Raw genomic sequence first — 576,716 nt, forward strand, 5'->3', positions numbered from 1 at the left:
GAGGAAGTGGCTATTGGGTCAGGTAAGTGAGCTGATGGGATTGACAAACTCCTTCTGGTTGGAACGAAGTTTCGGCTTTGATAACATGTGTAACACATTTACTCATCCACAACTTGGTGTTGGCACAGTAACAACGTGACTTCTCACCTGCACAGGGAACTCCACCGACTTCCACGGCACTACATACACGAGCTGCTGACGATTTCACCAACTGAGCACAAGCAGATGGTGACGGTGATGGATGAAGACAGGTTTATTGCTGGTTAAATGGGATGTTAATTCCCATTTGAAGAGTGTACAGTATCTCCAATTAGACCCAAGACCCCCCGGACCCAATTTGTATTAAAATGTCTGGTAACAATATCAATTATTTAAGGAATACCAAGCAAAAATTTTATATTAAGTTACTTCATCATGCTGGAATTTCTCAATGCCTGTTTTGCTCATTCTGATAGATTTCTAGAGTCACAGCTCATGGTGAACTGCATTCATGAAAGAATGCAATACAAACAATTATATTTCTCATAATGCACCGACTGAGGATAGGCCCAATTTAGAATTTAGCTGTCAATGGGGAAATCAGCCTTTACAAACCTCAGGCTCACTTGGATTCTCAGGACTATCTGGCAATAAATAAGTTGCATTTGATTTGGACTGGCACACGGCTATTAGATATTTCTGCTCCAGAGAGTGCAACACAAGGTTTTGAAGGTGTAGGACTGAAGTTGGAAGCTGCAATTTATGAGACAAGTGCTGGATACATAAATTCAGTACATTGATTTAGAACTATCCGTGCCTCAGTCTTGATTGAGATGATTAGTACTGTTTTCAATCAGAACTTAGATCTAATATTAGTCACCCGAAGTTACATCTCCAGAAGGAGCAAGGCTTACAAAGCCAAAAGGTTCTGAATAGTTAATCTCACCACCAACTCCCAAAGTTTCTAAAAGTTGCAGCAATGTGCATGTTAGAAGCAGCCATCATAAGCTCGAGTGTCAGCCGTTAACACACGGATTCAAGAACAAACATAATTTAAGAATGCACTTTAAGTCCATTGCACAGAATTTGCACACAGATGTTTGCAGCCATTCCTCAATTTACAAAAGGGAAAATATTATAAGTAGCATTTTGTAAATTGTGAAGGCTGGGCAAAATGCACTCCAGGTATAGTACATTTCCATGCATGCAATGATGTGCTTTGTTATGGCAAAAAATAAATAAGTGAATGACATGAAGCCCCAAAAGGTTAATAGCATGATAGTAAATGCAAATTAAGGAATCGCTTTAAGAGCAGAACCATGATGGGAGATTTGATACCAGTGTATTGATGCAATATTTGTAACTACAATGAGAACCCTGAAATTCCATTAACAATACAATGAAGGATGTGCAGTTTAGTAAGCATGATAGAAACTGTGGGAGTGTAGGAGATGCACAAAATAAAAGTGAGAAAGCACAACTGTCCTGAGTTTGATTGGGTCTTTAGAGGCAGTCCAGGTCAATTAACATCAAAATCAGATTATCACCTGACTGAACTACAGAAAATTTCAAGGAAATTTACCAAATGGGACAAAGAATGAGGGTCTTTGGTTACATGGAGGTTGGAGAAGTTGGTGTTTGAGCAGGGAAAGATGGTTCAAAAGAAAGCTTTCATAAGAGTAAACAAGGGACTGTTTCCACTGGAGTATCAATAACTGTAGGACACAAATACAAGGTAATTGGCAAAAAAAGAGATAAGGGGAAAATATTTTTCATGAGTTATGATCTACAATATACTCCCCCAAAAGCCTGGTGGTACCAAGTCCAATAATTTTTTTTTAATATACAAGGGGAAGATTGCAGGGCTGTGAAGAAAGTGTAGAAGTGTAAGAATGGCACTAATTTCCAACAGCAGTGTGGACGCAGTTGAGTAATTGGTTTTCACAGAACGATGCACATTCAGAAAGTAATAATTCAGTATAGCTGCCACATCAATGAGATGCATTGCAAGACATGTCTGGGTTGCCAATTGTTTTTTTTAAAAAAATATATGCAATGAAGAGGTGATGAATGTTCTTAAGGAGTCATTTTGATACAGGGTACTATGTGTTTAGTACTGTAGTGTTCCATTACATTCATCATACCGTGTCAGATCCAGGTCTGCATCCCAAGAGTGGTCTGACTGTACATTCCCGATGGTTTTTTTAAAAAAATTCCTTCAAATGTCCTGTATCTTCATGGGATACTGCTGGTTTTCAAACAGTAGCAAATCCAAACCCATCACTGAGGTGGTGACAGCTCAGCAATCAGCAGAGAGATAAATAAATCGATTACTTGCTTTAGTAATATTGGATAGAGGGTACATTTTTGTCAAGATTCCTGGACAATTCCTCTATTACTCTTTGAATAGTTCCATGAAATATTTTTCCTCTAACCGAGTGCACACTAAAATTGGTTCTTGTGTCATTTGATAAGGTACTACTGGAGCACCAGTGTACACAATGTGCCTAGTCTCTACAACCAAACTTGAACACCCAACTATGACACAAGACTGCAGGATTCAGAGCAACATAGGTAGGAGGGAACATGGCCAACAATATCATCTGAAGGTCTTCGGATTGGTTACAAATACACATTCTTCTTCATTTCCACCACCTGTAATTTCCCACTAGATAATGGGGAAGAAATTTGAACAGAATGCATCATACCCAAACATTTTCCTTTAAAATGCCACGGCAATTTGAGAGGCTGGACCATTTCTTTGGACCATTTCTTGACCTCCCAAGGTACAGGAATGGGCAAAGAACACAAGAATTTTCATTTGTGATGTAAATGAAGTAATAAATTAAAAGACTAATTTTAGCCATCAGATGATGAGATGTGACAATTGGGTAACTCCAATCACTTCATCATAAGCCAACACTGGATACTTGAAATGCTCAGATAAACTGGCATCCATTATTGCAATGTTTGTATTGGCTGGTTATAAAACAGCTTCCTAGATATGCAAATTTGTTTTTCCAAATCTGCTGACCAAGAAATACCACATATTCACATGTAACATACAATTTTCCTTCAACAAACCTCATGCATATAATGCGTAATGTTTGGTGGTGTTTTTTATTTTTAAAAATCACAGTGGGTCCACATGTACAATGAACTAGATTAAATTATAACCAAACAGTAAAATCTGCAACCTCATGCATTTACACATTTTGTTTTTAAAAAGAAAAAAACATTAAAGCTTGATCTACATGTCCAAAGATAGGGCAGATTTCCGACTGATAACTTAAAAATAAACTTGAAACTAATCATGATACTCCTTCAAACCCTAGGGTACAACCATGCCATAATTATGCAAAGAGGTGACACCAAGAACAGGTTTGTGAAATAACTAGATATTTCAGCATTAACTTCTACCAGATCAGTGGAATGGGATATATTTTTTCCATAAATGTGTTTCAATTTAGCCAGCACTAAAATCTGCAATATATACAAATTCAAAACAAACACTATTTGAGTGACATTAATTTATCAGCTGTTCAAGGAAAGAATGAAAGTGACTGTGATGAGGAGTGCTGCTTAAATAACAATGTACAAATGAGCATATCAGGAATAATAAACACTGCATGCATGATTTGTCCATAGGAAGAGAATCACAGGGCAAGTTAAGGGTGGGTTAGGGATGGGAAAATCAAGCATAAATAGCACATTAAGCACCCAAAGTACACCCTATCAATTAAACTTGCAAAGCAATCTTCTTAATACTTCATTCTTTAGGAGAAATTGAATAAGGCAAAACATGCTTCACACAGTCATCTTATTCCTGCTTAGACAAACAAGTTAAAACCTGCCCCATTCGGACAACACAACTTGAGTGTTCTTGGCTGAAACCCACTATCTGATAATGACATTCTTCTGAAATCCTGTCGAGATTCAAAAAGAATCAATTAGTATTTTGAATGTGTAACAAATTGAATTTCAGTACAAAGTAGCTTTCAAGAATGGCCAAGATTGATCTTACAACAAAATATTCAGTGGGATATTACAAGCATATATATTTAGCAATCATGGGGAAACATGCCATGACTGGACCTTAGATTTGGGTGAATGGTGCATTCTGGACAAGTAATGACTGGGAATTTGCTGTAATAGAGATGTTGAAGACAAAGTCAAAACTTAGCAACTTGGTTGGAGTGGCAGACTTGGTTTAATTTCCAGAAACGTAGTTAGAATATGCCATCACTAATGAGTGATCAGAACTGGCGTGGCAAAGGCCAGCATTAACTGTTCAGTTCTATAGAACTTTCTAACCATTTTATATCAGCATCGAATTAGCTAAAGACGTAAATGGATAAATATTTAATAAATGTTGCTACATATCTCAATGGCCCCAGATTTGTGGATTTTACAAGTGTTATATTTATCCAAGTTAAAATTTGGAAATAATTTCTGCAGCAATATAGAAGAGTTATCCTAACAGGTACTTCCATGCTTCTGGGATTGCCCTATTCTTATCAACCGTAGTATTTAGCAATGCAAGAAGTATTTGCACCACACTAAACCAAAAATAAATGGAGATGCTATGAGCATCCCTGACAAGAACATTTGGAAAATATACCATCCGAATAATGCTGTTCATCCATGATGTTATGTCCTTCAAATCGGATTCCCTTGGATTCCTGAAGGCTCATCTCATCCTTGGTATTCTGTATCATTCTATTTGGATCCCTGATGCCTTTACTTCATCAAGCACTACCTCTCAAGAGTATTTATGATCTTATTAATAGAATACTGCAATTCAAGCAGCTCATTTTCAAAAGCTAAATTGATGACTTGGATTGGGAATAAGGATGGACGCAAAGCAAGGTTCAGAGTTGACAAACCTAATTGTTACTGGAGAAAATATAACCAGAGTTATGACCTAACTCAAATACTGAGAGGCACAGATAATGAAGATGGTGAAAGATTATTGGAAGTGGGATTCCAGAGCTGAAGAACAGTTTTCTGCGAGCAAGTTTCAAGTCGCGAGAGATTAGGTAGCAGTTCTCAAGGTCTGATAGGTAGATGAAACAGCCACTTACCAAAACAGCCTAATGTTAATTCATTTTATCTAATCAATCCTGTTCAATAACTATTTAAAATAACAACTAATTGCATTGCAAATATCTCACTACCCATGAGGAAAATGGTTTGGTTAAAATAGTGAGACATGCATTGTTGAAATTAGTATTCAAGTTTCACTTCTCAACAAGGTCAAGACAATTTAAAGGCTTAAAATTACTCTGCAGTACCTGCACTTAGTGCTCTGCTACCCACTAGGTCTGTACTTAGCTGGGTTTTCTGGTGACAACTTCTTTTACAATGCTTCAATGTAATTAACAAGGCATGAGGAAATTTCACTCAAATGCCTTGACTGCTGAACTTAACCAGTTGTCAAAGTTGCTGAATATTTTGAATGTCACAATTAAAAAAATCTATGAAAACATTAATTTTAAAAAGATAGAGCACTTAAAATTAAACAAATACATTTGTATTTCAAATTAATTCAAAAAAATTACCTGAAACTTATCTTCTCCCTCAGACATTTCTCTCTATTGAAATGAATAGAGTTGCTGAACCTGTGTAGGTCTAACTAGGCCCAGTTTTCCAAGGGTATCACGAAGTTACTGCTCTGTAGCTGAATTCCATGACAAGTCCAACTTTGGAGGACAGTCAGGACAATGGCTGGGAGTGTCACACAGGAATTTGCAGAATTCTGCAGTTGCGCACACTTGTATGCAAGTCGAGCTGACTGACAATTCTGAAGGGAGTTGCAAGCATTTCTCAAGAAAACCCAGCCATAGTTTTTAAAGTGTTACTTGGGATATTCCACATGATACAACTAAAATAGTTGAAGTCCAGATAAAAAGGATTCTTTCTTGGTTCTTGCCAATAATAAACCACAATTGATAACAGAATGCCAAATCCTCATCCGTGGAAAAGCTAACGTACACATTTTGACACATTAGACCCAAATATACAATTAAGCTATATAAAATCAAAAAAGAAACATACAGCAAACTACTTACTTGATGATCAAGGTTTAGTTGGTGTTCCTCTGGCGCAAGTTCTTATCCTTATGATTATTTGTGGAATTAGTTTTCCTGTTTTAAATTGTAACAAAGAAATCCAGCAAGTCAATAGCCACTTATGGTATTTATATACACATGCAACAATGGTCTGACACTGTGGAATGAAAACAAACTTAAATCTTGAAACAGATTAGACTGAATAATTAACACACTATCTTGACTTTTTTCAGTGAGCTTCCACAACGAGATGCAAGCAACCCGCAATTGGGCCTCTGTTGCAAGTTCAACCCTTCCTTAGGATGCCAAAATTATGTCAAAATAAAGGTCCGTTTTCTTAACATCCTACCTCACCTCTCTATTCCTCTCAACGTTGCTGTTTCATGCAGATCCAGTGAGATCATTGAAAGCTATACCTGATGTTTCTGGGGAAATTAACCAATATTATTAGCATAGTGTTGACTTATTTTGCTTTGCTATTATTTCTGCTGCCTTAGATTCTTCTGGGCCACAAGCCTCTCTTATACACTTCATATTGTCAGCCAAAGAAAAGCAAACAGTGCTTCTTGCAGGGAAAATAATCTACAGGTATCTGTTAGAGATATAGAATGGTCTTTTAACAAACATAATTTTGTTGCTGGATGCCCAGTACAAGGAGCAAAAAGACTGATTTCTTTCTTCAATTTTAGCAATGAGCTCAGCTTGGTCCACAAGAAAGATCCCTACATTTTGCTGGTAAATGGAGAGGAGAGTCTAGGATCTAAGGGCACAGCCTCAGAATAAAGGGAGATCCGTTTAGAACTGAGATGAGGAGGAATTTCTTCAGCCAGACAGTGGCAACAAATTCCACAGATTTACCAGAGGGCTGTGGAAGCCAAGTCATTGGGTGTATTTAAGGCAGAAATTGATAGGCTCTTGGTTGGTAAGGGAGTTAAGGAGAATGGGGTTTAAAAAAAAATTCAGCCATGATTGAATGGCAGAGCAGACTCGAAGGGCCGAATGGCCTAGTTCTGCTCCTGTATATGGTCTATAAATGGATTAAATGGAAGTATGGTACTGCCGCACACATCATCTCAAACAGCAAAGTCATGCACTATATGAACAAGTCTGTCACAGAGACTCACAGCAGTGCTCAAATCTCGCTAAGAAGTTATTTGCATTTTTAGCTCATTTTTTAAAAATCTTTATTTCTTTTAAATGCTTACTTCATTTTTAGATGTTTCCACGTTCAATCCTTTCCTAGGATTGCCAAACAATGCCAAAGACACCCTAATCCCACCTCTCCTCTCAATGTTGCTATTGGATGTAGTATCAGTGAGAACATTGAAAGCCATAATGTTGTTTCTGGGGAATCAGAAAGACTGTTGCCCAGCTTTATATCTGTTAAAGCCTTTAGAGCAGAGCTTCTTCATTGTATAATTACAGCACTGCTAGGCCGTGGTTCTGGTGTGCAGAAAGCTTCAGGTCAATAACACAGGCCCTCTGTATCTGGAAACAGGTGAACAGAGATGTGGAGTGGGCACAGGGGGCAATAGTAACAGCTTTCCATTACAGCAAAATCTGGCTTGTTGGAAGATTTGCCTATATCCACTGAAATACTCTTACAAGTATATGCACAGAGATAGATATGCGTAGATTATGAAGCAGAATAAACACAATAGTGTTATCCAGAATTATTGAGGACTGCACTACAGTACTATAGGGAAGCTGGTTAAAAACAGAAAGACATGTAGAAAAGGTAAGAAGTGGTTATGCTACCGAATGAAGTAAAAGTGTCATGATAATATCCTATAGTAGCCTCATACAAGGCCAATACCCTTTATAAACCAACAGAAAGAACAAGCGATAGAATTTCAGAAGGCTTTTGATTGGAGGAGGATAAATCAGGTTGAAAGTGAAGTCAAACAACTGTAGTGAAAGCAGAAAATGTTGGAAGCACTCAGCATGTCATTCAATACCTATGGAGTGGGAAACTGAACTGTTCAGCTCTGTAAATGTTTAATCTGGACTTCCACCAGGAACAGGAACAACCCATTTTCAATTACTGGGGGGTGTAACATAATCAATAACCAGGATTTAAGGGTTTAAGATAATGATAGAAGGGAGTTGATTCATCGAGAGGGCGCAGAAAAGATTCACAAGGATGTCACCAGGATTGGAGGGTTTGAGTTATAAGGAGACTGGATTGGCTGGGACTGTTTTCCCTGGCGTGTAGGATGCTGACATTTGTAAAATCATGAGGGGGATAGATGAGATGGACTGTCAGATTTTTTCCACAGGATAGGGGAGTCAAAAACTAGAAGGCATAGGTTTGTGAGAGGGGAAAGGTTTTAAGCAGACCTGAGGGGCAATTCCTCCCCCCCACCCCCCTCCCCCCGCGCGCGCACGCACACACACACACAGAGGGCGGTGCATATACGGAACAAGCTGCCAGAGGAAGTGGTAGAGGTGGGTATGATTATAATGTTTTAAAGATATTTGGACAGGTTCACGGAGAGGGAAGGTTTAGAGGGATATGGGCCAAATGCAGGCAGACGAGACTAGCTCAGGAAAGTCCAGTGGTCAGCATGGACAAGTTGGGCCAAAGGACCTGTTTCCATGCTGTATAACTATGACTAATTATCATTTGTGGAAATAAAGTTGGGGAATCTTAATAGCACTAAGTGATCATGTGACTCCCAAATTGGCACTGAATTGACAACTCGCTCAGATTGGAAGTTGGGATAGGATGGAGAAAGGTTTTACTAAATATGTCACTCACCTGAAACTCGAGCTGAGAGTACTCTGAGCAGTCTGCACTTTAAACTAGCATCTTTACTATTGTACTAAATTTTAACTATATGTATTCATGGTATACTTACATTGGTCCAGAAACTGGCTCATCATCTGCAGCAGTTGAATAGTCAGTTCACAAAGGGAAATGGGAGGAAAAGAGGATAAACGAAAAGAAATATTAGACATTTGAACAAAAAAAGTTAGCGTTAGCACCAACTGCCTTTCACAGTTCAACTTCAACGATACAATTGCTCATGGAGTTAGTCTCTAAATCATTACATTCAAATGGCAAAAAAATGTTATTACATGGTCAGTTAACACCTTTTAAGCTCGTCATGAAATACTGCAACTATATGGACAGATCGCGTAAGTTTAATGTTCATCTTGTCCCCAAGTTCCAGTCGTTCACTGTTTTAGACCAATGAGAAGACGTAACCCAACATCTGATTGTGGAATCCTGCTCAATGTAACTAGTTTATAAGTTTTGTTTAAGTTGGCAAATGGAATTTGCGGGGCTGTGGGGGGGGGGGGGGGGCAGGCAGCAGCGGCACAGGGCGGAAGTGGGAGAAACGGGGCATTAGGGAGTGTTGTGAAAGGTGAAGGGGCAAGAGCAGGATGAGAAGGGAGAAAGGAAATGGGCAGGAGTGGGGGAGGCAGCACAGTCACAAAGAGTGTGGATAGAGAGCACAATGGGGTCAAGATAGCAAGATGGAGGAGAGAAGCAGACAAAAGTGTTGCAATGATATCAAGTCAAGGCTTCAGGAGCTACTTGACATACTGCTGAATGTAATTTTTTTAAAAATCATACATGGTTATATGAATATTCATATGTATTTTTCACAAAAGTGACTGTGATGCAAGTACGAAGGTAGCAATTAATGTTTTCTGACAATAATTCTAGTACATTGGCCTGAGATTTATTTCAGTAGGGCAGCAATGTACAACTAACAAAACTAAATGAATCTAATCTTCATGAGTCATTTATATTTTTTGAAATTATACCACTAGTGTCAAGAACATTACCCTTGCAGGGTTATGAATTATTCTGCAAACATTTTTTTAAATGAATAGTAGCATAGTTTTATGGCCTTTGTAAGGAAAATACAAAATTTTATCTCTGTTCATGATAAAATGATTTGAAACCCCTTAGTTTCCATTTTTGCAATCTGCAGAGAATATCTAATGTTCTTAAATTAATCATTCTTATTTATTCATACTGAAGTGAATACTAATTCATTTTTCACAGTGAAGAAAAAGAATCTGCTATTGTTTTATGCATGTGACTATAAAAGCAACGTATTTAACTTAAAATGTTTAAGAGTTTGTATTGAAATGAAAGATCAAATATTTGAAAGAATCATTTCTAAAGGGCTGACCGAATTTCTCTTAATCTAAGAAACAATGTGCCATTGAATGGTTGGGAACAAAGGTAATAGATGAATGTTCTTTGGACAAGTCCTGAATTGTGCCCACCGGATTAAGCAGGATTCCACAAGGTGTCTGGTGTACATGAAGCAAGTATGGAGATTTATCGCAACGCAGCCACCTGATAGCACGCACCAGGAGTAATGGCAACGTTTCCTGGGCTGTGAAAGTGCCATTACTCCATCTGTACCTTGAGGCACGGAGAGAAAGCCACCGCCAGCACACACAAGTGTCTGGGAAGACCAAAAAAAAGAATCAAACCACAAACCAACAGCTCACAGCCGAGAAACACCAGCAACACACCAGTGGCCACAGGTCTCAGTCACTGGCAAGGACGCATTTGTTAACAGTGTACAAAGAAAACTAGACCAGTTAGACAACCAGACGTCAGAGTGTCGCAAAAATAGTGAAGGTATATACACAATTTATGCATATCAAGAGACGCATCAGGAATTGAGATAAGTACACCAGAGTATATAGGCTGGATTTTCTCCCCTCTACCACCTGTTCTTTATCCCCAGGGTTTGCTTAAGTAGATTCTAAATTATCAATGAACTATATGACTCTTGATAGGACGTAGAGACCAAGCAATTTTTTGCATCAGAGGACTTGCATGGCAGATTAAAAAGCACCTTGTATCATCCGTGAAAACTGAATTATTTATTTCCAATGATTCTTGGTTGTTTCAATGGAACTTAAGGTCACTTAATTCCAGCCCAGGGGTTTTGGTGATTGTGGGGACTGTACAGTACACTCCTTTTAAACTCAGGAGCCAAGCAAATTTCACAAATTAAAAGGCCTCAGGGAGCAAAAGAACGTGCTTATTTTGTTTATTCCTATTCCAGGCTTAAGACTCACATAAAAACTGCAACCAACCTAAACTCCTAAGAATGCAGAGATGCGGGTTGGATCTTAAAAGGAGCGTATTCTACTTAAGGAATATTCTTCAAGTACAAGTGCACCCAGCTCTCAAAATTATTGTGGGGAATCACCTTTATTTCCAGTTGAGATGTTCAGGCTGAGCTGTAACAGAAGCTCATTTACATGGAGCTTCTAATAAAGCAAATTTTGTATGAACACTTTTCAGATACAGTAATTAAGTTCCATCCAAATTAAACTATGGCATTGCTCCCGTATCAGTGAAATGCAACTGTACTTGAATGGGGAGTACAAAAGAGATTGTGAACACAATTGAAAATATTTGAACATTGTACATCTGCCAAATCCCAATTTGCATTTCTTACAGAATAAAGATTGCTTTTTTGACTCACAAATATACAACTTCAAGATATTTCGAACACTTCATTTCTATAGTGGATACAACAGACGAAAAAAAAGCTTGGCCTTGCATCGTAATTATTTCATTCAAAAGGGTATTCATTCAACCTTTTCTATTTTAAGCAATGGGCAAGATTGACATGCATAAAGCCTTGAACAAAAGAGTCTTACCATATTTGTTCAAAACCAGCAGACCTAATTATTCAAACACAATTTTGCCACAGATATATGGTTTCATTCTTGTTCCCTATATCTAAAATATATGTGCACACATGCACAAATCATCTTCTATACAGACATAATTGCATTAGGCAATGACGATTTAGAATGGTAGCCAATTCTTCAAATCAGGGTCAATGATCTGATAAGAAATGCAAGCTGTGGGAAGGTCAAGTACAAAAAAGAAAAACCCAGGAGAATTTTTAGTTCAACACTACACTGGCTAGAATGATTCCTGATTTCTGTGTCTTCACCATATCACCCCTGTGGTATTTACACCGAAAACAATTCAGCTTTTACGCTAGCCATCTGCCATGGCACATGCAGTTGCAGTAATATCCCTGATACAGACCATGGCGTGGTTGGAGTCCTCATCATAAGCCATATAGCTCCAGATGACAGCTAGTTCAGACCTAAGAGGAATCTAAGTTTGCAGGCCATTAGTTCTGGCCAACTCCTGTAACATCCCCAGTACAGAAACAGAGCAGACTAAACCCAAAAAACTCAAACGCAGATTAAAAGAAAAGAAAACAGAACTACAAATCCAGAAATGGGCAGCAGAAAAACTGAATGGAAGATATGAAAAAAAGTTGCGAACGTGGATGAGGACTTGGAAAAAAGTTTTAACATCATGAACTGATGCACTTCAGACTTGAAGCTGAGGAGAAACAAACTCGAGCATGCAATTCTCTCACTTACCACCAGTTTTAGGGTATGATGCAATTGAGAGGGAAAGAAAAGAAGTCACAATAACCGACAAATATCAATACAAACCATAGTTCTAATCTAGAACGGTAGTTTGAAGGTCTCTTTTTGGTCATCTGACCTCATAGGAAATAGACACTGGGAAAATGGCCTGTACTTCTGGAAGAGGGAACTGCATGATCTGGAGCATTTAGAAAATTGGGGTAGCTTGTATTTTTCAAGGAGCTGTTCTTTTAAAAAAAAAGATGGGTATTGCTTTATTTTTTGCCTTACTTTTGATGATGTGGGCGCACATTTCAAGAAGCTTTACCTGTTCATTTTGGCAATCTTTTAGTGTGGTCCAGATTACACTGAGTACTAATTGAGCATTTAGAAGTAAAAATCAGTCCAAAAATAAATTTAATTACCAAGTCTAACATATGAAGTGCAAATTCTCCAATGAACTTCCATCACATACATCTCTAAATTCTTATGTACTTGATGTAACCAGGATTTGAAGTACTTTTCCCTCATCTCCCAAAAACCCATGAACATTGAAAGCAAAGACTGTTTTCACATAGGCTTAAACAAAAGTCTTTGTTTATATGTCCAGGTTTACAAAAATGTTCTATGCTCCTAATGCACATCAAATTAATTGAGAAATAAATGTTATTCTAATAGAGAACCTCTACCATTGTCACTCCTGCCTTAGAGAAGGATGGGTAATTCAATTGCATTGGTAAATCAAATGTCCTATTATCCTGTGAGGCTTCACCAAGTAAGAGGATCCTATTCTATCTCAATCAAATATACAAGATTCTGAGAGGGCTTTATAATATAGATAATTAACTCCTTCCTCTGGTTAGATAATTTAATGTGGGAGCACTGCAAGGACAAAGGCAAGGTCAAGCCATTTATGACAGAGATAAAGTAAAATTTCTTCACACAGGTGATCATAAATCTTTGGAATTTTGAACTTTTGAAGCTGTGAATGCTCAGTCATTACATAAATTTATATAAACTGATGTTTTTTTTAAATTAAGGGACAACAGAATACAGAATTAAACAGACTGGTCAGGAAGTAGGATTACTGAATGATCTAGCAAGCTCCAGGGAACTGTCTGGCCTATTCCTCCTCCTATTTGTTATAATAGCAATTCTGTAACAAACTAGAGCCACAAACAAAAATTTACTGAGAATAATGCAAGTCAGAGATTTGCTAACACTAACAATCTGCAAACAATCTTTGACAAACTTTAAAAAGATAATTAGATATATTTTTTAATCTGACCGTTGAAACAGATTAAATGCTCAGATTGCAATGCCACACTTCACATGGAATGGTCCAATATCTCAGATAAATCAAGTGGGCAGCATCTCTGAATGCAGCAAAACCAGCTAATTGTTTTTGAATTCAGTTAAACTTGAGGTTTTAAGTATGATCCAAAACAATGCTTTAAGCTGTGTCTAATGCACACTGAAAATAATTAATGCTGATACTGAGACAATATTGACCACCAGTTGTTCTAGAAACGACCGATCTAATATTGTAGTGGCATTTGTGAGCAGGCTGATAGGATTCAAAAATCAAATATAAGTGCGTCACTTTCTCTTTCTGGGCTCAATAAACAAAAATGCTCATTCTAACTTCTAACGAGATGCTTCATCAGTCCAATACAGTAAAAGCTTGGTTATTTGTCATTTTACAATCTAACAGCTCTGGTAACTGGCATTTCAGGAACCTTTCAACACAGTTCACCATTCTCCAGTGACCGGTTTCCATATCAGAGTTATCCTCCATATGACAGGAGCTCCCAATAGCAAGTTTACCAAATGTAGTTTTGAATGCTGCTATTACATTCTCATTGTGGGTCTCCCAATAATATTCTACTGTTCTTATTTTTCCCCCAACAACATTATACGTTTATTGAGTAATATAGCTCTCAATTAACCAGCACCTATCAATCCTAGCATATGCTAGTTAAGAGAGCCCTTGGGTAATCCTCTCAGTTACTTTATGGAATACAAGTCAAATGCATTGTTCAATGAGGGTTTCGAAACATCAACTGAAAAATATTCCTCCGAAACAAATTATTTGCAAAAAGGCCATCATAAAAAATTATACAAAACAACATTTTCATTTTCCCCCCTCCACCCCACCCCCCCGAACTTAACCAGATGTATTGTCACTTGATTCAATAATTTTGAGCAGGTTGTTCATTTTGCCTGCTTTACTGAGGGGTATAGTTTCTCAAGCACTTAGTGCAAAAATCTCCATTTACTCCATTTTAAAATTTTAAAATCTCCATTTTAAAGAGTCATCTGGAGTCAGAAGTGGACCTAGTTTTCTCCCACCAATTTTTTTCCCCTGTATTGTTTTATCATTTAAATATTCTGAATAACCCTGTTAGTTTTTCCATTCAATCCAAAACTACTAGGAAACATGACATTTCCTTTCCTTTAAAAACACTTCCACTACAACCAAATAACCAAGTTACAGGCAACGAAAATTCTGGTGAGGAAAGAAATATAGTTTTTGAAATAACCTGGTCTAGATTTACTGTATGAAACAGCAGAAAAACTTGAATGACATTCTTGCCAAAAATGAAATAAGCAAACTTCAGAAGAAAATGGAAACCATATTTTGATTGCTATCAATTACAATTATTCTAACTAGATATACAACCAAAAAAGTTAAATGATCAATTACCAGCAAAAATTCTAAAAAAGAATGCAACTATAATGTTCAATTGAACCCATCAATTATGCTTTTCACAAGATATAAATATTGCTTTTCTATACTGGTTTTCTTGCAGTGATCTAAAATGTACCAAATCTGCCCAAAACCATTAACCTTTGATTTCATTCCAAAGCAAAGGAAAACAATTTGCAGCCACATTAACTACATCTGCGCTAAACTACCCAGCCCTGTTAGGTAAAAATCACATTATGAGAATGGCTCCATGTCCTTTTAAAAAAAACAAACTCATTTTCCAAAGAGATGTTTATAGACCTTTAACTTCAAGCTTTATGAACACAGGAACTCATGTAGACCATTCAACCCTCTAAGCCTGTTCTATGACTCAATTAGATCATGGTTGTACTTTAAATGACCAATCTGCCTTAGTTAGCCATCATTTAATAACCTTCTCTCATAAAAATACTAATGTTAATTTTGAGCCTCAAGAATTTCCTGGTGGAATTCCACATTAATATTGCCTTTTGTCTGAATGAATGTTATCAATTCTGAAATTGCCTCCAACTTTATTATAATCTCCTGTTCAGGTCATACAACCAGAGAAACAAATGCAGAATTGATACAGCACATTTTCTTCAGTTTTTATAGCTCTTCTATGCACTTGTTGACAACTAACTGCATGAAAATATTTAGATAACATTTTCAATTGAATGACCCATTTGTATTCAGGAACAGTGACCAATTTATGTCAAAGGCCTTTGATGACTTCAGCAAGCACTCCTTCACTGATTTACATTCAAACAGCATACATATATGGGTTGACCAAAACAACTGCATGTGACTCACTTCTCTGACACAATTAGAATGAAGATATACTTTATTTGATCTAATCTGACCTATCAGATTTGGATGTAGTGTTTTTAAAATCCTATGCAGTTTAATCCATTCCTTTCATTAATCCATGATCAATGGAACTAAGTGAGTCTTACTTAAATAAACCAACCATCCTATTTTACAAGTCAATTTAGAAAGTTAAAAGCTAATTGCATCTCAATTATGAGAGCTAGTTTTTTTAATCATGAAAAAAACCCTCAATTATTAAATACTGTTTCAAAAAGTCAAATGAATACCTGTTTAAAATGCCTAAATTCTAGGTATACTATGCAAGGCTGCTCATTTAAATGGGACACCTGAAATAGATAAAATGATTAATATGAAAACTCCTTTATTGGGTCTGCTCGTTAACCTAACCATTACAAAACTTGAACAATCTTGATAAAAACACCACAATAATTGCAGCAAAAAAAAATGATACCAAGCTATTGCTTATTTCTAACATCTTGTAATTGAATGTCCCATTTGTATTAAGGAAAAAAGTGACCAATTCATGTCAAAGACCTTTGATGACTTTATCAATCACTTCATCAACCTGAAACGTTGACTCCATTTCTCCCTTCACAGATGATGCCAACCTGAATATTTCCTGCATTTTCTGTTATATCAGATTTACAGCATCTGCAGCATTTTGCTTTATATTAAGACTGATTAAATTTCTGAGACAAGTTCGCAATCCAACAATTACTCCCCTCAGAGCCCTCTGTAGCTGGGAGGTGTAAGACAGAAAAATAAAAGAAATGAGGTTTAAGTTTTGAAAATAATTTAGCAAACAAGACAGAAACCCTTTTGCTGACTGCAAATTTATTTAACCTCTACAGCCATTGTACAAAGGATAGCAAAGCAAGAGTACACACTTAGTAAATTCAGCATACCTGAACAATACTGCATACATACTAAAATGAAGTCTAGAATCATCAAAAAAGGCATTAAATCTATATGCATACTTTTGCCTCTGGTACATTTATCTTAAGACTAAGCATGCAAAATATCCACTTGATATTTTGTTAAAAGAAGTTGAATTTTTGCATCTTTGCTAATACTGTCAGAGTAGAGGAGTTTCACAGTCATTCAACTAGCTCACAGTTGGGTTCAGTGAACTATCTAATTAGATGCAAAGGATTACTACAACAGTAATATGAAAAGTGGTCTGGACAATGTTTTTTTTAAAATGTCCAAGGATTCAAAGCTTATTTGTCAGGCATCATCTTAAAATGAGACCATGTACAATTCAATATCATTTTTCTTTATGCTTTTCCAGTACCTTAATTGCTCTATCGTCCATTTTACTGCTTCTTTCTCCCAAACACTGGTCTTTTTCTTCATTTAACCAATATTACTTTAGTTCCCCAATATTACTTCTCATAATTTGGCAAGATGTCTTACCTCAGTATTACAAAATGACAAACTTTTAAAAATAAGGTTGCACACAAATTGCACCGCCTTGATTCAAATACACCCAGTGCCAAACTCACCCCACTAATAGCAAATATGTATACTGCAAATTTCCACTGAAAAATTGAGGTTTTCCTAAGTTGCATTACTATATAAGATCCTGCCAAAATTCAAGACTTTGTAGTATAACCAATATTAAAGAGAGAAAAACAGGACTGAGCAATTTTATACAAACATATAAAACCACAGAATCTAGAATGATTAAAATCAGTCTAGAATGCCTTGAAATACTTTGTTAGTTTGGGCATCTTTTAAATGAATAAATTATCTATACAAACATGATTCAAATTCTACTGCGCAATATATGCTTCAGCTGAACTACTCAATGGATCAATGCTCGATTCTAACTGCTTTTAAAAAAAAAGCAGGAAAAGACAGCAAACACACAAAACACATTAAGAAATAGTGAATAAAGGACCCCTTCCATCAGCTTCATTTCAGTCCCACTGGTAACCATCTTCAAAGCCTTTCCTTTGATTCTTTATCCTACATTTTTATTACTTCATTTATTTCCTCTTTTTGTTTCTGATCTGTCCTTTTGCAGCTGATTTCTTCAACCCTTTTAGTTTATACTTAGCCTTTCTTTGGAGAATGTGCCTCCACAAAGAAACATCCAAAATGATGTACAAGGTTCACATGCTATGCCGACAAGACCCAAACAACTATCTGAAGTGATGACACTTGCTTAAAATGACATATTTCATGCTATCCACACACCAGAACAAAGGGTTGGGCAATTAAGCACTACATGATATTAAAATGTAATGCTGTCTACCATCCTTTATGCATTTTATATTAAACACATGCAAATAATTATCATACAGTACAATAATCCTCGAGTTCAATGGTGAAATACTAAAGGATACAACTCGAATTAACTGGATTTATAATACTAATGACCGGATAATCACAAATGTAATCATTCCATGAAATGTAACAAAATTTTTTGCTTCAAAAACTTTAATACTTGCTTTCTTTGTTTAATTACAATTTGCAGTAACAGTCACAGACGTGCATTTACACATGGAGGGGGTGTGAATTATGGGAGGGTGCAGGTGAGTTAGACACAGAGGAAAGGCATGAGCAGCACGGGAGAAAACAGATCTCAAATAAACCCTAAAAAAAATAAAAATAGCACTTTGTGATTATATTCTCAAAATATTCTTATACTTCCCTTGTGAAACACTTGGATTATTTATACTGAATTAGCGAAGATCAATACTGTAGTGATTAATTTGCTTAATTTCCAATTCCAGTACCGTTTGCAGTTGTTTGCAATGGAAACTGACAACTCAATCATTTAAACAAAGGAAATATGCAAGAAGTTTGTCAGAAAACAATTATCTCACTCTTTTACCATCAGGATTCTTTTTTTAAAATAATTGAGCAAAAACTGCTGAACTCCAAAAAGTCTGGAATTGGTAGTCATTTGTTTGAAAGTCTAAATTATTAGCAAGTGGCCCAAATTCAAACTAATGAAAAATTTCCATGTTCAAAAGGGAAAATCATTACCTGCAGCACAAATAAATGATTTAAAAACAATTAGATATCAAAAGGGTCCATTAAAATTGTAAATAAGATATGAATGTTTCAGTGTCTTTTCAAGTAACCCATTTAATTCTATAGACTGATAATAGAGTATTTAGAGTCCATGTAAACAAGCTAATATCAAATGGGTTAAGTCGATAGTAACAGGCTGAAAGGTTATATGAAAGAAAGAAACTTACCGTCAGGGACTTCATCCGGTCTCTTTCGCTTCTCATACACAACAATGATGACGACCAAAATGATGATTTCTGCCACAACTCCTAAAAAGGGCCAGAGAGGTGCTAGGTGGCTGCGGACACGCAGGATAGTGTTGGCATAGCTGTGCCCATAGTAATTTGTGGCATTACACAGGTATTCGCCTGGGTCAATCTCAATATGCAGAGTCTTAATAATCAGTTCTGTGTAATTGTCTTTATTATTGATGAAGTAACGTCCAGTATCGTTATTCAGATCCTATCAGAGGAACAGAGGAAATGATTGAGATTAATAGAAATTTACCATTACTCTTCAGTTGAAGGATATTTTTCCCACGTAAACAAAAGGCATTCCCTCTTGTACATAATTTACAAAGTATAACAGAGGGACAAAGACAAGTCTATGTGCTTAGGATACAAGCAGAAGACTACCCTACCTCTAGACACCAGGTTCTGTCGAGTGTAGCTCTGCAGCAGGGAGCCTGTGCCTGAATCTGAAAACTTAAGCTCACACCAGGGTGAATACACCTCTGATGCAGTGCACCCGAGTGCGGGTAGGAAAATCTCTTTTGTCCTTGCTGTTGTCCAGTTTGGGTGAGTTTATGTAAATAGCCAACTGGATTTACTCAAACTATGTACATCTGATCAATACCTGCTGCATGATTTGTCACTCTATTCTGGAGCTCAGAATTTAAAAAATTATGCAATGGTATATTCATGCTCATTCAGGCCTATGGAATGAATGAACATGTATGTACCATTGCACAATATTTTCTACATCTATCTGAAGCAACAATGATTGCAGCTTTCCCTTGTGAAGCCAGATGCAGACTTCAACCTCACCAGCATACCACCAATCCATTTATTTTTATACCTACATTTTCCTCTTCTCCATTATTTGCTCCAATGCATGATAATGCCAGAAATTGAAACTTTTTCATGATTTATTTTTAATAAATACTATTCAAGTCACATTATTATAGGTGAAGAACTTGAATTCAAGTTGGAAGAAAATGGTAAGCATTCCATTATGTCATAAGCTTCAGCAAAGCAAACTCACCACATATTCATCTTTCACCTTCTTATGCCAAGTCCAAACCGGGTGGGGATATCCTACAGATTTGCAGTACAAAAGAGCATCCTGTCCCTCATTCCTATTCTCGCTCTTCTTATGACCGATGATTTCCGGAGGTGCTAGGACAAAACATAATAAAGATGAAATACTTGGAGTGGCACTGAAACAAGAATACGAAGATCAAAGGTACAGAACGAAGCAGCTCAAAAGTCACTTATTAATTCTGAAGTACCAACTGATTGATTGCAGAAATTCCTAGCCCACATTTTCTCCTCCAATCTGAAAATGTGAGAAAAATCAGTTTCTCACCACATTGTTGATCAAACATCCATTTCAGCTGTTCTGAAAACTGAAAAGAGCAGCTTGCCAGTTTAACACCACCAAATCTCCACCTTCGATATGTTGTACTTTCACAGCTTATCTGGGTGCTCAACTCAAGTCTGATCCAATCTTCCCTTTTACGCAGCTGTGTACTGCATTTTTCTTTGAAAGGACATATTCTAATCATTAAATGACCATCTTCCCTTTCCTGCATAAATCTGTATAGCTGTTGATCCAAAACCACTTATTTCATATTATGCTAATTCAAAGTTTTCTAAGGATGGTTTAGAATTAAATTGCTTAATTCAAACTACTGGCTAATTTAATCCCTCTCTCTACAAAGCAAAAGATGAATTAACAGACACAATTTTAATACCAATGATTTATCATGGTTTGACTTTCTTCCAACACAAATTGAATGTTATGTTCAGAAACCTCACTGTCCTGATTGCCAGCTTGAGTATTTGTTTCCTCATTGCAGGTTTTCTCCTATAACCAAACCAATTTGAGATTTCTGTCCACATCATTTGTGATTTTCTACCCTGTATCAACAGATTAGAAACGTCTAAACATGGCTTGCTCATCATATTCTCCTGCCTGCTGAAAAGAAAATCAACAGACCACGTGTGCTAAACTAGTCATTATACACAGCAATACACTGGACATGTAATATTTATCAGCTCTGCCAACTGTTCCCGTCAGCCTGTGCTCACCTGTTACTGAGGCAGAGGACAGACCTCACTGATTCTCTGTACCTGGGAGTCAGATGGCGAGGTCAGGACAGCAGCCAGGCCTCAGGCAGTCCAGTTGTGAGGCTCTGCCCCCAAACACCCATGACAGGCTTTGAGGAAGGGCCAAGCTATAGCAGGTTTTTGGCTTTTGTCAAAGTTGTGAAGCAGTCTTAATGGATTTTAAATGTCCCCAACATTCAGAGACATTTAAGAACAATTAATTTTGATCAAATAATTTTTAAAAAATTAAACACATTAAAAACTTGCATTCATATATAAAACACAGAAATTATGGACATAAAACTGAAGAAAGATACCTTACCTCCCTATTTCCCCAGAAATCAGTTAATGCACTAAACAGCATGGCTAGATCAAATCTTTCAAAGGTTTCATATGGACAATACAAACCTCAATAGTAGGCATACCATATATGATACGGTGTCAGAGAATTCGTCGGAGATTATTCTGAATAACCGAAGGCACAGAATTGCTCAGAGCAAGTATTTACTCTCAACCTGACTTCAAAGGATTAATCACCACAATTTTATCATTTAATTAAATGGACAAAAACAGCCACATCATATCTGTCAAGTTCAATCAATTCACCTTAACTCAACTTTGTCATTAAGGTGGGGAGATACACAAATGACTAGGTCCCTCTTTCTCCGTAGTCCATGTTTTTATTCTCCCTCAGGGATTGGTTTCTGTCTCTTTAACAGTGGCACAGTCCAAATCTTTCTCTGCATAAACATTAGATTTACAGCAAAGCAGCAGGTCATTGTGGTCCATGTCAGTAATGCACAATCCTTTTTTTATCATCACATAGCACTTACCAGAATCTCATATTTAAAATGAATAACGATCTTGTATTTACAATCTTTTCTTTAATGCATCAATGCTGTTCAACTTCTTTGGCAAATTAATTTCTCCAGAGTTCCTTAAGGATTTATTCGTGACCATGTACTCTTGCTCCCTAATTTAGCATTCTACAACAAGTAAAAATATCCTGTACCATCTAACCATTCATTACTACAAAGGTGCAACAACCCAATTCCACCACTTTTAGAGATTTTACTTCTCTCGCTAGTCCATTTTTCAACCTATTATTCCCTATGGTTGTCCTCATGGTCACCAGACTCTTCCACTGACACAAAATGGAGAAAGTTATGGGTCACTCCTGAACTCCTCCTTATTGACAAACCCACAAAGTGTTTACCCAGCTTTGTCAGGCCGCGAGTGGGTGCTCTCAAATAGTTTATGCACAGTCATAGCCAAAGTGCAGTTGACCAGTTCAGATGGGCACACCATGATAGTCCCGTGTGCAGATGTGGATCACTGACATGATACTTTATATTGACATCTGTTCACTGTTCAAGTTTGAAGGGAGGCTGATGGAACAAACATTCTGCTTTCTGCCACTCCGGCACAGTTTAGCAGAATCCACTACAACACTTATAAAATTAGGTCATCACCCACACAGCTGTCACATAATCCTTCCAAGCATCACGCTGCAGCATATCCATTTCAAAATCCTTCAACTTGATTTGAACCTCTGCAATGCTCACATTATGCTAATGACATTCCCCCAGATCTGTAGCCTCGTGGATAACCTCCATTTCTCCAGCTGATTTCTCATCACTCGTGCTTCAGCAACGGTAGCTGCTTACTCAGCTACGATATATTCAAAGCTGACCCAAATGAGATCACATCTTTTAACAAAACCAAGTTCTGAAGAGTAAGTGGTTCTGAAGAGTTCAGTGTACCAGGACACCCAATGCTTCCAATTTCCCTAAACTTTAGAATTCCCCACTTAAATCCCTCTCTCCCCTCCTTTAAAATCTACCTTCTTAGCCAAGATTTCTGTGTTTTCTATCCATAAAATTATTGACCTCCACATTATGTTTTACAATGCTAAATGAAGTCATTGGTGATGCTGATAATGGAAATACTGATACATGGTGGAGATTATACTAACATATAATCCCTGACAACTGAAGGCCATTTAAATTGCAGGTCAACTGCCACACATAGGCCAACCCAAGTAATATGAGATTACTGAGTCAGAGGTATTTTACAACAACCCAGAAAGACGCCTCATGCCTTAGTTGATCCTACCCTTTCATTTCTAATGAAATCTTATGCACTTCTGAACAGCATATAGTATTCTATTGATTTATATAATCATGTATATATTTTTTTTTGTTTCTGCTGTACTATTTAATTATTTCAACTAATCTATACAAACGTTTTCCTGAAGAATCTTCTGTGAAGTTAAATTAAATGAACTGGCTATTGTTTACATAGATTTCTTCACTGCTAGATGCAAATGTCGCTCAGAAGTCTTAAAGTATCTATTTTGTTCCTTTTGGCAGTATCCATACTTGGGATTTTTATTCTACAGCAGCTGGGAAAAATACAGCAGTATTTCAGGAAAAAATGCAGCACAAAAAGACAGTTGGCCGTTTTGATGCAACACTAATCCCATTCTCTTTCTAAGGGTATCTAGGGATGTAGAGATCCAAGGATAGTGCAGGAAAATGGAACTGAAATGAAAATCAGTGATGACATTGATGAATGGCGGAGCAATCTCGAAGGGCCAGATGACCGAATCCTGCTCCAACTTCTTGTTTTAAAGCCATCATTATGAAATGGGAGTAGATATATCAATTTACTCAAAGAGCAAAATTCTCCAGCTCAAATCACATTTCAACAAACTTAAGAAATTTTCAGTGACAATTTAAAATTATTAATCTTGTCATCTATACCAACATTTAAATAGCGCAGGTAAACAATGCCAGGTTAGAATGCAAAAACATTGTGAATGGGATGTGGTCAAAACTAACAAGGTTGAAGTTTATTGTCCATTCACAGGAATTAACCCTATAGTTTGGAATCAGACTCCTTTGTATGTCAGTTTCTGTATTCTGAAGGGCTTCAATGACACAATTGATTTTTAAATGAGGGCAGTTTTTGTTATGGATCTGACTCACATTCACTGAATTTTATTTTAAAAACAGTTGTGACAGGATTTAAATGCATGATCGCTGGACTGCTTGTACCCAAAACATCCTACTGCAGCACTATTCAAGTATCCAACTTGCTTACACAGACGTCACCAAGACTTAAAACATTAAAAGATGTAATTTTTGGGAAAAATTGTCTACTCAATACCCAAGTATAAATGGCAAAATTAAACCATAAGTGAGCTAAGAGAGAAGTGATATATGGCGATTAATGCACCATTATCCCTCAGTGTCAATTTGATCTGTCACCACATTAAAAACAAAATGAGATTGCTACACACGATATTTAAAAAAAAATAAATTGTGAGCCGGTTCTGTTCACATAAAAGTACATTGAGTGTTTCCTGCTCATGTATGCATTCAGACCACCATAAATTGCATCAGTACCAATCACGATTTTCATACACAAAAAGCAAAATACTACAGATGCTGTAAATCCGAAATAAAAAGACAATGCTGGTAATACCCAATTGCTGTAAACTCTCATCTCGTTTCTTTTTTTAAAAAATTTTTCCGCCCAAAAGGGATAACTTCACATCTTCCTACATTATGCTTCATTTTGGTCTTTGCCCAATCAATTTGTCTACACCCTCTTCATAACTTGCTTTCCTATCTTTGTGTCATCAGCAAATTTACCAACAATGCCTTCAGTGCTTTCCTCCATTTATATAAAAGTAAAAAGTGGAGGCCCCAGTACCGATCCCTGTAGCACACTGCTTATATTTTAGCAATAGACCCATTTATGTCTACTTTTTTCTAGTTGGGCACAGGAGATGTCACTTAACTAGTAAACATGCTGAGCAAGTACAGGGGCAGATGGGAGCGCAACGAGTAACCATTTTGTGTGTCCGCAAGAAGAAGACAGAGCCTACCTTTGACATCAATAGTGGCATTCACTGGAGGGGAATTTTCAAATGTAAAGATGCATTGATATTCTCCAGAATTACCTGTTCTCGGTTTAAGAATCCTGGATTGTAAAGGAGATAGAAAAATAATAAATGAGTAAAACAAGATTAGATAAATTCTTTAATTATGCTAAATGAAATTACAAATCACCTTTTCAAATATACATGTCTGGCAGCGGGAGTACATGTAAAACCAGTATTGCGTGTTTTTTTTTAGAAAACGGAATCACAGATGATTTTGAAAAGCTTCAAGCCACATCAGAATGTCAGATCACATTTAAGACAGAGATATATAGTAGGTTCTATTGCTATGCTTAATCAAACGTGACCAACCTCTTCCAGAACCCTCAATGTTCTATCAATGTGTACACAACCTATGCATTATCTGCTATAAACTAGCTTCAGGTTAACCCGTGAATCTTTAAAAGGAATTTTATGTTGAACTCAATATTTTTTTGGTTAAAAAAGTTCCCCTTTGACTTGGGAGGGTGTAATATTTAGCCTGAAGCCATCTAGATTAGGAAAATCCCACATTACCACTCTTCCTACTGTCAAAATGAATACCACCTAGCGAACACAATTTACTTGACATCCCCATTCAGGGAGGCAAAAAGACAAGTGATTTTTAACTCTTCATGACTATTCATTAACTACAATGGTTCCAGATGCCTAGTTGCATAAAAGAGAAAGTGTTTGACAAATTTATTACACCTCATTGAAGGTGTAACCAGAGTCGATAAGCAAGAACCAATTGATGGTCCATTTCGATCTCCGAAAGTCTCAGTGGAAGGTTACACAAGGTTGAGGATAATGATGACAGAAAACAAAGTAGGAAAAAATATATTTTTAGATTGGGCAAGTCTAACTAATGCTGGGGCTTCAATTATAGTTTATTTTAATGACTTAGATCAAGGGACCAAGTGTACTACATCCAGGTTTGCTAATAATACAAAGATAAAAAAGCAAGTTATGAAGAGAACAATATACAAAAAGTTAAGGGAGTGGGCAAAAATAGGGCAAGCAGAATAAGATGTGCAAGGTTATTCACTTTGAAGGGATTAGAGAAAATAGAACATTTTTAAAATGGAATTAAATTGAATGCTGATGTTCAGAAGGCCTGGATGCCATTAAGTACAAGCATTAAGGTACAGCAACTTACTAGGAAGGCAAATGAATGTTGGTGTTTATTGTATGGGGGAAAGAATACTCAAGTGGTTGCCTTGAATACCAGAGAGAGGAGAAACACTTTTACAAATTTGGTGTCTCTATTTAAGGAAGGATATATTTGCTTTTGAAATTCTATATGATTTTAAAAAGCAGTTTGTTTGACTGGCCCCCAAATATGCAATCCAATCTCCTTTCTATTTATATCACTCTGGGAATGGAAAATTGCCCCTACTGACTTTATAAGAACTAATATCTAAAAACCTGCAGGAGATGCTAGTGCTAGATAGAATCGCTAAAATAAACAACTGAGTATTTGGACATAATCCAGATGGTATGCTGGTACATACATTTGTTCTTAATAATTTTTCTGGAGGAGGAGGAGGTATTTATGGGAAATGAGAGATTCTTTAAGAGACCAAATAGATTTAAATTTTCAAAAGGGATAACTTAACCACATTAGTAATAGTATCTGTTAAAGCTTTCAATATAAAAATGGTTATTAATAGAATAATTTCTCATTAAGTTCAGTTTCCCTCTTCCCTCTGTTTGGAAAAGCTTCCCTCTGTCAATGACATTTATGAAAAACTGACAAATAAGTCACACAAAAAGGTATTAACACAGATGGCTTCCCAGTTTCTACAACTTTCTGTTGCTGGAAATAAAACAGACCCATGACACTGAATGCACTTATTGCATTACAAACAAGGGCTGCGGGAGCTCACCAAGGCTATCCACAACCATCTTCTCAAAAATATTGAATGATGATTAATAAATGCTGGCCTTGTTTATGACACAGATCCCAAGAACAAATGGATGGAGGGAATGAAGGGAGAGAGAAAGCCCCATCTGATCATTAGCAACAATGCTTTGGAAAAGGCAGTAACTTGGATTAAAGCACCATTTGTCATTGTGTTACAGCAAATGCCTGACTGCACCTCAGATCACCCAATGGCATTATTTGCCTTGCAAAATAGAAAGTAGGTGAATTATATTTGAAACAGGTAGAGGACAGATTTGATATACTAGCTTCTCTGTCCTACAATTGTGTGCCCATTTCAAGGCCATTCTAACTACTGAACGCTCCTTACAGATGATATAATGCATCCAATCGTAGAATTTACTCCAATGGACTTAATTCACAAGGGGTGGTTTTCCATAAATTTCCTGACATCAAGGCAAGCTTTTTTTAAAAACTTATTCACACTCTCATTTCAAAATATTTATATATGGTTGCATAAGCCTAAAGACATAGTTCTCACTTGTATTCTGTGCTGTTTGTACCAAAATTCCTGGTCCCAGAAATCTCTTCTCCATCTTTCATCCAGTAACTGCCGTTGCAGGGAGCTGATGCCAAAGTCAGGTTACAATATAGGATGATATCTGGGCTTGCAGACTTTATAATAACTTCTTCAGACGAATGTATCTTTGGCTCTGAAATGTACAGAGCAAATCAGAAGTTGTTAGTGAATGCAATGTCGGTGCGCAGTGGAAAACAAATGCAGCCAACTCTCAGTCACCAACCACTCGGAAATACAACTCTTTCGAAAAACTGCTGTACTTATTCACCTAGCGCTGCTATTAACTCAAAAACTGTACCCACAGCTGAATAAAAACAAAGTAGTAAACACTTTTCTACAAAAAACCCTTTGCTACAAAAACCCAATTGCTACACAAATCCACTGTATATGGCTGAGAATTCAAATAACTGAGTTTGGAAAAGGCTTAGATAACTGACAAATTTGCTGCTGCCAGTTTAGGTGAATATTTAGGAACTGACGTTTCAAGGTTATTTGCTGTTCATCTATCTGGCTACAAATCTAGAGAGAAAATTGTTTTGTGAAAATGCTGACGCAAATGGCATGCATGGTGAACACCAACATCATCACAACATGACATGCCATGCTGGCTCAGCTGCTAGCCAAATTTCCATTTACCACAGCTGAAATGTGATTATAAAGATAATATCCAGACGGAGTAGGCAATTCTATGAATTTTGAATTTACTGTCGACTTAACAGCTAACAATTTAACCCCGTATGAGCAGAAATTGTCTTTTTCATGCATAAAATTTGTAGTTTCTTTCTATGGGTTATATAAAGAAGAAACATATTCATTACTGATGGCTTAAATCACTCATCTGCATGTGTTTATAAATCCAGTCTCAAAAGTTAAGTGATACATTAATAGGATCTGTCCAGTAGTGGTTAGAGTCTCAGGTAGGTTTAAATCAAGTGACAATAAGAACTGATTTAGAAAAAAATTGACAGCACCAATTAAGTATAACCAAACTGAAATTGGAAAATTAAATGATAAAATTCAATTAACAATCAAACATCAGGAGCAACAGAAATATGGTATGGGCAGAATACTTACATGACTAATGCCTCATCGGCAACCTACACTCATCAAATATTGGCAACAGAAACACAAATTTCCTGACATCAATCTAAAAGAACTTTAGTTCAAATAGCTACAATAAGGGATTTTTTTTAAATAGAACCACATATTTAAATAAAAAGACTTGCCAACAATTTTGGGATGGTTTTTCCTCAGATGTAGTCTGCACTCTACATCATGGATTGGTTACTAATCTGACGTTGAACCCAATTAACCAACCCGAGTCCAAAGGCTATGTGCTGGGTTTGGGCCAGGTTTATGCTCAGATAAAACACTGGGGTCTGGGTTGGGCCATGCCAGTCTAAATTAGTACTTTTATTCGGGATGAAATGCTCAGTATTACCACATATGCCCTCTGTTCTTGACCAATATTTGACGTTCATCTTCAAACAGGTCAATATCATGTCTCAAAAAAAAACAAGCTGAAGGAACTCAGCATATCAGGCAGCATGTTTGGAGGCAGAGGGATGGTCGATGTTTCAGAGCAAGTCCCTGTATCAGTCCTGATGCAGGGCATTCACCCGAAATGTCAACCATTCCTCTGCCTCTACAAATGCTACAGAACACACCGAGTTCCTTCAGCAGTTTGTTTTTTTTTTCCTCCAAATTATAGCATCTGCAGTCTCTTGTGTCTCCAATAGCATGTTTCAGATTATTACAATAGTATTCCTCAACTTGTGGAAGGATTGCTTTCACAGAAAACTTTAAATTGAAAAGGCTGGGCAAAATATATTATGAGAATTTTGGCATTGTATATTCCTTTGGGTAGAGAGCAGTACGTTATTCATGATAACAAAAAATAGATTTGGAAATTGAGGGACCCTAAAGAATTAATGTTAAAGAGGAAAATTCTCACACAGAATATCCAATCAAGGAATACCTGCACTCACAATGATAACTGGGTCAGGTTATGAGAAAAATTACAAGTACTGAGGTCTGGTTTTACTTCCCAAGCAAATCTTTAATGACCTACCACTACATGTTTAGCTGAAAAAGCCATGGCTGTGATATGAATCCAACTAAACTAATGTAAATTTCTCAGGTACAGTAGAGGTTAGTCAACTATTTGCTAGATTTGAGGGTGTCAGTAACTGGTTTGCTTCCTCCATGATCAATTTCCATCCATACAAAATGTGACAAGCATGAGGTGTGTGTGTGTGTGTGTGTGTGTGTGTGTGTGTGTGTGTGTGTGTGTGTGTGTGTATACATATATCTATACATCTATACATAGTGAATCTTCCTTGGTGTTGATCACGCTGATTCAAATGTTTAATTGCATTACTGGTATACTATTTAATGCACAGTGTATTATTATTTTAAACTGCAGATATGTCCCTTTAATGTCACTAAAGTCGTTAATAGCATGTTATTGAAAACTCAGCTTTGGATCAAATGAAGGACACTCAAGGAGCTTCTGACCTTCAATCCCTTCCTTGAGAAAGACAACCTACTTTACCTACAGAACCTCAACATGTGGGCTGATCCAGCTTTTAAACTTCCACTATACACCTCCAGGCTGAACCATACCAATGCATTAGTGATCGACTTTCCACTTTCTGCATTAACTTTGCCTCTGCTACTGCCTTAATTCAGCTATGGGTACCTTTTCCAAATGTCATAACTACAATTCTGCTGATCCACATCAGTTCCCCCTCTCTCAAAAGCACATTTAAAATGTTTAAACCAGATCTCAAAATAACTTTGTCGTCACCTTTTGCAGCACCAGAAATGCATTTACAACATCAATTCTTTCCTCTCCCCATATCTCCTTCAACTCTGTCCATATTAACGTTACATTCTTCTTTCACCTTGCTGCTAGAGATGAATCTTAGCGAAGCTCCATGCTAAAATTCCCTTCCTAAATATCTCAACCCACTCCACAGCAATCTTCTGCCACCCTCCCCCACCTAATTCAGTGCTTTTGCCTAATACTAACTTTTGTCTGCTCAGACCTCAATTTATATCTAGAACAGGCTCAATGTAAAATACTTCATGAATACCTATAGTTGAACAGTGAATGAGTTGTTATTCAATTTATTGAACTGATGGATTCTCCCTACAAATTTTCAATAACCTGAACTACAAAGACAAACATGGGTGAACTTGTATTTTAATATCTCAGAGAATAGTCTGATGCTCAATAAAATTGAATTGCTAGCATTAATATAGGCTACATGTTCAGCTTTTAATCAACTCTCACCATTATTTCCAAGAAAAACATTTGGTGTAAAAAGGTCGTGAGTCAGAACATGCATGTTCTTGATCACTCTCTCCAACAGCACCAAATCACCATCTCAAAGCTGTACTTTCCTTTCATCCTTTGCTGCAACCAGTGCTTCAATAAAATAATTTATTCCTTCCTTTCAGGCATCAAAGATCAAACTTCAACAGTAGTCAAATTTTATTACTCCTCTGGATGTTTCTCCCCCTCCCCTGACTCCATTTCTCTCCCCCAAGTCTTTCCCTCTGCCATGTTTTCATCACACCATCTTCCACATTCAACAGATCAGCCTTTAATTTCCTCCACCTTTAATCTGATACTATCAAACATTTTTTTCTCTCAGCGTTCCAAACGACTCAATGACTCCCTAAGCTCACTCTTCCAGTGCCACTAAAACCCATTCTCCTTCGAATGGCATCCATCCATGCGGCTGGAGGAGATACAATAACTTTTACCTTCTCACTATCCAGACACTCCATACAGGTGAAGCAGCAATTCACTTAGACTTCTTCCAATTTAGTGCACTGCATTCAGGGCTCACAATGTGGTCTCCTTTACTTTGGAAAAACCAAACACAGGTTGGCCCCTACCTAGTCTGCAACAGCGGTTTGGAGCTTCCAGCTGCCTGTCACTTAAATTTTCTATTCTACTTTGATCTCAGTCTTTGGTCTCTTGTACTGTACCAACAAAGTAAACTGGAGGAATAGCATCTGATCTCCCACTCCCACCCCCACCCCTGGCACATAATAATCCTCAGGACTCAATGAATTTAACATCTTCAGATAATTAACTTTTCCCAGTCTGTATTAAAACTGGCCACTTCCACTGAAAGGACATCAAGCTATAATGTTACCTGTTTTCTTCTCTCCACGTATGCTATTTCCAGCATTTCCACTTTTATTTTAGATTTTCAGCATTTGACTTTTTTGCTTTTCATAACCTAAGTATATTTTATTGATGTGTTCATGTGAATAGCCATTACAAGTACTTAAAATTATGATCATTGAATTATCTAATACACTTGATCTTAAACTTAGCCAAATTTATTCTTGCTTTACCTTCCCAATCATCTTTACCTCTAGCATCAAACAGAGCTAATTGGTCATCGATAATGCTTGAGGGGCACAAATGAACTTTCAATTACAGTAGAGAAAGCCTTTCAGTATATTATACCTACTTCAGCACTTCACTGAATCTAACCAGATCTCCTCCTCCTCTTCTTTTACTATACCTTTCAATATATTAGGTCTTCATACAAATTCTTGAAAGTTACTTTTTGCAGTTATGCATTTTATACTCTAATCTCCCTTTCCCCGAAAAATATTGGAGTAACTTTACCATTTATTCTGCATAACGTTTATGCGACTTTGTTCTGACACCTCCATTCAATTTTCAATAAGAAAACAGATGGCACATGCAGATTAAATATTGAACGTTCTGCACCCATGGGCGACAAGAGTGGAAAAGATTGCCAGGGTCAGTCAGCAAAGTAGTAGTAACTCTAAACTGTACCAAAATCACCCTTCACTTCAGTTATTTTCTTCCTGTAAGCACAAGCAAGTCAAAATTTAACTTACAAATAATGCTTGAAAAATAATTTTAAATATAATTATTTTATCATCATTTTGTTTTAAATCAGGGCAATACCCCGAGTCCCTTAATAATCTCATTTCAGATTTTGCTGGACTGTCTGCCTGGCATAACGGACTGCAAGGACAGAAAACTACACATCCTGACTTGACCATTTCAACATTCTATCAACTGGTATTGCTTTTATGAAATGGAAGTTAAACTTCCTAAATGTTTCCTTTGACCTACACAGTGCCTTTGAAAAAAATTCAATTATTACAATGTTGAAAGTATTTCACTTTCATCTCTTCAATGCAATTAAGAGAAAAATGGGAAAAACAGGGTCAGATTCCCATCCAGCTCATTTCAGGAGCAGTTTGCATTTACTTTTCTTGGTATCAATTTACTTATAAAACAATTTTTGTTGCTGCATGTTAATCAGTTTTTTCTGAATTAAAAAGTCCAAAAGCTACACATCACTTAACATCCCATTGAGCATCTTATATTTGAAAATAACAACACTGGAAACTCAGTACAAGATTTCTGAACTTGGGTTTCAATTGGTCAAAGGAATATTGCATTTGTCTCATGATCTACTTGAAACAAAAAAACATGAAAATCACATTTCAGACATGATCCCATTGAAATTAAGCAAACTACCTTAGGAAAAGGGAGACTAATGCAGAGCTGATATGATTTTTGAAGCATAAGTGAATATGGAAAGCAGAGCATAGTTGCTGTGTTCTCTAATCTGTGTGTTGGGAAAAATAAGACAGTGGGCTATAGATGCAGGAGGATTAAGAAAGGATCACAGCAGCAGGATCACTGTCTTCAAAGTGTACTTACCATCCTGAGAGTGTTCTTGCTATTTTGATATTAAGTAACTTACCAATAGTACTGAAAAATAAAAGGTGAAAGGACTACCCTCAAATGAACAATAATGCAACAATTAACTTGTAATAGTTCAAACCATCCAATAAATACAGCCAAAGGCTACAAATGACTGGCATTAATCAACAATTATTGTAATTGATCTCTGTGACAATTTTAACCACTATTTAAATGAAGGCACTAACTACATGACTACAATTCTGAAAAATACAATATCTTACCACGCAGCAACTTTTGCTGAAAGATTATATTTCTGCTGCATTTTCAAACACAGATGAAACCTCTTCATGAGGATAAAGAATGTCGAGTTCTCAGAGGTGAAAAGGGTTTCAAGAATCTAGCATATGTTAATACTTATGCAGTCATTCTTTCTATGTACAACCAGGTAGTTTCTGAACCCTTAGCTGAATGTAGCATTTAAGTTGTTAAAATGATCAGATTTCTTAAGGAAGCATGATTAATGCTATCTTTATGTTGGTCATAGTTGGTCATTTTCTATGCTGTATTTCTGCAGGATGATTAATGATGATTTATTGTGGATACAAGCTCGAAAGAGTTATTAGTAGAGCTAGTAAGACCATGCAACATTAGACTCAAAACACCTTCCATTTCATATTCCTAATGAATTAACCTACAACATAAAGTTTATGTTTGTGGCTCTAAAGAGAAACTTTGTAAAAGAGAGATACATGTCCATCAGCAAGCTGCATTTAGAATTCCTGGAATTCTATTCGAATTGAAAGCACTGCTACATTTATTATACGGACTTCTTAAAAAAAAATGTGCAAGATACTTCTTGCTAATAAAATGCCCTGCAAAATATTTAATATTCTATTTTTTGAATTATGAGCATACTAGATCTATCTAGTACCAGTATTAAAAATATTTATCAAACTATTGTCCTGCACCATTTTTATGCCCTGCAGTTGCAGAAGGCAATTAGCATGCGGAGCATCTCTCTTTGCAGTTCGCTATGCCATCTGTCTCGTATCCAGCAAACAGTACGTAAAAATAAAACTTCACATGCACACCCACGCAGACATTCATCAGCACTCTAGCGGCTGCCCATGACTGCTTCAAAAGAAAACGGATCTGGTTAGCTTCGTGTCTCAGACACTAAAAGGTTCAATACAATGATCGATAAAAACACAACTGCTCAGGCTACAGGGCTCACAATGTTTATGGGGAAAGTAAGGGAGAGGAGTGGGGTTTGCTTAGATGGCAAGGGATTTATGGGTCACACACATTACAATACATACTACACGATTAATACTGAACTCTGCATTGCAGTATGGTTTCAATACTGCATTTTTTCTAATGGAAGTTGTTCACAAACTAGAGGCATCATGAGGATAAGCAAGACAAGGTACAATAATCCAGGCATTTCTGGACTATTAAATGGGAGTGCAGGTCTACAACATTGTAAATGAGAAGGGTGGTGGGGAAGAATTAAGTAGAGACAACAGGAAAGGAGCAAGGTCTCAATGACCAGCAGGAACTACTGATGGTACTACTATATGCAGTACTCACTTGGTAGGATGACAACAGTGGCCTGGGCTCGTATCCAGGTAATGGCTGGATTTTGTCGGAGGTCGTTCCGCCTGGGGTCGTTGCTGGCCCTGCACTCATAAGTCCCCGTATCTTCCAGAACCAACCTAGTGACACGCAGCACACTCACTCCATTGCTGCCGTAAGCCGTGTTTATTGAAACCCGTCGCTTCCGTGCACCATTCCATAGCTGTATGAACGAGTCGCCCCTGTTGACCTCAGCGTACCACCACTGGATCTCGGGTGTGGGGTTCCCTACCACATCACAGTACAGCTCAAAGGTATCTCCTGTTAGCTTAGTTTCTGACAAGGGTGACTTGACAAACCCAGCTGGAGGGAGGGTAGTAGAAATGTAGTGATAGAGCAATCAAAGAAGCCCTAAACTCTGAGAATATTCTTAACTGTAGAAAGGTTATAAACAGAAATTGTTCATTTCTATATTAACTTAGAAAACAATACTAGAAAAGAACAGTGTATATAATTCAAAGAAAATCACAATGTTAGGTACAGACATGGAAAAAGGGTACATACAAAGAGTGGAGTATGGAATTTTAATTAGTTGTATGGTCAAACTGTCCTTAAAGAATTTGTTAGGAATCATTAAGAAGGGGACAGGCTATCCAAAGAATTGCACAGGACAGAAAATTATGTAGGAATGGCCAGGATTCGTTTAGCATTTTTAGAAATTTGTGATATGTGCGAAAATTAAAATATAAAGAATATGGCAAAGGGCTTGTTGCACTCTACGTAACTGGCCAATGGAGATATTTTGGAATTTTAATCACTTGGCAACTATCAACTGACATGGATCCTTACTGATCAATACACAAAGCTTTTTGGACTGCTGAAGCTACTTTACCTGGCTGGAAATACATCCAGAGCAGAAAATTTCACCAACTTTCTCAATAAGCTTAAACTCCACATTATATACCCAACTCCATTATACCTCAACATCACAGAACAGTCATAAATAAGCCACTTGATTCATTTTATTGCACGGGGAAATCTATTTGGAAGCACCCATATTTTAACTGATAATCAACAAACTGAAAAGAGATGTTCCAAATCTCAAGGAACAATTCCGTTTTCCCTGCTATAAGTTGGTTTGAACAAGTTCCTACATACTGTAGCGCTTGCAAAATTCACTACACTGGAATATGCAAAGTGCAACCACAACTGTGTACACAAATAAAATAAGAGTTTTAATCAAAATCAAAATGACAAGTATCAAAGGTTTCTGATCCCCACATATATTTCTTTTTTACAGTTGTTGCACAATCTCAATTCTTAAAGTCAATCTTCTATACAAACGGTATACCTTAAAACTCCCTTGGATAAATAAGAAGTGCAGCCAATATTGCACTGTGGACCAGCAGGGATACATTGGAGTGCATTTCTGAACATTGAATTCTACCATCAATTAGTAGATTAAAAAACCTGACATTCAGTAATTGACATGAGAAATATCACTGGCACATATTCAACAGCCTTATGTCAGTCATATTGAAAACAAAAGACTGGAACTAATTAGGTTTAAGTTTCTCATTCTCAAATCCTTTTATAAGCTCCCCACTTCCAACCATCCAAAATCCTCAGACTTCTGCAAACCTAATTCTGGACTCTTACACTTCCGGTTTTTAAATTATGCCACCACATTGGCATACTCACTGTTGTTTAGGCCCAAAGTTTTGGAGGTTCCCTCTGTAAATGTCTTTGCCATTCCATCTTTCTCCTCATTTCAGACACTACTTAAAGCAGCAAACATTTGGTCATCTGTCCTAATATCTCTTTATTTGGCTCAATGTTAAATTTTGTTTTAATGAGCATGAGCAAATTTACTGAGCCAAATGTTTGATACAAATGCATGATCTTGTTACGAATAGTAATATTCATGCCACAGAAATACTGGCCAGTGTATTGAATCAGTTCACCATGTGTTGGTACTGTTTGCAAACAAAGAAATGAACCATACTGGTGCAGAATGACAATTTTTAACCATGGTACATCTGGCCTAGGAGAAATAGCACAGATGTAAACAAGATTTTTAGCAATCCCAATGACGAAACATCACTTAGGGACTGACTGCTCTATTTGAACGTATTAGCATATGAGTAATATAGGAAAAGGAGACAACACTAGCCACTCAGATCACAGCTGATCAGTGACCTAATTCCATACACCAGCTTTGCAGCATCTCTCGTACCTTGAATCGATAAAATTTGTCAAGATTTAAAATTAACAACTGGATTAGCGTAATTTAAAAAGCAAAAATGTTCCAGATTATCATCACTCTTTGCATGTAGAAATGCCTTCAAATATTACCCACAAAAGAACTGAATCTTTTTTTATGTCCACAGGTCCTAGTGTTGTATTTTTTCTTAAGTACCTCCAGCTTCAATTAAATCTGCCCTAGAAGATAAGCTACAAACATTTCTGGTTCAGAGACAAAGATCCTGAATCGAAAGAAAATTACTTTGAAATATCTACCTCGACATCCAATGCAACAAAGAGAAGAATTTTTAAATAATTAATTAGAAAGCCGGATCAGTCTGCAAAGAGAATGGCCTACTTTATCCGCATTTTTTGGTTGTTGTTTACTAAAAGGAAAATACTGATCTTTCTACTGCTTCAAGAGTACAACCTGCCAGTCACATCACACTGCAGCAACTAATAAGCACAGTGAGCTTCTGTAAACTTGCAAGATTAGTGCAAAGTCAAGATGTTCTGCAATTGCTTAATGTGCATTACTCAGCTTGATGACCTCACAGCTGCTCGAAATCCATCTGAACTAACATCCGACAGCAACTGATGTGGGAAAAGGAGAAGTCTGATGCCAGAGATCACCAGATCTTGGAGCACAAATCTGAGGTCAACAGAGAATGCAGATGTTTGCTAAGCAAAATCCAGCCCATTGCGCCTAAGCAAAAACCACACACACTTCCTATTAACAACATGGAAACATTGATGGTGTGATATGGAATATTAAAAAGTGCTAGAACCCCTTAGTAGGTCAAGTAGGATCTGTACAGAGAAAGAGATGTTTCATGTCCATGGTCTTTCATTAAAACAGCATTTTGCATATTATAATGCAATAGGCTTGAGGCACTATTAAACCAACCCAAGCAGGGTAGGGCAAAAGTAGGCCATGTGGTTTGAAAAGATGTGCAAGAGATTATATCAATGATTTGGATGAAGGGGCCAAGTGTAAATTATCCATGTTTGCTGATGATACAAAGCTGGATAGCAATGTAGGTTGTCAGGCAGATACAGAGGCTTCAAGGGCACATAGAGAGTCTAAGTGAATGGGCAAGGTCATAGCAAATAGAACATGTGGAAAATATGTGAGGTCATCCACTGCTGGGTAAATAAATTAGAAATGCAGAGCACTTTCTAAAATGGTGAGAGATTTAAAGATGTAGCTGTTGAAAAGAACCTGTGTTTCCTTGCAAAGGCATCACTGTTAATATGCAGGTACAGGAAGCAAATAAGTAGGTAAGCAGTCCATTTTTTGCTGCAAGAGTATTTGAATACAAGTAAAGATGTTGTACTCCAATTGTACGAGGCCCTGGTATTTGTGCACACAGCTTGGTCTCCCTACATAAAGAAAGATGAATGTGTGATAAAGGGGATGTAACAAAGGTTCACCAGATTGATTCTTGGGATGGGAGGCTTCTGTCTATACTTTGTGCTTAAAGAGTGAGAGATGATCTCAATGAAATGGGATTTGACAGGGCAGATTCAGAATTGATGCTTCCCCTGGCTAGAGTGTCTAGCCTCAAAATAAATCAGCTTTAGATCCCTTATTTGGGTATTGAATTATTGGAAATTTTACTCGAGGACTCTGGAAGCTCAGAGCAGAGGAGGAGATAGATTTTTAGATATTAAAGGAATTAAGGGATCATGATTAGTGCAGGCAAGAGGCACTGAGATAAGACATGAGCCATGACCATATTGAATAACCAAGCAGTTACAAGGCACTGAATGGCTCACTCAGATTCCTATTCCATGTTATAGTCTTATCTGGCTTCACATCAAGCTCAAGATTCAAAAATATCCTAACCAAAAACTACAATAGGCTCAGATGAATCTGATCTGTCAAATTCAGTTCCTGATTCATTCCAGTTAACTGCAGTTTCTGCAGTAACTAGTGCCAGATTAAAAATATGACCTCATTTCATAGAGAAAGTGAGCAATGATGAAAAGAAGAAAAAAAGACCAGCCAAATTACTTGACCTGATTGGAGCTCAAGCACACTTGCAGAGATTCAATTGTCTGTCATTTATTTTGCTTATAACCCTAATTACATAGGTAGCAAGAAAAACTAGATATTCAGAAGACGAGGTGTAACAAGAACCTTCATAACCTCTCAGGAGGAAAAAAAGGGATGGGGGAGGGAAGCAAGAGTAGGCTATAAGGGCAGTTTGTCCAGAGGACAATTCATGACTGCTTCTCAAAATTGAAGCAGATTTCTGGAGCAGTGTCAAAGATTATCCTGCGCCAAACCTGACTTGACAACACACAAAGCTAACACTGGCTGCAGGGTTTGCAGCACAATGAAACCTTCAACTGCTCACTTCAATGAAATTAATGAGAACTAGCAGTAAATCCAGGAATATAATGCAGCAAATTACATACCTACAAACTGCTTTAGTAAGGATTCTGCAATAATTCAGGCAAAAATAACATCCAATCTGATAAAGTCAAACCAAACAAAAGCACTACTTAATTAGTGATGGTCTGATTTTCCAATATGTAAGCAGATTTATTTTCTGTTAAGGCTTTAAGGAAGTGAGAATGAGAAAGATAAATATTTTGAATATATCTAACACAACACCACCCAATAAGGCAAGTTCTATTTAAAATCGCACCAATTGTTGGTGAATCTACATTACCACTGTGCCAGTTTTGTCCTAAACTCTTTGCGCGATGTTTTAACAATCTGACATAACAAGACAAAAAAAAAATTAACCTCGAAAGCACAAAGATCTATGCAACTGTTCTCCTGGCGAGTACTGAACAGTTTCTTAGTCTGCCCATGCAGACGTGACTAAATCAGGCTTCCAATGAACTCAACTGAAAGCTACCTGCAACCATGGTACAATAGGAATTGAAGATTCCACAAACTCCATTTTCTTCAAACTTCTCCCATCTTTCAGGAGGACATTTTTCCAAATTTTCTCCCAAAAAGCAGTGTTCATAGGCAAGGCTCAAGCGCAAGTGTTTGAAGGACAATTTTGTCAATGAAGTACTTTTAAACTGCAGTCATTTAATACATAAATTATGGCAGCCAACTTTGCCCCAGTAAGCTGTCACAGACAGCAACATTGTGACCAAATCTTATTTTTGATAGTTTTATTTAAAGAGTAAAGATTGGCCTAGTTTTTCCACACAAAGCTAACAGTGTAGCACTAAACTTCAGATAGATTTGAATGCCTCAAGTGAGATTCGAGTTTGCAACAATAAGGCAAGTACTGTCCACTAAGCTATTGTTGAGAATTGTCATTTTCTGAAGAATGTGTCAAACTCTCTGAATGTGAAACACTAATAAATATATCCTCTGATTGCTATAAATTAATTTAGCTTTGGGTAGAGCTACACCAAGCAAGAATGCCACTTTTGTCCAAAGCACTAAGATTTTGGATCTACTAGTTCCACGTAACATTGGTTTTGTGCTTGCAAACACTGCAAGGCTTCTCGGAGAGCTACAAGTTATCTCCGGTCGTTAATAAACCCTTTCACATGTGCAAACCCTCTAACAGTAGTTCTCATGAGAAGCATACACATCATTGCCCTTTTAAGGTAACTGTAAGCACTAGAAGTACACTTCTAATAATGACTTGTACACAGCGCCAGAGACAAATGCCTGAAACATGAGATAGATCTAAAGTGACAAACACCAGGTTTGATATACTAAAATTAGATAATGTGGAATTCAACCAAGCTGCACAATTAGTTCCAAGAACCTGTCTTGTGTCCAAGTAAATTGCCAGTAAAGCTAAAAAAAGAGTATACCCATTTTGCTCAAAATATGGATCCAAATTAGTAAACCCCACATTAACAAACTAAGCTCATGAATATTCAGATTTCCTCCAACACCCACATCAATGCAAAACCAATGTGAGTTGTTAATTTTTCTGGTGTTCCATAAGCAAAACACTAAAGATTCTGGAAGCCTTGTATGTAATGGAAGAGCTGGAAATACTCAGTAGTTCAAGCAGCATATGAGATAGAAATGGAATGAAGATTTGAAGTCAATGATATTTCATCAGAACCATGAAAGATTGGAGAAAACAGAGGGAGACAGAAAAGACAGGCTGAGAAAACAGAAATACAAGTGTGAGAGCAGGAGGTGAGTAGGAAAGGTTAAGTGACAAATGGGTTGAAAATAAAAGGAGAAGCACACAACAGCTAGTAGAGCTGTTGCCTTGCAACTCCATCCAATCTGGGTTAAATCTTGACCTCCAATGCTGTATGTGTGGAGTATGCATGTTCTTCCAGTGACCATGTGGGCTTCCTCCAGATGCTCTGGCTTCCTCTCACTCCCCCAAAAAAAGCACAGGGTGCTAATTACCCACTATAAATTGCCCTTAGTGTATAGGTGAGTGGTAGTACCTTGGGAGAGTTGATGAGAATGTGGAGAGAATAAAATGGGTTAGGGTAGGAACGTGGGAAAAATAAAATGGGTAAATAACGGGTGCTTGATGGTCAGCATGGACTGAATCAAATGGCCTGTTTCCATGCTATATCTCTGACTCTATAGTGAGGTGAAAGTGAGGTGTAGAGATATTAGTGAACAAAAAGTAAGTCTGGAGGAAGTGCAAAGAGAAGACTAACAACTACTTGAAAACAGGAGAGAAGTACAAATGCTGGAAATGTGAGATACCTAAGCCTTCAAAATAGGTGCACTGTAATCTCCAGCTTCCCATGACATCCCAATACAAGGTCTATGCACTCTATGCAAAAGATGCATTTCACTGTGTGTTTCAATGTACATGTGACTAATAAAGATATCTTATCTCAAGGAGCAAAACCCCATTTCCAAGGAATGTACATTAGAGCCTTCGAGACTCAACAGTTACAGATAATCCACATTTCTGGCATTCACAGAAGGTTTTTCCTCTTTTGATATTACCTTGCACCATCTGGCTACACACCTCCTCCTGACTTACCTTTTGTCATTCACTAAATGCCCTTATTACTCTTTCATCCAATTCCATAATTTTTTTTATCTAATCTTTCCTTTGACCCCCATTGCTATCACATCTGTATACGTTTTATCTTCCCTTTTCCCCCTTACTCTGCATCATAGAATTTGTTTTACATCTTCCTTTTCCTAGCTGTGATGAAAGATCATTAATCTGATTATACTACTTCTTTCTCTATAGATACTGCCTGACCCATGTTTTCCCCCATCATTTCCTTTGATAAAATTATCTCGCGGGAACTCTCCAAGCCAGATTATTTTTCCATCCCAAAGTCTTAAAGTCACTGAACTAACTAAAACATCATATACACTAGACTTTGAGAACAAATTTTGTGGAGAAGGTCAAAAATGAATGGCTAATTTTTTCAGAAATTATGAAAATGCAGACTGTTAGTTGAAAGTAATTTTATACAACAATTATAAGACAAATGTTACCACAGTGTATATTTAATAAATCTAAACACAAACAAATACATAATTTTCAGCAATATGATCCAAGGGGTCTATGCTATCTCAGGTATTTGTAAAGAAAATGTCATCTACGTTTTCAAACAGGCATTTGCAACTTTCACAAAGAACAGAATGCAACTTATAAGTCTCCCTATTTCCCCTCAGCTAACTTTTCCAAATATAGTTTTACAGAACACTATATTTGAGGACGTTGTTGTCACAATAATCAACGTATAGCCCAGACACAATTTACTTTTGAGCCATTTCAATTATACGTGCTCAATTTTGACTTTTTGTACATGGCATCTATGCACTATTACATGGAGCAGCTCCATTGCCAAGGTGGGTGAATGCATCTAGAATCAGCTGGTCAGTTTTCACTGCTCAGCAACAACGTTGGTCTGATAACATTCTTAGATGCTGACTCATCTGCTTGCCTTTATGTACTGTCTATGGCCTTCAATCAGTGAGCTCAAAAGAGCAACTGAGTGTACATTGACTAGAACAGAAAGTGGAAATGTTGGATATGCTCAGTAACAGCGAAGGTTCATCACCCACAGCTGGGTCTCACAGCCTGAATGAGTTGACCATGTGTATGAGACAAAAATTAGAAGTGATACTGCATGTGCACCGAGAGATGGTGAAGCACTGTTCTGTACTCATAACACTTTTGTCTAAATAAATGATGGAGAAATCCCAGAAGAGGTGGATTGAGGAACAAACGCAAAAAGGAGTTCCCTTCAATAAGCCAGTGATTTGAGAAAATGCTAAGTGATTGTATGATCGCTTAAGACAGGAAGCTGCGACATATTCAGTGGAAGGTCGTGCAGCCAAGAAAATGTTTGCAGCCAACAAGAGTTGTTGTGAGATATTCAAGAGGAGACTTGGGCTACATAATGTTAAACAGGTTGGTGAAGCTGCTTCTTCAGACCACGATACAATAGCAACTTTTTCACCTGAGCCAGCCAACGTCAATTAGAAGGAAGATTAGAGACCAAAGTAGGTTTTAATGTAGATGAAACTGGCTTATTTTGGAAACTGTTCAAATTAAACCTCTCTTTATAAAAATGAGAAATCTGTTCCATGTTTCATGGCTGTAAAAGACTGAATGACCCTTCTCAACTGTGGTAATGCAACAGGGCATTTTATAGTAATGCCAATAATCCATTACTGAACCCAGAACTCCTGTGTGCTCAAGGGCAAAATATCAGACACCAGTGTTATGGAGCTCTAATCAATGTGCATGGGTCACTTCAGTGTTTTTTTTTGAGGATTGGCTTACAATTGTTTTTTTGCACAGTGGAATGTTGGCTAGCATCAAGGAACCCAACTCACGATGCCCAAGTCATCCCCAATAATGGTCTGGGCTACCTGAAATTCTTCAGGCTTCATTCCCCACTGTGGAGGTGTTTTATTCCCCCCACTCTGCCTCCAAACACCATGTCACACCTCCAGCTCCTTGACCAAGGTGTCAGATTAACTTCATTATACTCAGGACACTTTTTCCCCCATTCTAGATGTTATGACCCAGTGCTAGAAGAATTATATCATTGGATAGTGTATTAAAAATATAGAAGTCTTGTGATGAAATAAACACTTCACCATCAACACACATTGGAAAAATTTGTGATAAAAGGCAGTAAATGACTTTTGTGCCCTCCTGGAAGAGACCGCAGAGCTGGGTCATTGTCCAGACAAAGGAGATACTCCAGTGTCACGCCACTAAGTTCAATGAAGAGAAGGAACTGATGAAGACAGTGAGGAGGCGGTGACACCAAGGTAAACGGTGAGCACACTTGAGGGTGTGCTGGCTCCTGACAGAGAAGTTTACAAATTCATGAAAAATCATCCAAACAACTGACCATCACATTGTCTTTGCAGTTTCACCAGCACCAGTTCCTTTCCACACTCCCTAGATGAACCTATGGAGTTTTGATTTTATCAATATCAGCAGTATCATATCTTCGTCATCAACATCAGTAAAGGTTCATAGCAAGTTCAAATGTCATTTATTTTTTAATAACAGCTAGATGTACTGCATGAATCAGGGAGGTCGCCGAGTAAGCCTAGAAGCTAAATGCACTTTAGCCATGGATACTTGGAACCTTTTAACATAATTTCTAATAGCACGGGAGTTTTCAACAACTTAAGCATCACATAAATGATGCTCTATCTGCAGATGTTCAAAATCAACTATATTGCAATTGTGATATTCACATCAAAATAGATTACAGGGAAATAAATGGGGATTGAAAGCTGGCATATGGGAAGAATGGCCTTCTTCCATGTCATATGGAAACATAGGGAAAAATTAATTTTGAGCCACAGATTATTCCTTTCCCAAAACAATATCTCTGCAATAATTATAAAGATATCTATAAAAACAAAACTACCCTGAAGAGAAATCTAGTTAAGTAGGTTGAGTTAATAGGGTTGGTTGAAGAGTGTGCAGAAAATGTGCGACAAATATTAGCACTGACTACTTTGAATAAACTCTTTTGGTGCATACATTTTGTATAGCTTGTTTGCTTTAACAACACAAATTTGGTATGGAAAAGACCATTTAGGTCCCCATCTCCAACCTCCTCCCAATTTGGGCCCAAATACTTATTCAATCCTTGCCACGGATTCAAATGGTCTCTTATCAAAGTCGTTAATAATATTCTATATCAATATAACAAAGGTATTTTATTTCTTCTTAACCTATTTGTGTTTTGACATGGTTGACACCATCCACCAACAGTTCATCACAATCTCACTGAATGGGACCATATTCAACTGGAATCGAATGCTAAATGTTAATACCAAGACATTTAGAAAACCATGACACAATCAAGCAGAATTAACAATGTTTTCTGGAAGGAAAATTGTATTTGCTAAATTAAAATCCTGCTGTAGTATTAGCAAAGGAAGTTGTAATTGAGATTCTAGATGGGCTAAAACCTGATAAATAGTAGGCAGCAGAAAGGCCATCTGCGTTTAAGATGGCTAAATCACCTGGTCCAGTTGGGATATAACTTAAGTAGCTGAAGGAAGAATGGGAGGAAATCGCAGATGCCCTGGCAATAAACTTCAGAATATCTGCAGAATTAGAAATAGTGCCCGAGGACTAGTTTGACCTTAGTGGTGAGGAAAGTTCGAGAAAAAGGAGATAGAATTTACATCAAAAAGCAAAAAAAAATACGAGAAGTGCTGGATAAAAGGAGAAGGAAAATGTTGGAAATACTTAACAGATCATATAGCATCTGTGGAAAGAGAAACAGAACCTTTCATAGCTCTGATAAAAGATCATTTAAAACTTTAACTTTGTTTCCCTCCATAGATGTTGTCTGACTCCGAGTGTCTTCAGCATTTTATGATTTTATTTTAGCATCCACTTGGAGAAGTGGGAATCGAATAAAGAATTTGTTAAAAGCAAATCATGTTCAACTTGATAGTTTTCTGATGAACAGAGAAAGTCAATGAGAAAAATGTGATTGACGGTGTATATGGACTTACAAAAACAAAGATGTGACATAAAAGTCTTGTCAATAAGATTAAAGACAGTGGAATAAAAGTGGCAATAGCAGCATGGACAGAAAATTGACTAAATAACAGAAAGCGGACAGTGGTTCTGAAAGATTGTTTTTCATACTGGAGCTAAGTAAACTGTGGAGTTCCCCTGGTTGGTATATTAACGATCTGGACTTGGGTTTACGGGGCACAAGCTCAAGATTTGCAGACAAAACTTAGAGGTACAGAGATCTGTCGGGAAGGTAGTAAAAGACATGAAGGAGAAATGGACAGTAGAATGGGCCAAAGGTGAAATTTAAGGCTAAGAAATATAAAGTTGTATTTGCTAATCCTAAAAGGAGTACAAGAGGAGAGAAACCTGGGGGATTGTATGCAATGTTCATGAAAAGTGGCAAGGTAAAATTAGAAAGTAGTTATAAAAATATACAGAAACATGAGCTTTCTAAATAATAGAACATTACAGCACAGTACAGGCCCTTCGGCCCACAATGTTGTGCCGACATTTTATCCTGCTCTGATATCTATCTAACCCTTCCCTCCTACATAGCCCCCCCATTTCTCTATCACTCATGTGTCTAATAGAACATTACAGCACAGAGACACATAATACGTGTGCAAGGAAGTTGTAATGAACCTTTACAAAATACTGGTTCAGCCACAACCAGAGTACTGTGTTCAGATCTGGGCACCACCCTTACTTATTCTGGTAGTAGAAACACAAAAACTGATTGAGATCTCATTCGCATCTCAGGGGCAGTCCTTAGCTATTAACTGGGTTGTTAAATAGTGCGGAGCTATTCTGATACACTCTCATTTAAGACCAGAGAAAGAACAAAAAAGGTTGTAATGCTACAATGGGTGAAACTTTTTCTGATCTGTACTTGCAATTACTGAAAACTGCCACTGAGACACTGCATGGAAACTGTATTTTAAAGTAGACTTGGAAGCAACAGTGCTAATACTTGGTTATCCATCTCTTGCTTGGTAACAACTTGGCAGTTTCACATTTCCAAATGACACACACTGATCAACCAGTAATTGCTTTGTTAGCACAGACAGGAAATGGAGAAACTGAGTAAATATTTCATAGGACACTGGAGCTCACAGAATAGTCCTTCACATTTCCTTCTTCTTATTCATTTAATGATTATGGCACAATACTGCCTGGAGAATTCAATTTGTTAAAATTATTTTTCACACAGCCTTCAGGGCATTTACAGGGAGTTTTGTAGCCAAATTTCAGGACAACCTCTTTTTGTAACACATTAACAAAATTATTTTAATCACTTGGAGTTAAATCGTTTTTTGTGTATTAATTCTATTTTTAGAATTTTGCTCAAGCTGTTGCAGCAGATGCTAGGATCCAATCTCTAAAATAACACAGAAACCTCACGTCATATTCAAGCAGGAGCCTATCCAGATTTCACATTTTAAATCTAAAAGGAGTGCAGGAAATTTGATAAAGGTCAAATTATCCAATAATTAAATATTTAAAGCACTGTATTTGTATGCCTGCAAAGCCACCTGTTTCCAGCCTGCTCTGTACTGCTGCTATGTAGGCCCTGGTTACTTAAGTGCTCAACTGGATCACAGCTACACAGAGCAGTTGGAAAAGCTAAAAATACACTAAACATCAGGATTCATTAATAATGGTTCATGAAAGTACAAGAGACTCAGATCCAGTCAGAATTATAAATCACAAAAATTGCACATTAAATATTGATATAACATTTAATAGAAAGGATGCAAGCTCACAAACTCCTTTTGGTTGAAGCAAAATCATATATTACAGCATTTGAATTCATTTCAATGCTTAGCTGTTGAAATCCTGCATAAAAGTCAAACAGTTCTACGCTTTGTTAAAGCATAATAATTCCATTTCCTTTTTAAGATTATATTTTTAATCACACTGTCGTGGAGGAAACATCCCTCCATTTCCAGGAAGCACTGCATAAAACCCATGAAGTTAACAATGAATGACAGAAGCTGACTAAACCAGCAACTGATGAATGATTCTGCAGACAAGGCCTGGAGCACAATTTTGGCCATTTACAATGCTGAATGGGAAATGCAGATTAAATGCAATCAATTAAAAACTTAAACGATTGCTCAATATAAATACAAAATAAATCCCGAAAATTTCAGATGTTATGCTTACAAGCAAAGCAAGGGCTTGCTTCAGTAATCACGTATGCATGACATATTTAATCTCTAAGCACTTGAAAACAGGAATCAAGAGGCCAAATAAAGCATCTTAAAGCAAACTGGAAATGCATTTTACTTATACCTTAACCCAGCTTTCAGGATTTGTTTGTTATGACAGAGTAATATTCTAGAATTGGCTTCTTTAGCAATGCAACATGGGATTTCCATCTCTCTCATGCTGCACGTCAGGGAATCATTATTAATTTGCAATTTAAGTGTGCATTACTACCCTACCAATATCTCGTGCAACCTGTTTTCAAATTTGCACACCAAAATTCAGAAGCTATCATTCAATAAATCTTGCATTCTATGCTTCAAAACAATTATAATTCTGTAACACCTATTTAAAGAATCTCTTCAAGACTAATAAACTCAAATGGAGCACCCGCACAACAAATACTGATATTAATAGGCAAATCGGGAAAATAGAGAGGCAGAGATGCCCTGTGAATTGGCACAAGTTGCCAAGTCTTCAGTCTGTCACACAAAAATATCTCATGCTTGACCTCTTCAGGATTTTGCTCATTCATGGATTTGTACCTTAATTGCCCATTAAACGCAGAGCAAAGTCATTTTCCATAATTTAGAGCATACCTATAATAAATACTAATAACTGAATCAACATCGCTTGTGAGAAGCCATTGCGTGGTCTCATCCTTCCAGAATATGAATAGAAATAATTAAAATGGGTCACTGTTTTCTCAAATTTGTAGTTTTACAACTTTTCTGTCTCCTTCAATTTAATCCTTTCCTTCACTTTTCTATTTTTGCACCTGGTTTGACATTGATTCCAACTACTCTCTCTTGCCCTCAGTTGTTCCTCTATATATCTCAGACCTTGAACATTCCCTCGTGAGATATGCTTTGCCCATCATTGATCTGGATCCCAGATGGTCTGCTGCCCTCACTTTGTGGGGAACTTGCCATTTTAAATCTAACAGACCAGGCCATGAGATAATCCAGAGAAAATACAGTTCAAAATCTACACTATACATTGTAATACTCAGTATTTATATTGTATTTAAGGGGACATACAGATAAAAGCATGAATATTTAAGTCTGCACCCATTACTGATAGCAATACAGAATATATAGTAACAGGAAGCCAAAATAGTAAAACCACTAATCTATCACTTCTACGCTGGAATATATTCAACTTACACAGTCTACATTTGATAGAACAAAATCCATCACCTTTTTCAAATACATTAAACTGGAGCTTAACGCATTTCAAATAGGATTGGCACAAAAAAGACAGGCGCACGGCAGAAATTCTAATAATGGCAATGTACGTTGCTGTAAATTGCACAATTATTCTGCCGTGGCTGCTATACAAGTTGGTTTCAGGGAAATCCTATTCCTGGATAATATTGCAAAATGCAAGAAGTTCTAAATGAAACAACAGTGCTATAGTACCTAAAAAGTTAATGCTGTACAAAACCTTCAGTACTTTAGCATCTCAATGGAGAACCCACACATACAAATATACCCAAGAACATTCACATGTGTATACACATGAATAGAAACCTTAATATTTGGTTAGTTAATTTCACTATCTGGACACAAAATGATGAATGATGTTATATTCAAGTGCAGAAGGACACTTGAACACACTATCAACTTAAGGCACATTACTCTGCTCTCCTACTTATAAAAAAAAAGCAGCATTTTGCAAAAGTAAGGAAAACACAGACATTTATTAAAGGCAACTATAAACAAAAAGAAAAATAATTGAACACAATTACAGTATGTGGATGCCAGTTATTAGGGAGTAGATTGAAATACTGCAATAATTTTAAAATGAATCAAGTTTAACACCGTCAATACTGTACCTGGCTGATAATTCTCAAAGAATATTTACCACAAAATAGCAACTTACATTGGTCTTAGTGAAATATGAACAGTTAAAACAAAAACTTAAAGGCTAACACATTAATTTTGAAAAACAACATCCTTAATTGATTCATTCTATAATAATCAAGAACTACTGAAAATTCCAGCAATATACATAGATGAATATAAATTTATTGCACATATGTAAACATTTCTCCTTGATTCTTCTCAGAATATCCAGTAAATCACTTACTGTGTTCACATGGTACTCAAATTTTCCCAGTTTGTAGCATTTCAAATTTAATTTGAACACTGAAAACCTAGTGTTCAATATCAGATGATAAACATAAATATAATTCCAATACATTGCAATAAAGATAGATTCAAACCTTTTCTCACTGCATAACAGCTCCCATATTGCACTATCGTTTGTACATACATGTAAACACACGCATGCACATTTAATTTTGTTGCTTTGCCACCAGCAGAAAACATTTCTGGCTCTCATCACCAAGACTAAATGGGTTGTGATCAAAACAACAAAAAAAAAGCAGCTCTCAAAGACATTGAGACAAAGACATTTTTCTACATCAGAGGCAGGGCTGTTAGTTGTGAAGCAAGTCTGCACTCCCAACAGCATAGGCAGCAATTATAATTAATCATCGGTTGCTGTTAAATTAGAGGGTCCCTTTCTGAAAAATTTGGTTGCTAAAATGCACCATAATTTAGACAGCACAAATAGTGTTTTAAACCAGCAGCAATTTTAGCTTGATGGAAGAGAAGGAGAAAGATCAACACAAAAATGGACTAGTTATAGAAAACACAACTTTCAAATACAGAAAATTCAGGAAACACTTATCAGGTCAAGCAGCTTCTCTAGGAGAAACGGTTAACGTTTCAGGTTAAAAGTTCTTTAATCTGGACTGTACAAAAATTCATTTTCTCCAACTATTGAGAACATTGGCTTTGACTAGCACATCGTTAGCTTAGTTACATGCCAGCTAACATTTAAAAATCTAAGTGACCATCTTCCATACTCCCAGTAGCCACCAAACTAGGTTTCAAAAGACATCTTGTAACTAATAATGGGAAATGGAAAGCAGAAAATAATTGAAGAATTTCTCCTGTTTCACCAGATGAAATCTATCATTTTTAGTTCAAACTATCTGGAATATTCAACAGGCGTTTCTTCCCCTGACCCCTCTTCCAATCCACAAGCAATTGCTATAGCTTTCCTGTAGCCTTTCCAATGTAGATGTGAGAGAAATGTAAACTACCCTGACACACAGACCACTTGCAGCTTCTGCACCAATTATGCCAACTCCACGCAGGCAAAATTTGAAGAGCAACTGGAGTTCAGTGAAAGTACCATGTAAACAGAGTAAAGGCTCTCAGCACGCAAACAGGGTTCAAGAATGCAAACTTCAAGCAGCAGTTGCAATTGATTATGATGAGAATCTCAGCAAATTTTCTTCAGCAGGTCTGTCTCCTTTTGTGTGTGGCCTACACTATACAAACAGAGGAGTGATCAAGGATTTCCTTTCCCTCCAATGTGCTTCACTGAGTTAATAAGTCTCAGCAAACTGAGTGCTACACCCTCTTCTACTCTAGTTCAGGGAAGCAGCAGATGTCAGGGTCCAGATTCTGAACACTTACCTGTGAACATCAGGTAAGATCAGACTTGGCTTGGCTACAAAGTCACTCAACTACCATGCAACCATTAACCTGGCAACTTATGGAGAAAAGCTCTAACACAAGTCACTACCTCAGGAAGGAAAATGTAAAAGATAATTATGATTAAAGGATTAAACAATCCCTCATTATAGCTTGAAGTAATCGTGAATGGCTGCAAATGCATTTGTTCTCATTTTTTTAAAAATAGACAGTAAAAAAAAATCCAAAAACACCTTATAAAGAAATAAATGCAATAACACTGTGTTCACAAATTTGGATGAAAGGTGAATACCAGTTTGTCCCAAATCGTTGGGTGGATTGTAGGCTTTTAGGATACAATCATTTCACAGAAATATATACTTGTGGCACAGCACCTTGGAGGACATGTTCAGCATCACAACACAGGGAACAAAGATTCAATACCAAAGACTTGTTACAGAAGGAAAACATCACTAGGGTGATGCTGTGCCTCTCACTATATACCTGTGCAGGTAAAGTGGGGAGAATTGAAAGCAATAACATGTCAACTGCAACCTGAGTAGTACTTTCTGTGCTGTAAAAAATAGTTTCAAATTCCCTTTTATTTAATTCAAGCCTCGTATCCCAGCCTGATCTTTAAATGTGGAATCATTCTTCATTTTCATATATTTCTTTCCCTTTATAAAGCTGTTCAGGGGCATGAGATTCCCTAGGAGCCTTGTAAACAGAAATAAACCACATCCTATAATTCCTTATTCCAAACGAGAACAAGGCACAAACAGTGCAATTATAATAAGCAGACAATCTGACTGTCAACATTAAGAGAGCATAATGACAGGACTTCAGCATGCAAACAACTCAAATAGCTCAAAGTAGCATGTTAAAAAAACCTAGTTCACATCCAAAGAAACTGAACCACTTTAAAAAAAATACATGTAACTTAAAAATAAAGCATAAAGTTGATCCTAAATAAAAAAAACTGCTGGAAAAACGCAGATCAGGCAGCATCTATGGACAGAGAATCAGGGATTAACATTTCAGGTCAATGACCTTTCATCAGGTATACTCAGAAAACAAATATGCTTTAAGATGCAGCGAAGGGGTATGGATGGAGAGAAGAAAGACAATATCTGCAATAAACCAGCTGAGTATCTCCAGCAGTTTCTGTTTTTATTTCAGATTTCCAGCATCTGCAGTTTTTGCTTTTTAGCCATACTTAGTCAAAATAAAAACCACAAAACCAGTTTGAAATTTTGCTTTCATACTTGTCTCACCAAATTTTCAAAATAACGCTGGTATCACAATTCAGATAAGATTTCTTAAAATTGTAATAAATTCTGAAAATTTCAGTTTTATTTTGTTAAGGATTGATTCAGAAATTAAGGTGCATGACATTTTTTGGGTCAACTTCATTTTTTAAAATTCTGACACTTTTGCAATTAGACAATTTACAAGATTAATTCTCAGTCCTTCACCAAAACAGTTTGAGCAGGAATTAATTTTGCAATACTTCCAAAATGTTGCCTTTCAAATAAAATGATTTGCTGCCTCTTTGTTGCCGAGTTTGACTCCTTCAATGTTAGTCGCTGTAAGGTTTCCATGAAACATTTTCAGAGAGCAGGGATACTTTGTATTTTATTTAATATAGTGAATGAAGTGGATTAAGTTATCAAATAACTGGCATCCTACCACATATAAATTAAATTGCTTGCAAAGCTGATGCCTATTTAACATGGCAGTGGGAAAATCTTAAGGACTGCAGTCATTCAAGATTGAAAGCTTACCAACACCACCTCAACCAGATGAGCAATATCTCTAGTGTTGTCAAAAATGAGCATACCCCAAGAATAGAGGAAAAAACAATTTATATTACAACTTAATGGTATAATGTGTAAAAAGTCTCAGAATACAGAATACTACTCCATTCACAATTAGGCCTGCTTTTTAAGCACTGATTCGACCCAATTCAGATTTCAATGACATAGCATTATGTGGATTTCCAACAGTATTTGTGGGTTGTGTTTCTGGATCACACTGACATTGTAATGCTTCCATTATTTTCCCACAATAATTGCTGAAATGCATTGTTTAACTTCTCTGAAGCAACACTTGGAGACAACAATTCTAACAGGACAAGAAAATAATGCATACTTAGAACAAGGGCACTTCTTCAGGGTCAAACTATATAACGTCATCAATTTCAAACACCTTTTGACAGAACAAAACTCTTATTCTGCCACTGATAATTAACGAATAAGGAACAAAACATGAATATGAAACAAAATACAAATACTCTGCAGCCAGTTTATTACAGTTCTATACAATGATTTCAAATGCATTTGCTACAGCCTTAAACTATACCAAAGCATCCTGCCGATAACCTGGAAATGTTTAACTTCCAGCACTAGCCTTGGTATTTTAATATTTTATTTTCCCTGCATTTTGTGGCCTAAATTGCAAAGGGGAATGTCAAAAGTAAATCATTAACATCATTGCGCAGCAGTACGATTCACCATTTGCAGAGTACCCTGCAGAACAGCTCTCAATCCAAATGTACTGCAATATCAAAATTAATGCAGTTAAAACTGCTATTTCATTTTGACCCTTCACAAGCACTTGGCCCATATATAATCAAATAGCGAGAAAACAACTGAAACATCAAAAGGAAGGTTGCGGAATAAGGGGAGAGGGGGAATTTCAGTGCACCGAGTTTGCATTTGTTTGCGTTGACAATTACAAACACACGAAATTACATGCAGAAGGTGATGTACCAGAGCTGGTCAAAAATAAAGCATCCCAATATAAAGACTTAACTGCAACCTTGGGTATTTGAACTTAACCACCAGGTTATCACTCACTAGGACGAGGGCAATCTATCATTCCCAGATCCTGACACCAAACAGCCCATCATTCACTGTCACACTGCAAGCCCCAAGTTCTCGCTCTTTCACCAAACATGAACCCCCGGGTTCTTGGCACTGCCCCAACACACCCAACCCCACCGGTCCCCCAGGTCACTTTCCCCATCCCATTCATGAATCTGATCACTGGGTGCCCCAGTCTTCTAAACCCTCTCCTTACCTGTCACCACATATGCCCACCCCCAGGGACACCCCAGTCCTCTCCCCAATATCCACAGGCTTCCCAGTCATCTAACCTAAGAATATGATTGCCCCCACCCTTAAGCTCCTGCAGTTCTCTTCTGACAACCTTGTATTACCCCAGTAGTCTTCTTCCCTAACCGGTGGCAGCCCACCATCCCTTCCCCCCTCTACCCCATACATCCCTCACGGGGCGTCCAACTCCCCTCAGGTTATGTGGCACCCTCCCTCTACCACAGGTCCTCCAGCAACCCCGTCCCCCACAGGTCCTCCAGCAACCCCCACCCCCAACGGGTCCTCCAGGCACCCCCCCTCCTCCCCACGGGTCCTACAGGTACCCCCACCATGGGTCCTACAGGCACCCCCCTCCCCCCACGGGTCCTCCAGCCCCCCTCCTCCCCACGGGTCCTCCAGCCCCCCTCCTCCCCACGGGTCCAGTGACCCCCTCGGTCTTCCCGCCCCCACCGATCCACCACCCCACCCGCAGGGTCCCGCAGCCCGTTGCCGCCACCCCGGGGCCCGGGGCCAGGCCGCGGCACTCACCGCTCTGCCCGCGGGCCGGCTGCAGCCTGAGTGAGAGCGAGAGCAGCGCGCAGACGGCGGCGCCGAGCCGAGCGGGGCCGCCAGCCGTTGCCATGGTGCCGCAGGATCCGCCGGAGCCGACCTTGACGCCGCCGCTTGCCGGGCTCGGTCCGAGCGACTGCGGCACCGGCGGGCCAGTCTCGCGAGAGGCAGCGGCCCGCCGCGAGATCTGACGCTGGCGTGAGGGGGGGGGGGAGGGTGGGGGTTGGAGAGGAGACCCACCCCACGTGGGGAGGGGAAGAGCGCAGGCGGAGTGGGCGACGGTGCCCGGGGTGACGTCAAGTTCCTCGCCCCACCGCAGGTGGCGCTGCCGGGCTGGCACTGCCACACACTGCCAGAGGGGGAGCTGTGATGCGATTTCCCACCCTGCCACAGGGGGCGCTTTGGTGCCCACCAGTCCAGATGGGGGGGTCAATTGGTCAAATTGGCAAATTGGTTTATTATTGTCACTTGTACAGAGGCACAGTGAATAACTGGTCTTGCATACCGTCTATACGGACCATTTCATTAAAACAGTGCATTGACAAGATAAGACACGATATCTTTCGTCGTCGTCGTGGCTATCCCTCGAGGTCGAGGGTGCTGGTCTTCGTTCCGTTGATCAGAAGTATCCCACCGAGCGAAGACGCCTGTGCGTGGATTCGTTTAACGTGTACTTGATGTTGCACTGCAAAAAGCGCACGATACTTCACAAATCAACCAACTGATTCCAATGGCATGGAAACCATGACGATTGGAGCTGATGGATTTGTTGCAGCCTTCATCCGCCTTCATAGCCGTTGAGTCTGAAATAACTTCATCCACCTGTTCCACCATTGAGGTCTTTGTTGGATTGTTCTTTGTCAGGGACCTCACCATCGACCTTACCGCCATGGGTGACCCTACCAGGAGCATAGCTCCAGACGGCATCGCTCTGGGGATCTCAGGACCACACAAGCTTCTCCACCACGACAAGGTGACAATCCACAGAGAAGATATCTTTATTACTCACATGTACATGGAAACACACAGTGAAATGCATCTTTTGCATAGAGTGTTCTGGGGGGCAGCCCGCAAGTGTCGCCACGTTTCCGGCGCCAACATAGCATGCCCAAAACTTCCTAACCCGTACGTCTTTGGAATGTGGGAGGAAACCGGAGCACCCGGAGGAAACCCACACAGACAGGGGAAGAACGAACAAACTCCATACAGACAGCAGCCGGAATCGAAGCCGGGTCGCTGGCACTGTAATAGCGTTATGCTAACCGCTACACTACCGTACTGGTATTGGTTTATTATTGTCACTTGTACCGAGGTACAGTGAAAAACTTGTCTTGCATACCAATCGTACAGGTCAATTCATTACACAGTGCAGTTACATTGAGATAGTACAGAGTGCATTGAGGTAATACAGGTAAAAACAATAACAGTACAGAGTAAAGTGTCACAACTGCAGAGAGAGTGCAGTGCAATAAGGCGCAAGGTCACAACATGGTAGATCGTGAGGTCAGAGTCCATCTCATTGCATAAGGGAACTGTTCAATAGTCTTATCACAGTGGGGTAGAAGCTGTCCTTAAGTACGGGCCCTCAGGCTCCTCTATCTTCTACCCAATGGAAGAGGAGAGAAGAGAGAATGACCCGAGTGGGGGGGGTGTCTTTGATTATTCTGGCTGCTTCACCAAGACAGCAAGAGGTAAAGACAGAGTTCAAGAAGGAGAGGCTGGTGTCCATGATGCGCTGGGCTGTGTCCACAACTCTCTGCAGTTTCTTGTGGTCCTGGGCAGAGCAGTTGCCATACCAAGCCGTGATACATCCAGATAGGATGCTTTCTATGGTGCATCAGTAAAAGTTGGTGAGAATCAAAGGGGACAAACTGAATTTCTTTAGCTTCCTGAGGAAGTAGAGGCGCTGGCGAGCTTTCTTGGCCGTGGCATCTACGTGATTTGACCAGGACAGGACAAGGGAAAACAATAACTGAATGCAGAATAAATTGTCACAGCTACAGAGGAAGTGCAGTGCAGGCAGACAATAAGGTGTAAGGTCATTACAAGGTAGATTGTGAGGTCAGGAATCCATTATATCATACTAGGGGACTGTTCACTAGTCTTATAATGGTGACATAGAAGCTGTCCTTGAGCCTGGTGGTACCTGCTCTCAGGCTTTTGTACCTTCTACCCGGTTGGAGGGGGGAAAAGAGAGAATGTGCGGGGTGGGTGGGGTCTTTGATTATGCTGGCTAATCTACTGAGGCAGCGAGGTGTAGACAGAGTCGATGGAGGGGAGGCTGGATTCCGTGATGTGCTGGGCTGTGTCCACAATTGTCTGTAGTTTCTTGCAGTCACAGGCGGAGCAGTTGTCATACCAAGCTGTCTCAAGGGTCTCGATCCAAAATGGTGACTGTCCATTTCCCACCGTAGATGCTGCCTGACCCACTGAGTTCCTCCAGCACTTTTTGTGTTGCACCAGGTTCCAGCATCTGCAGTCTCTTGTGTCTCCTGATACTTACCAACACCTTTTTATTATTCATTCAGGGGATGTGGGCTCTGCAGGCTGAGCCAGCATTTAATTGCCTATCCCTAATGGTCCTTGAGAAGGTGGTAGGGAACTGCCTTCTTGAACCACTACATTCCTTGAGATGCAGGTATGCCCTCAATGCTGTGAGGGAGAGAGCTCCAGGATTTTGACCCAGTGACGGTGTAGGAGGAATTTTTGTGTTTAACCTGCACCCTGAATCTGGCTTTCCCGTGAGGCCCAGTCGTCGTCCTACTTACGGCTCAGATCAGAACAGCACACAAAGAAAATCTCTTGTACAGCAGTGGTGAGTTTCTCAAACAAGTCGGTTTATTCAGGCCTGTTACAGTGTACAGTGGGGAGCACTTTGAGTGAGAACTCAGGGATACTCCACTGATCCAAAAGACTTCCAGCAATTTATAGTATTCACTTTACAATAGTTACATGCAGATTTCACAATTTCATCAATAACCCACTTCTCTTTGTAGTGTTTGATCTTTGTTTTATTGCTGCAAGGGTTGCCTCTAACTGTCTGACAAATGGGACTTTATTTCCCTTGCCAGACAGCAGTTTCCCCTGTTCTCCCTGCTCTGGTTTATGGTCTTGTCCTTCTGGCAGTGACTCAGCTTATCTCATGATCAGTTGTCTTGCACTTAAGCTGTATTCTAACCTCCATTTGTTTATCTCTGTGCCATCCAGCTATGTCCTGTAATCTTAGCACTTACCTGTTCTTAGTAGTAGCCTCTTTCTTCTAAATGACCTTTAAGCCATCTCCACTATTGGCCCATTTTCCCATCATCCCTTTCTAATTCACTAAAGTTGATCATATTACAAACTTTCCCAAATAATTCCTAAGACTCCTTCTTCATCCATTCTAAATCAGGATGGTGTGTGGTTTGGAGGGCAACTTCGGGTGGTGGTGGTTCCTATGCTTTTGTAGCCCGCATCCTTCCCTTGTAGAGGTCATGGGTTTTGAAGGTGTTGTCCAAGGTGTCTTGGTGAGTCACTGCAGTGCATCCTGTAGACAGTACAAGCTGCTGATATTTTGTGTTGGCGGTGGAGTGATTGAATGGTTGTGGATGGGGTCCCTATCAAACGGGCTGCTATGTCATGTGTGGTGTTGAGCTCCATGAGTGTTGTTGAAGCTGCACTCATCCAGGCAAGTAGAGTCTTCCTGACTTGAGCCTTGTAGATGGTGGATGGGCTTTGGGGAGTTAGGAGGTATTGGTATTGGTATTGGTTTATTATTGTCATTTGTACCGAGGTACAGTGAAAAACTTGTCTTGCATATCGATCGTACAGGTCAATTCATTACATAGTGCAGTAACATTGAGTTAGTACAGAGTGCATTGAGGTAGTACAGGTAAAAACAATAACAGTTCCGAGTAAAGTGTCACAGCGACAGAGAAAGTGCACTGCAGGTGAGGTACTCACCACAGGATTCCTAACCTCTGTGTATCTGGCTATTCTAGTTTTCAGTTTCTGGTCCATGGTAACCCTCTGACTATTGATGGTCGGGGAGTCAGTGATGGTCACACCCTTGAATGTCAGGGGAGTGACAGCTAGATTTCCTCTGCGACACGAGACACTCTGACGCTCATCGACACCCTGCCACAGTTATGACAAATGGCCTTCAACCTGAAATGTCAACTCTGTACCACAGACGCTGCTTGACCTACCGAGTGTTTCTAGCATTTTCTGTAGTTATCCCTGCCACAGGAAGTGTTGTGGTTCTCTTCCATGCTCTCTTCTGGCACAGGAGGCATTGTGTTGTCCCATCCTGTCATAAGTGGTACCTATTTTCTTTTAAAAGAACTATTATTTACAATATTCACAAAGTTTTTAGATTAAAATGTAATCCTCACTGTCCAGCATACACTCCAGCCCCTGCAGTGCACACCAGTTCTAGAAGACTTACAGCAAGCCAGCAGACACCGCGTACTCTCTCTGCAGCCACACCCATGCATGGATGTATCCTCAGGGTAGGCAGAGAGCTCAAATGAACCCCTCAGCTACTTGCTGCTTGGACCTGTGAATGGACCAACGAGGCTGACTGACCAACTGGTGCTTTTCCGTGGTCTACACTTCCACAGGAGGGGCTGTGGGGCAGTTCCATGCCCACCACGTGTAGCTGTGGGGCAGTTCCATGCCCCCACAGGAGGCACTGTGGAGCAGTTCCATGCCCCCACAGGAGATGCTGTGGGGCAGTTCCATGCCCACCATGTGTAGCTGTGGGGCAGCTCCATGCCCCCACAGGAGGGGCTGTGGGGCAGTATCCATGCCCAACACAAGTGTCGCTGTGGGGCAGTTCCATGCCCCCACAGGAGGGGCTGTGGGGCAGTTCCATGCCCCCACAGGAGGGGCTGTGGGGCAGTTCCATGCCCCCACAGGAGGTGCTGTGGGGCAGTTCCATGCCCACCACGTGTAGCTGTGGAGCAATTCCATGCCCCCACAGGAGGGGCTGTGGGGCAGTATCCATGCCCAACACAAGTGTCGCTGTGGGGCAGTTCCATGCCCCCACAGGAGGCGCTGTTGGGCAGTTCCATGCCCCCACAGGAGGGGCTGTGGGGCAGTTCCATGCCCCCACAAGAGGTGCTGTGGGGCAGTTCCATGCCCACAGGAGGCGCTGTTGGGCAGTTCCATGCCCACCATGTGTAGCTGTGAGGCAGCTCCATGCCCCCACAGGAGGCACTGTTGGGCAGTTCCATGCCCCCACAGGAGGGGCTGTGGGGCAGTATCCATGCCCAACACAAGTGTCGCTGTGGGGCAGTTCCATGCCCCCACAGGAGGGGCTGTGGGGCAGTATCCATGCCCAACACAAGTGTCGCTGTGGGGCAGTTCCATGCCCCCACAGGAGGGCCTGTGGGGCAGTTCCATGCCCACCACAAGAGATGCTGTGGGGCAGTTTCATGCCCCCCACAGGAGGCGCTGTGGGACAGTTCCCCCACAGGAGGCGCTGTGGGACAGTTCCCCCACAGGAGGACCTGTGATGTCCGTTCTCTTGCCTCATGCTCACTTCCATGTCAAACTTCAGCCCAGCTGTGCTCCACTGGATTCTTGCCATTGTGTTGGGGGTTGTTCTGGCAATACAACAGCAGGAGGTGACTCCCACTGATGGAAGAGGAAGCATTAGTAATTAAATGTTTCATACATCTTACTATATTTAAAACCATTTCCTTGAATACACCTCCCATAAAAATCCCACCTTATTAATATATGTATGCTTGTTATTGCTGTAAACACACGTTCTTCACTCCCACCAGAGGATTATAAAGCACTACCTTCTCACTATCTGCAAGAGCAAGTAATTACATGTTTAAGTTGACCATTTCCATTAAAAATGTAGGGATAATATTTATATAAGAATGTTCTGAATATATGACCAACATGTACACAGCACAAAATACTCTCATCTGGTTAGGTTAATGGATAAGAGCTATTCCAATGGTTTTTAACTGTCCTTCCCCTGAAGTCTACACATATTGTCAAAAATCTGGGCTATAGCAGAATAATGGCACATTACTGGTTCACCCAGTAGCTGTGAGTTCAAGACTCACCAAAGTAACTTGTGAGCCTGTATATGATTAAGAAAAGCAATTAAGAGCTGGTATCAATTCTGAAGTATTAATCCAGAACTACTGCGATATTCCAGGTGCATCTTAATCAGGGCGTAATTATATAACATGCAATAAATAATCTGCTGGAGGAACTCAGCAGGCCGAGTAACATCTGTGGAGGGAAAGGAATTGTCAACATTTCGTGTTGAAACCCTTCGTCAGGACATCTGAAACATCGACAATTCTTTTCCCCCCGCAGATACTGCTCGACCCACTGGGTTCCTCCACATTGTGTGTTGCTCCAGATTCCAGCGTCTGCAGTCTCTTGTGTCTCCATTATATAACTCCTGTTCTGTAATGACTTGTTTAGTCTACCCTGCACTTAATCCTCATTATGGCTGACTCTATTTGCCAATCCATGTACTTGTGAGATGGGCGATGTATGACTGGGAATATCGATAAACATGCTGCATTCCTCCAGAGTGCTCAGCCATGGTGTCTGGTGAATCCTGTTTGCCATGAGATGGATTACATTTGATGTCTTGTGTAAACAAGTAGTGAAACGTCAATAACCAGTGTGCAGACAGAACTGGGATTGGGCTCAGAGTCTGGATTTGGATTGGGAGCATGGGAGATTGGGAATGTGGCTAGTTCTGTGGGCAGGGTTGGGCATGTGGTCAGTCGTGCTGACAACTCTGGTGTTGCTGCTCCTGTGGTAGCCACTCTCTATCAGCTACAGTGGTCGCTAAGAAAATGCTGAAGCTATTAGACCTCCTTGGTGCAGTAAATCCAATGTGTTTGTCTCAACAAGCTGAAACTTACAAGCTGAAATTTACAAGCTGAAAATGACAAGCTGAAACTTACAAGCTGAAACTTAGATAGAAGCTTCTATATCCATGAAGCAGTTTACTATTGTATGTTATTGCAGCCTTAGTATCACTGCCAGCATCCCAACGAAGGATGACAGACCTGAAACATTGACTGCTTCTCTTTCCACGGATGCTGCCTGGCCTGCTGAGTTTTTCCAATCTGTCTCCAACCTGACGGCGTGAACGTCAAGCTTCGGGTAACCGCTCCCCTCTGTCCCTTTTCTCCCCTTTTCCTTTCTGCTCTCCTTCTGATCCACTGGCCCCCGTCACCCTATCTCTTTCTCCTCCCCCACCCTCCCCATCTGCCCATCAGTCACACACACCTCCCACTGGTTCCCCTCCCCAAATTCCTCCCTTTATTCCACGTTCCACTGTCCTCTCCTATTAGATTCCATCTTCTTCAGCCCTTTGTCACTTCCACCTATCACCTCCCAGCTTCTGACATCATCCCCACTCTCTTCCCTCCCTCATCTGCCTGTCACTCCTCCTCACCTACATCCACCTATTACCTGCCTACTTGCTCCGCCTCTTCCCTCTGTCTTTTTACACTAGATATCTCCCCTCTATTTTTCCAGTCCAGATGAAGGGTCTCGGCCCGAAACGTCGACTGTTTATTTCCCTCCATGGATGCTGCCTGACCTGCTGAGTTCCTCCAGCACTTTTTGTGTATTTTTCCAGCATTTTCTGTTGTTATTCTTGAAGGATATCAGTCCATTGGAAGTCCGTGTCCGTATCCCTCATGAACGGCAAAGGTCTGGTGTAAAACAAATATTCCGAAACATGGTAGGTATTCTGTGATGTGATGTTCATTCAGTATTGTGCTTTGTTCTGAAGAAAGAGTTAGCAGTCAGCATAACTTTAAAAATTAGGTTATAAACTCCAGACAAATGACTAGTGGGTTATGGATAATAATAACCCCTGAGTTTAGTTCTTGTGTCATGCTTTTGGGTCAACATCCTGTCTTTCAGCAAGAGGGCAACATCGAAGAACCCCACCGTCCAGGCCATGCCAGCTTCTCACAGCGACCATCAGGCAGGAGGTACAGAAGCCTGAAGTCCCGCACCACCAGGTTCAAGAACAGCTACTTCCCTTCAACCATTTGCTTCTTGAACCAACCTGCACAACCATAATCACTACCTCAGTATAGCAACACTATGACTACTTTCATCACTTTGCACTAAAATGGACTTTGTTTTTTTTCCTAATTGTGTTCTTTTTTGTAAAAATTGGGTATAATTTATGTTTAATTTATGTGAATGTTGTGTAGCTGATGCTATGTGCCTGTGATGCTGCTGCAAGTAAATCTTTCGTTGCACCTGTGCACACATGTACTTGTGCATGTGACAATAAACTCAACTTTGACTTTAACTTTGACTTTGAGGGTGCCTTTTATCCACTGAGTATCTAGAATGTATAAGAAAATAACTGATTTTGCAGAAAATGTGTAAATAAAAAGGGGTTTCTGAACTTTGGTAGCTAGCAACCTATTTTCTTCAGCTTGATATTACAAGAGCTGTCAAAAGATTGATGTCAATAGAAAGTTCTGCGCTGAGAGTTCTGATCACAAATATCCGACCCCACCCATATTCTATTCCTCTTGTCTATTGTTGAATGACACCTGTTGAACTGAATAAAAACATTTGATTGCAACTAAGTGGGATTATTATTTTGTACAAACCTGTCTCTACCACTTGAGTTCTGCGGAAGCATTAGTTTTCAAACTTCAGGCTTCCTACAGCTGCTCCATTGCCAATGACACACAGAGACCATGGTGGTGTGATCGTAAAGCAATAAGCTGCAGATGCTATAAATCTGGAATAAAAATAGGAAGTGCTCAGCAGGTCAGTTAGCATCTGTGGACAGACAGAGAGAAAAAGTAATGTTTCAGTTCAATTGCCCTGTATCAACCATCATGTAATGCTGCGCTGAGCTGTCACTAATGACGGGCAAGATCTTTGACTATGGACAATCTCCATGATCTGAAAATTATTTAATAATTGTTTGCATTTGTAAAGAAGTGGAGGATATGGCATCCTGACAGTTACCAGGGTGTCATGAGTTCAAATCTTACCAGACTAATTGAATACAACTATAGGGAAAAACTTTGATCTTAGTTTTCAATGCCAATTACATTCAAGGGTATCATCTCAACACATTGCACTCAGCTCTGCCTGCTTAGTTTTCTATTGAAATCAATGAAGTTGAACATGTGGAGGTTGCATATAACTGATGCATTGGACACTGAAGACAAATTTCTTTCCAAATAACCAGCAATTCACTAGTTGGATAGTTGTGTCCACGAGTATCCTACAGTGAAGGGAACTGAGTTTCCTCATCTAGCACAGCCTTCACCAGATTCCTGTCCTACAAAAACTGGGGGAATCATAATACCGCCGTAGAAAGTCACTCAGTTGGAAAAGAAGGACATTACCACACACTCTCACCACAAGGACAGCAGAGACTGAACAAGACTACTGTCACCTTCTCGGTGATTCTTATACTGACAATGCCAAGCATTTCCTGGCAATAACTTGCAAAATTATGAATAGAGAACATATAACTTTGAATATTTCCCATGGTTCTTATGATTTAAAAGGGGGGCTTTCAGCCATCCAGTTTATTAGAATCAGGTATATTATCACTGACATATGTCGTGAAATGTGTTGTTTTGCAGCAGCAGTACAGTGCAAAGACATAAAATCACTATAAACTACAAAAATAGATAAATAGTGCAAAAGAGGTATAATGAGGTAGTGTTCATGAGCTCATAGACCATTCAGAAATCTGATGGCGGAGGGGAAGAAGCTGTTCCTGAATCACTGAGTGTGGGTCTTCAGGCTCCTGTACCTCCTCCTCAATGGTAGTAACATGAAGAGGGCATGTCCAAAATGCTCTCCAAGCATTTCCATCTGTCCAATTTACCCGGCTTACTTCCCTGTAATCCATTCTCTCTCAGGTGCTCATTGACTTCCGATTATCCGACCATCCACCAACACTTAGGGGCCAATTTTACAGGGGTCAATTAACCTACCAGCGATATAGCAGTAAACCAGAGCACCTGGAGGAAACCCACATGATCACAGGAGGAGGAGCAAGCTGTACACAGACAGCACACAGGGTCAGGATTGAACCCATGGCTTGTGCTATGAGGTTGCAGAAATAACTGCTGCATCACTGTGCCTCCTGGCACCTCCACAACTTGCCTCATTCAATCCCTATAAACAAATAATCATACTTGAGATAAACCAAAACTTATTTAAACCCTATTTCTCTGTGTCATTATATGGCATCTTTTGTAAGTATTAGATGCCCCAAAACACCTTGCAGCTAAGTTTGCATCTTTAAAGGGTAATCACTGTGTAACGTTAGATACACAGCCGCCACTTTTTGTCTTGCAAGTGTCTGCAGACTCTCACAAACAGCAGAGGATCTTGTCCAGGGACTAAGGAACCACCACCATCGCCCTCCCTCCCACCACCCATTTCCTTCTGCCATATCCCTGATGAGATCCCTTTAAATCCATCTGAAAACTTAGTGTCTCATCTAACAGATGTCACATTCGTCAGTGCAGCACGGTCTCAGTTATGCTGGGATTAGCTTGGATTTTGTCCTGAAATCTTTGGTGTGGGACATTGACCTCTGCATTCATCTCCACACCCTCTCAGCAAATCCACAGTCTGCAAAGAGGTGGGTGACCGCCTCTTCTCCACTGCAGCCATCCATATATGAAGCCCGTAAATGAACCCCCTTTATATAAGGACTTCTAAGTTTTGTTCTTCATCCCTTAGTCCCTCTGCAATGAGACAGTCATGTTGTTACATGCACTTACATATTATTGAGAGGCTCTTGTTTCTGCAGGCTTTAACTACATCCATGATGCTATCTTTTTCTTCTGTTAATGCTTTATTGCAAGTGGCTCTATGGTGTGATGCGGCAGCATTGTTTGATGTGTTTCCGTGAGAGACAATAATGTGATCCTTTATGATAATATGCTTCCTTCACCATCAGTTCTCAGGTCTGTAATCTGTGCCATCTAGAGGAACAATACAGCCGCTGGATAAGAACATTACCACCCCTCTCAGTCACATGCACTATCTTCACTCAAAAGTATATTAATATCCCTTCTGCAGTTCCTACGTATCAATGAAGGAGTTCTACAACTAACAGATCATCGAAGGTCCCTGCCATCGGCAGGCACGGTAGTGTAGCAGTTAACGTGATGCTATTATAGTGCCAGCAACCCAGGTTCAATTCCGGCCGCTGTCTGTAAGGAGTTTGTACGTTCTCCCCGTGCCTGTGTGGGTTTCCTCCGGGTGCTCCGGTTTCCTCCCACATTCCAAAGACGTTCGGGTTAGGAAGTTGTGGGCATGCTATGTAGGCGCCAGAAGAGTGGCAATGCTTGTGGGCTGCCCCCAGAACACTCTACGCAAAGGTGCATTTCATTGTGTGTTTTGATCTACATGTGACTAATAAAGAAATCTTTCTCATCCGGGCCATGCCATCTTCTCGCAGCTACCATCAGGCAGGAGGTACAGAAGCCTGAAGTCTCACAAGAGCAGGTTCAAGAACAGCTACTTCCCTTCAACCATTAAGTTCTTGAACCAACCAGCACAACCCTAATCACTACCTCAGTGTAGCAACACTGTGACCACTTTGCACTACAATGGATTTTGTTTTTTTTTGTTCTGATTGTGTTCTTTCTAATATAATTTTGTGTAATTTATGCTTAACATGTTTTTCTTGTGAATGTTGTGTATCTGATGCTGTGTGCCTGTGATGCTGCTGCAAGTAAACTTTTCATTGCACCTGTGCACACATGCACTTGTGCATATGACAGTAAACTCGACTTTGACTTTGTTTGGGACCACAGCAGTAAGACAATCTCTCTCAAGTGCAATAAAAACCCTTGCTGCTCATTGTCCAAAAGATGAATAATTGAAGAAAATGCAAGAAGTTCCTTGAATTTTTCCCTATTTATGTTATCTGGTGGAAAACAGAGGAAGCATTTCACACATTGGGTGAGCTTCTCTATAAATCATCAATTTGAAATCAGTACTTTGGTCCATGATGATGTGCAGAACACCGCATTTACAACACAATTATGTTTGAAATGGACAGTAGCAAGTGTTTGCACTTGCTGCTTGCCCAAGAGGCAAGAAACGAAACCACCTCGTGATGTGCTGCTTTCGGCCTCTGGAGGCGCGTAAGCTGTTTTATTTTTATTCTAGTGCCACCTCCGTAGAGACCACAGTCAAATGAAGGATACAATTGATATGCATAAAAATATTTCCTGAACCAGAATCCTGGCTCAGAATTTTTTTTTCCCTTTTTCAACTTACCTTATTTCCGCTGCAGCCTGGCTCTCAAGTTATGCAGGTAGAAGAGAGACAAGGAGAAAAGCAGAGAGAGAGCGAGAGAGAGAGAGAGATAGAGAGCATTTGAGAAAGAGAGATTGAGAAATTAAAGAGACAGAGGTGGGGACTGAGGGTGACAGAGAGAAAGAGATGGACAGAACAGCAGAGACCAGGCAAAGAGAGAGAAAGGTGTGTGAGAGAGATTAACATAAAAGAGAAAAAGTGGTAAAGGGAGTGAGTGAGAGGAAAGGGAAGGAAAGAATGAGGCAAAGAGAGGAGCTGGGAGTGATTCTGAAAGACAGGAAGATTGAGAAAGGTTGGGGTGTGTGGGAGAAGAGCAAGAGAAGAGGGGCCCAGGGTGGGGTAGAAAGAAACAACTGGACATAGAAATGGAAAGAGGGAGGTGGAGATGGATAGACAGAAAGGCAGCGATGGATCGAGAGGGTGAGAAAGATTACATGATGTACACCAACAGATGGAGCCATTTCTCTAAAAGAAATTGCAGGTTACGTCAATTTTCAAGAGGGAACATATTTGCCACGCAGGCATTTGGTCTCCAATGTGTCCTTAAAAGAGACACGTCCGAGGAGAGAAAGATAAAGCACTAAATTGGCTCCGAAAACTTGGCATGTCATAAGGTCACAAAATGCGCAATGGAATTGGATGTTCTCCTCTTTGTGAAATGTTATAGTCATCAACTTACCTTCACAGCAGGAAAATCTGTCATCCTTTCCCAGTCTAGTCTATACTTAACTCCACACCCTTCAATGTGATTGATTCTAACTGCCCTCAGAACTAACGCAACAAGCCATTAATTTCAGGGGGTAATTGGGATGGACAATAAAGTCAGTTGATGCCAGTGACATCAACTTCTTGTGAATCAATAAATTAAAAAAAATGAGGATGCTTAAAAAGAATCACTTTATTCTGGATGGTGAGAGGTGAGGCTTTTTGCCTATTGCCCCACTATAAGCTTCAGGAAATATTGAAGGGAGATGGTAAGGGTGTGGATTTCGGAAGCATGTAAACCAAAACATGCCTCTCTTAGTCTTAAAATAGCTGATGATCTACTGACGGTGGGATGATTCACACATTTCTTTAGCTGGGGTTGTGATTGTTCATCTGAAGTTTTTGTTTTGCTCTGTTCAGCCAAAGCTTTTTAGCAGGAGTGTACCCAGCTTGACTCATCCATCACGAGACAGGCATAGTCGGTGAATCAGTGAGATCAGGGGCCATTCTCAACTTCCAAATCACACAAGAAAGTACAAGCAGGAATAGGCCACCAGGCCCCTCAAGCCTGCCCCACCACTCAATATGATCATGGCTGATCTACCCCAGGCCTCATCTCCTCTACTGTACCTGTTCCCCATTGCCCTTATTTCACTAATTTTTCAAAAATTTATCCACTCTTCCCAGTTCTGATGATAAGATAAGATATCTTCATTAGTCACATGTACATCGAAACACACAGTGAAATGCATCTTTTGCGTCGTGTTCTGGGGGCAGCCTGCAAGTGTCGCCACGCTTCTGGCACCAACATAGCACGTGCAACCTGTACGTCTTTGGAATGTGGGAGGAAACCGGAGCACCCGGAGGAAACCCACAAAGACACGGGGAGAACATACAAACTCCTTACAGACAGTGGCTGGAATTGAACCCAGGTCGCTGGCGCTGTAAAGCGTTACGCTAACCGCTACACTACCGTGGCTGCTCTTCGACCTGAAGCGTTAACTCTGTTTGCCTTCTCATGGATAAGGCCCGACCTGCAAAGTACTTCCAACAATTTCTGTATATATTTTAGATTTTTAACACCTGCAGATTTTTTTTTCAATTTTCATATCCAAAGTCTTATTTTGACCTGGTTCATGACACCCCAGCCAGGGGAAACATTGACTTTGCATCCACCCTATCAAACCCTGCAAGGACTTTGGATGTTAAGATTGACTTAAAACTGTAGAATGTCATGAAATTTTGCTGGCACCCATCTTGACTGCATCTGTAAATTATGTCAGCTTGAATGGGTGCGAAATTTAAACTGTCCAGGTGTTTCCACAGGCATATGCTAATTGCCACTGTTTTCAATTTATGAGGTTAGTCATCCTGTATATGTTTGAAAGAGTCTTTGAGGAGGCAGGGATAATTATCAGCAAGCTGTAAGAATTACTTTTGACATGGTCTCACATTTTAATTTAACTCTTAGTGCACCTCATACTTCTCCAGATGAAGCCCTGATCAATAAGCTCAATACTCCAACATTTAAGCTTTTGACTAACCCCATTGCTATATTGCTAACATTAACTTCCCTGTCAGAACCGAAGAGTTGAAAACCTACAAAGTGGCCAAGTCCCGGGGGATAATCAGTTCCTTGGAGAGCTAGTGGGATAGTGGCTGGGATGGATTAAATGGCCTTAGCCATGGTTGGAAAGACACTTGTATTTACAAAGCACCTTTCATGATCTCAACTGGTTCCGTAAGATATAGGAGCAGAATTAGGCCATTTGGTCCATCAAAATTTCTCCACCATTCAATCATGGCTGATTTTTTTTCAGCCCCATTTTCCCGCCTTCTCCCCGTAACCCTTAAAAACTCATTTTGATCAATGCTTTACAGCCAATAAAGTGCCTTAAAAAATAATCATGAGTGTAGTACAGGAAAGGCAGTGGACACTTCAGCTGTCTTCCATCTTTCCTACTTCAGTTATGCTATCCACAGTCGCCATACACTTTGGTATTGCTGATAGTTGTTGCTGATGCCATCTCCAAAGTGAAATGATCAGAGAGTACTGCCGAGAATGAAAGTCAAGGCTGGTTGCTGCTGGCCAGAACAACATAGGGTAGCTGAGCTCAAGCCAGCAAACTGGATGCACCATTAAACAGCTTGTGTAAACCTTGCTCAGTATTTGGGTCATTACTTTTGATGTTTGACTTTGCACAGGAGTTACCAGCATTATGTCAGAGTGACATAAAGAGCACGAGGATCAAATTGAAAGTCTTGTTAACCATTCCTGCCTTTCAGTTCTGTTCCTCTACCTCAGACCTTTGAATGGCCTGATCCCTCAGAACATGGGAATTAGGAAGGAGGTAGAGTGCACCTACCTACTGGGCCTTTTCCTAATTTTCATTTGTTAGAAGAGACTTAAGCAACTCCTGCCATAACTAAGCGTTGGCCCAAAACATTTTGTTGACATGTGACAAATGTTGACATGTGATCATTGCGTTGTAATGCTGGCAATGTAATGAGTGATTAGTCAGTGACACAAACACTGATGTAATAACCACCAGGTAAAATGTATTGGGGATGTTGATTCGATGCATGATTATGCATTGGCCAGGATGCTGGGGAAAGGTGCCCTGCTCTTCTTTGAAACTGATCCATCAATGACCATCTTTGAGGGTTGACACAGGCCTCAGGTTAACTGTCTACAACCCAATGGTATGAACATTGAATTTTCCAATCTCAGGTGACCATCACCTGTAGCCTCTTGCCGCCGCCTCCCCCGCCACACTGTCTCTACTACCAATCCCCTACAGTCCCCCTATTTTTGTCCACTTTCCCCCTTCCCCTCCGGGCCCCATAACCTATTTCTGTCTCCCTCATGCTCCCGGTTCCATCCATCTACTGCCCACAGATTCCCCCCACTGGTTCTCCCTCTCTCCTCCATTTGGTTCTGGCTCCTTCTGTGATACACCTCTCCTGTAATGGTTCCCATTATCACCTCTTATGATAGTCCAGCACTGCTGTTCACTGTCCAGCAGCTCCACCTTCAGGCTCCCCTCTCCCCTCCTGGCTTCACCTGCCTCTTTCTTTTTCTGCCTCCCCATCTATCATATCTCCCAACTCCTCCCCTCCCCCTCTCCCACCTGGCTCGATCTGCCCGTCATACTTCACCACCCTCCCCTCTCCCCCTTTTGCCCCCATCTCACCACTCCCCCTCTTCTCTCCATACCTGCCATCTCCCCTCTCCACTCTCAGTCCCAATGCAGGGTTTCAGCCCAAAATGTAGACAATTCCTTTCCCCCCACAGATGCTGCTCGACCCGCCGAGTCCCTCCAGCAGGTCGTCTGTTGCCTCAGTTTAACACCTTATTTAACAGCAGCACCTCTGACGGTATGTAGTTATAAGGCTGATTTCCAGGTCATGAACATTGCCCTATGAGGAGCAACTCAGGGAGCTTGGCTGATGCTCAGTGGAATATAAGAGGCTGAAATACGATCTTATCGACTCTGAGAGGGATTGATGTTTGAGCAGATGCCGGGAGAATGATTCTTCTGGCAGAAAGTATAGAAATGTGGTTCAAAGCAGATGGCTCAAGGGTACACATCAGGCCTGTGGGATGGTTTCACCTGGGTTTCCCACATTCTCCACACTTGCTCCTCCTCTACATTGGCCTCCTCTGCATCGTTGAGACCAAACGCAGACTAGGTGACCATTTTGCAGAAGACCTGCGCTCCGTCCGTAACCGCGATCTGCATCTCCCCGTTGCCAGTCACTTCAGCTCCCCCTCCCACACTGTCACTGATTGGTCAGTCCTCGGCCTCGTCCACTGCCAGGAGAATCCCAATGGCAAACTCATTTTCCGACTTGGAACCTTGCAGCCTAACGGCATGAACATTGAATTCTCCCACTTTAAATAATCACCACACCCCTTCCCCACACCACCCCCCTCCCCACCATGCTTCTTCTCTTCTTCCCTTTCCTAGCCTCTTTTTTTTTCTCTCCTTCCCTTTGACCCGTCCCCCGGTGGATCTGCTCTCCCCACTTCCCCCACACCTGCCTATCACTATTCCTTACCTGCATCTATCTATCACCACCCTGTGCCCACCCCACCTCCCCTCTTTTGTCCACCTATCACTGCTCTGCTTTTCCCTCCTATATATTGGGCTTCCCCTTTTCCTATCTTCAGTCTTGAAGAAGGGCCCTGACCCGAAACGTTGACCGCCTGCTTTTTTCTACGGATGCTGCTTGGCCTGCTGAGTTCCTCCAGCGTCATCGTGTTTTTCATCTAGATTCCAGCATCTGCAGTCCTTTGTTTCTCCACACCTGCTGCCCTGCAAGGTTTGTTTCCATCTGACCTGCTGAATACTCTGCAAGGTCCTGATACATATGAAGTTGGAGCTGGAGTAGATCATTTGTTGCTTGGGCCTGTCATTCATCAAAATCATCTGATTTTCTACCTCAGATGAGTAGGTATAAAATCAAGGTTTAGGATCAACCATGAGGTCATGATGTTAAGTCCTGATCCTAATACTTACATTGCTATGGAAGTGCAGCAGTCTATCAGTACTGCGATGCTGTGCCAGCCGAGATGATCGTGCTGAAGTCCCTGGAGTGTGGCTTCATCCCACAACCTGATAACTCAACAGTGAAGGTGCTGTTCTGTCAGCTGTTACTTGACGAGACTTCAGAATCAGATTTATTACCACTGACTCAGATGAAGTAAAGTTTGTCGTTTTGCGGCAGCAGTACAGTGCAAAGGCATAAAATTTTTATAAGCTACAAAAATAAATAAATAGTGCCAAATGAGAAAGGAATAACGAGGTTCATGGACCATTCAGAAATCTGATGGCGGAGGGGAAGAAGCTGTCTCTGAATCGTTGAGTGCGGGTCTTCAGGCTCCTGTACCTCCTCCCCGATGATAGTAACGAGAAGAGGGCATGTCCCGGATGGTGAGGGTCCTTAATGTTGGATTCATTATGGGAATACACTCATCATTCCAACCTTCACTGGTCCGAAGCCCCATTAAGCATTCATTCCGTCCAAGGGAGGCACACAGTGGCTGCAGTGTGTGCCATCTACAAAATTAAGTTACTCACCCAGGCCATCCTGAGCGCACATCCTAAACCTCCATAACCTCTACCACCAAGAAGTCCAAGGGCAGCAGACCCATGTGAATCAAGTCACACACCATCATGACATATTAATACATATTTGGTCTTTCATTGTCACTGGGTCTAAAACTTGGAACTCCCACCCCAAAAGCTCTGCAGGAGCACCTTCACCAGAAGGACTGCAGCACCAAGAAGGTGACTCACCACTGAGGGAATTTAACCAAAGGAGAGTGTGGAATGATTGGCCTAGGACCACTTCAATGGAAGAAGGTTTGAATGTTGAGTGCATTCCCATTAAGAAGTCCAGTTAAGGGTCTGACTCCCAGGACAGCGCTCTCCCCTTTGAGCGAAAAGTTGTAGGATTAAGCCATCTTCAAGTTTATTGTTATCACAGGCATACATACACAAGGAATAAGTTCCATAAAAAATAGCATTTTTTGCAGCTGCAACACAGTACAAGATGAGGACAAACATAAGTTAACATAAATTTAAATTAACATAAATTATACACAAGTTACACCAGTGCAAAATAAACATTAAAATAAACAATGATGACAACACTAGCGCGAGATTGAGAGAGAAAAAGGAAATATATAGTCTGAGGTAGTGTTAAGGCTTTTCAGGTGGGTTCAAGAACCTGATGGCGGTGGGGAAGAAGCTGTTGTTGAACCTTGAGGTGTGGGTCTTCAGGCTCCTGTACCTCCTGCCTGATGGCAGCATCGAGAAGAGGGCATGGCCCGGATGGTGGGGGGTCCCTGATGATGGATGTCGCTTTCCTGAGACATCATCTCTTGTAGATGTCCACAATGGCGTGGAGAGCTGTACCCGTGATGGAACTGGCTGAGTCCACTGCTCTCCATAACCTTTCGAATGGGCAAAAGATGGTGCCTCTGCCAGCAACACCCACATCTCACACAATGGAGTTGTAAAAAAGACTTACCCAAAAAGAACCTGCGTCCCCTTGAAGGCAGGTTCACTCATTTCCATGTTACTTACTGAGTTTCCTGAAAATGGGACCAGTAACATCAAATGGACTAGAAGGTATGTGGAAAATGAGGAGAAATATTTGGTCTCCAAATCAGGCCATGTTGAAACAGGCTGGAATAGTCTACCCAAAAACACAGGTCTTTGCCAAATATTACTTCAGGGATTGCCCAACATCAGAGTCAGCTTAACACAGGGTTCTGCTTGACCTTGTGTAACAACAAGAAGAGCTTGAATTTATATTGCATTTAGAACTTCTTACAGCCATATCCTTGTAATTCAAGAATGCAACCCCAGCTGTGCTCATTTTATTTCATTTTTGCTGTCTGAGTTGTGTGGGCTTGAAGGTTTGCAAAGAACCATTCTCAGTCCTGCCATCTGATTGGTGAGCAAATCCCAAAACAATTTGTGGCGATCAGAAAATTGAACTGTGTCCAAAATAAAGGAGACCTGGATTGGAATTTTACAATTGATCTTTGAGACTTTCCAGCAGAACGCTGAACAGCCAATGAAGAGAGAAACAAGTAGGCCTCACACCTTCGTTTCCTGGCAACATCATTCAACTACTCCTCTAAGCCAAGGTCATGGTTGACTAATCAACGCTGCTTCTTAAAATAAACATTTTTACAGTGGTGAAGATTATTTAAACATAATTCAGTTTAGTTCTAACCAGAATTCAGTTTAGTTCTAACCACTTCCATTGGAAGAAAGGTCCCAAGGATGTCAGGAAACTCAACAAGTTGTAAGTCATCAGACCCACAGTGGGATTTAGTCTTATTTTATAGGATGCGGATATCACATTTATTAGCCGTCTCTATGATGGGTAATAAATGTGATACCGGCATCCTATAAAATAAGTGTAATGAGCTGCCTCTTAAACCACTGCTGAAGTTACTACTGTAGTTAGGTAAGGGATTTGGAGTCAGCAACGATTAAGGAATACCAATGTATCTCCAAGACTAGATAGTGTATGCCACAGAGGGAATGCTGTGAGTCATGGAATTTTCACACACCCACTGCCATGCCCTTCAAGGTGATAAAGGTTGCAGACTGGAAAAGTCCAAAATCTTAAGACTACCTCTGGTTTTAAGGAATACTGCAGAATATCTATCATCAATTACTGTTGATGATAATATCAGAGAATGAATTGGGGGGGGGATCTATTTAACATTCTGTACTGATTATAAAATAATTGCGACCTTACGTGAACTGGAAAGGTATTCTTCATGTTGTAGACACAAGACTGCAGATGCTGGATTCTAGAGCAACACACATTCTGCTGGAGGAAATCAGTTGGTCAAAAAGCTTCTGTTGGGGAGGGGTGTGGGGGGTGGGGGTGGGAAGGAATTAAGTCCTGATGCAGGATGTTGACCTGAAACGCTGACAATTCCTTTCCTCCCACAGAAGCCTCTCAACCCGCTGAGTTCCTCCAGCAGATTGCTTGTTGCTCTATTCTTCATGTTGGAGCTTGCTTTTCCTTACAATTACTTTCAGACCTGTGTGGTTGGTGAACAAACTTATCCTGATGCTTACTTTCAAGTGGTTTTCACCCATCAGCATGGAAAATTTATATTTTGTTTTAACAAAGGAGCTCTGTAAAACGGTGAAAATATTCAAGAGTCAGTTACCTCTCCAAAATATTCAGAAAATCTAGTTTGATGTAAAGATAAAGAATTCTGTCTGAGTTTAATTCAACAGCAAATCTGCTTGCATATTTAGTTTGGCTCTGTTGGTACATCTCTCGTCCATAATAATAAAATCTAGACTGATGTAAAAGATACATTGACACCAGGCAGTTGCTTGTGTTCGGGCCAACATTCCTCTCCCAAGCAAAACCAACAAGGTCAGATTAACTATTATGCACTAATTGGATTTTACTTACGTAACTTTGGTAATTACACTTCAAAATTATTAATTGCCTAAAGTGAGTATAGAGTCAGAGTGAACATAGACCGACCAAGTTTGCGTTGACCATCAGTCACCCACTTACATTGATCCTGCATCAATCCCATTTTATTCTCCCTACTTTCCCATCAACTCCCCCCAGATTCTAGCACTTGCCTTTACACAAGGGGCAATTTCCGGCAGCCAATTAACCTACCAACCTGCATGTTTTTGGGACAGGGGAGGAAGCTGGAGCACCTGGATGAAGCCCACCTGGTCACAGGGAGAACGTGCAAACTCCACATAGACGGCGCCGGAGATCAGGATTGAACCCCAGTTGCTGGAGCTGTGAGGCAGCAGTTTTGCAAGGTGCAACACTGTGCCACAACAATAGGCGAAAGACATTGTATAAATGCACATCATCTCTTCAATTTATGAAATGAAGTCAAACTAATTTAAATTATCAACATATGAATAGATTACACCAATGGACAAAATGGAGGCAAATGTGAAATCAACGATTTTGTATGAAAAAAAGAACAGAGTGTTTCCTGAATGGTGGAACGTCCAAAGAAACTCGGAGATCTCTGCATATAAGTTATTAAAATATTGTGGTTAGGGTGCAGGCAATAATCATGAAGACTAATGGAAACCTGGCCTAGATCTAAACCTGATCTAGAGGACTGTGATATAAAGGGTAGAAGTTATGTCACAGGTGTACAAAGCCTTACAATTACAAATGCAAATCTTTAAATTCCTGAGCGTTAACATATCCAATGTTAATCTGTCCTGGCACCAGCACGTCGTTGCAATCATAAAAAAGTGCGCCAGTGTCTTTACTTTCTTCGAAGGTTAAGGAGGTTCAGCATGTCACTGAACATTCAAACAAACTTCTGCAGGTGTACTGATGAAAGTAACCTGACTTGTTACATGATGTTTTGGTAAGGCAATTCAAATGCTCAGGAACGTAAGAAGCTACAGAGAGTAGTGGATTCAACCCAATACTTCACAGGCACATCCCTCCCCACCATTGGTAGGGGAGGAAACATCTGTCATGAAAGATCGCCATCATCTGGGCCATGCCATATTCTAGCAGCTTATATCGGGCAGGAGCCTGAACTCCTTCACTATCAGGTTCAAGAACAGCTATGTCCTTTCAACCAGGTTCAATTCCGGCCACTGTCTATAAGGAGTTTGTACGTTCTCCCCGTGTCTGCATGGATTTCCTCCGGGTGCTCTGGTTTCCTCCCACATTCCAAAGACGTACAGGTTAGGAAGTTGTGGGCATGCTATATTGGCGTTGGAAGTATGGTGACACTTGCGGGCTGCCCCCAGAACACTCTACGCAAAAGATTCATTTCACTGTGTGTTTCGATGTACGTGACTAATGAAGATATCTTATCTTATCTTATCTTCTTGAACCAACCTGCACAACCCTAATCACTACCTCATTATAGCAACATATAGACCACTTTGCACTACAATGGATTTTGTTTTTTTTTGCTGTTTTAATCGCATTCTTACTTGCAAAAATTGTGTACAATTTATGTTTAATTTATGTTTTTTTCTTGTGAATGCTGCTTATCTGATGCAATGTTCCTGTGATGCTGCTGCAAGTAAGTTTTTCATTGCACCTGTGCACACATGTACTTGTGCAGATGACAATAAACACAACTTTGACCTAACTTAATCACTTTGAGTACTGTCAGCTGGTCTGAGTAAAGACAGATTAGTTTTGCAGGGATTGCACTGTGGATTTACCAGAATGATACAGGTGCTGAAATCTAGATTGCACAGTGCTGTTCTTTCCTTCAGCCCAAAATTGATGTAACCTCAAGTAAATTGGTTCAGCGAACATTCCTGTGTGAAGTCGTGTCAATCGTAAAATTGGTTTGTGCCCTTTTGGATGGGATCCATGCTACTATGTGCAACATGTCCCAGACACACACCTTCTGACATCAGTCCTTGTACGATACTAGCCTTTCCAATGTAAACTAGTGCTCTCAGGGAAAGAAAACAACTAATGAGCTTAATCAGTTTGGCCCAACACCTTGGGCCGAAGGGCCTTTCCTGTGCTGTACTGTCCAGAATTCAGAATCAGAATCAGGTTTATTATCACTGACATTTGTCGTGAAATTTGGTGTTTTGTGGCAACAGTACAGTGCAAGACATAAAGACATAAAAATTACAATAAATTACAAAAACAACTAAATAGTGCAAAAGAGGAATAATGAGGTTCTATGTTCATTTGGCAGTCACAAATAAACAAGGGGCACAGCCCGTTGAGTTCTACAACCACTCAACTCACAATGGGACCCTCCCCAAGGCAGCTCCAAGGCTCGCTGTGGCCACAGCGTCAGTTGGGACTACAATGGAATTGACAAGCAGGAGCATTATAAATTGGAGGCTTTCCCACAGGAAACAATACAGGACAGAGGGTAGGTGAGGTTTAGTGCAGGTTATGATAAGGGCAGCAGATTTATCGGCAGGGGGGGAATGTTTATGAAAGTGGAGGATTGGATACTGGCTTGGAAGGTATCGGCATGCCTGTGTCAACAGACAAAGATAGCCTTTGTGTTGAAGCAGGGGTGACGATGGGTGATAGCACGGAGGTGGAAGCAGGCTCTCTCTATGATGGAGGGTACGTGGTGTCAGAGGCTCCACCTGGGGTTGTATCAGATGCCAAGGGTGCGAAGAGTTTACATCAGCCTGAGACAATATTCATCCACACGATTATTCCTTCATCCCATCCACAGCGCGATATAAACCACATGAACACCTCCGCAAAGTGCTGCAGATAGGTTAGCACCCACAAGATATACATAACCTAAAATCTTTTTATTAAAATATTCATATGCATAATATACAGGGCTACAGGAAAAGGGCAGGACAATGGGAGTGAATTGACTGTGTCTTCCTTTTGCATTAATATCTTGTTTTTGCACAATCTTTTTTTCTCTCTCTTCAATATCTTGTTTAATTTATGTAGTAGAACATGGAACAGTACAGCACAGTACAGGCCCTTTGGCCCACGACGTTGTGTTGACCCATATAAACCTTATCTACAATCAATCCAACCTTTCCCTCCTACACAGCCCATAATAAGACTATGCTTCTCCAAATGCTCGTAAATCCTGTCTCTAAGTATCCTCCCCAATAGTTTGCCTACCACTGATGTAAGACTCGCTGGTCTATAATTCCCAGGATTATCCCTATTACCACTCCTGTTGGCAGGGAGGACGTAAAGACCATCATCAACACCCCAGCAATCTCTTCCCTCACTTCCCGTAGTAACCTGGGGTATATCCCATCCAGCCTCAGGGAGTTATCTATCCTAATGTTTTTTAGAAGCCCCAACGCTACCTCTTTCTCAACCTCGACATGCTCCAGCACATTAGCCTGTTCTACGCTGACCTCATGTTTGCCAAAGTCCTTCTCCCTGGTGAACACTGAAGCAAAGTATTCATAAAGGACCTCCCCTATCTCCTCCGCCTCCAGGCACATGTTTCTCCCTTTATCCCTGAGCAAAGTTTACCCTTACCCAAGTCATCCTCCTGTTCTTCACATACGTGTAGAACACCTGAGGGTTTTCCTTAATCCTATTCGCCAAGGCCTTCTCATGTCCCCTGTTAGTTCTCCTAAATTCCTTCTTAAGCTCCTTCCTGGCTACCCTCTAACTCTCAAGAGCCCCATCTGATTTTTGCTTCCTCAACCTTAAGTAGGCTTCCTTCTTCCTCTTGACTAAACGTTCCACCCCTCTTGTCAACCATGTTTCCTTCACCCTACCATCCTTTCCCTGTCTCAGTGGGACAAACCTATCCAGAACCCCATCGTAATCAGTTCTCCTCCAATTAAAAACTTTCACATATTGTCTGCTCCTATCTAGTCCATGGCTATGCTGAAGGTCAGGGAGTTGTGGTTACTATCTCTGAAATGCTCGCCCACCAAGAGGTCTGTCACCTGACCAGGTTCAAAGCCTAGTACTAGATCCAGTATGGCCTCTCCTCTAGTTGACTTGTCTACATACTGTGTCAGGAATCCTTCCTGGACACACCTAACAAATTCTGCCCCATCCAAACCTTTTGCACTAAGGAGGTGCCAATCAATATTAGGGAATTGAAGTCACCCCTGACAACAACCCTGTTATTTTTTCACCTTTCCAAATTCTGCCTCCTGATCTGCTCCTCAATGTCCCGATGGCTACTGGGAAGCCTGTAGAATACTCCCAATAGAGTGGTCGCTCCCTTCCTGTTTCTGACTTCCACCCACACTGACTCAGTAGATGATCCCTTCACGACGTCCTCCCTTTCTACAGGTGTGATACTATCCCTGATTCGCAATGCCACTCCCCTCCCCCCCTCCTTTTAACTCCCTCGCTATCCCTTTTGAAACATCTAAACCCCGGAACATCAAGCAGCCAATCCTGCCCTTGCGACAGCCAAGTCTCTGCAATGGCCACAACGTTGCAATTCCACATACTGATCCGTGCTCTGAGTTCATCACCCTTATTCTTAATACTTCTCACGTTAAACACATTTCAACCCATCCAGCTGACTGCAATTTATGCCCTATCCGCTGCCTATCCTTCCTCACGGTCTCTCTGCACATTGCATTTACCTTTACATCAACTGCTCCATTATCTGACTGAGTGCTCTGTTTCCCATCCCTCTGCTGACCTAGTTTAAACCCTCCCCAACAGCTCTAGCAAACCTGCCCACAAGGACATTGGTCCCTCTTGAGTTCAGGTGCAACCCGTCCCTTTTGTACAGGTCATAACTTCCCTAGAAGAGATGCCGATGATCCACAAATATGAAACCCTGCCCCCTGCACCACCTCTTCAGCCACACATTCGTCTGCCATATCTTCCTATTCTTTTCCTCATTGGCACGTGGCACAGGCAGCAATCCAGAGGTTACTACCCTTTGAGGTCCTGCTTCATAGCTTCCTTCCTAACTCCCTATATTCCCTCTTCAGGACCTCATCCCTTTTCCTATCTCTGTCATTGGTACCAATGTGTACCACAACTTCTGGCTGCTTACCCTCCCCCTTAAGAATGTTGCAGACTTGATCCAAGATGTCTCTGACCCTGGTACCTGGGAGGCAACGTGCCATCTGGGAGTCTTGTTCTCATCCATAGAATCTCCTGCCTGTCCCCGAACCAATGAATCCCCTATCACTATTGCTGCCCTCTACTCCCCACTTCCCTTCTGAGCCACAGAGGCAGATTCAGTGCCAGAGACCTGAATGCTGTGGCTTTCCTCTCGTAGGCTGTATCCCCCAACAGTATCCAAAGCGCTATGCTTGCTATTGAGGGGAACGGCCTCAGGGATACCCTGTACTGACTGCCTAATCCCTTTCCCTCTCCTGACAGTCACCCAGCTACCTGTGTTCTGCAACCTAGGTGTGACTTCCTCCCTGCAAGTCCTGTCTATCAACCCCTCAGCCTCCCAAATGATCCGGAGTTCATCCAGCTCCAGCTCGTTCCCTAATGCGGTCTGTAAGGAGCTGCATCCGGATGCACTTCTCACAGGTGTAGTCATCAGGGACACTGGAGGTCTCCCTGACTTCCCACATCCTGCAAGAGGAGTACACCAGTGCCCTGACTGCCATTCCCAGTGCTCTAACTGTGCAATAAGAATGAGAGAGACTTTACTAAACCTCACCTTAGCCTCTGCTCACTGAAGCCTCCTGAACCAAAGCCGAATCAATGATAACAAAATAAAACAAAACCTTACCTGATCTTACCTATGCCTTCTCACTGAAGCCTTTTTCCCTGAAGATCTGCTCTTACTCTTTACACTTGGGCCACTTTCTCCACCTCTTCACGTTGAATTATTATGTATCATTATTATGTATGATTTATATTCTGTGTGCCTGTGATATGCCTGTGCCTGTGATGCTGCTGCAAGCAAGTTTTGCATTGTAGCTGTACCTCACCGTACTCATGTACATGACAATAAACTCGACGACTTGACTTGATCGACAGAGAGCCAGCAGTGACTGAATGGGCTGAAGGGCCTTCTCTTGCATCAAAGCAATTGCACAATTCTATGATCTGTGGAACATAACCTACAAATTGGGACTCTCTGCGCTGCTGAAAGGCCTTTTGACTATCACAAAGTTGGGATTACCTCACCAGACCTGCTCTGACTATGGCTTAAATCGACAGGTTTTCAAACTGGGCTCTGTGCTAACCCAGCATCAGCGAGCTGGTATTGGTATTGGTTTATTATTGTCACTTCTACTGCGGTACAGTGAAAAACTTGTCTTGCATACCGATCGAGCAGGTCATTTCGTTACACAGTGCAGTTACATTGAGTTAGTACAGAGTGCATCGAGGTAGTGCAGGTAAAAACAATAGCAGTACAGAGTAAAGTGTCACAGCTACAGAGAAAGTGCAGTGCAATAAGGTGCAAGGTCACAACAAGGTAGATCGTGAGGTCAGAGCCCATCTCATTGTATAAGGGAACCGTTCAATAGTCTTATCACAGTGGGGTAGAAGCTGTCCTAAAGCCTGGTGGTACGTGCCCTCAGGCTCCTGTATCTTCTACCTGATGGAAGAGGAGAGAAGAGAGAATGACCCGAGTGGGTGGGGTCTTTGATGATGCCGGCTGCTTCACCAAGGCAGCGAGAGGTGAAGGCAGAGTCCATGGAGGGGAGGCTTGGGATTCAGTGCCCAGAGCGTATCTTCCCAAGATTTCCCCTCCATCCCCTTGGAATTTGTTGCTTTTCTCATCCATCTCTTCTGATGATCTACAGAGCTAGGAGTATTTTGTGTAATAATGTCACAGTGGATAAGTTTGCTGCCTTTCATGAGCTGGTCCGTGAGGCAGTGGAAGTACTTACAGGTGGTTCCCTGAAGTGTGAGCATTTGTACAGAGGGTTCCTGTGAATGGGTCAGCATCTTCAGGGTAGCTTCAGGAGGCTACCAGTATTTGCAGAATATCTGTGACTGGGTTGGTAATACAGGTCCTCCCCAGGTTACCGCAGGGTTCTGTTCCTCAGAACTGCCCGTAACCCAAACAGTTCACAAGTCAGAAATGCAGCTGCCCGGCAATATATTTAAATAAAAACACAGATTCACGTTCACCGGGTACATTCAATGGATTGTAGCGACTCACCGGCTGAGCAAGTGAAACGGCTCGGCGGTCGGGTCGCGCGTCGTCGGAGCTGTGAGGCCCAAGATGGCGCTGGGCCTTCGTCTTCCCCGAGCCACGGGGAGAACCCGCGCGCGGGAAAAGTTTGATGATGTAGCGCATACGTCATTTCCATTTTCGGTGGGTGGAGACCGTTCCTCTTAAAAGGCCCATGTAAGGCGGGAAAATAAATCAGTTTTGTTCTGCAACTCATCGACTAGTGTCTTACTTTCGCATCGAGGTAGCAGCCACTACAGGATGATCAAAGTGATCCCCTGCCCCTTCTCATTTCATAGTCACACTTCCAGGGATACCCAGCATTAATTCATGCTTCCAGAGACCTTTTGCAAATAGTGACATGCTCCCACTAACTTTCTGCACTATGATCACTGATCCAATCGCAGATATTCTGCAAGTACTGGTAGGCTCCTGAAAATGCTGATTTGGTAACAAATAACTGCATCGATTACAGGTTTAATGGTAATTTTTCTAAAGTGAACTGGATAAATATTTGAAGGGAACATTTTGCAGACCGTGACTAATTGGATGGATCTACTGAAGAGTAGGTAAGGCCATGATGGGCTGAATGGACTCTGGGTTGTGTTTTTAAATGCAGCATATCCCACATTCTGAGCACTCTCTGAGCAAAGAAGTTTCTTCTGAAATTCTGATTGGAATTATTAATAATAGTCTGAATCTCAAAGCAAAATACTGTGGATGTTGGAAGTCTTTTATGCTGGCTATCTTGCCTCTCCACTCTCGTCTTGCTACAGGGTTTCGACCCGAAACGTCGACTATTTCTTTCCTCCCACAGATGCTGCTCGACCCGCTGAGCTGCTCCAGCACATTGTTTTTTGCTCCAAATTCAGGAAATACTCACAGCAGTTTAGGAAACATGAAGGGTCTCGACCCGAAACGTCGACTGTCCATTTCCCCTCATAGATGCTGCCTGACCCGTTGAGTTCCTCCAGCATTTTGTGTGTTGTTCCAGATTTCCAGCATCTGCGGTCTCTTGTGTCTTCATGAAACAGCTGTGAAGGGAGTAGCAGAGTTAAATTTCCTGGTATATCTCAAACATGATTTGACACAGTGTGCATGAAATAGGGATATGTTCTACCTGCTTGAGCCGAATCAACTCTCATCTTAATGTGAATGACAATGATTAACAAAAAGTGACAGGGATTTGATGGCTGGTTAATGAAAAGGAGTTGAACCAAGACATAATGTGCCATTTCAATAACAGGAACATTTTATGCAGGGTGATCCATGCTACCTTATAAGAACATAAGAATTAGATGAATTGGAATTGGTATTGGTTTATTATTGTCACTTGTACCAAGGTACAGTGAAAAATTTGTCTTGCATACCGTTCGTACAGATCAATTCATTTCACAGTGCATTGAGGTAGTACAGGGTAAAACAATACAGAATACAGAATAAAATGTCACAGCTACAGAGAAAGCGCAGTGCAGGCAGACAGTAATGTGCAAGGTCATAACGAGGTAGATTGTGAGGTCAAGAGTCCATCTTATCGTACTAGGGAACCGTTCAATAGTCTTATAACAGCAGGGTAGAAGCTGTCCTTGAGCCTGACAGTACATGCTTTCAGACTCCTGCATCTTCTGTCTGATGGGAGAGGGGAGAAGAGAGAACATTCCGGGGGGGTGGGGTCTTTGATTATGTTGGCTGCTTTACCGAGGCAACAAGAAGTATAGACAGAGTCCATGCAGGAGAGGCTGGTTTCCGTGAGGTGCTGAGCTTTGTCCACAACTCTCACAGACACAAGAGATTCTGCAGATGCTGGAATCTGGAGCAACATATACAAACTGCTGGAGGAACTCAGGACTGATGAAGGGTCTTGACCTGAAATATTGACTGTTTATTTCCCTCCATAGATGCTGCCTGACCTGCTGAGTTGTGGACAGTTGTAGACTGCAGTCCACAACTGTCTGCAGTTTCTTGCAGTCCTGGGCAGAGCAGTTGCCATACTAAGCCATGATGCATCCAGATAGGATGCTTTCTAAGGTGCATTGATAAAAATTAGTGAGTGCCAAAGAGGACATGCTAAATTTCTTTAGCCTCCTGAGGAAGTAGAGGCGCTTTCTTGGCCATGGCATCTACGTTGTTGGACGAGGACAGGCTATTGGTGATGTTCAGTCCTAGAAACGTGAAGCTCTGAACCCTCTCAGCCTCAGCACCGTTGATGTAGACAGAACATGTGCACTGCCCCCCTTCCTGAAGTCAATGACCAGCTCTTTTGTTTATGCTAACATTGAGGGAAAGGTTGTTGTCATGGCACCATGTCATCAAGCTCTCTATCTCCTTCCTGTACTCCGATTCATCATTATTTGAGATTGGCCCACTATGGTGTTATCATCTGCAAACATGTAGATGGAGTTAGAGCAGAATCTGGCCATGCAGTCATGAGTATATAGGGAGTAGAGTAGGGGGCTGAGGACATAGACTTGTTGGGCATCAGTGTTGAGAATAATCGTGGTGGAGGTGTTGCTGTCTATCCTCACTGACTGAGGCCTGTTGGTCAGGAAGTCAAAGATCCAGTTGCAGAGGGAGGTGTTGAGTCCTAGGTCTCCTAGTCCTAGTTTGGTGATGAGTTTGCTTGGAATTATAGTTTGAAGGTGGAGCTGTAGTCAATAAACAATAGTCTAAGGTCAGTGTCTTTACTGTCCAGATGCTCCAGAGATAAGTGTAGGGCCAGGGAGATGGCATCCGCTGTAGACCTATTTCGTCAACGTGCAAATTGCAGTGGGTCGAGGTTGTCTGGGAGGCTGGAGTTAATGTGTGCCATGACCAGCCTCTCGAAGCATTTTATAATGGTGGATGTCAGAGCCACAGGGCGGTAGTCATTTAGGCACGTTACCTTGTTTTTCTTAGGCACCAGGATGATAGTGGTCTTCTTAAAGAAGGTGGGAACCTCAGATTGAAGCAGGGAGGTGTTAAAAATGCCTGCAAATACCCCCGCCAGCTGATCTGCACAGGATCTGAGCACACGGCCAGGGACACCATCTGGGCCAAATGCTTTCTGCGAGTTCGCTCTCCGGAAGACTGATCTTACATCCTTAACAGTGACCACGGGTTCAAGTGCATTGGAGGCTATTGGGTTGGGTGCTGACATACCAATCCCCTTCTGTTCAAAACATACATAGAAAGTGTTTAGCTCATCGGGAAGGGATGCACTGTCGTCGGCGATGCAGCCTGACTTCAAATATGTCAACTGGCCCTTTGAGTCGATCAAGATCAGAACTCCTCCATCCCAATGCCATTTCCCTGCCTTTTCCCAATAATTTTTTATCCTCTTAATATCCAGGTTTATTTGTCTCTGTTTTGAATGAATTCAAAGAACTAGGCCCCCACAACCCTCTGGGGTTGAGAATTCCAAAGATTCAATGCCCTCTAGATGAAGAAATTTATCCTCATTTCGGTCATAGAGTGACACAGCACGAAAACAGGCCCTTCTGCCCAACTCAACCATGCTGACCTCGGTGCCCATCTAAGCTAGTCCCACTTGCCTGCATTCGGCCCATATCCCACTAAACCTTTCCTATCCATGTAGTTATCCAAATGCTCTTCAGATATTGTTGTACCTGCCTCAACCACTTCCTCTGGCAGCTCGTTCCAGATACGCACCACCCTCTTTGTGAAGAATTTGCCCCTCAGGTCCCTTTTAAATCTTTCCCCTTTCACCTTAAACCTGTGCCATCTAGTTTTTAATTCCCTTTCCCTGAGAAAAAGGCTGTATACATTCACCCTATCTATGCCCCTCACGATTTTATACACCTCCATAAAGTCACCCCTCAGTCTCCTACGTTCCAAGGAATAAAGTCCTAGCCTGCTCAACCTCTCCCTATAACTCAGGCCCTCGAGTTCTTTATAGCCTATGCCTTATTCTAAGACTGGCACCCCTGGTTCTAGACTCCTCAGTCAGGAGAAGCATCCTCTCTGCATCCACCCTGCCTGAGTCCTCTTTTTGTAAATGTGTGGAAATATTTGTCAAAACCTTTTTCCCCTGGAAATGCAAATCCAGGGAGGGATTAATGAGAATTAAAAACGTCAAGCCACAGCAGGTATTGATTACTATCTATCATGAAAGTGGAAAATGCCAGAAACATTCAACAGGTCAGGCAGCAGCTGTGGAAAGAGAAATATGAGTCAATGTTTCGTGTCAAAGATCCTACATTGGAACTGGGAAGAGAGAAAATGGCGAAGGGTCTTTGAGCCAAAACGTTGAGTCTGTTCTCTTTCAGCAGGTGTTACCTGACCGTCTGAGTATTTCTAGTATTTTCTGTTTCATTTCAGATTTCCAGCACCTGCAGTGTTTTAGTTTTCAAGGGACAAAACAAAATAGTCAAGTTGCAGAGGGAGTGGGGGAGGGACAGATGGGATAAAGGGAGTATCTCTGACAGGGTGAGGCCAAGAGTTTCATCAAGTCAAGTCAAGTCGAGTTTACTGTCATGTGCGCAAGCACGGTGAGGTACAGGTACAATGAAAAACTTGCTTACAGCAGCATCACAGGCAGGTTGGTTCAAACAACAGGCAGAACATAAATTATACAAGACAGTGAAGAAAAAGACCGTGCAAAGCAAGATGTTGGTGCAAAAAAATCTCAATCAAAGACAAGTCCATGTTAGTGTAAGAAGTGGTCCGTAGTGTCCCTTTGCTGAGGTAGGGTTAGGGTTGTGCAGGTTGTTTCAAGAACCTGATGGTTGTAGGAAAGTAGCTGTCCCTGAACCCAGTGGTGTGGGACTTCAGGCTTCTGTACCTCCTGCGTGATGGTAAAATGAGAAGAGGGCATGATCTGGATAGTGGGGATCCTTGATAATAGATGCTGCCTTCTTGAGGCAGTGCCTCCTGTAGATGCTTTCATGGAGAGTTTTATGGACATGTACCAGCACATCTCATTGTTAAGCTGATTAATGTCCCCTTAAATACACCATCAATAAGTAATCATTCTAAAAAAAATTTAATAAGAATGAAAATTTGTTTTTCACAAGTCCACAGTTCTAGGGTAATCAGGCATTGGAAGCTGAACTATTTGTAGGAATGCTAGGCTTCTTTAAAATTACTTGGGGGCAGTTCTAACAAGTTGGAGGAAAGCAGTGATTGGTGAAATCTTGGGGTCCTGCCGGGGAAGAGCAAATGCATTCGAAGACAGAATCTGGGCTCTGTCAGAACCGGTGCCGGAGCCCTAGCTCAAACAATCCGCCAGACAACTAAAGGGTTGTTCCTGTGCCTGTTTATACCCACAGACTGAAAGGACCAGAGCTGATAGAACGTTACAACTTTTTTAAAAAACTTTTTTTTAAAAAAAGCATAGTTACTAAAAACTCTCTCAAACTACCAGGATACAAGCGACCCCTATGTAGTAAGGTGTTTGATTCTGCAAGTTGTAGGTGGGATTCTGGTAGAGGTGGAGTTAGCCTCCACGCTGGAAGTGTAGGCAGGATAGAGGGAGCGTGATCCCCTTCAAGGAACTCCCTCAAACTGTTACCGCTGTAACCAATGAAGTGGCTGAGAGTAATTCGTCCAGTGTGGTGACATCACCAGCACGAAAGGAGATCTCAGAGGTTGCTCAACGATCCACGTTGTTTGCACCAAGTTTTAATCCCTGCTTTTTGCATGTTCCTTGCTAATTCACGGTGGCCGGTCCCTCTGAGTGTATCAAGCTGCGAGTACTTGCAGCTAGAAGACTTTTGGCAAGACTGCGATCAGATTCGTCTTTGACCCGGCGGTGACTGACCGGGTGAGTAAGATCTGCTCTTTGTCTCAATGAAAAAGAGACTGAAGTGCTGAAGAAAAGTGCTGAAAAGGTTGAGAGGGCGGAAGCGGCTGGACACAAAGGGAAGGTCCAGCTGATACCAGAGGAAATTCAGCAGTTGGGCTTAAAAAAATGTCTTCATATGATGATATATATACAGTTACTTCTTAAAAGAATATCAGCTCTGAATGAGTGAGTGCCACCAGACATGGTAACACCCGTGCTTTATTAACTGCCTTTTTTGCTGCAGGCAGGAATTATTTCTGGAACTGCTGAAAAGGCATCTTGTTTGCCACTAACTCAAGTTACCCCAGAATGTAGGAGGACAGGCAAGTGATTTGGCCTAACGCTCAGCTTCAAGCACTTGCACTGTGCAGCCAGGGGGATTGCAATGATGTCTCATGCCTACCCTGTCACTTTGACCTCTTGTACGCTAAAAACTGGAGCTCTTGATCTCTCAGTCTACCTCGATATGGTCCTTGCTCCTGGCTTGTCTACCTGCACTGCACTTACTCTGTAACTATATTCTGCATTCTGTTATTGCTTTTCCCTTTGCACTACCTTGGAATGATCTGTCTGATGGCATGCAGAAGTTTTTCAATGTATCTTGGTGCATGTGACAATAACAAACCAGTTATCTTAGGGACATGACTCAGCCATTTGGTACCTCAAGCCTGTTCTGCATTCATTGAAATTATTGGCAGATCTGCAACCTTATCCCGTATGCCTGCATTCTCTCTGTAATACCTTTTTGGTTATCAAAATCTCTTCCAACTAAAATGACCAGTTATTGAGGCATAGAAATATACATGACATAAACAGGCCCTTTGGCCCACTGAGTTCACACTGACCGTCAACCATCTTGTGATGCTGCAAGTAAGTTTCTCATTGCACCTGTGCATACATGTACTTGTGTATATGACAATAAACTCAACTTTGACCCATTCACACTAATCGTACATTAATCCCAGTTTTTTTATTCTTCCCACATTCTCATAAACTCTCCCCAGATTTTCCCACTGTCCTACACACCAGGGACAATTTACAGTGGCCAATTAATCTACCCACCAGTATCAATTGCCATTTGCAGAAAAGGACTCTAAATTTTTTGTGTATTGCTGTTTCCCATCCTCACTCTTGAAAGACTTGGCTCTAATGTTTAGACCCTTTCCTCGAGCTGAGACTTCTCAACAAACTTTTTATGTGTTTTTTTTTCTCTATTCTTTTGATTCCTCTTAATGACCTTTAAAAGCTTCTTATTGAGGTTAGCTGTACATAATTAAGCCTGTGTGGTTCACAATGTTTTTGGAGGGTATTTCAGTCAATGCAACCTTCCCTTACTGAGCTTTATAACATTCTGGCCAATATTTATCCTTTGACCAACATCACTAAAACAGAATATTTACCTATCACTTTTGTGCTGTTTTTTTGGGAGCTTAGTGCATGTAGCTTGGCTGCCATCTTTCCTGCATTACAACAGTGACTGCACTTGAAAACTAATGAATTGGTTGTGTTGTCTTGTAGGATGTCTTGAAGTTGTGAAATGATACAGGAGAAAGTAGAGGCAGGGATAATGGAAAAGTGGATCAGGCTTGGCAGCTGAATGTCCCTCCCTATGTTAGAAATGCATGCTATTTCTTTATATTGCTGACCAACTGCTATTGTACAGAACCTTTGTTTTTATTGTACAAGCACAATTGGCAACGTTGTGAGTTCGGCTCTAGTTCTTCTTTCAGTGAGGGAGCTAAGTTCACACAGGACTACGACCATAAGACTATTCAGGGATGCCACAGAGTTGCAGACGCAGTCTGTGGCTGACCAAAGTGTGGTTAGTGTAACGCTATTACAGCGCCAGCAACCGGGGTTCAATTCCAGCAGCTATCTGTGAGGAGTTTGTACGTTCTCCCTGTGTCTGCGTGGGTTTCCTCCGGGTGCTCCGATTTCCTCCCACATTCCAAAGATGTATGGGTTAGGAAGTTGTGGGCATGCTATGTTGGCGCTGGAAGTGTGGCGACACTTGCGGGCTGCCCCCAGAACACTGCGCAAAAAGGTGCATTTCACTGTGTGTTTTGATGTACATGTGACTAATAAAGATATCTGATCTGATCTGTCTGCGTTTATCACTGTGGACAGTTTGGGCATTAAATGAAAGTCCTATTCCAAGGACTCATTGCTTCATCCAATGGTGAAGGCATGTAGATTTCACCTCTATGTTCAAAGCCATCTTTCATGGTATTGCTGTTCTAGATAATACTGTGAAACGTCACACAGTAATTGTCTGAAATTGACATACTTTCTGTTTCATTTGAGTACTCTGAGGTGTATTATAAAGCTGTATAATGTTTGGCATGGAACTGTATGGCATCTGGTCTGCAAGGTGTATTAAGGGCAAGGAGTGCAATTAAAGTAATTAAATTGCCTTAATATCCAACAAGGCGAGTGTACAATGCTCGTATGGCAAGAGCTGGAAAGACCAGGGAAGGTTTAATTATTTTCCCGTGCTAAGTCTGTCAATCGGACCTATGATGAGGTCATAACGTGGCTTCGGTATCTGCTGGGATTGCAGAAGGAAATGAAAAATTTGCCAGAATATTTTTCTCTCTCTATCGTCATCCCCAAAGTGCAGAGTGCATGTGTGTGAATACCAATATCCTTGCGCAATGCTGTGTCTCCACCCATCAGCCCTCTGCCAGTTGACCTACATTAGATTCTGGCTAAGCAGAGCAGTTTTAAAATTCGCATTCTGGTTTCAAATCCCTCTGAAATTTCTCCTCCCTCTTATAATTCTTCATTTTCACATATCAATCAGACATGGTAAGGACAACAGGTTCTCTTCCCTGAAGGGTATTGGTGAACCAGGTGGCTTTTTTACAACAATCTGGTTTTTTTTTTGGTCATTACCAGTGACTAGACTTTTTAAAAATTCCAAATTAATTAGCCCTCCATATCTGATTTCCTTCACACCACCATTTGCGGTTGTGCCCTTGATTACTGAAAATCCAAGCTCTGCCGATCCCACACCAAACCTCTCAGCAATTTAAGGGGCTCCTTAAAGCTCATTTATCCTTGCCATTTGTAGGCATTGATACTAATATCTATATGGCTCGGTGTAAAGTTTTCTTTGATTAAGCATTGTAAAGTGTCTTGAGTTTGTTACATCAAAGTTGCTATATAAATGTAGTTTTTATTTGTTGTTAGGTATACGTGCAGGAGGGCCTGGTTGTGTTAAGATTAATAATGAAGAGTTCTGCTCACTTTCATTATCTGCAGGTCCTCCCCAGGTCATGGCAGGGTTCCATTCCTGTGAGCTGTTTGTGCCGCGGACAGTTCGCGAATCGGACATGCGGTCGCGAACAGAGTTCCCCCACGGCAGAAGATGCCTGCAGCCCTGCAGAAGCCGGCAAATCCATCCTGCTGGCTCCCCCTGCCCAAACACTCCCTATAATGTACAGGCTGTACATAAGTGGGGCATTCATAACCTGGGAAGGACCTCAACATTCCTACCAGAAGGTAGCAGGCACCAATGGGATTGTATAGTACCAAGTAAGAGTTCCTTTCTGAGAGTAGGGGAAGGAATTTTGAGGAAAATAAGGACAGAAAATACTAGGGTTACTCAACAGATCTGGCCACATCTGTGGACAGAGAAATGGAATTAATATTTCAGGTCAATGAGAACTGATGCAGTCATTGACCTGAAATGTTAACTCTGTTTCCCAATCCACAGATGCTGCCTGACCTGCTGACTATTTCCACATTTTCTGTTCGAATTTCCAATATTTGCTTTTCAATTTGAGGACAAGATGCTTTGAATTCAGAAATGTTTGAATAAACTCAATTGAATTCAAATGAGGATCTGGGGTAGTTTAAGCTTTAACCTTGAACAGGGTATATCCTCCCACTTTGTTTCAATATTTCCAAAGAGTTATCCTTGTATTTCTTCAATTCCATAATAGAATATTATTTTAAAAGTGGATATTTCACACCAATCTTGGACATGTCATCCAAGGGAATGGCAAAATTCAGAAGGTGTTCTTCTGAACTGGGACCTTTTGCCCTGGTATATTTATAATTTACTCATTTTTGAGTTCTGGGAACCATGGGCAAACCAGCATTTATTGCCCATTCCTAATGCCCTTGAACTATTGCAGATGTTGCCTTTTCAAAGAGCATTTACGAACCAGCAACATTGGTGGGTCTGGTGTCAGTAAAGATGGCAGATTTGCTCCCCTGAAGACCTTTAGTGAAGTAGATGGGTTCTTACAACAGCTTGATAGTTTTGTGGTCTGATGACTTTATTTTTCTTAAAATTTCTTTATTATTAACTAAATTTAAGTTCCACAGCTGTTGTAGTGGGATTTGAACATGGATTTCTGGCTTGTTAATCCTGCCCTTTAGATGAGTAGTCCAGTGATTTTATGCACTGCACCATTTCTGTATGTTATTAGAGGTGGAGAAAGCTCTTGCATGTTAAAAGCATGCCCTACTGTCTGAAGTGTAAATTGCCAGTGCCTGCATCTGGCAGTGCATCTCACTGGCAGAAACTGGGTGACGTCTGTAACTAGGTGGCAGACAACCACTAGCGGAGGTCTTCAAACAGATGGCATAACTGATTGGAAAGGTAGGGTTCCAGTAAGTTTCATTAGGGACTGGTTACAGTCATACAGCACAGAAACAGGCCCTTCAGCCCATCATTCCATGCCAATCATCAAGCACCCATTTACAATAATCCCACGTTATTCTCCCCCACTTTCCCATTAACTACCACTCACTAGGGCCAATTTACAGTGGCCAAATAACCTACCAACTCATGCAAGTATGCAATATGGGAAGAAACCAGAGCACCTGGAGGAAACCCACGTGGTCTTGGAGGGAATGTGCAAACTCAGCAGAGGCGGAGCCGGAGGTCGGGATCAAACCAAAGTCAATGGAGCTGTGAGGCAGTGGATCTACACCTGGTTCCTATCCCAACTAACAGAGGCTAGAGATGTATATCAGCCAAACTCCTTAGCTAGGATTAAATTTCACCATTACTTTTATAGTGAGTGTGACTAGTATTTGGGGACTTTAGCCTAAGATTTGGATATACCACACATCAGAACCCTCAGTTTGTAAGATAATTAAGAAGTCTGCCATTAACAGTGTTAATTTTCACTGATGTTGCTTCAAAGTTCCATTGCCATTGTACATTCTTGTGGAAACACGTCTGCATTCAACTTGCCTCCTGCCTCTAGGTCTGAGGTCATTTGACCATGGGAGTTACACTGATATCTGTGAACTTGAAAGCATTTGCAAGTGAAGGGTTGCCTGGCATGAGTAAAGCAGTCAGAGTAGCGTGATGAAGGGTAGTCCTGATGAAGGGTCTCGGCCTGAAACATAGATTGTTTATTTCCGTCCATGGATGCTGCCTGACCCGCTGAGTTCCTCCAGCACTTTGTGTGACTGCTCCAGATTCCAGCATCTGCAGAATTTCTTGTGTCTCAGAGTAGTGATTTGATGCATTATACTGCTAGCATTGTGTTGGCTACAGTGCAGAAGTGGTTGTACATCTTCACAATGTTGTACTGTGTACTGCGGAGTGAGTGGTATTGTGTAAAAGAGGCAGCTGTACAAACAGGGACAATAAAATGGAGGGTTGTAGAAAGACATTTCCAAACGTGTGAATACAATTGCAGCTTTGAATATAACGAAGTACCAATCTACATGTGCTTGAGCACTTTCAAAAGAACCTAATCTGTTACAATTAATATTTGAGATTTACAGTTCTTCCCCAGCTTCCCTTTGACTCTCACCAACTTTTACAGATGCACCATAAAAAGCATCCTATCCAGATGTATCACAGCTTGGTATGGCAACTGCTCTGCCCAGGACCGCAAGAAACTTCAGAGAGTTGTGGACACAGCGCAGTGCATCACTGACACCAGCCTCCCCTCCTTGGACTCTGTCTTTATCTCTTGCTGTCTTGGTGAAGCAGCCAGGATAATCGAAGACCCCACCCACCTGGGACGTTCTCTCTTCTCTCCTTTTCCATCAGGTAGAAGATACAGGAGCCTGAGGGCGTGTACCACCAGATTTAAGGACAGTTTCTACCCCACCGTGATGAGACTATTGAATGGTTCCCTTATACGATGAGATGGACTATGACCTCACGATCTACCTTGTTGTGATCTTGCACGTTATTGCACTGCACTTTCTCTGTAGCTGTGACACTTTACTCTGTACTGTTATTGTTTTTACCTGTAGTACATCAATGTACTCTGTACTAACTCAATGTAACTGCACTGTGTAATGAATTGACCTGTACGATCGGTATGTAAGACAAGTTTTTCACTGTACCTGGGTACAAGTGACAATAACATACCAATACCAATTGGGGGGCTGCAGGCATCTTGTGCTGCCTGGGAACTCAGTTCGAGGCCACATTTCTGACTTGTGAACTGTTTGAGTCATGAACAGTTCACAGGAATGGAACCCTACTGTAAAATTGGGATGAACTGTATTATTCTGTTTATTTTTGTTCCAGCATACTTAAAAAGACACAACTCATTGCTATCAGAATAATTGCTTGGTGAATAGATAACAATATCAAGGGATCAAAATTAACTCCTACAATGTATTACCTGCATGCTTCAGATTAAAATTCTCTAAACCAAATACTACAGCAGTTCTATTGATTTTAGAAGAAAACAGCCCAACAATTTTGATACCATCTTAGAAGAGAATCTAAAGGTGGGCTATATAATGAATTGTTTTTCAGTCTTCGCAAGAGGAAAAAAATCAGCAATTTGGAAAATGAAACCTTAAGTTTGCCAAATGCAAAAGCAAATTATGATTTTTATCAAGAAATGTTTGAAATATTTAGGCAGAATTGGAGAGAAGTAAAACAGGAATAATATTTCAGATCAGTGACCTTTCATCAGAGCAGAAAGTTTGCCAAGTACTCTTTCCCAAAGTTGGTGCCTGATTTTTGTAGCTGACCTCTATGGTTGATTAGGGCGCAATGTAGCTGAGACACAGAGCCCAGAAGAGGTCTCAGACTTGATTCACATGGTCTGTACTGAGTTTGCTGACATCAGGTGGGAAGATGTTATAAGGGTTTGAGAAATAAATGCTTGCAGTTTATATAATCTTGGGTTATTCTGAAGTAAATAATGGCAAACTAAATACTTTTGAAGTGTAGTTATTGTCATGTGAAATGCAGCAGGCAAAAATAATGTGATTCGCTCAAATAAGCTGTTCTGTGGTGTTGATTGGCCAGGGGACTGGGAAAAGCTTGTGTTCTTCTGCAAAATAGTGTCCTGAGTCATTTTAGTTCTGTCTGGTTCAAAGTTGTGTCTGAAAGACAGTTCACTATTCCTTCAATACTAAACTGGAGTGTCAGGCTGGACTTCTGTGTTTTAATCTATGGAAAACACTGAATCATAATGTGTCTGGAGAGACAAAAGACTGCAGTTGCTGGAAATCTGGAGCAACACATGAAAAGCTGGAGGAGCTCAGCAGGTGGTAGCATCTGTTGGGGGGGGGCGCGGGGAAGGACAGTTGACGTTTCAGGTCTGATGAAGGGTCTCGGCTCAATGTTGACTGTTCATTTCCCTCCATGGATGCTGCCTGACCTGCTGAGTCCCTCTAGCTTTCTGTGTGTCGATGATAATGTATCCCTATTTTCTTGTGGTTTAGAGCTGTTATGGGCTTGGACCTTCCATTTTTTTTAAAAGTCAGTAGTTCTGCTTAGAAGTGTAACTGGGCAAAAATTTGAGACACCTAAGTAAATGGCAGACCTTGACTTTTGTGCAGTCGATTGTCGATTTTGGGAGAACTGTGCTTTGCCGTTGGACTCTTTGTGGAGTCTTGCAGGGGAGTGCAATGATCTGTAACTTCCTGGCTCTTTGACTGGGCAACGTGCCCACTGTGTCTCCTGTGCCCCCACTGACTTCAGTCGGGAGAAATGGCTGCAGTGAGAATATTAAGTACAAAAAAATGTCCTTTCTTTTTGATTTAAATGTATTATGTGCTTGTATTTTTAGAGACACAAAACATGAAAACAGGCCCTGGGACACCAATTTCACGCCGACCATCTACTATTAATCCTACTTTAATCCCATTTTTACTCTCCCCACATTCTCCTCATCTCCCCCTGGATTCTACCACTCACCTACACACTACAGGCAACTTACAGTGCTCAATTAACCCACTAACTTCATGTCTCTGGGATGCGGGAGGAAAGGGGAGCGCCCGGAGGAAAGTCACACCCTCGTGGAGAATGTGCAAACTCCACACCCGAGATCAAGATTGAACCTGGGTCTCTGGAGCTCTGAGGTAGTGGCTCCACTGTCTGCACCACTGTGCCACCCATTCTACATAGTAATTTAAAAAATAATACCTTTCAGAATCAGCTTTATTATCACTGACTTGGATGACATGAAATTGGTATTGGTTTATTATTGTCACTTGTACTGAGGTACAGTGGAAAAACTTGTCTTGCAAACCGATCGTACAGATCAATTCATTACACAGTGCAGTTACATTGAGTTAGTACAGAGTGCATTGATGTAGTACAGGTAAAAACAATAACAGTACAGAGTAAAGTGTCACAGCTACAGAGAGAGTGCAGTGCAATAAGGTGCAAGGTCACAACAAGGTAGATTGTGAGGTCAGAGTCCATCTCGTCGTATAAGGGAACCATTCAATAGTTTGTTGTTTTGTGGCAGCAGTACAGTGCAAAGACATAAAATTGCTATAAATTACAAAAATGAATAGTGCAAAAAAGAAAAGGAATAATAAGTGTTCATGGGTCATTCAGAAATCTGATGGTGGAGGGGAAGAAGCTGTTCCTGAATCGTTGAGTGTGGGCCTTCAGGCTCCTGTACCTCCTCCCCGATGGTCGTAACGAGAAGAGAGGTCTGAAAGTTTTAGGATGTCAGACATTCACAATCACCCAAACTCCTTGACAGACTTGACACCCGGCCAGTAGGACTTGGCCCTCTGTCAAAGGAAGCACTTCTGGGGGGGTGGGGGTGGGTGGAGGTGTGGTGGGGTTTGAGGCCAGGCTGCTGGCCAGCTCAGGCAGCTGTCTGGGCGGTGGAAGATCTGCGCCATTAACTTTTCCCGAGGCACAGGACTCGAAAGGGTGGATGCAGAGGATGGTTCTCTTGTCTATGGAGTCCAGAACCAGGGGTCACACATGCAGCAGTGGATCTGATGCCTTACAGCACCAGAGACCCAGGTTCGCTGCTGGCTCTGGGTGCTGTCTGTGCAGAGTTTGCACGTTCTCCCTGTGATCAAGTGAGTTTTCAACGTGTCCCACTCTCCCTCTCTCCAAGGCCTTGCAAATTGGTTCCTTTTGTCCATCTCCCTTTTTATATTCGTATTTCATTACAATGTAGAAGGTGGCCATTTGATCCATCGAGTCTGTACCCAGGCCAGTTTCATTCCCCCCACCTAATTCCCTGTAACCATTCACTCTCATGTTGCACTTAACATCCCATTGATTCTTCTATCACTTCCTTGCACTGGGAGTGATTTGGAGTGGCCAGCTAACCTCCCAACCTTCCTGTTTATTGGGATACAGGAGGAAACCGGAGCACTTGTGCAGTCACCGAGAGAACGTGCAAGCTCCACGCAGACAGTGTTGGAGGTCAGGATCGAACAGAGTTTGTTGAGGCTGTGAGATGGCTGTAGTGCCAATGTGCTGCTCTTTACACACTGCAGCTGAATCCTTCTCCACTGCTCCAGACCCTAACACTTGGCTTGCTTAAAATGATTTTCCTTGGCGAAATAATTCTTTTGGAGAAAAGGATTGGGATTTCCATGCTGCCTCTTACAATTGGCTAGTTTGATATTTACCATGAACAATCGACATTTGGCCCAGCCCTTGCACAACAGCACTGAATTTTATTTTGGGGAAAAAGAAACTGCTGATCCCCTGAAATTTCCCACAAGATAAGCTGGGCTTGATTTTTCAGCACTTTTTTTTTTGAAGTTCTTCTGAATGTACTGAGTCATCACTGTGTGATCAGGTTGTTCCATTTGTGTTAGCAAAGAATTATGAAGTCATAACAACCATATTCCCTGCCTGCCACTGAATTTCCACTAAGTTCAGCAGTCTCTTGGGCTTTTAGCAGATTAAAGATTAACAGGTAATACAGGCAGCACAGTTAACCTCCTTGAAGTGTTAACCAACGTCCAAACTTTCCTGGTCAGAATTGATTCAGTTGAAGGACGGGAAATAATTTCATCTTGTTATTTGGGAACTGTTGTTCTCAGCTGCACAAGAATCCAATATTGTATTTCCCCATGTGCTTTAAAGATGTGATTGCATTGAGAAGGTGCAGAGGAGATGTTGCATGGATAAGAAAATTGTTGATTTGAGGAAAGCTAGACTTGTTTTCTTTTGGAGCAGAGAAGTCTGAGGGGAGACTTAACTGAGGTGTGTAAGATTATGAGAGAGATCCTTCCCTTTTAATCCTGTACCTGAGGCATCAAAAACCAAGGCCATAGTTTGAAAGTAATTGGTGAAGGGATGCATGGGGAGATCAAGGAAAGGTATTTCACCCAGAGGGTGGTAGTGGTCTGGAACTTATCCCTTAAAAAGTAGTGGAAGCAGAAACCATCTACCTTTCGTGCCCTGTTGGAGATGTTCCCTTTGTTCTACACACCCACGCAAAAACTAACTTCTTTCCTCTCATCCAGCAGAAAACGAGGCACAGGAGGAACTCAGCAGGTCAGGCAGCATCAGTGGACAGTCACCATTTCGGGTTGAGACCCTTCGTCCTCCAGCAGTTTGTTTTGTGCTCCAGATTCCAGCATCTGCAGTCTCTTGTGTTTCCAGTTTTTTCTCTCTTTCTCAGTCCTGACGAAGGGTCTAGGACTTGAAACTGTTTCTCCCTCCGCAGATGCTGCCTGATCTGTTGACTGTTTACAGTGTTTTTGGATTCTTGTTGATGGGACATTCCAGTTGCTGGAGTTTGCATAAGTTGCTCACGAAGGTTGGATCCCCTGTCACTGACTCTTTACTTGCAGCTTTTTCTGCCTTTGCCAGTGGCTGAAGTTGGCACTTCTGACGATATGTAGCTTTGCCACAGGGGAAAATGGGAATCACCTTGAGTGCTGGTGTGATAGCTTGGATGGCGTAAGTGGAAATAATCACTGGCGACCAAAACAAGACCTCAATTAGTGGGCCACGATCAAATGCTGCCATGGGAATCTAAAAAAAAGCCGGTAATTTTGTCACTGCCCAAACGATTAATGCCAACAATGAACACGACCACAGTAACCAGATCATTACTCCTTCTGAGAATCCTCCAGTGTAAAATGACTACTTTTGTTCCCCAACAGAGCCACTGTTCTTTGAGGTGATTTTAACTTTTAAATATCCTGTCAGGTATGATGCAGAAACACAAGACTTTCTCGTCTGTTTTCCCCTCTGGTGTCAGCTTTCTACCTGTCTGCTGAATTCTGGGCCAAGTATCCCCTTGTACACTGCCAGCAATATCCCTCCTACCCATATGGCATGAATGGCCATTAGATGCTGCATTGCCTCACAACGAGCACGTCTTTGGGATGTGGGAGGAAACCAGAGCGCCCGGAGGAAACCTACACGGTTGCAGGGAGAACTCGCAAACTCCACACAGACAGCGCCAGAGGTCGGGATTGAACTGGGGTCCTCCGTTGCTGTGTTCCATCCCGACAAGTGCTGTCTGTGTGGAGCTTGCACGAGGTCAGGGTTGAACCCGGGTTCTTGGAGCTATGGGCGACGCAGTGGTGCAGATAGTAAAAACTCTGCTTCACAGCACCAGGTTCAATCGCAGTCTCCGGTGCTGTTAGTGCTTTTCCATTTCCCCTGTGAACACGTGAGTTTCCTCTGGGTGCTCTGATTTCCTCCCACATCATAAAGACGTGCTGTTGTGAGGTTAATTGGCGCTGTAAATTACTCCTGGTGTAGGGTGGCAGGAGAACCAAGGCAGAGTTGACACAAGGGGGAATAGGATTGATGCGATTGCTTCAAGAGCTGGCATGGATTTGAGGGGATGAATGGCTTCCTCTTGCATTGTAATGAAATATCAGAGATACTGAGCATAAGGACAGATACTACTCCCAAGTTCAGATGCCGCTTATTTTCCCCACATCCAATTGTGTACTCACTTTATCCCCTCAAAGGGAGACTGATTGTGTGAAGTTCAAGTCCAACACTTCAAATAAATGTCAACTGTCCATTTCCCTCCATAGATGCTGCCTGACCCGCTGAGTTCCTCCAGCGATTTGTGTGCTCCTTCAAATAAATAATCTTATTTTCTGTTCAGCTGCACTTGATACCGAACACCAGTTGTGGTATGATGGTGAATTGACCTTATTTGTACTTTCTCCTTACCACATTTCAATACATACTTCCAGTATTGCAGTTTAAGTTTCACTGGTTGACTTAAATTATTCTGACCATTATTACATACTCTTTTGGATTCTCCCAGGCAACAGAGTGACATTTTATGAGCAACTGAGTTTCTGTAAACATGGCTTATTCACTTCCTCCATAAGTATTCCATTGGAATCTCAGTCTGCAATTTTATCTCGGCAATCTGGGAGCTGTTTTATAGGGACGGTCAGTAGGATAGTACTTATTTATTTGATTCAGAGTTAGGTTGCATTTTTTTTATCTGCACCCCCACACACGCATGCTTTCTTTTTATCAAGGCTACTAAATGGGGAACTGTAATTTGAATCTGAGTTGATTACGTTATTGTGTCCTTATTTTTAGCCAGGGGCATTGAGCAAAGGCAAACTTTCATTTATAGAGCATATTTGATCTCCAAAGTCCTTCTTGCTAATTGGTTACTTTTAGAATTGTTGTCACTGAAATGTAGGCAAACAGTGGTGACTCAGTGGTTAAAACACAAGGCCAGTAATCCTGAGGCCTGGACAAATAATCCAGAAACACGAGTTCGAATCCCACCATGGCAACTGTGGATTTTAAAATAAGGTAAACCTGGGAATCAACAACCAGTCATAGAGAGATACAGCACAGTAACGGGCCCTTCGGCCCACTGAGTCCATGCTCGTCAATGACCAATTTACACCGATCCCACATTAATCCCTCTTTTATTCTCCCATCAACTCTCCCCAGATTCTACAAGGCACCTACACACAAGGGGCAATTTACAGTGGGCAATTAACCTAGCACCCTTGGAACGTGGAAGAGAATCGGAGTAATGATGATTGCAAACACGACCACATCGCTACTAAAAGATAAGAGATCAGATATCTTTATTAGTCACATGTACATCGAAACACACAGTGGAATACATCCTTCGCGTAGTGTGTTCTGGGGGGCAGCCCGCAAGTGTCGCCACGCTTCTGCCGCCAACATAGCATGCCCACAACTTCCTAACCCGTACGTCTTTGGAATGTGGGAGGAAACCGGAGGAAACCCACACAGACACGGGGAGAACGTACAAACTCCTACAGACAGCGGCCAGAATTGAACTCGGGTTGCTGGCGCTGTAAAGTGTTACGCTAACTGCTAACCCCCAACTCCTTTAGCAATGTGGTTGAGGTTCTGAGTTCCTTTCTTTGTTTCTTGAACAAAGAGGACAGTTGGTTGATTCAAACCGAAATGTTTAATATATTTAATCTCATCCAGCCCATTGGGAGGTTTGCATCTTCTGATTTGTCTCTTTCTTTCTTTTAGTTGAATCCTATTTTTCTTTTACTCCTTTGCCCTCCCCCATCAAACCACCTTCTTCCCACAAGGGAATAGAAAATGCTTTACACCTTTAAGCCAGCACCCTTTCCCCTTGCTTTACCCTCTTCCCCTCACCTCTCCACCTCTCTATCCTGACTATCTCCCCTCTTTCAGCAGAGATGAAGGGTCTCGACCTGAAACGTCGACTGACCTTTCCCCCACAGATGTTGCCTGACCTGCTGAGTTCCTCCAGCGGCTTGTTTCTTTTGCTCCAGAATAAAGCATCTGCAGTCTCGTGTGTCTCCACCATTTGCTGACACTGTGAAGATTGCTGATGGCCATCTCATTGAGTCATTGCACAAACATTCCCCAGAGCTTTGACCACCAGCTGACTTTGTGTTATGTTGGTTTTTAACTCTCTCAAAGCTGTTTATATCTGCCTGCCTTGTGCTCAAATAGATTTACACTTTGGTGTTACTGTACATAGGGAAAATTCAGAGTGTTTGTGGCGTGTCATTGGACCATGGGAAAGGATGCACATAATTCACTGCCTTTATTACAAGAGCTTTTTCAGATTTATGATCCAATATTGAGGGCTAATCAAAACTGTTTAGTCACAAAAATTCACAGCTGGCTCCAATTTCCATCCTCATGACCTCTGCATCTTTGAGAATGTAGATGTGACGTTAGATGCTCAGGATTTAGTTGGGATAGTTGTATGCTCACATCAATGGTAGAGAGAACCTTACTGCCTCAGGCTAAAGATGGTACAAAGCAGAAAATGCTGGAGACACCCAGCAGGTCAGGCAGCATCTGTAGACAGAAACAGTGGTATTTCAGATCAAAAGCTGTTCTGCTGAAGGGTTTTCAGCCTGGAATGTTAACTCTGTTTCTCACTCCACAGATGCTGCCTGACCTGCTGAGTGTTTCCATTGTTTTTTCTTTTCAGTTCAGATTTTCAGCATAGTCAGTATTTTTGATTTACCTTTAAGGATGGTACAAACATTGCAGAAATCCCCGAGCACTGGGGTGGCAATAATGCTGTTCTGAGATTTGAATGTACAACCTGACTTTGGTAGGTGCTATCATTTTATCTTCCAGTCTCCCACTGTTTTGAAGACTGACTACGAATGTAACTGGCATTCATGGAAGAATAACAATGGCTGTTCACTGTGGCTCATAGAGCTCTTTTATATTGCCCTTCGGGTCCTTTTTAAATATTTCCCCTCTCACTTTAAACCTATGCCCTTTAGTTTTGGACTCCCCTACACTGGGGGAGAAAAGACTGTGGCTAATTCACCTTATCTGTGCCTCTCATGATTTTATAAACCTCAACAAGGTCACCTCTCAGCCTCAGTTTTTAAAAAGATAAGGGGACCTTAGTAATGAAATACTCAGTATTTCAGGCGAGGCCTCACCAAGACCTTGTACAATTGCAACAAAACTTCTCTATTTTTAAACTCTTAACTCCTTTGCATTAAAGGCCAGAATGCCATTTGCCCTGTTGGAGCTGCCTTCTAGCTTTTTGTGATTCATGCACGAGAGCAACTAGATCCCTCTGTGCTGGAAATTACTTTAAAAAGCTGTACAAAACATTTTCGTAAAATAAACAGCCCAATGAAAGAATATGTTGAAAGATGCAACTGAAATATCGCAGCTTAACTGGAAGACACAAAAGAACACCCCCCGCCCCCCCCACCCACCCTCCTCTCTATACTGGTTATCTTCCATCTCCAACTTCAGCCCTGATGCAGGGATTCAATCCAAAACATTGACAATTCCTTTCCTCCCTGCAGATGCTGCTCAACATATGGAGTTCTGCCAGCAGTTTGTTTGTAGCTTAATTTGAAGAGGTCCCTTGAAACAGGCACCATCGGTGGAAACATGCCATGCTCACTTATTTGATGAGGGAAATGTTGCAGAGGGGAGGGGCCAGTGTAGAAAGGATAGGTTCACATTTTTTGAATAAGTGCAAGAGATGGCAGAGATTCAGTTTGCACTGGAAATCTCTTGTGTTTGAATTCCATCATCCTTCAAGAAACTGAAGAACCTTCAAATATAAACCTAAGGGTATAAGTACATACTTCCTTGAAAGTGGTGACACAGATAAATAGGACGGTGAAGGTGGCATTTGGCACGTCGGCCTTCGTTGGTCAGGATACAGAGTACAGGAGTTGGGATGTCAATGTTACAGCTGAACAAGGCCACATTTGGAGTACTGCACACAGTTCTGGTCCAATAAACAATGTGCTGGAGGAACTCAGCGGGTCGAGCAGCATCCGTCCAAGGAGAGAGATTGTCGACGCTTCAGGTCGAAACCCTGCATTGGGAACGGTCAGTTCTGGTCACCTTGCTACAGTTACAGTTGATCACTAGTTCTGGTCGCCTTGCTGTAGGAAGGATGTCATTGAACTGGAAAGGGTGTAAAAAAGTTTCTCGAGGATATTACGGAGACTGGAGGGTTTAACTTATAAGGAGAGGCTGGATAGGCTAGGACATTTTTTTCCCCCCTCATGGAGCCTCTTGAAGATGTCCTCGATGGCAGGGAGGGTTGTGATCGTGATGGAGCTGACCGAGTCTGTAACCCTCTGCAGCCTCTTGCAATCCAGAACATTGCAGCCTCCATACCAGGCGGTGATGCAACCAGTCAGAATACTCTCCACTGTACATCTGTAGAAATTAGTAAGAATCTTTGGTGACATACCGAATCGCCTCAAGCTCCTAATGAAATAGAGCCGCTGGCGTGCCATCTTCATGATTGTATCAATGTGTTGGGCCCAGGATAGATCCTCTGAGGTGTTGATGCCCAGGAATTTGAAACTGCTCACCCTTTCCAGACAATAATGGAAATCTGGAACTCTTTCACAACCCTAGAGACCAAGGCTCAACAAGGAGCGTTGGAGCAGGCAGGAGCTTGTAACAAATCTAACAGCCATGACCCAGCTGAATGTTGGAACAGACTTGCAGGGCTTAAGTGGTTGCTCTCATTTCTATGTTCTTGCGTCTTCTTACTGTTACCCAAGGAGGAAGGACATTCTGGTTATAGTGTCCTAAAGGATATTATGGAGACTGGTTGTCCATTTTTATTGCCTACTGGCTCCAGCTGTGAGCAAAATCCAGTGACAATTTCCAGTGAAATGTCTGTAGTTGTCAGCCAGTCACCCTGTAGGCTGGTGCCCCAGGGGATTGGGAGCACTGTGTTAATTGGCTGTTGCAGAAGGAATGTAGAAAACAACTCCCCATCAGTAAATCTCTTTGTGCAGTGCACAGGGAACATCTGAAATATGATCTCGCCTTGATGAAATTAGCTGAATGCCCACTCTTGTGTGAAGAATTCCTATCCCTGGAAGCTTCAAGTAAGTATACTCTGCTAGGATCTTATCAACAGGAAACTTGCATTAGATACTGGACACACTAAAACACTATTGGTATTTTGTTGTGGTGATATAATATAGAAATAATAAAAATGTTCTAGTTCTGTTAAAGATCTATCTTTTTGAGTTCAGTAGTATTAGTGGATTGCTTAATGACCTTTTTCCTTGGGCGATAGTGGTTTGTACTGAATATCTGGTTCAGGTCTTAAGAGGATATTTATCATTGTTGCATTTCTTAATAATGAGAAATGCAACAATGATAAATATCCTTTTAAGATCTGAACCAGATATTTTTCACTATTATCTGAATGTTATTGTGCATGCTGAAGTTCAGCTGCACAAATATTTAGGCTTTTATTCAAACCTATGAGCTCCACTGTCCCATTTTGGCATTTAACGTCAGTTATTATCAAACTCAGTTTATTCAGTCAATGTGACTTTGTGGCGACTCATCGTCCGCGCAGGTGAACTGGCTCGGCGGTCGGGGCACGCGTCGTCGGAGCGGCGGGGCCCAAGATGGTGTTGGGCCTTCGTCTTCCCCGAGCGATGGGGGAGAACCCGCGCGCGTGCGAAAAGATTTCGATGACTGAGTACGTATGTCATTTCCGTTTTCTGAAGGCGGGAACAGCGCAGCTTAAAAGTCCTGCGCAAGGGGGTAAATAAATCAGTCTTGTTCCACAGCTTGCAGACTCGTGTCTTCATTCTCGCATCGCGGTAGCAGCCGCTACAACTTAACCTTTATGCAACAGTTCACTGAAAAAGACACCGCATCTGCCTGCATCAGGGGTCATGTTACTGACTAAAGTTCACTTGTAACTCTTTTCTGGCATTTCCAATCCTGACTTGCTGCAAAATTTTTTGTGTGTTTACATGGCTGGACCTGTCTGTCTGTGTTTGTCTCTTTTGATTTTCTCTTCCTTAGTTTATAGTTTTTTTTAAAAAAAAGGATCCAAATCTTTTCAGAACAATTCATGCCCCTGAGAGGGACTGATAGGGGAGATGCTGAGAGACACAGGAGACTACAGATGCTGCAATCTGGAGGAACAAACAATCTGCTGGAGGAACTCAGTGGGTCGAGCAGCATCTGTGGGAGGAAAGGAACTGATGACGTTTCGGGTCGAAGCCCTGCATCAGGACTCGTGTTACTCACATCCTCTCACAGATGCTCCTTGACCTGCTGTATTCATCCAGCAGACTGTGGGATGCTGAGAGGCTGTGTCCTCTGGCTGGAGAACCTTGAACTTCGGTGCCCAACCAACCTTGGCTTAAGATGTCAACCATTTGGGACTGAGATGAGGAGAAATCCCTTCATTGATGTGCTGCTTAGTCTTTAGCGATGTGCCAGTCGACAGCATTCTTTTATGGACATCTCGCTGTGCCGGAAGACCAACGGGTTTCAGGCAGATCAAAGTGTGTGTTTCAGCGTTGATGATCTTCCAGCAGCAGTTGATGTTTGTCCCTGGGAACAGCTCCTAGATCAGAGAGTCTGCTGTTATGCAGCTGCTCAGCACGAACCTTGACAAGGACCTTTGGATCCTTTCCCAGACCACCTTTGCCAACACGCAGGTGGATGATTGTCTCGACCACACCGGAGCTGTCTCGGGGCAGTGTGTTGGGAGTGAGACTCCGACTGTGCAGGAAGGGTCTGATTGGGACGGCCCATCTCAGTACCAGCCAAGTGAAGTCTTGAAGCTTGTGTCATGATGAGATCTTCTGCCAAATGGCTTTGAAAATCTCGGAAACCATCCCACAGGATCCACTGTACCATTTGCTCTGCAGGTAGGAAACTAATGTCCAGTTAGCATCCTGACTATTTAAATTTTCAGAGTGTGTTTTGAACTTGGGTGAGTAGAGTGCACTTTAAAACAGAATTGCTTTGATATACACCCAAGTCAGTAGCAGTAAATGGACTTAACATATTACATTCAGCTCTGGAGATTTGGTTCTATTCAACTTCAAAGGTATTGTAGTAAGTGGTATTGGTTTATTCTTGTTACATGTACCGAGATACAGTGAAAAATGTCGTTTTGCAAGCCATCCATACAGATCATTTCAAAACTTAGGTACTTTAAGGTAGTACAAGGGAAAAACAATAACAGAATGCAGAATATAGTTTTACAGTTACAGAAAAAGTGCAGTGCGGGCAGACAATAAGGTGTAAGGATCACAATAAGGTAGACTGAGAGATCAAGAGTTCATCTTTAACGTACAGGAGGTCCATTCCAGAGTCCTATAACAGCGGGTTAGAACCTGTTCGTGTTGTGTAGAACTACAGTGGGACTGTGGATGAATTTTTAAACAAACGTTTAGAGGTAAAATGCTTGCAGTTCAAATAAATATTAATTTCCTGTAATGTCAAAGAAAAAGTTTGCTGCTTGAGCATTAACTCGAAACAGAAGGACATTAATATATTTACTGCCTGTGGGATACTGGCGATGAAAGGTTGAAGTGCACTTCTGAAGCATCTTGCTGTGTCAGATGCTTTGAGCTATTTTGATGTGGTGAGGCAAGATGCAGAAGCTGGTGTTCATCTTTATTGGGATCATATCAGCAACCGGCTGAGGGAACTAACAAGAGGTTATGATTCACAGAGCAAGCTTCCCAACAGGAGGGACCAAATTAAGCCCTTCTGTGTGACAAACCTCTTGTCAGTGGTAGTTGTGTTGAATAACATATACTATTAAAGCATTAAGTGTACCTTTTCTTGTTTACTTGCAGCAGTTTTGAGAGCATATTGTAACAATGTAGAAATTAGATGAGTGTTTTTGCATTTGATTGGCCTATTTGTAAAGCTAAACATCAGGAGTAGTGTGTGTAAATCTCAGTAAGTCTGTTTAGTAATAAGAAACAACTGGTTTCAGGTTTTGTTTTAGCCATGGTTGATTTCAAAGATTACCACTGAGTTTATTACAGGTTTTTTACGTGACTTTGCAGTGTGCTTTGGCTTTATAGTTAGCTATTATTTCCCGATCAATATCTGTACCAGTTCTGCCTGCTGTTATTTGGCTTGTATTCAGTGAGTATAGCGCAATGTCTTGTATTTTCTGACCACAGTCTAGAAAATCCAACAATTGGAGGCTTAAGTTGGGCTCTTTTTGGTGCGGTGTGAGATGCCTTTTTATCTTGCTTCTACCATTGTTATAATTCCCATGGATTATAACTGAAATCATGGGATTTTCATCTATCTAAAATCTCATGAATGATATGAAAGAATTAATCTAAACCAACCTGCAATGTGCATAACTGCAGCATTATATTCTACATTCTGTTTTAGAAACATAGAAAAACTACAGCACAATTCAGGCCCTTCGGCCCACAAAGCTGTGCCGAACATGTCCCTACCCTAGAAATTACTAGGCTTACCCATAGCCCTCTATTTTTCTCAGCTCCACGTACCTATCCAACAGTCTCTTAAAAGACCCTATCGTGTCCGCCTCCACCACCGTTGCCGGTAGCCTATTCCATGCACTCACCGCTCTCTGAGTTTAAAAAAAACTTACCCCTGACATCTCCTCTATACCTAATAGAAACATAGTAAAACTACAGCACACATAGAAAAACTACAGCACAAAAACACACAGTAAAAAGTTTTCTTTTTACTACCTTCATGTATTATGTATGTAATGCTCTGTCTGGATGGCACACAAACAAAAGCTTTTCATTGTATCTCGGTACTTGTGACAATAATAAACCAATAATAATATTCCAATTTGGTGCTCTATTCCTTTCCAATCCATTTCTCTGGGGAGTTGGCTGAGAGCTTCTGCTTCTGATGGTCTGATTCGGAGGCAAGCTAATGCCACCTTCACTAACACAGTCAAGAACTTACAGAATCCAGACGAGTGAAGGCAGAGGATAGAATCAAGACAGCAGACTGAGGAATGAGTCTCAAGTGCTGGAGTGAAAGTAATAAACCCACCCACAAAGAGACATCTGCCACACTCTGATGGACATTTGCAACACTCTTCTTGTATGGTTACTGTTGTGATAAATGGTTCTTTTAAGGTTTCTTTCCCACAGCTTTGCTTCTGGTTTCAATCTTTCCATCTGCAGCTTGTTACCAGATAATGAGAGTCTGGGATTTTCCAGACCAGAGACCAGGACATGCTGTTCAGAATTGGGTGACAAGGAAGTTCTGCCCATGAGCTGGGGTCTGAGGGTACCAAGTACAGGCAGTCCCTAGGTTATGAATGCCTGACTTATGAACAAGCCTACGTGTGAATGAACTCCCAAATTATTATTAATTTCAAAAGTCTGACGTACGTACGTAATGGCAGAACTAGTTTCCTGTGTCTGTCTGTCTGTGTCTCTCTCTCTCTCTCTCTCTCTCTCTCTCTCTCTCTCTCTCTGTATGTCTCTCTCTCTCTGTGTGTGTCTCTCTCTCTCTCTCTCTGTATGCCTCTCTCTCTGTATGTCTCTCTCTCTGTGTCTCTCTCTCTCTGTATGTCTCTCTCTCTCTCTCTCTCTCTCTGTATGTCTCTCTCTGTGTCTCTCTCTCTCTCTCTCTCTGTATGTCTCTCTCTCTCTGTCTCACACACTCCACCTTCAGTAATTCCTGATCAATCTTGTGTGCTTTTGATGCCATTCATTACAACACTGAGGAGTTGCAGTTACCGTATTGTGACTTTTGCATATTTTCTGACTTATGTCTGTAAAATAAAAATGAACGGGAGCAGCCTGTAGTACAGCAGGTAGTACTGCTACCTTGCATTTCCAGTGACCTGGGTTCAACCCTGACTGGTGCTGTCTGTGTGGAGTCTGCACGCTCTCCCTGTGACTGTGTGTGGGATTCCTTCCGGTGCTGTGGTTTCCTCCCACATCCCAAGGACATGCGAGTTGGTACATTAATTGACCACGGTACAAATTTCCTTGTGTGTAGGTGAATGGTAGAATCCGGGGGTGGGGGGAGTTAATGGGAATGCAGGGGCAATAATAACATGTGATGTGTGGCTGGGTGGTTGATGGTCAGCATAGATATGGTGGGCTGAAGGGCCTGCTTCCATGTTCTATGACTCTGTTTTGTCAAGGGAAAGAATAGAAGCACTGGTGTCATGGAATGAAATAAAACTGCACAGAAGGGGCCCAGTTGACCCATTGCTCCAATGACAGCTCTCCAAAGAGCAATTGGATGAACCCCACTCTTGTGTTCTTTCCCCACAGTCTTGCAAAATTCTCTTTTTTTTGTATCCTTGCTGAATAAATCAAAGTAGTTGGCTGCTGGTTTCTCTGAGAGTCTGGATCTTAAAGATCTGGTGCAATGTGAAGTTTGGGGAGGTGTTGCTCTTTGTCCTGTCGAGAGGGATGACAGAACAGAAAGAGATACCGGGAAGGCTATGTACTCGTTTGTTTATGGTGCAGCTGTCCCCTTCTGTATGATTTGAAGCAACAATGTGAGTCTTCTACGATTGGGGGGGGGGGGGGGGGGTAATACCAAACAGACCGCACATAGTCAATTTAATTTTCGATGGTTTATGGTCAAATGAGGGTTAACTATGCTTTTGGAGATTGAAATACTCAAATCTCATTGGATGGTGATTATGTTGTTTAGGCCTCTGCAGTGCAAATTCGCTACATCTGCAGCTGATTAAACTTATTGGCTCTTGGTGTATTGAGGAGACCTCTTGGCATCTTGCCATAATGGTTCCATTGTTTCAGTCATTCTGTTGATGGCAGCTGCTATTACTTCAAAAATTGCCATCAGTGACCAATACAATGCCCCGCTCTGTTTGATAAATTGCCAGATTTCAGGATAACCAATGAATATGTTTGAAGTGTAGTCATTGTTGTAATGTTGGAAATGTGGTAATTAATTGATGCACAGCAGGATTCCAAGATAGCAATGTGATGGCAAATGGATAATTGGTTTTGGTGATGTTTGTTGAGGATTAGATATTGGCCCGGGTACCAGGGGTATCTCTCTTGCTTTGACATACTGCCTTGAGACCTGAGGGAGTAGGTAGACTCATCTGGGACTAGTACCTCTGGCAATGTGGAGTGCCCTCAGTGCTGTACTGGAGTGCCTGGTTAGTTTTAATGCTTGAACCTCCTGTAGGGGAATTAGACCTCCTGGAACCAGCTTCCCCTCCATTCACTCTGTCTACACTTCCTGGTGCATAGGGAAAGCAGCTACCATAATCAAAGACCCCTCCCACCTTAGTCATTCTCTTTTATTTCCCCCTCCCCCCCCCCACCCCGCCTCCCTCCCAATCCGGATGAAGATATAAATGCTTGAGAACATGTCCCACCAGGCTCAAGGACAGCTTCTATCCCACTGTTATAAGACTCTTATACACCAAAGGTGAACTCTTGATCTCTCAATCCACCTTGTCGTGGCCCTTGCACTTGTCTACCTGCACTGCACTTTCTCTGTAACTGTAACACTATATTCTGTATTCTGTTCTTTTTGTTTTGTACTACCTTGATGTACTTGTATGGAATAATCTATCTGGATGGCATGCAAACAAAAGCTTTTCACTGTATTTCAGTACATGTGACAATAATAAACCAATTACCTGTCAGCTACAACTCTTGGGTGAGAGGGCAAGTTACCAGAAGGGCATTACTGGAAGACCTCTCGTAGGGTGTTGGAACAGGGGCAGCTTCAGTTTTTATTCTTGTGGTGTTGGTGCTTGGCATCCCGAGGGGTGTTACTGGCGAAGTGGAATGCTTTGCATTTGGAGCAGCAGTGTTTTTGTCAAACTCTGCCATAGCAGCTACTGGTGCATGGCTGAGTCTGTGAGAGGAAGTCATAGAGTCACACAGCACAGCCGCAGATCAGAGTCCACACCAGCCGTCTGTTTACAATAATCACATTTTATTCTCCCTACATTCCCATCGACCCCCCTCTCCAGATTCCACCACCAGCGGCAATTTACGCTGGCCAACCTGCACGTCTTTGGGATATGGGAGGTAACAAGAACAGCTCTGTGGCAAACCCACATGATGTCAGAAGCATACAGCACAGAAGCAGGCTATTCACCCCATCGCACTTTGTCCATCCATACTAATCCCATTTGCCTGCATAAGGGCCATATCCTTCTATTTGCCTGTTCAAATGTCTGTCTGAAGCCTCTTAAACATAGTAATTGGGTCTGATTCCACTTCTTCTGGCAGTGTGTTTTGGATATCAACCACTCTCTTTTTAAAGAAAAAACTTGCCTCTCAGACTTTAAAACTCCTATCTCTCACCTTAAAACTTATTTCTTGTTTTTTTTGTCACATGGAGAATGTGCAAACTCCACACGGACAACACTGGAGGTCAGGATTGAACCTGGGCAGTTGAAGCTGCGAGGCACCAGCTCTACTCACTGCGCCACTGTGCTGTCAGTCTTCAGTGCCTTGGGCCTCAACACGAGGGACACTTCAGTGTTGTACTTGACGTCTTTCGTGACTATAGGTTGCGTTACAGCTGATGAAGCTGTGGCTAATATACCAATGTAGGAAATGGCCACAACGAGCAATCAGCAAAACAGTGGTCTAGAGGTTCAGTGAAGTTGCATTGCCCCGTGTTATAATGTAAACCAGTTAGGATCTGGAGTGGGCTGACAATGGGATGCAGTGGAGAAGGGTCCATTATTTACTTGAAGTACTTGAAGGGAAAATAATTGTAGGACTATGGAGAATACCTGGATCACATTTGCATGGACATGATTGGCAGGATAGGCTTCTCCTATCAATTTTGTAATTCAGTGACCCTCTTGCCCACTTATTTAACCACTCTTACCCTTTTCCAGACTCTTGGAATTCTCTTGGAGATTTATTTTATCAGCAAACTTGGATGCCGTTTGAAGCCAATGTGTCACCTGCACCCACTTGGAATCACTGGGGAACATACCCTGGTGATTTTCCCCATCACCTCCTCCTCCCAATTCCCCTGCCACCCAGGGGCAATTTACAGCAGCCAATTAACCTACCCACCCGCACATCTGTGGGATGCGGTGGAGGGATACCTGAGCACCCGGGGGAAGCCCTCGTTTTCGCAAGGAGAACCTGCAAACTCCACACTGATAACACCCGAGGTCAGGATTAAACCTGGGTCTCCGGAGTTGTGAGGCAGCAGTGCTTTCCACTGCACCACTGTGAGTCTTCAGCCAGGGAAACTTCCTTCCTGTATCTACCCACTCGAGTCTTCCAGATTTATCAGACAGTTTCCCTTTTATATGAGTATTAACTTTGCCGTGACATTGGTTTTCTAAATGCTTCGTTAGTGCATTCCTACTGACTGATTCCAGCCTCTGATGTCTGTCTAACTGACCAATAATTTCCTGTTTTCTCACTCCCACCCTTGATCTGCTCCCTTTCAGCAGATCTCAAACACCAAATTATCTTGTATGTTTGTTTAAGATTATTTTGTCTGTATTTTTAAAGTTAAGTCAAAAGGATGATAGGATCTCTTTATTAGTCACATGTATATTGAAACACACAGTGAAATGCATCTTTTTGCATAGCGTTCTGGGGGCAGCCCGCAAGTGTCGCCACTCTTCCGGCGCCGACATAGCATGCCCACAGCTTCCTAACCCGTACGTCTTTGGAACGTGGGAGGAAACCGGAGCACCCGGAGGAAACCCACGTAGACACGGGGAGAACGTACAAACTCCTTACAGACAGTGGCTGGATTTGAACCCGGGTCGCTGGCGCTGTAATAGCGTTACGCTAACTGCTACACTACCGTGCCTGCCCTTTTAAAGTAGTGGATTAAGAAATTTCAAATGGGTGTGTAAAGTGTTCATACCTTTCATCAGTGCAATGTCAAGAACTTTGACAGTGGTAGTTCTTTCAAAGGGAAACTGTATTGATTGACCTGTATTTTTCATATTTTGTTACTTTTTCCTGTGACATGGGAGGAGGCTGTTCAGCCCATTGAACCCATGCTGGCTCCCAGAGCCATCCCCTTCCCCCTTGTGGAATCAGCCACACACAATCCACAGTGCCATGTTTGCGGAGACCACAGTGGATGTATGGTTGTGCCTCACTGAAACTGCAGCTTTCTTGTCACAATGAAAGGGAATCAAAAACTAGAGGGCATAGGTGAGAGGGGAAAGATTTAAACGGGGTCCGAGGGGCAACTTCTTCACACGGAAGATGGTGCATAAATGGAAGGATGAAGTGTAGAGGCAGGTACAATAACAACACTTAAAAGACACTTGGACAGGTACATGGATAGAAACAGCCTAGAGGGATATGGGACAAATGTGGGTGAATGGGACGAGCTTAGATGGGCTTCCTGATTGGTATGGGTGAATTGGGCTGAAGGGCATGGAAAGAGACCCTGTGACTCTAAATGTAGACTTGAGGCATCAGCTCCAGAAGGAGTGATTAAATTGCTGCTTTTTTTTTCACCATTTCCTTCTCTCCTTGTTTTTGTCTGAAATTCCCATTATTGCAAGTCCCAAAGTTCCTCTGCCACACATCCGCAATATTTTTCAACTCTTCCAATCTTCTCTCATTTCCACACCTCTGGAAAGAACTCGTGACTGCGGACAGAACTGGCTAATTTGTGAGGACTCTGTGGGAGGGAGGTGGGGTGCGAGAAATGGTGGAGGGAGGTGGTGATTGCATTCCTTGGATTTATGCAGCCCAGATGTTGGTTCAGTGACGATGGACTCTCAACATGAGCCACGGTGAATTAAGGTCACTTCAGACTCCTGGCAAAATTCCTCGAATCTGCTCTACTTGTTTTGAACTTGCTGCTGGATTCAGTGAAATGTACAAATCTGGTTTCCACTTGGGACACTGAATAAAAGAAGAGCGAGTGAGCATGCTTTCTGCCACAGTGAAATTGTATCTGACGACCAGAGTTTGCTGGATGCAATTTGGTTTGACTAATGAACAATGGTAACCTGAGGGATTTGTTTTGTGTAGGTATTTCAGATGATCTGTACAATTTGAAACCGACTTCTCGCATGCAAAGCCACTGGACCTGAAATTCAGAATGTACTTTTGATATGCAGTTCAATTGGAGTGGAGCCTCCCTTGTCTCTGAGTCAGGGGGTACGGCTTTTCAGGCACGGTAGTGTAGCGGTTAGCGTAACGCTTTATGGCGCCAGTGACCCGGGTTCAATTCTGGCTGCTGTCTGTAAGGAGTTTGTACATTCTCCCTGTGTCTGCGTGGGTTTCCTCCGGTGCTCCGGTTTCCTCCCACATTCCAAAGACGTACGGGTTAGGAAGTTGTGGGCATGCTATGTTGGTGCCAGAAGCGTAGCGACACTTGCGGGCTACCCCCAGAACACTCTATGCAAAAGATGCATTTCACTGTGTGTTTTGATGTACATGTAACTAATAAAGATATCTTATTTCTACGCAATCTGGATGTTGCTGGCAAGTCCACGAGTTATTAATTGCCCATAAGTACCCTCAAAAGTGGTGTTTATCACCATCGTGAACCACTACAGTCTTTCTGTTGGAGGTGCTCCCCAATGCTGTTGGGGAGGATGTTCCAGCCACGATGAAGGAGCAGTGATGTATTTGCAGGTCAGGGTGATGTACGACCTGGAGGGGAACGTGTGGGTGGTGGTGTCTCTGTGAACCCGAAGCCCTTATCTTCCTTGGTGTTAGAATTCGGGAGTTTAGGAGCTGTTGTTTAGTAGTTAGATGAGAAGTTGCAGTTGGTTTACACTGGAGCCATGTTGTGTCAGTGGTGGAGAGGGTGACAGACAAACAGACTAGTTTGCCCTGGATAGTGTCTTAATTCATCCAGGCAAATGGAGAACATTCCATCACACTCCCAGGGTCACACACACCAAGACAGACATCAAGTGCCGCTGGAAGATCATCAGCTCGGTGAAAGATGCCCTTTGGTCCGCCCGAAATTTGTTGGTCTTCCAGCCCAGTGAGATGTCCATAAGGGAAAGCTGTCGACTGGCACATTCCAGGCTGCAGGAGTACGTGCTGAGGGACGCACTGAAGCTCGGTGCAGTCAATGCAAAGGCTCTGGGGAAGGACCACAGGCTAGATTCCTTCCGCTTCTGCACACGGAGGGGCTGAGTTGGGTGGGGAAGCCCCTCAAACATTGAAAGGTGTATCACCCCAGAGGGCCACGTGAGTGGCAATGGTTTTTAAAAAAAATGTGAACATTACTGAGTGTATTGACCATAAATGTAGAGGTTTTGCCCTGTTTGTTTCCTTTTTGTATGTATTTGTTGTTATGGAGAAAGGACATTGGGTCAGAAGAGGCAGAATCCTTATGGGTAGAGCTAAGAAATAGTAAGGGTAAAAGGACAATAGTAGCGGTTGTATATAGGCCCCCTAATAGCAATCAGGAAATGGACCATAAGTTGCAGTTTGAAATAGAAAAAGCGTGCCAGAGTGACAACGTGAAGGTAATTATGGGGGATTTTAACATGAAGGTGGACTGGGAAATCCAGCAAGGCAGTAGATCTCAGGAGAGTGAGTTTGTGGAATGTCTACGGGACGGTTTTTTGGAGCAACTTGTTGATGAGCCCACCAGGGGATCGGCTGTTTTGGATTGGGTGCTGTGTAACGAACCGGAGGTGATTAGGGAACTAAAGGTAAAGGAACCATCGGGAACTAGTGATGACAATATGATTGAGTTCAGTTTCAAATTTGAGAAGGAGAAGCTGATAACTGGTGTATCGATCTTTCAGTGGAACAAAGGAAATTACAGTGGTATGAGAGAGGAGTTGGCCCAAATTGATTGGAAGAATAAGCTAGCTGGAGGGATGGCGGAGCAGAAATGGATTGAATTTCTACAAGAAATAAGGAAAATGCAGGATAGATATATTCCAAGAAAAAAGGTTTTGAATGGAAAAAAGGCACAACTGTGGATAACGAGAGAGATGAAGGCTAAAATAAAAGCAAAAGGGAGGGCATACAAGGAAGCAAAAATTAGTGGGAAAACAGAAGACTGGGAAACTTTTTAAAAACCTGCAGAAAGAAACTAAGAAGGTCGTTAGGAAAGGATGAATTATGAAAGGAAGTTGGCAGATAACACTTGAAAGGATACTAAGAGTTTTTTTAAATATATAAGGAGTAAAAGAGACACGGGTTGATATAGGACTAATCGATAATGGTGAGGGAGAGATTATAATGGATGATAAAGAGATGGCAGAAGAACTAAATGAGTATCTTGCATCGGTCTTCACTGTGGAGGACATCAGCAGTATACCAGTTAGTCAGGGGGTCTCAGAGAATGGAACTGAGTTCAGTTAAGATTAATAGAGAGAAGGTGCTAGGAAAACTAAATGGGCTAAAGACAGAAGTCTCTCAGACCGGATGAGGTGCATCCCTGGGTTCTGAAGGAGGTCGCTTTAGAGATAGCGGAGGCATTGGTGATAATTTTCCAGGAATGGATAGACTCCGGCATGGTTCCGGAGGACTGGAGGGTCGCAAATGTAGTTCTGCTGTATAAGAAAGGTGGGAGGCAGCATAAAGGAAATTACAGACCTATTAGTCTGACGTCAGTGGTGGGAAAGTTATTGGAATCGATCCTCAAGGATGAGGTTATGGGATACCTAGAGGTGCAAGGCAAGATAGGTCCTAGCCAACATGGTTTTGTGAAGGGAAGATCCTGCCTGACCAACCTATTGGAGTTTTTTTTGAAGAAATCACAGGTAGGGTGGATAAGGGAGAGGCGGTAGATGTGTATTTAGACTTTCAAAAGGCCTTTGACAAGGTGCCGCATAAGAGACTGATTAATAAGATGAGAGGTCATGGAATTACAGGTAGGATAACAGAATGGGTGGAGCATTGGCTGGTTGGCAGGAAGCAAAGGGTGGGAATAAAAGGATCTCGTCCTAGTCGGCTACCGGTTACTAGTAGTGTTCCGCAGAGGTCGGTGTTGAGGCCGCTTCTTTTTACCTTGTACATTAATGATTTGGATGATGGAGTAAGTGGTTTTGTGGCTAAATTTGTGGATGACACTAAGATAGGTGGAGGAGTAGGGAGTATTGAGGAGACAGGAAGGTTGCAGGGAGACCTAGATAGTTTAGGAGAATGGGCAAGGAAATGGCAGATGAGATTCAATGTTGAGAAATGTGCAGTTGTCCACTTTGGAAACAGAAATAAACGGGCAGATTATTATCTAGAAGAAGAGAAAATTCAAAGTACAGAAGTACAAAGGGACTTGGGGGTACTCGTGTAGGATACCTTAAAGGTTAACCACCAGGTTGGATCGGTGCTAAAGAAAGCGAATGCTATGTTGGCATTCATTTCGAGAAGTATAGTGTATAAAAGTAAGGAAGTGTTGATGAGGCTCTACGGGGCACTAGTGAGGCCTCATTTGGAATACTGTGCACAGTTTTGGGCCCCATATCTTAGGAAAGATGGGCTGATGTTGGAGAGGGCTCAGAGGAGATTTACGAGGATGATTCCCGGAATGAAAGGGCTTACGTATGATGAGCGTTTGTCGGCTCTTGGACTGTACTCACTGGAGTTCAGAAGAATGAGAGGGGACCTCATTAGAGACATTTAAAATGTTGAAAGGACTGGACAGAGGTAGATGTGGTCAAGCTGTTTCCCTTGGTGGGTGAGTCCAGGACCAGAGGGCACAATTTTAGAATTAGAGGGTACAGGTTTAAAACAGAGATGAGGAGGAATTTCTTTAGCCAGATGGTGGTGAATTTGTGGAATCCCTTGCCATGTACAGCAGTGGAGGCCAGATCATTGGAGGCATTTAAGGAAGAGATGGATAGGTATCTAAATAGTCGGGGTATCAAGGGATAGGGGGATAAGGCTAGAAATTGGGGTTAGAATAGTTTTTTTTTGCCCCACCCCCAATTTCTCATTTCTTTTTCTTTTTTCCTTTTCTTTGGAGCAGACTCAATGGGCCGAATGGCCTACTTCTGCTCCCTTGTCTTGTGTGATCTTGTGAATAAAGTGTATTTTTGAAATTTAAAAAAATCACACTCCCAAGTATAAGATAAGATATCTTTATTAGTCATGTGCACATCGAAACAGTGAAGTGCATCTTTTGCGTACATAAGTGTCGCCACGCTTCCGGTGCCAACATAGCATGCCCACAACTTCCTAACCCGTACGTCTTTGGGATGTGGGAGGAAACCGGAGCACCCAGAGGAAACCCACGCAGTCACGGGGAGAACGTACAACCTCCTTACAGACAGCAGCAGGAATTGAACCTAGGTTGCTGGCACTATAAAGCATTACACTAACAGCTACACTACCGTGCCATGCCTTGTAGACAGTGGAAGAGCCGCAGGGTCTTGTGAGTTGAGTTGCTTGCCACAGATTGCTCAGCCTCCGTCGCCCTCTTTCTGAGTGTGTGTGGCTTAAAATTCTCATGTGGGCCTCAGTACCTGGGGCAAACCAGTACATGGGGAGAACACTGTGGGCAAATGGAGAAGAAATGAAATCATTCTTTCAATCTTTGCAGTTGGGCTACTTATCAAGATTCACTAATAGGTTGTGAGTTGTTCGTATTATAATGGCAATCTATATTACGGAGTAATGAGGCAACACATCAGCAATGCTCTGTTAAAGGAAAACAATGGGGATTTGAAATGAATAATAACATCTCCATTTGTTACTCTCAAGATGGGACAACATGGGCTTTGAAAGGTTAATGTCGGAGGCTCTAATTGAACATATCAAATGAAACCACTTTTCTCTCAATCGCTGCGGCTTTGTCCCCACCACTTCATCTCAACTATGTTGGCTTGCCATATTGTAGTGTTGGGGAATTGGTTAAGTGAGTTGATGGATTTAGTCTAAGTTTAGTACACAAGGAGCTCTGACCGAGCCAATTGCTGAAGTCATCTTCCAGTTCCTTTTGCTAGCCAATTCCTTTAATGAGAAATCCAGGGCACCATCCTAAAATCCAAATATCTCAGGCTGAAACAGTCCTGTCCTGAGGCGATCATGTAAGCAAGAATTCCATTGCATTTTCTCATTTCCGCAGTCAATTTCCTACTAAAATGTGGTTGGATTTTGTTAGTACTTAGACCATTGTTTTTATCATGAATTCGATAGCCTGTATAATGGCGAGTTACAGATCCATTTTGCATTCTCTTTCCCACTCTCCCACCCCTGATGTAGTTCTTTGTTGTGTCCCCTGTTACCTTCTGCGGAACCCTTTTAGAAAGTAACTCAAAGGGGAAAATATTGCAGGTGCTGGAAATCTGAAATGAAAGCAGAAAACACTATGCAGTGGTAGTGGGGTTAGGGAGGTTTGATCGGCTGCCCAACAAGTGAACTGCTTTGTGTTGATGCTGTCAAGCTTCTTCAAAGTTATGGTCACACTTGGGGAATATATTAGTGGTTCTTCATCATCACTGGGTCTAAGTGCTGGAACACCCTCCTCGACAGCACCTTCATCAGAAGGATTGAATTCATTCAAGAAAGCAGTTCTTTTGTCAAGGGCATTTCAGGATTGTCAATGGAAGCTGGCCTTTTTACTGAAGCCTCGATCCAGGAAATGAACAATGTAAACAAATAAAGTACAATTTTTGCTTTAAGTTCAAAAGTGATGTAGTTCACTCTCGTACCAGGGTTGTCAATCTAATCAAAGGAAAACGGAGGTTTAGGAGGTAGGTTGGCTGAGGGAGATTGACAGAGTAGGACAAGGAGTATTTGTCTTTACTCTTCCTTTCTTTTTCAATCCTTTTATTAATTTTCAGATTAATGCAGAATAATACATACAACATTGGTAATTATACACTTAATACAAAGAGATCGGGAGGACAATCATGACATATATAGTCATAAAGAATAAAGAAAGATAAACTCTAAGCCCCACGGTTTCTTAGTAAACAAATATATTACAAAAAAAAATCAAAATGAGGAAGGAAAAATTTATTAAATTTAAAAAAAAAACCCAAATTGAAAAAAATTATAAGTAATAAAACAAAACAAACTAGAAATAAATTTCACAAGAAAAAAAAACTGGACTGCCATTTCTTAATAAGCAAAGAGCACTATTATATCGTCAACTCCACTCCTCTAATTTATATCTACTCTATTAAGTGGACGAGCAACGGCTGGTATTTGAAGTTATTGAGTCATACAACATGGAAACAGACCCTTCGGCCCACTGGGTCCATGCTGACCATCAGCTACCCAATTACTCTAATTCTACCTTTAATCTCATTTTATTCTCCCCATGTTATCAGCAATCCCTCCTTTCTCCCCATTTCTTTCCACCCCACCACATTCTACCCCTCACTACACATGGGGGCGGGGGGGGGGGGTGGCAATTTACTGCAGCCAATTAACCTATTGTGTTCAGTTCTGGTCACCTCATTATAGGAAGGATGTGGAAGCTTTAGAGAGGGTGCAGAGGAGATTTACCTGGATGCTGCCTGGATTGGAGAGCATGTCTTATGAGGATAGGTTGAGTGAGCTAGGGCTTTTCTCTTTGGAGAGGAGGAGGATGAGAGGTGACTTGATAGAGGTGCACAAGATGATAAGAGGCATAGATCGAGTGGACAGTCAGACTTTTGCCCAGGGCGACGATGGCCAACACCAGGGGGGCATAATTTTAAGGTGATTGGAGGAAGGTATAAGGGGGATGTCAGGGTAAGTTTTTTTTACAGTGGTGGGTGTGCGGAACGCACTGTTGGCAGAGGTTGTGGGGGCAGTTACATTAGGGACATTTAAGAGACTCTTAGACACATGAATGATAGAAAAATCGGGGGCTATGTGGGAGGGAAGGGTTAGATAGATCTTAGAGCAGGATAAAATGTCGACACAACATTGTGGGCCGAAGGGCCTGTACTGTGCTGTAGAGTTCTGTGTTCAACCTGCATGTCTTTGGGATGTGGGAGGAAACTGGAGCACCCGGAGAAACCCACACACGCAGTCACAGGGAGAACGTGCAAACTCCACACAAACAGCACCCGAGGTCAGAATCGAACCTGGGTTGTTGGAGCTGTGAGGCAGCAGCTCTACTGGCTGCACCACTGTGCCACCCAAATAATGTGACTGCATTAAATCGGATTTAACTTGACCTGTCTGTGTGGAGTTTGCATGTTCTCCCTGTGACTGTAGGTTACCCTGGTTTCCTCCCACATCCCAAAATGGTATCAGTCAGTACTTTAATTGGCCACTGTAAATTGTCCCTAATGTGTAGTTGAATGGTAGAATGTGGGGGGATTGATAGGAATGTAGAGGGAATATAAAATGGGAGTGAGGTAAATGGGTTCTTGATTGTCTGTGCAGACTCAATGGGCCAAAGGGCCTGTTTCTGTGAGTCTCTAACTCATATACATTCCTTATAAGGCACAAAAACACAGCAGGAAAGTGGTCCAACTGTGGAATGCAGGAGAAATTAAAGAGAGCAAAATTGAAGGAAATGACTTGTAAAGATGCCAGGAAAGGCAGTAGACCTGAGGTTTGGGAGAGTTTTAGAATTCAGCAAAGGTTTCCAATAAATTGGTTAAAAAAAAAGGGAAGATAGAATATGTGGGCTAACTTGCAGGAAACTTTAAGAGCTTCTATGGGTCTGAAAAAAGGAAAAGGCTAGTTAGGGCTAATAGAGGTTATTTACAGAGAGAAAGAGAGAGAGAGCGTGCGATGGGGAATAAGGAAATGGCAGAGGAGATTAACACTTTGTCCCTGTCTTCACAGAAGAAACAAAAAAAAATCTTCCAGCAATAACAGAACACCAAAGGTCCAGTGCAAATGAGAAAATACAAGTAATAAGTATTTTTAAAGAAATACTACCTGAGAAGTTAATGAACCTAAAACCTGTTAAATCTCAAGGATCTAATGATCTACATCCTGTTTGGTAATGATGTATAACCATCTGGGAGGAGGTACAGGAACCTGAAGACCCACACTCAACGATTCAGAAACAGCTTCTTCCCTGCTGGTTTTCTGAACGGTCCCTGAACCCATGAACACTACCTAGTTATTCCTTTTTCTTTGCACTATTTATTTATTTTTGTAATTTATAGTAATTTTATGTCATTGCATTGTGCTGCTGCTGCAAAACAAGATTTCTGATCATGGAAGTCAGTGGTGATAAATCTGATCCTGGCATCCCACAGTTTTGAAAGAGGTGGCTATGGAGATAGTGGATGCTGTGTTTATCATTTTCCAATAGCCTGCAGATTCTGGAATGGTTCCTGCAGATTGGAGGATGACAAACATGCCCCCACGATGGAGAGAGAAGATGGTGAGCTAACAATCTGTTTGCCTGACACTGGTAGTTCGGTAAATGCTGGAATCTACAATAAAGCATATGGGACGAGTAATTGTTGGTTTATGAAAGAGAAAATATATTTGGTTACAGATTCCTCCCTGGGTTACAAAGACCTGACTTCTGGAGACTTTAAACATACGAACGAGCATTTGACCAGTGGGATGGATGGGGACAGATTTGCCAGCTGCTGCAGGGATGCAGGCATCTTCTGCTGGGTGGGAATGGGGCATTTCCGTGTGCCTTCTCTCCCCATCACAACCGCATTCGCCTGATCGCTCTCCTGTTACCGCTGTTTCTGTGATCCTCTCCCACGCAGTTGTTCACTTCTGACTTGACGAATCTTAATTCTTTACCCTTGTGGGCTGTGAAGTCAGACATTGATTGCAGTAGAAGCAGAGATTGGTAGATTTTTGAATATTCAGGGAATTGAGGGACGTGGGGATAGGGCAGGACAATGGGGTTTGAGATAGATTAGCCATGATCTTGTTGAAGCACTGGTGGTCCTTGAGTACAAGGGTTGGGTCGTCATGTTACAGCTGGTCAAGATGTTGGTGAGACTACACCCGGTTGCCGTACTATAGGAAGGATATGATTAAACTAGAGAGGGTGCAGAAAAAATTCACAGGGAGGACTTGAGTAATAGAGAGAGACTGGATAGGCTGGGACTATTTTCCCCAGAGTGAAGGAGGCTGAGGGGTGACCTTAGAATTTATAAAACTATAAAGGGCATGGGTAAGGTGGATTGTCTTTCTCCAAGGGGAGCCTAAAACTATGTTTAAGGTGAGAGGGGAAAGATTGAAAGGTAACCTGAGGGGCAACTTTTTCACGCAGAGGGTGGTGGGTATATGGGACGAGCTGCCAGAGGAAGTGGTAGAGATGGGTACAATTACAACATTTAAAAGATATTTGGACAGGTACATGGATAGGAACGGTTTAGAGGGATATGGGCCAAATGTGGGCAGATGGGACCAGCTCAGGAAGACTCTATGGTTGGCATGGATGAGTTAGGCCGAAGGGCCTGTTTCCGTGCTGTGTAACCACATGACTGGTGAAGGAGGCTTGTTGGGATGAATGATCAACTTCCACTCATATTTTATTTCTGTTCTTACCTCAATTATTTTTTGTTTGCTACTTTTTAAACTTTCTGGCTAAACTCCCTCAATATGTCTAAAGTCTCACAGACCCCCTTTAATCTTTGCTGCTCTCCTGAAGGGTTTAGGAGCCACTAACACACGCAATGTTATTTAACAATACCACGACTGAGTGGTCTCCACTATTCCCCACCTCTCTCGTCCTCCACGTGCTTACTTGCAGCGCATGCTAGTTCTACCATCGTCCTGCTAGGTGTTAGTGCTAGTTGTGACTCTGGTGAGAGCACTGTCATCTCTGAAGTAGAGCATAGTGTGTTAAAGTCCTCGACTTCAAAAACATTGAACTGAGGGAGTCCTGCACTGTGAGAAGTACCATCTTCTGGCTGAGGCATCATACTGAGGAGCTATCTGCCTTTTCCAGGTGGACTCGAGATCCCATGGAACTATGCAGACACAAGAGACTGCAGATACTGGAATCTGGAGCAACAAACAGTCTGCTGGAGGAACTCAAGAGGGTCAAGCTGCATTTGTGTTGGGGTGGGGTGGAAGGGTTTCAACTTGAAATGCCGATGGTTCCTTTCCTCCCACAGATGCTGCTCAACCTACTGAGTTCCTCCAGCAGATTGTTTTTTGTCCAATGGAATTATTTTGATGAAGAACAGGGAAGCTAGCCTCTGAGTCCCAGCTAATATGTCATACAGCATGGTTACAAGGCCCTTCAGCTCATCATGTACATGCTATCATACCCATTGCTCCTAATCCTATTTGCCAGCACTAGGTCCTATATATCCTCCAGTAAGAATTTTAAAAAAGTTTAAAAAAAATTGCCAGGTTTGAGGGAACTCGCTGTGAACTTCATTGTTATTGATTGGTGCATTTCCCACATTCACCACACATCATAATAACTTTGTTGGCTGTAAAATACTTTGGGGGAAATCCAGAGGTCATGGCACCATACAAATGCAAGCCTACCTTTCATTCTGGGAGTTTTTGCTTTCAGTTATTCCTCTATCTTTCTCTGTGTGTGTTTTCACTTGTTGCCCCACCAATTGGATAATGATCAAAGACCAGAAAGCAACAAGATACTTCGATTAAGTGCAAGTTTTAGGAAAACACTGGAACAACTGGAGAACATTGGCAAGCGAGTGTATATTTTCTTGAATCAGATGTTCCTAACTATGAACGCAGATGTCAATATTGTGGATGTGGCACTGAAACAAGACTACCACAGTGTATGCAAGAGCTCCAAAGGTCTCCATTTGCAGCCAGTAGTGATATCTCTGACTAACCAGCCAACATTCCTTACAGTTGATCTGTTTTCCTGGTTGAGGATGGAATGCCAGTGAGGCTGCTGGGAGAAATCCTGGCTTTTGTTTGATTAGGTGCCTTGGCAATGGTGCACTCCCTCGGTATTGCTCAGTCTGGTAAACGCAGGTGAGGTGCTCAGACTATGGAGCAGAGCTTGACACCTGAACCTCTTGATCCAGAGTCAAAAGTGGTATCACAAGAGACTGCAGCTGCTGGAATCTGGAGAAACACACAAGGTGCCGGAGAAACACACTAGGTGCCGGAGGAACACAGCGGGTCAGGTAGCATCTATGGAGGGAACTGGACAGTTGACGTTTAAGGTTGAAACCCTTCATAAGGACTGGAAAGAAAGTGGTGGGGGGATAGCCAGTGTTATAGAACATTGAACACTACAGCACAGTACAGGCCCTTCAGCCCACAATATTGTGCCAACATTTTATCCTGCTCTAAGATCCATCTAACCCTTCCCTCCCACATACCCCCTATTTTTCTATCATTTCATGTGTCTACCTAAGAGTCTCTCAAATGTCCCTAATGTGCCTGCCCCCACAACCTCTGCAGGCAGTGCATTCCATGCACCCACCACTCTCTGTATATAAAAAAAAACTTAAACTTGACATCCCTCTTATACCTTCCTCCAGTCACCTTAAAATTATGTCCCCTCATGTTGGCCATTGTCACTCTTGTTGTTGTTGCTCTGTGTGTATTGCTCTTTTCAAATCAACTGACTTTGTAATGTATGGTCGAGGTTATGAGATCACACTGGCAAATGGAAATTAAAGTTAAGTGGCATAAATCTTCCTCCCTTCATCTGGGCTGGGCTGGAAGCTTGAGAATTCTCCTTGTCAGTCCAGAGGAAGAGTCTCGACTTGAAACAATCCACTGTCCGTCCCCACCGCACCCCCACAGAAACTGCCTGATCTGTTGTGTTCCTCCGAAGTCTTGTGTGTTGCGTCAAAAGTGGTATGCTTGAACCAACTAGAAATTATTTGAAAAGCCACTATTGCTGAAATAGGCATTCAATAAATCTTTAAAAACGAAGAAAAGTCACCTTGCTTGTTAATTTCTATATTTCCTTATACACAGCACGAGGCCACTTCAGCCCAGTTAGTTGATGCTGGTTCACCGGAAGTCCCATTCCGCCACTTATTTTTCCCTGTTACATAATTTCCCACCATTCCCATCAATAACAACATTTAAAAGATACTTGGACAGGTACATGGATAGGAAAGATTCAGAGGGATATGGGCCAAACGCAGGCAAATGGGACGAGCTTAGGTGGGCACCTTGGTTAGCATGAATGAGTTGGGCTGAAGGGCCTGTTTCCATGCAGTATTATTCTATGACTCTATAACTACCACTCATCTATACTAGGCCAATTTACAGTGGCCAATTAACCTACCAACCCGCATGTCTTTGGGATGTGGGAGGAGACACGCTAGTGTAGCGGTTAGCATAACCTGGTGGTATAACACTGATCGCACCGAATTGTAGAATGGCTACAGTGCAGAAGGAGGCCATTTGGCCCATTAAGTCTATGCCAGCCCTCTAGGCTTGCCAGTGATTGTTGGTGTGCATTGTGACCTTAGGTGCCCAAGTGTAGCGATTAGCGTAACGCTTTACAGCGCCAGTGACCCGGGTTCAAATCCAGTCACTGTCTGTAAGGAGTTTGTATATTCTCCCCGTGACTGTGTGGGTTTCCTCCGAATGCTCCGGTTTCCTCCCACATTCCAAAGATATACAGGTTAGGAAGTTGTGGGCATGCTATGTTGGCGCCGGAAGCATGGCATCACTTGCGGGCTGCCCCCAGAGCACTCTACACAAAAGATGCATTTCACTGTATGTTTTGATGTACATGTGACCAATAAAGACATCTTACCTATCTTATCTTACCTGGAGGAAACCCATGTGATCTCAGGGAGAACGTGCAAACACCACACAGATGGCACCAGAGTCAGGATTGAACCTGAGTCGCTGAACCTCTGCTCGTCCATAAGTGACACATAATTATTGCTTTGCTGTTTAAATATCGTGGCTGGACATTGGAAAGAAATTGGAAGATCTTAAAAAGGGAAAGGTCAAAGGAACTAAATTATATTGGCAAATATTACTTTGGAAAGGCTGAATGAAATGTGTGTTCTCAGCAGAAGTAAATACAAGGAAATGTATTCAGAATCCTGAGATAAAAATGCAAAGTGTAAGCAAGGAGTTTATTTGCAGAAATGTAAAAGGAATCAAATGATCTATTGGTGAAAATTTAAAAAAAACAAAATGAGGACATACACAGCAGGACGGCCACATCTGTGGGAAGAGAAACACAGCTAACGTTTCAGGTTGGAGACCCTTCAACAAAACTGAAGGAGGAGTTGACCTGAAACATTAAGTCTGTTTCTCTTCCCACAGATGATCGTTCCAGCTTGATTTTAACCTAATGTACTGGGTGGAAATACCATCCAGTTTTATTTCCTGAACAGTGACATTTCAGTTGTGCAGTGGAGAGTAAATTTGGGAATTGGAGGTGTGAAACGAGGTTGGGTGGATCCCATCCGTTTTGCAATGACCTGGTTGAATTAAAATTTCCTCTATTAAGTACAGAGTTGAGTGTCAACATGGTGTAATTTTCACATGTGATCCATTCCTTCTCATTCTCTCCCAGCCGAGTAGTTACATAATTCTGTCTCAAAAATGAGAGCAAAACTCTTCACTCAATTAAGGAATGTACCATGGAAGTGGAACCTCACTCCCTGTGATCCATCCGCTTACTGTACATAGTGACTTGGTTAACTTGGAGAACTTGGCTAGCTCCCTTTTCAAATGAAGTTTTGGTGAAGGGGCCTATTGGCCAAGACACTGGAGAAGGCTGGAAGTCTAAAATAAAAACAGAAAACACTGCAAATACTCATTGGGTCAGGCAGAATCTGTGGAGAGAGAATCAGAGTTAATGCTTCAGGTTCCTTCGTTAGAACTGGGGGAGAGAGCAGTTTTGTGGGAGGGATGGATAGGACTGGGGGGTTACCTTGGTGATAAGCTGTTGATAAAGTCATCTGATCACCAACATGTCTTGAAACAGTCAAATGGAACACTTACTCCCCACCTGGTTTTGCAAATGGGTCCTTGGTTTGACATTGCTTTGAAAGGACAGCACCTGAAGCAGTGTGGGAGTGCTGCTCAGTGTGTTTCTTTTGTTGCTGGTTTGTGACAAAATTGGGACAAAATTGTGACAAAAGAAACAATGACAGTGGAGTGTCAATCTCGATTTTCGTGCTCGGGCCTCTGGAGAGGGGCTTGAACACCCAATTTTCTGATTGCATACTGTGGTAGCTGCTCATGGGCTTCTGAGACATTAGGTGTCGCTCGCTCGTTCTTCCTGAGCTGCCTGACTGCAGTTCTGAAATGCATTTCCTACTTTAATGAGCAGTTGCATTGAACACACACAAATAAAGGAAAGCTAGCGACAATGGCAATAACCTATAATTGAATGACCAAAATTTTAGGAGCACGGTCTGTGACATTTGCAGATAATGTGGCACAATTAGTCCAGCTGCTGCCTCACAGCTCCAGCGACCCGGGTTCGATTCCAACCGCTGGTGAATTCCCCTTCTGACTGTGTGGGTTTTCTGTGGGTGTTTCAGTTTCCTCCCACATCTCTTAAAAAAAAGTGTTGGTTTGTAGGTTAATTGGACATTGTAAGTTGCTCCTGGGCTGCAGGTGAGTGGTAGAACTGATGAGAATATGGGGGAGTATAGGTTACAGGGGAAAAATCTGTAAATTCACCGATGACGCCACTGTTGTTGGTAGAATCTCAGGTGGTGCCGAGGAGGTGTACCGGAGTGAGGTAGATCAGCTGGTTGAGTGGTGTCACAACAACAACCTCGCACTCAGTGTCAGCAAGACCAAGGAACTGATTGTGGACTTCAGGAAGGGGAAGTTGGGAGAACACACACCAGTCCTCATTGGGTCAGCTGTGGAAAGGGTGAGCAGCTTCAAGTTCCTGGGCGTTAGCATCTCAGAAGATCTATCCTGGGCCCAACACGTTGATACAATTGTGAAGAAGGCATGCCAGCGGCTCTACTTTATTAGGAATTTGAGAAGATTTGGTAGGTCACCAAAGACTCTTACAAATTTCCATAGATGTATTCTGACTGGTTGCATCATCGCCTGGTATGGAGGCTCCAATGTGCAGGATCACGAGGCTGCAGAGGGTTATAGACTCAGCCAGCTCCATCACGGGCACAACCCTCCCCACCATCGAGGACATCTTCAAAAGGCGGTATCTCAAGAAGGCAGCATCCATCATGAAGGACCCTTACCATCCGGGACATGCCCTCTTTTCGTTACTACCAGGAGCCTGAAGACCCACACTCAATGATTCAGGAATGGGAAGAAGCTGTACATTCCCCTCTGATGGCACAGATTTCAGAATGGTCCATGTACCCATGAACACTACCTCATTATTCCTTTTTTTTGCACTATTTATTTATCTTTGTAATTAATAGATTTTTATGTCTTTGCACTGTATTGCTGCCACAGAACAACACATTTCACACCATATGTCAGTGATAATAAATCTGATTCTGATTCTGAAATGAGTGTGGAATGGGAATGCTCTGTGAGCCAGCCTTGACTCGATTGACCGGTAGCCTCCTCTCTGTTATAAGGAAATATGGAATGAGGGAAAAGCCCAGCAGGTGTTGCACTGGGTTAGGTTTTATTGGATGCACCAGGCTATAGCTTGCTCCTGCACCAGAAGGGAATAGTTTTTGATGAATGAGTGACTTTAACTTTCTGACGGAAATGTTCAGGGGCACCTTCTCAGGATGGGCACCTTCTCAGGATGAGAACCTGGCAACTTTTGTTGTGACTCTCCAAATTAAAGAAAAGCTGTTAATTGCACCAGAACATCCAGAATGTTGGCAGGAAGAAGCCCATTGTTTCATCCAGCCTCCTCCGCACACTTGCAAAGTGTGAAGCGACACAGCATCCAGTCATCCAAAGCCATGTAATCTGTCAGGAGAGCAAAAGGATCAGATTTAAAAACTGAGCCCAATTAAAGAAGGCAATTTCTCTCTCAGTCTTCTAAGAAAGGACAACATTGGTAATTCTTCGCGGTGCCTGTGGCCATAGCTGTCAGTGGGTTAGCAACAATTCCGATTTCTATAACCTTTTAATGTAGTAAAATGTCCCGCGGCACTTGCAAGATGGTTTATTCAATAAATGACTCTAGGACACACGAGATATTAGAACAGATACCAAAGCTTGTTTAAAATGAAAGGCTTTAAGCCATGTATTTTTGTTGACAGAGAGTTAAGAGTTTTGGAGAGATTTAGGGAAAGAATTGCAGAGTTTAGGACAATAGGCATCAGCAAGAAGCTGGAAGTGGAGGAGCACAGAGACTCCAGAAGGTTTTGGGGCTAGTGAAAAAGAAAGAGAGTGACCATGTTGTAATCTGGGAAAGATGGTAGGTAATTTGTAAATAGCAAGACCCCACAAACAGTTCTGTGTTATCCATGAGTAACATTGTCCAAGGGCTAAATTTTGGTCAGTCCACTGGGGACTTCCCACTTTTTTTTCCCCCAAAACGGTGATCTTGGAATCCTTCCCAGATTGGTGGACTGAGGAGGGGTGAAGGATGATGGGCAGGTAGAGCGAGGGGGAGGGCTGGAGTTGGGAGACAAGAGGCAGCTGGTTGAAGGGTGGAAGCAGACAGAAAAAAAGGGCAGATTGAGTGAGGTGTGTGGAGGGGAGGGTGAGGGTTGGAGACGGCTGCTGGAGGGAGATGAGCAGGAACACAAAGGGCTGCCGGTGCTGGACTCCGATAAGTAAGGAAGGTAATAATGGGAACCGCGAGGTGGAAGGCAGATGTGGGAGGGGATCCAGTGGGTAGAAGAGGACCAGCGGTGGATCAGAAGGAGAGAGAGGGGGAAAACACAGGAGGTGAGGGTTACCTGAAATTGGAAAATCAAACGTTCGTACCACTGGGTTGTAGTCGACCAAGGCAGAATATGAGGTGTTGTTCCTTTAGTTTGCGCTGGGCCTGACCCTGGCAGTGCGGATGGACGAGAATGGACAGGTCGGAGAGGGAATGGGAATTGAAACGGCATGAGATGCTGATTGCGGACAGAGCGCAGATGCTCTGCAAATCGGCCGCCCAGTCTTCGCTTGGCCTCACTAATGTAGAGGAGGCCACACCAGGAGCATTGAATGTAGTCAGTGAGGTTGGAGGAGATGTACGTGTTGGTTACACTTTGTCCTCCCTTCTTCCACTCAATTGGTTCCCAAGACGGGATCAGAAGTGGGACCTTCCACTCGGTAAAGCTCGGACCCCGTAAAGGGTAGAATTAAAGGAGGCATCCATTTTATAAAGAAGAAAAACCCTCTGTTCTTTTTTCTTCTTCAAAGCTGGCATTGTTGATGTGAATGGCAAGTGAGAACATTTTCAGAGCTGAGAATTTGTCGTTGATTGGCCTATTGTCACTTCTTTAAGCAGCAGAGACTAATGCGAGAAGTGCCAATGATCGTAAATGGGAATAGTCACTCACCAGGGTATTTAGGGGCTAACTTTGGCAGTGACCAATTGAAACCTCTGCTGGCCAAAAGCCATTTTGAGTTATGTTGCAATATTTTGTTCAGAAGGTTTTATGATCACTTGCTTTTTTCTCGATAGATAGTTTCTTACGGAACTTGCAGCCATGTACGGTTTTGGCTCCCTTGCTTAAGGGAGGGTGAGCTTGCATTGGAAGCAGTTCAGAGAAGGTTGATTCCTGGATGAAGGGGTAGACTTGAGGGAAGGTCAAGGACACTGGGCTGAGACATTTGGAAGAAGACCATAAGATATGGAGCAGAATTAGGCCATTCAGCCCATCAAATTTGCTCTGCCATTGAATCGTGGCTGATTTCTTTTCAACCCCATTCTCCACTTTCTCCACATAACCCTTAACCCCCTTAGTAATTAAGAACCTATCAGTCTCTGCCTTAAATACACCCAATGACTTGGCCTCCACAGTCCTCTGTGGCAACAAATTCCACAGATTCACCATGCTCTGGCTGAAGATGTTCCTCCTCATCTCAGTTTTAAAGGGACGTCCCTTTATTCTGAGGCTGTGCCCTCAGATCCTAGACTCTCTTACTAATGGAAGCATCCACTCCACATCCACTCTATCCAGGCCTTTCAGTATCTGGTAGGTTTCAATGAGATTCCCCCCTCATCCTTCTGAACAGTTCCAGAGACGTCGAATGCTCCTCACACGCTACCTCAAGAATGAGGTAATCTTATTGAAACATGAGATTTTGAGAGGCCTTAACAAATAGTCGCTGAGGAAATGTTTCTACTGGTGGGGGGAGTCGTTTCAGAATCAGGGAATGTCCATTTAAAATGGAGATGAGGAGGAATTTCTTCAGCCAAAGGCTGGTGAATCTGTGTAGTTCATTGCCACAGAGGGCTGTGGAGGCCAAGATTTCTTCTCTTGAGGGTCATAATTTGTTGGAGTTTAGTACTCCAGAGACCTACTGGGGCTCAATCACTGAGGTGGACTTTTGTTCCTGGGTAATGGGGAAAAGTAGAGCTGTGTCCAAGGTCAGATCAGCCAGGCTCTTGATGACAGTCCTGATGAAGTGTCTTGACATGAAACGTCGACTGTTTATTTCCCTGCATAGGTGCTGCCTGACCTGCTGAGTTCCTCCAACATCTTGTGTGTGTTGCTCCAGATTCCAGCATCTGCAGGATCTCTTGTGTCTCTTAATGACAGAGCAGAGTTGTGCGGCTGTAAGCCACAACTTCTTATGTTCTTGTGTCCTATGTTCTTTGATTCTCTGGCCACCCGTGACTTCCACATTCCACATCCTTGCTATAATGAGGTGACCAGAACTGAACACAACACTCCAAGTGTAGTCAACCACCATAACAGGAAGGTGGCGAATGGCAGTCCATTTTGTGATGTTAATACCCTTCCAAACTGGTGTTTCAGTTCAGTATTAAGGGAGTACCACCTTGCAGGTGAGACACTAAACCAGGCTTTGCCTGATGAATCCAACGCAATGATTCCGTGGTCCATTGTTTTTGAAGTGGACTAATCTACTTTGTTTGCTCCTGTTTCATCAACATCTACCCTGAAACATCCACTACCACCACCATTGTCCTCTCTCAAGCTGTGGGCCCAATTGAGGTGCAGAAGGCCCCAATCTTTCTTCCAGCTTTATTTTTCTGCCTCGTCTGCATGGAGAAGTTTTGACAGGACACTGGTGATCCACTCTCCTGCCAAAGCTTTTCTATTCTTTTGTCTTATTTTTGTTAAAAAATGCCTGTTAATATAATTGCAGGACGCTGTGTTCTTTCAGCACTGTGCAATTAAAAACTGATTTCTTTCCCCAGAGTGAAATGTGACAATGACCATTTCTAGGACATGTGATCCCTCTCTGGAAATTTGACCGGCGTTTTCAAGAGTCAGTCACCCTTTGCGACCCTGACACGATTTCCACATTAGTGGTGCCCATGATGAGGTAATTTATTGTGGAATAACTCCTCTTGGAATATCAGGATACTTGAACCACGTTTTCCCAGGGACACACACCATTCTTGGGCCAACATGGTCTTATCAGCCTTTGGGCTGGGACTCCTGCTTGGACATAGAACATAGAACACCACAGCACAGTACAGGCCCTTCGGCCCACAGTGTTGTGCCGACATTTTATCCTGCTCTAATATCTATCTAACCTTTCCCTCCCATTTCTCTGTCATTCATATGTCTATCTAAGAGTCTCTCAAATGTCCCTAATGTATCTGACCCCACAACCTCTGCCGGCAGTGCATTCCATGCACCCACCACTCTCTGTGTAAAAAAAAAACAACAACTTGCCTCTGACATACCTTATACCTTCCTCCAATCACCTTAAAATTATGTCCCCTCGTGTTAGCCATCGTCACCCTGGGAAAAAGTCTCTGACTGTCCACTTGATCTATGCCTCTTATCATCTTGTGCACCTCTATCAAATCACCTCTCATCCTCCTTCTCTCCAAAGAGAAAAGCTGTAGCGTGCTCAACCTATCCTCATTAGACATGCTCTCCAATCCAGGCAGCATCCTGGTAAATCTCCTCTGCACCCTCTCTAAAGCTTCCACATCCTTCCTATAATGAGGCGACCAGAACTGAACACAAAACTCCAAGTGTGGTCAACCATCTTCAATGTTGAGGGGTGGCAGGGAGGAATGCCTTATCCAAAAGGTAGCACATCTGACAATGCACAGGTTTTCACTGGAAGCATCAGTGAAGAGACACAACTTGACAGCAGTTTTTGTGAAATCACATTTAACAACGCCTTCACTTTTTATCTGTAATTGCTGTAACATTTGCATTGTTTAGGGAGCTGCATAGCCTTGTTTTTATTTTTCTTTAATAGTTTTTGGAACAAAAACACCCAAATGTTATTAACATGCCCATCTTGACGAAGGGTCTCGACCTGAAAAGTCGACTGCCCATTTCCCTCCATAGATGCTGCCTGACCCGTTGAGTTCCTCCAGCATTTTGTGTGTTGCTCCAAATGTTAGTAACATTCACATTAACATCTGGGGAAAAAGTAACTTGCTTGTTGCCATGACTAAATGCAAATCCAGCTTCATGTGCTTAAAAAGAATTCTGTTCCTGTGGAAGCCAGCAATGTGGTATATTTGGGGACTGGAATGTACGAGTCCCAGAATGCCTCAGGTGATGAGTTTATGCTTCAGTCTGACTACGATGGTGCTTTGGCAGTGGAGAGCTTGTGTATTTATAGCATGACACAAATAACCAGAAAATGATACGCTTGTAATATTTTTGGGATGGTTTATCCATAGTACCAGTGTTTTATAATGAAGAACAGTCATCATCTCTGCAAAACACATGCACTGCATGGGTGGTGGCAGCTAGAGAGTGCCTGAGCTTGTCTGAGCACGACTGGTCTGTGACAATCAACTCATCCCAACCAGCGGCTATACAGATGCGATTCATGGACAGCAGGGAATAATATTGGGTGGGAAAATCAAAGAACTGCAGATGTTGGAGAACTTTGTTTCTCTTTCTGCAGCTTCTGTCAGACTCGCTGAGAGTTTCCAGCAATATTAGGTAGGTGTTTCTGCTCCTGACTCCCAGGGATTCCCAGGAATCCCGACTGTTAAGTGTCCATTATGAAGACAAGAGGGGGCTCTGATGGGTTGTTGCCCAACTTCAGTAGCCTGCTCAGAATCTATTTCATTCGTCTCCCCATCTCTTTTATTAAAGTCACCTGTTCTCTCTTCCCCCCAACTGTCTCTCCCCCCCACTTTCTCTCCCCCCGCCCTCTCTCTCCCCCCAAGCAGATATGATAGTGATGTTTAAGAAGCTTTTAGATAGACACATCAATATGCAGGGAATGGAGGGATACGGATCATGTGCAGGCAAAAGAGGTTTAGTTTAATTTGGCATCATGGTCAGTGCAGACATTGTGAGCCGAAGGGCCTGTTCCTGTGCTGTACTGTTCTCTGTTCTATACTCTTTCTATAGAGGCTGCTTGACCTGCTGACTGTTTCCAACGCTTTCTGTTTTGTTGCTAAAGTGTGGTCTCATGGTTTTTTGCTTACTTTTCATGTACAATCCAGTAACTGCTGCCTCGCTCAGTGGAGAAAATTGAACACACACTTTGCATCATTTTCAGTCTGGTTCCTGTTCAGCCCAGCCCGGCCCGGCCCAGCCCAGGGACACTTCAGTCAATAGATTGGCACTCAACCAGAAACAACAGCAGCTGCATCATGATGATAGTTGTATAGTTGCATGGTCTCAACACGGTACCTAGCAATGTCTCACAGTCCACAATAATCTCAATAACAGGTTATTTTGCTGTGTTGGATTTGCTTGAAGGATAACTGTTGGCCAGGACATTGCCTATTAAGTGGCCCATTAGTTCAAAGTTGAGTTTATTGTCAGATGCACAAGTACATGTGTGCACAGGTGCAATGAAAAACTTACCTGCAGCAGCATCACAGGCACAGAGCGTCAGATGCACAACGTTCACAAGAAAAGCATAAATTAACAACAAAAATTACACAAAATATACAGTAAAGAACAGAATTAGAACAAAATACCATCCATTGTAGTGCAAAGTGTAATAGTGTTGCTATCACTGAAGTAGTGATTAGGGTTGCGCAGGTTGGTTCAAGAAGCAAATGGTTGAAGGGAAGTGACTGTCCTTGAAGCTAGTGGTGTGGGACTTCAGGCTTCCGTACCTCTTGCCCAGTGATAGCTGTGAGAAGATGGCATGGCCCGGATGGTGGGGATCTTTGATGATAGATGTTACTTTCTTGAGGCAGCGCCTCATGTAGATACTACCGATGGTGGGGAGGGATGTGCCTCTGATGTATTAGGCTGAGTCCGTCAGTGTTTCATTTGAAAGATACCACCTTCACCAATGGAATTTAGCACTGAAGTCTGTGCTTGTGTCCGGAAGGAATGCTTGAATTCTGTCTTGGTGGGGAGACTAAAATCGTGTTGCTGATTTGGTACAATGGCCATGGTCTTAACCTGCACATTGTGCACTCGTGTGAGAATACTCCTGCCTGTCTGCAATTGGCTGAATGAGCCTGGAAGGGCCTGCTACATTTGGACCTTTATGAAATTGTATGTAGCCAAGGACTTGTCTTCTGTGGAGAATTCTCCAACCACCCATTATCTTCAAGACTTTATACATTGTCCACACAATCTCTACAAGTTACATATTGGAACCACTATTGGTTGGTTTATTCAGACCAAATACTGTACCAGGGCTGCGTTGTACACACAGACTCCCATGGTTTGTTGAACAATGACATTTCCTCGTCTGTGGGTAAAACCTTGTCACCAGTGTGAATCATCCCAGCCTCAAATGGTGCTCATCTTTAGTGAGGGAACACAATTCAAACGATTACGATTATAATTGGAATTTCTGGCAGTGCAAGCCCTCTGCTCCCCATTCTCTGGGAGACTCTTGAACTTATTGATTGCTGTGGGGACAGATACATGGATAGGAAAGGTTTAGAGGGATATGGGCCAAGCACAGGTAGATGGGACTAGCTTAGATGGCATCTTGGTCAGCATGGATGAGTTGGGCTGAAGGGCCTGTTTCCGTGCTGTATGACTGTTCAAATTAGAGTGTGGAGCTGGCTGGGAGGCAGTGAGGACAAACCGTTTGAGGTTTACCCATCTCAGTGACTTAATTCCACTTCAAGAGCACCAAGTCAGGGCTGTTGCTGGCAATGTCACTGAAACTCCTTCCTTAAGTCAGTGTTAGATTCCCATGAGGATCATTTCTTTTGCTGCCCCATTGCTGAAGCTTGCCATTTAAGGGAAATTTTCTTCAGTGACACAACAGTTTTAGAGAGACAAGGGACTGCCAATGCTGGAATCTGGAGCAAAAAACGAGTTGCGGGAGGAACTCAGTGGGTCAGGCAGCATCTGTAGGGTCGAGACCCTTCGTCCGGACTGAAAGAGTAGAGGGGAAGGGGAGTTCCATGCTCCAACTTCCTTTCCAATCAGATCCCATCATCTGCAGCCCTTTGTTGCCTCCATCTATCACCTCCGGGCCTCTGTCGCTATCTCCACCCTTCCCTCCCCCCACCTGACTCCATCTGCCAATCAACCCCATCTCACCTGGATCCACTTATCGTTGGCCAGCTCTTGCACCACCTCTCACCCTCGTGACTTTATACTGGCGATCTCCCCTCTACCCTCAGTCCAAGATGAAGGGTCCCGACCCGAAACCTCGACTGCCCGTTTCCCTCCACAGGTGCTGCCTGACCTGCTGAATTCTTCCAGCAGATCATTTTTTTTAGAATGTAAATTTAGCATTACACTCAAAACCAAAAGGTGTTTAAAAAAAAATACGGTTTGATTATTGACTCACTAGAAAATCAACCAAAATGTAATTTGCTTTCAGTTGTCATGAAAACGTTTTAGTTACAATATAAAGCTAAAGTGTTTGGTTGATAGTGCACCGTTGAGGAAAAGTTGTACGGCCAAGTGTACCCTCCTGGGTTGAGGTGTTTATCTTGACAGCTTAGTGCACATAAAAAAATTGCATGCCATTGTCTCACAGAAGAGCTGGGATGGTTGCCTGGTGTCATGGGTTGTACCTATCCCCGAAATATAATCCAAAAAAATGATTATCTGGCTCAAGGACAGCTTCTAACCCAGTGTTATAAGATTACTGAAGGGACCTCTTGTACGATAAGATGGACCTCGCAATCTACCTTCTCCTGTCCCTTGCACCTTATTGTCTACCTGCACTGCACTCTGTCACTGCAACACTCTGTATTCAGTTATTTTATTCAGTTACCCTTGTACTATCTTGATGTACATATGTTTTGAAACGATCTGTATAGATGGTATGCAAAGCAAAATTTTTCACTGTATCTTGGTACATGTGACAATAATAAACCAATTACCAATTATTTAGTTGTTGGTTACGGAAAGCCTTATTTCCTACCAAACAACATGACACTGTTTCAGAGGAAGTTGAGGGGTTTTTCTATGTGTACTGGGCAACGTGTATCCTGCACACCACGTTAATAAAGTAGCAAGTCAGGCAGCATCTATAGAAAGAGAAACAATCAGTGTTTCAGGTCTGTGACCCTTTGTTAAAACTCATCAGATGTGAGACATTGATTGTTTTTCCTTCCCACAGATGCTGCCTAACCTGCTGAGTTTTCCCAGAATTTTCTATTTCAGATTTTGAGCATCTGCAGGTTTTTTCTTTTAAATTTTTCAGTGATAAACCAGGTAATTATCTGGTCATTACCATTTCATTTGTGAAAGCTCGTTGTGTTAAAATTGGCTACTGCATTTCATATGTACATCAGTAACTACTGTCCAATTGGCTGTAAAGTACTTTACGACAGGCACAATAGAAAATGCAAGTCTTTGTTCAAGAGTGACTCCATGTCAAAAGCACTGCATTGAATATGCACTTTGGTGTCTGGAAAGGAAGTTGAAGAGATATGGTTGCAGCTAAATCATGCATTGTACAATGTTCTTTTCTGCACCAAAATCCCATCTGGTCAGACATCAGCAAGGATGCGCCAATCATGTAAAATTAATTGCTGACCAAATCTCTGTCACCATTACTTCACACATGACACAATTATTAAGCCAGTATAAGGTTTCTTGTTTATATTGTGCTATCTTTTGGTTTAATTCTCCTAGGTCTGAACGATTGGAAAATATAGTATAAGAACTTATTGTTATCACTTGTGGCTTGGCTCACAAAGGGGAACATATTTTAAGATCAGGATAATTTTCCTTGCATAATTCTGCTTCTGTTGGACTTCGGTCTTTCTGTCAGAGTGAGTGAGCCTGCATGCCAGTCACATTCTATTGCTCAAAGTGACCACAATCCATTTTCTTCCCTTTTGATTACATTTCCCCTGTGACTGCATGGGTTTCCTCTGGGTGCTCTGGACTCCTTCCCTGTCCCAAAAAAGTGTGGGTTGGTAGGTTAAATGCCTGCTGTAAATTGCTCTGAGTGTGTGGTTGGGTGGTGGAACCTGGGCGGAGTTGATGGGAATGTGGGGAGAATAAACTAAGCAGAGGCTTGCTGGACACCACAGACTCTGTGGGCCGAATGGCCTGTTTCTGTGCTGTATGACTCCATGATGGCACCATTCAGTGTGTTGGAGCAAAAATGACACTCGCTGTTCAACAGTTCTTCACCATGTACCTTTCTACTTAAACCTGAACTTACCTTTCTCTTCCTAATTTCCAAGCTGGGATCCTCTCATTCAGATGGATGGGGACTGACTCCCAGCACAGGTCTGGCTGGCCTGGGTCCACCAATGGAGCAGAGTGACAGATGTGTTGGCATCTGTCGCTCAGTACATCCCGGGATCGCTGGAGGCTGGGAATCGGTAACCCGGGAGCACTGAACGCTAGCTGTTCCTTTCCACCTGGCTGGCTACACTCCGTGTGATCTACACATTCATGTTTATCTGCACAAGCAGTCACATTTAAGCCCATGCACATCGCTATTGTCTCAGGCTGCTATTACAACACGTTGCTGGTAGTTTGATGATAATTGTTAAATAACCTTCATATTTCCCCGTGGAGCAATTTTATCTTACACAGTATACCAACACAGTAATCAAGAATTAGGAAGACGTTTGTCCTAGTTCCTGTCATATCCTTTCCTTCCTTTCAAGAGTGTGAACAGTTAGAATGATTTCTGCTTTTAAGATCCTGGCTCTGTGTCGTTCCGGAGGGATTCTTGGCTTGCATCCAAGGTTACAGGAACAGTGGCCTCTGTCCTCTTTATTTCCTACATCTATTGTTCTGTTGGAGGCTGAGTGTTGACAGATGTTCCCTGAGTTTAGCATGGGGTGGCATTTCATATCAGTTTAACTGCATCTTAAAGAATGCTTTTATAGAATCTGTTGCTTGGGTATAGGAGCTAACTCGCACAGGTTTGTAAGTAGTTAGCTGATGGAACACAGATTAACACAGTTTACGCAGTATGGTGCTAGTAACATAGCTAGTAAAACTACTGCCTCACAGCTCCAGTGATCCGGGCTTGATTATGAGCTTGGATGCTGTCTGTGTGGATTTGTATCTTCTCCCTGTGATTTAATGTGTTTCTTTCAGGTGCTCTGGTTTCCTCCTGCATCCCAACAATATGAGATTGACACAACCCTAATCACTACAGTTTAGCAACACTATGACCACTTTGCACTAAAATTGACTTTTTTTTGTTCTAATTATGCTTCCTTATAAAAGTTGTGTGTAATTGATGTTTAACTTATGTTTTTCTTGTGAATGCTGCTTATCTGATGCTATGTGCCTGTGGTGCTGCTGCAAGTAAGTTTTTCATTGCACCTGTGTGCACATGGACTTGTGCCTATGACAATAAACTCGACTGTGAGGCTGATTGGCTGCTGTAAATTGCCCCTTGTGTCATAGATGAGTGGTAGAATCTGGGGGTAATTGAGAGGATTGTGGGGAGGATAAAAATCAAAGATGAGTTTATTGTCATATTGCTTGTTGTACCATGAACTTGTGTTGCCTGTGGAACCTCACTCAGTACATAATCATATTTTACAAAGGATACAAAGGAACTGAAGCAGATTTACAAGGATGGCATCAACAGTGTGAGGATGTACACATCGGGATGAACAGATTGGGTCTCATTTCTCTTAAGAAAAGGAAGTTGAGCAGTGACTTCATAGAGGTTTTCAAAGTCATGAATGATTTTATCAGAGTGGATTCGGAGAGCGTGTCCCCACCTGTGGGGAAGACCATAACAAAGGGCCATGAATAAAAGATATTCACCCAGGACTGCAACAGGGAATTGAAAAGAAACTTTTTTATATAAAGAACAGTGAGGATGTGGAGCTCGCTCCCACAAGAAGTGTTTGATGAATAGTGTCAGTGCATTGAAATAGAGCACTTGAGGAAGGAGAGAGGAGAGGGTCACATCGATAGACTTAGAGGAAGAAAGATAAGAGGAGGAGTGAGTGGAGGTTCAGTGCTGGCATGGACTATTTGGACTGAATGGCCTGTTTTCTGTGCATATATCCTCTGTCAGACCCTTCAGGAGAGGAGGTTTTTCTGTGGTATTGATGGATATGCAAAAAAGGCCGGCAAATTGATTCAAAGTGCAGATCAACCCATGATCTTAGTGAATGAAGAGCAGGTTTGAAAGGTATTGGTATTGGTTTACTATTGTCACTTGTACCAAGGTACAGTGGAAAAACTTGTCTTGCATACCGTTCACATAGATCGGTTGTATGGTTTGTTTGAAACTAATGATTCACGGTATAATTCCATCACTTTTGTTATGTGGAATCCATTGCCTTTGACCAACACTTGTTTATTTGTCATCCCTTCAGGCACACAGTTGATTTTTTTGTGGAAATCTTGAAGGGAAGTGTGTCGTCAGACAAGGCAAAACATCTGAACTAACTTTCTCGTTCTCTACTCCTCACCTACCACAAGCCGCGAAGATGTGCATCACCATCTTGTCTACGTGCTTTGGACTGTATCTGTTGTGGGGACATTGTACAGGTAAGACATCAACTTCACAATAGCATGCTAAGCCTCAAAGGCACAGCATATGCAGTCAGTTGTAAATGTGATATAGGAGGGGTCCAAGTAAGTCCAATCAAACAGTGTGTAAACATGGGTGTTGAGAGAGTTTTGGGCGAACAGTCATACACTGACACTTCTGTGTGAAAAATGTCATCTTGAATGAAGTGAGTGTTCGCTGTGGATCCAAACAGTTGAAAAATCAAAATGTTGAGGAGAGATTTTTTTTTAAATCGGTAAACAGCGATGTGGAATTGTGAAGAACATTTGTTAAAACATCAAAGAATCTGGTAATGTACTTTGATTGACATCGTTCTTTCTGCATTTACATTGATAGAACAACAAATGACAGTGATTTGCAACTTACCACTAAATTAGTTTATATTAAATTGTAGTAAGTTGTAGATATAGATTTGTAAGAATGTACTGATATGTTATATGCATTATTGGAGGCATAAAAGACTGCAGGTGTTAAAATTTGGAGCAGCAAACAATATGCTGGAGGAACTCAGTGGGTTAGGCAGCATCTGTGGAGGGAAATGGACAGTCAACGTTTCGGGTTTGGATCTGTGATTCTGGAAGATGGAGGGTCCAGATGGAAGGGTCTCAACCCGAAATGTCGTCTGTCCATTTCTGTCCACAGATGCTGCCTGACCTGCTAAGTTCCTTCACAATTTTATTTGTTGATACATTATTGGATATTATTATATAGAGGTGATTATGGATGTATTCAAGGAGAAAGGAACTCAAGGAGATGTCGAGGAGAGGAAGTGAGAAAAGGCTTATGAGGAGCATAAACACTACAGTGGACCACTTGGGCTGAAGAGGCTGGTGAATGCTTTGTCATGTGATAGAGAATTGTATTACTCTATCCAGCCTTATTACTTTCCAATTGATGGATGGGTTTGCTGAACAAATTTTCCTGTAATTTCTTCAATGCACTTATGGAAAGGTTAGACGAGAACAGACCGGCTTGATATCTAGCCTGTCCTAGAGAGTTTTTTGTATTGTGCATTATTCCCTATGTTAGCTTCCATGTGAACACAGGAGAGAGCTTGTAGCCGGAAATTATTAGAGATTACTGAGCCCAAGGCTGATTAGAGGAAAAAGGCAACCTGGAAAATTCTTCTTTGGTCATGACTCTTCTTACTTAGTATCTTACTTACTCAACCCCAGCTGAGAACTTGTCCAACCCTCCTTTCAATAGCTTACTGTGAATTAGCATGCACTGCATAAGCCAGGAATGCTATTTAGGCTTGCCCTTTGGTAAAAGAGCCTGCAGAAGAACAATGGAGGCAGGGATATCCCAGCATGCATTGTGACGGTGACCACCCTCCATCATTTGAATAGTTTCTAAACTTTATTTTTCGTTACTCATGGTTGCAAAGAAAATATGTAGCTATTAGTGTCTTTGCTTAATTTCTAAACCTTGGGTTCTGGAAGTGTCTTGCACCTTCTATCATTTTGTGGACTTTGATCTAATTGGCCATGCATCAAGAACAAGCTTTAAAAGCACATATTTGTAGCTGAGGTGTTTTAAAGTGGAAAATTTGTCTTTCTATTGTAAATCCTTCCTGTTACCATCATATGAGATCAAAGTATTGACAGCAAATTGATAAGCCAGAAGGGGGACGTGAGGTTTCTAAATGGTAGTAGTAATTGCAACTTAGTTAAAGTAGAACTTGTCTCCAGTGATGCTGGTTGATCCCGTCCTCACGATCAGAGTCATAGAGTTATAGAGCATACAGCATGGATGCAGGCCCTTCGGCCCAACCAGTCCCATGTTGACCATGGTGCCCACCCAGCTAGTCCCAATTTCCCTGCGTTCGGCCCATATCTCTCCAAGCCCGCCCTTCCATGCACCTATCCAAGTGCTTCTTAAGTGATACTGTTGTACCCAAATCAACCACTTCCTCTGGCAGCTCGTTCCATATACTCACTACCCTCTGTGTGAAAAGTTGCCCCTCAGGTCCCTTTTAAATCTTTCCCCACTCACTGTAACCTATGCCCCCTAGTTTTGGGACTCTGCTGCCCTGGGGAAAAGACTGTTACCATCCACCTTATACTATGCCTCTCATGATTTTAACACCTCTGTAAGATCACCCCTCATTCTCCTACGTTCAAGGAATAAAGACCTAACCTGGCTACCTGAACCCAACAAGACCTTAGGTTAGAGTTGAGTCAGGATAGAACAATCTGTTCTTTATGAATATTTATTGTTTTACCAGATCGATAGCGTATTTGAAAGTATCCTGTCTGTGTGATGGCTGGGTTGGGTCAGGAAGGGAATGAACAAGATGGCTTTACATTGAAATAGTCCCATTACTGGTGACATGCTCTCTATTCGAGATTTATTAAAAAGCCCCAGCTGCAGTGGTGATTCAGTAAACAAAAAAACTGCAGACACTGAAACCTGAATAAAAATGGAAGTCAAAAGTCAAGCCATATGCACAAGTCCATGTACGCACGGGTGCAATGAAAACTTACTTGCAGCGCATCACAGGCACATAGCATCAGGTAAGCAACGGTCACAAGAATTCACATGGTATGTGAGCATTCACAATGACATGATGCTGTCTGTGGAGCTTAACGCATTCTCCCTGTGACTGCGTGGGTTTTTTCCAGGCTTCTTCCACATCCCAAAGACATGGGATTAAGCTTGTAATACAACTTCACGCTAACTTGGTGTTTGACGATTGCAATATATTTAGCATAAATGTCAAAATAAGGATTCTGTATTGTCTCATTCACTGGAGCTTAATGCTTAGTCTGTTGTATCGGCCTATTTCTCTCTACCCTTCAGAGCATGGGGATGCTGCACGTCACTGTATTTGGGGACCAGCTTTGGTCTTAAAACCCTTCCCAGAACCCACCTTTTCAACCAAGTCCTGATGCCGGGTCTTGACCCAAAATGTCCACCATTCTTCTGCCAACGTGGATGCTGCCTGATCCGCTGAGTTCCTCTAGTGGTTTGTTTTATGCTCCAGACTACAAAAGCAGAGTGAAAAGTGAAGAGATTTAGGCAAGGAATTGCGAAGAATAGGCCCACACACTAGACAAACCACTTAGCCCCAGTGAGTGAAACAACATGGAATCCTTATTTTGACACTTACGCTAAGTAAATTGCAATAGTCAAACACCAAGGTAGGGTGAAGTTGTACGACAAGCTTTATCTCAATGTGAGGTGGATTTGAGGTCACATTGGGAGCAGAATATCAAAGCTGGTCCCCAAATACAGTGATGTGCAGCATCCCCATGCTCTGTTAGGGCTACTACTCCAACAAACTGTGAGGTATGCTTGGCCATGCTTTGTATCACATGGGAACTTTGAAAAGGTGGAGTGTTTCGTGTGGAGACATGGCACTTCCCATTTACTGGGAGAGATTTGTCTTTGGTTGCTTGCGCTATTTATATTGGTATTGGTTTATTATTGTCACTTGTACCGAGGTACAGTGAAAAACTTGTCTTGCGTACCGATCGTACAGATCAATTCATTACACAGTGCATTGAGGTAGTGCAGGGTAAAAACAGAATACAGAGTAAAGTGTCACAGCTACAGGGAAGTGTATTGCAGGTAGACAATAAGGTGCAAGGTCACAACAAGGTAGATTGTGAGGTCAGAGCCCATCTCATCGTATAAGGGAACCGTTCAATAGTCTTATCACAGTGGGATAGAAGCTGTCCTTGAGCCTGGTGGTATGTGCCCTCAGGTTCCTGTATCTTCTGCCTGATGGGAGAGGAGAGAAGGGAGAATGAGCCGGGTGGGTGGGGTCCTTGATTATGCTGGCTGCTTCACCAAGGCAGCGAGAGGTAAAGACAAAGTCCCTGGAGGGGAGGCTGGTTTCTGTGATGAGCTGGGCTGTGTCAACAACTCTCTGCAGTTCCTTGCGGTCCTGGGCAGAGCCATTGCCGTACCAAGCTGTGATGCATCCAGATAGGATGCTTTATATAAGAGAATTGGCTTAGCAGGTAGATCCTGTGTGTGAGAGACCCATCGGATGCAAGAGAGTTTGCTGGTCTGATGTACAAAACTGCTATACTCTTAATATTGAAAGAGCAAAGTAATACACGTGCTCCCATGTATTTGGTCCCACTGACATCAGTGGAAATCAAAGTCTATGGAAATGATAGAACTGGTGACTGAAAGAATTGTACTTGTTTGGCACAAGCACCCAAAGCAACATGCGAGTGGGGGAGAGCGAGTGTGCGAGAGAGAGAGGGAGAGAGTTCGAGATTCAATGCTTTTGCAAGTTGAATGGAATGCCCTTTTGCAGCCAGTCATATTACAAAGGTCTCGGTGATATATCACACGGCAATTTCATCGGTCCTCCTCTGTCATAGCCTTGCGACTGTCAAAAGTAAGAATGATATTGTGTTTCTGAGATGGTTTTCAGAAATGGTTCCCTTGCTGTTATTACAGCCTGCTATCCATCATCTGTTCGAGTTATCTGGAGCTATAATGTGCCATCACAGGAAGGTTCTGAATCCACGGTCCCTGTTGCCTTTGCTTTCCTGACCTTGGCCTTGAGACAATAATGTAAACTGTGCTGCTGTGGATGTATAAAATAAAATATTGTCCCGACTAAAGGGAGAGTGGAAGGCTGTAATTCTCTCTTGGTCATAATGCAGGCTAGCTTTGTTCTTGTGGTTTCTGACTCTTTTTGAACCCCCCTGTTAAATACCTCTTTAAATTATTTTCTTTTGTGGTCCACAATCATAGGTTTGACTCAGTTCAACGGGAGTACTCTTGCCTTTGGGTAGAAGGTCACTGGTTCACGTCCCACACCAGTCCTAAGGGCAAACATCTTGGCTTTCCCAGTCAGAGGTTCCATCTTTTGGATGAGATGTTAAACCAAAGGCCCGCGGTGTCATTTCGATGGGGATAGTTTGCTCTTCACTGACCTGGCCAACGTTCGTCCCTCAAGGAAGATAACGACGAACAAATGATTGGGTCATTATCACATTTCTGCTTTTGTGGGAGTTTGCTCGCTCTACACAAATTGGCTGTCGTTCTTCCTGATTATAGCAATAACTAACTTCACTGGTTTGGAGTTGGAATACCTTGAATAAATTCTTACCTATTCCACCCACTCGTGGTGCAATCCAAATTGTGGGGAGTGATGCTTTCCTTTGGCAGGACGTTTGGTAGGCAGAGGACACTGACTTATTGGCAACAAATCCAGGGTGATGGATTGAAGAAACCCTTGTTTACACCACGGATTGAAGAATGCACGGCTCTAAAAGGGAAATGAGGAGAGACTAAGGGAGCTAGAGCTTTACTCTTTGGAGAGAAGGAGGATGAGGGGAGACATGATAGAGGTGTACAAAATATTAAGAGGAATAGATAGACAGCCAGCACCTCTTTCCCAGGCACCAATGCTCAATACAAGAGGGCGTGGCTTTAAAGTAATGGGTAGGAGGTTCAAGAGAGATATCAGAGGGAGGTTTTTCACCCAGAGAGTGGTTGGTGCATGCAATGCGCTGCCTGGGGTAGTGGTGGAGGCAGGTACACTGGTCAAGTTCAAGAGGTTGTTAGATAAGCATATGGAGGAATTTAAAATAGGGGGATATGTGGGAAGAAGGGTTTAGATAGTCTTAAGTGAGGTTTAAAGGTCAGCACAACTTGGTGGGCTGAAGGGCCTGTATTGTGCTGTATTGTTCTATGGTTCTATGGAGGCAGATTCTGTATTATCTTTCCAAGTGTTTATTCAATTCTCTTTAGGGAGGAGAGACCTGTAGAACTGTGGAGGAAGAGTTTGATGAATTGTATGGATCTTTGCAATAGCACAATGGGTTGAATCACCTACTGCTCTGATGAATGATCCAACCAATATATAGCTGAGAAGTGAGGGTTCAATTACATTACAGCTTTGGCATTTGGTGAAGGTTATTACAGTTACTTCCATGGTAATTGGGTACTTCAAACATTAGAGAGAGCTCTCTGCTTTGCAAGTGACTATTTTTGCAATTTGTGGGGCTCTTCGAGTCCAATCATTTTGGCAGCTGATTGGCTAAGTAAGTGGAAACACTTATAGTTAGATACTTTTAGTTTTCACATCATCTTAAAAGTGTACTGTTAGTGAGAGAGTTGTAACGGGATGTAATACTGACATATCTTTCTTGACAAATGGCGTAGTTGAAGCCTTCAACAAATTCCACTCCCTGTGTCTGCAAAATCCAGTGTCTGTTCTCCAATGAACACTACTGATTCTTTCAGTCAGCTACAGCTCAGCAGCAGCTTGAGTTAAAAGGTTGTGGGTTCAATCCCACTCCAGAGACTTGGACAGCACACACCAGTGGAGTACCGAGGGAGTACTGCAGTGTTGCAGGTGCTGTCCTTGAGATGAGGTGTAGCACCAAGGACCTGCCTGCCCTTTTGGGTGGATGTAGGGGGTCCCATGGCGGTCTTGAAGAAGTGGAGTTGATGTGGAAGTAGATGGTTGAGGTTGAGCTCAAGGATCATGGCCTTGGATTGTCACAGGTGCTCAGCATGGTCTTGTGCTCAGGATGGGCCAACTCGGCAGGGTTCCCATGGGAACACGGTACTTAAGCTGCAGGTGTAAAACAAGAAATGGAGAGTTACCACCAGTAATGTGGCCAATATTTAAACCTTAACTGACGTAACTAAGTAGACTATTGGGCCTCTATTACACTGCTATTTGGAGAGCTTATAGCACAGATAATCTGTTATATTTCCTACAACAGGGACTTCATGTCAAAGGTACTTCATTGTGAAAGTTGCCGTAAAACTGCAGAAAGTGTTGGGGAAACTCAGCAGGTCAGACAGCAGCTCTGTGGAGAGGAAAACAGTTAGTGTTTCAGTCGAATACTTTTACAGCTGACTCCTTCCACAGATGCTGGCTGACTTGATGAGCCTTTCTAACATATTTAATTTAGATCTCCAGCTTTCTGCTGTGTTTTCCTTTGGGACCATATAACTGCACATGGTTTGTATGTAATTAACCCAGGGAGGAGATAAATATATAACAGTGAAAATACAGGGTTAGAATGTTTTTTGTGTTGTCCTTAAATTGCATTTGAAAAGAACTGGAATTTTAAATCTGTAAGCAACAGAGAAAAGTATATGTTATCGTTACAAAGCAGTGAGAAAATAACCTCTATTAAACATCTCAATTCTTCCTGTCCACTGGAAATTGTGGAGAAATATATTACTGGCATTGAAATATCTCACGAGCAGCTGAATTGCTACCACCTTGTGTCTGAGCACAGCCGATCTCCATTATGATAATGGCACTTCTGGTGTAGACTTGTGGCTGATGTATTCTCCTGGGATGGGTAGCAATCAATCTGTGCTTGTCCTAGCAGTTGCTTTCTACTTGAAGTGAACTTGTCCCTGAACCTTAGCTCTTTTTTATCAGCTCCCCCAGTGTTTACCTATTAGAGTGAGATGGGGACAAGTAATTAAAGCCCCCTCCTTTTCCCCTGTACCAGGAGCACTGGGTGGACCTGTGCTCTGCTGCTTCACTCGAGTAGCTTTTCCACACGAGTCCTGATACTTGGTGTTGGCCGGCTATTCAACCACATGGGCCTCACCTCTGTTCTCATTTTGAGGTTACGGTGTAGTAGCACAGGTAGTGAGGGTTGTGAACTTAGTGTATTTTTTTCCCTTCCCCACACAACCCCGACTCTTCCTTCTTCCCTCTCGTTCACAGCCTCCGCTGAGACATGTTGGCTCGGCACAGATCCAGGAGAAGGGCTGGACGCCATGTCAATGTGGGAGTTGGGGAGGGGGTTGGTGGCAGTGGGGCACCTGCTCACAGTTGGGTTATTTTTTATTTCAAAAATAAACTTCATTCATAATAAAATATATACGCATGAAGAAAAAACACGAGGCAAAACTCCGTAGCAACACAAAGTGCTGGAGGAACTCAGCGGGTCAGGCAGCATCTATGGAGGGAAATGGACAGTCACGGTTAAGGTTGGGACCCTTCATCAGGACTGGAAAGAGAGGGGAGTTAGCCAGTGTAAGAAGGTGGTATACATAAAGTCTACACCAGTGGAGTACTGCGGGAGTGCTGCAGTGTTGGAGGTGCTGTCCTTGAGGTGAGATGTTGCACTAAGGACCTGGCTGTCCTTTCAGGTGGATGTAGAGTTGATGTGGAAGCAGATGGTTGAGGTTGAGCTCAAAGGTCATGGTCTTGGACTGTCAAAGATCATAGACTGTGCTCAGCATGGGCCAACCCAGCAGGGTCCCCATGGGAACGCGGTCCTCAAGCTGGAGGCGTAACACAAGAAAAGGAAGTTACCACCAGTACTTAGTGTCATTTGGTCAATACATTCAGTAGTATTAACACTTTTTTTAACCATAGCTCCATTGCCCTTCATGTGGCCCCCTGGGATGATACACCCTTGTATTGTGTGAGGGGCTTCTCCACCCAACTCAACTGCTCCATGTGTGGTAGCGGATGAACCCTAGACTATGGTCCTAACCCACAGATCCTTAGCATTGGCAGCACCGAGCTTCAGTGCGTGCCTCAGCACGTAATCCTGCAGCCTGGAAAGTGCCAGTCGGCAGCTTTCCCTTACGGACATCTCGCTGTGCTGGAAGACCGACAAGATACGGGCAGACCAAAGGGCGTCCTTCACCGAGTTGATGACCTTCCAGCAGCACTTGATGTCTGTCTCAGTGTGTGTGTCCCTGAGAGCCCATAGATCAGAGAGTCCTCTGTTACGCAGCTGCTGGGGGTGAACCGGGACACAGACCCTTGCATCCGTCTCCACACCTTCTTCGCAAATCCACAGTCTGTCTACAGTTGGGTTGGTGAATGGGATGTGATGAGATGCAGAGAGTTAAGGGGATAAATGGGGGAGAGAGTATGGTGTATAACCAGCCTTAAAGCAGCAGCACCTGATGTCCACTGTGAATGCAATTGGTCAGTGAGAACCAGTTGTGATCTTTGATTTGTGCCTTGTCCCTGTGCCTCATTTCTATGCCACTGTCAATAGGGAGAGGAAGAGTGTAAGATGTTGCATAACAGGCCAAGTTGGAGCAACACAGAGAATTCAGAGGGTTGTGGGGCAAGGGAGGCCTCACAGACTGTGCTTCACATCCCTACTCCCGCAGACCACTTTGGATTGTGCTGCTTTCTTTGAAGTCCTTTAGTTTCTTGGCACTGGTGGCTTATACCCTTGGACCACCTCCTGGGTTGGCTGAGGTTATTTAAACCATCTTTCTCTTGGTGTGACTGGTGATTGGGCTCCACGTGAAACAGGACAAGTTGGCAGTTCACAACAAAACCTACGTTCCCCTTCAATGATATTTGTATCAACTTCATTGTTTATCAGGCGTTGATTGTGGAATTCTCTTGCTCGTGATGAATTTGTGTTTGACCCTCGGCTCCGTTTTGCCAGTTCCCCAGCGGTGAAGTCAGAGTGAGGTGGGGGAAGCAATCAAGCTTCTCCCCATCACCCAACTTGGCTACTGCAACCCCTCCTTGAAAATAACACTGGGTGGTCCGCTTCCAAGAGAGCTCCCAGCTGCTTTGCACATGTGGGCCCAGACGCTTAGTGTTGGCAAACTGTTCGACCACATAGCCCATCCCCAGGTAAGGAACGGATTCAGTTTTTACAGACGTCCTTAAGTTCAATTGTTTGTCCACAAGTTGGAATATACACAAAAATCACCCAATATTGTAACCACACCTCCCCAGTGTTGTAATGAATGGTATCGAAAGCGCAGAAGACTGATAAGAAAGAAAAACTACTGAAAGTGGGGAGAGAGAGGAAGCTATTCCATTCCTAGGAACGAATGTATTTACGTACGTCGGACTTTTGGATGTAATAATATCACAGGAGCTTGCTCGTATCTAGGGGTGTCCATAAGTTGGGCATTCGTAACCCAAAGGTGACCCGTACAGTGTAAAGTGATCCATGATTTGTGGGTACAGTTCTTTCTTGACTTTGTGAGGTAAAAGGAACAAAATACTGGCAGTGGTCAACATGCCCGTAGAGTTTGCACTTTAGTTTGTGGAAGCTGGTGCCATGAGGAAAAATAAAGGCATCCCATGACTATAGAGTAGCTTGGTGTCCGAGATGGAGTCACATGGTTCCTTTGGTCACTTTACAAGTCGTGAGGGAGCAGTGATATGTCAGTTAAGTTATTGGACTAACGGTCAGACTTCTGAACCTTTGATCCAGAGATCTGTTCAAACCCCATCTCGGGCAGTGGTGCAGCTGGTAGAACTGCAGCCTCACAGCTCCAGAGATCTGGGTTCGATCCTGACCTTCGATGCTGCCTGGAGTTTGCACATTTTCCCTGTGACGGTATGGATATCCCCCCGGGTGCTTCCTCCCACATCCCAAAGGCGTGCTGGTCAGTAGGTTAATTGGCCACTGTACATTGTCCGTGGTGGGACTGGCAGAACCTGAGGAAAATTGAATGGAATGTGGGGAGAATAAAATGGGGTTAGTGTAGATGGGTGTTTGATGGTCCTGTTTCCAAGCTATGTATCTATATAACACCATAGAGTAATACAGCACAGAAACAGACCCTTCGGCCCAACTGGTCCATGCCAACCAAGATGCCCATCTAAGCTAGTCCCATTTGCCTGCATATGGCCCCTATCCCTCTAAACCTTTCCTATCCAGGTACCTGTCCAAGTGTCTTTAAATGTTGTTAAAGTACCTGCCTCAACCACTTCCTCTGGCAGCTCGTTCCATATACGCACCACCCTCTGCGTGAAGAAGTTTACGCTTGAGTCCCTTTTAAATCTTCCCCCTCTCACCTTGATTCTATGCTCTCTAGTGTTTGATTCCCTTTCCTGGGAAAATGACTGTGTGCCCCTCATGATTTTATCCACTGCTGTAATAAACCAATACCAATAGCAGTGAGGTCAGCCGGGAATCTAAATTCAAGTAATTAAACAGAAGCTGGAATTTGAAAATAAGCTAGTCTCAGTAATAATGCCAATGAGATCACTTAACTCCAGTAAAAACCCATCTGGTTCTCCTATTATTCTTTACCATCCCTACCCAGTGTGGCTTACATGTGACTCCAGTGACTGATTGCCTCCTCAGTGGCATCCACATCCAGTGAATGGGTTAGAAGAAAATGCTTGGTGATACACTCTGTTGTTGTTCACAGTAGAGGGGAAATGCTGTTTTATTGTAGTGTCCTGTACTGAATATTCTCTTCCTATTAAAGTAATTTGGCTGGCTCGACCCTTTCAGATCTCCAAGGTCTGATTGTTCTTAGTAAATCCAATTGTTGTTCGGTGTGGGGAATGTGCAGGTTGGAAAATGTTTGTATCTTTCTTTTTCAATCTTTTTATTGAATTTCAAATTAATATACATAACATTAATAATTATACATATGGTGCAAAGTGATCGGGTTAACAATAGTTAATATTAACAACAGTTAATATTTATACTCACAAGGAGTAAAATATGTAATCTAGACCTCCTGCTCTCTTGCTAAGTGTACATGATGCAAAAAAAAAGAAATTGAAAAGAAATTTGATTATATGAAAAGAAAACCCCCAAGTCAAAAAAATAATAAGAGACAAAAGCAAACCAAAAACTTCAAAGAAAACAAAACTGGACTGATATTTCTTAGATTTAAAAAAAATATTATGTCATCAGCTCCGCTCCTCTATATTCAAAGGTTATTGAAAGGGATCTGAAAAAGGTCTGCTTATATGGAAATATTGAATAAATGGACCCCAAACTTCTACAAATTTAAGCGAAGGATCAACCAACAGTACCACTCCTAATTTTTTCTAAGTTTAAACATGTTATAGTTTGAGAAAACCATTGAAATGTAGTAGGGGGTATAGGGTCCTTCCATTTAAATAGAATGGATCTCTTGGCCATTAATGTAACAAAAGCAATCATACGACAAGCAGAAGCAGATAAATGGCCAGAATCCATCATTGGTAACCCAAAAATTGCAGTAATAGGATGGGGTTGTAGATCAATATTCAATACAGTTGAAATAATATTAAAAATGTCTTTCCAATATTTTTCTAAAAGAGGACAGGACCAAAACATATGTGTCAGGGAAGCCACCTCCGAATTACATCTGTCACATATGGGGTTTATATGGTGATTAAAAACAGGCTAACTTGTCCTTCGACATATGGGTCCTATGAACCACCTTAAACTGTATCAAATAATGTCTAGCACACATTGAAGATGTATTAACTAATTGGAGAATTCTCTTCCATGTCTCTGTAGATAAGTATCTGGAGTTCTCTTTCTTTCTGGGTATAGCAGGTAAAATAAAAAATGCATCTCACAGTTTTGGCCATTCCTGTAGAATTCACTTTAAGCTATGAACCCTTATTCTGTAAAGGAGGATAAAGATCTCCCGTGGCTAGAGGAACTTGGTGTTTGGGACACAGTTGTGTGGTTACTCTGGCCTATCCCTTTAAGGCCTCATTTTTCAATTGTTAAATCATAAGCTGTTCAAGTTGCTAAGAGATTATTTGCAAATTTCAGGTTTTAGGTTAATCCCTGGATTTCTTTTTCATCGATTATCTCTGTAACAGAATTGCAGTGCCTTTGAGGCATAATCTGGCGTGTGGCAGATGTGCAAATAATGCAATTGCATCCAAATGATTGTGAGGTTTGAGCTTGTTGGTTACTTTGATTACAAAGGCTTTGCTGTTCTCTGTCTTGATGAGGGGCTGCAGACACACTCTCCCATTGGCTGGGCGGTGTTTCAGACATAGCTCGAGTACTGAGCAACTTGGCAGCGATGCCAGGTGCTGTTGACGTTACAAGGACTGCCAGGGGAGATCTACAGAGGGCATTACTGTGCTCCACTTCAAAGGCTGTGTTACAGTCGCCAGTGAGAGCCTACAGGGCAGTGTGCCAGCCAATTAGATTGTGCAATATCCCACTTAAAATGAGAATGTCCCGGTAATAGCAGCTTCCTATTTAATTTGCTGTAAAATATTTGTCCTCATTACCGACGGTTGCACAATGGTCTGCAGCACAGTTGTTAATCAACAAATTACTATAATTTATTTAAAGATATAAATATTTGTCAGATTAAAAGGAGTCAGCGCCTCAGATGGAGAAGTGGGATCTTGCTTTGGATTTTTGAGGGGAATTAATTTGTAGTGACGGGTTTGTCAGACCATAAACCTTTATGGCCTGAAGTCTGAGTGAGTTACAATGCAGGAATTGTTAGTGATGGAGCTTTGGGAGCTGAAGAGAAAAATCAGAAGAATTTTCTGCTGGAACGTTCAGGGATCTTTGTTCAAGGCCATTTATCCATTCAATGTTGTACCAACCAACTCCCCCAGATATGAAACCTGCCTCCAACACCAAGCCCTGGATTGTATGTGTCCCAACCTTCAACCATTACCCCCTCCCAACCCCATGAGCCCCACCATTGAAAATACAGGTGCCAATGATTTTTTTTTGGCTGCCCCCTCTGCCATCACAGTAGTGAGGCTTGGATGCTTCTCTTGCACTTCACCTCAGTTGCCACCACAGGCATGGAGGATACCAAAGCTTGAGAACACGTACCACCAGGCTCAAGGACAGCTTCTATCCCGCTGTTAACAGAATCTTGAGCGGACCTCTTATACACTAAAAGATGAGCTCTTGATCTCCCAATCTACCTCGTGTGGTCCTTGCACTTTATTTGTCTACCTACACTGCACTTTCTCTGCAACTGTAACACTATTTTCTGCATTCTGTTTTGCTTTCCTTTTGTACCACTTCAACATATTTAGTCAATGATTTGTCTGGATGGCATGCAAACAAAAGCTTTTCACTGTATCTCCGTACACGTGACAATAATAAACCAATTAGTCACTGCATCAGGCATGGTAGTGTAGTGGTTAGCGTAACGCTATTACAGCGCCAGTGACCCGGGTTCAATTCCGGCTGCTGTCTGTGAGGAGTTTGTACGTTCTCCCCGTGTCTGCGCCGGCTTCCTCCCACATTCCAAAGACGTTCGGGTCAGGAAGTTGTGGGCATACTATGTTGGCGCCGGAAGTGTGGTGACACTTGCGGGCTGCCCCCCAGAACACTCTATGCAAAAGATGCATTTTGATGTACATGTGACTATAAAGATATCTTATCTCGTTTGTCACACCCAGTGGAAGTGCTGGGCAAGCTGATGACAGGAGTTGGAAAATTCCATTAGAATCATAGGCCACGGGAAGGGATTGGATCTCCACACGGGGATGACCTTCAGCGGGATGAAGGGATCTTTCCTGCTTTGGAAGGGAAAAGATTTTATGTTTACACAAGGCTTGATTCACTTCTAAGTGATATTTATTCGACATTTACCAATTTGTAAGCTCACCGTGCTCCTAGTCTGCAGAGCAACCCTGCTGTAACAGATGGAGGCTATCACGCATCCTGGCAGCTCATTACTAGAGTAACAGACACAGCCTTAACAGCACAAGGATTATCTGTTCTTTCCCCATGCCGTTACTCACTGCTCTGTGTCCAACCACTTATCTTGCCTGAGATAGATAATATTAATAGGTTATTGACTGAATATAGAATGAACAGGGATGAGATGGGCTTGTTGGCGGGTGGTACAGAAAGGTCAGGTTCTTCGCAATGTATGCAGCCTGTGTTAGAATGGTAAAATGTGGTTATCCATCAAATTTTGCTCTGTGCTGAGATTTTAATAACAGAAATAATAAAGGGAAGAGTGGAGGGGAAATAATATTAATTATGATATGTAGTTCTAGTCAGATAGGATCCTGGATCCAGCCCATGCCCTAGTAAAGCCACCATTTCACAGCGCAAGAGACGTGGGTCCAATTCTGACCTCCGGTGCTGTCTGTGTGGAGTTTGCATGTTCTCCCTGTGACCACGTGGTTTCTCTACTTGCTTCCCACATCCCAAAGATGTGCGGGTTGGTAAGTTAATTGGCTGCTGTAAATTGCCCCAAGTGTGTAGGTGAGTGGTAGTTGAGGGGGAATTGATGGGAATGTGGAGAGAATAAAATGGGATTAGCACAGGATTCATGTAAATAGGTGTTTGATAGTTGGTTTAGGCTGAACGGCCTGTTTCCGTGCTGTATCTCTCTGACTCTCCGTATCCCCCTGTGACGGATGAGTGTGTGCAATACCCCTGGACCTCCTTACGCCAGAATTAGTTGGCCGGCTGTAGAGACACCAGACCTGGTGTAGCCCTGAGGCCACACCCCCAGAACACCCTGACAGCCATTGACAGGTTGGCTGGGCAGAGCCTCACCTCCTGTCCACATCTGTGAGGCTTTGTCAGAGTTTTTAAAATGTTTCTGATGCACAGGGACATTTGAAAGCCATCAGAATAAATGAAAAGTAAAAATAGTTAACAGTTTAAATAAAACATTAAGGAAGGTATTTTTGCCACATTTCTTGCAATGCAGAAGGAGGGCATTCAGCCCATCAAGTGCATGCTATCTCTTCTAGCAATGGCATCAGTCCCAGTTCCCCCATTTCCCTGTAACCTATTCTCTCTCACATGCCCATTAATACCCCTCCCCCACCATTCTCCTGCTACCCCTTAACCCAGGGGCAATTGACAGTGGCAGTTGACCTACGAGCATTGGTATTGGCTTATTATTGTCACTTGTACCGAGGTACAGTGAAAAACTTGTCTTGCATACCGATCGTACAGGTCAATTCATTACACAATGCAGATACATTATGACTGTGAGCTAAGCCACACAGAGACTGAGAGATATAAAAGGTCTTTATTCAACACAGCAGATCTTCTTGAAAATCTATTTCTCCTCTCCCAACTCTCAATGGTACAGTGATGTTTTATACTTAATCGTTCACTGTGGTCGTTGTGCTTAATTACAGTTTCAGTAGCTATAATTGCCATCTTAACTTTAACATTTTGAGTGTAGACAGGTTAATTTATGTTAACTTGTGTTTGTCCTCGTCTTGTAATGTACTGTGTTATTGCTGCAAAAAGCAAATTTTCATGGCATTTATACCTTGTGTATGTATGCCTATGACAACAAAGAAATTGAACTTGAATTTACTTTTGCAAACTTACATATTTACAATGGGAACACATCCCAACTGGTAGAACTCCTTTGAAAAGTCAAAACACCAGTAGCTGGTCTAAGGTGTTCTGAGCACAATCTCCAGATACCCAAAATATACCTCTTTTGTTACAATGTTAAGGGATGGCTCCCCGAATATGCAAACGGTTAGAATTTTAAGTGACAAAACAGAGGTGTCCTGAACTGTGCATTAAGTGCGGGCATGTGCCTTTAACAACACGTTAATCCAGGGGATGGTGAGTTATTGGCTTCCCTGATCTCATCATGAGGGTTTCAGTGAGCACCAATTAACATGAACATTCACCAGTTGTCTTCCCCTGAGTAGTTACAGTGCTACAGAATCAGAATGTCCCACACCTGAGACACAAGAGACTGCAGATGCTGGAATATGGAGTAACACACAATCTGCTGGATCGGACAGCATCTGTGGGAGGAAAGGAATTGCTGACGTTTTGGGTCAGTCTTGAAAGTTCAGTCCCAATGCAGGGTTTCAACCTGAAACGTTGAAAATTCTGTTTCCCCCACAGATGCTGCTTGACCCGCTGAGTTCCTCCAGCAGATTGTTTGTTGTCCCACACCTGACATTAGTTTCAATGGCCTTAAAGTATCAGTGGAAGTTATGAACAAGTCATTTTATTTTTTTGAAGACTGGTTCTCGTTTTAATTAACACCTGCTATTTGATAACTCCAGAATAATCTCTAACAAGCACAAAGTTTATTGTCATAAGCAAACATATGCAGGGTATAAATGCCATGAAAGTAAGCTTTTTGCAGCAGTTTCAAATGAGAGCACTCATGTGGTCATAGGAAGAACATGAAAACTCCGTACACACAGACGGCACTGGAGGTTGGGATTGAACTCACCTCACTAGAGCAGTGAGGTAGCAGCTCAGCTAGATCTGCCATTGTGCTTCCCACCCAGTTCTGACTCACTGCTTTAAAATTGAAGACATAAGTTTGGTTGCTTGTCAGAACCCATTAAAACAGTGTCTGTTTCAGTCTGGGATGTACTCACCTGAATGCTCTCAGTTCTCTTTGAATTCAAGCCTTGGTGAGCTGCACTTAGTTCACTATCTTTTGCTGAATCATTTGACATCGTAATGTTTGTATTGAAGTGAGTAGATGAATGTAGATCACACAAATGATCGTATGGTTTCCATGTTGCTGGTGCTGTTCCTCCAGTTTGCGCTTGGAATTCTCCTGGCAGTGGAGGAGGCCGAGGACTGACATATCAGTGATAGTGTGGGAGGGGGAGTTGAAGTGACTGGCAACGGGGAGATGCAGATTGCGGTTACGGACAGAGCGCAGGTGTTCTGGGAAACGGTCACCTAGTCTGCGTTTGGTCTCACCAATGTAGAGGAGGCCACACTTGGAGCACCAAATGCAGTAGATGATATTAAGGGAGGTGCAGGTGAATCTCTGTCTCACCTGGAAGGGCTGTTTGGGTCCCTGGATGGAGGTGGTGTAGGGGCAGGTGTTGCACCTATGGTCGGGGCAGTGGAAGGTTCCCAGGGTGGGAGCGGGATGGGTGGTGGGGAGACGAGTGAACTATGGAGTCACAGAGAGAGTGGTCCCTGCGAAGGGCAGAAAGGGGTGGGGAAGGGAGGATATGCTTGGTGGGGGGGTCCTTTTGGAGATAGCGGAAGGGGCGGAGAATGATGTGTTGGATATGTAGGCTGGTAGGATGAAATGTGAGGGCAAGGGGGACCCTATCCCTATTGGGTCTGGGTTGAGAACAGAGGTGCGGGAAATGGCAGAGATGCGGGTGGGACCTCTCTCCACCACAGCTGGGGGGAAGCCCCAGTTAGAAAAGAAGTTGGACATCTCAGAGATGTCTTGGGAGTTGCACCTCATTTTCCATCTTGGAACCTTGCAGCCTAACGGCAGGAACATTGAATTCTCCCACTTTAAGTAATCCCCACACCGCCACCCCCCCACCGTTCTTCTTCTCTTCTTCCCTTTCCTCGCCTATCTCCCTTTTTTTTTACCCCCTTTTTGTTTCTCCTTCCCTTTGACCCATCCCCCGGTGGATCTGCTGTCCTCACCTCCCCCGCATCTGCCTATCACTGTCTCTTACCTGTGTCTACCTATCACAACCTAGTGCCCACCCCCCCTCCCCTCCTTTGTCCACCTATCACTGCTCTGCTTTTCCCTCCTATATATTGGGCTTCCCCTTTTCCTATCTTCAGTCCTGAAGAAGGGTCCTGACCCGACACGTTGACCGCCCGCTTTTCTCCACGGATGCTGCCTGGCCTGCTGAGTTCCTCCAGCATCATATTGTCTCTAATTAACCATTCTTGTTTGTCAAAATCCTCATGTACTTCCGAACCAATGTATTAAACCTCAGCGAAGGACAGCATGGCTTCTCCAGTCTCTCTGTGAACTCAAGTCCCTATCCCTGGCAATATTCTCTACACCCTTCCTCTTCTGAGATAATGTGTGGTATTTGACCTGAGGCAAAGTCCGAACACCTGACTCATCTGCTGATCTTGGATGGCTGAGTCTCGCTGTGTTATTTTGATGGCTATTGAACAATTTGGCCAATGGATTATCTCCTTTGTGTAATAATGATGGAAGATGTGTACATGTTGAAGCATTCGTCTTGTCCTATCTCATGATTAGCATCATAGAGATTTATGTCCCACAAACAGGCCCTTCGGCCCACTACGTCCATGCCAACCTTTTTGCCCATCTAAACTGCTGCTTGAAATTTTGATTTCAACCTCCCTATTCTCAATCAAGACATATTAAAAAATGAAAACATTAATTTTCTAAATAAAACCCTGAATTGACAATAAATTTTATCGTCTCAGCTCTGCAATTTGCTTTGAGAACGTGTCATAACTTTCAAATTGTGGATGTTGTGGATACGAAGACCACTATCATGGGCTTGTAGATATTTAGTAAAATACATCATGCGTGCTCACTCTTAAGAATAAATTGGATAGATATATGGAGGGCAGAGGTCTCAAGGATTATGGACCGAGTGCAGGTCAATGGGACTAGCGGAATAAAGTTTCGGCACAGGCTAGAAGGGCCGAATGGCCCGTTTTCTGTGCTGTAGTGTTCTATGGTTCTACGTTAGTGCCTTGATGCAGGGTTTCAACCGGAAATGTTGACCATCCTTTTGCTCCACAGATGCTGCCTGACCTGTTGAATTCCTCCAGCAGTTTGTTTCATGCTCCGTGACTGGGTAACTCTGGCGGAAACCCAGAGTAGGAAAAATTTGAGCAACATTTAACGGGCAGGTGTCATATATTGCTATTACTACTTTAGTTGCGACCTATTATAGAAACTGAAAGTTGATTCATTTACCTTTAATAACCAAAAATGCCTGATTTTGCTCAGTGATGATAAGGACCAATTAAAAACTTGCAAATAGAATCATAGAAAATTTGAGAGGTGGGAGACCATTCGGCCCACCAAGTCTATACTAGTCGTAAAAAAGCTAACACCTTCCAACACTAGATCCATAGTCCTATGAGTCTTCAAGTAAACATCTGGATAACAGTGAGGAGAGTTTTGTCTTGAAGGCAGTTCAAAGAAGGTTCATTGGGGTGATTTGTGGGAAGCAGTTGCCTCGTTAGGAGTGATTCTGAGGGGATTGATAAAGTAGATTCAGATTGACTGGAGATACCTCGAGCTAGAAGGAATAATTTCAGAATGGCCCGTGTAATGTGACGTTGAAGAGGAATTTCTCAGGTACTTGTAAAACTCTGGAATTCTCAACCCGAGAGAACTGTGGAGGTCAAGTAATTGGATATACTCAAAGGTGAGGCAGGCAGTTCTTTTGGACAAAAGGATATCCAGGGATCATGAGGATCAGGCAGCAAGGTGGAGTTGTGACCAAATTGAGATCAGCCATGACCTTCATTGAATGGCAGAACAAGCTTGAAGGGCCAAATGGCCTATTTCTGCTCCTAATGTTTTTGGAAGCCTGTAGTTGCTTATTTTAACCACTGGGTTGCGTTGTTGCTCCAATATCGAACTTGGTCTTTGAGAAGGAGCACGGTGCTCTGGAAGCACACTTGAGGATTAATTGTATATTCCTTCCCTGGATTTGGCCGCCACTACTGAAGGTGCCATTCGTCATCCTGACAAGGTGGTAATCTGCCTATTCTTTGCAGAGCTGATGTCCCCGGCTGGCCTGTCAGTTCAGTGTCGACCGCATCGCTGCCAGACCTGATGAGTGTTGCCAGCATTTTCAATTTTTATTTCAGACTTTTAGCATCTGCAGTTTTTTTTTCTTGATTTCCAAGGCAGGTATATCCCTCCTTAGACAGTCCTCCAGGTAAGGATTCACCAATGTCCTACTGTTGTGAGCCTTCCCTATTTTTTGTACTCCACCTCTGTTATGTTTTGGAAATATATTGCCTAGAAATTTATTCCCAGTCAGTAGCACTAAACAGCTCTTTAATAGTCCGTTTACAGTCATATATTGGCCAAACTGGAATCACAGGGCAGGCTTCTTTCTCCTCGTGTACATTAGTGAACAGCTTGGGTTTTCACAACAGACTGCCACAATGTTTCCTGATATCTCTGGTTAGTTTTCTGTTTACCTGAATTTCCAAACCTCCAAGCTGGGATCTTGTAAGGTGCAGAAACTTAAAATTCCGGAATCCAATTGACCCCTCGAGAAGGTGCTGGTTATAGACTTGTAGAGTTATACGGCAGGGAAACAGGCCCTTCAGCCCAATTCATCCGTGCTGACCAAGACACTCACCTAACCTAGTCAGTCCCATTTGCCTGCATTTGGCCCATATCCATCTAAACCTTTCCTATCCTTGTATATGTCCAAATGTTTTGTTTTAAACATTGTAATTGTCCCCACGTCTATGAGTTCCTCTGGTGACTTGTTTCATATACCCACCACCCTTTGAATGAAAAATGCCCCTTGGGTCCTCTTTAAATCTCCCTCTCTCACTTTAAACCTGTGCCCTCTAGTTTTAGACTGCCCTACCCTGGTATGAGATGGTGACTATTTACCTTATCTACGCTCTGCACACTTTTTAAAACCTCTATAACGTCACCCCTCAGCCTCCATGGTAGTGTAGCAGTTAGTGTAATGCTATTACAGCACCAGCGACCTGAGTTCAATTCCGGCCGCTGTCTGTAAGGAGTTTGTACGTTCTTCCTGTGTCTGTGTGGGTTTCCTCCGGGTGCTCCGGTTTCCTCCCACATTCTAAAGACGTATGGATTAGGAAGTTGTGGGCGTGCTATGTTGGCGCTGGAAGCGTGGCGACACTTGCGGGCTGCCCCCAGAACATTAAAGCAAAAGATGCATTTCACTGTGTGTTTCAATGTACGTGTGACTAATAAAGAAATCTTATCTTATAAAAAAAATCCTTCGCAAAGGTTCCAGCCTATCCAGTCTCCCTTTATAACTCAAGCCTTCCAGTCTAGGCAACGTCCTTGTGAATCGTTTCTGCACCCTCTCCAGCTTAATCACATCCTTTCGGTAGCTGGGTGACCAGAACTGCATGCAATACTCCCAAATGTCATGACGTCCCAACTCCTGTACTCAGTGCTATGACCAGTGAAGGCCAGCGTGCCAGGTGCCTTTATCACCACCCTGTCTACCTCCTCAGGAGGCTAAAGAAATTTGGTTTGTCCCCTTTGACTCTCACCAACTTTTACCGATGCACCATAGAAAGCATCCTATCTGGATGTATCACGGCTTGGTACGACAATTGCTCAGCCCAAGACCGCAAGAAGCTGCAGAGAGTTGTGGACACAGCCCAGCGCATCACGGAAACCAGCCTCCCCTCCTTGGACTCTTGTCTTTACCTCTCGTTGTCTTAGTGTAGCAGCCAGCATAATCAAAGACCCCACTCACCTGGGACATTCTCTCTTCTCTCTTTTTCCATCGGGTAGAAGATACAGGAGCCTGAGGGCACGTACCACCAGGCTTAAGGACAGCTTCTTACCCCACTGTGATAAGACTATTGAACGGTTCCCTTATACAATGAGATGGACTATGACCTCATGATCTACCTTGTTGTGACCTTGCACCTTATTGCACTGCACTTTCTCTGTAGCTGTGACACTTTACTCTGTACTGTTATTGTTTTTACCTGTACTACATCAATGCACTCTGTACTAACTCAATGTAACTGCACTGTTTAATGAATTGACCTGTATAATCGGTATGCAAGACAAGCTTTTCATTGTACCTCAGTACAAGTGATGATAATAAACCAATACCAATACCTGCGTTGCTACTTTCAGGGAACGATATACTTGTACCCCTAGGTCTCTCTGTTCAGCAACACTCCCCAGGGCTCTATCAATCCTCCATCCACTTTCCCAGTTGATCTAGATCCTGTTGTAATGTTAGACAACCTTCTTCACTGTCCACTAAGCCACCAATTTTGGTGTCATCTGCAAACTTACTAATCATTCCCCAACTTACATTCTCATCCAAATCATTAATGTACATGGCAAACAACTGGGAACGCAGCACTGATCCCTGTGGCACACCACCGGTCACAAGCCTCCAATCTGAAAACCAACCCTCCACTACCACCCTCTGCCTCCTCCCACCAAGCCAATTTTGTATCCAATTGGCTTGCTCATCCTGGATCCCATGTGATCTATCCTTCCGGACCAGCCTACCATATGGGAGCTTTTCAAAGGCCTTGCTAAATTCCATGTAGACAATGTCTACCACACTGCCCTCATCGATCTTATGTTGAAAAAAATCATTGCACACTCCTGCAGTTAATCCAGATTCCCTATCAAATATCAGTCTGACTCCCTTTTTAAAATTATTTGCTTCCCATTGAATTATTGTTATTAATTATGGAATTGTTCCTTTTACCTTTTTAACATAAGCATTTCAAGTCCTGAAAATCTTCCATGGGGCTACGTGAAGCTGTCTTCCATGGGGTTGTGTGAAGCTGTCTTCCGTGGGGTTATGGCTGAACACCTCCTCTCTACTCTATAACTACCTCTCATCATCTTGAAAACCAGCCAATCCCTACCAAGACCAGGCTGCTCCACCACTGGTAACCCGGTCACCATAGCACAATAACCAGGGGACCACCACTGAATTTCTGCCATCATGTTCTGGGGGGCGGGGTTCAGTGTCTTCATTGGTGGGGTTCGGGAGATCAGTCTACGTGTCTCACCTTTGTGGGCACGGGCAGGGTTGGTGGTCGAGTTGGGCTTCTGCTCTCTGCCAATTTTGTGGGTTTGTGTTTCCAGGCTGGATCCATGGAAAAGGTCTTGTGGGCTGGTGTCCTTTTCCAAGGTTGGAAGTGCGGTGGGATTGTGATGACAAACCCTTTGTCAATGCCGTTGAAATCCTTGGCTCTTTTAACAAAGCCACAAACCCACTTGTTTAAATTGCCTAGGTTCTTGGGTCATGAAGAGTCTTAAGGAAGCCAAGTGGTTTGTTGGCCTTCATTAAAAGAGAGTTAGAGTGCAAGAGTAAAGATGCCTTGTTGGAAACCCACCATCCCTGGGACCAGTCTGCACTTCCTCTATGAACAGTACATCCTTTTATAGGTGGAGAGCCGAGCTGCACACGTACTCCAGGTGCAGCCTTGTAAAGGTGTCACCCTCTGGATGGAGTGCAGTGACGATTCACAAGTCTGGTTCCAGTGATGGTGAGGCACAAAAGACTGCACCAATCTGCTGAAGGAGCTCCGCTGGTCGAGTAGCATCCGCGGGAGGAAAGGAATTGTTGACCTTTCTGCTCGAAACCCCGCCTCAGGACTGGTGCAAGGTTTTGACCTGAAACCTCGACAATTCCTTTAAGATGAGATAAGATATCTGTTTTAGTCACATATACATCAAAACACACAGTGAAATACATCTTTTGCGTAGAGTGTTCTGGGGGAAGCCTGCAGGTGTCGCCACGCTTCTGGCACCAACATAGCATGTCCGCAACTTCCTAACCTGTACATCCTTGGAATGTGGGAGGAAACCGGAGCACCCAGAGGAAGCCCACGCAGACATGGGGAGAACATACAAACTCCTTACAGACAGTGGCTGGAATTGAACCTGGGTCGCTGGCGCTGTAAAGCGTTATGTTAACCACTACATTACTGTGCCTGAGAACCTTTCCCCCTTTCCTGTGCCTTTCCCCCTACAGATGCTGGTTGATCCACTAGGTTCCTCCAGCAGATTGTTTGTTGCTCCAGGGATGGTACATTTGCTTAATGTGGAGACATTGAGTAGGCTGAGCCTGCATTCTTTAGAAGAATAAGGAGAGGTTAGGGTTAAAACTTTAAAAAAATTCTTACAAAGCTTTACATATTGGCAGCTAGGAGGTTTCCCCTGGCTGAGGAGTTTAGAACCAGGGTCAGAGTCTCAGAATAAGAGTTAGCCCATTGAAGACTGAGGCAGGGGAGAAATTTCTTCTCAGAGGGTGGCTGAGGCTCAGTCGTTGTTGTCATTTTAAACAAAGCTTCCTGAATATTAAGGGAATCAAAGGATCCTGAGATAGGTCATGGAGTCATACAGAAACTGGCCCTTTGGCCCAACACATCCATTCCGACCAAGATACATGTCCAAGCTAGTCCCATTTGCCCGCATTTGGCCCATGTCCCTCCAAACCTTTCCTATCCATGTAGCTGTCCAACTGTCTTTTAAGTGTTGTTAATGTACCTGCCTCAACCACTTCCTGTGCAGGAAAATGGGGCTAAATTAGAGCATCAGCCAATATCTTGATGAATGATGGGGCAGATTCAAAGGACCAGATGTCCTGCTCCTGTTTCTTTTGTTCTTAAGATGTTGTCCCCTTCTGGTGTCGAGAAGCAGGCACTGTGCCCGGGTTCCCTTGTATGCATTTAACCTTAAGGAATAGGATGTTGGTGAGACCACATCTGGAATATTGTGTGCAGTTCTGGGCCCCATACTATAGGAAGGATGTGAGTAAGTTAGGGAGGGTGCAGAAAAGATTGTTCGTATGACAATAAACTGGACTTGATTTCATTTGAAGATTCATGAAGATGTTGCCAGGACTGGAAGGCTTGAGTTAGAAGGAGAGACTGGATATGCTGGGAGTGTTTTCCCTGGAGGCTGAGGGATGATCCTATGGAGGTTTATAAAATCATGAGGGGCATCGATAAGGTGGATGGTCACAGTCGTTTTCCTAGGGTAGGGGAGTCTAAAACTAGAGGGCATAAGTTTAAAGTGAGAGAGGAAAGATTTAAAGCAGACCCAATGGGCATTTTTCATACAAAGGTGAGATGGGAGGAAGATTTAAAGGGGACCTGAGGGGCAAGTTTTTCTCACACAAGGTGGTGGGTATATGGAACGAGTTGCCAGAGGAAATGGTAGAGGCGGGTACAATTACAATGTTTAAAAGACATTTGGACAGATACATGGATAGGAAAGGTTTAGAGGGAAGTGGGCCAAACGCGGGCAAATGGGACTAGCTCAGGATGGGACCTTGGTCGGCATGGATGAGTTGGGCTGAAGGGCCTGTTTCCATGCTGTATGAATCTATGACTCTAATAAAGAAAGATTTGCATTGCCACAGAATCTTTCATGGCCTCATCACCAGAGTGCTTTGCAGATAACGTTATGTGTACTCTTTGTTGTAAAGTAGGAAATATAGCAGCTATACACAGCACATTGTTGGAACAGCCAGATAATTTGTCTCGGTGATGCTGGTTGAGGGTGGCACAGTGGTGTAGCTGGTAGGGCTGCTGCCTCACAGCACCAGAGACCTGGGTTCAATCCTGACCTCCGCTGTCGTCTGCGTGGAGTTTGCATGTTCTCCCTGTGACCGCGTGGGTTTCCTCTGGGTGCTGCTGTAAATTTCCCCTAGTGTGTTGGTGAGTGGTAGAATTATATGGTCATAAAGCATGGAAACAGGCCCTTCGGCCCAACTGGTCCATGCCGACCAAGATTCCCACCTAAGCTAGTCCCATTTGTTCGTGTTTGGCCCATATCCCTCTCAACCTTTCCTATCCATGTACCTGTCCCAGTATCTTTTAAATGTTGTTAATGTACCTGCCTCAACTACTTCCTCTGGCAGCTCATTCCATATATATACCATCCTCTGGATGATAAAGTTGCCCCCTAGGTTCCTATTAAATCTCTCCCCTCTCACCTTAAACCTATGTCCTCTAGTCCTTGATTCCACAACCCTGGGGAAAAAAGATTGTCTGCAATTAGTTGAGGGGAATAATGGGGAGAATAAAGTAAGTTAGTGTAGGGTTACTATAATGGTGGGTGTGGATTCAGTGGGCTCTATGGCCTGTTTCCGTGCTGTACATCAATGAGAATCTACCTCTCTTGGGATCCTCCCTGCCCATTCGAGAGTTCAACATCTTGTCTGAAAGAAGGCACTCTTGACAATGCAGCACTCCCTCCCTACAGCACTGGCTGAGTGCATTTGGGCATCAGGTTAATGCTACAAGTCCCAAAGTTGTTGCTTTTTGATTGAACCCCTTCAAACTTCTTCCCTTCGAAGTTCTCGTGTCAGTGGAACCTTTGCTTTAATTTGTTTGCTTCTGAACTGCTGTTATCCTGATTCTGGTCTTTGGTTAGACCCATTCTTCCCAGGAGGTGGCGCCAGTTGTCCATCAGAAGTGCAGCCGGCCTTGAGGACGAGGAAGTTTCCTTAGGCTTCAGGCATTTTAGCCTTTGTGCAATCAAATCTGAATAACTCTAGAAGTCAGTTGTGGATTCGATGGCAAGGGACATCTTCAGGGAACTTAGCAGGGTGGAGAGTGGCAGCTGGGGTAGCACAATGGTGCATCCAATAGCACTGATGTCTCACAGCTCCGTCAACCCTGGGTTCAATCCTAACCTCGGCCGCTATCTGTGTGGAGTTTGAATGTCTTCCCTGTGACGTTGTGGGTTTCCCTGGGTGCTCCGGTTTCCTTCCATATCCGAAAGACATGCAGGTTGTTAGGTTACACAAGATAGACTTCAGATACAGGAAATCGGGAGCAACAGACACAAAATTCTGGAGGAATTCAAGAGGTCAGGCAGCATCTACGGAGGGAAATGGACAGTCGACGTTTCAGGCTGAGACCCTTCATCAGGACTGGAAAGGAAGAGGGTAGGTCAGAATAAGAGGGGTGGGGGGGAGGGGGAGGAGTACAAGCTGGCGGGAGATAGGTGAGTCCAGGTGAGGAGGGAAGGTAGGTTGGTGGAGGGGGGGAGAAGTGGGAATGGTGTAGAAGCTCAGAGGTGATCGGTGGAAGAGGCAAAGGGTTGAACAAGATGGGAATCTGATAGGAGAGGACAGTGGACCATGGAATAAAGGGAAGGAGGTGGGGAACCAGAGGGAGGGAGGTGTGGGTGATGGGCAGGTCATCAGGGGAGGGGAAAGAGAAGGGGTAAAGGGGCCAGAGGGATGAGGATAGGTTAACTGCCCACTGTAAATTGCCCCTAGTGTGCAGATGAGTGGGAGAATCTGGGCGGAGTTGATGGGAATGTGGGGAGAATAAAATGGGTGCTTGATAAGTGGTGACTCATGAAGGGCCTGTTTCCATGCTGTATTACTCTAAAGATGTTTCCTACAGGAGAATCTGGAACTAAGGGTCATCTTGCTAACACTGAGATTTTTATCTCTGACAGTCCGGTACTCTTTGGAGCTTGGGAAAACCCACAGGGTCACAGTGGGAACGTGCAATCTTTGGAACTCTCTTTCTCAAAGGGTGATGGAAGCAGAGTCTTTGATTTTTTTTTATATAACGGAGGTTCTGGATGAGTAAGAGGGTGAAAGATTACTATGTAGGCAAGGTTGAAATCAAATCTGCCCTTGAATGGGAGGGCAGGCTTGAGGAGTTGACTGGTCTGCTTCTGTTGCAACAGATTTATACATTTGAGAGGCTCTTGTTTAAGAAGAGAAGGAAAGATTTGCATTTCTGTGAAGCAGTTCACAGCCCTATAAAGTGTTTGATGTTCGGCCACTGTAGAAATGTGGGTAACCCTGTAGTCAAGATGTGCTGACGCCAACACATAAAATACGTGAATTCTCTGGTTTTTGTGATACTGTTTGAGGAGAAAACATTAGGTTAGGTGCAGGGGAGCACACACATTTTGTCCTTCTTCTAAACAGTACCACTTGATAAGGTGGCAGGCCTCCTGTCTAAAATCTTAAGTGAAAGATAAATATTAGATCAGATATCTTTATTATTCACATGTACATCGAAACACACAGTGAAATGCGTCTTTTTGCGTAGAGTGTTCTGGAGGCAGCCCGCAAGTGTCGCCATGCTTCTGGCGCCAACATAGCATGCCCACTACTTCCTAACCTGTATGTCTTTGGAATGTTGGAGGAAACCGGAGCACCCAGAGGAAACCCACACAGACATGGGGAGAACATACAAACTCCTTACAGGCAGTGGCCAGAATTGAACCCGGGTCACTGGCACTGTAATAGCCTTACGCTAACCGCTACACTACCGTGCCTCCCAGGTCTTGCCATCTAATCTTTGTTGTTCCTTCCACCCCCAGCTACCCACCCACCGCCACCCCCAATCAAACCCTCCCCACACTTTCACATAGCTCCTCGAATCTTCTCCACCACTGGGCCACAGATAATATTGAAAACACTCAGCAAGTCAGGAAGCATTTGCGGAAAGAGAAAAAAATCAACGGTTTGTGTCTGCAATCCTTCGTCAGGACTGGGATAGAGACAGATGCAAGCTTTCACTCGGAGGGAAGATAGGGGAGGGATGTGTAGAATGAAGGGAATGTCTGTGATAGGATGGGTCAAAAGTGACTCAATGGGGACAGTTATCAGTCCATTAAGCTTCAGTCTGTGTAATGTGTTGTTAATGGTAAGGCTGTGGGACCTGCCCGGAGGTTAGACTTATAGGAGTGCAATATGTAAAAATGAGCCAACATGATATAAAAAGACAGAAAATAGAAATCTGCTTTTCATTGATTTTCATCCACCATTGGACGAGGCCTTCGCCACCTCATTCACTTTCTTGCCAAGTCTCATAGCCTAGTTCTAGTGCACCTTCGTGACTGAGAGGGGATTAGTTTGGCTGTTACAAACTTTGTGGGGAGCTTAAGGTTTGGGACATCTAGGGTCAAATTGGTGGTTGTAAAATGGGAGGGAGTGGGATGGTAAGTAATAAAAGTTAAGTAGGCACCCCAGTTTGTTGCCGTACTGGTGCCAAGAGCTCTGGGTGTGCAGAACAATGGTTGTCCTCAGAACAACTGCAGTATTTTGAAGGAGCACCGTACAAGGAGTGGTGTAATTTGATGCATGGGAATTGGATTAGTTGTGGAGGTATAACTCAGTATGGGAAGTCCTGAAGTCCCGCACCACCAGGTTCGAAATCAGCTATTTCCCTTCAACCATTCGCTTCTTGGACCAACCGGCACAACCCGTCACTACCTCAGTATAGCAACACTATGATGACTTTGCACTACAATGGACTTTTATTTGTTGTAATTGTGCTCTTTCTTGTATAATTTTGCATAATTTATGTTGTTAATATGTTTTTCATGTGAATGTTGTGTATCTGATGCTATGTGCCTGTGACGCTGCTGCAAGGAAGTTTTTCATTGCATCTGTGCGTACATATACTTGTGCATATGACAACTTGACTTTGATTTTGAAGTATCGGGTTAAATTCCCACAGTAATGATAAATAACCCAGGGATGGCAGGCACGGTAGTGTAGTGGTTAGCGTAACGCTTTACAGCGCCAGTGACCTGGGTTCAATTCTGGCCACTGTCTGTAAGGAGTTTGTACGTTCTCCCTGTGTCTGCGTGGCTTTCCTCCGGGTGCTCTGGTTTCCTCCCACATTCCAAAAAGGCATACGGGTTAGGAAGTTGTGGGCATTCTATGTTGGCACCGGAAGCGTGGCGACACTTGCGGGCTGCTCCTAGAACACTCTATGCAAAAGATGCATTTTACTGTGTGTTTCGATGTACATATGACTAAAAAAGATATCATATCTTACCATGTTTCCCTGTGCATTGTGTTGTGTATTGATGTATTATTATGTGCTCAGATGATGTAATGACTCATCAAGCGTGAACATGTTATATGCATTCAAGCAACTTATACAGCTGGAATTCCTTACTGTCAGGGTCAGAATGTCCACCCTCCTGTTGGTTCTGCTGAGGTACCCAAATTCCAGCTTGGGATGCATTACACTAAGTGCATTTTCAATGTGTAGCTTCAAAGTAACATAACCTCGCTTACCCTTGAGATCCAGTAGCACTGCCATCACCAAGTCCCCCAAACCATCACCATTCTAGGCACGATTAAAGAGAAACTCAACTGGAACAGCCACGTAAGAACCATGACTGCTGAGTATCCAACAGCAGTGACTCACACCCCAAAGCCTTATCACTATCTTCAAAGCAAGAGTGTGATGGAAACTTACCGCTTGCTTGGATGAGTGCATTTCCAAAACTAAAGTTCTACGCCATCTGGAACAAAGTGACACACTTGACTGGAACCCATTCTGCCACTCTAAACGTTAACTCCTTACACCACTGACACACGATGACTGCAGTGCATATTGACTACAAAATGCACTGCAGTTTCTTGCCCAGGTTACTCTACAACACCTCTCAAAATTCACCATCCCTGCCGCCAAGGACACGAACAGCAGGGACATGGGAACACTACCACCCGCAAGCTGCACGCAATATCCTGATTTGGAAATATCCTGGTCCTTCATCCTACTCCGACATGCTGGAATACCTCTCTCAACAGCAGCATCACCTGAAGGACTGCAGCAGTTGAAGAAACCGGCTCACCCACACCTTCTCCAGGACATTTGGGCATGGACATAAAATGTTGATGATGCTGGTGATAAGATTTCTTTATTAGTCACATGTACATCGAAACACACAGTGAAATATATCCTTTGCGTAGAGTGTTCTGGGGGGCAGCCCGCAAGTGTCGCCACGCTTCCGGTGCCAACATAGCATGCCCACAACATCCTAACCCGTACGTCTTTGGAATGTGGGAGGAAACCGGAGCACCCGGAGGAAACCCACGCAGACACAGGGAGAATGTACAAACTCCTTACAGACAGCGGCCGGAATTGAACCCGGGTCTCTGGCGCTGTAAAGCGTGACGCTAACCGCCACACTACTGTGCCTGCTGACCATGTTCTATAAATCAATTTAAAAAGATTTACAGTAATCCCACAATTTACGAAGGTTCAACTTGTAAATATTCAGTGTAATGCCGTTGACTCTTTGGACTGCGAATTTTTGATTTGTGAAGCATTTTTTTTTGCTATAAGGTATAGTGCGCTTGTCTCTGCCCAGGAATACTCTGTACCAAAATACTCCAGTTGCAACCTCACCAAGTTCTTGTAAAGGCTTCACCAACTGGATGGGGTGTAGTGACGATTCCCCAGCCTGGCTCCAGGGATGGTGAGACACAAGAGACTGCAGATGCTGGAATCTGGAGCAGCAACGAATCAGCTGGAGGAACTCACTGGGTCTGCGGGAGGAAAGGAATTGCTGGCGTTTCAGGTCGAAACCCTGATGCTTGACCCACTGAGTTCCTCCAGCAGATTGTTCGTTGCTTCAGTGACGGTGACTTTGTCAAATGAGGAGGGATTGAGTCGGTTGAGCCTGCATTCTTTAGAAGAATAAGAGGAAGTTCATTAAAGCTTTCAAAATCCTAACAGGGAATTGGAATTGGTTTATTATTGTCACTTGTACTGAGGTACGGTGAAAAACTTGTCTTGCATACTGATCGTACAGGTCAGTTCATTACACAGTACAGGGTTAGTACAGTGCATTGAGGTAAAAACAATAACAGTATAGAGTAAAGTGTCACAGCTACAGAGAGAGTGCAGTGCAATAAGGTGCAAGGTCACAACAAGGTAGATCGTGAGGTCAGAGTCCACCTCGTCATATAAGGGAACTGTTCAATAGTCTTATCACAGTGGGGTAGAAACTGTCCTTAAGTCTGGTGGTATGTGCCCTCAGGCTCCTGTATCTTCTACCTGATGGAAGAGGAGAGAAGAGAGAATGACCCAGGTGGGTGGGGTCTTTGATTACGCTGGCTACTTCACCAAGGCAGTGAGAGGTAAAGATAGAGCCCAAGAAGGGGAAGCTAGTGTCCGTGATGCTCTGGGCTATGTCCACAACTCTATGCAGTTCCTACATATTGGATGCTGGGATGATGTTTCCCTTGACTGAGGAGTTTAGAACCAGGGTCAAAGTCTCAGAATAAGAGCTAGGCCATTGCAGACTGAGGCAGGGAGAAATTTCTTCACTCAGAGGGTATAGTGCGCTGGTCTCCACCATAGGAATCCTCTGTACCAAAATACTCACAATGCGTTTCACCCAGCCTTTTCGATTTACAAAATTTCCACGGAACATTTTCCAGGTTGGAATCCCTTTCGTAAATCAGGGAACAAGTAAAGGTATCAGTGATTCGGAGGGTTTTGGAGAAAATGTGATGCTAGTAGCTTCTTCCTGCTCCCCCTCCCCTGGGATCTCTGCCCTCACACTGCAGACCAGCTCCCTGTCCCTGCTTGTTGGTTAAGGAAAAGTCTTCCCCAAATGTTGGTTTCTTGGACTCCATAATGTGGACTTTATAAAATACAAGAGGATTGCAGAAGGTGGAGTGATCTGGTGTAAGCTGAATGAAAAGGCTAGCAGATGATTAGAAAGCTGCATCACTGGAGCACAGATCACAAAGGTTCCTCCATGCTCAGGGTCCTGAAGGTTTCCTGAATAGTCCAGATACCAATAGCAGGTGGGACCAGTATGGAATTTCTATCTAAAATGATGCAGCGCTGAAAGGAATATGCCAGTTATATTGCTCAGATTCATTATTGCTGCTTTGTTGAAGAGTTTTAGTTCCAAAGTTTCATTTAACACTTTCATTAAAAAAGAATGTCCAACGGTGTTTCAGTTCCACACGTCAAATTGAGTTTGTCATGGGCACAAGTACGATGAGGTACAGACAACACAAAGGATATAAATTATACATAAAATTATACTATACAGTGAAAAAAGACTCTGCAAAAATAAGTCCTTAGAGCAACAAAGACACAATCGAAGACAACTCCATGATAGTGCAAGAGGTGATCCTAAGTTTTCCATTGCTAAGGTAGGGTTAGGGTTGTGCAGGTTGATTCATGGTTAGATGGTCTCTTGTCAATCACAGGAACATCCACGATAGATTAAGCTCCTTGTAGTTTATGGAAGGAGCAAATTTTGTCAAATACTCTTTATGGCTTCAGTGCAACTGCATTAGAAATGCCATTCAAATATTCTTAATTGGATGTCGTGCTCCAAAATATTCTAAGGCTATAAATAGGACTACATAAATCGAATTTATAAAAACCTGCAGGTGCTGGGAATCTGAAGAATTACACAGCCATTGTGGCTTTATCTGATCGCACCTGTCACATTTCTTCACTCTTCCCCTTTGTTCCAGCCATTGCCTTCCCCAACCGTCATTGCCACATGGACCAACTTGTTTCTCTCTTCCTCAGGTCCCTGTTCGATCCTACTTGATTAAATTGAGCCTCCTGGACAGAGCCCACAACATTACCATTAACAGCACATTACACAAACCAAGAAGCTTAATGAGATGGTACCTGCCCCCATTATGCAATTTTGACTGATCCTATCACCGACATTCCCTTTGTTCTACACATCCCTCCTTCCACCTTCTCTCCCATTGAAAACTAACTTGCAACTCTCTTTCCCACTTCTGACGAAGGGTCACAGACCCGAAACATTGACTGTTTCTCTTTCCCTAGATGCTGCCTGACCTGCTGAGTGTTTCCAGCATTGTCTGTTTATACCATATAAATTAGTCTTTTTCATTTGTTCTTTCACTGTTCCTGAAGACATTAAACTTTTATTTTGGGCAAACACTTTTTTAAAAAATCTGTTAAATGTGGTAACTAAATTACCGTGAAACTTAGTGTATAAGTAGCTTTCCCCCAATTTAAGGGCTTGTCACAAGACTGCAGAGAGATTAAAATGCACCAGATTTTATTCACTGATTTGAAGCATATTAGTGATAAGTGGGAATCAGCATTGTCCTTTGTGGCTCTAAGGTACAAGAAGCCTATTTCAGACAGGAGGACATGTTCATTCTTAACATGGACTTGTGATTCAGGTCCATTATTTTAGATATTTTACTTAGCATGAATTATATAAAGTGCTTTGGAGCAGCTGCTATCAATAAAAACTGGGAATTAAAGTTGGAATGTGTTGCCAGAGTGTTATGTGAAATCATTTTAATTAATTGCAAATTGAAATTGTTTTCTTTCAGTGGGTTGGTTCAGTGGATGTTCTCCAATGCCAATTTAGTTGTCACGAATGGCTCTTCTGTAACACGTTGCAGTCCTTCATAAATTGGTCATCCTTTTTTCTTGTTGTAGTTCTGTGCTTCTCCTTCAACTGGATTTATGAGGGAATATAATCAGGCAATTGTGCCACTATCCTATGAAGGGTATGCATACAGTAGAGGCACCACACATACCATTGCTTTTGCTTTCTCTTTCTGAATAGACGTTTAATCCTGGACTGTGGATTGAGGAGAGCACAGACTGCTCAAGGTGCATTTTGTGACCCTACTTTCCACTGAAAGCTTTGATTTTGCCTGGCTCTAAGTTCTGGCACTTTGTAACAGCCATTGGAGGCTGAGGGGAAACCTGGTAGAAGCTTATAAAATTATGAGAGGCACAGATGGATCTTTCTCCCAGGGTAGAAATATCAAATATTAGAGGACAATGCTTTAAAGTGAGAGGGGGAAAGATTAAAGGGGATAGAGTCAGAGAGCAACACAGCATGGATACAGGCCCTTCAGCCCAACCAGTCCATGCCAACCACGGTGCCCACCCAGCTAGTCCCAATTTCCTATGTTCAGCCCATATCCCTCTAAGCCCCACCCCTCCAAGTGCTTCTTAAGAAACACTATTGTACCCACCTCAACCACTTCCTCTGGTGGCTCGTTCCACATACTCACCACCCTCTGCGTGAAAAGTTGCCCCTCAGGTCCCTTTTAAATCTTTCCCCTCTCATCCTAAACCTATGCCTCCTTGTTTTAGACTCCCCTACCCTGGGGAAAATACTGTTACCATCCACCTTACCTATGCCTCTCATAATTTAAAAAATCTCTATAAGGTCATCCCTCATTATCCTACGTTCCAAGGAATAAAGACCTAGCCTCGCCAACCTCCCTCTATAACTCAGGTATAGACCTGGCAACATCTGATGTGTGGGGCAAGTTTTATTACACAGAGTGGTAGGTACCTGGGACGGGTTGTCAGGTGTCAACAGTGGTGTTTAAGAGAATTTTGGATAGGCACATGAATATGCAGGGAATGGTTCTGTGTTCAGTTGTGGTCGCCTCATTACAGGAAGGATGTGGAAGCTTTAGAGAGGGTGCAGAGGAGATTTACCAGGATGTTGCCTGGATTGGAGAGCATGCCTTATGAGGATAGGTTGAGCAAGCTAGGGCTTTTCTCTTTGGAGAGAAGGAGGATGAGAGGTGACTTGATAGAGGTGTACAAGATGATAAGAGGTATAGATCGAGTGGACAGTCAGAGACTTTTTCCCAGGGCGACAATGGCTAACACGAGGGGACATAATTTTAAGGTGATTGGAGGAAAGTATAAGGGGGATGTCAGGGGTAAGTTCTTACAGAGAGAGTGGTGGGTGTGTGGAACGCACTGCCGGCAGAGGTGGTGGAGGCAGATACATTAGGGACATTTAAGAGACTCTTAGATAGACACATGAATGATAGAGAAATCGGGGGGGCGATGTGGGAGGGAAGGGTTGGATAGATCTTAGAGCAGGATAAAATGTCGGCACAACATTGTGGACCGAAGGGCCTGTACTGCGCTGTAATGTTCTGCAAGACTGTAGATCCTAGAAATCTAAAATAAAAACAGAAAATGCTGGAAATACTCATCAGGTCAGATGCATTTGTAAAGAGAATAACAGACAGTCCCCGGTTATGGAAGGGTTCTGTTCCTGAGAACAACAAACAATCTGTGGAGGAACTCAGCAGGTTGAGCAGCATCTATAGGAGGGGTGGAGGAACTGTCACCAGTTCCCCACCCCGCCACAGATGCTGCTTGATCGGCTGAGTCCCGCCACAGATTGTTTGTTGCTCCAGATTTCAGCATCTGCAGTCTCCGTGTCTCCTTTCCTTAGAAATGTTCGTAACCCGAATAGTTTTGTAAGTTGGAAATGAGCAATGACAGTGTGCGGGCGAGGGTCACAGAAACAGCGGTGACGTGAGACCGAGCAGGCGCAGGAAGAGTGGCCGCCAGCCGGCCTCACTGACTCGGTGAGCGGGCGAGTCTGCTCAGCGCTCCTGGCTCTGCTCGGCTCCACCCGGCCCCCGTTTGTTGTGGCTCAAGTGGTAGGGGCAGGAGGGAGTGAGGGAGTGAGGGGGGAGAGAAAGCTCACAGAAGTGCCCCATTCAGGAGATGCCTGCAGCTCCACAGCAGCCGGCAAATCCATCCCCATCCATCCCGTTGGTCTCCCAAACACTCGCTCGTGTACAGGGGAGGACTGTAGGATTAAGGTTTCAGGTTGAAGGCTCTTGGTCAGGGCAGAGGCAAAAGCAGCTTAAGCTGCAGGGAGCAGCATGTCTTTGAGGAATTTATATCTTTCATCCAACTCCCTGATGACAATTCCTTCCTAAACCCCATTTCAATGCTTGCGCAAAGTCATCACGTAAGCTGTGAAAATTTCAAAGATTTGTTAATGATCTGTGCCCAGTAAGCTATTAAACATTCAGCATCTGCATTTTCTTTCAAGTATTTTAGATCGAAAATTCCTCGCTGAATGTGCACCTCACGATCAAACTGGTTCTCTGCACGTGCACCAGGTGGTAATGGTTGGGGATGGATCAATTGGTTGTCTGGATGAAACTTGGCTAAGCTTAAGGAATGCGAGTCAAAAGAATCCATCCTTGGATAGTTCCTTGGGGGATGAGGGAGAAGGAATGTTTGAACAACCAGTGACACGCTGTAAGAATGATGATGTTCTAAATGGATGGGTTTCACACTTGCAGGGGAATATCACGAAGCTGGAGATTGATGTAATGTTCATGCAGGTTTGTTCATTATCAAGCACACACAGTTGTGATAGCATTAAGGAGAGTCTAGAATAACTTCCTAAATATGTGTGGGTTGACAAATGAAGGTAGGACATTCACAGTCAATGATAGGACCCTGGGGAGTATGGTAGAACAGAGGGACCTAGGAGTACAAGTACATGGTTTCCTGAAAGTGGTGTCACAGGGAGACAGGGTGGGGAAGAAGGCTTTTGGCAGGCTGGCCTTTATCAGTCAGGGGTCTGAGTAAAGAAGTTGGGATGTTATTTTGCAGCTGTACAAGACGTTGGTGAAGCCACATTTGGAATATTGTGTTCAGTTTTGGTCGCCTTGCTATAGGAAAAATGCCATTAAGCTGGAAAGAGTGCAGAGGAGATTTATGAGGATGTTGCTGGGACTCGAGGGACTGCGTTATGGAGAGAGGTTGGGACATTTTTGTTGGAGTGCAGGAGATTGAGAGGTGATCTTATAGAGATGTATAAAATCATGAGGGGCATAGGGTGAATGCGCAGTCTTTTTCCCAGGGTTGGGGAATCAAGAACAAGAGGGCAGATGTTTAAAGTGAGAGGGAAGAGATTTAATAGGAATCTGAGGGGCAACTTTTTCACCCAGAGGGTGGTTAGTATATGGAATGAGCTGCCAGAGGAAGTGGTTGAGGCAGGTACACTAACAACTTTTAAAAGCTACTTGGACAAGTACATGGATACGAAAGGTTTAGAAGGACATGGGCCAAATGTGGGCACATGGGACTATCTTAGATGGGAATCTTGGTTGGCATGGACCAGTTGGGCCGAAGGGCCTGTTTCTGTGCTGTATGACTCTGACTCCATGGCAGGTTAATTGTCCACTTCAAATTGCACCTGGTCTGTAGGTGAGTGGGGGGAGTTGATGGGAATTGGGGAAGAATAAAATAGGACTAGAATAAAAGAGTCCATGGATAGTTGAAGATCAGTGCAGACTCCGTGGGCCTGTTTCCATGCTGTATGTTTCTATGGCGCTATGAAACCAATACATCAGAAAGTATGGGGAGAAGAAGCAGAGCTTGAGGCTAGTCTGTTGCCAAGTCAGAGTGTCGGTAGATTTTGGGTCTAAAAGAGCAGCCATGATACTGATAAAGAGGTGATACAAAACAGCTATATCACTGCCGTAAAACAACAAAGCTTAATTTATTCCAGATACCTATGTGATTTTTCTAGTTAGAGTGATAGTTCTTCACTGGTGACGATAGCTCCACAAGTTTTGATTGTATAATTGCTGAGATGAATAATTCAGGTTCACATTCCAGGAGTAAATTAAGAGAGTGTCCCTGTTTTATATGGGATTATTCAGGGTAGCATCTTGTAAACATAGGGTGGCCTCCCCTCTGGTCTGCATGTGGAAGGCAATTCCTAATTAGTTGCAAAGTGCATGAGACCTGAAGTAAAAACTGGGAAGTACAGTAGAGATTCAGGAGTTTGGGCAGCTTCTGAGGAAAGAACACGAATCAAGATTTTCAGTTTCCCCAGTATTTAGCAGCTGGTCTGGAATTAAAGTCAAGCTGCTTGCGATTCTTTGGGAATGTGTGATAATCTACGTTTGACAAAAGCCGGAAGGTCTCTTTCCATTTTGGTTTTGATTAGCATTAAGGCATTTGACAAGGTTCCACATGGTAGGCTTCTTCAGAAGGTCAGAGGGCATGGGATCCAGGGAGGCTTGGCCGTGTGGATTCAGAAATGGCTTGCCTGTAGAAAGCAAAGGGTTGTGGTGGAGGGAGTGCATTCAGATTGGAGGGCTGTGACTAGAGGTGTCCCACAGGGATCGGTTCTGGGACCTCTACTTTTTGTGATTTTTATTAATGACTTGGATGAGGGGGTAGAAGGGTGGGTTGGCAAGTTTGCAGACGACACAAAGGTTGGTGGTATTGTGGATAGTGTGGAGGACTGTCGAAGATTGCGGAGCGACGTTGATAGGATGCAGAACTGGGCTGAGAAGTGGCAGATGGAGTTCAATCCGGAGAAGTGTGAGGTAGTACACTTTGGAAGGACAAACTCCAAGGCGGAGTACAAAGTTATTGGCAGGATTCTGGGTAGTGTGGAGGAGCAGAGGAATCTGGGAGTTCATATCCACAGATCCCTGAAAGTTGCCTCACAGGTGGATAGGGTAGTTAAGAAAGCTTATAGGATGTTAGCTTTCATAAGTTGTAGGATTGAGTTTTAAGAGCCACGAGGTAATGATGCAGCTCTACAAAACTCTGGTTAGATCACACTTAGAGTACTGTGTCCAGTTCTGGTCTCCTCATTATAGGAAGGATGTGGAAGCGTTGGAAAGGGTGCAGAGGAGATTTACCAGGATGCTACCTGGTTTGGAGAGTATGCATTATGAGGAGAGACTAAGGGAGCTAGGGCTTTACTCTTTGGAGAGAAGGAGGATGAGAGGAGACATGATAGAGGTATACAAAGTATTAAGAGGAATAGATAGAGTGGACAGCCAGCGCATCTTTCTCAGGGCACCAATGCTCAATACAAAAGGGCATGGCTTTAAAAGGGCATGGGAAGTTCAAGGGAGATATCAGAGGAAGGTTTTTCACCCAGAGAGTGGTTGGGGCATGGAATGCGCTGCCTGGGGTGGTGGTGGAGGCAGGTACATTGGTCAAATTCAAGAGATTACTAGATAAGCATATGGAGGAATTTAAAATAGAGGGATATGTGGGAGGAAGGGGTTTCAAGGTCGGCACAATGTTGTGGGCCAAAGGGCCTGTATTGTGCTGTATTGTTCTATGATTCCATGATTCTATGATTTAACTTGAAAACAGCTGTTGTGAAGTTGATTCAGAATATGAAAAGGAGAGTTCTGGAGCCTTTCTCTTCTTACACTATAGGAGGATGAAGAAGTCCCATGAAATCTCATTCAACTTCATTCCTTGCCCAGATTCCCCAGATATTTTCTCATTTTCTTATTGGAGGAGCCCATTTGGCCCACTGAGTCTATGCTAGCTCTTGGACCAATCACACCAGCCCCATTGCCCCACTTATTTCCCTGTAACCTATTCTCTCTCACATGCCCATCAGTTTCCTCCTGAGTCTCCTCCCACACTCCAACACTTAGGAGCAATTTCACAGTCGTCAATTGACCTACCAGCACGGCTCTGGGATGTGGGAGGAAACTGGGAGACGAGTGGGAAGCCAACACAGGCACAGAGAGCATGTGCAAATTCCACTCAGACAGCATCTGAGGTTGGGATCGAACCTGGGTCACTGGAGCGATGTGGCTGCAGGTGCTGGTGTCAATGTATTTGCACATATGGTCAGCCCTGGCTGAATTTGTAATGTTCTTGCTTCAGAATTAAGGGATTCCACATTCAAACCCTGCACCTGAGTTTCGAGCACAAAATCCAACCAGATGCCAGTTGCAGAGTAAGGGTTAAGGTTAGTAATTAAATATGGGAAAACTGAGCTCTCTTCCACAGATGCTGCCTGACCTGCTGAGCACTTATATCATGGTATATTTCTAGTTCTTTTATCTACATAACTATCCAGAACCGATTGTAATGAGGTTTGAAAATTAAAGCACACAGAACATGCAGAACTGAATTTTCAATGGGTGTCTCTGTTACTTTTACAGCAACATAAAACGTGCTTGCACCAATATTAGAATTGTAAAATGGGTGCTGCTCCAGAGTCAAAGTCGAGATTATTGTCAGATGCCCTAGTACATGTATGCACAGGTGCGGTGAAAAACTTACAGCAGCATCACAGGCACACAGCATCATATAAGCAGCATTCACAAGAAAAACATAAATTAAACACACAATTTTTACAAGAACACAATGAGAACAAAAAAAATCCATTGTCATGTAAAGTGTTGTTATATTGAAGTAGTGATTAGTGTTGTGCAGGTTAGTTCAAGAACTGAATGGTTGAAGGGAAGTAGCTGTACCTGAACCTGGTGGTGTGGGACTTCAGGCTTGTGTACCTCCTGCCCGATGGGTGGCTGCAAGAACCGAATGCAGTAACATTGTGATTATTAATCCCACTATTCATGGGTGCATTACTCAACTGCAGTGATATTTGCTCCCTTCAGTGAAGGAAGCTGTGTTTTATTGAGAATTCCGTGTGCGAAGGCTATTTATCCTTAAAGGCCTCAAATGCATTCCTGAGCAGATGTTTTGCCAGCTGTTTTCTTTGTGCTGATTAACTGGAGTTTGCCGGTTGTCTGTTCCGCACACGTCTTCCGTTCCGCGGGGAATAATTCATTCTTGTCTTAAGTCATGCCTGATGCTTGTTAATATTACACCCCTGTTCTTCAGGCTGTGCTCACGGACCAAGTTAACTCATCAACTTCCATTTGCATTGTTCTTTCCCATTGTGCAATTGGCGATTATATTTTCAATCTTCTTTGCTCCCAATGGAAGAAATCTGGCTTGTGTTCATTTTATTTGCTGTCATAAACTCTGAGATTTATCTTCTTCACTTTGGGCTCTTCCCCCACGCCATCAGGTTGAGTTTACAGCAGAACAAGTATGTTGTATTGCTGGACCCGATGAAGCATACAACATTATTCCCGAGTTTAGTGCAAATTCATGGAACCAGACCAATAGTGATTTCTTTTATTACTAAGTCATAGTCATAGAGTTGTATAGCACAGAAACAGGCCCTTTGGGCTATTGCTTCCATGCCGATCTTCATGCCCCTCTACACTTAATTCAATTGCTGGCATTGGGACCTTATCCTTCTATGCCCTGTCTATTTGCATGTCTCTCTAAATGCCTCTGAAACACAGTAATTGTAACTAATCCCATCACCTCCTCTGCTAGCACATTCCAGGTATCAACCACTCTCTGTGCAAGAAAAGCTGACCCCTCAGATCTGCTTTAAAACTCCTTCCTCTTGCCTTAAACCAATAAGATATCTTTGTTAGTCACATGTACATCGAAACACACAGTGAAATGCATCATTTTGCCTACAGTGTTCTGGGGGCAGCCCGCAAGTGTCGTCACACTTCCGGCGCCAACATAGCATGCCCACAACTTCCTAACCCGTATGTCTTTGGAATGTTGGAGGAAACCAGAGCACCCGGAGGAAATCCACGCAGACACGGGGAGAACATACAAACTCCTTACAGACAGTGGCAAGAATTGAACCCGGGTCGCTGGCACTGTAATAGCGTTATGCTAACTGCTACACCTCCGTGCAATGCTCTCTTGTTTTTGATTCCCCTGTCGTGGGAAAAGATTCTGACTATCCTCTCTATCTGTGCTTCTTATATATCTCTGTCAGGTCATCCCTCTGCTTCCTTCGCTCCAGGGAAAGCAAGCCCAGCCTCTCCAATCTCTCCCCATAACTGAAGTCCTCCAAACCAGGCAACATCTTGGTGAATCTCCTCTGTACTCTCTGCAGCGCAGACACATCCATCCTGTAGTGTGGTGACCAGAACTGCACACAAAGCTCCAAGTGTGGCCTAACCAGTGTTTGTGAAGTAATTCTTACCAGAGCCTTCGAGGCAATTTACTGTTCTCTTTGGAGAACGGTAAGTATTATACTTGGAACATAAGATTTTTGTTGGGAATGTTGGCATGCTAGTAGTACAGCAGGAATGAGACTGAAGTTCAAATTCCACTTTTGCTGCTGATGTCTTTAATTTGGGTTAATTAATAATCTGGAGCAAAAGTCTTTCATTAATAATAGTGATCATAGATATTGCTGGATTATCATGAAAACCCATCTGCTTCATTAATGTCCTTCAGGGAATGAAATTGCCTGATCTAGCCACCTTGCAGAGTAGTTGACTCCTTAATTGCCCTCTACGATGACCTTACAAGCTACCCAGTGGAGGGCAATTGAACTACCCTCTGATGACTGTATCCTGCATGTGGATAAAAAATAATTTTCAAGTTCTAATCTAATACAGCAGTTACTACTATTGAGGTAATTATTAAGAAGGAAAAAGGGTACTGCAGATAATTAACACTGTTGAATTTATTGACTTGGAACCATAAACTGATCCAGAGCCGAGAAAGAATCCAGAATCATTACACAGGGCCTGTATAGAATCAGAATCAGGTTTATTATCGCTGACCTTTGTCATGAAATTTGTTGTTTCGTGGCAGCAGTACAGTGCAAGACATAAAAATTACTATAAGTTACAAAAATAAATAAATAGTGCAAAAGAGGAATAATGAGGTCGTGTTCATGGGTTCATGGACCAGAATATGCAGAGATCCTTCCTGCTTTCAGTAGCATTTTTTTTGGCGGCACGGTAGCGTAGCAGTTATTGCAGTGCCAGCGACCCGGGTTCAATTCCCACTGCTGCCTGTAAGGAGTTTATACGTTCTCCTCGTGACTGTGTGGGTTTCCTCCAACATTCCAAAGACATACGGGTTAGGAAGTTGTGGGCATGCTATGTTGGTGCCGGAAGTGTGGCGATAATTGCGGTCTGCCCCCAGAACACTCTATGCAAAAAGACACATTTCACTGTGTGTTTTGATGTATATGTGACTAATAAAAAGACATTTTATCTTATCAATGTTCCTAGGAGCTCGATGTGCACAAATTACTTGCTATATTTCTTGCTTTACAACAGTGACTACATTTTAAAAGTGCTTAATTGGGTATGAATTTATTGGGACAATCCAAAATCCTACCATAGAAGTGTTTCTAGGCAGCATTTCAACATTGGGGCTGCAGAGTGGCTCAACCTGGTAGAGCTGCTGCCTTACAGCTCTGGAGACCTGGGTTCAATCCTAACCTCTGGTGCTGTCTTTGTGGAGTTTGCACGTTCTCCCTGTGACCGTGTGGGTTTCCTCCCACATCTCAAAGATATGCCAGTCAGTTGGTTAGTGGACCGCTGTGAATTGCGCATAGTATGCAGTAATAAACACTATACAAAAATAAGACAATGGTTCTCAAATTAAAAAGCAAGCAAAGTCAAAAAGTAAAAGAAAAAAGCATATATTCAGTCAAGTTGGACTCCCTTGAAACATACACTGATGTTAAAAGACTCAAGTTAAAGCTTTGACTTCCATTGACCAGGTTTCATGTTAAACAATCTGAATAAAGAGGTGTGTAGATGAGTGGGAGAATCTGGGAATGTGAGAAGATTGAAGTGGAGCTGTGTAGTAGCAGCTCCACCAAGTTTTTTTTGTATGAACATACGTTATTCTCTAAGAGCACTACAAAACGATATCCAGTGTCAAAACTACAACAACTAATTCAAGAAAGAAGAGAAAACTACGTGTGCAGATTCTAACTACATAAATACACCAAATAACGCTAACGACCGCAAAACGCACTGCTTCAGATAAGAACCTCATTCACACCGTCTACGACACGTCCAGCAGCTCCACCAAGCTTTGTCCTGCCCAAAGCTGACCTCATCTTTAAGATGTTAGTAAGGGCCAGTGAAGGTGGGTTGCCAGCATCATTAGTTGGGTGGCTGCTGTTGCTTCATCAAATTCAAGTTCGAGTTTATTGTTGTCATGGACATACATACACAGGGTATAAATGTCATGAAAATTCACTTTTGCAGCAGCAGCACAGTACAGTAGAAGGCAATGACAGACGTAAGTTAACATAAGCAAATTAACATAAATTATACATAACTTATGTGCAAAATAAGCAATAAAATAAGCATAATGACACTGGTGCAAGACTGAAAGAGAGAAAAAAATATAGTCCAAGGTAGTGTCAAGGTTTTTCAGGTGGGTTCAAGAACCTGATGGCAGTGGGGAAGAAGCTGTTGTTGAACCTTGAGGTGTGGGTCTTCAGGCTCCTGTACCTCCTGCCTCATGGCAGCATCGAGAAGAGGGCATGGCCTGGATGGTGGGGGTCCCTGATGATGGATGTCACTTTCCTGAGACATCGCCTCTTGTAGATGTCCTCGATGGTGGGGAGAGCTGCACCCGTGATGGCACTGGCTGAGTCCACCACTCTCTGTAGCCTTTTGCCTTCCTGTGCGTTGGACTTTCTACACCTCTTTGTTTTGTCCCACAGCATGTCTAACAATTGGATAGTAAAAGTTGAGAGTTTTTAAGCCGGCTGTGCATCCTTGGAATTACATGGAAGCTACATGATTGTTGGCAATGAGCTGGGAATGCAAACCAGACAGGGAGCATTTGTCTCCTGCTGTTGTGGAAGTGAGAAGATAAGTAAGTTTTGGGACAAAAATCAAAATGCTGGAGGAACTCAGAGGGTGAGGCAGCATCTGTGGTGGGAAATAGACAGTTGATGTTTTGGGTTGAGACCCTTCATGTGGCAGATTCCTCCAGCAGTTTTGTCTTTGCTCCAGATTCTAGCACCTGCAGTCTCTTGTGGCTCCAAGTATTGGGACACTTGCCTACTTATCTCCAGCGTCGCACCGTCCACACCTGTTGCTGTACCTGGGCCACACTGCTGGTGGAGAGGCCGGTGAGAGTGTGATATTATCTGAGTAATAGAAGTAGTAAATCACTTGCTTCGCACGTTTATGGAAAGCAGACCAATTAATGAACATTATAATTATTAATCTCTGAAGACCCTGCAGGTTGTTTTCATTCTTAAGATATGGGCATCACTGTTATTGTTTTTAACCTGTACTACATCAGTGCACTCTGTACTAATTCAATGTAACTGCACTGTGTAACGAATTGACCTGTACGATCGGTACGCAAGACAGGTTTTTCACTGTACCTCGGTACAAGTGACAATAATAAACCAATACCACTGGCATGGCCAACGTTTATTGACCAGCCCCTGAACCCAGCAGCGGGCTTGGGTCATTTCAGAGGGCAACTAAGAATTGACTTTATCACCGGGTCTGGAGCTGTACATAGAATGGGACAGGGGAAAGATGACAGACACTAGTGAAAGTCACTAGTGAACTGGCTTTTATGGCAATTCTTTTAAATTCAGATTTATTTGTTTTTAAGTCAGCACACAAACCATTCATATGTTGAATCTCTGAGCTCTTGCTGTAAGCTGAATTTCTAAAAAAAATTGTTACACTATCGAGAAGCAGGCAAACCACATGACTGCTGCAGAGAAAACTGTTAGGCCGCCTCTGGAGTATTGCACTCAGTTCTGGTCACCCCAGTATATGGAGGTTTTGAGGACAGTACAGAAGAGGTTTACCAGGACCCTGCCTGGATTAGAGGGTGTGTGTTACAAGGAGAGGTTGGACAAACTTGGGTTGTTTTCTCTGGAGCAGCGGAGGCTGGGGGAGACCTGATAGAAGTTTAAGATTATGATAGGGTATCTTTTACCCCAGGGTCAAAATGTCTTATATTAGAGGGCATGCATTTAATGTGATGTGTGGGGCAAGATTTTTACATGGAGAGTGGTGGGTGCCTGGAATGTGCTGCTAGGGGTGGTGGTGGAGGCAGATACGATAGAGGGGTTTAAGACATGAATGTACAGAGAATGGTGGGATGTGGACATTGTGTAGGCATAAGGGATTTACTTAGTAAGGCATTTAATTTCTAGTTTAATTACTGGCACAACATCGTGGGCTGAAGGGCCTCTTCCTGTGCTGTGTTGTTCTATGTTCCACATTTGAACGTACATTACAGCAAACTTCACTGATTTATTCACTTTGATTTCTTCCAGGAGCCTTGGAGATCCAAGTTCCCGAAGTCCCTGTGATTGCCAGATATGGGAAGGACGTCACCCTGAACTGCTCGTTCACAGCGGAGGGCAATTTTTCCCTCGGTGACCTCAGCGTCATATGGCAGCTCACCGAGACTCGAACATTGGTGCACACCTACTCCCACCAACAGGACCTGCAGAGCGATCAGGAAGACAGCTTCGTGAACAGGACGGCGCTTTTCCTGGAGGAGCTGGACAAGGGAAACGCCTCCTTACTTTTGAGGCACGTGAAGATCGAGGATGAAGGCAGCTTCACCTGCTTTGTTAGAATTAAAGACCACAACAGTGCTCCCATCATGCTGCAACTTGCAGGTACCCTGTTGTTCAGAAGGGCAATGACCTTGATCGGTTCTTAGCTGAACATCCTTATTCTTGCTTTTGTCACTCTTCAACTCTTTTTATTTCAAATATATATATTTTAACATTGATATATATACAGGAAATACAATGCAATCAGTGTATGTCTTTCCTTACAATAATTTTGTCATCAGACCAATGCATTCTACATTTTATACATACTTGTGTTTCCTCTTCAATACACGCATGAAGTGTTTGAGAGGCTGTCGCACAGGATCCAGCCCCTCTATCTCCAGACCCCCCCAGACTGTGGTCCTTCCATACAGAGCCTCTGCATTGGCTGCACTGAGCTTGTGCATCCCTCAGCACGTACTCCTGCAGCCTGGAAAGTGCCAGTCGGCAGTGTTCCCTTATCAGATCAGTGCACATAAAATGCTGGAGGAACTTAGCAGGTCAGGCAGCATCTATGGAGGGAATGCACCTGACGCTGAATGCTCTGGATGCTGCCTGACCTGCTGAGTTCCTCCAGCATTTTGTGTGTTGCTCCAGATTCCAGCATCTGCGGAATCTCTTGTGTCTTGCTTATCAGATCAGATTAGGTTGTTGTCATGTACACTCGGGTGCAATGCAATTCCTTGCTCGTGTGGAGCTCCCAGAGTAAACAGTATACATGGTAATAGTAAATGCAGTGAATACAGTGATGCACGCCAAACAACAGCATGATGCAAAGTATAGTTAGTGCATGTCCAAGGTATAGCAGTGCACCACCCTCTGTAGGGAAAACCTGCCCCTCAGATCCCCTCAGTTCTGAGGGCAGGCATGGTAGTGTAGCGGTTAGCATAACGCTATTACAGCACTAGTGACCCGGGTTCAATTCCGGCCACTGTCTTTAAGGAGTTTGTACGTTCTCCCCGTGTCTGCGTGGGTTTCCTCCGGGTGCTCCAGTTTCCTCCCACATTCCAAAGACATATGGGTTAGGAAGTTGCGGGCATGCTGTGTTGGCGCCAGAAGCATGGCGACACTTGCGGGCTGCCCCCAGAACACTCTATGCAATGATTCTTGATCACGAGGCAGCACAGTGGCACAGCCAGTAGAGCTGCTGCCTCACAGCGCCAGAGACCCGGGTTCAATCCTGACCTCGGGTGCTGTCTGTGCGAAGTTTGCACGTTCTCCCTGTGACCGCGGGGGTGCTCCCGTTTCCACCCACATCCCAAAGATGTGCGGGTTGGTAGGTTAGTTGTCCACTGTAAGTTGTCCCTAGTGTAGGTGAGTATCAGAATCTGGGGGGGGGGGGGGGGGGGTTTGTTGGGAATGTGGGGAGAATAAAAACAATTGGACTTATTAAGGGATCTTGGGGTCCAAGTCCATAGCTCCCTGAAAGTGGCGCGCAAGTTGATGGTGCGGTAAAGAAGGCGTGTGACATGCTTGCCTTTATTAGTTGAGGCACTGAGTTCAAGAATCAGGAAGTTATGTTGCAGCTTTATAAAACTCTGGTTAGGCCACATCTGGAGTATTGCATTCAGTTCTGGTTGCCCCCATTACAGGAAGGATGTGGAGGCTTTGGAGAGGGTGCAGAAGAGGTTCACCAGGCTGCTGCTCGGATTAGAGGCTATGAGCTACAAGGAGAGGTTGGACAAACTTGAGTTGTTTTCTCTGGGGCAGCGGAGGCTGAATGAAGACCTGATAGAAGTTTATAAAATTATGAGAGGCATAGATAGAGTAGACAGCCGGTATCTTTTTCCCAGGGTAGAAATGTCTAATACAAGGAGGCATGCATTTAAGGTGAGAGGGGGAAAGATCAAAGGAGATGTGTGTTTTTTTACACAGAGGGCAGTGGGTGCCTGGAATGCGCTGCCAGGGGTGGTGGTGGAGGCAGATATGACAGAGGCGTTCAGGAGGCTCTCAGATAAGCAGATGAATATGCAGAGAATCGAGGAAAATGACCATGTGCAGGCAGAAGGGATTAGGTGTCATTAGCTTAATTAGTTTGGCACAACATTGTGGGTTGAAGGCCCTGTCCCTGTACTGTTCTATGATCTTAATGTGGGATCAGTGTAAATGGGTGGTTGGTAGTTGCTGTACACTCTGTCTGAAGGGCCTATTTTCATGCCGTATCTCTCTAAGATTCTCACAGTGCAAATTATGGATGTCCTGAGTTCAGACTGCTGATACTCCTAACTCTTGTCTTGTTGCAGCTTCTTACTCCAAGCCCAACCTTCACCTAGAGCCCAACAAAAACCTGAAGCCCGGTGATGAGGTGGCCATTGCTTGCCATTCCTCGGGGGGCTATCCACAAGCAACAGTCCAGTGGCTCGATGGGAAAGGGAGCAACATCACTGAGAACGTCACGACGTCGCAAGTGGCCAATAAGGAGGGCCTGTTTGACGTGCGCAGTGTGATCCGGGTGGTACTGGAGCCAAACAGCACATATAGTTGCATGGTGAGGAACGAGCTACTGAACGAGGAGACGCTGGCGTCGGCTACCATCACAGGTCAGTCCTACATCTTGGAAATTCGAGGGTTGCTTTGCTTTGGAAGGAAAAACCTCGCAAATATGTAGTCACATTCGCTGCCTGAGATTACAGGTCATTGGCGCTCTGGTCCACACTGTTCCTTCTCGAGTGGTCAGGCTTACAGATTATTACAGTGTTTCAGGGCAACTCAGTACTCTCCCAGTATAGCAGGCTGCACTCACGGAATGTTGCACAGGCATTACAAAAATAGTCAAAGTCGAATTTATTGTCATATGCACAAGTACATGTGTGCACAGGTGCAATGAAAAACTTACCTGTGCAACTTCACAGGCACATAGCATCAGATACACAACATTCACAAGAAAATCATAAATTATGTAAGAAAGAAAACAATTAGAGCAAAAATAAGTCTATTGTAGTGCAAAGTGGTCATAGTGTTGCTATACTGAGGTAGTGATTAAGGTTGTGCCGGTTGGTTCAAGAACCGAATGGTTGAAGGGAAGTAGCTGTTCTCGAACCTGATGGTGTGGGACTTCAGGTGTCTGTACCTCCTGCCCGATGGTATCTGTGAGAAGATGGCATGGCCCGGATGGTGTGGGTCTTTGTTGCCTTCTTGAGACGGTGCCTCCTGTAGATACTACCGATGGTGGGGAGGGATGTGCCCGTGATGTATTGGGCTGAGCCCACTACTCTCTGCAGCTTCTTACATTCCTGCACATTCAAATTGCCATATCAGACCATGATGCAGCCAGTCAGGACACTTTCAACGGTACATCTGTAGAAGTTTGTTAGTGTTCGGTGACATGCTGAACCTCCTTAATCTTCTAAGAAAGTAAAGATACTGACACGCTTTCCTTGTGATTGCATCTGTGTGCTGGGCCCAGGACAGGTCATCTGATATGTTAACGACCAGCAATTTAAAGCTGCTGACTCTCTACGCCGCTAATCCCCCAATGTAGACTGGCGCATGTTCGCCCTCCTCCCCCTTCCTGAAGTCAACAATCAGTTTTGCTGACACTGAGCGAGAGGTTGTTGCTGTGGCACTGCTCAACCAGGTGTCCCATCTCGCTCCTGTACGCTGACTCATCACCACCTGTGATTCGTCCAACAACAGTGGTGTCATCTGCAAAGTTGTATATGACATTGGAACCAAACAATGCTAAAAAAAAATGTAAAATTATTTAAAGTGTTGCAATACCTCTATTATTAAAATACTGAAAATACATGTACACACATACACACACCATCTTCAACTCAATCAAAGATTTCAAAGAGTTATACGGCATGGAAACAGGCCCTTCAGCCCTACTGTTCCATGCTGACCAAGATCCCCATCTAAGCTGGTCCTATTTGTCTGCGTTTGGCCCATATCCCTCTTGAACTGGCTTCCCCTCACCTGGGCAGATATCCCAGCATGAGAATTGGGTAGTGGGCACTGGTCCACATGAACCCCACCATCACCATGCAGGGCTCCTGCAGCTGCTGCTCTCTGCTGAGCAGGGGACAGAGCCACAAAGCCCCCTCAGGCATTAGCCCAGTTACCAGCACATCTATCTGGATCTTGGTCAAAGATTGGCCCTTAAAAACTTTCAGTGAAACATCTCCAATTGTTGATTATTTCCTCAAAGGAGTTAGCAGATATAGAGTCATAGAGTTGTACAGCACGGAAACAGACCCTTCAGCCCAACTGGTCCATGCCGACCAAGATCCCCATCACTTCCTCTGGCAGCTCATTCCATGTATCTGAAGCATTTATCTCTGTTGTGTAAGGAATACTCAGCACCACTGTATGTTTGGAAACTTTGGGCACATGGTTTTTCTTTAATGAAGATCCTGGAGGGAATGCACACCCTACTGGTCAATGTGGTTTTTGCAATAAGTTACACTGGTTGCAGCGATAGCAAATAATGGAGCTGTCTCGCGAATCTGGTGGTAAAAACTAAAAGTGGGAGATTGATCAGTGTTTTAAGTATTCCCCTGCAAGAGAGCTGTTCAACTGGTCTGTGTTTAGTTTTGGGTAATTACAATATTTTTTGTGTGTTGGAGTGGGTCAGTAAATCACTGAAAGTGAAACATATAGGTTCAGCAACCAGTTATAAGATAAGGAAGGCAAATAGTACATTGCTAGGTAAACGGGATCCTGATTCCTGAAGAAGGCTCCTGACCCGAAATGTTGAGGCAGGCACGGTAGTGTAGTGGTTAGCATAACAGTATCACAGCGCCAGCGACCCGGGTTCAAGTCTAGCTGCTGTCTGTGAGGAGTTTGTACGTTCTCCCCATGTCTGCGTGGGTTTCCTCCGGGTGCTCCGGTTTCCTCCCACAGTCCAAAGACGTACGGGTTAGGAAGTTGTGGGCATGCTATGTTGGCGCCGGAAGCGTGGCAACACTTGTGGGCTGCCCCCAGAACACTCTCTGCAAAAGATGCATTCCACTGTGTGTTTCAATGTATGTGTGATCTTATCTGAAGAAGGGTCCTGACCTGAAACATTGACCGCCTGCTTTTCTCCACGGATGCTGCCTGGCCTGCTGAGTTCCTCCAGCATCGTGTTTTTCATTCATTACGTCACTCCAATTATATGGAGCTGTGGGTGAGACCAGACCTTGAACATTGTGTGCAGGTCTGGCCTCCTGATAGACTTGCAATTGAGGGAATGCAATGAAAGTTCATCAGATGGATTCCTGGAATGATGGGGTTGTTGTACAAGGACGGGTCTACTCTCTCCTGAGTTTAGAATGTGTCCAGTGTTCTTCAGGGGCTTGATGAGGTAGATATGCAGTAAATATCATCCTTGCCTGGGGTATCTATAACCAGGGGACACAATCTCAAAATGAAGGGTTGACCATTATGACCAAGGTGAGAAGAAGTTTCTTCACCCAGAAAGCAAACAGATTGATAGACTTTTAGATATCAAGAGAATCAAAGGGGTAAATGCAGGAAAGTGGTGCTGAGGTAAAAGATCAGCCGTGAGCTTACTGTACAGCGGTGTTGGTGAACGGTCTGTTCCTGCTTCTATTTCTTATGCTTTGCAGGGGTTAATTAAAATGATCACCCTGCCATACGTAGAGGAGATAAACTGCTTCCAGGTGCAGGTAGGTCAGTAATTAGAAGAATTATTATAAAAGGTGATTGGTGAAATAACCTGAGGGGTGTTTTTTTTTTGCAGAAGTTGTTATGTTGTGGAAGGCATTGAGGAAAGAGGTTGCAGAAACACGTTCAATAAGTGTTTCAACAATAATATATTGAAAGGGAAGCTCAGCAGAGCTCTGGAGGAAGAATAGGGAGAGGAGTTTCAAGGAGCTGGTACAGGCATGATGGGTTGAATGGCCACATTGGCCCAGATTATGCTGATGGGACCGTCAGGCCACAGTCACCACTGCATTGTGGTCAATGTTGTGTAGCGATGATGCCCACAACCAGCAAGTGAACCTGATTGGCTGAGACTGAGAAGTGGCAGAGTATTATGTGGGTGGGTCAGTACAAGCCCCAGCCACAAACTCCCTTTGACTGACACCTAGCTGCACCTTGAGTCTGTCAAAGCTGTCAAGAGTTTTGAAGTATGAAAAAAATGCTGGAGACACACAGGAGGACAGGCAGCAACAGTGGAGGGACGAACAGTTAACAGTCAGTGACCTTCAGTTCTGGGAGAGTGGGAAAATAAGTGTGTTTTGGTTGGCAGAGGGGTGGAGGGAACAGAGGGCATGTCTGTGATGGGTGGACACCAAGAGAAGCCAGATGATGCAAGTAAGATAAGATAAGATCTTTATTAGTCACATGTACATCGAAACACACAGTGAGATGCATCTTTTGTGTAGAGTGTGCTGGGGGCAGCCCGCAAGTGTTGCCACACTTCCGGCGCCAACATAGCGTGCCCACAACTTCCTAACTCCTATGTCTTTGTATTGTGGTAGGAAACTGGAGCATCTGGAGGAAACCCACACAGACACAGGGAGAACGTACAAACTCCTCACACACAGTGGCCGGAATTGAACCCGGGTCGCTGGCGCTGTAATAGTATTATGCTAACCGCTACACTACCGTGCTGTCTAAGAGAGCGTGGTGAATGCTTTCCAGTCACAGCTGATGTGTCTGGAAGAGGTGCCAAGAGAGGAAAATGAATGAGGGCGGGTAGGAGAAAAGTAAAGCAAACATCGCTGGAACGCTGAGATGCAGAATGTAGTGGTTGCTGGACTTCTAAAAAAGAGAATGCTGCAAACACTCAGCAGGTCAGGTAGCATCTGCGGAGAGAGAAACGCTACACAGATGCTACCCTGACCTGCTGAGTATTTTGAGCAGTTTCCATTTCTCATTTGATTTCCCACATCTGCAGTTTTCTTTTTGCTTTTAAATTATATTTTTATTGTTGCTGTCTGTCCCTGATACACAGAAGTATTTCAAAAGTATCTCACAATTTATTGGTATTGGTTTATTATTGTCACTTGTACCGAGGCACAGTTAAAAACTTGTTTTGTGTACCGATTGTACAGGTCAATTCATTACACGGTGCAGTTACATTGGGTTAGTACAGAGTGCATTGATGTAAAACTATATAAGTAAAACTAGAAAAGTCATCTAAAACACATCTAGAACATTAAAAGCATGAGAGCAAATGCAAAAAAATGGTCACATAAAATATAACTAACATTATTCTTAGCTTTCCTCTGCACATTTCTAAGTTCCTGTGAAGGTGAATGAGCTCATGGATCCAGTGACTGGTCGAATTTTAGCAAGCTCCTGCTCCACAGCTGGCAGCTATGTGAAGTCCAGTGGTGGAGCACATCTGGGAGATTGCCAGAGGAGTTCGGCTGGTAGTTTTGGGACGTCTGTATTCATATTGGTTTCCCAAACTTGCTGGCATTTTTGTTTGCAAATGCAAAATCAAACTGCTAGAAAATGTGCTGAGAACGGGGCATCACAGATAAAAGAGGTAGAAATATCTATACTGCTTCACGACAAAACCTTTGTAAAACAGTTCTTATTGACTTAGTCAATGGTGGATTAACTGGAAGAATTCTTCATCCTCTATTGAATACAAAGTTATCTTGACCTTTGGACATTTGTAATCAATTAATTTGAAACAAGGGATTAGACAGAAATACTGTTGAACGAAAATTATGATCTTCCTCAGTTTATTAGATTTGAAAAGCTGCACTTAACACTCTGTAAGTTCAAGGAAAGCTATTTCACTCTGTATTTCTTAACACACAAAAAATGCAAAATGATTATAAAAGACGTGATTAAATTGTAAGGTTGATGTGGAATGCATCGGAACTGGGCCTTGTCAGATTGAGGTTAAATCAAAAGATTGACAGATCCAACCTTCAGGTTCATTCCTCAATCATCCATCTTGTCCTTTATTTAGTACGACAAAGACCTATGTGTGTCCATTATTGGTTAAGTTCACAATCTCCCTAATATTAAATGTCATTGACTTGCCAAATATTAAGTGAGGCAAGCTGACAGTGAAACCGTCGCAGCAGGATTCTGCCCTACGAGAAGACTTAAGTATTCTCCTAGTGCTTGTTCCTGAAGTCATCCTTCAGTTCTATTAATGTGCAGGGGGATTAGTAACTACATAATACTAGATGGATAGTGTAAGTTAAAAGAGCAATGTGTTTGAATGATGTGGGAATGTGCACCATTGGATTCCCTTGGTTTGATGACACAGACAGAATGAAACAGCAAATGTTTCAATTACCTCGTGTCTTCCTTGGTTACAATATATGGAATACGGAAGCCTGAGAGGCTTCAATAGTGGAGACCGTTAGCAGTTTCTAACCTTGAGGGGAATCCTAGGTGTGGTTGAGGTGTATCATCTAGAGTCTTCTGGGACTTTGCAAAGTGATGCAAACTCCTCCATTCTGCATGTGCGATTCCTGCTGGAGGTTTTACCTTGATCTGTTCTTTCAGAAGGGAAAGTCTGTCTGTATAACCAGTTGCAGGAACTTCTCTCGTGCCTGACCTGCTGTCTCAGTGGGTTTGGGCCCATGAGTTTTGCTGTGGCGATGAGCCAGTCTCCTGTGCACTCCACTGCAAAGGAATGAATTTCCTTCCTGTTGGATTAAGGTGCAAGTGCAGTGATGGGAATCCTTAAGATAAGATATCTGTATTATTCACATGCACATTGAAACACACAGTGAAATGCATCCTTTGCATAGAGCGTTCTGGGGGCAGCCCGCAAGTGTCGCCACACTTTGGAATGTGGGAGGAAACTGGAGCACCCGGAGGAAACCCACGCAGACATGGGGAGAACGTACAAACTCCTTGCAGACAGCAGCCGGAATTGAACCCGAGTCGCTGGTACTGTAATAGCATTACGCTAAGAATCCTTACCATCCAACTTCTGCACTCCATCACCTGGTTAATACACCCACTAAGTAAAACTGCTAAGTGTGCTGTGGTTTCTGTATTTAAAGTCAAACATAACAAATTTGTTTAAAAAAAAACAAGTAACAGTAATGAAACTGGAGACACAAGAGACCGCAGATGCTGGAATCTGGAACAACAGTCAATCTGCTGGAGGAACTCAGTGGGTCGAGCAGCGTCTGTGGGAGGAAAGGAATTATGCAGGGTCCTGATACAGGGTTTCGACCCAAAACGTCGACAGTTCCTTTCCTCCCACAGATGCTGCTCAACCCACAGTTCCTCCAGCAGATTGTTGGTTGTTACAGTAATGAAACTGGATTGTGGTTAAGAGCCCACCTGGTTCACTAATTTCACTTCATGAAAGGAAATTTTCTGCCTTGATCCAGTCGGGTCCCAGATGTGACTCCAGACCCATCAGCTGGTTGACTCCTAACTTCCCACTTGGTTTAGGGACGACTCAGGTTGGACAATAAATGCTGGCATTGTCCATATCATGTGGGTGAGCTGAAATAAAAATAACTATTTTAAATAATGACTCCCAGTGCATTGACTTTTTTACTTTCTGCATTGTCCTATCAAGAGAGGCCAGACGGTTTGTATTCCTTGGAGTTTAGAAGACTGAGGGGTGACCTTATTCAAACATATAAAATCCCAAAAGTGCTTCACAGGGTAGATGCTGAGATGTTTTCACTAGTGGGAAGGTTATGAACAAAGGGATATAGTTACAAAATAAGGGGCTGGTCATTTAAAACTTCTCTCAGAAGTCAGTGAATCTTTGGAGTTCTCTGACCCAAGGGTGGTGGAGACCAGGTTTTTAGAAATATTTAAGGTGGAGATAGGTAAATATTTGAAAGATTGAGGACTTAAGCGTTATGGGAAACTGGTACAGAAGAGGAGCTGAGGCCAGCATAGATGAAAGACACGACGATGCTGGAGGAACTCAGCAGGCCAGGCAGCATCCGTGGAGAAAAGCAGGTGGTCAACGTTTCAGGTCAGGACCCTCCTTCAGGACAAGATAGGAAAAGGAGAAGCCCAATATATAGGAGGGAAAAGCAGAGCAGTGATAGATGGACAAAGGAGGGGAGGCGGGGTGGGCACAGGGAGGCGATAGGTAGATGCAGGTAAGAGATAGTGATAGGCAAGTGCGGGGGAGGAGGGGAGAGCAGATTCCCTTGGGGATGGGTCAAAGCTAAAGAGAGAGAGAAAAGAAAAGGCTAGGAAAGGGAAAAAGAGAAGACGCATGGTGGGGGAGTGGTGTGGGGAAGGGGTGTGGGGATTACCTAAACTGGGAGAATTCAATATTCATGCTGTTAGGCTGCACGGTTCCAAGATGGAAAATGAGGTGCTGGTCCTCCAGTTCGCGCTTGGAATTCTCCTGGCAGTGGAGGAGGCCGAGGACTGACATATCAGTGATAGTGTGGGAGGGGGAGTTGAAGTGACCGGCAACAGGGAGATGCAGATCGTGGTTACGGACGGAGCGCAGGTGTTCTTGATCACATTGAAGGGTGGGGCAGGCTTGAGGGTTGAGTGGACTACTCCTGCTCCTGTTTTCTTGTGTTCTTGCTCTGAACTGCAAAATATCAACTTTGTAACCCAGAGTTAACTTTGCTTTATTCCTATAGGTCTTGCACTTAGTAATATTTCAGAGCTACTGCCTTGAAGGAAATTACTTGTGGGCTGAAGGGCCTGTTTCTGTGCTGTACTGCCTTAAAGATGACCAGGAAGGTTACTAAGGTTACAGGCCCTTTGTTTCAGACTGAATGTTACAGGTACGGCACAGTGGTGCAGTGAGAAGAGTTGTTGCCACGTAGCTGCACTGATCTGGGTTCCATCCTGACCTCTGTGAAGTTTGTATGTTCTCTCTGTGACCATGTGGGTTTCCTCTGGATGCTCCAGTTTCCTCCCACATCCCAAACACAAATGGATTGGTGGGTAAATTGGCTGCTATAAATTGCTCCTAGGGTGTAGGTGAGTGGTAGAATCTGAAGGGAGTTGATGGGAAGGTGAGGAGAATAGACTGGAATAGTTCACCACAGACTTAGTAGGTTGAATGGTGTGCTTCTGTGCTGTGTGATTCTATAACTTTTCTCCCCTTTAAATTTGAGGTGATAGTTCCTGTGCTAACTTGCTCTGATTGCAGTGTAACTAAGTGCAGCTTGCTTACATATTACAGCACAGAGAGGCCATTTGGCCCATCAGGTCCATGCCTGCTCTCACTCCCATGTACCGCTGCAACTTACTTGCTCTCACACCTACCTATCAATTCCCCTCTTATTATTTTGCAACTTACCCACACGAGGGGTTAATTTACAGTCGCCAATTAACACACCGGTGCATCTTTGGAATGTGGGAAGAAACAGGAGCATCCGGAGGAAACCCACCCAGTCACAGGGAGATTGTGCAAACTCCAGATAGGCAGCACCTGAGGTCAGGATTGTACCGAGATCCCTGGAGCAGTGAGGCAGCAGCACTAACTGCTGCACTACCCCAACTCCCAGCTAACGTAGTTCCCATTCCCTTTGGTCCTGAGTCAGGTTTTCAGAGTCCCAGATCACGAAATTTTAGCATGGTTTTTTTTGTGTTATTGTTTCACAGTAAACAGAAGTGTGTGAGGAGGTGTTGAAGGAGATTATTCAACACGCCAGCAGTCAGATGTACACACAGGTTGTTTGTCACTCCTACATGCGTGAAATTATGGAATGAGGCCCCGCAGTCTATCATTTTGCCTTTGCCATCTACAGTTGAAAATAACAGGTTAGGTGCAACTTCCAGTGACGGAAAACTGGGATGTGTGTACCATCGGGATTTGGGATCGCCTACACACTGGTCTAAGCCATGTGATCCTGCTTCAGCTTTTACCTGGAGCAGTTCATAGATGCTGCGTGACCCACTGGGTTCAAGCAGCACTCGGTGTGTTGCTCCAGTCTGTAGAGATTCCTTAAACTTCAGGAATAACGGGAAGAAGGAAATGGTATTGTTATTGACTTGATAATGCTGCTGTCATATCTCGTGCAGATTTCTGAGATCTTTACAAAAAGGTTAAAGATATTTTACATAGTTGCATGAATTATTATTCAGTAAGAACTGAACTTGGATTTGTTTGATTAATTCTCTTGCACTCTCTCTGTCCGCCACCCCTTCTCTCTCCCCGCCCCCCCCGTTCCCTCTCCCTGACCCCCTCTCCCCGACCCTCCACTTCTCTCTCCCTGACCCTCCCCTTCTCTCCCCGATGCCCCTTTCTCTCTCTCTCCAACCTCGCCGCGCTCTCCTCAACCCCGCCCTCCCCAACCCCTCCCTCTCTCTCCGACCCCTCCCTCTTTCCCCTGCTCTCTCCGACATCTGCTCTCCCTGACTCCCCCTTCTCCCTCCCTGAACCCCTTCTCGACCCCTCCTTCTCTCTCCTTAACCTCTCCCTCCCTCTCCTTGACCCCTCCCTCTTTCCCCGCTCTCTCCCCAACATCTCCTGCTCTCTCCCAGCACCCCCCCAAACCCCTTCTCTGCCCCCTCTCTCGCCCTCTGCCCTTCTCCATCTTGTACAGATCGTGTCTCTATTTTCTCCCAAGCTGACGTTCTGTTGCAGTGCAGAGGAAGTGCCTCACTGTCAGATGTGACTTTAAGCAGTGGCCCTGGGTGGATTTGAAATACTAATGATATCCCTGCTGGTGGCCCAATATTAATTCCCCGATCATCATCAATAAATAATGGGACATTGAGAGTTGGCTACTTTGTTCCCCTATGTTACAACAGTGACTGTACTTTACAGAGGGCTTAGATGAAAAGCATTGTGATGTCCTTAAGTCCCAAGATATGCTGTTTCAATGCAAAATTTCTTATGTACTCACTGAGTCCTGACAGCTGTTCGGATTAACTGCAGGGTGTTTGGCGTTGTGGCATGTGTGCATTAAGCGAAATGTGGCAGAGTAACCAGTGCCCTGAACTCCCTCGTCAGTGATGTGCAATCTTTCTTTCCTCACTCCTTATTCTGGCAAATCAAAGGCCATGGAGGAGATAAAGAAAGCTTCTTTCATGGCCAAGCATTGGTAAAGAGTTATCCCGTTTAATAAGAAAGGGAAAGCAAATCTTTTACTCATGGTGCCTTTCCCATCTGTTCCTGCCTGTGTTTCGCCATCAGAAGTACTCATATGTGTTGTCACTCTTGTACTGTGGCAGCCGATCTGTGCACAGCAAGCTCCCACTAACTGTGATGCAACAAGGAGCAGGTAGGTTTTTGCTTTTGTATTAGTAGGCAGGGGATAAATATTGGCTAGCATGTCGGGGAGAACAGCCTTGTAATTTTGGGAAGGTAGTGCCAAGGTTTCTTTACCGCCTTCTTGAAAGAGCAGTCAGAGCCTTGATTTAAAGTGCAGCACTCCCTCTGTACTGTACAGGAATGCCAGCTGATTGGTTTTTCTACACAGAGATAGCTTCAGTTTTCTTTCTGTCCTGAAAGAGAGGACCTGTGTTGGAAATGGGTTCTGTTGCCTCTCTGATGGTATAACACTGATCACACTGAATTGTAGAATGGTTACAGTGCAGGAGGAGGCCATTTGGCCCATTAAGTCCATGCCAGCCCTCTAGGCTTTGCCAGTGATCGTTGGTGTGCAATGTGACCTTAGGTGCCCAAGTATAGTGGTTAGCGTAATGCTTTACAGCGCCAGTGACCCGGGTTCAAATCCAGTCACTGTCTGTAAGGAGTTTGTACATTCTCCTCGTGTCTGCATGGGTTTCCTCCGGGTGCTCCAGTTTCCTCCCACATTCCAGAGACGTACGGGTTAGGAAGTTGTGGGCACGCTATGTTGGCGCCAGAAGCGTGGCGACACTTGCGGGCTGCCCCCAGAACACTCTACACAAAAAGATGTATTTCACTTTGTGTTTCGATGTACATGTGACTATTAAAGATATCTTAAATCTTAATCTAGTGTCAGTCCAGGTGAAGGGTTTCGACCTGAAAAGTCAGCTGTCCATTTCCCTCAACAGATGCTGCCTGACCCACTAGGTTCCCGCAGCATCTTGTGCATTAGTCCAGATTCCAGCATCTGCAGTCTTGTGTCTCAATCCGGTGTCAGTCCTGCCATGTATGCATCAACATGGGGTGTGGTGGAGTGCTGGTGGGGGTCAAGTAACTTGCCATCATTGTAGCTCAGTTCCTCACCAAGTAGTTTTCTTTCAATGCAAGCAGTCCAAGGGATATGCCCACTGGATAATGCCTGTAAGAGGAGATCGCACGTTCTATTTCACAGATGCCAGTTAGCATTCGGTACGATGGAACGTCTGATCAGCAAGGTCATTAGTATTTTAAGGAATGTTGGAACAAAAATGTATGTTTCTAGAGGGCAAAGCTGACCAAAGTGTGAAAGTGGCGTGTTCCATACTCTGTGAAGGGATTACATGTATGTGAACAGGACCTCGTACCTTGTGTCACCAACCAGCAACAAAAGAAACACACTGAGCATGATTCAGTGTTAAAAACTATTTTATTAATCACTACTTATGATAATACGTAAAATAAAAGTTAAAAAAAAAATGTTAGTATGTTAGAATTCAAGAATGTTAAACCTCGAACGTTAACCCCAAAACTAAACTCTTCGTGTGTGTGTGTGTGACAAAGTCCAAAACTCCCAGTTCCGGAATGGTTCTTAAAGTTCAGTTCCGCAAGCCATAAGGTGAAACATGAGCAAGGGCTTCTTCAACAACCACCGTTGTCTGAAGATAAGATGTAGATGTAGAAAAACAGAGAGAGAGTACATACGAAATCCAAATGTTCCACGATGGAACCCAAACGACACTTCAGTGTTTACTCGGTAGTGACTTCCTCACCCCGAAAAGCATCCGAACCGTGGTCGTCCACACACACAAATACCTGTTTCCTTCTACAGGTCAGCAACAAAGTGAACTCCACCGGATTACTTCCAACTTCCACACATGGATTTCAGTGGCAGACACAGTTATTGTTTCTCATCCATCGATAGAGAAAACAAGCAGGCTGGTGTCTCTCTCCCTTCTCTCTCTCTCTCCTTCTTCTTCTGCCTTCTTCAACAACGTCGTTACGTCCTTTATCTTCTATTGACGTAAGCAAGCCCCACACACACATACACACACACACTCTCTATCTTAAAGGGACTTTCACTGAGTCCGTGACACTTGTAAACTTGGTGCAAGTTCAATTTGCCCTGAAGAAGATGGAAGCAGAATGGAATTGTGGATACAGGGGCGGTGGTAGGCACTTTCCCATTCATTTTACAGAAGAGTAACGGTACCAACCTCTGGTACTTCTGGGCTCTTGCATGTCCCCGATTTTCATTGCTCCCCCATAGGTGGCTGTGTTCTCCACCGACTGCGTCCCAAGCTCTAGAATTCCTGTTCCAAACACTTCCCCTCAGTTCTAAAGACTTTCCCTCCATTCTAAACCTTCTGTGCCCTGCTGTACCACCTGGTGTGTGTACCTTCCAATGGAGAAGAAACTTATACATTTGGACTAATTCTTTCCCCGACTCAAACACTTTTGTACCTAGAAATGTGTAAAAATGAGCATTATTATTATCTTATGGTTGTTTTTTAGAAGTTGCTTGCAGCAGTTGATAATGTTCATTCCCTGAAGAGTTGAGAACAGATTAAAGTTATACAGTCATACAGCATGGCCCACTGAGTCCAAGCACCCATTTTGTTTTCCCCATGTTGTCGTCAGTCCCCTTCAGATTCTACCACTCACCTAAACAAATAGGGGCAACTTACAGCGGCCTGTTGACTTACCAACTCGGGCGATTTTGGGATGTGGGAGGAAACCGAGGCACCCAGAGGAATCCCACACAGTCACAGGGAGAATGTGCAAATTCCACACCGACAGCAGTGGAGGTCAGGATCGAACCTGGGTTGCTGGAGCTGTGAGGCAGCTGCTCTACTGGCTGCACCACTGTGGTACCTGCATTCAGTTGGTAACTTTCCAATGGGTGGGAGTTTGAGTTGCGGATGAGGTGAATTTGGGATGAATTTGGAGATCTTCCGTATGAACCCATATGAATGAAAAGCACCAATTTGTGAAACTAGGGTTTTGGCCTTTTGATAGGGAGGCATCCAATCGGCTAAGAGTTCTATAAATTTATTGACTCTATGACATGGCGATGGAGAAGTGGAAATCAGTGCCTGTTGTAAGATTATTAGAAATGCACAGATGACACTGGTAAATTGCTACTAAAAACTTATAACTGCACACAAAAGGGACAAACTCAATCAGCGATCCAGTTTAAACTTTAATTATCGTGGTGAATAAAGATGCACGTTTATAAAATCTCTCCCTTCTCCCCTTCTGCTCCCTCTTCCACACGCTCCCCACTCCGCCTGTCCAAGTTATCCTGGATTTCAAGTTCAAGCCTTCAAACTGGCTACTGCAGTTATCTCTTCCTGTTAGCCACTTGCTCAAATCTCTGAGGTCGAAGGGCCTGCTTGGCTGGATCTAAATCATGTACGTTTGAGTACGGCAGAGACCGATAAGCTGAATTTATTGCAGGTGAAATATAATTGGCTATTTGCTCAGTTTGAACAATGATTTTATCTCTGGAAGGATACAAATGCACTGGAAGCTATTAAGAGAAGGTTTACTGTCACTTGGGATAGGCAAGTTATCTTATAAGGAAACGTTGGATAGGCTAGGCTTGTATCTGTGGGAGTTTGGAGGAAGACGGACTTGATTGAAATGTATGAGGGGGTCTTGAAATGATGGATATGGAGATGTTTCCTCTTTGTGAGAACTGGAGCTGGGGTCACTGTTTAAATATCAGGGCTCACCCAGAGATGAGATGATTTTTTTTTTCCCCATCAGAGGGTTGTGAGTCTTTGGACCTCTCTTTCCCAAAGAGCAGTAGAAACAGAATTGTTTGAAGCAGAGGCAGATAGATCCATGACAAGCAAAAGGATGTAAGGTCACTGGAGAGGAGACAGGATTGCGGGGCTGAGTTTACAATCAAATCAGCTGTGATTGTACGGACTGGCAGAGCAGACTGGAAGGGCCGAATGGCCTACTTCTGTTCAGAGTTTATAGGAGAGGTTTTATAACCATACATCAGGCCAGTCATGTCTGAATAAACATGAAGGTGGCTGCAGTATTAATCATTGGCAGTAGATGTCACTGGAACATTACACCCTGAGAGATTTTGAGAGACTAATGTTTTGCAATCCGGAATTGGAAATGTGAATATTGGATGTGGGAGTCTAACTGATTCATTGATCTAGACGGAAGAGTGCAAGTTTCCAGTATTGGCAGCCTAAATAATGGCTAGCAACATTTAACATTCCTATTCTTGTCTTTAAATCCTTCCACCTCACACCTTTGAATCCCTCTAACCCTCTTTAATGTGGTAAAGTCCCCAGATACTTCGCAGCACCAACCATGAAAGGTCTTCACACCCTCCAATTCTCACCTCCTGCGCATCTTTGATTTTAATCGACCATGCTTTCAGCTCCCTGGGCTTCTAAACCTTTGAATTCCTTCCCTGAGCCTCTCCCCCTTTTAAAACCCACCTCTTTAATCAAGCTTTATGTAATTTGTCCTAAAACCTTTTAATGTGGGTCTGAGTAAAATTGTCATAGAGTCATACAGCAAGGAAACAGGCCCTTCGGCCCAAATCGTCCACGCTGACCAAGATGTGTTCAATAACACTCCTGTGAAGCACCCTGGGTAATTTCACTGCATTTTAAGGAGGCTATATAAATGCAAGTTAATGTTGTCATATACAGTGGAGCAGGAGGAACTCTGTAAATCTCGTACATTGTATGAGCTAGTTCTTATCCTGAGATGTCCTCTGTTTCGATTGTACCCCTGGCTGTAGGTGAAGAGATGTTGGTTGGTGATATCCCCCCTGCAGAGAAAATGGAGGAAAACACTGACTAACATTCAGAGAAAGAATTTGGGAAATTATGTCTGAGCAATATGCTTGCAGAAATGAAGAGCATGTTTATATTGTTTCTTCCTCTGCTATATTAACAAAAAGTTACTTTCACTGAGATCACTGTGATCCTTAGCTTTCTTTACATTTTGTGGACCTTCAACTCTGGGATTCTCTCCCTTAACCTCTCACCCTTCATATTCTCTCTCCTCTGTTTATCTCTCTCTCTCTCTCTCTCTCTCTCTCTCTCTCTCTCTCTCTCTCTCTCTCTCTCTGTCTGTCTCTCTCTCTCTCTCTCTCTCTCTATTTTTTTAATGAGATCTCAAAAGCTACCTCTGACCATGCAGCTGAGAAATTGGATTGGTTTAATTTAGACTTCACCCACAGTAGATCACACTGAAGTTCAATCTCAGTTTTACTTCTACAAGATGCAAGATTGGACTGGGCACTTTTGTGCATCTTTCATCTCGTCATGTCGATGATTTCCATGACATCACCATGCACATTTTTGCCCAGTTCCACCTGGACCAACAAATTGGAGCAGAAACCTCCACACTGCCACTGTTAACTTGGAACTCATCATTGCCATCACGTTACTTTTTATAGGGAAACTCCTGGCCATCGCTCTCTTACTTGGAGGCATTGTTAGGCTGTTTCTGGTCCACAGTGGGTGGGGGAACTTGGGCCAGGAGACAAAGAGTGAAGGGATTAATCCCAGAGAGTCTTCAGAGCCACTGCAACTACCTGGACTTTTCCGACGAACAAGGCATTCACAGGGTCCACTTATCCGAGGCTGTCGACACTTGACTTATGTAACATTCTGCCGGAAGACCTCTGGCCTTGCTCTTGTGCCTGGTCACCCATCTCCATAGCGGTTCTCAGTTGCCTCGTCATGAGAACTTTCCAAGCAGCAGGTCTCTTGTCCTGTCTCTGAATTGACTTCGCCGCAGCTTGAGAAAGGTTGCCTAGGCGCTGTTGGTAAAAACATGGCATCATCTACGAAGACTTCAGTGAGGAACTGGATAACTGTCTTCTCATTGACTACATTTGCTTGCCCACAATGGCTCCCATTAACAACCCCAACTTTCTTATGAACGAGAGAGATTTCCGCTCCCTCATTTTGCAGGGATTTGTGGATCATGAGAAGGATTTCCTCCTGATGAAAAACACGATGATGCTGGAGGAACTCAGCAGGCCAGGCAGCATCCGTGGAGAAAAGCAGGCGGTCAACGTTTTGGGTCAGGACCCTTATTCAGGACCGAAGATAGGAAAAGGGAGGTGGGGTGGGCACAGGGAGGTGATAGGTAGATGCAGGTAAGAGATAGTGATAGGCAGGTGCGGGGGAGGGGAGAGCAGATCTACTGGGGGATGGGTCAAAGCTAAGTAGAGAGAGGAAAAATAGGGGCTAGGAAAGGGAAAAAGAGAAGACGCGTGGTGGGGGAGTGGTGTGGGGGAAGGGGTGTGGGGATTACCTAAAGTGGGAGAATTCAATATTCATGCTGTTAGGCTGCACGGTTCCAAGATGGAAAATGAGGTGCTGTTCCTCCAGTTTGCGCTTGGAATTCTCCTTGCAGTGGAGGAGGCCGAGGACTGACATATCAGTGATAGTGTGGGAGGGGGAGTTGAAGTGACTGGCAACGGGGAGATGCAGATCGTGGTTACGGACAGAGTGCAGGTGTCTGCGAAATGGTCACCTAGTCAATGTAGAAGAGGCCAATGTAAAGGATTTCCTCCTGGTGGATGCTAGGTCTCCATGCAGTATGCTGCTTCATCTGGAGGGAATCTCTACTGCTGGACACTTTCAGTGGGAGAGCACTGCCCAGGAAGGTGGATCCTCTGGGACAGAGGCCTCCCCTGACTGCCCTGGTTTCTTGTACCAGATCTCTCTCCAACCACAGCAGCTGAGTCCAGATACAACAAGAGCCATACAAGTACCAGGAATTGCACCGGGAAATGCCACTGATCTCCTTGAGGTGAGATTTTGTTGCCCACGTCAGTCCAAAGTCCAAGGGCACTCTTGTGCCACATGCTGAGCAGAAGTGGAGACCTCACGGTGGGGTCTCCACGCTATGCCATCCAACAAGGAGTAGACAGCTGCCGGTGGCGAAGGAGGAGCAGGAAGGGGCGGAGCCTGGAGAGGAGCAGGAGGATTACTAGGGGTAAATACCAGCTCAGCACCCATGGCCTCTTCTCCGAGCTGAGGGGAGCAGGAAGACTATGTTGTCATGGGATATGAGATTTCCTGTTAGAGAGGCAGTTTTCATTAGGAACTTCAACCCAACGTTGTCCAATTCAGATCAGATCAGATATCTTTATTAGTCACGTACATCAAAACACACAGTGAAATGCATCTTTTGTGTAGAGTGTTCTGCGGGCAGCCCACAAGTGTCGCCACACTTCCGGCGCCAACATAGCATGCCCACAACTTCCTAACCTGTATGTCTTTGCAATGTGGGAGGAAACCAGTGCACCCAGAGGAAACCCACGCAGTCACGAGGAGAACATACAAACTCCTTACAGGCAGTGGCCAGAATTGAACTTGGGTCGCTGGCGCTGTAAAGCGTTATGCTAACCACTACACTATTAAGTGGACCTTTGCATACAGCAATGCTTAACGCCATCATTAGCCCACTGATAACTAGTGGGAGAGCCCCAATGATGCGTGAAATCCTCTCGTATCCTGCTGGGCAGGTCCACCTGAATTGAATAGAACATACCAGTGAATGAATCCCTGCTCCAATTACGTTAACAACTTGCTGCACCATCTCTGTACTTCCCGCTGAGTGACGACTAACTTAAGGAAATCAGGCCTCTGCACTGAAAAAACATCTCCTGTGAGGATCTACTCTCCACAAGTGTAAACAGCAGTGTGCAGAGATGTACAGAGAGATCCGGCTCGGAAAGGGGATCACTGTCTTTCCCTGAGTGTGGGCATCCTTTGACTGAATTTTCTCGTCCACAATGACTCCCATTAACAACTGCAACCTTCATATGGAGTTTGTGTCAACCAACCAGCACATGTTTACTCTAGTCCTACATTAATTTCATTTTATTTTATTATCCCTACTTTCTAATTGATGCTTCCCAGATTTAATCCTTTTATTCTCCCTAATTTCTAATCAACTTCCTCCCAAATTCCACCACTCACCTACATGCTGGGAGCAATTTACAGCGGCCAATTAACCTACCTACCTGCATGTCTTTGGGATGTGGGAGGAAACCCCTGCGGTCACAAGGAGAACGTGAAAACTCCACGCAGACAACACCGGAGGTCAGGATTGAACCCGAGTCTCTGGTGCCGTGAAGCAGTGGCTCAACTAGCTGCGCAACTCTGCCACTCTATCATCCTGACCTATCTTGTGAGGAGGTGAAACTTCTATCACTGTTGCTCCGTGGTGGAGGGTCTCACTCCTGGGGGAGACCAACTCCTGCTCGGTCCTTCCCACAATGAGTTTGGCAGGTCTCCTGCCCCCTCGACACACAGGACCCTCCTGCAGGTGACACATTGGCTGGGGCTTGCATCTTCTTTTGAGGATATTTTTACCAGCTGGGTTCCAGGGATGGTGGGTTTGCTGTATAAGAGATTGAGTAGGTCAGGGCTGTGTTCTCCAGTGTGCAGAAGAATGAGAGGGAATCTCAAGCTCCTACGTGTAAATATCACCAACAATTTATCCTGGTTCAGCCACATAGATGCTATGGCCAAGAAAGCACACCAGTGCCTCCTCTACTTCCTCAGAAGGCTACGGAAATTTGGCATGTCCCTGATGACCCTCACCAATTTTTACAGATCCACCATAGAAAGCATTCTATCTGGATGCATCACAGCTTGGTATGGCAACTGCTCTGCCCGTGACTGCAAGAAATTGCAGAGAGTTGTGAACGTGGCCCAGTCCATCATGGAAACCAGCCTCCCCTCCATTGACTCAGGATAACAGCCAACATAATCAAGGACGCCTCCTACCTCGGTCATTCTCTCTTCTCCCCCCTCTCGTTGGGCAGAAGGTACAAAAGCTTGAGAGCATGTACCACCGGGCTCAAGGACAGCTTCTAATCCTGCTGTTATCAGACTCTCGAACGGACCTCTTACACAATAAAGCTGAACTCTCGTTCTTCCAATCTACCTGGTCGTGGCTTTGCACTTTATTTGTCTGCCTCAGAATCAAAACCAGAATTAGATTTATTATCACTGACATATGATGTGAAATTTGTTGTTTTGCAGCAGCTGTACAGTGCAAAGACATAAAATTACTATAAATTATAAAAATAAACAATGCAAGTAAAAAGGAATAGCGAGGTGGTGTTCATGGGTTCATGGATCATTCAGAAATCTGATGGCAGAGGGGGAGAAGCTTCTTGTCCTCAATATACAGTATATATAATGCACTGCACTTTCTTTGTAACTGTAACACTATACTCTGCATTCTTTTTTTCTTTTGTACTACCTCAATATACATATCGATGGAATGATCTGCCTGCTGGATGGCATGCAAACAAAAGATTTTCATTGTATCTCAGTATATGTGAGAATAAACCAATTACCAATCACCAGTTACATATAAAATTTCACCTAGAGCTCGGCAATCTGGATCCAGGGATGATATTTCCCCTGACTAAGAAGTAGGGATTGCTGTCTCAGAATAAATGGTAGGCCATTTAGAACTGAGATGAGGAGAAATTTCTCCATGTGGAGGGTGGTGAATCTTTGGAATTTTTTACCCCCAGACAGTCGTGGTTGCTCTGTCGTTGAGTTTATTCCAAACAGAAATCTTGGAATATTAAAAGGATAAAAAGATATGGGGATAGTGCAGGAAAATGGTGAGGATTCCCCTAGATCTTGATGGATGGAGGAGAGGACTAAATCCTTCTCCTTTTTCTTACGTTCTAATGAATGTGGGAGTTATTTCTCTCTCCCTGCAGATCCAGCCTACTTCCTGTCAGCCAAAGTGCGTCTTGCTGCTCTGTAGTTGCCATGGTGAATATGCCTTTAAAGGTTGTCGCCCGTTCCTGAACAGGAAACTGTTGGGGAAGGCATGAAATTAGTGAAGTCCTGTCAGGAATCGTGCAGTACTTGTTTTAATGTGTGCCTCTGGGACTAAACTGTCTCCGTGGAGTTTCAAACTGGATTTTTGCAAAATCTAGCAAGATGGTTTGTGAAAGACTTAATCATGTGTTAGCACTAAACGCAGCTATGCACTGACTCACCAGAAACAGGCACAATTCAGTTTCGAGGCAGAAGTACATCCTTACTAATATAGAGAAGGAGGCCATTGGACCCATCAGGTCCATGCCAGCTCCCAGCAGAACAATCCCATCAGTCCCATTCCTTATTTCCATGTCAGCCTCCAACATTCCCTTTCACCTGCCCAACAACGTCCCTTTGATTCCTTTGCCATAAACGTCCACCATAGCCAATTTACCTACCAGCACATTTTTGGGCTGTGGGAGGAAACCGAAGCACCCGTAGGGAACCCACGCGGTCACGAGGGGAAAGAGGAAACTTTGGACAACAGCACCAGAGGTCGGGATTGAACCCAAATTGCAGCATCTATGAGGCAGCGGCACTTACTCCTGCAACAAGATGAAACCCACTCTCTTGTTTGACCCTAACTGTTTGACATAATAGATTTACATTTCCCATTCTTTTAAGTTATATAATTGTGAAAAAAATCATAATGGGCTTTCCTGTCTGGATTAAAAATCCACCTCTTCCAGACTTTCCTCATGACACATCTTTGCATGCAGTATTTATACTTAAAGTTACTTAAAATTTTGGCACTGAGAAACCTCTTCAGGTGCACCATGGAATGTTTGACTGAATTGCAGAAGGTAGGTGAGGAAGGAACTTTAAAAAAAAAACAAGCAGACTATCTACGTTTTATTGTTAGACATTGGGCTTAATAAATGATGCACGGGCGATGAAGTAAAATTGATTTAAAAAAAGACAGGATGCTGGAGTCATGCAGCAGGTAGTGCTGCCGCCACGGGCGTCAAGGGACCTGGGTTCAATCCTGACCTTGGATGCTGTCTGTGTGCATGGGGCCACAGGGCAATAGCAGGAGGAGAATGGGATTGACGGGGTGGTCCCCTGGAAACCCGCGTAGACTCTGTGCCAAGTGCCTTCGTCCTTTGTTATAGTAGGTAAGGTACTAACCAGTACACGGCAGATGTATGACTGTCTGGGGATGGTGGTTGTTCTGGTATTGAAGTAGAATATACAGGGGGTCCCCGGGTTGCGTAAGGGTCCCGTACAACCATACTGGTCGAGGTGATCCCTTGCACCTGGGAGGCAGGCACTGTGGTGAGTGGGCTTCAGCTGCCAAACTGGTGTGGCCCAGTCTTAAATGGGAGACAAGTCTGGGAGTGGAACCTCAACCCCTGTCAGAGTGCAATGGGATTTTATTCCAAAATCATTAAGATAAGATAAGATATCTTTATTAGTCACATGTACATCAAAACACACAGTGAAATACATCTTTTTGTGTGGCGTTCTGGGGGCAGCCCGCAAGTGTCGCCACATTTCCGGTGCCAACATAGCATGCCCACAACTTCCTAACCTGTACATCTTTGGAATTAATAGTTGTAAATAACTTTGAGGAATTAACAAATAACCAGTTAAAAAGCAAGAGAATGCTAAGAGATGTAAAGTAAAACTAGTAAAGAAGAAATAAAATACTTTTCTCCTCCTGGTTGGGAATTCCCATTGAAATGTGTTAGGACTCTGATCCTCTGCCTGACTGGCATAGAACTGGACAGGTGATCCCCACCACAGCACTGGAGAACACCAGTGAGACTGGATCTGCAGATCCTTCTGTGCCGATTGGTAAGACAGTAAGGCTGCAGATAGCACCGTCTCCCAGAACTTCTGCCCCCTGTCACAGAGGCTTCAGACGACAGCGAGTGGGAGAGTCTGGAATAGCCATGGACCATGGAGAAGCTGGTGGGCTTCATTGAGATGAATTATGCTCCCGGAACTGACAGCTTACCAGCTGAGTTGTACTCAGCTCTATGGGAATGGATGGGCCTGGACCTGCTGGATGTGTAGACTGCCATGCTCCAAGTTGGCAGTATGTCAGAGGAAGGGCAACATCACCCTTATCTACAAGCAGAGGGGGGAGAGGGTGGACATCAGGAATTGGCGACCCATCTCACTGTTGAATGTGGATACCAAGATCCTGTCCAAGGGCATCGTTGATCAGATCAAGTCTGTGTTGGTACCCAGCAGGACAATCTCTGACATCCTTGCACTGCTCAGGGATGCTGTCACCTATGTCGATGACAGGGTGGTGGACACTTGTCTGTTCAGCTTGAACCAGGAAAAGGCCTTTCACGGGCACATGATGGACATGCTCTCTAAAATGGCCTTGGGAAGGGAATCAGGAATTGAATCCAACTGCTCTACACCAGATTAACGGGTGGAAAACAAGATAGTTTCCCCATCAAGTCTCGAGTCAGGCAGGGTTGCCCACTCTCCCTGACTTTGTGTGTTGCATGGAACCCTTTGCAGAATCCGTCAGGAAGGACACGGGCGTAGGAGGTGTAATGATGTCAGGCAGCGGGGCACTCAGATCAAAGCCTCTCTGTACGTGAACAACGTCTGTCTTCTGCTCGGACCTGCGGTCGGTGCACAGCTTGATCAGCATCTGTGACCAATTTGATTTGGCCTTGGGGACCAGAGCCAACTGCAGGAAGAGCGATGCCCTGTTTTTTGTGAGCTGGCCCGACTGATCCTCTGTTCCCTTCACTATCAAGTTTGACTACCTGAAGGTGCCGGGGATCTGGTCCAGAGGGGGGCTGGGATGTGCGACAAGAATTGGCTGGACTGGATGGGCAGGGTCCAACAAAAATTGGGAATATGGGAGTGGCATTCCTTCTTGAAGGCAAGAATCTGGTCGTCGGGTGTGAGGTGCTTTGGATGTACAGGAGCATTGTATGTGCCACACCTGTATCATGTACTGGATGTTGTAGTGGATGACGTAAGTGTGGCTCCTGCACAATGGCGGTCACCCAAGCCATCTTCCGCTTTACCTCTGGATCCAAGATGGAGCGTGAGGTTACGGGCGCACAATGGAGGTTACGTCCCCAGTGAATGGGGAAAATAGCTTTCCAAACATTGCCCTCATCCTGACAACCGCCTTTGCGTGAACTGCATCAGGCTGTGCGTAGAACCAAAGTATGTGGGCACCAAGAGTCACTGTGCACTGAGGTTCTACCTGTCCCTGGCATTGTGAAGGGTGGGCCTTGTATCGTTACTGTGCACTGACCCAGTCAGTTGGACTCTGCTGCACTACCCGTTCTTTGTGCAGAATTTCCTTCAGGAAAACAACTTTGGTCACAAGTCCACCAGGCAGTGGTCAGTGCAGAATGTCTTGTGGGAGAAGGACACGATGGATACTATTGCATGGTTCCCTGAGTAGACTGTCTAAACCATGTGGCAGAATGGCTCATCACCAGAAGTCACCAACAAGCACCAAGACCTTGTCTGGCTGGCATTGAGAGGGACCCTCCCTGTCAGTTCGTTCCTGCACAGTTGGAGCCTCACTCCCAATGCACACTGCCCTCGGGACGGCTGCACTGAGGATGAGACGATCGTCCACCTCTTCGTGGAATGTGTATTTGCAAAGAAGGTCCGGAAAGGGATGCAAAGGGTCCGTGTCCCGGTTCATCCTGAGCAGCTGTCAGCTGTGTAACACTGATCTCTGGGCTGTTCCCAGGCACAAACATCAAGGGCTGCTGGAAGATTAACTCGGTGAAAGATGCACTTTAGTCTGTCTAAAACTTACTGGTCTTCCAGTGCAGAGATGTCTGCAGTGCTGCTGATTGGCACATTCCAGGCTGCAGGAGTACGTGCTAAGGGAAGCACTGAAGCTTGTTGCAAGCCACCAGAAAGGCTTTGTGAGGAAGGACTGCATTCTAAGGATCTAGTACCACAGGGTACTGAGGGGCAGGGTCCTGTGTAATAGCCCATGAAACACTTGAAGGCTGTAATGTCCAAAGAGGCCACATGAGTGGCATTGGTGCTTTGTACATATTAACTTGAGGCCACCACAAATGAGTGGACTTGAGAAAACTATGAATGCACAGACTGGTTGTCACTGTGAAGGTAAAGAAAACCATTTACAGTTTTGCATTTCTTGTGTATTTCTATGAATAAAGTTTATTTTTGAAAATAATAAACAAAGGTTGGTCTCTGCCATTGGACTCCATGCAGAGTTGAGTGATGAAACAGAGAGCTGGCCTCTGTCACTCAGCACGTCCTGGGCTTGCAAACATCATGTGAGAAGGTGTACACCCTTCAAGCCTGCTTGAGGTAAGGTCACGGCTGATTGGATTGTGAGCTGAATGCTTCGTTCCCATCCACCCTCGGTAACCTGTCAACCTGAGTGCATGTAAGTCCAGGGATTATCTATCAGGTGGCAATGGTCCACGGGTAACTCCTTATAGAGGTGACGGCCACAACCAACGTGATCGAGTCTGACAACAACTCCAAAGCAGAATCTGGCTCTGGGACAAGGTGAGGCTGTGCTCCCGCTGTAGGATCCTTTAAGTTTCCTAATCTATCAGCCCTTTGACGTTTCCTGTGTGTACTCAAACAATGGACTACCTTACTCCAGATCAAATAATAACTGATTGGTTGTTGTGATTAAGTTGGTATAGTGTAATTATTCAGAACTGTATCAAATGTAGTTCTCATTTACAGCCATCTGTTTTTCCTTATGAGAAGGTATAATCGCTGTGGCAAACATCTCCATATCACTGAGAAACAGGTACCTTATCAACACATTCATTTGCCCTTGCGTGTTGCATTTCTGACTGTTCACACAATTCATCAATCTCCGTTACGCCTCCGTCGTAAATTTTCCACGGATTCTAGGTATTCGACGTGCTGCTAATTTTAGAGAAGGTAATTTGAGTGATACAGTGCCTTATTCCAACAGTGTGACAGTTAATGACTCTTCACCTGAAGAAGCTTTGCAGAGATTATGGTTTCCAGATATTGGTCCTTAATGAGAATGGTGCATGCCATTTTAACACACACTACAGGTTGGCTTTTTAATACCGATTTTGTCTGTTGCTTTGAAAATATAGCCATCAGTGTGCAATCTTCAAAGAACAGGTTTCTACAGAGACTTTGTGAAAAACATTCTTTGATGGGTTTAGCACGATGTGGAATAAAATGAATTTGAGGTCATTTTTGTTTAGAAGTTTTTTATATAATTTATTAATGTAGGACTATAGTTGTTAATATCCAATATTTTGAGGTTAGGTACAGTACAGTGGTCACACAAGAGAGAATAATGTATAGTTCTTGCAGGGAGTTGGACTGTGGGTACACAAACTCTTTTTATCCTGATAATGAGACCCCTTTTGCCTGGGAATGTGGGATTGTTTCTTTTGATCCTTGAGGATTCAATGCAGAGAAAAGTTCCAGATGATCTGGTTTTGAAATGGAAGAAAAGTTTTGTCCCATCTTTAGGTGTAAGGAGTGTGTATGTTCTCCCCGTGACTACATGGGTTTCCTCCAAGTGCTCCAGTTTCCTCCCACATTCCAAAGACGCACAGGTTAGGAAGTTGTGGGCATGCTATGTTGGCGCCGGAAGTGTGGCGACACTTGCGGGCTGTCCCCAGAACACTCAACGCAAAAGATGCATTTCACTGTGTGTTTCGATGTACATGTGACCAATAAAGATATCTTATCTTAAGCGTTCACGTGGACGTCACTGACCAGGCCAGCATTTATTCCCCATCCCTCCTTCACTCCTGAGAAGGAGGTGATGAATCATCCCCTTAAACTGCTGCAGTACTTCTGGTGAAGGTGCACCCCCGATGCTGTTAGGGAGAGAGTTCCGGGATCTGGACCCAGTGATGATGAAGGAACAGTGACATGCTTCTACATCAGGATGTTGGAGGGGAGATGGTGGTATTCCCAAACACCTGCTGCCCTTGTCCTCCTTGGCGTGGAGGCGGCAGGATTAGAAAGGGCTGTTGGAGTAACCTTGTTGAGTTCCTGCAGAAGGGTGATAGGTCTCCAAGTCAGGATGGAGTGTGACTTGGAGGGGAACCTGCAGATGGTGGTGTTTCCCTATGCTTGTTGCCCTTGTCCTTCTCAGTGGCGGGCGTGGGAGGAGCTGTGACTATCCTGGGTGAGTACCAGCAGAGCATTTTGTAGATGGGATACACTGCAGCAACCATGGGCCAGTGGTGGAGGGAATGAATGTTTGGGCTGGTGAGTGGGATGTCAGTCAAGCAGCCTCACTTGCCTTAAAGGGCACTGAGCTGCGAGTGTTACTGTAGCTGCAGTCATCCAGGCAGGTGGAGGTCATTCCAAAATGCTCCTGGTGTGAACTGTAGACCATAAGATATAGGAGTACAATTAGACCATTCACCCCATCGACTGCTCTGCCGTTCAATCGTGGCTGACTGTTTCTCAACCCCATTCACCCATCTTCTTCCCGTAGCCCTTTACCCATTTACTCATCAGGAAACCCTGCCTTAAATACACTTGGCCTCCACAGCCCTCTGTGGCAAGGAATTCCACAGATTCACCACCCTCTGGCTGAAGAAATTCCTCCTCATCTAAGTTTTGAAGGGACGTCCCTTTATTCTGAGGCTGTGTCCTCGGATCCTAGACTCTCCCGCTAATGGAAACATCCTCTCCACGTCCGGTCTATCCAGGCCTTCCAGTATCTCATAGGTTTCAGTGAGATTACCCCTCATCCTTCTGAAAGGCCCAGAGACATGAAACGCTCCTCAAACATTAAGCCTTTCATTACTGGGATCATTCTTGTGAACCTCTTCTGGACCATCTCCAGAGCCAGCACATCTTTTCTTAGATTTGGGGCCCAAAATTTGTCACAAATGTGATCTAACCAATGCCTTATAAAGTCTCAGCAGTACATCCTTGCTAGATGAGGCACTCATAGCTATATACCCAACCTCTGAACTGCTCTATTCTCCTTGATTTATGTGTAGATAAGATAAGATTTCTTTATTAGTCACGTGTACATCGAAACACACAATGAAATGCATCTTTGCGTAGAATGTTCTGGGGGCAGCCTGCAAGTGTCACCACGCTTCCGGCGCCAACATAGCATGCCCACAACTTCCTAACCCGTACGTCTTTGGAATGTGGGAGGAAACCGGAGCACCCGGAGGAAACCACGCAGTCACGAGGAGAATGTACAAACTCCATACAGACAGTGGTGGGAATTGAACCCGGGTCGCTGGCACTGTAATAGCGTTTTGCTAACCGCTACACTACCAGATGTGGCTGGACCATTTCAGTTTCTGCATAACAGCAACCCCCATATGTTGTAGTGGGGTACTCTGCAATGATAATGACTGTTAAGGGAACGTGGTTAGACTCCCTCTTGTGGACATGGCGATCGACTGGCACTCATGTAGTGTGAATGTTACTTGTCACTTATCAACCCACTCCTGAATATTGACACAAGAGACTGCAAACGCTGGAAACTGGAGCAACAAACAATCTGCTGGCGGAACTCACGGGGTCGAGCAGTAACTGTGGGAGGGAAGGAATTGTCCAAGACTGGTGGAGGGTTTCGACCTGAAACGTCGAGAATTCTTTTACTTCCCACAGATGCTGCTCAACCTGCTGAGTTCCTCCAGCAGATTGTTTGCCACACCTGGATGTTGTCTACTCCTTGCAGGAACAGGTTGCTTCATTTTCTGAGGTGGTCCAAATGGAATCAAACACTGGGCAATCATCAGCAAACATCCCCACTTCTGACCTTATGATGAATATAAGGAAGGAAGGACATTGATGAAGCTGAAGATGGTTAGGCCCAGGTTACCGTCCTGTTGAACAAGCATGGGGGAGGAGTGCCATTGTGGATCATAATGTCAGAGCTGGTTTGTACTGCAGTAACATCAGGAGATTGCTCAGAAGAAGCAGAGGTTGTGGGGGCAGATACATTAGGGACACTTAAGAGACTCTTAGATAGCCCCACGAATGATAGAAAAATGGAGAGTGATGTGGGAGGGAAGGATTAGATCTTAGAGTAGGATAAAATGTCGGCACAACATCGTGGGCCGAAGGGCCTGTACTGTGCTGTAATGTTCTATGTAAGCATGGCAGAAATCTGGAACAACTCCTCCACAAATCTACCAAGGCTAGGAAAAATTTCAAACCAGTGATTGATAAACTGTTACAGATCCAACATTGGGAAAATGGAATCAAGATGCAGATCAGAAGTGCTTTAAGTAAATAGTGAGACAGGCTGACTGATCTACTCTTGAAGATATAAGATGGAGTTTTATCTTTGACCTCTCGTGCTAACTTTATAATGTGGGGGGGGGGGGTTATGCAATGCTTCTGAAATCTGGTGCTATTGAAGTCAACAAAATTGAACTTCAGATGTGGGGAAGAACAATGCTGGGTTGTGCATGCAATAAAGGACATATTTCCATCTCCACATTCCTTCCTATTTATATTTCCAAAGTCCCAAAATCTGAGTGAACATTCACTCTGCCTTCAACTGTTCTTCCAACAGGGAGGAAGTAATGCTGATGGCTCAGAAGCTGCTTGAAACTTAGACTTAATAAATCTGCCAACATTATATCCGGTTACAGCTTAGTCTATGTGGAACTCGTGCTACAGTAAGACTGGTGCAATTGCTTAATTTCAAACTCTGCAGCCAGAATGAAAAAGGAACTTTCATCTTGGAGCTGAGACAACATCTGTTTGTCACTCCTTTCTTAATAGACAGATAAATCAGAGTACCAGCTGGCCTGAAAAATTGTAGAATTTAGAATTGAATCTTAACTAATATATTTGAAATGTTGAAATTCACTGCAGAGCGAAAGACAGGAGGCTAAGGATTGTTCTAATTACTTTGTGTAACAGCACCATGAACCTGCCACAGATGGATTCAAAAAGAATGGGGCTTTTTATTTTGATCAGTTGCTGGTTTGACAAACCCATCAAGATGCTGAAGAATCTCCAAAACAAGGCAATGAGAAATCTTCTCAGGTAACATTTCTCTGCCTGACGCAGATTGTCATCATCCAGTTTACTCCCCGCACCTCCCTACCCCCCAACCATGTGCCAAAAATTGCTAGTTGAGCAATTTTAGCAGTGCAATTGTAAGCTGCCCTGTAACCAGGAGCACCCCATCCTTTGAGCAACAGGCCGCTGCCTTCTTGGTCTTTTTCCCAGGGTGGAAATGTCAAATACCAGAGGACATTCATTTAAGGTGAGAGGGAGAACATTTAAAGGAGATGTGCAGGGCAAATTTTTCACACGGAGAGTGGTGGGTGCCTGGAACGGACTGCCAGGGGTAGCGGTGGAAGCAGATGCGATAGTGGCTTTTAAGAGACTGTTAGACACATGAAAATGCGGGGAATGGAGGGATATGCATCATGTGCAGGCAGACGAGGTTTAGTTTAATTCGGCATCATGGTCGGCACAGACATCGTTGGCTGAAGGGCCTGTTCCTGTGCTGTACTGTTCTATTTTGTTTGTTCTAAATACAGCGAATCCCAGTTTTACTCTCTGACAAACTGTGACTTGGGAGCACTGTAGGCCTGGTTATTGAGACTGCTTCAGAGGATTAAGTGGGATCCAATCTTTCTGTTTCTCTCTTTGGCTTTCAGATATCTTAGTTAAGATTCAATTCTAAATTCTGTAACTTTTCACACCAGTTGGAAATGTGATCTGTTAAGAAAGAAGTGACAAACTTCAGCTCTTCTCAATCCATTTCCTCTGCTCTTTCCAGAACCATAGTCAGAGGTCAATAGACAATGAATAAAAACAGGTCCTGTCACGAACCAGCAACAAAAGAAACACACTGAGCATGATTTAGTGTTAAAAACTATTTTATTAATCACTACTTATGATAATACGTAAAATAAAAGTAAAAATGTTAGTATGTTAGAATTCAAGAATGTTAAACCTCGAACGTTAACCCCAAAACTAAACTCTTCGTGTGTGTGTGTGACAAAGTCCAAAACTCCCAGTTCCTGAATGGTTCTTAAAGTTCAGACCCCAAAACTAAACTCTTCGTGTGTGTGTGTGACAAAGTCCAAAACTCCCAGTTCCTGAATGGTTCTTAAAGTTCAGTTCCGCAAGCCATAAGGTGAAACATGAGCAAGGGCTTCTTCAACAACCACCGTTGTCTGAAGATAAGATGTAGATGTAGAAAAACATAGAGAGAGTACATACGAAATCCAAATGTTCCATGATGGAACCCAAACGACACTTCAGTGTTTACTCGGTAGTGACTTCCTCACCCCGAAAAGCATCCGAACCGTGGTCGTCCACACACAAATACCTGTTTCCTTCTACAGGTCAGCAACAAAGTGAACTCCACCGGATTACTTCCAACTTCCATACATGGATTTCAGTGGCAAACACAGTTATTGTTTCTCATCCATCGATAGAGAAAACAAGCAGGCTGGTGTCTCTCTCCCTTCTCTCTCTCTCCTTCTTCTTCTTCTTCAACAACGTCATTACGTCCTTTATCTTCTATTGACGTAAGCAAGCCCCACACACACATACACACACACTCTCTATCTTAAAGGGACTTTCACTGAGTCCGTAACAGTCCGCACAATCAGGTCAAACCTGCCCGCAGGCTCTGACAGGGAATTGGGTGTCGCACCTTTACCTTCCTTTGTTCAAGTAGTTTTTGATTGGTAATTGGTTTATTATTGTTACATGTGCTGGGATACAGTGAAAAGCTTTGTATGTGTGCCATCCAGACAGATCGCTCCATACATAAGTACATCGAGGTAGAACAAAAGGAAAACAGAATGCAGAATATAGTGTTACAGTTACAGAGAACATGCAGTGCAGGTAGACAAATCAGTTGCAAGGGCCATGATGAGGTAGACTGAGAGATCAACAGTTCATATTTATCGTATAAGAGATCCATTCAAGAGTCTTATAACAGTGGGATAGAAGCTGTCTTTGAGCCCAGACGTACGTGCTCTCAAGCTTTTGTATCTTCTGCCCAATGGAAGGGGGCAGAAGAGAGAATGACCGGGGTGGGAGGGGTCTTTGATTATGCTGGCTGCTTTCCTGAGGCGGCGGGAAGTGTAGACAGAGTCAATGGAGGGGGGAGGGGGCGCTGGTTTTTGTGATAGACTGGGCTGTGTTCAGTTTCTTGCGGTCTTGGGCAGAACAGTTGCCATACCAAGTTGTGATGCACCTGGATAGGATGTGATCTATTGTGCATATGTAAAAATTGGTGAGATGTCGAACCTTCTCGGCCTTCCGGAGAAGTAGAGATGCTGGTGTGCTTTCTTGGCCATGGCGTCTACATGGCCAGACCAGGACAAGTTTTTGGTGATAGGCAGGCATGGTAGTGTAGCAGTTAGCGTAATGCTTTACAGCGCCAGTGACCCGGGTTCAAATCTGACCACAGCCTGTAAGGAGTTGGTACGTTCTCCCCATGTCTGTGTGGGTTTCCTCCGGGTGCTCCGGTTTCCTCCCACATTCCAAAGACGTACGGGTTAGGAAGTTGTCGGCATGCTGTGTTGGCGCCAGATGTGTGGCGACACGTGGGCTGCCCCTAGAACACTCTACGCAAAAAGATGCATTTCACTGTGTGTTTCGATGTATATGTGACTAATAAAGATATCTTATCGTATCTTAACTTAACTCTTAACAAGCTGTCAACCATCTCCACCTCAGCCCCATTGACACAGACAGGGGCATGTACTCTGCCCCGCTTCCTGAAGTTAGCTGTTTTGTTTTGCTGATATCGAGGGAAAGGTTGTTGTCTTGACACCATGCCGTCAGGCTCTCTAATTCCTTCTTGTACTCCATCTTGTCATTGCTTGAGATCTGGCCCACTACACTGATGTCACCTGCAAACTTGTAAATGGAGTTCGAGCAGAATCTGGCCACGCAGTCCTGAGTGTGTAGGGAGTAAAGAAAAGGTGTGTGTGTGGGGTGGGGAAAGAAATAGATACTGGAAATCTGAGATAACAACAGAAAATGCCAGAAATACTCAATAGTTCAGGCAGCATGTGTGGAGAGTTATCTTTGTTGAAGACGCAGTGGTTAATCTCAGACAGTGGTGTTACATGTGAAGGATTCACACAGCTACGTTGCTTGGCACTATGCCACAGAGCGCTGATTCATTATAACACTCTTCATTCTGGATACCAAATACAAGGGTACTTTCCGCCTCATTTTTCGAAAGAGACATCTGCACCGGGCTATTATGGGACCCAGGTGTGAAATGTACGCTCTGAGGAAACCAAGATCCCATTGCCACATGATCTGGTGTGACGTGTATCAACTGTTGGATGGGCAGGGGTGAAAGGGAATTGGTTTATTATTGTCACATGTACCGAGATACAGTGAAAAGCTTTGTTTGCGTGCCATCCAGACAGATCATTCCATACGTAAGTACATCAAGATAGTAAAAAGGAAAACAGAAAGCAGAATATAGTGTTACAGTTACAGAGAAAGTGCAGTGCAGGCAGACAAATAAAGTGCAGAGGGCACAACGAGGTAGATTGGGTGTTTGAGAGGTCTGGTAACAGTGGGATAGAAGCTGTCCTTGATCCTGGTGGTACATGGTCTCATGCTTTTGTATCTTCTGTCCGATAGGAGAGGGGAGAAGAGAGAGTGAGCAGGGTAGGAGGGGTCCTTGATTATGTTGGTGAGCGGTGTGGCCGGCAATCACTGTTGAGCCCATTACCCCAGAGAAATCTGTGGGCTAGGGAGAGCTATGGGGCTAGAGAGAGGGGGAGATGGCTGCTTGCATCCCACTGAACAGGAGGTGATGAGAGAGGCCGTAGAATCTGGGTGGTCTGTCAACATAGGTGCTGCCAGTGCCCAGCAACACTCACCGTGTTGGCGTGTCCCACTCTGAGCCCCACATCTCCCCTCTGAGTGCCCTCACCATTTGCCCCACCCCACCCAATGCCATTCTTCACAGGCAGCCTCTGCACATAGTCTCAGTGACTCACTCCACACCGAGCCATCTGCCCGTGAGATCGCTTTGACTGTTTCATCACAGCAGGACAGTCAGCAAAGGGAAAGACCTCCAACCAGGTTCCTGGCACGTCAGTGGGAAGGGCAGTGGTTTGTGCCAGGTTCCCACCAGTGGTCTCAGTAAGCACTTCTCTGTGCGTGACACCACAATAACCCCTTTTAGCACCTATTCTAGCAACGCTCCCATCCCCAGGAATGGGCTCTGAGTGTTGGTCAAGCAAAGGTGGACCATTTTAAACAATTTTTTAAAAAAAGTTATTTACAGTGTGGTAACGGGCCCTTCCGGCCCAATGAGTCCGCACCGCCCATTTTAAACCCCAGATTAACCTACCCGTACGTCTTTAGAATATGGGAGGAAACCGGAGCACCCGGCGGAAACCCACGCAGACACGGCAGAAAGACAAATTAATATGTGTTACGTGTAGAAGCTATCTCATTTGTATGATTTAGTTATGACAAGTTTTATGAGCGTAAAATGTACATAATTCAAAATGAAGGGGTGCTTTTACATTATGATAGGCTTTTAAAGGAATGAGAAAATACATCTAGATGTCTTGATTTCAGGCCCAGCTCATTCACCCTGGGATTTGGACAAATGCCAGCTCTTCATCTTCCTTCTCCCTTGCTATCCCCAGGATAATACTCAAAGGACATTAGACAGCACCTTGCACGTGACGAGGATTAATTCTTTTTAACAAAATTAAATACTTTAGTATAAAAAAATCAAAAGGGAGTTGATGGGCATGTGAGAGAGAGAATAGGGTTGCTGAGGAACGGAAGTAAGGAGCAAGTGAATAGGACTGAAGGGATTGTTCCCCTGGGAGCTAGCATGATCTGAATGGGCTGAATGGTCACCCATATCATTGGAAATATAAGTATATAAATTTTTTTTGTGCAGGAATCCTTACAATTCTCGCAAGGACTGTATATATTTATGTGCTCACTGCATTCCTCGTACAATCCCAGCTGTTATAAAACACTCTCCTTTGACAGTGCAAAATGACGGACTGCTGAAAGAACTCAGTGGGTCGGGCAGCACCTGTGGAGGCAAAAGGATGGTTGATATTTCAGGTCAAGACTCTGCATCAAAGCTCAAAGTGCAGAAGGAAGATAATTAGAATATGGAAGTGAGGGGAGGAGTGAGACACAGGCTGGTAGGCGATAGGTGGAACCAGATGTGGGGGGAGGGGGGTGGCATGAGGGGAATGATGGGCAGACGGAGCCAGGGGGTGGGGTGCTGAGACAGGGTGGCAGGTGATAGAGAGGAATGATGGGCAGATGGGGGAGAGTAATGAGTCTAGGTAACAAGGGGGAAGGGGAACATAGACCATTACAGCACAGTACAGGCCCTTTGGCCCACAATGTTGTGCTGACATTTTATCCTGCTCTAAGATCTATCTAACCCCTCCCTCCCACAGAGCCCTCTTTTTCTATCATTTATGTGTCTATCTAAGAGCCTCTTAAATGTCCCTGATGTAGCTGCCCCCACAACCTCTGCCGGCAGTTCGTTCCACACACCCACCACTCTCTGTGTAAAAAAAAACTTACCTCTGACATCCCCCTTATACCTTCCTCCAATCACCTTAAAAATTATGCCCCTTGGTGTTAGCCATTTTCGCCCTGGGTAAAAGTCTCTGTCTACTCGATCTATGCCTCTTATCATCTTGTACACCTCTATCAAGTCACTTCTCATCCTCCTTCGCTCTAAAGAGAAAAGGCCTAGCTCACTCAACCTATCCTCATAAGACATGCTCTCCAATCCAGGCAGCATTCTGGTAAATCTCCTCTGCACCCTCTCTGAAGCTTCCACATCCTTCCTATAATGAGGTGACCAGAACTGAACACAATACTCCAAGTGTGGTCTAACCAGAGCTTTATAAAGCTGCAACATTACCTTGTGGCTCTTGAACTCATTACCCTAACTTATGAAGGCCAGTAGACCATACACCTTCTTAACAACCCTATCAACCTGTGCGGCAACTTTGAGGGATCTATGGACGTGGACCCCAAGATCCCTCTTTTCCTCCACACTGCTAAGAGTCCTGCCGTTAACCTTGTATTTTGCCTTCAAATTCGATCTTCCAAAGTGCATCACTTCGCACTTATCCGGGTGATGGAAAAGATGAACAGAGAACTTGGTGGACTGGTGGAAGTGGGAAACGAACACAGGATTTGGGCTACCTGAATTGTGTGCAGAAAGGTTTGGAGGGGGTTGCTGTGATAGCCTTCCCTCATAAGCCATAGGTTGCTTGAATGCATCCCACATCTCCTTGGGAGTGTGCTAGTTGCAACACTTAATAATCTATAGTTCCTTCTGCTGGGAGATCCACAGGTTCCAGACACCACAAGGTTCTGTTCACCATGCTAGTGGTCTAACAGTAACACCCGATGCCTGACTTGGTGTGAATCCCGAGGAACAGTCTGTAAAGCTCCATCAAATGCAGGCTTCCAGCTGTTCAGTGTATCTTCTGACCAGTGAATTCAAACTCCAGCTGTTGAGTGCACCTCTTGATCATCAAATTCAGGTATCCAGCTGTTCCATGTATCTCAACCATTAAATTCAAGTATTCAGCTGTTCAGCATATCCTCAAAGTAGGATCTCCAGATGTTGTGCATCCTCTAACCATTGGATTCAGGTTTCCAGATGCTTAGTGCATCTCCAGACCATCAAATTCAGGTCTCCAGATGCTCTGCATCTGTTGACCATCCAGGTGCAGGGAATGAACTGGGACTGGTACCAATGCACCTCTTGGGCAGGGAAGATCATCTCGTGTAGTGACACACCGAGAAGATGCAGCTTCCAGTCCTCATGTTTGTCATTCGTTTGCCTCAGACTCAAAAGAAAGATTTGCATTTCTGCAGCACGGGTTCCATCCAAAGTGGCAGTTTGAAGTGTCATGTGTAATGCAGGAAGCATGGCTGTCAACTTGCACACAGCAAGCTCTGATGTACATTAGTGCCATACTTATCAGAATATCCCTTTTGCCAGAATAGACTGGCGATTAAGGTTGACCAAGGCAGCAAGTGGAACACAAAGCTAAGTCGTTCAGGTGCTGGAAATCCAAATTAAAAACAGAAACTGATCGGACTGCATTGGAAGATCATTAACTTGAAATACTAATTTATCACGCTATAATTTGGCAGGTATTTAGAGAGAGGTCACAGATCAGCCATGACCTCATTGCGTGATGGAACAGACTCAAGCGGCTGAATGTTTTCAAGTTCCGAAGAACAGTATTCATTCAGTGTGTTATGGAAACTGCTTTTTTATTGTGTACAAAATGATTAGACTTCAGTAGGATAGAACCCATAATGACTTTGAAGATATAAACCTCACAAGGAAGAACAGAATACATTGATTTGAACAGTTGAAAGCTTCCATTGAAAAGATCATAGAAAATGCCGGCAAAACTCAGCAGGTCAGACAAGATCCGTGGAAAGAGAAATGGTTAATCTTCACCAGAAGAGAGAATATTATAATCGGTTCTGATGAAGGGTCCCAGATCTGAAATGTTAACCGTTTCTCCTTCAATTAATGCTGTTTGACCTGATGAGTTTTTCCAATTTTTTTCCGCTTTTATTTCAGATATTTAGCATCTGTAGTTCTTTTTTGATTTTCATGAAAAGATTATATTGTCACATTACTTGGAGGAGCCCATTCAGCCCATCAGATCTATGCTAGATTTCACATCAACCACATCACCTCTCTTCTCTTATTTCCTTGCAACCTATTATCTCTCACGTGTCCATCAAACCCACCCTGATTCTCCTATCAACCATTAGAGGTCATTCACAGAAGCTCATTAACCTATTGACTGGCATGTCTTTGGAATGTGGAAGGAAATAGGAGCACCGGGGGAAACCCACATGGTCACAGGAAGATTGTGCAAACTCCACACAGACAACACCTGAGGTCAGGATTGAACCGGGGTCACTGGAGCTGTGAGGCAGTGGCTGTGCCTGCCGTGTGCTGCCACTGACCTCTCCCCAACCAGATTCTTTTGTGTCGAGCAATAAACTGAGGACAGACTTTATGATGCTCCTGAGAAATTAGAAATGAATTATTGAGGTTTACCAAGAACATTGATTGGGAGTTTCAGATTTTTTCACAATGTTATCATTTGATCTAATCTCCAGTGATTGAGACATGATGCAGCACTCTGTTGACATTGTCACTGCAAAGTCTAGGTAATATATTTCTATCCTGCTAGGGTTATTAGAGCATGCCTGATTTAGATGGTCTTTTGTGTTGTACTGTACTTGGCATTCATAATCCAGGTTGTATGGAATAAAAGGGAAAGAATGCTGACTCGTATCATCATAGCTGTTTAAATGAATTGTGACTGCATAGTGTAGATTAACGCTTTCAATTGCTCCTGTCTTTCTAAGAAATGTCAGCAGAGTCTCCATAATTCAAATTGTTTTTCCAACACTGCCTAACATTGCCATCAAATCCAGCCGTTCAATGGAAGTCCTGACCAGATTCAGGTCTCCACTTGTTCAACATCCCTGCTGACCATTAGGTTTGTGTCTTTTGCTAATCAATATCTTTGCTCACCATCAGATTCAGGTCTCTAGCTAATCAATATCTCAGCTGACCACTGGCTTCAAATCTCCAGTTGTTCAATAACTCTGCTGAGTATCAGATTCAGGTCACCAGCTGTTCAGTGTATTTCCTGACCTTTCAATTAAGATCTCCAATTATCTATTGGTTTGGACATCAGTGTGAGAGCAACCTTGAGATTATCAATTCAAGCCCATTGAAAGCAAATTGCAGATTTGAATTTTGTAAATATAGTTGATTTTGGATATCAGGAAAATATAATGACCTTGAAAATTGGTTAGGAGAAAGGAACTTGCCATCAGTATCCAGTGATTGACTCCCATTGTGTTGTGATAAACATGTCTCCAGCTTTGACTGCTGGAGGAATTGCTGCCTATCCTCACTGATTGCGGTCTGTTTGTTAGAAAGTCAAGGATCCAGTTACAGAGGGAGGTGTTGAGTCCTAGGTCTCAGAGTTTGGTGACAAGCTTGCTTGGTATTAAGCAATGCCAAGAAAGCTCACCAGCACCTCTACTTCCTCAGGAGGCTAAAGGAGCATAGGAGAATGAGGGACGACCTTATAGAAGTGTTTAAAATTATGAGAGGCACAGATAAGGTGGATGGTAACAGTCTTTTCCCCAGGGTAGGGGAGTCCAAAACTAGGGGGCATAGATTTATGGTGAGATGGGAAAGATTTAAAAGGGACTTGAAGGGCAACTTTTTCACGCAGAGGGTGGTGAGTATATGGAACGAGCTGCCAGAGGAAGTGGTTGAGGCAGGTACAATATTATCATTTAAGACGCACCTGGATGGGTACATGGAGGGCGGGGCTTAGAGGGATATGGGCCAAATGCAAGAAATTGGGACTAGTTGGGTGGGCACCATGGTTGGCATGGACTTGTGGGGCCGAAGGGCCTGTATCTGTGCTGTATTGTTCTATAACTCTATGACCATTCAATATGGAGAAGCAGCACTCGGGATGGTGTTGTGAAGCTTGGGGCCATACATCAGGAGCACACAAAGACCCTGTGTAAGTGGCAGAAGGAATGTAACGCCTCTCAAACTACCCACTCACCTGCCCTGCCTGACACATCCTGCCCCAAATGTGGAAGAGAGTCTGTAGTTCCATTATTGGCCTCATTAGCCACCTCACAACCCACAGAACTGGACTGGGAACAAGTCCCCCTCGATCTTGAGGGACTACCTAAGAAGAAGATTATTTTGTTGGATGGAGCAGAGAGTAATTTCATTCAACAGGGAATTGAATGCTTAGTCCTGATAAGCTTTTAATTCTAACATGCATTTAGTTTTAAAGAGTAAATAATCCCTGATTCCTGATTTATTTATTTTTACATTTTCATTTGCCTGTGGTTTAATAAGACGAACAGTCAGATTGACATTTTGTTTTGATTTCTTCCTCAAATTTGGATGAGCTGAAGTGTTTTGTAACCATGCAGGAATATTTTTCATTCTTGGTGCGGTTCCTCTTGTCATGTGGGGAAATAAAACACAGCAGGCGGTTAGCATGTTGCGAGAATTTGGGCTGTTGCACGGCCAAGGGCGAGGTGCCAATCATATAGGACTCTCAACTGGGCAGACAGTGAGACTATTCACACAAGGAGCTAAACCGGTCCGTGATTGACTGAAATGGGGATCTCTAACCCAGTGTTTGACTTCAAGCATTCGATTTAAGAGAAGTAAGTTATCTAATCGCAACCAAAATGAATGAAATTCATTTTGCGGTTAGTGTAACGCTTTACAGCGGCAGCGACCCGGGTTCAATTCCGGCCACTGTCTGTAAGGGGTTTGTATGTTCTTCCCGTGTCTGCGTGGGTTTCCTCCGAGTGCTCCGGTTTCCCCCCACATTCCAAGGACGTATAGGTTAGGAAGTTGCGGGCATGCTATGTTGGTGCTGGAAACATGGGGACACTTGCAGGCTGCCCCCAAGTCATTATGCAAGAAGATGTATTTCGCTGTGTGTTTCAATGTACACGTGACTAATAAAGATATCTTATCTTTTCTAATTGCAACCAAAATGAATAAAATCTCAAAGAGTCAATGAGCACGGAAACAGGCCCATTGGCTACTGAGGGGTCTCGGCCCGAAATATAGACTGTCCATTTCCCTCCACAGATGCTGCCTGACCTGCTAAGTTCCTCCAGTGCTTTGTGTGTTGTTTGATTTATTTTATTTTTGCTATTTTCTCATCAACTTCACCTAGATTCTACCACTCACGTAGGTGACACACTAGGGGTAATTTACAGGGTGCAATTAAACAGCCGGCCTGCTTGTGTTTGGGATGTGGGAGGAAACCCATTCGGTCACAGAGAGAGGGTGCAAACTCCATACAGAAGGAACTGGAGTTTGGGATTGAAGCTGGGTCATTGGAGCTGTGAGGTAGCAGTTCGACAAGCTGCACCACTGTACCACAGGCTAGTGTTACAGCAAGGAAGCTTCTTTTATTCAGCTAATACTTAGGAAAGTCCCTCGTTTTTTTTTAGCTTTAGCCAGTCAGTCTTTCGGAAAGCGGATGAAAGGCATTTATACTAAGGGATATCTTTATCTTTTGGTGCATGTGGAGGGTCTGCGTGAGCAGAGATTTTAGAGCTGTTTGAAATTTATTGCCTTACATTGGCACCAGCCTATCAAACTTTTGTAAATTTATGATGCACGGTGTGTCCAAAATACTGATTATAGCTTTGTGTGTAGAGAGCCACATTGGAAGCTGAATAAAATGCTTTCGAAGAGACAACTGCACCTTTTGAAAGCGTATTTTGAAATCCTTCAGTGGAAAAGAAACAGTTGAAATTGTTAACACAAAATGCTGGAAGCACTCAGCAGATCAGGCAGCGTCTGTGGAAAGAAAAAACAAAGCTGACATTTCAAATCAAAGCTCTGTTTCTCTATCTGCAGATGTTGCCTGACCTGCCAATTATTCCAAGCATTTCTATTTTAGTTTCAGATTTGAACCTGACCTTGGGAGCTGTCAGTATAGACTTTGTGACTGGGTGAATGCAGTTGAGGTTTTTTGAGAAACTATTGTAATCGGCAAAACAGAAATGAATAAGGAAGCTTTAATTGAATTTAAAATTAAAATGAGATGTTTTACAATTCAACATCTACCTCTATCGAGACACCAATCACACCTTCCTCTCCCTGCTAACTGGAACTTGTACTTTGTTTTGAACATTCTCTGCCTAAGTTGCTTCTCCACCGAATAAGGGTGGCACTGGCACAGCAGTTGACACCTGCTGTCTCATTATGCCAGGTTTGAACCTGACTTCGGGTGCATCTAGTATAGAGTTTGCACTCTCTCTGTGACTGCGTGGATTTCCACCGTGTGATTTCCTCCCATTTCTCAAAGGGGTGCTGGGAGCTTAATGGACCCCTGTAAATTCCTCCTGAGTCCAGATAAATGGCAGATAGATCAAATGAGAGTTGCTGGGCGTGTGAGAGAGAAGTTGCTGCTGGGTAATAAGGGGAAGGGCGGATTGAGTTCTCACTGGAGTACAGAAGAATGAGAGGGGACCTCATAGAGACATTTAAAATGTTGAAAGGACTGGACAGAGTAGATGTGGCTAGGCTGTTTCCCTTGGTGGGTGAGTCCAGGACCAGAGGGCACAATCTTAGAATTAGAGGGTACAGTTTTAAAATAGAGTTGAGGAGAGATTTCTTTAGCCAGAAGGTGGTGAATTTGTGGAATTCCTTGCCAGGTACAGCAGTGGAGGCCAGATCATTGGAGGCATTTAAGGAAGAGATAGATAGATATCTAAATAGTCGGGGTATCAAGGGATATGGGGATAAGCCCAGAAATTGGGATTAGAATAGTTTTTTTTCTTCCCCCCATTTATCATTTCTTTTTCTTTTTTCCTTGGAGCAGACTCGATGGGCTGAATGGCCTACTTCTGCTCCCTTGTCTTGTGATCTTGTGAACTCATTTGATGTTCTGCTGGGAGCTGGCATGAACATAATGGGCTGAATAGCCTCCTTGGTATTGGTATTGGTTTATTATTGTCACTTGTACCGAGGTACAGTGAAAAACGTCTTGCATACCAATCGTACAGATCAATTCATTACACTGCAGTTACATTGAGTTAGTACAGAGTGCACTGAGGTAGTACAGGTAAAAACAATAACAGTGCAGAGTAAAGTGTCACAGCTACAGAGAGTGCAGTGCAATAAGGTGCGAGGTCACAACAAAGTAGATTGTGAGGTCAGAGTCCATCTCAACATATAAGGGAACAGTTCAATAGTCTTATCACAGTGGGGTAGAAGCTGTCCTTAAGTCTGGTGGTACGTGCATGCTGTTTCGGTCGGGATATTGAGTATAAAGTTGAGAAGTTGTATAAACTATTTGGAGTATTGTGTGCAAGTCTAATCACCACAGTATTGGTTTATTATTGTCACATCTACTGAGGTACAATGAAAAACCTTGTTTTGCATGCCATCCATACAGATCATTTCATTACGTCAGTGCATTGAGGTAGTACAAGGGAAAACAATAACAGAATGCAGAATAAAGTGTCACAGTTACAGAGAAAATGCAGTGCAGGTAGACAATAAGGTGCAAGGTCACAACAAGCTAGATTGTGAGGTCAGAGTCCATCTCCTGTGTTGTGACAGGGAAGTAAATAAATCTGTGCACGCCAAAGTGGTTGCCTGAACATTCCCACTAATTCTAGCTCTTTGCCTTTTCTGTCTCAACCTGTATTCATACATTGCACTCAAAGGCAACTAACCTTACACAAGTCTGCAATCCCTGCACTTTTAATTTCAGAAATATACTTTATTGATAACATATGCACAGTGAATACAATTGGTACATGCCCTTACATTCATTGTACCATGCATTCTATTACAAAGCCTCAGAGCCACTCACATTTCCACCTAACTGGCAAGCTATTCTGATGTGGCTTGCAGTGGCTGTCAGCTCAGTTGGTCAACAGGTAGAGCTTTTGTGGATGTGATTAGGCCATTTCCTTAAACTAGGGAGTGCCAAACTGCAATCCTCAATGCTGAGTTACAAACAAGATTGGGGCTAAGAGGGAAGAAGGAGATTCTTTCCAATTAATAGGAAGTCTGTTAGGGCACATTATTCTTGGCAATATTTGTAAAGAAAGAGATGATTTGCATTCTGCCCAGTGTGTCCTTCCAAGGTGCTTTACAACCAATAGCATATTTTGAAGTTTACAAAAAAATGTCGAGTTTACTGTCATGTGCACAATACATGTGTGCACGGGTGTAATGAAAAACTTACTTGCAGCAGCATCTCAGGTACATAGCATCATATAAGCAGCATTCTCAAGAAAAAATAAATTATACACAATTTTTACAAGAAAGAACAAAAAAAAGTCTATGTAGTGCAAAGTGGTCTTAGTGTTGCTATACTGAGGTAGTGATTAGGGTTGTGCAGGTTAGTTCAAGAACCGAATGGTTGAGGAGAAGTAACTGTTCTTGAACCTGGTGGTGTGGGGCTTCAGGCTTCTGTATCTCCTGCCTGATGGTAGATGTGAGAGGTGGGGATCTTTGATGATAGATGTTGCCTTCCTGAGGCAGTGCCTCTTGTAGAGGTGGGGAAGGATATGCCCATGATGTATTGGGCAGAGTCCACTACTCTCTGCAGCTTCTTACGATCCTGCCCATTCAAATTTCCGTACCAGACCATGATACAAGACAGGATACTTTAGTAATGTTGGACATACAGTGGACACAGCAGGCTGTCTAAATTGTAATATAAAATGTCCAGAGATAAATGGTCAAGAGATAAATATTGACACTGGAAATCGATGCAAGTAGTGCCTTGGGATCTTTTATGTCCACTTGAGAGGGCAGATAGACCCTTAGTTAACATCTCATTCATTACCTTTGTGACTGTGTGATCTGTAAGAAAACCAAGTTCATTGTTTTTAGATAAGACATGTCTGGGCTTTGTAATTACTTTGCTTTCTCAGATAAATTAGTTTAGGGTTATTACCTTGAGTCCTGCCTCCTCCTGTCTCATCTAGTTTTCTCTGCAGCAGTTTCACTAATTGCTGAAGACACCGATGCTAATCCCAGTATGGCCCCGTGGAATGATTCAGTGTTGTGGACACAGGAATTGAAACACAGTTCTGTGCGTGAGCCTCCACACAAAATGTTGGAGGCTCACGCACAGTTGTATCCATTAAATGTGCATTCTGGTAGGGAATGAATGCACATAAAATTCTGCAGATGCTGGAATCTGGAGCAATACACAAAAGTGCTGGAGAGACTCAGCAGGTCAGGCAGCATCCATGGAGGGAAATAAACAGTCCAGAAACCCTCTTCCAGTCCTGGTGAAGGGTCTCAGCCCGTAACATCAACTGTTTATTTCCCTCCATGGATGCTGCCTGACCTGCTGAGTTCCTCCAGCATTTTTTGTGTATTGTGGTAAGGGAATGCATGTTGAGGTTCTTTTTCTAAAGATCATGGAGTCATAGTCACAAGCATGGAAACGGGTCCTTTGACCCACTGAATCCATACTGAACATCAGGCACTTGTCTACATGGAGACACAAGAGTGTGGAAACCCAGGCAGTCACGGAGAGAATGCGCCAATTCCACACAAGCAGCACTGGGAGTCAGGATTGAACCCTGTCTCTGGACTTGTGAGACAGCACCTCCACCCTGCATTGTTTTACAGAGGAGTTGGATTTCCGAAATTCAACGTGCATACGTTACTGTGTTGCACATTTAGCGCATGCAACTGAGGATGAATCTGTCTTTTTATTTGCTTCTAGGGGGCTTATTTGGTAGCACTTGAGTTAGGTGTTGGATTGCATTTTCAGAATGTGTAATCCTGAAAGAGTCCATGGTGCTAATCTATAGAAATGTCAAACAGATTATTTGTAGGATTGTATAGTAAAATTTGGAGTACAGCAGGGATCCTGGAAAATATTCCTCCAACATCAACCAGTAGCCACTATATTTGTCCTTTGTGGAACCTTTCTGGTTATAGATTGGTAGTCAGGTTCAATGGCAGGGACTGTAATTCAAAAGTAAACCAGTGTTAACAAAGTGATAAAGGACTTGATGATTGGAAGGACTTTGTTTCACCCAATCGATGTTTTAATTGATTTGTGGGATGTGGGTGTTACTGACATGCAGGATTTGTAGGCGTCCCTAAGTGGCATTGAGAAAGTGGTGGTGACCTGCCTTCAGTCTGCATGGTGAAATCACTGTGACATTGCATAATTACATTGCTCAGCTGACTGCTTGGTTGGCATTGACATCGCTCATTAATTCCCATTCAAATTCTCTGTTGGATACTGAACCAAGCAGAACAGGATGCTTAGTTCTTTCCTCATGCACTGTGGCATAGAAATGGTACAATGTTGAAGGACACCATTCAGCCCTTTGAGTCTTCTGATGAAACAATCCCAAGTTCACCACTCATTCCCGACAGCCTTCACATTGTTCTGACGAGCGTCTATCCGTGGTTTCAAAGATGAATGAGCGAAGCATGTGTCACACTGGATTCAGTTCAGGACACTTCTTGGACTGTTTGGAAATGCAGTTCCAGCAGTAACTCATGTCCTAAACATGCCCCATCCCAAACAATCTGCAGCACACCTCCGCAGTGCGTTATCACAGCCTTGAGACTGGAGTGGACAGCACTGATTCTGAGGTGCAAATTGGACAAAATTCTGTTCATTTCCGTTGGAAGTTATTGTCGGATCTGGTTATTTTGGAATCCGCAGGTTCTTTCAGGAGTCCAGGAATGAGTTGAAAACAACTTGGTGCTTCACAAAGTTTTATTGGAAAAGTTTAAAACAAAGAAGTAGTCACAGAGCACATGGCACCAGCTCTACTACTGGGAGATGAGCCGAGACAAAAGGAACTAAAGATGAGCTAGGGGTAGGGGGAAGAGAGCAAGAGAGAGATTAACAAAAAGCAACACCTTTTATAACTGAGATAAGAGTAATTCCTTAGCTGGACCTGAATCCACAACTTTCCGAGCACTAAGAACGGAGGCACAGCTGACACTGTGGGACAACTAGATTAGATACGCTCAAGAGAAAAGCTTGATGAATGTTGAGGGATAAACGACTGGAACGATAGGCTGATAGAAGATTAAGTTGGGCTGGAAAAAAGCTGGGACAAATGGCTGTATCCTCCACAGTAGGACCAACGTACTGGGTACCCGTGCAGAAATCAGACAGAATGCAGCATTCGACAACTCAGTGTCAAGAAATAACATGCCACCAGGCTTCGGACTTCAGCAACAGCAACCAAAACTGAATGTGATGGCCTAGTCGTTCTCATGTCGCTGTTTATGGGAGCTTGCTGTGCACAGTTGGTTGCCATGTTTCCTACATCACAGCAGCGACTACCCCTCAAAAATGCTTGATAAGATATCTTTATCTTTATTAGTCACATGTACGTCGAAACACACAGTGAAATGAATCTTTTGCGTAGTGTTCTGGGGGCAGCCCGCAAGGGTTGCCACGCTTCCGGCGCCAACATAGCGTGCCCACAACTTAACCCGTATGTCTTTGGAACGTAGGAGGAAACTGGAGCACCCAGAGGAAACCCACTTCTAACCCTCTGAGGTGCCCTCTTGGAGGACAAAAGGCACAACAAGCGATGGGCTTGGCTGGTCCATGTGGGTGAGAGTTACAGCTGCATTGACGTATAGGACTTTTCACCCAAACCAAACCCCCTCATTGGCCGTGGAGGGTCAGTAGTAGCTCACCTTTGATTATTAAATTGTGCGTTCATGTCTCACTCTCGAGATTGGAGCAGAAATTTGGACTGAGGTTTCAGTTCTAGCTCAGCCAGGGGGTTGTGAATCTGTGGATTTCATTGCCGCAGAGGGCTGTGGAGGCCAAGTCATTGGGTGTGTTTAAGGCAGAGATTGATAAGTTCTTGATTAGTGAGGGGGTTAAGGGTTACGGGGAGAATGGGGTTGAAAAAAATCAGCCACGATTGAATGGTGGCGCAGACTCGATGGGCTGAACATCTAATTCTGCTCCTATATCTTCTGGTCTTACTGAGGATTGAGCAACGTTTCTGTAACACCAAAGCGTTGTGCTGGACAGTGTCCCAGTGCCAGAGTGGTTTCCGAGAAGTTGGAAGTCTTGTAACCTCAGGTGCACTTTCCTCTGAGACAGTGGCTACTCACATCTGTAGGAAGAACCAGGGGAAGTTATTGATGACGAGCGATGACTGCACCTTCATAGATGACTGCTCTATTTCTGGTTTAAATCAATAGGAAGAGGAACGTGCAAGTGCTGCCACAGTGTGATAACGGGGTGTAACAGACAGCAGAAGTAATTACAGAAGCTGTCAGAACAGAGATATAATCATTTATTAAAATCAGATTGATAAACAATCTCTATTTGGAAAACTGTAAAACAGGATTGCACCAATGTAGATAAAAAGGTGCCAATTTTAGCTCACACACTGTAATTGGTTTTACCATCTCGAAGAGTTGCTCCTGTATTTGCAAACCATCTGCCCACATTGTGGCCTGTGTGTCTGTCGTGTTCTCCTCCCCGCCTCCCCCCCCCCCCCCCCCCCCACTTGCAATTGGATTTCAGTCTGTGGAGGTACGTTTAACTTTACATAATGTCCTCCTTGTGCCAAATGGCTCACTCGAAATGTTGGTTTAAGAGTCACGGGGGTGGATGTTAATTTGTTTTGTTGCTGCTCTGAACCTCAGGGATTGAAACATCGTTGTCAGTTGGCACTGTCCTTGTTTACTCCGCGCTTGTCTGTTATTTAAGGCTGGCATCAGTTGAAGACGAAAGTAAAATTTGCATTTGTATAGCCCCTTATGTGACCCCAGCATGTTCCAAAGCACTTCGCAGCCAGCACTCTTGCTTAGAAGTGTGGTTGCTCTTGAGTTATGGGAGTGGGTTTTGTTTTCTTTTCTTTGGGCTACCCACCCTAAGCAAATGTTTCACCCATGCAACCCAATAATAAGTTCTTCAGGTTATGGACCAGCATTTAGTCCAAGGGACGGAGATAGCAACCCATTTCTTTAACATTTTTCACAAACTACCTTGTTTGACCTTGCACCTTATTGTCTACCTGCACTGCACTTCCCTGTAGCTATGAGACTTTACTCTGTATTCTGTTACTGTTTTTACCCTGTACTACCTCAGTGCACTGTGTGATGAATTGATCTGTACGCAAGACAAGTTTTACACTGTACCTCGGTACAAGTGACAATAATAAACCAATACATCTAGTGACCCAACCCATGTCATCTCCCCCACTTTGAGAACCAATGTATTGTAGGAAATGGGAAGGTCCTACAACTACTAATTACAGCTTCTAATTAAGGGTGGAACAGTGGTGCAGCTGTTTTCTGGCCTCGCAGTGCCAGAGACCTAGGTTCAATCATGCCTCGGCTACTGTCTGTGTGGAGTTTGCATGTTCTCCTTGCTGCCATGTGAGTTTCTTCCATGGGCTTCAGTTTCTTCCTACATCCTAAAGACGTGCAGGTTGGTCTGGTGATTGGCCACTGTAAATTATCCCTAGTGTGCAGGTGAGCAGTGGAATCTGGGTGGAGTTGGTAACAATAAGGGGAGAAAAAAAATTGGATTAATGTCAGATTAGTGCAAATGGGTGGTTGATGGTTAGCATGGACTCGATGGGCCAAAGATCCTCTTTCTGTGCTCTATGACTCCACAGCAGGATATATAATGATGAATAAATAATTCCCTTAGCATAGTGGATTGGGGGTAAATATTGGTCAGTTCATTGATCATGTTCAGTGTAGTGACGCGGAATTTTTGTGTTTGCCAGTGAAAGGAAATAGAGACTTAGATTAACATGAAGGCTCCTCCGACAGTGCAGGGCTCTCCCAGCATTGCACCACAGCATTGGTCCAAATTTCTGCTCCAATCTCAAGTGAGACATGAATGAACAACCTGATAATCAGAGCGAGCTACCATTGACCCTCAGCAGCCAATGAAGGGGTTTGGTTTGGGTGAACAACCTGATGTAATGTGGGTTCATACAGTTGAAATTCAGGTCAGCTTCTAACCATGAATTCACAACAGAATTATGTTAGGGTATCGTGCTGAATCATAGTTGAAAGTTTTACTGAACCTTACAAAAGCAGATTGGTACTTTTGGGAGCTTGCTGTGCCCATATTTTCCTACATTGTAACTCTACATGAGTTAGTAAAGTCCTCTAGAGATATCCTGAAAGGGAGATAAAGCCATTTGTATAAATGTAAATTTTTCTCTTAACTATATATCAGCCACATTTAATAATATGTCCTGCAATTAAACTCCTGTAATTTATATTTTTGGAAGCTATTAAAGAAATTAAGCTCAATAGAATTAATAAATAATTGCTAATATTGGGCTGGTCGAATGTTCCTGGCACAGCAGCTGATAAAATAGAATTCATGATCCCAGCCAGGAATCCCATTTCCTTGATTGGCTGGAAGAATAGGGGATTATTTCATCAGTTCTTGATAAATACCTTGGCAAAATTATCCACTTTATATTATGGGTCTTGTCAGTGCTTTATGAGCGTGCTGTCATTTATAGAATATTTTTATTATGTAACTGGATTGAAGATTTACCCAGGCTGGAGATAAATCAATTGGAGCCAGTTTGCAACTTCTGCCAAAGTAGCCTTTGTAATCATCAAAGGATGCAGCGTGAGCTGAAGCTGGTGAATAAATTGAGGGAAGTCCTTTGTTTTGTCCTCATACAATTGAGATTATGTCCATCTCTGCAAACAAAGACCCTGTGATGTACAGAGCAGTGCAGGGAATTAGCAAACATTCAGTCACCTCTGGACTGTGACTGTTAAATCCATATGGATTAAGTATTCCATTTTCTATTTGCCAGCCACCTTGTGTAAACTTAATTTTGGTAATCGCAAAACCATAACAATGATACGCATGTTATGTATAATTTATGTTAATTTAGGTTTATGTTAACACGTTTGTATTGTACTGTGCTGCTGCTGCAAAATAGCTAATTTTCTGGGTATTCATAAGCTGCCGTTGACAATACATTTGAAGGATAGTCAGAGAAATTTACAGTTGAAATTAATTTAAATAATTAAAACAATATTAATAAATTTAAATAACTAAGTACATTTAATTAAGCCACTAACTTAATTAGGAAGATAAATATGTAGAAAAATATATACAAAGACTTAATGAGGACAATTCAAAGTTGAGTGTGGTTCTACAAATTGAATTCCAAGTGCAAGTGGGGACAGCTGAGGAACATTGCAGGGGGAGAACACCAGATGTGTCAGCCATGCCTGAAGTGAAGCTGAGAGGCAGAGTATAAATTGCATGCGGTTTCTTGGCTCAGTAGGTTGCGGAATCATGCGGTGGCGTGTGCACGGTGGAGGCAGCTGCATCCAACCTCCAGCGCATTCTGTATTTCTGCACTATGGTGCATGGGTGCTGAAATGCACTGACGTACGTGGCGTAGCTGGCCAGTGGTTCTCTGAAGGACCTCGGGTAGCGATCAGCACAATGAGGCCCAATGCGTCAGCAGTTTCTGCCACACTTGCCACAGGGACAGATGGTTGTAGGTGGGAGTCCCAGCAGAGTGACCAGGTATGGGGAATGGTGCTAAAGGATTGGAGAATGGTGCGTGTTACTCCTTTGCTCAAAGATGGAAGCAAGGGTAATCTCAGCAACTACTGGCCAGTTGGTTTAACCTCAATGATGAGACAAGATTAAGAAAGGATTAACTGGAGGAAAATGGATTCATTAATGCAAGGCAGCAAGCATTGAAGAATGAAGCATGTTTAACCAATTTGCTGGAGTTTTTCATGAGTTGATGAGGTTAATACATTTGATGTGACATGCATGGACTTAAGATTTTTAATAAGGTGCAGCAAAAAAACCATTAGCAAAGTTGAAGCAACGAGACATTGATAACATGGGTGTGAAGGTGGCTGCCCAATGGGCAAGAGAGGGTTGTGGTAAATGGTTGTTTCTTGAACGGTGGAGGATGAATAATAGTATTCCCTTGGAATCGGAGTTCGAGCCATTGCTTTTTTTTGGGGTGTGTGTGGTATTTATGTGAATGAATATACTTGGGGTGGCAAGTCACAGTTTCTAAATTTGTGGACGACACAAAACTTGGAGAATTGTAAACTGCAAAGAGGATAGTGATAAATTGCAGGATACAACCAGGCTGGTAGATTGGGTGGTGCAGAGGGGCCATTGGGAATTGGTGCACATCATTGAATGTGGGTGCACGATGACACCACTGTTGTAGAACCTCAAATGGTGATGAGGAGTGAGATAGATCAGCTGGTTGAGTGGTGTCACAACAACAACCTTGCACTCAACATCAGCAAGACCAAGGAACTGATTTGGACTTCAGGAAGGGGAAGTCGGGAGAACATGCACCAGTCCCATTGAGGGGTCAGCAGTGGAAAGGGTGAGCAGCTTCAAGTTCATGGGCATCAACATCTCAGAGAATCTATCCTGGGCCCAATGCATTGATGCAATCACGAATAAGGCACGCCAGTGGCTCTACTTCATTAGGAGTTTGAGGAGATTAGGTATGTCACCAAAGACTCTTGCAAATTTCTAGAGGTGGAGGGCATTCTGACTGGTTGCATCACTGCCTGGTATGGAGGCTCTGATGCACAGGATTGCAAGAGGCTGCAGCTGGTTATAAAGTCACCAGCTCCATCACGGGCACAACCCTCCCCACCATTGAGGACATCTTCAAGAGGCGGTGCCTCAAGAAGGCGGCAACCATCATTAAGGACCCTCACCATCCGGGACATGCCCTCTTCTCATTACTACCGTCAGGGAGGAGGTGCAGGAGCCTGAAGGCCCACACTCAATATTTCAGGAACAGCTTCTTCCCCTGTGCCATCAGATTTCTGAACGATCCACGAACCCATGAACACTACCTCGTTATTCCTTTTTTTTGGCACTATTTATGGATTTTTGTAATTTATAGATTTTTATGTCTTGCACTGTACTGCTGCCGCAAAACAACAAGTTTCACGTCGTACATCAGTGATAATAAACCTGATTCTGGAAGTGGTCAGGCAGGTTGAGAAAGTGGTCAGGCATACACAGTTCTGTGCTTTATTGACAGAGGCACAGAGTGTAAAAGCCGGAAGTCGTGCTGAGCTGTTACAAAGCACTGGTCCAGGACCCTGCACTAAAACGAGGCCTGTCGGAACTGCAGGTAGAGGTGACGGTTGCCGCTTTGCTTGCTGGGAAGTGAGTCAGTGCCTACAGAACCAGCCCCATGCCAGGCATAGTGCAGTGCCAGGAGAGGCTGCCATGGAGGTGAGGGATAACACAAGGGAGTAAGGACACGGTGTCCTGGGTGTACCTAGTATTCTCCCTTATGAGCATCTAGCCCAATATAGTTTGTGTACTGCTCGGTGTGGACTGATCAAGGAGCATAGAATGGAGCTCAGAAGTGACTGGACCAAAGAGGCTGCCATCAGTTAAGGAAGTTGCAGTGAATCATTTGAAATAACACTGGCCATTGAAGGTTGAGGCTGGCAGCTGCTGTGTGCAAGAAATTGATTGCCTCCTCATGCCCAAACCTCGTGCAACCTGCTCCTGGTTTTGCTGTGATAGAACAGCGAAGGTTGTGGGCTGCACACAGAAGCTCCAGGTTCCATTGGCATTGGAGAAAATGTGAGCTGTGTGCCTGCGATGTCGATCCGTGCATGACTGATGTTGGACAAATCTCAGCTGCTCTAAGGTGAATCGCGTGTGGAAGTGCTCAAGCCAGTATCCTGATAAAGATAAGGTTTCTTCATTAGTCACATGTACATCGAAACACACAGTGAAATGTATCTTTTGCGTAGAGTGTTCTGGGGGCAGCCCGCAAGTGTCACCACGTTTCCGGCGCCAACATATCATGCCCACAACTTCCTAGCCCGTATGTCTTTGGAATGTGGAAGGAAACCGGAGCACCTGGAGGAAACCCACACAGACACGGGGAGAACGTACAAACTCCTTACAGACAGCGGCTGGAATTGAACCCCGGTCGCTGGCGTTATAATAGTGTTATGCTAACTGCTACACTACCGTGTCTGCCACGATTTCATGCGGGAGTGGTCTCTAACCTAATTTAATCGAAGCAAAATCATTTTGTGTGTGATTTGCACATAAGAAAAGTTGAAAATGGATCCAATTTCTAGTCAATGTTGGGTCAGAGGACAGTTTTGACACCTGATTCTGGTAAATCCTAGATTAAGACCAATTTACTGTGGGCATTTATTTGCTATAGAAAAGGTACTGCCTCAGCACTGACATCTTCACCTCAATGAGGACAGACTAAATCACTTCCCCCTCCTGCCTCCATCTTCTGCAGACATTGAATGCATCTGTGTGCACAAGGCATTTCAATCTGACCTCGTGAGCTAATCTAGATTGGATCTTTGAAACTATTCCAAAGTAAGTACCAAAGCACACTATTGCTGGCAGGATCTCAAAGGTTTTTGTCTCAAAACATTGACGATTGCAAGGTGATGACCTCCATTTTGGAGAGTCATCAGTTTTTTTTAATAGAGTCATACATCAGGGAAGCAGGCCCTTCAGCCCAACTGGTCCATGTTGACCAAGATTCCCATTTGTTTGTGTTTGGCCCATGGCCCTCCAAACCTTTCCTATCCATGTAGCTGTCCAAGTATCTATAAAATGTTGTGAATGCACCTGCCTCAACCAGCTCATTCCATATACTGACTACTCTATGGGTGAAAAAGTTGCCCATCAAGTTCTTATTAAATCTCTCCCCTCTCACCCTAAAGCTGTGCCCTCTAGTTCTTAATTCCACAACACCAGGAAACAGAGTGTGTTAGAGAAAAGAAGGCATTAAGAGATTCTCTTAATGTAAGAGAAGTTGACTCTATCCGCACAGGCAATTGCGCTGACTGGTTTTACAACCGGTTAATTGGTTGCTTTTACAACCATAAACTTCACGTGTGCTGCAGATCTGAATATACAAAGATCTCAATAAGAAATTGGAGCCGGAGGAGGCCATCTGGCCTGTCGAGCCAGCTCCGCCATTCAATAAAATCATGGCTGAGCTGTCCATGGACTCAGATCCACCTACCTGCCTTTTCCCCATAACCCTTCATTCCCCTACTATGCAAAAATCTGTCTGTGTCTTAAATATATTTAATAAGGTAGCCTCTACTGCTTCCCTGGGTAGAGAATTCCACAGATTCACTACTGTCTGGGAAAAGCATTTCCTCCTCATCTCCCTCCTAAATCTACTCCCCCAAAATGTGAGGCTATGTCCCCTAGTTCTAGTCTCACCTACTAGTGGAAACAACTCTATCTCATCTATCCCTATAGATATTGTGACTTCAAAGAAAGCACCCATAAAGGTCTACAGATCTCTGTGAAGCAGACTTCCCCTTCCCCAACATTTGTGGCTGCCTCATGTTAGTTCAAAGGAGTCTTCAGTAGCCAACAGCAGCTCTCATGTCGGGTAGGCTGATTAGCCAATCACATTGAAGAATTCTCACACACACGCAATGAATCTCGAAGTAAAGGCCTATTTATTAACTAATATTTGAATCAATTTGTGGCAAAGATTGGAGCAAAATAAGCATGGCGGTTTGTGGTTTTCAAACCGAAAAAATATTTTTAAACTCTCAATTTCTTGATTTAAAAATAAAGAATTTCAACCACAAAACAACCATCTTTCTAAGAGTGTCAATAAATTCAGATCTTGACAAATGCATATATATATGTTTAATTTCACTTTTATACTGGGTTTATGTAGTCTACCTCAAATTGAAAATCTTAAAATAAAAATTCAGACTGATTTTAGAAGTATTTCGGAAGAGATTTCCATTTGTTCTTTATTTAAATTTTTCTCATTCAGATGTATTGTCAGATTTCAGCTTATCTGATGCCCAAATAACCTTGTAGTTTAAAGAAAAACTCTTTTTCCTGTATAAATTCTTTTCATGAGGGAAGGTTGTACTGGAACCTCTCCAATGTTTCCCATTAAATGTATACAGTGTTGTCGAGTGAGAGTGATTCAAGTAATGCAATGAGCCAATGAAAGGAGAGGCAGAACCTCTTCTACTTTTATCATATTGTACAGGAAGATGCTGAGAGAGATTTAATTGGCTGTGAGCCCCTTGAAATGGAAACATTGTGGTTGACATTTTAGACCCATTGAAGGTGCAGCAACACTGACTAGGTTAAAAGGGTTAGCAATATGTCAAAGCAACAGTTGCTTTTCTGAATTCCCAGTGGTAGCTGGCACTTTTATTGATGCACTTAAAACTTGGGATGTCAAGAGCATCCTTCTTTGAGAAGCTTGAAAAGTCACTTGAGATGAACTGTAAACACTAACTTATTAATAAGGCTGTGCATCTTTCTATTAATGAAAGTAAAGAAAGCCTTCCCATCACATCCCGAATGGCCACACTTTGCTCCTGACAGATTAGCCAGGTTAGCTTGTTTGCAAAAAGGTTCATGGTCAGGGATGAGGAGGAAGGCACTGGTACTGGATGCATTTAAACTCTGCAGTGTTTGGAAAGGCAGTAAGAGAAGGAGCTGAAGATTGATTACAATGAAAGCCAGCTCCTCAATGTGTAGCCAGGTTTTACTATTTCTTTCTCTGGATCTCCTTAAGAGTGTTTGAGCCTCTTTAATCGAGTTAACATGATCAGCAATTCTCCTCGCCTGAAAGAACTTTTGCTATTGTTTATAAAGTAAACCTTCTCCCTTCTCCACCTCTCATTTTATTGCAATTCCTTACATAGATTTCCTCTACATAGCGAACTGGATTCAATTCCGGCCGCTGTCTGTAAGGAGTTTGTACGTTCTGCCTGTGTTTGTGTGGGTTTCCTCCGGGTGCTCCGGTTTCCTCCCACATTCCAAAGAAGTACGGGTTAGGAAGTTGTGGGCCTGCTATGTTGGTGCCGGAAGCGTGGCGACACTTGCGGGCTGCCCCCAGAACACTCTACACAAAAGATGCATTTCACTGTGTGTTTCGATGTACCTGTGATTAGACATCTTATCTAATCTTATAGGCTATTCTATTGCTGGTCTGGGCTGTTTTAGCTGTCAGCCTCATTTGCACTAACCCTACACTTTCATCTATATTTTCACCAACTCCCCCCTCCTCCCCACAATTCTACCATCATCCACACACTCGGGCAATTTACAGTGGCTGGTTAAGTTATGGACCCACATGCCTTTGGGATGTGGGAGGAAACCCACCCAGTCACAGAGAACATGCAAACTCCACACAGACAAGATTGGATGTCAGAGTTGAATCCGTGAGGCCTCAGCTCTACGATGAGATAAGATTTCTTTATTAGTCACATGTACATCGAAACACACAGTGAAATGCATCTTTTGCGTAGAGTGTTCTGGGGGCAGCCCGCAAGTGTCGCCACGCTTCCGGGGCCAACACAGCATGCCCACAACTTCCTAACCCGTGAGTCTTTAGAATGTGGGAGGAAACCGGAGCACCCCTGCAGACACGGGCAGAACGTACGAACTCCTTACAGACGGCGGCAGGAATTGAACCCGGGTCGCTGGCGCTGTAAAGCGTTATGCTAACCGCTACACTACCATGCCTGCCCTCTACTAACTCTACTGTGTTGCCTGCTGTATTTGGTATTGGTTTATTATTATCACATGTACTGAGATACAGATAAAAGCTTTTGGTTTGCATGCCATCCAGACAGATCATTCCATAGATGAGTACATCGAGGTAGTAAAGAGAAAAACAGAATGCAGTATGTAGTGTTGCAGGTACAGAGAAAGTGCGGTGCAGGTAGACAAGTGAAGTGCAAGGGCCATGACAGGGTAGATAGGGAGATTAAGAGATCAAGAGTTCAATTTTTAGTGAACTCTAAAAACACCAACACATTAGGTGCAACTAAAATACCAATCTAACCTCCTTGGGATGTAGGAAGCAGCTGAAGGAGCCAGGGGAAACCCACATGGTTACAGGGAGAACTCCACACAGACAGCACTGGAGGTAATTGGTAATTGGTTTATAATTGTCACATGTAACAAGATACAGTGGAAGGCTTTGTTTTGCATGCCATCCAGATAGATCATTCCATACAAAATACATTGAGGTAGTACAAAAGGAAAAATAAAAACCAGAATGCAGAATATAGTGTTACACTTGCAGAGAAGGTGCAGTGCAGGTAGACAAATAAAGTGCAAGGGCCACGACAAGGTAGATTGGGAGATCAAGAGTTATCTTTTAGCGTATGAAAGGTTGGTTCAAAAGTCTGATAACAGTGGGATAGAAGCTGTCCTTGAGCCCAGTGGTACTTTATAGGCTTGTTCCTCAGAGAAAAATCTTGCCATTGCAGGTCTACAAGCTGAATCCAGTATAATCAAGAGAAAGGACTCATTCTTTCCAAGTGGCTTCACTTTCTCAAAGGTGACTGCATGTTTGTGAGACCTGGCTGGTCCTTTTTGTTCTGAAGAATTCAGGGAATGGGGAAGGGATTACCCTGAAAGGCTTTGAGTTCTGCTTTGTATTCTACTTCTGAATAAATCAGGCCGTTGTTAAATGAGCTAATTTGTGAAACTAAAACTGGGTTTACATAATGAACTCTTTCTTTCTGTAAATTAGATTTTTCAGCAAGAACATATGGTTGATAACATTATGAAATGACTCAAGGAGCTGGCTAACCCCAGTTTGGAGGTACCATTCAGTGCTAAACAACAGGCTTGACAGTGATGTGATGTGTGTGCCAGGAAATACCAGGCGGTGTCATTGTTTGTACACAGTCTGCACATTGCAAACGGCTGTGCTGGGACTTGAATGACTGTTGAGTGATTAAAGGCGATTGTGAACGGCTGCCTTCTCTGTTCTTGCTACAAAGTGTGTCCTCAGTGTCTCAAGTAAGTAATGGAAAACCATCTCCACTGAGTCCTCTGACAGGAGCTAACTATATTTAGTAGCTCACTGCCAGGTCCTTGGACTAGAAATTTGTCCTCTGCTGTGTGTGAGTTGTGGTACAGTGCAAGTGTTGAACCCGGCTTCTGAAATCTGAATTATACTGCATTTAGTGCATATAGCAGTTCTAAAGGGTGGCAGGAACAGGGGGAATTGAGGGTATGTGTGTATAAATCCTTGAAAGTAGCAGGGCATAATAGAAGAGAAGTTGGTAAACTAGACAGCAGAGTGGCTCAGCTGGTAGATCTATGGACTCACAGCTCCAGGGACCTGGGTTCATCCTGACTTCTGTTGCTGTCGGTGAGCAGTTTGCATGTTCTCCCTTTTACTGTGTAGGGTGCTCCATTTTCCTTCCACACCCCAAAGATGGTGCAGGTTGATTGACCAACATAAATTGCCCTTAGCGTGTAGGTGAGTGTTAGAATCCAGGGGAAATTGATGGGAATATGGGGAGAATAAAATGGAGTTAGTGTAGGATTGGTATAAATGGATATCTGATGGATGGCACGGACTTGGTGGGCCGAAGGGCCTGCTTCCATGCTGTATGACTCCATGACTCCCAACGTGGGGTTCTCAGATTCATAAATGGAAGGCTGAGGACAAATCAGGAGAATTACTTAGAACCTGTATAAAACACTGGTTAGGACAGAAATGGAGAATTGTATCCAATTCTGGTGGGCTCACTTTAAGGAGTGCGTAAATTCTGAGAGAGGAGTAGAAAAGATTTACGAGACTGCTTCCAAGGAGGAGGGATTTCAGCTGTAGGGTTAGACTGGAGAAGCTGGGGTTTGTTCTCCTCAGAATAAAGAAGATTGAGAGCAGGTTTGACAGAGGTATATAAGATCATGACAAAAAATGTCAGAAACATTCAGGGTCCCCCCCCACTCCGTTGTCTTCCCTTATTCCTGTGGCTCCCTTATTCCTGTGGCTCCCTTCTTCCACCTTGATGACCTGTCCATCTCCTCTCCTCCCCTCCCCCATCCTTTATTCCATGGTCCACTGCGGATTCCTCCTCCAACCCTTGGCCTCTTCCACCTATCACCTCTCGGCTTATTACATCTTCTCCCCTCCCCCACCCACCTACCTTCCCCCCCCTCACCTGGACTCGCCTATCCCCTGAACTTACCTATCCCCTGCCTGCGTGTACTCCTCCCCTACCCCCCATCTTCTTATTCTGGCTTCTGCCCTCTTCCTTTTCAGTCCCGATGAGGGGTCTCGGCCCGAAACCGACTATTTATTTCCCTCCGTGGAGGCTGCCTGCCCTGCTGAGTTCCTCCAGCACTTTTTGTGTTTTGCCCCAGATTGCAGCGTCTGCAGAATCTCTTGTGTCTCTGTGTCAGGGTCTGTTGATATTCTTAGCTTGGGAAGGAATATTTTGTACATTGTTGTTTGTGGCAGAAGTTGGGTACTTTTGCATTTTCCTAATTCTCTTATCATTTTGATGAAAGACTCCAGCACTGCTTTTTGTTAGACTCTCTACTGAACTGTAGCTTCACTGGAAACTTGATGAAAACTTGTGCCTGGAGGTTCAGTCCTGGTCAGTAATCAGTGGGAGGGTATTGATGTTGCCTTTAAAATTCATTCCATTGACTTCAATGAACTTAATTTTGAAGGTAACTCTATGATATGTTTAGTTCTACTATTCAGGGATGAATTTCTTGTCACTTTTTTATACTTAATAACCCACGTTGGTCCTGAAATAGAAACAGATAACATAGACTGCTGAAACATTAACTCTGTTTCTCCTTCCCCAGATATTGCCTGACAAACTGAGCGTCTCCGGCATCTTCTGTTTATGTTTCAGTTTTCCAACATCTCAGATTTTTTGATTTTTCAATTATACTGGGGTCTGGCCCATATTACCCCTCCCCACCTCCCCCGCCCTGTCTCCACTTCAAATCCGTCCATGACCTCCACAGTTTCCTCCAAAAGTGCAAGCTCTCTGTTGTTCTCTCCTTAATTAGGCCATAAGACATAGGAACAGAATTAGGCCATTCGGCCCATTGAGTCTGCTCCAGCATTCGATCGTGGGTGACTTATTTTTCCCTCTCAACCCCATTCTCCTGCCTTCTTCCTGTAACCTTTGATGCCCTTACTAATCAAGGACCTATCAACCTTCACTTTAAATATACCCAATGACTTGGCCTCCACAGCCGTCTGTGGCAATGAGTTCCACAGATTCACCATCCTCTGGCTAAAGAAATTCCTCCCCGTCTCTGTTCTAAAGCGACGTCCTTCTATTCTGAGGCTGTGCCCTCTGGTCCAAGACTCTCCCACTACTGGAAACATCCTCTCCACGTCCACTCTGTCCAGACTTTTCAGTATTCGGTAGATTTCAATGAGATCCCCCCTCATCCTTCTAAACTCCAGCGAGTACAGGCGCAGAGCCATCAAATGCTCCTCATGCATTGACCCTTTTATTCCTGGATCATTCTCATAAACCTCCTCTGGACCCTCTCCAATGCCAGCACATCCCCCCTTATATTTGGGGCCCAAAACTGCTCACAATACTTTAAATATGGTCTGACCAACACCTTATAAAGCCTCAGCACTACATCCTTGCTTTTATATTTCTAGTCCTCTCAAAATGAATGCTAACATTGCATTTGCCTTCCTTACTATTGACTCAACCTGCAAGTTAACCTACAGGGAATCATGCACTAGGACTCTCAAGTCTCTTTGCACCTCTGGTTTCTGAACTCTTTCCCTGTTTAGAAAACAGTCTATGCCTTTATTCCTTCTACCCAAGTGCATGATCATATACTTCTGTTCACGGTATTCCATCTGGCAGTTCTTTGCCCATTCTCCCAACCTGCCCAAATCCTTCTGCAGACTCCCTTCTTCTTCAACACTATCTGCCCCTCCACCTATCTTTGTATCAAATGCAAACTTGGCCACAAAACCATCAGTTTTGTTCATCCAGATCATAAACATATAACATGAAAAGTAGCGGACCCAACACTGACCCCCTGATGAACACCACTAGTCACTGGCAACCAACCAGAAAAGGCCCCCTTTATTCCCACTCTCTGCCTTCTGGCAGTCAGCCAATCTATTATCCATGCTAGTACCTTTCCTGTAATGCCATGGGCTCCTATCTTGTTTTGCAGCCTCATGTGCAGCACCTTGTCAGAGGCCTTCTGAAAATCCAAGTGAACAACATCCACTGACTTTCCTTTGTCTATCCTGCTTGTTACTTCCTCAAAGAATTCCAACAGATTCGTCAGGCAAGATCTCCCCTTAAGGAAACCATGCTGACTTCGGCCTATTTAATTTGATGTTTCCAAGTACCCTGAAACCTCATGCTTAATAATGGACTCTAACATCTTACCAACCACTGAAGTCAGGCTAAATGGCCTATAATTTCCTGTCTTTTGTCTCCCTCCCTTCTTAAAGAGTGGAGTGACATTGGTGATTTTCCAGTCGTCTGGAACCATTCTTGATTCTATTCTTTTCATAGTTCCCAGTTTTTATCTTACTTCAATCAGCAACAGTACTTTCAGCTGTCAACTTCCAGAACAATTAATTTCTCATCCTAAACCTTGCTGTTGCTCCCTGTTGTTCTAGTTAGTGTAGGATTGGTATAGATGGACAACCTAGGTTGTAAGGTGAAGGGCCTGAGTCCATGCTGTAGGACTCCATCATTCCAAATGGTTGGTTTTGGAATGACAATGCTCATACAACCTCAACTGTCATAGCAAAACAAAACATTAAAATTTTGGATGAAAAGAGTGTAGCCAAAATGTTAAAATATTCATGAAAACCCTTTTCTGTTTCTGAAAATCTTTCTTTTAAAATGGAAGTTGATATCAAAATCAAAACCAAAATATCCTCTAGGTTCTCTCTCCACTGTTATCAGGTAAATTATTTGTCCAGAGTATGAATTTCACAGCTGTGTGACTTTCAATAGGGCAGCACAGTGACACAGCAAGTAGAGCCTCTGCCTCACAGCTCCAGTGAACTGGGTACAATCCTGACCTCTGGTGCTGTCCATGTGGACGTTCTCCCTGTGACTGCATGGGTTGGCTCCATTTGTTCCAGTGTCCTTCCACATTCCAAAGGTTTGTGTGTTGGCAGGGTTAATTTAGCCATTATAAGTTGCCCATAGTGCTAAGTGAGTGGTAGACTCTGGTGGGAATTAACAGGAACATGGGGAGAATAAAATGTGCGTAGCATAGGATTAGTGTAAATAGGAGCTTGATGGTTGGGATGGCCTCATTGGGCTGGAAGATTGTCCTCTGTGCCGTACGGTTGAATTATTTGCACTATTTTGTGTTTTAAACCAAAATTGCATCTTGAGAGGAGGCAAATTGTATTCTAGATGTGTTCATCTTTTTGTTCAAGTCGTGACTTGTATTATTGTATCCTCTCATTTGTCCTTTTTCTCTTCCTATCCATTCTTCTGAATCCAAAGGTCAATTAAACATCTAGCCAGTGAGAGTCAATCAACTATTGGCCTTCAAGATGTCAACTATGAATTGCAATCCCCATGGTAACTTAGCAATTCCAGTCTTAAAGATCTGGATCATGAAGTTGTAGCAACATAGAAGAGGGCTCTTGCCCATTGAGTCAGTAGCAGGTCTTTGCAAATGCTGGACTGCAAATGCTAAAAAAAAAGCTGCAGATGCTGGAAATTTGAAATAAAACCAGATGACATTGGAGACACTCAGTAGGTCTCACCCTATCACAGATATTCTCCTTGTTCTATTCTCCCCTCCCCCACCTTCTCTGTAAATAAAAACTAACTTGTTCCCTCACTTTCCCAATTCTAAGGGTCTCAGACCTGAAATTTTAACTCTGTTTCTCTTCACAGAAGCTACCTGACCTGATGTGTGTTTCCAGCATTTTCTGTTTTTATTCCAGCTCTTGGTAAAGCAGTCCAATTAGTCCTATTTCCCCACTCTTTCCTCATAACCCTGAAAATTATTTGCCATCAAATGTTGACCCAATTTCCTTTCAGAAGCCTTGACAAACGCTTGTTTCCACCACGCTAACTGAAATGTGAATGGCAATATTCTTTCTCTACAGATTCTGTCTGTCTTGCTGAGGATTTTCAGCATTTTCTGCTTATATTTCAGATCTCCTCCATCTGCAGTTCTTTTGCTGTTTTAATTACTCTCTGTAGATCTTTAATCCATCACTTGAAATCTGTTAGTCTTTCACTCTAATTTCCCTACCTAAATCGGTCATGATTTTGTACACCTCCAAATCTTACAACCTTCCTGTTCCAAGGAAAGACAGCCCAGCTTCTCCGATCTAACCTGGAGGCTGAAATCCTTCAACAATAGAATCAACCCAGCATTAAAGGAACTGTTCCTGGAATCTACCTTTGTTACATTCCAATGAAACTTACCTCATTGGGATGCTTTGCACTGTGAGATTCTGACTAATAATACTTGTGTTTAAGGGTTTCTATAATTTTTCAATGCCTGCTTTGTTGACAAGTATAAATATTTTTTAATGTGATGTTCACAATGCAGTGTTTTTATTTTTTGTAGGTTTAAAAATAGAAGTATTATCACAATTGTACAGGGTGTTGTCGAAGCTACAGTTAGAATAATGTGTTATTTAAAAAATACTGTTTACTGGAATTGCAACCAATCCAGAAGAGATTCATTGCGATAATTCCTTGTCTTCTGGAAAATAAAACATGGACAAATAGGAACAGCAGTAGGCCATTCGGCCCTTTGAGTCTGCTCTACCATTCAATACAACCAAGGCTAATTCTCTACAGCAATACCACATCCCTGGCTCTCTGTACTTGCCCCCGCACAGCCATCTGCATTCCCCCAAACTGCTGCCTCAGTGGCCACTGTGCCCCCAGTGTTGGGGCCTGCAGACAGATTGTCCATGGTACTTAAATAAGGTAGAATGCTAAGCAGTGGGGAGGAAACTGCTTCCGCCCCCTAAGGTATACTCCTTTCCCTCCTGAATCCACAGGATTGCCTTTCTGAAGCAAGTTTACTTTTGTAACTATTATCAACCTGAAGAATGCAGAGGATGCTAGGTCATCTCAACCAATATTGGTTTATTATTGTCACTTGTACCGAGGTACAGTGAAAAACTTGTCTTGCATACCAATCGTACAGGTCAATTCATTACACAGTGCAGTTACATTGAGTTAGTACAGAGTGCATTGAGGTAGTACAGGTAAAAACAATAACAGTACAGAGTAAAGTGTCACAGATACAGAGAAAGTGCAGTGCAATAAGGTGCAAGGTCACAACCAGGTAGATCGTGAGGTCGGAGTCCATCTCATTGTATAAGGGAACCGTTCAATAGTCTCATCACAGTGGGGTAGAAGCTGTCCTTAAGCCTGGTGGTACGTGCCCTCAGGCTCCTGTATCTTCTACCCGATGGAAAAAGAGAGAAGAGAGAATGACTGGGGTGGGAGGGGTCTTTGATTATGCTGGCTGCTACACCAAGACAACGAGGGGTAAAGGCAAGAGTCCAAGGAGGGGGGGCTGGTTTCCGTGACGCACTGGGCTGTGCCCACAACTCTCTGCAGTTTCTTGCGGTCCTGAGCAGAGCAGTTGCCGTACCAAGCCGTGATACATCCACACAAACTGCTGGTGGAACTCAGTGGGTCAGGCAGCATCTATGGAGGGAGATGGGTCATTTCGGGTCAAGACCCTTCATCTGGACTGAAAGATAGCCAGTATAAAGAGGTGAGGTGAAGGGCTGGAGCAAGAGCTGGCAGGCGATAGGTGGATCCCAGTGAGGAGGGGGGATAGGCAGACGGGGGTGAGGACAATGGAATAGTGACAGAGGCTGGGAGGTGATAGGTGGAGGCAACAAAGGGCTACAGATGATGGAATCTGCAGCGTCTGCAGTCTCTTGTGTCTCCTCTCAACTCGGTCCTTTGACAGGTAGAATTGCCTTGCTATGCATGTATAAAAGGGCAAACAAAAGGGCTGTGTGAGTTTGGCAGTAAGAGTTACCCGTGCCGATGATACCTAGTGCTAAACTGGTATGTATTTTAAAAAATTTAAAGAAAAGCAAATGCTGGAAATGTGAAGTAAAACCAATAGTGATGGAAACACTCAGCAGGTCAGGCAGCATCAAGGGAAAGATAGACACTTAAGGTCCGAGACCCTTTGTCAGAACCAGTGAGATTTTATTGTTTCCAGTCCTGAAACGTCAATTGCCATTTCCCTGCACAGATGCTGCCTGACTCGCTGAGTTCCTCCAGCTTTTTGTGTGTTGCGATGATATTTTACACTGGTTTTGCTGTAGGGACGAGAGATTTCTGCTCTGAGGTTAGACCGAAGACGCTGGAGATTTGCCGGAGATGGACAAGATCATGATCGGTTTAGGGAGGGCAAATGGTGAGAAACTGTTCCTGACAATGGATGGTTCGAGGACTGAGGGCATGGGGTGAACTTTTGCAAAGAAGTTATAAGGGGATAATTGGAAAACGTTTTGGTGCAGAGGACAGTTATGATCTGAAGCTCATTGTTTGTAGAGACGGTGGGAATAGAATCAATGAGAATTTCAGAAAGAAATTGGAGAGACGCTTGAAAGAAAGTAATTTGCAGGGCTCTGGAGAAAAAGCAGGAGAATTGAGCAAGGTCTACCAAGAGCTGGCAGAGATGCAATGGGCTGAATGGCCCCCTTTTGTGGCAATATGTCTTTCCATGAAAACCCAATAAACAAAAAAAAGCACTCACCAAACACTTTTCCCCATAACTCTGCACAGATATTGTCCTGGGTGGCAACTTGATGCATTTAAAAAATGAACTAATGTACTGATTGTATCGGTCTTAATGTGAAAAAGTGTTTGGCTTCTATGTACCTCAAAAAAGCAATGTTGGCAATAGTGACAAATATAATTAATGGTAATGTGATAATGATTTGAATGTTCACAATAATTGATCACTTTTAGTACTTGCTATGGCTAATGAAAAGTGATGTTGTCATTGCAGATAAGACTTATACCCACTCAAATTATCCCTCTGTGACTTGGTGCTGATTTTGAGATGCATATATTTTACAGGCTGCATGCCCCAAAATGGATCCATGAGCCAGCAGTATTCCCATGGGAATATCATTATCCTGATTTTTCTTTTGCATATTGCCTCTTGCTTAATAAAATTAAACCTATTGTCCTTTGGAATTGGGGGTGAGTTGGTAAAAATAAAACCCTTCAATTCCTGTACATGTCCTGATTTTCAGCATAATGTACCCCTTCTTTTGCTGTGAATGAACGGGGGTGGTAGGTTATAATCACTTTCTGCTGGTGAGCCAGACATGCTACTGCACACATCGATGACATCATTTTGTATGACATTTGATGGGGAAATGACATCAGCATTTGGGGTAAATCATAGCAAGAAGTACCCAGTCCAATTTCATGATGGGCTGGACTTTTGCCAGAAGCAGACTCATTTAGTTGTGGACAAAAATCTTTTATGCATGACTTATACAGAAACAACAGGTGCCAGTGGTCTGTCTAATCTAAATTCCAGGATTTGATTATCTAAACAGTAAAAAGCTCATTCAGAGGATGTTGACCAGGTGAAATTCCTTGATGCTTTTGTTATTTGCTGGCATCCATTTGAGATATGGGAATTAGAGTCATCAAGTCACACAGCATGGAAACAGGCCCTTTGGCCCAACTGGTCCATGCTGACCAAGATTCCCATCTAGTCCCATTTCCCTGCGTTTGGCCCATATCCCTCTAGATCTTTCCTATCCATGTACCTGTCCAAGTACCTTTTAAATGTTGTTAATGTACCTGCCTCAGCCACTTCCTCTGGCAGCTCGTTCCATATATATTTACCACCCTCTGGGTGAAAAAGTTGCCCCTCAGATCCCTATTAAATCTCTCCCCTCTCACCTTAAACCTATGCCCTCTAGTTCTTGATTTCCCAACCCTGGGGGAAAAAACTGAGTGCATTCACCCTATCTATGGCCCTCATGATTTTATACATCTCTATAAGATCACCCCTCATTCTCCTATGCCCCGGTGAAAAATGTCCCAACCTGCTCAACCTCTCTCCATAACTCAGTCCCTTGAGCCCTAGCAACATCCTCATAAATCTCCTCTGCACTCTTTCCAGCTTAATGACATTTTTCGTATAGCAGGGCAACCAAAACTGAACACAATATTCCAAATGCGGCCTCACCAATGTCCTGCACAATTGCAATATAACATCCCAACTTCTTTACTCAGAGCCCTGACTGATGAAGGCCAGGCTGCCAAAAACCTTCTTCACTACGCTACACCCTGTGACACTACTTTCAGGGAACCATGTACCTATACTCCGAGGTCCATGGCAATGCTGGACTGCCACAGGAAGGTCAGGGTGGGTGACCCCCATCCCTGTTGCTATAGTTTTCTCTTTGCTAGACAGGCTGCAGGCTGGAGCCCAGTTACTAAAGGTGAGCCCTCCACTTTGCTGAGGTGGGCAATGCAGGGGGTGCTTCTACAGGGAAGTGACAAGAACAGGAGTGGTGATAGCCTGATGGTCAAAAGCTGCCTTGTCACGGCTGAGATTCTAGATGGGTAAAGTCACAGGGTCAGGCTGAGGCAGGCATTGTGGGGGTGAGGTAGGGTTGGAGGGAGATGGTTTAGTGAGCATCCTCTGTCTCCAGGACTTTAGCCTCTTCTACATCCCTGGATTGATGAGCACATTGGGAGGAAATTGGGGAACACGTGGGTCACAGGGTATCCCTTTCTCTGACGTGCTAAGTGTGGAGTGGGATGGTGAAGAGACCAGGCTTCCTTAATAAACTGGCTGCTAGGGGATGAGAGAACGAAAGGTAAAGCTGCAGTGGGTTGAATGTTCCTGTGGAACAGAGCTGCAGAGCTTTGCATGGTATTATGGAGCAATCTTAAATGCAATCTCTCTCAATCTGTCTGTCTGTCTCTCTCTCCCTCCCCCCTTCTCTTTCTCTCTCTCCCACTTCTCTCTCTCCCCCTCTCCCCCACCTCCCCTCTCTCTCCCCTTCTCTCTCCCTCTCCCCTTCTCTCTCTCTCCCTCTCCCCTTCTCTCTCTCTCCCTCTCCCCTTCTCTCTCTCTCCCTCTCCCCGTCTCTCTCTCCCCCTCTCCCCTTCTCTCTCTCCCTCTCCCATTCTCTCCCTCTCCCCTTCTCTCCCTCTCCCCCTCTCTCCCTCTCCCCTTCTCTCCCTCTCCCCTTCTCTCCCTCTCCCCTTCTCTCCCTCTCCCCTTCTCTCCCTCTCCCTTTCTCTCCCTCTCCCCTTCTCTCTCCCTCCCCTTCTCTCTCTCCCTCTCCCCTTCTCTCTCTCCCTCTCCCCCTCTCTCCCTCCCCTTCTCTCCCTTTCTCTCCCCTTCTCTCCCTCTCCTCTCTCTCCCTCTCCCCTTCTCTCTCTCTCTCTCCCCTCCTCCCTCTCTCTTTCACCCCTTTTCTCTCTGTCTCTATCTCTCTATTAAAAACAGTGTTACCTGAGGACAGGCTCAGAAAACACTTTTTCACCAAAACTATATTTTAATGAGCATCAGGAGTTGGCTGCAAGTTTCCCTTGGACCTGTCCACCATTCATTCATGACTTGACCAACCTGACCTTGGCCTCACCACTTCCCTGCCCGTTTCCCGTAGCTCCCTAAAAGTCCATAAAACTCTGTTTCGGCCTCAAATACATTCACTACCTCTGCCTCCACAACTCTCTGGGGCAGAGAGTTCCAACGATTCACAACTCTCTGAAAGAAGAAATTCCTCCTCATCTTTGTCTACAGCGGGTGAGCCCTTATTTTGAATCCACTCTCCCAGTCCTACATTCCCTTACAAGGAAAAGCATCAAGCATTCCTTTGAAACCCCAGAGCAGCTCTACAGAACTTGGAGCTATTTCATTTCACGTGGTAATGTCTACTAGTCCCTAATTGTCTTTAGGAGAAGTTAGTTACAAAAACAGCAGGGATCGGGAAGATTAAGAGGCAGGGTCATATACGTATGACAGAAGATTAACACTCATTAATACACAAGTGCAGTTTAATTATACTTCCGTCAGAAAACTATTGAGATTGCGGCATGTATTTTAAGTTGACAGAATCCGTGGCTGCTGAAGGATTTTTGCAGGCCTTTGGTCACTCGGTCCTTGTACTGAGGGCGCGTGCAGGTTCCTGAGGCTTAACATGATCAACTTCCAACCTGCTGTGCACAAGACTGTTATTTTAGCTGATTGGTTCACGACGCCAGAGCTGACACCACAGGCTACTGCTGTCAATAAGGAAGGACACCACATTGCAATTAATCCTCCTTGGCAAATATGCATTATTACTAAGCTCCAAATGAAAGAAAGAAACTGAAATATTGCTTCGTGTGTGACCTGGGGATGAAATCGCAAGCCGTGAATTCAGGAAGTAAGAAATAAGTGCAGGAGTTGGCCATCCAGCCCTTTGAACCTGCTCCACCATTCATTATGATCACGCCTGATGTTCTACCTCAACACCTTGAATTCTTCCCGTATCTCTTGAAATGGCAGGGGGGGGGGCGGCGTGGGGGGAGATCTGACAGGGAGTAGCAATGAATGTAAAAGTGTTTTAGATATTTGTACAAGCCACAGTCTTCTCAGCTGAATGAAGAGTGAAATCTGATGGGGAATCTCCACTGGCCTCTGGAGCTCAGTCCTAGGATATCGACCAAGGACCCTTCAACAAATTTTTTGTTCAAGTTCAAACTACGGGCAACGCTGGGAAGGCCAGAATTTGTTGTCCATTCCTACATGTCCTTCAGAAGATGGTGACAAACTTTCCACTTGAATTACTGTGGTCTGTGTGGTGAAGGTATGTCCTCGAGTGCTTTTGAGTAAAGAATTTTGGCATTTAGAACCTGTGATGTCCCAAGTGATAGCATTTCCTGAACCCACATCTTCTATTAAAGGAGCCTTGACAACTAACTGCAGTGCATTTTGAAGATGGTGCATATTGAGGTCACAATATACAATATGTTAGGTGAAGGAACAAACTATCTGCTGGGGGAATTCAGGGGGTCGGGCAGCATCTGTCGAAGGAAAGGAATTGTTAATGTCTTGGATCAAAACCCTACCTCAGGAATGGACAAGACGGCATTGAAGACAAGTACAGAGGAACGATTTGTGGCTGTAGTAGTGAGTCTTGGTAAGAATGTGGTTGAAGAGCTGGAGAAAAGTAGAAACTATAGAGAGGGCAGTCAGAACTGGTCTCACAGAACTCCCATCGGAGAGAGGAGGAAAACTTCAAAGTCGGCATACCTTGAAGAGACTTCACAATGGAGTAGTGTAATGGAGACGCAAGAGACTGCGGATGCTGGAATCTGGAGCAACAACCAATCTGCTGGAGGAACTCAGCAGGTCGAGCAGCATTGGTGGGAGGAAAGGAACCGCCATCGTTTCGGGTCGAAACTCACATCACTGACTGAGATGTGAAGGACTTGGTACCAAACAAACAGGCTCTTTTGTCCTGGATGGTGCCGAGCTTCTTGAGTGTCGTCGGAACTGTGCTCATCCAAGCGAGTGTTGGATATTCTATCATGCTCCTGACTTGTGTCTTCTGGGTGGTGGAAAGGCTCTGGAGAGTCAGGAGGTGAGTCATTCACTGCCACATAACCCCATCTCTGCTCTGCTGTGGTACCATGATATTTATGTAGCTGGGTCAGTTAAGACGCTTGTCAACGTGGACCCATATCCTCCAGCTGACCCCCTGCATCCAACGCTCCCAAGAAGTTGATGGTGTGGGACTTGGTGAAGGTTAAATGCTGTTAAACTTTCTTTTTTGAGATGGCTATTGCTTTTCGGTACTCAATCAATTTAAGCCTGAATTGTGTGTGGGATTTGTTGAAAAACTTAAATAAGTAACATACCGAACACTACTCTGAAGAGAATGAACCGTTCCTTGGTGGATCATTGTCCCTTTATAAGGCTGTGCGTTATGCTGAGTGTGGGTGATTCTGTGGCTTGTTGTTACACAGCCATAGCTGCACGTAGCCAAGTATTTCAGCAGGGACAAATAAAGAGCTAGTCTGTGCTGGTGACCTTGGGAGGAATAATGACCAGCACATCAATACAATGATGTTGAACCAAAAAAGTCCAGATGCTGGAAATCAGAAATAAAAATAGAAAATGTTGGAAATGCTCAGGAGGACGAACAGCTTCTGTAGAGGGAGAAACAGAGTCCATGTTTTAGGTCAGTAGCCCCTTATCAGAACTCTTGCTGTTCATTCCAAAGTGTCCACTGGAGCAGGAAGAGGAGTTAAAATGAAAGACAGATCTCAACCGATGCAGCATTCTATCCGTGCTGCGTCAGTGGCAGCCTAGGTTGTGTGTTCAAATCCTGGAGTCCCCCAGTAAAAGTGAGAATGCGACCAGTTTGACACAATTGTTTTGTGGTTTTGGAAGATCTTCATTAAAAATTATACAGTTAAGATAAGATTTCTTTATTAGTCACATGTACTTCGAAACACACAGTGAAATACATCTTTTGCGTAGAGTGTTCTGGGGGCAGCCCGCAAATGTCACCATGCTTCCGGTGCCAACATAGCATGCCCACAGCTTCCTAATCCGTACGTCTTTGGAATGTGGGAGGAAACAGGAGCACCCGGAGGAAACCCACACAGACACGGGGAGAACGTACAAACTCCTTACAGACAGCGGGTGGAATTGAACCCGGGTTGCTGGCACTGTAATAGCTTTACGCTAAGCGCTGCACTACTGTGCCTGCCCTACACTAGTGCATACACTGCCGTGATTGCAGTTATGAATGCACATCTGGCAAAGTTTATGCTTTTCAAAGATTAAGATGCACATTTGCATTTGGTCCTTGAAACATAAATGCAACCGTTCGTAGAATTGTTTTTTCATGATGATCCTGATGAGTGACTTGTCTGACATGCCAAAGGCTCTCCACTCTTTACAAGCACAAGTCAGGACTGTGAAGGATTACTCTTCACTGGCCTGAATGAGTGCAGTGCCAACAACTCTCAAGAAACTTGGCAGCCCCTTGATGAGCAATCCACTTACCATACTGGACATTAAGTTCCACTAACACCAGTGTACCATGGCCACAGTGTGTATCATCTACAAAGTGCACTGCAGTTCATCCAGGCGATCTGACAACATCTCCCAAACCCAGGACCACCAAGAAGAAGGCAGCAGGTGCAAGGGAGCACCACCACTGGCAGGATCCTTACCAAGCCGCACAGCATCCATGGTTTGGAAATATATCACAATTCCCTCAGGATCACTGGATCTAAATCCTGGAATTTTGTCACCGTCACCTTTTGAGGGCAGTTAGGGATGGGCAATAAATGTTAGCGGTGTCCAAGTCTTGAAAGATGAATAAATAAGAGGTCAAGGGTACAATGTATTGCTCCATTTGAACGAGTTAATTAAACATTTGAAGTGGCATTTGGACAAACATCTAAAGGAGAATGGAAGTATTAAAATGTACAAAGGACATGGAGGAGGAGAGGAGGGCAGAGGGAGCAAATAAAGATAAGATATCTTTATTAGCCACATGTACATCGAAACACAGTGAAATATATCTTTTTGTGTGGAGTGTTCTGGGGGCAGCCCGCAAGCGTCGCCACGCTTCCGGCGCCAATGTAGCATGCCCACAACTTCCTAACCCGTACGTCTTTGGAATGTGGGAGGAAACCGGAGCACCCGGAGGAAACCCACGCAGACACAGGGAGAATGTACAAACTCCTTACAGACAGCAGCCGGAATTGAACCCGCGTTGCTGGTGCTGTAATAGTGTTACACTAACCACTACACTACCGTGCGAATTGGAAGAGTTGGTTCTTGCATGAAGTTAAGAAATTAGGCTGGGTAACCATTTCACGGTAATTATTCCTTCTCTCCAGCAGTTTCTGTATGCATGTTTGATTGATTCAATAAATAACTGGTGTCTTTACTGGATCTAGGCTTTACTGATGCTGCATGGCCACACTAATGTGATTGACTCTTAAACAGCCCATGTTGCTCCTTTGCTCACAGACAACTGGGGATGGATAAGTCACAAAATGAGAACTTATTGACAGCACTTCACCTTCCAGTGAGTTAGGGGCTAGAGGAGAGAGCACTGCACTCATAGCAAATGGTCAAATTTTACTGCAAATAACTCAACTAGAAGATCAAAGGAAACAGAAGATGACGGCAATATCTCCCAACAGGAGCAACGTAAAATCTCCAGAAAATTACACTGAGTAGAAGGTATCTACATATGCCTAGAGTTATTTACAGCAATGTGGACTCCAGGCTTGATTGACAGGGGAATTGCCCAATTATCTCCACTTGGATGGGTTATAATAACGACAATATTTTCAGCTAACAATAGGTGTTAGTCTTGCAACCGACGCCCACATTCCATTGAAGAACAGCAAAGTATGATGGGTTTAAGAAACATGCCAATTGTTTCTCGTGCGATGAATTTCACACAGCAGCTTAATGCAAGTCATCACTACAGTTGACAGCGTTGGGCCTGCTGCATATCATCCTTTAATTCTTTTCACTCTAGCAACACAGCTTATTGAAATAATTTACATTGGTCTGCTCCTGCATGACACTGATTCTTATGTTTAAGGTCCCCACTCACTGGAAACAAGGGAACAGCATATGTTGTTTCTCTCTTAATGTCCTGGTTGGCTGCCCTCATGCAACACTGCAAAACTGAGGAGCTCGGTGCTGTTTTTTGTTTGTCAAAAGTAGCACACAAAAGTGTATGAAGCAGTCGGTTATTGTTGGTGCCTAGTGGGGGGAATATAAGTTACTAATCATTTTACTTTTGGATATTAGTTCGAAGCTAATTTTTGCTCTCAACTGGGCAAGGGTATGTATCGTTTTGGTTATGTATTGGTGTAATAATGCAGAGGCTTGGACTAATGAATTGGAGACATCAGTTTATATCCTACCACAGCAAAGAATTTAAATGCATTCAGTTCAATAAGTCTGAAATAACAAGTTAGGATCAGGAATTGGTGACCAATTGTCACCCAAGCCCATTGAGTTCACTTACATCCTTTAGGGAAGGAAATCTACACCCTTACCCAGGTGGAGGACTCTGTCCGTCCACTGAAAAGGCCAAGCAAGTATAGTTAGTTTATTAGATAATAGAAACTAGGTGCTCTGGTTTCTGCACCAGTGGGCAGTCCTGCTCCTGCCCCTTGTGGGTCCTGAAATGACTATTTGTAAGCAGCATTCTGCTTTGGATCCTTGCTTTAATTTAAGGTCTGTGCTGTTTCCTGCACATGCTTGTGTGTGCATGAGACAAATCAACCTTTTTATTACACCCCATTATAGGAAGGATGTCGAGGCTTTGGAGAGGGTGCAGAAGGGGTTTAGAAAGAAGCTGCCTGGATTAGAGGGCATTTTCTATCAGGAGAGGTTGGACAAACTTGGATTGTTTTCTCTGGAGGGCCGGAGGCTGAGGGAAGACCTGAAGTTAATAAAATTATGAGAGGCATAGACAGAGTAGGCAGCTGGTATCTTTTTCCCAGGGTCAAAATGTTTAATACTAGAGGGCATGCATTTAAGGTGAGGGGGGGGGGGGGGGAAAGTTCAAAGGAGATGTGCAGGGCAATTTTTTTTACACAGAGAGCGGTGGGTGCCTGGAATGCACTGCCAGGTGGAGGCAGACACAATAGTGGCATTTAAGAGGCATTTAGAGAGGCACATGGACATGCAGGGAATGGAAAGCTGAGGATCATGTGCAGGCAAATAGGTTTAGTTTAGTTTGACATCCTGGTCAGCACAGACATCATGGGTCAAAGGGCCTGTTTCTGTGCTGTGCTGTTCTGTGTAAGTACAATGAATTAAAAGTTACGATGGTGAGAGAAAAATCTTCTTTCAACTGAGTAGCACCTTTATGACTTCCTAAAGCAGTTCATGGCCAAGGAAGTGCTTTGGAGATGTTGTTACTCATGTAAGAAAACTCAGTGGGTGATTTGCCTTCTGGCTCCCACAACCAGCCATGTGATAATGGCCAGATCATGGTTTAGTGGGTGGGTGAGGGGTGAATATTAGCCAAGAAGCTAGGATGAACTCTTCAGCTCATCTTCAGAACAGTGTATTGGGATCATTTGAATCCGATTAAGAGGAGAGATAGGACCACAGTTTAATGGATGTGTTCTCTGCACTGGAGAATCTGCCTAGATTTATGTTTAACTTATTGAGTGGCATCAAATCTATAAGTTCCTGTCTTGAGAGACCAGTGAATGCTGAAAGCTTTGATAAACCTGCACAGCATGACTGGGAAACAATCATTGATCAGAACTAAATACAATTCAGAAGGCATTTGGAGGGAGAAATATGATGTTGATCAAATATACGTAGTCTTAGAGTTATACAACACGGAAACAGGCCCTTTGGCCCAACTCGTCCATGCCGACCAGGATGCCCATCTAAGCTAGTCCCATTTGCCCATGTTTCGCCCATTATCCCTCTAAATCTTTCCTATCCATGTACCTCTCCAAGTATCTTTTAAATGTCATTCATGTACCTGCCTCAACCACTTCCCCTAGCAATTAATTCCATGGAAGCATCACCCTCTTGTGTGGAATAAGTTGCTCCTCGGGTTTCAATTAAATCTCTCCCCTCTCACCTTAAACCTATGCCCTTTGGTTCTTGATTCCCCAATCCCAGGAAAAGGTCTGTGTGCATTCACCTTATCTTTCTTTCTTTTTCAATCTTTTTATTAGTTTTCAAATTAATACAGATTAATATATAACATCAATGTTTGTACATGTAATACAAAGAGATCAGGAGGACAATCATGGCATGGATAATCATAAAGAACAATAAAGCATAAAAAATCTGGAGATCCAATGATCCCTTAGTGAATGAATATAATATAAAAGGAAGGAAAGAAAAAGATTTATTATAAAATATAAAAGAAAGAAAAAAAAATCCCCAAAACAATAAGAAAAATTATAAACAATATATCAAACCAAACTAAGCTAAAGAAAAAAAATAAATTTAAAAAAAAACAAACAGAAAAAAAACTGGACTAAAATTTCTCAGTAGAAACAGCAGTGTTATGTCATCAACTCCATTCCTCTAAGTTGAAGGGTATTACAAGGGGATCTATATCATGTGAAAGTATTGAATAAATGGACTCCAAACTTCCTCAAATTTAAGCGAAGGATCAACAGTACCACTCCTAATTTTTTCCAAGTTTAAACACAATATAGTTTGAGAGAACCATTGAAAAGTAGTAGGGGGTATTGGATCCTTCCATTTATGCAAAATGGATCGTTTGGCCATTAATGTAACAAAGGCAATCGTACGGTTAGCAGAGGCAGATAGGTGGCCAGACTCTATCCTTGGTAATCCAAAAATTGCAGCGATAGGATGAGGTTGTAAATTAATCTTCAATACATTTGAAATAATGTTAAAAATATCTTTCCAATATTTTTCCAAAAGAGGACAGGACCAAAACATATGTGTCAAAGAAGCCACATTCGATTTACATCTGTCACATATTGGATTTATATGTTGATAAAAACGAGCCAACTTATCTTTTGACATATGGTCCTGTGAACTACCTTAAACTGTATTAAAGAATGTCTGGCACACATTGAAGATGTACTAACTAAATGAAGAATTTTCTTCCAAGTCTCTGTAGGTATAGATGTCTGGAGTTCACTTTCCTATTCATTCTTAATTTTGTCCAGTGGTTCAGAACGAATTTTCATAATTAGATCATAGATTATTGCTATCAAGCCCTTCTGACAAGGATTAAAACCGAAAATTTTTTCCATAATTTCAGTTTTGTAAGGTGTCGGAAAAGAGGGTATAATAGCTTTTAAAAAATTTCTAATCTGCAAATATCGAAAAATGTGTGATCTAGGCAAATTGTATTTGTTAGACAATTGTTCAAAGGATGAAAAACAGTTATCAATGAATAAATCACGAAAACATACAATTCCCTTCCTTTTCCATATGGAAAAAGCTGAGTCAACTCTGGATGGATGAAAGAAAATATTAGATTGAATGGGACTTGATAGATTAAATTTATTCAATCCAAAAAATTTACAAAATTGAAACCATATTCGTATTGTATGTTTAACAATTGGGTTAATCATATGTTTACTTAATTTGGTAAGTGCAAAAGGGAGTGGAGCTCCTAAAATAGAAACTAATGAAAATTCAAGTACTGATTGGGACTCAATATGTGCCCATTTGGGGCATTGAATTACATCTGAATCTTGTATCCAAAAAATTAAATATCTGATATTAATTGCCCAATAACATAATCTAAAGTTAGGCAAGGCCATACCACCATCTTTTTTCAGTTTTTGTAAATATTTCTTACTTAACCTTGGGTTTTTATTCTGCCAAATATATGAAAGAATTTTAGAATCAATAGTGTCAAAGAAAGATTTCGGAACAAAAGTTGGAATTGCTTGAAATAAATATAAAAATTTTGGTGAAATGTTCATCTTAACTGCATTAATTCGGCCTACCAATGATAGAGACAGTGGGGACCATTTAGTAAATAATTGTTTAACATAGTCAATTAAAGGTAGTAGATTAGCTTTAAATAAGTCCTTATGTCTCTTGGTAATTTTAACACCTAAATACATGAAATAGTCAGTTACCAATCTAAAAGGTAATTGGCTATAAATTGGGGTTTGCATATTTAATGGAAAAAGTTTGCTCTTATTAAGATTTAATCTATAGCCAGAAAAAACACTAAACTGATCTAATAGTGATAGTACTGCGGGGATAGATTCCTCCGGATTAGAAATATAAAGTAACAGGTCATCTGCGTAAAGAGATATCTTATGAATCTTCTGTCCACGAGTAATGCCACATATATTTGAAGAATCCTGAAGTGCAATAGCCAAAGGTTCTAAAGCAATATCAAATAATATAGGGCTTAACGGGCAGCCTTGTCTAGTACCTCGGAAAAGCCTAAACGAAGGAGATCTTTGATTATTAGTGAGTATTGAAGCCATCGGTACATAATAAATCATTTTAAGTGCAGATATAAATTTAGGGCTAAAATTAAATTTTTGTAGTGTACTGAATAGATATTCCCATTCGACTCTGTCAAACGCCTTTTCAGCATCTAGTGAAACAACACATTCTAGAATTTGGGATGAAGGGGTCTATATAATATTCATTAATCTCCTAATATTAAAATGTAGATAACGATTCTGAATAAATCCTGTCTGGGATAATTTGTGGAAGAACCTTTTCCAATCTAAAGGCCAATACTTTGGAAAATATTTTGGAATCTACATTTAATAAAGAAATAGGTCTATAAGATGCATGATCGGTGGGATCTTTATCCTTTTTAAGAATTAAAGAAATAGTTGCTTCATAGAAAGATTGTGGTAGTTTACCCACTAATAGAGCATCTTTAAAAACTTTGGCTAACCAGGGAACATGAATATCAGAAAAGGATTTAAAAAACTCAGCTGTATATCCGTCAGGGCCGGGTGCTTTACCCAAATTCATTGAAAATGTTACTTTCTTTATTTCTTCCTCTGAAATGGGAGCATCTAATGTAGAGCGTTCATTTAAAGATAATTGGGGAGTCTTCAGATCTCTTAAAAGTTCATGTATTAATGTAGGATCCTCAGGGGATTCTGATTGGTATAAAGAAGAATAAAATTCTTGAAAGGATTTGTTAATTTGAACTTGTTCTATCGTGTAGGTACCATCTGGCTTACGAATTTTATTAATCTGACGTTTAGATATAGTAGCTTTCAATTGGTTGGCCAATAATTTACCAGATTTGTCACCATGTATATAAAATTGACTTTTGTTTTTAAGCATTCACCTTATCTGTGCCTCTCATGAACATAGAACATAGAAAATTACAGCACAGTACAGGCTCTTCCGCCCACAATGTTGTGCCAATGTTTTCTGTATCCATCTCTATTCCCCCCATTTCTCTATAATTCATGTAGCCTCCTAAGAGTCTCTTAAGTGTCCCTAATGTATCTGCCCCCACAACCTCTGCTGGCAGTGTGTTCCATGCACCCATCACTCTCCGTGTAAAAAAAACTCACCCCTGACATCCCCGTTATATCTTCTTCCAATCACCTTAAAATTATGTCCCCTCGTGTTAGCCATTGTCGCCCTGGGAAAAAGTCTCTGACTGCCCACTTGATCTATGCCTCTTATCTTGTGCACCTCTATCAAGTCACCTCTCATCCTCCTCCTCTCCAAAGAGAAAAGCTTGATTTTATACAACTCTATAAGATCATCCCTCATTCACCTGTGCCCCAAGGAATAAAGGCATAGCCTGCCCAACCTCTCCCTTGTAACTCAGTCCTGGCAACATCTTTGAAAAACTTCTCAGCACTCTATCCAGCATAATGGCATCTGTCCTATAGCAGGGTGACCAAAACTGTATGCGATACTCTAGGTATGGCCTCACCAACGTCTTCTCCAACTGCAACGTAACATCCCAACCCCTATACCTGGTGGGTGACACTGCCTGGTGTCAGTTATTTCCCATTCTGGGTTGTCCTGAGAACGTGGGTTGAGTGGAGAGTTGCTCCACTTCAGGGTCAACTGAATTACTGTGGGACTCTGGCCACCTATTGGTCAGACCGGGTGAGGATGACAAGGTGATGTTCCCTGAGAGGCATGAGTGAATCAATCTGGTCTTGAGCAGTGTTATAGGGTCATAGAGCATGGAAACGGGTCCACTCAATCCATGCTGACTATCAAGTTATTTACATAAGTCATTGCACTTCACCTTTGAGTCCGAAGGTGTCACTTATTGCATCCGGAGCTCCCGGTGCGGCCTCCTGTACATCGATGAGACCCGACGCAGATTGGGTGACCGCTTCGTCGAGCACCTTCGCTCCGTCCGCCGCAACAGCCAGGACCTCCCCGGTGGCCACCCACTTCAGTTCCACATCCCACTCCCATACTGACATGTCTATCCACGGCCTCCTCTACTGCCACGTTGAGGCCAGACATAGATTGGAAGAACAACACCTCATATTTCACCTTGGTAATCTCAACAGCCTGACAGCCTCAACATCGACTTCTCTAACTTCCAGTAACCCCTCCCCTCTCCCCCCCTTTTCTTTTATCCTTTGTCTTCGCTCATTCCTGTGCCCCCCCCTTTCTTTCCCCTTCCCCCACCCTCATGACCTGCTTATCTATTTCTATTCCCCATCTCCTTCCCTTTATTCCATGGTCCACTGCCCCATCCTTCTGGATTCCTTCAGCCCTTTGCCTCTTCCACCTATCACCTCTCAGCTTCTTACTTCTCCCCCCTCCCCCACCCGCACCCTCACCCTCACCCTCCTACCTTCCCCCTCTCACCTGGACTCACCTATCACCTGCCTGCGTGTGCTCCTCCCCCTCCCCTGACCTTCTCATTCCGGCTTCTGCCCTCTTCCTTTCCAGTCCTGATGAAGGATCTTGACCCGTAATGTCGACTGTTTGTTTCTTTCCACAGATGCTGCCTCTGACCTGCTGAGTTCCTCCTGCATTTTGTGTGTGTTGCTCCAGATTCCAGCATCTGCAGAATCTCTTGTGTCTCTATTTACATAATCCAACACTAATTCCATTTTGAAGCAACAAACAATCTGCTGGAGGAACTCAGCAGGTCGAGCAGCATCTGTGGGAGGAAAGGAATTGTCGCTGTTTCAGGTTGAAACCCTGCATCAAGGACTAATTCCATTTTATTCTCTCCACATTCCCATCAATTCCTCATTACCGCTCACCTACATGCTAGGGGAAATTTACGGTGGCCAGTAAACCCATCAACCCACACATCTTTGGGATGTGGGAGGAAACCCACGCGGTCACAAGGAGAATGTGCAGACTCCACACAGGCAGCATCCGAGGTCAGGATTGAACCCAGCATGCTGGAAATGTGGGAAAACTGCTCTGCTCGCTGCACCACTGCGTATTCTCTTTATACTTTTGCCATGCCCCGGAACTTTTAAGGATTTATACACATACCCTTAAATCCCCCTGTTCCCGCACACCCTTTAGAACTGGGGATGCAAGAGACTGCAGATGCTGGAATCTGGAGCAACAAACAAGGTGCTGGAGAAACTCAGCATCTGAACTGATGAAGGGGCTCGACCTGAAACGTCGACTGTCCGTTTCCCTCCATAGCTGCTGCCTGACCTGCTGAGTTCCTCCAGCATCTTGTTTGTTGCACCCTTTTGAATTGTAAGCACTGAAGATAAGATAAGAAGCAGGGGCTCAAAACTTGCACTCAACAACATCGCACCTTTAGAATGCTCAGTAAAGGATTAATTTCTAGCCCCTGGAAGAAAGCTACTAAATATGTGTAACTTCTACCAAAATTCACGCCTTTTCCTTTCTCTAATACCAGCTCAGAAATGCCTAGATTTTATTGAATTTGATGCCTGCAGTTTACCATGCTAGGATGTTCCTTCACAACCTCTTGGTTGCTATGACGACAAGGTGAGTAGGCTCAGGTTACCCATGGGAAAGGTCGGGGCTGATGTCTTTTTCCAGTTCTGTAAATTCTCCCGCTCTCGATACACTCTTGAGTATTGTTGGCCCTCCAAAGTGAGACTGCATTATCATAATGCTTATCATTTGTCATGATGGTGTTATTTAAATATTTTTTTTCTTTCATTCATTCAAAGAGTGCCTCCTTTTTAAAACAAAAACAATTATATTGCAATCGATCTTTTAGTGTAATGCAGCTTCCCTCAAGAGTTCGAACATTCAGTATAGCTTAAAACATTGCTCCCCCCCACTATGGGATTTTGAGTTTACTGACTAAAATTGCCAGAATTTACTCCAAGAATATCAATCAGTTCAAATTGGTTCACAATGTTCATTTCTCATCATATTAATGACCTGTTCTAATGCTGAAACCAATATTCTATCATTGCTGCATCATGTTAGACTTTTTATGATTTATTCGCACTATTTTACGTTTGTCAAAGGGGGTTATACATTAAAAAACTATTATGACAGCGACTGAAAAATTCCAATAAAACTCACCAGAGCATAAAAAAACTTTTTCATAAATGGGAAAACAAGAAAACCGTTGATGTTTCCCAGTAATGGCATAAAAATAAATCTCAAGTCACTCAGGCTCTTTGCATTTATATGAATTATTTCTTTCTCATACTCACCATTTTAAATTAGTGGTAGACGTTCACAGATGAAAGATCTTATGTTACAGGTTCTGTTGTGTTGTTGCAACTGATTGCATCAAACTGATACAAAAGCTAAGTACTGTGGATGGTAGAATTATGCTGTGGACACTCCAGGTCAGGCAGCATCTGCAGGGAGACTAACAAAAATTAATGACTCAGATCGATAGTTGGCAGCTTCCCGGAGAGCTGCTGATCCTATAGTTCAGGTAGTCTTAGAATTCTGTGCAAATGGCCAAAATGTGGATTGCTGCTCACCTAACCTCTAGCTTCTCTGCCAGATTTGCCATTGAGGTGGGGCACTGATGCACTTCACACCTGGCCCCTCAGCCTTAACCATGGGGGGGGTCTAATCTGATCAACTATTGAAATAATATGATCAGAAAGATGCAGAGAGATGATTTCATTCATCTGGTTGGGAAATCCAGAGCAAGGGACCCAATCTTAACATCATTTCAGGAAGGAAAGTCTTCCTTTGCACAGATGGTAGCAGATGTCTGTAATTCACCCTCTGAAAAGACCACTGATGTTGGAATAACAGTTGCTTTCAAAATTGAAGTTGATAGTTCTGTAAGGTGAGAATTTCGAACGATATGAAGGAACTCTCAATCTTCCTCGTCATGACCCTGCCATTTTTGTTTGTCTACCTGCACTGCACTTTCTCTGTAACTGTAACACATGGTAGTGCCCCGTGTCTGCGTGTGTTTCCTCCGGGTGCTCCGGTTTCCTCCCACATTCCAAAGACATACGGGTTAGGAAGTTGTGGGCATGCTGTGTTGGTGCCGGAAACATGGCAGCACTTGCAGGCTGCCCCCAGAACACCCTATGCAAAAGATGCATTTCACTGTGTGTTTTGATGTACATGTGACTAATAAAGATATCTTATTCTGCATTCTTTTAAATATGATTAGTCAAAATAGAAAGAAATGATTGAAAACATTAAAATTAGTTAAGAGCTTTTCCCCCTCTTATCTCCATTTAAGTAAATGAGGACTCTGGTCCAAACTGGGGCTGAATGCTGTGGGAGCACAGAGGCCAGCACAGTGCTGGAGAACACCAGTGTGTCCAGGCTCCACTACTGGACTTCCTATGGAGTGCAGCGATACAGTGGAGTGGTGGGGGTGCCAGCGACAGTCACAGTGATGCAGCCAGTCGATCTGCTGCCTCACGGATCTAGTGACCTGAATTCAATCTGGAACTCTGGTGCTGTCTGCGTGGACTTTGCACGTTCTCCCTGCGACTGCATGTGGTTTCCCTGGGTGCTCTGGTTTTCCTCTACATCCCAAAGACGTGCAGGTTGGTAGGATAATTGGCTGCTATTAATTGCCCCTAGTGTATATATGAGTGGTAGAACCTGGGGGCAATTGAGGAGATTATGGGGTGAATAATAAGGCATGAATGTAAATGGATGTTTAATATTCAGAGTGGATTTGGTGTGCCAAAGGACCTATTCCTGTGCTGTATGGCTCAATGAAGCCTTGAATTGCATCATCTACATCCAGGATGTACAGTAGTTTAGCAGTTAGCACAACGCTATTACAGTGCCAGCGACCCGGGTTCAATTCCCTCCGCTGTCTGTAAGGAGTTTGTACGTTCTCCCCGTGTCTACGTGGGTTTCCCACATTCCAAAGATATACGGGTTAGGAAGTTGTGGGCATGCTATGTTGGCACCGGAAGCGTGGTGACTCTTGCGGGCTGCACCCAGAACACTCTATGCAAAAGGTGCATTTCACTGTGTGTTTCGAGGTACATGTGATTAATAAAGATATATTATCATATCTTATTTATCCAGGAGAATTTGGCTTGAGAGGTTGCCTTGTTGTCTTCTGTATGAAGGCAGTAAGTTAATCTTGGAGCACAGTATCAGCTCAGCTCTTAAAGGATTATTTGGCATTGACAGTTGGAACTTTGGCGAAGATGAGGTGATTGGAAAAGGCTAATGCTGTGGATTTGATGAGTTTTATACAGGAGCCCTGTGGAATTATTGAGATGAGCTTGGGTTATCGTTGGCATTCACAGCTGCCTGGCCAGGGAGACAACGTGTTACTTGTTTTAATCTCTAAGTAAGAACTGTTGAGTAAAATTGATGAATTTTGTGGCAGTTAGGAGTATTAGATTGCAGGTGAAATGTTTTCTTTAATGCTTTAGTAGTTTATACCTTCCTTAAAGACGTAGAGGACAACTGCTGCCTCACAGCTCCAGAGACAATCCTGACCTCTGATGCTGTCTGTCTGGAGTTTGCACATTCTCCTTGCGACTGCGTGGGTTTCCTCTGGATCCTCCTGATTCCTCTCACTTCCCAATGATATGCAGGTTGGTTGACTGACTAGCTGTAAGTTTAGGTTAATGGCAGAAAGGATCTAAGGGGAATTGGTGGGCATGTGAGAGTCATAGGATGAAGCAGCACAGAAACAGGCCCTTTTACCCAAACACACTGACCAGGATGCCCATCTAAGCTGGTCCCATTTACCTGTATTTGGCCCAGATCCCACCAAACCTTTCCTATCCATATACCTGTTCAAGTGCCTTTTAAATATCATCAATACATCAGCTTCAACCACTTCCCCCGGCAGCTCATTCCATATACGGACCACCCTCTGGGTGAAAAAGTTGTCCCTCAGGTTCCTATAAAATCTCTCCCCTCTCACCTTAAACCTATGCCCTCTAGTTCTCAATTCCCCAATCCTGGGAAAAAGAGCTTATGTATGCCCTTCATGATTTTATACACCTCTATATGGTCACCCTTCAGTCTCCTATGCTCCAGTGAATAAAATCCTAGCTGCTCAGGCTCTCTCTGTAGCTCAGTCCCCTGAGTCCTGTCAACACCCTTGTAAATCTTTTCTGTACTCTTTCCAGCACAATGGCCTCTTTCCTGTAGCACGGTGACCAAAAGTGAACTCAATACTCCGAATGTGGAGTCTTTCTTATACTTAAAACAACACAGAAGGCAGCTATTTGTCCCATTGGGTCCATGCTAGCTCCTAGGGGAGCAATGCTGCCAAACTCTTTGCTCCCTGTCTTTTCTTCCTAACCCCCTGCAACTTATTCTCTCTTACATATGCCCTTTTTGCTATTAACCGAAGCTAAGACAAAATTTACAGTAGCAAATTAACTCACCAATATGTTTTTGGGATGTAGGAGGAAATCCTCAGGGTCCTGGGGAGACTATGTAAAATCCACACAAACAGCACCCAAGGTCAGGATCGAACCAAGGTTCCTGGAGCTCTGAGGAAACAGCACCAATCACTGCGTCACCTTGCTGCCCATATTGTGATATTGTGACTTGCTGTTTTATGACTGGTGCTGTGATATAATCAAGATATTGAGTCATCTTGGGTTTTTGTTGAATGCAGAACAATTTCCTGTTTGACTCTGAAAAAGTCATACTGTCATACAGCACGGAAACAGGCCCTTCAACCATCAAACACACATTTACACTAATCCTGCATTAACCCTATTTTATTCTCCCAACATTTTCTTCAACATCCACCCCCCCCCCCCCCCCCCCCCCCCCAGAGCTTACAGTAGCCATTTACCCTACTGACCTGCACATCTTTGGGATGTGGGAGGAAGTGGGAGCAACCAGAGGAAACCCACACAGTCACAGGGAGACTGTACAAGTTCCACACAGACAGCACCCAAGGTCAGTATCAAACCCGGGTCGCCGGAGCTGTGAGGCAGCCTACACCAGTGTGCTGCCCTGGTCACTCATAGACAGTAACTCATTTGTCCTGAAATATCAGTGACCCTTCACAGCACCGTGGTGTGCCATAATGTCAAGGTAACTGTGACAGCTATCTGTAATTCTAAAACTGGGTTAAAAAGTATATTAGGGATTTGGTAATAGTTTGCAAGCAAGACCCACACCACCTTCACAAGGTCATCTTGGATGGACAATAAATAGCCTTGGCAGTGAAACCCATATCTCAGAATAACCCGAATGAAAGATTATAAGTTGCTGCTTCTGTGGAGAGTTATTTACTGTGTGACCATGCCATTAAGCGTTGATTTACAAGCCTTCAGATTTTGCGGTAACCATGGTAACATAAGTTAATTATCAGAGTCAGAAAGCAGAGAAGGAATCTGTTCATTCCAGACATTTATAGGTTCGATATCTGCAGTGCTAATAAATGTTTTATCTGGTATTTCAGATATGAATAATTTTGGTTCCCCGCTGTTGAAATTAATTTATTTTTCGTTCTTTGAGTGATTGAATCATTTTGTGTCTTTTATTTTATTTAATTAGTTTGTTCACACATTGACTCTTTCTTAAAGGGGCAATGTCCCATCCCCAGTCTCTGGTGAGGATTCCATCCTGGGATCAGTGCAGGAGACAGTGTCCCCTGCCCATGGTGTTTAGGACGATATTTTTAGGAGTCCCATCACCCCAGAGAACATGCCTCTGATGGTGCAGCACTGTGCTGGGGTGTCAGCCTGACATGGCAGAGTCGGTTTCGATCCTGATCTCGGTTGCTGCCTATGTGGAGTTTGTCCGTACACATGTGGGTTTCTCCCGGGTTCTCCAGTTCCCTCCCACATCTCTCACAGGCAGATTAAGTGGCTACTGTAAATGATCTCTTTCTGTAGGTTATTGGTTTATCTTGTCACACATACCGAGATACAGTGAAAAACTTTGTTTTGCATGCCAACCATACAGATCATTTCAAGACATAAATACATCGATGTAGTACAAGGGAAAAGCATTAACAGAATACAAAATATAGTGTTACAGTTACATAGAAAGTATAGTGCAGGCAGACGTAATGTGCAAGGGCCACGATGAGGTAGATTGTGAGGTCAAGAGTCCATCTTACCGTACAAGAGGTCCGTTTAATAGTCTCATAACAGCGGGATAGAAGCTGTCCTTAAGCCTGGTGGTATGTGTTTTCAAGCTATTGTATCTTCTGTCCAATGGGAGGGGGGAGAGGAGAGAATGACCGGGGTGGGTGGGGTCTTTGATTATGCTGGCTGCTTTCCTGAGGTAGTCGGAAGTGTAGACAGAGTCCATGGAGGGAAGGCTGGTTTCCATGATGTGCTGAGCTGTGTGGCAAAATAACCAAAAATGAAAGTTAATTGGCATGTGAGAGAGAATCAGTGGCAGGGATTAGGGTGAAAGGGCAGGGCAGGGTGAAAGGGATTGATAAAATTGCTCTACTGGGGTCAGCATGGGGTCAATGGGCCAAATGGTCTCCTGTGTCATAATAAGTAAGTGCTTGCCTCTGGACTCAGGTGAGAGTGCAGTCTCTTTGCTAGACGTGTTTCACCCCCTTCTGTGGAGTGTACTGAGATTATTTTCCCTCTGTAGCTGTTTACAAAAAGTGGCATGACTGTGGAGCTGTTGAAGCAAATAGGGAAGTTAGTTAAACACATGAGGGAGAAAGAAATGGAAGGAGATCCTGTTTTAGACTCTTGGTAATTACACGCTTGGTTTATTGATTTGTCATTGCCACGTGCGCCGAGATACAGTGAAAAACTTTGTTTGCATGCTATCCAGACAGATCATGCCATACATAAGTACAATGAGATGGTAAAAAGAAAACAGTGTAGAATACAGTGTTTCAGTCATAGAGAATGTGCAGTGCGGGTAGACAAGTAAAGTACAAAGGCCACAACGAGGTTGACTGGAAGATCAAGAATTTATTTTCTGTGTGGCCACGACCTTAGCTGCCACATCTGGACTTCTGCCCGAAAACATCTGCCACACTCTCAAAGGAAATTCTCAACCTTCCCCCACCACCCTCTCCCACCCCCCCCCCCCCCCCCACTCTGTCTCAGTATTTGGTCATCTGCTCTGAAACCTCCTCACATGGATCAGATGAATTTTGTTGAATAAGCACCCCGTAAAACGTTGGGAAGGTTCTCCACATGAAATGGAAATTTCCACATAAATGGGAAGTATTTTTAATTCATATATCAGATTCTGGCATCACTGGCAAGGCCAGCATTTACGCCTGTCCGTAATTGTCCTTGAGAAGGTCGTGGTGAGCCAATCTCTTGAACCGCTGCAGTCCTCTGTTGGAGGTACTTCTAAATTCATGATGGGTAGGGAAGTCCAGGATTTGGACTTAGTGACACTGAAGGGATGGAGATATGTTTCCAAGTAAGGATAGAGTGCAGCATGGAGGGGTATCTGCAGAGGACAGTGTGCTCATGTACATGTTGCTCTTGCCCTTCTTGGTGGAGGGGTCATGGGTTTAGGAAGTGTTGTCAGAGTAGCTAAGGTGAATAACTGCTGTGCACTTTGCGGATGGTGCACACACTAGCCACTGTGTGCCAGCTTTTAAGTGGAAGATCCATTCTAATGTTCTGTTGACAATATGCAAAATGCTTGTTATTGATTCTTTGCAACTTATTTAAATAAGTTCATTTTATTTGACCGCTCATTGGTTTGTAAGAATGAGTAGCAAACTCTTGCTGGAGTTTGAACCATAGAACCATACAGCACAAAACAGGCCCTTCGGCCCACCATGTTGTGCCGTCCATCAAACCACCCTCACACTACCTAACCCCTTCCTCCCGCAATAGAACCATAAAAGGGGGTTTGGATGGGGTGCGTGTTCCTATTATGCACCATCACATCCTTCCTCTGATCAAGGCATCCTGACTTGTGGACATTGCGTCCCTGAACAACAGTTTTACCTTCTGAAAACATAACAAAGACTCTGACGGCCAGGAGGACTGGGACATCATCTTCATACAGTACATCTGATCAGTAGGCCAGATTTTGCCAGGATGTTGTTGTTTATGAGAGAGCTTACAAAAGGCATCAGCCATTTCTGACATCCAGGAATAGCCAGACATCCAAAAGAAAAAAGTCTCCCAGGAGTGGTGGGAATTCAAAGGCTAAATGTAGAGGCAAAACCATTTCATATAGGAAGTACAAGATGAGTACCTGTAAAGCATCAGTAACATTCACCGTTTCACAGAACACCTGCGCTCTGTCCGTAACCGCGATCTGCATCTCCCCGTTGCTGGTCACTTCAACTCCCCCTCCCACACTATCACTGATATGTTAGTCCTCGGCCTCCTCCACTGCCAGGAGAATTCCAAGCGCAAACTGGAGGACCAGCACCTCATTTTCCGTCTTGGAACCTGGCAGCCTAACGGCATGGACATCGAATTCTCCCGCTTTAGGTAATACCCAACCCCCCTTCCCCACAACACCACCCCCACCATGCATCTTCTCTTCTTCCCTTTCCTAGCCTTTTTTTCCTCCCTCTTACCTTTGACCCATCCCCCGGTGGATCTGCTCTCCCCTCCTCCCCCACCCCTGCCTAGCACTATCTCTTACCTGCATCTACTTATCACCACCTTGTGCCCAACCCTCCTCCCCTCTTCTGTCCACCTATCACTGCTCTGCTTTTCCCTCCTATATATTGGGCTTCTCCCTTTTCCTATCTTCAGTCCTGAAGAAGGGTCCTGACCTGAAACGTTGACCACCTGCTTTTCTCCACGGATGCTGCCTGGCCTGCTGAGTTCCTCCAGCATCATCGTGTTGTTCATCTAGATTCCAGCATCTGCAGTCTTTTGTTTCCCATCGGTAACATACAAGGTCACCGAGAGCCAGAAAGTGAGATAAATATTGATGGCTTCCTTTGCGAGTATGAGAATATTGGGCCAAAGGGCCTTGTCCTGTGATTTTAGTTTCTATAATTCTAGTGCAGAATTAAGACTTGCATTTATGCAGTGACTTTCATAATCTTAGGTCGTCCCCAAGACACATTACAAATAATGAAGCCCTTTCGAATTGTGCTTGCTGCAGTGAGGTAGGAAATGAAGCAGTTAATTTGTGCACAGCAAGCTCTCATTGGGCGCAGTACTGACCAGGGAATGTACTTCAGTGACGTTCACTGAGGGAAGAGTGTTGGTCAGGGAAAATTCTGCTACTCATTCAGATTGTGTCCCAGGATATTTTACATCCGACTGCAGTGAGCATGCAGTGTTGCAGGGTTCTATTTGAAACACCACACCTCTGGCAGTGCAGCACTCCTGTAGTACTGCATTGGAGCCTCAAGTGTCTGTACTGATTTAAGAGTGGTGTTCCATTGTTGTGATTGTTTATTGATTCAGTTACACATTCATTCTTGGTGTGGGTGTTACTGGCAAGATATTCTTTTCCTTATTTCCTTTCGACAGGAGACCATTCAGCCCTTTGAGTCTATGCCGGCACTCAGAGCAATCCCATTACCCCACCAATTTTCTCTGTATATAATATTCCCTGCATTCGCATTAACTCCCCAACAATTGTGCCACCTACCTGCACTGAGGGTGGTTAATAGCAACAAATTAACCAACAAACCTGCACATCTTTGGGACATCAATGGAAATCGGAGCAATATGGACACAGGAGAACATGCAAACTCCATACCAACAGCAGCCGAGGTCAGGAGTGAACCCAAATCACAGCCCTGCTAGCTCCAGAAGTATACCTTATTCATAGGCCATAGTTGCACAAACAAGGCAGGGCCTTGTTTTCATTCACCGTACCAAGCATTATCATTACATTCACTTACAATGTGCAAATGTGTCACTGGTGTTTCATTCCCAAACATTCCATCAGTGACAACGAGCAGCATGCCTGAGGAACTCAGCGGGTCGAGCAGCATACGTGGGAGGAAAGGATTTGTCGACGTTTCAGGTCGAAAGGGTTTCAACCCATGCTGTCGACACTGCCTCGCCACCCCCCCGCAGATGCTGCTTGATCCGTTGAGTTCCTCAGGCATGTTGTCTGTTGCTGTAGGTTCCAGGATTTGCAACCTACATTTTACTACTCCACTGAAAAGTCTCTCAAGGCATGCCGACTTTGAAGAAGTTTTCCTCCTCCTCTTTGATGGGAGTTGTGTGAGACCCTCTCTCACTGCTCCCCCTCTGGTTTCTGCTGCCCTTTTGACCACGTTTTTACCAAACTTATCACCCTCCTAGCTGTCTCCACCTTCACCACCTCCCTCCTGGCTCCATCTGCCTTCTCTGTTTGTCTGTCTCCATCTATCATCCACCTGGCTCAGTCTCCCAACTCCACCCCTTCCCGTCCCTTCCCTCCCCTCCCCTCCCCTCCCCTCCCCTCCCCTCCCCTCCCCTCCCCTCCCCTCCCCTCCCCTCCCCTCCCCTCCCCTCCCCTTCCTTTCCCCTACCTGGCTCCAGATTCTAGTATCTGCAGACTCTTGTGTCTCCCTCAGTGATATAGGGCCCAGTGTCTTAGTGTCTGGTCACAGTGGGAGCCGAGACTGTGGCCTTTCCAAGCCGTACTACTTCAGTCAGTGTCCATCCCAAACTGCCCCCCACAGAAGGTGATGGTGACCCAGTAATGAGACAGCATCAACAGTTAGCGTAACGTTTTACAGCGCCAGTGACCCAGGTTCAATTCCGTCCACTCTCTGTAACGAGTTTGTACGTTCTCCCCATGTCTGGGTGGGTTTCCTCCGGGTGCTCCGGTTTCCTCCCACATTCCAAAGACATACGGGTTAGGAAGTTGTGGGCGTGCTATGTTGGCGCTGGAAGCGTGGCGACACTTGTGGGCTGCCCCCAGAACACTCTACGTAAAAGATTCATTTCACTGTGTGTTTCGATGTACATGTGACTAATAAAGGTATCTTACATTCTCATCAACTCCCCCCAGATTCTACCTCTCCCCTACACACTAGGGGCAACTTACAATGGACAAGAAACCTACCAACCTGCATGTTTTTGGGATATGGGAGGGGACTGGAGCACCCGGAAGAAACCCACAGAGTCACAGGGAGAACGTGCAAACTCCACACAGATGACACCGGAGGTCAGGATTGAACTCGGGTCTCTGGAGCTGTGGGGCAGTGACTCTACTGGCTGCGTCACTGTGTTGCCACAGGGGTGAAAGATACGGGCACAAACATCCTCTTGAATCAACACCTCGGGAGGGACAATTGACTTATGGAAAAGCAAATAGATGTCAGAATTATTTTTTGTTCTCCACATACCAGGGTGCGATCGGGTGCACAAAAAAAAGATTTTTCACTGCCAGAACCAATTCATCGTTGGCATGTATCAGCCCCATTAGATGAGAACATTGTGTGCTGTTGAGATTGGGTAAAATTTAATTAAGTTGTATCCATTTTGAATCTTCTTAATAGATTATCAGGGAATTTACAGGCTCCGGTGTGTTTGAATGGTACACATGGCGCTGTTCACTTATTAGTGTGCATGTGTGTAACTCGTTTTTCTAAAGTACCAATTAGCTCTGTTAAGATGTCATCCTTTTTGTATAACACTTCTTCTTTGAAAGTTGTCACAGTTCAGTAATTAAACTGTTGTCCAACAGGGCTGAAGGCTTTTCAGAAAGTACACTCCTGCATGCAAACTAGTTCTGAGTAAATGATGGAATGCGTCAGATGCATTGTGCCTGGGATTCTGGTAATCAATTAGCAATTAATTGCTCTGTCATTTTGTGTAACGTTTTCTGACTTTTAAATGATTTGTTCAGTTTAGTTCTGGTTACAAGATATAACTGCTTGGTGGAGAGAAATAAAACCATTGATTGGATAGGCTGTTGTGACCACTTTCAATTATAAAACATTTGCATCTCAGTCTCTTAGGTTGGAAAATCAAATTCTAGCAGAAGAATTCTGAGAGCAGTAAGCTAGGTTCTAGTATTGTGGAGAGATGTGTGTTTATAGATGAACAAGACCTGCTTTTCAATGAATGTATGTGGCCTTGAAGGACCACACTCAGACCAGAGAGAGGTGGGTTGTAATTCCCAGTCTGTGATGTGCCGGTCAGTGGTTTGGTTGGGATTTGGATGATGGACTAAGTGGTCTTCACTATGACTGAGTGGATGGTATGGGTAGTGTCGCTCTCTTTCTTTCTTACACACACACTCACACACTCTCTCACTCTCACTCTCTCTCTTTCTCCTCTCTCTCTCTCACTCTCACCCACTCTCTCTCTCTCTCACACACACACTCTCACTCTTTCTCTCTTTCTGTCTCACACACACACACTCTCTCACACACACACACACTCTCTCCCTCTCTCTCACACAAACACATACACACACTCTCATCTCTCTCCCTCTCTCTCTTTCCCTCTCTCTCTCTTTCCCTCTCTCTCCCTCTCTCCCTGACATACACAAACAGTCACAGGGCTGGAGACTTTTCAGAAAGTACACTCCTGAGACTAGTTCTGAGTAAATCATGGAATGCATCATGCCAATCACTCACTCACAAACACATACAATCACTCTCAAACACACGCACAATAACTCACAAACGGGCACACATACACACAAAACACACACACTCACAATCACCCACAAACACAATCATGCATATTGAGAAGCATTATCAATTCTGTTGGGATCTACTCTGGGTATTTTCTTGCGCTACATTGCTTCAGATTTACCTGCATCTGTTGTGATCCATCGCACAATGAAACTGTTATTGGCTGGTGTCCAACTGCCAGGATAGCAGCCAGCCCAAGGCAGTTGGAATTAGGCATTGGCTTCACGCTGTGGTTTTGGCCCTCACAGTCAGTATGTGCTGGCCCTCCCCACCCCACAGACACACAACTTGCACCCCTGTCAACATGCTACTGCTCTTGCTCCACCCCTCATCTGGGGTTGGGTTGGGGGGAAGTGGGTTATTTCTGGGCAAGCGCAACTGTACCGCTACGGCATGCTTCACACAGGAAGACCTGACCCCTCTCCAATCTGTCGACTTGGCTGGTTTAGCCATCACATGTGCTTTCACTGGGTTGCTCCACTCGTGGCCTTAACAGAATTCCACCTCTAGCACATCTTTGGGATGTGGAAGGAAACTGGGAATGCCCAGGGGAAACCCACACAGTTACGGGGAGAATGTGTAAACTCCACACTGGCAGCACTGGAAGTCAGGATTGAACGTATGTCTGTGGAGCAGCAGCTCTACTTGCTGCACAGCTGTGGCACCCTATTACTCTGAGATTTGTTAAAACAATACAATCAATTGCCCATATTTACTAGCATCAATTTTTTTGCTGTAATAGGTCAATGTGAAGGACACATCCCTGTACAGCGAATGAAAAGCTGATCAGAATAAATGGCCCAGAAATTCTTCCTCACATCATTAATGTGCAATAGAATAATGAAGGGGTGGCCCTCTAGCAAAGCCCATGCCTCGGCTCATTGCCAGTCACCAGCTGAACTTTCACGTCCTGTTGCAGAGCAATTTCTGGCTGCTGTTTCTTTACTTCAAGGTTTAACTTGCTCATTCTGCTGCTAAGTTGTGCAGGCATCTCCTGGAATTAAATAACATTTGCCTGAGAGCAACTCAGGGAAGTAAATCTTCTTGTCTGTGTGTGGGAGGTGGTGCGTGTGAAGCCAGCCCAGGGGTAGGGTGTGTGAGGTTTTGAGTTATAGAGTAATACAGCATGGAAACAGGCCCTTCAGCCCAACTCACCCATGCTGACCAATATACCTTCCTGAGCTACTCTCATTTGCCTGCATCTCTCTAAACCTTTCTTAGAACATAGAACATTACAGCACAGTACAGGCCCTTCGGCCCACAATGTTGTACCGACATTTTATCCTGCTCTAAGATCATCTAACCCTTCCCTCCCACATAGCTCCCTATTTTTCTATCATTCATGTGTCTGTCTAAGACTCTCTTAAATGCCCCTAATGTATCTGTCCCCACAACCTCTGCTGGCAGTGCATTCCACGCACCCACCACTCTCTGTGTAAAACAAAGACTTACCCCTGACATCCCCCTTATACCTTCCTCCAATAATTTTATGTCTCCTTGCGTAAGCCATTGTCGCCCTGGGAAAAAGTCTCTGTCCACTCGATCTATGCCTCTTATCATCTTGTACACCTCCATCAAGTCACCTCTCATCCTCCTCCTCTCCAAAGAGAAAAGCCCTAGCTCGCTCAACCTATCCTCATAAGACATGCTCTCTGATCCAGGCAACATCCTGGTAAATCTCCTCTGCACCCTCTCTAAAGCTTCTTTCCTATATTCTTTCCTATATGGTTGAGGCAGGTACATTAACAACATTTAAAAGGTAATTGGATAGGTTCATTAATAGGAAATGTGTAGAAGGATATGGGCCAAACACAGGCAAATGGGACTAGCTTAGATTGGAATCTTGGTCAGCATGAACCAGTTGAACCAAAGGGCCTGTTTCAGTGCTGTATTAATCTATGAGTCTCTCCATGAAGCTGCCTAAATGTCTTTTAGACATAATTGTCCCTGCCTCTACCACTTCCTCTGGCAGCTTGTTCCTTCTACCCACTACCCTCCGTGTGGAAAAACTTGCCTTTTAAATCTTTCCCCTCTCACCTTAAATCTATGCCCTCTAGTTTTAGACTCTCCTACCCTGGGAGAAAGACTGTGACCATTCAAGTTTGAACCAGCCAGGTTGACAAATTGGAGGAGGTTGGAGCTTCCAGTTTGTAGTTCGTTGCTTGAACTACTTCCATCTTAGACCGAGACTGATTTCTGCTTCCATAGCCTTGCTGTTTAAGATAAGATTTCTTTATTAGTCACATGTACATCGAAACACACAGTGAAATGTGTCTTTTGTGTAGAGTGTTCTGGGGATAGTCAGCAAGTGTCGCCACGCTTCCGGCGCCAACATAGCATGCCCACAACTTCCTAACCCGTATGCCTTGGGAATGTGGGAGGAAACCGGAGCACCCAGAGGAAACTGACGCAGACACGGGGAGAACGTACAAACTCCTTACAGGCGGTGGCGGGAATTGAACTCGGGTTGCCGGCGCTGTAAAGCGTTACGCTAACTGCAACACTACTGTGCCTACCCCTAATTTGCTTCCTAATTCCTCGCCACTGTGACCTGACAGTATTCGATTGGTCTCAGTGTTGACAGTTCTGGAACCTGGGTACCACAGAATTCTTAGCGGATGTGAGTCGCACATATCTGCTGTTCACCTGGTGACTCCTGGTTTGGTTTCTAAATTGGTAAATTGGTTTATTATTGTCACATGTCCTGTGGTACAGTGAAAAGCTTTGTTTTGCATACCAACCATACAGATTCATTTCATCACATCGGTACATTGAGGTAGTACAAGGGAAAACAAATTGGCTGGAACGAAGTGAATAATACTTCAGGAAAAAAAGTAAAGAGAGTTATTGCAGCAGTAATTAATTAAGAATAAATTGGGAAAATTAGACTTTAAGAAGCTGTTTCTGCACTTTACCTTTTAATAGAATGTTCTCCAGGAGTGATACCACCATTCACTGTGTCGTGGTCAAGATCTGAGTTCATGCGGACAATTTTTCAATCAACACAGTGTGGAGATTAACTCACAGCTGGTGTACTTGGATCCTTCCTACTTGACACATTGAAACATACAAGATCCTGAGGGGTCTTGATGAAGCAGATGTGACGATGTTTCCTCATGTGGGAGAATCCAGAATTAGGGGTTGCTGTTTAAAATGAAGGGGTCACCCATTTAAGACTGAAATGTGGAGCAAGTTTTTCTTTGAGGCAGGTGTGATTCTTTGGAATTCTCTTTCTGAAAGGGCAGTTGAAGTAGAGTCTTTGAGTATTTTTATAAGGCAGAGGGAGTTTTAATCTGGTTATGTGAGGAGGTGAAAGGTTACCATGGGTAGATGGGGAGGCAGAGCTGAGGACACAGTCATGTTCTTCTTAAATGCCAGAGTAGACATAAGGAGTTGAGTGACCAACCTCTGATCCTAATGCATATGTTCGTCTGTATATTTGGATCTCCTTGTTGAGAGCTTGTGGTGGGCATCTGGGTGGGAAGCAGTTCCAATTGGACTGAGGACTGATGCTGATTTTATGTGAGTGGGTGGACTTGGGAATATAGATCTACAGTGCTTGTTCTCTGAGCGGTGCTGCCCCCGAGCTTGGAGGAGAGGAACTACAGAACATCCTCCTCTTCCATGTTGGGGAGGTCTCAGCTTCTGTTGGTTCCATGGTATCATTCACATCCAGAAAACAGCTGCATTCATGCAGTATTGCACAGGGAGCATTAGCCTAGATTTGTACATGATTCCATTTTCCATATTTCTTTATGGCAGTGAAGGAGGCCATTCAGTGCATCAAGTCTATGCTGACCCACAGAGCAATCCAATTCACCCATTAATCTTTTTCTCTATAACATATTCAATTCACAGTACCATCAATTTTCATTCCCTCCAACCCATCCAAACCCTTGATTCTACCATTTGGCTACACATTAGGGACGTTGGTTTGACCCTGACCTCGGGCACTGTCTGTGTGGAGTTTGCACATTCTCCCTGTGACCATGTGGGTTTCCCCTGGGTTCTCTGGTTTCCTCCCACATGCCAAAGTCATGCGGGTTCGGTAGGTTAATTGGCCACTGTAATTTGCCCTTAGTGTGTAGCTGAGTGTGAGAATCTGGGGAATGGACGAGAATACGGGGTAAATAAAATGGGTTAGGGTAGAATTAGTATAAGTGGGCACTTGGTAGTGGGCTAGAGAGCCTGTTTCTATGCTGTATGACTCTATGAATCTTTATTTATCTCACGACTGCCTTCTCAAGGGCAATTAGGGATGGGCATTAAATGTTGGCCTTGCCGGCAACACTCACTCCATGAATTAATAAGCAGAGAGGCAGCATATGAAGCATTGTCAGTGAGTTGATAAACCTTGAGGCACTTACGTTATCTTGACCACACAGAGGTGCTACCTTGTTAGGTATTCAGGACGTTTAAATTCATGCGTCATTATCTGCATTCACTTCAGCTTAATACAAAATAAAATAATGTCTGCATCAGTAGAAAGTAGACACATATAGAAGGAACGACATTTCACCAAGTCCTCAAGGGCAGCACCTGTTTTTGCATTGTGTTCCCTTTCAGCAGTGTTCCTTCTCCAATTTCTCCAACCTATCACTGAAGGTACTGCCTCACACTGACTAATCCACAGACAGCTACATCTCTGTAAATTCCCCTTGCAAATGTCTACTTCATGTCTGAAGCTAGATGGAAAGTTGCAACGGCTATTCAGTCAAGAAAGACCTCACATGGATGAGGATCTGCATATTGTAGGTCAGGGTGGGTATGAAGACTAGCAATCTTGGTTGCTATTTGCTTTTGGCTTCCACACCCTCAGTGAGGATACTTCTGCCCTATTAAACTACCATCAAGTCATACAGCAAGGAAACAGGCCCTTTGGCCCAACTGGTCCATGCCAACCAAGATGCCCCACTCGCCTAGTCCCGTTTGCCAGCATTCGGCCCATAACCTTCTAAACCTTTCCAATCCATGTACCTGTCCAACCGTCTTTCAAATGTTGTTAATGTACGTGTCTCAACCACTTCCTCTGACAGCTCATTCCATATATGTATCACCTTTCGTGTGTAAAAAAAAGTTGCCCCTCAATGTCATTCCTGTTAAATCTTTCCCCTCTCACCTTAAACCTATGCTACATAGGTCCTGATTCCCCAACCCTGGGGAAAGAAGACTGTGTGCATTCACCCTCTCTATGCCCCTCATGATTTTATACACTTCTGTAAGATCACGTTGCAGTCTCCTACACTCACACCAACCTATTTAAGATTAGTTGAGTCAGCAACTGGTGTGCTTGTGCTCTGTTGTGGCTCAACTTTTCATTGCGCTCAAAGGTGATGTATTCCAATAACAACTTTCACTTATAAAGCACCTTTAACAGAAATGCATCCCAAAGCTCTTCACAGGAGGGTTATCAAATAAGATATCTTTATTAGTCACATGTACATCAAAACACACAGTGAAATGCAACTTCTGCGTAGAGTGTCCTGGGGGCAGCCCGCAAGTGTCGCCACGCTTCCGGCACCAACATACCAGGCCCACAGCTTCCTAACCCGTACGTCTTTGGAATGTGGGAGGAAACCGGAGCACCCGGAGGAAACCCACGCAGACATGGGGAAAACGTGCAAACTCCTTACAGACAGCAGCTGGAATTGAAGCATTACGCTAACTGCTACTCTACTGTGCCTGCCCTAATAATCAACCCTGAGGCATATATGGAGATAGAGGGACAGATGACCAAAGACTTGAAGAGAATTTATCACTCACCATTTCCCTTGAAACATTTTGGATTGTATTCAGTAGTCAGGGCAGCTGGAAGCAGGAGGTCACGAGATGAAATCTCATGGAATAACACTAGAGTAGAGTTGGCCTCAGTGGGAGTAACGTTTGAATTGTCCAGAGATTGTACTGATGAGGGGTTGAATTCACTGGCCTGGACTGGTACCACAGAAGATCCTTATTTACAAGCCAGTCCTCGGCCTATGCTTCCTGAGCTTCTGTCTACATTTACAGTCTCAGGTCTGTTGAATGCCCAGGCAACCCTGGTGACGCTTCCATGTTTGCTTCCTCTTCCCAGCGTTCAAGAACAGGGTCCCTCACAACCGAGGGAGAAGAAGGCTGTCCATGTGACACATGTATGGCCAACACCGTTCCTTCTTCTTTCTTTAGAATGTTGGCCCAGAAAAATACAATCATCTCCCAAAGCATCAGAGTAACTCAGTGGTTCAGGCAGCATCTCTGGAGGGAAATTGACAGTCCACGTTTTAGGTCGAGACCCTTCTTCTCGACCTTCACCAGCCCAGATGAAGGGTCTCACCAAAAACGTCAGCTGTCCGTTTCTCTCCACAGATGCCGCCTGACACGACAGCACAGTACAGGCCCTTCGGCCCACAATGTTGTGCCGACATTTTATCCTGCTCTAAGATCTATCTAACCCTTCCCTCCCACATAGCCCCCTATCTCTCGATCATTCATGTGTCTATCTAAGAGTCTGTCAAATGTCCCTAATGTATCTGCCCCCACAACCTCTGCAGGCAGTGTGTTCCACGCACCCACCACTCTCTGTGTAAAAAAAACTTACCCCTCACATCCCCCTAATACCTTCCCCCAGTCACCATAAAATTATGTCTCCTCATGTTAGCCATTGTCGCAGTGGGAAAAGGTCTCTGACTGTCCACTTGATCTACACCTCTTATCATCTTGTACACCTCTATCAGGTCCCCTCTCATCCTCCTCCTCTCCAAAGAGAAAAGCCCTAGCTTGCTCAACCTATCTTCATAAGGCATGCTCTCCAATCCAGACAACATCCTGGTAAATCTCCTTGCACCCTCTCTAAAGTTTCCACATCCTTTCTATAATGAGGCAACCAGAACTGAACACAATCTGTTTTCACATCTCAATATCTACCCTGTCATGTCACCTCAGGACCTTATATCCCAGTAAGGTCAACCTTCATTCTTCTAAACTCAAAGAATATAGATTCACAAGAAATTCTGCAGATGCTGGAATATGGAGCAACACACACAAAGTGCTGGAGGAATTCAGCAGGTCAGGCAGCATCCATGGAGGGAAATAACAGTCAACATTTCGGGCCGAGACCCTTCATCAGGACATACAGATTCTCACCGTTTAGCCTCCCTTAATGAGTAGGGGGCATAGTTTCCAAATATGAGATTGCCCATTTAAGAGGAGGAATTTCCTCTCCCAGAAGGTTGATAATCTCTGAAGTTCTCTATCCCAAAGGGTTGTTGAAGCTGAATCATTGAATGTACCCATGTTCAAGATGGGCATGTTTTTGAACAATGGGGGAATCGTGGGTTATGGGGAACAGGCAGGAAAATGGAGTTAAGGCAAGATCAGGTCAGCATTGATCTTATTAAATGGTGGAGCAGGTTCGATGGGCTGACTGACTCCAACTCCTATTTCTTATGTTAAAGTCAGACCTCAATAGGAATATAAGAAAATACAAAAATACTGTAGATGCTGGAAATCTGAGACATTCAGATTAATCTGAGCTGCCACATTCTCGAACCCTTAATTCTACCTCTTCCATTATTGTCACTTTAGCAATTCTCTTTCCAGTCCTTTAGATTGCTCTGCTGTACTTTGCACCATTCTGTTGTTTTGCACTCGTCGCTGTATTTGCTGTTGTATTTATTATTACCACCTACACTGTTTACTCTGTGAGCTTCACACGGGCAAGGAATTTCATTGCACTCTGGTATCTATGACCATCAACTAATCTGATCTGATAAGAATAGAAAATGTTGGAAACACTTCAGTAGGTCACCCCAGCATCCATGGAAAGAGAAAAAGTGTTAACGTTTCAGATCAAGGACCCTTCAGTAGAACTGATAAAAGCTCGTTGATATGAAATATTAACTGTTGCTCTTTCTACAGATGCCACCTCATCTGTTACGTGTTGCTGTTTTTTTTATTTTGGTTTTTCTTTCAAGGGTGAAATTTGGAAATAATTCCACAGTTGAGGGTAGTAGAAATTTGCAGCTCTCTTCAGCAAATGACAGTTGATACCAGTTGCAAATCTTAATTTTGAGGCTGGTGGATTGCTAACTACAGATCTAAGAGGATATTGGGAAAAGGCAGGTGGACAGAAGTAGCTTTAGTCTCCGTGACTATTTGAACGGATTCCAGGGAGAAATGGCTGGGTCCTGTTCTGATGCTTGATGACATGAAGGTTCAGATTCTGGTGACACAAGAGACTGCAGATGCTGGAATCTGGAGCACACAGAAGATGCTGGAGGAACTCAGCGGGTCAGGCAGAATCTGTGGCGGGAGATGGACAGTCAGTGTTTCTGGTGGAGACCCTTTATCTGGACTGAGAGATAGAGGGAAGGCGGTCTGTATAAAGAGGTAGAGGGAAGGGGTAGAGCAAGAGCTGGCAGGCGGTAGGTGGATCCCGGTGAGGAGGAGTGAGAGGCAGATGGAGGAGGGGAGAGTGGGAATAGTGACAGAGGCTGGGAGGTGATAGGTGGGGGGTGACAAATCTGACGATGACTGAATCTGAAGGGTGAGAAAGGTGGAGCCTGGAATCAAGTGATGGAGGTGGGGAGGCAGTTGGACAGTGAGGGAGGGGACCCAGTGGGAGGAGTGTGTGGGTGATGGGCCGATGGAGTGAGTGGAGGAGGGGAAAGGTTCAGATTCTGCCACTCATCTCCACACTAGGGGCAAGTTGCGGTGGTCACTTAACCTACCAATTGGCGGAACCCCACAGGATCACTGGGAGAACGTGCAAACTCCACACAAATAGCACCAGAGGTCAGGATTGAACCGGCGTCTCTGGAGCTTTGGAGAAGTGCCTCTACCAGCTGCATCACTTGTGATGTAACAGATTTGGCTACAGATGGCAATGATCATCTCAATAAGTCATCCGATTGTTAGCAAACTTGGTTAATAAAAGAATTACGGCTATATAAAACTTCGTCTGGGCCGCACTTGGAGTATGGTGTGCAATTCTGGTCGCCCCATTACAGGAAGGATGTGGAGGTTTTGGAAAGGGTGGTGTGACCTCGCACCTTATTGCACTGCACTTTCTCTGTAGCTGTGACACTTTACTCTGTACTGTTATTGTTTTTACCTGTACTACATCAATGCACTCTGTACTAACTCAATGTAACTGCGCTGTGTAATGAATTGACCCGTACAATCGGTTTGTCAGACAAGTTTTTCACTATACCTCAGTACAAGTGACAATAATAAACCAATACCAATACCACCAGGATGCTGCCTGGACTAGAGGGCATGTGCTATAAGGAGAGGTTGGACAAAATTGGGTTCTTTTCTCTGGAGTGTCGGAGGCTGAGGGGAGACCTGATAGAAGTTTATAAAATGAGGAGAGGCATAGATAGGGTAGACGGAATCTTTTTCCCAGGGTAGAAATGTCTAGTACTAGAGGACATGCACTTAAGGTGAGAGGGAGAAAGTTTAAAGGAGATGTGCGAGGCAAGTTTTTTTATGCAGAGAGTGGTGGGTGCCTGGAACAGGCTGCCAGGGGTGGTGATGGAGGCAGATACGATAGTGGCATTTAAGAGGCTGTTAGATAGATGCATGAATATGGAGGGATATGGACCATGTGCAGACAGAAGAGATTTAGTTTAATTGGGCATCATGTTCGGCACAGACATTGTGGGCCAAAGGGCCTGTTCCTGTGCTGTACTGTTCTATGTTCTAACAATGCTGGAAACTGCACTGTTCTTCTTGAGAATAGTTCCATGCTATCTTTCGCATTCCCCGAAGCCCAGCTTAACATTACATCCTAAGGGGGTGACCTGTGACAGAGTGGCACTCCTTCAGTGCTGCGATCAGCTGCGATCCTGTGCTGAAATCACCTGGTTGGGATTCAAACTCATAATCTTCTGACCCAGAGGCAGTTGAGGAAGGGGGTTAGGATAGCAAGTCGTCCAAGAACTGGGTTTTTAGGAAGCTACTTGAAGGTTGGAGCGGGGGTGGGGGGGCATTCTCAGTGAGTTGAGGAGTGGAGAATAGCACTGAGAAGAAGGGAGTAACATGGCAGGGGTATACATGTTTGGTCTATTTTAGTAGGAAGCCGAAACGCTTGAGCAATGACTAAATTACTTGATGTGATTCGCTGCAAGACTCATAATGAATGTGTTAGAGCTGGCAGCACTGACAAGAAAGAAGCAGAGTTCAACACAAGTCAATGCTGAAATGTTTCTGCTCCACCATGTTGAACAGTTACCTGCTGTTCTCTACAATTACTCACCTCGCCTTCCATCTCTGGCCTTCCACTGATTGTTTATCAGTTCAAATTGAAGAGCATGTGTGGAGTTTTCACTGCCGTAGTTTTTGATGAAAGCCACATTGGTTTCTAAGTGCTTTCAAAAGTGTTCTGTTGCCGTGGAGATTTACTTTAAGCTTCTTGATAAAGATGGCTGATTAAATCGCCAGGGGATTTTTAGTCACTTCAGCCATTTTCGAGCACTTGATGATTGTGGCATCTTCCAAACACCCACGTACTTTGGGTTTGGTGAACTTAAAATTGAAATGCCTTAGTGAGTACAAAATGCATCGAACATAGGACAGTACAGCACAGGAACAGGCCTTCAGCCTATGATGTTGTGCCGAACTAATTAAACTAGTAATTAACTGCCTAACAAAACTAATCCCTTCTGCCTGCACAATTTCCGTATTCCCCATTCTCTGCACATTCATGTGCCTATCTAAGAGCCTCTTAAGTGTCTCTATGGTATCTGCCTCCACCACCACCCCTGGCAGTGCATTCCAGGTGCCCACCACTCTCTGTGTAAAAAAAAAACTTGCCCTGCACATCTCCTTTGAACTTTCCCCCTCTCACCTTGAATGCTTACTCCTCTCACCTTGTCTTAGACATTTCAACCCTGGGATAAAGGGTCTACTCTCATAATCTTATAAACTTCTATCAAGTCTCCCCTCAGCCTCTGCTACTCCAGAGAAAACAGCCCAAGTTTGTCCAACCTCTCCTTGTAGCTCATACCCTCTAATCCAGGCAGCATCTTGGTAAACCTCTTCTGCACCCTCTTCAAAGTCTCCACATCCTTCCTATAATAGGGTGAGCAGAACTGAATGCAATACTCCAGGTGTGGCCTAACCAGAGCAATGTAACTTCCTGACTCTTAAACTCAGTGCCTCGACTAATAAAGGCAAGCATGCCACACGTCTTTTTTTACCACCCTAGCAACCTGTGCGATATAGTGCCTTTAATATTAGAAATCATCCAAAGTTGCTTCACAAGAGTGTTATCAACCCAGACTTGTTGCATAAGGAGCTATCGGTCCTGGTGACCAAATCCTTAGTCGAAGAGGTCAGTTTTAAGGAAAGGGACATCAAATCAATAATGCAACACCGGATGTGGTCATCTGGCCCATCATAACTGTACCATCACTTTGTTATTCACTATCTCACTCTCCAGTTCTTTCCCAATTCCATGTACATAATTTCCCCTTCGCACGTTTATCCTTTTGAAAATGAAAGTTGAACCTGCTCACCTTGGCCTTTCAAACAATGCATTCGAGATTGCCACAGCTTTTATCGTCCTTGTTTTAACCTCTGGCTCTTCTCCCACTCAGCTGGAGTCTAACTCAATGTAACTGCACTGTGTGAGGAATTGACCTGTACGATCAGTATGCAAGACAAGTTTTTCACTGTACCTCGGTATAAGTGACAATAATATACCAATACCAATCTAGTCACAGACCTTTGTGCCATTATGAATGGCTTCTCCTCAGCTCCTGTCAGAACAGTTTGTGATTTTGTTAATTGGCCTCCCAACCTCTGTTCTTAGGAAGACTCCCAGCTGCTGTCACCTCTCCATCTACCTGGTTCCTCATTTCTGGTACCTTTCCAGGAAAATCCATTTGGCACGTTCTCCCAGGCCTTTATAACCTAAAATGCAAATTCCAGCTGAAGTCTAACCAGTGATTTTAAATTCATGGTATCACATCTGTGCCAAGTTCTTCTCTTAGTAAAACAAAACTAAAGGTATCCTTGGAGACGCAAGAGACTGCAGATGTTGGAAATCTGGAGCAACACAATCAGGCGCTGGAGGAACTCAGCAGGTCAGGCGGCATCTATGGAGGGAAATGAGCAGTGGATGTTTTGGGTCGAGACCCTTCATCTGGACTGGCCAGGCCCAGTCCTGATGAAGGATCTCAACCTGAAATGTCAGCTGTTCATTTCCCTCCACAGGTGCTGCCTCACTTGCTGAGTTCCTCACTTGCTGAGTTCCTCCAGCGCCTGTGTGTGTGTTGCTAAAGGTATCCTTGTCTTTAGCAGCTCATCAACCTGTTCTTTCACCTTAAGCGATTCATACAAGTGGTCTCTCTCTTCCTGTAGCCCTTCAAAGTTGTACTGTTCAAAACTGTACCCCATTTCCTCACATCCTCTTCTCTCTCAGATGCTCATTGATTCTCCCACTACCCATCGACGTGAGGGGTGAGTAATTTACCTAATAACCAGAACAGCTTTGGGATGTGAGAGGAAACCAGAGCACCCGGAGGAACTTCACGTGGTCACAGGGAGAATGTGCAAACTCCACCAGGGCAGCATCAGAAGTCAGGATTGAACCCGGGTCACTAGTGCTGAGAGGTAGCAGTTCAACTAGTTGGGTCACCATTCATTATGACCTGAAATGTTAACTGTTTTTCTCTTTTTATAGATGTTGCCCTGACCTGCTAAATGTTTTCAGCAACTTATGTTTTTTTTTAATTTCCAGTCTCTGCAGTTGATTTTCAATTACAGTTCTTTTCAATCTTGTTTTGTAGAGCAATGTAGGCAGGTTTTGCACGTCACTAAGTTTCACCTCTTTCCCACTGATGCCTTCAGCTGCCAAGGGTTTAAGTTCTGGAAATTCATCCCAACACCTACTGTCTCTAAGCTCTCTCCCACAGCCCTTTGATCTCCTGCCCCAGTGTCTTTTTATGTAGATCTGGTAATTGGAAATTGGTTTATTATTATCACATGTACAGTGAAAAACTTTTTTTTGCACGCCATCCATACAGATCATTTCATCACATCTGTACATCGAGGTAGTACAAGGGAAAAGCAATAACAGAATGCAGAATGTAGTGTTACAGTTACAGAGAAAGTGCACTGCAGGTAGACAATAAGGTGCAAAGTCAGGACAATGTAGATTTTGAGGTCATGATGGACTCTTGCTTTATGGTTTATATCACAGTGGCTCCTAACAGCACAGTGGCGCAGATAGTAGAGCCACTGCCACATGGCTCCAGAGATCTGGGTTTGACCCTGACCTCCGGTACTGGTCTGTGTGTGGAGTTTGCACGTTCTCCCTGTGACCATGGGGGTTTCCTCTGGTTGCTCTGATTTCCTCCCACATCCCAAAGACACGTGGACTGGTAGGTTAATTGGCCAGTGTAGATTGCCCCTGGTGTGAAGGTGGGGGGGAAGTTGATGAGAATGTGGAGAGAATAGGTTACAGGGAAATTTAGTGGGGGATTCATCCACAACCACTCACTGACTCCACCACTAATGCACGGTGGCAGCAGTTTGTACCATCTCAAGGATGCACTGCAGCAACTCACCAAGACTCCTCAGGCAACACCTTCCAAACCCACAATCTCTACCAGCTAGAAGGACGAGGGCAGAAAAATACAGGAACCACCACCACTGGAAAGTTGTCTTTCAAGCCACACACCACCTTGACTTGGAAATACATCGCCGTTCCTTCACCATCACTGGAAGAAGGCAGCTCACCACCACTTTCTCAAGGGCAACTAGGGATGGGTAATAAATGCTGGCTCAGCCTGCGAAGTCCACATCCCTTGAATGAATAAAACAAAAGGTGATTGTTCTGTGAGCAATGGGCCAAACTAGCCTCTTCTATGTTGTAAGGAATTAGAGAAATCTCTGTACAGGTTAATGCTTCAACCATTGGCGTAAGAAGCTGCGCTGAAATGAAGCATCTCTGCCACAGCCTTACTGTCCTTGCTTTAGATGCAGCCTTCATTTCTAGCATTTAACAATCTCCACGTCTCTCAAGCGATGGGCTCACTTCTCTTCATTTTGGCTTGTTAGTTGCACTGAAATGCTATTGCAATAAATTTTAGCCCGCCACTACCCAATTTCAAACAGACGAGAGTCTGCAGTGTAATAAATACAGGCTCCAAATTGACATTAATCGGGTAATCACACTCTGAGGAGCAATAAAGAGCAAGAGGCCTGGGAATGGAGTGCAAACTGCCGCACAGAGCCAGGGCAAATAAATCCCGATTTGTCAAAAAAACGATTTCTGTGTGTAACAAATTCATTCAGGGATGTAATTAAATATTCAATAATAAATTTATTTATTCTCGGTTTCAGATTGTAACTGGTTGAGTCAGTTGAAATATAAATTGCCCTTCAGTATTCAAAGCAGTTTTGACAAAGTTCCTGATGCAAATGACTTGAGTTTATGGATGAAACTGGTTAGAGGACAGTGTATTAGGATCACTCCCCTCCAGAGGTAATAAGCTATTGGAGGAGCCAGCTTACAGTGGAGCAGCAGTTAGTGCTGCTGCCTCACAGCTCCAGAGACACGAGTTCGATCCTGACCTCAGGTGCTGTCTGCGTGGAGTTTGCATGTTCTCTCTGTGACCGCATGGATTTCGTCTTTGATACTCTAGTTTATCCTGTTAAAGGTGGGCTAATTGACCATTGCGAGTTAACTACTGCAGGCAGGTTGCAGGAGAATCAGGGGGCAGTTGAGGGGCATGCGAGAGCGAAGAGGTTACAGGGAGTTCGTGGAGAAATGGGGTCTAAGAGCCAGCATAGATTTCATGGCTCAACTGGTCTCTTACATCGTAAAAAAATATTTGAAATTTGAGATGAGAATCACTAAATCTTCTATTACATTCATAGAGGCATTTTGCACAGAAACAGGCCCTTAAGCTCACTGAGACCATGCTGACTATCCAGCCCCCTTTTATACTGATCCCTGTCTAATCCCATTTTATTCTCCCCTCAGTTCCATCAACTTCCCCCAGATCCTATCACTCACCTACACACTGGGGGTAGTTTACAGAGGCCAATTAACCTAGCAACTGCACATCTTTGGGATTTGGGAGGAAACCAGAGCTCCCGGCAGTCATAGGGAGCACATGCAAACTCCACACAGACAGCACTGGAGATCAGTATTTAACCTGGGTCACTGTGTAGCAGGTCTAGCAGCTGCACTGATGTGCCACCCATGTTGGTTGTAAAGAGCTATTCAGACCAATTCCACGTCCTAGCTCTTGTTCTGTAGCTTTATGTGTTCTTGCACATCAGGTCTGTTGTCTTGGTACTTTAAGTGCAGCAGGGTTTTTGCATTCCACTGCACTGCCAGAGGGACTTTAAACTGGTCCACTGTCTCCCCTTCCAGAGGGATGAACGCTTGAGAGAAGGGCAGAGGAGTTCACTTCCTTATGGTCATGAGAAAGGGAAGGAGAGGGAAATATGTGTCTGGTGGTGGAATCTAGTTGGAGCTGGCGACAAGTTGTAAAGGAAGATTCAGAGGCTGGTGGAGTGGTAGGTGAGGACCAGAGGAACTCTGTTCTTGTCCGAGTCAGGAGGAGAGGGGCTGAGAGCAGAGTTGCGGGATATGGATGAGGTGAGAAGAGGCAGAATGAGCTACGTTCACTGTTGTAGAGGGGAAATCGCAATGCAGAGAGTTGTGTCCGTCACGGAAACCAGCCTCCCCTCCACTGACTCTGTCTATACTTCCTGCTGCCTTGGGAAAGCAGCCAACATAATGAAGGAACCCTCCTACCCCACTCATTCTCTCCCCCCCCCCCCCCCCTTCCACTGGGCAGAAGATACAAATGCTTCAGAACACATACCACCAGACTCAAGGATAGCTTCTATCCCAGTTATAAGATTCCTGAACAAACCTCTTGTACAATAAAGATGAACACTTGATCTCTTAATTTACCTTGTCATGGCCCTTGCATCTTATTGTTTGCCTGCACTGCACTTTCTCTGTAACTGTAGCACTATATTTTGCATTCTGTTATTGTTTTTCCCTTTCTACTGCTTCGATGTACTTATGTTTGGATGGCATGCAAAACAAAGCTTTTCACTGTATCGCAGTAATAATAAACCAATTACCGGTTGAGGAAGATATCTCAAAGGCATTCTGTGTGGAAAGTCTCAAAATTAGAGCAAGTACGTGCATTTTGGGAGACTGGGGTTGAGAATATTGCTTAAATATAAGCTCTTCATCGTGGAGCTGAAGTTGGTCTCAGGCACTGAGTGACAGAGAGCAATCAGGGTCAAGTAGGACCGTGCAACACACTGTGGGAGCCCCACCCAGAATGATCTGATAGGCTTTGTCAGGAGGCTGGTCTGAGGGCAGGGCTTCACCAGCTGTCAAAGAACTCGAGGAATTTTCTTCTATGTTTTCTAAGGCGTCTTGGATATTCGTAGTTATTTAAAAGTCATTCAGTGATGTAAATAACAAAGAAAGCATATAAGAAACAATTAGAATAACAAAAACGTGAATTAAAATCTCATTAAGGCTTTTATTGGATTGTACAGATTATAAACTAAAGTAAGATAATTAAAAATAAACACTTTGTTTACCCATTCTCCAAGCCTAGCATCTTCATTTAAATGATCCTTTATCAGATCTGACTGGTGTAGGCAGATTCTGCCATTAGATTTAATGTAGAGTTCAGAGACTCCACACAAGTCCAGGACTTAGTTGTGTGGGAGTGGTGGAATATTGATGGAACCTTTCGGCCCATCTCATCCATGCTGACCAAGATGCCTACCTAAACTCATCGACATACATACACAGGGTATAAATGCCATGAAAATTAGCATTTTGCAGCAGCAGCACAGTACAGTACAAGGATAAACATAAGTTAACATAAAATTAAGTTTATACATAACTTGCATGTGTTCCAAATAAACATAATGACACTAGTGCAAGATTGAGAGAGAGAAAAGAAATAGTCCGAGGTAGTGTTGGGGGTTTTTCAGGTGGTTTCAAGAACCTGATGGCAGTGGGGAAGAAGCTGTTGTTGAACCTTGAGGTGTGGGTCTTCAGGCTCCTGTACCTCCTGCCTGATGGCAGCATCGAGAAGAGGGCATGGCCCGGATGGTGGGAGACCCTGATGATAGATGCTGCCTTCCTGGGACATCGCGTCTTGTAGATATCCTAGATGGTTGGGAGAGCTGTACCCATGATGGAACTGGCTGAGTCCACCACTCTTTGTAGCCCCTTGTGTTCCAATGCATTGGGTTTCCCATACCAGGCTCTGATGCAACCAGTCAGAATGTTTTCCGCTGTACACCTGTAGAAGTTTGTTAGAGTCTTTGATGAGATGCTGACTCTCCTTGAACTTCTAAGAAAGTAGCTAGTCCCATTTTCCTATGTTTGGCCCACGTCCCTCTAAACCTTTCCTATCCATCTCCTTATTATTTATCCTTGAATTCCACTGGCCAAAGTAGATGCTCCGAAGCTTGTTCGCTTGTCTACGCTCAGCACACCACTTGTGCTCGCCCTTCCCCTTCCACCTTACTGCGAGACTTGGCCAGTTCCTGCTGCTTGATTCTCACTCATCCCTTCCTTCAGAAACCATCTTAGAAAACTTATGACGCTGAAGGAGGCCATTTGGCCCATTGTGTCTGTGCTGGTTGGAAATGAACTAGCTCAGTAAGTCCAGCCCTGGGTCTGTCGCCCTGCAGGTCATATCTTCAAATTCATATTCAGGTAATTTGTTGAGTCTTTCTGCCTCTTCCAACTCGTCAGGCAGTGAGTTCCAGATGTTCAGCACCCTCTCGGTAAAAAGAATTTCCCCATCTTGCCTCTAATCCTTTCCCCAATTGTCTTAAGTTTGTGCAATATGGTTTTTGATTCCTCTGTTAAGGGAAATATGTCATCAAGTCATAGAGTAATACAGCATGGAAGCAGGCCCTTTGGCCCAACTTGCTGACCCTAAACCAATCCCATTTGCCTGCGTTTGGCCCAATCTTTCTGATCCACATCGTTATCCATCTTAGCCTTATATAATTTTATGTATCTCAATTAAATCTGCCCTCAGCTTCCTATGATGCAAAGAAAATAACCCCAGCTTATCCAATCTTTTCACATGGCTACGATTTTTCTGTGCTGGCAGCTCCTTGTAAATCTCTGGACTCTCCCCAGTGCAATTACATCCCCACTGCTCCGTGCTGACCAGCGCTATACACAGTTCATCGTAGCTTCTGCTCCTTTGCCAAGGATATTGCAATGGGATTCTACTCTGCAATGAAGGTCGAAGCATTTCAAAAGTGTGTGTTCTTCCTGGATATCCTGAGCAGGAAGAGTTGAGCACACAGCCGAACCCAGCAAGGAGTTTCCTTGTTTTGCACCATCTGACCTTCTGATGTATCTTGTGCATCTGACATTATTATGGGCTGTTCACTCCTGTGCCAGCACTTGGGAAGCAGCTGCTTTGCCAAGAGCTCATGATCGTTATACCATGCCCTTGTAGTTTGAGGAGGTGTTCTGAGCTATTTGATTGCTAGGCTCCTTATCAACCCAGGTGTAATTGTTCCAGTTTTGGTATCATTGCTTCCAGCTGAGCGACTCTGGACTCTGGTGTCATACAGTGATACAGCAGTGAAACAGGCCCTTCGGCCCACTGAGTCTGTGCTGACCATCAAACACCCATTTTACATTAATTCCATTTGTTTTTATTTGAACCCCATTCCAATCAATACCCTCCAGATTCTACCACTCACCTACACACGAGGGGCAATTCATAGCGGCCAATTAACCTACCAACCCGCACATCTTTGTGATGTGGGAGGAAATCCAGGCACCCAGAGGAAACCCACATGGTCACAGAGAGAACAAGCAAACTCCACAGATAGCAGTGGAGGTCAGGCTTGAACTCTGGTCTCCAGTGCTGTGAGGAAGCAGCGATACTGGCTGTGCCATTGTGTTCCCTCTAAACCTCCCCTCCCACCTCTTCCAGCAAGCTTTTGGTCACCTTGACTCTGACAGCCCGCTGCCAAAATGCTCATACTTGTCCTACAAGTTCACCACATGCAGATTCCATTGGAAAGCTCTTGGATTACAATGGATGTCACCTCAGAGGTGTGACCCTGAGCTACAGAAGGTCCTCCCATAAGCAAATCCTTTCACTTTATAGGAAATAAGTGGGAAGTGCAGAATAAATCCCACCAAGAAAATAACGCTAAAAGTCCTCAGACAACCAGCTAAGCCAGTGATTGAAACACACTGTTTCAGACCCACATCGCATATGGTTCAGTGTCAAATTTTGTTTGGTGGAATTGCTGGGATGTTTTGCCAAGTTAAAGGTGCTGCAAACACAAGTTGTTGTGATTGATAATGTGGGCTTCAGAGCCGGCTCACACTAGGGTGAGGATTGCCAGTCTGAAGGTTAATGGGCGTTGCTGTGGGAACACACTGTACTTAATTCACACCAGGTGGTGCTGTCATTGAGTGTTAAGCCAATGGAAGCAAGCCAGTTCTGAGCTTGATGGTTTAAATTTGTCAAATCCCTGGTCCGTGACCCAGAAGTTTGCTTCCTGTCTACTTCAGCAATTCCGCCAACTGACTCCTCATTCCTCCAAAGCCTTGCTCAACCCCATCGAGATCAGATTTACCAGGATTCACCACACACTCCTCCCACTGATTCCCCTTACCCCCACTGTTCCCATCTACCCTCCTCCCCCCCCCCTCTCCCTCACCTTCCTGTCCTATCAGATTCCATCAGCTTCACCTCCACCTATCACCTCCCAGCCTATTCCCACTCTCCCCTCCTCACCTGGGTCCACCTAGATATTTATTTATTAGTCACATGTACATCGAACCACACAGTGAAATGCATATTTTTGCATTACTGAGAATGTGCTGGGGGGCAGCCCGCAAGTGTCGCCACTTTTCCGGTGCCAACATAGTATGCCCACAACTTCCTAACCCGTACGTCTTTGGAATGTGGGAGGAAACCGGAGCACCCGGAGGAAACCCACGCAGACACGGGGAGAACGTACAAACTCCTTACAGACAGCGGCGGGAATTGAACCCGGGTTGCTGGCACCGTAATAACGTTATGCTAATCGCTACACTACCATACGGTACTAATGTGGGCAAATCGGATGAGTGTAGACGGGCAAAAAGGTTGGCGTGGATATGGTGGGCTGAAGGGCCTGTTTCTATGCTGTACGTGCCTTGACTGGAGTACAGGATTGGGAATGCTGATTTTGTGGCAGGAGGATGTGACAGGAGCTGGCATTTTGGGAAATGGGAATCATACAAAGAAGAGAGATTTGGGGAAATGCCTCAGTTGAATTTTAACAGAGCCAATTTCAGTTGGGATTGAGGTTCCTGGGACAGGTTCCCTTGGTTACCCAGGTGTCAGTGTGGGAGTGAACACCATCCCATATTAATGTCAGAAGTACAAGAGATGCAGATAGTATGAAACTAGGAAACTCCTTGCTGGGTTCAGTGGTATGTTCCATTACATTTGCTCCTCTCAGCTTAAATCAACAATGTATATCGTGAACAGTTAGACCTGGTCACAGCCTTCTATCAGAGAAGGATCCATTTATTCTTTTTTTCGATCTGTTAACCAACACTTGATCCATACCAGTATATAACCCCCAATTCTATGTGCTAACCTTGTTCTGTGTGAATCCTTACTGAAAGCCTTTTTAAAAATCTGAATACACCACATGTTTCCTCAGAAGGACGCACACATTTGATAGGCTTGGACCTTCATCATGAAGTGGGATCCCATAGCGTTGTTCTTGGTAAAGGAGCAGGTGTTGCAGTGAGAAACTAAACAGTTCTGGTCACCACATAGCAGGCAGGATGTCACTGCACCAGGGAGGTTGCAGAGGGGATTTGTGAGGAGCTATCAACACTGGAAAACTGTAGCTATCAGGAAAGATTAGATAAACTGGGGTTGTTTCCTTTGAAACAAAGGAAGCTGAGGGCAGATTTAAATGAGGTACAGAAAATTATATAGGCCTTACTAGTATAAATAGTAAGGACATATTTCTCTTAACAGAGGGATCATAAACCAAGAGGCATAGATCACAAGATCACGAGACAAAGGAGCAGAAGTAGGCCATTCGGCCCATCGAGTCTGCTCCATGTGCTAAACTAAAACTATTCCTATCTAGCCCCAATTTCTGGCCTTATCCCCATATCCCTTGGTAACTTGACTAATTAGATACCTATCAAGACAATTGGGGAAAGGAGTGGAGTGGAGATGAGGAAATATTTTTTACTGAGAGGGTGTTAAGCATCACTGATTGACAAAGTGGAGGAGGCAGAAACCCTTATCAAATGTTAATGGATATTTTGACGTGTGTTTAAAGACATGACCTGCAGTGCTACAGACCTGGTGCTGGAAGTGAGGTTGTTCTTGGCAAAGGTGCAGAGGCCAAGGTGAGAAACCACACACGGTTCTGGTCACCACGTTGCAGGCGGAAAGTGACAGCACTGCTGAGGGTTCGAGGAGACCTGTCGACACTGGAAAATTGTAGCTGTGAGGAAAGGTTGGACAAGCTTTGGATGTTTCCTTTGAAACAAGAGGAGGCTGTGCCATTTGACTCGATGAACTTTGAGAGAAACACATTTCATCTCAAAGTCCTCTACTCTCAAAGGGCTGGTAGAGTCCTTGAGTAATTAACCCCACAAGTGACAACCTTGAAGAGTCAGATAAAAACTGCAGCTAAAGAACCTTCAAATGTGTCCCAAAGCTCTTTACAATTAAGTGCTTTTTTGACATGGGGAATGTGGCAGCCAATTTATACACAGTAAGGTTCCACAAAATGACAGTTAAGGGTAGCTAGTCATGAAGTCACACTCCACAGAAAATGGACATCGGTCTACAGTTTGCGTGAAGCACCCATTTACACCAACCCGACATTAATCCTATTTTATTCTCCCCACATTCTCATCAACTTCTCCCAGATTCTACCACTCACACTAGGAACAACTCATAGTGACTAATTAACCAACCAGGTGTCTTTGGGATGTGGGGGAGTAGATTGATGTACCGGGGAACCCCATGCTGTCACGAGGAGAACGTGCAAACTCCACACACATACACAGCACCAGAGGTCAGTACTGAACCCGGGTCCCTGGAGCTGTGAGACAACAGCACCACTAGCTAGCCTTCTGTGTCATCATCAAGTTCTGGACTAGCACATGAAATGCTGTGAATACCATCCCACTGTCATAAAATTCAGTTCAACAAACCTGGCCACTTGTGGGGTTGCGAAAGTTAACATGTCACCCCTATCTTCACCGAACCTCCAGTTCAGTTTGACGATTCAATGCAGTCTAAAGTATCTTCACCTGGAACTCTGCTGTGACAATAGCTGATGTTATTTTGCCAAGAGAAGCAGAAAACAAAATGTCTGTTCTGTGGCATCTCATCCGCCATTAAAACCCTCATTAGCAAGATTATGCTTCAAAACAGAAAATGTTGGAAACACTCCGCAGGTCAGAAAGCATCTGTAAAAAGAAAAACAGAACTCTTCAGGTCCTGATGAGGTCCTTCATCAGTCAGGGCATTGACTATAAGAGTTGGGACATTATGTTGCAGTTGCACAAGATGTTCGTGAGGCCGCACTTGGAGTATTGTGTGCAGTTTTGATCACCCCATTATAGGAAAGACACCATTAGGTTGGAAAGAGTGCAAAGAAGATTTACAAGAAGGCTACCAGGACTGGAAGGCCTGAGTTATAGGAAGAGCTTGGGCAGGCTAGGACTTTATTCCTTGGAACATAGAGCTGATCTTATAGAGGTGTATAAAATCATGAGTGGATTAGATAGGGTGAATGCATGCAGTATTTTCCCCAGGGAAAGTGAACCAAAAATGAGAGGGCATAGGTTTAAGGTGACAGGGGAAAGATTTAGGAGGGACTTGAGGGGTAACTGAGGGGTGGTGTGTGTATGGAATGAGCTGCCAGAGAAAGTAGTTGAGGCAGGTACAATAACAACATTCAAAAGACATTTCGATAAGTACATGGATGGGAAAGCTTTTGAGCGATACAGACCAAACACAGGCAAATGGGACTAGCTTAGGTAGGCACCTTGGCTGGCATGGATGAGTTGGGCCAAAGGGACTGCTTTCGTGCTGTGTTACTCTATGACTCTTTAACTTGATATGTTAACTCTGATTTTCCTTCTATAGATGCAGCCTGACCTGCAGAGTGTTTCCAGCATTTTCTATTTTATTTCAGATTTCCCGCACCTGTATTTCTTTTTTGATTTTCAGGGTGATGCCCCTGGCCAGCCCCACTTTGCTTCTTCCATTCTTTTTAACTTGCTCGTCCTTGTGGCAATTAAAGTCGCCTGGGTTCTCACTTTTCAAGTGAAGGACCATTTGCCGAAATGGTAGTCCATACAGATGTCGTTGACAGGACTCCATTGTGCTTCATTTGGAAACACATAGATCTTTTGAAGGACTCACACTTCCAATACAAATTGTTGAGTGATGCGAACCCCAATTGAAACCCCCACTGCTGCTCATAAACAAGTTGTTTTTAACATGTAACATTGAAATTTGAAGAAGACCGGTTTTGGAAATGGGGCTTTTGTTGTGCAAGATCTTTTTACAAACATTTGCTACAAGTTCAGTCGGGGTTTGTTACAGACTATAAAACATTCTAGTTTCTAGCACAGATGTACTTCATCTTTAGAAGTTGCCCACAAGAGGGAACAATTATTTTTAAAGGCTTTGACATTGAGATTTTAAATGGAATGCTTGAGCAGTTGTAAGTGATGACAACAGGCCTGATGTGCTTAGGGAGAACCCTGGCTTAATTAATGCAGATCGGCAGACACCCACACACAATCTGCTCTTATTTACGAGGCAATGTGCGGATGCTAAATCAAGCTCAGAGTCTTTAGCTCCTGTAGACCGGTACAAAGCAGAGCCATTAACATTAGGAAAAGATTTACTTAGTGAAAAAAACATGAAGGAGTGGATGACATTCCTTCTGCTGAGAGGAATATAGGGAAAGGATTTTATGATTATTTCATTCATCAGAATCTGGACATTATTGATAAGGCCAGAACCTATTACTTACAACCAATTTCCTTTGTGCCACCAACTTAAACCTTTGCAGTCCTTCTACTGAAGGTGCTTCCATAGTGTTGTTGGGTAGGGAGTTCCAGGGTTCGGGCCCAGCAACACTGAAAAAATAGCAATATATATTTCCAAATTAGATTGGAATATAACATATCCAGCATAGTGGTTATGCACATTTGTGGGTAAGGGATTATTGGCATCAAATATGAGTGTAGTTTCTGAAGGAATGCCTCCCAATTAATCTTCTATTATCTCTGGTATTTTTGAAATAATCTCTCAGCAAGTTTGAGTATGGGTCATGCCCATATTTGTATCCAAGAAGAACTGCCATTTAGGTAGTTCCTTAATGAAGTGAAATGTCCCACACTTCGCTGGAGGCTGAGAAACGACATTTGATACAGAGCCATGTATTAAGGCAGGTGACCAAAAACTTGGGTAGAGAGGTAATTTTACAGAAAGAGAGGGGACTCGTACAGCATGGAAACAGGCCCTTTGGCCCAGCTTGTGCAGGATGCCTATCCATTACTAATCCCATTTACCCTTGTTTGGCCCACTTCTCTAAAACTTTCATGTCTTTTAAATATTGTACCTGCCTCTACCACTTTATCTGGCAGCTCGTTCCATATATCCACCAGCCCCCGTGTGAAAAACTTGCTCCTCAGATTCTCTTTAAACCTTTCCCCCCTCACCTTAAACCTATGCCCTCTGGTTTTAGACGCCCCTACCCTGGGAAAAAGACTGTGATCATCTCTGCCCCTCATAATTTTATAGACCTTTTTCAGGTTACTCCTCATGAACAGGTTGAAAGGCTTCAGGGGGTGGGGGGGGGTGTGATAGGACAATTGAAGGTAATTGTCCTCTCTCCCCCCTGAAGCTGCTCAATGGGGGAACTTCATTGCTACCAGTGGGGGTGCAGTTAAGTTCAGAGATAATCAAGAGGTCAGAAATAAAGTGCAGATGAATGGAAGGGGAGGTTAAGGGACTGATTAAAAAGATTGTGAAGGAAATAATTACCAAAGGATTTGACAATGGGTAAAGATTTTAAAATCCTGGCATTGCCTAAACAGGAGCCATTGAGGTCAGTAAGCACTGCGTTGATGAGAATGGGACTTTGGTATGAATTTAGGCACAGGCTGCAGAGTTCTGAATGACCTCAGGTTTATGGAGAATAGAGTGAGATTGGCCATCCAGGGGTGTTTTGTACCTCTGCATTTCCCCATCTAATGACTGCACCTCTGCTTCAGCTAGATTGTTTGAGTACCAGTTGTGCTTTTCCATTAGCAAGTAGTTCAATGACGTAGATTTGAAGTGATGAGGAAAGGAAAAGAGGGGGAATGTGAGAAAAAAAATGCTGAGTGTGGTGACGATTTGGAACTCACTACCTGTGAGGCTGGTGAAACAGTCAACAGGGGTTTTCAGGAATCCCACCACGGCAGCTGGAATAAGAATATAGAGCAGTACAGCGCTAGACAGAGCGTTCAGCCCATGATGTTGTGCCAAAATCAAATAAATAAGTAAATCCTGAAGGATTACAAGAAGATTGTTAGACGTGATGTGAGGAAGTGGTGAAAATAATGTAAGGGAAGAAAATCTGCTATCCTTTCTTGGTCTGAACTATATGTAACTCCAGACTCACTGATGCGGTTGGCTTTTAACGGTCTCTGCAGTTCAGGGTTCAGCTCGGAATAGACGGTAAATGCTGGTGATCCCAGGAATAAGTGGCCTCCTTCAGTGAAATGTGATTGTGCTGTTATTTTGCAGCCTCAGGGAGTACCAATAGAGTACTTCAGTCCTGAAGTCTGATCACAATTGTTGTAAACATTACAGCAATATGGCAATTGGAATGCGCAGGAACGTAAGAAGCTGCAGAATAGTGGACTCAGCCCAATACATCACTGGCACATCCCTCCCAACCATTGGTAGTATCTACATGAGGTGCTACCTCAAGAAGGCAATGTCTTGTGATGGCTCAAGAAAGCAACATCTATCATCAAACACCTCCCCACCATCCGGGCCATGCCATCTTCTCGCAGCTACCATCGGGCAGGAGGTACAGAAGCCTGAAGTCCCACACAACCAAGTTCAAGAACAGCTACTTCCCTTCAACCATTTGGTTCTTGAACCAACTTGCACAATCCTTATCACTACCTCAGTATAGCAACACTATGACCACTTTGTACTACAATGGACTTTCTTTTCTTTTTTATAGCATAATTTTGTATACTTTATATTGTTAATTTGTGTTTTTCTTGTGAATGTTGTGTATCTGATGCTATGTGCCTGTGATGCTGCTGCAAGTTTTTCATTGCACCTGTGCACACATGTACTTGTGCATATGACAATAAACAATACTTTGACTTTGACTTTGACAAAGTAGCCATCTACCTGAACAGCAAGTCCTAACCAACGTGAATCTTTTAGTTATGTTGGTTGAGGGATCTGTGTGTTATGCAGTACACTGGGGGAGACTCCGCTGCTCTTCCTTACAGTAGATCTGACGGCACGTTACATCCACCAAGGGAGCAGGTGAGGCCTCAGTGAAATGCCTGATCCTAATACAGTGCTCTGTGCTGGTCTGAAATGCTAACCTGAATTTGGTGCTCCAGTCTCTCGACTGGGTCTTGAACCCAGACCTTGCTGACTCAGAGGCAAGAGTACCACCCGCTGAGTCAGAGATGGCGAGGTGTGCAAGTCGCGTTAACTGGTCGGCCTTGATGCTCCTGAATCACTTTTGATAAGATGCAGAAAAGGAACAGACTCTTCACAATCCCCACCCTTGTGGACCCTTTTGTGCTTTACGCAGGAAGTTGGGATTCCAAAGATTCCCAACAGGAATTCCTTCTATTCCTGCCACAGGAATAGAAATGGCATCAATGGAGAAATGAGACACCTTGCGAATAAATTACGCTGCATTGATAAGATAGAGAAGATATCTTTATTAGTCACATGTACATTGAAACACACAGTGAAATGTATCTTTGCAGAGAATGCCTGGGAGCAGTCCGCAAGTATCGCCACACTTCTGGCGCCAACATAGCATCCCCACAACTTCCTAACCCGTATGTCTTTGGAATGTGGGAGGAAACCGGAGCACACGGAGGAAACCCACACAGTCACAGGGAGAACGTACACATTCCTTACGGACAGAGGCCGTAATTGAACCCAGGTCGCTGGCGCTGTAATAGCGTCATGCTAACTGTGACAGCACTGAGGTGGGCTTTGCAGCCCATCACCTCGCCCTATCAGCCTGACTGGGCTATCTTATTACAATAAACTCTGTTAGTCTGGCACACAGGACTTTGGTCTTGCTGAACTGTCAGGTTTTCTAAACCATTGAATGGTATTCCCAATTCATACTCCAAATCACTTTTAATTCACCTCTTTTTAGATGTAACACAATGCACTAGTACCTAAACTTTCCAATCAACTTGGTAAATTTCAAAGGAGCCGGGAAGCAGAACCAGGTGATTTTCAAGGAAGGGTAGGAACCAGGGCCCCAGTGAGTTTCAGCGGAGTCTGGGAAACCAGGACCCTGATGGGCTTCAAAGGAGTTGGGAAACCGATGAGTTTCAGGGGAGTGTGGGAACCGGCTGCTGAATCATTGGGACTTTCAAACCATCGGGTTACAGATTATCGGAGTTTCACTGTGGAATATTTTAACAAGGAATCAGATGTTTTCACCTGCATCATTAAGTTCTGCTGTCTCTTCTCAGCACAGTGACTGATTTGTCTCTTATCCCTTTCCCCCTACAGGGCTGCACCTAAAGTTCCCAGCCGTTGCCTTGTGGCTGACGATTGGACTCTCTGTCTGTCTGCTGGGATTGTTGGGTGCCCTGGGCTATGTGTGCAGGCGGAAGATACGGCAGAGTTGCAAGGAGAACGAGGGAGGTGAGTCCTGTGTCCTGGTTCCTATAAAGGTCACAACCTGCCCCAGCTCGATAACTCCTTTCCCTCATTCTCCATTGATAAGATAAAATTTCTTTATTAGTCACATGTACATCGAAACACACAGTGAAATGCATCTTTGCGTAGAGTGTTTTGGAGGCAGCCTGAACAGATCAATGGGTAATCAACATTCATCAATTGAGATGTACATTGAAGATCGAACCATGGACTACTCTGTGATTTACGTCACAACTATGCAGATTTAAAGGTTTAATGGTTTTTAGTCTGAAGGAGAAGACAAATCTCTCGCTCAGTTGATGTAACCTTGACTGATAACTGTGTGTCCAGTTCACTGGGAGACTTGTATGTCAGACCACACCTGGAGTAGGAGACACAGGAGTGTGCAGATGCTGAAATTTGGAGCAACAAACAATCTGTGGAGGAACTCAGCAGATCGAGCAGCACCTGTGGGAGGGAAGGAATTGTTGACATTTCAGGTCGAAACCCTGCCTCAAGATCTTGATGCAGAGTTTTGATACGAAACATTGATGATATGCAGGTTTGCTCTTCATACCCAATTAAGAATGTACTTGCTTCAGCGTTCGTGTGAGGTAGGTATTCTAGATTGATGGTTGGTATGGAGGGATGGTCCACTGAGGAGAGGTTGAGTAAGATTTACCTACAGTCAGTGGAGTGAGAGGTGATGCTGTTGATTCTGAGAAGGAAACAGAAGCTGGGAGTGTTTCCTCAGGCTGGGGAGCTTGGAACCGGGAGGTATAGGATGTAACATTTGTCAATTTGTACTTTGTTTTACTTTAATTTACTAACTCAGGAGACTTGTTTGTGAGCACAAGAAATCATAATAGATGTAGGTATATAAGTTATAAGTGAAACAGATTTGTGAAGTTGTATCCAGTGGAAAGGAACAACACTTAACAAAGAAGAGAGTCACAGTCGGTTCCTTGAAAGCTCAGACCCTGACCCTGACCCTCCGAGAGGCTGCAGCATGGTGTCTCCCTTCTGCTCTCCCTTTTACTGAATGTTCTCCTCCTTTTGGTCTTGCTCTTTCACTCTCTCTCACTCCCTTTCTCTCCCTCCTTCTCTCTCTCTCTGCCATCCCCTCCACACTCTTTTCCTCTCTCTCTCTCCCCTTCCTCTCCCACCCCCCCTCCTCCCTCTCCCTCCCTCCTCCCTCTCTCCCTCCTCCTCATCCCCCTCTCTCTCCTCCTCTCTTCCTCCCCCACTCTCTCTCTCCAGTTGTATCTCTATCCCTCTCCCACCCCATCCCCTCTCTTTCTCCCTCTTTAATCCTATACTTTAAATACATTTTTTTTTGATCTTACCTACAAACCCAGTTTTCATTCTTTACCTCCTCCCATCTCTTTCTCTGCAGACTGAGCCGTTCCTTGTTATCCTTGTTCATTCTCTCACAGGTATTGGTTTATTATTGTCACGTACTGAGGTACAGTGAAAAACTTGTCTTGCGTACCATTCGTACAGATCGATTCATTACACAGTGCAGGTACATTGAGTTAGTACAGAGTGCATTGATGTAGTACAGGTAAAAACAATAACAGTACAGAGTAAAGTGTCACAGCTACAGGGAAGTGCATTGCAGGTAGACAATAAGGTGCAAGGTCATAAGGTAGATTGTGAGGTCAAGAGTCCACCTCAACGTACAAGGGAACCGTTCAATAGTCTTATCACTGTGGGATAGAAGCTGTCCTTGAGCCTGGTGGTACGTGCCCTCAGGCTTCTGCCTGATGGGAGAGGAGGGAAGAGAGAATGACCCGGGTGGGTGGGGTCTTTGATTATGCTGGCTGCTACACCAAGGCAGCGAGAGGTTCACTCTTTGAACGACAACCTGATACTAATGGTCTAGAGTTCTACCACAAATGTCGCTCGCTTCAGTAACATGGTCCTTGTACATTTCATCATTTTCTTTCTCTCTGTTTCTTAATTGGTGTTCTGGTCTGACTTGTTTCAAGAACCGTACTTCTTTGTAATCTTCCTGGTAGATTTCATGCACTTGTTCTCTCTCAGGCTTTCTATCTATGTCTAACCTAACATTAGAGTCTAAATTAGTGCCCTGATTTTCACATCTTGTAAGGTTTATAATGGCACAGTGTTGCAGCATGACAGCCTTACAGTTCCAACAACCACGGTTTGATCCTGACTTTCCAGTGCTGTCTGTGAGAAGTTTGCTCGTTCTCCCCGTGACTGTGTGGGTTTCCTCCGGGTGCTCCCAGATTCCTTCCATATGTGCTGGTAATTATCAACTGCAAATTTCCCCAAGCTTAGGTGTGTGGCAGGAGAATGAGGGGAGAGTTGATGGGCATGTGAGAGAGAATGTAGTGCAGGGAAATAATTGAAAGGAGTGCTTGGAGAGCTGGCATTAGCTTGATGGGCTGAAAGGCCTATTGTGCTGTAAGAAAATGTGCACGTGATTCTGTTTCAGCACATTCTTTGCAGTTAGCATGATCTTTAATTTTACCTGACCATCATGTTTTGCTTCTCAACCTTAAGCCATTTTAATACAGTTAACATATGTTGCATTACTTCAAAACCTTTATTTTAATGTTAATAATTTTTACAACCATGTTTCAAAGATGCATCATGAATACTTTAAAATAGGCTTGTGCATTTATAACATTTCACTATTTGTTGAAGCTCTCTCTTTCAAGTCATAGATTATGCATTTCATGTCTGGTGCAGTGTATAGACTGTGAAAACAGTCTGTTATCACCACTGAAGAAAAATGTCAGATCATAAAAAGTATAAGTGATGCGGTAATAGCTGATGCTAAGGTGCAAGTAATGAAGAGTTGCTATTACAAAGTACTTATAGCACAGGCATAGACTGCACTATAGACTTGTTCCTGACTGTGCTAATACTCCACTGGGCCACCTTTCAGCTCACTTTATCGAGCACCATCACGTCCCTCTGCTCCTTTCTTCGAGTGTGGTTGAGCTTCCTCTTAACCCACTTAAAAGTCAATTGAGTAAAATGGCAACTAAACTGGTGAGCCAATTCTCCTGGCGTATGCTTTGACTTGATTTTAGTGCAAGATTCATGAATTTGCAAGATAATGTTTAAGACATCTTACACTGTTAGCAGATATCTTGCTTAACTTTGCTGGCTACCTTGACCACTTCCTGTGGTAGTGAGTTCCAATCTTTGGGTAAGGGTACACAGATTAATTATTTCCCTGTTGGATTTATTAGTGACCATATTTTTGACAGACACATTAATATTCAAGGAATGGAGGGGTATGGATCATGTACAGGCAGAAGAGATCTAATTTAATTTGGCAGTGTGTTCAACACAGACGTCGTGGGCTGAAGGGCTTGTTCCTGTGCTGTACTCTTCTATGTTCTATATTATGTCAATGAGCACCAGTTCAGGTCTTGTGGAGGCAGCGTCTCCATGTCTATGCTAAGCATGACTGCTGCTTTATTGGGAACCGGATGGATGTACCTTGAAGTCTCTGACATAGCCCCAGTCAGGGGTGGAGAAGGGCAAATGGTTGCTCTGAGGGCAATGGCGAGTATGATCCAAAGGAAATGGTAGTTACCAGTGAAACGAAGGATGTTTGGGGGATGAGGGTATAAAACACCAGGGGCAATTGTCCTAGTGCCCTCAGCCATAACAAGCCCATTCGTAATCTGTCCTTTTATCTGGTAACCACTCTGTCATTGAGAGGAAGATGCCCTACTCTCGTTTGTTCTTCCTGATAATCTAACTACACAGGTCTGATGGCAGATCAGTAAATTGTTCCTGCTTTATCATCTTAAAGTTCTGGTCTCTTTGGCCTTCCCCACCCACCCCCGATTCCGATCTCCACCAGCTGCACAAGTGACATTCGCCCTTCTGGCCACTTGATCATTACACTTACCCAAATGTAATTGGTGGCCGTGCCTTCAACTACCAAGCTCCTGAATGTCCTGCCCAGACCTTCCCTTGTCTTTATCTCTCCTCTCTGTTCAGGTGATCCTCAAAGACCAAATCACTTGGGGATCTGCTCCAATAGTCCGGCGCCCTCAGAACTAGATTGGCAGGTTTCCCAGACTACATTACTCCAATACATTTTAATTTCACTTTTTCTTTTAACATGCTGCGCAGTACTATAATAAATTTCCCAGTGAACCTGGTGAGTTCAAAGGGAGTGGGAAACACAACTCAGTGAGTTTTAACCTGCCAAACAAGCTGAAGCATGTAAGGCTTCCAGACCCTGGCTGCAATGTGGATCATGGTCTGGTCTCTAAGCTACCTCATTCCTGACATACAACAGAGAACAGTACAGCACAGGAACAGACTCTTCGGCCCACAATGTTGTGCCGAACTAAGTAAACTAGTAATTAATTGCCTAAATAAACTAAACCCTTCTACCTACACAATATCCATATCCTTCCATTCTCTGCACATTCATGTGCCTAAGATCCTCTTAAATGCCTCTGTTGTATCTGCATCCACTACCACCCCTGGCAGCACATTCCAGGCACCCACCACCCTCTGTGTAAAAAAAAAACTTGCCCAACACATCTCCTTTGGACTTAACCCCTCTCACCTTAAATGCATGCCCTCTAGCATTAGATATTTCGACCCTGGGAAAAAGATACCGGCTGTCTACCCCATCTGTGCCTTTCATAACCTTATAAACTTCTGTCAGTTCTTCCCTCAGCCTCTGCTGCTTCAGAGAAAACAACCCTAGTTTGTCCAGTCTCTCCTCATAGCACACATCCTCTAATCCAGGCAGCATCCTGGCAAACCTCTTATACACCTTGAGTCTTTCCCAACCCCAGCTCTGGCCACTCACCAGGGCCACACTCAATAATATCCATCTGACCTTGTGAGTGCACAGAACCATGGTAACAGGTCCATGGATCATGAGGACATGATGTACTAATGAGTGAGCCAGCTGCCAAACCATCAGGGTTGCTGAACAATTCGATACAAGATGATTGCATTTTTACTGGTATGTCCCGGTGACTCAATTTCCAAATCTTGTTAAAAGATAGTTCATGAAGCAGATTAACGATGTTGTATAAACATGTGCGTATGTGAGCTTGTAAGTGCATAATTGTTACTTGTGAGTTGGCGTGGCTACCTGCTTCAATGCACCAGCATGATCTTTGATCAATTGAGGAAAAGAGCATTTGAAAATCAGGAATTCAGATCTCAAACAACTTCTTGGTCTTTACCCAAATATATCCACACCTCTAGGACTGCAGCGGTTCAAGAAGGCAAGTCACCACTGCCTCCTCAAAGGCAATTAGGGATGGGCAATTAAATGCTGGCTCAGCTTGTGGTCCACACCCCTTGAATGAATAAAACGATCCCTGTCCTCCTGTACGTTTCTGTGACTTGGATTACATAGTGCAGCCATCTAAAGGTACTGGAAAAATATCACCAATGCCGTCTCCACAAAATCATCCAAATTTATCCAAGCCAATGCCAGTGTCCTCTCTCAGGCTAACCTCACCAGTATCTACAGCCCAATGCTGGACTCCCTAAACAAGCATTCTATTCCAAGCATTGTCATGAGAAGAGGTTAGCAAATGGACAGAGGGAAATGTTTCAAGGATGCTTTCAAAACCTTTGACAAGAAAGAGGCCTCCTGACTCCTGGGAATCACTGGCCCATGACTGCTCAAAGTAGGGAAGGAGCATTCAGGATGGTGTTGAGAACCTGGAGGCTATGCACTGGGGAGTTCACAGAGGTCCAGGGTCAGTGGAGACAAGAGCGTACCTCACAAGGAAAGAGGCATTAATCACCTCCTGTGGAAGAGTCTGCAGTTCCCACATTAATTTCATTAGTTACCTCAGAAAACCACAAAGCTGGACTGGAAGTTAGTCACCCTTGATCCCAAGGGAATGCCTGGGAAGTATATTGGGTGGATTTGTGCATCTGTGTCAACACAGTTTAGAGTTAATATAAGCTGTTATATTTTCATATGACATAGAAGGAGGCAATTTCAACCCTTCAAGTCTATGCCAGTGAGAACAATCTCACCAATTCTGTTTCCCCACCTATTTCCTTGTAACTTATTTTCTCTCACGTGCCCATCAATTTTCCCATGTTTCATTGTCACGTCAATTGTTGTGAGGCCTTGTATCATTGGATATTTACAGTGTAATACGAAGAATGCTTCAATTTCTCCATACCATAAAGGAAACTTTCTTTAGTAGTGGTCCTCAAAGCTTCAATATTTGTCTTTGATCCAAAAGTTTGGGGTTGAAGTACTGAAGGCCAATCCAGGCTGATGAAATGAACATCATCGCCGATGTTAGTCTCCAAAGTGACTTGCTCTTTTTGCACATTCAAGTAATTTGGGATGATGAAAATCAACAGTATAGAACTGACGTAGGTTGATATAAAATTAATAAATTCTCATTTAAAATATGGAAAATCATTTCAGAAGTAAGAACCAGTTTGGTTCACTTCACAGTGAACCTTAGACTCTTCACCAAGACGTTACACCCTGTAATAAACTCAGTTAGCAGACAGCAGTGATCTTCTTCTACACAAGTACAGTGAATTCACAAAAAGCAATACATCAAGATTGATCAAAGATTTTTGTTGGAACTTGGAGCTGTGTTAAGATATTGCTGAGGCCACACGGAGTATTGTGTAAAGTTTTGTCTCCTCTGTTGTAGGAAAGCGTGCAAAGAGGATTTAAAACATAGAACATAGAACATTACAGCTCAGTACAGGCCCTTCGGCCCACAATGTTGTGCTGACATTTTATCCTGCTCTTATATCTATCTAACCCTTCCCTCCCACATAGCCCTCCATTTCTCTATCATTCATGTGGGTATCTAAGAGTCTCTTAAATGTCCCTAATGTATCTGCCCCCACAACCTCTGCCGGCAGTGCGTTCCACGCACCCACCACTCTGTGTAAAAAACTTACCTCTGACATTACCCTTATACCTTCCTCCAATCAACTTAAAATTATGCCCCCTTATGTTAGTCATTTTTGCCCTGGGAAAAAGTCTCTGATTGTCCTCTTGATCTATGCCTCTTATCATCTTGTACACCTCTTTACGAGAATGTTGCCAGGACTTGAGGACCTGAGTCATAGAGGGAGGTTGGGCAGGCTTGGACTTCATTCCATGGAGTGTAGGAAACTGAGGGATGACCTTATAGAGGTGTATAAAATCATGAGGGGCATAGATAGGGTGAATTCACACAGTAAGAGAATCAAAAACTAGAGAGTATAGGTATGAGGTGTGTGGGGAAGGATTTAAAAGGGACCTGAGGGGCAAGTTCATCATGCAGATGGTGGTGCGTATATGGAACCAGTTGCCAGAGAAAGTAGTTGAGGCAGGTACATTAACATTATTTAAAAGTCATTTGGATACATGTATACAGGTACATGGATAGGAAAGGTTTAAAGGGATATTTCCAAACATGGGAAAATGGGACTGTGCTGTATGTTTCTATGAACTGTATGCCATGCTCCAAGTTTAGTCTAACCAAGCTTTGACAGAGGTTCAGTTCTGCCCCTTGCTTGGTTTATATCACTCGGTGACATCGCAAACCTCTGGTGCAGCTTTCAGTAATTGGTGTCGTCGTACTCCAGGATCCCTTGGCTGTGTCTAGACTTGTATCTGTAAGTGACTACCATTCTCCATTCAACATGAGGGGCCTTGAAATCAGCCATTTATTGTCTGTCAAACACCATAAGAAATAGTAACTGATGTTTAATAAACAGTAAGTTTCAGACTGACATTACACTGCATAGTTCTGGGAACTCACAAACTCACATTCACATATGTGCAGACACAGTCCGTTCTTAAATGATCTGGAGGTGCAAATCTTCACATGCAAAAGTCTGGCTCTTCAGAATTATTTTTATTATTTCACTTAATGGATTAAAATTACTTCTTTTCATTCAAAATTAAATTTGGCTCCATATATAATATGTGCATGCCCTATATGTATGTGCAATCATTATATATGTACATATCTTGTGCATACTTTGGAAGAAACAAATCCTTTGATGAAAATCCCACAGGGCCCAACTGTTTTCTCAGAAACTGGGGCTTCTCATGAATTAAAAAGTATTAATTATCAGAAACCTCACATCAAAGCATTTTCCCATTAAAGGTGGAAGTGCAGTTGATGCAGTTCGTAGATCAGCAGTACAAATTTGCAAACGTCTAATACTAGGAATAATGGAGTGACTTGCACTGAATACTAATTGCAGGCAGGAAAGAAAAAGACTTGCATTTAAATAGCACCCTTTATGGCTTCAGCCATCCCAAAGCGTTTTGCAGCTGATTTTTGAAGTATAGTCACCATTGTCAGAGAGAGTCATAGAGCACTACAGCACAGAAACAGGCCCTTCGGCCCATCCAGTGCATGCCGGCCTGGTTTTCTGCACCCGGACCATAGCCCTCCATATCTCTCTCATCCACGTACCTATCCAAACGTCTCTGAAATATTACAGTTGAACCCACATCCACCACTTCCGCTGGCAGCTCGTTCCACACTCGCACCACCCTCTGAGTGAAGTAGTTCCCCCTCAGATTCCCCTTAAATATTTCACCTTTCACCCTAAACCTATGACCTCTAGTTCTAGTCTCACCCGACCTTGGGGGGGAAAAGCCTGAATGCATTCACTCTATCTATACCCCACATAATTTTATATATTTCTATAAGATTTCCCCTCATTCTCCTGTGCTCCAGGGGATAAAGTCCTAACCTGTTCAACCTATCCCTGTAACTCAGGTCCTCAAGTCCTGGCAACATCCATGTAAATTTTCTCTGCACTCTTTCAAGCTTATTGATACCTTTCCTGTAGGTAGGTGACCAGAACTGCACACAATACTCTAAATTTGGCCTCACCAACGTCTTATACAACTTCAACATAACATCCCAACTCCTGTACTCAATGCCCTGACTTATAAAGGGCAATGTGCCAAAAGCTGTCTTTACAACCCTATCTACCTGTGATGCCACTTTCAAGGAACTATGGATCTGTATTCCCAGGTCCCTTTGTTCTACCACACCCCTCAGTGCCCTACCATTCACTGTGCAAGTCTTACCCTCCCAAAAGTTTGTCCTCCCAAAGTACAAGACCTCACACTTGTCTGCATTAAATTCCATCTGCCATTTTCAGCCCCTTTTCCCAGCTGGTCTAGGTCACTTTGCAAGCTTTGATAGTCTTCTTCACTGTCAACTATGGCCCCAATCTTGGTGTCATCCACAAATTTGCTGATCCAGTTTACCGCATTATCAACTAAATCATTAATATAGATGATAAACAACAACGACCCAGCACCGATCCCTGCGGCACACCACTAGACACAGGCCTCCAGTCAGGGAGACAACCATCTACTACCACTCTCTGGCTTCTCCCGCTGAGCCAACGTTAAATCCAATTGACTACTTCATCCTGAATGCCGAGCAACTTAACCTTCTGGAGCAGCCTCCCACGCTGGACTTTGTCAAAGGCCTTGATAAAGTCCATGTAGACAACGTCCACCACCTTTCCTTCATCAACCTTCCTGGTAACCTCCTCGAAAAACTGTATTAGATTGGTTAGACATGACCTACCGCGCACAAAGCCATGTTGACTATCCCCAATCAGGCCCTATCTATCCAAATACTTATATATCCTGTCCCTCAGAATATCTTCCAATAACTTAACCACAACTGACGTCAGGTTCACTGGCCTGTAATTTCCCTGCTTATTCTTAGAGCCTTTCTTAAACAACAGAACAGCATTAGCTATCCTCCAGTTCTTCGTGTTGGAGTAATCCACTTTTGTTGGAGGAAACATTGCAACTAATTTGTGCACAGCAAGATCCCTTATTAATCTGAACAGGGATGTTCATTGAGGGGTGTGCATTGTCCTTGATTCCTCTTCTTTCCTTGGGATTACTTCACACACTTGAGTGGGGAGACAGGGTAATGGTTTAATCTTTCAGGTAAGAGTCAACACATCTGCTGTTGGAGAGGTGAAGAATTTTGTGCTCAAGTCTCTGGACTAGGACTTTGAACTCACAATTTCCAACTGAGAGGCAGGTGGGCTACCAACCAACAGCTGACAAGCATATCAGTATGTCCTGCCTTACTTCCGTGAGTTAACAATAGCCAAATCCATTCAGCTATGCCTAATGGAATGGTTTAAGAAAAAGTATTGAGGGTGAAGCTAAAGACACAGCTAGAGCAGCTGCCTCATAGCACCAAAGACCCAGGTTCAATCCTGGACTAGGGCACTGTCTGTGTGGAGTGAGTTTGTTCTCCCTGTGATCATGTGGGTTTCCTCTCGATGCTCCACTTCCCTCCCACATCCCAAAAGGTATGTGGGTTAGGAGGTTAATTGGCCATTGTAAGTTGCCCCTAGTGTGAAGGTGAGGGTAGAATCTGGGGAAGATTGATGGAAATGTTGGGAGAATAAAAAATGGGATACAGAGGGATGTTTGATGGTCTGTGCTGACGTCATGGTCTGAAGGGCTGTTCTTGTGCTGTATGACTCAATGACTCTAACTTAGGGTGTCCCAGAAGTTGCCAAGAACAATCCCACTGGGACTGGTTGCTATATATAGTTTCTTAAAGATTGTTTATCTTTAACCAAACTCTAGGGCTTCATCCCATGTATTATGCAACTTCAGGAGCAGAAAAGAGGGAGAGGCATTTGAACCATAATTTGTAAGGAATGCAATAATTTTTTTTTCAGAACAGTGTGTTTGATTTTTTTTATATATAGGTGTCACCATGTAACCAACCTCAGGACAACAATCTGTGAGCTGCCTTTAACAGCACTGTTTCAGAGGAGTGTTATCAAATTAAGCTCACTGTCAATCAGAATCAGGTTTATTATCACTGACTTATATGTCGAGATATTTGTTATTTTGCGGCAGCAGTACAATGCAAAGACATAAAATCGATAAATTACAAAATAATTAAATAGTGCTAAAAGGTTTAATGAAGTAACATTCATGGTTTCATGGACCGTTTGGAAAGTTGATAGTGGAGGGGAAGAAGCTGTTCCTAAATCATCGAGTGTGGGTCTTCAGGCTCCTGTACCTGCTCCCCGATGGAGCTATCTTCAGAGATTATTTCGAGAACTTGATGAATGGTTTGATGAATGGAATGGTTTGAAGAAGTGGCTTTGTTGGAGTGATGGAGAGATGATGAGGTGATCCAGAGTTCGGGGCGCAGTCAGCAGTCAGAAATTTGGAATCAGAAATTTACATAGCAACTGAGGGGCAAAGTGGTAGAGGGTTTGAAGACAAGGATGAACTTTAAATTCAAAGAGTCATTGGTTAGTGAACCCAAGGATGAACTGGACTTGGAGTCACACAGCATGGAAGCAGGCCCTCTGGGGTATCAAGCACCCATTCTAACACTAATCCTACCCGAACCCATTTTATTCTCCCACCAGATCCCACACTCACTGTGGCAAACTCCAGTGACCAATTAACCTACAGACTTCTTGGGAAACTGGAGTGTTTGGGGGAAACCCACTTGATCACAGGGAGAACATGCAAACTCCACACAGACAGCGCCGGGGGTCAGGATTGAACCCGGGTCGCTGGGGCCGTGAGGCAGAAGCTCTACTAGCTGTGCCACTGTGCTTATGGTGGAGCACTACTTGCACTTGTTCTAGGTTGGTCCCTTTGACAAGAATGTAAATGAGAGTCAGCCATTTAGTTGAGTCATCCCTAAACAGTGCCCCTCGCCCCTTTACAACACACCCATCTCCATTCCAGCTTCATGCTCCCTTGGCTATGCATTTCCCTCACGAGGGGAGGACTGAGGTATGGAGGGTTTGGAGAGCTGTTGGTGAGAGGGAAGTACAAGGAGCTGATGAGGTGAGACTTAGGGATTATGATTCTGATGTTTAAGCATTCGTAATTAAATGCACCAGTCATTACTTTTCAATGAACAAGGAGAAAGATATTGCAGAATTTTTCCAAACTTTAAACCTAAATAGATTCAGTAGGTTTGGATCAATAGTGAATTACAGCAGATGGTGCTGAAAGTGGGCACTGCCAATTTTCTGCGCATTTCTGTTACTGAATAATTATTAAGTAGAATTAGGAGAAGCATCCACTTACCATTGAACTGTCCTGTCCTGGCACACACACAGGAGATGCAAAGATATTTATTTGGGACTGGGAATCAGTTGTTGCTCAGTCATTTGCACTCTGGAATTGGAACTGGTTTATTAATGTCACATGTACCGAGATACAGTGGAAATCTTGTCTTGCATACCGTTCATACAGATCAATTCATTACATAGTGCATTTAGGTAGTACAAGGTTAAATGATAACAGAATGCAGAATAAAGTGTAACAGCTACAGAGAAAATGCAGTGCAGGTAGACAATAAGGTGCAAGGTCATAATGAGGTAAATTGTGAGGTCAAGAGTCCATCTTATCGTACCAGGGAACCATTCAGTAGTCTTATAACAGTGGGGTAGAAGCTGTCCCTGAGCCTGGTGGTATGTGCTTTCAGGCTTTTGTATCTTCTGCCCGATGGGAGAGGAGAGAAGAGAGAATGTGTGGGGTTGGTGGGGTCTTCAATTATAGTGGCTGCTTTACTGAGACAGCGAGAAGTGTAGAGAGAGTCCATGGAGGGGAGGCTGGTTTCCGTGATGTGCTGGGCTGTGTCCTCAACTCTCTGCAGTTTCTTGTGGTCATGGGCAGAGCAGTTGCCATACCAAGCCATGGTGCATCCTGATAGGATGCTTTCCAGAGTGCATTGATAAAAATTGGTAAGGTTTGATGGGGACATACCAAATTCCTTTAGCTGAGGAAGTAGAGACACTGGTGAGCTTTCTTGGCTGTGGCGTCTACGTGGTTGGACCAGGACAGGCTATTGGTGATGTTCACTCCCAGGAACTTGAAGCTCTCAACCCTCTCGACCTCAGCACCGTTGATGTAGACAGGTGCACGTACACGGCCCCCTTTCCTGAAGTCAATGACCAGCTCTTTTGTTTTGCTGACATTGAGGGAAAGGTTGTTGTCATGACTCCATGCTACTAAGTTCTCTGTCTCTTTTCTGTACTCCGACTCATCGTTATTTGAGATATGGCCCACTATGGTGGTATCATCTGCAAACTTGTAGATGCAGTTAGAGCAGGATCTGGCCACGCAGTCATGAGTGTATAGCGGGTAGAGTAGGGGGCTGAGGATGCAGCCTTCTGGGGCACCAGTGTTGAGAATAATCATGGTGGAGGTGTTGCTGTCTATCCTCACTGCTTGCGGTGTGTTGGTCAGGAAGTAAAAGATCCAGTTGCAGAGGGAGGTGTTGAGTCCCAGGTCTCGGAGTTTGGTGATGAGTTTGCTTGGAGTTATAGTATCGAAGGCGGAGCTGTAGTCAATAAACAATAGTCTAACGTAGGTGAATCAGAAGATGGTAGGTCTAATCTTTTGAGCGTATAATCTGCCCTGTCGCTCCAATGCATTACCGAGGGACTGCTGCACTGTCAGAGGAACCTTTTGTACAGATGAGACATTAATGTGACCTCTCTTTCCACCACCTCAGATATAACCTATGCCAAATCTATTAGGCATTAATTTTGGCACAGTGTCATTAAAGTTTCACTTAAATGCAAAATGGGCAGAGTTGCTTGTGTCTCGGTAGTTGGAATGTAGTATTCCATCCTCAGTATTCGCATGTTAGTGTCACCTCAACGTTTCCAAGTGGTAGATACTGTCAGCTGCAATTGGCAGCATTCTTGGCTCAGAGCGACATGGTTGTGGGCACAAGTTCTGCTCCAGAGACTTCAGAAAAGAAATAGTCTGGCACTTTAGTTTAGTACTCAGAGACTGATGCCTTTCCAATGAGAAGGGCAGCACAGTGGCGCCACTTGTGGAGCCGCTGCCTCACAGCGCCAGAGACCCAGGTTCAATCCTGACCTCGGGCGCTGTCTGTGTGGAGTTTGCACGTTTCTCCCTGTGACTGCATGGGTTTCCTCCGGGTGCTCTGGTTTCCTCCCGCATCCCAAAGACGTGTGAGTTGGTAGGTTAATTGGCCGCTGTAAATTGTCCCTAGTGAGTCGTAGGATCTGGGTGCAGTTAATGAGAATGTGGGGAGAATGACAAATGGGATTAATGTAGGATTGGTGTAAATGGGTGGTTGATGGTCAACATGGACTCAATGGAGCGAAGGGCCTGTTCCCGTGCTGTACTCTCTGTGGCTCTGACTCAGTTTATAGAGTTCTCTATCTGCTCTCTCAGGTGGATGTAAAATAGCCCATGGCTCTATTTTGATGTTTAGATACAGCCCAGAGGACTGACGAGCAGCTATTCTTTGCTGCACTTCATATTACAACAAGCTTTCTGGTCATTTTAGGGCTGATATTGTTGCTGACTTTGACAGTGACGCCCACATGCCAAGAGAGTATAAAATCACATTACAGTTTTCCGGGGCTGTCTGTGTTTAACTTAGCTATTGTGTTTCCTACATGATAATAATAATTACTTGCCTGTGGTTGAATGGCATTTGATCTTTAATCACTTATATTGCTGATCCTATACGCACAGACTGAAGTTCTAACACTTCATTGGCTGTGAAATGGATTGGACCATTCTGTCTTGATCCCAAGTAGTTTTCTGAATGTGGTTTCTTTCTCACTTGTAACCACCAATTCACTTTTTCAATCTATTCATAGTTTAGGGATGGGCATCCCTCAAGGCCAGCATTTATTGTCCATCTCCAGCTGCTCAACAGTTGGTGTTGGTAGCGAGCTGCCTTGGTAAATCTCCTCATTGCTTCTGGTGAAGCTGCTCCCACACTGGCGTTTGGGAGGGAGTTCTAAGATTTAGACTCAGTGACGGTGAACGAAAGGCAATGTATTTCCAAGTCAGATGGGACCTAGAAGGGCAACTGCAGCTCTCGGAATTCTTGGTGGTAGAGGGTGTGGATTTGGGAGGTGCTGTCGGAGTAGCCGAGGCAGTAATGGTGGTGACTTTTGTGGCTGGTGCACACAGCAGTCACTGTGTGCTGGTGATGGAAGAACTGAATGCTTAGGGTAGTGGATGGGGTGCTAATTGAGCATGCTGCCTGGTCCTGGAGTCGTACAGCACAGAAACATATGAGGAGCGTTTGATGTCTCTGGGCCTGTACTTGATGGTGTTCAGAACGATGAGGGGGGGATCTCATTGAAACTACTAGATACTGCAAGGCCTGGATAGAGTGGACATAGAGATGTTTCCATTAGTAGGAGAGTCTAGGATCCGAAGGCACAGCCTCAGAATAAAGGGACGTCCCTTTAGAATGAGATGAGGAGGAATTTCTTCAGCCAGAGGGTGGTGAATCTGTGGAATTCATTGTCACAGAGGGCTGTGGAGGCCAAGTCATTGGGCGTATTTAAGGCTGAGAATAATAGGTTCTTGATTAGTAAAAGGGTTAAGGGTTACGGGGAGAAGGTGGGAGAAAAAGGTTGAAAAGAATCAGCTATGATTTAGTGGCGGAGTAGACTCGATGGGCCGAATGGCCTAATTCTGCTCCTGTGTCTTATGAAAACAAGTGCTTTATCCCACAATATCTGTGCAAATGATCAAGCCTTCATTTGCACTAATGCTATTCTGTTCTCCCCATATTCCGATTAGCTCCCCCCGGATTCTAACAACTCACCTACAAGTAGGGTCAATCTAAATTGGCCATTTTTATTCACTGATGTCGGAAGTGACGCTGGTCGATAGATCTGGGAAGAGACGTACACTTTACACTGAAATTGTTTGTAAGCCTTCTTGTTGGAAAGGATGCAATATTTTGATTGCTTGCTGAAAAATAGCATTTGTTGTTTTCTACAAAAGGAGATAAATAGCAACAACTTTATTCCTGCATGTTACATTGGGTAACCCATCTGTTCAATGAGCTTTACGTTCTGACAACCAGCCAAAAAAACCCCAAAGAAATTATTAACCTTGGAACTCTTCCACTTCAAAACAATGACCATATTTCAATAATCACTGCACTGGCTGGAACACACTTTGGGATGTTCCAAAAGTGACATGAACAGTGCTATATGCATGCTGTCATCTCAAACCTCAGTTTTATTGTTGCTTGCTTCTGTAATCATGTTTAAATTTGAGATGTTTGCTCCAAGTTTGAGGAATGGAACAAGCATTCTACAACATTATATATTACTGTCAGTTTTTGTATGTTTTCAGCTTGTGCAGCACCAATACATTACTGGTCAACTTTGAAAAGAGGAACAACTTGTATACCTGTGTCTGTAAAACTTGTTTGTAGATGGTATCACAACCGAGGCCAGTTAACATTAAGGATGGGTACAGAATGCCAGCCATGCATATTGCAAATTATGAATAATATCATTTATATAGTACCATTACTGTAATAAACCATTTTAAGGCATTTTGTAGGCAATGTCCATTTAAAAAAAAGACATTTCAACAGGTTCTAAAAGGCTTGGTCAGAGAGTAGGTGATTATAGGAGTCAGTGAGAGCTTGGAGAAAGAAGAGAGGATCTTGGATTGGAAGGCTATCAATCCAAGAACAGACCAGGGACGGGTGAAGTCTGAAACTAAATTAATTTGTTTTTCTGCTCCATATGCATTACTTCGGATTACTCAGCTAAGCACTAGGTTGATGGTTCCTTTAGTTCCTCATGTGGTATGTTAAGATGTGACACTAATTACAAGGGTATCTGCTCCATTAAAGTTAGTGGGTCACTACCTTAAGGACTATGTCACATTGTTGATCATTGCAGCAATGTCGTACAGTTAAGATCTGCCTTACAATGCGCAAATGTTTCCCGGACCTCCCGAGGGAGTTGTTGGTCCCGCAACACAGAACCGGAGAAACCAAGAACACTACACTGGCAACGAGGATGGAGGAAATGACGCCACTGGGGTACGCAACAGTCCTTGATAATTATGACAGAATTTGAGGAGTGTTTGACTTCTACCTTGCAACAAAGATATGGGTGAGAATACTGAAGAATACATTGCTAAATCCGTGAGCACTAAAGCCATCCTCAGATATTCATGAGATTTGATGTCAGGACTCATCGCGGACAACCTTTCCTTCACTGTGATCACGGAAACCTTATTAAACATTTCAGTCCAGGGCCTTTGGCAGTCTTCCAACATCTGCTCCTTCCCTTGACCTAGGGAGGTGATTATATCGTTGACCTAAAGACCCCATCGATACGGATAGTTTCTGAATTATGTACGACGAAATCATTTCATCGATGGTCTTACAGACAAACATAGTCAGACAGATCTCCTTATTTGGGTACCACAGTGGTGCACAGTAGAGCTGCTGCCTCACAGCTCCAGTGACCCAGGTTCCATCCTGATCTTGGGTGCTGTCTGTTTGGAATTTGCTTGCCTTGGAATTTGGATTTCCTCCCATAGCCAACGACCTGCAGGTTGGTAGGTCAACTGGCCACTGTGAATTGCCCCAAGTGTGTAGGTGGTAGATTCTGGACTCATTGGGCTGAGGCCCTGTTTCCATGCCGTATGACTCTCTGAGATGGGAGCTGGATTTTGAAACAGTCTATTGAGTTATGAATGGAGTTGTCAACAGCGACGGTGTGATGACACGAGAGAGATTCTGTGAAGCCGCGATAAGTGGCGCAGTGGACAATCCCTGGCTTGCATGGATGTGAAGTGTGGGGAGCTTTGCTCTCATCAGGACAATCGTATGGTTACACTATGTTCCTCCACAGGCACTCACCCAACTACTGCTTAGAAAGGGGAACTCATCAGGAAGATGTGCTTAAGCAGTCGCTCTGAATATTCCAGTGTATGAAGGGTAACCTTGAATACAATGGCGTTAACCCGAGACCACACTCCACTGTATCAGTATTGGACGGTGAAAGGGAAGACCACCATCAGGTTAAGTGGTTGGGAATTGGAGGGTTGCAGGTTGTTTGGTGAGGGAGGTTCCCTGGACAGTACACTGGGGAAGCTGACAATCAGATTCAGCGAGGGAGGTGAGGAAAGAGTGCAGAGAAGGTTTACGAGAACGTTACCAGGACTCGAGGCCCTGAGTTATAGGGAGAGGTTGGACAGGCTAGGACTTTACTCCTTTGTATGTAGGATATTGATTGGTGACCTTATAGAGGTGTATAAATCATGAGGGGCATAGATAGGGTGAACACACACAATCTTTTTCCCAGGAAAGGGGAAGGGCATAGGTTTAAGGTGAGAGGGGAAAGATTTAAAAGGGACCTGATAGGCACCTTCTTCACACAGAGGGTGGTGTGTATATGAACGAGCTGCCAGAGGAAGTGGTTGAGGCAGGTACAATAACAACATTCAAAAGACATTTTGGGTAAGTACATGGATAGGAGGGGTTTAGAGGGATATGGACCAAACGCGCGCAAATGGGACTAGCACGGCGGGCACTAAGGTTGCCATGGATGAGTTAGGCCATAGGCCTGTTTCCGTGCTGTATGACTCTACTGCTGATCATGGCAAGTTATGCACACTGATGTTATCCAGCAGGGAAACATCACTTCGATTGGGCATAGATTTTCAGTTCACATACAGAATCAGAATCAGCTTTATTATCACTTTCTTATATGACGTGAAATTTGTTGTTTTGCGGCAGCAGTACAGTGCAAAGACATAAAAAACTATAAATTACACAATAAATAAGTAGTGCAAAAAAAACATGCACGGGACCACATGAGCTTTGAGGATGGTTTTGAATAGCTGCATTGTCAACCATAAACCCCCACATCCTCACCTCCCTGGCTGCTGGTCTCACCCCGCCCCTGATGCTCTCAGATCAATACCATCATTCTCCCATTACCTCCCTGTAACTTAATCTATTTCAAATGCCCATCAAATCCACCCCATTTGTTCCTGCCCATCCCTAAGACATGCTGGTTGGTAGGTTAATTAGTGGGTTAATTACCCCTACTGTAGATGGGTAGTAGGACAATCAGGGAGGATCTGATGGGCATCTGAAACAGAACAGGTTGCAGGGAGAATGGAGCACAGAGGTCAGGATTGAACAAGGTGCTGCAACGTCCTCGAACCCTTAATTCTACTTCTTCTGTTATGTCACTTTAACATTTCTTTTAGCATTACCTCGGTTTGCACTACTGTACTTTGCACCATTCCGTTACTTTTGTGCCCTGCTGATTTATAGTCTTTATTATTACTGTGTACACTCTTTACTCTGTGAGCTTCATGCAAGCAAGGAATTTCATTGCACCCTGATGTATATGACAATAAATTAAACTGAATCTAAACCTGGGTCACTGGATTATGCCACATTTTGGTCACTGCAACCTTGTTGTATCATGTGGGCATCTTCAGCTGGTGCCGTATAAACAGATATTTCCCTGCTCTCCTGGTCTGAGAGAGGAATGAAACAACACAGCACTGAAGACTGTAAATGCTTGATAATCTACTTATTCAAATTGCTCATAGCTGTGGCATTTTCAAATTAATTTGTCAAGTGCGTACAGGATAGCAGCAACAAGATCTGTCTTCAGCTTTGGAGATAAACAACGGCATCTGGTTGTCATATCATTAACAGCCCTTCCTCTTATTGTGTTAAACGACTCATTAAGACTGGTGGAAGCAAGTGATTTGCTGCAAGCTTATCATCCAGCATCTTCCCAAAAGATCAGAAGATTGTGATGTACCCTTTGGATGTTCCTGTCACTGTGGCTTCAGTGTGCAACGTTTGGATGAGTTAGCCCAAAACTGCCTGCAGTGCATTGGTGTAAACTATAGAATGGACAACATCTCATCTGAGACCACATGAAGGGGAGACGTTAACTCAAACATAAAGATGTATTCTGCGAGCTATAATGTGTTATTTGGAGGACAACACACATTATTGGTTGTAACATGGAAGCAAACACAATCAAAAGGTGTTCCAGCATGGGAAGAGACCATTTTGACCATCAAGCTCACGTCAAGAGTGGTCTACAGTCCTATTCTGTTTTACCCCCAGCATTATTTCTCAAGTACATATGTAATTCCCTTTTGAAGGTGGTGATAATGGAATAAAAGTCCAAATCAACACAAGAACTGATCTAGGAAACATGTTGGGAAACACCAAAGCTACAAAACACGGCATGCAGAACAGCAAGAGACCTTTAAACTAACCCTTTCAATATTTGTGGATTAAATTCCAGTCAAGTTTGTTTGATGCTTTGAGGCACTTGATGTCTGCTTCTATGAATGGGAGCATGAGTGGGTCATTCAGTCCCTCAAGCCTGCTCAGCCATTTAGTAAGATCATGGCTGGTCTGATCTTAGCCTCAGTTCCACTTTTCAGCCAGTTCCTCTTTACCCTTGAATCCCTCATAATCCGGTCTCAACCTCCACAGCTCTCTGGGGCAGGAAATTCCAAAAGCTGGGAGAAGGAGATCCCCCTGTTTCAGACTTAAATGGGCAACAGATAAGATAAGATATTTATTTATTAGTCACATGTACATCGAAATACACAGTGAAGTGCATCTCTTTGTGTTACTGAGAATGTGCTGGGGGCAGCCCGCAAGTGTCGTCACTCTTCCGGTGTCAACATAGCATGCCCACAACTTCCTAACTTGTACGTCTTTGGAATGTGGGAGGAAACCAGTGCACCCAGAGGAAACCCACGCAGACACACGGGGAGAATGCACAAACTCCTTACAGACAGCGGTGGGAATCGAACCCGTGGCGCTGTAATAGCGTTATGCTAACCGCTACACTACATACCCCTTGTTCCTGGATTCCCTCATGAAAGGAATCGTTCAAATGGCATCTAATCTGTCAAACCACATCAAGGTTCTGCCCAGTAATTGAAGTTCACCTTCGACTGAGGTAAAGTTAGCAGTAATGCATGGTCTGGTCTCCTGGAAGTATCTGTAGTAGTGGCCAAAAATAGGTGCAAAGAAGCACTGTGCCACCTAGTAGAGAATTTGTGCCTTAAAAGCGGACTCTGGTGCTTCTGATGGGGACCTCTGTGCAGAGCTCGCAGCCACAGTGTCAGGTTAGGCTGTCGTGAGGAAAGCTTGGGGGAGTGGGGTCACAGTGCTCTCTCGTGTATCTGTGCTCCCCTTATGCCGTGAACTGACTCATTTAACTCCTCTGCCAAGCCATAGCTGCTGTTCCATGGGACAGTGGCCACAACATGCCACTCAGTCATCAATGAGGAGAGGTCCAGTGAGTTACCCACCAACTTGTTAGCTAGTGAAACGTGAGGCATGTCAGCGTTAAGCATCCCCATCTACTCTTCCCGTTGCCTTGCCAATGTAATCAAGGACCCCTGCCACCCTCGTCTTTCCCTCTTCTCCCCCTCTCCCTCCAGTTGGGTGTCAGGTGATTTTGCTGCTTAATCTGATTGGTTGAGAATACAGCCAGAGGTCCACTCATTTTTCAGCTGGAGCTGTGCAAATTTCATTCAGTGAGGAGAGAACTTGAGACCCTTTTGAAATTTGCTCAATCTGAAATAAAAATAGAAAATGCTGGAAACACTCAGCAGGTCAGTGCAAAGAGAAACAGAGTTAATGGGTTTTGGTCAGCAATCCTTCTTCAGAAAGGTCACTTTGACTGGCGAAGTGTTTTCAGCCTGAAAAGTTAACTCTGTTTCTCTCTCTGCAGATGCTGCCGGACCTGCTGAGTGTTTCCAGCAGTTTCTGTTTTTACCTCCAGCATTTGCTACTTTCATTTATTGTTTAATCTTAGCTTTTTACTCCATATTTATCTATTAGATAATTTCACAGTCACATCATATTCAGGCTCTTTTCAAATCATGGTAGATTTCACACTTATGCAGTTAAAAAATGTGGCCCACTCCTTTTATGCATATCAGTTTGAGAAAATGTAAATACAGATTCTCAGTGAAAAGTTGTTGGTTTTGATCGAACCATCAACAGTTCAGGTTGCTGCTAACATAGATGCTAGTTGTACAGTGATATTTTTGCTTGTGTTATTGGTTCATTTAAATTTGTCAAGTATTGAAAACCAGAATTAAAGCAGTTAATTAAAACCATAAATGGGTGCACATTTGTAAATATGAATGCAGCTACTTTAATAATCAGCTGTCAATTTATCATGAAATTCTGTCAAAAAATTGGAGTAGTATTATAGTGGTCAAAGTGTTGTTGGTAGAGTTTCAGATTAGAGCTTGTCTACTCTGGGAGTCTGAATCCACTCATTTTACGTCAATGTGGGGAGCAGATGCTTTCTAGTGACATATTTTCATTAAAAGTGTTGTTCCCAAGCACATTTTGTGACAACTTTCTTTCACACACAATCCTATGTTCATACTTGTGATGAAAACTACCTGTGAAAATGTGCGGTGTTATAATTCCACCCTCTTGTCTACAAGGCAGTGTCGCTGCTGGCAAACGTGTGCAATGACAATGGGTCTGCCTTCATTGAACTTGTTCCATTGAATATTTGTGGTGGAAGTCACAAAAAAAGGGTAACAATGCATGGTTATTGAATAATGCTGTATTTTTTATCAACTGTCCAACCACTTTATCTGAAGACTGCACTTGTTCTGAACTCCTGTAACATGCCTTGGACAGTGTAGCAAAACATGATCCGGTTACTCCCTTTATGCAAGGGTTGTTACCTCCCAACCTTGCTTGATACTACTACTTCCATTTTAACATCACTCCAGCTCCCAACAATTACTTATTCCTTTTAAATGTAATATATTTGAGATATAATACTCAATAAATCATGGTTCAATGTCAGTCAGCCTTGGATGGCCAAGGCTTGTGACTGGAACATCCATTGACAGATCACCATCAAGTTCTTTCAAGTCCTTCCAATAAATCAAGATGACATTCTTCACAGTAATGTAAACATTTGATTTTTATGTGCCTGATTTCTGTTGATTTAAAACAGGAACGTGTGGCATATACTGAGATGCAGAGACTAAGAAACCACAGTTGGTCCCGAATCATTTCTGCAGTAACCCTGCTTCAATTTTTAATAAGCTCCTGTTACCTGACCTCTCATCTATCCGTAGTTGGAAAGCTTGTGAGGCTTATCAGGTCAACAGTGGGGCCTTTCTCAATGTCAGCAAAACAAAAGAGCTGGTCATTGACTTCAGGAAGTGGGGTGGAGCACACACCCCTGTGTGCATCAGTGATGCTAAGGTGGAGATTGTTGACAGCTTCAAGTTCCTAGGTGTAAATATCACCAATAGCTTGTCCTGTGCCAAACATGTAGATGTTATGGCCAAAAAAAGAACACCAGCACTTCTACTTCCTCAGAAGGCTAAGGAAATTCATCATGTTACCATTGATCCTCATCAGTTTTTATAGACGCACCATAGAAAGCATCCTATCCAGATGCATCCCACACAAAATGCTAGAGGAATACAGCAGGTCATTTGCAGAATCTCTTGTATCTCCGATCCAGATGCATGACAGCTTAGTATGGCAACTGCTCTGCCCAAGACCGCAAAAAATTGCAGAGAGTTGTGGACACAACTTAGTTCATCACAGAAACCAGCCTCCCCTCCATTGACTCTGTCTACACTTCCCGCTGCCTTGGGAAAGCAGCCGACATAATCAAAGACTCCACCCACCCCAGTCATTCTCTCTTTTCCCCCACCGTCCATCGGGCAGAAGATACAAAAGCTTGAAAACACTTACCACCAGGCTCAAGGACAGCCCCTGTCCCGTTGTTATAATATTCTTGAATGGACCTCTTGTATGATGAAGATGGACTCTTGATCTCACAATCTACCTCATTGTGGCCTTTGCACCTTATTGTCTACCTACCTGCACTTCCTCTGTAACACTATATTCTGCATTCAGCTGTTGCTTTTCCCTTCCACTACCTCAATGTACATGTTTTGAAACAATCTGTATGGTTGGCATGCACAACAAAGTTTTTCACTGTAGCTCAGTACACGTGACAATAACAAACCAATTACCTCCCATATTAGATCTTCATTTGTAGGTACAAGACAGGGAAAATAATTTACGTGGCACTTTTCACAATTTAAAACTATTTTAAAAAGAAAATAGATTTGTAACTTTCTGATCCCTTTCATAATCTCTTGACGTCTCAAGCTGTTAACAACTTGTGAACTACTTTGAAGCGTAGTTGCATTTGTAATGTAGGAACACAGGAGCCAGTTCGTGCATTGCAAGCTCCCACCAGTAGAAATGTTAGTTGGAGATCAGAACTGATACTGACAAGCATTAAATATTGGCTAGAACACCAGAGACAGCTCCTCTGTTCTTCCTTGAAAGATGCTCATTGGATCTTTTGCATTTAACTGGGGAAGTAGCTTAACACTGCAGCACTCCCTAAGTACTGGAAAGTCAAAGGTACAATGAAAAATTTACTTGCAGCAGCATCACAGGCACATAGCATCATATAAGCAGCATTCACAAAAAAAACATAGATTAAACATAATTTTTTACAAGAAAGGACACAATTAGAACAAAAACAACAAAAGTCCATTTTCGTGCAAAGTGATCAAAGTGGTCATAGTGTTGTTAAACTGTGGTGATTAGTGTTGTGCTGGTTGGTTCAAGGACCAAATGGTTGAAGGGAAGTAGCTGTTTATGAACCTGGTGGTGTGGGAGTTAAGGCTTCTGTGCTTCCTGCCCGATGGTAGCGGTGAGAAGATGGCATGGCCCGAATGGTGGGGATCTTCGATGATGGTTGTTGCCTTCTTGAGGCACTGTTTGTGCTCGAGTCTCTGGAGTGATACTCAAATGCACAGCCTTTATACAGGTAAGTGAAAGAGCTCTCCACTGAGAGCCTCAGCAACCAATGAAAGTATCTTTTAACTGTAATGACTATTAAAAAAGAGCACATTTATTCTGGCTTGCATTGCTGGTGCAGTGATGTAGTGTCACCTCATTATCTCCTTGTAATAGAATTTATACAGTGCATTTCACACTCTCAGGATATCCCACAGTACTTCACAGCAGAAGAAAAACTTGTGAACTACAGGTCCTGTTGCTTTAGAAACAAAGTCATGGCAAGATTTTTAACTTGGCAAGGCCTCACAAACTCCTTGTTTTTGATGGTTAGTTGAGGGTGAATATTGACCAGAAGATCACTTTGGACATCTATTTTCACTATGGTTTGGGTTGACTGAGGCAGCCAGCGATAGAGATAGGAAGAGAAGATAGAGAGAGGGAAAGCTACTCTGCAAAATTTAATTTGCACTTTGCAATATTGTTGTTTGCGCCTTTGATTGTACTGCAAGGTAAGGTTCTTTATATAGAGAAACAATAATCTTGGCACACTGTGAAACCACTGTATCACATTAGTCACAGAATCATTGAATGATACAGCACAGAGGCAGTTCCTTCAGTTCATCACCCACTGTATCACATTAACTGCATCTTCTAAACTCATGCACTATCACCTCAGTAATGGTTAGAAGTGATGGCATTTGTCCTGACTGTTCAATAACAATCAGAAAGACAACTATAAACAGGAAGAAATAGGCAATCAATCTTAAAATCTTTAATTATAGAAGAGACCGCTTAATAGACGTCCCTGGTTTAAGATGTATGTTTATCGTGGTAGGAAATGGGAGAATTGTGACGCAGTTAGTAGAGTTGCTACCTCACAATGCCAGAGCCCTGGGTTCGATCCTGACCTTGGACGCTGCATGTGTGGAGTTTGCACGTTCTCCCGGTGACCATGTGGGTTTCCCCCAGGTGCTCCAGTGTCCTCCCACATCCCAAAGACATGTGGGTTGGTAGGTTAATTGACCACTGTAAATTGTCCCTTGTGTATAGGTGAGTGGTAGAATCTGGGGGGAGTTGATGGGAACGTGGGGAGAATAAAATGGTATTAATGTAGGATTGGTGTAAATGGGTGGTTGACAGACCGAAGGGTTTCCATGCTATGATTTCTGTGTCTAATTCTATTTTAAAATAAGGGACATTATATTTTACCAGGGTACCAAGGGAGGACAAAGGATCTTTTGCAATAGTTTATCAAATTGCTTCATTGCATCTTACCAGGAATGTCACATATCAAATATGCAATGCCTCTTGTCTACAAAGCTTTACTTCCTCATTTCATGTCTTTGCCACGAATCCCGTACCAACATTTCAATTATAAGTTCTTATTTTTACATTTATAACGGAAATTACCTTTGTAAACTGTCCTGTTGTGACTGCATCCTTTGATTTGTGGTGGCACTGCATTTGACATTTTACACCACTCAGTTCCTCATATGTGCTGTAGATAAAGCGTGGAGTTATGTCCAGCTATGCTTTGTACTTCCCAGATCAAGGTGTTTTTCTGCTTAACTCAAAAAAATTGTGTAAATTTGAAAAATATGCATAAAAAGTCGACAATGTATGACCACAATGTAGTTAGAAATAAGATTTTGGCATCCTGTTCCCATAGTTACCCACACTCTGTCCATTTTATTGGAAGACTGCATGGATCACACATGTGCAACTTAAGTATTCATAAGTATGGTCACTGAAGGATTTTCCTTCAGTTTAAAAATATAAAGAATAGAATTCTTAATTTCTTTTAATCTAGCTGTTAAGGTAGCTCATCTCAAGCACTGTAAGTAATTCTACAATTTCTCTGCTTACTGTGTGCATTGTGATTAATTGTAGACCTGTACTGGAAGGTATGGGTAGGGTGGGGGGCGAGGGGGTGGGGGGGGCGCAGAAATGAAAGCATTAGGTGAATTCCAGCACCGACAGCTCACTCACTGCTACAAACACAAACTGATCCCATTTCAAAAATCAGTATCCTGCCTTAGAACTTCATTCTGGGAATTTCAAATGACAATGACTCGTTTTTGCCTCCCCCATCTTGTCCAACGCAATAAAATAAAGAATAACAAAAAAACCCCAAACTTTATTTTAACATAATCACTAGCTTCCAGTAGCTTGGCAATGAAAAGCAGTGCTGAATTCTGTTGATGGTCTTATTGCTGGCTTATACATGACCAGTTTCTGTGATGTAGAGTCAACGGTTCATTAGTCAAAGATTAGTTTGTTGGTTTTGACAGAGAAATGGTTTATGCGGCTGGGAAAGTCCAGAGGGTGTGAGTGGTGTTTCATTGGTTGATATTATTCTTCATGCTTATTACCTGAACTTTAAGAAGGGGGTGAGAGGAGCGGAAGTCTTTCTCGTTTTGAGGATTACTCATCCTCCTGAATAAAGTCTCCAGGTAAATGCAAAGCACAGATACATCTCTAAAATGTGCCAGTCATGTCAAATTATTGCTCATGGGCTTCTAAATTGTGTAACTAGGTTAGGGAAGCTTTGACCACCCTGTCCTTTCTCCAACCTCACAACTTTCCCAAATCTTGGCATTCCATTCTCAACCTCTTTCGTGTCTTTGGCTTTCAATGATTCATCATTGGTGTCTACATCTCCAGATCTCAAAGCCATAAGCTCTGGAATATACACAAAAAGTGCTGGAGGAACTCAGCAGGTCAGGCAGCATCCGTGGAGGGAAATAAACAGTCGACGTTTCGGGCCGAGACCCATCATCAGGACTGGAAAGGAAGAGGGCAGAAGCCAGAATAAGAAGGTGGGGGGTGGGGGAGGAGTACACGCAGGCAGGGGACAGGTGAGTTCGGGCGATAGGCAAGTCCAAGTAAGAGGGGGAAGGTAGTGGGAGGGGGAGAAGATGTAATAAGCTGAGAGGTGATAGGTAGAAGAGGCAAAGGGCTGAAGAAGAAGGAATCCAGCCAGAGAGGGCAGTGGACCATGGAATAAAGGATGGGGGAGGGGAGGAGAGGAGATGTCCAGGCCATCAAGGTGGGGGAAGGGAGCCAATGGAATAAGGGAAGACAACCTTTGAGTGGTTGGGGGGGGGGGGAGGTGGAGATAAAGAAGGGGTGGGGTCACTGGAAGTTAGTGAAATCGATGTTGAGGCCGTCAGGTTGGAGACTCACAAGGCGGAATATGAGGTGTTGTTCCTCCAACCTGCGCCTGGCCTCAATATGGCAGTAGAGGAGGCCGTGGATAGACATGTCAGTATAAGAATGGGATGTGGAATTGAAGTTGGTGGCCACCGGGAAGTCCTGGCTGTTGCGGTGGACGGAGTAAAGGTGCTTGACGAAGTGGTCAGCCAATCTGCGTCGGTTCTCACCGATGTAGAGGAGGCTGCACTGGGTGCACCGGATGCAATAAATGACACCCTCGGACTCACAGGTGAAACACTGCCTCACCTGGAAGGATTGTCTGGGACCCTGAGTGGTGGTGAGGGAGGAGGTGTAGGGACAGGTGTAGCACTTGGTGCGGTGGAAGGCGTAAGTGTCGGGGGGGTTATCAGTGGGGAGGGACGAGTGGACAAAGGGAGTTGCGGAGAGAGCGGTCCCTTCGGAAAATGGGGAGAGGGGGTGAGGGGAAGACGTGCCTGGTTGTGGGATCCCGTTGGAGGTGGCGGAAGTTGCGGAGACTGATGTGTTGGATACGGAGGCTTGTGGGGTGGTAGGTGAGGACCAGGGGAGCTCTGTCCCTGTTATGTCGGCAGGGGGAGGGGGTGAGGGCAGACGTGCAGGAAGTGGAGGAGATACAGGTGAGGGCAGCATTGATGGTGATGGAAGGGAAACCCCGGTTACTGGAAAAGGAGGGCATCTCTGGAACTCTCAACTTCTCTTTCCTCCTCTAAGAACTTCATTAAAATTTACCTTTATGACCAGGCTTTTGATCAACAACCTTGATATCTTTGTTTGTTTATTCAATACCTACCAGATATTGAAAGGCCTGGATAGAGTGGACATGGAGAGGATGTTTCCATTGGTAGGAGAGTCTAGGATCCGAGGGCGCAGCCTCAGAATAAAGGGATGTCCCTTTAAGATGGAGATGAGGAGGAATTTCTTCAGCCAAAGGGTGGTGAATCTGTAGAATTCGTTGCCACAGAGGGCTATGGAGGCCAATTCATTTGGTGTATTTAAGGCAGAAATTGATAGGTTTTTGATTGGTAAGGGGGTTAAGGGTTACGGGGAGGTGGCAGAATGGGGCTGAAAGAAAATCAGCCATGATTGAATGGTGGAGCAGATTCGATGGGCTGAATGGCCTAATTCTGCTCCAACATAAGGTATTGGATATTAATAACATCCTGTGATGCATCTTGGGAGTGGTTATTATATTAAAATGTGGGATAGAGTATGATAGCGTCCTGTTTAAATTACAGGTCCAGCAACTCAGGCATCTGGTTTTATAATCCAGAGAACTGGGTCCACACCTTGCCATTACAAATTGGGCATGTAAATTCAATTAAACGGATTCAATAATTAAATGAGAAAGTAGCATCAGTAATGAAAGAGGCAATTGTTGTAAAAACACATCTGGTTCACTAATTTGCTTTTGGAAAGGAACCTTGTGTTCCGTATCCAGTCTGACTCCAGACACAAAGCAACGTGCTTGACTTAAGTGGCTCAGCAGGCCACTCAGTTCAGGCGCAATTAGAGGTGGATAATGAATGCTGAGCTTGCCAGTATCCGGTGATTAAATGCGAGAAAGTTAAACATGCTGTAACCAGTACAATTGTTTTTGCATTAGGAGTTAAATGACTCTCTTCCCATCTCTTGAGGTAGTAAAGCTGTAAACCCAGTTTTCTGGTTGGATTCCCGAAACTGTGACTGTTAATATAGGCAAGAAACTGTAGCATTCTTCCACAAACTAGAGGACATCTGAAACAGGGACAATTCCCTAGTTGTCCAGATTGTTAACGAATCCCCTCCATTAATATGAACAGTGAGCCAACTATTTGTACAGTTGAAACTCGTTGCCTGTCACAACCTTATTTATGTATGATCTTTACATTAAGCTTGTTTGCTACACAGCTCCTTTGAAATTTTGTGTCTGCAATTTAGCAAAGTAATCACAGTGCCTGACAATGCTTCCCAGAAGAAAATACAGCTAAATTGCCTTAAAGGTCACTCACGAAGAAAGAGTGGTCAGGGAGAAAGTAAGAGCAGTAAGGTCACAAAAGCAATACCCAATGTATTTTATTGTCATTACTTCCTTTGCTGTTCAGCCACTGTGCAGGAATCCAATAGTGAAAGGACATTAACTTCTGCCTTAAATAACATGAAAATAACATCACTGGATTTGAACCAAACTTTTCTTTGTGCGTTTCCATGGTTGCAGCCTTTGGCCTTCCAGTTCTGAAGACTTTCTTGTATAAACTAGCAAAGGCCAGTTGTGGAAGTTCTAATTGTTTTTGAGTCTTTTTATGATCAAAGTAATTGCAGTGAGTGTGGGAGAAAATTCTTCTTATCTACTTTTACGTTTCCAACCATAATCCATTTATTGTGACCCGCTTTGGATAATGAAAGAAAGACCGTATGTTTATAATCAAACCTTTCATGATCTTGGGAGATCACAATGAACTTCACACACCCATTTAAGGGCAGTCACTGTTGTACTGTGGGAAACACAATGGAAAATGTGTGCACCGCAAGCTCCCACAAACAAGCAACACGGTTTTGACCAGATAATCTGGTTTCAAGACATTGATTATATTAGAGGCACAAGAGACTGCAGATGCTAGAAACTGGAGCAACACACCGACAGTGGAGGAAGTCGGTGGGTCAGGCAGCATCTACGGGGGCAATTGGACAGTCAACGTTTCAGGTCGAGACCCTTCATCAGGACTGGTCCACTTGACCCGAATCGTTGATTGTCCATTTCCCTCCAGTGATGCTGCCAGAGAGGTTGGACAAACTTGGGCTCTTTTCTCTGGAGCAGTGGAGGCTGAGGGGTGATCTGTTGGAAGTGTATAAAATTATGAGGGGCATAGATAGGGTGGACAAGCAATATCTTTTTCCCATTATTGAGCGATCCAATACCAGAGGGTATGCATTTAAGGTGAGAGGGGGTATTGGTATTGGTTTATTATTGTCACTTGTACCAAGGTATAGAGAAAAACTTGCCTTGCATACCGATCGTAAAGGCCAATTCATTACACAGTGCAGTTACATTGAGTTAGTACAGAGTGGTTCAGAACAGATGTGAGGGGTAAGTTTTTTACTCAGAGACTGGTGGCCTGGAATGCGTTGCCTGATAAAGTGGTGGAGGTGATTGGGGGCTTTTAAGAGGGGCTTGGATGAGCACATGAATGAGAGGAAAATGGAGGGATATGGGCATTCTGTAGGTAGGAGGGAATAGCTATGTTTGCACAACATTGTGGACCAAAGGGCCTGTTCTGTGCTGTACTCTTCTATGTTCTATGACCCACTGAGTTCCTCCAGCACTTTTGTGTGTTGCTGTTGAACATATCATCCTGGATACAATTCTGCACTTTCTCAAACTAGAAGATTGAGAACGTTAAGGGGTGGTAAAGCCTCTGTTTTTAATGGCTTTTCAACAGCACCCTTAATACTACATTTGATAACTTGTGTTTTGTGTGTTGTCTGAATCTACCTGCCTGTGATGCTGCTGCAAGCAGGTTTTTCATGATACCTGTACCTTACTGTACTTGTGCACGTGACAATAAACTCGACTTGACTTCCTCAGGACTTCACTGGAAGTGTCAATCTAAATGTTGTATTGAAGTTCTGGAGAGGGGCTTGACCCCACACGTTTTTGATTCAGAGACAGGAGACTGAACAATGAAGGCTCAGCTGACACCCGAGTCCATTTAAAGAATGTGCAATGTGCAGTGTTACGGCAGCTTTCCTTTCATTTTCCATGGGAAGGCTGATAGTTCCACATGGGACTGATCACTTCCGGCTCCCATTACCAGGTACAAGTTCAGGACAAGTACATGTGAACACTGATCTCCCGAGTGTCCATACAGTTGATCACTGGGGATTTCCCAAATATGTTCCTGTGTTGGAATCCTCGTGAAATCCATTGGTGGGCCTTGGACTTCCACAGTTTCCCAATGGTGATGCCAGGAAATCGGGTTACTGAAACCAGTTGTGGATTATTGTAGGATTAGTGTATATAGGTGGTTGATGGTCAGCATTGACTCAGTGGGCTGAAGGGCCTGTTTCTGTGGTGTATCTCTCTATGAGTCTATTCGTCCTGGCTTGGGACTAGCACCTCTATTCATCTCAATGGAGAGGAACAGCTGTGAGGGAGAGAGGTAGGTTACAGATCAACTGATTATCTATAAATATGTTTAGTTGCTTTAAAATGTTTTTTCATGTTTATTGTCTGGCAGGGCAGTTTCCTTCTCAGTGTTATGTGACTGAAACTCTTGAGTAAGTCAAATCTGTGAACCTTTCAGAGCCAAAATGTAGCAATAGTGAAATTCAAAACTCTGGTTACTTCTAGTCACCCTGCATCCCCAATGGAATTTCTGCAGGTTAACTGTAAATTGTCCCTTGTGTGGAGGTGAGTGGTAGAATCTGGGGAAATCGATGGGAATGTGAGGAGATTAAAATGGGATTGGTGTGGATGGGTGCTTGATGGTTGGCCTGGACTCGATGGGCCAGAGGGCTTTTTTCCATGCGGTATGACACTAGGATACCATTCCTCATGCAGTGTTCCTTTTGAAAATGTATTTACTGAGGAAGATGATTGTGTTACAGATAGTGATCGGATCATTGGTCTTTCTGACTAATTTCTGAGCCCTTGTCCACCAACCATATTTCAAGTAACGTTCTACTTTTATACTCCTCTGGACACCAACCTCATCTTTAGCACATTGAAAGCCTTGCCGTGCACCTTTTTGCTGTTGCAATTCCTACACTGCAGCATTGATTACATTTCATTGGCTGTAAAGCTCTATGGGATCTCTGGGAGAACTGGCACATTAGTTCTCCGTCCCACCAACCACTCTGTCTTTGGTGTCTTACACTGTTCCAATTGTCCAACATAAGCTTTGGGAACAGCATCTCCATATGGCATCAGGACCGTGCTAACTCACAGGGGAATCCCAATTCCCCACACTTTCTCTATAATCTTTCCTCCCCACATTCCCATCAGCTACCCCTCAGATTCTACAACTCACCCACATACTAGAGACAATATCCACAGATGCTGCCTGACCTGCTGTGTATCTCAATCCTTGTCTATTTGTACTTGGGATCCCTGAGGTTGTATGAAGTTCTACGTGTATGTAGTGTGAGGAGAACATGGTGGAAATAATCAGCTGGCCAGGCAGCATCAGTGGAGGGTGAAGCAGGGTTAATGTTTCAATGACTATTCACAGACTTTTAACGGTAACTCGGTTTCTCTCTCCACAGACGCTGCTTGACCAGATGAGTATTTCTAGCATTCTCTTGTTTTTAATTCAGATTTCCAACATCTGCAGTATTCTATTCTTGACCTCCAATATGAATGCAAATTCTTTTTTTTCTCTGTGCATAATCAATCAACTTCAGGAAGCAGGAAAAGTGATCTGTTATTTGTGGTATCATGCCACTTCAAAGAGTTGAAACAGGACAGTTAAAAGATGGAAGAGTGGAAATGATAGAAGGGCAGGCACAGTAGTGTAGCGGTTAGTGTAACGCTTTACAGCACCAGCGACCCGGGTTCAATTCCAGCCACTGTCTGTGAGGAGCTTGTACGTTCTCCCCGTGTCTGCGTGGGTTTCCTCCGGGTGCTCCGGTTTCCTCCCACATTCCAAAGACGTACAGGTTAGGAAGTTGTGGGCATGTTGGCGCTGGAAGCGTGGCGACACTTGCGGGCTGCCCCCATAACACTGGAGGTGGGTTAGTTAGAGGGTTCAGGAGCAGACAGTGAACATTTTGTTTGTGCAGCCACCATCGGGAACTTCAGTGTTTGCTGAGGCTCAGCGATGTTGGACGTATATTGGGCACTGGAAGCTTTTCCTTAACATAGTTCAAGCACGCGAAGGAAATAAGGTAGGTCTGGGGTTAGGGCTTGGTCAAGGGGAAGAAGATGCCCAAGGATGGGTAGAGTGGTGAGGGGGAGTGTTGTGCATTGTTGTTGATTGATGGGTTGGAGCAGTCAGGGTCAGCTTCTGCAGATGGGTGGTAGCGGGGGGAAGAGTTAGGATCGGTAGTTGGACTTGCCTTGGTCATCAGGGATGGGATGGAATAAACCTCAGTGGGAATCGGGTATCCTTGGCAGTTGTTAATGCAGTGGAGGGTTGGATTTGTAGACGATGAATTTGGGAGGGGTGGTATCCTCCAAATGTAAGTGACCATGCACCCATGGCCTTCATCACTCAGGGCATTGAGTGCAGGAGTTGGGACAATATGTTTCAGTTGTACAAGACATTGGTGAGGCCACATTTGGAGTATTGTGTACAGTTTTGGTTACCCTGTTGGAGGAAAGAAGCCATTAAGCTGGAAAGAGTGCAAAGAAGATTTACGAGAATGTTGCCAGGACTTGAGGGCCTGAGTTGCAGGGAGAGATTGGGCAGGCTCAGACTTTATTCATTGGTGACCTTATAGAGTTATATAAAATCACGAGAGCCATAGACAGGATAAATGCAGGCAGTCTTCTTCCCAGGGAAAGAGAATCAAAAGCTAGAGGGCATAGGTTTAAGGTGGTGAGAAGGGAAAGATTTAAACGGGACCTGAGGGGCAACCTCTTCACACAGAGGGTGGTGCGAATGCAGAACGAGCTGCCAGAGGAAGTGGTTGAGGCAGGTACGATAACAACATATCAAAGACACTTGGACAGGTACATGGATAGGAAAGGTTTAGAGGCATATGATCCAAACGTGTGCAAATGGGACTATCTTAGACGGGTATCTTGGCCAGCATGGACGAGTTGGGCCGAAGGTCCTTTTTCCATGCTGTGTTACTCTATGACTCAATGAGTTCACAATATTCCCTTCCTGTAATAACCTGCAAGTGCTGATTGCTCGCGGTGATGAAGAACTTATTAACATCAGTTCTAAACTAGATTTGTGTCAGATTAAATCTGCAACCCCTTGATCTTTGTTTGGTCCAGTTTAATACAGTTTACAGATACTCTTTTGAAATCTCATCTATAAAATCAGCCGCCTCTTTTCCAGGTTTCTCCTCCAGCGTTATATATCACCTTTTCTGTTGAAAACATGGGCAGTTAAAGAAGCTACATAATACTCAAGGGCAAAAGGGGCATGTAGCACTGTAAAGGGAAGGTCAGTAGTGTAATACAGCCCTGTTAAATGCATGCGAATTGCAGTTTCCAGAAAGCCTGGCTGTGAATTCAGTATAGACTCATCTTTATATCCTTACTTATTTCCTCATTGATTCAGCAAGCAAACAGCAACTCGTTTCTAAATGGACAAGCTGTCTCCCAGTGAGCATTCAAAAAGTGGATAACTGAGCAACATTTCTAGAATCAGAAGATGTTCCATTTTACAAGGAGGCTCTTTGGCTCACGTGCTTAAGCCAGCTTCTTGAAAGTCCACCTCTGACCAGTCCATAACAGGCTCATTCCATCCAGTCCATCTTCACCATCCATTGCATCAGGAAGGCTAACAGTATTGTCCTTTTATGCCTCCAACACTGGCCATTCCCTTTTCTCTGGGAGAAGATACAGGAGCTTGAAAGCACAGATGACCAGACTCAAGAACAGCTTCCTCCCCACTGCTGTCAGACCTCTAAACCAATCACCTCTCTCACACCCCCTTCCCAGTGGTGCTGCCACCTTCTCAAACCCTTAATTCTACCTCTTCCGTTATTGTCACTTTAGCATTTCTTTCTGCACTACTTCAGATTGCACCACTGTACATTGCACCATTCCTTTGCTTTTGTGCTCGTTGCTGTATTTATTGTATTTATTCTTACCATGTGCACTGTTTACTCTGTGAGCTTCACACAAGCAAGGAATTTCATTGCACCCTGGTGTATATGACAATAAACTAATCTGAATCTGAGCTGTTCCAGTGCCCTGCTCTTCCCCCATAGCTCTTCAGTTTTCTCCTTTCTCCAAACTCTGTTACGGATATTAATGTTTAAGTGATCTCACTGTTCTTTCACGCAGCACATTCAGGATCTTAACAACTCACTGTTACTCTTCTAACATTCTCCTCCAGTACTCTTTTGCTACTTTAAATTTCTTCGGAGACACAAGAAATTCTGCAGATGCTGGAATCTGGAGCAATACGCAAAAAGTGCTGGAGCAATATGCAAAATGCAGTCGACGTTTCGGGGTTGAGACCCTTCATCAGGAGTCCTGATGAAGGGTCTCGGCTCGAAATGTCAACTGTTTCTTTCCCTCCATAGATGCTGCCTGACCTGCTGAGTTCCTCCAGCATTTTTTGCGTATTGCTTTAAATTTCTTCCTTTGGTTACCAACTGTTTCACCATGGGGATGATTCCTACTTAATTACTTCATCAAATTCTTTCATAAATCATATAATGATAGAGAGAGAGAGCACAGAAACAGGTCTGAGTCCGTGCCGACCATCAAACACCCACTTGCACTGATCCTTCGCTGGCCCTTATTTTTTTTATTCTTCCCACATTCTCATCAGCTCCCCCAGATTCTACCACTCACCTACACATGAGGGATTATTTGTGGTGGCCAATTGACCTTACAACCTGCATGTCGTTGGGATGTGGGAGGAAGCTGGAGCACCATGCAGCCACAGGTAGAACGTGCAAACTCCACACAGACAGCACCGGAGGGCAGGATTGAACCAGGGTCTTTGGTTTTGTGAGGCAGTGGCTATACTAGGTGCCCACTGTGCCGTCATAGAACATAGAACAGTACAGCACAGTACGGGCCCTGTGGCCCACGATGTTGTGCCGACCTATATAAACCTACTCCACGATCAATCTAACCCTTCCCTCCCACACAACCCATAACTCTCCATTTTCCTTATATCCATGTGCCTGTCTAAAAGTTTCTTAAATGTCCCTATTGTATCAGCCCGGGCAGTGCGTTCCAGGCACCCACCAGTCTCTGTGTGGAAAAAAAACCTACCTCTGACATCTCCCCTAAACTTTCCTCCTCTGACCTTAAACTGATGTCCTTTGGTATTGGCCATTGCCGCCTTGGGGAAAAGGTGCTGGCTGTCCACTCTACCTATGCCTCTCATCATCTTATACACCTCCATCAAGTTGCCTCTCATCCTGCGTTGCTCCGAAGTGAAAAGCCCTCGCTCGTTCAATCTTTTCTCATAAGACATGTTCTCTAATCCAGGTAGCATCCTGATAAATCTCCTCTACACCCCCTCTAATGCTTCCACATCCTTCCTATAATGAGGTGACCAGAGCTGAACACTGTACTCTTAAGTGTGGTCTAACCAGAGTTTTACAGAGCTGCAACATTACCTCGTGGCTCTTGAACTCAATCCTCCGACTGATGAAGCCCAGCACACCATACACCTTCTTAACAGCCCTATCACCTTGAGCAGCAACTTTGAGGGATCTGTCCTTTAATTAAATTTCCCCAATCTCATAGTTAGATTTTTGTACTTAAGCATATTTGGATCAAAGATTGCTTATAATATATGTGGAGATATATTTGAAAGAATCATAGAAATGTTACTGATAGTACACGAGTAACAAACGGGTTCCGTTTTTACAGACGTCCATAAGTTAATTTTGTCTCTAAGTCGGAAAAATACACAAAAATCACTTGATATGGTAACCATACCTCCAAGGAATGATTGGCATCAAAAGCACATAAGACTGATAAGAAAGAACAACTACTAAAAGTGGAGAGAGAGAGGAAACGAGTTCTGCCGTTCGTAGAAGCAAATGTATGTACGTACGTCGGACTTTTGTATTTAAAAATATGGGAGCTTCTTCGTATGTAGTCGGGTGTTTGTAACACAGGGATGGCATGAGACTGTTGGATCAATCGAGCCTGCTCTGTTTCTTTGAAAGAGCAATCAAGGTCACCTTTTCTCTTCATAAACCTGGTTTGCTTCCTCCAATGCAACAAACAATCCAGAGCAAATGGAGAGTTGTTCCCTCCAATTCCTTTTGGAAAACCATGATTGAATCTCTGGAATTCTTTGCCCCTAAGGTGGTGGAGGACAAATCACTCAATCTATTCAAGGTGGAGATGAATAAGCATTTGAAGATCAAGGAATTGAGGGCTAATGGGAACTGGCACAGAGGAGGAGTTGAGGCCAGTGTAGATCAGCTATAATCATATCGAATGTGGGATAGGCTTCAGTGGCCAACTCCTGCTACTTTCTTGTCTTCATGTGAACCTGTTTTTATCACTCAATACACTCCAGATTATAATCACTGCACAAGAAAGCCGACCCTTGTGTTTACTTTGGTTCTCTTGCCTTAAATCTGTGGTGCTTGGCCCTCAACCCTTCTGCTAATGCTTTTCTTTATTTACTCTGTCATGAAATATATTGCAGTTCTGCTTCCTGTGCTGCACTCAGCTGATTGGTGCCTGACTAAACATCTTCCAATCTCCGACCCAGTTCATTACAATCATTCAGCTGATTGTCAATATCCTGTTAGCACTGCTGAAATTGGCTGAAATGCTTGGCTTCTCAACTACACCATCAGGTTGAAGGAGTTCATTTTAACAGCTCAAGTTTGACAAGGCAGCAATTAGACTTTGCTTTCTATTGATCCAAACTTCCAAGCCATGAAATGTAAAACACCAATTATGTTCTAGATAGGGCCCTGGGAATGTGCAACATTTGAAACTTCTAAAATTATGCCCCTAGACTGTCAAAGTCTAAGAGAATAAATATTTAGCATTTTAGATGCGGATGGGTTGATTGTGTTCAGTTTTTGCAAATGGCTTCTGCCCAAATAGCAAACCCACTTTTTCTACTGTTTTTAAACTCCTCTAATGGCTGTTGCCTGTAGTTATTACCCCTCATTATTCCTTTTGAGAGACCAAGGGATGAGTCACCTTCTTGAACCTATGCTATCCTTGTGGTGAAGATGCTTCTGCAATGCAGTTGGGAAGGAGTTCCAGGAACAGTGACGTGTCTATGTCGTGTCAGCAAGTGGTTTGGAGGTTGTTGGATCTGGTTATTTTTGAATCCGCAGGTTCTTTCAGGAGTCCAGGAGTGAATTGGAAACAACTTGGTGCTTTGCAAAGTTTTATTGGAAAAGTTTAAAACAAGGAAACAGTCACAGAGCACATGGCACCAGCTTTACTACTGGGAGATGAGCCGAGACAAAGGAACTAAAGTGAGCTAGGGCCGGTTGGGGGAAGAGACAAAGAGAGCGATTAATAAAAAAACGACTCCTTTTATACCAGAGATAAGAGGTACTCCTTAGATAACAATAGTCCAATCAGAAAATCTATTAGATACCTGTGGCAAAATCAACCAATGAGAAAACACGTATTCACCTGATGGATGAACCAATCAACTAAGAAGTAATTATACCTTGTACAGCCACTTGAGGTGTATTAAACACCATACATGTAAAAATTACCTAAAAGAAAAGATATACTGTATATTAAACAGTCGAATCCAACAAGGAACCTGTGGGTGGTACCACTCCAGGTTTGCAAGGTATGCTAAAGATGACCTGCTCATCACTGCAAAGTCATAGTCAAAGTCGAATTTATTGCCATCTGCACAAGTACATGTACATACAGGTGCAATGAAAAACTTACTAGCAGCAGCATCACAGGCACATAGCATCAGATACACAACATTCACAAGAAAAACATAAATTAAACATAAATTATACACTTTTACAAGAAAGAACACAACTAGAACAAAACAAAAGTCCGTTTTAGTGCAAAGTGATCAAAGTGGTCATGGTGTTGCTAAACTGTAATTATTAGGGCTGTGTCAGTTGGTTCAAGCACTGAATAGCTGAAGGGAAGTAACTGTTGTTGAATTTGGTGGTGTGGGACTTCAGGCTTCTGTACCTCCTGCCTGATGGTAGCTACGAGAAGATGGCGTGGCCTGGATGGTGGAGATCTTTGGTGATGGATGTTGCCTTCTTGAGGCATCACTTGAGCTTGCATTAAGTTTTTTACTAGCACATGGAAACATGGATCTCATTTTCAACAGCAGCATTTATTGTCCATCCCTAATTACCCCTATATAGAAGATATGTGACTCTAGATCCATCTGTAACAGGATCTGGTGTCACATATAGACCAGACCAGGTAAGGACAGCAGACTTACTTCCATGAAGGACATTAATGAACCAGGTGAGTTCTTACCACATTCAGTGGTTTCATGTGCCATTAATTCCAGACGTATTTAATTACTTGAATTTAAATTCCCCAGCTGCAGTGCTGGATCTTGAACTCATGTCTCTGGGCTGCTCTCTGTGGCTCCAGGAGCGTAATCCGTGCTACCACAGCCGTAATACCACCGGGGCCAATCAAGGACGTTAAGGTGGAAAAAAGAGAGGGACCGTGAAGTATTGAAGGAGAGTGGGAGGGAGCAGCTGAAAGACATGACCAGCAGTGTTGGTGTAAATGGAAGGAGGAGCAGAATGAAGTTAGGGGACAGAGAGCTCAGGGAAAGCGAAGGAGGGAACACAAGATAGAAGGAACAGGGGTAGGCTACCAGGCCCCTCGAGCCTGCCCCACCATTTAATGGCTGATCCATGCTGGCCTCTTCTGTGCCAGATCCTCAAGTTCCTCAGTTCTCTGATCTTCCAAAAATTTATGCACCTTCACTGTTAATACTTACGACAATCTTGTGTCCACAGCTCTCTGGGGTGAAGAATTCCAGAGATTCACCACCCTCTCCGTTTTAAATGACCAGCCCCTTTATCTTGTGTCTAGAGAGGATGCAGAGATAGGCAGGGCGAGACCTTGGATGGGTTTCAATATGTTGGGAGCTTAAATCTGAGGTTGTGGCTGGGAGGATCCAGGAAATAAGATGTGAATTCATGGATAAAGTGGGTCAAGTAGAAGAGGGTACATGGAAGTTCATTCAGTCAGGTTCACACGTGCCAACTTTTATATTCCATACGTGACTCCGGTTAGTTTCCTCCTTTGTGGGAAGTTGATGACAAGGCCATCGTTCTGTGCCCACTACTTTGCCCCCTCGAGAAGGTGGTCATTAGCCACATTCTTGAGCTGCTGCAATCCCCATGATGAAGTTATTCTTACACTTTTCTTTGGCCTGGAAGCTCCAGCCCTTGGTGGTGAAGGAATGTCGATATATTTGCAGGTGACTTGACTTGTAGGGGAACCTGGAGAGAGTGGTGTTTCCATGGGCTTGATACTCTTGTGATATTGGAGTACACAGCTCTGGGAGATGCAATTGAAGCTTTGGCCAGTTGATGCAGTGCATTTTGTAAATAATATAAATTACAGTCACGGTGCGTTGCTCGGTGCATTGCTTGTGGAGGGAGTGAATGTTTAACAGTTGGATGATGTCCCAGTCGAACAGGCTGTTTTGTTCTTGATGGTAGTGAGCATTTTGAGTACCGTTAGGATGTTTGGAGAATATTCCATCAATCATACTCTTTATTTATTGATGATGGAAAAGACTTGGAGAATCAGAAATGAATATTCTGATGTTGTTGCCACCATATTGAAGTAGTTGGTCCAATATAATCTGGAAGATTAAGAATCTGATAAGAGTGCATAGGGTTGTGGTGATAAATTAGCATAGATTTGGGTGCGGCTAACTACCAGAGGATAAATGGGTCACCTTCACATTGATATTCAGTAATTAGTGGGATGCTACAGGGATCAGTGCTGGGGACTTAAATATTTATAAACTATATTAATGTCTTGGATGAAGCCAGCTCATGATGGAGGTGGAGGGGGAAGTGGGTTAACAAGTTTTGAGAAGGCCACAATGATTCTGCAAAGGGATATGGATATGTTAACTGAGTGGGTAACACGTTGGAAGACAGGGTGAAATGTTGGAAAGTGTAATATTACCTATTTTGGAAGAAAGAATGAGAAAATAAGTTATTAATTAAATGGAGGGAGACTACAAAATGTTCTGGTATAAAGGGATCTGGGGATTCTAGTTTATGAAGCAAAAAAATTGAGTATGCAAGTACAGCAATTAATTAGGAAGGCTAAGAGAGAAGAATGTTGAGCTTAATTGTATGGGTATGGAGTATAAAGGTAGGAACATTTTAATCCAGTTTTACAGGGCACTGGAGAGACTGCATCTGGAGTCCTATGGACAGTTTGGTTTCCATATTTAAGGAAGATGTGCTTGCATTGGAGGCAGTGCAGAGAACGTTCATGGGTTTAAATTGCTGGATGAATGGGGTTGACATATAAGAAAGAATGAGTAGATTGGGCCTATACTATTTAATAAATTAGAGGTGATCTTATTGAAAGGTTCAACATTCTGATGGTGTTGACGTTGTGGGCACTGAGAACATGTTTCCCCTTGGGCTATCTAGAATTAGGAGGCATACATTCAGAATAAGCTGTCACCCATTTCAGATGGAGATGAGGGGGAATTTCCTCTCTCAGAGGGTCGTGAAGTTTTGGATTTTTTCACCCGAGAGAGTTCTGGGGACGGAGTCATTGAATATATTGAAGGTGTAGAGTGACACACATTTGAACTGCAAGGGAGTGAAGGGGCATTGGGAGAGAGCAAGAAAGTGGTGTTGAGAACAAGATTGGATCGGCCTCGATTTCACTGAATGACTGGGCAGATTCAAAGAGCCACGTAGCCTAGTCCTGTTCAGATTTTTAGTGTTCTTACAGCTGGTCCTAGGATAATCCCTTGAGGAACTCTTGCAATGATCTCCAGCGACGGGGATGATTGACCTCCAAGACTTCCCATGTGTTAGGTATGAGTCCAGTCATTGGAGTGTTTTCCCACTGATTTTCACTGGCTTGCATTTCCAAAGCTCTTCACTATCACACCAGACAAGTGCTGTTTCAACATCTTGCAGCCAAGCCAAGTCGTCGAGTTTGTTGTCATTTGCACAAGTACGGTGAGATACAGCTACAATGAAAAACTTCCTTGCAGCAGCATCACAGGCACGTAGGTTCAGATAGCACACAGAATATAAATTATCGATAAATTATGCATAAAGAAATAACATAGAATGAAAAAAGAGTGTGCAAAAGCAAGGTCTTAGCGCAAAACAAAAAGACACAATCAGAGACAAATCCTTGATAGTGCAAGAGGTGGTCCATAGTGTTCCGTTGCTGAGGTAGGGTTAGGCTTGTGCAGATCGGTTTAAGGACCTGATGGTTGTAGGAAAGTAGCTGTGGGTGTGGGACTTTAGGCCTCTGTACCTCCTGCCAGACAGTAGCAGCGAGAGGAGGGCATCAACTGGATGTTGGGGATCCTTAATGATAGATGCCGCCTTCTGGAGGCAGTGCAGTACAATTTCGGAATTTAGTATGCTTGGACTAAGTGTGTAATTAGGTCAAGAGCCACGTGGTCCTGGTGAAAGCCAAATGAGTATCACCATGCTTTAGGTGAGGAAGAGTACTTTGAAAATAATGGCTACATGTGCCATTACCTGGCTGATTATTGAGAGCATTTTAATGGGACAGTAATTAGCCAGATTAGATTTGTCAGGGAGTCCTGGATAAGATTAAGATCTCCTTATTAGTCACATGTACATTGAAACACACAGTGAAATGCATCTTTTGCGTAGAGTGTTCTGGGGGCAGCCCACAAGTGTCGCCACGCTTCCAGTGCCAACATAGCATGCCCACAACTTCCTAACCTGTACGTCTTTGGGGTGTGGGAGGACACTGGAGCACCCGGAGGACACCCACGCAGACACGGGGAGAACGTACAATCTCCTTACAGACAGTGGCCGGAAATGAACCTGGGTCGCTGGCGCTGTAATAGCGTTACGCTAACTGCTACACTACCGTGCCTGCCCTGGAGAAGGGTACTGACCCAAAACGTTTACCGGCTGTTTTTCTCCACAGATACTGCCTGGCCTGCTGAGTTCCTCCAGCATCATTGTATTTTTCCAGCATCTGCGGTCCTTTGTTTCTCTAATTTTTCACATGGTTGTGTAGATGCCAGTGTTGCACACACACCGTTATAACTTGTCAAGAGGCACAGCTAGTACTGGGGTACAAATTTTTCAGTACTGTAGTCAGGTTGTTGTTGGGGTTCCACAGCTATTGCTCTATTCACCACTCTCAGCCATCCTCTGAAATTAGGAATGGACTGAATCGGCTGAAGATTGGCTTCAGTGATTTTGGGGAGCTCAGGAGGGGTTGATAGAAATCATCCCCTTTGCAGATTATAGTGCAGGCATCTCTAGTTACATTTTACAACCTCATCCCCCTGTTAGTTGTTTACCTTTTTACCACCATTACGGCCGTTTTTGGCATGACTTCAGAATCCTGCAATGAGATCAGTAATTGGACGGAGGTATAGTTACTGGTGAGACCACTTTGCTGTTTCTAACTTGCTGTTTCTACTACTTAGCAAGCATGCAGTCCTGTGTTGTAGTTTCACTAGTTTTGCACCTCATTTTAAAGTGCCATCTCACTTTGTTCCTCGTCACTCTTCGTTTGGCTCTTATCAGCAGATTCTTCTCTTCTTTATCCTTCATATACATATCTCCTCCCAGATACATCCAGTTAGTTTTTCGAATTTGCATTAGTCATTAGATGCTGATCACTTTGGGTTTGGTGTAGTATGGGTGGTGCCACAACAGATAACAATAATGGGAAATTGAAATATATGCAGTTCTGGGTCAACTTCCAGAGGTTAACAGGCTTGTTAGGTTCCTACAAGGTGAAACTAAGAGACCAGTTATTTTGGCCCTGATATTAATAAATAAGACATTGGGTGGCACAGTAACACTGCAGGTAGTCTCAAAGCTGCAGTGACTTTGGTTCAATCCTGACCTCACGGTGCGGTCTGTGTGGAGTCTGCATGTTCTCCCTGTGACTGTGTGGGTTTCCTCCGGGTGCTCTGGGTTCATTCCACATCCCAAAGATGTGCGAGTTGGTAGGTTAATTGACTGCAGCAAATTACCCCTCGTGGAGGTGGGTGGTGGGAGTGTCAGGGGAGAGTGAATGAGTTTGTGTGAGGGATTAGGTTAGTGGGGCAATGGGATTTATGGGATTGCTCCGAGAGCCAACATTAACTCGATGGACCAAATGGCCTCCTATGTCATAAAGAAATAAGAAATAAGCATGAAGTAATGGGCCAGTGTATCGCATTACTGATTTAGCTCCCGGATATTGTGTTATTTCCTATTAGTGTGTTCCAGATAGCTTTTAAGTGTTGTTAATTCTTTCTTCGCCATCATTTATTGAACAACGTAGAAGTGACTATATTTCAGTAGAATGGCTCGTGTGTTTACGAGCCATTTCTACTGAATGTGCAGTGCGCTGTGCAATAAATGCTCAGTAATGAAGAAATTGTGAAGTCTAATGATGAAGATATTTACAGCTGGATCATTGAAAACAATTGGCTGGCTTATCTCTCCTTACCCAGCAACATATGGCTTCCAAGTGAACCAACATTAATTGACACTTGTTCTTCAACAGCTTCTTTTCCACCTTCAGAGCTGATGAACATTCAAGTAGAAGTGACACTTAATTTAACCTTGGGTAACACATCTATTGTAGAACGGAACAAATAGGAGCCGTACTGTACTCCACTGTAAGCTATTCATCTTCCCATTCTCCATTCTCCTCCCTGTTCCCCCATAACCTTAGATTCCCCTAAAAATCCATCTATCTCCTCTATAAGTATACTCAGCGACTCTGCCTCCACATCTCCTTCGGGCAGAGAATTCCAAAGATTCCCAATCCTCCAAGTGGAGGAATTCCTCATCTCTCTTGTCTTTCATGGGTATCTCCTTCTTCTGAAAATCCCCTGACTCTAGGTTCCCACATGGGAGGGAATCCCTCACCATCTATCATGACGAGCCCCTTCAGAATCACCTCTCACTCTTCCAAACTGCAATGAGTATCAATTGTTCTTCCAATGTCAAGGCCTTCATCACAGGAATCAACCAAGTGAGCCTTTCCTGAACTGCCTGCAATGTCATTCGCTTAGAGCCTCGGAGCCTGAGGGGAGACCTGATAGAGGTATTTAAAATGATGAGAGGCGTAGATAGGGTAGACAGTCAGAATCTGTTCCCCAGAGTAGAAATGTAAAGCACCAGAGGACAGGCGTTTAAGGTTAAAGGGGGGAAGTTTAAAGGTGATGTAAGGGTAAATTTTTACACAGGGAGTGGTAGGTGCCTGGAATGGGTTACCAGGGGTAGTAGTGGAAGCAGGCAGTTTGGTGGCTTTTAGGTAGAGATGTGAATATAAAGGGAATGGAGGGATATGGATGATACACAGGAGGAGGATATTTAGTATAAATCGGCACAACATCCTAGGCTGTACTGCTCTATGTTCTATGTTCTCTATGCCCTCTTGAATAAGACCCCAATGCTATGCAGTCTGTTTAACTGCAGAAAGGAAAGATGTTTCTGTGTAAATAAGCAGAATTGCCCCTATCTTTGCAGCCTCACCTCCGACAAAAGGTTTGGACATTAACTGAACGTGTATTTAGCCTTTACTTGCATTGTGTGCATTTCATTATAGCAGTAACTACAGAGTACTTACACAACACATGAGCTGCTGGAGGAACTCAGCGGGTCAGGCAGCATCGATGGAGGGAAATGGACAGTCGACGTTTTGGGCCGAGACCCTTCATCAGGACTGGATGAAGGGTCTCGACCCGAAATATTGACTGTCCATTTCGCTCCATCGATGCTGCCTGACCCGCTGAGTTCCTCCAGCACCTCATGTAATGGTCCAGATTCCAGCATCTGCAGTCGCTTGTGACAACAGAGTACTTGATTAGCTGTAAAGCATTTGGGGATGTCCTAAAAGGGATGCGGGAGCAGCTATATAAATGCAAATCGCTGTAAAGCATTTGGGGATGTCCTGAAAGGGATGCGGGAGGTGCTATATAAATGCAAATATTTATTTCCTGTGTTTGGACATGTGGAATAGAACTCAGTAACTATCCATTCAATGCCAGGACCCAGTGACAGTGGATTATTGTACATGGGCACTAATTTTCAGTTTGATTGACTCTTCTCGGACATCCATGTTTAACAAGGTTTATCTGTTTAATTGCAGAGGACGGTGTGGAAGGGGATGCAGAAGCAAGGACAGGTATGTTAGCAAGTAACAGCAGTAACATTGTGTGTGCCACATTGCATGGGATATTATGGAGCCACACTTCAGAACACCACCTCAGTCACAAGAGTTATACAGCACAGAACAGGCCCTTCAGCCCAATGAGTCCACACTGACCATTAAGCACCCAATTCTGCACTAATCCCATTTTACTCTCTCCACACTCCCATCAAACCCCTCCCCCCCCCACGCCCCCCACCCAGATTCTACCATCCACCGGGGCAATTTACAGCAGCCCAAATTTACAGCAGCCCATTATCCGACTAGCTCGCATGTCTTTGGGATGTGGGAGGAAACCGGAGCACCTGGGGGGGGGGAGGGGGGGGAACCAACGCCATCACAGGGAGCACCCATATCATTAAGGACCCCCACCATCCGGGCCATGCCCTCTTCTCGATGCTGCCATCAGGCACACACCTCAAGGTTTAACAACAGCTTCTTCCCCACTACCGTCAGGTTCGTGAACCCACCTCCCTAACACTACCTCAGATTGTATTTCCCTTATCTTGCACGAATGTTGTTGTGTTTGCTTTTTGTTTACTTTGTCGTGTAAGTTAGGTGTAATTTATGTCAATTTAAGTTTATATAATTGATGTTTGTCGTGTTTGTAACGTACTGTGCTGCTGCTGCGAAAAGCACATTTTCCTGGCACTTTTACCCTGTGTATGTTTGCCCATGACAATAAACTTGAACTTGAATGTTCAAACTCCACACAGACAGCACTTGAGGTCAGGACTGAACTCAGGTTGCTGGCACAGTGAGGCAGTTGATGCGCTACTGTGCAACCCTTGGGATTTTGCAAATTGCATGAAATGCATTGCTGAATTAAGAAATTTACCACATGATAAGTAGTGCAGAGTATGTGAACTGCTTTTGAACCTGCCAAAGATATGATGACATACCATGCATAGGTGTCTTGGAGACACCACACCCACGTTACTGTTTATCACGTGCAGCACAATTTGGTAAGGTCAGTCGCTGTTTGACATTAAGGTTATTAGAATGGTCTCAAAATGAAGTCAGTTTCCTTATCCCCTGTTCTGTGGCTGCCACCATTATTAGATTTCAAATGCCCATGTCCTTCAAACAATTGTTCCCCTTCCTACACTACAAAAAATAAATACTTCATTAGCTGCATAGAGAATTGGAAGATCAAGGGTTGGTGGTGGAGGTAGAGTCTTTGAATATTTGTAAGGCAGAGACAGATGCATTTTTGATAAGCCATGGGGTGAAAAGTTACTGGGACAAGATAAGATTTCTTTATTAGTCACATGTGCATCAAAACACACAGTGAAATGCACCTCTTGCATAGAGTGTTCAGGGGCAATCCGCAAGTGTCGCCACGCTTCCTGCGCCAACATAGCATGCCCACAACTTCCTAACCCATACGGGTTTGGAATGTGGGAGGAAACCGGAGCACCCGGAGGAAACCCACTCAGACACGGGGAGAACGTACAAACTCCTTACAGTCAGCGGCTGGAATTGAACCTGGGTCACTGGCACTGTAATAGCGTTACGCTAACCGCTACACTACCATGCCTGCCCAAGAGCAGGAAGGAATTTGGAGATAAGTTTGCAATTGATTTTATTAATTGGTAGAATAGGCTTAAAGGCTTACTCCTGATTGATATGTTCATAATTTATGAATTTTTGATTTACAATTAACAATTGAGCTATCATTGGTTACCATTTGAAGAAGAATTGCAACTTCTACCACCTTTCTTGTATAGTGGAGTTCCCTCACACCTGAAACACTTGCCTCTGATTTTTAAACAGTGCCCCTTAGTTCCAATCTCCCTGGGGTCTCCTCCCCCTGTTGGCACTATGCACTGCAGTTGGTGATATTCTCTCCAAGATATTCATTACACACCCAACATCGATGTGCTATAACATTCATTGAATCAAATCAGTTTGATGGCTAACATTATGCGGCTCACCCCTAACTTTAAGAAAATAATTATATTGTGAGATGATTTCCTTGAGCTCATGTATATTGTCAGCATTCTAAATGTTAATTTACTTCATTCTTAAAGAATCCACTCGCAATTTCACTGGAGTAGCTATTAGTGGAGATTTTTTGGATATGTTTTCAGTGACTAGAGAAGGGGACAATTTCAGTTTCAAAGCAAAAGAAAAGATAAATCAAATGATGCAATGATTAGAAAACCAACTGAATTTGGCACATTAAAATATAATAAAATTATCCATATAGAAAATACAGACAAGGAATCTGGGTTTTTATCATTTATTAGCAGATGTTAACTTTGTAAGATTATATGTGCATATTTCTGGATTTAAAATACGATTCCTTATTCAAGATTGACAGAGTAGATTACTGGAGAAAAGCTTGCTTGGTACTTGTCATAAAGCTGTAATCCTCAATTGATCATTGCCTCATACTAGTGTTTCTCATTAAATATTTATCTTGTCTGCCAAATTTTGTTATGTAGGATCTTGGGAGCTAATACGCTGTTCTGTAGATGAAAATGTAAGCCTCTTGTTAAAGGAAAGCTGACAGTAGTTGTCTCCAAAGGTCACAGTTGTTTAATGACTCACGCTGGTTAACAAGTGACAACTCTGCACAGGGTTAGACAAACAATGCAAAATGTATCAGTTCACTCTGTGGATGATTTTTGATCTGCGTTAAGCCAATGGCAGGCAGGGCAGGAGAAGCATTGGTTTCACTTTGTCTCTGCAAGCACTTAATTCATATTCCTTTCTGGGACAGCTTGCTGTTTACTGTGTATGTTACATTCTAACAGTGACTACAGAGTACTTGATTGGCTGTAAAGCATTTGGGGATGTCCTGAAAGAGATGCGAGAGGTGCTATATAAATGAAATCTTCATTTAATCTTTATTTCTTTATTTAAAAGATTACTTAAATCTTTACTTCTGGCCTTCACAAAAGTCACTTGGTATCCAACACCACAATGGACATGTCAAAGCACAAGGTGAAAGCTTGAAGCTTTCAACACAGGCCAAACATGATCAAGTGCCTATAAACAGCATTGCTGGATGCAATTAAGTTAAAACCCATTCATTGTTTGAATGCTAACTACTTTCCTGAATGCAAAGGTATCTGCTGCTGAGAGAGGTGCTGCAAGCTGCAAGTCATCTCGCCCTATCAACATAACCTAGCCATAAACTTGAGGACTGTCAAAGCTCTGCTAGCTCATTCATCGCTCACCCTGTCAGGTGTCCTACATACCCTCCTCTGTCAGCCAGTGAGGGGAGGAGGGCCCTTCTACATTGCAAAAGTGACTGTTCTTCCAAGCAAAAATCTTCATTAGCTCTAAAACGCATTGAGAGGTTGAGAGGTTGAAGGTGATTCATCCATCACCCTTGCACTTGTCTCCCACTGTTCTGGGAATGCCTTGATTTTAAAAGTTCTCAATGTGTTCAACACCATCCACTCCAGCTCATATATATATAGAGTATGTATCTATGCATCTATGTATGTGTGTGTGTGTGTGTGTGTGTGTGTGTGTATATATTTTTATATATACATATGTATCTCTCCCTCTATCTCTCTCTCTCTCCCCCCCTCCCCCCCCTCCCTCCCTCCCTCTCCCTCTCTCCCTTTCTCCTTCGTCAGCCCTGGCATAGTCAACATCTCTGCCCTCCTCTGATTCTGGTCATTCCTGAATATAATTATTCAATATCTGTAGCTGGGACCTAAACTCTAGAATTCCTTCTGTAATCCTTTCTAGCTCCTCCTCCTCCTTGAAGAAATTCCTTAAAATCAAAGCTTTGGATCATTTGCCCCCACTCTTTCATTGACCAGCTGGCTGTTGAACTGGCTCAGGACTTCGATGTGATGGGTCAATAGTGCCATAGGAGTTTCCTCCACAAACTGACACCATTCAGCCCATCAGTACTGTTACTAGCTGCTGGAGATAACTGGTACTTGATAGAACATCACCAACTGTTTGGTGATCGTCTGGGTCTATATTTTGTGATTTCAATGGGCTGGTCAGGTGATCATGATTCAGTGTTATTCTCCAGTCCATTCAGGATCTTTACCAACTCTTGGTGACTATTGGATGTTTGCTCAGCCTGGTAAAGGATCTGTGGGAGCAGACCCCTGGGGACGACTGAGCTGCTGAGGCCACAAAGTAGCTGTTCATCCAAAAGACCACAGAGAATCTGAAGGATGAATTGCGGCATTCAAGTGCTCCATTAACAGCCCCTCACTGGCAGTGTGCGAGTGTGCACTGTATAAGCATGTGTGTACCGTGCAATTGTGTATCATGTGAGTGTGAACAGTATAAATGTCTGAATGTGCAATGTGTGTGTACATCATATGATTGTGCACCGTGTGAGTGTGCACCATTAATGTTGCCAGCACTTGCTGTCAGATGTTTGGCACATTTCTCATAGTAGTTGTGTGGATTTTGTTCCTGACCCACAGGTGTGCCTTTGTACATGGTAATGGACTCAAACATAACAAGGCGCTGGTCATTTTCAACAGCACTGTATTAACCTTACAGTGAAATGCTATACCTTGTTAGACAACATTAGCCAATTCAGAAAAGTGCGAGTACACCAACCTTGGCAGTCTTGCAAAGCTTAAAATATCTTCTTTAGAATACTGTTTTGTGTGAGGAAGCAGGTGAAACATCTTTAACTTCCTCAGTGATCTCCATCTGGAATATTCTGTGGCCAAGCTCAAAGGTGGTCATCCTGTCTCTGTAGAAAACCCAGACTAACAAGCCCATGACAGTAGAACTGCCTTTGTATTTTTGCTTTGATAATTCTGTAACTTTTCCCTTGAGGTCACAAGGACATAAGGAAACAGGAGCAGGAGTAGGCCACCTGGGTCCTCAAGCCTGCCCTGCCATTCAATGTGATCATGGCTGATCTACCCCAAGCCTCAACTTCTCTTCTGTGCCCATTCCCCTGATCTTTCAGAAATTTATCCACCTACACTTTAAGTGATTCTAAAGATCTAGCCAGGTCCTTTAATATGAAGAGGGCTTCTCACCATACCATGGGATGTGCAGCACCAGCAGAATAGGAGACCTTGTTATGTTGTGTATGGATTGTTGCTGACCTGCTAACCCCAGTATGGTGAACGATAGAAGAGTGTATCAGAAAGGGGGGGGGCAGAATGCCAGCAAGCCCAGTTTACAAACTGCACAGCTTCTCATTGTTAACATGAGTTTGTGGGTCACTTTGTACCCAACTTCCCTCAAGTTCTGCACCACGGGTGTTAAACCATAAACTTTACCGCATTTTTCTTGGAACTGGTGAAATCCTCACATCTCACCATCGGAAATAAAGCTTGAAAATGATGGAAATGTACATTGGGTCAGCCAACAGCCGTGGAGGATGGATACATTGAGGATTCAATTAAGATTATTCACCTGTAGTTTGTTATTTCATGGAGTTGATCACTAATAGTGAACTACTCCTTAAATTTTTTATATGTTTATTTTTTAACCATTTCACAGCTATGACCATCACCAGCATTTATTGCCCATCCCTAACTGACCTTGAGAGAGAGAGCTATCTTTTTGAACGTGTAATCCATCTGGTGAAGTTGCTCTCACTGTGCTGTCAGGGAGGGAGTCCCAGGAGTTACACCCCTGTGAGTGTGTGAGACTGCTCCATGCACCATTCTGATGGAATGTAGATATATTCCCAAATACAATTGTGTGAAACTTGGAGGGGAACCTGCAGCTAGAAGTGTGCCCGTGTATGTACTGTTGTGCGACCTAATTGTTGTGCTGTGTTACTGCATTTCACTTTGACATACAGTGTGCAAATTTCCCCTTTAGGGGATAATTCTGAGCTTGCCCATTAGAACATAGAATAGTACAGCACAATACAGGCCCATCGGCCCACAATGCTGTGCCAACCTTTAAACCTCGCCTCAGACTATCTAACCCCTTCCTCCCACATATCCCTCTATTTTAGATTCCTCCATATGCTTATCTAGCAATCTCTTGAATTTGACCAATGTAACTACCTCCACCACCGCCCCAGGCAGCGCATTCCGTGCCCCAACTACTCTCTGGGTAAAAAAACCTTCCTCTGATATCTCCCTTGAACTTCCCACCCATTACTTTAAAGCCATGCCCTCTTGTATTGAGCACTGGTGCACTGGCTGTCCACTCTGTCTATCCCTCTTAATATTTTGTACACCTCTATCATGTCTCCTCTCATCCTCCTTCTCTCCAAAGAGTAAAGCCCTAGCTCCCTTAGTCTCTCTTCATAATGCATACTCTCTAAACCAGGCAGCATCCTGGTAAATCTCCTCTGCACCCTTTCCAACGCTTCCACATCCTTCCTATAATGAGGCGACCAGAACTGGACACAGTACTCTAAGTGTGATCTAACCAGAGTTTTGAAGAGCTGCATCATTACCTCACGGCTCTTAAACTTGATCCCTCGACTTATGAAAGCTAACACCCCATAAGCTTTCTTAACTATCCACCTGTGATGCAACTTTCAGCTTGAGAATGACTGTTACAAAAGTAGCCACGTTATGAAGTCTCTTTGAGCTAAAACATTAACTCTCTCTTTCCACAGATGCTGCCTGACCTGCTGAGTGTTTCCAGCATTTTATGTTTTTATTTCAGAATTCCAGCATCTGCAGCTTTGACTGATCTTCACCAATGTTTCCATCTTGCTTTGCTAAATCTGTATAGTTGTTCACAAATGTAAGGGATCAAATTGTTGGAATTCTTGCCGTTCTTGTCCTTCTGGATGGTTGATTAGGAAGCAACAAAATTATGAGGGGCTTAGATAGGATTTTCCCAGGGCAGGGGAGTTTAGAATGAGAGGGCAGAGGTTTAAGGTGAGAGGCAAGGTTTAAAGGAGATCTGAGGGGGAAGTTTTTCACACAGAGGGTGGTGGTCATCTGGAACGAGTTGACAGAGGAGTTGGAGGAGGCAGATACAAATAAAACATTTAAAGGGCATTTGGACAGGTACTACGATGGGAAAGGCGTCGGGGAATACAGACCTGATGCAGGCAAATGGGATGGATGAGGTGGAACATAAGGGCTCGTTTCTGCGCTGTTCGATTCTAGGGTTCTATGAATTTTAATATTGAGATGCTATAGAGTTATAGAGTAATACAGCATGGAAACAGGCCCTTCAGCCCAACTGGTCCATGCTGACCATGATGCCCGTCTAAGCTAGTCCCATTTGCCTGCATTTGGCCCTTAACCTTCTAAACCTTTCCCGTCTGTCTACATGTTCAAGTGCATTTTAAATGTTGTTAATGTACCTTCCTCAACCACTTCTTCTGGCAGCTCATTCCATATACTGACCACCCTTTGTGCCAAAAAGTTACCCCTCTTGTTTCCATTAAACCTCTCCCCTCTCACCTTAAACCTGTGCCCTCAATAGTTTTTGATTCCCTTTCCCTGGGAAAAAGACCGTGTGCATTCAAAAAGACCGCGTGCATTCAAAAAGACCGCGTGCATTCAAAAAGACCGATTGCATTCAAAAAGACCGTGTGCATTCAAAAAGACCGATTGCATTCAAAAAGACCGTGTGCATTCAAAAAGACCGATTGCATTCAAAAAGACCGATTGCATTCAAAAAGACCGTGTGCTTTCAACTGGAGTCACTGTAAGTCGGCAAGCATCGGGGGATGTGATGGAAGAGACTTTGCATTACTTCAGATTTATGGAGGGTAGAACACGGACCTTTGGCCAGGACGAGGGGTGACAATGTCATGGGTGAAAGTTTGAGCAGCGAATGCATTGAGACAGGACCAAAGCTGGATGATCTTATGGAGGTGGAAACAGATGGTGTGGGATGTGTAGTCTGAAGTTCAGCTCTGTGTCACATTTACCACCAACATAATGAGCAGTCTGGTTCAGCCACAGGCAGTTGCCAGGGAGAGGTTTGGAGTTGATGTCCGGCCTGCAGAGCTTTTTGACAACACCTCTTGAATCGTCAATATATTCACCAAGTGACTCAACTGGCCTTTCAGTCGGTTGAGTGTCAGTGTACCAATAAGATGTGATTGAATAATCCATTCTAACCAGTGACAATTACATGCATGTGTACACAATTGGATCTTTTGAAGGAATTATGACAGTATCCCAAGCGGAGGAAATCAAGAGCTCCGAGGTTAATTGGATAAGTCAGTTAGCAAGCATCGAGTGGCAAATAACATTTTCACCGCCAAGTTATCAGTAGTGAATTTGAACTCATTTATTTATTTGCATTTTTTCCTCATTATGTCAACTGGAAAAGTCCGACTTAAACCTTTCAAAAGCTTCAGAGCAGAAATGAAATTCAGCTTCCTGTTAATGGAACTCTTTGAACTGCAGAGTGTGTGTGTGAGTCAGTATAATTTTTATTGATATGCTTTTAAAATCCAAAGATTAACTTAAAGCTTATAAGATCCTTGCTATTTACTGTTTGCTTCTTTCATTTTCAATGGTCTGTGAGTGAAGAGAGGAAGACACACTGAACTGTGAAGAAATGATAAGCCAACCCTTCCATTAACTGGATTGGATTGAAATCTGGCAAGGCCTGGCACCTATATTAATAGCAGCAATAGCGTAATGTGTGGCCCCAATTTATAATTTGAACACTGTTACATTGTGTGACTCAATGGTGATGCATCTCCACAACTTTCTCCTGTCCATGTTGTGATTTTATTGATCGGCAGGTTTGGACACGAGGGTGGAATAGTAGCACAGGTGGTCAGCCTCTGCTTCCAGTGACGCAGGTTCAATACTGAACTCTGGTGTTGTCTGTTTGGGGTCTCTTCACAGATTTCCTCCAGGTGCTCTGATTTCCTTCCACATCCCAAAGCTGTTCTGGTAGGTGTAAATTACCCCTCGTGTAGGCGGGCGGTGGGAGAATAAGGATGGAATTATGGAGTCAGAGAGTCATGCGGCATGGGAACAGGCCCTTTGACCCACCATGTAGGTTCCTACCATCAAGGATCTATCTACACTAATCCTACTTCCCAGGACTCCATCTGTAGCCTCCAATGCCATGCCATTTAAGATAAGATAAGATTTATTTATTAGTCACATGTACGTTGAAACACACAGTGAAATGCATCTTTTTGCATTACTGAGAATGTGCTGGGGGCAGCCCGCAAGTGTCGCCACTCTTCCGGTGCCAACATAGCATGCCCACAACTTCTTAACCCATACGTCTTTGGAATGTGGGAGGAAACCAGAGCACACTGAGGAAACCCAGACAGACATGGGAGGAACGTACAAACTCCTTACAGACAGCGGTGGGAATTGAACCCGGGTCGCTGGCGCTGTAATAGCATTACGCTAACCGCTACACAAGAGGTCATCTAAGTACTTCTTCAGTACTGTGACGGTACCTGCCTCTATCATCTCCTCAGCCAGCCTGTTCCATATTTCAACCACACACTGAGTGAAAGAATTCTTCCTCAAATCCCCTCTGATATTCCTACCCCATACTTCAAAACCATAGTCACGGACGTCACTGGTAAGGGTTGAAGGGCGGCAGGTTAAAAAAAAAAAGGCGTCATCAGATGAAGTATGACTGAGGCAGGGAAAGGATGGTCAGGTAAAGGAACCATGGTTGACAAGAGAGGTGAAATATTTAGTCAAGAGGAAGATAGAAGCATACTTAAGCTTTAGGAAGCAAAAATCAGGCAGGGTTCTTGAGAATTATAAGGTAGCCAGGAAGGAGCTTAAGAAGCGACTTAGGAGAGCCAGCAGGGGACCTGAGAAGGCCTTGGTGAGTAGAATCAAGGAAAACCCCAAGGCGTTCTACACGTATGTGTGGAATAGGAGGATGACTAGAGTGAGGGTAGGACCGCTCAAGGATAAAGGGGGAAACGTGCCTGGAGTGGAGGAGGTAGAGGAGGTCCTTAATGAATACTTTGCTTTAGTGTTCACCAGGGAGAGGGATTTTGACAAATGTGAGGTCAGCGTAGAACAGGCTAATGTGCTGGAACATGTTGAGTTTAAGAAAGAGGCAGTGTTGGAGCTTCTGAAAAACATTAGGATAGATAAGTCCCCGGGACCGGACAGGATATACCCCAGGTTACTACTGAAGGCAAGGGAAGAGATTGCTGGGGCGTTGACGATGATATTTGCATCCTCACTGGCCACAGGAGTGGTACCAGAGGATTGGAGGATGGCAAATGTTGTTCCCTTGTTCAAGAAAGGTAATAGGGATAATCCTGGGAATTATAGACCAGTGTTACGTCAGTGGTGGGCAAACTGTTGGAGAGGATTCTTGGGGGCAGGATTTATGAGCATTTGGAGAAGCATAGTCTTATTAGGGATAGTCAGCATGGCTTTGCGAGGGGCAGGTCATGCCTCACGAGCCTAATTGAGTCTTTCAAGGAGGTGACAGAACAAAAAGATGAAGGTAGAGCAGTGGACGTGGTGTATATGGACTTTAGTAAAGCATTTGACAAGATTCCCCATGGTAGGCTCATCCAGAAAGTCATGAGGCATGGGATCCATGGAGACATGGCTGTGTGGATTTAGAATGGGCTTACCCACAGAAGGCAGAGGGTGGTAGTAGATGGAGAGTATTCTGCCTGGAAGTTGGTGACAAGTGGTGTTCCACAGGGATCTGTTCTGGGACCCTGCTCTTTGTGATTTTTATAAATGATTTGGATGAGGAAGTGGAGGGATGGGTTAATAAGTTTGCGGATGACACAAAGGTTGGAGGTATTGTGGATAGTGTAGAAGGTTGTCTTATTTTACAACAGGATATAGACAGGATGCAGAGTGGGGCAGAGAACTGGCAGATGGAGTTCAATCCAGAAAAGTGTGAAGAGACATACTTTGGAAGAACGACCATGAAAGTGGAGTACAAGGTTAATGGCAGGATTCTGAGCAGTGTGGAGGAACAGAGGGATCTTGGGGTCCACGTCCATAGCTCAAAGTTGCCACGCAAGTTGATAGGGTGGTTAAGAAGGTGTATGGTGTGCTGGCCTTCATTAGTCGGGGGATTGAGTTCAAGAGCCGTGAGGTAATGTTGCAGCTCAATAAAACTCTGGCTAGACCACACTTAGAGTACTGTGTTCAGTTCTGGTCGCCTCATTATAGGAAGGATTTGGAAACTTTAGAGAGGGTGCAGAGGAGATTTACCAGGATTCTGCCTGGATTAGAGAACATGTCTTATGAGGAGAGGTTGAGCGAGCTGGGGCTTTTCTCTCTGGAGTGACGCAGGATGAGAGGCGACTTGATAGAGGTGTAAGGTTTTGAGGGGCATAGACAGAGGGGACAGCCAGCACCTTTTCCCCAGGGTGGCAATAGCCAGTACCAGAGGACATCCATTTAAGGTCAGAGGAGGAATGTTCAGGGGAGATGTCAGAGGTAGATTTTTTACATAGAGAGTGGTGGGTGCCTGGAACACACTGCCAAGGGTTGTTGAAGAGGCTGATACAATAGGGACCTTTAAAAGGCTCTTAGATAGGGAAATGGAAGTAAGAAAGATGGAGAGATATGGGCTGTGCAGGAAGGAAGGGTTAGATTGATCATGGAGGAGGTGTTCATATAGTTCGGCACAACATCGTAGGCCGAAGGGCCCGTACTGTTCTATGTTCTATGATTGACAGCTATTTAATGATTCTTCTCAAGTCTGGTGTAAAATAAAGCAACTTTTTAACCCTGTTTTTATTACATCCTGATTGTTACTAATTATGATAGTGAAGGAGATTGTTCAGCCCATTGGATCCATATTGACCCCTGAGGAGTAATCCTGTTCGTTCCATTCCCCCTCTTATTTCTTTGTCGCCCTGAAAATTATTTTTCCTCCCACACGTTCCATCAACTTGATTCTCCTTTGCCACTTACCCCCACACTAAGGGTAAATAACCTACCAGCACGGTCTTTGGGATGTGGGAGGAAACCAGAGCGCTTGGAGGAAACCCACACAGTCACTGGTAGAACGTGTAAACTACACACAGACAGCATCAGAGGTCAGGATTGAACTGGTACTTGGAGCAGTGAGGCAGCAGCACAACCTTTTGTATAATTTCAAAAATCAACTTTATTCGTAATAAAATATATATCCAAAGAAAAAACCACAATGCAAAAACTAAGTGTCATTTGGTCAATACATTCAGTTGTGTTAACTCCTTTTTTTTTAAAGCTTTGCCGCTCACTACCTTTTCTTTATTTTAAAAATACACTTTATTCGTAATAACAATATTTATGAAAGAATAAACAGTGCAAAACTTTTACATTCATGGTCATTATATTCAGTAGTGTTAACTTATTTTTTTAAAACCCTAGCACCATTGCCCGTTACCTGGCCCCCTGGGGTGATACACCATTTCACTGTTCGAGGGGCTTCCCCACCCGACTCAGCCCCTCCATGTGCAGTAGTGGAAGGAGCCCAGTCTGTGGTCCTTCCCCACAGAGCCTTAGCATTGGCTGCACCGAGCTTCAGTGCGTCCCTCAGCACGGACTCCTGCAGCCTGGAATGTGCCAGTCGGCAGTGTTCCCTCACGCATCTCGCTGTGCTGGTAGACCAAAAAGTTTCAGGCAAACCAAAGGGCGCCTTTCACTGAGTTGATGTCCTTCCAGCAACACTTGATGTCTGTCTTGGTGTGGGCCCCTAGGAACAGCCCGTAGATCAGAGAGTCCTCTGTAATGCAGCTGCTGGGGATGCTACCATTTTTTATTTCAAAAATAGATTTTATTCATTAAAAGAAATATACACAAATGAGGAAACAGTGCAAAACTTTTACATTCAGTAGTGTTAACTTATTTTCTTTGACCGGCTGTGTCATTGCACCACCCTCATTTTATTATGTGAACACAACGGCAAAAGTGCAGCAGTTACATAATACAGTGAGGGTGGGGTACCGTCAAACTTGAAGGGTCTTCAAATTGACATGTTAGCTCTGTTTCTCTTTCACAGACGCTGACTGACCTGTTGAGTGTTTCCAACAATCTCTGTTTTTGTCATTATGTTGTATGAATATTGACCAGCTTTGCATGTATTTAAGATATTGCTGGATCCCAGTAATGTGTTTCTTATACTTTCTTGAAGAAGGGGAGTGGTGGCGGTGTGAGCCCCCTGCGATGCAAATACTATCTTCTCTCCCTTTCCGCCTCATCAGACTTTGTACCAAACTTTGAACCCAACTCACCCCTACCTTCTCACCTTCACCCCACAAAGAGATCAATGACCTCACTCCGTCACAGCACCCAGAGAGATCACATGAATAGGTTACATCGTGACCAGGGAGTTCTTGGGTGTGGGTCCACGCAAGCAAGTGAACAACGTGGTCTATAATATGTTTGTCCACCTGAATTCTATGTGGTTACCTTATTTTGGTTTAAATGGTCTTTGAAACCAGCCTTAGTAGGCTTATTATTTAAGAGAAATTGAAACAAAATAAGACCATAAAATATAAGAGCAGAATTAGGCCATTTGGCCCATCAAGTCTGCTCTAGCATTCAATCATGGCTGATTTTTTTTAACCACTTTCTTCCACCTTCTCTCCATAACCTTTAACCCCCTTACCAATCAAGAACCTATCAACCTCTGCCTTAAATACACCCAAATATTGGCCTCCACTGCCCTCTGTGGCAACGAATTCCACAAATTGACCATTCTCTGACCGTGTGGGTTTCCTTCAGGTGCTCCGGTTTCCTCCCACATCCCAAAGACATGCAGGCATATTCTCCTCCTCATTTCCCCCACTCCTTACCACAGTCCTCGACAAACCTACTGTCCTCTTCCGGAAAGAGTGTCCTAACCATCTGCTGTCTGGTCATCCCCAGTACAAGGACAAATAGGGTTGGATGGCAATTTCTGGCTGTGAGAACCATGCCTACATCTCGTGAATGAACGAGACGGCTTATAGGATGCACAGGATGAGGGAATCAGTAGGAGTAACCTCAAAAAATTTACAGTGTGTGAGAGTTAGGGGGCAAACATAGAAAAATCCAGCAGGTCAAAGTTCAAGAGGTTCAATAAACCCAATGAGTTGTCCTTCCATTTTAAGGCCTGTACTTTGTCAACTCTTCACAGCATGAGTGACCCTCAGCTTGAGCTGCTGTAACCCATTTGACAACCCTCCACCTCTCCAGTCTCTGGCAGTTTGTCAGATGAAAGGCAAAATCAATTAAGAAGCACTTTCTCTTTGGCTTTTCAGTGGCTGTGCTGTAGGATTCAGATTGATACAGTCACACATCCAGCACCGGGAGAAGTCTGCTTTATTTCATTTCAGATCAGATATCTTTATTAGTCACATTTACATCGAAACACACAGTGAAATGCATCTTTTGCGTAGAGTGTTCTGGGGGCAGCCCGCAAGTGTCACCACGCTTCTGGCACCAACATAGCATGCCCACAACTTCCTAACCCGTACGTCTTTGGAATGTGGGAGGAAACTGGAGCACCTGGAGGAAACCCACGCAGGCACAGGGAGAACGTACACACTCCTTACAGACAGCAGCCGGAATTGGACCCAGGTCGCTGGCGCTGTAATAGCGTTACGCTAACCGCTACACTACCATGCCTGCAATTGTTAAATAAACACGCTCCTCGGGAAGATTTTTTGTGAACTGTAATGATTGTCGAGTTCTAAACGCAAGGTTGTTGTTAATGGCTTCAACACCCTTTACCTTGCCCAAGAGTGGAAGCTCCCTCACGATTTGAGACACCCATTGACACAATGGCAGCCAACTCCCAAGCACATTGCCCTTTCTCTCTCTCTCAGCTACACTTTGGAATAAACTGCCTGTGTTACGTTAGTTTAGAGGCAGTGCAACCCAAGTGTTAGTGGTGCTGAAAGGGTTACATCACAATTACAATGGAGAGGACATTTGGCTTTGGTCATAGAGAGATACAGCTCTTGGGCCCACTGAGTCTGCACTATTGACCACCCATTTACACTAACCCTACATTAATCCCATTGTTTGTACTCTACACATTCTCCACAGAATCTACCCGCACACTAGAGGCAATTTATAGTGGCCAATTAACCTACCAACCCACATGTCTGTGATGTTATAGGAAACAGAAGCACCCAGAGGAAACCCATGCAGTCACAGAGAGAACATGCAAACTCCACACAGACAGCACCTGAGGTCAGGTTTGAACCTCGGTCTCTGGAGCTGTGAGGCAGTGGTTCTGCTAGCTGCACCACTATTAACCCCCACTGGAGAACTACCTTCAGGATTGAACACAGAGCCTCCATTTGTGTCTTGGAAGTGGGGACAGTGGATTGATACTGAGACTAAAATGGCTTCTGAGGAGTTGCATCAAATGGCTTTGCATTTCTGTGAGGTCATGAGACTGAGGGTTGATTTTAGTCAAGGTGTTTTGCAGTCCAGATGAAGGGTCTCAACCCAAAACATTAACTGTCCATTCCCCTTCATAGATGCTGCCTGACCAGCTGAGTTCTTCAGGCGTTTTGTGCGTTGCTCCAGATTCCAGCACCTGCAGTCTCTTGTGACTCCTGTTTAAAATTTGGAATGGATATGATGAAGGAAAAGCAGAGAAGTGAGGTGCACATCAACTGTGAACCAAATGACAAACCAAATGCCGGAGTTGAAAATCAAAAAAAACCTGCAGATGCTTGAAATCTGAAATAAAAACAGAAAATGCTGGAAACACTCAGCAGGTCAGGCAGCACCTGTGGAGAAGGAAACAGAGTTAAATGTTTCAGGTCAAAGACCCTTCATCGTATCTGTAAGTTTTTACTTGAAGTGCTAGAGTTGACTAACCTGCTTCTGTTACCATAGTACCAGGAGAGGATGGCAAGTTCCTTCCTCCCAGGCACAGATGGAAGTATACTCCCGCACACAGGTGCCAAGAGTCTGATCTGTAATCTATTCCAGCAGTTCTGTTCAGAAGTATTTTCACACTGCTGTTGAAACTGTCCAAAATCATTGGCTGTCAGAAAGCCCTACAACTAATTATTCCATTATCATCAACCAAGTTCAAATCAGCCTTGAACTCCTGCTGTCTGTTGGCAAAACATCCTCCCTAAAGAATCCCACTCAAGGAAGCGTTCCTGCTGTCCAAGCACCTCAACATCCCCCCCATGTACCCATCTGAAATCTCACTTCCTACACACTGCAAATCTTATCTCTCGCAAAACTTGGAGTCATTGAGTTATACAGCACGGAAACAGGCCCTTTCGCCCAGCTTGTCCATGCCAGTCATGGTGCTCACCAAGCTAGTGCCATTTGTGCGCGTTTGGCCCATATCCCCCTAGACCCCTCCTATCCATGTACTTATCCAAATGTCTTTTAAACGTTGTTACTATACCTGCCTCAACCACTTCCTCTGGCAGCTCATTCCATATAAGCACCACCGTCTGTGTGAAGATGTTACCCCTCAGCTCCCTCTTAAATCTTTCATCTCTCACCTTGAACCTATGCTCTCTAGTTTTTAGTTCCTGTTCTCTGGGAAAAAGACAGTGTGCATTCACCCTATCTATGGCCCTCATTATTTTATACTCTATAAGATCACCCCTCAATCTCCTATGTTCCAAGGAATAAAATCCTAGCCTGCCCAGCCTCTCCCTATAACTCAGGCCCTATACTCAGTCCTGGCAGCATCCTCGTAAATCTTCTATGCACTCTTTCCAGTTCAAAGATGTCTTTTCTATAACAGGGCGACCAAAACTGTACACAGTACTCCAAGTGCGGTCTCACCGACATCTTGTACAACTGCAGTATAATGTCCCAACTCCTATACTCAGTGCCCTGACTGATGAAGGCCAGCGTACCAAACGCCTTTTTCACCACCCTGTCTCCCTGTGACACCGCTTTCAGCAAACTATGTACTTGCCCATAGCTTCACCAACCACAACCCGTAACTGGCCCAGTCTTCACCTCCCGTGGAAAACTGGGACATCCTTTGAGGACGGGCCCAGGAGGAGTTAGTCTCCTGATCCACAAGTGGAATATGAGGGGCAGTCCCAGTTCTGCTTGAAGTCACACCATTGCCGACACGTTGAACTTCTGCCCGGAGAGATCCATTTCTGGCACCGCTGCCTCACCTGAACCATTGAATGGATGACTAACTTTCACAGTGAACCAATGACTGCTTCCCCAGTCATTCAAACACGTCGTTGATCAATGCTCCCTGGTGGTGACCTCATTGATTTACATTGCATTCAGATGAACAGAAAGGACTTTGAGTATTGTTTATAATCCACTCTTATTGATACTATTTTTCTAACTAAAATGAGGATTCCTATAACTAATGGTGAAAATAAATCACTTTAATGTTCAGGTATTCAATCAACTGTGCATGGTGTCAACCTGTGACTCTGTTGTTGGGGAACTCATCTCTGTACCCTGCTATCCAGTCCAAATGTGTGCTAGGTTCTGGCTTGTGTGTGATCTTATAACAAATTTTGGTGGGGTGTGGGTATATCTTCTGCTAAAGAGTTCACTTAGGTCAGGTCTTGCCTTTTCAGCCCAGCTTAGTACATTATCCAGGGCCCCTCAGGGGATCGCGTGTGTCGCGGACGCTGAAAATGCGATTCTTCTCTGAAGTGTTGCGTGTGCGTTTAGTGGGTGTTAGTTAGTGTTATTTTGCTGTAGTTATGAAGATGCTTATCCAGTACATTATCCAGGTCAGGATGTTTTGCCAGATATTACTGGACTTCTCTGTTCTTGATGAATAGTAATTTGTGTGCAATGCATGGAACACAGACAGTACAGCACAGGAACAGGCCCTTCAGCCCACGATGTCTGTGCCGAACACGATGCCGAATTAAGCTAAATCTCTTCTGCCTATACGTGATCCATATCTCTCCATACCCTGCATATTCATGTGTCCGTCTAACAGCCATTGTCATGCCTGCTTTAACCATTACCACTGGCAGCCCGTTCCAGGCACCCACCACTCTCTGTGTAAAAAAACTTGCCCCGCACATCTCCTTTAAACTTTCCCCCTCTCACCTTAAATACATGTCCTCTAGTATTTAACATTTCTACCCTGGGAAAAAGATTCTGACTGTCTACCCCATCCATGCTTCTCATAATTTTATAATTTTTTAGTAAGTCATCTTTCTGTTCTTTTGCAAATGCTTCCAGGTAAAAATGAGTGAGAAACTTGGGAACTTGGGGTCATATTCTTCACTAACCATGTCTATTTTTGACCTTTACAGTGATGAAGCCCTTGGAAAGTACTGAAGACAAAGAAGGTGAGTTTTGCTCTTCTCCATTTTGCAGTATGATTTCCTTCATCCTAAAACCATTTTGAACTCTGTCTAGATGTTGCTTGAGCAACACACAAAATGTTGGAGGAACTCAGCGGGTCAGGCAGCTTCTATGGAGGGAAATGGACAGTCCAGTCCAGATGAAGGGTCTCGACCTGAAACATTGACTGCCCATTTCCCTCCACAGATGCTGCCTGACCCACCGAGTTCCTCCAACACTTTGTGTGTTGCTTCAGATTTCCAGCGTCTGCAGTCTCGTGTCCAGATGTTGCTTGAGTAAGGCACCAGGCTATGTTCTTACAAGTAGTGTGGCTTTGTGACAGCTTGTTTGGGAGCCAGCTTTCAGGATCACTTTTCCAATCCTTCCCATCGAGCTCTGTGTGTGGGGTGCCATACAGTTGCAATGCCATTGTTTTTACTCAAGTTACATCTCTTGAACCCAGCTACTCTCTGCAAGCCTGAGATCAAATTAATTTACCAGAAATTATTATATCCTGTTTCCCATTCATTTGTATTATTTTGGGTCATCTCTGCATTGTGGAATTACCTCCTGGCAAAGGAGTACTATCAAAGACAACTCTCAACCAACCTCCAAGCCAATTGCAACATCCTGGGGCCATCAATGACTAGAAACTCAACTGGACCAGCCACCAATCTAAGGGTCAAGAAGTGAGGCTCGTGGCTTCAATTAATATTAACCTTCTTGTCTTGTACTTTGAACAACATAGGGGGAGCCCATTCTTCCCACCATGTTCATGATGGCTCTCTGGGTGGCAATTGTGTCAATGTTTATAAGGGTTAGAGGTAGAGAAGATGTTTCCCGTTTTGAGGGATCTGAAACTATCGGTCATGAATAAGGCTGTCAGATCTTAGTCCAGCCAGGAATTCAGGAGAAGTTTCTTTGCCCAGAGTGTGGTGGGAATGCAGAGGTGAATGAGGTAAATAGTGGGGGTGGATTTGAGAGATGGTAGAAAGATACCTGACGGAGAAAGGAATGGAAGAATGTGTTGATAGTGAGTTTCAAGTTCAAGTTTATTGTCATGGCCATACATACCCAGGGTAGAAATGCCGTGAAAATTAGCTTTTTGCAGTAGCAGCACGGTACATTACAAACATAAATTAACATAAATTTACATACCTTTCACAACAAAATAAATGTAGGGCATTAGTGCAAGTTGAGAGAGAGAAAAAAAATACAGTCCGAGGTAGTGTTAGATAAAAAGAGTTCAGAAAAATGTTGCTTAGAGCTTAAATACGTTCATTTAAATTGAATGTGGTGTACAGACAGTCCATGGATTCTGAATGCCCAACTGATGGTCACCCCCAGATATGAGCAAGCTCTCATAATATTATTAAATTCAAAAGTTCAAAGTACGTTCATTCCTATGAACGGCAGAACCAGTTTCCTCTCTCTCTCCACTTTCAGTAATTGTTCTTTCTTATCAGTCTTGTGTGTTTTTGATACCTTTTGCACCTAAGTCACGTGCAGTGTTTGCCCTTTATTCCAATTGTCTGATAATTCAAGTATTTTTAAGTGCCTGCCTCCTACTTTGCAGTGTTATTTACATTCATTAGCTCAAATCTGTGGATAATTCCATGCACTTTAAGCTCAGTAAATGACTGACTCACTCAAATTCCCAGCTGTCCTTCAAACAACCATTAGAAACACAGAAAATTTGTGAAACAGAAGGAGGCAATTTGGCTTACTGTGTCCATACTGATTGGCCCAAGAGCTACCCAACCTTCTGGTCACAGTTAATGAGGTTTTACATTTTGCCCACAGAATCATAAATTTCCTAAGCAAAAGACAAAATGCTGGAGGAACTCAGCAAGTCAGACAGTATCTGTATAGGGAAATGAACAGCTGACATTTCGGGTTGAGACCGTTCATCCAGATAAATTTCCTAAACTTGACAACAGGGTATTTATCCCTGGGAGTTCTTAGTTCCCCAAAGACAGCATTAGCAAAGCAAAACCAAATTGATAAAGAGCCTTTTAACACCCCGGGGGCTTCATGGTCCCATCAAATGAAGATTGGTGCTCGCCTGCTAATGGAGGTCTTAAGAGGGGTTATGGTCAAAGAGACAAGATTTAAGGAGGCGTATGTGTAAGGCAGTGCAGATGTTCCGGGAGCTTACGTCCTTGGCATCTGAATGCGTGGCAGCCAATGGTAGACTAATAACGAGGAGACACAAGAGACTGCTGATGCTAGAATCCACGCACCACATACAGTTCACCCATGGACTTCCACCCCCCCCCCCCCTCCCAACAACCCTCCCCCTGGCACCGCCCCACCACCTCCCCTGTCTGGTTCTTTCTCCATCTGCCATACACCTCTCCCCTAATGGTTCCCATTCCCACCTCCTTTACTTATCAGATTCCAGCACCGGCAGCCCTTTGTGTTCCTGCTTATCTCCCTCCAGCAGTTGTCTCGCCTTCACCCTCCCCTCCTCCCACCTCACTCCATCTGCCTCTCATTTTCTTTTCACTTTGTTCTGCCTCCATCTATCGTGCACCTGCCACTGTCTCCCCAATCCACTCGTCTCTCCTCCCCTCCCCTACCTGGCACAACCTGCCCATCATCTCTCAATCCTCCTCAGTCCACCAGTCACCTCAGACCCCTGTCTTACCACTCCCCCCCCCCCCCCCTCCCCTTTATACCGGCCATCTCCCCTCTCCACTCTCAGTCCTGATGCAGGGTCTCCACCTGAAATGTCGACAATTCCTTTCCCACCAACAGATGCTGCTCGACCCACTGAATTCCTCCCGCAGATTATTTGTTGTGGACTAATAGCAATGTGTAAGGGGGCAAAATTGGATGAGTGCCAATATATCCGAGGTTTGTAGGGCTAAAAGAGACGGTGAGGACAAGGCAATGGCAAAACTTGAAGGAGAATTTTAAAATAGAGGTCTGGGTGGACCAAGGGAAAATGATGATTGCTGCAAGGGTTACAGAGTTTTGGATGCAGTCTAGGTTTCTGAAGCATGAAGGGTGAAAGATTGGTCAGAGAGCAATGGACAATCAAGTCTCGAGGTTCTTCAGTGGATGAGCTGTGCTCAGAGATGGCGAGAGATTTGGTGAAAGTGAGGACATGAGGTTACACCACACCAGAGTTACAAGCAGTCTGGAGCAAAAATCAAAATGCTGGAGGAACTTAGCGGGTTAGGCAGCATCTGTAGAAGGAAATGAAGAGGTGACATTTTGGGGTCTAGACCCTTCAGATTCCAGCATCAGCAGTCTCTTGTGTCTCCGTCTTGCAAGCAATCTGGTTCAAATTCAAACAGTTGACTGAGAGGTAGATGGAAGTTGATGGTTCAACAGCAAATATTGAGACAGGGACACCAGACAATTGACCTGTCTGATCAATGGACCTTCATCTGCCGATGCTAGAATCTGCATTGACCTTCACAAAAATTTATTTGGGAGGAAATTTCTTCTCATCCAGTGCCTGGATTTCAGACAAATTAAAAGCAGTGAAGGAGAGTGATGTAAAGCTGTGAGGCATCCGCATAAATGAGGAAGATGATATGTTTTCAAATGATACTGTCAAGGCACAGAAGACTGTGGTTATGTTAACACATTAGCCTTGTTTAATTAAAAACAAACTTGACTACTTGGTTGAATTATGATTTGGGGGAGGCAGAGATTTGGATAAGGAGTGGGAGGGAGGTGTTGGAAATTTTTCCTGGCATTTACTGCCAATCTTGTTATCAATTGTTTTAAACGTTTGCATAACCAGCTGAGTGGGGCTCTTTGTGAGGGTTGATGCCCAATGTGCAAATTGTGGCTCTGATTGAGTTGGAAGCCATTCCTTCAGTTGGGGTTGATCTGATGGCATAAAGCATGGAATCTTACAACCCTGATACCATAGCATTGTCACTAGGATTGAGGTAAGATATAATAACCACGTGAAATTTTCATTACCAGGGACACTTTTACCAAATGATGTCAACAGCTATTTGTGGCAGTCAGTTTAAGTGCATAATTCCTCATAATTTTAACAATTAGTCCTCTGGATGTGGGCTTATTGACAAAGTTGGCATTTATTGTCCCCTTATGCTTGCCCTGGAGAAGGCAGTGGTGAGCTGTCTTCTCGAACCCCTGCGGTCCTTCAGGTGAAGGTACTCCCACAGCGCTGTTGTGGAGGGTTCAAGGATCGACACCCAGTGATGATGCAGGACTGGCAAACTCTTTCCAAATCAGGAGGCCATGTGCCTTGGTGGGGAACCTGCAGGTGGTGGTGCTCCTATATGTCTGCTGCCTTCCCTTCGAGGTGCTAGAGCTTGTGGGTTTATCTGTTCTGCTGCATTTTTCGTTTACTGTGTAAGGAGTGAATGTTTGCATTGGTGGATGGGGTGCCAAATAGACGATTGTTTTGCCCAAGGCATCAAGTCTTGCTCTAATAACAGTAAAACTCCGATAATCTGGCATGCTCAGGATTTTGGTGGTGCCGGTGTAGTGGGTTATCCAGACAATTGGAAGTTATTCATTAATTCCCCTAAACACACTTTTAATTAGGGGCAACAAACAATGTGCTGGAGGAACTCAGCAGGTTGTACAGCATCTGTGGGAGGAAAGAAACTGTTGATGTTTCGGGTCCAGGAGGGAATGGTTTCGACCTGAAGATTCGACAGTTTCTTGCTGCACGACCTGCTGAGTTCCTCCAGCACATTGTTTGTTGCTTCAGATTCCAGTATCTGCAGCCTCTTGTGTCTCCACTTTTAATTAGTTCTTTATGGTGTCCCATGGTATCATAATAAATTCTCCATTGAACTCAGTAGGTTTCAGGGTAGTGTGGGAACCAGGGATCTGGTGAGACTTGGGGGAGTACGGAAAACATTTCCTGGTGAACCAGATGCCAAACCATGGGGATTTCCCAATGGTTAGATAGTGGTTTATCAAGAGTTCTACTGTATCCTGATGTGGGTGATGGACAGTATTCCCTCGATCGGGACTTTTAACTGTAGGAGAGTCTAGGATAGTGAACCACTCCATTATAAACAATAGCATCTGAATCACTCTTGTAGCCATAACATTAATGTTGCTGGTAATCCACAAACCGACCTACTGAAAATTTAGAACATAGCACAGGAACAGGCCCTTCGGCCCACGATGTCTGTGCCGAACACGATGCTGAATTAAACAATATCTTCAGCCTGCACATGATCCGTATTCTTCCATTCCCTGCATAGTCACGTGTCCATCTAACAGCCTCTTAAATGCCACTGTTGTATCTGCTTCCATGAGTGCCCCTAGCAGCCTGTTCCAGGCACCAACCACTCTCTGTGTAAAAAAAACTTGCCTCACACATTTCCTTTAAACTTTCCCCCTCTCTCAACTTAAATGCATGCCCTCTAGAATTTGACATTGACCCTGGGAAAAAGATTCTGACTGTCCATCCTATCTATGCCTAATAATTTTATAAACTTCTATCAGGTCTTCCCTCAGCCTCTGGCCCTCCAGAGAAAACAACCCAAGTTTATCCAACCTCTCCCTATAGCTCATACCCTCTAATCCAGGCAGCATCCTGGTGAACCTCTTCTGTATCCTTTCCAAAGCCTCCACATCCTTCCTGCAATGGGGTGACCAGAATTGCACACAATACTCCAAGTGCGGCCTAACTAAAGTTTTATATGCATCATCATACAGCTCCAGCAATGGAGGCAGTCTAAAATAAAAGCAGAAACTGCTGGAAATGTGCAGTAGACGGTCACATCTGTGCAGAGAAAAACAGTTAACATTTCAGATCAATGACCTATCATCAGAACTGAAATCTTGGCTCTATTTTTCTCTCTACAGATGCTACCTGACCTAATGAACACTTTCTCTTTCTGCTCTAGATTCCCATTATCTATGCTATTTTGCTTTAGTATTACAGGCAACTTGATAAATGTATCTGTCCAACACAAAACATCGATACACCAGGGAAATCTACGGTTGTACAGTTTAGATTCATAAAGGCAGCAAAAACATTATTTTAGCAGGTATGAGAGAGAGGAGTAAATAGGCCATTACTATGCCTTTGGGATTTATTATCATCTCTCACTTCAGTCATATTGGCTTGGTCATCTGGAGCAGTGAGACTATAATGCTACTGAAAATAATTGTGCTGTTATAGAGTCCCTGTTGGTAATGAACACATGTTAGTGGAACAGTGTTGTGTATGTTTTCACTGGTGATGCCACCTTGTTGAAGACTGCTACTGATTAATGAGGATGTGAGCTTGCGGTAACATTTGTAATGATAGCCTTGCGATAACAGATTTGTAATAATGGTTCCACTGATACCAATTTCATCAACGTTCCAGAGGCATTGATCCACTGTTCTCATTCTGTATTCTTGCCATTTAATGGTCAGTATCAGTACTTTTCCATTATAGAGTTGACTTACAAAAGCAATTGAGATTCTATCAGGAAATTTGTGCCCACGGAGCTAAGGGAATGAATCACCTATTTCCAGCCCGCCTTTCCCCACCATTCCCACGAGCAATGGGTCTTTCTCACCTCTGAAAGAATCACTTGCATTCTCTATGATGTCACATCTTGCTATGTTGCTTAATTCTATGCAACAGCTGTAAGTTTACACACTGAAACAGAAGAGAACAGATCATGCATATCTCTTACTCATTTTATGCACTTATGTATGTATGTACCTCTCTGTCTCTCTTTCTCTCTCTCTCTCTGTCTTTCTCTGTCTCTCTCTCGCTCTGTCACCCTCCTTCTCTCCAGCTGCATCCATTTATCTCAACCTATGGATTCCTATCCATCTAATCCTCTTTCTATATATTGTTCACTCTTTCTCTCTCCTCTCCACCCACAAATTCCTTTATTTCTTTCTCCCTAGCTTACTTTCCAATGTATTTATTTTCATTTTCTCCCCTTTTCCATCACTCTTTCGCTCTCTCTCTCTTTCACTCAATCTGTCTCTCTCTCTCTGCATATCTCACTTTCTCTCTCTATGTCTTCACACTCTCTTTCTTTCTCTGTGCCTTCTCCCTCCCCCATCCTCTCTTTCTCCTGTTTCTCTCTTTGTTTATCTTTCTGTTTTCCTCTCTCTCAGCGTCTCATTCTATCTCTCTCTCCCAGTTTCTTTCTCACACATTCTCTCTCTCTCTTTCTGTCTGATCTTTCTCCCTGTCTCTATTTCTCTGTCTATTTACATATTCATCTGTATCTATCTGCCGATATTTGTATGGTAGACGACAGCATTTGTCCTTTGTTACGTAGCACACAACACAAATATCTGCTACTTGCAGCCAGTGGTGTGCACCCCCATTTGCCTCTGACCTATGAAGAGTGTGGCAGCTCCAACCTTGTTGAATATGCTCCAAAAATCCATCCCAACCTTGAATAGCAAGCATCATTGCCCAGTGACAGGTCTGCATACCTCAAAGGGAATTCTGGAAGGAGAAAAACAGAATGGAAATAGAAAGTAAGAAAAGCAGTCAGCTCTTGCTCCACCCCTTCCCTCCACCTTTTTATACTGCCGATCTCCCCTCTTTCTTTCCAGTCCTGATGGAGGATCTTGACCTAAAACGTCAACTGTCCATTTCCCTCCATAGGTGCTGCCTGTCCCACTGAGTTCCTCCAGCACCTTTTATGTGAAATGAGTAGTCTGCAAATGCAAGGTTAGGGATTAATGTACCGAAAAATGTTAAAATTACAAAATTAAATGCGCTGGATCTGAATGCTCACAACTCACAAGATAAATACATTTATGATGTGATCAAATTGCCAATGTGACTCGGGTGACCAAAGCTAGGAACTAAATATTTCAGGATGTTCAACATTTAGGGAGGTTACGAGATCAGGGAAAGTGAGTGGTGTAGCACTGTTAGTAAAAGGGGGGAGAGCAGTGCATAGAAGGACATATTATGATGTAGAACTGGGGCATGGAATGCACTGCCTGGGGTGGTGGTGGAGGCAGGTATATTGGTCAAATTCAAGAGATTACTAGATAAGCATATGGAGGAATTTAAAACAGAGGGATATGTGGGAGGAAGGGGTTAGATAGTCTTAGGCAAAGTTTAAAGGTCGGCACAACATTGTGGGCCAAAGGGCCTGTATTGTGCTGTACTGTTCTATGTTCTATGAACCAATTTGGGTCCAGCTTACCAATATGACAGAGCATAAAAAAATTGTTGGGGGTTATTTATAGGTCACCAAATCATTCTTGTAATATTGGGGGTGGTATAAATCAGGAAATCAGATGTGAATACAACAAGATAATGCAATGATACTGGGTACACTAACCTACATATAGACTGGACAAATTAAACTTACTGTTGCAAGGATAAAGCTGAATTCATGAAATGTATATGAGGGACATTTTAAATCAACACATTGAGGAATCAACTAGGGAGAAGGTTATTTTTGATCCCATTTCACACAATGAGAAGGGTTGATTGAGGATCTTATTGTCAAGGGGCCTTTGGAGAAGAGTGGTCCTAATGTGATGGAATTTTATATTGAGTTTGAAAGTGATATAGTTCAATGTGAAACTAGGGTCTTAAATCTTAACAAAGGAAACTATGAATGTAAGGGAGGAGAGTTGGCTGATTTGCAGAATACGTTGTAGAAGACAATGAACAGGCAATGGTTAACGTTTAAGGAAATTATATATGAGTTGCAGAAGGAATATATTCCTTTAAGCCACAAAAAGCCAAAATGAAAAGTGATTCATTCGTGGCTGATAAGAGAAAGTAAAGATAGTTTTAAATCAAAGGGAAGAGGCTTATAAAGTTGCTAGAAATAGCAATAGATCTGTGAATTGGGAGTACTTCTGAAGTCAGCAAAGGAGAACCAGGAAATTGACAAAGAAAGGTAAGATTGAATATGAGAGTAGACTAGCGAGGAACATAAAAGTGGACAATAAGAGCACTTATCCGTATATAAAAAGGAAAAGACTGGCAAGGGACAGAGAGTGGTGGGTGCCTGGAATGCGCTGCTGGGGATGGTGGTGGAGGCAAATAAGATACAGGCGTTTCAGAGGCTCTTGGGTAGGCTCATGAATGTGCGGAGAATGGAGGGATATGGACATCGTGTAGGCAGAAGGGATTAGTTCAGCTAGGCATTTAATTACTAGTTTAATTAATTTAACATCGTGGGCTGAAGGGCCTGTTCCTGTGCTGTACTGTTCTAAGTTCTAAGGCATGAGTGGGCCCCTTACAAGTAATGACCAGAGAATTTATAATGGGGAATGAGGAAATAGCAGAGGAATTAAACAACTGTGCATCTGTCTTCAGTGAAGAAGACTCACAAAATCTGCCGGATATATTGGAGAATCAAGGGTCCAATGACAATGAGGAACTGAAGGAATGAGTATAGGACACAGAATAATACCAGTGAAGTTGGTGAGCTTGAAAGCTGGTAAACCCCAAGGACGAGATGGTCTACACCCCAGAGTGTAGAAGGAGGTGGCATCAGGGATGGTGGATATTCTGGATGTCACCCTTTGGAGTTCTGTAGATCCTGCAATTGTTCCTCTGGAACGTAGCCAATGTGATCCCACTGTTTAAGAAAGGAGGGAGAGGGTAAACAAGGATCTATTGGCCTATCGACTGCTGGCCTAGGGTGGTAGGGGAAACACTGGAATCCATAATGAAAGATGTAACAGCAGAACACCTTGAAAACAGTGATAGGGTTGAGCAGAGTCAGCGTGGATTCATGGAAGGAAAATCATGTTAGACAAAAGTTGTTGGAATTCTTTGAAGATGTGGCCAACAGAATAAACGAGGAGGAACCAGTGGTTTCTCATATTTCAGAAGAAGCGCATTTGTGCTCCCAGAGTAATCCCATCAGTACCAATCCTTATTTATTTCCCTGAAACCTATTCTCTCTCACAAGCCCATCAATTCCACCACCACCCCCCACCACCGCGCCCCCCCCCCCATTTTCCTACCATCCACGTGGACGAGGGGCAACCTTTTACAGTTACCAATTAACATACCAACCAGCGTGTCTTTGGGATGTGGGAAGAAACTGGTGCATTGGTGCATGGAGCATTTGACTTGAGGCTCTTACAAAATTTTAAATGAATTGGTATTGGTATTGATTATTGTCGTTACTTGTACCGAGGTACAGTGAAAATCTTGTCTTGCATACTGTTCATACAGATCAATTTATTACACAGTGCATTGAGGTAGTACAGGGTATAAACAATAACAGAATACAGAGTAAAGTGTCACAGCTACAGGGAAGTGCATTGCAAGTGGACAATAAGGTGCAAGGTCATAACAAGGTAGATTGTGAAGTTAAGAGTCCATCTCATCGTATAAGGGAACCATTCAATAGTCTTATCACAGTGGGATATAAGCTGTCCTTGAGCCTGGTGGTATATGCCCTCAGGCTCCTGTATCTTCTGCCTGATGGGAGAGGGAAGAAGAGAGAATGACCCAGGTGGGTGGGGTCTTTGATTATGCTGGCTGCTTCACCAAGGCAGCAAGAGGTAAAGTCCAAGGAGGGGAGGCTGGTTTCTGTGATGCACTGGGCTGTGTCCACAACTCTCTGCAGTTTCTTGCAGTCCCAGGCAGAGCAGTTGCCAAACCAAGTCGTGATGCATCCAGACAGGATGCTTTCTATGGTGTATCAATAAAAGTTGGTGAGTGTCAAAGGGGACATGCCAAATTTCTTTAGCCTCCTGAGGAAGTAGAGGCGCTGGTGAGCTTTCTTGGCTGTGGCATCTACTTGGTTGGATCAGGACAGGCTATTGGTGATGTTCACTCCGAGGAACTTGAAGCTCTCAACCCTCTTGACCTCAGCACCATTGATGTAGACAGGTGCATGTACACCGCCCCCTTTCCTGAAGTCAATGACCAGCTCTTTTGTTTTGCTGACATTGAAGGAAAGGTTGTTGTCATGACAGCATGTCACTAAACTCTCTATCTCCTTACTGTACTCCGACTCATCGTTGTTTGAGATACGGCCTACTACGGTGGTATTATCTGCAAACTTGTAGATGGAGTTAGAGCAGAATCTGGCCACGCAGTCATGAGTATAAAGGGAGTAGGGGGCTGAGGACACAGCCTTGTGGGGCACCAGTGTTGAGGATTGTCGTGCTGGAGGTGTTGCTGCCTATCCACACTGATTGCGGTCTGTTGGTCAGAAAGTCAAGGATCCAGTTGCAGAGGGAGGTGTTGAGTCCCAGGTCTTGGAGTTTGGTGATTATGGTATTGAGGGTGGAACTGTAGGCAATAAACAATAGTCTAACGTAGGTGTCTTTACTGTCCAGATGCTCCAGAGATGAGTGTAGGGCCAGGGAGATGGTATCCACTGTAGACCTGTTTCAGCGGTAGGTGAATTTCAGTGGGTTGAGGTTGTCTGGGAGGCTGGAGTTGATGCGTGCCATGACCAGCCTCTCGAAGCACTTCATGATGGTGGATGTCAGAGCCACTAGTTGGTAGTCATTAAAGCATGTTATCTTGTTTTTCTTTTGTACTGGGATGATAGTGGTCACGTGGAAACCTCAGAATGAAGCAGGGAGAGGTTAAATATATCTGCAAATACCCCCACCAGCTGATCAGCACAATATCTGAGCACACGGCTAGGGACACCATCTGGGCCAGATGCTTTCCTCAGGTTCACTCTCCAGAAGACTGATCTTATGTCCTTGACGGTGACCATGGGTTCAGTTACATTGGAGGCTATTAGGGTGGGTGGTGACAATCCACTTCCCTTCTGTTCAAAACGCGCATAGGATGCGTTAAGCTCGTCAGGAAGGGATGCGCTGTTGTTAACTATGCAGCCCGACTTCGCTTTGTAGCCCATTATAGCGTGTAAGCCCTGCCACAACTGACGGCTGGTCTGGGACTCTATTTTGAACTGGTATTGTCTCTTGGCTTTTTGGAGGATGTATCTCGATTTCTTGCAGAGGTCAGGGTCATCTGATTGGAATGCAGCAGTCCTCGACTTCAGTAGGGAGTGGATCTCCTGGTTCATGCATGGTTTCCGGTTTGGGAACACCCGTATTGTCCTCTTTGGTACACAGTCCTCAAACATTTGCTGATAAAGTCCGTGATGGTGGTGACACACTCATCAAGGCTGGCAGCTGAGTCTTTGAACATGGACCAGTCCACTGACTCAAAGCAGTCACGTAGAAGCTCGTCTGTTTCCTCAGACCAGCACTGCATGACTCTCTGTACCGGATCCTCCTGTTTCAGTTTCTGTTTGTATGCAGGGAGGAGGCGCACAGCCTGGTGGTCTGATTTACCAAAGTGAGGGCGAGGGGTGGCTTGGAAGGCATCTTTGATGGTTGTATAGCAATGGTCAAGGTTTGTTAGGGCCCCAGGTGGGACAGGAGACGTGCTGGTAGTACTTTGGTAACACACTCTTGAGGTTGGCCTGATTGAATATGTGCATTTGATATTATATGCATGTAATATCTATAAAGTGTTACCACAAGGTTTTTTTTAATAAATATTGATAAGTTGTGTAACTATTGCTATTATGTATTAAGAACCCTTTGAATAAGAATGATGTAAATGTGTGGTTGTATCTTACTTCCCTATTCTGTTTTCTACAGAAGTGGCCATACCTTGAGAAGTAGCTCATTGATTGCCATGTGCTTTGAGAAATTTAGAGGTTAGAGAAGATGCTATCTAAATTAAATAGGTGGAGTAGCTTTACACTTAGGCACCTCATTGACGGAGAGATAATGTAGGATGTCTGAGTTGCCAGGTTAATGTTAGGGATGTGTCAGTGTAATTCAATGGTATCACATTTAACCAAAATGATCGATAGGCTGCTTCGACAAGTGTTCTTGCTGAAGTCTGCACAATTTTCTTCAATTCAGACCACTTAGGAGAGGAAGAATGTATATTTATATCGTGCTTTTCTAATCTTCAGTACATCCCAGAGTATCTTAAACAGCAAGGTAATAATGACCAGATAATTACTTTGCAATCGATGTTTCATTGGCAAAATTCAACAGTCATTTTGCACACAGCAAAATTAGATATTTCTTTTCATTGACTGTAGTAATCCATAATGGTATTAAACGGCACACTGTCATTTCAACTGGAACACTAGAACCAAAATAAAGTAAAACTACAATTTTGACTTTTCATATTTGGTTATTAAATTATTAATGCAATTTAATTAAGATTATTGGTCACATGTACATGGAAGCAGACAGTGAAATGCATCTTTTTGCGTTACTTGAGAATGTGCTGGGGGCAGCCCGCAAGTGTCGCCGCTCTTCCGGCGCCAAAATAGCATGCCCATAGCTCCTAACCCGTACATCTTTGGAATGTGGGAGGAAACCAGAGCACCCAGAGGAAACCCACGCAGACACGGGGAGAACATACAAACTCCTTACAGACAGCAGCGGGAATTGAACCCGGGTCGCTGACACTATAATATTATCTGATAGACCTAATATGTTCTGGATTGGCATTGAGTGATATTTTGAGTTATACAGTTACAGAGTTGTTCAGCACAGAAACATGCCCTTCGGCCCACCATATCCATGCCACCCATTGTACCTACTTACACTCCTATTTCCGTGCACTAGGTCCATAGCCTTCTATGCAATACAAGTATTTGCCTAGATGCTTCATAAATGCCATGAGAGTATGCACCTTCACCACCACTTCAGGCAGTGCATTCCAGAGTCCAACCACCGTCTCTATTGAAAACATTCCCCCTCAGTTCTCCTTCTAAACCTCTTACCTCTCACCCTAGGGGCAGGCGCGGTGGTGTAGTGGTTAGCGTAACGCTTTACAACGCCAGTAACCTGGGTTCAATTCCGGCCACTATCCGTAAGGAGTTTGTACGTTCTTCCTGTGTCTGCATGGGTTTCCTCCGGGTGCTCCGGTTTCCTTCCACATTCCAAAGACGTACGGGTTAGGAAGTTGTGGGCATGCTATGTTGGCGCCAGAAGCGTGGCGACACTTGTAGGCTGCATCCAGAACACTCTATGCAAAAGGATGCATTTCACTGTGTGTTTCGATGTACATGTGACTAATAAAGATATCTTATCTTAAATCTATGCCCTCTTATGTCTGATACCACCACCATGAGAAAAAAATACTATTGATCCACTAAGAGTCCGGAATACTTTGCCTGGTTGATCCTGGCAGAGGACACAGCTGAGAAGACCTGCTGGCACTCGCGGATCCTCCGCAGGTGAACGGGGTCCGTCACCCTGAGAAACACACCATTGGCATATTCCGAGACGACTACCTCCATGTCCGGCGCACGCGTTTACTTCTAACAGGTCAGCCCTTAGCTTCCTCCTCTCCAGGGAAAACAAACCCAGCCTATCCAGTCCCTCCTTATAACCATAAAGCACCAATCCAGGCAACATCCTGATGAATCCCTGCACCCTCTCCAGCACTATCACATCCTTTGAATGTGACTATGGTACACTTTGGTCTGTGGTAGTTACAGTAAGTTCATTGGTGGCCTCTGTTAATAATAGAAAACATTAATTCACTAAGTCAGTCAGAATCAATGGAGAGGGGAACAGAGGTAATATTTCTTTCTGCTTGATGACCTTACATCAGAACTGGCAGTAGTTGGGGATTTACAGCTTTGAAGGTATGGCAGCAAAATTGTTAAAGTTACCAAACTAATAACCAGCGATCTGGAAACATGAGTTTGAATCTCAACACGGTGGCTGGGCAATTTAAATTCAAGTAATTAGATTTGGAATTAAAATAACTAGCGTGAGTAATGGTGACCAGGTGACTGCTGGGTTGCTGGAGGAGGTGGTGAATAATTTGAAGCAATTTAAAATTAGGTCTCATCTGCCTTTCAGTGGAACATCCTCATCCTGCTTTGCGATTTTTCTCAATAATGAACAGAAGTCTGTGCCTGAAATCTCTCCTGAATTGTTGCAGCAAATTGGTAACCCTTAGACTTAGCTGTCTGTTATAGAGACATGAAATGGACAGGTTGGATATTCCATTCTGATGTGATTCTCATGGATGGAAAAACAGTGGAGAGGGAGAACTTGTAAGTAACTACAAGAATGGATGGACATCTGTCTTGCCATCTCCCACTTTCCAGAGGCCAGGAAGCAGTCAGCATACGGTGATCTCAGAAGCCATAACAACATTGTCAAGGGAAGTGTTTTTCAGGTGTTTCCTTGTTAATTTTCACTGCTTAACCTCTCCATGGCGTCAACAGTTGTCAATTTTATTGCATCCTGCCCAACTCCTGGCACTGGTGAGCTTCCGAAACAAGTAAGGTGCTGCCCAACATGAGTCATGAAAGGCTGCCAAGCTGACAGATTTGCATGGGAAATTCTGCACCAAGGCAGAGGTGAACTGTCAGGCAGATAATTAGCACCTGTGGAGAACTCTTTACCTCAGAGGGAGATGGAATGGCAGAGCTGATAATACCATCAGGACATGGCTGACGGGAATATTGGACTTGTTCTGGAAATTCCCAAGTCACTCTATGTTGTAGGTAATACTGTGTAAAAGAAGGCATGCCAAGGGCACTCTGGCATTCACCCATCTGGAATAGTTCTATCCTAGCTGCTGCAGTGTTAACTAAAATAAATTTCTGTAACCTGATCAAAGCAGCTGGTGCTCTGTAGCAGATGGAACAACCTTTCATTTGTGTAACTTGCAATCAGGGGCCGAGAAACTCATCCCCACCGTTCCTTCAGAATTAACCACTGTTGGTAAATTGGTTTATTATTGGCACAGTGCAAAACTTGTCTTGCATACCATTCATACCGATCAATTCATTACACAGTGCATCAAGGTCGAACAAAGTAAGACAATAACAGAACGCAGAATAAAGTGTTACAGTTACAGAAAAAGTGCAGTGCAGGCAGACAATAAGGTGCAAGGTCATAACGAGGTAGATTATGAGGTCAAGAGTCCATTTTATCGTACTAGGGGACCGTTCAAGAGTCTTATAGCAGCTGTCCACCTAACATTGCTTCGAAAAGATGGTGATATTCGACAGCACTGGCAAGCCCCAAGTCACTCTATGTTGTAGGTAATACTGTGTAAAATGAATGCCTTCTTTTACACAGTATTACCTACAACATAGAGTGACTTGGGAATTTCCAGTGCTGTCGAATAGCACCATCTTTTTGAAAGGGCATTGGCAAAAGTTTTCCACCCCTGGCTGCTTCAGGCAAGTCATTCAATGGCTCCCCAGCTATGCTCCCAGTTCTCCAGCTCAGCGTCCACAGATCCTCAGCACTCATTGGTGTCTTTATTTTCATGTCCTGGGAAGGATGGTACATGGATGGGAAAGGTTTATAGGGATATGGGCCAAATGCTGGCAAGTGGGACTAGATTAGTTGGGCATCTCGGTCGGCATGGACAAGTTGGGCCGAAGGGCTTGTTTCTATGCTGCACCACTCTATGACTCTGTTTCCTTTTGGAACCCCTGTATAAAGAGGTCTTGGTTTGAGGTCATGCTTGCCAGCAGACCCTTTGTGTCTATACCATTCCCTCAGGCATGTCTACTCTGGGGAGAGGGAGAGAGGTTAATGAGATTGTGGGGAGAATAAAAAATGGGGAGAATATCCCCTCCCCGTCCCCACCCCGCCTCCCTTATTTTGTCCACCTATCACTGCTCTGCTTTTCCCTCCTATATATTGGGCTTCCCCTTTTCCTACCTTCAGTCCTGAAGAAGGGTCCTGACCCGAAACGTTGACCGCCTGCTTTTCTCCACGGATGCTGCCTGGCCTGCTGAGTTCCTCCAGCATCATCGTGTTGTTCATCAAGGGATAGTGGTAGTCAGTGAGTGGACAAAGATCCGACCAATGGGGTATAACGTGGGAAAATGTGAAATTTTCCGCTTTTGGCAGGAAGAATTACAAAAAAAATCTTCATATCTAAATACCGTTTGGAGAGCTTTGAGACTCAGAGGAATATGGGGTTCCTTGTGCTTGAATGGCAAAAGATAGGTAAAGCAGCAGGTAATTTAAGAAGGCTAAAAGAATTTTATTACTAAAGGTGAATCCAAATGTAGGAAGTTTATGCCTCTGTTATGTAGGGCATTGGTAGGAGTGCGTCTGGAGCACTGTGTTCAGTATTATCTTCATAAGTAGATCAGAAGCAGTTTGGGAAAGATTTACCAGACTAATACTGGGAATGAAAAACAAACTGCTGGAGGACTTCAGCAGGTCAGAATGAGTTCAGATGAACGGTCTCAATCTGAAATGTCGACTGTCTATTTCCCTCTGGTCTAGTCAGGTCGAGTCGAGTTTATTGCCATGTGCACAAGTACAGTGAGGTACAGGTACAATGAAAAACTTGCTTGCAGCAGAATCACAGGCACATAAATTCAGACAACACACAGAAAATAAATTATACACAAAATTATACCACAGAGTGAGACAAAAAGACGGCAAAAACAAGACGTTAGTGCGAAGGAAAGACACAGTTGAAGACAAGTCCATGGCAGTGCAAGAGGTGGTCCATAGAGGTCCGTTGCTGAGGTAGGGTTAGGGTTGCGCAGGTCAGTTCAAGAACCTGATGGTTGTAGGAATGTAGCTGTTCCTGAACCTGGTGGTGTGGGAGTTCAGGCTTCTATACCTCCTGCCTGACAGTAGCAGCGAGAAGAGGGCATGACCCAGATGGTGGGGATCCTTGATGATAGATTTCACCTTCTTGAGACCGCACCTCCTGTAGATGCTGTCAGTGGCTGTGCCCATGATGGACTGGACTGTGTCCATAACTCAATAGGTGCTGCCTGACCCACAGGAGTTTGTTGCTCCAGGTTCCAGCATCTGAGTCCTTTGCATCTCTGTAATACTGGGAACAACTGATGGGGAATGGTTGGACAGGCAAGTCTTGGAGCCACTGTTGTTTAGAAGAGTGATAGTGGACTTAATTGGAAGATGAGGCATCTTGCCAGGGTGGATGTGAAGAGGAGGGGATGGCACATTGACACAACAAATAGCATCGCGGCCTCACAGCATCAGCAACTCAGGTTCGATCCTGACCTCTGCGAAGAGTTTGCATGTTCTCCCCATGACTGCATGGGCTTCCTCACACATATCATACAGGTTGGTAGGTCAATTGGCCACTGTAAATTACCCCTGGTGTGCTGGGGGAAGTGTTAGGAATGTGTAATAAGTGGAGGAATTAGATTGTTTTGAGAGCCAGCATAGACTTCATGGGCCATATGGCCTCCTTTGTTTTAAGGAAATATCCATGTGAAATATCAATATAATGGTTCCTTGTGTGGCAGAATCTAGAACTAGTTTAACAATAAGAATTTGTTCACAAGATAGCAATGATCCAAATTATTTTCTCTCAGAGGGTCATGAACCTCTGGAACTCTCATCCTTAAAGGGCAGTGGAAGCAGAGACTTCAAATTTTTTTAACGCAGTGGTAGATAGATTCTTGATAAGCATGTGGTGAAAGGTCATCACAGGTAGACGGGGATGCAGAGTTGAGGATAGAATCTTAAATCGCTCAAGGGGCCAAGTGAGCTACTCCTCCTCCTAATTCAAATGTTCGTGTCACGTTAGTGGGTTGGAGTCCCACTCCAGAGACTTAACCACAGAAAGCTAGGCTGAAGCTGTAGTATAGTACGGAAGGAGTCCTGCTCTACCAAAGACATTATCTTTCAGATAAGATGTTGAACTCAAAAGCTTGCCTATTTATTCAGGTAGATCAAACAGGTCATAGTTTCTCTCAGTCTGTGTAAAACTTTAATGGCAGATCTGTGTTTCCTGGAGTCCTGCCCAATATTTATCCTCAATCAACATTACTAATATTGAGCAACAAAAATCTGCTGCAGGAATTTAGCGGGTCGAGCAGCGTCTGTGGGGGGAAAGGAATTGTCAACATTTCAGGTTGAAATCCTGCATCGGGACTTAAGAGTGGAGATGGGAGACAGCCTCTTTATAGAAGAGAAGGGGAGAGGTCAGAAAGGAGTTCAAGGTGATTGGTGGATTACCGTTGACTTTACTACATTGCTGCTTGTTGGAGCTTGCTGTGCATAAATCGGCACTTGTGCTCCCTATCTGACAGTAGTAGTTGCACATTAAAGGTATGCCATTGCTCGTTAAGTGCTTTGGGATATCCAGAGGTCATTAAACATTCTTTTGCATGCAAGTCTTTCTTTTTTAATTGCAAAGGAGGAAACTCTGGTGCGGTACATGTTCTTTGCTTAGGTCCCAACAGAGTTTTCGGGTTGAAGACTTGAACCTTTGCTCAAATCTCTCTTATGTCTAATGATGCTTATACACAAAATGCTCGTAGTACCAATTACGCAGAATGGCTGGGAATTTATGAATTTTTTATTCAACCAACGGTAATTTCTTCTCTCCAAAGAGAAATTCACTTGTAGCCCAAGGTTCCATTCCCTAATGAAAACTGGAAACCTCCGCACATCTGTGAGTTCCACATTAGACATGTCGACCTTGGTGCGCTCTTGTCAATTAGTCCTGTGCAGTTATATGAGTCACAGAAACAGGCCCTTCTGCCCACCATGTCTATGCTGCCCATCGAGTACCCATCTAATCTCATTTACCAGCACTCAGTCCATAGCCGATGATGGTTTAGTGATTCAAGTTCTCTTTCAATGATTTCTTATATGTTGTGAGAGTGCCTTCCTGCGCCGCCTTCTCAGGCAGTGCGTTCCAGATTCCAACGACTCTCCGCATGATAAAGAATTTTATCTGATCCACTCTAACTCACCTTCAACCTATAACCTTCTGGTTTCAGATGAGTGCATTTTGGGTAAAAGTTTCTCACTGTCTGACCTATCTATGCCCATCAAAATTTTGAGTGACTCTATCAGGTTACCCTATAGCCTCCTCCGCTCTGGTTCTTCCTCGGATCCCCTGTCGGCAAACCCAGCCTATCCAGTCTCTCCTCATAACTGAAACATTCTGTCCCAGAATAGATATACATTGAAGACGTCATAACTAATGCCACACTGTCACAGTGAATGTTCTTGATCAACCTGCACTGTAACCGAAACTTGTCGGAAAAAATATTCCAAAGTACTATTCCATATTCGCCTCCGCACCCACGTTGTGCAGTCGGAACTGAGGCACGCCTGATCTTGCGTGTTTTTGGTATTACCCTCTCATTGACTGGGTACATTTGAAGGAACTGGAATGGACCATGCAGCTCCTCGGACTTCTGCCATTCAGTTAAATCACAGCTGCTCCCAAAGCATCTGAGGTTTACTGAGGTCATGACCTTCCACATCAGAGTGCAGATCCATTGCCACCCTCTTCTACTTTATGCAGTTTCATCTCTTCACCCATCACACACCTCCCCCTTTTTCTCTCCTTCCTCTTTGCCCTGCATCTTAAAATTGTTTTATCTCTTAACCTTTCCTTGTTCTGCTCAAAGGCCTCAACCTTGAATTTTCTCTCTTCATGGACGTCCTGCTGAATATTCCCTTTGTTTTTTGATTTCATTTCATTTTTCCAATATCCACAGTGTTCAGCATTTGTTCCAGTGTTTTCCCTCCGTGCATGCACGTGTTTTGTTGCATCGATTCTGGAATATCTGACTTTAATTTTTAGGCCTTGTCACCAAATCCAAGGCTCTCCAACTGCAGTTCCAGTCAGTTTCATTTGATCTCTTCAACTTTGATCAAATCATCTGAATTCCAGCAATTACAACATTCAACATTCAACTTTCAGATTCAACAAACTTTAAAGAGATGTAGGGTGATGTTCACACTAAGAGCATAATAAATAAAACATACTTAATGGTCCATGTCATCTCCCAGCAAAGCAGTCCCGTCAGTCCAATTCCCTTTTGACTTATTCTCCCATATCCCTGCGACTTATTCTCCCATATCCCTGCAACTTATTCCCTTACACTTGCCCAACATTTCCCCTTTGCTACTTAGCAACACTGATTTACATAGAACATAGAACACCACAGCACAGGAACAGGCCCTTTGACCCACGATGTCTGCACTGAACATGATGCCAAATTAAACTAAATCTCTTCTACCTGCACATGACCCATATTCCTCCATTCCCTGCATTTTCATGTGTCTGTCTAATAACCTCTTAAATGCCACTGTCGTATCTGCCTCCACCACCACCCCTGGCAGTGCGCTCCAGGCAGACACCGCTCCCTGTGTAAAAAAACTTGCCCTGCACATCTCCTTTAAACTTTCCTCTTCCCACATAAAATGCATGTAGCCGATTCACCTACCAGCATGTTTTTGGAGTGTGGGAGGAAACTGCAGTACCTGTAAGAAACTCACGTGATCACAGGGAGAACATGCAAACTCCACATGGACAGGATTGGAGGTTAGGATTGACCTTGAGCCTCTGGATCTGTGAAGGAACAGTACCATCTCTGCACTACCTTGTCACCCATGGATACAAATAGAGAAGAGCTTGCCTAAAACTTTCCTTTTTTAATAACAACAATGAGTGACACTTTGAAGGAAGCGTTGAAATTCCCAACTGGCAGAATAAGACTAAGGTGGATATTAAAAGATACGAAGACACTTTTCACCTTTTATTCAGGCAGAGGTCATCCACAAATCCATTCTTACTGTAGTATATTTTAATCTACTTTTTGAACAAAAGAAATATATTAAGGATCCCTTTTTAAATAGCCGTGGTTGTAGTTTTACCCAAGGTTGCAGATCTGTGCCGGTCCCAATTATAACTGTACACTGAGAGAAGATGAATATCTCAATTTTACAGCTTTTCCCTTGGGACATGTCCTTTATACTAGAAAGTGAATTACGGTCTGTTTTTTAAGTAACAATATATTAGGATCCAATTTCTTTTAACTGCAGGGTGCAGATTAAGCAGAGAAATGGTTTTTAATACAATTCATGAACGTTATCTAACCCAACTTCATTTAAAATTTTTTACCAGGTGATTTCCAGTGACATTGCACCACAGGGAATAATGATGAATTAGAGTAGGTGGGGGAGGGATGTAGTCTCCAATGTACAGTCATCAGACAAGAAATTTCTTTGCGTATACGGTGGGCATGTTGGTCAGAGACTGCAGGGCGTGCACAGTGACGTCAAGTGCTACACACGTCTTGATGCAACTTGTGCATTTCTTTTTGCGCTACTTCAGATTTGTACTACAATCTTTGCACTTTTCTGCTGTTTTGCACTCATCGCTGTATGATATTTATTGTTACCATGTATACTGTGAGCTTCATGCAAGCTAGGAATTTTATTGCACCCCGGTGTATATGGCAATGAACTAATCTGAATCGAAATCAAAGACTGTACATGCAGTTGAGGAATCAAAATTGGCATGTACGGCTCATGATGATGAAGAACACACTCTGTAATTATTAGCTAAAAGTGACAGCTCACCTGAAGAGTCCGGGGTATTGGACTTGCAGGCAGAAACTGAACTGGAGTAGCCATATACACACTGTGGCGACACGAGCAGGTCAGAGGCTAGGAATCCTGAAGGAAGTAACTCACCTCCTAACCCCACCACCCCCCCCCCCCAAAAAACCTGTTCACTATCTACGAGGCTTGTCAGGAGTGTGATGGAACACTCTCCACTTGCCTGCGTGAGTGCGGTTTCACCAACACTCAGGAAGCTCGACACCATACAGGACATAGCAGCCCACTTGGTTGGCATCCACTCACCCACTCCACCACCGATGTAGAGTCGCAGCAGTTTGTACCGTCTACAGGATACACTGCAGCAACTCACCAAATTCGTGACCTGCCCCAGCTCGAAGGACAAGGGCAACAAAAGCATGGGAAACACCACCAGCTGGAGGTTGCCCTCCACGCTGTACACCATTCTGACTTGGAAATTTATCGCCGTTCCTTCACCGTCACCGGGTCAAAATCCTGCAACTCTCTCCCCAGCAGCATTGTGGGTGTACCCACACCTCAAGGACTGCAGCGGTCCGAGAAGGCAGCTCACCACCACCTTTTCAGGGGCATCTAGAGATGGACAATAAATGCTGGCTCGGCCCGCGAAGCCCACGTCCCTTGAATGAATAAAATAAGATATCTTTATTAGTCACATGTACATCGAAACACACAGTGAAGTGCATCTTTTGCGTAGAGTGTTCTGGGGGCAGCCCGCAAGTGTCGTCATGCTTCTGGCGCCAACACGGCATGCCCACGACTTCCTAACCCGTACGTCTTTGGAATGTGGGAGGAAACCGGAGCACCCGGAGGAAACCCACGCAGACACGGAGAGAACGTACAAACCCCTTACAGGCAGTGGTTGGAATTGAACCCGGGTCGCTGGCGCTGTAATGGCGTTACGCTAACTGCTACACTACCGTGCCTGCCCCTGCTTTGCCAATGACACAAAAATAGATGGGAAGGCATACTGTGATGAGGAGATTTGGACTTTGCAACAAGATATAGATGGGCTGAGTGAGTGTGCATGATGTTGACAAATGCAGGGAAGTCTGAGGACATGTACTTTGGTGGGAGGAATCAAAAGGCAGGCTGTTATCTAAATTGAGAGAAACTGCAAATGAGTGGAGTACAGAGGTGTTCTTTTGCAGGAAGCATAAAAAGTTAGGCAGGTGCAGCAAGTAATTAAGAAGAGAAATAGCTTTAATTGCAAGAGCTTTGGAGTATAGAAGTAGGGAAGTATCATTACAGTTTTACAGGTTGTTGGTGAGGCTGAACCTGGAGTACAGGTTTGATCCCTTTAAGAAAGGATACACAGGCATTGGAGGCGGTCCTGGAGAGGCTAATTCGTGGGATGAGAGGGTTGTCCAGTCACAAACTGCTAAAGAAAAAGTTAGATTTGTATTCTTTGGCATTTAGAAGAAAGAGGGGTGATCTTATTGAAACATATAAGATTCTAGGGGGGGAATGACAGGGTAGATGTTGAGATGTTTCACCAGGTGGGAGAGCTTCGCCCGAGGGACATAGTTACAAGATAAGGGACGGTCATTTGTATAGGAATTTATTCTCGTCGAGGCTGGTGAATCTTTGAAATTCTCTACCACAGAGGGTTGTGGAGGCTAGATCATTGAGGGTATTTAAAGAGGAGGTCGATAAATTTTTGAAAGATTGAGGAATTGAGGGTCAAGGGGGACTGGCACAGGAGTTGAGGTCAATTTGATCATATTGAATGGCAGGGTAGGCTTGAGGAGCCGAGTGGGCTTATTCCTTCTCCTGTTTCCTTCTGTTCCTCTGTTCTTGTGTTAAATGAGAATTCGCTTCAGCTTTTCCCATCAGTGCTTGTGTAGGGTGTTGGTTCAGACTGTGGAAAGGTATATTTCTGAACTTTTAACCCACCCCCCATGGAATCAGGAAGACAAATTAATGCCTACTTCAGGAAGGAATGCTTTGTCAATTGACATTTGTACGAAAGAAGTGATTGAAAGATGCAGGACTGAAGGCTATATTTAATTGCTCCACTTTTGATACCTGTGCCTTCAGCTGCTAGGTTCACAAGCTTTGGATTTCTCTCCCTGAACCGCTTGCCTCTCTCCGTCCTTTAAGACATTTCTTCAAGCCTCTTTGAGTCAAGAGGGATAGCGGGAACCAGGTGCGAAGCCATCGGACTTTCCAAATAGAAATATAACAGAGTTTTCCTTTTATACCCACAGTATATCTGAAACCACGATATAATGAGGCGCATTATACCAAGGATGCATTATAATTGAACAATTTAAATAAAGATTGGAATTTAAGAAGGTGATAACTGTAAAAGCTCCTTTAGTTCACTAGTGTTATTCAGAGAAGGAAGTTTGTTGTCTAACCCTCTATGTGACTCGTGGCCCACAGTAATTATGTGTCCTCCGTCAATGAACAGGCACAATGGCAAACCTCAGCTTTGGGTAACCCAGGATTAATTAATAAATAGGGGAGGGCTGCACCTGTTAATTTCAGATTGTTTAATCCATAGTTTCTTGCACCAGAGCTGCTTTCCTATAGATTTTTAGCTTGTGTGGTTAGAGCTGAGATTGATTGCTTACAATATATGTGATAGTCATTTACAAAAAAAGATAAATGAGAGAGTATTAATTTCCCTTGAGGTGCATCTTTCTCTGCTGTGAAATAAATTGGTCTCTTTTGTGAGTAACAGTAAGTGTTTGGAAGAACAGGGATATTTTAATCAGAAGCATAGATGGTTTGTAGCTTTTGTACATTAAGATTTAGAAAGTTTGTTATTATGGAATTATAAAAAAAAGTGTCATTGGAGGCCTTCAACCCTTCATATTCATGTTATTCACAAAGGAGCTACCCAGCCCAATCACTCCTTCCATTTCTGGCCCATAGCCCTGCATGTCATGGATCTTCAAGTACATGAGAGACATAGATAGAGTAGACAGCTGGGATCTTTTTCCCAGGGTCAAAATGTCCAATAGTTGAGAGCATGCATTTAAGGTGACAGGGGTTCAAGGAGATGAGCGGGCCAAATTTTTTACACGGAGTGTAGTGGGTGGCTGGAATGCACTGCCAGGGGTGGTGGTGGAGGCAGATATGACAGAGGCATTTAAGAGGATCTTAGCACATGAATGTGCAGAGAATGGAGGGGTATGGACATTGTGCAGGTAGAAGGGATTAGTTTATTTAGGCATTCAATTACCAGTTTAATTAGTTTGGCACAATATTGTGGGCCGAAGGGCCTGTTCCTGTGCTGCACTGTTCTATGTTCTATGTTCTACATATCCAAGTACAGTTTAAGGGTTTTTGCTTCCACCATTCTTTCAGGCAGAGTTATAAACTCCCTCCACCCTTTGGGTAAAACACCTTTTCCTCATCTCCCCTCAAGTTCTGCGACCAAATATTTTAAATCTAACAAGCATGTTATAATTGGTCGGTTTAAATTGGTTTAATCATCGGGTGCACACATTGGAAAGAGGAGGAAATTGTATTTCTGTAATAAGTTTACGATGTCCCACTGGGAAAGTCTTCAAGTGTCACTGTCATTGAAAGGACAATGTAAGAAGTGGGAGCAGGTCTAGGTTTTGTGGCTCTTTTCTTGGTTGTATCTTCTGGGAGGGAGCTAAGGGATTGTGGGTTGAAGATCCACTCTGCTGTAGTACCGATAAACTCTGATAATCCGCGATCCAACGATTCGGAAATCCCAGTGGTTCAGCACCTGGGTTACCAGATGATGTTTCCTTCCCAACCTCCAGGGTTAGGGTTCCTGTGCTGCTTTTATTCACTGAAGCCCCAGATTCCATGCTTCATTCCCACTCTTCGGAGCCCCGGTTTGTGCCCTCCTTTTTCTTCCAGCATCTGTAGTCACTTGTGTCTCCCTTTTGAACTTACCTGGTTCACTCGAATATTTATCTTAAATGTCTAATTAAACTGTGTTGGTGGACTAGTTGAAATAACACCTGATAATTCAGAAAGTCTTCTAGCCCGACACCACCAAATTCTCTAGCCTGCCGGATTATCGGAGTTTTACTGTGTTGGAGACCGAAGTGATTGCACATGCGGGATAGATGTGAAGGTTCCCAGGTCACTAGGAGAGCTATCTCTATCCTGACCAAGACTTATCCTTCAAACAACACCATAGAGCCAGCAACCTGAGGTCCAGCTGTAAGGTGTGGGCACGAGAGTTAATACAGAGATGGCATCGGTAATAATGTCCATGAAACTACTGCAGTTTTTAAGAAAGTGGAATCTGGTTCTCTACAATCTACGAATAAGGGAAATCTGCCATCCTTACTTGGTCTGTTCTATGTGTGTCTCCAGGTCCATACCAATATGTTTGGACTCTGAACTGTCCATTGAAATGGTCCTACAAGACATTCAGTTCAAGGTCAGTCAAGGATGGACAGTGAATGCTGGTCTGTCTCTGTTGCCCACACCCCCGCATGTAAAAAAAAGTTAAACAAAGACATTGCAAATTGGAGACACAAGAGACCGCAGATGCTGGAATCTGGACCAATGCACAAAGAGCTGGAGGAACTCAGAAGGTCAGGCAGCATCTATGGAGGGAAATAGAAAGTCGATGTTTTGGGTCAAAACTCTTCATCTGAACTGGTGATCTAGTGTGAGAGATGTTAGGGTTTAGTACAGGGACACTGATTGACACAGAAAAAGTTTTATTTTTCAGAAGTTTCTGTTCCACTTTTATAGATTCTTGTCTTTTGGGCAATGTAATTGGACAATGAGACAGGAGGTTAAATATTGTCCAAACCTTCCCTGGGGAGAGATGCAATTGATTGGTGAATTGGAAGTATTCAGGATGTGTTAAAATTACCAAGAACCACAAGGACTTATTCAAAGTTAACTTTTTACCTTTAATTGATCATGTTAGACAATTGTTTACTAAATAGTCCCCATTGTCTCTAACATTGATTGGTCGAAATAACGCGGTTGAGATGAATATTTTACCAAAATTTTTGTATTTATTTCAGGCGGTTCCAACTTTCATTTTGAAATCTTTTTTCGATTCTATTGATTCTAAAATTCTTTCATATATATGGCAGAATAAAAATCCAAGGTTAAGTAAGAAATATTTACAGAAATTAAAAAAGGATGGTTGTTTGGCTTTGCCTAACTTTAGATTTTATTATTGGGCAATTAATATTAGATACTTAATTTTCTGGGCACAAGATTTAGATGTAATTCAATGTCCTCGATGGGTGTATCTTGAGTACGAATCAGTGCAAGGGTTTTCATTAGCTTCTATTTTAGGAGCCTCACTCCCTTTTGCACTTACTAAATTGAGTAAACAAATGATTAACCCAATAGTTAAACATACAATACGAATATGGTTTCAATTTCGTAAATTTTTTGGATTGAATAAATTCATTTTATCAAGTCCTATCCAATCTAATTTTTTCTTTCAACCATCTAGAATTAACTTAGCTTTTTCTTTATGGAAAATGAAAGGAATAACATGTTTTTGTGATTTATTCATCGATAACTGTTTCATGTCTTTTGAACAGTTGTCTAATAAATACAATTTGCCTAGATCACATTTTTTTCGATATTTACAGATTAGAAACTTTTTAAAAGTCACTTTACCTTCTTTTCCGATACTATATAAAACTGAAATTATGGGAAAAATCTTAGGTTTTAATCCTTATCAGAAGGGCTTGATAGCAATAATTTATGATCTGATTATGAAAATACGTCTAGAGACACTTGATAAAATTAAGAATGATTGGGAAAGAGAACTCCAGATACTCTGACCTACAGAGACGTGGAAGAAAATTCTCCAATTAGTTAATACTTCTTCAATGTGTGCTGGACACTCTTTGATACAGTTTAAGGTGGACCACAGGACCCATATGTCGAAGGACGTTAGCCCGTTTTTATCACCATATAAACCCTATATGCGACAGATGTAATTCGGAGGTGGCTTCCCTGACACATATGTTTTGGTCCTGTCCTCTTTTGGAAAAATATTGGAAAGACATTTTTAATATTATTTCAACTGTATTGAATATTGATTTACAACCTCATCCTATTACTGCAATTTTTGGGTTACCAATGATGGATTCTGGCCATTTATCCGCTTCTGCTTGTTGTATGATTGCTTTTGTTACATTAATGGCCAAGAGATCCATTCTATTTAAATGGAAGGACCCTATACCCCCTGCTACATTTCAATGGTTTTGTCAAACTATAACATGTTTAAACTTAGAAAACATTAGGAGTGGTACTGTTGGTTGATCCTTCGCTTAAATTTGAGGAAGTTTGGAATCCATTTATTCAATATTTCCGTACGATATGAACAGACCTTTTTCGAATCCCCTTCAATAACCTTTGAATATAGAGGAGCGGAGCTGACGACATAAGAATGTGTTTTTTTTAATCAAAGAAATATCAGTCCAGTTTTTTTTTCTTTGAAGTTTTTGGTTTGCTTTTGTTTGATATTATATATTTTTTTGATTTGGGGGTTTTCTCTTCATATAATTAAATTTCTTTTCAATTATTTTTTTCCCATCATGTGCACTTAGCAAGAGTGCGGGAGGTCTAGATTATATATTTTACTCCTTGTGAGTAGAAATATTAACTGTCATTATTGTTATCTTGATCCCTTTGTATCATATGTATAATTATTAATGTTATGTACATCAATTTGAATCAATTTGAAATTCAATAAAAAGATTGAAAAAGAAAGGAAGTATTCAGGACGATAGTGTGCTAGAACCAGATGGAATGGCAGATGGTTTATTACATAGTACAATGGCAGAGTGGTGCGGCTGATAGAGCTGCTGCTTCACATATCCAGTAACCTGGGTTCAATCCTGACTTCCGGTGCTGTCTGTGGGGAGTTTGCGTGTTATTGTATCCACGTGGATTTCCCCAGATTGCTCCGATTTCCTCCCACGTCCCAAACACCTGCGGGTTGGTAGATTAGTTGGCTGCTGTAAGTTGCCCCAAGTGTGAGTGAGTGGTAGAGGGGAGTTGAAAGTGGGGAGAATATTGGGATCAGTGTAAAAGGATGTCTGATGGTCAGTGTAACTCGATAGGCCGAAGGGCCTTTTCCCCTGCTGTATGACTCTATAACTCTATCTGTGTTCTTTTTATTCTCTGGTTACAAAATTTAAAAAAAAGTGCTGCTGGGAAAATTGAGACACAAGAGACTGCAGATGCTGGAATCTGGAGCAAAAAAGCTGCTGGAGGAACTCAGCGGGTCAGACAGCATCTGTGGTAGTAACAGCAAGGGATAGTCGATGTTTTGGGTTGTTTTGCATGGTCTTGACGAGAAACATCGACTATCCCTTTGCCTCCACACCTTTTAAAAGTTTTTCAACAGCTTTTTAAAGTCAGTTGAATAGGTACATGGTTTACAAGGTTTAGAAGGTTTAGAACGTTATGGGCCAAATGTGGACAAATGGGATGAGCTTGGATGGGCATCTTGGTCAGCATGGACCAGTTGGGCTGAAGGGCCTGTTTCTGTGCTGTGTGACTCTATGATACACATGCTGCTTGATCCACGTGGTTTCTCCAGTGGTGTGTTTTTATTCTCCAGCAGTGTAACTTGTTCCAAATTCCCTCGTTCAGATGTATGTAAAGAAAAATATTGCATTTACAAGGTGTTTTTCACACCCAGGAGTGCTTTTATCATTAACGTTACTTTGGTGATCTACCTGTTATAGTATTGTTGGCGGCCAAATTCTCACAGTAAGGTTCCACAAAGAGAAACAGAGTGAACGACCACAGGATGCAGTGATATTGGTTGAGGGAAGAATGCTGTCTCCAAGAACTCTTCTACTCTTCTCTGGACAGTGTTGTGGATTGTCTGTGTTCCCCTGAACAGGTGGATTGGAGAAATAGAGAGAGAAACAGTTAACAGTTCAGGTCGATGACATTTTATTTAAGATTTCCAAGACCTGTAATATTTTGCGTTGGGAAGATGAAGTTTTGCTGAGTCCTGGAATAGGGGAAGTAGACCTTCTGACTTAGGAATGAAGTCAAGTCGTCAAGTCGAGTTTATTGTCATATGCATTAGTATGGTGAGGTACAGGCACAATGAAAAACTTGCTGGCTGCAGCATCACAGGCACGTCGGTACAGTCAACAACACACAGAACATGTTATACATAAATTGTACAAGACAGTGAAGAAAAAAAAATCTGTGCAAAGCAAGACATTAGTGCAAAAAATGACACAATCAGAGACGTCCATGGTAGTGCAAGAGGTGGTCTGTAGTGTTCCATTGCTGAAGTAGGGTTAGGGTTGCACAGGTCAGTTCAAGAACCTGATGGTTGTCGGGAAGAAACTGTTCCTGAACCTGGTGGTGTGGGACTTCAGGCTTCTGTACCTCCTGCCCGATGGTGGCAGTGAGAAGAGGACATGACCTGGATGGTGGGGATCCTTGACAATAGATCTTGAGGCAGCACCTCCTGTAGATGCTGTCAATGGTGGGGAGAGCTGTGCCTTTGATGGGCTGGGCTGATGAGTGAAAGTGGGACTGCCATCCTAATTTCACCTTGCCTAGGATAAATTGACAAGGGAGAGTAGCTCTAGGTAGCAGCTGGCCTCTGAGGAAGAGCTGCCTGCTGTTACACAAATTCTTTGACCATTCAAGCATCTATACCCACTGGGACCATGAGATGGAGCAATTTACCTTACTGCATGACTGCTAATTTTAGCTTTGCATGCAAGCGTCGATGTTGTCAGTGACGGAACGATACACATCAGGGGATTAAAGGAAGAAGAGTCTGTTTTTATGAACCCCTTTAGGATACTCAATGAGATAATTCATACTCAGCCTCTCTGCTTCTTGTGAGACTGCCCAGGGAGGGAACTTAGGACAGAAGCAACAACTTATTTCTTGCTGTGTAATACTTCAGAAAAGAACATGCATCTCATGTGGAGTGCTTTGCAGAAGAGATTCACGAGGATGTTGCCTGGATTGGAGTGTATGAGCTATAAGGAGAGGTTGGAGAAACTTGGATTGTTTTCTCTGGAGAGTCAGAGGATGAGGTCTATAAAGTTATGAGAGGCATAGATAAGGTAGGTAGTCAGAGTCGTTTCCCCATACTAGTGGGCATAGGTTTACAGTGGGAGGGGGAAAGTTTAAAGGGGATTTGTGGAGCAAGTTTTTTGCAGAGAGAGTGGTAGGTGCCTGGAATGTGCTCCCAGGTGGTAGAAGCAGATACGGTAGCAACTTTTAAGAGGCATTTAGACAGGCACATAAAACAGGATTAAAAGGATATGGACAATGTGTAAACAGATAGGATGTGCACAGATATGGTGGGCTGAAAGGCCTTTCCCTGTGCTATACTGTTCCATGTTACATGTTCTATGTTCTACAGCACTTTTTGTGACCAATATGCTTCACAGCCAATGAGCTAAAATCGATGGCGCTTCCAACAGCGTAGCACTCCCTCAGCACCGTCGCAGAGAGTCAGGCTGGATTTTGAGTTCAAGTTCCTGGGTTTTTGACTACCTGTCTGTAGAGAGTACAAGAGATTCTGCAGATGCTGGAATCTGGAGCAACACACACAAAATGCTGGAGGAACTCAGCAGGTCAGGCAGCATCTATGGAGGGAAATAAACAGTCGATGTTTCGGGTCGAGAGTCCTGATGAAGGGTCTCGACCTGAAACGTCCACTGTTTATTTCCCTCCATAGATGCTGCCTGACCTGCTGAGTTCCTCCAGCATTTTGTGTGCGTCTGTGGAGGGAGCCCATTTTAAATGCTGATCACTCTTTGCATGTCAGGAATTCACCTGATCCAGATCCCAAATTTATCCTTTGCTGTTTGGAACTTGTTCCCCACCAGCAATATCAGGACTTTGATCCACATATCAAAAAAAAAGTGAATAATTCAGAAGGCCTCGCATGGTCTTCTTCCAGAAACTTAACTTCTCAAGCTGGTCTTCATTACTTTTCTGTGCACATACACAGCATTTCAAAGTCACACTGGAAATACTAATGAAGTGTTTGATAAAGAATCCCCTGAAGTGACCTATAAGTGCTGTGTGTGAGGAAAAAAGATCCATCTGAATCAAAGTATTTATTTCTAGAAAAATACTGGCAACTGATTGCTCACCAGTGCTGATTCATGGTAAAAATTACTTCAAGTGAGTTTAAAAACTCCTTTAAATGGCTCCATGTCTATCCATGTGAAGGTTATTGTTTGTGCAAGATGATAGACAACAGTTGCACGGTAGTGTAGCGGTTAGAGTAACACTATTGCAGCGCCAGCGACCAGGGTTCAATTCCAGCCACTGTCTGTAAGGAGTTTGTACATTCTCCCCGTGTCTGTGTGGATTTCCTCAGGGTGCTCCGGTTTCCTCCCACATTCCAAAGACGAACAGGTTAGGAAGTTGTGGGCATGCTATATTGGTGCCGGAAGCGTGGTGATGCTTGCGGGCTGACCCCAGAACACTCAGCACAAAAGATGTATTTCACTGTGTGTTTTGATGTACATGTGACTAATAAAGATATCTTATCTTATCATCTTATATTAATAGAGTTAAAATAAAACCAGTTCTGATAAAAGATCATTGACCTGAAACATTTCTCTCTCCGCGGGTGCTGCCTGACCTGCTGAGTATCCCCAGCAATTTATGTTTTTATTTCAGATTTTCAGTGTCTGCAGCATTCTTCTTTTCCACATCAATAAACAATGCAGGATCAATTATAAAGTCATGGAAATTTCTAAAATGAAAACAGGAAATGCTGGAAACACTCAGTGGGTCAGGCTGCATCTGTGGGAAGAGAAACAGAGGCAGTGCTTCAGGTCAAAGACCCTTTGTCAGAACTTTCTGAGGAAGGGCCTCCAACCTGAATCATGACCTCTGTTACCCTTCCCATAGATGCTGCCTGACCTGCTGAGTGTTTCCAGCATTTTCTGTTTTTGTTTTAGATTTCCAGCATCTGAATTTTTGTTAAAATTGCATTCTTGGAAATTTCTAGACTCTCCATTAATTTTTAAAAAATCACACAATTTAAAAGAATTAATTGCTTCTTTCATTGCACTGTTAAACTGTAATAGAACACCAATATTTTTGGTGTTTTTTTATGAAAACAAAACTACTTTGCCTTTACATTTGAATGATTCAATAGAAAATGTTTTGACTTTTATAATCTCCAATGTCATAACTTAAAACTTCCTCCACTCCTGTGACTCTCAGATCTCTATATTCAAAACTTTTAAACTTATACAGCAGGGTAACAGGCCCTTCTGGCCCAATGAGTCCACGCCGCCCATTTTAAACCCATGTTAACGTACCTGTACGTATAGAATATGGGAGGAAACAGGATTACCCGGAGGAAAGCCATGCAGACACCGGGGTTCTGTCCATCTTTCTGTTCTGTCTTTGTGCCAGCATTAGGGACTGACCCATTATCAAGTAGCTTAGTCGCAGCCACTGCTAAGCTCACACAATAAGAATAATTCTCATTGGATATGTTACTGCAAGGATAGAGAAGGACTCCGGAAGGAGGGTCGAGGATCCCAGAGGGAGGAGTGAGGAGCCACAAGGTATGTACTGAGGAGCTTTGAATAGGGGCAAGCACAGGGGAGAAGGAATGAGAGAGTCCAGAAAGAGGAGCAAGGTGCCTGGAAGGAGGGGTGTGAGTCCAGAGAGAAGGACAAAGATCCAGACAGGCCTTTCCGCAACTGGTTCATCTTTATCTACCGCCCAGTCTCCAGTTGTTCCAGCTGTGGACAGTCGAACAGGACTGAGATGAACCAGAGCCGGATTCAGAGAGAAGTTGGGGTTAGTGGGAGAGAGAGGTGGGGACTGCAAGAGCGATGAGGGAGATAGGAGAAAAGAGGAAATAGGAGAGGTATAGAGAGAGGGGGACAGGAAGGAGTTAGGCCATAGGAAGGGGATGGAGATAGGAGAGAAAAAGCATAAGAAATTGGAGGCAGAGGAGAAGACAGGAGAGAAATGGGGAGATAAGAGGGACAATGGAAGATGAGATAATGGAGATCAGAGGTTCATGAGGAGATAGGTTGGAAGGAGGATAGGAGATATACTGATGAATTAACTCTCACTACCTTTCCCCTGTTGCCTTTGACCATTCTCTGAGCCCTTGTTAAATGATTACTACTAAATTACTAAGCTACTGATATTTCTTTAAGTTCACGTGCTATGCGAGTCTGCTGCCATTTGTGTCCCCTGAGACTGCCAGCACACCCGACCTAAAATCAAACTCCCCAGCAACATGACAATATAAAAAGCAAGACTTGGATTTATATAGCATCTTTTGACTTTTTGTTGCAAGGTCAATAGAGTAAGTCACTGTTATAATGTAGGAAAGGTGATCTTAGATTTTGCACTGCAAGCTCTAAGACACAGCAAAATGATAGTAACCAGACAGTTTCTTTTTAAGTGATGTTGAATGAGGGATGAATGTTGGCCAAGACTCAGTGATAACTCCCCTGCTCATCTTCATAGAACATAGAACACTACAGCATAGTGCAGGCCCTTCGGCCCACAATGTTGTGCCAACATTTTATCCTGCTCTAAGATCTATCTAATCCTTCCCTCCCACGTAGTCCCCTATTTCTCAATTATTCATGTGTCTATCTAAGAGTCTCTTAAATGTCCCTAATGTATCTGCCCCCACAACCTCTGCAGGCAGTGCATTCCATGCACTCACCACTCTCTATGTAAAAAACTTACCCCTGACATCTCCCTTATACCTTCCTCCAATCACCTTAAAATTATGCCCCCTCGTGTTAGCCATTGTTGCCCTGGGAAAAAGTCTCTGACTGTCCACTCGATCTATGCCTCTTATCATCTTGTACACCTCTATCAAGTCACCTCTCATCCTCCTTCTCTCCAAAGAGAAAAGCCCGAGCTCACTCAACCTATCCTCATAAGACATGTTCTCCAATCCAGGCAACATCTTGGTAAATCTCCTCTGCACCCTCTCTAAAGCTTCCACATCCTTCCTATAATGAGGTGACCAGAACTGAACAGAACGAACTGGTACTTTGTCCACTTTAGAATGTGGACGAGGCCAGGAAAAATGCTAGTCACCTGCTGATTGATTGGATGAGTCATCGAATTATAGAGTCATACAGCATGAAATTAGGCACTCCAGCCCGCTAAGTCCACGCCGGCCAGCAAGCACCCATTTTACACTGTGCTATTCTCCCCCCACTCCCATCAACTCTCCTCAGATTCTACCACTCACCTACACACAAGGAGTAATTTACAGCAGCCAATTAACCTACCAACCTGCACTTCTCTGGAATCTGGGTGGAAACCAGAGCATCTGGGGGAAACCCATGTAGTCACAGGGAGAATATGCAAACTCCGTACAGACAGCACCAAAGGTTAGGATTAAACCCAGGTCTTTGGAGCTGTGAGGCAGCGGCTCTTACTAGTTTCACCCTAAAGTGATCTGTTTCGTTATTGAGATTGCCGTGGCTATATTTACCGTCTAAAACTGACTGTCAGAACTGTGCATTTCCCAGAATTGTAATTCAGAAGAAAGAACAGAACTAAGCGGCAAAATATGCATTTTGCAGAGGTTAGGTGTTGAACAACGAAGACTGAAATTTCTATTTTGGCCCAAGAACTCACAACACACTTAGGTAGTTTTTGAGTGAGTTGATAGAATGTAATAGTTCATGGATCATTAAAATCTTTCAGGAATTTAAAAACTGAAACTAGTTTACGGCAGCAGTCTGCAGCATAAATGCAACATGTCTTTCTCATCCTTGTTTTCCAGTCCCTCCACCATCTCACCTCTGCAACCTCCCGAGATTATTGTTCTCTAACTCTAACCTTATAGTCTCCACTGAGTTTAATTGGAAGATGTATTGATTATTATTGTTGTATGCATGGAGATACAGTGAGAAGCTTTTGTTTGCGTGCCATCCAGACAGATCATTCCATACACAAGTACATCGAGGTAGTAAAAAGAAAACAGAACGCAGAGAAGGTGCAGTGCAGACAAACAAATAAAGTGCCAGGGCCACATTGGGGTAGATTAGGAGATCAAGAGTTCATCCTTAGTATATGAGAGGTCCGTTCAAGAATCTGATAACAACGGGATAGAAGCTGTCCTTGAACCTGGTTGAATATGCTTTTAAGCTTTTCCATCTTCTGCCCAACAGGAGAGTGGAGAAGAGAGAGTGACTGGGTGGGGCAGGTCCTTGTTTATGTTGGCTGCTTTCCCGAGGCTGCAGGAAGTATAGACAGAGTCAGTGGAGGGGAGGCTCGTTTGCCTGATGGACTGGGCTGAGTTCACAACTGTCTGCAAATTTGTACAGCCTTGGGTAGAGCAGTTGCCCTACCAAGCAGTGATGCATCCAGATAGGATGCTTTCTGTGGTGCATCTGTAAAAATTGGTGAGGGTCATCAGGGACATGCCAAATTTCCTTAGTCTTCTGAGGAAGTAGGGGTGCTGGTGAGCTGGTGGTCATAGCATCTACGTGGCTGGACCAGGACAAACTGTTGGTTATATTTACCCCACGGAACTTTGCAGCCATGCCTTCAGCTACCAAGGCCCTAAAATTGCCTCCCCAACTATCTCCACCATTTCTACTCTTTCCAGATGCTGTGTAACACCTCCCTCTTTGTCCCTTCTTTTGCCCTAATAGCTCCTTCAAGACTGTTCCTGGGAAATATCTTAGATATGTTTGTTTCACCAATGCACTGTACAGATGGAAGTAGTTGTTCTGAGGGGTGGACACATCCTGACACCAGTGTAGGAGGTGAGATCCATCAGAATAAGATTCAGCTTGTATTTTGGCCTTGTATCTCTGAAATTATTTGCATTCTCATAGAGTCACGCAACATGGAAAACATGCCCTTTGGCACACTCAGCCCGTTAAGTATACGTTATTCCCATTTTATTCTCCCCATATTGCCATCAATTTCCCACTACCACTCTACCACAATTTACAGCAGCAAATTAACCTGCTTTTTTTGGGATGTGGTAGGAAACTGGAACACCCAGAGGAAACCCAGGTGGTCACAGGGAAAAGATGCAGAACAGTGGACAGAGAGTACCTGAGCTCAGGATTGAATCCCAGTTGCTGGAATTGTGATGTACTAACTCTACCTGCTACATTACAGTACTGATGAAAGCAAGGCATTTAAGGCCCCTTCATCAAGATTTACCACACAATTACATCAAATTTCCCAGACTCTTCATTCTAAGTGTTCACTGCCTGAGTTTTACACACATACAAACTTCCCTCCCTCTAACCCTGATAGAGTGAGCTGGATCATACTGATGACTACAGGGTGTAGGGATTGCACTGGAGATCAGATGCTGTGGCTGACCTTTTGCTCGACCACTGGCCTCCACATTTCAGTCCAGGGTCATTCCTGAATCACCTGAGCTTGGGGGCCTGCTAACACAGCTGTACATGGCTGGCCCGTTTAGCGAAGCCCCATGAAGTTACAAAGGGATCACCTCCCTTCGTTAAAAAGATTAGTGAAGCGAAGTGATTTTTATTTCCATTTTGTTCTGATTAATATTAATATTTTTGATTAATTTACACAAGATGACTGCATTTTAAATATATTATTTTTTATTTAAAACATTTCAACATTTAAAAAAATTATTTGTGTCTATAGAGTCGTAAAGTCTGTGAGAGATTCCCACTGAGTCTGCACCGACCATCACCCACCCATTTACACCAATCCTACGTTAATCCAATTTTCATTCTCCCCACATTCTCATCAACTCCCCTGGATTCTACCACTCACCCACACACCAGGGACAATTTACTTGCCCAATGAACAGACCCACCTGCACCTGTTTGGGATGTGGGAGAAAACCAGAGCACCCGGAGGAAACTCACGCTTACATAGGGAGAACATGCAAACTCCACACAAGGTCAGGATTGAACCCAGGTGTATGGCAGTGGCCCTTCCTGCTGTGCGGCACTTTTAAATGTATTGGAACTGAAATTGGTTTATTATTGTCACGTGTACCGAGGTACTGTGAAAAACTGAATTTTGCATGCCATCCGTACAGGTCATTTAAAACATAAGTACATTGGTATTGGTTTATTATTGTCACTTGTACCAAGGTACAGTGAAAAACTTGTCTTGCACACCGATCGTACAGCTCAATTCATTACATAGTGCAGTTACATTGAGTTAGTAGAGTGCATTGAGGTAGTACAGGTAAAAACAGTAACAGAACAGAGTAAAGTGTCACAGCTACAGAGGAGGTGCAATGCAGGTAGATAATAAGGTGCAAGGTCACAACAAGGTAGATTGTGAGGTCAAGAGTCCATCTCATTGTATAAGAGAACCATTCAATAGTCTTATCACAGTGGGATAGAAGATGGTAATACAAGGTAGTACAAGGGAAAAGCAATAACAGAATGCAGAATATAGTGTTACATTTTAAATTATTTATATATTATGTACAATATAAAATAAATAGATAAATATATATATTTAAGTATATTTTAACAGTTACTAATTTTTTTTTGCTGCTGAGCAGATGTTTAGAAACAGTAGAAGAAGCCCTCTGATAGCATGAATTGTCACAAGGCCATCAGGGAGGTCTGAGAGTGGAGCCTCTAGATCCGCCAGCTGAGGCCCAGTTACTGCTTGTGGATCCATCCTCTTTGCAGGATGGTGAAGGCACAATGCATCCTGACAGCAGGAGTTGTGCTGCTGTACTTAGTGAGTATGTGTGTGGGTGCAGGTGAGGGGGAAAGATTTGAGGTGTTTACCACCTCAAGGGCAATTCATGCCAGTATACCATTGTAACAATATTATTAAGCATCCTATCTAGAAGTGTTCTATCTGGATGTATCATGGCTTGGTATGGCAAATGCTCTGCCCAAGACTGCAAGAAACTGTAGAGAGCTGTGGACACAGCTCAGTACATCACAGAAACCAGCCTGCCCTCCATGAACTCTGTCTATACCTCGCTGCCTCGGTAAAGCAGCCAGCATAGTCAAAGTCCCCGCCCATCAAGGACATTTTCTCTTCTCTCCCATCGGGCAGAAGATACAAAAACCTGAAAGCACGTACCACCAGGCTCAAGGACAGTTCTGTCCCACTGTTATAAGACTAATCAACAGTCCCCTTGCACAATAAGACCGACTCTTAACTTCACAATATACTTCGTCATGGCCTTGCACCCTGTTGTCTGCCTGCACTGCACTTTCCCTGTGACTGTAACACTTTATTCTGCACTCTGTTATTGCTTTTCCCTTGTACTGCCTCAATGTACTGATGTGATGAAATGATCTGTATGGATGGCATGCAAAACAGAGTTTTTCACTGTACCTCTGTTCATGTGACAATAATAAACCAATTTACCAATTTAAAGGAGCAGAAAATTTAGGGAAAAATATACAAACTCCATCTTCTACATTAAAGGTAGTGCAAATCTAAGATTTCTCTCTGCAAAATCCATTGGATGTTGGATGAGTAGGAGGTTTCAAGGCAGTGGGATGGATTTTACTGATCATGATTCTGTTTAAGATTCACCAGCCTGAAACATTAACTCTCTTCCTCAGTCCATGGATACTACTGTACCTGCCTTTCACATACATTGATAAACTGTTCAAATGGAGTAAATGATTCATTAAAAAATACTTTTTTTTCCCATACACTGATCCAGGGTCTGTTAATCGGCCTTACCCATAATACTCCCATCATAAAATAAAATATAGCCCATCACTCCTACTATGTTCATTAACCTGGCCCTCCCTGCCTTTCTCTTCAGAATCACTTGTCATAACATCTACCTTCCCGTCAACCCCTCCCACCTGCTGCCCAGGTTCCCACCCCACTGCCATTCGAGTTTAAACCCTCCTGAGTAGCATTAGTGAACCTCGCTGCAAGGATTACTAAAATAATTAAAAGTTAAAACACATAAATGTAAGCAAACTAATTTCAAGAAATAGTAATATAACTTCCATTTTGCTTTCTAGTTGACAACCTTATAGTTGCTATCAAAATCATTGGGCTTCACATCCTGTGCCAGGTTGCAATGGGATTGGAGAGGTGATTGACACAGTGGAATACCAGTGAATCTAGTGGTAGGTTCAGCCAACAGGATCTTGCTTGCTAATGCCAGTACTTCCAAGAAGAACCACCAGTGCCTGGCTGGATAAGTGGCAGTATGCCCGGACTTCCAAGTTTGACAGCACATCAGGAGAAATTTGAAATAACTGACCATAACCAGCACGATCCACCTTATGCTCTTACTGGGTCAGTCTTTCAGCATAAATTGCAAGCAAAATAAATTTGTTAATCCAAAGAAAAACTGCAGATGCTGAAAGCCTGAAATAAAATCAGAAAATGCTGGAAACACTCAGCAGGTCAGGCAGCATGTGTGGAGAAAGAAACAAAGCCAGCATTTCTGGTACAAGAGCTCAGAAATGACAGGTCTCAGACCTGAAACATTAACCCTCTTTCTCTTTCCACAGATGCTGACTGACCTGCTGAGTGTTTTCAGTATTTTCTATTTTTATTAAAGTAATTTGCTCCAATATATAATGCCTTTGTAAATAATCCAATGCAATCCATCTCCTCATGCGTGTGTTCTGACCGAATCCTTCTTTTTATTTGCAGCAGAAGAGGAGGTACTTGAATGACACCAAAGAAAACCTGAACCAAGCCAAGAGCCACACCACAAAGTGTTTCAGCATTTAACTGCCTTACTCATGGCTGTGACCATTGAATACATCTTAGTTGACAGGACCCAAGGCTGAGATTGACTGAATAGCCAGATGCGAATGTATTGAGCTGAATTCTTGATCTTTTGCTTGTTTATCCAAACTATTTGCTCCATTATCCTGGGATTTGCTGCAGATGTCACTGTTTAAAGGCCAACATGCTCTACGAAATTAAGAGTGTGGTTAATTACTTTTCTTTATGGATTTAGCCAAACCCTTGGACATCTTTGTCCAGCTTAATTCCTGAAGAACAAAGATTCTCATTGAGAATATCGAACAGTGTGAAGCTGAATGTAATTTAGGGAGATATTTGTGTGTGTAGATTTGAATTGTAATTTTTTTCCAGTTTTTGTTTTGGTTTAATTACTGTTGAATACAGTGATGTACACACAGCCAGCTGTTGGCTACCCATAAAACATCTGCATACCCGTTGCAATCATAATTAGTCATTCCAGTTCTTAAGCAACAGCCTTCTTTACTGCCAATTTGTTAGAAAGCCTTTATATTGTATTTAATCTCTACTTTGCAAAACTTTTTTCATAGTAATTCTAATTAATGGTATATTAGACCAGTTACGAAAATCCATATAATCATTGTATTTTTTTGGGGAGGAGGAATTCTCTGATTGGCAGCTTGGCAAAGGGGTAGATTTATATTTAGCATATTAAATTATTGATATCAATTTTTCCATCTATTAACTTAGATGGATGGAAAATCTAAAGCTGCTGTCTTCGTTTCCCTGTTAGGTACTATCAGTGAGGACCTTACAAGGTCTGGTCCTCACTGATAGTACCTAACACATGAATAACACTCACTATATTGCCTTCAAAGAGACTGCATTGCAAGATATCAGCACCGTCAGCTGGGGTAGGCTGTACAGTCTCTTGAGCCCACTTTGCCATTTAAAACTTCATGACCCTTCAAGAGAAGAACTTCCTGTCTTTGTCTTAAATGGGCAACCCCCTGATTTTGAAAGTATTTCCTTTGGTTCTGAATACCCCAGCAAGAGAAACAGCCTTTCAACATCTTTTGGCAAAACCTTTTCAATGAAATCCCCTCTCATTCTTTTTATCTCTAATGTATAGGTCTAACCTGCTCTCACATTTTCTTCTTAGGAATTAACCTAGTGAGCTTCCTCTGAACTGCCTTCAATCCAAGTATATCCCCAAATAAGAAGACCAAATCTGTCAGAAGTACACCAGGTGTGGTCTCACCTACATCTTGTAGAGTTGCAGCAAGATGTTTTTCTTAAAAAAAACAGTATTGTTCCTTCCCTAATGCAGTGAAACTAAACCATAAATTTGAAAATTCAAATCTTGTGATTTAAATGAACAGTTCAATGCTTTCTCCCGTATCAAATCTATTTAGTAAATGGGATAAATTTTTGACCACTTTTGTGGCTGGGAGCCTTGCCTCCCAAGAGAACACTAGAAATTAAGACCTTCGCAGACAACCGCTCCTGGTCAGCAACCTTCAGTTAAAGGATAGGAAAGGTTTAGAAGGATATGGGCCAAATGCAGGCAAATGGAGCTAACTTAGATGGGCATCTTGGTCAGCATGGACAAGCTGGGCCAAAGGGATCTGTTTCCGTGCTGTATGACACTGTGACTCAAAGCAGTTCCCCAAATTTCCAATGGATCCTTCAGATGTAGGACTAGCTACTCACATGGAAAAAGTCAAAAGGTTATCCCTTCAATCCAGAATTCTTATCAAAATGTCCTAGACAAAAAAAAATAGGTCACATGATCTCAATCAGTGAGCCAAGTTTTGAATTTGGTTCCTTTGCTACTGGGAAGGGATTGGTTTAGAAATGTATTGATCATTTGTAATATCCGTGCATACACAGTTGAGGTTACCCATTCTGAAATTTGTTTCTGTGAAGCCAATGAAATCAAATTTCAGAGGCAGAGTGCAGTCTATAGCCGCGACTAGAAACAGGTTGAAATTCTCTGGTCCGACTTTTTGTGGGTTGGTTATTTCTGTGGCCCGCATGTTTTGAATCTGTCGTTCAGAACTCAAGAAGGGGATTAGGAGGGTCAGGAGGAGCCATGAAAAGTCCTTGACAAGTAGGATTAAAGAGAATCCCAAGGCATTCTATACATGCATCAAGAGCAAGAGGACAACTAGGGAGAGGGTAAGACCACTGTAAAATAAAGGAGGGAACATGTGCTTGGAAGCAGAATGTGGGTGAGGTGCTAAATGAGTACTTTGCATCGGTATTTACCAAGGAGAAGGACGTGGAGGACAGTGAGATCAATGTGGAGTGTGCTAATATGCTCGGGCATTTTGAGATAAAGAGGTAGTGTTGGGTCTCTTAGGTTGTTTTCTCTGGAGCAGCAGAGGCTAAGGGGAGACTTGATAGAAGTTTATAAGATCGTGAGGCACATAGAGTAGACAGCCAGTATCTTTTTCCCAGGAAAGAAATGTCTAATGCTAGAGGGCATACATTTAAGGTGAGAGGGGGTAAGTTCAAAGGAGATGTGTGGGGCAAGTTTTTTTACACAGAGAGTGGTGGGTGCCTGGAATGCATTGCCAGGGGTGGTGGTGGTGGCAGATATGAAAGAGGCATTTAAGAGGCTCTTAGATAGGCACACGAATGGATATGAAGGGATATGGGCAGTGTGTGGGCAGAAGGGATTAGTTTAGTTTACTAGTTTAATTAGATCAGCACAATATCATGGGCTGAAGGGCCTGTTCCTGTGCTGTACTGCTCTATGTTCAGATCTGTACTAATTAACTAATTCTAACTAACATCTAGAATTAAATAAGATCTGTACTAATATGAAGCTAATTAACCTATCAGTGCAACTTTTGCAATTTCAGCCAACGGCATTTCCGACTTAGGGAAACTTCAGGTTACGGATAGTTCTTGGAACCCTTATGTGATCAGGTTAATGTCTATACTTAAAAAGAACACTTCTTCTGTGCAGAGGAAGGTGGCCAAGGGCAATTTCTGTGATCCAGATTTTCTGTGGTCTGGCACAGGTCAGATCCCAAAGGTGCCAAACTGGAGAGCTTCAACCTGTATAAGCGATTAGCATACAGCTGTAGGTAAGTTTCCATTAAACCTTATCCAGGTAAACTAGGCAGTATGTTCTGAAAGATCTAAATAGGTACCTTGCTATCAGTCTGCAATGGGCTTGAGATTACTCTTTTCAAATATTTCCATGACTCTTCAATTAAGTTACAACTCAGATCAAAATAGAGGAAAAGGGAATTTCATTCAAAGAAGTCACATATTGTGCAGCATATTCACTCAAGGATAACATCATATCAAAAGTAATGTTGCATTCAGGGAACAAAACATCAATAGTGTGAGGTTTTACTTCACTGATAGAGAGGAGTAATCCTCTTTTGTATTGAGGCTGGAAATGGTTAATACATTGCAAGACATTGGGCTAGAAGCTGTCTTGTGTACTGCAATGCTTTTACATGCTACTCAAGTGTTATCTAGACTTCAATTGCTATGTGACCAGGTTTTTTTGCACATGCATAATATACTTTTGTACATTTGACCCTGGTTGTTCATGCACATTACCTGAATACACATGGAGATACCAGGCATGCATAATGCCATCTTGGCACATTTTGATGTCACTTACACATATTTTGTGCATTCAGAGCCTACGAATAATGCAGAGAGTGCTAGAAAAACTCTGTAGGTGAGGCAGCATCTGTGGAAAGAGAATCAGGGTTAAAGGTTCAGGTCCCGGACTCTTCATCAGAATTGTTCCTCTCCCCAGATGCTGCCTGACCCGCTGAGATTCCAGCATTTGCAGTTTTTATTTCAGGTTTCCAGCATTTGCAGTATTTTTTTAAATTTTCACTTATGAATAAAACACACTGAAGCCAGCCTTAATTTGAGAGTTCTGGCTTATTTTGGAATTATTTAAAGGGGGCACGATTCTACCTGGATCACTGCCATGGAATGTGTAGAGTCCTTTGTCTTGTGGACAGTTTCTCTTTTGAACAGTTTCCTTGGTATTTTTTCCCACCCTTCCCTTGTTGTTGGTGGTCTTTTAAGGGCACATGTTGTGGACCCAGATGGCATCCCATCACTCCAGTCACATCTTCTGTACCCACCATCCACTAGCACATCTTTGCCTCCATCACCCGAGTCAAGTCGAGTTTATTGTCATGTGCACAAGTACAGTGAGGTACAGGTACAATGAAAAACTTGCAGCAGCATCACAGGCACGTAGGTACAGACAACACACAGAACATAAATTATACATAAGTTGTACAAGACTGAAGAAGAAAATGACTGTGCAAAACAAGATTTTAGTACAAAAAAAAATTATGTTCATGGCAGTGCAAGAGGTGGTCCGTAGTGTTCTGTTGCTGAGGTAGGGTTAGGGTTGTGTAGGTCAGTTCAAGAGCCTGATGATTGCAGGAAAGTAGCTGTTCCTGAACCTGGTGGTGTGGGACTTCAGGCTGCTGTACCTCTTGCCCAACAGTAGCAGTGAGAAGAGGGCATGACCTGGATGGTGGGGATCCTTGATGATAGATGCCAACTTCTTGAGGCAGCACCTCCTGTAGATGTTGTCACTGGTGGGGAGGGCTGCGTCCGTGATGGAGTGGGCTGTGTCCACTACCCTCTGCGGCCTCTTGAGATCCTATGCATTGGAATTGCCGTACGAGGACATGATCCTGTTGCCTCTTTTCACCAGTTCTCCCACTGATGCTCCCAACCCAAGGTCTAATTCACACCACCCCCCCCAAATCCCCACCTACCTCTTTATCTCCCTCCCCATGGCAGAGCCAGTAGAAGAAAGCCCATCTTTGAATAAGATATGCATGTCCTCCTATGCAATAGAATTTCACTGCTGAGGTCCTCCGCCCCGCTCCCCTGTTCCACACCTCTTTAATGTAGCTCTCCTGCTTGGAACAACTTCAAGCAGGTTAGCTAACTGCAGACAATGACTAAACTAGCGCAAGCAGATCTCAAATCAATTTAGCATGGTTGGCTAATCTGTAGTCATTTGCAGTCTGGTGATGCCCCTACCTATGTGTTTATCATTTTATTCAGAAGAGTTGGTACATAAACTCCACAATCAATTTTGTAGAATTATAAATGGTGAGTTTTGGCGGATAAATACTTGCAGCTGTACTGCATGAATCATACTACACTACCTCTGCACCACATGACTTGGATCAGTGTATTGCTCATAGAACAGTGGACGGATATGGCACAGGAGGGTGCCACTTGGTCCATTGTGCTTATCCTGGCTCCTTGACAGCACTATCCAATTACTAGTCCCACTCCATCGTCCTTCCTTTTCAGCCTTGCTAATTGTAATTGTACTGTACCATCCGTGCTAGAGTGCCTTTGCAGTGTGCAGTGCAGAGCTAGTATACCGTATGACTCATTGTTTTGCTACGAACTTTTATTCCACTGAATGTTGTAATTAAATAATGATATAATTAGGTAATTGAATAGACAGTTTAAAAATTACAAAAGATGTCTAATAAACAACGCAGTGTAATAAGCTCTTTGGATGCTTAAATTCTGGAGTTTGGACAATAGAGATCTGATCTGATGCTGTCCAATCGCTAGACTTGCATTATCGCAGTTATCAAAGCACTGGGTGCTATTAAGACTGACTTAAAATGGGGTCTGGAAAATGAAAAGAGTTACACACTGCTTTCCTGGGAGTTTAGGTTGAATTGCACTTGGAATGAAGTACTTGGAATTTCATCCCTAGCTGGTATCACTGAACACAGTAGCATCAGCACATTGTACTTGTCCTCTGAAATTCAGGGGCAGTGCTACATTACCTGAGGCAGTGGGAGGAAGTGCCCTGCCCATAGTTCAAACATGGCCCATACACTATCTGGGTTCTTGCTATGGCCAACCCACAAACTTTGCATTGTCCCCACTGCAGTGGACGCAGTCAGGAAGATGATGAAGCCCTATGAACTGGTGATGAATTTCTAGCCTAACAGTCTTTATCCTATTATTTTGTCGTTTGTTTAAGAAGGGATTTGGAATCAGGTTCCTGGCATCTGTCCCACTTCAGAAGCAAGTCGTGAGTCAGTTAATAACAGCTGGGAAGAATTGTGAGAGCAGGGGTTGTCACATTCATGCAGTGGAGGGGGTCCTCCTCTGCAGATGAGAGGCAGAGAGTGGTCTTGATCACATTGTGAGGGTTTTCACTATTTAGAATACCATCTCTTCCCCTGGCATGAGTTCCCACATGCCTGATTTCAGTAAGCCATCGTTCTTAACTTGGTGTGTTGAGGAGTGAGATACAATGAGAGGAAGATGGAAGGAGCCTAACCATGAATGGTGTTCTGATATTTCATAGTGTGGAAGTGGATTGCTTCCCTTTGGAAAGGAGAGGAAGGTTTGTACTTTCCCCATATTGTAAGCATTTTGTCTCTCATGCTGACAGAAGGTGGTTTGTATATGGAACGATCTGCCAGAGGAAGTGGTTGAGGCAGGTACAATAACAACATTTAAAAGACACTTGGACAGGTACATGGATAGGAAAGGTTTGGAGGGATAGGGGCCAAAATGCAGGCAAATGGGACTAGCTTAGAAGAGCATCTTGGTCAGCATGGACGTTGGGCCGAAGGGCCTGTTTCCGTGTTGTATTACTCTATGACCCTAAGCCCTTTAGTCACTTGACTCAATGAAGAGTTCTAAACAGTTTGTGGAATCATTCAGCTTGGTTGCTAGTCCTCCAGTGACAGTATCCCACTCTTGAACACACTGTAACGAACAGCGACTTTCTGAAACCAAAGTATGGGAAATCAAGGTGGATAAAGCAGTTGAAAGAGGCAATAATATGAGAGTCGTAGGGGGATACAGCATGGAAACAGGCTCTTTGGCCCATTGAATCCAAACCGACCATCAACCACGCATTTACACCAATCCTACATTATTCCCGTGTTTTTAATTCTCCCCACATTCTCAACTCCCCCCGGATTCTATCACTCACCCACGCACTTGGAGCACTTTACACCACCCAATTTGTCTTTGGGATGTGGGAGGAAACTGGAGCACCTGGAGGAAATCCACGCAGTCACAGGGAGAATGTGCAAACTCCACACAGAGAGCACCTGAGGTCAGGACATGATGAGGGATCTGGATCTGATGAAGTCCAGATGCAGTGTCTTGCCCGAAACGTCAACTGTCCATTTCCCTCCACAGATGCTGCCTGACTCCTTGAATTCCTCCAGCATTACTCTTGCAATCATGTTACTCTTCCCTGGAAGACTGGAGAGAGTTTAGGCATGGAATAATTGAAAGGAAGAGGTCACATACGGCATGGAGATTGCTCTCATTTCCTCAGTGTTCGCTGTACACGACAAGGATGATATGAAAGCTGCAGCTCTTCCAAATGAACCAGGCACCAAATATCGTTAGGAAATGCTGGAGAAACTCAAGTCAGGCAGCATCAATGGAATGAGAAACAGTCAATGGTTTGGGTCTTGAATGGTTGCAGACCACAACATTGACTGCTTCTCTCTCCACAGATGCCGCCTGACCTGCTGAGTTTATCTGACATTTTGTGTTTTTATTTCAGATTTCCAGCATCTGCAGCACCCTTTTTGCCTTTTTTTTTGCACAAAACATCTCTAATAATGCCTGCATCAGTTTCTGTAAAAGTTCTGGCAACAGCTTGTGAAAAGCACGACAGACAAGTTAAAGAAAATAAATGCAGAGCGATACATGGAAATACATTGGCACTTACCAAGAAAGACAATGATAGGCTGTCAGCACAGATAATGTCCCACCGAGACTAAGATTCCTTCAACTAGACAGAGGCAATGACTGTTGCATTTTTCTCCCTTGATGTAGACTGCAATTACCCAATGTTTGTGCAAATTCCTCTTGTAACTTTTATGTAAAATGGTGCTCTGCCATTTTGTACATAGCAAGGTGAAGCTGTCACCAGTTGGCAGTCTTCAAGAGATAAAATTAGAAATTCACAACAGATGAAAACAGATGAAGCAGGAGGATGAGATTGAGTGAAGAGCTTCATTTGATTTAAATTGCTAGGTATCATGATGAATAGGGCAGGCAGAGGAGATGGTTCAAGAAAAGCGCTGAGACGGTGACAACAGTGAGGAGGATATTTTACTGAGAACAAGTGATTCTGCCACTGTGTTAGGAGAGCCAGCCTGGGACCAGGAGCAAAGAATGTACATTTATATAGCACCTTGTCCCAGAGCATTTTTCAGCCAATGATGTATTTTACTGGTGTCCACTTTGCACCAATTAAGTATTTGGGTCTTATTGATATTGTTGAGGGACAAGTATTGGCCAAGGCATCGGACAGCTCATTCATTCCAACAGTCTGAATTGTGTCCTGAGTAAATAGATGGAATCTTGTCTTAAAGATTTCACTTTGTACTCAAGTCTGTGGTAGTAAAACAAAGTGACAGCCTTTGGAAGGAAGAGAGTTCCTCTGTGAGCCATAAACAATGCAATATATTCCAGTAGACCGAAGGGGAAGAACATTCTGGGTTGTGTTATCGTCACTTGGGAGGATAAAGCTGGCACCTTCCCAAACATTTACTTGCTCCAACTCCAAGCACAGTGGAGTCAAGCAAGTGTGTACCCTCTGCAAATTGTACTGCGCTTACTCAACTGCATGACTCTCAGAGCACCTCCCAAACACTATCTACCAAGACCTCTGTCACGAGAAGACTGAGCAGCTTTGTCTCTGGTACACCTCCATATCACGCACCATCCAGACTTGGAAAGGTATCACTATTCTCTCATTGCTCCCTTCATTTTCTCAGGCCAGCATTTATTACTCATCCTTAGTTGCCCTGGAGGTGGTTACGAGCTCCCTCCTTGAACCTCTGCGGACCTTCTGGCGCAGGGTCTCCCACAATGCTGGTGGGAAGGGAGTTCCACAACTTAGATCCAGTGACGACGAAAGAACAGTAATACAATTCCAAGTCAGGATGGCGTGCGGCATGGAGGGAATCTGCAGGTGGTGGTGGAGATGGCAGATGCGGATGTCAGATTAGCCAAGTGTGTCACTACAGTGCATTTTGTAGATGGATCACAGTGCAGTTACAGAGCACCAGTTGTAAAGGAAATGACTGTTTCAGGTGGTGGGTGGGGTGCCAATCAAGCAGGTTGCTTTGTCCTGGATGGTGTTGAGCTGCACTTACTCCAGCAAGTGCTGAGGATTCCATCACATGCCTAACATAGGTCTTATTGAGAGTGGAAAGTCTTTGAGGTGTCGGGAGGTGACTCACTTACTGCAGGATACCCAGTCTGTAACCTGCTCAGGTTCGGAGCTGGTACAATTGAGTCGGTAGTCAATAGAGATCTTCGGAATGTTGAGGGTGAGGTTCTTGGTAATGGAAATGCCTTTATGATTTTCCATTAAGGAGGAGAAAAACCTTTCTCCATCTACTTTCCCAAAGCTTCTTATATTCTTCAGAGAACTTGGGTCCATTTGATAAGATAAGATAAGATAAGATATCTTTATTAGTCACGTGTACATCGAAACACACAGTGAAATGCATCTTTTTGCGTAGAGTGTTCTGGGGGCAGCCCACAAGTGTCGCCACGCTGCCGGTGCCAACATAGCATGCCCACAATTTCCTAACTTGTACTTCTTTGGAATGTGGGAGGAAACCGGAGCACCTGGAGGAAACCCACACAGACACGGGGAGAACGTACAAACTCCTTACAGACAGTGGCCGGAATTGAACCCGGGTTGCTGGCACTGTAAAGCGTTATGCTAACTGCTACCCTACTGTGCTTTGGTTCAACCTTGTTTCATTAAAAATTAACTAATCAGTTCTCACTGATCAATGGATGGTTGGTCCTGATGAACTATCCCCTTTAGGTCTGCAGAAAGCTCCTGTAGCTCCATTGGTGACTTACACACACTGGACACCAGGTCTGAGCTCAGATGCCAGCCCAGATCGCAACATGTAGCTTGTTGTTTCATCCAGGGTGAGGGAGAGCTGTCTATTTGGGATGCATTGGATGATCTGTGAAACTGTGGGCCCATTTGCTCTCTCAGATCCCGTGGACTATTTTGATGAAGGGCAAATGTGTATCTGTGTACTGCCTTATGTTTACACTTACTCAACAACACTAATAACAGGACTTCACGGTCATTAACATGTTGCTATTTGGGGGATCTTGCTGTGTGCAAACTGAACATGCTCCCTACATTACAGATTGTAAGGTGCTTTGGGATATTCAGAGGTCCTGAAACCTACTACAAAATGCAGTTTGTCTTAATTGGGTTATCTGCCATTTCCTTTATTTCTCATATTCTTGAGGTAGAGGACAGAGGGTGGGCGTTGAATCCTGTTGGCCCAGAACATTTCACCTCATCAGTTCCTCCAAATCCATCACAAACCATGCCCTGACTGAGTGCTTTCATGCTTTGGGACAAGTTAATAACCAGCTTATACCAGGAATGTCATGTTAACCAGCACGCTAACAGGGGAAGTTCCAAGTCGGGATGGTGTGTGTCTTGGAGGAGACCCTGCAGTTGGTGGTATTTCCCTGCACCACAGTCCTTGCCCTCCTTGATGGCAGTGGTCACAGATCATAGAGTCATAAAGCACAGAAACCAACCCGCCCATCAAGCACCCATTTACAGTGGCCGATTAACCCACCGACCCACACACCTTCAGGATGTGGGTAGAAACAACAGCATCCGCAGGGAACCCTTTACACGTCACAGGGAGAACGTGCAAACCCCCAAAGACAGCACGCAAGGTCAGGATTGAACCCAGGTCACTGGAGCTACGAGGCAGCAGCTTTACTCGCTGTGCCACCGAGTGGGAGTTGCTGTGGATCGGCCAAGGTGCTGAACTGCACTTGTTTGAACTTCAGCCCAGATCATGATGATGAAGTGGAGAGAGTCTGGCATACTTTCCTGACGCATATGCCTATCTGCTCATGTCTTGCTATCATCCTGTCCTCTGCAACACTCCTGTTTGCTAAAAGTTTAACTTCTAAGGCTGTCCAAACATGAATGGCCAATGAGTCTTTTGATGATAAATGAGCAAACTCTGCAACCATTAAAATGCATGGACACTGTTTATAACACCGATATACAGCTTAGAGGAAATTGGACAAAACTAGCACCACAATATGGGCTGAATTATTTCAGATAAAAGAACTAAAACAGATTAGGATGAAAATTTGGGAGATCACATCATTACATTCCCATCTTAACTGACCTTCTGTATGATCCTTTGTACTGACTGCATGCCTTTTGAAACTGGGCAAGTTCTTTGATCTTTAAGTCTATAGGAGGGAAAATGCCATTCATTATCTGGTGCCAAAAAGGACCTTTCAACTTAGCTAAAATGGCCATGAAAGATATTTCAGAGATGTATAAAAAAAATTACCTCTGCGGTTCAAATGTGGCTGGTAGCTTCTGTGATGATGAAAGGAATGAAAAATGCTTTCAACTGAAAATATTGTTTGGATATTTCTGTGCCTGAATCAGTCAGACCATCTAATCAAACTTGGATCAAGACTCTGCAGATGAGTATCTGATTTTGTCTCTCTTTCGGAATAAACTTTGCAGAGTTCCCTATTGCTGGGTGTAAGGCTGGTTGAAATTAACAAATCCAGCCCACGTCCACAGGGAATCAAAGGGATAGAAATTCATCTGGTTGCCAGAGTTAATTGGGCATGATAGTATTGACTGTCCACTGTGCTCCTGATATGTGGTTCTAGCAATACCAATATTTGTAGAGTGGTGCACATAAGTTCCACTTCCCCTGAAAGAGTGAATTATTCTGAGTGCTTCCTGGTGGCACATTGCAAGATGGTTCGTGGACAGAGGGTGCATGGGGTCCTGGATGTACAACAGATTCCAGGGGTGGAGATTGTCAGGCAAAGCCATGTCCAGTGTTGGCAGAGAGTTGAAGGGGAGGTGGAGTCCAGGGGAATGCGCCTTTCTCTTTGCACTATGGTACCTCTCTCCCATAGCAACTGTGCTGCCAAGACATCATGTCCTCTTGACCACCTCTTGTCCAAAGCAGTGGGGATCTGTTGATGGATACCCATGTCCCAGTGCTCCCTTTCCCTGAGGACTCCTATATGGTTGCTCAGTTTGGTAGAATAGAACAGTACTGAATCATTCAGGTGAATTCCTCTAAGGATTTCCAGAATAAACCTTCTTCGAATGCAGTAGAGCCTTAACAAGGTTTCCCAGAGGTCTTTGCATTATTCCAATGATTGTGACTGTGAATGCTATCTCTTGAAGTAGAGAGTGTCTCTTTCAGTAGGGCTTGGAATCGGGGTTGCACAGAGACCAGATTGGGTAAGGATGGCAGATTTACTTTCCGAAAGGCCGCTGCAAAACCAGATGGATGGTTGCAGAAAGCAGTAGTTTCATGACCTCTATTATTGATCTAAGCTTATTGTTCCAGATTTATTGAATTAACAGAATTTAAATTTACCAGCAGCTTTGACGGGATTTGAACTCATATCTCCACATCATTAACCTGAGAAATCCCCTCCAGTTTTTTAAATTCATTTTTTAGGACCTGGGCAGCATTTATTGCCCTTGATAAGATGGTGGTGAGCTGCCTTGAACCACTGCTGTCCTTCTGGAGAAGGTGCTCCCACAGTGCTGTTGGGGAGGGTGTTCCAGGATGTAGACCCATGGTCGTGATACATCTCCAAGTCAGGATGATGTGCGATTTGGAGGGGAATCTGCAAGTGGTCTTCCCTGGCGCTTGCTGCCCTTGTTCTTCTTGGCGGTAGAGGTCACAAGTTTGGCATGTACTGTCGGTGTAGCGTGGGTAACTGCAGTGAGTTTTGTGGATGGTACACACTGCAGCCCCTGTGGTGGAGGGAAGGAATAGTTAGTGTGGTTGACGGGGTACCAACCAAACAGACAGTTTTGTATTGGATGATGCTGAGTTTCTCAGAAGTTGTTGGCACTACATTCACCCAGGCAAGTAGAGATTAACCCATTGCACACCTGACATGCCCTGTAGATGAGTCACTTGCCATGGGATAACATAGAACATAGAACGTAGAACAGTACAGCACAATACAGGCCCTTTGGCCCACAATGTTGTGCCGACCTTTAAACCTTGCCTAAGACTATCTAACCCCTTCCTCCCACATATCCCTCTATTTTAAATTCCTCCATATGCCTATCTAGTAATCTCTTGAATTTGACCAATGTAACTACCTCCACCACCGCCCCAGGCAGCGCATTCCATGCCCCAACCACTCTCTGGGTAAAAAACCTTCCTCTGATATCTCCCTTGAACTTCCCACCCATTATTTTAAAGCCATGCCCTCTTGTATTGAGCATTGGTGCCCTGGGAAAGAGGAGCTGGCTGTCCACTCTATCTATTCCTCTTACTATTTTGTACACCTCTATCATGTATCCTCTCATCTTCTCTCCAAAGAGTAAAGCCCGTGCTCCCTTAGTCTCTCCTCATAATGCATACTCTCTAAACCAGGCAGCATCCTGGTAAATCTCCTCTTCACCCTTTCCAACGCTTCCACATCCTTCCTATAATGAGGCGACCAGAACTGGACACAGTACTCTGTGTGGTCCATGTGGCTGGTCCAGTTGAGTTTTCTCCCATGTTCATTAAAAACAGGGGACAGCAGATAAAGCACTGGTTAATTAAAAACCATGTAACCTCGTGAAGGAGTGTCTGTAACCAGCTTCTTTTGTATCACACAAGCCAGCTTCCCCTCCATTGACCCTGTCTACACTTCCCGTTGCCTTGGGGATGCAGCCAATATAATCAAGGACCTCTCCCAGCCTGGTCATTCTCTCTTCTCCTTTCTCCCACTGGGCAGAAGATACAAAAGCCTGAGAACAGACTCTTCAATGCCAAAGATGAACTCTTGATCTCCCAATCTACCTCGGAGTGGCCCTTGCATTTTTTTTGTCTACCTGCACTGAACTTTCTCTGTCACTACAGCACTATATTTTGCATTCTGTTTTTTTTCTTTTTGTACTACCTTGATGTACTTATGTATTGAATGATCTGTTTGGATGACATGCAAATTGTTTTTCACTGTATCTCGGTACATGTGACAACAATAAACCAATGACCAATTCCCAATTACGAGCACTGTAACAATTATCTAACGTTAGACTGTTAACCAGAGTGTGTTCAGAACCTGGAAATGCCCTGGGAAGAGCTGAGGTGTCTAAGCCCAGATGCATTTAAGAGGAGACACAGGAGACTGCAGATGCCGGAATCTGGAGCAACAAATAATCTGCTGGAGGAACACAGCAGGTCGAGCAGCATCTGTGAGAGGAAAGGAATTGTTAACGTTTTGGGTCAAAACCCTGCATCAGTCCTCCAGCAGATTGTTTGTTGCATTTAAGAGGAGGCTAGATATGCACATGAAGGGCAAAAGGATAGAAAGGTTCACTGATCGGGTGAGTTGAACCAGGGAGGAAACTTGAATATTAGCATGCAGATCTGTTGGGTTTATGGATTGGTTGCCATGTTGCTGAATTCTCTACCGTGCTTGTACTGAGATGATTGGCATCTTCACTGTATCCCACTACATGTGACAATAATAAACCAATTACCAATTATCTACAGGATAAACAGCTTAAGCACGAAGCAAGTAAACCCACATTTCAGCTCATTGTGCCTCCTTGATCATTCTTTACCTCCATTTAAATCTTCCAAATTGAAATCACACTCACTATCACGAAACATTTCTTGGAAACTGCAGTGATTTTTGTTTCAATGTATAATTGCCAAAATTAGATAGACAGAAAATCTCCATTGTGAAGTTGTTTGGGGGATTAATGTTGGTCTGGATGCCTTCTTCAGCATGATGCCCCAGGATTTTCGTTTTACATTCACCTGAGAGGATAGACAGGTTTATGCTTCAATGTCTTATATGAAAGACAGCAGCACTGACAGTGAAATGCTCCCTCAGGACCACACTGGCGTGTTAGTCTAGGTTCTTCGTGTTTTTATTTGGAGTGGTCTCAAACCTTCTGACTCTGAGGTTGTGAGTGACATCTCTCGTCATGCCCAGTAGCCCTGAGCTGAAGTCCTGTCTGCAGTTTCTGGAGCTGCTGATACTCTTAAATAAAACTTCCCCTTTTTCACTTAATCGTGGATTGCATGCAAACAAGTGTAGAATCATAAAAACATAGACTGGTTACATCATGGAAGGAGGCTGTTTGGCCCATTTGGCGCATCCTATCTGGATGTATCATAGCTTGGTACAGCAACTGCTCTGCCCAGGACCGCATGAAACTGCAGAGAATTGTGGACACAGCCCAGCGCATCACGGACACCAGCCTCCCCTCCTTGGACACTGTCTTTACCTCTCGCTGTCTTGGTGAAGCAGCCAGCATTATCAAAGACCCCACCCATCCGGGTCATTCTCTCTTCTCTCTTCTTCCATCAGGTGGAAGATACAGGAGCCTGAGGGCACGTACCACCAGACTTAAGGACAGCTTCTACCCCACTGTGATAAGACTATTAAACCCTTATACGATGAGATGGACTCTGACATCACGATCTACCTTGTTGTGACCTTGCACCTTATTACACTGCAATCTCTGTAGCTGTGACACTTTACTCTGTACTATTATTGTTTTTACCTGTACTACTGCAATGCACTCTGTACTAACTCAATGTAACTGCACTGTGTAATGAATTGACCTGTACAATCGGTATGCAAGACAAGCTTTTCACTGTACCTCATTACAAGTGACAATAATACACCAATACCAATACCAATCAAGTCGGTTCTGGTTCTAGTTCCTTTCCCTATTCTTTACTTTCAGGTACTTACCTAGCCCCTTTTTGAACACTAAAATTAAATCTGTTTCCACTATTACCACCTGACAGTGCCTTCCAGCCCGTAACTATTCACTGTGTTAAATACATTTTCTTTATGCCACTTTTGGAGTGTGTTCTCCCCCTCTCTCCTCCACTTCAAGAGCAAACGGAATTCTTCTCATCTTCAGTCCATGAGCCCTATGTTTTAGTCCTAATGTCTCCAGTGCCGGTTGCGGAGACAGCTTCTCGAGAAGTCTTGAAGTTTGACATCTAGATTTATTGCATCATTATAATCCTCATGCTGGAACTTAAGCCATTGTGGCACTAATCCATCATACATCTTGTCATTTTAATGTATTAAATGGCTCCTAATAAATATCCCTTGATTTGAATGAGACTTGCTCTCTTCCCATATTAGTCTAACATTACAAAAGACTTTGAAAAATTCTGCCTCTAATGTTGCCAATGAGAAGCTGTAAGCTTTATATAATAAAGGGATCTCTACCATTGCAAACCAATAGCTAGCAATAAGCATGGTGCAACAGAGCTTCAAAACCATATTCCTTTCCTGCATCAGCACATAAAAGCAGCCAATGGAGAGAGCATAGCTGTCAAATCTCCATGCAAATATCCCTCTAGGTGAACTGAGACAATACATTATTAAATATGTTTAAAATTAGAAGTAATTTGCATTATACCCCAAGCAAAAGTAAAAGCCTCAAAAACAAAAAGTACTTTCAAATTCACTGTGTTCTTTCAGACCAATTGAAAATGCGGTTAGATCAATCGAAAATTTCAAAATTGAGATTGATTGAGTTTTGGGCAAGGAGAGGATTGTGACAAACTAAGACACAGATTGGGCAGGTTCAAAGTGAATGGCAGTGCAGGCTTGAGTACCTGGATGGTTCTATGTACATCTCAGTTGGATTTAGAAGCTTCTTGGATAAGCATCACCTGCTGAGGGGTATCTTGTTTTTGACTGTCCAATTATCACAGATTATACAGCCCAGAGATGGACCATTCTACCCAACTGGTACATTCTGGGGTTTATTCTTCACACAAGGCTCCCCCCAACCCACTTCACCTCCTTATTCTCTATCCAGCTCCCCTTATATATAGGTTTATTTAGCCTCACCTTAAATGCATCCATCCTACTTACTTAAACTACTGCCTATTATAATGAACCCCATATTCTTTGCACACAAGAATATCAAGGTTAATAATTGATGAGAAAGGCAAACTTAATATTGTCATTATTATGAGTACAATTTATAGCTAGGGTATTGTAACATTGTGGTTAAGTTGTTACACTAGAATGAAAAGATTTGGATTATTGATTGAGAGATGTGAGTTCAAGTCTCACCATGGCACCTGAGTGAGTTAAATCGAAGTAGCTAACTGCAATATGAGTAGTGCACCTGGTAGAGCTGTTCCTTACAGCTCCAGGGGCGTGGGTTTAATTCTGACCTCGGGTGCTGTCTGTCTGAAGTTTGCACGTTCTCTCTGTGACCGCATGGGTTTTCTCCAGGCGCTCCAGTTTCCTCCCACATCCCAAAGACATGTTGGTTGGTAAGCTAATTGGATGCTGTAAGTGGTTCTTATTGTGCAGGTGGGGAGCAAGTTGAAGAGCACTAAAGGGAGAATAGGTTGCAGGGAAATGTGGGAGAATGGGATTGATTGGATTGACCTGAGAAAAAAAGACGATTGGTCGCATAGCCTCCTATGTTGTAAGGAAATATGAAATATGAGAAAAATCCAGTGGGATGATCCAAACCTTTCCTGGCATAGATAAAGTAAGATGATAAGAAACTACTCCCTCAGGCAAAGGTGTCTATGAGTATAGGTTTAAAGTGAGAAGTGAGAGGTTTAGAGGGAAGAACTTGTTCACTCAGTGAGTGGTTGCAATGTGGAACGTACTTTCAGAGAAGGTGGTGGAGACAAGAACTCTCACAACATTTAAGAAGCATTTGGACGAGCACTTGTATCACCAGGGCATAGAAGGCTATGGATCAAGTGCTGGTAAATGAGATTAGCATTGATAAGTACTTGATAAGTTGGTATAGACATGGTCAAAGTCAAGGTCAAAGTTGAGTTTATTGACATATGCACAAGTACATGTATACATAGGTGCAATGAAAAGCTTACTTGCAGCAGCACCACATGCACATAGCATCGTATATGAAGCATCCAGGAGATAAACATAAATTAAACATAAATTATACGCAATTTTAACAAGGAAAAAACACAAAAAAAAACAAAGTCTATTTTAATGCAAAGTGATCAGAGTGGTCATAGTGTTGCAAAGGATCTGTTTTTGTGCTCTATGATTCCATATGTCTATGATTCTTTGACCTGTGATACTACTGGACAGTTGTATTAAGAACCTGATAATTCCCTTCAGGGTAAGGAATCTGACATTCTTAGACAACCTGTGTGTGTCTGAGGGGCTGTCTGCCCCGGACAATATGGTTGGCTGGTAAGTGCACTCTGAAACGGCCCAACAATGACTCACTCAACTCAGTGTCAAATAGGATTGAAAACAGGGTTCAATATGTGAGTGAATACGATAAAAAAAGAGATAATTCAGTAATTATTCTTAAGTTGTTACTATAGAATCCTTCTGACATTAAAATCAGAATTTGCAGCATTACATGAGAAGCTGGAGTAGGCTGTTTGGCTCCTCATACCTGCTGTGCCATTTAAAGTGAAAAGTTGGGTTTATTGTCATATGCACAAGTACATGGGTTCACAGGTGTAAAGAAAAACTTACTTGCAGCAGCATCGCAGGCACATGGCATCATATAAGCAGCATTCACAAGAAAAACATAAATTAAAAAAAATTTATACAATTTTTACAAGAAAGAACACAATTAGAACAAAAAAAACCAAAATCCATTATAGTGCAAAGTGGTCAAAGTGGTCATAGTGTACTGTAATTGTTTTTACCTGTACTACCTCAATGCACTCTATACTAACTCAATGTAACTGCACTGTGTAATGAATTGATCTGCATGATCGGTGTGCAAGACAAGTTTTTCACTGTACCTCGGTACAAGTGACAATAATAAACCAATACCAATACCAATACTATACTGAGGTAGTGATTAGGGTTGTGCAGGTCGGTTCAAGAACCGAATGGTTGAAGGGAAGTCGTTGTTCTTGAACCTGGTGGTGTGGGACTTCAGGCTTCTGTATCTCCTGCCCGATGGGAGCTGCAAGAAGATGGCATGGCTCAAATGGTGATAAGACCAGTGCTGCCCCTTTACCTCTGTTCCTCTGCTAATCTCATATCCCCAGATTCCCTTAACATCCAAAAACTGAATATTCTCAGTGATTGAGCCTCCACTGCCCCCTTGGGTGGAGGATTCCAAAGATTCACCCCACTTTGGGTGAAGAAACTTCTTCTCATCCTGAATGGCCGAACCTTTATTTTAAGACTTTGACCCCCGGATATCCCAGCCAGCTCTGCATTGACCACGTCAAGCTCCGTAACAGTTTTGTGCATTTCAATGAGATCGCCAATGGCTGGAATACAAAAATAAGGAAGCTTCTGTACTTATACAGGACATTGGTGAGATCCAGAGGTGAACATAAGCCAAGATGGGCTAGCAAGGTGCATTGGTAAGAAAGTGGGCCAATGCAAAAAGGTTAAATTGAGAACGTTAGACATATGACCCTACTGGTAAGAAATTTAAGTTACTTTTACCCTGAAATGTCATCTGCAGTACATTCTGCAGCTTTGGTCTCATTTCCTTGGGAGCAGTATACTTCCCTGGGGGTCAGAGTGGTCAGCAGTTTCACTGCATTGATTCTTTAGATAAGGAGAGCTCTGTAGGAGAACTGGAATAAGATTGGCTTATACTTCCTGATAGAAAAAAAAGAGGCCTTGATATTAGTCGTATAAGATTCTGGATCCAGAATCCCACTCTGATCTCTCTGTTTTTGCTTTCATGCACTGTTCTAATGAAGACCAACAAATTCTTTATGAAGATCACCTGATCTTCCAACTTGACTTCTGGATCCAAAAGTTACGGATAACCAGTTATTGAGTCACACAGCACAGAAACAGACCCCTTGGCTCAGCATGTCTATGCCAACCACCAAGTGCCTATATATACTAATCCCATGTACAAGCATTTAGTCAATAGCCAATTATGCCTTGGTGATTCAAGTGCTCGTCCAGATCTTGTATCACAAGTTTCCATCATTCAAATTTTCCTCCGTCTCTTCTGGTATTTCAGATTTAATTCATTTATAACTCTCCCCAATACACCTTTAGCACCTCCTTCAGTTGGTAACCCCACCACTTGTGTCACTTGCTGTCTCCTCTCTCTAGCCTTTGGCTTTCAACTATTCCTCACCCCTTTCTCTTGTTCCATTTCTTACAATGATGAAAAATCAATGAGCTGAAACATTAAATGTTTCCTGTCTCCATGGTAGCCGACTGACAGTTGAACACTTGCAGCATTTTCAGACTATTTCAGATTCTGGGAGCATTGATAGGTGGTCTGATTCCTTTGACTGAGGAACCTTGAACGAGAGGGCATAATCCCGAGATGGGGGATCAGCCATGAAGGACTGAGATGAGGAGGGTTACCAGAGGGTTGTGAACCTCTCCCTTACACGGTTGTAGATGTTCAGGCACTGATCATATTCAAAACTGAGCAATAGGTTTCTAGACACAAACAACATCAAGGGGTATGGGGACTGGGCATAAATATTGATGAGGCACAGGTTTAGCCAGGATCTTATTGAACAACAAAGCAAAGACAAGCAGCCAAGAACCTACCCCTGCTTTTAGTCTAACATTATCCGCTGCCAGGGAGAAATCAAGTTTATTGTCATATGTACAAAGACAAGTCTGCACAGGTGCAATGAAAAACTTACTTGCAGCAGCATCACAGGCACATAGCATCAGATACACAACATTTACAAGAAAAACATAAATTAAACATAAATTATTCAAAATCTTCCAAGGAAGAACACAATTAGAACAAAAAACAGGGTCCATTGTAGCGTAAAGTGGTCAACATTGTCGTAGTGTTGCTATACTTAAGTAGTGATTAGGGTTGTGCAGGTTAGTTCAAGAACTGAATGCTTAAAGGGAATTCGCTGTTCCTGAACCTGGTGGCATGGGACTTCAGGCTTCTGTACCTCCTGCCTGATGGCATGGCCCAGATGGTGGGGATCTTTGATGATAGATGTTGCCTTTGAGGCAGCGCCTCCTGTAGATACTACCGATGGTGGGGAGGGATGTGCCTGTGATGTATTGGGCTGAGTCCACTACTCTCTGTAGCTTCTTATGTTCCTGTGCATTTGAATTACTATACCAGACCATAATGCAACCGGTCAGGATACTTTCACCAGTACATCTGTTCCACAATGAAGTGGTGAGTGAGTGGTTTTTACAGACATCTGCAAAATGGTATATGTTATCGAACACCACAAAATACCTTGCACTAACTTGAGCACTGTACTCAAACTCAGCATTGTACAGCTTTAACTCTTGACTGTACCTGTAACTAACTCACTTCTCGCTAACCCTGACTCTGAATGCAGCTCACTCAAACAAGACCAGTCCCACCTCTTCAAGCAGTTACCCCTCTCCAGTTTCCTTGCAGGAGCCAAAGTTTGCCCCAGAACATCCCTTCATAAAATATGCTCTGTACAATTTTGACTCAAACTTCTGCAGCATCTCAACTGCAGCATCTGTGTCCAGTCTAGTTTTTAAAGTCCAAGATTTAACTTGTCCTTGTCATCAGTTTTCACTGAAAGGTTCTTGTGATGGGGAAGAACTCTGAATTTGTCAGCACCTTGATAGATTGTTACTCCATTGAAAATTTGTCTGTTAACTTGCAAATCCTATGAACAGTCATACCATAAAAGCTCTGTGGAGAAAGCTTATAAATAAGTTCTATTGCAGTGTTAGTTTTGTTTGTGCCTCTGTATGAACGACTGTTATTTTTCAGATCATTCAACTTGCAGTCAAATTTGAAAGCTTCTTCACAAAGTTCTGTGGTTCCTTATGTCCTGCTGAGATAGGAAATGTGGTCATCTTTGTGTAAGATGGCCAAAACAGCTGCTTGACCTCCTCAATGTTGGTTTACCTTGAGTTAAATGTGTTCATGCTGCAGGCTTGTCTACAGTAGATGATGCTTGACCTCCATTCTCTGTTTACGTCTTGGTTTTTTGCTACTCTTTATTTTTAGTCTGCTTTCATCAAACATTCAATTTCAGTTTGTCTTTAGCGGTGAGCCATTCAGGAGTTTGTGGCACCTGACCCTTCACACTCAATGGCACTGACCTCTTTGTTTGTAAAGCACTTATCCCCATCTGTACACTCGCACATCAAGACCCAACAGAGGACAATATTCAGAGCTGCCACGGAGAAGGAAAGGATGATGAGCTTTGACAGGTTTCAGCTGGGCTATTCATACAGGGCACAACCTCAGGGAAGAGTCTGAAAACAGCTCATCTGTGCTAACACGACTGCCAGAGGAGCTTGAAGTTCCACTTGTCTAATTCCCAGCCTGAAAACCTTCACCAAGACAACTGAAAAAATTAACCTTCCCCCACGATGACATTTGCATTTGTTTGTTGACCCTGTATTTCTTTTGCATCAGGATGTTTTTTCAAAAAGTGCATCTGGTCACAAAGTAGGAATGAGCTGAATGATAGGCCTGTAATTTTGCCTACCAGAGCTGTGTTTGAGACAAAACAGGTACTTTCTAAGCAATTCAGCTATCCTAATTTTAACACTTGGGTTCTGAAAAGAGGCACAATTATCCTGTTGATCTGGTGACAGGCCTGTTTTGAGATTGTATGCCCATGAACATTTTAAACCATTTTTCTATAGCTATGAGTTATGGAAAATAAAAGTACTCAATTTAAGGGTTGTGTATAAAAGGACAGGGCATTTATACACATCTTTTAAAAAATGACAGTTGAAAAATTGTTCAATTTCTGATGTTCCTGCAAAAACTCTAAATCAAGACTATCTCATTTGCCTGATCAGTAATTGATAAACCCCACAGTCTCAATGTGTTTGAGCTGTTACTGCATCTTAGTATTCAACAGGATTAATTCAACATAGTTTTACCCCCAAGGAATGGGTCCTTCCACCTCTTCCTCCTCCCCCTGCTGCTATGCAGGGGGCAAAGGGTAGATTCTCAGGGTGCAACAAACAATGAGACCTCCATCAATGGAATGAATCGCAAGGCACCTCCTGGAGTGATCCAGTCAATGGAATCCCATCAGTGGTGCCTGGACCATTCTCTACTGGCATTATCTGAATGACCAGCAGCCCTGACTTGAGTGAGGAGTCAAGGTTAGAAGAGATGACCCTAGAAACCAAGAGGTATTCGCCTGTTCAGCACAGTGCCTTTAATAGGGCAGGACATTGGACTGCCTCAGAACGAATGCATCATGTGTACCTCCCAGGTGCATTACCAAAGGATTCATGGTTGGTGGTCACACACTTTCTGTATGTATGAGATCAGTACTTATTGGTTTATCCAGAGCTTGAGCTTTGTATTTAGTTTCAGTCCATCATTCCTTCAATCCAGGTGATTCTGGTGTGGAAAAGGGAATGAATTTCCCTCTCCTTGGGTGGAGAGCATCTCTACTGAGAAGGGAAAGCCTAGCTGCTGCCAGGAATGATCCAAAGGCTGAGAAGTTCAGAGTGACATTGAACTTCAGCATTGTGGCTTAAAAACAATGAACACCATGTGCTTAATGTTCCTGGATGAAAAATGTCCGGAATACACAGAGAAGGGAAAAAGGGTGGTGCGGACAGTGTTGGGAAGAGGAATCATCCTTGAGGGCGCAAGAGCAGAATCCATTTGGTTAGAGTTGAGAAACAAAAATGGTAGCATCATAAAACTTGAAGGCTTTTATTGGCTTCAAAATAGTGAGAGGAAGGAGCATTTAGTCATGGAGTCATCCAACACGGAAACAGGCCCTTTGGCCAATCAAGTGTGCTTGACCAACAAGCACCCATTTACACTAATCCCACCCTAACCCATTTTATTCTCCCTAACTTCCCATCAACTCCCAAATTCCTCTGCTCACTTGCACACTAGGTGCAACTTACAGTGCCCAATTAACCTATCAATCTGCATGTCTTTGGGATGTGGAAGGAAACTGGATCACCAGGAGGAAACACCAAGATTGAACCCAGGTCACTGGAGCCGTGAGGCAGCAGCTCCACCGGCTGAGTTACTGGTCCCCTCTACTCCTGAAAGGAAAGTAGAGATACACAAAAGTGAAAGTGTGTTGGTACTGGAAGACTTTAACGCCTGTAATATAGATAGGGAGAGTAAAAGAAAAGGGGAAGGAATTTCTGTACATGTGTTCAGGAGAATTTTCTTGACCTGTATGTTCTTGGACCAATTCTGAAGAAGGCATCACAGATCTGGTGCTAGAGAATGAAATGGCCAAGTGAGCAAAACGTCTGGTAGTAAACATTTGGGGAAAAATGATCATTGCACTGTAAGGTTTGGTTCAGTAACAGAGAAAAGCAGGAGTTCATCTAAAGTAGAACTTCAATACGCTCAAAGCAGCTGCACAGGTTGACTCTGTGGTTAAGAAGGCATACGGTGTATTGTCCTTCATCAATCATGGAATTGAATTTAGGAGCCGAGGGGTAATGTTGCAGCTATATAGGACCCTGGTCAGACCCCACTTGGAGTATTGCGCTCAGTTCTGGTCACCTCATTACAGGAAGGATGTGGAAGCCATAGAAAGGGTGCAGAAGAGACTTACAAGGATGTTGCCTGGATTGGGGAGCATGCCTTATGAAAACAAGTTGAGTGAACTCGGCCTTTTCTCCTTGGAGCGACGGAGGATGAGAGGTGACCTGATAGAGGTGTATAAGATGATAAGAGGCATTGATTGTGTGGATAATCAGAGGCTTTTTTCCCAGGCCTGAAATGATTGCCACTAGAGGACACAGCTTTAAGGTGCTGGAGAGTAGGTACAGAGGAGATCTCAGGGTAAGTTTTTTACTCAGAGAGTGGTGAATGCGTGGAATGGGCTGCCGGCAACAGTGCTGGAGGCGGATATGTATAGGGTCTTTTAAGAGACTTTTAGATAGACACATGGAGCTTAGAAAAATAGAGGGCTATGGGTAAGCCTATTAATTTCTAAGGTAGGGATATGTTCGGCACAACTTTGTGGGCCTAAGGGCCTGTATTGTGCTGTAGGTTTTCTAGGTTTCTATTGCGAGAGAGCAAACTGCAATAGGCTGGGAGGGGATTCAGCTGGAACACAACAAAACCAACTATCGACAAGACCAACAGTAGCAGAGCAAAGGTAACCTTTGAGGAGTTTTCTAAGGCAATTTTTTTTCAATATTCATTTTTGGGTCCACCCCCAGCTATATTCCCTCAAGAGGGAAAGGGAGGGGAATCATAGCCAGGGTGAGGGAGAATAAGAACGAAAAAAAAACAGTGTGTATGATGCAAATGCTTTCAGGCTGAAAGCAATGAGAGGGGAAATGGAGAGGAAAGTACAACTGACAAAAAGAAAATATGAGAAGCATAAAAGGGTAAACATAAGTCAACAACTTGCATGTAAATAATAAGTGTGATAAAATGTGGGGTGAGATGTTAGCTAAAAAGAAGGTGATATGGGCTTACAGACACAGGCAGGGTTAGTATATTTAATGAGCATCATAAGGAAGATGGTGACAAAATATTGGTAGAAGTGAAGGGTGATGCATGGATTACAGTGGATACAGATGGGCGTAAAAAGTCTGAGAAAGTGCCACATAAAAAACTGGTTAACAAAATTAAGGTGCGTGGATCAGAAGGGTCAGTGACAGCTTGGATAAAGGAATTGGATTACAGCCAGAAAGCAGTGAGACATGATAAGTGGTTGTGGTTCACACAGGAGAGACAGCGGTTTTCCCCAAGGGAGAGTGCTTAGTAACACCTACAGGTTGATGCAAGTAAATGGCTTGTATATTGGAATTCAGAAGAATCTTTCAAAATTTGCCAGTGAATCTAAATTTGAAGATGCTGGCCAAAATGATGCCAATTGATAGAGCTCGGATAGCAGAATGGAGTGGCAAATGACATGGATAGGATAAAATGTAGTCAAGTATGAGTTGGTGCACTTTGGCAGAGGAAACAGAGACTTAATGACACAGTGCCAAACAGTATGCTGGAGGTTCATGTGTGGAGAAGTTCTATTAAGAAATAGAAGCAGGAATAGACCATTCAGTCTCTTGTGCCTCCTTGACTATTTAATAACATCAAGGCTGGTCTTTCATCTCAGCACAACTTTCCTGGACTTACCTCATGTCCCTTGATATTCTTAACACCCAAAATCTCTCAATCTCTGTCTTCAATATACTGAGCTTCCACAACCCTTCAGAATGGACATTCTCGGTGTGGTTCTTAACCATAGCTCAGCACACTTAAATTCTCATCCATGGTAAACATGACCTGTAATTCGGATGGCAAGCAGAAGTGATAATCTGGCTGATTACCCCTGGCTGGCATTCAGGCTCTGAGCTAAATGGAAACTGCCCTCAGGATGAGGCCAATCATCTCAGGACAAGCTCGGTAAAGAAGAAAACAACATGGAAACCAAGCCATACAACCCAGCGGATCTACATGTCAATATTCAATTTCCCTCTCTGTTTCAACTCACCCGATCAGTGGACCTTTCCATTCTTTTGCTCCTCGTATACATCTAGCCTCCTCTTAAATGATGCAGGGTTTTGACCTGAAACGTCAATTCCTTTCCTCCCACAGATGCTGCTCGACCTGCTGAGTTCCTCCAGCAGATCGTTTGTTGCTCGAGATTCCAGCGTCTGCTGTCTCTTGTGTCTCCTCTTAAATGCATCTGAGTTTATACACCTCAGCTCTTCTCAGGACAGTTCCAGGTTCTGACCACTCTCTGGTTAATGGTCTAACATTAGATAATCTGCACAGTGGTGGTAATTGGGGATTGGTCATTGGTTTATTACTGTCACATGTTCCGAGATACAGTGAAGATCTTTTGTTTGCATGCCAACCAGACAAATTGTTTCATACAAAAGACATCAAGGAAGTACAAAAGGAAAAAAAAAACAGAATGCAGAATATAATGTCACAGTTACAGAGAAAGTGCAGCGCAGGTAGACAATGAGGTGCATGATGAGGCAGACTGAGAGATCAAGAATTCATTTTTAATGTATAGGAGGTCCATTCAAAAGTCTTAGAAGAGCAGGGTAGAAGCTGTCCTTGAGCCTGATGATACATGTTCTCAAGCTTTGTGTTTTCTGCCCAGTGGGGGGGGAGAGGAGAAAGTAAGAACATGAGAGATAGGAGCAGGAATAGGCCATCTGGCCCTTCGAGCATGCACCGTCATTCAATAAGATCATGGCTGATCTGACCATGGACTCAGCTCCACCTGCCTGCCTTTTCCCCGTAACCCTTAATTCTCCTACTATGCGAAAATCTATCTTACTGTGTCTTAAATATATTGAATGAGGTAGCCTCTACTGCTTCCCTGGGCAGAGAATTCCACAGATTCACTACTCTCTGGGAAAAGCAGTTTCTCCTCATCTCTGTCCTAAATCTACTCCCCCAAATTGTGAGGCATTGTCCCCTAGTTCTAGTCTCACCTACCAGTGGAAACAACCTTCCTGCCTCTTCTTTTATCGATCCCTTTCATAATTTTATATGAAATTCTATAAGATCCCCTCTCATTCTTCTGAATTCCAGTGAGTATAGTCCCAGGCGACTCAATCTCTCCTCATAGGCTGACCCCCTCATCTCCAGAATCAACCTGGTGAACCTCCTCTGCACCGCCTCCAAATCCAGGATATCCTTTCTCAAGTCAGGAGATCAGCACTGCACACAGTACTCGAGGTGCAGCTTCACCAGTACCCTGTACAGTTGCAGCATAACGTCCCTGCTCTTAAATACAATCTGTCTAGCAATGGCCAACATTCCATTTGCCGCCTTGATAAACTGTTGCACCTGCAAACCAACCTTTTGTGATTCATGCTCAAGCACTCCCAAGTCCCTCTGCACAACGGCATGTTGCAATCTTTCACCATTTAAATAACAATCTGATCTTCTATTTTCCCTTCCAAAGTGGACGATCTCTCATTTACCAATATTGTACTCCATCTGCCAGACCCTTGCCTCCTCACTTAACCTACCTATATCTCAATGAGTACAACACACTGAGCCTGTCCAACTCGGTTTTGCACTAACTCTGCACTAAATTTGTATTTTGTATATACCGTTTTTTTGCACTATTTGTACTTTCACTATTTTTTTTATTTTTTGTTTTTTGTTTGTGTTTATTGTATGTCTTCTGTTCTATGTATGTCGCCTGTTGTGTGAGTCTGGGGGAAATGACGTTTCATTCCGCCGTGTGTTTTTATAGCATGGATGAATGACAATAAAGTAACTTGAACTTGAACTAGAACTTGAACTCTCTGCAGACCATCCGCATCATCTGCACAATTTGCTTTCCACTCATTTTAGTGTCCTCAGCAAACTGGAATACGCCAGACTTGGTCCCCTCTTCCAAATTGTTAATGTATATTATGAACAGTTGCAGGTCCAGAACCGACCCCTGCAGCACCCCGCTCACCACTGATTGCCAACCAGAGAAACACCCATTTATCCCAACTCTCTGCCTTCTGTTGGTTAACAAATCCTCTATCCATGCAAATACCTTACTTCCAACTCCATGCATCCTTTATGGAAACTCCATGCATCCTTTATCATAAAAGATGTCTTTTATGGGGCACCTTATCGAATACCTTCTGGAAATCCAAGTATACAACAGCCACCTGTTCCCCTCTATCCACTGTGCTCATTATATCCTCAAAGAACTCCAGTAGAGAGAATGACTGGGGTGAGAGGGGTCCTTAATTATGTTGGCTACTTTCCCTAGGCAGTGGGAAGTGTAGACATTGTCAATGGAGGGGAGGCTGGTTTTCGTGATAGATTGGGCTGTGTTCAAAACTCTCTGCAATTTCTTGTGGTCTTGGGCAGAGCAGTTGCCATACCAAGCTGGTATACATAGGATACTTCTGCAGATTGTAGAGCTGCTGCCTCATAATAACAGCAACCAGGGTTCAATACTGACCTCCGGTGCACGTCCTTCTGTTAGGGACAGTTGCATCTAAGCCAACATTAGCAATTTAATTAAGTTCAATCAAAATGACTGGACTTGGCTCTTAGGATGTCAGTTCAGTCATCATCTTTCTTCGGGGAGTGAAATAGTGCTCTAAGGGATTTTCATAAGCGGAATGCAGAAGTGTGTACGGTTATGCTTGCAGAACTTAATTTCAAGGGCAATATGATGCTGTTGAATTTATTTTCAAGCACTGAGTTTCTCATGACTACTTTGACTGCAATGAAGTACAGTCAGATGCCGGAAACTAAAGCATTCCCCTCCAGTAGTTCTGGTGGCATTTCACATTTCTGCATCACATTTTACAAACGTTTCCTTTCTCTTTCATTATTCCCATTTTGCAATTCTTTCCTTAGTCTAAAGGGAAGCTTTACAAAGGTTTTCAAAGGAGGGGCTCGCTGGAAAGGTCTGGCCTCCTTACATGTAGGCCAGTGGTGAGATCAAGGATTCTCTGCTCTCTGGTGAGGGACGTGGCACTACTGGATTCAGATGGTATTACCAATACGATGTCAAACTTGGTTTAAAATGGGCAGAGGAAAATCATTCATGCAGGCTATGTGTGTCAATATGAATTAAATTGAAATGAGTAGTAAGAACTTAGAGAATCATATGCTCATGATCATTGCCCTGTTAATGGCTCCAGTGCCCTAGAACAGCATATTCTACACCACTGTTCTGCAGCAGCTCAGTGTTTTAACAATATTGATGAAAATGTAGTCAGTCCTGGATCCTGCAAGTTTTACCCTTCCCAGGATACGGGTTTCACCAGCAAGGACAGCACCTCAATGTTTACCCTGAGAATCAGGTGAAGATGCACCCACTGTGTATGACAGGGAGTTCCAGAGTGTTGTCCCAGTCATGACGGAGATGTTCCCCATGCTGGGATGAGCTGTGATTTGCTGGGGTTCATGGAATCAATCTCCTCATCCTTCTCAGTTGAGGAGGTCGCATTTGTCGGATCTGGTTATTTTCGAATCCATGAAGTTTTATTGGAAAAGTTTAAAACAAAGAAACAGTCACAGAGCACATGGCACTAGCTTTACTGCTGGGAGATGAGCCAAGACAAAAGGAAGTAAAGATGAGCTAGGGCTGGGGTGGGGGTTGGGGGTGGGGGTGGGGGTTGGGGGTGGAGGGGGAAGGGGTGGGGGGAGGGGTTGGGGGTAGAGGGGGACGGGGCTGGGGGCGGGGCGGGTTTGGGTGTGGAGGGGGAGGGGGAGGGGGTGGGGGAGTGGTGGGGGATGGGGGGAGGGGGAGGGGGAGGGGGAGGGGGAGGGGGTGGGGGTCGGGGAAGGGGGGGGAGGGAGGGAGGGAGAGCAAAAGAGGAATTAACAAATGACACCTTTTATACCTGAGATAAGAGGTACTCCTTAGCTAACAACTGTCCAATCAGGAAACCTATTAGATACCTGTGGCCAAACCAACCAATGAGAAAACATACATTCACCTGATGGACGAACCAATAAGCTAGGAAGCAGCCATTCCTTGTGCAGCCACTTGAGGTGTATTAAACACTATACATGTTAAAAAACTACTTAAAACAGTCGAATCCAACACACTTTTGGAAGGTTCCCCTGAAGAAGCTTTCCTACTGCCACGGTGCATCCTGAGGATCATACAGGAAAGGCATTAGTCTAAATTTTGCGGTTGACAGCAATGCAACAGACCTCAGCATCGACCCCGATGAAAGCTGGCCATGAAATTGAGGGATCTGTGCATGGCGGACTTCACCTTTCCTGAAATTAGGTTGCCACCAGATATCTATTCAGAGGATCCCTGCCATCTAGCAAAAGTAGTCAACAATCTGGAATCGTGAGTTCAAATCCCACCGTGGCAGCTGGCGAACTTAAATTCAAGTAATTAAGTAAATCTGGGATATGGTATCTATGAAACTAACAGGTTGTCATAAACATTGAAATGGCTCATTATTGTCCTGCAGTCTTTACCTGGTCTGGCCCACATCATTATGGTTAACTCTTTACTGCCTCCTGAATTCAGGGATAATTAGGAGTAGGCAATAAATTCTAGCTTTGCTAGTGATGTCCAAATGTCATGAATGATTTTAAAAAATCACGATGAGAATTTCTCAGACAGGAAACTCAGAAGTAGGAAGAAGATTAAGAAATAATATTTCAAGCATTTTATAGAGCATCAAATTGCAACTGGGGCATACATGTGCGATAAAGGTGGAAGCTTAAAGATCATAAATATTTTGAAAATAATAACCTTTTTTGTTATTTTATCATCCTATCATGTGGTACATCATTTAGTTACAATGCTCATATAATTTCTATAAAAAAAGAGTTGGGAAAGAAGATTGAGATTTACTTACCTTGGAATTAGATTGCTTCTTAAATGGAGGTGTACGATGAAGCTGTGCATGTGTACACACAAGCAAACACACGCTTACACACACACACACACACACACACACACACACACACACACACACACACACACACACACACACACACACACACACACACACACACCCCTTTACTAAGGAGCTGGAGTTATTTCAGATTAATGTGAGGCATTCAGTACGTGTCTGGAATATGATTAGTGTCAGGAAGCTTTACCAATGCAAATTATCCAAACTGTCTGATTTACTAAATCTGTGGAAGTTTCTCCTGCCCTTGATTCTATCAGTGGCATTTAGCTTTGTCCCACCAGAAGAAAGGAGTTGCTGATGGCTCCCCACACCCCTCAGCCTTACCCTACCGAGGTGTTCCTTCATAACAATTGCAAGGAGTCATAGAGTCATAGGCATATAGCACAGAAACAGGCCCTTTAGCCCCCCATTGTCCATGCTGACCATCAAGTACCTAACTCTACTCATCCCATTTACCAGCACTCGGTCCACAGCTTTCTATGCCTTGGTGATTCAAGTGGTCACCCAGGTATTCTTTAAATGCTGTAAGGGTATCTGCCTCCACCATCTTCTCAGACAGCATGTTCCAGATTGCAACCACCCTCTGGGCGAAAAAGCTTTTCCTCAGATCCCCTCTAACCCTCTTTCTCTTCACCTTAAACACATGTCATTATGGGAGAAAGTCTTCCACTATCCACTGTATCCACGCCCCAAAAATTCTGTCTGCTTCAAGCAGGTTCCCACCCAGCCTCCTCCACTCTGAGAGAAACAAACCCAGCCTATCCAGTCCCTTGATCATAATCAAAATGTTCCATCTGAGGCAACATCCCAGCAAGGCTCCTCTCCAGTGCATTCACATCCTTGTGTTGATCAGAACTGCACACAATACTCCAGTTGTGGCCTAACTAAAGTTTTATAAAGTTGTACCACCCTGCTCTCTTATTCAATGCCCCAGCTAATGAAGGCCGGCATCCCCGATGCCTCCTTCACCACCTTATCTATCTGTGCTGCAACTTTTAGTGATCTATGGGCTTGTACACCGAGGGCACTCTGTTCCTCAATGTTCCCTGGGCCCTATCATTCGTGTTGTAGGTCCTACATTTATTGGACTTTCCAAAGTGCATCACCTCACACTTATCAGGCACTTATCACACTTATCCATGTACCATCCATCTATATTATCCACAGATCATTATTGTTCTGTAATTTAGGACTACTGTCCTCAACAATACCACCAGTTTGCATCTCATCTGCAAATTTACTAATCTAATCTCTTTTATATCCAAATCATATAAGACCGAAAGCAAGGGTCCCAGCACCGATTAAGAGATGGAGCTGTTTAGAAGACTGGATTAGCAAGCCATAACTCTATCAAAGCATTCCACCCATTGTTTGGGCAGGGCACTGTGGCTACTCACTTAATACCAAGAAAGAGAGGCTTCCAGCTCAGAAAAATTTTAACTGTTCATTTAGGTCAAATTGTTGTAACTCGTTCTTAACTGGAAGGTGAATTGTTTCAATGGAATGGGCAAGCATCTTCATTGATTCTATCTTCAGACCTTTGGCGTGCAGCGATGAGACTCCATTAAACACTTTCACTACATGCAAAGTTGGGCAAGGATAGTCCCCTTCATCTCCATTACTTCCACCCCTGGTGATCAAGGTTTCGAACATCTGCCCCGAACAGCACTCTGTTTTTGTAAGGCCGCACCATTTGATTTACCAGTGTCACCGATCAGCGTAAAATCTCACTCCATTTTGCTCCCCAGAGAATAGATTGCTCTGGGTTCAATGTTGCATGTTATAACTGTTAAAGGTTCTGATGTGTCATGGCTCTGAGTTCTTAAATCAAACCCTTTCAGATCACACTGGTAGTGAGATTGACAATTACATTCCATTATTGTCTTTCCAAGGGTTTAGACTTTAATGAATTTGCTTGATTGTATTGAATGATTCTTCTGTGTATGTTAAGGAATCCTCATGAGCACACATGATAAAGATAATGATGATGTCTGTTGTACCTCTCAGTTACTGTGAACCATCAGGACTGACTTGCTATTTGAGGCAAAGAATCATTTTGAAAGTAAGAAAATTGATAATGTTATTAGCATGGCACAGAAAGAGGCTATTCAGCCTGTCAAGTCAATGTCTGCTCCTAGTAGAGCAAGACCGACAGTCCCATGCCCTTGTTCTTTCCCCAGTACCCTGCAAATTATTCTCTCAAGAGCCTATCCACTTCCCCTTTGAAGACCCTGATTGCTTCTGTTCCTACCATCTTATACCTTCTCAGTACAGAGACTTTCCTCACATCTTCCTTGTACCCTTTGCCCAAAATTTTAACCTATGCCTTTAGGTCCTAGAATCATCTTCTCTTAGGAACAGTGTCTCTCTACTTACCATTCCTAAACTGGTGACGATCTTCTACAGGTCCATCGAACCTTCTTTACTCCATGGTGAGTAGCCCCAGTTTCTCTAATTTAGCCTTATTTCATTCCTCTTGTGTGACTCATGGATGAACAGTGCTTTATTGAAGCTGGTCAGTACTTGTGGCCAATTTCAGGCAAGTTTGCTTTAGATATAACTGTAGACAGGGGTTAAGATTTTCAGGAGCAAGAGTTGGTGAGTTCCAGTGCAGTGAGAGGGTCAGGCTGTAACCTTGTCAATTGAATATCAAACTCAGGTAATGTGAGAACAGCCAATCACCTCCCAACCATTATCTCACTGTGGAGGCACAGTGACGCAGCTAATAGAGCCTCTGTCTCACAGCTCCGGAGACCCAGGTTCAATCCTGACCTCTGGTGCTGTCTGTGTGGAGTTTGCATGTTTTTCCTGTGACCTCATGGGTTTCCTTTGGGTGCTCTGGTTTCCTCCCACCTTCCAAAGATGAACAGATTGATAGGTCAATTCAGCATTGTAAGTTGCTCCCAGTGTATAGGTGAGTGATAGAATCTGGTGTTGACGGGAATGTGGGGAGACTGAAAAATGGGATGGATGTTAGTATAAATGGGGTAGATTGTGGGCAGAAGGGCCTGTTTCTGTGCTGTTTCTCTTTATGACTCTCTCTTGTGGAGTGGGGTCCTCAAGGGTGTTCCGGGGCAATCAGGTTATCCCTGATAGCACATCCAAAAAGGACGTCCCTTCACTGCCGTCCAACAAAGTTCTCCTCCTCCTCTGGGAATTCCCAGTTCTGGGCATATCCTTTGGTACATCTGGACCAATTCTGGTGGAAGATGGACCCTATATTATCAAGGCTTGTGACTTAATGATTGTAGATTGAATAACTTGAGCGCACAAATCTATAGGAAGTGAAATGATTTACCAGTGTGTGTTCATTCAGATGACACTCAAAGACTCTTATTAATTATAAGACTTTAGGGGGAATTTGGATTCCAGTGGACATTTCACCAACCTTTCACAGCAACGTGATGTGAGATATAAGCCGCTTGTGAAGAAAGGGCAATGATGCAATCAGTGTGAAAGGCTTCTGTTCTCTTCACGCTATGGGTAACTTTTCTTCATCATAGCCCAGTGATTAAATCCCCAAATTCCCTTCAGTTAAATCTTGGTCTAGGCTTTCCGACAACCATCAGTTTCCTGAACTGACCTGCAAACCCTAACTCTACCTCAGCAACGGAACACTACAGACCACCTCTTGCGCTACCATGGACTTGTCTCTGATTGTGTCTTTTTTTTTGCATTAATGTCTTGTTTTGCAGTTTTTTTTCACTGTCTTGAATAATTTATGTATAATTGATGTGTTCTGTGTTGTTGTTTGAACCTACGGGTTTCTCATTGTACCTGTACCTCACTGTGATTGTGCATATTACAATAAATTTGACTTGACTTAATCTAAGCAGCAACAATTTTCCCTTTAAATATTTGGGGTAATAATGCCTAAGTAAATCAACCAATTAAAAACCCATACTCATAAGACTCATGAGATGAATTAAAATTAAATATATTTTGATAAAAGGACCTTAATCATATAAATACAAATTACATCAAACTTAATGATTTCAAATTGCACAATGCAAGCAACTTTAGACATCATATCAATTAAAATGGTTTTGAATTAATTTTCACAAAATAGACAAGTAGGTGATCAGCTTTCCTCGTGTTATGTGGGGGTGCGATTTTGCTTCATTCCATCTTACTTATTGACCTTCATTCCTCTCACTTCTGCTGTCTGCAAAGGATTACTGTCACCTTCACTGTTGAAGAGTTGGAGTACTGGGGGATGGTGGGTGGGAGTGTTTAGTGGATAACTTTCCACGCAGGATAAAATCTGCCTCCTTCAGTGGGCTGGAGATTTGCTCCTGTAGCTTATTCCTCCAGCAACAGTGTTGAGAAATTGGATCATATATTTAGGAGCTTGTTCCTTCACCCTCCACTGCATTCTCCATTCCTCCCTTACAACATATGCATCACGTTAAACAGCAATGTCTAACACTAGGAACAAGAGGCTGCAACAGAACTGTGAGGGAATAGAACATAGAACATTACAGCACAGTACAGGACCTTTGACCTATGAAGTGCTGACATTTTAACCTACTCTAAGCTCTATTTAACCCTTCCCTCTCACATAGTCCTCCATTTTTCTATCATTTATGTGGCTATCTAAGAGTCTCCTAAATGTCCCTAACGTATCTGCCCCCACAACCTCTGCCGGCAGTGTGTTCCACACACCCACCACTCTCTGTGTAAAAAACTTACCTCTGACATCTCCCTATACCTTCCTCCAATCACCTTAAAATTATATCCCCTCGTGTTAGCCATTTTCGCCCTGGGAAAAAGTATCTGAATGTCCACTCGATCTTTGCCTCTTATCATCTTGTACACCTCTATCAAGTCACCTCTCATCCTCCTTCTCTCCAAAGAGAAAAGCCCTAGCTCACTCAACCTATCCTCATAAGACATGCTCTCCAATCCAGGCAACATCCTGGTAAATCTCCTCTGCACCCTCTCTAAACCTTCCCCATCCTTTCTGTAGTGAGATGACCAGGACTGAACACAATACTCCAAGCGTGGTCTGCCCAGAGTTCTATAGAGCCGCAACATCACCTCACGAGCTGCCAGAGGAAGTGGTTGAGGCAGGTACAACAACAGCATTTATAAAACATTTGGATAAGTACATGGATAGGAATGGGTCAAATGCTGGCAAATGGGACTAGCCTAGATGGGAATCTTGGGTCGGCATGGACCTCTTGGGCTGAGGGGCCTCTTTCCCTGCTTTATGGCTCTTTGACTATTTTTAATTGAATTTGAATTCCACATCTGCCATGGTGGGATTTGAACTCGGGTCACTGGATTGTTAGACCAGGTCTCCGGGGTACAGGTCTGGTAGCTCAATTGCTGCATCACCAACATAAAGTTTTGGGTTGATCAACAGCATATAAGGCACAAGATGTTGTGTACTTATAGACTGCACCATTCACAATTACCATGGTGAAATAACCATTGCAGTTGGTCATAGATCAGGCTGTTGAGGGTTCCATTGGGTTGATGAAGCCTGGGGGTAGTGGGACAAGCTGCTGGGGTGGTGGCTAAGGCTTTGACTCCCAATTGGCTTTTGGGAGTTGCTGGAGGGGATTGAGTGGGAACGGGCAACAAAGGCCAAGATCACCATCAGGTTGAAAGAATGCACCCTGTGTGTGTGTGTGTGTGTGTGTGTGTGTGTGTGTGTGTGTGTGTGTGTGTGTGTGTGTGTGTGTGTGTGTGTGTGTGTGTGTGTGTGTGTGTGTGTGTGTATGCTGGGGTCCTGAGGCCAAGTCATCAATTTACAGAGCATACACCTGAAGCAGGTCCCCATCAGTGGCCTGGACCCTGGCTCTGGAAGGTTTAATTGCTATGAAAGCAGACCAGTTTTAACCCCCTGCCTTCTGCAGCTCACACATGCAAGGACAAAAATCAGGGAAGTGCATCAAGGACGTAAGAAGCAGAAGCAGATTAAAGGCATTTAGTCCCTCGTGCTTGCTCCACTGTTCAATAAGATTAAGGCAGATCTTTTACCTCAGTGCTACTCTGAGTCGGGAGTTGGAGCAGGACCTTTGCAAAGAGGTGAGTCTCTGTGCCTGAGCTTGTGAGTTTCACCTTGCAGGAGTCTAAACGAGGCACATTTGCAAATTGTTACCAGTTGATTGGCTTATTAACAGCAGCAAATAAAGGTAAGGCAGGTATAAGGGGAGTGGTTGTTTTGTGAGTGGCCAGTGTTAGAGTGGGTGAACTGAGGCTTTGGTTCAAGAGGCTTTGGGGGAGAAGAGATGAAGGTAAGTGTCTGGTAAGTTCCTTTCTTCCTTTGATTTGGTGTTTCCTTTAGTGCTAGGATAGAGTAGTGAGACTGGATCTGGGGCCAGTGGTGTGTTCAGCTTGTGAGATGTGGGAGTTCTGGGAGACTGCCAGTCTCCCTGATAACCACATCTGCATGAGGTGCATCCAGCTGCAGCTCCTCACAGACCATGTTAGGGAATTGGAGCTGCAGCTGGATGACCCTCGGCTCCTACGGGATACCGAGGAGTTCATAGATAAGAGCTACAGGGAGGCAGTTAGTTGAGTTTCTGGCAGGAGAAGGATGGGGGATAGGCAAGTAGTGTAGAGTACCCCTGTGGCTGTTCCTCCCAATAACAGGAATACTGCTTTGGATACTATTGGGGCGATAACCTACTAGGGGAAAGCCACAGTGACCAGGTCTCTGGCACTGAGCCAGGTCATGTGGTGTAGAAGAAGCAGGTGGTAGTGATAGGGGATTCCATAGTAAGGAGGGCAGACAGGAGATTCTGTAGATGTGAAAGATGCCCAGATGGTATGTTGCCTCCCTGGTGCCAGGGTCAGGAATGTCTCTGATCGGGTCCACAGTGCTCTTTAGGGGGAGGGTGAACAGCCAGAGGTTGTGGTACATATTCCTACCAATGACATAAGTAGGAAAAGAGAGAGAGTCCTGAAGAGGGAATATAGTTAGGTAGGAAGCTAAAAAGCAGGACCTCAAGGGTAGTAATCTCTGGATTGCTGCCTGTGCCATATGCCAGTGAGGGTAAGAATAGGATAATTTGGCAGATGAATGTGTGGCTGAGAAATTGGTGCAGGGGGCAGGGTTTCAGATGTGTTGATTACTGGGATCTCTGGGGAAGATACGACCTGTACAAAAGCAATAGGTTACACCTGAACGGGAGGGGGAATCAATATTCTCATGGGCAGGTTTGCTAGAACTGTTGGGAAGGGTTTAAACTAGTTTAGCAGGGGGATGGGAACCAGAGTGATAAGCCAGAGGGTGCGTGGAGTGTAGAAAGACTGAGGAAGGATAGACATTTGAAAGGGTGAAATTGCAGTCAGTTGGATGAGCTAGAATGTGTTTACTTTAATGTGAGAAGTATCAGGAATAAGGCTGAACTTAGAGCATGGGTATGTACATGGAACTATGATGTGGTGGCCTTTACAGAGACTTGGCTGTTACAAGGGACCTAGTACTAGGCTATGAGCCTGATCAGGTTTCAGATCTGTGGGAGAGCATTTTGGAGATAACTCCTTGACCTTTACCATAGCCTTGGAGAGGGATAGGAGCAGATGATATGGGAAAATATTTAACTGTGGGAGGGGGAAATTATGCTATTAGGCAGGAACTTGGGAGTGTAAATTGGGAACGGGTGTTCTTGAAGTGCACAGTGGAAATGTGGAGGCTGTTTAAGGAATACTTGTATGGGGCTCTGGATAAGCGTGTCCCATTGAGGCAGGGTAAGGATGGTAGTGGAGGAACTGTGGTTGACAGGAGATGTAGAATGTCTCTTCGAGAGGAAGAAAGAAGCTTAGCTGAGCTTTAGAAAGCATGGATCAGATAGCTCCTGAGAGTTAAAAGGTATCCAGGAGGGAGCTTAAGAATAGACTTAGGAGAGCTAGAAGGGGGCATGAAAAGTCCTTGAGTAGGATCAAGGAAAACCCCCCAAGGTGTTCTACACACATGAAGAATAAGAGGATGACTAGAGTGAAGGTAGGATTAATCAGGGATAAAAGGAAACATTTGCCTTGAGTTAGGTAGGGGAGGTCCTTCTCTTCAGTATTCACCAGAGAGACCTTGATATTTGAGAGGATAGCGTACAACAGGTTGATACGCTAGGGCATGTCGACGTGAGGAAAGAGGATGTGCTGGAACTCCTGGAAAAACATTAGGATAGATAGTCACTGGGGCCAGACAGGATATGTCCAAGGTTATTACAGGAAGCCAGGGAAGAGATTGTTGTGCCCTTGGTGATGATCTTTGCATCCTCACTGGCCAGAGGAGTAGTGCCAGTTGATTGGAGGGTGGCAAATCTTGTTCCTTAAAGGGAATAGGGATAACCCTGGGAATTACAGACCAGTAAGTCTTAATTCAGTGGTGGACAAATTACTGGAGAAGATTCTTAGATACAGGATTTATGGGCATTAGATAAATATAGGGACAGTCAGCATAGCTTTGTGAGGGGCAGGTTGTGCCTCACAAGCCTGATTGTCACATCCTCAAAGAATTCAAAGCACATTGATGAAGGTAGAGCAGTGGGATGTGGTATACATGGATTTTAGTAAGGTGTTTGATAAGGTTCCTCATGGAATGCTTATTCAGAATGTCAGGAGGCATGGAATCCAGGGAAACTTGGCTGTGTGGATTCAGAATTGGCTTGCCCGTAGAAGACAGAGGGTGGTGGTAGATGGAGCATATTCTGCCTGGAGGTCGGTGACCAGTGGTGTTCTGCAGGGATGTGTTCTGGGACCCCTGCTTGTTAGTTTTATAAATGACTTGGATGAGGATGTGGAAGGGTGGGTTCATAAGCCTGTTGATGACAAAGGTTGGTGGTGTTGTGGATAGTGTAGAAGGTTGCTGTAGATTACAACAGGATATTGATAGAATGCAGACCTGGGCTGAGAAGTGGCAGATGGAGTTCAATCCAGGTAAGTGTGAAGTGATGCATTTTGAGAGATTGAATTGAAAAGCAGAATACAAGGTTAATGGCAGGACTGTTAGCAGTGTGGAGGAACAGAGGGACTTTGGGGTCCAGGTCCATAGATCCCTTGAGGTTGCTATGCAGGTCTATAGGGTTGTTAAGGCATATGGAGTGTTGGCCTTCATTTGTCAGGGTATTGAGTTAGAGCTGCGAGATGTTGCAGCTCTATGAAACTCTGGTTAGACTACACTTGGAGTATTGAGTTCAGTCTGGTCACCTCATTATAGGAAGGATGTGGAAGCTTTAGAGAGGGTGCAGAGGAGGTTTACCAGGATGCTGCCTGGATTGGAGAGCATATCTTATGAGGATAGGGTGAGTGAGCTAGGGTGTTTCTCCTTAGGATGACAGGTGTCTTGATAGGTGTACAAGATAAGAGGCATAGATCAAGGGGACAGTCAGACTTTTTCCCAGGGTGACAATGGCTAACATGAGGGGGCATAATTTTAAGGTGACTGGAAGAAGGTATGAAGGGGATGTCAGGTAAGTTTTTTTTACAGAAGTGGGTGCATGGAATGCACTGCCTGCAGAGGTTGTGGGGGCAGGTACATTAGGGACATTTAAGGGACTCAGACATGAATAATAGAGCTGGAGGGCTATGTGGGATGGAAGGGTTAGATAGATCTTGGAGCATGATAAAATGTTGGCACAACATTGTGGGCTGAGGGGCCTGTACTTTGCTGCAGTGTTCCATGTTGTTCTGCATTAACCTCATACCCCCTACTTCTCAATGATCAACAGATCTTTAGATCTTGTCCTGAATATACCCAGTGACTGCAAATCCACAGCCCTCTGCTAGAGAATTCCATAGATTCACATCTGTGAAGAAATTTCTGCTCATCTCCATCCACCCACATGCATGCACTCTCCTCTCTCTCACCCATACACAAGTGCACACACTCATTGAGCCTGTTTTTGTGCTGGAGCTCTGACCTGTTAGTTGCAACACATCACACTTCTATGCCATACTCTAACTACCTTAGTAACAGTTCAACCCCATCACAGCCCCTGCCTCACCCTGTCAGAATTCCCTTGTCCTATCTATCCTCTCCCACCATCTTTGCAACTTAAAACTATTTTCTCTCTTCCCCATTTGACAGTCTTTGACCTGAATCATTAACCCTTTCTCTTTCCACAGATGCTACCTGACCTGCTGAGTGGTTCCAGCATTTACTGATTTTATTTATTTGTGCTCTTTCCTATGGATGAATTGCTAATGCTTAAACAAGGCATATTTTGGGAATATAGACAAAGCCAGCATTTTCCCCAATCACTATACTACTTTATAATATAGTAGGGGGCCATTCAGCCCATCAAGTCTGTCAGCTTTCAGAGCAATCCCAACACTCCCTTATTTTTGCCATAACCCATTCTCCCCTACATGTCCATTAACAAACCCATGATCCTCCCACCTACACAAGGGGTATTTTAGAAACTAATTAACTGACCAACCAGCACATCTTGGGACATGGGAGGTAACCAGAGCATCCAACAGAAACCCACTTGTTCACTCAGCACACAAGCTCCACACAACTACTAGCACCAGAGTTAGAATCGAACCTGGATCACTGAAGTTGTGCCACTATATGGCCCTTCACTGTTGTTCTCAAGGTGCTTGTGATCCACTAAGGTCCATTATAATCCATATAGCAATGGTGCACTGCCAGTGTCCTGGGATAGTTTTTCACTAATTAGACCAAATGATGACAAAGGAATGGCACTTATTTCCATGTGGTGATACTGTGGGGAACTTGGAGATGGTCCCACCACCTTCAGGACAGTTGGCCTTGTCTTAGTGGATGGTTGAGTTTGTGGCTTTGAGAGGTGATGTTGAAGGAAATATCTCTCAATCATCAAATGAAGACCATTGCTCTGTAAGAGACCTTAAATGGGGATGCAAGGCAGAGCAGTCCCTCAGCAACACATTGCAGTATCGGCCTAGATTTTTCTGCTCGGGTCACTAGGGTGGCAATTGAACCCACAACCTTCATTTCTACCATTGATTCACAGGCAACAAATACCTGGGAGCTTTAGTTCATTTCACATGGAAGGTAATGATGAACTATTTGACTGCAGTTCACTCTACCTTGAATCTCTTCAAATGTGCAGTGGAATGTCAAAGATACTCACCTCACTTATGGCAAACAAAGTGGAGTTTTAACTTCCTACTCCATTATGGCAAGGGTGTGGAGGCTTTGGAAAGGGTACAGAAAAAGTCAACCAAGATGCTGCCTGGATTAGAGGGTATGAGCTATAAGGAGAGGTTGGACAAACTTGGGTTGTTTTTGCTGGAGCATCAGACACTGAGGGGAAACCTGATGAGTATAAAATTGAGGTGTAGATAGGACGAACAGTCTGAATCTTTTTCTCAGGGTAGAAATGTCAAATACTAGGGGACATGTATTTAAGGTCAGAGGGGTAAAGTTTAAAGGAGATATGTGGGGCAAGTTTTTTTAACAAAAGTGGTGGGTGCCTGGAATGGGCTTCCAGGGCTGGTGGTGGAAGCAGATACAATAGTAGTGTTTAAGAGGCTTTCAGGTAGGTACATGAATATGCAAGGATGTGGATCATGTGCCGGCAGAAGGGATTTAGTTTAATTCGGAATCATGTTTGGCACAGACATTGTGGGTCAAAGGGCCTGTTCCTGTGCTGTACTGTTGTGCTCTATGTTCTCAGGAGTCTGAAACATTTAAATTCATCCTAAATAGTCTGTGCTGGTTTAAATCAATGTTGTGACATCTGTTAATTTTTCTAAATATTTAGAAACTCCAAGGTGCAATCTTCAAATTTGAGAAATTGCAAGCTCTAACATAAAATGCTTTCTGCTGATTTAGTCTTCAAGAACAGCTTCTGTATTTTGCTTTCCATGACCAAAGTGCTTCATTGCCTATTGTCAGTTGCATCATTGTTAACTGCTGCATTTCCAATTTCATGGAAAGATTCCACCAACATCAGTGTGATGATGCCCAGATCTGTTTGTCATGCTATTGATTGACAGATACCTCTTGACCAAGGTGCCAGAGGTAATTCATCTGAGCTATCACCTTCCTGAGAGAAAAGAATAAATATTGGTTGAACATTTCTCCTGAAACAATACCTCAAATGGTGCAGCACTCCCTCTGCAACACATTGTGGTATCAGCCTAGATTTTTCCGCTCTGGTCACTAGGGTGGAACTTAAACCAACAACCTTCATTTCTACTGCTGATTCACAGGCAAGAACTACATGGGAGCTTCAGTTCACTTCGCATGGAAGGTGATGAACTATTTGACCGCAGTCCACTCTGCCTTGGGGATTGCTCCAGTTCTTATAAGGTGAATGCAGGGAGGATGTTTCTCCTGACTGAGGAGTCTCAGAAGAAAGGGGTCAGTCATTCAGGACTGAGATGAGGAGAAATTCTTTCACCTAGAATGTGATGAACCTTTGGAATTCTCTGAAGGTGGAGATTCAGTCATTCAAAATAGATTGAGTTATTGATGGATGCTAAAGGACTTGAGAGTTATGAGGACAGGTCAGGGAAATGGTGCAACAAATGATCTTTCTGGAGGAACTCGGGTTGAGCAGCATCTGTGGGGGGAGGGGGGGGAAGGAGTTGTTGACAATTCATTCCCTCCCACAGATGCTGCTCGACCCACTGAGTTCCTCCACCAGATTGTTGCTCCAGATTCTGGTGTCTGCAGTCTCTTGTGTCTCAAATGGTGCTGAGATTGAAAAGGTTGACACTGCTGCTGAGGTATCCATATAAGAATGTGAAAGATAGGAGCAGGAGAAGGCCAACTGGCCCTCCATGATTGTGCAGGATGGTGAGAGATGGGAAGAGTCAGTTGACTTGCTCCTACTCCTAGATCTCATTCTTGTATCTACACCTCTCCAAAATCCAGTGCATTAAAGTTCCAGGGCACTCCTCTGATACAGGATGAATTACTGAGTGAGAGCAAAGTGAACAGATCACCACAGAACAGGTCTGATCAGAAGGTAAGTGGCACTCAGCCACTTCCAGGTGAGTCATGAACTTAGGATGGCCCACTGTAGGTCCTTCACTCTGCCCTGTTGCAGGACTCCATGTGAGTCCCTGCCATGCTGCAATCTCACTGTCATGCTGGGATTTCACCTGATCCCAAGCCTGTCTGACTTAATATGGGAGCAAACTCCACAGTTACTTTCATTAGGAATCCCAGCCTGCAGATTAAGATAAAATATCTTTATTAGTCACATGTACATAAAAACAGTGAAATACATCTTGCATAGTGTTCTGGGGGCAGCCCGCAAGTGTTGCCACGCTTCCAGCACCAACATAGCATGTCCAAAACTTCCTAACCTGTACATCTTTGGAATGTGGAGGAAACCCATGCAGACAGGGAGAACATACAAATTCCTTAGTGGCAGGAATTGAACCCAGGTTGCTGGTCCTGTAATACTGTTACACTACCATGCCAGCCCAGAGGATAAAGGTATTTGTATTTTACTTTAAAAATTAAAGTAGTTTCATAATGTATCTTGATTTTTCACATTTTTCTTTAAATTTCATTGTGCATTTTTATTTTTACTCTTTAATTGCTTCACTGTACTTTAATTTACTTGATTGTTGTGTATTTTAGTTGCTTTTTAATTTTTCATATTGTTTCATAATGTTTAATTTTTAGTTTTTAAAATTGTTTCATAACATGTTAATTTTATAGCTTTCAAATACTTTTATATTTTGTATTTTTAAAATTTGATACTGTATGTATTAATGGTCCTAATGCAAGCAAATTAGTGCAGATGAGCAGAAAGGTCAGCATGGACATGATGGGCTGAAGGGCCTGTTTCTCTGCTGCACAACTTTGATTCTATAATGTTTTGTAATGTCTCTGATTATCAGCTATTTAAGAACAACCTTCACAGCTTTGGGAGGTGAGGTTCTGCTCCCCTCTCCCTCACCTCAGTCCTGCTTCCTGTCACAGCAAGTGAGGGAATTCTGGAGGTGGTCCTCAGACTGGCTGCCTCGGGCCTGGTCATCACCCAATCCTGACCCTGCCTCACCAGTAGGGGATGGCAATCCACTCCTTTGGTTCTACACATCCAGCTCAGATGGCAAGAAATCCATAAAACCATAAGATGTAGGAGCAGAATTTAGGTTATTTGGCCCATCGTCTGCTCCACCATTCAATCATGGTGGTTTTTCTCTCTCTCAACCCCATTCTCCTGCTTTCTCCTTGTAACCCCCTTACCAATCAGAACCTATCAATTTCTGCCTTAAATACACTCAATGACTTGGCCTCCTCAGTCCTCTGTGGCAATGAATTCCATAGATTCACCACCCTCTGGCTGAAGAAATCCCTCCTCATCTCAGTTTTAAAGGGACATCCCTTTATTCTGAGCCTGCCTTTGGATCCTCAACTCTCCTACTAATGGAAACATCCCCTCCATGTCCACTCTATCAAGGCCCTTCAGTATTTGGTAGGTTTCAATGAGATTCTCCCTCATCCTTCTGAACTCCAAGTACAGGCCCAGAGACATCAAATGCTTCTTGTACATTAAGCCTTGCTTTCCTGGGATCATTCTTGTGAACCTCTGGCCCAAAATTGCTCTCAATTTTCCAAATGTGGTCTGACCAATACCTTATAAAGACTCAGTAGTACATCCTTGCCTTTATATTCAAGTCTTCTCCAAATGAATGCTAACATTGCATTTGTCTCCCTTACTACCAACTCAACCTGCAAGTAAACCTTGAGGGAATCAAAGTCCCTTTGCATCTCTGATTTCTGAAACTTTTCACTATTTAGAAAATAGTCTGCACCTTTGTTCTTCCTCCCATAGTGCATAACCTTACACTTCCATCTGCAGTCTCAGTCACTTCTTTGCCCACTCTCCTAACCTGTCCATGTCCTTCTGACTCTCTGCCTCCACACTACCTGTCCCTCCACCTATCTTGGTATCATCTTTGAATTCAGCCCCTTTCAGCTGTCAGAAGATAGCAAAGATTTCAATGTGTCAGCCCAGCAATGAGAGGAATAAGTACGAGGGAGTGTGGGGTGTCATGGCTATTGACTGACATCACACAGTGCAACTAGACAGGGACTGCAGATTGAACATGGACAGTGATCGAGCAGTGCAGAAGTGACTCAAGAGTGCAACATCATAACACAGCAAGAAGACAGCTGCTTGTCTATATATCCCCCCTGTGAGGAGATCTCCAGCACCAGCAAATACAGTTGGGAAAGAAAAGGTCAATCAATAATTAGTTTTCAAAAGAAAATAAGTGATTATCAATGATCTGACAGACATTCCGATGAGCTGGAGCACAAAAGGACTCACCAGAGTTGAGTACTCCACTTGCATTAACATCGAACATAGTCCATTCTGTATAATATCTATGGGTCTAACCCTGTCTTGCTTGGAAACCACTGCATTGAGCAGTTGATTACCTTGCTGGTATTTTCTGTAAGAATAATTGGCAACAGAACTTTGTAGCATCTCAAGGAAACTGGAGTAATGCTAATGAAAAAAGAAAATATTTCTGTCCACGAGGGTGATGAATTATTAAAGAATAATATTGTTAGAGGCTCTAGTATTAGTTAAGGTAGCAACAGCTAATCAGTTTTCCAATCTTGCTGGGTTCAGACTTCAACTATCCCTTGTGGCTAAACTAATCCTAATTAGTGATCTGTATGTTCAACTACAGTACTTGTGTTTTTTCAGTTAGTCCTCAGTCTCATCAATGTGGAAGGTTCAAAAGGAGGCTGGATCACAATTAGCCTCAATGTTTTGGTAGGATACCAGTGGTCACTTGAGTAGGTTGGTAATCCAGGACTCTGGGACAAATGATTTGGAGATCTGAGTTCAAATCCAGTCCCTCAGAATTCAAGTTCAGTTAATTTTAAATGAATAGTGTGGCACATTGGCACAACTAGTAGTCACTGCCTCGGCTCTAGTGATCTGGGTTCAATCCTCACCTCCGCTGCTGTCTGTGTGGAGTTTGCACGTTTTCCCTGTGACTACATGGATTTCCTCTGGGTGCTCTGGTTTCTTCCCACACCAGAAAGACATGCAGGCTGGTAGGTTAATTGTCCCTAATGTGTAGGTGAGCATAAAATCAGGGAAGTTGATGGGAATGTGGGGAGAATAGAATATAGGCAAAATTAGTGGGGGAATGAGATTGCTCAGTGAGCTGGCATAGATTTGATGGGTTGAATGGCCTCTTTACATGAAGAATGTATAGAAAATCCTGTAACTAGTTTGGGTCTGTATTGTCTAGAGCTTAGAATGAGGGGTGACCTTAGTGAAACAAGATCCTGAGGGGCCATGACAGATGTGATGTGGAGATGATTTCACTAATGGGAGAGTCTGGAATGACAATAAAGTTACAAGATAAGTGGAGGTTAAGTCATTTAAAATGAAGGGGTAGAAAATTTTTTCAGAGGGCAGTAAATCTCTGGAATTCCCTGTTCCAGAGGGTTGTGGAGGCTAGATCAATGGAGGTAAGACCATAAAACATAGGTGCAGAATTAGGCCACTTAGCCCATTGAGTCTGCTCCACTATTCAATCATGGCTGAATTATTTTCCCCCTCAACCCCATTCTCCTGCTTGCTCCCCATAACCTTTGACACCCTTACTAATCAAGAACATATTGACCTCCACTTTAAATATACCCAATGACTTGGCCTCCTCAGCCATCTGTGGCAATATATTCCACAGTCACCACCCTCTGGCTAAAGAAATTCCTCCTCATCTCTATTCTAAAGGGATGTCCTTCTATTCTGAGGCCATGCATCCTCTCCATGTCCACTCTATGCAGGCCTTTCAATATTCAGTGAGTTTCAATGAGATCCCCCCCATTCTTAACTCCAAGTACAGGCCCAGAGCCATCAACATTCCTCATGATGATGTGGAGAGAGGGGACCCCTTGATTCACTGAAAATAGTTTCCTTCCTTTAATTTGCTGCAGTGAGCAAACTAAAGCCTTAGAAACTGTAACAATAGCAAACCTGTCAGAGTCTGCTGTCATTACTGTGTTAAACTGATGCTCTTCAGAAGTCCATGTGTGAATAGTTAGACACAGGAATCAGAGATCGAAAGGGGGACTGCTAGTCTAGTCAGATGCCATCAAAGCAGATTCATTGAATTGACGCTCCTTTCAAATTTTTATTCTCACTGCAGAAACAAAGTTGCTGTGGCTGAGGATAAACTAAAAATAGCAAAACTAAAATGAATGGAGTTTTTTTGAGCAAATACATTAATGATTATGGAACTGTGCACATTGTAACAGAGGTCAACCATTATCTTCTGAAACAGCAGAACAAGGTTGATAAGATGAATGCCCTATTCTTAGCCCTGGAACTTGGGCAGTCTGAACCCAGAGCCACAAACCACCTCACTATTGACACCAGCAATGTCAAATGATGGCTGCTTTAAGTGAAATAGATAGAACAATAGAGTGCAGGAACAGGCCTTTTGGCCCATGATGCTGTGTCAAACTAAATTAGTAATTAACTCCCTAACTAAACTAATCCTTTCTGCCTACACAATGTCCATATCCCTCAATTCTCTGCATATTCATGTACCTGTCTAAGAGCCTCTTAAACATGTCATATTTGCCTCCACTGGTAGTGCATTCCAGGTACCCACCACTGTGTATAAAAAAAAATCTATTATTCACATGTACATCAAAGCACAGTGAAATACACCTTTTTGTGTAGTGTTCTGGGAGCAGCCTGCAAGTGTTGCCATGTTTCCAGTACCAACATAGTATGCCCACAACTTCCTAACCTGTACATCTTTGGAATGTGGAAGGAAACCCATGCAGTCACGGGGAGAATGTACAAACTCCTTACAGACAGTGGTTGGAATTGAACCTGGGTCACTGGCACTGTAATAGTGTTATGCTAACTGCTGCACTACCATGCCTGCCCCAGCTGTCCACCCCATACATGCCTCTCATAATCTTAAACTTCTATCAGGTCTCCTCTCACTTAAAGCAGCCATCATTGACATTGCTGGTGTCAAATGGTGAGGTGGTTTGTGCCTCTGGGTTCAGACTGCTCCAAGTTCCAGGGCTAAGAATAGGGCACTCATCTTATCAGCCTTGTTCTGCTGTTTCGGAAGGTAATGGTTGATGTCTATTATAATGTGCACAGTTCCATAATCATTAATGTATTTGCTTTAAAAAAAAAAACTCCATTCATTTTAGTTTTGCTATTTTTACTTTATCCTGAGCCACAGCAACTTTGTTTCTGCAGTGAGAATAAAAATTTGAAAGGAGCGTCAATTCAATGAATCTGCTTTGATGGCATCTGACTAGACCGTAGCAGTCCCCCTTTCAATCTCTGATTCCTGTGTCTAGCTAGTCACACATGGACTTCTGAAGAGCATCAGTTTAACACAGTAATGACAGCAGACTCTGACAGGTTTGCTATTGTTACAGTTTCTAAGGCTTAAGTAGTTTGCTCACTGGCAAATTAAAGGAAGGAAACTATTTTTGGTGAATGAAGGGGTCCCCTCTCTCCACATCATCATGGTGCAGTAATGACAGTTACTACTTTGAGCAAAAGAAGAAAAAATATTTCTGGCACTCTTCACCTTTTTTGAAATTTCAACATACTTGGTGGTCAACTTATTCTTTCACAGTATGGTAACTGCTGGAATAAAGTCAAACACACAACATTAAATTTGTACACTAAGTCCTTATTATCCCTGATGGAAAGAAACATCATCTGTCCACTTCTTTCCATAGATGCTGCCTGACCCATTGAGTTCCTCTAGCAGTTTGGTTTTCTTTTGCTCCAGATTCCAGTGTCTGCAGTCTCTTGTGTCTCAATTATTTGTGGGTCTACACACTTGCCAGATTGCTGGTGTGTAACTAGGAATGTGTGTGGTCCTCTAGAGCCCCCTCCTGTGGTACAAGGTGAATCCTGTTGGCCATGAGGTGGATTCCAATGGATCTCTTGTGCTAGAACATAGTAACATATGAATAGTTGGTGTGCGACCACAGTCAGGGACACCCAGAGTCAGGAACGTGGTCCATGGGAACATGAACAAGCTGAAACTAAGTCCGTGGACAGGTTGACGGCTCCAAGTCAGTGTAGCCTTCATGTCATTGCCATCAGCATCAGTGGTATCCCTGCTTCAGGACACCTGGGCCCTATCCCTCCAGAATAGAGTTATTAGTGAGGTTCTTCAAGATGCAATGAGATTGCTGATGATTTCTTGACTGTTGTTTGGGAAGGAATGTTGCCCAGGGCACCTGTGGTAACTCTTCTGTTGTTGTTTGATGAATGCAAAGGGCTCTATGTTCAGGAACATGGGAAGCCCAATCCTCAGTTCAATACCTCCTGCAGAAGACGGCATTCCCTCAGTACTGCACTGAAGTATGAACCTAAGTAATGTTTCCATCCGACCATAAGATACAGGAGGAGAATTAGGCCATTCGGCCCATTGAGTCTGCTCTCCCATTCAATCGCAGCTTATTTTTTTCTCAACCCCATTCTCCTGCCTTCTCCCCGTAATCCTTAACACCTTTACCAATCAAGAACCTATCGATCTCTGCCTTAAATACACCCAAAGACCTGACCTCCATGGCACTGAATTCCACAGATTCACCACCATCTGGCTGAAGAAATTCCTCCTCATCTCAGTTTTAAAGGGACATACCTTTATTCTGAGGCTGTGCCCTTGGATCCCAGACTCGCGGAAACTTCATTCTATCCAGGCTTTTCAGTATCTGGTAAGTTTCAATGAGGTCTCCCCCTTCATCTTTCTGAACTCCATCGAGTATGGGCCCAGAGCTATCAAATGCTCCTCATACACTAATTAACATGTTTCAAATGCAAAGCCAACTATAATGTTCAAAAAGCCAGCCAGCTTGTCAAAAGATGAAAGTCTTGCCCAGCTTCGTGCAACAATTTTTGCATTTAATAGAACTGAGGGACTTCATTAGACTCTGTGGTAACATTTTGACAGGTTAGGTCTGGGATGGGGTATAAGGCAGCAAAAATTAAATGACAAAAGGGTCCATAGTGCAAAGTAATTAAAAAAAAAAGGTAATTGAAATTACCAAAGGACTCAGAATAGATGTATCACAAGCAGCAATAGGTTACTCAGTCCCTCAAGCCTGGTCTGCCATTTAATAAGCTTGTGTCTAACCTACAACCTCAACCCCACATTTCTGCCTATCCACTGTAACATTTCACCCCTTTCATTTTCCAGAATTTATTTATCCCTATCTTAGAATTATTCTAAAACTACTTCCACTACCTTTTAGGGAGTTCCATAAGCATCATGCTTTGAGAGAAAAGAATGCCACATCTCTGCCTGAATGGGTGATCCCTTATTTTTCAAAACAGTGACCCGTAGTGCTAGTTCTCCCAGAAGAGGAAACATCCTCCCCACATCCCCCCTGTCAAGATCCCCAAGGAGCTCATATGTTTTAATTAAATCCCCCTCACTCATTCTAAGCTCAGAGGATAGAAGCCTAGCCTGTCCAGTCCTCCCTCGTAAAATTGTCACCCCACCCCAAGTATTAGTCTAATACACCTTCTCTGATGCATTAGCACCCTTCCTTAAATTAGGAAGCGAAGATAAGATATGAGACATTGATTAGTCACATGTGTACATCGAAACACAGTGAAATGCATCCTTCTGTGTTACTGAGAATGTGCTGTACAATGTACTCCAGATGAGGTCTAATGCTTTATTTATATCTGGAGTACTACATACAGTATTGGTCTCCTAATGGAGGCATAACTTTCCTACTTTTGCATTCAATTCTCCTAGCAATAAACAACATTCTGTTAGCTTTCCTAATTACTTGCAGTTACCTGCTTACTAGTCTTCTGTGACTTGTATAGAGTTATACAGCACTAAAACTCTTCCATGCCTACCAGGATGTCTATCCGAGCTAGTCCCATTTGCCTGTGTTTGGCCCATATCTCTCTTAACCTTTCCTATCCATGTACCTGTCCAAATGCCCTTTAAATGTCATAATTGTACCCGTCTCTACCACTTTCTCGTTGTATATACTCACCGCCCTGTGTGTGTGGAAAATGTTTGCCCCTCAGATCAGTTCTAAATCTTTCTCCTCTCACCTTAAACCTATGCCTTCTAGTTTGAGACTCTCCTACCCTGGGAAAAACTGCAGCTATTTACCTTATCTATACCCTTCATGATCTTAAAAGAACTTTTATAAGGTCACCCCTCAGCCTCCTATGATAACCCGAAGCACCTATCAGCTTAAAAGTTACTCTGCCTGCAGCGTTAGGATAGATTATGAAACAATGATTCCAAAGAAAACAGGTTCCCACATCCTCTTTATAGTGCAAGCAAGCATGGGAGTCAGTTACTTATACAGTAGCTAGGCACGGTCAGCTAGTTGGCAGTCCACCAAGGACAGACAGCTGTCATGGCAGAAATGGCTTTGACCCTTTTTAATAATGCTTTAAATTTTCTTCCACATCTATCCACGTAATTGTCCAAATGCACTTTAAATAGTTTCCTCAGTGGTCCCTCCATTCCTTTATTAACGGTAGCTACCTTTTCTCTCCAACTTGAGAGGTGTTAGGCCATCCCCCTTTCGGCTAGGATGCCAACTCTCCGAACTTGGAGCGTACCTTTCTCCGCTTAGGTTCTTTTCAGGTATCCTGCTAATAGTGTCTGTCCAGTAGTTCCTCCCCAACTTAGAAGGTGTTAGGACACTAAGAGGATCCCATCCTCATCGCCAATTTGTCACGGAAAAGGATTACTCGGGCCTGGAGGGTGTCTGCTTCAGGAAGCCTTTATTGTAGCATGATATCGTGGAGAGCTCAGACTCCTAAAAGCGGAGTTCCAAAACTCTGCTCAGCAAAGGATTACACTCATTTTTATAGTTAAAATGTACGTGACAAAAAAGCATTTACACATACAGAAGTTTCACGGCATGTTCTAAGTGATAACCCGAAGCACCTATCAGCTTAAAAGTTACTCTGCCTGCAGCGTTAGGATAGATTATGAAACAATGATTCCAAAGAAAACAGGTTCCCACGTCCTCTTTATAGTGCAAGCAAGCATGGGAGTCAGTTACTTATACAGTAGCTAGGCACGGTCAGCTAGTTGGCAGTCCACCAAGGACAGACAGCTGTCATGGCAGAAATGGCTTTGACCCTTTTTAATAATGCTTTAAATTTTCTTCCACATCTATCCACGTAATTGTCCAAATGCACTTTAAATAGTTTCCTCAGTGGTCCCTCCATTCCTTTATTAACGGTAGCTACCTTTTCTCTCCAACTTGAGAGGTGTTAGGCCGTCCCCCTTTCGGCTAGGATGCCAACTCTCCGAACTTGGAGCGTACCTTTCTCCGCTTAGGTTCTTTTCAGGTATCCTGCTAATAGTGTCTGTCCAGTAGTTCCTCCCCAACTTAGAAGGTGTTAGGACACTAAGAGGATCCCATCCTCATTGCCAATTTGTCACGGAAAAGGATTACTCGGGCCTGGAGGGTGTCTGCTTCAGGAAGCCTTTATTGTAGCATGATATCGTGGAGAGCTCAGACTCCTAAAAGCGGAGTTCCAAAACTCTGCTCAGCAAAGGATTACACTCATTTTTATAGTTAAAATGTACGTGACAAAAAAGCATTTACACATACAGAAGTTTCACGGCATGTTCTAAGTGATAACCCGAAGCACCTATCAGCTTAAAAGTTACTCTGCCTGCAGCGTTAGGATAGATTATGAAACAATGATTCCAAAGAAAACAGGTTCCCACGTCCTCCTTATAGTGCAAGCAAGCATGGGAGTCAGTTACTTATACAGTAGCTAGGCACGGTCAGCTAGTTGGCAGTCTGCCAAGGACAGACAGCTGTCATGGGAAAAAATGGCTTTGACCCTTTTTAATAATGCTGTAAATTTTCTTCCACACCTATTCACATAATTGTCCAAATACCCTTTAAATGTCATAATTGTACCTGTCTCTACCACTTCCTCGTTCTATATACTCACTACCCTCTGAAAAAAGTTTGGCTCTCTCACCTTAAACCTATGCCTTCTAGTTTGGGAATCTCCTACCCTGGGAAAAACTGCAGCTATTTACCTTATCTATACCCCTCATGATTTTAAACAACTTTTATAAGGTCACCCCTCAGCCTCCTATGTTCCAAGGACAAAAATTCTAGCCTATCCAACTTCTCCTTATAACCAAAGTCCTCCAGTCCTGGTAACGCCCTTGTAAATCTTTGTTGCACCCTTTCAAGTTTAATGGCATCCTTCCTACAGCAGGGCAACCAGAATTGATATCTTGTACAGCTGTAACCTAATGTCCCAGCTCCTGAACTTAAATATTCTGACCAATGAAGGCAAGTGTGCCTTCTTCACCACCCTGTCTATTTGTGTCGCCACCTTGAGGGAACTATGTACCTGCGCCCCTTGATCTCTCTGTTCTATAACATTCCTCAGGGCCCTGCCATTAATTGTGCATCATGTCCTACACTTGGACACCCTGATCCCTTCACTTCTCAGAGTCTTGCAGTCGCTCATCCTTCAGATAATCTGCTTTTTATTTTCCAGCTAAAATGGACAACACATTTTCCCATATTATACTCCATTTGCCAGATCTTTGTTAGCTCACTTAACCTGCATTCTTTTGCAGCCTCCTTACGTTCTCCTCACAATTTACTTTCCTACTAATTTTTGTGTGATCAGCAAACTTAGCAATCATATCTTTGGTGTTTGCATCCAAGTCACGTATATAGATTGTCAAAGGCTGAGATCCCATCACCAATCTCTGTGGCACACCACTTGTTACATCTTGCCAATCAGAAAAAGACCCATTTATGGCTACTCTGTTAGTCTGCCAGTCTCTTATTCATGCCTGATGCAGGGTCTCAACCCGAAATGCCAACAATTCAGCCAAAAAAGCTCACCAGCACCTCTACTTCCTCAGGAAGCTAAAGAAATTTGGCATGTTCCCTTTGACACTCACCAACTTTTATCGAAGCACTATAGAAAGCATCCTATCTGGATGCATCATGGCTTGATATGGCAACTGCAGAGAGTCATGGACACAGCCCAGCACATCACGGAAACCATCCTCCCCTCCGTGGACTTGTCTATACCTCTCGCTGCCTTGGTGAAGCAGCCAACCTCATCAAAGACCCCACCCACCTGGGTCATTCTCTCTTCTCCCCTCTCCCATCAGGCAGAAGATACAGGAGCCTGAGGGCATATACCACCAGGCTCAAGGACAGCTTCTATCCCACTGTGATAAGACTATTGAATGGTTCCCTTATACGATGAGATGGACTCTAGACTTCACAATCTACCTTGTTATGGCCTTGCACCTTATTGTCTACCTGCAATGCACTTCCCTGTAGCTGTGACACTTTACTCTGTGTTATGTTATTGTTTTTACCCTGTACTACCTCAATGCACTGTGTAATGAATTGATCTATACGAACGGTATGCAAGACAAGTTTTTCACTGTACCTCAGTACAAGTGACAATAATAAACCAATACCAATTCCTTCCCCCCCACCACAGATGCTGCTTGACCTGCTCAGTTCTTCCAGTAGATTGTTTGTTGCTCCAGATTCCAGCATCTGCAGTCTATTGTGTTTCCTTTTATCCACACTCCTGCACCATGAGCTTTTATCGTCTGCAATAATATAGTATATAATACACTGCCAGGGGTGGTCATGGAGGCAAATACCATAGAGGTGTTTATGGGGTTCTTAGATAGGCTCATGAATAAACAGAATGGAGAACTTGTGCAGGCTGAAGGGACTAGTTTAGTTAGGTGTTTAATTACTATACTAGTCTAATTAGTTTGGCACAACATGGTGGGCCATAGGGCCTGTTCATGTGTTGTACTGTTCTATGTTCTGTGTTATGTTCTGTGATTAAAAGCCTCCTGGAAATCTAAATATAGCACATCTACTTTTCCCCTTTACCCACAGCTGTTGGAAGGATTGCGAGAAATCACCCATGATACCCGAAAGACTAACTTTATCTTAAACATAATGGAATTTTCAACATTGAAGGAATGAGATTCCATGTATAATTAGCTTTTCAGAGCCAAAGAGGGTGTTTAGCAGTAATTGCGATATAACATTTAAAAACATAGTTGAATTTCTTTCTTCAGTGAGAACTGAGAGTAAATAGGTTGAAGGTCACATCAATGTATGAATTCTTCATTGAGTGTACCTATGGAATATAAGGGCATAATATTTCTGATAACTGTTGTGCATATTTATGTCTGCTGGGCTTTTCATTGCCAATTGTCATTGAAACACCCCTGGTTTCCACCCTAATATAGAACCCCCCCCATTGTGGTCTCTCCTCTCATCCAACTTCCCTACATTTTAGAACTTGTTTTCCACTTTATTTTTCCAATTCTGCTGGGAAATCTTTTGCCTGAAATATTATCTCTCTGACTCTCTCTGACTCTCTCTGACTCTCTCTCTGACTCTCTCTCTCTCTCTCTGACTTTCTCTCTCTCTCTCTCTCTGACTTTCTCTCTCTCTCTCTCTCTCTCTCTCTCTGACTCTCTCTCAATTGCTGACTACTTTAGGATTTTCTGTTTTTACTTCAGTTTTCCAGCATCTGCTGCGTTTTACTTTTGGACACTTCAAAGGGGTAGGACGCTATTTGAATGTAAGTGTTTGTTTTCGGCATGGTGAGCTTTAAGTAAGAATCAGTAGAAGCTGAATTTTGACAGTAATTGGTATCCTAATGACCTGTCCATGATGTGAATTAGACAACAGTTGTTCCAGGAGTAGAAGGTCAATGCATTTTATAAAGGCAAAGAATTACTTCAGAATTCCGATCCAGCCACAAAATATAAAAGTACTTTTAGTTTGCTGGTTGTTTCTATTGTGATTAAGGTTTCTCCCTGAAGAGGCACCACTGCATAGAGCTTATAGTTCCTTCTGACATCTCTTTCGAGCTGTCACTCAGTGTGGAAAGGTGTCAGGGCTGACTGCGGTTTACAGCATTCTCATTACCTATTCACAAGAGGGAGAGTGAGAGAGAATGAGTGTGAAAGAGATGAGAGAGAGAGCGAGATGGAAAGGGTGAGAGAGCAAGAGAGAAAATGAGAGTGGGAGAATGTGTGGTGGAGAGAGAAAACGAGAATGATAGAAAGTGAGAGAGAATGAGATCAAGAGAATGAGGGAGGAAGTGAGAGATCAAGAGAACGAGGGAGAGGGAGCAAGAGAGAGAGATACAGACTAAGATCAAATAAAGAGAGGGAGAGTGGGTAGATTTTAAAACCTTCCCCCAGTCTCTAATCCTTTTAGTTGCTTGTTTCACACAGGATTCAATAAAACAGTATGAACAGCAGACAACACTCAAAGCATCTGGATAATAAAAACAAGGGTAATAACATCTGAATCAGCTCTGGTACATATAAAACTGTGTGGGAATGCACACTCTTACAAGTTATGGGTTGCTGTACCACAACGTCAAGGGTTTAAAACAGCTCCTCCTCTGTACCAGTTTTTACATAGAAAAATCATTGCATTCTACTAAATAGTTTTAACTGAACCATCTCAGCTTTGTGGCTATTTTTATGCATTCAGTTGCTAGGTTAAAATTTTGGAATGTGGCCTAAAAACAATGAGGATTTGGATTTACATGGCGCCTTTCACATCTCAGGATGTCCCGTAGTGCCTTAGAACCAACAAAGTAATGCAACCAACACAGCAGCTAGTTTGTGGCTGCAAACTCCCACCAATAATGGTTGAAAAACAGAAGGTCAGGTGCCATTCTGTGGGAAGAGAAAGAGAGCTAACGTTTCAGGGTAAAGACCCTTTGTCAGAACTGGAATGGAGACAAAAGAGGCTACAGGGAGGTTGCAAATAACAACTTGATAAAGACCAGATCATTTATTATTTTACCAATTTTTTTCAGCAACATTTTCTGGTCTAATACTTCTAGTTGGGGAAGAATGTTAAAGATACTTTGACTTCCAATTTCTCTTCCAAGTCCAGCACCGAAAGATATTTGCCATCGCTTATTCTCAATCATGGAACTCCATCTCGATCTGTGTCATGGGAATACCTTCACCACACATTTATCATTTATTCATTGAATGCCAGTATTGGTTATCCATCCCAACTACCCCTGAATGTGTCCAGAGTCAACTACATTGTCCAGAGTCACATATATTCCCAGGACTGGCAGATTTCCTTTCGTGAAGGGCATCGGTCAATCAGTTGGGTTTATGACAATCTAGTAATTTTACACTTATTGTTACTGAGATGAGGCTTGAATTAATTTAATTTCTTGAATTTTAAGCCCAAAGGGTGCATGGTTTGTAAGTTAACTGGCCACTGGTGTGCAGGTGAGCGGTAGAATCTGTGGGGAGTTGATGGGAAGGTAGAAAGAATAAATTGGGATCAGTGTAAATGGGTGCTCGATGGCTGGCGTGGACTCTTGAGCCGAATGGTTTGCTTCCGTGCTGTATGGTTCTATGACTTTAAAACATATTTGGAGGTGGGCAAGGGTCAAGTGAGTTTCTTCAGCATTTATACTTTCATGTTCTGGCAGAATATTGCTGCCAATCTATCCGTTTGGAATTCAATTCAGATTTGCATGAAATTCCACTGCGGTGGTACGTGAATTGGATATATTTGCAAGCCAAAGAGTTTCCATTTACAAGTGCTGATAGCTGTAGAATTTTACTTGCTGTCTGTCACAGACCCATAACTGTGTTGGCAAAGAATTCATTCCAACAAAACCAGCCCATTTTGAAGAAACCTGTTTACAAGTTCACTGGGGTTTCCTCACAGTGGAAAGCCAGATTATCAGTTTCTTTTCCCACTGGGCTGTGATTTTCTGACTTGAAATCAGGATTGTTTATCTTTGTAAATAATCCTCCAGTGGTGCTACTCAACTCACCCAGCTGCACTAAATACTGTGACCACAACAGCAAGTCAGAAGCTGGGTACTGAGTGGTGAATGGCTCACTTCCTGACACCCCATAGGTTTATCACCATCTACAGTGCATAATCATACTGCATAATCAGGAGTATGATTAAATAATCTCTGCTTGCCTGGACGAGTGCAGCTCTAGCAACTCTCAAGAGACTCAACAACATGCAGGACAAAACAGCCTGCTTGATTGGCACCCCATCAACCAGCCGAAACATTCTTTCCAATGAACAATGGCTGCAGTATGTGCCATCTGCAAAATGCCTTGCAGCTGTTCACTTAGACTACTCTGACTGCACCTTCCAAGCCCAGGATCTCTACCGCCAAGAGGAACAAGCAGAGCATGCAACTGGGAACACTATCATCTGCAATTTTCATTTCAAGCTGTTATCCCATCCTGATGTGGAAATATATTGCTGGCCCTTCATTGCTGCTAACTCTGTTGGGTCAAATTCTATACCCACCAGGGAGTACCTACGCCAGATGGATGGCAGTGTTCAAGCTGCCACTCATCACCATCTTCCCAAGGGTACTTGGGGATGGGCAATAAATTCTGACTTTGCTAGTGATGCCCAGATCCGGAAAAAAAGAATAATTTATTTAAAAAATGCACGGCAATCAAGGTGATTGGTAATTGGTTTATTATTGTCACATGTGCCGTGAAAAACTTTGTTTTGCATGCTATCCATCCAGATCATTTCACCACATCAGTGCATTGAGTTAGTACAAGGGGAAACAACAGAATGCAGAATAAAGTGTTACAGCTACAGAGAAAGTGCAGTGCAGGCAGACAATAAGGTGCAAGGCTATGATGAGGTAGATTGTGTAGCCAAGAGTCCATCTTATCGTACTAGATTCTGAGTCATGATACAGTAAAACTAATTTGGGGATTTGCTTGATGGTCAAATTAGTTTCTTTAGCATTTATGTTTTCATGTTAGTGTAGGTTACAGGGATGAAACCATGTCCAGGGGTTATTCATTGAGGTCTCTTTTCACTTGAAAGGGGAAGGCTGAGAGAGCAAACTGATGGAGGTGAAAGGTTTTGACAGAGTTCATTTATGGAGAACTGAACTCTTGCAGACCAAGCAGATCATGTTGTAGGAGTCATTTAATGAGAAAAGTGGGGAAATTGTGCTAAATCTGTATAAAAAAAACTCCCCTAAACCATGGGTAAAATGCTGTATCCATTTCTGGTCTCGGTATTATAGAAACGAGTGGAAAACATTACAGAGGATACAGGGAAGACTCATAAGAATGGTACCAGTAATATGAGGGTGTTCCATCAGGAAAGGATGAATAGACTGGGTCTGTTTTCTCTTGAGAAAAGAAGGCTGAAATCTCATCGAGGTGCTTAAAATGATGGAAGCTTTTGATGAAGTGGATATAGAGACTTGAAAATCAAAAAAAACTGTAGTTCTAAAATAAAAACAGAAAATGCTGGAAACACTCAGCAGGTCAGGCTGCATCTGTGGGAGTAGAAAGAGCTACTGTTGTAGGTCTAAGGTCAGAACTGGGCAGGAGGGAAAAGAAACTCAGTAAGTTACAGGGAGGGGTAAGGAGGGAAGGATGTTTCTGATAGGGTAAAACTGGGGTAACCATAGGGATAAACTGTAAACAAAGTTATCTGGTCAATGAGTGAATGCGAGCAGTTAGAGAATGTAGACAAAAGAATTGTGAAATGCAGGTCATGTCTTCCAAGGTTATTCCTTGGAGCGTAGGAGACTGAGGGGTGACCTTATAGAGGTGTATAAAATCATGAGGGGCATAGACAGGGTGAACTCGCATAGTCTTTTTTCCCAGGGAAAGGAAATCAGAACCTAAAGGGCATAGGTTTAAGGTGAGAAGTGAAAGATTTAAAAGGGACCTGAGGGGCAACTTCTTCATACAGAGGGTGGTGCGTGTATGGAACGAGATGCCAGATAAAGTGGTTGAGGCAGGTACAATAACAACATTCAAAAGGTGTTTGGATAAATATCTGATTAGGAGGGGTTTAGAGGGATATGGGCCAAACACAGGCAAAATCAAAGTTGAGTTTATTGTCCTATGCACAAGTACATGTATGCACAAGTGCAATGAAAGACTTACAGCAGCATCACAGCCACATAACGTTAGATAAGTGGCAGGTAAGTTGCTGGGTACCATGGTCGGCATGGATGAGTTGGGCCGAAGGTCCTGTTTCCTTGTTGTACAGAAGGCTGCGATGTGCCCAGAGGTGCTGTTCCCTAAGCTTCTGTTGTTCCCCATTGTAACAGAATATATAGAGTTATATATCGATATAAAGAAGTTTCCATTTGTAGGGAACAGAATAACTAAGGGCCATCAATATAAGATTTCCATCAAGAAATCCAATGGGAAATTCAGAAGAATTTTAACCCAAACCTTGGTGAAAATGTGGAACTCATGCTCACAGGGAGTGGCTGGTGAATACTATTGCGGCATTTCAGGGGACATTGGAGAAGCAGAAAAGGAAAAAGAGGATCTCATGGAAAGATTTAGATGAGGAAGTTCAACTGGAGAATAAATTCCTCTATGGACTAGTTGGGCAGAATGGCCTATTCCTGTGCCATATACTTGGAAATCCCTTGTAGTTAAGTCACCTAGAGAATAATTTGGGAACTTAGGGAGTGGCGTGAAGGTGGAACTCACTATCACAGAGAGGGGTTGAGGTGAATGACATAAAAGGGGCCTAAAACTCCTTATGAGGGTGAGAAGAATAAGGGTTTAAGTCAACAGAAGAGTCAAAGGAGGATGGGAGAGGTGCCACTGGTCCCAGTGAGGACTGGCTGAGGCAAGAGCCGATGGTATTGGTATTGGTTTATTATTGTCACTTGTACCGAGGTACAGTGAAAAACTTGTCTTGCATACCGATCGTACAGGTCAATTCATTACACAGTGCAGTTACATTGGGTTAGTACAGAGTGCATTGATGTAGTACAGGTAAAAACAATAACAGTACAGAGTAAAGTGTCACAGCTACAGAGAAGGTGCAGTGCAATAAGGTGCAAGGTCACAACAAGGTAGATCGTGAGGTCAGGGTCCATCTCATCGTATAAGGGAACCGTTCAATAGTCTTATCACAGTGGGGTAGAAGCTGTCCTTAAGTCTGGTGGTACGTGCCCTCAGGCTCCTGTATCTTCTACCTGATAGAAGAGAAGAGAGAATGACCCGGGTGGGTGGGGTCTTTGATTATGCCGGCTGCTTCACCAAGACAGTAGTGACTTTCAAAAGGGAAATGCTCGACGGGAAGAATTCAGAACCATGGAGCAAAGTACAGGTACTAATTGAATAGCTGTTCCAAAATCTAATGGGCTGAATGGCCTCCTGTTCTGTACAACTTTATGATACAACCAGGGCGGCACAGTGTTTAGCACTGCTGCCGCACAACTCTTGAGACCCAGGTTCAATCCTGACCTGTGGTGCGATCTGTGGGGAGTTTGCACGTTCTCCCTGTGACAGCGTGGGTTTCCTCTGGGTGCTCCGGTTTCTTCTCAACTGCCAATGCCGTCCTGGTTACTCGGTTAATTGGCTGCCGTAAGGTCTCCCAATGCAGGTAGGTGATAGGAGAATGTGGTGGGGAGGTAACGGTGGTGCGAGATGAAAAGTAGGATTAGTGTCACTTGGTGCTTGATGGTTGCTGCAGACTTGATTGGATGAAAGACCTGTTTCTGTGCTGTATGAATCTATCATAATGCACTGCAATAGTCTACCAGCCACTTGACTAATGCAGACAGTCCCAGGGCTATATAAAGAATTCCATTCCGGAGATTTGGCTATAAGGCAATTTCTCCGTAAGTCAGACATGTCCATTTTCTATATTAACCCATATTGTATTGCTCTACATACACTTGCTATAATTCTTTCATTTCATTGAATATTCACCCTAACACCACTAGAAGGCAGGCACGGTAGTGTAGCAGTTAGCATAACCCTATTACAGCACCAGCAACCCAGGTTCAATTCCGGCCACTGCCTGTAAGGAGTTTGTACGTTCTCCTCCTGTCTGCATGGGTTTCCTCCGGGTGCTCTGGTTTCCTCCCACGTTCCAAAGACGTACGGGTTAGGAAGTCGTAGGCAAGCTATATTGGTGTCGGAAGCGTGGCGACACTTGCGGGCTGCCCCCAGAACACTCTACGCAAAAGATGTATTTCACTGTGTGTTTTGATGTACATGTGACTAATAAAGGTATCCTATCCTATCATAATTAAACCAATGGTATGCTGTGTCCAGTCATGAATTAATACCATGAAAAATATTATTATTACTTGTTTCTGAAAAATGCTTTAAAAATGTTTGGGAGAATTTGCAAAATGTTGGATTTCTGGAAGTCAAATCATTTGTAAGCTAGGAAACCCTGTACTGTCTGTTTCAAGTATCTATCTGTACCTCTTTCAAGTATCTTTGTAAGTCCTTTAAAGAAAAATCTTGCACAAGCTGTTCAGTGTCTCATTCTGAGTTTTGTCAGACTTGAGCATCAAAGAACAAGGCTTGATGTGGCACAATGGGAATACTGATTCAATAAAATCATTTGGAATTGATCTGATCAATATTCAGAGAGACAGTGACCAGTTTTTCTGTGATTATACTTTTCATGGTTTACTTTCAAGTCCGTGATCACTGTTTGTCTGAAGGGGTGTACAATGAAGCCAGACAGCCACTAGATCACAGAGTTAAAACCTCCGGTCTTTAGTTTATTAGCCCACACTAAAGTGTGCAAGAAACTGGAGATGTACTTGAAGAAGGAAACAAAAAATATCTATCATTTATCACTTTCTCAAGAGATCCCAGGACGAAAACAATGAAAAACTTCTGAAATGTTAACGCCATTGTTAGGTAAGCAATCATGACAGGAAATTTGTGTGTGATTGGAGCCCACAAACACTAAATTTAAATAAAACAACAATCAGACTTTGGTGGTGGTGCTTGTGAGCATAACATTGGCCTAGATGCCAGGTGAACATTCTGCCTTTCTTCAGATACTAGCTAGGAATATTATCTCCACCTGACCTATTACTGCTCACTTAGAAATTCAAACCTAGCGAGTTGGCTTAGGCACATTGTGTGGTAATATCAGCGCATTCCACTGAACAAATCAGAACAATGTACTCCATGTGTCATTCATCCCTCTTGCGTTTTGAACATGCTCTGCTTGCAGTAAGGATGGGAAGCTGAAAATGTGGGCCACAATTTTTTCAGAAGCTTTAGACCACACCTAGAAAGTCCAAGTATTGTCACTGAGGTTCAGTGGTTATAGTTACATGTAACTGGATCTATTAAACTGGACATGCAGAATGAATTCTGGTCAAAGAAAGCAAAGTGATGGTCACTGAAGTTGTAATGTACAATTCAGTAAAGCTGGAGTTTTGATGCTCATACACTATCCAATGATTTCAATGATACCTTTATGAACGGGGTGGGGTAGGCCAATTTGTGGAGAGATAGATAGAGGGACATGACACCCAAGTTCCAGCGCAAAACAACAAATTTCACGTCATATGTCAGCGACAGTAAATCTTATTCTGATTCTAAATCCAGTCTACAAGACCATCTTCATGTTCCCATTCCCAACATGTAGTCTACCCCTCCTTTTGCGGGAGCCTGAGGGTTTTCTTGAATGGTTGTGTGTCCATAAGCTTACTTTTCGTAAGGTCGTAAGTAGCCATGAAAAAGTGACTCAAAGACCTCAAAGTTATATTGTATTAATATTAAAGGAAAAATTTTAACTGAACCTACCATGGGTTCAGCTGGAACAGCTCAGTAATGTTCATTCCATTTACTCCCCCATAGTTTTTCCTCTACACCCAATGTGTTTCCTCATTTACTTACCACCCAATATGTCCCATATACTTACCACCTAATGGGTCCCGGTGAGTTCTCTACCCACCACTCAATGTGTCTGCCATTATACACCACCTAATGTATCTCCCTTTTAATCACCACATAACATTGCCCCTGTCCAATATTTACTCCAATGGAGGGTAGAATTCGATGTAGCATACATTCAGCAATTCACCCAATCCTGCCGGCTTCCTGAAGGGTTAGTGAGATTAGAATGATCTCCCAAGTATCAGCACGGTGAACCTATTGTTTTTCAATGGAAGCAGGATCCCTTTAATTTAAAAGGACAAATAAAATTGTGGACAAGAGCCAAGCATTTGTTCTTTGCAACATTGCAAAGTTAAAATGCACTGAAACTCCCAGTTAGCTTTCTGACAGACCTTGAATTCTACTTCAAAAGGACACTTCAAGAGAAAGAGACGCATCTCGACTGAGGTGGCAGTATTTTAAAATACCAAGCTCCTCGGCAAGCACTAATGCAGCAGCTCTCTAATAGTAGCTGAACTAACCTGTAATTTTCGATGCACTAAGTGAAGGGCTGTCACAGGCGACCTCAGTGTGAATCGATGTATTAAACTCAATTGTCTCATTATTCACAAGGTCACGCTGCAAACATGTCAAAAATAAAGGCCAACTGTATATTTATGCTGCCTATGACAATAAATAGAAGGAAGCTGTGGCAAAGTGTTTGATATAACGGACCTAATTAGTGGTGTGATATCAGGCTGGATCATTCTGGCCCTGCCCATTGCCTAATCATGCTGCCCATAGTGCCTGCCTGCCACACTAATCTGATTTGGATCCAGAGTGCCAGCCAAACTGACCCTCCCGTAAAGCAGAGCAAGCCATAAGTGGCACCAGGCTCACTCCTGTCTCCCGCGAGTCAGTCACGAGCTGGACATAGAGGAGGAGATAGCCGGCAGTTCTCTACAGAATCTACACAGTCCGGACCACTATACCAAACCTGGGACCAGATACCAGCCACCCTTTCTGTGTATTGTTTTGTCTTGTGTATAACGCACCCTGCTTGCTGACGTTTCACACATCTTCAAGCAAAATACAATAAAACTCCAATAACCCAGCATGCATGGGACTTTGGACAAGCAGATTTTCGGGACGATTGGATGTTATTTTTATTAATACCTCAACGCACTTTTAATTCACTTTTTTTTAGATGTTACACAGTATTATATTAAACTTTCCAATTAGCCAGGTAAGTTTAAAGGGAGTGCAAGAATTGGGGCTCCAGTGAGTGGAAAGGGAGGGAGGGGACCATTACCTGTTGTGGTGCACCAGATGCAGAACCATCAGGATGGCTGAATTGTGGTATTATAGGAGTTTTACTGTATTGAGAATACAATCTGACACTTGAATACATGCATAAAAAAAATGATGCTGGCATTTGGAGTGGAACCTTCTCTGAAGGAGCCTTGTTCTCCTGCCAATGTTGCATTCATTATAATTACATTAGTACTGCTAACCATAAAAGATTATAATGGTTTATGAAGGTCAAACCTCACACTTATTCACCCGAGTCAATGTTGGAGGAAGAACATAAGAGGTTTTCCACATTTTAATCTAAAGCTGCCATTTATGGCCATATTCAAGCTCTTGCTTCTGCAGTCTGAGGTTCCCATCTGCTTCAAAAAGGCATCTATTGTACTAGTGGCCAAGAAGAGCGAGGTGACCTGCCTCAATGACTACCATCCGGCAGTGCTTACATCAACCGTAATGAAATGCTTCGAGAGGTTGGTTATGGTGCAAATCATCTCCTGCCTCAGAGATGACATGGATCCGCTTTAATTGATTAGATGCCATTTCTCTGGCTCTTCTCTTTGCTCTGAACCATTTGGATGTACAAGAACTTGTATGTAGGGCTGCTGTTCATTGACTACAGCTTGACGTTCAGCACAATCATCCCATTCAAACTAACCATCAAGCTTCAAGACCAGGGCTTCCGTATTTCCCTCTGCAATTGGATACTCGACTTCCTCATTAGCGGACCTCAGTTAGTGAAGATCAGTAACAACATCTCCTCCTCGCTGACCATCAACACAGGTGCATCTCAAGGCTGTGTGCTTAGCTCGCTGCTCTACTTTCTATACACACATGTCTGTGTGGCTAAGCACAGCGCCAATGCCATATAAAAATTCGCCAATGGCACCACTGTTGTTGGATGAATCACAGGTGATGATGAGTTAGCTTACCAGAGTGAGATAGAACACCTGGTTGAGTGCAACGTCAGTAAAACTAAACTGCTGACTGTTGACTTCAGGAAGGGGAAGGAGCGGGAACATGCACCCATCAACACTGGGGGACCAGCAGTGGAGAGAGTCAGGAGCTTTGAATTCCTGGGCGTTAACATATCAGGTGACCTGTCCTGGGCCCAGCACACAGATGCAATCACAACGAAAGTGCGCCAGCGCCTTTACTTTCTTAGGACGTTAAGGAGGTTTGGCTTGCACCAAACACTCTGACAAAGTTCTACAGATGTACTGTTGAAAGTATCCTGACTGGTTGCATCACGGTCTGGTACAGCAACTTGAATGCGCAGGAACATAAGAAGCTGCAGAAAGTAGTGGACTCAGCCCAGTACATCACTGGTGCATCTTTCTCCACCATTGGAAGTATCTACAGGAGGTGCTGCCTCAAGAAGGCACCATCCATCATCAAAGATCTCCACCATCCAGGCCTTGCCATCTCCTTGCAGCTACCATTGGGCAGGAGGTACAGAAGCATGAAGTCTCACACCACCGGGTTCAAGAACAGCTACTTCCCTTCAACCAACCAGCACAACCCTAATCACTAGAGTTTAGCAACACTATCAACACCTTGCACTAAAATTAACTTTGTTTTTTTTGTTCTAATTGTGTTCTTTCTTGTAAACAATGTGTATAATTTATGTTTTTCTTGTGAATGCTGCTTATATGATGCTTGTGCTGGTGATGCTGCTGCAAGTAAGTTTTTCATTGCACCTGTGCACACATGTACTTGTGCAGATGACAATAAACTTGACTTTGACTTTGAAATGGGTTGAAAAGTATTGGAAAACATTGGGCTTTTCTCAGTTGCCAAACACAAGACATGATGAATCGATTCTAATCTTTCCTTGTTGGGACCACCTGTCCAGTTGTAATGAAAAATGTCTTTGGATGATAGTGATGAAAGCATTTCATAAATGTAAACAGAGGTTTGAAATGGGGTGTATTGGACATGCATAAACAATAGTTGTATGGATTCAGGTATACAATCAGTGCAGGTTATCACATAGGAAAATTGTTAAAATTGGAAAGAAAGAAAAGTAATATTTTTCTGGTTCTTCGTGGAATTTATTGCAGTTGGGCTATAACTTTACTCATTCTGTGTTCGCCATTTCACTCACTGAAGAATAACATGGGGACATGCTGATTAAAGAATCTTCAGAAGGGAAGCGAGAAAGAAAATGGAAGTTAAAAACAGAGTATGAGAAAAGACTGGCAGAAAACACAAAGGGGAATCCAATTGCACTTTATCTGCCTACCTGCACTGCACTTTCTCTGTAATTGTAACACTATACTCTGCATTCTGTTTTTTTTACTACTTCGATGCAATTATATGTGGCATGATCTGTCTTGGAAGACATGCAAACAAAAAGCTTTTCACTGTACTTTGGTACATGTGACGATAATAAACCGATGCCAATAACAAAAATCTCTAGGGATGTAAAGAATAAACAGGTAATAAGGAGGAAGAAATAAGGCAATCAAAAAGTAGATCTACTTATGGAGGGTGTGGCTAAGGTACTATTTGGTCTTTACAAATGAAGGAGATGCTGCTCAGAAAAGGAAGAAGTAGTTGAGGTAGTTAAGTCATGATTATGGTCTGGTACGACAATTTGAATGCGCAGGAACATAAGAAGCTGCAGAGAGAAGTGGACTCAGCCCCTTCTTGTAAATGATGTGTTTAATTTATGTTTTTCTTGAGAATGCTGCACATCCCTCCCCACCATTGGTAGTATCTGCAGAAGGCGCTGCCTCAAGAAGGCACCATCCATCATCAAAGATCCCCTCCATCCGGGCCATGCCATCTTTACACAGCTACCATCGGGCAGGAGGTACAGAAGCCTGAAGTCCCACACCACCAGGTTCAGGAACAGCTTCTTCCCTTCAACCATTTGGTTCTTGAACCAACTGGCAAAACCCTAATCACTACAATATAGCAGCACTACGACCACTTTGACCACTTTGCACTGAAATTGACTTTTTTTTGTTCTAACTGTGTTCTTTCTTGGAAAAATTGTGTATAATTTATGTTTAACATTTATTTCTTGTGAATGCTGCTTATCTGTTGCTATGTGCCTGTGATGCTGCTGCAAGTAAGTTTCTCATTGCACCTGTGCACGCATGTATTTGTGCATCTGACAAGAAACTCGACTTTGACTTTGAGTACTGAATGAGTTCAAAAGTGCAGGTGCTGAAAAGGGTAGCCATACAGAAAGTGGATAAATCACTTGAGCCAGATAGAATGCATCATAAGTTGCTGAAGGAATTATATAGGACTCCGGATTTTATGAAGAAGTATAGAGAACAAGAGCAAAGTGATCTGACAGAAGTAAGAAACAAACTGGAAGAGGAACTCAAGTGGGTCAGGCAGCATCTATGGAGGCAAAGGCCTGAAGTTCTTGCCAAGTTTCTCCATGTTTGTTTTTAGTCCCAGATTCCAGCATCTGCAGCCTCTTGTGTCTCCGATCTGATGGAAATGTATCATTAGGGGTTTAGGAAGAGTAGATAGAAAGAACTTTTTCCCATTGGCAGAGGGGTCAGAAATAAAAGGACTTAGGATAACGGCGACTTGATTGAAACATATAAGGTCCTGAAGCAACACACACAAAATGCAGGGGGAACTCATCAGGTCAGGCAGCATCTATGGAGGGAAATAAACAGTTGATGCTTCGGGTCAAGACCCTTCATCACGACTGGAAAGGAAGAGGGCAGAAGCCAGAATAAGAAGGTTGCGGAATGGGGAGGAGCACAGGCTGGCAGGTGCTAGGTGAGTCCAGGTGAGAGGGGGAAGGTGTAAGAAGCTGAGAGGTGAAAGGTAGAAGAGGCAAAAGGCTGAAGGGGAAGGTATCCAGTGGGAGAGGACAATAGACCATGGAGTAAAGGGAAGGAGGTGGGGAATGGATGGGCAGATCATGAGGGTGGGGGAGCGGAAAGAGAAGGGGCAAAGGGTCCACAGGAATGATGCAAGACAAAGTGGGGGGGGGGTGAAGGCAGAGAATAAAGAAGGGGAAGAGGGGAGGGGTTACCGGAAGTTAGAGAAATGGATGTTCAGGCTGCCAGGTTGGAGACTACCAAGGCAGAATATGGGGTGTTGTTCCTCCAACCTGTGTCTGGCCTCAACAGGGCAGTAGAGGAGGTCCTGAGACAGGTGGATCTGCAGAGAATGTTTTATCTTGTTGGAGAACCTCAGACAAATGGTCACTGTTTAAAAGTAAGGCATCACCCATTTTAAGACAGAGAAGAGGCAAAGTTTGTTCTCTCTAAGGGTGATAAGTGTTTGGACTGCTCTTCCTCAAAGGATAGTGGAAGCCGAATAGTTTTAAGGTAGACGTAGATAGAATCTTAACATAGAACATAGAACATTACAGAACAGTATAGGCCCTTCGGCCCACAATGTTGTGCTGATATTTTATCCTGCTCTAAGATTGATCTAACCCTTCCCTCCCACATAGCCCCTCATTTCTCTATCATTCATGTGTCTATCTAAGAGTCTCTTACATGTCCCTAATGTATCTGCCCCCACAACCTCTGCCGGCAGTGTGTTCCACGCACCCACCAATCTCTGTGTAAAAAACTTACCCCTGACATCCCCCTTATATCTTCCTCCAATCACCTTAAAATTATGTCCCCTCATGTTAGCCATTGTTACCCTGGGAAAAAGTCCCTGACTGTCCACTCGAACTATCCCTCTTTATCATCTTGTACACATCTATCAAGTCCCCTCTCATTCTCCTTCTTTCCAAAGAGAAAAGCCCTAGCTTGCTTAACCTATCCTCATAAGACATACTCTCCAATCCAGGCAGCATCCTGGTAAACCTCCTCTGCACCCTGTCTAAAGCTTCCACATCCTTCCTATAATGAGGCGGCCAGAACTGAAGACAATATTCCAAGTGTGGTCTAACCAGAGTTCCATAGAGCTGCAACATTACCTCGCGGCTCTTGAACTCAGTACCCCAACTAATGAAGACCAACAGTCCATATGCCTTCTTAACAACCCTATTGACCTGCGTGGCAACTTTGAGGGATCTATGGACCTGGACCCCAAGATCCCTCTGTTCGTCCTCACTGCTAAGAGTAAGGGGATGAAGTTTACCCTTTAGGGAGGGGAAAATGGGGTTGATGTTACAGTCAGGTCAGCTGTGATCTTATTAAATGGCAGAGTGGGCTTGAGGGATGGTACAACTAACTCCTGCTCCTAACTCATGTCGTGAAATATTCAACTGTCCAAAGAGCCAAAAGTAACATGAAGAAAAACCTTATTTATTCAGGGCAGGGACGCACAGCCAAGAGGTGTCGTGGAGGCAGGTTCAATTGTTGGATTCTGAAGGAAGCTGGAAAAGTACTTGAAAATAAATTTACAGAGGGATGAGGAGAGGATAGTTGAGTGTGACCAGTTAACTCGATCATGTATAAAGCTGGTACAGGTCCAGTAGGAATAGAATTGTAACATTTCTGAGGTTCTGTGAACCTGCTTATTTTCAATAATTAGACTTTAAAGAGACAGGACAAGTGAGGCTTCACCTCAGCAGTAAATAAATAGTTTATACATTAACTATTTTTTTAACAAAATTAAATATTTTATATTATAAAACTATAGGCCATGTGTGGATAAAAACACAAGGAACATCATTCAAACAAAAACATTTTTTTGTGGAAATGTACCTTCTTAAATTAAAGTTCATGAACTATGCATGATTGCAATCCTGTTTTTAAGGATCACCATTTAGTACCACCAGGAAGTTCATCCTGTCTTTCAGCACACAAGTTTTGCTTCATCCAATTAGATTACTGAGCAGTTACCTGCAGCCAATCAGGTGTCAGAAAGCAGAGATCAACCAATCAAATCTCAAAAAATCGATGAATGTACTCCCACGGTTAATTGTTTCCTGAACGTGTCTTCCACCAATCAGATTTTGTGTTTTAGTGCTATTAATTAGATCTATGATAATTAGTACAAAAATCAAGTGGGGTGAGAAGAAATAGAAATGATCCAGAAAACACTTCCTGAAGGGTGGTGCATTTAGTGATAACTTTCAGGTAGGGCAAGCAGGACGAACTGGACAAAGATTTGAAATCACATTTTTTGAAGTTTGCTGAGGAAAGGGCAGAGGAGTGGAACAAACTGGAGAGCTTTTTCAGAGAACCAGCACTGGTAGGATGGCCTGGGTAGACTCCAGCACTCTGTGACCCCAGATGTAGTTGAGACGGACGTCAACTGCTGCTGGAAGGTCATCAACCCGGTGAAAGACGCCCTTTGGTCTGCCCGAAACTTATTGGTCTCCCAGCGCTGCGAGATGTCCGTAAGGGACCGCTGCTGACTGGCACATTCCGTGCTGAGGGAAGCACTGAAGCTGGGTGCAGCCAACGCAAGGGCTCGGTGGGGGACGACTACAGTTTAGGGTTCTTCTACAGTGGGAGAGAGAAGGGCGGGTTCAGGCGAGGAAGCCCTTTAAGTGGTGTGAATATGGGATTGGGGTAGCACCTCAGGGAGACACACAAATGGCATCAGTGCTGTGGTTTTTCATAAAAACGTAACACTAATGATTGATCCGTCCACGAATGTAAAGGTTTGCACTGTTTTATTGTTGTATTTAGTTTGTTTTTCATGATGAATAATGTTTATGTTGGAATAATAATAAAAAAATGTAGTTGTTCTTAGACAATGGGTCAGGGCTCCAAGTGGCTCGTGAACACCTTTCTGGTTTGTCATGGATTTCAAGGATTCATCTTGTTGCTGCCACTTGGTTGGTGCTTTTGTTCGATCCTGAAGGATTTGCCCCGTATCCACCACTGGTGGATGGCACGGCAATGATCTGCCCTCCCCAGCTCTTATCTGAGGGACAACCGGAATCCCTGGGAAGTTTATCCACAGGCATTCCGTGCCAGGTCTCAGGCCTTGGGTGTCATGGCTGCTGGGACCGGTGGTGGTGGGGAAGTGGAGGCAGCAACCTGTAGGAGGAGCACGGCCTTGCCGGGGGAGTGGGCAGCCAGCAGCTGAAGAGCAGGGGGAGAACTGGGAGTGGGAGGTGTGAGAGAGGGTATGGGTGGAATGGTGGAGAGATGAGGGAGGGAGAAGGCAGGAGTGGGACTGTGAGATGGAGGGAGTATAAGGAGTAGGGTTGCTGAGAAGAAAGGTGTGGGCTTTTGTGTGTGTATAGCTACGTGTGTGTGTGCATGCATGGGTTGCATGCACATGTGCATAGGTGTGTATGTGTGTGTGTTTGTGCACGCATGTGTGTATAGGTGTGTTTGTGCATGCATGTGTGTATAAATGTGTGTGTGCATGCATGTGTGCATAGGTGTGTGTGTTTGTGCATGCATGTGTGCATAGGTGTATGTGTGTGTTTGTGCATGCATTGTGCACAGGTGTGTGTGTGTTTGTGCGTGCATGTGTGCATAGGTGTGTATGTGTGTGTTTGTGCATGCATGCATGTGTGTATGTGTGTGTGTTTGTGCATGTGTACCTAGGTGTGTATGAGTGTGACCATTGTCACAATGTTTGGTCCAGGAACACACAACCCACTTCCTTGATGCCAGAGCTTCCTCGGTCTAAAATTTGTTGTTTGCATTTTCCAATTCTGTCGCTGCCAGGTCACAGTGTGTTGAGATTTTATTCAGAGTGCCTGCATACACTAAATAGGATTATCAACAGTTAAAGTGCTGAATGCTGCTATAGTGTCTTATAATCATTACATTATTAGTGCAATTAATAGTAATTAAGCCTTTGAAGCTTTGAAGGACAATCAGTAGACATCATGGAGCACCCTGAGCAGGAATGGGAAACTTTGCCACAGTCAAGAATAAGATGGACTTACAAAGGCAGTGAGTTATTGTTTCCTGGTTTCTGACACAGAAAATTCGATGAACCCACGCTGTCAGGAATGTGTTGTAATGCACCTCACTCTTTCTGTACCAGATCTGGCTGCTCTCTCCCTTCTGGGTCATTCTATTGTTTCTCCAGACAGTATCAATTCTCTCCAGCCTTCAAACCCAAATCTCCTGGTCTTTCACTTTGATATTCTTTTGCCTCTAGAGCTCAACACCAGAGACCAATTCAATCCCAACATTTCTTCGGTAAAACAGGACATGCTGGAGATACACAGCAGGCCAGGCAGCACCTGTGGAGAGAAAAACACAGTTCACGCTTCATGGCTTTTGTTACTCACTTGCCTTTCCCACCTTCTCTCAGCCAGCACCACACACACATTGTGTCATTAAGTCTCTCCTGCTCTCCACCCCTCTTCCTCTTGAAGATGGCTGTGATGATTGTCCATCTCTTTCTGGGCTCTGCGTTTGCCAAGAAGTTCTGGAAAGGGAAGCAAAGTTCCTTGCCAAGGTTCGACCCGAGCATCTGAGTAACAGATCTACAGGTTGATCTCTGATCTACAGGCTGCTCCAAGGGACACATACTGAGACAAACATCAACTGCTGCTGGAAGGTCACCATCTCGGTGGAAGATGTGTTTTGGTCTGCCCAAAACCTGTTGGTTTTCCAGTGCAACAGGATGTCTGTAAGGGATGCTGCTGACTGGAACATTCCAGATTGCAGAAGTATGTACTGAGGGGCATATTGGAGCTCAAGTGCAGCCACCACAAAGGCTCTGTGGGGAAGAACCACAGTCTGGAGTCCTGTTCCCATGGGTGTGTTGAAGAGGAAACATGAGTGGCACTGATGCATTGTAAATAGAATATGTTGGCTTGATTGTACATTAAATGTTGGGAAAGAAGTGTGCCATTTGTATTTACTATACATAAGGGCAGCCACGGTAGTGTAGCTGTTAGCGTAACGCTTTACAGCACCAGTGACCTGGGTTCAATTCCCGCCGCTGTCTGTAAGGATTTTGTACATTTTCCCTGTGACTGCATGGGTTTCCTCCGGGTGCTCCGATTTCCTCCCACATTCCAAAGATGTACAGGTTAGGAAGTTGTGGGCATGCTATGTTAGCGCTGGACTGATGGCAACACGTGTGGGCTTCCCCCAGAACACTCGATGCAAAGCTGCATTTCACTGTGTGTTTCGATGAACATGTGACTAATAAAGATATCTTATCTTATGAATAAACTATGTTTTGATAAAGAGGGTCTGCCTGACCAGTCCTCTGCATCCAGGAAAAGGAAGTTTAGATGGATGGGGTGACGCTGTGGCTGGCAAGCTCTGGCTAGTGGGCTGAATCCAGCACCATCCAGCTCGTGGTTTTGGAATTGCTGTAGATGTGGGACTCGAGTGACCTGGGTGACATTCCCCAAACATTGAGGTGCCAGAGTGGTCTGGGCTAATTCACTTCTGAGCTCTAATTGCCAAGTTAATCCCATCAGGTTGCTATTATTCTTGCTGTACTTAATATATTTGTCACCTTGAAAATACAAAAACTAGATGTCAATGATGTTAATGGAATCAGAACCCTTTCTGAAGATCACTTCCAATTGATTATACTAAACTTATTTGGCTTGATGTTCTCGTTAATGTTACACATGTGTTTGATACCAAGTAAGATATTTTCTAAGTTGTTTGTTCAATCTCAGTGGGCTGAACTGGACTCCTTCTATGTCAAAAGGAAGTGTGGAAACTTTGATCCAAACATCACCTTATTAACGTGACGTATTGAGTGTGTTCCTCTCCCCACAGATGCTGCCTGCTCTGCTAAGTATTTCCAGCAATTTCTGTTTTTTTAATTTTTGAGAAAGAAACGTGTGGGTGAAACTGGTTTTGGGCAGGAGAAGTAGAGTCATAGAGTTGTACAGCACAGAAACAGGCCCTTCAGCCCATCACAACCATGGCCACCTTTTTGCCCGGCTACACTAACCCCTTTTGCCCGTGTTAGGACTGTATGCTCCTCTGCCTTGCCTAGTTAAGTGTCTGTCCAAATGCTTCTTAATTGTATCAGATTCCACCATCCTCTCCGGCAGTGTGTTCCAGACATCGAACACACTTACCCTTCAGATCCCCTTTAAAACTCCTTCCTCTCATCTTAAACCTGTGCCCTTTGTGTTTGATACCCATAGCATGAGAAGGAGATTTTTGACAATCTACCCCATATACCTCTCACATAATTTCTTTCAGATCACCCTTTAGCCTCCAGGGAAAACAAGCCCAGAATATACAATATATTCCCCATAACTAAAGTCCTCTAATCCAGACAACATCCTGGTGAGTCTCCTCTGCACTTTTTCCAGCACGCTCACATCCTTTCCATAGTGTAGTGACCTGAACTGTACACAATACTCCAAGTTTGGCCTAACCAGTGTTTTGTAAAGTTGCAACAGAACGTCCTAACTATTATATTCTATGTCTGACCTATGAAGGCAAGCATGTCAAGTGCCTTCTTCACCACCCATTAATATTAATGGGCAATAGTGATTCGGTGTGCCTGCTCACAACATTTAAAATGTAAACCAGTGGGACTTAAAAGGGCTCACTGCCCGAGAACAAATTTCTCTCACACCAGGTACTCTCTCCCGGCCTGTTTTACCTTCCCCTTCTCTCCCTTTTCCATAATTTGTTACACTATTCTTCCTCATCTTCCTGCTCCAATGCCACTCTAGAAAGTCAGTATCATCAAGGACACCTGCCACCCCGGCCGTTCCCTTTTCTCTCTTCTACCTTCTGGGAGAAGATACAGGAGCTTGAAAGCCCAGACGGCCAGACTCAAGAATGGCTTCTTCCCCACTGCTGTCAGACCTCTGAACCAAGCGCCTCTCTCACACCCCCTTCCTGGTGGTGCTGCCACCTTCTCGAACCCTTAACTTCTTCTGTTATTGTCACTTCAACATTTCTGTTTGCACTGCCTCATTTTGCACTGCTGTACTTTGCACCTTTCCATTGTATGCACCCGTGGCTGTATTTGTTGTGCACTATTTATTCTGTGAGCTTCACGTGAGCAAGGAATTTCATTGCACCCTGGTGTATATGACAATAAACTAATCTGAATCTGAATTGAAATCAGCTGCTGTCTGTGAAAAGTACAGGTTGGGTCTTAATGCTCTTAAAGGGAAGTGTACATGATAATAAGCTCTTAAAGCCAGGATGTCACAAGTCTTGTATTTTTATTTCTTGTATGAATTCTGATTCAGTGTTGGCGTTCTGTGCAGCACCCAGTTAGTGCATCACATCTGTCTAAAGTTGTACAGGCTATAACTTTACCAGCAAAAGTTTTTGAACAATAATGACACTACAGCCTGGAATGCAAACCTCGGACAAGAGGTCAAATCTATCCCCATGGATGAGAAACAACATCTCCTAGCAACAAAAGCAGGCATGGGATGTTTCCACCTTGTGATTATTCATTCTGGATATCTCAGGTCACAGGAAGCCAAGTGCAAAATCTACCAGCAAGCAGAGTTGATTTTCTACATGAGATCCCATTTCACTGCAGACTATTTTTATCTAACTGACAGCATACACAAGAATTCATTGTTTAAACTGGCCCTCAATAATCTGACAGTGGAGCCCACATCCAACAGTACAAATAGATTGAAAGGACAATCTTCTGGTCTGAATCCAAATTCCTTGCAATCAACTTATACTGTGGGAAAACAATATTCAAAGACAATTCCTTAAGTAGGCAGATAAAAGCCCCTTTTGCAATGAAAGTCTCTGATAATAGATTGATGCTAGTTATTACCTTGTGTTAGGAGTTCCCCATTTCATGGTACAATTGAGGCATGATTTTAACACAAGGTTTAGTAATGACAGGCAACAACAACTAAAATCTGGAGCAAAAAAACCTCAAGTGCAAAGCAAGACTCCATGTAATCTGACTGAGTAAACGAGTGCAGGAAACTGAATTTGTCCGTTCTATGTTCTTGCCTTTGAGTTGATGATAGGTTACACATCATGGGCGGGTGTGGTTTCTGGGAGTGTGTACGTAGCTGATAAGGTCAATTGGTGCTTTGAACTGTCTGTGTAATGCCAGCCAACAGATGGGTGGGGCAATAAGCAGTGGGCATGCCATTGGTGTGGCATGCTATTGGGCAAGCACAGTAGTGTAGCGGTTAGCGTAACGCTTTACAGCGCCAGCAACCCGGGTTCAATTCCGGCCACTGTCTGTAAGGAGTTTGTACGTTCTCCCTGTGTCCGTGTGGGTTTCCTCCGGGTGCTCCGGTTTCCTTCCACATTCCAAAGAGGTACAGGTTAGGAAGTTGTGGACGTGCTATGTTGGTGCTGGAAGCGTGGCGACTCTTGTGAGTTGCCCCCAGAACACTCTATGCAAAAAGATGCATTTCACTGTGTGTTTCAATGTACATGTGACTTATAAAGAAATCTTATCTTATCTTATTGGTGTGAGGTTCCCACCACCTATGCTTACAGACCGCCTTGGCACAGTCACTGGTTTTATAGACCAATCCGACATTCAGCTTGTCCATTAGAAGTTCCCTCATCCAGATCGTGGATGAGAATTTAAGCTTCCTTACACTTCCGCCCCCAATCCCACCCATCTCGGTCCCTTTCACACATGTGCGCAGAGTGGCAGGCAGAGGGTGTACCTCCATTCCCATTGAGAGTACACAGGACGAGGACCTGCCAATCAGAAGGAGGTCCAACACACTTCCGGAGTTAAGGAAAGGCTGAGGTGGAGAGGGGAAGATGGGAGATTAGCACATCCATTGTAGGACTGAAGTTTATAACTGTTAGGTAACAACAGATGTTAGACTAGCAGAATTGGTGAAACTGAGAGAAAAGCAGTGATCTGTTCTCCAAATATCTTACTAAATGAATCTGCATCAAAAAACTAATCATCAAAATAATTAACAAGCTTGTCATTGAAGTTAACCATGACTAATAGGCAGTCATGCAAAAATTAAACTAACATAAATCTACAGCCAGCAGCTTTTCCCTAGGGTGGCAATGGCCAATACCAGAGGACATCCATTTAAGGTCAGAGGAGGAATGTTCAGGGGAGATGTCAGAGGTAGGTTCTTTACACAGGGAGTGGTGGGTGCCTGGAACGCACTGCCGGGGGTGATGGTAGAGGCTGATACAATAGGGACGTTTAAAAGGTTCTTAGATAGGCACATGGAAGTAAGAAAAATGGAGGGGTATATGCTGTGCAGAAAGGAAGGGTTAGATTGATCATGGAGGAGGTGTTCATATAGTTCGGCACAACATCGTGGGCCGAAGGGCCCGTACTGCGCTGTACTGTTCTATGTTCTATAAATCTATTTGCCACAGAGCTGGGTGGAAGTGTGTGTCGTGAGGAAGATATGGAGAGGTTTCAGGGTAAGGGAAGGAGCAAAGCCGGGTGGAATATAATATGGAAAAATGTAAGGTAGAAAAAAAATAGAAGCAGGGAGTATTCTTTAAATGGTGAGAGATTGAAAACTGTTGGTGTTCAGGGGAACCTGGGTGACCTTAAAAGTTAACATGCAGGTACAGAATCCAATTAGGAAGGCAAATGTTATGTTGACTTTTATAATAAGGAGATTTGATTACAAGAGTAGAGACATTTTACTCCAATTATATCATACCCTCATGACACTGCATCTGAAATATTGTGTCCAGGTCTAGTTTTCCTACCTAATTGATATACTTGAGAAAGAGCGAATGCAATGAAGGTTCATCAGCTCAATGGAGACACAAAAGACTTGCAAAGATGAAAAGACTTACAAGGCTGTCGACAGGACTTGAGGGACTGAGTTATAGGGAGATGTTGGAAAGGCTAGGACTTTATTCCTTGGAGCATAAGAGAGTGAGATGTGTTCTTATAGAGGTGTATAAAATCATGAGGGGCATAGATAGGGTGAATGCACACAGTCTTTTTCCCAGGGTCGAGGAATCAAGAACTAGAGGGCATAAGTTTACGGTGAAAAGGGGAAGATTTAATAGGAACTTAAGGGGCAACTTTTTTACACAAAGGGCGGTACATATGTGGGACAAACTGCCTGAGGAAGTGGTTGAGGCAGGTACAATAACAACTTTTAAGACTGTTGGACAGGATTGGAAAGGTTTAGAATGTTATGGGCCAAACACTGGAAAATGGGACTAGCTTGGATGGGGCATCTTGGTCAGCATGGACCAGTTGGGCCAAAAGGCCTTGTTTCCATGCTGTATAAGTCTGTGAAGGCTGCAGATGCTGGAATATGGAGCAACACACAAGATGCTGGAGGAACTCAGCAAGTCAGTCCAGATGAAGGGTCTCGACATGAAACGTCAACTGTCCATTTCCCTCCATAGATGTTGCCTGACTCGCTGAGTTCCTCCAGCACCTTGTGGTTTTCACCAGATTGATTCGCAGAATGGGGGGGGGGAGTGGGGGTGTGGGTGGTTTACCATATAAAGAGAGATTTAAAAATGCTGGGCTTATACACTGTGGAGTTTAGAAGAAAGATAGGTGGTCTCATTGAAACAGGGTTTGACAGGGTGGATTTGAAGATGACGCTTCCCTTGGCTGGGACGTCTAGTCTCAAAATAAAATGTCAGCCATTCACAGCCGAAGTGTGGAGAAATTTCTTCACCCAGAATGTAGTGAATCATTGGAAATGTTTACCCTGCAGGACCAAGTGACTGTGTACATTTAACAGAGAGGCAGATAGATTTTTGGATTAAGGGAACCTCGGGATGTGGTTAGTGCAGGGAAGTGCATCGCAGTAAAAGATGAGCCATAACATTGAATGGCTGAGCCTACTCATCCTCCTCCTGCTACGAACAATCTGCTGGAGGAACTCAGCGGGTCGAGCAGCTTCTGTGGTGGGAAAGGAATTGTCGATGTTTCAGTTCAAAACCCTGCATCAGGACTTTGGGGTTTTGACCCGAAATGGTGACAATTTCTTTCCTCCCACCGATGCTACTTGACCTGCTGAGTTCCTCCAGCAGATTGGGAGTTCCTCCAGCAGTTTGTTTGTTGCTCCAGATTCCAGCACCTGCAGCCTCTTGTTTCTCCTCCTGTTTCTAATGTCCTTGTGTTGCTACATTCTACACATGATGTACTCATTGGCATGTTTAACTACTCTGGCAATACTACAGTGGTTACTTTCCAAAAGTGATCTGAGGAGGTGTCCATCTGAGGAGATGACCAGCCTATATTGCAGAAAGGGAAGAGAAGTTCAAGTTATCCACTCAACACCCGAGTGTACACTGACCTCTCCGTGTTAGATGCTGTAGTCATTGGAAGAAAGACGACAATAAATTCAGAACATGTTAGATAGGACAGAAGATGCTTGTTCTGGACTCCTCTGCCTAATGTGCAATATAGTGGCAGGTATGTGTTGTACTCCCACTTCTGTCCTCTCAAAAGCAGAAGCATGCACAGGCACCTCTGCATTAAGACCAAGGATGAATTTCTGCATTTATCTGTGCACCACAGCCCTCACACCCTGGACTGCTTTACAGTGGATGGCCTGCAAAACGAAAAGCTTTTCACTGTATCTCAGTACGTGTGACAATAATAAACCAATACAAATTTCAATTCTCCCTCAAAAACTCATCAAAATCTTTCCCTGGAATCCAGTACCTATGCATTATCTGTGCCCCTACTGGCAATGCAGTCATATCACTTTGGATTCCCTTGTCAGTCAGCCCGAGCCTGTGCCTTCTGATTACCAACCTCTTAACCACAGAAAATCAGCTCCCCCTACCGCTCTTGGTTCTAAGTACCTCTATTGCTGCAGTTTGACAGTGTACTAAAGGCAAAAAGTATGCAATTGAAAATTATGTTCTCACTGTGGTGATGTTGGAAGGTTGGGATCTACACTGTGCACAGCAAGATCCCACAACAAAATCAGAATCAGGTTTATTATCACTGACATATGTCTTGAAATTTGTTGTTTTGCGGCAGCAGTACAGTGCAAGACATAAACAATGCTATAAATTACAAAAAAAATAAACAGTGGAAAAGACGAATAATGAGGTGGTGCTCATGGGTTCATGGACTGTTCAGAAATCTGATGGCGGAGGGAAGAAGCTGTTCCTGAAGCGTTGAGTGTGGGTCTTCAGGCTCCTGATCCTCCTCCCTGATGGTAGTAATGAGAAGAGGGCATGTCCCAGATGGTGAGGGTCCTTAATGATGGATGCCGCCTTCTTGAGGCATGGTTCTTGAAGATGTCCTCGATGGTGGGGAGGGTTGTGCTCTTGATGGAGCTGGCTGAGTCTATAATCCTCTGCAGCTTGGAGCCTCCATACCAGGCAGTGATACAACCAGTCAGAATGCTCTCCACCACACACCTGTAGAAATTTGCAAGAGTTTTTGGTGACATACCAAATCTCTTCAAACTCTTAATGAAGCAGAGCCACTAGCATGCCTCCTTCGTGATTGTATCAATATGTCGGGCCCAAGATAGATCCTTTGAGATGTTGACACCCAGGAAATTGAAGCCGCTCAACTTTTCCATCGCTGACTCCTCAATGAGGACTGGTGTGTGTTCTCTGGACTTCCTCCTCCTGAAGTCCACAATCAATTCCTTGGTCTTGCTGACGTTGACATTAACCTGATCAGTTTTAGTGATGTTGACCAAAGTAAAACAAAGGATAAAAGTTTAAAACTTTGAAGGAGGATCAGAGGAAGTATTTTCGGTATTCAGAAAACCTTTCTGAACTCAAATTCATTTCCTTTCAGGGTAATGGAAACAAAATTGATGCCTTAAAATAAAAAAGAAAACAGGAGGGTAAATAATTTGCGGGAAGAGAGGGGAAATGGGACAGAGTCGGCATCAATGGGCTGAATTGCCTCTTTCTACGTCTACAATTCTTCGAATCTACTCTATGACTTTTCCTCACCTCTCCAACATCCTGAATGCTCAGAGCCAGACACTCGCTTTGAACTGGTGATTATTTTGTTGGGGCTATCTCCTGCACAGTTGACCAGCTCTTTATTAGAGGATGATTGAATGATGCTCAGTCTATCAAAGATCTTCCACACTGGTGCAATTTTCATAGTTTCTCATGGGACTTATATTGGTGTATTATTTCAATCTGGCTGAGCACAAGGCTGATTTATGCTTCTCAAGCTAAGACCATCCTTCTGGGAAGAAAGCTGACACCTGCTATATTTAACAGCAACCATGTGTAAAATAATTGGGTTGTTCAAAGCTGAAACCTCAGTGGTCACAAGATAAATTCAGAATCTGAGACCAATCTCCCCCTTTGTTTGACAGCCCTGCGTGATTCAATGGCTTTGTACATTCTGTGTAACTGAAAGACGTATGTCCTTTGCATTTAGTACAGTGTCAAGCAGCATCAATAGAGATACTTCGAAGCAGGAGTGGTAAGGGAAGGTGATTTTCTATAGTTAAGAGGTTGGTAATCAGAAGGCACAGTCTTGGGTTGATTGAATCCAAAATGATATGATTCACTACCCAATAGGGACAGATAGTGCATTGGTACTGGACTCCAGGGAAAGAATTTGATGGGGTTTTGAGGGAGTATTGGTATTAGTTTATTATTGTCACATGTACTGAAATACAGTGAAAAGCTTTTGTTTTGCATACCATCCAGTTAGAGCATGCCATGCATAATTATATTGAGGTAGTAAAAAGGAAAACTGAATGCAGAATATAGTGTTGCAGTTACAGAGAAAACGCAGTACAGGTAAACAAATAAAGTGCAAGGATCACGATGAGGTAGATTGGGAGATCAAGAGTTCTAGAGTTTATCTTTTAGCGCATGTGAGGTCTGTTCAAGAGTCTGATAACAAGGGGATAGAAGCTGTCCTTTAGCTTAGTGGCACATATTCTCAAGCATTTGTATCTCTGCCCAACAGGAGAGGGGAGAAAAGTCAATGACTGGGTTAGAATTGGAATTGGAATTCGTTTATTGTTGTTACTTGTACCGAGGTACAGTGAAGAACCTGTCTTGCATACCGTTCATACAGATCAATTCATTACACAGTGTACTGAGGTAGCACAAATTAAGACAGTACAGGATGCAGAGTAAAGTGTTACAGCTACAGAGAAAGTGCAGTGCAGGTAGACAATAAGGTGCAAGGTCATAAAGAGGTAGATTGTGAGGTCAAGAGTCCATCTCATCATACTAGGGAACTGTTCAATAGTCTAAAAATAGTGGGATAGAAGCTGTCCTTGAGCCTGGTGGTACGTGCATTCAGGCTTTTGTATCTTCTGCCTGATGGGTAGAGGAGAAGAGAGAATGTCCTGGGTGGGTGAGGTCTTTGATTGTGCTGGCTGCTTTACGGAGTTAGTGGGGAAGTGTAGACGGAGTCAATAGAAGCGAGCCTGGTTTTTGTGATGGGTCTGGGCTGTGCCCACAGCTCTCTGCAATTTCTTGCAGTCTTGGGCAGAGCAGTTGCCATACTGAGCTGTGATGCATCCAGATAGGATGCTTTCTATGATGCATCCAAATAGGATGCATCACAGCTTGGTAAGCATCAAAGGAACAAGAGGCAAGAGGAAATGATACAGAGAATGGTAGTAGCATGCGATTGTGATTGATAGGATTGTACTCGACAAGGTGGAGAGAAGATTGACCAGAATGTTGCTAGAATATTTCAGTTATAAGGAGAGACTGGATAGGCTGGCTTTATTTTCCCTGGAGTGGAGGGGGCTGAGGAGTGGCCTGATAGAGATATACAAAATTACGAGAGGGAATGATAGGGAAGATAGTAAAAATCTTTTTCCTATGATGGGGGTATCTAAAGTAGGAGGGCAAAGGTATGAGGTGAGAGGTAGGAAGCTTCATAGAACCATGGAACAGTACAGCACAATACAGGCCCTTCGGCCCACAATGTTGTGCCGACCTTTAAACCTTGCTAAGATTATTTAACCCCTTCCTCACACATATCCCTCTATTTTAAATTCCTCCATATGCTTATCTAGTAATCTCTTGAATTTGACCAATGTACCTGCCTCCACCACCACCCCAGGCAGCGCATTCCACGCCCCAACCACCCTCTGCGTAAAACACCTTCCTCTGATATCTCCCTTGAACTTCCCACCCATTAATTTAAAGCCATGCCCTCTTCTATTGAGCATTGGTGCCCTGGGAAAGAGGCGCTGGCTGTCCACTCTATCTATTCCTCTTAATAAGCTTAGAGAGGATCAGAGGGGGATTTTATTTACAGAGGGTGGTTGGAATCTGGAACATGTTGCCTGAGGAGGTGGTGGAGACACAACATGAAGGAACATTGAGACAAGCACTTGAATCAGCACGGCATAGGACCAGATGCAGGTGAATGGGATTAGTATAGAAAATGGTGGGAATAGACATGATGGGCCGAAGGTCCCACTTCTGAGCTGTACAACTCTATGCTTCTATGACTCTAATATTCTACCAAATAAGTAGTTAAAGCAGAGTGGGTTACCCTGGGTTAAAACCGCCCGACCAATCTACAGTCCACATGTACGAATGAGTGTTCGGGAGACCGGCGGGATGGATTTGCAGGCTGCCGCGGGGCTGCAGGCATCTTCCGCTGTGTGGGGACTCGGTTCGTGGCCTCTGCCTGACATGCAAGCCGTTCGGGTTGTAAACAGTCCTCAGGAAAGGAACCCTGTTGTAAACTGGGGAGGACCTGTGTTGGAAAAGAGGTTGCGGGATCGAATGGACGGCCCTTCCCTTTGTGGTGTATCAGTCTATGATTCTAAAAGCAAGAAAGTGGATCAGGAGTCAGCCATTGAGTCCACAGAGCCTGCTCTACCTTTCAATAGGATCATGGCTGGTCTGATCTTGCCGTCAACTCCTTGATTCCCCTCTAATCCAAATAGAAATTAATCTCTGCCTTCAGTGTATCCAATGACTCAGCCTCTGCAGCTCTGGGGTAGAAAACTTAAGGTTTTCATCTCTCTGAGCAAATAAATTCCTCCTCATCTCCACTTAAAATGGGCAACTCCTTATTCTGAAACTATACTCTCTCAGGTTTAGATTTAGGAACCATCCTCTTAAACTTTTACCTTGTGTCCCCTCAGGATCTGATATGTTTCAATAAGCTCACCTCCCATTCTTCTAAACTCCCAATGTGTTCAGTAATTCCCCATAACACAACCTCTGTATTCAACTTAATGAATCCTTTCTGAACTAGTTCTAAAGTGAGTATACCTCTCTTTAAATCAAGAGACTGAAACTCTACATAGCTATCGATCTGCTCACACCAGGGTTTGGTCTCTGAAGAAAGACTTTCTTGCTTTTGTATTCTATCCCTCTTGCAATAAAGGGGAATGTTCTTTTGCCTTCCCCTAATTAGTTGCTGTACTTGTGTGCTAAACTTATTATTAAAACAGAAAATGTTTGAGCCACTCAGCAGGTCAGGGAGCATCTGTGAAAAGAGAAACAGACTTATTGTCTCAGGTTGAGCAGTCTTTGTCAGAACGGGAAAGAGGGAAAACAAATTAATTTTAAGTTACAGAATGGGTGTGGGATGGATGGATAGGACAAAGGAAATATCTCTGATAGGGCAAGGCCAAGGTTGCAATGGTTAATGAGGGCAACTAAATGGTAAGAGCTCTAATTACCTTTCTTCATTTCAATGGACTACCTCAATTGATGAAAATGTTGGAGGGGGACTGCAAACAAAAAGAGAAAATTCTGAAAAAAACTCAGCAGGTCAGGCAGCATCTGTGGGAAGAGAAACAGCCAATGTTTCTGGTCATAAATCCTTCGTCAGAACTGGCAAAGAGAAAGAGTGAGGAGGTCAGGTGGAAGAGGGATACGTAAAACCTAGGGACTGTCTGTGATAGAATTCTGAATTTATCCGGATGCATTACGGCTTGGGATGGCAACTGCTCTGCCCAAGACCGCAAGAAACTGCAGAGAGTTGTGGACACAGCTCAGCACATCACAGAAACCAGCTACCCCTCCATAGACTCTGTCTACACTTCACGCTGCCTCAGTAAAGCAGCCAACATAATCAAAAATGCCACCCACTCTGGACATTCTCTCTTCTCCCCCCTCCGATTGGGCAGAAGATACAAAAGTCTGGAAGAATGTACCACCAGGCTCAAGGACAGCTTCTATCCCGCTGTTATAAGACTATTGAATGGTCCCCTTGTATGATAAGATAGTCTTGACCTCACAATCTACCTCGTCATGGGCTTGCACCTTATTGTCTGCCTGCCCTGCACTTTCTCTGTAACTGTAACACTTTATTCTGCATTCTGTTATTGCTTTTCCTTGTACTACTTTAACGTACTGTTGTAATAAAATGATCTGTATGAATGGGACGCAAAACAAAGCTTTTCACTGTACCTCGGTACATGTGACAATAGTAAACCAATTTACCAATTAATACTGTGCAACATTTTAAAATTTAAATTTAAACACGTTGGGGTATTGATATTTGAATAATGTCCAATAGTATAGAAAATTCGCTAATTGCGTAGCACTAGAGTGCTGGACATTCATGTTTATCAGACCTTTACTGTATATTCGTGAACGTCTTTGTGTTTTTCGTTCTTCCCACAGATCCCTACTCTAAAGGAAGATGGAGAGAGGGTTATTGTTGGCCAAGTACGACATCTATTTTGTCACTGCCACTCTTGCCTTTTTCTTAGACCCAACAGGAGGGTTGCCTCTTCCAACACCATTGAGAGATTCTGCCAGTCATCCCCTTATGGGACAGATCACGTCTAACATGACTGAGCAGCCTAGCAGAGAGGCACAAGGGGAAATTACACCATGTTATAAAAGCCGCAACTATGGAGCCTGTTTGTTCAGCTCACAGCTGGAATCAAGTGTATGGTTTTGGTCTTCTCATCCACTGAAGGATGAACATCACATGTAGGCTGAACTAGATTGACTCCTGGGATATTATAGAGTCATAGAGCAATACAGCATGGATACAGGCCCTTCTGCCCATTGAGTCTATGCCGACCATGGTGCCAATCCAGCTAGTCCCAATTTCCTGCGTTTGGCCCATATCCCTCTAAGCCACGCCCCTCCATCCAAGTGCTTCTTAAATGATGCTATTGTACCTGCGTCAACCACTCTCTCTGGCAGCTCGTTCCATATACTCACCACCCTCTGCTTAAAAAATTTGCCCCTCAGGTCCCTTTTAATTCTTTCCCTCTCACTCTAAATCTATGCCCCTTAGTTTTGGACTCCCCTACCCCGGGGAAAAGATGGTTATCATTCACCTTATCTATGCCCCTCATGACCTATTAGGTCGCCCCTCATTCTCCTACACTCCAAGGAATAAAGACTTAGTCGGGCCCTATAACTCAGGCCCTCTAGTCCTGGCAACATCCTCGTAAATCGTTTCTGCACTGTTTCTGGTTTAACCACAACTTTCCTATAACAGGGTGACCAAAACAGTACTCCAAGTGCGGCATCAAAAAATGACTTATACAACTGCAACATAATGTCCCAACTCCTGTACTCAGTGCCCTGACTGATGAAAGCCAGCGTGCTAAGCACCTTTATGTAAAGAAAAATGAGTAAAATGCGGCTATATTAGGAGCAATGGTCTCAGGATAAGGATTGGCCATATTTAACTGAGATGAAGAGAAACTACTTTACTCATTAACTTCGGAATTCTCAACCCCAGAGAGCTCATCATATTCAAGAGTGGGATTGACAGTACAAGATTCTAGGCATATGTAGACTGAGTGGGAAAATGGTCCTGAGGTTGGGGATTAGCCCTGATTTTGTTGAGTGGTAGAAAACTGGAGGGATATTTTGGGGCAACTCTTACATCTGATTCCTACCTTCTCTTGAATGTATGATGAATTATGTCATTGAAACAATATTCTGATAAGGTTTGATAGGGTAGATACGGAGATAAATACATTGTATTTTGCCCATAGTTTCTAGGTTTCATTTCTCAGAAAATGAGGGTGGAAAATACAGAAACATAAAAGACATGAATCCAAATGCATGGATTGTGGCCAGGAAGGTATTTCATTTTACTTTAACTCATCCATCTTGGTACCACGCAACATTAAAGCCCAATCAGAGAGCACACAGAGGATGAAGTACTGACATATAAATGATTACCAGATAAATGTAAATACATTGCCTGTGGATCAATGCTGATGTTATAACAGAGAAAATGAAAGTACCGAAACCAAAGCAAGGCTAAATCTGCTCTACTCCTGAAATGTATTTAAAAGTCGCCCACATGTGATCATCAGAGCAAATTAGCTACAAAAAAATAATTAGACAAAATTTTACATTTCAGAAACGTGCTGCATGAATTAATCTGCAAGGTTAAGGTCCTTCTCTACAAATCGGATCTATTTTGTCATTTGATAGCAGATCTATGAAGCATCTTGGGATGGTTAAAAATGTGGTATAAATAGAATGAAAACAATAACTGTTGGAAATTCTCAGTCAGACAGCACAAGTGGAGAGAGAAACGGTCAAGTTTTCGGTCAATGACCTTTCATCAGAACAGTGCATGTTGTCATTCATTCTCTCCCTCCCCCAATGCACACTCTCTGTCTCTCTCTTTCTCTCTCTCTGTCTGTCTCTCTCTCTCTCTCTGTCTCTGTCTGTCTCTCTCTCTCTCTCTGTCTCTCTCTCTGTCTCTCTCTCTCTCTCTGTCTCTCTCTGTCTCTCTCTCTCATATATATATACGTTTCTTTGTCTTTTTCCTTTGCTTTTCCTCATTCTTTTCTTTCTTTTTCTTACCTGCTTTTTGTTTCCTCTTCTTTCTTTTTCTTGTTCTTTCTGATTCAGATTCAACGTTTTATGCAGATATATAACTGTTGCCTCAAATAATAGAATCTTTCTCCATGTGACGCAAAAAATGATGGAAGAACTCAGTGGATCAGGCAGTATCTGTGGAGGGAAATGGGCAGTCAACCCTCCCGCATCTTGTGTGTTGCTCCAGATTCCAGCACCTGCAGTCTCTTGTGTCTAAATGTGATGATATGTTTGAATGTGTGCAGAGAAGGGTGAGTGATTAAATCATTTTTGCATGCCTTGATGGTGTCTCATGTATCTTCTACATTTAGTTTAGTAAGACGTACGTACCGCACAACTTGGCTGTAGATATGAACAAGTAAACTTTGGATGCTGAGATTATCATCATCATCACTTTTACAGCTTGAGATTCTGAGTGTGTGAAGTAGCTAACATTCACCACGCAGTAGCAGGTGTAGCCATGGAAGAGAGTTCCAACCTCATTGTTGGCAGGTAAATGAGGGAAACAGACTGCAGAGAACTGTAGGCAAGGACCAGCACAGAAGAGCAAGACAATGTGACTAGTACAACAACTTCAAGTATATCCACGGAAAATCCCCAGAGGTTTTACCAGTGCAGGAATCACACCACAAACGGGGATGCAGTAAGTTAATGAACTTACTGTACTGACTTGAATAAACACGGCAGGTAAGCTTGGTGTGACATCCTGAGTTTGACAGGATTGAGACCTGAAGGATCTGATTCTGTGCTGTATGACTAGGGCTACTCAGGACCTACTGGAAACTTTAGATTTACAAGTGTGTGCGTGAACATTTTAGTTCATCTCCAGAGCTGCGAGAAATGTTTTTAAGAACGAACTTCAAAGGATGATGCTGAAATTTCACAGGTACAGAGCAATGCTATATGGGAGCTTAAGAAAATTATTCTTTTAACAAGTCTTCCAGTACCACAGAAAGCAAAGGACGTTTACTTTCCAAAACTTGAGGAGCAATTCAGTCTAACGTCATCAGAAATTGTGGACAGTTACAGACTTAAAACCAGGTATCAGTTTCAGGTGAGACTGTCACAGTCATAGAGTCATAGAGTTATACAGCATGGAAACAGGCCTTTTGGCCCAACTGGTCCATACTGACCAAGATGCCCCATCCAATGTAGTCCCATTTGCCAGTGTTTGGCCCTTAACCTTTTAAACCTTTCCAATCCATGTACCTGTCTAACTGTCTTTCAAAAGTTGTTATTGTATCTGCCTCAACCCCTTCCCCTGCCAGGTCATTCCACATAGATACCACCCTTTGTGTAAAAAAGTTGCCCCTCAAGTTTCTATTAAATCTCTCCCCTCTCACCTTAAACCTATGCCCTCTAGTTCTTGATTCCCCATCCCTGGGAAAAAGACTGATTGCATACACCCTATCTATGCCTGTCATGATTTTATACACCTCTACAAGAACACTGGGTGCATAGATTTGCCTATATTTTCATCATTTGTCCACGTCAATTTTTTTTGTGGTTTAATCAATAAACTCAATTGAAGTTATCGAACACGCAGAATCTCAGATTTGTTCTTGTATGCAAATCTGCAAAATCAGTCGAATGGCATCAATAAATACTGAAGAACGTTGACCAATGCAAGGTACAACTGCAACTTAGTCCACAGTTGTGGGCCAGTAGAGAAGCCCAGAGATGCACAGTAGAGTTGAGAGAGTGGGTAAAACAACTGTCAGGTAAAGGTTAAGTATCATATACCTGCAAGTCTAAAGCTAAAACAGCTGAACAAAACAAACCCAATGTAGGGAACAGTGCTTTACCAAGGAGATGATCAGTGACTGCACACTCAAACCTCAGTGGCTGAACTGTGATCTGCAGACGTTGCTTCAGTTTGCACGTGTTTGGATGCCCAGCTCTGGGAACATTGCCAGCTTGTTCACCTAAGGACGGGCTAACATTTGCAAGACCAAGGTCCTTTACCAACCTGCCTCTCCGCTGCATTGTACTGCCCAATTAAGGTTCACAGTGAGAGCTCGGAAAATGTGAGCCACTTCCAATGCTTCTGAACCACCTCTCGGCAAAGGCAGAAATTCACCAGCGACTTCAATGTGCCAGCACAGCTTGGTTGACTGAAGAAAGAAGTATTTGAATATCAAGGCCCAGATGTGGCAGAAACCTTATAGGTTACTGGCCTCATATGCTTCCGAAATCTGTATACTCACAGCAGGCATGTCAAGGCACTGGAAACATAACCAACAATTATGTCTCTGCAAAATTTTCCAAATTCAGTGGAAGCATCAATGTTCGCATCCTATCCCAGAGCAACATGCCCAGACTTGAGACACTAGTTACTCTGAATCATCTACATTGGGCAGCCGTGCCTGATACCAAACTCCTGAGCTCTGCCATTGGCTGAGATTACCAGGCAGACAGAAGAAAAAGTGTCAAGGATGTGTTCAAAGCTTCCTTGAAGAAGTGCAACATCCCCACTGACCCTCGGGACTCTCTGGACCAGGACCACTCAAAGGACCATTTGGGTTGGCATTGAGAACCTTAAGGCTGTGCATCGGTAGCACGCAAGACCCCATGTGACCAGCGCAAGTAGAACACTGCTTCACAAACCTTGCCCGTCAGCCATCTCCTGCCCATTTGTGGAAGTGTTGCGAGTCCCTCATCAGCCACCTGGGGTAGAGTAGAGGCAGGTCAGCCTCAATCCCAAAGGACTGCCTAAGAAGAAGTGTGTAAAAACTTGATCAAAATTTGAAGCACCAGCAGATTTGGATAGATTAAAATGCTCAAAGTAAGTCATTTGCACAGACAATAAGGAAAGCATCCGTTCATATGCTAATGTCAAAGCTGATTAAGGAGAGGCCTCGCTTCATTGTTTGGCACATTTGCTATTAAAACGCTGCAATAACCTGTAAAATTCTTTCACGACTTCTGAAGGAAAACATATATTTGCAGAGTTACCGAGGATATGTTAAAATAAAGGGTGCAACATCACATCAACAAATGGATTGTAGGATTATTATCAGGGTGATTGGAAGAAATGCGGTGCACACTGAAATATATTCCAAAGAATGTCTGGAAACTGTAATTAACTGCCCGTCATCTAATGGAAATGTTTAAAGTTATGAAGGGTCTAGACTAGATCAGTTTATTGTCATACACACCAATGTGCAATGAAATTCCTTGTTTGCATGAAGCTCACAGAGTAAACTGTATACATGGTAATAATAATACAGCAATAAATACAGAAACAATTACAGAATGCAGCCTATAGTGTTACAGTTACAGAGAAAGCACACTGAGGTAGACAAATAAGGTGCAAGGCCATGACAAGGTAGATTGAGAGATCAAGAGTTCATCTTTAGCATATAAGAGGCCCGTTCAACAATATGATAACAGCGGGACAGAAGCTGTTCTTGAGACTGGTGGTACGCGTTCTCAAGCTTTTATATTTTCTGTCTGACAGGGGAGGGGAGAAGAGAGGATGATGGGAGTGGGAGGGGTCTTTGATTATCTTGGCAGCGGGGAGTGTAGACAGAGTCAATGGAGGTTTGTGTGATGGGCTGGGCTGTGTCAGCAACTCTCTGCAATTTCTTGTGGTCTTGGGTAGAGCAGTTGCCATACCAAGCTGTGATGCATCCGGATAGCATGCTTTCTATGGTGCATCTGTAAAAATTGGTGAGGGTCACTGAGGACATGCTGAATTTCCTTAGCCTTCTGAGGAAGTAGAAGCGCTGGTGTGCTTTCTTGGCCATAGCATCTATGTGGCTAGACGGGGCAAATGGCCCCATACAGAAATGATTCCTGAGTATCAGAATAGATGTTTAGATGTGTACAAAATGGCCCCATACAGAAATGATTCCTGAGTATCAGAATAGATGTTTAGATGTGTACACAATGTAGAGCTCAAAAGGAGCAAGCATGCATTCATTCAAATGGAAGTAGTTTATCTTGGAATTAAGATGAATGCAAATGAGGTATATTTTAGTACCACACACTTTGACAATTGCTCCAACATTCTGATTCTGAGTGTCAGGCTTGCTCAGTGGTGTTAACACCCGAACTCTTTCACCTTGTCTGAACAGTCAGTCTCCATGTCCTGAATTGTAATCCTGGTTTTGCCTCACTGCCCCGCTTCCACTTATCCCTCAAGATCTGGCTAAACTAAGCTCATTTATGTTCTAAATCGCCTATGCAATAGAGGATCGGCGGGGGTATATCCTGTTGTGGAATATGATGTAGTTGAAGGAGAAATTTATGAATTAGTGTCCTATTGTTAACACTGAACACCCCTATAATACTGGAGACCCAAGAGACTGCAGATGCTGGAACCTGGAGCAAAAAAAATCCCAAAATAAACTGGTGGAAGAGCTCAGTGAGGCAGCATCTGTGGAGGCAAAGGAATGGTCAACGTTTTGGGTTGAGACCTTGACCATCCCTTATTTTATTTTTTTATGCACCTGTCTTTCTTTTAAATCAAATCTGCAGCAAAAGGTAGCACTGCTACCTCACAGCTCCAGCGACCTGGGTTTGAAGCCCGACCTCAGAGTTTGCACGTTCTCCCTGTGATCCTGTGGGTTTCGCAACAAGAGATCCCATTTCCTTTCACCTCCTACAGATGTGCCAATAAGTTAGTTGGCCACTGTAAATTTCTCCCTAGTGTGTAGAAGGTGGCATGAGAATCAGGGGCAATTAATGGATGTGAGAGAGAATAGATTACGGTGAAATAGGTGAAGGAATGGGACTGCTGGGAATGCTCTTTGAGGGCTGCCATAGACATGATGGAGTGAATGGCCTTCTTCTCTGTCATGAACAATGTAATATTTGAAGAGATTTTGAAGAGAGATGTATGATTTGTTTGGATTGCAGAGCCAAACCAGTGAAGACACATTTATGGAGCTACAAATGGCTAAATGGACCTTCCGAACAAGTCCATGCCATTGTTCTCATCTTTGCAACAGAGCATATTATTGAAGGATTAAGATCTATTTCATCATCTGATGGCTTCCCAGAAGAGGTAATCTTGCACAATGGTCTTTAGTTCATTCATTTTTATTTGAGCACTTTATGAACCGAAGTGGTATTAAGCACACTCTTATTTCATTGTATCATATCACATCAAATGGTATGGTTGAGAGATCAGTGCAAATTGTAAAAGAAGAACTGTAAAAAAGAACAAGTGTTACAAGGGTGTTCAAGGTTGACAATGAGACATCAGTTAGCAAACTTTTCATTCAGCTGTAGAATGAAGTCACTTTCTGCAACAGGTTATACCTCTGCTGAGCCATTATTATACAGAAGATTTAGAAGACATGAAATTTAGTTCGGCCATGTCTTGGGGGAAGTGTGGAAAGAGAGACAGTTGAGGTGGAAACAGAATTTCAATTCAAGACACAAAGAGAGACAGTTCAAACAATGTAATAGAGTTTAGATTTTAACACAACCATGCAAATCTAACATTCAATAATGGTATGTTGCAGTAATTGCCAAAAAGTATACCTCAGCGAGATCGAGATTGAAACAGAAAGGCACGTGTAGATCAGTTAGTTCCTCCAAGAGATACTCAAGGGCCGATGGAAGTGTTACATGATTGTGTGTGTTCCCATTGTTGGATCAGTGGAGACTGTGGAAGAAAGGAGGCAAGATTCGACTAAATTGAGTCAAGGAATGATACTTTCTTCAAGTCAAGAAGTGGACACAATGCGATTGACACTCGTTGCTTTGAGAAGATCACAGGAACTCAGAAAAGCTGTGGAGAGGTCAAATCTGTAAATAATGCGAATGTGTGCATCATACTTTCTTTTCAAAAAGGGGAAGGCAATGTAGTGCAAGATGCAAGTGAAGTGAGAGATGGAGCTAGCAAGTTGCAAATGCTTCTGACTGGTTGCATCACAGCCTGGTATGGAGGCTCCAATGCACAGGATCGCAAGAGGTTGTAGAGGGTTGTAGACTCAGCCAGCTCCATCATAGGCAAAACCCTCCCCACCATCGAGGACACCTTCAAGAGGTGGTGCCTCACGAAGGCGGCATCCATCACTAAGGACCGTCACCATCCGGGACATGTCCTCTTCTAGTTACTACCACCGGAGAGGAGGTACAGGAGCCTGAAGACCCACACTCAATGATTCAGGAACAGCTTCTTCCCCTCTGCCATCAGATTTCCGAATGGCTCATGAACTCATTGTTCTTCATTTATTTATTTTGTAATTTATAGTTTTTTATGTCTTTGCTCTGTACAGCTGCTGCAAAACAACAAATTTCACATCATATAAGACAGTGATAATAAACCTGATTCTGATTTTGAGGTCCGAACTGGGCAACTTCGGATTAATAGAGTAGGCCATATCTGAAATTTGTCCAGTTAAACACTCTGTCCTCTGAATATGAAATGAGTCATTTTCACAATTAGTTAAACAATAAAATCTCAAAACGTGGACATCAGTTTCGACAATCTATGCACCCAATTTTGATATCCAGATCTTTGCTGCACTGTAGCATCAAACTGACAGGTGCAAGCACAGGGATAAATTGGACTCAGACATGCTCCTCTCAACCTAACTCCAATTCCCTTCAGTAGACTTGTGCCTGATTGATGGGCATGAAATAATGGTTTACCAAAACTGTAATGAATGACTAAATGGTAAGTTACTTTGACAGAGAGGGGTGAATGGCTTGCAGGCATTATTTCACGAATCTACAAATGTTCTTCCTGTTATTCAGTCTGATTTCAACAACAGATGTGTTCTTTCTTGCTGCTTAAAAAGCTTTAAAGCAATAAAGAAACCAAACCTACACAACTTTTATTACATGGCTCAACTTTCCATTATGTCTTAATATATTTTTAAGCACCACTAGTTGAAGAACATTATAGCAACATGTGGGAAGAGAAATGGCCCATTGCATTTTTACAGACTGCCTGTAGCATCTAAAAACAGTTTCAGAAACATCCTTATGATTTTCATTAAAGTGCTTTAGAATATTCTGGTGTTCTGAAAGGTGCTATATAAATGCAAGTCTCTGTGCCAAGCAAATGATTCATTCAGACATTCATTTTTAACGTAAGAACCCTAAAACTAAATTAATTCCTCATTGCTGGTGCTGGTAGCAACATGATGGTGTTAACTGTCTCCAAACTTCAGTTCTGTTGATTGAATTTTTGTAGCAGATTTTAATGGACTGATGCTATTGCATAACTCATTTAGTGCTACTGATCTGATAAATTTCCAGATGCAGCTTCCTCCATTCTTAGTGGAATATTGTTTTTCTGTACCCTCGTTTTGCTTTCTCTTTTTTAGGGAGCCGCTCAGTGTTGAGGATGGATGTTTCCACTCCAGTTCTGAGGAGTGGAAGGTGCCTGCACATGAATTTTCTTAACATGGAGTAGTTGTTCCAAACTGGCTAACTCACAGGCTTGGCAGAGTGAGGAGTCGATCCAATGGCAAGGAGGTGCGAGACAATTGAGTGGGCTCTTCAACGTGGATAAATTGGCTTGAATGATGCCCTGACTCTCACTGAGCAGATAAAAATTTACCCTGCTGCATGTACTGACCATACAATACTGGTGTTTGCGGAATGGACTCCTGCACATTGACTCATTGAGCCAAAGAGAGATACAGCAAGGAAACGGGCCCTTCGGCCCATTGAGTTCACTCTGACCATCAACCACCCATTTACACTAATCCTACATTAATCCCATTTTCTTTATTCTCCCTCCATTCTCATCAACTCTCCCCGGATTCTACCTACATGATGCTTTAAATGATTTAGTTGCACACAAGGGGCAATTTACAGCAGCCAGCTAAGCTACCAACCTGCATGTCTTTTGGGATGTGGGAGAAAACTCCACACAGACAGCACCTGAGGCCAGGATTGAACCTGGGTCTCCGGCACTGCAGGACAGTTGCTCTACTAGCTGTGTCACTGTGTCACCCATTGAAGGCTGAATCTGGCTGACTGTGGCCACGGCTAGCTTTCAACCTCTCACAGGTAAGTATGCCCCGAGCTTCCACAGCTCTGTTGTAATTCCGGGCTGAGTTGGGTGACAGAACTGGTGCATCCCTTCCTCCGATCCGTCAGACCTGGATTAGGTTGGCAGAACTTGAATGGTTAATTAATGGTTTAATTTAAATCTCACCCAAAGATGCAAACTAAATCATTTAAAGCATCACAGATAAACACATATTTTTAAAAGGGAAATTGAAAAGTCTAACTCTGAAAAATGAACGAGACAGAGACTTGCATTTATACAGTGCCTTTCGTAATCTCTGGGTGCCTAATGTTGTTTTATATCCCCTGAGTAGTGCAGTCAGCAATGTAACACAGGAAGTACACAGCAGATATTTTATCCACAACAAACACACAGAAATGACCAGATTTTTATTCTGGAATTAATACTGGTCAAGACTTAGACCCTGACTTTTTTATGTATATAGTCCAATGAGATCATTTGCATCCATAGGTGAGATCAGCAGGGCTTCATTTTAATATCTTTTCTGAGATGGATTCCACCTCCAGCAGTACAGCTTCTCCTCCATTCTGCACTGCAAAGTTAGCCTTGATTTTGTGTTCACATCTCGAGAGTAGGACTTGAATCTTTCTGAGTTAGGAGCATTACAAAGTGAGTCACAACTAATGCGTAGTAATCAGGATTCCATAGTGGTAACAGTAAGGCTTGATCAATAATCCCTTGAAGGTCTTTTCTTAGATTCCATTATCTGCCACAGGACATTTTCTCAGTTCCTTATCACCATCTTCGAGAGGGTGTGTGAGATCAGTCTACTGCCATTCCATACTTAAGTTTTACATTTTCAGTTATTGGTCTTGATGGTTTATAAATACTGAATTTTTGAGATTTAGGAGATTCAAAAGGAACATATTAGAATTTGTATCCATTGACATCATAACATTAAAAAACAGATGAAATAAACTCACTTTAATAAAAGTGAAATGCTGTGAAGGTTAATTAATCTGAGATTCCAAAGCTACATGTGTCTGACTGTTACTCAGCACTACCATACTGTTTGAATAGAGAGTATCATGTAAATGATTATACTATTCAAGAATAGCTATTATTTTCTTTCTGCAACACTAACCTTGTGCACAATTGCCTTAAATCAAGATTTTATTTATTTATTGTAAAGTCTTTATTAACCTGAATGGCTTAATACAGCAAAACTCACTGAACACAGAAGAAACTATCACTGATGCAAATAGAGAAACAAAGGACTGCAGATGTTGGCATCTGGATGAAAAACACGATGATGCTGGAGGAACCCAGCAGGCCAAGCAGCATCCGTGGAGCAAAGCAGGCGGTCAACGTTTCGGGTCAGGACACTTCTTCAGGACTGAAGATAGGAAAAGGGGGAAGCCCGATATATAGGAGGGAAAAGAGAGCAGTGATAGGTGGACCAAAGAGGGGAGGTGGAGTGGGCACAGGGTGGTGATAGGTAGATGCAGGTGAGAGATAGTGATAGGCAGGTGTGGGGGAGGAGGGGAGAGCAGATCCACGGGGGGATGGGTCAAAGGTAAGGAGAGAAAGCACATAAAAAAGGTAGAAAAAAAGAGATTAGGAAAGGGAAGAAGAGAAGAAGCGTGGTGGGTGGGGGTGTGGGGGGCGGCAGGTCCATTGATGTAAATAGAACTGGGGCTGATAAAATCAGCATTTGTAGAAGCCATAAATGATAATTTGCACACAAGGTGAAGTTGAGATCCTTTTTGTCCCCATATCTGCCTCCCGTCTACAGATACTGTGGCACACATCTCTCTATGGCAGTGTTCTGCCAACAAAGTTGCAGAAAGTTAAAGCTGCTTTGCAGAACATCCCATGGGTGACTATGGGCTTCCATGGACACAGTGGGAGATACAGACCTTTGGACCACTGAACCCACACCGATCATCAAGTGCCCATTTACACTAATCCCATTTTATTCTCCACAATATCCTCCCAGATTTTACCAAGTATCTACACTCAGAGAAATTTACAATGGCCAGTTAACATACCAACCCACACATCTTCGTGATGTGGGAGGAAACTGGAACACCCGGAGGAAACCCATGCGGTCAGAGGGAGAACGTGCGCACACAGACAACACCGGATTCAGAATTGAACCAGCGTGGCTGGCACTGTGAGGCAGAGGATCCACTAGCTGCATCACTGTACCACCCAGTTGCCTATTAATTCTTCAGCAACAAACAATCTGCTGGGAGATCTTAGCGGGTCAAGCAGCATCTGTGGGAGGAAAGGAATTGTAGATGTTTTGGTTCGAAACCTTGCATCGGGACAGATGCTACTCGACCTGCTGAGTTCTTCCAGCTGATTGTTGCTCCAGATTCCAGCGTCTGCAGTCTCTTGTGTCTGTATTAAGTCTTCATCCCACTTCCCTGTCCTTGCTGTTCCAACGAACCCCAACATAAGCTCAAGGAAACTCAGCTTCTGATTAGGCATATTACAGCTTCTTGTTCTCAATATCCAATTCCACAAATTCAGATAACCTGCCATTCCAGTCTACCTCACATTTCAAACTTCCAATACTTTTGTTCTCTCCTTGTTTGCTAATTTCAGATTTAATCCATCTCCCCCTAATTCAACCTCTTTCAGATACACATTGTAAAGTAAAACAACAGCAGATGGTGAGCACCTGAAATAAAAATTCAGAATGCTGGAAATAAGATAAGATATCTTTATTAGTCACATGTACATCGAAACACACAGTGAAATGCATCCTTTGTGTAGAGTGTTCTGGGGGCAGCCCGCAAGTGTCGCCAGGGTTCTGGCGGCAACATAGCATGCCCACAACTTCCTAACCCCTACATCTTTGGAATGTGGGAGGAAACCGGAGCACCCAGAGGAAACCCACGCAGACACAGGGACAACATACAAACTCCTTACAGACAGCATCCGGAATTGAACCCGGGTCGCTGGCACTGTAAAGCGTTACGCTAACTGCTACACTACCGTGTCTGCAGGACAGTTAGCATCATAGAGTCACAGGGGACAGAAACAGACCTTCAGTCCATCATGTCCATGCCAACCATTGTACCTATTTATACTAATCCAATTACCAGCAGTTGATGCTAGGAAGACCAAAATCTCAAGGAAAGCCTTGCGCTATATAATAACATTTCCAAATCCTTGTATTTAAATCCCAATATGGCTTCATCCTTCTCTAAACCTTTAATCCCCTTTAGCCATGTAACCACAACCATCTCCTCCACGTACCTCTCATGAACACTTTCTCCCTCCCTCCCCATTCCCTTGAACTTTTGCTCCTCCATGTCTTCCGGTATCTTAATCCACCATTTTGGAACCTGCTCCCTGAATCTTCCCACCTCTGTCCTTGAAATCCTTCCTAAAGCCACTTCTTTTTCCACTTCCAATCTTTTCCTTTTTAAACATCTTGATTTTATGAAATACCTTAGAATTTTCCAATGGCTTTACCAACAACAGCCTACATTTATACTTTAAAATAATGATGCCACCGAAGGCAGGTGATAAGAACATATGCAAACAAAATTCGTCACTGAGCTACACATCAGGATGTCATAAAGTCCTTTGATTCTCCCCACATTCTCATTAACTAACCTACACACTAGTGACCATTTACAATGGCCAGTTTACCTACCACACCTTTGCTGCAAATCTCTATTCTTCTTCTTTGTGTGTGTTAGAAGGTCACTGTGAATGGCTGTAGTCCTCATTTCAGAGTTCCAATTAATAGTTGCAAACTGTACCTTCAGACAAAGTTTAATATTCTTCACGGATACGTTTTGCTATAATTTGTTCTACAAGAGACTTGTAGATAGTTACTATCCCAAATAACCTGCCATCCAGGTTGCTGAAGCTAAAGGCAAGGAAATCATTAGCATCTTGAAGGACGTTAACCACCATTGCTTGGGGAGGCAGAGGCTGCACTTATTTCATGGGTAGCCCCTTTTATGCCCCCTGCTATGGCAATATTCCACTGGGCACACATTCTTTATGCATGAATTCTGTAACCCATCTGCATTGTACACTACCTGACCATACTGTGCATTGCTGGTGACTTCCTTATGAAGTAGAGTCACAGAGTGATACGGCACAGAAACAGGCCCTTTGACCCAGCAAGTCTGTGCCGCCCATCAACCACCCATTTGCATGGATCTTACATTAAAATGATTCTTTTATCATCCCCACACACTCCCATCAACTCCCTCCCAGATTCTACCATGCACCTGCATACTAGAAGCAATTTACAGCGGCCAGTTAACCAAACAACCTGCATGTGGTTGGGATGTGGGAGGGGACAGAAGTGCTGAGAGGAAACCCTACACCAGAGAACGTGCAAACTCCACACAGACAGCACCTGAGGTTGGGATTGAACCTGGGTTGTTGGAACGGTGAGGCAGCAACAGTATCCACTGTACCACGACAATGCCTGTGGCACATGTGGGTGAAAGCATGTCTGCCATCAGTGGACCCATTAATGTTAGCCATGAAACCGGGGCTGGAGGTACACCAATAATTGTTGCATAGTGTGGTGGTTACTTGTGGTGGTTAAAGGCACAAAGGGACTATTGAGTGACAGGTTCCTGTGTGGTTCCCTCAGATGAGCTGCTCAGGAAATACTTGACTGAATCTCAGTGAATGAGTAACAGATGAGAATAACACAGAAGATTGTTCCTATGGTGACTGGATTTCACCTTATTAAAGGACTTGCAAACAAAGCGTCAATCTGAAGATATAAGCTTTCAGACAGTCTTATCTGTAAACACATTCTGCAGCAGAGATAATGGTCTTAGAAAACACTGGATGCATTTTTGTATAGTCTGCTGGTGTTGAGGACATCAGAGGCCAATGTTCTATTCATGATCTAATAATTGATTTTCAAATGCTGTGAACAGCTTCCAGTGGAGACTGTGTTGAAGGCTGCTTGCTCTGGATAAAGAGACAGCTATTGTACTTATAGATTCCATTCTGAGGACCTATACCACACTGGATTTTCCCATTAACAAAAACATACTGCCAGCTTCGGCAGAGAAGCTTGACTCATTGAATGAACCATATGATCAACCGTGTTCCCCACACCATCATTACTTCTTCAACCTTTCTTCAACATATTATTCTATACATTACACTACCTTACTTATTTATTCATTGGGCTTCATTGGAAATGTTAGCATTTATTTTCCATCCCTGATTACTCCTTTGAGGAGACAGTTAATATTCAACCACGTTGAGGGTTGTCCAGTCACATACAGGCCAGATTGGGTAAGGACGTGTCAAACAAAGTATAACCCAATAGTTTTGTAGTCACTGTTAGTGAGGCTAGTGTTGCAGGTTCCCTCCCTCGACAACAATGACTGGTTAGGCACAGAGAGAATCTACATTAACTGTTGGTTATCTTTATTGGATCAGTTATAAACAGACATGCAATTCATACAAAATTGTTTGTTCGTATACACACCCACTAGGTTTACCTGACACTCCCCGAACAGTCAATCAGCAATTAGCTGAGAATCATGAGTTAACGCTGGTCTGGTGTCCTTATTGATTCTGATGTAATCTCCACATGTCTGGCGTAATCTCCACGTCTTTGGTCCACTTCCATGATGGTTGGTGTCTGGAGTTATCCTAGGATACCATTCATAATTACGATGTTTAAAAGACATTCAGACTGGTACATGGATAGGAAAGGTTTGGAGGGATAAGGGCCAAATGTAGGCAAATGGGACTAGTAGACAACTTGGTCGGCATGGACGTGTTAGGCCGAAGGGCCTGCTTCTACGCTGTATAACTCTGTGACTCTATGAAGGAACAGGAGGAACAGAGAAGGGAAAGAAAAACTGATGAACAAAGGAGTAGCTGCCGACAAGGCTGAATGTGTTGTATAAAGTTAATCATGGGATTGATAATCTTCACAGCTGCTCAACATCTATTCTATCAAGTCCCATCAGAATCCTACATCTTTTAAAGTTTCAAGCTGCTGATGCTTTGAATTGGAAATGTGTCAAATCCAATTCTGACAAGAGATTATATGGCCTATTCCTGCTCATATCCCAATTCTTCTTATGCTTTTATCCCTTGATGACATTGACCAGACTGAAGCTGGTTAAGCGCCGAGAAACTATTTAATAAACTTTGATTTGCATAACACTGATTTGATCATCTTCCCTTGGGATTCCAAGACCAATGAGCACATCAAATTAAATCGCAAGACAGAGAAATGTGTAAATGGGAACAGACTTTGATATATTGCAGATCTTGTACCAGATTTGACCTTGGAGTAAGAATATATGAAGGTTCCATTTTCATGTGCAAAACAATAAGAGAAATGATCAACAAATGTGGCCATGACTTCATGTAGATTTAAAGAGCAGAAGCAGACATATATTATTAGCAAATCATTTCAGAGGCTTTGAAATTAAGGCCGTGATTATATTGGAGAAGTGTGGGGAGAGGGAGTAGAGTCAATCCATGCGAGGTAGCAGGCAGGGAACAAACTCACATAGTGAGGCCAACAGAGATTTTTTAACCTTTGGACCCTTTGCCAATACTTAAGCCTCAACTCTACCCCTTGAACTCAGGAGTAATCTCTGCCTGGCCAATGGCGACTGGTGACATAGAACATCGAACATACAATATACAACATAGAACGTACAACAAACAACACAGGAACAGGCCCTTCAGCCCACGATGTTGTGCCAAACTAATTAAGCTAATGACACCCAATCCCTTTTCCCTGCACATGGTCCATATCCCTCCATTCTCTGTCTATTGATAAGCCTATCTAAAGAACCTCTTAAACACCTCCATCATATCTGCCTCCACCACCACCCCTGGCAGTGCATTCCAGGCACCCACCACTCTCTGTGTAAAAAAACTTGCCCCGCACATCTCCTTTGAACTTTCCCCCTCCCACCTTCAATGCATGCCCTCTCGTATTAGACATTTCCACCCTGGGAACAAGATACTGGGCAGTCGCTAGCGAGGTCAGGAAGTATTCAACTGGAAAAGGGAAAATTGGGTCAGAAGGAATTTCAAAGCAATGTTCAGATTCAGATTAGTTTATTGTCATATACGTCAGGGTGCAATGAAATTCCTTGCTCATATGAAGCTCACAGAGTAAACAGTATACACGGTAATAATAAATGCAACAGTAAATATAATGATGAGTGCAAAACCGCAGAATGATGCAAAGACTGTAGAGGCGAAAGACTTGTTTGTGGTGTTTAGAGGGACGGTTTTCTTTTGCAGTTCTGTTTTGAATCCCCCCAGGGAAACCCAAAAATATCCAATCAGTTCATTTGTCTGGCAATTCATTCCCAACTGGTCACACCAAAGATACAAAAGGTGATGTGGGGGCAAGTGTGTTTTACACGGAGAGTGGCGGGTGCCTGGAATGCGCTGTCATATTTGTTGGAGGCAAATATGATAGAGGCATTTAGGAGGCTCTTAGGTAGGCATATGAATGTGCAGAGAATGGAGGGATTATGGACATTGTGTAGAGAGAAGGGATTAGGTTAGTTAAGTGTTTAATTACTAGTTTAATTAGTTTGCCACAACTTCAGGGGCCGAAGGCCCTGTTCCTGTGCTGTACTGTTGGATTTTCTATATTCATTAGATATTGAAGCCAACAGAAATGAATTTCGGAAGCAGAGTACAACACACCAGACACAACTGTGTAGCACGATAGGCAATATTGAGTGAGATGGATTTCGAGGTAAACTGCCTTGTTGCCCCCTTCTGACTCATCATCCTTCTCCTGCCAGGTTCCAGCACTGACACCAGTAAACTCTCATTTATCCAGTGGTTATGCATCCGGAATTCTCATGCAACCAGTAAAAATTTCAAAGTACATTAGGCAATTTCATTTTTATGAAAATAAGCTCAAACTGTGAATTTTATTTCAAGTGTTATGCAAAATAAGTGTGAAAAGCTTTTCTTAATTTATTTATGTTTATAAGGGCAGTGCAGTTAACAGATGACTAGCAGCAAAATCCTCTGAAAATTTAGCACTTCATGTATGGTGAGTACAGTTATTCATTTGATTTATTTTTGCTGTATTTTGCATTAGTGATGTTTAGCCTTAAAATATCAAATTGCAGAAGGATGACAATTTATATACAGGTTTATGCAGAGAATGCTAGCATGCAATCTGCAGTAATATTTTGTTTTGGGAAAATTTCATGCAACCGGCACCTTCCCCCACCCTCCCACCCCTTCCCCCCCTCCCCCTCTCCCCTGCCCCCCTGCCCTCCCTCATTCCCCATGGATGCTGGATGGCTGAGAGTATACTGTGTAAATATTCATACCAGGGAGAGATGTTTCAGCTGCTTTCATTTGTTGGCTCAAGGGGTTTTTTGTGTTCAGCAGAAATTTGTGTTCAAAGACCACTCCAAAATAGACTGACCCTCTCAGGGAAGCACTGACAGAGCAATGCTGGCAGTGCTTTCTGCGATAGCATTGACAACTGTAAAAGGTTTATGTATGTGAATTAGATTGGGAGAGGAAGCCATCACAGCTCTCCCACTGAAGTCTTTGTTTAAAGTAGCAAGGGGGGAAAACCTGGTGGAAGGGAGTGTTTGTGCACCTTGCTTCATTGTAACTGCTTCTCCCACCTAACATCAACTGATTAAGAAAGCCAAAAAGAATATAGATGTTGGAAATCTGAAATAAAACCAGAAAATGCCAGAGAAACTCAGCAGGTCAGGCAGCATGTGCGGAAACAGTTAACGTCTCAGATTGAAGACCCTTCATCAAGTGGTTCTGATGAAGGGTCTTTGACCTGAAACATTGACTGTTTCTCTTTCCACAGATGCTGCCTGACCTGCTGAGCTTTTCCAGAGTTTTATGTTCCATATCAGCTGCATACAATTGGCACTTGCATGTGTACAAGGTGACACTCTCCTGGTCCAATTGCCTCTGCGATTTAAGTCGGAAGTTCTCTGCTGATGTATCACTTTCAATCCATCAATTTAGATCTCTATTGCATTCCCAAAGAAAAATCAGTAAAGGAATATATAACTTTGCCAGAGAATCACAGAAATAGAAGGAAGCGGTTTAGCCCAATGGCTTTGTGCTAGCTCTATGTAAGACCAATCTAGCTAATCCTTTCAAGTAGTTATCCTGTTCCCTTTTGAGTATTAAGAAGTAAACAGCGTCCACTACTTCTATCGATGCACCATAAAAAACATCCTATCTGGATGCATCACGGCTTGGTACGGCAGCTGCTCTGCCCAGGACCACAAGAAACTGCAGAGAATTGTGGACAGCCCAGCGCATCATGGACACCAGCCTCCCCTCCTTGGACTCTTGTCTTTACCTCTCACTGTCTTGGTGAAGCAGCCATCATAATCAAAGACCCCACCCACCCGGGTCATTCTCTCTTCTCTCTTCTTCCATCAGGTAGAAGATACAGGAGCCTGAGGGCACGTACCACCAGACTTAAGGACAGCTTCTACCCCACTGTGATAAGACTATTGAACAGTTCCCTTATACGATGAGATGGACTATGATCTCACGATCTACCTTGTTGTGACCTTGCACCTTATTGCACTGCACCTTCTCTGTAGCTGTGACGCTTTACTCTGTACTGTTATTGTTTTTACCTGTAATAACTCAATGCACTCTGTACTAACCCAACATAACTGCACTGTGTAATGAATTGACCTGTACGATCGGTACGCAAGACAAGTGTTTCACTCTACCTCGGTACAAGTGACAATAAAAAAACAATACCAATACCAATACCCTGGGAGTTCATTCCAGATTCTAAAAAACTCAATGCATAAAAATAATTTTCCCCATGTCACTTGTGGTCTTCTACTGCTACCTTGGTTTTATGATGCTCATAATGGAACCAAGTCCTCCAATGGTGTATTATGGAAGTTCACCATTATCGCTTTGCTCCTGTTTTTGATGCTCTTGCACTCTTCTGTGTCCCAAAGCTCGATATCACACAATGAATTGTCAGACTATGGAAACGAGTGGAATATGTATTATGGAATTAATGAATTGGAAATATAGGAATTTGATTTTTGTGAAGAAACTGGATGAGTCTGCAAAATGGAAAATTATAGTGCATATTAATTAAATTAATCTGAATTAACTCACACCAGTAAACCATCTGCAGTTGTCAATGTTACTACAAAAAGCTCACCCAACATTACTGGGTTCTCTCACTGGAAGGGTCAGTTGATTTTGAGGGACTTTGGATTAGTCCTTTAACACAAGTTCCTTCTGTAATAGGAGTGAATGAATAGCAGCAGCCAGAACATCTCTACCCTGGAATAAATATTTATTTCAGTTCTGAAATCAATGTGCTCACTTGGAGCTGTCCAAATTAGTGAAATGACCTTATCCAATTTAAACATGTAGATTCAAGACACAATCTCAATCCCTGATGATAGAGAATGTGTGTGTTTTGAGCTAGGGTTTAAACATGGAACATAGAACAGTACAGTACTGGAACAGGCTCTCTGACCCATGAAGTCTGTACCCACCATGATGCCAAATTAAACTAAATCTACCTGCCTGCACATGATCCATACCCCTTCATTCCCTTCATGTTCATGTACCTGTCTAAGTGACACTATCATGTCTACTTCTACCACCACCCCTGGCAGCGTGTTCTAGCCACCCACCACTTTCAGTGTGAAAACGTACACCGCACATCTCCTTTAAGCTTAGCCTTCTCACCTTAAAGCTACACCCTCTAGTATTTGACATACCCACTCTGGGAAAAATGACTCTATTTACCTTATCTATGCCTCTCATAATTTTATAAACCCTCTCAGCCTCAGATGTTTAGCTTTCCGTCATCTGATTCTGATTGCAAATTATAAATAGGACAAGGTTCTTCCATCTCTTCAGCAAAGGAGATTGATTAACTTCACCTCAGGCAATGTGTGAGAGAGCTATGGGTGTGGGTGTGACATAATGTATACGATAACAAAGAGTGCATGGGCATCATTAGGCTTCTCACAAGTAAGGCAACATCAGTCAGTACAGTAAAAGCAACTGGGAAGACAGATCGACAGAAGACAGTCTTAGCTGTGATACATTTATCAAAGGCTTTGGGGAAAGGAAATCAGGATCAAAGTTAATCACAGCTTTACTCACAGAAAAAGCTGATGTGAATAGAAAGGTGATCAAGAGTGTATTTGCAGAAGTAAATCCAAGGAATTTTTACAGTTTTCAACATTAATCTCAACGGTGATCTGATTTTTCAATGGTATCAGTGTAAAGTAAATAATAAAGTCATGCAGTGAAAGCATAATCGAGAAAAGATTGGAATAAAAGGATGGACAAACATAAAATAAATTAACTGAGATAAATTTGATCCATAAACGCAGTTAATGAACTTGAGATTTTCACAATCTCCATGTAAATTCAAGTATTATTACTTGATTTACTCCAAAGTAACGCGTTCTTCACCATAATGTACAATACACGAGATCAACAGGGAGGCTTCTAGATCCATAACTTCTCAACAACAGAAAGAAGCCATAATAAATTTAAAACTGCCATGATAAATTGATTGAATAAATTGCAGCTTTATTGCATTCCATACATCATTAGCATCAAACCACTTCTAAATTGATTTTTTCAGTCCCTTTCATGGATTTTTGATGTTAATATTCTTGTTTTATAATAAAGTACAGGTGAGCAATTTTGTGGCCTCAGGATTAATCATGGAGGATCGATGGATGCTGCTTTTCTTGAGAATTAAACTTACATATCATGTAGTTTTTTATTATTTATTCATTTTCAGGATTGGAGCATCACTGGCATGGCTAATATTTATTGCCCATCCCTCATTGCCCTTGAGAAAGTAGCGGTGAACCATCTCCTTGAAGCGCTGCAGTCCCTCTGGTGAAGGTGTTCACACATTGCTGCTCCACGGTTTCGAACCAGTTACGATGAAAGGCCGGCTACAAATTTTCAAGTCAGGATGGTGAACAACTTGCAGGGAAGCTTGTAGGTGATGATGTTCCCATGCACCTGAAGCCCTTGTCCTCAATGGTGGAAACCATTGCTTGGAAGGTATCAGAGTTACCTCCGTTAGTAACCGAAAGGCATTTTGCATACTGTTCATACTGCAAGCCATTGTGTGCTAGTGGTGGAGGGAATTAATGTTTAGGATAGTCGAGCAGGCAGCTTGGTCCTGGATGATGTAAAGCTTCTTGAGAATCAATGGAGACAAACTCATCCAAGCAAGTTGAGAACATTCCCACTTCTGAGTTCCACCCTGTGGATGGTGGAAAAGCTTTTGGACGTCAGGAGATTAGTTACTCACCATAGGATGCCTGGACCCTGACCTGCTCAAGTGGCCACAAGACTTATGTGACTGGTTTGTCCGAGGTTCTGGTCAGTGGTGACACCCAGGAATTTGATAGTAGGGGGTTTGGTGAAGTTAATGGCAACAAGGAGAGCTAAGGGTAAGTGGTTAGACCCTTTCTGTTGGCGATGGCCAATACCTGGCACTTTTGTTGGATGAATGTTTGTTGTTACTTATCAGTCCATGCCTGAACATCATCGGATCTTGACTGCATGCATTTCTGCACTGGTTTGTTTGCTTATGAATGGAACTAAACATTGTGCAATTGTCAGCAAACATTCTCCTTCTAACCTTATAATGGAAGGACGGTCATTGATGAAGTAGATGACAGTGGTTGGGCCAAGGACATTGCCCTGAGGAATTCTTGCAGTGATATCCTGGGACTGAGATAATTGACCTTCAACAACCACAACGCATCATTTATTCATGTGAGTGTTTTCACCTTGATGCCCATTGACTAAACTTTGTCAAGTGCCGCCTTGATGTTAAGGACAGTCACTCTCACTTCACTTCAGACTTTAGATCTTTGGTCCATGTTTGGAACAAGGCTGTGATGAAATGTGGAACTGAATAGTCTAAGCAAAACCCAAATTAGGCATCAGAGCACAGGTTATTGGTGAGTAGGTGTCACTTGTTAGCACTGTCAACACCTTCCATTACTTTGCTGATCATTGAGAGGAGACTGATTGGACAATCATTAGCCAAATTGGATTTTTGTGTGTGAACATTTCACACCTGGGCAATTTTCCACATTGTTGGACAGATGCCGATATAGTAACTGTAATGGAACGGCTTGACTTGTTATGGGGCTAGTTCTAGAGCGCAAGTCTTCAGTATGACAGCTGGGATATTGTCTGGTCCCATAGCCTTTACTGTATTTCCTTACTCTCAGCCATTCCTTGTATCACATGTGGTTGAAGTCTAGCTTCCATGCTGGTGGGATCTCAGGAGAAGACGAGATGGATCACCTACTTGACATTTCTTCCTGAACTTTGTTGCAATTGTTCAGCCTGGTCTTTAGCATTAGCATGTTAGGCTGCCATTGTTGTGGATGTTCTTGGAGCCGTCTCTTCCTTCTGATTCTTTAATAATCCACCACCCTTCTCATCTATATATGGAGAAATGCAGAGCTATGATCTGATTCCTTAGCTCTGTCTATTGCATCTAGTTTTTGCTGTAATTCAGCATTCCAATTGTACCAGGTTGGCAACCGGTTTCTAGGTATGCCAGTCTCTTTTCTCACATGGCCTTCTGCATTCCTCATTGAATGGGGTTGATTCCCTGGCTTAATAGTACTGGTAGAGCGAGGGAAATGCCGGGCTGTGAGGTGACAGACTGTGGTGGTGTTCTGCTATTGCTGATGGTCTACAGTGCATCATGGGTTACCAGTGTCTTTACTTTCTGCAAAGATTAAGGATGTTCTAACAAACTTTTGCAGATGTACTGTTCAAGATATCTTAACTGGTTGCATCATGGTCTGGTACGACAATTCAAATACACAGGAACATAAGAAGCTGCAGAGAGTAGTGGACTCAGCGCAACACATCACAGGCACGTCCCTCCCCACCATTAGTAGTATCTACAAGAGGCACTCCCTCAGGAAGGCAGTATCTATCATCTAAGATCTCCACCATCCGGGCCACGTCATTTTCTTTCAGCTACCATCGGGCAGGAGGTACAGAAGCCTGAAGTCCCACACCACCAGGTTCAAGAACAGCTACTTCCCTTCAGCCATTCAGTTCTTGAACCAACCTGCATGACCCTAATCACTACCTCAGTATAGCAACACTGTGACCACTTCAACCACTTTGCATTGCAATGGACTTTGCTTCTTTTTTGTTCTAATTGGGTTCTTTCTTATATAATTTTGAAAAATTTATGTTTTTCCCGTGAAATTTGTGTATCTGATGCTATGTGCCTGTGATGCTGCTGTAAATAGGTTTCTCATTGCACCTGTGCATACATGTACTTGTGCACATGATGAGAAGCTTGACTTTGATTTTGTTTTGAGCTACCAGATCTGTTTTTGGTCTATCCCACTTAACATGATGGAAGGTATCCTCAGTGTGAGAACAAGGACTGTGTAATGATTAGTTCTATCAGTGCTGGAATGGACAGGTATATATGCAATGGATAGATTAGTCAGGACAAGGCCAAACAGTTTTATCCCTCATGTTGGCTCACTCACTACTTGCCACAGGCTCATTCTGGCACCAATTGTCCAGTGCTGGCACCAACCATCTCTGGGTGATGGACATTGAAGTTCCCCACCCAGAGTACACTCTGTGCCGTTGCTACTTTGAGTGCTTCTTCCATGTATTTTCCACTGATTTATCACTTGAGGGTGGATGTCAAGTGGTAATCAGAAGGAAGTTTCTTTGCTTTTGTTTGACCTGATACCATGAGACTTTGTGGGGACTGGCATCAATGTTGGGGATTCCCAGGGCGAGTCCTATGCTGCCCCTACTGTTGGGTCTAACCTGCTGGTGGGTTGACAGGACACTTCCAGGGTTAATAATGCAGGAGCCTGATATGTCACCTCTGAGGTGTGATTCTGTCAGTACTACTGAGTTAGGCTGTTGTTTGACTATTTTGTGGCACTGATTGATGAACATTTACATAACCATCTGTTTTTTCTACATAGGGTTTGTATTAAATGAGCCAACATTGCTTCACTATTGAAGGAATTTGCCACAACTGTGCTATGTGTTCATCTCTTATCTCACCAGGAATATTCACAGCCTCAGTCACTGAGGTAGAAATTTTGTTCTTTGTTGCATGTGCTAAAAGTGCAATGTAGTAGCATATGCATTTCGAGCTTCGTGCATTTTGTACAGACAGCAGAGACCTAGTTTCTGCCTTAACAAACCCAGACACAGGAGATTCTGCAGATGCTGGAATCTGAAGCAACACACAAAATGCTGGAGGAACTCAGCAGGTCAGGCAGCTATGGAGGGAAATGAACAGCCGACATTTCGGGTGGAGACCCTTCGTCAAGATCTTGCTGCTTTCTTCTCCATTAATTCTTGTCCTTCCGAATCCGAGCGTGGGCAATGATATTGTCGACCGAATTGGGTGCCACACTCTTCCTCAATGGATGGTAGTGCCCTGACCTCTACTTTAACAAGACATCAGAATATAACCATCTCAATTAGATTAACAATGTATATGGAAAACCTGGCTGGTGTCAAGACCAATTCTACTTCACACAAGGTGCTGAGTGATAGATTATCACTCAGGTCAGTGAGTAAGTGACTAATGTGCACTGCTCCAGACTCTATACCATGCCTAGGATTGCTCTACACTTACAGCAGTTCCAGATGAACAATTATCCACATGTTTAATGTGATTCAATGTAATTTCCAAGCTGGGTTTCATACCTGCAGCAGGAGAAGGCTTGTATTTATGATCTGGGTGTGATTTAAAGTCCTTCATATATCAACTGAAGAGCAAATCACACTCTGGCTGTCGGCATTTGATGACATTCCCAGCTGGGTGTAGGACATAGATCAATCACCATCACCTTGAGCACCAGTTATGAAGAAGCCATTCATAACGTATTAAAACTGCCCATTTTTCTCAGAACATTTCTGGTTATCTACCCACCTGGTTTAGTGGTGCCTGCTATTGAATTAAAAATGAAATCCTTACCATGTAAGCTGTAAAATATTCGTGAGATGTTGGCCAGGATTTTGCGAGGAAATTCCATATGAAAATGCCAACAATTTCCTTGTCCTACGAAGGTTCTGTGGTTCCCTGGCAATGTATGGTTTATCAAGTAGTTTAAATCAGCACTTGTTACAGTGTGATTATCTGAGCAAATGAGATTCTGGATGCGAGAACTGATAATTAGGAGAAGCTGTTGCTTAGCGTAGATTTCCTGCTTCTTAAAAATGTACATATATTAGTTTATGAAAATCAAAAATCCAGCAGATGCTGGAAGTCTGAGATAAAACAGAAAAAGCTGGAAACACTTAGCGGGTCAGGCAGCATCTGTGGAAGGAGAAGCAGAGTTAATGTTTCAAGTTCAATGGCTTTATTTCCACGGTTGCCATCTGACTTGCTGAGTGTTTCCAGATATATTGGTTCCTTGGCTTTATGGTTTTTATCACACGTCTTGTAGACCAGGGAAATCATAGTAACAGTGTGGCAATTGTTGTAACCTATGGAAAATTGCCTAGCAAGCTCCCACAAGTAGCAGTGAGGTAAGTGACCGGCTCGTGCGATTTCATCTGAGGGATAAATGTTGGCCAAGCAATTTTTCTGTTTGCATGGCAAGATGTTTCTTTATGGTCAACCAAATGAGGTGTTACAAGTCAAGGAGTTTCACATTAATGATAAAAGTAGTCGAAAGTTGTGGTTCACCTTCACCTCTTGAGAGTACTTTCCATATTTCCTGACAACTTAGAAGGAGGCTATTCTGTTCATCGAGTTTGTGCAAGCCCATAGATGAATCCTAGTCCCCCACTAATTTTCCCTGTACCCTATTCTTCCATCAACTCCCCCTAAGTTCTCCCCCTCACCAACATACAGGGACAATTCACTGCAGCCAATTAACCAGGCACTCCAGTTTCACCCCACATCTCCAGTGACTCTGGAGCACCTGGAGTAAACACACGGGGTTACAGGGAGAATGTGCAAACTCCACCCAGACAGCACCCAAGGTCAGGATTGAACGTGTGATGATAATTGAGTGTACCATCTGAGGGCTCTAAACTTAAGTCAAGACTTTAAGTTCTATCTGGCATAAGTATCTACGAGTACCCTCACTATAGGGAGATTATACTGTGTCAACCTACACTTCAAGGACTAGTTTACTTCAGTGCTTTAGTTTCTATGGAAAGGTCCAGCTGTCAATAATCACTATTTCGAGTGGTGGGTCCCTCCTCCCAACCAAGGAGAAGATACTTCCAGTTAATGAAGCAGTTTAAACACAGTTTATTTTATTTTAGGTGAGACACATTTAATTCTAATAAGTATTTCTTAACAATGACTTGTAACTTACAAAGGACTTCCAAACACAAGTACAATTCTTACAAACTAAAAAGTCACACCAACAAGTTGCAGACGAACAAGTCGTCCATCGCAAAAACCAAAGGCTGAGAATGAATTCTAGGTCTTCTTTCTGTAACCCCTTCTGTCATTTCCCCCCTTCCCTTGACTGCTTTCTAACAGTTATACTGTTCTTTCACTTCCTTGACATCATTGACCTGATGTTATTTCAACTACATTTTCAGGCCAGGTGACTGGAGGGTTTAATGAAGTTTAATGAAGAACTCCATTGTTCTCTTGTTTATGTTAAGAAGCTGAGCAGAGAATATTGGTTAGAAGTTTAACTGAGCATACAACAACACCTTGAGCCTTGGACAGTTTCTGCTGTTTTTGCCAAAGGGATTTTAGCTTAATGAGCAACCACTTCTTGACCTTTGGACAGGTCATGCTGCTGTGCTAAAAAGCTGAGGTTAGCAGGGAATGATGTGGATAGATGGAACTTTGATTTGAACCAATCCAGCTCTAACTGAATGGTGGAATAGGTCTGAGAGCCTGAATAGTCTTCTGTTATCCTTATCGGAGCTTTGGCAAGAAGAGTTGTGGCAAAGGACTGGCATGAAAAGACAGCATTGCCTACAAATTGAACCCCAGCTGGCAAATCTAACTGTACTGTGCCTTGGCATCAGTACATTAAATGCTGTGTCCAAAATTTGAATTCATCGTTTCAATGGAATAAATTTCAGTGTATAACACGTTGTCATGAATATTCTTGACCAGGGGTGAAAGTCCATTTGGGAAGTTCTTGCTCAAACTGAATGCTGTTTTTTGCACCACGGGGGAGGTGGGAATCTGATGTGAGTGTTCCTCCCCAAAACTAAATTGGATGCTGTAGGTGGCTGTTGTGAGAATCAGTGGCATTTGAATGGGCATGTGTGAGAGAATAGGTTGCAGGGAAACAAAGTGGATTGACGTAATAATAATAAGCATAAATTTGATGGGCCAACTAACCAGAGTCACGTGGAAACATGAAATTTGAAATAAAATAATACTGTGGCGTTGCTGTGTACTTGTCTCTAAAGATATGCTTGTGCCTTCCCTGTCTCGTGGCCCAGTTTATTTAATCAGTCTGTCATGCTCTTCCTGATCCTAATGGCAGCTTTCTCATTGCTATTTGCACCTTTCAGGTTTTGCATCCACCACTGTTATTGAGGGTTTCAATTCCCTTTCTTGGGGACGCAGAGGGAAAAAACTAATGTTGCTGAAATAAAAACAGCAAAAGCTGTAAACACTCAGCAGGTCAGGCAGCAAGTGTGGAGTGGGAAGCAGAGCTCACATTGCAGGTCGAAGACCTTTCACCAGAACTGGGAAAGCGAGAAACCAAGTTGGCTTGAAGTTGCAGAGAAGGGAGGGAAAGGAGAGATAGGAGAAAGGCAATATTATTGATAGGGTGAGACCAGGATTGCTGAGATGATTCTGCTGTGTACAATGCCATCTGGTTGATTGATAATGAGGGCAGTTAAGGGGAAGAGAGAGGAAACAAACAAGCAGGCATGTAAAAGCTGTGAAATGCAGGTCATAGCTGTTGCTGAAACAAGAAGCCAAAAGGGGAATGCTGGAAATACCCAAAAGATCAGGCAGTGTCTGTGGAGAGAGTAAAATCTGAGCTAATATTACAGATGGATAACCTTACAGCAGAACTGGCCAGGTCTGATGCAAATAAGGAAAGCAAATTACCTGCAATAGTTGAATTTGATGTTGAGTCTGGAAGGCTGCAAAGTACCTGTGCAGAAGGTAAGGTGCGGCTCCGCAGGCTGGCATTGGCCCTCATGGGAGCAGTACAGGAAGCCACGGAAAGATAGGTCAATGTATGAGTAGGATGGAGAATTGAAGTGACAGCCAACAAGAAGGGTAGCACAGTGGCACAGCGGGTAGAGCTGCTAGCTTGCAGCACCAGAGACCCGGGTTCAGTCCTGACCTCTGGTGCTGTCTGTGTAGAGTTGGCACGTTCTCCCTGTAAATGCGTGAGATTCCTCTGGATGCTTAGGTTTCCCCCCATATCGCAAAGATGTGTGGTTTGTAGGTTAATTGGCTGCTGTAAATTGCCCCTAGAGTGTAGGTGAGTGGTAGAATCAGGGGGGAGTTGATGAGAATGTGGGGAGAATAAAAAAATGGGAATAATATAGGATTAGTGTAAATGGGTGGATGATGGTTGGCACGGATTGGATGGACCAAAGATTTCCCTGCTGTATCTAAGACTCCAAGAAGCTCAGAGTCACCGCTATGGACCGAACAGTGGTCTCTGCAAAGTGGTCACCCAATCTGTGTCTGGTGTCTGGAGACTCAATCATGAGAACTCAGTGCTGTGGATTAGAAGAAGAACAAGTGAACCATTGCTTTGCTTGAGAGGACTGTTTGGACTCTGGATAGTGGGATGAAGTAAAAGACCAGACATTGTATCTCCTGCAGTTGCATGTCGAAGTGCCTGAGTAGGCGAGAGAGATTTAGTGGCGATGGAAGAGTGAACCAGGGAGTTGCAAAGGGAGCAGTCTGTTCAGAATGCTGAAAGAGGAGGGGGTGGGGGGAAGATGTGTCTGACAGTGGAATCTCACTGAGAGCAGAGGAACTTGTGAAGGATGATCTGTTGAAAGCAGAGGCGGGTAGGGTGGAAGGTGATGACCTGGGGAACTCTTTTCTTTGCTCTGGCTGGGAGGGTAGTGCGGGGGGTTAGGGGGAGCGGGGATGAGGAAGAAAATTTACAGCTTAGCTCCGTCATGTATTTTGATGTCTAAAACTTTGTTATTGATATTGAGAATTAGGAATTCTAGATGTGGAAGGAGTTTAGCCTTCATGGTAACGCCTCCAAGCAAGTGAAGAGATCTGATTTGGTTATTTAACAGAAAATATGAAAAGCAAGGAAGCAAGGAAGGGAGAGACAGAGGGAGGAGAGAAAAGAAGAAGGAAAGGGGAGGGGAGGAAGGGAGGGAGGGAGAGAGGGAGGGGAAGGGAAGGGAGGGAGGAAGGGGAAGAGGAAGGCTCGGTGACTCTTGGAATGAAGCCCACCACAGCACAGTCCCCTACATTCCAATTGGATAAATCTCTAGTTATGCAGCTTTAATCATGCTTCTCATGGGATTACGGTTGTCCAGGATATTCGTGGAAGTCCATGGCTATGGTATAAATAGTACCTCAAGGAACATTGGCAGGAAGATCCTGAAATTGCAAGAAAAAGGAACAGCAAGTTGTGAACAGTTTGGAAGATTGAGAGAAAGAATCATTAAGCTTAATGCATAGGCTCTGATATATCAGCCCTTGATTTCAGTGCCTGGAATTAATAGTTTACAAATGAGCATGTTGACGCCCAATGCTGATTGTCCAACCTTGGCTCTTGCTGAGTGAAACTTACAGTTGCAGGGCCTAAATCCCCCGGGACACTTGGATCAGATGGATATTTTGCTGGAACACTGGTGGATATAAGTGAGTTTATGGCTTATGTTGTCACAAAGAAAGGAAAAGTGCCTGAGGGTGGGAAGGAAGAGGATGTTACTCCAATATGTCAGAAAATAATGATTAAGAAAAAGAATGCAGCAACTGCTTGGAGACAAGTGCAGCCAGATAAAAGTTGATCCTAATCAGACCAGACTGAAGAACCTCTGCTTCATCATTTGTCCCCTACACATGCACAATCAGTATCAAGGAACGATCAGCAGTTCAGCTACAACCTACAGAGTTTTTTTATACAAAAATATGAAATGCCTGAAATATTGCTAAATATAAACATCTGAAGAAAGCAACTCCTGAGAAGCTGATGCATCTTGCACAGTGTGACTTTTATTTACTTGAACAGTCAGCTATAGAAGCTAGGTTGTATTTTTAAAAGGTAGTAATTTGTAAGAGCACTGGTGTTGCTTTCGTCCTCCCCAGGTCCTCATGGATGATGAAGGCCATTTGGCCCATCTACATTCACTTAGAATTTTGTTTCTAGTATTGTGTCAATTTTTTAAAAATCATTGCATATATTTTTGCCTCTGCTACTCTATCATCCCCATCGCCTTCAGCTCTACTATCCTACTGGCTCGCTGCACTCTCCAGTTCTGGCCTCTAGTGTACTGCACCACTAATAATAACTGTTCCTTTAGCTAGCCCCATGCTCCAGAATTCCTTGCACATTTCTCCACCTCTCCATCTCTACCTCCATCTCTCCACCTCTCCAGTTCACCATCTCCCCAGCCCTCCATCTCTCCATTTCTCCATCTTTCCATTTCTCCACCTCACCACCACCCCTCCATCTCACTACCTCTCCATCTTTCTCTCTCCACCTCTCCCTCTCTCCACTTATCCGTCTATCCACCTCTCCGTCTCTCCACCTCTCCACCCCTCCTTGTCTCCATCCTTTCTCCAAGAAAATACTCCTTACCACCTGTCCTTTTGATCAACTGGCCCAATATGTGTCTCAACATGGAAGTTAGTTTGAAAATATCCTAATGGAATGCTTTACGTCCATAAAAATGGAAGACAATGTCAGGTTGACCCTTTTGGGTTCTGTGGAATGTTACCATCGCACAATCGGCAATGTAATGTTGAAGATCATGAGATACATTTGGAGTGGGAAATCTTTCTGAGAAGCTTGAGGCATAAATTCAGTCTACAAACATCTTGATATATTTTATAAACAATGCCTTGCATTAGTCGACTGCAGCTGTCATTACGTTGCCAACCATGCCTACTTTTGGAGAACAGAAAGATCCCATTAACAGGGAGTAAGCTGTGCTGGCAATGAATCTGGTTATGTTGGCGGTGCGTTGAAGTAGGACTGCTGCCTCTGCTGAATGCGCATGAGACAGAGCGTGGAGCAAGGCCTCAATAAAAGGACTTAAATTTACATAGCACCTTTCACATTCTTTTCAGGAAAATGCAGAGTGGTGTGCAATCAATGAAATGATCTTGAGGTGCAGTAACTATTGTAGGAAATAGGACATCCAACTTGCACAGAACAAGCTCCCACAAAGAGTAATGCGATAGTAGCATGAACGTTGCTTTAAACAAGATGAGGGAAGGGAATAAATCTTGACCTGGGGATGACCCAGTGTCATGGGATCCTTTACACCACCTGAGGGAACATCAGAAATTATAGGAGGAGTCCATTCAGCCTCTTGTGTCTTTTCAATAACGTCATACCTGATCTCTTACCTCAGTGCTATTTTCCTTGCACTAACCCCATACCCCTTGATTCCTCTAATATCCAAAAGTCTATCGATCTCTGTTTTATATGTTTTCAACGACTTAGCCTCCACTTGGGTACAGAACTCTGAAGATTCACCACCTTCTGTATGAAGAAATTTCTCCTCATCCCTGTTGTGAATGGTTGACCACTTAGTCTGAGACTGTGACCCCTGCTTCTAGACACCCCTGACATAGAAAACATTATCCCCGCATCTACCCTATCAGATCCCATTAAGGTTTTGTATGCTTTTATAAATTGTTCTCTTATTTTTCTGAACAGCTTCTTCCCCACTGTTGTCAGACTTCTGAACCAATCACCTCTTTCACATTATTATTACCATACATACTGTTCACTCTGTGAGCTTCATACGAACAAGGAATTTCATTGCACCCTGGGGTACATAGAACATAGAACGTTACAGCACAGTACAGGCCCTTCAGCCCATGGTGCTGTGCCGACATTTTATCCTGCTCTAAGATCTACCTAACCCTTCCCTCCCACATCGCTCTCCATGTATATGACAATAAACTAATCTCATCTGATCTGATCAAAAGAATATTGGTCGAGTCTGCTTAATATCTTGTTGGACAATGCTCCGCTTCCCCAACCCACAAACCAGTTTAGCAGAGCCTAAGTTTAACACTTCATCCAAAAAATGTTCCTTTGACATTGCAATACTCCCTCAAAACTGCACTGGGTTTTGGGCTCGAGTCTCTGGAGTGGGACTTGAGGTCCTAACTTTCTGCCAAGTATGGCACTCCAACCCCACCATGTCATTTGCCCTAAGGACAGTGACCAACTCTGTGAGCTATTAACTCTGAGTGGCCGACTACTGCAGCTCACAGCCCACCCCTGATCTCTGCTAGCAGCACACGTTGCTAGCTTTGACAGCCTGGTTTTAGTGCCATCTGTTATCATAAAACACACCCTGCAGCAATGAAGAAGCGAGCCACTTTGACGTCTCTTCCTCCACACCATCTTGCAAAGCTAGGCCCTGCACTCTGGCACAAAGTCTGGCCTACACTGGAAAGCTGGTTCAGTTCCATGGCACCAGCTCTTCCTTAGCTTGCCGTGCCTTCACAGAGAAGTTCCACTTCAACAAAAGCTCTCTTTTCAAACACCGTCTCTGACTCCACTTAAAATATACAGCGTTAAACCCCTTCGGAATGTACTGCAGAGATGAGAGACACAATAGAAATGCAATCCTTTCCTTCTCTCTTTTATTTTTTCATTCTCTTTCCTTCTTTGCTGCCATTCTCCCTTCCTCTCTCTCTCTCTCTCTCCCTCTAATATCTTTCTTTTTCTTTTTCCCTCTCTTTCTTCTTTCCTTCCTTTTCATCCCTTTTCTTGTGGAGCTAAGACATGCTTATTTTACATACCCTTCACACTTTTGTGGAACTATATATTTACAGGACAGCAGTCAGCAGAGGGCAAAATGGAAATGATTAGTCCATCTCTATGCACAGTTCCTTTAATGTAGCAGCAAGTGTCTCTTCAAACACTAGAGGGAGAACCATCGATTCAGTGGAACAAGGAACATCCAGAAGGTGGACTGACCTGCTTGAAAAACATCTCAAGAATGAATGTTGTTGAGCTGTAGATTGCTTTGATTCAGATTATGCAACATGAGAAAACTGAATTGTTATTTTTCAATACGTTCGTAAGTAAAAATAATACATGTCTCAAAATCAACACTCCATTCCAATGTGTGTTTGGTTCCAGTCTCTCTACAGCCATCAATGTCATTTGGAGTCAATTTTTCAAACTGATAAGGTGCGTGTTGTGATCGGAATATAGTGGATAAATAAAATCAAATCAGAAAATGCTGCAAACACCCAGAAGGTCAGGCTGCCCCTGTAGAAAGAAAAACAGTGTTAACATTTTAGTTCAAAGTCAGAACTGGGAAAGCAAGAAAACAAGTTGGTTCCAGTTGTAGAGAAGGTGGGAGGACAGATGGATAGGACAAAACGACTATCTGTGATAGGGTGAGGCAAGGGCTGCAGTGGGGATAAGTTATAGAGGTCATCAGATTAATGAGTTAATGGGGGCAGATAGAGAAAAAGGAGTGTAAGAAGTTGGGAAATGCAAGGCTGTAGGATATACGGAACAGGTCAGGCTGCGTGAAAGGAGAGAGAGAAACTGAGCCAACATCACAGATAGATGACTTATAGCAGAAAGGGTCACTTTTGATCGAGACAGAGAAAGTGAGTTACCTGAAGTTGTTAAATCTGATATCAAGTCCAGAAGGCGGCAAAGTGCTAAGATGGAAGATGAGGTGCTGTTCCTCAATCTTGTGTCGTGCCTCGTTATAACACGCAGGAGGCCACAGACAGATAGAGAGACAACAGGAAACTCAGGGTCACCCCCATGGACTGAACACAGATGCTCCACAGAGGTCTCACACAATCTGTGTTTGGCTTCTCCAGTGCAGAGGGAGCCACATTGGGAACACTGAATGCAGTACTCTAGTTTGGCAGAAGTGCAAGTGAGTTGCTGCCTCACCTAAGGACTGTTTTGGTCCTGGGATGGTGGTAAGAAAGGGGTGAAAGGCCAATTGCTGCATCTCCTGCCGTTGCATGGGAAAGTGCTGCAAGAAAGGTAATGGGTGGTGGGAGTGGGATAAGGGGATCACGGAGAGACCGGTGCATGCGAAATGCTCAGAGGGGAGGTGAAAATCTGTCTGGTGGTGGAATTTCCTTGAAGCTAGCAGAAATTCGAGTCATCAAGTAATACAACATGGAAACAGGCCCTTCAACCCACCTTGTCCATGCTGACCAAGATGCCCATCTAACTACTCCCATTTGCCAGAGAAACAAAGGACTGCAGATACAGATCCCATTTGCCAGAATTTGGCCCATGTCCCTCTAAACCTTTCCTATCCATATACTTGTCCAAACATCTTTTAAATATTGTTATGGTACCTGCAAACTGCTGGCAGAAAATCTGTTAAGTGCGAAGGATGGTGGGGTGGAAGGTGAGGACCAGGGAAGCATCATCCTTGCTGTAGGTCACCCAATCTGTAATATTGGGTCAGTTTTTCTCTCTTCATTAGCACTGCATGGCCTGTTGGTCACTTTTTACAGCCCTGCATTTTAAAGCTTTTACGCTCATTTGTTTGTGTTCTCAATCTCTACCTCCTGCATTCAGTAACTTTTATGTTCCTTTGTTAACCTAGGAACATCCTTTCCCCTTTTCATCCCCTTTTCAAGCCTAGTCTCGCCCTATCAGAGATATTCCCACTGTTTTATCAATCCCTCCTCCACCATCTTTGCACCTTAAAGCTAGCTTGTTTTCCTTTTCTCCCAGTTCTGACAAAGAGTCTTCAACCTAAAACATTAACTCTGTTTCTCTTTCCACAGATGCTGCCTGACCTGCTGAGTGTTTTCTGTTTTAATTTCAGATTTCCAGCATCTGCAGGTTTTTTGATTGTGGAATGCAAGGCGAGTGCTTTTCATACCATACTGACCTCTGGAGAGAGCAGGAGACCAACCCGATTATTGTGGCAATATAACAAGGTTACTCAACACTTTGGATGGCATTTTAATACCAAGTGAAAGTTGTCAAACACTCAGCTTTAGGGAATAACATGATGTGAAAATATTCACCTGAATGCTTTATGTTATATACATTTGAATTTTTTATGAATAACATTAATAAGTAAGATTTTCTGACTTATGTCATTATGCATAAGACACTTGGGTAACTACGTGGATAGGAGGGGTTTAGAGTGATATGGGCCAAACACAGATAAATAGCACTAGCCTGGTGGACCCCTTGGTTGGCAGGAATGAGTTGGGCTGAAGGGCCTGCTTCCGTGCTGTATGACTCTATGATTCTATGAATGGCGTTTGGGCTTGGTTTTCAGTTAACCAGAGAGCTACATCTAAATCCATGCTTCAGAAATGCAGGCAGAGATACTTTCTATTTACCAGTAACGGAGCTTAAATTGAGAGAATTATTCTCAAATAATGCCCTGGATTTTGAGTTAATGATGATTATCAGTTATTAAGAAATAAATTAAGCAGAAAATTCTGACAACTGCACAGTGGAAATGAATTTGTTGATAAGGTCACGTAGCAGGTTTGTTAGAGAATGCACTTTAACACTATTATGAGTATGTGGAGATGCTTGTAGGATAATAAAGAAGCAGCATGCCGAACTTCATTTATTGAGTAGCAGTGTGTGTGTAATTACCAAGATAGGGGCTGCAATCCTATCAGATCCCACCATCTGCAGCCCTTTGTTACCCCCACCTCTCACCTCCCAGCCTCTGTCGCTATCTCCACTCCCCCCTCCTCCATCTGCCTATCACCCCTCCTCACCTGGATCCACCTATCGCCTGCCAGCTCTTGCTCCACCCTTTCCCCTCACCTCTTTATTCTGGTTATCTCTCCCCTATCTTTCAGTCCAGATGAAGAGTCTCAATCCAAAACATCAGCTGTCCATTTCCCTCCACAGATGCTGCCTGACTCGCTGAGTTCCTCCAGTGTCTTGTTTCTTGCTCCAGATTCCAGCACCTGCAGACCCTTGTTTCCCCACAGGGGCTATAATTGTCTGTTTACAGGTCAGATGGCCGACCTTTGCGCCTCTTTCTTACAACCTCGTGACAGCAGCAGATTGAAGATATCAGTGAATCTGGGGGAAGTTGATGGGAATGTGGGGAGAATAAAATGGGGTTGGTGTAATAGGTGGTTGATGGTTGGTGTGGACTCGGTGGGTCTGTTAGAGTGCTGCATAACTCTGTAACTCCAAGTAAATTTGCTCCTAAATTTAACCTTCACTGGGGAAAGGGGACAAGCACCTGGGCAGACATTCTATTGAAAGCATGGTTGTCTCATTGTTTCTTATATTTAAATGTTTTCCTTTGGATTTGGCACGCTTGTCAAGTAAGATTGCACAAGTGCTGGGGAAATCGAATAATTTCTACCTGGAATTTGACCTGGGAAAGATTGCAACAGTAGAAGAGAATTGCAACTCTTCTTGCAATTATTCTTGTGACTTTTTTTTTGCATAAAGCCCAGGGCATAAACATTCTCTCAAATTCCCTTCTCAGGCATTCATAAGTCAGTTTATATTATTCCCAAAGTGTCCACCAATCCAAATGAAGTTTAAAGCTTATTCTTCTTAAGGTCTGAAGTTTTCCACAATATGTTGCTGAGGCATTCATCTTGGGTATGGGATGGTCACCAAGACAGGGTCATCGACTGGATACACAAGAATGTACAAGAGATAAAATCCAATCCATAAAGATGCTGCAGCCCAAAATTGCCATTGTATAGCTGCCCAAGTATACTTCAATACAGAAGCAGCACTAAGCTTTCCCTACTCTTCTCTGCAGGTACATGTCACCTATGAGCACATTGTTCCATCTGACACATAGCTTTTATTTCAGTGTTTTGATGGGAACAGTCCCCTACTGCTCCCATCTGCCTTTCCCACCTCCCTTTTTTGGTCCCATGATCCACCTTCCTCTCCTATCCTTTATCTGCAGTCCATTGTCACCCCCACCTCCCAGCCTCTGTCGCTATTTCCACTCTCTCCCCCTCCATCTGCCTATCACCTCTCCTCAATGGATCCACCTATCATCTGCCAGCTCTTGCTCCACCCGTCCCTCTCATCTCTTTATACGTTATCTCCCCTCTGTCCTTCAGTCTAGACGAAGGGTCTCGACCTGAAACGTCAACTGTCCATCTCCCTCGACAGATGCTGCCTGACCCATTGCATTCCTCCAGCACTTTGCTTTTTTTTTGTTCCACCTGCAACATTGACTTGGTTTCTCTCTCCACAGATGCTGCCTGACCTGCTGAGTGTTTCCAGCACTCTCTGTTTTATTTCAGATCAACATCTGCAGCTTTTCTGATTGTCATATTTAAGAAGGAGATAGACTTCTAGGCACAAAAGGCATCAAGATGTATGGAAGGAGGGCAGGAATATGACACTGAGATAGAGGATCAGCTATGATCATATTGAATGGGGAAGCAGATGTCCCACTCCTGCTCTTTCTGTGTTTCTCTGAAGTGTAACAACAATGTAGGGACCCCTCCTCATCTGGATCCACCTGTCACCTGCCAGCTCCTATTCCACCCCTTCCCCACATCCCTTAAACTGATTATCTCCCGTCTCTTCTTTCAGTCCAGATGAAGGGTCTCACCCCAACCATTGACTGTCCATTTCCCACCACAGATGCTGCCTGACCCACTGAGTTCCTCCAGCATTTTGTTTGTTGTTCCACCTACCATGATCTCCTTCTCCAGATGTTCCCGTGCTAACTTACATAAACTTCAAACACCAACTACCAAGCTGGTCCTGAGTCTCCAGCCTCCATTCACTTTGCACTCCTGATGCAGACGTACTCTGATCCCACTGGTTTGAAGAGAAATGGACCTCACCTCATGAAGAGCAAAGGCAACTGAATGCCAACTCCTGCTCCCAATTCCCGAGAATGTCTTAATTGTGTTTAAAATTAACATTTGACCTTTGCTGATCGCACAATTGTCTCACTGCTGTGTAGCAATTGAAAGGGACATATTTAAGCACAGGAAAGTGGCTTTAGGTGTGATTGTCTAAGCTGGCAAATTTCACAGCCATCAGGTTTTCCTATCCCTTCTCAGTTTACATCAATTATTGAAGAGCTGCTTCTCCGAGTCTGCTCCATACTGTCTAAATCAATGAGATAGACATAAACCTTAGCTGGTCCCTGGCACTGATGATAAAATGTAATGAAAGATATTAAAGAAATTACTCAAAATTTTATTGAGGCAGGAAGGAAGAAGTTATAAAGATGTCAAATGATCCGGAGTACAGGCTAGTGAAATGCTCTACACTGCAGTGAGAGGAAGGGCCAGGGGATTGTTCTTTATGCAAAATGTCGAGGAGATAAGTGAAATTTCAAGCCATAATTTTCTAATCAGACCTGTTTGCTACCAAACAAGCCAGGCTGGCAAAGAGACAGGAGCAGAAGGAATATTTAACCTGTAATTGCATAACATTTTTACAAACTTTCCCCATGGATCAGCATATTTACAACCAAGTCAAGTCAAGTCAAGCCAAGTCTAGTTTATTGTCATGTGCACAAGTATGGTGAGGTATAGGTAAAATGAAGAACTTGCAGCAGCATCACAGGCATGTAGGTTCAGACAACACCCAGAACATAATTTGCACAGGAAGTATACAGGACAATGATGACAAAAATGAGTGTTCAAAACTAGACATTAGTGCAAAAAAACAATCAGAGACAAGTCTATAGTAGTGGAAGAGGTGGTCCATAATGTTTCGTTGCTGAGATAGGGTTAGGATCGTGCAGGTTGTTACAAGGACCTGATGGTGTGGGACTTCAGGCTTCTGTACCTCTTGCCCGATTGTAGCAGCGAGAAGAGGGCACGACCCAGACGGTGGGGATCCTTGATGATAGATTCCTCCTTCTTGTAGGAAAATAGCTGTTCACCACTGTAATAAACCACTTCTGTGAAGGAAATAATAATTGTCGAATGTCAGCTGTGGCTCAGTTCTCTCAGCTCTACCCAGAGTATAAAACTGTCCATTTCCCTCCACAGATGCTGCCTGACCTGTTGAGTTCCTCCAGCATTTTATTTGTTGTTCCACCTACTGCGATCTCCTTCTGCGGAAAATATGAGAACTCTATATAAAAATATAGAGATCAAGGGAGTACTACACTCCATGGGTTGCTTGAAGTTAAATCATATTTGTGGTTTCAGGGGTAGTTCAACAGCCCCTCTCAAAATGCAAATCACTTCTACCAAAGTGGACAGGGGAACAAGTTCATGGGGACAAAATCACTTGAAGGCTCTATGCCAAGTCACGCACCATCTGACTTGGAAACGCCTTGCCATCCCTTCATCGTCAGTTGGTCTAAGTCCTGGAGCTCTCTCCCCTTTAGCACTGTAGAAGCAACTTCACCAGAGGACCACTGTGGTCTAAGAGGGTGGTTCATCACAATGTTCTCCAGGGCAGTTATGGATGAAGGAAAGCGTTGGCCTTGTCAATGACACCCAGTTTCTTAAAAATGTGCGAATAAAGAAAAGTTAACAATCCCAAAGCAGTCAGTGTGTTGTATGGATGGAGATTACAAAGGTCAAAGACCATGGTGGGTTAAGAAAACATGGGTGCGTATTTTAGTATACGGTTCGTCCGGGTAACGAATGGGTTTCGTCTTTATAGATACACCTAAGTTAATTTTGTTCATCAGTCAGAAAATATGCAAAAATCACTCGATTTAGTAACCACACCTCCACAGTGTTGTAGTGAATGGTATCGAAGGCACACAAGAATGATAAGAAAGAGCAATTACTAAAAGTGGAGAGAGAGAGGAAACTAGTTCTGCCGTTCATGGGAATGAATACATGTATGTACGTTGGACTTTTGAATTTAATATTATGGAGCTTGTTTGTATGTCTGGGTGTCTGTAAATCAGGTGTTTGTAACCCAGGGATGGTCTGTACTCTCCTCAACTGGGAATCAATCTAGATCGGTGAACAAAGACTACAGGTGATTGGGATTTGGTGTGAGGGATGAAATAAGCCACAGAGGTTTGGATGAAGCTCACAGAAAGTAGAAGGTCAGGCAGGTCAACCAGGTGAGCATCAATGGTAATGTCTGGAGGTAATGGAAGTGTGATTCTATGGAGCTGACTTGGGCAAGCGGTCATTGGCTTATCTCCAGGTCAAAAATGACACCAAGGTCACAAAGAGCCTAGTTCAGTCTCAGGCAGTTGTCAGACACTGGGATGAAGTTAGTGGCAAGGGAATGGGCCTTGGCAACGATTAGAAACAACAGCTTCAGTTTTCCTCTTCGCAAAGAAAATTTCTGCTCCCAGAGTTCGAGATGTCTAACAAACAACCTGACAATATGGAGACCCCGGAGGGGTAGAGGAGGCTGTGGTGTGGTGAGGTAGGGTATCATTGTTTTCGTATGTATCAAGTAGATTAAAGCCAACGTGGTGCCAGGAATAAGTCTTCAAGGAGTACCGGAGGTGATGGTGGAGAAGTGATGAAAGAAATGATTGTGCATCATCGAGTCATGGAGAGATACAGCATAGAAACAGGCCCTACAGCCCATCAAGTCCACACTGACTGTCAACCCTTTATTTACACTAATGTGATACTTATTCCAATTTTTTATTCTTCTCCATATTCTCAGTAACATCCCCTATATTTTACCACACACCTACACACTAGGGGCAATTTACAGTGGCCAAATAACCGACTAACCTGGGATGTGAGAGGAGACCAGAGCACAGGGAGAAACACCATACAGCAAAGGAGATCAGGATTGAACTCATATCACTGGAGCTGTGAACTAGCAGCTTTATTAGCTGCACTACTGCCCCATCCGATGAGGTTACATAAGGTCTGTGAAATTTCAATGGTGTATCCTTCATAAGATCTTTATTAGTCACATGTACGTCGAAACACACAGTGAAATACATCTTTTTACGTAGAGTGTTCTAGTGGCAGCCCGCAAGTGTTTTTTCACATGAATATTACAAAATATTTTTAAATATCTTTAATTTTCTTAACACATTTAGTTATCGGTATTGGTATTGGTTTATTGAGGTACAGTGAAAAATTCGTCTTGCATACTGTTTGTACAGATCAATTCATTACACAGTGCAGATACATTGAGTTAGTACAGAGTGCATTGAGGTAGTACAGGTAAAAAAAAAGCAATAACAGAGTACAGAGTACAAAGTGTCACAGCTACAGGACAGCTACATGACCTGTCAGGCGCTACTTTAGTCAAGTATACTTTTTATTTGCCAATCTCTTAAGTGCTAAAGAATTAATTGAAAACTTCTGTTTGCTTTCTGGTGTAATATCAGAAAGAATCCCTTAATTTCACTGGTCACACAGTTACCTTGAGACCTGGACTATTGTGTAAAGTTTTGGTCTTCTTGCCTAAAAAAGGACAATGAAAATTCACCAGACTGGTTTGTGGCTGGTGGGTTTGTCATGTGAGGGGATATTGAGTAGACGAGGTCTGCATTCTCTACAGTTGAGAAAACTAAAGAAAGAAACAAGAGAAAGATATAACTCAAGGCAATTGCTAGTCCTAAAGCTAATTCCATGTTTGAACAACTTTAATTATTTTACGTGACGCTCTCAAAAATGTTGAAAGTTCAATCAAAAATTTTCCTTTTTGCTTGTTGGTTTGCTATTTGGAGAATTTTTAAATTTGATTGGTTGTTGATATTGACTACATTGTTACTGTTAGGTGCCCTGGATCCCATTGAACTGAGGTCCAATGACAACAGACATTGGTAAAGAGTACAGTCCCTCTACTGTGATCTTTGATAACATTCCTTTATTTCTCTGGACCATTATACTTAATTTTATATACATGGCCCCACAGTCTCCCCCCTCAACAAAAACCTTCCCCAGTCTTGATGAAGGCTCTCTGACCTGAACTGTTAACCCTGTTTCTCTTTCTACAGATGCTGCCTGACCTTCTGAATATGCCCATCATTTCCTGCTTCTGCACCCTTGGAAATAATCCGCTTCTTTATACACCTTTGATCTTTTTAATCAATTCCATCCTATCTCTCCATAATCTCCGATATTGCAATGAAAGAAAAAACTCTTTGGTAACTAGAACTTCTAGTTGAAGAAAATACTTAACTACATAGTTTGGGCTTGTGTTGTTTCTTTTCGAATTCAGATTCAGATTAAGATTCCGATTAGTTCATTGTCATATACACCAGGGTGCAATGAAATTCCTTGCCTGCGTGAAGCTCACAGAGTAAACGGTGTACATGATAATAACAAATACAACAACAAATACAGTGACGAATGGAAAACAACGGAAAGGTGCAAAGTACAGCAGTGCAAACTGAGGCAGTGCAAACAGAAATGCTAAAGTGACAATAATGGAAGAGGTAGAATTAAGGGTTTGAGAACATGGCAGCCCCACTGGGAAAGGGATGTGAAAAGTGATTGGTTCAGAAGTCTGATGGCAGTGGGGGAGAAGCTGCTCTTGAGTCTGGTCGTCTGGACTTTCAAGCTCCTGTATCTTCTCCCAGCAGGTAGAAGAGAGAAAAGGGGATGGCCAGGGTGGCAGGCATCCTTGACCATACTGTTAGTCTTCCTGAAACAAGGCACTGTGAAGATGGACTGGATGGAAGGAAGTGGCGAGCCTGTGACAGACTGGGCTGTGTTTACCTCTCTCTGCAGGTTCTGATGGTTCAGAGCAGAGCAGTTGCCACACCAGGCTGAGGTGTGATCTGTCAGGATACATTCTATAGTGCGTCTGCAGAGAATTCTCATGGAAAAGCCGAGTCTTCTCAGACATACCAGATGCATTTGCTGGAACAATACATGAGGATAGTCGTGAGAAGTGAGAAGAAAAACTAGCGTCAGGTGCCATGATTACCCAGAGCAGAAAGAAGCAGGATTCTGTTCCTCTATGAGAGAAAAAATATTGTGAAGTTTACCTGCTTCAAAAGGGCATCAATCATACTGGTGTCCAAGAAGAGCAGGGTGAGCTGCCTCAACGACTATCATTCAGAAGCACTCACATCTGCTGTGATGAAGTGCTTTGAGAGGTTGGTCATGACTAGAATTAACTCCTGCCTGAGCAAGGACCTGGACCCGCTCCAATTTGCCTATTTCCACAACAGGTCTACGGCGGACGCAATCTCACTGGCTCTCCACTTGGCCTTGGAGCACCTAGACAACAGCAAAACATACCTCAGGCTGCTGTTTATCGATTACAGCTCGGTGTTCAACACCATCATCCTCTTAGTAGTAATCAACAAGCTTTAAAACTTGGGCCTCTGTACCTCCCTCTGCAACTGGATCCTTGACTTCCTTATCAGGAGACCACAATCAGTGCGGATCAATAGTAATATCTCCTCTTCGTTGACAATCAACACAGGCACACCTCAAGGATGCGTGCTTAGCCTACTGCCCTACTCTCTCTACACATGACTATGTGGCTAGGCACAACTCAAGCGCCATCTATCAGTTCGCCCATGACACCACTGTTGTTGGCAGAATCTCAGATGGCGATGAGGAGGTGTACAGGAGTGAGATAGGTCGGCTGGTTGAGTGGTGTTGCAATAACAACCTCACACAACGTCAGCAAGACAAAGGAATTGATTCTGGACTTCAGGAAGGGGAAGTTGGGAGAACACACACCAGTCCTCATTGAGGGGTCAGTGGTGGAAAGGGTGAGCAGCTTCAAGTTCCTGGGCATCCACATTTCAGAGGATCTATCTTGGGCTCAACATATTGATGCAATCATGAAGAATGCATGTCGGCAGCTCTACTTCATTAGGAGTTTGAGGAGAATTGGTATGTCACCAAAGTCTCTTGAAATTTCTACAGATGTATGGTGGAGAGCATTCTGACTGGTTGCATCACCGCCTGGTATGGAAGCTCCAATGCGCAGGATGGAAAGAGGCTGCAGAGGGTTGTAGACTCAGCCAGCTCCATCACGGGCACAACCTTCCTCGCCATCGAGTACATCTTCAAGAGGCGAGTCATTAAGGACCCTCACCATCCGGGACATGCCTTCTTCATGTTACTACCATCAGGGAGGAGGTACAGGAGCCTGAAGACCCACACTCAATGTTTTAGGAACAGCTTCTTCCCCTCCGCTATCAGATTTCTGAACGGTCCATGAACCCATGAACACTACCTCGTTATTCCTCTTTTACATTATTTATTTATTTTTGTAATTTATAGTAATTTCTGTGTCTTGCACTGTACTGCTGCCACAAAACAACAAATTTCACGACATATGTCAGTGATAATAAACCTGATTCTGATTTGGAACTGAGCAGCAATGAATAATTTCAAGTGTCAAGCCACTTAAAAGAAGGTAATGAAGATTAAATGAAAAGGGATACATTTATAAAGAAGTACATGATTGTCTCCTGGTGTTGGAACATGTTGTGCTTGGCACAGGGCAGGTTTCTGAAATGATTATATCTCCGAATGCCTTTCAGAGACAATGTTAGAAGTTGGATGGATGAAGCCTCAATTTGTTTCTCTGTCAGCGTTTTCAATGGTTCCCCATCATCAGTCAGCACCTTTTTCCCAGGGTGGCAATGGCCAATACCAGAGGATATCTATTTAAGGTGAGTGGAGAAAAGTTTGGGGGAGATGTCAAGAGGCAGGTTTTTTACACAGAGAGTGGTGGGTGCTTGGAACACACTGCCGGGGGTGGTGGTAGAGACTGATACAACAGGGACTTTTAAGACTCTTAGATAGGCATATGGATGTAAGAAAAATGTATGGTTATGGGCTGTGTAAGAGGGAAGGGTTAGATTGATCTTTCAGTGATGGGATCTTTCAGTACCAATCTGAGAGGTCAGGCAGGGACTTGGTTGGAAGACTGATCTCAAAGGTAGAACCTTTGACCAAGTAACATCCATTCGCTGGAGCATCAGCTGAGGTTTAGTATTTGTGCTTCTGGGTGGGAGTTGAACCCTCTACAATCTGATTCTGAAATGAGCAGATTATTAACCAAACCATTCAAAGGAAGTAGCTTGACCTCAGGGGTATGGTGAATCACAGGGTCATCCAGCAGGAAAACACACTCTTCAGCTCATTGGGTTTGCTCCCACAAGGAAGCATCTGTTTACACTAATCCCATTTAATTCTCCCATCACCTTATTTCCCTGCTCCCCATCGCTACCACTCATGGTCATGAATTAATCAACTTGCACACCTTTGGGATGTGGGAGGAAACCAGAGCGTCTACAGGCAACTCAGTCACTCGAGAATGATAAGATATCTTTATTAGTCACATGTACATCAAAACACACAGTGAAATGCATCTTTTGCTTAGAGTGTTCTGGGGGCAGCCCGCAAGTGTCGCCACGCTTCCGGTGCCAACATAGCATGCCCACAACTTCCTAACCCGTACATCTTTGGAATGTGGGAGGAAACCGGAGCACCCAGAGGAAATCCACTCAGACATGGGGAGAACATACAAACTCCTTACAGACAGCAGCCAGAATTGAACCCGGGTCACTGGTGCTGTAAAGCATTACGCTAATCGCTACACTACCGTGTCTCCACACAGACCAGCACAGAGATCAGGACTGACCCGAGATCGCTGACACTGCGAGGCATCAGCTCTACTTGCTGGGCCACTGTTCCACCACAATGCTCCTCATGCCTTCAACAGCGTCTCTGTTGAAGATGCACCAGGAAGCTAAATGTCAGCCATGATTTTCCAATTATAAGACAAAAAGAATATGATTACTACCGGCTGGGAAAAGGTTACTTGAGTCCCACAAGTTGTTAGTATTCAGTGTGAAACACATCCATTACTTTTTTTGCTTTATTTCACAAAGTAAACAAACAGAATCTAATGGCATGAGTAAAACCATTTAATAGATCATAAATAATAAGCCCTACTGATGTCAGTGCTTTTAAGTTTGCATCGGGATCATAAGGTGCAGCTGACATTTAGAAAGCAATCAAGTATTTTCTCGAGGCTTAGAAATCATCCAAACTCCTTGATTACATTATGGGTTTGTAATCACTATCCGTTATCTTCTATACCAAAGCACTTGTGTTTAATTGACTATTTTTGAAACAGTCCAGGTAAGATGTTTGTTTAGCGCAGAAAGAATTGTCATAGAGTCATGCAGCAAAGGTAACAGGACCTTTGGCCCACCAAGTCTACACCGACAATCCAATACCCATTTACAATAATCCTATATTAGTCTCTTTTAATTTCCCCAACATTGTCATCAACTCCCCCCAGATTCCATCACACACACACACACACACACACACACACACACACACACACACACACACACACACACACACACACACACACACACACACACACACACACACAGGACAATTTACAGCAGCCAATTACCCTACCAAACCACAGGTCTTTGGGATGTGGGAGGAAACCGCAGCACCCGGAGGAAATCCATGTAGTTACAGGGAGAACATGCGAACTCCACACAGACAGCACCTGAGGTCAGGATTGAACCTGGGTTTCTGGGATTGCGAGGCAGCAGCTCTACGAACTGCACCACTGTGTCGCCCAAATAAGGTCTGAAAATTGAACACTAATGGAAGCCACTTAACCCATTGTATTCCATTTGTCACTGACCATTTCTTTCAACTATTGGACTGATTGTTTGGTTTAGTCACAGTCATAGAGTAACACAGCATGGAAACAGGCCCTTTGGCCCAACTCATCCATGCTTTCCATGGTGCCCATCAAGCTAGTCCCATTTGCCTGCATTTGGCCCATATCCCTCTAAACCTTTCCTATCCGTGTACCTGTCCAAATGCCTTTTGAATGTTGTTATTGTACCTGCCTCAACTACTTTATCTTCCATGTACGCATCATCGTCTGCATGAAGCAGTTGCCCCTCAGGTCCCTTTTAAATTGTTCATCCCTTACCTTAAACCTATGCCCTCTAGTTTTTAGTTCCCTTTCCCTTGGAAGAAGACTATGTGTGTTCATCCAATCTATGCCCCTTATAATGTTTTACACCGCTCTATTTTCTGCACCCCTCAGTCTCCTATGCTCCCCAGATTAAAGCCCTAACCTGCCCAACCTCTCCCTATAGCTCAGGCCCTCGAGTCCTGGAAACACACTATACTAGGGTGACCAAAAGTGTACACAGTACTCCAAGTGTGGTCTCACCAACAATTTAGATCAAGTTGGGTGGGGTGATCTTAAAGGTAGTTGAGAGTCAGTTTAATAGTTAATTGTGAATCAGGAAAGACTGATTTTCCTTGCATGAAAATGAGTAAAGTCATTGGGAGAAATCTCTTCTGATGAAGGTTTGGTGGAGTGTGAATTATGTTATCTCAGTTCAAGCTTATCATTGTTACCTTTAACCTTTTGAAAGGAAAGTTTGATCAATACTTGAAGTAAATGGAATGTTAGTCACTGTTGCAAAAGGTGCAGAGTACAAAAGTGTGGAAATCTTGTCACATCCCCTCAGAGATTTTGTGAGGCTATCCCTGGATTACCAAGTCTCCTTACTTCAGGAGGGATGTGGTTGCCTTTGAAAGATATAGAGAAGGCTCATTTGATTGATTCGCGAGATGAAGGCATTGTCTAATGAAGAAAGATTGGGCCTATACTCATTAGAGCTGAGAAAAGTGAGATGTCAGCTTATTGAACCATATAAGATTCTGATGGGACTTGACAAGTTGGATGCTGAGAGAATGTTTCCCCTCTGATGGAATCTAGAACGAGGAGGCATGAAAGTACATCAAATTAGGCCTGAGATGAGGAGCTTCTTTCCTCAGAGGGATCTGATTTCTCTACTCCTGAGAAGTGTGGATGCTAAGTCATTGTATGTCAGTGTCTTAAAGCTACTTGCAATATTGTCCTTCTTCACTAAATTGATAAATTGGTTTATTATTGTAACATGTACTAAGGTACAGTGAAAAACTTTGTTTTGCATGCCACCCTTCCAGATCGTTACATCACATCAGTACATTGATGTAGTACAAGGGAAAACAATAACAGAATGTAGAATATAGTGTTACAGTTACAGAGAAAGTGGAGTGCAGGCAGCTAATAAGACGCAAGGTCATAACAAGGTAGATTGTGAGGTCAAGAGTCCACCTTATCGTACTAGGGGACCATTAAATAGCCTTACAACAGTGGGATAGAATCCGTCCTTGAGCCTTGTGGTACATACTGTTAGCCTTTTGTATCTTCTGCCTTATGGGAGGGGGGAGAAGAGAGAATTTCTGGGGTGGGGTCTTTGATTATGTTGGCTACTTTAGCAAGTAGTGAGAAGTGTAGACAGAGTCCATGGAGGGGAGGCTGGTTCAGTGATAACTCCCTTGTGGACGAATCATAAAATGAAACAGAACATTTTGTACATTAATATGCCATTCAGCCCAGCCATCCCATGCTGGAGGTTATGGGTTGCATGATGCTTCTCTCATTTATCTTCATCCAGTGTTCACTCTTCGTTAACTTTACTGTTTGCATTTTGCTCACATGGATTGCACCTTCTCCTTTCAATGAAATCATACTTCTGAGAATGGAATGAAATGATATTATTATCAAAATTCTCTGTTACTGATTGAACTCATATTGCTGAAGTCCCTTGTTGAATGATCTCAAGTGAAACCTGTAAGAGTCTCACAAAAAATAATTTTCCCTCTCTCTTGTTCCTTCTCTAATTGATGCCCATTTTGCAACCTTCCTCTTCGATAAGGCATTTATCTACCTTCTTTTTAAGTTCCCCAATGATCCAGCCTTCAAATTCCTCTGGAGTGGAGAACTGCAGAGCTTCACCACCTTCTGCCAGAAGTTCTTACGTGCTTCAGTTTTAAATGACCACTCCCTAACGTTAGTCCCCTCTTTGAAGATTATCCCTCTGGTAAAATCATCCCAACATCTACTCCGTCCTACCCCCTATGGATCTTGTATAGTTCGACAAGATCACCCCTCATTCTCATAAACACCAACAATTTCTTTAGCTGCTCAAGACAGGACAACCTTCACATCCCAGGAACTCGCCTTCTTGGGACTGCCTGAGATAAGTGGACCAAAATTCCAGTGTGGCCTCACCAGTATGATTGTAACAATACCTTCCTATTTCTAAACTCCAGCCCTCTTGCAGTTAATGTGCCATCTGTCTTCCTAGCCACTTGCTGCACCTGCCTCCTAACCTTTTGAGATCTGTGTACAGGAACGTCTAGACCTCTCTGTGATTCACTCATCTGCAATCCTCTCCATCCAGATAATACATCGCCTTTAGATTTCTTTTATTGAAATGCATAACCTCACACTTAACCACATTAAACTCCACACCAATTGCACGCACACTTACCCAACCCACTGTATCTATATCCAATTACAGTGCTGTTGGATTCGACTGTTTTAATTAGTTTTTTAACATGTATAGTGTTTAATACACCTCAAGAGGCTGCACAAAGAATGGCCGCTCCCTAGCTTATTGGTTCATCCATCAGGTGAATGTATGTTTTCTCATTGGTTGGTTTGGCTACAGGTATCTAATAAGTTTTCTGTTTGGACTATTGTTAGCTAAGGAGTACCTCTTATCTCAGGTATAAAAGGTGTCTTTTTTTGTGAATCACTTCCCCCCACCCCCCCCAGCCCTAGGTCATCTTTAGTTCCTTCTGTCTCGGCTCGTCTCCCAGTATTAAAGTTAGTGCCATGTGCTCTGTGACTATTTCTTTGTTTTAAACTTTTCCAATTAAACTTTGTGAAGCACCAAGTTGTTTTCAACTCATTCCTGGACTCCTGAAAAAACCTGCGGATTCGAAAATAACCGGATCCGACAGTGTCCTGAAATCCTTATTGCAGCATGTTTTCCCATCCATAAGACTTGCTTCCTTTTGTATTCAATCATGGGTGATCTGGTGGGCTTGGATTTAATACCCATTCCTGATGGTCCCCAAAGAAGCTTGCTGGGCCACTTTACAGGACCGCTAGAGTGTGGAGTTAACTAGAGTTATAGCGTCTTACCATGGAAACAGAGTGTGTGCTGATCATTTAGCACCCATCTACACTAATCTGAGAGTAATTGGTAATTGGTTTTATTATTGTCACATGTACCAAGACACAGTGAAAAACTTTGTTTTGCATGCCATCCAGACAGATCATTCCAAACGTAAGAATATCGAGGTAGTACAAAGGGAAAAGCAAAAACAGTTACAGTTACAGAGAAAGTGCAAGTAGACAAATAAGGTGCAAGGGCCATGACGAGGTAGATTTAGAGATCTAGAGTTTATCTTTATCGTATGAGGTCCGTTCAAGAGTCTTATAACAAGCTGTCCTTGAGCTGGTGGTACGTGTTCTCAAGCTTTTGTATCTTCTGCCCAATGGATGAAGCGAGAATGACTGGGGTGAGATGATTATGCTGGCTGCTTTCCTGAGGCAGTGGGAAGTGTAGACAGAGCCAATGGAGGGGAGGCTGGTTTCCATGATAGACTGGGCTGTATTCACAGCTCTGCAATTTCTTGCAGTCATGTCCAGATCAGCTGCCACACCAAGCTGTGATGCATCTGGATAGGATGCTTTCTATGGTGCATCTATAAAAATTGGTGAGGGTCATCGGGAACATACGGTATTTCTTTAGCCTTCTGAGAAAGTAGAGGTGCTGGTGAGCTTTCTTGGCTGTAGTGTCCACGTGGCTGGACCAGGTCAAGTTGTTGGTGATATTTACACGTAGGAACTTGAAGTCCTCAACCATCTCCACCTCAGCACCAGTGATACAGACAGGGGTGTGTTCTCCGCCCTGCTTCCTCAAGTCAATGACCAGCTCTTTTGTTTTGCTGACACTGAGGGAGAGGTTGTTGTCTTGACACCATGCCACCGGGGTCTCTTATCACCATCCTGTACTCCATCTTTTTTAAAAAATTTTTTTTTTATTTACAGCGTGGTAACAGGCCCTTTCGGCCCAACGAGTCCGCTCCGCCCATTTTAAACCCAAATTAACCTACCTGTTCGTCTTTGCAATGTGGGAGGAAACCAGAGCACCCGGAGGAAACCCACGCAGACACGGGAGAACGTACAAACTCCTTACAGACGGCGACAGGAATCGAACACCAATCGCTGGCGCTGTAATAACGTTACGCTAACCGCTACGCTACCGTGTCTTGTTGTTGTCGTATTTATTTCTCTCCCCACTCTCATCCTCAATCCTCCCACTCAGCTTCACACTGATGGCAAATTTCAATGGCTAATTTCAGTGACCTATCAATCCACACATCTTTGCAACTGTGCAAATAGTCGGTGGGATCACACCTGGAGTATTGCGTGCAGTTCTGGTCTCAAGCTATGGGAACGATATCATTAAGCTGCAGATAACATTCACAAGGACTGGAGGGCTTGAGTTTTAAGGAGAGGCTGGATAGACTGGGACTGTTTCTCTGGAGCAAAGGAGGCCGAAGGGTGACTTTATAGAGATGTATAAAGTCATGAGGGGCATAGATCTTTTTACAGGGTAAGGGAGCGTAAACTAGAGGCCATAGATTTAAAGTGAGAGGAAAAAGATTTAAAAGAGACCTGAGGGTAAACTTTTTCACACAGAGGGTGTTGGGTACATGGAATGAGCTTCCAGAGGAAGATGAAGACACAGGTACAATTACAATGTTTAAAAGACATTTAGGACAGGCATATGGATAGAAATGGTTTAGAGAGATATGGGCCAAACGCAAGCAAATGGGACTAGCTCGGATAGATATCTTGGTCGGCATGGATGAGTTGGGCCAAAGGGCCTGTTTCCGTGCTGTATAACTCTATGACTCTACGATGTAAGGAGAAGCCAGGGCACCTGATGAAAAGCCACGCCGTCACAGTTCATCACAGTTCAGACTTTAGCTACCGAGCATGCTCATCTCTGCTGGTTTCTCCTCATTGCGATCAAAGGCTTGGAGGTGACTCCAGCAGCTGACACCATTGTGTACGTCGATTGCCTGCGGTTAAGGGTGAATTTATCTCCTCCCCTTGCCCCACCTCAGACAGCACCGGAGATCAGGATTGAACCTGGGCCGCTGGAGCTGTGAGGAAATTTCCTTCCTCTAAGGACGTTCATGAACCAGATGGGTTTCACCACAATACCATGGTTTTGTGCTCACCATTAGCTTTTGATTCCAGATTTATTTAATCACTAGAATTTAAGTTCATCAACTGGCATAAAGGGATTGAAGCACGTCGCTCCAATCGAGAGCTTAGCCCTCTGGACACCAGTAACCTAACCACTCTGCTACCTTATCTCACCTCTTCACCTTACCTCAGCTCTTTAACTTTTTAAACACAGGCACCTCCCAGGCAATAATAGACAATCTGGTGGATTTGGACAACCACATCAAGTGGAGGGTCTTTCTGTTTATTAGGGCTCACAGTCCACACATGTGCTGAATGAGATACACTAACAGTGTTCACCAAGCTTTGCAGCGGTAAATGGAATTCCATTTATTCAGTTAACTATCAGATAACACGTATCGGGCTTAAAGTGGGATAGTGACTGCCTGTTTTTTTTTATTTATGTTACATCAATTGTCATTGTATTGTTTAAAGTCATACTGTTCAAGAAGGAACTTATTTGTCTATTATAAAGCTGTCTTCTTTCATTTTTCTTTGCCAATCCCTTTAAGTAAAAGGTTGACTTTTTGGTGTTTACTTGCTGCTCTTGGAATGTGCTTGGCTGAAGTATGCATTCACAATGGGCAGAATTGAAGATAAAATTGAGGACACACTCCATTGCAGTGTTGATGGACTGCTGGACTGCCGCACTGCTGGAGGTATCATTTTTCAAATGAAATGTTAAACTGAGCCCATACCTGACATCTGAGGTCGATGTAAAAGGACCCATGATACTACTTCAAATGGGAGTGTTTGTTTCTGATGATCTAACCAATATTTATCTGTTTTCCGACACCACTAAAACAAATGATCCGGTCATTGTAACAAATCTGTTTGTCGGAGACCTTGCTGTTTGTTGTTACTCAGCCTCCCTATGTTGCTGTTACAATTCAGAGAATCATAGAAGATTGGAATCATCTGCTTCACCTTTCAATACGATCATGATATCTCAAAATCATATCCCTGCCCTTTTGTCCAGAAGTCTATCTCCTTCTTAAATATGACAATCAAAAAAGAGATTGAAGGAGATCTGAAATAAAACAAAGGGTGTTGGAAACACTCAGCAGGTCAGGCAGCATCTGTGGAGAGTCAATGTTTCAGGTGAAACAGCAAAAAAACAGACCGCCGGAGGAACTCGATGATGCTGGAGGAACTCAGCAGGCCAGGCAGCATCTGTGGAGAAAAGCAGGCAGTCAATGTTTCTGGTCAGGACCCTTCTTCAGTCCGAAGTTCTTGGGTCCTGAAGAAGGGTCCTGACCCGAAATGTTGACCGCTTGCTTTTCTCCACGGATGCTGCCTGGCCTGCTGAGTTCCTCCAGAATCATTGTGTTTTTCATCTAGATTCCAGCATCCGCAGTCCTTTGTTTCTCTGCTGTAGGAACTCAGCAGGTCAGGGACTATCTGTGGAGGGAACTGGCCAGTTGACGTTTCGGGTCGAGACCCTTCATTTGGATTGAAAGTGTAGAGAGGTGATAGCTAGTATGAGGAGGTGAGGAGAAGGGGTGGAGCGAGAGCTGGCAGGTGATGGGTGGATCCAGATGAGGAGGGGTGAGAGGCAGATAGAGGACGGGAGAGTGGAAATAGTGACAGAGGCCGGGAGGTGATAGGTGGAGGTGACAAAGGGCTGCAGATGGAAACAGATAGGAAAGGAAGGTAGAGCATGGGGACCAAGTAAGGGAAGTGGGGAGGGGAACAGTGGGGGGGGGGGGGGGAAAGGAACCAGTGGGAGGAGTGTGTGAGTGAAAGGCAGATGCAGTGGGTGGGGGAGGGGAAAGAAAGTGGATGATCAGCGGCTGGGAGTGTGGGGGTGGGTCTGGGGGTGTGTCCGAGGAACTGGGTGGAGCAGGAGGAGAGGAGAAGAGACAGAGATCTGACAATCTGCCTTTAACCTGAAATATTAACTCTTGATTTTTATTTCTTATTAAATAACATCTGCAGCTTTTTTTGATTTTCATATTTAAGAAGAAGATAGACTTCTAGACGAAAGGGCAGGAATATAATTTTGAGATATCATGATCGTATTGAACGGTGAAACATTTGACCTTCCCCTACTTTGGTTTTCGATGTTTCTCTAAATTGTAACAGCAATTTGACATCGACAGCCTGTGTGGCAGAGGATTCCTTCCGCTCGTTGTGAGTGAAGAAAGTTCTCCTCATCAGAGTGCTAAGTGCCTTAACCCATACATTGTGACTGGAACTCCTGGTTCTAGAACACCAACTAGGAGAACCATCCTCCCTGTGTACAACTAGAGGAAGTGCTGAGGGGATTGGAAGAGGGAATATGTCACGACAATGGCATTGATGAGAGCCACTCTCTCATTCCTTGTCCTCCAGGATGGGGTGTGGAGGGGGCAGGGTTGGTAGTGGATAGCAATGGAAGCTAGAGATGGGAAAACATGCCCCGATCCCATCCAACAGTCCGAGCCATTTGTCAGGTTGGTGAAGGAGCCACGTTAGGTCAAGTCGAGTTTATTGTCATGTGCACAAGTACGGTGAGGTACAGGTACAATGAAAAACTTGCTTGGAGCAGTATCACAGGCACATAGATTCAGAAAACATACAGAATATGTTATATATAAATTATACATAAATGATACGAGGAAAAGAAGACCGTGCAGAACAAGACACTAATGCAAAAAACACAATCCAAGACAAGTCCATGGCAGTGCAAGAGGTGGTCCGTAGTGTTCTGTTGCTGAAGGTAGGGTTAGGGTTGTGCAGATCGGTTCAAGAACCTGATGGTTGTAGGAAAGTAGCTGTTCCTGAACCTGGTGGTGTGGGACTTCAGGCTTCTGTACCTCCTGCCCGACAGTAGCTGCGAGGAGAGGGCATGAGCCAGATGGTGGGTATCCTTGATGGTAGATGAAGCCTTCTTGAGTCAGCGCCTCATGTAGATGCTGTCAATGGTGAGGAGGGCTGTGCCTGTGATGGACCAGGCTGTGTCCGTTGCTCTCTGCAGCCTCTTGCATTCTTGGCAATTGGAACTGCCGTACCAGACTGTGAAAGCAACCAGTCAGGATACTTTCAACCGTGCATCTGTAGAAGTTTGTTAGAGTATTTGATATTTTATAGGCATCTGCTTTCTTATCACGTTTGAAGATTGACAGTCAGTAATGATTTGGATGGAAAGCTTTTGTTTACAACCATTTAAGTAGCTGTTGACCCTTTAATCAGTGCTCAGTTATTGCTTGGGAATGTCAATCAATAATTTCACAGATATGGTCTTGTCACAGCAGATGCCAACAATATGATCATTAAAATCAACATGTTTAGGCCAATTCTCATTGGCAGACTTGATATGGAATGAGGCATCCTCAGTATTACTGGGCCCTCACTAATTGATGAATAGGAGAAGTATTTAACAAGTTTCTCAAAATGATATGCGCCAAGAACAGTGGCTCCAACCACAGCTGTGCACCGTATTCTCAGTCTGCTTTCTGTGCCTTGACTAATTGGAGAAAACGAATGGATACCGCCTCATCACTTTTTTCTATTAAATTTCCTTTAATAAAGCAGGGTCCATAACTTCTAGTCCTTCAATACATAGAACATAGAACAGTACAGCACAGGAACAGGCCCTTCTGTCCAAGATGTCTGTGTTGAACACAATGCCAAATTAAATCTCTTCTGCTTGCACAAGATCCATATCCCTCCATTCTCTGCATATTCATGTGTCTATCTAACAGCCTCTTAAATACCACTATCACATCTGCTTCCACCACAACCCCCAGCAGCCCGTTCCAGGTACCCACCACTCTGGGTGTAAAAAACTTGCCCACACATCTCCTTTAAACTTTCCCCCTCTCACCTTAAATGCATGTTCTCTAGTCCCTGACATTTCTACCCTGGGAAAAAGATTCTGATTGTCTGTCCTATCTACATCTCTCATAATTTTCTAAACTTCTATCAGATCTCCCCTTAGCATCCAATGCTCCGGAGGAAACAATTAAAATTTGTCCAACCTCTCCTTATAGCTCATACCCTCTAATCCAGGCAGCATCCTGGTGAACTTGTTCGACATCCTCTCCAAAGCCTCCACATCCTTCCTCTAATGGGGACGACCAGGAATGCATACAGGTTGTCAAAGCACCAAATTACCTCATCTGTACTGCAGGGAGGGTAGTAGATGAACATCACAGATTTTTCTTTGGATTAGGCAGTCCACTTTCCCACAGATCCCTCTCAGCACACAGCCAGTAGGTAGCAGTACTGAGCAAACTGGCATTTTTTGATTTATCTTTCAGGACCTGGGCACAACTGGTGACACCAACATTTGTTTCTCATCCCTACCTGCATCCGGATACTTACTAGTGGTCTGGAGTCACATATAGGCTGGACCGAGCAATGATAGCAAATGTTCTTTGAAATACACTGGTGAAGTCCCAGATGGGTTTCTGTGACCATTGGTCAGACAGGAGAGGGGCAAAGGAGAGAATCACAGAGAGATACAGCATGGAAAGACCTTCAGCCCACCAGTTCTGTGCCAACTATCACCCACCCATTTACACGAATCCTACGTTAATCCTATTTTTTATTCTCCCCACATTCTCATCAACTCCTCGTTCGTTACCCTTGCTAATAAATTCCACCCTGTCCTCAAATTCACTTGGACCATTTCTGTCACCCCTCTCCCTTTCCTGGATCTGTCTCCATCTCAGGAGACAGACACCACCAATACCTACTATAAACCAGTGACCCCCCCCCCCCCCGCCACAGCTACCTTGATTACAACTCCTCCACCCTGTCTCTTGTAAGGGCGCCATCCGTTTCTCTCACTTTCTCCGTCTCTGCTGCATTGTTCTCAAGGTGAAGCTTTTTGCTCCAGCCCCTGAAATGTCCTTTGTTAGGGAACGTGACTTCCCCCCTACTGTGGGTGATGGAGCCCTCACTCATATTTCCTCCATTTACGGAATGGCTGCTCTCACTCCTCCCCTCTCCTGAGACAGAACAGAGATGGACTTCCCTTGGTCCTCATTTCACAAGCCTCCGCATCCACCACATCATCCTTCGCTATTTCCGCCAGCTACAGCGGGATCCCTCTACCAGTTACATCGTCCTGCTTCCCGCAGGGACCACGCTCTCCGTGACTCCCTGGTCTGCTCACCCCTCCCCACTTTCCCCTGCAACTGTAGGAGATGCAGGTCCCTTCTGAACCTCTTGCCCCTATCCTGACCCCATGTCCTTTAGGTTTTGACAACTTGTTATGGGGAAAGGTTTCCTACTATCTACCACAACAGAGATGTCCAATGCCCCTCTTAATTTGGTATACCGCAGTAAGGGAGCCCTTCAGCATCCCCCACTCTAAGGAAAGCAAACCCAGCTCATCCGGTCTCTCTTTATAACTGAAGTGGTCCATCCCAGGCAACATCCTGGTGAATCTCCTCAACACCTTCTCCAGTACCATCACCTCCTTACTCTCGTGAGGTGACCAGAACTGCACATTGTTCTCCAGCTGTGGCCTAATCAATAGCTTACAAAACTGTAACATAACCTCGCTGCTCCTGTACTCTTTGCCTGGCTAATGAAGGCTGGTATCTTGTATGTGTTCTTCACCGCCTTATTTACTTGTGCTGGCACCTTCATGCATCTTCACACTTGGACACCAAGGTCTCTCTGTTGCTCAATACTCCCTTGGGCCCTACTATTCATTATGAATGTCTGTCTTTATCAGTCCTCCCACAGTACATAACCTTGCACTCATCCATTGCCCTTGCTCCACCCATTTTGCCAACTGATCAATATCTTTCTGTAACTTAAGACTATCCTATCAACAACACCACCAATTTTTGCATCATCTGCAAACTTACTAATCATACCTCATCCATTCATATCCAAATTTTTAATGTATTTGACAAACGGTGAGGGTCCCATTCTCGATCCCTGTGGTACACTACTGGTCACAGGCTTCTGAGCACACAAGCAAACCTCCACCATCACCCTCTGCCTCCCATCTTCAAGCCAATTTTGGATCCAATTTACCAAATTTCCCTGGATCCTGTGGGCTTTAAACTTTTGGACCAGTTTACCACATGACTCGTTGTCAAAGGCCTTTCTGAAGTCCATATAAATTACATTATCTGCATTGCTCTCAACAATACATTTTGTTATCTCTATGAAAAATTCAATCAAATTGATCATACAGGATCTCCCTTTGACAAAGCCATGTTAACGATATTTGATTAATTCCTGTCTTTCCAAATATAAATGAATCCTGGTCCTCAGAATTTTTTCAATACCACTGGTTAGATTCACAAGCCTGTAGTTATCCTTGCTGTTCTGCTTGAATAAAGGCACCACATTTGCTGTCCTCCAGTTATCTGGTACCTCACTTAAGGCCAGCGAACGTTTGAAAATCTCCACAAAGGCCCCAGCAATCTCATCCCCTGCTTCCTATAGCAGCCTGGGATACATTTCATCAGGCCCTGGGGATTTATCCACCTTCAAGCCCACAAAGACACCTAACACTTTCTCTTTTTTATTGATAACATTTTGGAGAATTCCCTGAATTCCCCTCCCTGAATTCTATGCTTTAATGTTCCTCTCCTCAGTAAGTACAGGTGAGAAGTATTCATTTAAGACCTCACCTACATCGTTCTCCATGCACGGATTGCCACTTTGGTCCTTATTGGGATCTACCCTTTCCTTGGTTACCCTCTTCCTCTGTGATGTTACGTGCCCCTCTTTGCCCTCCTAATTTCTCTTGTAAGTACGTGTTGCAGCTTTATAAAACTCTGGTTAGGCCGCATCTGAAGTATTGCATTCAATTCTGGTCGGCCCATTATAGGAAGGATGTGGAGACTTTGGAGAGGGTGCAGAAGAGGTTTAAGATTGCTGTGTGGATTAGAGGACATGTGCTTTAAGGAGAGGGTGTGGATTAAAGGATTAAGGAGAGGCCATGTGTCAAAAGGAGAGGTTGGATAAATTTAGGTTGTTTTCTCTGGAGCGGTGGAGGCTGAGGGGAGACCTGATAGAAGTTTATAAAATCATGAAAGGCACAGATAGAGTAGACGGCCGGTATCTTTTCCCCAGGGTCAAAATGTCTAATACCAGAGGGCATGCATTTAAGGTGAGAGGGGGCAAGTTCAAAGGAGATGTTCGGGGCAAGTTATTTACACAGAGAGTGGTGGGTGCCTGGAATGCGCTGTCAGGGGTGGCCGTGAAGGCAAATACGACAGAGGCACTTAAGAGGCTCTTAAAGAGGTACATGGATGTGCAGAGAATGGAGGGATGTGTGTAGGCAGAAATGACTAGTTTAGTTATGCATTTAATTGCTATTTTCATTGGCTTGTAGGGCCTGTTCCTGTGCTGTACTGTTCCATGTTCTATGTTCTATCACCCTTCTCCACTTTATATTCCTTAAAGGTGATAGAACATTGAACATAGAACAGTACAGTACAGGAACAGGCCCTGTTTTCAGTTCTCCATACCCGCCATATGTTTCCTTCCTAATGCTCCATAACCCTTGATATCAAAGGTTCCTTGGATCTGCTGCCCTTACCTCTCACTCTTGATGCTGTCATAGTGAATTTTATGTAAACAGCCCTGAAATTCAAGAAGAATCTACAAAACATGACACACCCTGTCATATTTCAGATCAAATTCTCTAGGATAGGGCCTATACAACAGTGCTCTCTGTAGGGCTTCCCTGCTCACATCTTGTTTATATCATGTTGTCTTCACACATGTAAGGAAACACAGCAGAAACCCTTTCTCCAAGTCTGTGAAGCATTACCACCTTCTGAAATTATTGATCAGTATTGTTGGTATTGGTATTGGTTTATTATTGTCACTTGTACTGAGGTACAGTGAAAAACTTGTCTTGCATACCGATCGTATAGGTCAATTCATTACACAGTGCAGTTACATTGAGTTAGTGCAGAGTGCATTGAGGTAGTACAGGTAAAAACAATAACAGTACAGAGTAAAGTGTCACAGCTACAGAGAAAGTGCAGTGCAATAAGGTGCAAGGTCACAACAAGGTAGATCGTGAGGTCAGAGTCTGAGTTAATTTGAAGCAACCTTAATGCTGCTTGAATTGCTTCTGGATTTATCAGTGGTACGGCAAAGGGCAGGTAGTGGGACGAATGGTCCAACTCACTCACAGCTTATATGATGTTCATTCCACAAGTTTAAGCCTTCTTTTTCTTTTTAGTGAAGGGAAACACTTTTAACTTCTTGAGTACCTTACAGCTAATAATAATAAAAAAAAGTTTTAGGAGTGCTTCTGTGATTTCTGCACAGTTCTTAAAAGTAATGTTCCATGAAAGTCTCAACTTCAGCAATGGAAGGAAGGGAGTAAAACAGCTGGAGTGTAGTCAATCTCCATTATTTGTGGATAGGTGATGCTTCAACTCCATCGGCTCACTGCGAGCACAAGTAAAAATGACTTCCCACAACAAATACTCATCTTGTAGTTGGTGATGTATTCTGGAATGGCCTAAGGCAAAAGTCTTGAAATTGCAGTGGGTGGTGTTAACTATGCACATGCATGCATATCAAGATGAGATTTATGGGTCTTTATTTTAAGACCCACGAACCTCTATCCAACATTTAAATAAAAGATTTAACCTCTATTTTGTTAAATCTTTTATTTAAATGTTGGACAGAATGACTTCACAAGGACATGTATATTTGGTCACCCTGTATTGGAATTGACATCTGATAACCTGGTTATGATCTCAATGCAAAAATCAAAAGAAAAGCTGCAGATGTTAGAAATCTAAAATGAAAAGAGAAAATGCTGGAACTACTCAGCAGGTCAGACAGCATCTGTGGGAAGAGAACCTGAGTTTGAAAATCCTCGTCAGAGCAGTTCTTATGCCAGTTCTGGTGAATGGTCATCGACCTGAAACATTAATTCTGTTTCTCTTCCCATAGATGCAGCCTGTCCTGCTGAGATTTCCAGCTTGTTCTGTTTTTATTATGATCTCAATGCTTTTTGCAGAAGCTTCCCGTGCATATACCCCAAGGAGAAGTTGCACTGTCAGACATGCCATCCTTCAGATGAGACATTAATTTGAGGCATGTCCCAGTGGAGAAAAGTATCTCAATCTTTGTTTTAACCTCAGGTTAATTGACAGATTGTGATCTTAAAGCCATTCAATAGATACAAATTTACCTGAAATATTAACTATATTTCCCTCTCCATGCTACCTGACCCTTGGAGTATCTACAGTATTTTCTGTTTGTATTTCTGGAGTTACAAGTCCCCAGATAATTTATTGAAGCATCATGTAGAGTGATCTATGCCCGCTTGTGACTGGGAGCTCTCAGAGTGGAGGCTGTTTGTTAGCCTGTTTGACGTCTCTGATGCTTACTGGCATTCACACTATGCAACTTGATCAAAAACTTAAGTGATTAACGGACAATCTATGGCACTATATAAAATAATCATTATCCTTAGAATACATTAATTTCCAGGCTCTGTCTACAATGTATGAAAATTCCAGATTAATGAGTCCTATTTTGGATTGGAAAAGGCCAATTTATAACATAAGCACTCAAACAGGTCATCTTAATATTATTATGTAATAAACAGAGACTAGCTGCCATAAATGGCAGGCTTCTCAAGACATTAAGTTGCTGAAAACTGCACCATTACTGTAAATATAAGACTTTCAATGCATTTTTGAATTATCTGAACAATATAATTTTATGCCTTTTGATACTTGCTGGAGTCTGCTCTCGTATTGGCTCTTGGCATAAAAGAATAGAAATCATTGCAAATTGATATTACTTTCTTTGTGCTTCAAGATATCATGCTCTGTTGAGAGTGTAGCATATTCACGGATGGTGTGTGTATTGTGTCTGTGTGCGTGTGTGCATGTGCATATACTGTATGTATGTGTGTGTGCATGCGTGTCTATGTATGCGTGAATGTGTGTGCATATATTAGTATGGATGTACTGTATGTATGTATACAAGAGAGAAGGTGTGACCCTCTGTGTGGTGTGTGAGTATGTATGACTGAACATTTGGGTAGTCTTTGCCCCAAGTTCAAGACACTGAGCTAAAAGTCCATCATTTAGCCCTGGGGCAAAGAATACCCAGGTGTTTAGAGCGATAGCTCACATGCCTTTGATACACGTGAGGAAAAACACACTGGAAATTCTACTCCCTAGTCTGTAGAAAAAGATGTACAAAATAATCAATGAGTGTTAATTTGAAGTCTTCTTTGAGGTTCTTAAAGAATGACCAACTCTCAGTAGGCTGCCTGATTTTCTGCATTTTAGTTCCGACCATCCACCATAGATCCGATAGACTAGAAGTGTTTGTTTCAGGTAAAAAACTTGGCTTGCTGTCAGAGTAACATAAAATCATTTATTTCTCTTTCCTTGCTGCCTGATGCTGGGGACGATCCACAGATGCTGGCCCAGCTCAAGGACCTTAGCCACAGCCATCTCCTGCACATATGAGCTTGTTCCTCTGTTCCACTTATATACACATAAGCACTTGGTCAGCCATCAGGATGGTGATCCATTATAACAGCTGCGTAGTCCAATTGTAAGCCCCCAATGCTATTTCAGAGCCTGCTCAGCCTTGGAGTTAGAACCGTCCTAGATTGTGTATATTCAACTTAACAGTGAATAATGTAGGTACCAAGCATGGCATTGGGGGAAGCAGGAAAATAGTGTTAGCTTTTGACTGGTTCAAAGCATGAATGTCAGCTACAGGGTTTTAATATCTAAATTGGGCATGGGAACCTTATGTTGGTTTGATCACTGAGTTGTCCTCTAAAAGGGAAGACTTGCATCTACATAATGTCCTTCACAAAGTACTTTACAGTGATGCTCTTTGGATCGGATGAGTTGTTGTATTGTAGGACAATTAATGAGACATTGGTTCTCATTTGGTATCATGTCCCAACGTTCCAGATGTTCTGTCATGCCTATCAATCTCACTGCTCTGAAGAAAGAAGGATAGATTTGCATAGGCCATGGTTTCAAACAGCTGGACCTGGGAGGAGAGTTAGTTTGTTTAGACCCTGGGGGCTTCCTGAGATTAGGGCAGGTTACTCAGTGTTTATGGTCCAATGTATAACTTCTGATGTTTTCCTTCTGACCCCATGGAATAGTGGTTGAAAGGGTTATAACAAGCATAAGGTAACATCAAAGACAGTAGAGGAGCCTTTTCAAACAAATTCCCACTGAGGGCCAATCTTTGTTTCGGAAGCCTCTTCCATTGAATAATTTATATCACAGACGCAGGATCATTCCAAAACAAAGTTAACCCAATCCCATCATGACCTAACATCAAAACTTCATCTAAACTCTCCTCAACCCCTAATCAAATTCTTCTGTAAACTATCTCTAGGGATATGTAAAAGGGAGGGAAGAAGTCAAATGGGTTCTTGGTCGTGAAATAACCATCCAAAATAAGTGTATAATGTGAGGTTATGGATCCATCTGTTGTATATTTGTTTTATAACACTGCAGGCCTGCACATGTGGTCCTTCTAAAGCAGGCAGATTCCAATTCCTGATCACTTGCCGCTGATCTCTAACCATCCATTAACTCCTGTCTTCAGTCCTACGTTAGTTTAACTATTCCTCTCACCTATTTAATGACTTTTATCCAAAACCTGTTTCTAATCTATCTGCCAATCTAAATATTGTGCCAAGTCTAAACAGGTGGATAGAATCATAGAGAGATTCAGCATGGAAACAATTCCTTCAGCACACTTAGTCGTCACTGACCATCAAAACCCATTTTTACGCTGATATTAGCCTAACCCATGTTATCCTCCCCACAGTCCCGTCAACCCTCAGGTTCTGCCATTCACCTACAGGCTAAGGGCAATTTACAGTGACCAATTAACCCACCAACCAACACATCCAAACCATATATTTTTGGCATGTGGGAGGAAAATAGAGCACCCAGAGGAAACCCACAGAGAGTGTGTAAACTCTACATAGACAGCACCGGAGGTCAGATTTGAACCTGGGTCTCTGGTCTTGTGAGGTGGCAGCTCTACCACCTGCACCACTCTGCCACCTAAGCCTCAGACCCACCCCAAATCCGTGCTCCACTCCAATCCAAGGACATGAGCTTCCCAACACAAGGACTTGTACAGCCATTCCAGCTTGGGTGATTACAAGACAGTGGGAACTATAGGTATACCTGCTGGTGAAGTTAGCAATAAGTTAGAACACCAGATTAGCGTGGGAAATACTTGTGAATATGTGTAATTGCACAGTTCACACAGTCTGTTGTACAGTGGTCATGCTGATCTAACTTTAGTGGGAGAAACTGATGACCATCCAAGTAGAAGTGGGCACGGTAGTGTCGTGATTAGCGTCGCGCTTTACAGCACCGGCGACCCGGGTTCAATTCCGCCTGCAGTCTGTAAGGAGTTTGTATGTTCCCCTCCGTGTCTGTGTGGGTTTCCTCTGGTTTCTCCGGTTTCCTCCCACATTCCAAAGACGTACAGGTTAGGAAGTTGTGGGCATGCTATGTTGGCGCCAGAAGCATGGCGACACTTGCGGGCTGCCCCCAGAACACTCAATGCAAAAGATGTATTTCACTGTGTGTTTCAATGTACATATGGCTAATAAAGATACCTATCTTGAAATGATTAAAATCCCTTTGTTTAAAGTTGGTTGTAAATCCAGATTTCTACATGCAGTTGAAAAGTGGACATTGGTTATTGCTCTACCGCATAGTCCTTGCAGCAACCCTGCACAGGTACAGATTAATAATAATTCAACCTAATTTAATTCCACTCTATGAAGTGTGTAGATAGTGCCGTGATTAAGTGAAAAGACTAGTGGAGAGAGTTGTGGAGTGCTGACTTGGAGAGGAGAGCTCAAATCTCAGTGAGGCAGTGGGGAAATTTAAAAACAAATATTGCAATCAATTACAGCTAATTTAAGTAATATGAAACCACTGGATGATCAGAAAATAACCCACCTGATTCACTTCAGGAAAGGAAATTCACTTGGTCTGGCCCAAATGTGACTCTTGACTGTATCTTCAGTTCAGGGAAGGATAGTAAAATAAAAAGCAGATGCTGGAAATCTGATCTAAAAAGAGAAAGTACGGGAAACACTCAGCAGGTCAGACAGCATGTGTGGAGAGAGAAACGGGATTACTGTTTCAGGTGCAAGACACTTCATCAGGATAGACAGTGAAGCCATTGTTGCTGGCGGCGTCCACAACTTGAAAACAAATTAAAAAGAAATTAAAAGCTAGATACCGTTGAGTGATCAACATAATGTGAGAAATATTGATTACTAACTTAAGATGTAACAACTCTGTTTCATGCTCCGCAAAAAGTCAGACTGTTTCTGCATTTCTTTAAAGGTTATTGTCTGGAAATTTTTCCCAGTCACTTGCATTGAACATGTAATTTATTAGAATCATCTTGCAGAATTGCAAAATCCAAAATTCACTCCATTAAAGTCACAGAGGTTTAGAATTCAAAAGCAAAGAAGAAGTGTTGAACCTGTGTAAAGCATTCTTCCATTTCTAGTCACCTCACTGCCTAAAGCTGTGAAGATTTTAGAGAGTGTGCCAAAATGGCTCACTGAAATGGTTTCAGAGATGAAGGATTTCAGCTCCATAATTAGACTGGAGAGGCTGGGGTTGTTCTCCTTGGAGCAAAGAAGGTTGGGAAGATTTAATAAAGGTGGACAAGATCAGAGTTGGTTTAAAAAAGGCAAACAGAGAGAAGCTTTTGGCATTAACAACAGCTCATGGACCAAGAGCTACAGTTTTAGAGTGGTCAGGGTGCAGGGAGGTGGGCTGCAGAAAGAAAAACCTTTTAACATCAAGCCTCGTTGAGGATTTATTTAACCAGCACTTGGGAAACCACTCTGCTTTTACTGGGAGATGCTTCCTCTGCTCTTTAAATAAACTTGCTTTCTGCGCAAAATGATACTGTCTCCTGTATGATAGACAAGTTGTTATAACCTCAGTCACACCATTTGCTCCCATGTCCAATTCATCAGGTAACAAAGGGTTGCCTTAGAAGAATGGAAACATAGACTTCAGGAACAGGAGTAGATCATTTGGTCCTTGAAGCCTGTTCTGCCTCTCAATATGTTCATGGATAATCATGTAAATTGCATAGCTGTTTTTTCCTCCTTGTATCCCTTGATCTCTTTAATCATTACTGCCATATCTAACTCCTTCCTGAATATATTTAATGATTTGGTTTCAATTGCATTCTGTGGTAGAGGACTCCATTCTGGGAGAAGAAATATTTCCTCGTCTCAGTCCAAGTTAGCCTACACCATATCCTCAGTGTGTGAACCCCTGTGAAAAGCATCTACAGCAGGCGCTGCCTCAAATAGGTGGCATCTATCACCAAGGGTCCCCATCATCCTGTTCATGCCCGCTTCTCGCTGCTCAACATCGGGCAAGAGGTACAGAAGCCTGGTCCCACACCCCCAGGTTCAGGAACAGCTACTTTCCTACAACCATCAGGTTCTTGAACTGACCTGCACAACCCTAACCCTACCTCAACAACGGAACACTACGGTCCTGCACTACCAGGGGCTTGTTTCGAATTGTGCTTTTACACTAATTTCTTGTTTTGCATGGTCTTTTTCTTCACTGTCTTGTATCATTTATGTATATGTTCTCTGTGTTGTCTGTACCTACATGCCTGTGATGCTGTACCTCACCGTAGACTTAACTTGACCTGATCCCTAGTTCTGGGTTTCCTCACCATCAGGAACATCTCTCCTGCATCCAGTTTGCCTAGTCCCATCAGGATTTTATAAGTTTCAATGTAGTCCCTTCTTATTCTTTTAAACTCCACTGAATATGAGCCCAATTATCCTGATTTAACCAATCAGTGAACTCTCACAGATTTCTGACTGTTACTTAGTTGGCAGTTGTTCAACATCAGCACATTAACAACTGCACTAATGTAGCACAGACAAATGGGTATGACTGCATGTTAATGGAAGCAACGAAACCCATGAAAATATAAAACAACTGGATATCAGTTTAAGGCACATTTTATCCCAGTTAACAGCTCCATTAGCTGATTGAATGTCTGATTGTCAGAATAACTGACTGATGTATTTTTAATGGCATGACAAATCTGGAAGAATGATAACCATTTATAAAGGAAGAGTTCTTTTGATGGACCAAACACGAGAAGATTCAAAGGGAAAGGTATTATAGTCCCACTGCCATCCAATGCATGTTACTGTGGAAGCAGCTGCTCGATGACAAAAGTGTCTACAGATCATCGCTGACTGTAATTCAAAACTTATTCACTGAATGTGTAGCAGTGGGACATTCTGAAGTCCTGATAAGCCTCTTTATAAATGGCATTTCTTTCTATTGTACGTGTTGTCAATCTCAGTCAGTTTTACAATAATCCTTCAAAAGAATCTGCATTGATGTCAAATGTACTTCTGTCACCTGTTCAATTTACTCTTTAATATACTACAAGTTATTACAACAATACAACAACAGAAATCAGGATGATGTGCAGGGAAGAAAGTATAATCTTATCTTCCACTGAATTTAAAAGGAAAATAAGTCTTATTGTGCTCCAACTTGTGCACGAGGGCTCTTAATTTACAACAAAACAATCTGCAACTTTGAAGCGATTGAGCAGTAAACTCCACATTAGTTGGCCATCTGATAATTGGTGAAAATATGTATGGGATACTGCTTGGTAAAGGTTGCCAATCTTCTGCCTGAACCCTCGAATCAAGAGACATTTGGCATTCTTGGGAAGCTTTAATTACCATAG

The 576,716-nt window shown here is 43.3% G+C and overlaps 2 protein-coding genes across 4 annotated transcripts; one reads left to right on the forward strand and one right to left on the reverse strand.

The window, feature by feature from the left end:
• Positions 1-3,080: 3,080 nt before the first annotated feature.
• nptnb (neuroplastin b) lies at positions 3,081-55,905 on the reverse strand. Of its 2 annotated transcripts, XM_052042703.1 has the most exons (9): positions 55,570-55,813; positions 35,050-35,397; positions 27,702-27,873; positions 25,243-25,337; positions 20,281-20,414; positions 19,206-19,479; positions 8,912-8,936; positions 6,051-6,125; positions 3,081-3,905 (listed from the first exon to the last, which is right to left on the reverse strand). In XM_052042703.1, the coding sequence occupies exons 1-8, from the start codon at positions 55,661-55,663 to the stop codon at positions 6,065-6,067; spliced, it is 1,203 nt and encodes a 400-aa protein (XP_051898663.1). In that variant the 5' UTR covers positions 55,664-55,813; the 3' UTR covers positions 3,081-3,905; positions 6,051-6,064. The 2 variants fall into 2 exon arrangements, with proteins under 2 accessions (XP_051898663.1, XP_051898664.1); XM_052042704.1 differs by lacking the exon at positions 35,050-35,397 and having other exon boundaries at positions 55,570-55,905.
• Positions 55,906-88,875: 32,970 nt separating this feature from the next.
• Positions 88,876-420,621, forward strand: cd276 (CD276 molecule). 2 transcript variants are annotated; one of them, XM_052042581.1, is made up of 8 exons: positions 88,876-89,468; positions 143,899-144,073; positions 190,647-190,997; positions 193,178-193,474; positions 314,219-314,353; positions 361,085-361,120; positions 379,215-379,250; positions 420,082-420,621. In XM_052042581.1, exons 2-8 carry the CDS (start codon positions 144,013-144,015, stop codon positions 420,102-420,104), a joined length of 939 nt encoding a protein of 312 aa, XP_051898541.1. In that variant the 5' UTR covers positions 88,876-89,468; positions 143,899-144,012; the 3' UTR covers positions 420,105-420,621. The 2 variants fall into 2 exon arrangements, with proteins under 2 accessions (XP_051898541.1, XP_051898543.1); XM_052042583.1 differs by having other exon boundaries at positions 88,919-89,468; positions 420,085-420,621.
• Positions 420,622-576,716: the final 156,095 nt, after the last annotated feature.

This window comes from Pristis pectinata, chromosome 32 (genome assembly GCF_009764475.1).
Source record: "Pristis pectinata isolate sPriPec2 chromosome 32, sPriPec2.1.pri, whole genome shotgun sequence".
NCBI classification, from domain to species: Eukaryota; Metazoa; Chordata; class Chondrichthyes; order Rhinopristiformes; family Pristidae; genus Pristis; species Pristis pectinata.

What these genes read in the sequence shown, in the direction of transcription:
- nptnb (XM_052042703.1), bottom strand. Translation starts at nt 55,663, where the DNA reads ATGGCAACGGCTGGCGGCCCCGCTCGGCTCGGCGCCGCCGTCTGCGCG. An exon ending in ACAAACAGCACAGAATACAA is followed by an intron (nt 25,338 to 27,701) that starts GTGAGAACTATG and finishes TTTACAATCCAG; the next exon opens with GATTCTTAAACCGAGAACAG. An exon ending in ACCGGATGAAGTCCCTGACG is followed by an intron (nt 8,937 to 19,205) that starts GTAAGTTTCTTT and finishes CAACTGCTGCAG; the next exon opens with ATGATGAGCCAGTTTCTGGA.
- cd276 (XM_052042581.1), top strand. Translation starts at nt 144,013, where the DNA reads ATGTGCATCACCATCTTGTCTACGTGCTTTGGACTGTATCTGTTGTGG. An exon ending in CATCATGCTGCAACTTGCAG is followed by an intron (nt 190,998 to 193,177) that starts GTACCCTGTTGT and finishes GTCTTGTTGCAG; the next exon opens with CTTCTTACTCCAAGCCCAAC. An exon ending in AAGTACTGAAGACAAAGAAG is followed by an intron (nt 379,251 to 420,081) that starts GTGAGTTTTGCT and finishes TTTTATTTGCAG; the next exon opens with CAGAAGAGGAGGTACTTGAA.